Raw genomic sequence first — 460,377 nt, 5'->3', positions numbered from 1 at the left:
ATTTGCTATGCAGAATCAGCATGACATTTAAAGCTGCAAAGCTGAATCTAAGAGGAAGGATGGCAAAAATTTATTGAGGGCTTTTGGCGTGCTAGACCTCCCACGCAATGCTGCCTGACACACATTATCCCTGCCTAACGACACAATCTGGGTGGACTAGGCGTTAGATGTTTATTATACGTGCACTATAGAGTACACGGACTTGATCTGAAAAGAGAAGAAATTTGCCAGTGGTGGAGAATAGAATAGATCTGGAGGTGAATTGAGGAAGAGGAGACAAGTCAAGAGAAAGTAAACCAGGATTGGGGAAGTTGTCTCAGGAATTGGGCATCTTCATGGCAAATTCTATTTTAAGGAGTTTTGCTGTCCATTAGGGAGGGAACCCCCTTTGGAATTTTCTTCCAAGATCCTCATAATCATTTTAATTGCCTTTTCATTATTGGTAGATACTGAAGTGGCGTTTCTTCCTGACGCTACCCTGGACAGGGACAGGCCTTACACGAGAACAAGAGGCTGAGACTCTTATTCTCATAAATCTGTCTACTCTTTGAAGCTCTGTTTTCCTCATCTGCAAAATGGGGGCAGGAGAACCTAGCTCATGAGGTCGTTGCGAGGATTTAAGGTAATGGATCTAAAGTGCTTAGCTTAGCCCCTGGCATGTACAGGTGCTCAGTACATGCACCTGTCATCACAGGCAGGCTGGTGGCACAAGGACAGTTCAGACACACCCCTCGTTGCGAGGATTTAAGGTAATGGATCTAAAGTGCTTAGCTTAGCCCCTGGCATGTACAGGTGCTCAGTACATGCACCTGTCATCACAGGCAGGCTGGTGGCACAAGGACAGATCAGACACACCCCTCCCTTCATGCTGTTCATAGCTTGGAGGAGATGAGCACACAGTCAAGGAACACACGGAGGCCAGCTGTGCCACATCCGCTATGGACCGGGTGACAGAGGCGACTCAAGAGGGAGCGAGAGAGAGACTTAGAATTCACTCCATGAAAGGGGTCCTGGGGGTGAGGGAGGGCAGGTGACACAGCATACTACATGGAGGTCTTTCCTCTGGCCCTCAGCTGCTGAGGGAATATTACCCCACCTGAGCCTCATGTAAAACGGACAGAGTCACAGCTGCCTTGAAGATATTTTGTGACCCAAACGAAGAGAATTACAATCCTCAAAGTTCTATTTTACAAAGACTGGATCGGATGTCCAAAAATTTGCCCTAATTTTTTTTTCAGTTGAGTCACCATTGTTTCATGGCATTCCCCATGGCTATTATTGGCAAATCAACCACTGTTTCCTCGGTGACAAAAGCTAGTCATGTAAGGATATGACAACAATAATAACATATTGAAGGCGGTGAGACTACGCTACCCTCAAACATGGCATACGGATGAGTTTGAGCTAAAGGCCAATGGGAAGCAACAGTTGCAAGAAAGAAGGCTTCGTGGAGCCTCCCCTGAGTAAGAGAAGAAAGTCTCTATTATAAACCCTCTCTCCTGGGGGAGTTTTATGGCCACGAAGGGGATGGAAATTTGGCTCCAAGATGAGCCTGTGCAAACTGACCTTATTAAATAACACTTTGAACCTTACTAAAATAACCCTCCTCTTTCGATGGTTTCCTAGTGTACTTACTGTCCCACAGTTAAGACCCCCAGGAGCTCAACACACTTTTCCTTTTCCTGCCACTGCCCCACCAACTTAACCCTCTTCTGTAAAAATGATACAGAAATCTTGGGGTCTGACAACTCTTGGCGGTTTTGGTTCATTTCTTTTTCTTTTTTAGCCACATCCTCCGCATATGGAAGTTCCTGGTCCAGGGATCAAGTCTGAGCTGGAGCTGCAACTTACACCACAGCTGCAGCCACGCTGGATCCTTAACCCATTGTGCCACAGTGGGAACTCCTTCATTCATTCATTTTTATGCGGCTCCCCCCTCTACGTGTAGATGAAATAGCCTTTTTCTCCGGTTAATCTGTCCTCTGGCTTTTAATGTGCAGGCCCCCAGACACTGAACCTAAGAGGGTAGAGGAAGCAGTTTCTTCCACTCTGACAGTGTAATTAATAGAGCCTCCATTTGTGGTTATCGTCGTTATTTCACCTTCTCCAAGCATCCCACAAGTGAGACACCGATATATTGAGTATACAAGAGAAGGCCCTGGGGATCAGCGGGGGAGCCCTTACTCATAATCGAGGGCCTCCAAGAGGGAGAGCTGGGGCTTGAACCATGTTCGCTCAGATACTAAAGTCTCTGACCTTTTTCACCATTTTCTTCTCTACTTCCCTGCCCTTCAAAATACCAGCCCAGGAGTTCCCATTGTGGCTCAGTGGTTTACAAACCTGACCAGTATCCATGAGGACATGGGTTCGATCCCTGGCCTCGCTCCGTGGGTTAAGGATCTGGTGTTGCCACGAGCTGTGGGGTAGGTCGCAGACATGGCTCAGATCCTGCGTTGCTGTGGCTGTGGTGTAGGCCAGCAGCTGCAGCTCCAATTCAACCCTTAGCCTGGGAACTTCCATATGTCACAGGTGCTGCCCTAAAAAGAACAAGAAAAATAACAATAATAACAAAATACCAGCCCAGAGTGTCACAAAGGGGCCTGAGGTTAGAAACAAAAGGAACTGATGATCCTTTCAAAGGGTGGGCAGAGGGGTAAGAGAGCCCGTCATGCTGCCCAGAGAAGTGCCGAAAATCACTGTTGGCATCCACGAATCTGCCGGGGAAGCTTGTGAAATGCATTCACAATCTGTCTGTGTTTGGCAATAGCCCTGGAGCTGGAAGTGTAAATAGTTAAGGACGGAGCTGGTGGAACCCTAGTTAAACATTGGGTTCCTTCCAGCAAACGAGGATCACCAGTCAACCAGGGCTAGTTAAGCCTGCTGAGTACACCTACTTTTCTCATCGGATTTTGCGGCCAAAAGACACAGACCAAAGCCAGGGCTCAGTGTCAAGGTGAAATCTCACACTGAAGTCTGGCAGGTTTGGACCAGCCGCAGTGAGAGCAGCATCTTCTCCATACATTATGAAGGTCTGTTTGAGACGGGATCGCAGGGGTACAGTCATTTGAAAAAGGACTAGGTCATGAGTGGCCTTGGGCAAAACAGGCCTTGGAAAGTAGTGCACCAAAGCTCTGGAGGCCTGAGTCCCAGAGACAAACACCAGGCTCGAGGGAATAAAAGATTGACTTTATCTCTGTTACAGTCACAAGCATACCTAGTTGCCACCAGAGGGCAAGTTCAACTACAAGTTTGAACCTTATCTCTTCGGGGCCTTGCTTGCAGAAAATGCTCATGCATTTTTTCCTTCCCAGAAGCACGCCCTATTCCTGAGCGCCACCATGGAGCCACCTGCTGCCTGACGGCAGAAATGCGAGGATTTCTGGAAATTACCAGCGATCATGAGACAAACCCTGCCTATTAGAAAAGCCACTGGCCCCTTCTACTCTGGGAGCTGGCACTTTTTTTTTCCTTGCCTTCTCCTTTGTGAAGCTCTCTCTTTTAATTAAAAAAGCTTTGCTCACCTAAGAGTCCTGTGGAAGCAATAATCATTTTTATGGTATAGCTGTCCAAGAATCCAGAGAGGCCCAGAAACACTTTCACTCCTCCTAGTGAGAGATGGCAGACAACTTGCCCAAGATCCTTGACCTTGTGAGGGGCAGCCCTGGCCTTCACCCTCGGGCGGTTGGCCCCATGGCCCCGAAACACTGAAAAAGGAGGTTTTGCATTTTCAAAAATAGTGCATTCGGAAAAAGAAGGGAAGATCTACTCTTTCTCTCTTTTTCTCTCTTTCTCTCTTTCTTTCTTTCTTTTTTCTCTTTTGCTGTTTATGGCCGCGCCTGCAGCATATGGAGGTTCCCAGGCTAGGGGTCGAATTGGATCTACAGCTGCCGACGTACACCACAGCCACAGCAATGCCAGGTCCAAGCCATGTCTGCGACCTACCCCACAGCTCATGGCAACGCTGGATCCTTAACCCACTGAGCAAGGCCGGGGATCAAACCTGAGTCCTCTTGGACTAGTCGGATTTGTTTCTGCTGAGCCACGACAGGAACTCCAGAATCTACTATTTCTTGACTATCTGGTGGGCAGGTATTTTACATATGGTAACAAGCCGGTTCTGGAAGCAACCCGACTTAACTCATTATCTTCCTTGTTTTATGGAAGAAAGCCAGGCTCAGCCCAGCAACTGGGAACAGGGATGAAGAGCCAGGATTGAAACCCCAGTCTGTCGGCTGCCCAAATCCGTGACTGGCTAGCCGCTCCAGAAGTAAAGTTTTCTTAGTCATCGCCTTGCTGCCAGCCATTTTTCAGAACCTTCTTTCATCCAATTTTCTTTGGATGAAAGATCACATTTCCTTTATCGCCCATGTGAGGACAAGCCATCCACCCAGCTGATGACTGCATTAAGATTCTAATCGATAGCATAAGAGAAAAAAAAAAAAACCCGAAGGAAAAACAGACTGTCCACAAAAGGTGAGACTTTGCTTAAGTGCAGCACAGGGGGGATGATGGAAATTCCTCTCATCTCTTTCAGCAACCAGGAGCCCAGAGCTTGGGAATTACAGACGATGCATTTCTTATCTGGCTTCACGCTTTGAGGAGCAGAAGGAAACGAGGGGTTTGAAAATCTCTACGGCGTATATGCCTTACCTGTCTCGCAAGCAGGATAAATGACTTCAAAGAATTTAAGCAGCCTGAAAGAGGAACAGCTAACCTCAGAGCTGCTGGGGTTTATATGAGTTCGTAGTGAAAGATACAGAAGGTGGGGGTGGGGAAAGGCTTGACAACGTTGCTTGAAATTCTCAGGGACAGGGAGGGATGAGGGGGAGAGAAAAAATGGAATCATAGTCCTACCATGAAGTCAGGGCCGTGGAGCGGGATCAGCAACACGGCAGAGAAAAGCCCTTGCTTGGGGCTGAATGGAATCTGTGAGCAGAACGACAAAGCCCCGATTCAGCCTGGGTTGGGACACCTCTTGTGACAGCAATTACGGGTATTGAAGAAGCAGAACAGAATCACTAGGTGATGAGTTTTCCCTTCCTGTTGTAAAGATCCACGAGCCAAGCATCCCTTCTCCCAGGGGGCAGTAAAAGTCTCCTGAATGCTGGTGACTGTTAGCACAGCAGGCAAGCCTGACTCCACTGCCTGTATTTTAAGGCCGAAAATGGTGTCACATTTTTAAGTGGTTGAGAGAAATCAAAACCAAAAAGAGTAATTCGTGACGTGTAAAAAGATATAAATTCAGGGAGTTCCCGCTCTGGCTTAGTGGTAAGGAACCAAACTAGTATCCATGAGGATACGGGGTGATCTCTGGCCTTGCTCAGTGGGTTAAGGATCTGTTGTTCCCATGAGCTGTGGTGTAGGTTTGCAGGAGAGGCTTGGATCTGGCGTTGCTGTGGCTGTGGTGTAGGCCGGCAGCTATAGCTTGGATTCGACCCCTAGCCTGGGAACTTCCCTGTGTCGAGGGTGTGACCCTAAAAGAGAAAAGAAAAAAAAAAAAAAAAAAAAAAAAAAAGGATATAAATTCAGATCTCAGTGTCTCCATTACAGTTCTACTGGGACACTGTCACACTCACTCATTTAAGGATTATCTCCTGGTGTGTTTGTTCTGTAAGTTCCCCAGCCTAGAATATATATTACCTGGCACTTCACAGAAAAACTCGGCTGACCTCTGGCCTAGAAGAACCTGCTGGCTGTGTGGCCTTGAGTAAATTGCTTGACTTCTCTGCACCTGGTCAGATTTCTTCTACTTGTACTATCCTAATTCAAGGTCCATCTTTCTTGTCTGAGCTACTGGAATTCTTGCTAACTTGTTACCTACCTACAGCCCTCGCTTCCCTGAGTAAATTTCCCTCAGATAAGCCAGAGATCTATTTGTTTGTTTTTTTCTTTTTTTTTGGTCTTTTGTCCTTTTTTTTTTAGGGCTGCACCCATGGCATATGTAGGTACCCAGGCCAGGTGTCTAACCAGAGCGGTAGCCACTGACCTACACCACAGCCACAGCAACACCAGATCCGAGCCGAGTGTGCGATCTAATCACATCTCATGGCAACACCGGATCCTTAACCCACTGAGTGAGGCCAGGGATTGAACCCGCAACCTCACTGTTCCTAGTCGGATCCTTTTCCACTGCACCTGAGCAAAACGACTTGGTTGAAGTATATCACACATTCTATCAAATTCACCCACGTAAAGGTACAATTCAATGAATTTTAGTAAATTCACCAAATTGCACCACCATCACGATCTGGGTTTAAAATATTTAAATTTATTTATTTTTATGTTTAATTTTTTGTCTTTTTAGGGCTGCACCCATGGCACATGGACGTTTCCAGGCTAGGTGTCAAATCAGAGCTGTAGCGGCTGGCCTACACCCCAGCCACAGCAGCACGGGATCCGAGCCACCTCTGCACCCTACACCACAGCTCACAGCAACGCCAGACCCTTAACCCACTGAGCAAGGCCGGGGATCGAGCTTGCATCCTTATGGATACTAGTCAGATTTGTTTCCATTGAGCCACATTGGGAACTCCCTAAAATATTTAAATTTAAATTCCACCTCCCTCCCCTGGTCCACAAGACCTCAGAGAGTTGCCCTCCTCATCAGTCTCCCTCTACATTTCACTCTCCTCACACTCCTTTTCTCCTTGTTCATCGCCTTGGAATGGTGGCCCCAGGATCTTGGCACTGGCTGTTCCTTCTGATTGTAGCAGTTTTCCTGTGTATATATATATATATATATATATATAGGAAACTGGGTCACTTTGCTGCACATCAGAAATTGATACAACATTGTAAATCAACTATACTTTAATTTTTTAAAAAATAGTATGTAATGCTTTCCCCCAGCCTTGTCAAACGACTGGCTCCTGCCCAGCCTTCACTGTGTCAACTACAACGGGGTGCCTCGCCCAAGGATGCTCTTATAGTTACTCTGAGCACCATAATTAATTACTGTGCTCACTCGTTGGCTTGATTCCCTAATGGTCTGTCTCCCTGCCAAAGATGTCAGCTCAGGATCTTCCTTTGCCATATCCGCATATCCGCCACCATATGTTAGAATCTAGTGTAATGCTTGACATAAATATTTTTTGAATGAATGAATGAAAAAATGAACAAATCAATTTTTATTCAAGTTGGACCTTTGATAAAATCTCCCAATGGCTTTTTCCTCTTTAATCCATTCTCTATATTCCTGTCCAATAGAAATGTAATACAAACTATATATGCATTTAAAGTTCTTCCAGTAGAGTGTCTGTCGTGCCTTAGTGGAAACAAATATGGCTAGTACCCGTGAGGGCGCAGGTTCAATCCCTGGCCTCGCTCAGTGGGTTAAGGATCTGGCGTTGCCATGAGCTGTGGTGTAGGTCACAGATGCAGCTTGGATCCTGCTGTGGCTGTGATGTAGTCCAGTGGCTACAGCTCCGATTCGACCCCTACCCTGGGGACCTCCATATGCCATGGGTGCAGCCCTAAAATAAAATAAAATAAAAATCTTCCAGTAACCCCATTTGAGAAGTTCAAAAAAGCAGGAAAAATGTTGAAGAAACATGATACATCAACTATATATACTTCAATTTAAAAAATGTGAAAAAAATGTACTTTATGTAACACTCCCTATCCAACGTATTATCACTTAAATATGTGAGCAGTGTTAACAATGAATAATGAGATTTCTTTTTTGTGTACTCTCTTGAAAAGCTGGTGTATATTTTGTACCTACAACACTTCCTCATTAGGGCTAGTCCATTTCAAACCCTCCACAGCACCCTTGGCTGAAGGCTACCGTATTGGATAATGCCACTGCAGAAGATCAAAGTGATTCTTCCAGGCCAGAACACTGACTGTGTCATTCCCCCTTCAATGGCACTTCATCCCTCTTTGGTGAAGTCCCGATGTGTTACTCTGACCCATGCAATGGTCTCCACCATCGGACACTGACCCCGCCACGCCCTATCATTTACACTCTTGACCTCGCACTTGCTGCTCCATCCACACCATCCTGCCCCACTCCCCCCTACCTACGGCACATTTCCACTAGAGGCCTCATTTGCATCTCAGATGTAAAGTGTCAAAAGCCAATTTCACATCCTTTTGCAAAAATGGTCCCTTTCCCTAATCTACGCTCATCTCATTTAATACCTTCCTCCTTCCATTCTCAAGTAAACTACTCCACAATCTTCTAGAAGATTCTTCTACGTCTTTCCTACCTCACGTTCAATTTATCAGCAGGTCCTCTGCCTCTATTCTTCAAATGTATCCAGAATCTAAATACATTTTATTACCCGTTCAATCACCACTCTGGTCCAAGCCGCTCTTGGCTCTCACTGGGATTATTGCTACTGTGATACTGTTTCTGATTAAGCTTGTCACCTCTTCCCCAGGCTCCTTCAGTGTATGCTCAGTACAGCAGCTGGAGAACCTCCTTTTAGCTTCCGCTAGGTCTCGTTACCTCTCTACTCAAGGCCCTGCAGTGACTTTCTGTCTGAATCAGAGGAAAAGCCAGTGTCCTTATAGCGGCCCAGAAGGCTGTTCATGACCTGACCCCTGTTACTTCTCTAATTTCATCTCTGCTTCCCTCTGCTACCCAACTCCCCTTGCCCTTCACTGGCCTGAGGCTGAGCCCCGCCCTGAACCAGGAGAGAAATTGCTGGGAATGTTTTCACATTTGATGTGGAGGCTGGATGCGAGGACAATGAGCTGTTCTCAGGGGAGACACCTTACATGTCTTCAGTTTGGGGGACTCATTGGGTCCCAGGTCAACTGGATGCCCAAGTTCATTGTCAGAAGCCAACATTATTAGGAACAATACCTGGGTCCCAGGAGTATCTGGGATAGGAGGCTATGAATGGGCTTTTGCTCCATTTGTGCAGATGAAAAGGGGTTTTCTCAGGAATATAATTTTGAAGCTCTTTCTCTGTCATACTGTCACCTGAGACTGGAGGAGGTGAGTTTTGTGGGAGGAAGGATATATGGTTGCAGAGTGGCTGTGCTTCTCATAACTGCAAAGTCAGCCACAGGCTTTCGCGATGGCAAATATGGACCTTGGAGCTGAAGGATGACCTTCTAGCAGAGCTTCTTACCTGCTTCCTAAAGGATACGAGCCCTGTTTGAACGATGCATAAGTTCATGGGCACCATGGACAGCTTGTCCAGTGTTGGCCAAGTATGTCCTTTGACTTAAAGAGTGATTGGTGTCAGCCTGGCTGGGTTTTTGCTTCTCTGTATGAAGAGTTCTCAGGTGGGCTTATGGCCCAGAAGCGGATGTTACTACATCCTGTTTTCCCTCTGCGCACCTGTGAGTCCACCTGGGGTCACAGGACACAGGTGGCAGCGCAAGCACAGCTCCCCACCTCCACTGGCCACATCTCTCCGCTCCTCTGGCTTAATGCTTTCACTTCTGGGAGCTTGTTCAGCAGTAGCATGTGGAAACCTGGCAGGGGAGGGAATTTAATGCCCCAGGTGCAACTCTCAACCAGGGAGGAAGAGGGCTCCGTGAGTGACCACCCCAGACACCTGTCCCAAGGTGGAATGAGTCTTTGGTACATTTTACTTGTATATTCCTGTTTATATGGAAATGTACATGTACAGGTACATTTACAAGGGGTTCCTGGTGGAGCTGAGCCCAGTTACCCACAAGGATGAGCTCCCTCTTTATTGGATTTTCTCAGTCCCTGTTCCACTCTCTCAATTGTGTTTTCAGGATGCACCCAACATCCTGCATCTATTCCAGAGGAAACCCAAATTAAGGCAGCCAGGTCCGAGGGCACAGGATAGGGTCAAAAGCTGTCCCTCACTGAACATTTGCTGAGTGCTAGATCCTTCTTTAGGTTAATGACTTTCAAGGGCACATTTTTCTCCCCACTTTTTATTCACTTACTTATTTGTCTTTTTAGGGCTGCACCCACAGCACATGGAGATTTGCAGACTAAGGGTCAAATCATAGCTGAAGCTACTGGCCTACGCCACAGCCACAGCAACGCAGAATCTGAGCCGTATCTGCGACCTACACCACAGCTCACAGCAATGCCGGATCCTTAACCCACTGAGCGAGGCCGTGGATCGAACCTGTGTCCTCATGGATACTAGTCAGATTCATTTCCACTAAGCCACGACGGGAACTCCCCTCCCCACTTTACCGATGATAAACCAAGACAGCAAAAGTTCAAATAACTCTCCCCAGGTTCCCCACCCCAGCCACCTCTTTCTGCTGAGAAAGCATCCCTTTCTGTTGTCCTGACAACAGAGAGAATGATTCTGATGCGCTTCACCTGTTTCCTTCCCATCCAACCACAGTTCCTCTGAGTCACCTACATAGGCTTCCCCCAACAAGGTCTCAGAGGGGAAGCTTTCTCAAAGGAAGTAGCAGGAGCCTTGGGGGTAGGGGGTCCTGGGCTCTATTATTTATGAATGTCTTTGGCACGTCCCTTATGTTTCTGGGTCTGCATTTCCTCTTCTGTAGAAAGACGGTAATCCTGTCTTAAGACCGTAATGACTGGATAATGTTTTCCTGAGCTCTGTACATGCGCAAAACTCTGCAGAAGCTATTTCCGAGGAGATGGGCCACCTACACCATGCTCTCTCCGTGGCTATGAGTTTTCAATTCTGTTTTCTTTCTTGTGTCTTAATGCTTCAACTGCTTCTTACAAATATACTCGAATCCCCTCCTATGGCTCCTGCCCTGCAACCAATAACAGACTCTCTCTTTAACTTGTCACTCTGGGTCATTAACGAAGCAAGGAGCATTTTGCCACACAATCATTGAAATGTCTATTTATTAATAAGTGGTGCAATATTTATTTTAAGATAGAACATAAAAAAAAACCAGGTAAGAATTGTCTGCATAATATATATGGAAATCAACCTATTAAAGTTGTTCAAATATCGGACAGAGCCAGAATATAAATTACACATACAGTTTAAAAATTACAGGAAATCATATTATAAAGAGCACTAAAGGCCACTTGTGGAAGAGTTGTGTTCCCGTGTAAGCCAGAATGTGAAGAAAGCCTGCTTGTAGCATGGAGACAAATTCAGGGAGCAAGGTACCAGAATGCTATGCTGTAAAAGGGAATGAATGAAAATACAATCCCAAATATAGATCCGATGTCCCTGGAAACCTCACCTGCTCTTCTGAGACTGGTGTTTCCCTCACTGCTACGGTACCAAGAGAAAAACGAGGAAGCATAGCCATATCCCATTGGAAGCAATGTGGAAAGCATTTTCCTCTTTAAAACTGGGAATGATTGGCACATCTGACCAAGTGGGCTCATCTTTCTAGGATGGTTTTCAAGAGGGGCGGTGCCTGCCTTACCTCCCCAACAGCAACGCCCTTGGCCCCCCAACTAAATGGTGGCTGCCAGACTTGGAACTTGGCCTTCGACCTGGATGCTTAATTTTGGAGGCTGGGGCTGTGCTTCTCTCCCTTGGAAGAGGATTCAGAGGGAAAAGAAGAGCCCAATTATTAGATCAGGTTGGCTCCACTGGGAACCTTGATCTTTTAATATTGAGACAGAGAAACACAAGTGCTCTGAGCGTCTGGCCTTCCAGAGAAGGTTTTTGACGACTCACCTGTTTCTGCAGGATTTCAAAGCCCTGAAATAAAGGGTATAGTCTAGAGACAAAAGACCAGAGTCAGGAAGGAATTTGAACTTGTTCGGTGGAAACAATGAGAGGAGATCCCTGGGGGCGACGAACAAGAGGCATTTGTGGGATCATCTGTAGCCACACCAAACTCGCAGAGCAAATGGATTCCAGCATGAACCAGATGGACGATTTATGTAGCTTTGTCTTCTGCCACCGACAGCTGGATTGTGAAGATGCTCAAAGGAATAGGCAGGATCCACTGAACAGCAAGGGAAACAGTTGGTACAAGAATCACTCTTCCCTCCAGGGAACCAGGAGGACTGTGACATTTTACTGGAAAGGTGACAGGTGTAGGAGAGCAAGGCTTTGTGCAAGACTACAGGGCGTGATTGGGGAGCAGTTCCATTGACCTGGGAGACGTGGGCTGGGGAGGAAAAAAATGAGCTTTGGAGGCACATGAGCTTTGGGTGGGAGCTCAGCTGTACCACTTCTACTGTGTGAGCTTCCTGCCTCTCATCTCCAGCTTTCTCATCTAGAAGATGGAAGGTGTACCATCTCCCTGTGAGGCTGTGATGAGGACTGCATGAAGTCAAGAGAGAGGGGCAGAGAGAGAGGACTTTGAGGTCAGGTGCCACACATAAAGAGAGTTTAGGGCGAGTTTCACTCCCCTTCCCTGACCTCAGTCTTGTGGGCTGAGGAAGAGAATACTGAAAAACATGCTCTCATTTTGTATTACTCTTAGGCGTTAAATTGTAGTCCACTTGACAAGTCTAAGAGGAACTGCAAATACATTCCTAAGCCCTGCGCAAGGCTTTTGACGGCTTAATTATAAGTCACCCTCAGAATATTCTTTATTTTTTTGGACACACCCATGGCATGCACAAATTCCAGGACCAAGGACAGAACCTAAGCCACAGCAGTGGCATTGCTGGATCCTTAACCACTAGGCCACCAGGGAACTCCAGGATATTCTCCCAGACAGCCCATTTTTTCTTTCTTTCTCTCTGAAACTTATTTAAACTCCAGAATGGGGCTATGCGAAGGCGAAGAAAAATAGAATGACAGTCTTTAAAATCACTGGCCAAAAACTTGACCACCTTTCTTTCTGACCATCTCTTCAGAGCTTCTGGCCCAGCCTGAACATCCCACTTCTGGGTTTAACAAGAGCTGTGGGGCATCTCAGCCAAATCCTGGAAAATCTATCCCAAGCACAACGTAAGTGGAAACCAACTATGGAAATCCTCATTTGAGCCAATAGAGACCTGCTTACTTTTTAAAATAATTTTCTAGTTATACAAACCTATCATTAGTTGAATCCTGTTTGCTTTGTTGTAGTTTTGGGGAAAGACTCTAGAATACCTGGTTGTCATCTGGCCAAGACAGACATTCTTTGGGACAAAGTGGGGGGAACCAGTCTGTGCCCAGAAGAGACCCAGAGACCCCAGTGCACATGGGACAACTTTAGTAGACCTGGTAACTTGGGGTCATATAATTCCTCAAAGAAATCGCATCTCATTTCCTAAAATCAAAGCCCCTAAAGTTTTGTTTTGTTTTGTTTCAAGAGAAACCCTGTTAAACTGGCTTGTAGCTAAAGAGATCATCTGGGACTTGACTCAGGTGCTAAATGAGTCCAAGGTTTGGACCAAAGAGCCGAAGCAGCCTAAGTGTGGGAGGACAGATGGGCAACACAGTGGGAGAGGTCAGGGGAGGGGAGGGGTGTTCTTCTTTCCTTTTCTCCACCGCACTCAGCAGCAGTGGCATTTCCATGCCTTTTGAATACAGCAGGACTTTGGAAGAAGGAAAGGTGCCTTCTTTCAAGGCGTGTGATCATCAATGGTATTCCCGAGATGGGAAGAGGTGCTGATACAGATGTCTCACGTAGCAGTTGCTCCAGTGGACCAGGAAGTTCTCTCTATCCCCTGGGTCCAATAGCGATCCTCTGTTCTCACTGGGTATATATCACTTTTTAGTTTTTGATCTCCAACGTATGGACCAGGAGTTAGAAGACCCGAGTTCTAGATTCTGCTACCCCATCATGCATCCAGTCACTGACTAAGTGTGATTCCCTGTGCTTGGAGTCTCTGCTTCCTGATAGAAAAAGCAAGGTGGTTTTTCTGGGTGATCAAAGTCTCTTCTTGCTCTGAGTCTCTAAGAATCTATGAAGTTATACCTACCTGCATCTATGACAATAAAGCAAAAAATACTAGTCACAGTTTCCCTCCAGGGAAGGCCAGAGTTGAGGTTGTTCAAAGGTGGGAACAAGTCCCCTTGGGTCTAAGCGCTTTCTGGGAAGTTCTTCAGTCATGGCTAGCATTGGTCCAACAGACATCATGGCGTGGTTGATGTTCGTTGTCGAAACTACTCCTTTCTTTATATTTAATTATTCCTGCTATTTGGCTTTACCTCCTATAAGTTCCTCCTTTGAGACAGTGATGCAGGGCCTCGTGTGGTACGTCCAAAGAAACTGCCACAGCTCAACCACTGGGATCTGATAATCCTGCTTTCTTCATTCCAACAATCCCCCTCTTCCCTATCCTGATGCAAAAAGTAAGCATTTTTATTTCTAGGGATGTCCTTATTTAAATAGCAATTGTGAAAATGCCTGTTTTTTGTCGTGTAAAAACTGAAATTGTATCTACCCATTTTTTTCTGATGTAAGTTTAGAGTTCACGGGTAATACCAAAGACTGAGGCAATAGAATTCACACACGCTGTGAAAAAAAAAAGAACATGACTGACAGTCCCCCGTATGTAGCAGCCACTGTTTTGGGGGCTTTATCTACACGGATTGTCTCTTTCGAAAATCAAAACATGTCAGAAAAGCCAAACACAAACACGTTTGAAGAGAAGTCAAATCTTTATCCAGGGTATCTCTATTTCCTTCCTATCGCTTTGGCGTTTTCCATTACTGGTTTCCTAAAGCACTAAAACTACAGACAGCCTGGTTCCTAGCATGTTCTGACCTGGGCATCGTGACACCTGCTACCAGATTTAGGGGCTGTGGCTCGGTTTTCAATAGTGTGATATCAGTGATACGAGAACTTTGGGTTGATTTGAATACAAAGAAAGGTCTTATGGTCTGTTTAAACGTGCATCCTGAAACAAGCAAGCCTTCAAAGACAAGTGAGGACACAGGGTGTATTCCTCCCGGGGAAAACACAATCCTTGGGGTTCCAGGTGCCTTGGATGTGTATGCAAGGAGAACAAAGACCACTACGTGGCATCCTCTGGAGGAAGCCAGGGGTGTGCTTGGCAGCGCTGTCCACAGTGCAGTTGACTTCTTAGGACACTGGTCACACTTCTTTTCTTGCCCCAGGACACTGTGATGGGCAGGTTTCCAGAAGAACTGTGACACCTTCTCTTGAACTAGACGCTGTATATTGGTCTTTACTATAAGCGTCTCTTGGTCAACACAATGAAGTGGAAGCAGCTTAGTTCCTTGCCGGGTCTCAATCATAGTAGTGATTCAGAGAGGAAGAGAAAGCTGGTTTCTTCCAGAGCTTTCTCGGACACTCTGGAAACTCTTCCTTGCAGAGCTCATCTAGCGCTATAACGTCCCAAGCCTTGAACCCAAGCTTAAAGTTCCCATACAACCACCTCAGGCTTCCCTGAGCTGATGGGATCAGGACCACTTTGATGCAGAATTTCCGCTTTCACTTTCTTCCACATTGTCTCTCACCGATTCCAATCTAGGAAGTATTCCTGTCTGTAGAGGGTTGTCTACAGGGATGAGACCAGATTCTTTCCACTTCTGGTAGACATAGTTTGGAGGGACCTTTAATAACTCGAGGTCATCAGAGTCCTAGCTTTTTGATGGTGTGCTGTATTTTTCTTATCTCTGAATGTCTGATGCTTTGTGCAATGCCTAGAACAGAGTGGTGCTTAATAAATCTTGTAAATGAAGGAAAAAATGAATGTTTTTATCACCCTCATTAGAGTGGCACAGAATTACGAGAATGATCTTGGCAAAGTTATGCGTAGATCCTGTTATACTAGCAGTTTCTGTAAGTAACTATCCTTTCAACTTACAGTGCCTGGGAAATGCCTTGCACAAAATAGGCGTTAGATGCATATAATTGATTAATGAGCTCATTTGACCTATCATATATCTTGGAATTTTTCTGGCTCTATTTTGATGAAAACTAGAGCTTTATAGTATCAATGCCACTTTTAATAAGTCTAATCTCTTAGTTTCGAGAACAAACAGTTCATGGATAGAATTCTCTCAATTTGATATTTTTTTCCTTTTCCTCTCACAATTAAAACTTTTTTTCAGTATTTTTTTGTGTGTGCTAGTCTTTGAGAGTCAAAACTCGAAATTGATCTCAAGTAGTTTCCTCTCAGCCCATTAGCATCACCTTTCACCTAACAGCTGGAAAGTGGATTTATCTCACTAATTTTGATCCTGCTAAATCATGACCTCTTAAATTTTACATACATCATGTTGTGACGCACGGAAAAGGAACACATATAAGGGTATCACAGTGTCACATGAGAAACTCATATTTAGTTTTTATGATGGAATTAAGTTATTATTTCATGGAGTTCTGCTGAAACGTCTGCAATTTCCTGGGCAAGCTTCAGAGCCACTGGTATATCTGAAGTAGAATAATCTTAGGCTGTGTTATTAACCAATTCTGTTGGGTTATTCCATCATGCTGGGTTTTCGTTCGTCAAAAAAGATCTCTGAGGAAGCATACATTCTTTCTCCCTGTAACTTGTGTTCAATCCTAGACCTTAAATTTCTACTCATTGGTGTTGGCCATGTTGATGGTATTGTCTACAGGTGGAAAACTTGAGTAGGTCAGTTACCATTTTTGGAATTTTTTTTTTTAAGGAATATCAAAGCAGAATATTCCAGGAGATCATTTTTTCTTTGTTCTTAGATGGAAAAGAATAGCTTTTAAGATTCTTATCATTTATTCATTCATGAAAATGTAATTCTCCTCTGTCTATACTGATAAAGACAACATACTACATTGGAGATATTTAATCATCACAAACTCAGTCCCTGCTGTCCTGGCCTTGTGATCCAGCAGGGAAGCTAGACTGCCCTCTTATGGTTTGGAAAATAATCCAAACTCCAATGCTTTGTCATTTATTCAAAGAACCTCTAACTTTGGATCCAAAGTTTTTAGCTTGAGGATGAGAAAGATTTTACTCTTCCAGCTGGGAATTCCATTGAGTTCCTGGAAAATGCTTCTATTTCTAAGACGCTGAAGTCTGTAGGTTCTGCAAGAATACTAATAAGTTAAAAAAAAAAAAAGTAACTAGTATGTTATGTTAGGTGGGAGGTCACGCAATCACTTTTGATGAAAGAGTCTGGGAAGGTCAGAATCAAGAACCAAACCCTTAAGGGGCATAAGTCATCCCCTTAGGTCATCCACCCCAACGGCACTCTTAACCAGATCGAAGGGGGTCAGGAGGAGGGTCACGTGACCTATTCCCTTTGCCCTTCAGATTGCCAGAAAGTCAAATGATAAACCATGGGGGAGGGGTTCCATGTCTGATAATATGCGCTCGTTCTTGTGTATTTCCCACCTCGGGTTTCAAGTGGATTTCCCATCCACTCGTGGAACTCTGTGTAAGACTCCTTTTCCACCACTCACGAAGCCAAGGACTTCAGGGTTGGTTCTAAGTTCCTAAAGTCAGGGGCTGACCCTTCATCGTTACTGTACCCTGAGCCTTTTACATGGTACCTGTTGACATACGGGGTTGAAAGAAACCAATCTATGGGGAGGAAGCTCCTCCCTCCAACATGGCGCAAGACCACTGCATTAGGCAATGATGAAACACCGACCTCCGGTCTGCCTCATCCACGACGGCTCTTGACAAGACTGGGTGGAGGAACGTCAGTGGGGTGTAGACACTCACTGGGGCATTTCCAACATCTTTGCAGTCGTCATGGCAACCATCCTCAACCAGTGCTCAAACGTAAGGAAAGAGGCAATAACGCTACGATGTGGTCATTTAGCTAATGCAGCCCAAGCCTAACAGAAACATTTTCCATCAATGTGTTTCAGAGACTAGGGATAGGACAGCTTCTGCTTCATATTAGCACTGACTCAGCAGGACTGCGCTCCAGCCTGTCTGCTTACCCTTGAGCCAGCCTTACGGCCATGCGTGGCTTAAAAATACATCCAGAGGAGTAACACTGGATGGTTCTGGAAATTTGGTCCATTTGCATATTAATAAAGGTTGTAGCTTTCTGGCATTATTTTTTTTCCTAGATCCAAAAAGCAAAGCATCAGATAAGCCCATGTTGCAATAAAAGCAGACACCCCCCCCGCCCCTGCCCCCAGACAAACTGTGTCCTGAGGGCTTTACACACAACACAGAACACAGGCAGCCTGGCACCACTTTTGGGTCCCATTGGGAAAACTGGCAAAGTGGTGTGGCAGGAGGAGACCAGGGCCTGGAGCGAGTCAGCTGACTGAGCTTTGGGTCCCAGTTCTCCAGGGGACAGGAGAGTGATCCTGGGACTGTATCTTTACCTGAGCCTAAGGTGTCTCATTTTCCCAAGGAAAGACCTGGACCAGATCATTTCTGTGTACCCTCTTGACCTTAGCTCTTACTTGAGATTCTGCACAAGCTTCTTGGGGAGGAATGCGAGTTGGAACCTCGTTTCGAAGGCACTGAACGTAGCTCTTGCCCGGAGGGACATCCCATTTCTGGCACATTTTGTTATCTTTGGCCACATCAATTGGGAACTATTTTAATACGTGTGTGTCTTCTCCCTGCCCATTTGCAACCTATCTGAAATGCTGCACTTGGAATTGCCACGACATCTTACAGATGTGGACACCGAGGCGGGACAGTTGACAAGGACAGATCAAGTGAGGACGCGTTGAGAGCTTTAAGACAGTTTTCCCACCTTTTCCTTAATAAAATAAAATGTTTTAAATTTTGGGTTTTGGAGATGCAATGACTATCTTGCCCCTTTCCTCAGGTTTAGGGTGAGGAGGCAACCTCAAAAAAAATAAATAAATAAAAACCCTTTTTTTTCCTGTTTTTGCTTGTTAGGGCTGCACCTGTGACATATGGAAATTCCCAGGCGAGGGGTCGAATCAGTGCTGCAGTGGCCGGCCTACACCACAGCCACAGCAATGCAAGATCCGAGTTGCAGATGCGACCTACACCACAGCTCACGGCAATGCTGGATCCTTAACCCACTGAGCGAGGCCAGGGATCAAACCTGTGTCCTCATGGATCCTGGTCGGGTTTGTTACCACTGAGCCACAACTCCCGGTTCGCCATGGATTTCTGTTGAGAGAATCATCTGCTTGCTTTAGCAAACAGGTCATCGTTGGAGTGTTTTATACAAAGGGGCAGGGATGTAAGAAGTAACAGAAAGGGATTTGCTTACGAAACCCGAACCCAAATCAGCCAACCACGCAGACACACAGCACAGCGCATCCGTACTTTCTCCCTGTACTGGTCCAGCCATGATTCAAAGTAAGAACAGCAGATAAATGCGTATCCTAGAAGAGATTAGCGGGACCATTTATATAGTGGAAAGTCATGCAAACCATGCTTGAAAGGAGGCGGCTTCACTGTAGTGACCTGGGGAGGAAAAAAGCCTTGACAAGCCCCTGCCCAGGTGGGGCCGCCACGCACATGCAGGCGTTTGACGCAGCCACCGGCGATCTCACGGGTACGAGGCGGGCGTGAGAGCAAAGTGAGCTATACAGAGTCTGTCTACATGACAAGGAGGAGTCAGCCCATGACCCCTCTCACGTGGGCTTGTTGGAAGGGGTCCAGATTGAATCCGAAATGCCATCCCCCGTGGACGACAGAGGCATGGAGCCGCTGGGGGTGAAAGGGTCTGTGTCTGTGTCTGTCTCACCCTCGGCGAGGTACCGCTTCTCCCTCATCCAGCTCGAGCCCCCACCTGGGCCAAATGCATAGTCGTCTCTGTCCTGGGAGATGCTGAAGCCACTTGGAGACCGTTCCAGCTCCTCGTGGTTGACCGACATCAGGGACAAGGGCGTGTCGCTGTCCCGGGTGAGGCTGGGTCTCTGCCGGGGGGAGACCCGCTCTGAGCAGGGCCCGTGCTGTTCAGCCTGGGAGTGGAAGCCCCCTCGGGAGTCGAGAAGAGTCAAGATTGGCAGGACGGTGGGCCTTTCTGCATATGTCGCTGCTGGGGAGGAGAGGGTGGCGTGGACCTTTCCAGAACTGGGTCCCCCTCGGGGCAGGTTCACTGGGTCGTGGGCAAAAAACCCATAGGGGCCGACTTTGTCGACGGGCACCTGGTGGAACGTGTAGGCGGGGTCTGGGGGGCCTGTCTCGGAATAGTTACAGAGGATGGTGTTCAAATCCGGATCCCTGGGGTCCTGTTTCCTCTCCACCTCGGCTGGGGAGGAGGACCCCTTGGTCGGATAGAACTCGGTGACATGGACCTGGAGCCTTTCCATGTGCTGCATGTGCATATCCACCAGGAAATCCAGCTTCTTCCCCATGTCATGAACCTGGACGACACAGAGAACTGGGAATCACTGCTCTCTCGGGGCCTGTGGGGCGCTGGGATGGGTCGGGAGGAAAAACTATAGCATTTACTCTTCAGACAGGAAGCGGCTTCCTGCTCGTCACTATCATCCCAACAGCTAGTTACTTCCCGCCTCTTGATTTTGAGGCCTGCGCATATATTCCTGCTAATCTAGAAACAACCGAGGCAAGGGCCTTCCAGAAAGCGACAGCCGAAACAGAGAGACAGCTGGAGGCCAATTTTTACCCAAGGAGGAGGTCGCCTTGCTGCTGCTGTTGGGGTCAAGGAGTGGGAGTTTTTGGAGGTCCCATCATGGCTCAGCGGAAATGAATCTGATAGCATCCATGAGGATGCAAATTCAATCCCTGGTCTGCCTCAGTGGGTTAGGGATCCAGCGCTGCCTTGAGCAGGGGTGTAGGTCGCAGATGCAGCTCAGATCTGTGGTTGCTGTGGCTGTGGTGTAGACCAGCAGCTACAGCTCTGATTCGACCCCTAGCCTGGGAACATCCATGTGCGGCAGGTGCAGCCCTGAAAAGACCAAAAAAAAAAAAAAAAAAAGAGTGGGAGTTCTTGATTTGCAAACATTCCCTGAGACAGAAGCATCTAGGCTGTTTGTGCATGTTTCACTTACCTGGTGATGTTAGCCCCAAAGATACAAGGGCAGTGGTTGGCAAGAATAGAGCTTCTTAGAACTGAAGATCTGGCCCAGGGGCTTTGGAGGCCAGTGGAAGATACACTGAGATAAGCTGCATCTATCTCTTCCTACGTACAAAATCAAGAACTTAACCAAAATCTTCTTGAGGGCAGACACAAGTGTGTGTGCATGCGTGCATGGGCTGTTTTTTTCTCTGATAATTCATAACTCGCCAGGAAGCACTACAGACAAGTATATCACCCTGCTCTGAACTAGGTCATGGCTGAGCTGGTACCCAAACCTTAACAATAACTAATACTTACCTAGCAGTTAGTATAACTTTAAAGATATTAACTTATTTCAGTTCCCGCTGTGGCTCAGTGGGTTAAAGAACCTGACTAGTAGGCATGAGGATGTGGGTTCGATCCCTGGCCTAGCTTAGTGGGTTAAGGATCCGGTGTTGCTGTGAGCTGTGGCACAGGTTGCAGATGTGGCTCGGGATCCGGTGTTGCAGTGGCTGTGGGGTAGGCCAGCAGCTCCAGCTCCAGCTGGACCCCTAGACTGGAAACTTCCATATGCCGCAGGTGCGGCCCTATAAAGAAAAAAAATGAAGGTATTAACTTCTTTCATTTTCATTTCAGCCCTATGCGATGGACACTCTCATCCTCTCTATTTACAGGTGAGAAAACAGAGGCACAGAGAGATGAGGTAACTTGTCGAACACTGCAGAGCCAGTACATGGAAGAGCTGAGATGACAAATTAAAATTTTAAAATGGAAAAGGATATTCTTGCTACGCCAAAAAAGAATAATCATTCAAGTGTTCTCTTGCCTCTCCTGCACAATGTTGGGCTCTGAATAAAATAAAAAGATGGATGGGAGTCCTAAAGGCACCTGACAGAGCTATTCATCTAGTGTAAAGTTAGGCAAAGGATGCTGTAGAAGCTACTTTACGGTGGGAAAGAGAGGTGAGCTCTCTGGGGCGCTGTGAGTGAATGGATTTCTTTCTGCACTGAATGAAGCCTACCCACAGCCTGCCCTCTCCCGGGTCTCCTCATACAGGCCACACACCCATCCCCACTCTCAAGGGGGACGATCATGGGCCTATGTGGAGAAAGGCACTCACATTCCTTAAACGCCATCAAGGGTATGATGGTAACAGGAGCGCCCACTTGTGGAAAGTGTAGGTATGCCAGCTGCTCTTCTAGGTCATGGTCAGGGATCAGCTGATTGGACCCTCAGAGCAACCTCGTGAGGGATGAAATTCCCCATTTTAGGAGTTCTCGTTGTGGCTCAGTGGGTTAAGAACCCAACTAGGGAGTTCCCGTCGTGGCGCAGTGGTTAACGAATCCGACTAGGAACCATGAGGTTGCGGGTTTGGTCCCTGCCCTTGCTCAGTGGGTTAAGGATCCAGCGTTGCCTCGTGAGCTGTGGTGTAGGTTGCAGACGCGGCTCGGATCCCGCGTTGCTGTGGCTCTGGCGTAGGCCGGAGACTACAGCTCCGATTCAACCCCTAGCCTGGGAACCTCCATATGCCGAGGGAGCGGCCCAAGAATAGCAAAAAGACCAAAAAAAAAAAAAGAACCCAACTAGTATCCATGAGGATGTGGATTCCATCCCTGGCCTTGCTCAGTGGGTTAAGGGTCCTGCGTTGCCACAAGTTGTGGTGTAGGTCATAGATACGGCTCAGAAGAGCGTTGCTGTGGCTGTGGTATAAGCCAGCAGCTGTAGCTCCAATTGGACCCCTAGCCTGGGAACTTCCATATGCTGCAGGTACGGCCCTGAAAAGAAAAAAAAAAAAAAAAAAAAAAAAGAGAGAGAGAGAGAGAGAGAGAGAGAAAGCAAAAAAACCCCACCCCATTTTACAGACAGGGAAACTGAGGCTCAGAACAATGAATTCCCTTGATCACTACAGTGCTCCCTCAGCCAGTAAAGGGCTAAATGAGAGACTGCATTTCCACATCCTTTCAGGAATGGTAGATACTCAAGCCTATTATCTCCCTCTGGGGGAAAAAGAAGACATCTGAAATTAAGCTTCACTTGTTTTGCGGGAGGGACAGGAAGGACCTACCTGCCTCTCGACCTTCACAAACTTCCCCATCATGCTTTGGTCTTCCGTTTCTGATGTGGCAGGTCTGGCTCCATACGGTTCATTCCTAGGAGAGAGCCCACAGTTGGGTAAGAGGCAGAGAGCTATGTCTGCTTTGCAGGGTCCCTTCTGCTGGGTGGACCATGGCCCCTGGATCTACCTGCCTCACGTGCAGGCTTATGGAGTCCGGAAGAGGCCACTCAACTCTGGAGGCCCAGGAGAGTCAGGAAAGGCCAGCCTCTCCCTGCCTGCAACGGGACGTCCAGGGCTTACCGTGTTCACTGCAGGAAAACGTGAAGCTGAGTATTAAGCTTCCTGCCAAGGTTGCTACACTGCCTCACTGTGCCCAGAGGCTTTGATTCCTTTAAATTGTGTTCCTTTGCCTTTCAGTCTCAGGAGACAGGGGGAGGGCGGGGTGGGGTGGGGGAGGGCTTGTCTCCTCTCTCAAGTTCTTCCCAGTGGGTATCAATATTTCACCTTTTCTGTTAAGGGTGGAAAACAGAGGCAAAATCTGGAAAACGATGCGGAAGATGAGGCTGGTGGGGACGAGGCTGGAAATGTGCGCTGCCTTTGCTCCTTGGCCGGGCACAGTTCACAACAGCCCCAATTCCAGTTAGTTTCAATCCGCTAGTTTTACGCAGCGGAAAACTTTCAGGGAGTCTAGCTTCTGCCCTACACCATGCACGCCTGGCCCTTTCTAGGCAGTTGATTTTTGTCTTTACGTTACTGTCTCCAGCTGGGTCCCTGGCCTGTCTTGGGCGGAGCAGTCTTGAATTAAAGTGGATGTCAGAAACTGGTGGCCTGAGAGCTCCCACTGTGGCTCAGTGGGTTAGGAACCCGACGTATCCATGAGGATGTGGGTTTGATCCCTGGCCTTGCTCAGGGTGCTAGGGATCCGGCGTTGCCGTGAGTCGAGGTGTAAGCTGCAGATGTGCCTTGGATCCTGCGTTGCTGTGGCTGTGGTGTAGGCTGGCAGCTGCAGCTCCGATTGGACCCCTAGCCTGGGAATCTCCATATGCCGTGGGTGCGGCCCTAAAAAGATCCCCCTACCCCTGCTGCTGCCCCCAGTGGCCCATGTCTGAATTCAGCCTGTCAGTGTCTCCCTTAGCTCATACCAGGTTTTAAAAACAATAAAGCCATCCCAAAAATGGGGTATTTCACATCAAATCTGGATGGCAGCTTTTCTTGAGACATTTAATTCTCTGGAGACAGAGGATCTTTGGTCCTAAAACTGGCAACAGCACAACAGTGTGACAAGTCCCTCCCTGGAAAGGGGTACGTGCTTTTGAGGGTCCCTTGGCTCACCGCTTGCTAGTCTGTCCCCGGGGCTGAGGCTGAAGATTAGCCGCATATATTATCATCCTGAATGCTCTTCCTTCTTCTCTGAGAAGGAGCCTTATTATTACAAAGGGCGCACTATTTCTTATGCCTAACTCCTTTCATCACTTAGGTTACCTGCCTTGAAGACATCTGGGAATAAAGAAGCGTAAATTCAGGCAGCGGACTTTCTAAAGGAGAAGTCTTTCATCAGGACCTGTGAAAGAACAGTTCCCAACCACGTTTGGAGAGAGAGCAGATCTGCTCTGTTGAGGGGACCGAGTTCTACCTGCTACAGTGTTGGGGGTCTCACATCTGATTTCCTTCTCCAGCTCTGCTAGGGGGGCAGAAATCCTGGATGAGGATGCAGGAAAAGCCAAAGCTGATGACCAGGTTAGAGCACCCTGGGCTCTAACAGAACATACGCAGTCTTTCGGTTCCAGTAAAACTTGTATGTCTCCTCTTATTTTCTAAGAAGGAAACCATCTGTTTCTTTCAACAGCCATAAAAAGGAGTGTCACCCACGTGGTCTGGGCAGAGGGGCTGTAAGTGTTTCATATATACACCTCTTGGGTGCCGCATGCTGCAACAGGCTCCAAATGCTTTTTCCTCATCTGACTTAGGGGAGCGGCAACCTCACCCCACTGTCAGGGAGCCCGGCTGGGATTTGGGGAGGGGAGGCTCCGTGGGCTTTGGCACCACACAGCCCGTCAGTCCGTGACACGGGCCCCACCTGGGAGACTGCTGGGACGGGTAGGTGAAGGCTGCCCCCTTCTGAGACTTCTTGTGTTTTGGAGTAGACGGAGGTCCGGGAGTGAAAATCATGTCTATTCTGAAAGAGAACACACAAAGGAGGGGCTGGTGGTTAAATCACAGAGAGCTTTACAGGCAAAGAGAGGGAAGCAATGCATTCTATTCCCTCTGTGGTCAGGTGTGGGTCTGGAACATAAAGGAGAAGAGAAAAAAAAAGAGAGAGAGGAAGGGGAAAGGGACAGGAGGAGGTGGGGGAGATGGAGACAGAGACAGAGAGCCAGAAAGAGAGAGAGAATTTATCAGAATGTATTATCTCAATATATCATTACCTTTTTTTTTTTTTTTTTTTTGGTCCAGTGGTACCCAGAGCATCTCTCCAATCCCGGAGGAGAGGGAGGCAGCAAACACTGAGGCAGGGTGATGGTTGCGTCCTGTTCTTTCTTATAGGAGATGTCAGGTGTGCTACAGCCTCTCTGGTCCTCCAGCCTTTTCATTCTCTCCAAACTATCTAGTTCGGGAGTTTCCCCTGCTAAACCCTAGACTCTGTTTTCTGCTGTGCTCTCTTTTCTCTGCTGCTTGGCAGGCTCCTCTGGCTCTTGGGGGGCTGGATCCAACACTGGCTTCCACACCCCGCTTCTATCCTGCCTGAGGCACCAGCTCCCCACCTGTGCCACCCTGAGCACAGTGGAGACACATGCAGGGCTAGGGCAGGGGCGGGGGTGAGGAGCCTTGAAGGCTTGTCCCAGGCCCAGGACCACGAAGATCAGGCACCCCAAAGGAGCCAGGCCTCGCTCCCTCTCTCTGTAAACCCATCTTGTTTCTCCAGTGACGTCACCGTGTACCCAATCACCCTTCCTGTCCCTCTGGCCTCCTGCAGTATCGGCATAGCTGGCGCTCTGTGATTAGTCCATTGAGGCAGACAAACTCCAGCCAAGACTCATAAACAACACATACCGGATAAATATCAGACACGCCGACTGTGCAGAGATCCACTCAATGCACATTAATTCGGGCTGACATTTCCGGAGTCCGGTATGTCCTACACATCGTGTCCCCCCCTTTCATCTCTCAGAGAGCCCTCTTTGCCCAAAGAACAGCATGTCCGCCTCAGAACCTGTGCACACAGCTTTTTGTTCGGCAGGCATGGAGCGCCGACTGCATGCCCGCCACTGCAGTTGGCAGTCACAGTTGCTATTCCACGTATGGATAAAGAATGGCCACAGATAAGCGTTCTTCCAACCCAACAGCGCCACTAATGTCCCCCTCATTCAACACGATGGTCCCATTACCTCTGCAGGACACTCCAATGGCAGCATATTCAGATGAGGAAACTGAGGTCCAGAGAGGACCTGACTCCTGTCCATTTGAAATCTCGCACAGGTCTGACCATGAGCCTCAGACAGGCTTTGGCCTCCTGACATCAGTTCTATGACTCGGCATCATAGGGCCCTTGAGTTCTTTTAGATCATTTTCCCTTTTAAAATGATATTTTTCAATTCATTCAAGAGTCGATACATTTAAAAAGTAGAAAAAAAAATCACCCATGAACTTATCACCTCAGTGTAGCCACTGTAAGTCCTGCAGGGAGTCTTACTGTTTCTCTCTAGGCTCCCATAAGGGACAGTGTGTATCCATTGTGTGTATTTCTGAATAAATGTATGTGTGTACATCTTTGCAATTGTACAAATATAACAGTAAAGAGAATCACGAGATCTAGGCAGACTATATATAAATATAATCATATATGTGTACATATAAGTACATGTGTTAGTGTGTGTACATATATATCTGAGTGTACTATTAGTGATTGTATTTTGCAAATACATATTCACAGATCACATAATTTTTATCTCATTATATACATTTGCTAAATGTTATGTGATGGCTGCATAACTTTTTAATGAGAGTAAGTACCGTTCTTGCCTTAATCACTATTGCTATAATTGAGGCACTGTGGTGTGTTACAGAGAACAAGGGTTTTGTAACCAAGCTGGATTTGGTTTGACTGCCAGCTCTGCCACCTCCTAGTCCACTGCCCCATGAGCTTTGGTTTTCTCACTGGTAACATGGCAGCTAGAATGCAATCCCCTGGGGATTCTAAGGGAATAGAGAGACAAGAGAGAACTCAGGGGCTCAACTAAAATAGTGGCAATTATTGGTTGGGAAATCAATGCTGTTTCCATATTTTTACCATTATAAATAACACCTGATGAACTTTTAATTGAGTGAAAATTTATATAATTTTAGATAACCTCGATTGCCTAAATTTTAGGTAATCAGCTGGACTCATTTTAGAGAAGCGTGATTTTGTAGGCAACACCCAAAGCATCACAGTCAGGGGCCAGGAGGACAGATGCCTTTGCTGTCCGGGAGGCCTGATCAGGGTGTCAGTCTTGACCATGTCAACGTCATAGAAATCCTTCCCACCCCTTTGATCTGGTGTTGGGTGGCCTTGATTTTCACGTTTGATGAGTATGCCTGTTCTTAAAACTTCTCCCCAGCATGGTGGTTAGCCAAGGCCTTTCACTCTCAGCTCTAAGGTTTACCTGGCTCTGTCTGACTCCCCCGCAGTCAGGAGCGCACTGTCCTTCCAGCTAAGCTGTCTTACCTGGTCTGAAGGTACTTGATCCTGGAAAGCATGTCTAGATGTCCTGCGGAATACTGCTCAATCACATCCTTCACATCGTAAGGCCTCAACGTCTCCTTGAATTTTTTTTTATAGAGACGGAACTGCAGAATCCTGCAAGGCAAAGTGGAGGCATTTGTCACGAGGCGTGGAGAGGGAAGGAAACCATGATGCGAGATGAGCGAACGCTGGGCTTGGGTGGGATACAAGAACCAAAGAGAGGTGACTTGAGAAGTTCCAGCTCTTGGCCCTGGGTCTACCTCTTGGAGCCACACTGGATTCGGCTGGCTGGTGGCTCTCCTTCATGACTGCCTCCTTTCAATTACGGGAATAATAAGAAATTCATACTAACAATAAGAGCTAATGTTTATTGTATGTTCAGGACATGCCAGACACCGAACTAAGTGCATTTCCAACAATCTGCTGACGGGTTGCTTTACAGGTGATGCAGCTGTGGCCAAGAGCATCAGCACCTTCCCAGGCCCATGGAGCTGACCACGTCAGAACCTTTTTCAAACCCAGGCTCTTATACCAACAAAGCTCATGGTCCCTAATCACTGGGTCACACAGCTTTCTAGTTGAGGACAGCTGACAGCTCTTCCTCAATAGCCTCTTTAATCCGTTGGCTTATGAGCGCCTGGAAGAGAAACACCAGCTTCTGTTCCCTGAGTTTTCTCAGGTTCTCAGTAAAGTGGGACATCTAGGACTTGGAGATGCTGAATCCTCCCCTCCATCTTCCTGGGAACCAATAATGTCATCCTAGATAACAGATGCTCCCTGAAAGCCCCATCCTGAGGTCAATTCTTCTTATTTTTATTTTATGACCACATCTGCGGCACATGGAAGTCCCCTAAAGAGACAGACTCTAAGCCTCGGCTGTGACCTATGCCCCTGTGGCCACACAGGATCCTGTTAACCCACTGTGCGGCACCAGGGATTGAGACAGCATCTCTGCAGTGACCTGAGCTGCTGCAGTTGGACCCTTAATCCACTGTGCCACAGTGGGAACTCCATGAGGTCAGTGCTTGCTGAATGCAGTGTCAGTGAAAATCCCAAATCACAGGCCAGTGACAGATAACACACCTCCCCAGGCTCCCCTCCCCTCTTGTATTTACAAAGGCCTTTCTTATGGTGCATGCAAAGTGTGTGTTGTCTGTCACAGCCCACAGCTCCAGCATCTAAACACTACTTTGGCCTATATAGCGTACTCTCCTTTCCAATTTTGTATCATTTTCTAGACCTGCCCTTTACATAGGTAGCTATCAGGCCAAATCTGGCGTCTGCTGCCTTTTTTTTTTTTTTTTTCTTTTTAGGGCCGTACCTGCGGCACATGGAAGTTCCCAGGCTAGGGGTCAAATCAGAGCTGTGGCTGCCAGCCTACACCACAGCCACAGCAACGCAGGATCCCAGCCGTGTCTGCTACCTACACAACAGCAACACCAGATCCTTAACCCACTAAGTGGGGCCAGGGATCAAACCCAAGTCCTCATGGACACTCATCGGATTCTTAACCTCTGAGCCACAATGGGAACTCCCCCACTACCTGTTACTGAAAGTAAAGTGAGGCTGGAACACAGTCATTCACTTAGGGACCATCTGTGGCTGCTTTTGCACCAGAAAGTCAACGTGGGGTACAACAGAGACCTACAGATCAGAAAGCCTGACATATTTACTCCCTGGCTCTTTATACAAAAAGTCTGCCAACCCCTGAACTAAGGCAACGAAGACAGTGCTAAAAAGAGCAGGGCAGACGCCAGACCATGAAGCATCCCAACAAAGACCTCCCTCTGGCTTGACACAGATTTATTCACTGGGTTTCTTTGAATATGATCATTGAACCAGTTCTCAATTCAGGTAGTTGTGTTTTGCTCCAGTCTTATTTCTGGCACATTGTCCTAAGGAACCAGGTCAATGGCTTTGCTGGGGGCCACGTATTATAAACTATGGTGTTTCCCGGATCTATAAGACAATGACTGTTCTGAAAATAGCAGACTAGTTCTTAGAATCTTCCACTTAGTTTCTAGAATTCACTGCCGCCACTGCAGAGCTTATAAGCCCACATCCTGGTCACAGGTTTCTTCAAGTAGCAGTGTATTTTTATATTCTTGTGGCATTCTAAGCAAAACAGAAATAGCCAGGGAGAATTATAGTCTTGTCTGAAACAGACCAAAAAATCCTGTAATTGATTATCTTGTTGAAAATGCTAATTAAAGAGAGCTAGATAGATGAGGGCAGATGGAAGAAAAGTTATTTTGAGCAAAAAGCCTATAAAAGAAGAAAATGCCGGGTCAATACACTCCCCTCCCCCAATACCCTTCAAAATAAATGGTGGTCGGAGTGAGACAAGTGGGTGACTGTTGGAAAGAGTGTCGGAAGCCAGAGACGCGTTTTCATAAGGCGCAGAGAAAGAGTCACCAAGATGATGCTAACACAGAAATCATTTTTCTTTAGGCAGTACCCCCTTAGCGCAGGGACACACCCTGGAGCCTCATTCAGGGCTTACTGGAGGGACTTCCTGCCCACCTTCCCAAAGCCCAGGAGGATGTTGCAGAGCCCAGCCCCTTGGGGCTGAGCTGGGGCAGGGGGTGGTTCCGAGGTGGTTCCGCTGTGGGGCCGAGGGGCCTTACCTGACGGCTCGGATGGCAGCCTTCAGGGTGGGGATCATGTCTTCGATGAGGAAGTCATTCCCGTAGCCCCTGTCTTCCGCTGTGGGGTCGCCCGTCCCGGCATCTGGGAGGAAGACACAGGTGTCAGCGGGAGGCCAGAGCCCTGGGCAAGGCTTGGGGACCTGGTTCAGGCAGAGCCTTCCGAGATCAACCTCCCGAGTGCCCCTTCCCACTTCAGAGACCCGGACGTGTTCTCCAGCGGTGACATCACTCTGACGTGCTTAGCATCGCCCGTCTGTCATCCAGAAGTCTGACTCTGCGGTCCCTGCAGCTCAGGACTGATGGCTGAGGGAGATGCCTAGGAGAAGCCCGGGGAGCTCCCGGGGTCCCAAGTGACCATGGGAGGCAGCAAAGGACACACGTGTGGGCATTTGTCAGACCTGAGTTCCAAGTCTTTGTCTGTCCTTATCTTTGTGACCTTTCTGAGTCCTGCTCATCTTTCATCAGTGAAAGGGGCGCACAGAGGCATCGCTCCTCCAGCACCCCCCCCCTCCCCTAGGCGCTCTGCTGACACCTTTTCCCAGCCCCTAGGGATGCCGAGGCCCCGAGGGGTCCAGATCACTCTGCACCTGGCCCTCCTCCTCCTCCATCCTTCAAGGTGACCTCGGTGGCAACCCACTCATCACGGCCACCCTTGGGAAACACGGCGAAACGTCCTGAGCCTCCCCAGAGGGGCTGTGCCGAGGCGTAAGGTGACCTTGGCCGGGAGAAGAGCTAACGGGAGCCCTCTGCTCACAGACGCCTCCAGCCAAGGAGACGTGGATAAGACGCGAGAGAGCTGGTTCAGGGAGAGTAGGAAGGGACGAGTCTGTAGACCGGTGGGTCCTTCCGCAGGGGAGGGATGGAGGGAGGAGGGGAGGAGTGAGGAAGAAGAAGGGCTTTACCTTCAGAGCTCTGCCAGAAAGCGTACGCTTTCATGCGGAAGGCGGTGCGGAAACGCTCTTTATTGTTTGAGCCAACAGGCTTTGGTTCTTTAGAAGGACTTTCTTCTATGGCATCTACATTCAGAGGGGTAAATAGCTTTCCTTTAGTATTGCTACCACGAGGATTAGAAAGGCGAACCCGATCCAAGAGACCCAGCTTTTGGCTACAAAATAAGCAAAAGTGAACAATTTTCCTCCTTGAGTGCAGGCTTTCGCAATTTCCCGTCCCTCTCCAAAAAGACGCACACCTCCGCCGCCGCCGCCGCCGCGTGTGACCCGGGCGCGCGCCTCCGTGCGCAATCTGACTCAGTGGCTTGGAAGAGGACAGGGCTTAGGGCTTGGTTCAGATCCCGACTTGGCAAGGACCTGGCATTACACTTTGGGTGCGTTTCCTAAATTCTCTGAATTCAGTTGCCTGCTATGCTGAAGTGTAGCTTCCATGAGATCCAGGATATAAAATGCCCAGCTCATAGTAACACGCAGCAAAGCTTGGTTCCTCCCCCATTTCCATCTCCTCTGCATCATTAACTTTTCTTTTTTTTGGCTTTTTGCCATTTCTTGGGCCGCTCCCGCGCCATATGGAGGTTCCCAGGCTAGGGGTCGAATCGGAGCTACAGCTGCCGGCCTACACCAGAGCCACAGCAATGTGGGATCTGAGCCGCGTCTGCGACCTACACCACAGCTCACGGCAACGCCGGATCCTCAACCCACTGAGCGAGGCCAGGGATCGAACCTGCAACCTCATAGTTCCTAGTCGGATTCGTTAACCACTGAGCCATGACGGGAACTCCATCAGTAACTTTCTTTGCATGGCTCCAAGGTGCTGGCAGAGCGACTCACAGAGGCAAAGCTTTAGCAAATATCCCTGGAACAGGGGGGTGTGACCTAAATGGTATCCAGGGACACTCCCCAAGGACAGGACTTTGGAAGGGGGGACCATGAGCTTGGATGAGAAAAATACATTTTAAACTTACTAATCAGATTTTAATTTACTGATCTCGAGCTAGAATTTAGCGTGTCTTTCAATTATGAAAGTAAAAATAAACTTGAGTAATGTCTTCAATGCCCCAGATGTACCCTGTGACTTTCCTCTACAGAAATCCTGGGTCATTTTATACCCTGTGATCTCCAGGAATTGCTATGTTCCCCTTGTCACTTGCTATGCTTCAAAATTATGGTAGCATTCAACCTGCCATGACGTCATGGCATTGGATTCATCACAAAAAAGCACATGTGTGACTGCCTTTCAGATGTTTCAATATTCTGATAATACCTCTCAACGTAATTAGTTTTCTTTGTAACTGTCTCCATTTCATCTTTATTTTATTTTTTTGATTGCTTTCTTTTTAAATTTTTTTCATTACTCAATGAATTTATTACATTTATGGTTGTACAATGATCATCAGAATCCAGTTTTATAGGATTTCCATCCCATCCCCCCATCGCATCCCCCCACCCCTGAAACTGTCTCCTTTGGAAACCATAAGTTTTTCAGTCTGTGAGTCAGTATCTGTTCTGCAAAGAAGTTCAAAAGTTTCCTGATCTTCATGTTTTGTGTTGTTTTGTTTTGGCTGTGCCCGCGGCATATGGAAGTTCCTGGGCCAGGGACTGAACTCGAGCCATAGCAGTGACCCAAGCCACTGCAGCGACAATGCCGAATTCTCAACCTGCTGCATCGCAGGAGAACTCCAGTCTGTATTTTGTGTATGGATTCAATGCTGTTATTGTGAGAAAGGTTTCCCAGAAAATCTTCTTGGCGCACGTGTACACACACACACGCACACACACACACAGTGAATAAGTCCCCAGCAGAAAGCTGCCCTGGCGCAAAACCCATCTGGTGTCCTTCAGCAAATCTGCGACCTTCCCAAACCTCAGTTACCTCATCTGTTTTTTTGTTTTGGTCATGCCTGCAGCATGTGAAAGTTTCCAGGCTAGGGTTTGAACCCATGCCATAGCAGCGACCCTAGCCACAGCCACAACAGTGACAATGCTATGTCACCAGATCCTTAACCCTCCAAGCCTCGAGGGAACTCCTACCTGACCTTGAAAATAGAGGTAAGCTCTTCCCACTTCACTTGGTTGCCAGGAGATGACCTTGGTCAAGGATTTGGCAGAGAGCCTGGCCCACAGTAGGTACACTACTAATAGTGGTTTCCTCCCTCTATTTCTTAGCCTCTGCCCCTCACCCGAGTGGGCACAGGAACGGAGTCCTTTTGTGTGGTTCAGACCAGAGACAGCCGAGGTTCACACATCAACACACACAAATCAGCTGCCTTCTCTCCATTACCTCTGTGGGGCCTGGCGCCTGGCAGGTGTGCACGGACTTGGAAGAAATGACTGAAGGAACGGATATGAATATGGGTTGTCAAAAATCAGCTTTGCACGAGCCTGAGATAACTGAGTATTTCTAAAACGTGTGTCTGGTTGTGACAGCCTATGCTTCCTGTCAGCAGCTGCCATTTTTGCAGCTGGGTGTAGTGAGGCGGTCCTGGTGTTGGAGCTGCAGGGGTGGGAACAGTCCCCCTGCCCAGCAGGTGCCCTGTGCTCTCTGAGCACCTGGTCCTCATCGGGTAAGTGGGCCTGACAGCCCCTTGCAGAGGAGAGACTTGGGCAGTGTCACCCACACCGCGTCTGCAATGCTTCTTGCCTTCAGCCTGGCATAGAGAAGGCTAAGAAATACTTGATGGGAGTTCCTGTTGTGGCACAGCAGAAACGATAGCGACTAGTATCCCAGGAGGACGCAGATTCGATCCCTGGCCTTGCTCAGTGGGTTACAGATCCGGGTTTGCTGTGACCTGTGGTATAGGTCACAGATGCAGCTCAGATCCCGCATTGCTGTGGCTGCGGCGAAGGCTGGCAGCTGTCGCTCCAATTCGACCCCTAGCCTGGGAACTTCCCAGGCTATGCCACAGGTGTGGCCTTAAAAAGCAAAAAAAAAAAAAAAAAAAAAAAAAAGCAAAAAAAAAAAACCTCAAATGAATGAATATACAGATGAGCAGCAGTTACTCCTGACTCCTTCTGGACTGTTCTCTCTGGCCCAGCACGGCTGCATGAATAACCCGTCCAGGGTAAAATCAGAGGAACTCCAGCACTCAGAGGGCTCCATCTTTCCTGAGCTGGTCAGTGGCTTCCTGACCGGTACCAGGTGAGTGACTAATGAGAATAAATCAGGGTCCACGGGCTAAAAAGAAACAAGGCAGGAATCTGACTGAACACACACAAAAGGATTTCCTGGCCATGAGCTAAGTGGAAGGGGGGCTTTGGGATGGTCACCGCTCGGCCCCTCTTCCCCTGGCCCCTGCCTACACGTCTTGCTGCATTGCCAAGTGGAGCCATCCATCCGCTCTAAGCCCCTTGCCCACGTCCAAGTCCCTCTTGCACTGCACGCACTGGTGCTCTCAGGTCCTCCAGCCCTTTCTTGCCTTCTCCGCTGATCTCATTCCCATCTGCCCTTTAAAAGGGCCCATGAGTCCCCTCTTGGAAATTAGGTATTCCCCATCTGCTCCAAAGACATGCTGCGTTGTTCTTTGTCACGGCCTTTATTTATTTACCTATTTATTTATTTTGCTTTTTAGGGCCGCACCCACGTCATATGGAAGGTCCCAGGCTAGTGGCTGAATTGGAGCCCCAGCTGCTGGCCTACACCACAGCCACAGCAACTCGGGATCCGAACCGAGTCTGTGACCTACACCGCAGCTAAGGGCAACACCGGCTCCTTAACCCACTGAGTGACGCCAGGGATTGAACCTGCATCCTCATGGATATGAGGCGGGTTCATTACCACTGAGCCATGACGGAAACTCCCTCTGCCTCTGCCTCACGCCCGTCTGCCCACCCCACAGGGTTGCAGAGTCTTGGCAAAGCAAGGACTCTGCCTGGTTTTCTTTGAACCCACCCCACAGCCCTGCTCAGCACATCCTGGTGTTCAGGGCTTTGGGGCAACACTGGCCTTGGGGGGGTTAGGGCGAGGGGAACATCCTGAGAAACGTGACACCTAGGACACAGGGCTCTTGTTTTCGCGGTTGTGTAAGAGTTAAGAGAGGGACGGTGTGCAAAGAGCTTAGCCGACTGTCTGGGATGTGGGGGCGAGAAGCTTTCAATAAACGCTGGCTGTCATCATTATCTCGGTAAATAATCCTCTTCCCACAGAAACAGGAGATGGCTAATGACATGTGTGGAAAGAATGGATAAAATTTCCTGAGTCACCAAAAAACGTGTGTGTGTGTTCTAAATGAACTGAGATGAGTTCTTGGCATTTATACATTATTTCGAGTAATTCTTAATGCCAGTCTCCACTACTCTCCATGATCCCTGAACTTGACCTCAGCAGGAGATGAGCACAGGAAGAGGTTTAATGCCAGATAAACTAACCAAGACAAAAGGAACGGCAGCCACTTTGTCCTGACTTGAAATCTCAGGTTCACTGCTGACTTTCAGATAATGACAGAATTTTCTTGGTTCTCTCTCTGCTGGGATGTAGGATTTGCTTGTTTGGCATTTAAATGCTTCAGTGCAACCTCTAACCGTCTGAATTGCTCAGGCTCTGTGCACTTAATACTCCACTGGTCACAGAGGCTGGTTTAAGAGAGATGGATTCTGAGAGCATTAGGAATCCGGATGCGGCGGGCACAAGTCAGAAATCTCGGCTCTCGGAATTACTCACAGCCATTCCACCTAAGAGGCTTATGGAGTCTTCCTCCAGCAAAGTGGGTGATCAGCTTACGTCTTAATTGCGTTGCCTGAAATCCAAGACCCCAAAGGATCATCACATGCAAGGCAAAGTTCACCCCTGAAACTCAAAACCCCTCTCTGCCCTTCTCCGTGTGGATTTCGAGTGTGTTAATTCAGACCCTGTATTTGGAGACAAGTGCAGGGCTTGCAAGAAAAGCCCTTCCTGAAGCCGACATCCGATTTCCTCGGAAGGCTGGGATCTCTGATTTATTAAGCGCAATTTCCAAATGCAAACTGGGAAAACTGGAAGTCGAGACTAGGAAAAAGTAGTACCAAAAAATAGAAAAAGCCGTCTTCGGACGGGAAAAGTAAAATCAGTGTTGTGCTTGCTGGGCAGAGACAGTCCCTGCCCTGGGCTCCGCCCCCCATCTCAGCCTCAGGGAACTCTGGTGGCTTAAACTCCGCGCAGCCCCCTGACTGTCACCCTTCCCCAAACAAGCTATGACCTGTACCTAGGAAAGCCTTCATTCTTCGTTTAGCCAAATGACTTTTTGTCTGAAACTTGGTCCAGGCATCAGTCCCAAGGCTCACTTCCTCTGTTGGTCCAATTGGGTATCTGCTCACTGTAGTTTTTTTTTTTAGGACCACAGGAGCAGATATGGAAACTCCCAGGCCAGGGGTTGAATCAGAGCTACAGCTGCTGCCACAGTCACATTCACAGTCACAGCCACAGCCACAGCCATGCAGGATCCTTAAACTGTGGGTTGTTTTTTTTTTTTTTTTTTCAGGCTTTTCTCACCCATGGCACTTGGCCATCATCATGAAATCTGACTTCACGAGGGACTCTTTCACGAAAGTAGTGGTCCTCAGCCACAAACAATGTTGCCCCCAGTGGACACCTGGCAATGTCTGGAATCATATTTGATTGACATAATTTGAGGAGGGTTTCCGGTGGGTCAAGGCCGGGGATGTTGCTAAACTTCCTACAATGCACACAGGGCAGCCCCCATAACAAAGGCTTCTCCCATTCAAAAAGTCAATAGAGCTGAGACTGAGAAACTAGAAGGGCAAATGATTGGTTCAGAAACTTTACTCTGTCCAATCATCCAGCATCTACACAGTGCCTGGCACACCACAAGCACTGAAAACATTGTTATGATATGGAGTGAAAGAAGGACGGAGTAAGAGCATTTGATCTTCTGATTAATAAAATGCATCCAACCTCAGTTGGGAGAAATGCTGTAATGGAAAGAGCGTTAAATTTGGAGCAGAGCACACTGGGTTCAAATCCCTGCTCTGTAGTGAAGCGAATATTTCAACTCGGATAAGGCATTCCCTTTTTGTAAGTCCGTGTTTTTTTCACTTGTAAAATAGAGCCAATGTTATTGATTTATTCACCAAAAATGTGTTCTGCACCTTAAAAAAGCTAGGCTTTTGGTAATTTGCTGAGGATATTGTGGTGACTAAAACAAAGTTTTCAGCCTTCTAGTGAGCTTACGATAAGGTCAAAAAGTCCAATGACAGGCAAATGGATACATCTATTGCTAGAAATCTGACCCGGAACCAAAGAGAGAGCAGCAATGGAGAAGAGCAGGGGGTCGGCTTAGGTAGGGTGGTCAAGGAAGGGCTCTTGGGTGGATGGGAAGACCAGTTAGGGAGCCAGTTGCAGTGGTCCAGGCTCAGAACAATGGTGGTCCAGACGCTGAAGCTGAGACCAGAAGGGCAAGAAGAAACTAGACTTCAAAGAAAAGGAGTCCAAGCTTTCCTCCTGTGAGGGCAAAGGGTGGGAGCGCTGCTCTGTGCAACTGAAGGAAGGGCGTGTGACCAAAATACCATCTTGCAAAGTACAAGATGAGATGAGAGGCCATATTGGTCAGAGATTTTGGAAATAGGATTCAAAAGGAGAGACAGAATTTCTGCTATATTCTAAGTGTACCTGGAGACACCAAAGAATTTTAAAGAAAGAATACAGCAATTTTGCAATTAAAAAGAACACACAGGAGTTCCCTGATGGCCTAGCAGGTTAAGGATCTGGTATTGTCAATGCTGTGGCATGGGTTCAATTCCTGGCCTGGGGACTTCTATATGCCACGGGTGCAGCAAAAAACAAACAAACAAACCAACCAACCCTCCCCCAAACCACACATATCCATAGCAGCATTATTCGCAATAGGTAGAAGGTGGAAACCACTTCCTTGGTCCATGATGAATGGATAAAAAAAAATGTTGAATAGACATATAGCGAAGATTTAAAAAGGAAGGAAATTCTGACACCTGCTACAACCTGGATGAACCTTGAGGACTTTACGCCACGTGAAATAAGCCAGTCACAAAACGACAAACACTGTATGAGTCCACTTATACGAGGTATCTAAAGTCAGCAAACTCACAGAGACCAATGAAGAGGCCATTGACGTTTTCTAGTTAAGAAATGCAGGTGGCTTGGACGAGGGTGACTGCAGGGAGAAGAAAGAGGCTAGAACTTGAGCATGCACCTTGCAGCAGAACCACAGTCATCTTTCTTGATGGAGTCTACGTGGCCATGAGGGTAAGAGGCAGGTAACCTACGGCTGGGTTTCTGGCTATGCGGTGGGTGGGTGGGGGGTTCAGTAGGGACGCCATTTTTTTTTTCAGTTGAGCAAATGGGACAAAGGAAGTTTGGAGAAGAAATCAGAAGCTAAATTTGACCATCTCTTTCCTTGACAGATACACAACCACACACATACACACTTCATGCAAGAATGTGGTATGAATTTGGAATATATAAATTAATTTTGGTTTGTATTTACATAAAGAAACACTGGAAAGATACTCCAAAACTTAAGAAGAAATTATTTATGGGGTGGGGACGGGAGGGTGGAATGAGGTAGATAAGAAGAGACATTGTACTAAGACATTTCACTGTTTGCCTCTACATTATTTTGACTTAGGAACCATGTTTCTTCAAGAACATTTTTTTTTTTTTTTGGTCTTTTGAGGGCCGCACCTGTGGCACATGGAGGTTCCCAGGCTAGGGGTCTCATCGGAGCTGTTTCTGCCAGCCTACACCACAGCCACAGCAACGTGGGGTCCAAGCCACGTCTGTAACCTACACCACAGCTCACGGCAACGCCGGATCCTTAACCCACTGAGCAAGGCCAGGGATCGAACCCGCTACCTCATGGTTCCCAGTCAGATTCGTTTACCATTGTGCCACAACGGAACTCCTCTTCAAGAAAATTTAAAAAATCATTTAGACTCTCTCCATTGGGAAAATTTCTCAGCGGTTATACCATCCTGCTGGATTCTGAATGCTCCTCTCTCCTTTCATTCCTCCTCTTAATACCCTCCCTCCAAGGATGAGTCTTTTCCTGTCCCAATCTAGATTTTTCTCACTTCCAATTACATTACACTTTACTCTACTCTTAAAACTCAGCTCTGGGCCCAGTTTTGCATATTAAAAGCTCATAAAAGTACGCATATGAATAAATACAAAGAGAATCAGAGGGAATGATACTTCTACATACAATTCCTGCCCCACTCTCCCGTCCTGGATACAGAACAAGATGAGGTTGTGGGGAAGAGGTGTCAGTGTGTCTGTGATGTCACAGAGAAGTTGGAAGGCAGCAAACCCAATAGGTGAGGTGAAAGCACATCAAAGGCAGCATGCACAGTAAACGACTTTGCTTGGTAACAACTGGCCATATTCTCTAGCCTCCTCATGCCATCTGTGTTGGGCATGTATGTCCTGGACAAGCTAATTAAACTTAAATTTAAAGCAAAGCAAAACAAACAAACAAAAACACCCCACAGAAGTTCAGTTTGGAACATGTTACTTTTAAGACGCCTGGGAGGTATCCTGTCAAGTAAATAGTTGGGGACCTGGTCTCTCTTATTCATGGCTACATCTCCTAAGAGGGTTTCTGCTACACAAGAGGGTCTTAATAAATATTCATTGACTAAGTGGGTGGATGGATGAACATATGGATGGATGATGGATGTGGATGGACGGGTGGATGATGGATTATGAATGATGGATGGATGAACAGATGGATGGGTGGATGGATGATAGATGACGGATTATGAATGATGGATGGGTGGATGGACAGATGGATGGATGGATAATGGGTGATGGATTATGAATGATGGATAAGTGGATGGACAGATGGATGGATGATGGATTAACCAAGAGTACTGTGTCGCTGGGGCCAAGAGAAGAATCTTTTGAAGAAGTGGTCAATCCATCTTGTTCTGTTTGTTTTGAGCACAGACTGCGTAACCTGCACAAAGCATCTGAGCCCACCTACAGGGGTTAAACCCTTAATTTTGTCCTTTCTCTTCTTCATCCTTTCTTCCTTCCATCTTTACATTTAGTAAAGGTGGGGCCTTACATAAGATCAGAAGCCCCCTTTTCGAAGGCTCCTCTGTCACTGTGGTCTACCCTGAGAAAGGTAGGGAAGGCAAAGAGATAGTAATGTGTCCAACCTTTGAAGCTTTGGTGCCCTGTGTTCCTAAGAAAGAACTATGAAGGAAAGTTGCTATCTCACTATGTTTCTTCTTCATTAAAATGAGACATTTTAACTGGGAATTAGATGGCAATGAAAGGGGTCGTCAGAGGCTTGGAATGTGACAGGCCTTCCATAAATGGCATCAATATTGAGGAAGACAAGGTGATTTCAGCTCTCACACCACTCATGGTAGAGCTGGGAGAACCAAATAACTCACATCCTTTGTTTCTACCTGCAGAATAAGTTCCTTTATAGAGAAATGAAGACTCTTTGATGTAGGCATTTTGCACATTTTTCTTGAGGTATCTGCATGCTGGTCTTCTTTAATGACCTAATGAGTTGGTATTTCTAGGGATTTCTCATACAGAAATAGATGGCCTGTGGAAAGAGTACAGGCTTAGGGACTCAGTGTCTGTTAGATTGAAGGCTGAAAGAATGAAAGAGGGAAGGAACAAAATTAGAGCCTTAATCCCTCCCTTAGCCCCCTGTAAAGCTACTCAGCCCTAAATAGTCAAGACAAAGCACCTCCAGAATCCTCTGCTGACCTCTTGTTCCAGGCAGAACTTAGAGTTCCCTTCCTTTGTTCTCATTCTCTGTACCCTTGCATCTGAAGTATCCCCATACCAGCACCTTGCACACTGTACTATTCTTTTTTGGTTGACATATTGCCTCCCCCATCAGACTGTGAGTGCCCTCCCCATCACACTGTGAGCCCCAATTTCCTGGGAATCTCTAGGGCCTGACACCAAGCAGGGCTCAGGTTACTGAAGGAAGAATGAATGGAAGGAAGGGGAAAGGAGGGAGAAAGTCATTGCAAAGTTAGGATTCATTCTCCAGGGAAGACATACAGATGGCCAACAAGCACATGAAAAATTGCTCAGCATCACTGACTATTAGAGAAATGCAAATCAAAACTACCACGAGATAGAACGGCCATCATTAATAAGTCCACAAGTAACAAGTGCTAGAGGGGCTGTGGAGAAAAGGGAACCCTCCTGCACTGTTGGTGGGCATGTAAGCTGGTACAGCCACTATGGAGATCAGTATGGAGGTACCTTAGAAACCATACATAGAACTACCATATGACCCAGCAATCCCACTCTTGGGCATATATCTGGACAAAAGTTTCCTTAAAAAAGACATATGTTCATTGCAGCACTATTCACATGGAAACAACCCAAATGTCCATTGGATTGGAATCAACCCAAATGATTGGATTAGGAAGACGTGGTATATATACACAATGGAATACTACTTAGCCATAAAAAAGAACAAAATAATGCCATTTGTAGCAACATGGGTGGAACTAGAGACTCTCATACTGAATGAAGTAAGTCAGAAAAAGACAAATACCATATGATATCACTTATATCTGGAGTCTAATATATTAAAGGCACAAATGAACCTTCCCACAGAAAAGAAAATCATGGACTTGGAGAACAGACTTGTGGTTGCCAAGGGGGAGGGGGAGGGAGTGGGATGGATGGGGAGATTGGGGTTATTTGGAATGGATTAGCAATGAGATCCTGCTGTGTAGGACTGGGAACTATGTCTAGTCACTTATGATGGAGCATGATCATGTGAGAAAAAAGAATGTGTACATGTATGTGTAACTGGGTCACCATGCTGTATAGTAGACAAAAAATAATGTATTGGGAGAAAACAAACAAACAAAACCCTCTGGTGAGCTGACTCCCAGCCAGCCTTACACCATGAGGAAAAGATCCTTGGCACCAAAAACCTAGAAATGGGAATTTCTGTTGTGGCTCAGTGGTTAACAAATCCGACTAGGAACCGGGAGGTTGCGGGTTCCATCCCTGGCCTCGCTCAGTGGGTTAAGGATCCAGCGTTGCCATGAGCTGTGGTGTAGGTCGCAGACGCGGCTCTGATCCCGCATTGCTGTGGCTGAGGCGTAGGCCAGCAGCTGTAGCTCCGATTCGACCCCTAGCCTGGGAATCTCCACATGCCGTGGGTGTGGCCCTAGAAAAGGCAAAAAGACAAAAACAAGAAAACAAAAAACAAAAACCTAGAAATGTGGGTGCCAATCAGGATAATAATAGTACTGATCATAAAAGCAAACTTTATATAGTACTAGCTCGGTTAAGGCTCTATTCCAAGCACCTAATTCTTACAATAGCCCTAGGAGACAGGCACTCTTACTAGAACCCTGATATACATGAGGAAACTGAGGCACAGAGGTTTGGCAATGTGCCCAAGGCCATAACAGTCAAAAATCTTCCAAGTGGCCTGTAACTCACACTGTCTAATGCAGCAAAACAACTCTGTTACTGTGGCCACAAGCTCACAGCACGCAGGAAGTGGCTTAGGAATCCCTTGGTCTGCCTTCTGCCTTCTAGAGATGAGGCAGCTTAAGCATAGGTCCAGGTGGTTGGTGGTCCTAACAGACTGTCTAGGCTGAGGAAGGAAAAGGACAGATAAAGCTGAAACCTGGAGGCAGGATGGTGACTGGACTGACTCCTGGGCTGTAAGGAGCAGCATCGTGATTTTGAAATAACCCTGATGTGTGGATCTGGCTCACGTTCCTCTGGATAGGTGTGCAAAGTCATCCCTGCTGAGCTCAAGGATCTACTTTGTTTCCTTTGATCCAGTAAGTCTGAGCATCTCTGAGCAAGATTCCAGAGCATTTGCAGCTGGTGCTCCGAAGACGCAGATTCACTGATGTGAGAATGAGAACAAGATGTTTTTCTGCGTAGGTTCCCTACAAGAATGATTTTCCAGGTAGTCAAATCTCCTGTATCAATACCATACCCAATGACGAGCACTGATCTCTAGCGAGCATGTGCTTCTGCTGGACCCCAGGTATCATTCCAAGCAGCCCATGAGGTTAGTACGACTATCCCCCTTCACAGCTCAGCACACGAGGACACAGAGACATTGCCTGAGTTGCCCAATAGCACATGGCTAGTAAGCAGGGAAGCCAGGCTTTAAAATCTGATCTCTAAATGGGGAGTCCGTCTCAGCCCCTGTTGCTATGACTACCTGCTAATTCTACCACCTGGTTATTTTTAGTCCCCTGTTCAAGGGGAGAGAGGACCACAGATCTGGAGGGAGCCGGGCAGACACAGGATGGGATCCCAGCCCTGTGCATGCGGCTGCACCTTGCTGAGCCCCACATCCTCATTTGTATGGGGGGGTTTATTCACATCATGTCACCCTCATAAAGGTCCATCTCAAAAATTACAAGACCAAGGTCTGCTCAGACAGCTTCCCAACACATGTAAACCCATCACATGAACCTTTTGCCCATGTACGGCCTCCCTGCAAAAGATATGTTCAAGCCCTCACCTGATACCGGTGACAGTGACCTTATTTGGAAGTAGAGTCTTTACCAATGTCATCAAGAAGCTCCTACTGGAGGAGGGTGGGAAGTCAATCCAATGCTTAATGTTATTATACCTGAAAGGAGATGGGTGCTTGAATACCAGGACCCGAACATACTGGGAAGGAAGAAGGCTGTGGGAAGGTGAAGGCAGACAATGGAGGGATGGGTTACAAGTTCAAGAAAAGCCAACGATTACCAGGAACCACCACAAGCCAGGAAGAAGCAAGGACAGGTTCTCCCTAGAGCCTTCAGAAGAGCGTGGCCCCGATGACATTTTAAGTGTGGACATCTGACCTCTGGAACAGTGAGAGAATACATTCCTGTTGATGTTACGTCGCCCAGTTTGTAATCATTTATGATCGCAGCTGCAGGAGACTAGTACAGCACACAAGGAGCCACAGTGGATGCATGTGCACTGGTTTCAGATGGATGGAATCGAGTCAGAGACCGTGACACACCCTCACGGGGATGCTAGGAAACCTTGAGCTCACAGGGAGGAGGTGACGGGAAGCATCCTTTCCTATATTTTTGCCAAGTCCTAAAAATGGAATTTCCACACGTTGAGAAGGACTGAGAAGAAACTTCTAGCCTTTTCCTGGCTTTTCCCCAAGGGAGGAGGCAAGCTGTCTGACTGGGTGATGATGAATGTGCAACAGCCACTGGCCCCTTTTCTTGATTGGGTGGGCATCCATAGTACGGGTCAGTTCTGGATTCAAGGTCACACATGGTCTTTCTCTCTGGATCTGGGGGACCCAAGGGGTCAGAGAGGCCATGGCCCCAGGTGTTGGCTGGGAGAGTCTGCTCTGTGTCCGTGTGGGTCCCAAGGCCAGACCTGGCAGAAAGTGAAAGTGCTACAAAGCTCACTGTCACCCCCAGAGTCCATCCTGCTTTACTCAGAAACTGTAGCCTATGTTTTGCTCCTGCTCTGTCTCCTCTACGTCTCCATTAGTTTGTAATTCAGAGGGAAAGAGGTGTTATACATAAGCAACCCCCAACATTCAAAAAAAATTGATACAAAGCCCTCAGAACATGGCAGGGGTCAGTCCGAAGTTAAAACTGGTCCAAATCGCGGTTACTCTGTAGCCTGGGACTGGTGTTGCAGGGTCTAATTGGCAGGAGAAAATACAAAGAGCTATGAGATTGTGTCCAAGGCTCTACTTTTACTCTGGGCAACAATTTTCCCATCTGTAAAATGGGTGGATTAGATGAAATGATGATCTCTCCATTCCTGCACACCTTTAACGGTCACTGATTCTAGGGCATGGGCAGATGTACTGCCCACATCATCCATCACCTCGTGAGGCGAATTTCCTGTGTCTGATGTCACAGGGAGAAGGAAAAGTGTGAGTTACCATGTCTGATCAAGCCCTCCTTGATTCCAGAGATCCTAAACCGACACCTTTCCCTGTTCCCCTCTCATGCCTGGGACTCCAGCTACGTGAGCCCAGACAAGGTAGAAGAAAAAAGAACACACAAAAAGGGGACACTGATAATGAGATTGTTCCCAACAACTGAGGACCAGCAGAGAGGTCGGGACCGGGAACCATGGAGCCAGACCAGCTGGATCCAAGTCCTGTTCTTGCTGCTTTATTAGCTGTATGACCTTGGGCAAGTCACTTACCTCCCTGAACCTCAGTTTTCTCATCTGACAAATGAGGGTTAAAGATACTACCTACTTAAAAACCTTTGCACAGCTAAGGAAACCACACACACACACACACACACAAAGACAACTTACCGAATGGGGGAAAACCTTCGCCAACAAAGCAACTGACAAGGGGTTAATCTCCAAAATATACAAACATCTCATCCTATTCTCTCTCTTTCTTTCTCTCTCTTTCTATGTAAACCCAGTCAAAAAATGGGCAGATCTAAAGAGACATTTTTCCAAAGAAGACGGTCAAATGGCTAAAAAGCAGATGAAAAGATGCTCAACATCTCTCATTCTTAGAGCAACGCAAATCAGTACTACAATGAGGCATCACCTCACGCCACTCGGAACAGTCACGGTCGACTTAAAGAACAGGCACAACTTAAAAGTTGAGGGTTAAATTTTATATGGGGCACACTTAGGACTATAGCCCGGGAGGTAGGGGGACCATAGCATAGTTGTGATTTGGGGGGAGGGGAGGTACCTGGGCTCAAGCCCACATTTACCCAAGTTTGCTGCTGGTCTTGTGAAGCTTACTACCCGTCATGAGGTGCAGACGTCACCAAGAAGGATGTTAGTGCCTCTCTAGATGGGAGAAAATCCAAGAATAGGGCTCATAAAACCTCCTGGAACTATTTATCTGAAGAGCCGTTCTACCGGTTTTCCCAGAGCACAAAGTGCCTGGCGCCTGAGCGCCATCTGAGCTCCTTTCAGGGGTGTTGAGTTGAGGGTTGGCAGCTGCGCGGCTCAGGATTGAACCCACATAGAAGCAGATGGAAAGTGCCAAACACCACTTCACACCGTCATAAAAAGTCTGCAAACAATTAATGCTGGAATGGGTGTGGAGAAAACGAACCCCTCCTATGCGGCCACCAATCCATCAGCCAAACCTTTTTGCTATTCAGATCCAAAATGCTACATCCTGAGCCTGGATGAGGGAGGCTGAGTGGCTTCTGTAACCGACTCCGCTCTTCTCTGAGGAGGATGAGCCAGAAAACACCCAGGGACTCTAACCCCAAGAAATCACCGCAAATACTTTCGTTCTGTACCCCTGGCAGATCAGAGTTCCTGAGAGGGGCACGGGTAAACGGATGAACAGATTTCAGATTTTCAATAAGTGGAGAAGTATGACCAGCCAAGCCACAGAACTCCTCTCTCCGAGCCCTAATTAAACCGGAAGGGCCAAGTCCAGGGCACAGCGATACTGAACACACATGGTCCAATCTGGCCGAACTCTGTTCACGCCTGCATAGAAAAGGCTGTAAAGGGAGATTTAATAATTCTCTTGCACTGTCAACAGCTGCATCACTTAAAATCCTATTGGTCTCGAGAGAGGAGGGGAATGAGATCGTGTAACCCCTGGAGCTCGTGAGCTCTGTAACTGGCGGCGGGGGGGGCGGGGGGAGGTGTCTTGTCTCTGTAAAATTATCTGGAATAGGATTTCTGAGGCATCTTCCTGCTCTGCTTCTGGGAGCCCTGAGCTGCTGCAGGTTCTCTAGCAAATGCCTCCAGCATTGTCCTCGTCCAGCCCTCCTCTACAATCCCCCCAAGGGCCCCCTACGGTCCAGGCTGGGTCCAGGCAAGAAACGCTGGGTCCTTGCATTTGAAAAGCTGCATAAAGGAGGCAGAAAGTCGGAATTGGGTCTGTGTCTGTATCTGTGAGTTAATGGGAGCTGTCTACTCCAGGCAAGTTTATGTACAGAATGTGGCCTCAGAAGCACTTGACCCAGCCTCCCAAAGGTCACTGCCCTCAAGCGGCTCCTCTAGAAGGTGGTCCAGGGTCCCACCAGCCCCTCTGCCCAAAATCTGTTGGCTCTAGAAGGACAACAGTTGAGTTGATGTCCCAGAGACGGACGGAGAGGCCTTAGGAGTAGTTGGTCAACAATAACAGTTTAAAGACATGTTTTAAAAATACATTGTATAGATTTATGGTTACAATTATTTCGGGGTATAAATACAGATGGCTTTCCACACCTGCAGGTTCTGCATTCACAGGTTTCACCAAGTGCGGATCAAAGATATTAACAGAAAAATTCCAGAAAGTTTCAAAGAGCAACAGCGGAATTTGCCACACATGGGCAACGATGCACACATAATTTATATTGTGTTTGCAACTATTTATACAGTACTTGCATTGTTTTAGGTAGTATAACTAATCTAGGGATGATTTAAAGTACACAGGCGATTACAAGCAAATATCATGCCAATTTACATAAGGGACTGAGCATCCAAGGGTTGTGGTGTCCCTGGGGGTCCTGGACTCAGCCCCCACCCCAACAGTGGATACTAAAGGACAGCTTGGATACAAGCAGGTAAACTGTTTGCAAGAGATGGTCTTTCCTTACCATCTCGATCAGAGGCCACAGTTTAGTGAGTGTGGTGTACTGGGGAGACCTGCGCAGTAGTGGGGAACCTTTTTTTCCCCTCTTTTTGGCTGTTCTGTGGCATATGGAAGTTCCCAGGCTAGGGGTCCAATGGGAGCTGCAGCTGCTGACCTACGTCACAGCCACAGCAACAGCAACAGCAACACTGGATCTGAGCCACCTCTACGAACCATGCCGCAGCTTGTGGCAATGCTGGATCCTTAACCCACTGAGCGAGGCCAAGGATCGAACCTGCATCCTCATGGACACCATGTTGGGTTCTCAGTCTCTTGAGTCACGATGGGAACCCCGTGAATTATAATCGTGATTCACTTTTTAAAGAGCCATCTGTGAGCCCAAGAAGCGAATGAAGCAAGATATGATGGAAATAGCACCGTCTTAAGATTCAGACCCGAGTCTGAATTTTTATCTTGCCACTTGGTAGCTGTGTGATCCAGGAGGAATAACTCACCCTCTCTGAGCCTTAATTGTGTCAATCCACAACTGACGCTATGAGGGCTGATCCTTTATTGTGGGTGTGAGGACCACATGTCACAAACACATGCAGGACCCTGGCACAGAATCCTGCCCAGAAGAGACACTCAAAAAAGAACTGCTTGCTAGGATCACGATAAAGTTGTTCCTGAGTAAATTAACATGAAATTGGCGGAGGAAAATGGCGGCCAGCCACAGCAGGGAGCCCCCAACCTCTATCTCCTGACCAGCAGGACCACCCAGGCCCCTACACCGCACACAACTGGCCCCTCCGTCCCCACACGGTGGCAGGAAGCAGAGGATTCGTAACCACAAACATACCTGGCTGCTGCATCCAGTGGCTCTTTCCTATGAGGAGATGGGGAGAAAAAAATAAACAGCATAAATTTCATGCAACAGCTTCCCCTCTCCCCACAGCCATCCCAAAGCTTCCCTTTAATGAATATGATGGAGCAGGCGCCCCAGGACGAGATGGTGCATCAAGAGAAGTGGGCCCTGCAGTGGTTTCCCCTGGCCAACCCCAGGCCCCCACTGGGATGGACTGGCTCTCAGCTCCAAGGTTCTTCTCAGACATTTATTCACCCAGAAAATACTACTCAGCCCCACACCTTGTGCTGGGTTCAGTTGATCTGTTTAAGAGTGGGGACAAGAGTTCCCATTGTGGCGCTGCGGAAATGAATCCGACTAGGAACCATGAAGTTGCAGGTTCAATCCCTAGCCTCGCTCAGTGGGTTAAGGATCTGGCATTACCATGAGCTGTGGTGTAGGTTGCAGACGTGGCTCGGATCTGGCGTTGCTGTGGCTATGGTGTGGGCTGGCAGCTACAGCTCCAATTAGACCCCTAGCCTGGGAACCTCCATATGCTGCAGGTGTGGCCCTAAAAAGAAAAAAAGACAAAAAAAAAAAAAAAAAAGGGTGGGGACAGATCAGGAAACCAGGAATTTCTTTTACTCTTTTTCACTTTTTAGGGCCACACTCGAGGCATAGGGAAGTTCCCAGGCTAGGGGTAGAATCGGAGCTACAGCTGCCGGCCTACACCACAGCCACAGCCATGAGGGATCCAAGCCATGTCTGCGACCTACACCACAGCTCACGACAACGCCGGATCCTTAACCCACTGAGCAAGGCCAGGGATCGAACCTGCAACCTCATGGTTCCTAGTCAGGTTCATTAACCACTGAGCCACAAAGGGAACTCTAGGAACCAGGAGTTTCATAATTGAGCAGCCGCACACCCGAGACTCCGTCATCCCCATTGTCATGACAGGCAACCTCATCATCACTAATACCTACCGAGCAATAATCATGAGGCTAATACTACTTTAATCTTATGGATTCGCCCATTTAACTGTCATTAGCTACCCTACGAGGTAAGTGTGATCGTCACTCCCATTTTCCTGCTGAAAAAACTGAGACACAGAGCGATTCAGCAAACTGTTCAAGGTCTCACAGCTGGGCAGCAGCAGGGCCGGTTTTCCAACGCAGGGGACCTGGCTCCAGAGCCCCCGCTTCTAACCAGGAGGCCACCTGCGGTCCACACGCAGCCCTCAGTCTGAGCATTCACTCAGCTCTGCCTGGGACAGTCCTACTCATCCTTTAAGTTCCAGCTGGAGGGGCTCCTCCTGCTGTTTCTTGTCTCAATTCCCAGAACCCAGGCTGAGGGAATCTCTTCTTATGTGGGGCTGCTCAGATCACACTGTCTTAGAATGACCGGGTCATTGAGACCTGTTTGGAGGCAGAGCCACTGTTTTTTGTTTTGGTTTTGGTTTTGTTTTTCCTTCGGCTCTAAAAGCTGAGCACCCCATAGACTTGGGCACTTAGTAAGTGCACCAGAAATAATGAACGCATAACTAGCCTGTCATCGGGATGCAGGAGTGGGGGACACGGGAAGAGGAGAAGAGGCATCGGGGCAGAAGAATCAAGGGATGAGTAGGAGAGGTAAGAATTTCTAGTTCATGGGTCGGCTCAGCATCTGGGCCCAGTGTGGCTCTGAAGCTGGACACATCCGCTGGGCCTATTTTCCCTCCTGAAGTGCATGGACAGAGAAAGCCCTGACTTTCTAGAATCCTCTGGGTCTCTGACGGCAGAGAAGTAGGGGAGACAGTAAGAGGAGAAGGAAAAGGGGAGAGATGGGGCCGAGGGCAGGGCGGGGGATGGCACTGTGAGATCCAAAGCACTGAACGTAAACTAGATAAGCTACCGTACGGCACAGGCGATGCTAGGCACACTCTTGTAATAACCTATGATGGAAGATCATCTGCAAAAATATTTTTTAAAGATTAATTTGTTTATTTAAAGCAGCTGAACTCTCCCCCTCCTTTTTTTTTTTTTTCTTTTCCAAATTCCATCTTACATGTGGCACTAGGATATATGTGACAAAAAGAAGTTGTGGCCACAAAAGTCCACCTGGCCTGGCTGGTCTCTGCTGGCTCCCATCAACAGCCTCCGCGGTATGTCTAGGCAACTCTAGAATGCCAGAGAATGTCCTATCAAAAACACTGTTCTCTTAAATTTTATTTAAATAAAATGCAGTTACTTAATTATACAACTATTTAAGTATTTTATTATTTTTAAATAGCACACAGCAGGAAATGTGACGTTAGAAGATACGAGTTTGGCTCACATCTCCTCCCTTCACCGGCTCTGTGCATTATGCCAGACACCTGAAACTGACACAATACTGTAAACTGACCACAATGCAATTGTAGAAGAGGATTGGAGGCACCACTTCCATCTCTTTCTCACTCTACAGGACCATGATTCCATGCCTTCTCCTCTATTATCAGACTCCCCCACCTCCCAACCCCTCCAGACCCCGGCCAATGACCTTGACCTCACACAGATCTGCCTCATGTCTTACCACCCGATTGACAACCTCTTCTACCTGGTCCCACCCACTGGCTTCCCTTCTGTGCTGAGGGATGAAGGGTCCACACGCCTGCTGATCCTTCGCTTGTGCTTGGCTCGGCAGTAAGAAATCTGACTGGGTTTGATCCCTGGCCTTACTCAGTGAGTCGGGGATCTGGCGTTGCTGTGGCTGTGGTGTAAGCCGGCAGCGGTAGCTCCGATTTGACCCCTAGCCTGGGAACTTCCATATGCTGCAGGTGTAGCTCTAAAAAGAACCCCCCCCCCCAAAAAAAAAAGTCAAATCAAAAAGCCGGGAGTTCCCATCATGGTGTAGTGGTTAACGAATCCGACTAAGGACCATGAGGTTGCGGGTTCGATCCCTGGCCTTGCTCAGCGGGTTAAGGATCTGGCGTTGCCGTGAGCTGTGGTGTAGGTTGCAGATGTGGCTCAGATCCCGCGTTGCTGTGGCTCTGGTGTAGGCCGGTGGCTACAGCTCCGATTCCACCCCTAGCCTGGGAACCTCCATATGCCGCAGGAGCGACCCAAGAAATAGCAAAAAGACCGAAAAAAAAAAAAAAAGAAAGGCTTTAGGAAGCAGGTGAGCACACATCAGTGCATTATCAGCTACTTTTTTTGGCCATTAAACATATGGAAGGGGTTGGAATACTGGGTCATTCTTTTCCCAAGGGGCTGCCCTGTTTCAGAATGGTTGCCAAGTGAATTCTCTAGTGGTTTTATCCTTTTGTCCCTGCAAACGAAAAAGAAATGTTCCCTCTTCATCTCAAAGCCATTCCCCCATCACAGCAGCTATCTGCAGCACAGCAGATTCCTCTAAGTCCCTGACAGCTAGGACAATGCCTTATTTATAATAAATCAACTCAAAAGAATGGGCCTGTTGCCAAGATCTTGGGATGCAAAGCAAGCTGAAATCATCCTGATGCAGCATTCCATGTGGTTGCACACATTTCGGTTTTCAAGTTCAAGGTCACTCTGTTCTCTTCAGGAGAAGTCACCTGCCCATTCTAAGACTCCTGCTATCCCAAGGAAGACTGGTCCTATCCCCAAGCCCAAATAATTGCAGCAACAGTAGAATTTTAGAATCCAAAGGAATCACAGCGGTCATGACTTCGGAGTAAGTAAATCTAAGTACAAGTAAGAAGACACGGTCAGCAAACTCAAATGCATCAGTCCATTCTGCTGCTTCTCGTTCCCTTGGCTCTTCCGCAAGTCATCACCCTCTGAGGCTCTTCCCTTTGCCTGTTCCCCTGCAGGCTCTCCCTCTTCCTACTGCCCTCCTTCCTCCTACTGCTGTTGCTCTAAGCTCTCATTTCTTCTTACCCGGAATCCTGTCACCGTTTGCTGGCTGATCTCCTAAAACCCCAGCCTGTCCAATCCATCCTCCACATCCCTTCACGTCGTCCTCCTGAAACACACATCTGATCATGTCAGTTTCACCTCAAATGACTTCTCTTTGCTTTCAGGATCAAGGTCAGTGCCTTGAATGGAAAGTGCCATGTGCCCTTAGACCCTCTCGGGAGTGACAGCATCACAGATACTGCGATGGGAGAGGTAAGCAGGAGCCTGACGTTTTGGGGCCCTGATGGCCACGGTCCGGTTTGGGATCTTGTTCTCTTCACCGTGGTTATCCACTGGAAGGTTTTATGCGGGAAATCGAGTCGGTAGACCCAGATGTGTGAATTTCATTAAATCTTTACCCCAATCTCGTGATGGAGGTGGAGGGAAAATTGAGACCAAGTTCAGAGACGGGTTGCATCTCCCATAACGAGGGTGTGGGAAGATGGGATGGGGTTGGTGGGACCCCCTCAGCCAGTACTGGGTCATGCGATGGTCCGTGAACCCAGACACATGGCAGAAACACGCTTTGGTGCAGGCAGGTCCTGCTCCTGGAGTCTAAATGTCCCTCTACAACTCCTGCTAATTCAAAGGTCTTATGAGCCCAGCATGCTATCCACACACTTAAAACTCTGAGCTCTGGATTTGCAGGATCTAAAACCCAACAAGGCGCGGTCTGTTTCAGAAGCCCAAGTTGTGAAAAGACCATGGGCTTTGGTGGCCTTGAGATGTGGCGGACACTGACCAAAATGACCATAGCTTCTGAGCCCCAGGTGGCTCATCCGTGAGAAGAGAGTGGTGATACCAACCACTCAGCCTCCTCCAAGGGTGCCCCGAGGGCCACTGAGTTAGTAACGTACCTACAGGAGATGCTCTAACCACTGTCACACCATTGAAATGGCTGAAGGTGACAAGGTGTGTGTGTTCACATTCCCCTCCCCCCCGATTTTAATACGTCTCAACCCTGGAGAACCTGCCTTAGGATGCCTGCGAGGATTACAGGAGACACAAACTTAGATGCTGGGAACATACTGGACATACAATAAATATTCACTTTCCTTTCCCTTTCCTTCTATTTTTTTTTTGGGGGGGGTGGGGGTTGAGCCTGTGGCATGCAAAAGTTCCCAGGCCAGGGATCAAATCTGAGCCACAGCAGAGACAACACCGAATCCTTAACCTCTAGGCCACCAGGGAACCCCTCCCCTCCCTTTTCACAGGTTCCGGCCATAGGAAGAGGTTTTAATTTCTTTTCTTGAAGCCTTTCATCTAATCTCCCACTCTGAGAACATAAAACAGCATCTCTAGGCGTTCCCTCTGTGGCTCAGCAGGTTAAGAACCCAATATAGTGTCTGTGAGGATGTGGGTTTGATCCCTGACCTCATTCAGTGGGTTGAGGATCCAGTATTGCCGAAAGCTGCAGCACAGATTGCAGATGTGGCTCAGATCCAGTGTTTCCAGTGGCTGTGGTGTAGGCCAGCAGCTGCAGCTCTGATTTGACCCCTGGCCCGGGAACTGCCATATGCCATGGAGCAGCCATTTAAAAAAAAGGAAAAAAAGAAAAAAAAAAAGACAGCATCTTTGGGCCCCCAGAGGCTTTCCCCTGCTGCTTCATCCCCCTGCCCTCTCCCACCATCCAGAGGGGTCTGGGGTGCAGGCCATGGCCAGGTGGTGGTGCCTCCAGGATTGCCAGGGTGGCCTGATGGGCTGACTCCCCACTTCCTTAGTCACTGATCCTGCTCCAACACTGACCGACCTTCCCTCTCAGCCACTCCACACTGTCCTTCTGGAGACCCTTGTTGACACCTGGGGTCATCTGAGAGCTTTGAAAACATACCAGTGCCGGGGCCCCATCCCTGGGGATTCTGATTTCATCAGCCTGCATAGGGCCTGGCTTTGGGGTGTTTTAAGCTCTAGGGATTCTAACAAGCAGCCCAGACTGGAAACCACTGCCCTGAAGGATGCCCTCCAGGAAACCATGAAGGCCACAGGCACAAATACAGACTCAGGTGCAAGGATGAGTCAGGCTCTGAGCATCAGATGAGTCTACTTGCCTGAAGAACGGAAAAGAGACGACTGATTCATAGAACCTCCATGTTGCCACAAGATCAATCCTGTTTGGGTTGGTAGCGTAGTATCTCCAGGCAGCCTGAGGAGGAGAAAAGAGGGCAGGTGTGGCCTGGGGTCCCGTGAAACCGGCCCACAGCATCCCGCAAGATTAGAACGTTAAGCCCTGTGACCTGGGGACCGGCACCTGCCATCTGCCTCTACGTGGACTGGATCATGAGCCATTGCACCTGCCGACCCTCAGCCTCCCCTGAAAGGAGCTGAGGGTGGGGATCAGGAGTGAGCGCCCTGTGCTCTGGGAAACTCCCAGGACAGGTCTTAGAGAGCTGGATATTTTCAGGAGATTTTATGAGCCCAACTCTTGTATCTCCTGGTATCTAGAAAAGCTCTAAAATCCTTCATGGTGACGTCTGCTCCTCGTGACTAGCATTAACCACCCCGAGACTTAGCAGCGACCTTCTGTAAAATGCTGCATGGACCTCCCCCTTCACCAAAATCACATAAATCCTGCCCTTCCCCCTGCCTCTGTGGAGCTGTATTTCAGAGCTGTCTGAAATGCTGCCTCCTGAGCTATAGTCATCATTTTGCCCCAAACAAAAGTTAACTTCAGGTTTTAGGTTTTGAATATTTTTTGTCATCAGCCTTGACATCTAAGAGTCAAATGGACCCTGAGGCCAGTGGAAGCCAGGTGAGCATCTCCAGAGAAGCCAGATCCTTGGCTTTGTGCGGCTCCTTTGGGAAGAAAAAGTTCCTTGACCCCATCATCCGGGACGGATAATTGATGTTGTGGGGTGGGGGTGGGGTGGAGAGGTGAGTGGAGGGGAGAGGAGGGCGCTGGGCAGAGGGTCCCTGAAAAGAGCCGGGGTTACTCATGCAGCAAGGTTCACATAGGTAGAAAGACAAATAGTCTTTGGTGCCATTTCTGGGTGTAAGAGATAGCCCGGGAGATAAGGTTTTGTTGCTAATATCCTAGGACTTCTGTATACGCTGATGGTTGGGGGTTTGGGAGGCTAACAGAGCCGACTCAGCCATTGGAACTGCCCTAGAAACCCCACAATGTGGAGCAGAACATTGTGCACCATCAGACCCACAGGGACACTCACTACAAACAGACACAAGTTCACGAGCGGCTGGTCACGCAGACATGTGGTTGGTCCCAGGCAGCTGGAGCCAGGATGCTCTACTTTTCTAGCCTCTGTGCTCCCAAAGGCCCAGAAAACCACAAAGCAGGAACTGACCCTTGAAGTAAAAGAGGGAACCCTCCGCCTCTCCCATCACCTCTCGATACTGTCCCCAACCCCCAGATCACGGTGGTGACAGTGATAGGGATGGAGAAGGAACCAACTCCCACTGGTGCGTGACTGCCTACTGGGCAGGACACTGGTGGACTGTTCAATATTTTGCACAGGTGGGCAGTTTTTCCTCTCTAAGCTTATGGGCTCCCTGTGGGGGGCAGATGTGAGGGGCCACAGCTCCTGCGGCCAACTGGCTGAGCACCTGTGCTCTAGGCTGACTCTGCCTTGTGGGTTCCAAGGTCAAGGCTGCGGTGGGAAGTAGGAGAGGAAACCTAGTGTGTGGGCCCAGGTCAAAGCCACGTTCCCTCCTCCAACATCATCAGTGAAACTAGCTGATGTGTTGGTCCCTGAGTCTTGGGTCTCTTCCTTGATTGGCTTAGAACTTGGATGGGAGAGTGATGGGATGGTCACGTTCAGACAGGGCCTATAGGTAACCATAGCAACACCCATAGCTGTCGCAAGCGGGCGTGGTCCTGGGTCCCAGCCCAGTTCATGGCACGCCCCCTCCTGCACAGGGACACACAAGCAGACGCAGCCATCCGAGGTCGGAGTCCCACTCCAGTTCATCCCCAGGCAGACAGACCTGGATGAGCTCAGCAGCGGGCTTCCTCCTCTTCTCAAAGTGCTTCTGGCGATGCTGCTCCTGCACCTTGAGCGCCAGCCCGGACCCCAGGATGCCCTGAAGGGAGAAGTCGGGCTCTGACGGCAGCCCCATGGGGCTCTCCTGGCGCCCCTGCCCCCACTCCTGGGGGCCGTGAAGATGCTGAGTGAAGGGGAGGAGGAAAGACCCCTTCTTTCTCTTCTGGGGGCGGGGTGGGGAGCTGCGCTAAGTGGGGCTTTGACGTCAGGGTTCAGCTCCTGACTCTGCCACTTTCCAGCTGTGAGACCCCGGGCCAGCTTCTTATCTGCTGCATCGCAGTTTCTTCCCACAGGGAACTGGGATAACGGTAGCTACTCACAATTTTGTTAGGGAAAAAAAAAAATGAGAAGATGTAACAGGAACTGCCCAGTAAGAAGCATAATGCAGAATAGATTTCCAGTCAATATTAACAGAATTTAAAAAATATTTTGGTTGAATTGTCACTTGAGACTTTTACGCTGGTGGGAATCTCTCCAAATTATGATCTGTTTTGATTTCCAGGGCAGACCGACTTGCGGAACGCGGGGTAGGAACACACCCCTTTCAAGTCGGGAGAGAACGGAGAGCCCGTGGGGCCCCCTCACCGCCCCTTGCCTCTTACACATGAAGAAACCGGGAGTCAGAAAGGTCACAGGTCCAAGTCAAACAGCTTAGGGAAAAACAGACAAGGCAGAGCTGCGATGGAGAGAGGACGTCAGCAACAAAAGGCTGGGAGACGAGGGGAGAGGAAGAGAGATTATGCTCCAAGGAGGTTCTTTTCAAGCTCTGGGACTGAGAACCAGGCTTAGAAAGAGCAGACCTCATAACCCAATAGCCCTGTGACTATGTAACTTCACTAACCCAAATGAGCCTCCATTTTCTCATCTGGAAAATGGGAGTAAATGCAGCATCAAACACCTACGTTGTCATGTGATTAAATGAGATGATGGAGGTAAAGCATTTGGTGTGATTCCAGCATTAGGTAAAATCAACAGAGGGTACCTATTATCTCTATGTTATTACGCTGACTGGCACTGGCCTTTGGGGGAATTATTCTATCCAGGGTCAAAACTTACTTTTGAGAGAAACGCAATTTTTACATAGACCAGTCCATGGTAGGGCAAAGGAAGGGAACTTGCAAATGCAACATGCTCGCTATGGGCAAAGAATACGTGGGTGGACGTCGTAATTGTAGATCCCAGGGGGCTCCCAGTCTCCTGGGAGGCAGATGTGGAAATGAGCAATCCCAGCACGGGATCAGAAAAGCCCTTAAAGAGCTACGGGAGTGACTAACTAACACAGCCCAAAGAAGGCAGTGTTGAAACGGGATCTTGACAGAGGAGAAAGTGTTTATTATTCCAGCCCAAGGGAGCAGCACAGCCTGAGCAGAGAGGCAGGGAATCATGCTAAGGGGGTGGCTACTGCGTTGATAAAACTGGAATTCGGAATAGGAGAGGATGGAAGACGAGGCTGGAAAGCTGAGCTGGGGCAGGGCTGAGGGATCCTGCCTGTCCTACCGGGGGGCGCAGCGGAGGTACTTACTGCTGGAAGGGCGAAAAAGGAGACGCCGATTAAAGAGAAGGTGGCTGCGATCAGACGGCCTTCCCACGTCTTGGGCGTCTTGTCTCCATAGCCAATGGTGGCCAGTGTGATCTAGGAGAGAAGAGTCAGACACGGGGCTCCCCAGGAAATCAGCGATGAGCTGACATTTACCCGCAAGCCTCTGTACTGACTTGGGCGCTGCTCCCACTTAGAATACAACTTCCATGGGAGGGAAGGGACAAAGTACAGTGAACTTATACGTGTGCCTTGAGACCACATCTGTGTCTAAGCCAAGGTTATCTTCCCTAGAGTCAACGGTAACAAATACTTCAGTAATTGCAAACATGCTTACGTGCCTATGCATCCCTGTGTATATCTGCGCATGTGTGATTTTGTGAGCCGCAGCGTTTCTGAATATACGTGCTCCTGTGGGTGTATGTATATGAACTGTGTGTGTGTGTACATGTGTGCCCGTGTCAGTTCTGGTGTGTGTTGCGTATTCCTGTGTGCGGTTTCCTGTGTGGGTTATCAGCACACGTGTACTTACGAATCCGGAAGGCTATCAGAGCAGTTAAGAGTGTGACCTCTGGAGCCAAGTGCCTGAGTTCAAATCCCAGGTCCAGGAAGGCTCAGAGCTCTTCCTAGAATTAGATACCCAACCTCTTCATGTCTCAATTTCCCCATTTTAAAAAATGAGCTAACAGGAAGTCCCACTGTGGCTCAGCGGCTTAAGGACCCGATGTCTCTGTGGGGATCTGAGTTCTACCCCTGGCGTTACTCAGTGGATTAAGGATTCGGAATTGTGGTCAGGCTCGGATCCTGTGTTGCCATGGCTGTGGCCTAGGCCAGCAGCTGCAGCTCCAACTCCACCCCTAGCCTGGGCACTTCCACATGCCACAGGTGCAGCCATAAAAATAAATAAATAAATGAATAAATAAAATAAAAGGGGGCTAATAATAGGAGTAATTTGACTTAAAATATGTTTATAAATGTAAAGTGCTTAGAGCAATGCCCTAGTACCACATGGCCTGTGGGTGCGGGGCTGTGTGTCCCTAGGTGTGTTTGAGGGCCTGGGTACACACCTGTGCACCTGCTGCTGGGTGTTTGCACAGCATGGCATGGCTGGTAGTAGCTCACAACTAATGAGGTAAGGGCCCTCAGTGACCCCGGGACCAGACTGTTCAGAGCCCTGACTTCTTATAAACACTATAGAAAAGACCCTTCCACCGGCCTGCCCTGCAAGGGGCGTATCCCGGGGCAGGGGCTACGGAGGACACCTTCCTTCCCCCTGTGGCTGCAAAATGTAGCCGCCCGATTGAGTGCATCCTTGCCATGCCCACCATCTCTCAGCATCTCCAACAGCCAATCCCCATGAGGCAGCTCTCAAGGCGGGGACTCACCAGGCCCCACCAAAGGGCATCGGCATAGGTCTCAAACTCCTCTTTCATCTCTTCCCCTTGGGCGTCCACCTCCGGCACATCTTTCTCAACCAGGTAGACGAGGAATGAAGAAAGGATGAGCGTCAGGAACCCGATGTACCAGGCGGTGATGAGCTCCTGGGAGAGGAGGCAGTGGACGGGGAAGTGGTCACTGCGTGGAGGCCAGAGGCAGACACACTGGAGCTGGAGTCCAGCTTTCCAGCTGTGCGACACGGGCACCTTACTCGCCTTCTCTGATCCTTACCTCCCATCACCGTACGATGGGGTCAGTCCCAGGGTCATTACTCCTATCAGTAACATACCAGTGGATGGCCCAAGGAGAGGAAGCTTTCTCTTAGGCAAATTGTGGATTCACAGCTCAAGGGGCTTCCCCGGGAGGTGACAAGGCAGGAAGAAGTGACCGCTGCCTGCGAGACAAGGCTCAGGACTCAGGAGACCCCATGCTACCCAGGGCTGGACGGAACAAGGCTAAAGCTCAGTGCCAAGGGGACAGCGAGAGCCGCCGAGGCAGAGCGGACCAAGCTGAGGACGGGACCCAGCCCTGCCACTGACTGACTGTGTGTCTCTGGGCGTGTGATTCCTCTCCCCCAGCCATAGTTTCTTCATCTTTAAAATGAAGGGACTAGACCAGAGTTCCAGAAAGTGCCACAGATCCTTCAAATGCAGATAGGCGTTTTTTAATATGAAGTAATCATTTGCTAATTTAAACCATATTAAATATTAGCATAGATTACCTATGTATTTAAAAAAAATCCTATTATTCATGGACATCATCCCATGATAGACTAGTACATAGGAGTAAACAAGAGAAAATGGATTTAAAGAAAGATGTTCACGGTAAGGACAGTGCTGAGACGTGGCAAGGATGGGCTCATCGCTGATGTTTCCAGCCCCCTGACCAGGGCGGTCCCTGAGGCTCTTTCTGTGTCTCTCATTCTATTCCTCTTCCAAGGGTTACCATGCTAGGTTGAGCAGGTGAAAGTCAAGGTCGCTGGAGAACACAGTCTGTCATTCCCGCTGAGTCACCACAGAGTCTAAGGCTGTTCAAGCCGATGCTGACTGTCCACCAGTCAGCTGGCCTTCTGGGTCGGTAGGATCTCGCTGATGGCTGCTTCCTGCCTCTCTCTGTGCCTTTGCTCTCGCTGGGTCCTGCCCTCCTGGCCCTTCTCCCTCCCCATGGGACCAACCAAAGAGCCCCGAGTCATCTTTGGACTTATGTCACCGCCTTCTGATGGTTTTCCAGATGTCTGCTCCCCCAACTGGAGAGAGGGTTCATTTCTAGCTTTGTTTTTTTTTTTAAGTGTTTTCATGATTTTCTAAATAGATGTCTCTAATTCTCTCACACTGTATCATGCTCACTGGCTTATAGGTCTGACCCTCCCCAGAGCAACACATGCCAAGTGGGTCTGTGACTTTGGAGAGCTCCTGTAACCCCTCTGGGGCTTCGCTCCTGCATCTGTAAAACGGGAATGATAATGCACTCACCTCGCAGGGTAAAAAACACCTAGAATACACCCAGTTCAGAGTTCACTCTACAGCACAGAAGAGTTCATTGAGTTGGCTCAGGCAATGCAGCCGGCCATGCCCCTCCGTGAGCATCTGCCCGCTGGGGGTTCGAGAAGGGAAAGATGGGTCGTCGGCCCCCAGTGGGTGTCCGAGCAGAGCCTCTTACCCTGCGAAGTATGATTCCAGTGCACCCATGCTTTTCGGACCCTCTGGCCCCCAAAGGCAACGCAGAGGTTTCATCTGGTTCTTAACTAAGGAGTGGCTCTCTGTACAAGTGGGCACAGAAGCACGGGCTGCATGGGATTATTCAGAGCTGGGACAGCAGTTCTCACCGAAAAGTGAGATGTGTCCCCACTCTGGGCCCTGAAGTCATTTCAAAGGCAATGCTGCCTGGACACGATTTTGGCCAGTAGCTCTGTGGCAGAGACCATGGCTGCTCCCCCATATCCACGGCTCCTACTCACACCTGAGTCTCACTGCAGTCAGCTGGGGCTGGGGGACTGCACTGCAGACAATGTGTGGGAGTGACTGGAGCTGCTTCCTGCCTTAAAGCCATCCTGCAGGATGTCCTAGGCCCCCCTTCCCTTGCCTCAGTGACTCGAGGCTCCTTTCCGAGGCAAACGAGGGCTCCCTGGTCCACATCAGACACTGTGTGAGCGAGAAGACATCTGCCTTTCCGTACTACGTTGAGGAGACTCCAGGGCTAACTTGCCCTGGAAGCAGAGCCTGGCTGATCCTGACTTTAGAAAGAGCATTAACTTTATTATTATTATTTTTTCTTTCTAGGGCCACACCTATGGCATGTGGAAGTTCCAGGGCCAGGGGGTGAATCAGAGCCTACGCCACAACCACAGCAATGCCAGATCTGAGCTGCATCTGTGACCTACATCACAGCTCAGGGCAATGCCAGATCTTTAACCCACTGAGAGGGGCCAGGGATCAAAGCTGTGTACTCATGGATACTAGTCGGGCTTGTTAACAGCTGAGCCATGATGGGAACTCCTGTTTTTAGTTTTCAAATGAATTGGTAAGTGCTTGTTCACCAGGCTCAGAGGAGGAACTGGTCTAAGCTCTTGCTGGACTCGCAACAAAGCAAACTTGCTTATCTCCTAAACACACTGCCTGCCCCAGGAATGGAGGCCAGCCCTGGGCTGCTCTGCCCCTTAGGGACAGTGAAGGCTAAGCGCTGGTCTACTGGGGACTTTTGGGAGAAAGGATGGGATACAGAGCTTGCCAAGCAATTTCTTCTTTCTTACCACAGAGGCAGGATTTTATTTTTTTGTTTTTTTTTGGTCTTTTTAGGGCCGCACCTGCAGCATATGGAGGTTCCCCAGGCTAGGGGTTGAATGGGAGCTGTAGCTGCTGGCCTACACTACAGCCACAGCAATGCAGGATCCTTAACCCACTGAGCGAGGCCAGGGATCGAACTCGAATCCCCATGGATGCTAGGCAGGTTTATTAACTGCTGAGCCATGATGGGAACTCCCAGGGGTGGGATTTTTGTCTTGAGGTTCCACCTGCCTGGCCTCAGTCGTGGGGTCTGGCAGTGGCTCGGGCCATCATTTCCCAGGGATCACATGGCGAACACCCAACTGTTGTCTAGTCTAATCTGAAGGGACACAGGACAAGAACCTCAACTGGCCATTTTTAGCCCTGATGCCCACCAGAGCCATGAATCAGCTCAGCTCCACAGACACAAGCAGGTGCTGCGAACACATCCTCTGATAAAACATAAAGAATGTTGGGCGGGGAAACAAATTCTCGAAAGAAAGCCTTGACCTCCCACAGCCTGTGACCAGAGGTGGCCCAGACGGGGGATAAAACTACATTCTCGGGTGAGAGACTTCAGGAGTTTTCCACTTGTGTGTCATCTCCTTTATATATTTATTGGTACTGTGTGTGAAGAAGCGCCTATTCAGAATCATACATTCTAGAATGATAAGTGAGCACGTATTACTCACCAGGCACTTACATGTACCTTTTCTCATGTGAGCAGCTGGAGGGACTCACATGTTAACTGCTGAGGATGCTCGTATAGAAACAGCAAGATGCCTGAGGTCTTACGGCTGGAAGGAAGGCAGCAGAGTTGAAATCTACACGGAGCTGCGGTCTGGCTCCAAAGCTCCTATTTATTCCACAGTGAGATACGAGCAAATCTGGGTGTACATGTGAGCCAGGAGAGCCCAGGAGTTGCAGGGGTCGGGGGAGGGGCGTTCTGGGGTTGCTGGAGTGAGGCTGGCATAGTGCGGTTAACACTGAGCAGGAGAACCTGGCCCCAGGCTTCTTCCAAGTGCGGTTCCCCTGAAGCAGAGCCTAAGACAGAGATTTAATTTTGTGGGATTATTGAAGGAGGGTGTCCAGAGAGTGAGACAGGGCAGGAGAAAGAACTGAGCAAGGATGGGGTCTCTGCTGGAGCCTCCTTCAGCCTGATCCCATGGGGAGCTCTGGAACATGAACTGCACCGCAGGACTGATCCCAACGCAAGCAAGGGACCTGTGTCAACCAGTCACTGGCTGCGGGCTTCCCTGATGCAGGGGGAGGAGAATGAGGACCAGATAAGCTCCTGGACAAGGCAGAGCTTCTGCATTTCTCCAGATAAAGGGAGCGCTGGGAATATTAGCAGCCGCATCTCACAGCAGCCAAGGGCTGAGGCGCTTCCTCCCCGTAAAGGAGGCCTGGGCAGGGCACCAGCTGTGTCTACTGCACCCAAGGTTGGCACGAAAGATGCTCTCTTAGCAACCAAGGCAGCTTTGACTTTATCCCCTGAAGAACCACCCTCCCTTCCCCTAGCCAGGGCTCTTTGGCCCTGACTTCTTCTGCGCTGGCCTCTGAGGGGTTTTTCCTGCCTGAGCTGAGACACAGAGGTTTTTCTTCATTTCACCAGGGTCCTGCCAAGGCAGGGATGTTAGAACAAAGTGGTGCCAAAGGTTTCGGCTGACGTCGGGGGAGAAGGAGAGGCAGCACGGCCTCTGCCTGCCTGGGTCCACACCTGCTCAAGCACAAGGGACTCTGGGATGGCATGGACCAAGTCCCACACATGCAAGCCTCCATCCCCCTTGCAGAAGTAAGGGCCACAGGGACTTGCAGCAAACCACTGAACGCAGGCGACGAAGCCAGACTGCCCGGACTGTGACCCAGGGCTGCTCAGGACCTTTTTTCCTATCTGCTTCCTTACCACTGGGATGGAGTAAGAACAGTGCCCGACACCTGGGGCCAGCTTATCTGTATCAAATACTAAACTCTAGGCACTCTGCTTCTGGGAAGTAGTAACAACGGCTGGAGTTCCCTTGTGGGGAGTGGGTTAAGGATTCAGTGTTGTCACTGCAGTGGCTTGGGTTGCTGCTGTGTTGCAGGTTCCGTCCCTAGTCCAGGAACTTCCCAGTATGGCCCCCCAAAGAGGAACAATAGAAACTGAAGCATTTCTATGAACCGAGTGTATTCTAAGTGCTTTTTACCCTACAAGGTGTAAAAAGTGCATCCTCATTCCCAATTTGTGAATGCAGGAATGAAGATCCAGAGAGGTCACAGGAAGTGCCGTCACACCAGCAGAGTGTGGGTTCAAACTAGTCTGCATGACTCTTTCCCGTCCCACGCTACTGTGCATTAGCTCCTTTCATCTTCTCCACCATCCAGTGGTACAGGCATTATCCCAGCCCTGTTTTAAGAATGAGGAGACGGGAGCTCCTGTCGTGGCGCAGTGGTTAATGAATCCGACTAGGAACCATGAGGTTGAGGGTTTGATCCCTGCCCTTGCTCAGTGGGTTAAGGATCCAGCGTTGCCGTGAGCTGTGGTGTAGGTTGTAGACACAGCTCGGATCCCTCGTTGCTGTGGCTCTGGCGTAGGTTGGTGGCTACAGCTCTGATCCGACCCTAGCCTGGGAACCTCCATATGCTGCGGGAGTGGCCCCAGAAAAGGCAAAAAGAAAAAAAAAAAGAATGAGGAGGCGGAGATCAAAGAGGGTTGAGTAACTTGGCCAAAGTAGTTGGCATATGGTGGAGCTGAGACCTGAGCCCAGGTCTACCTGTGCCTGTTTGCTTCAGCACACCTGCATGCACCTCTCCTTATCTTCCTGCTGCTCCTCCTCACCACCACCATCATCACCATCATCACCATCACCTTCATCCCATCATCACCATCATCACCATCACTATCATCATTACCATCACCTTCATCATCACCATTATCACCATCACCATCATCACCATTATCACCATCACCACCATTGTCATCATCACCATCACCATCATCACCATCACCTTCATCACCATCATCACCATCACCATTATCACCATCACCATCATTGTCGTCATCACCTTCACCATCACCATCACCACCATCACCATCATCACCATCACCTTCATCACCATCATCACCATCACCATTATCACCATCACCATCATTGTCGTCATCACCTTCACCATCACCATCACCACCATCACCATCATCACCATCACCTTCATCATCACCATCATCACCATCACCATTATCACCATCACCATCATTGTCGTCATCACCATCATCATCACCATCACCTTCATCATCACCATCACCACCATCACCATCACCTTCATCATCACCATTATCACCAACACCATCATCACCATTATCACCATCACCATCATTGTTGTCATCACCATCACCACCATCATCACCATCACCATCAGCATCAACATTATCATCAGTGGTGGCAGGGAAACCACCCTCTGGGTGGGCTGTTAGGGAGGGGATGTCACCCATGGGCACAGGTGGGTGAGAAGCCTGCGTGGTCCAGAAGCTTCCCTGTGGCACTCACTTTGCTGTGGGCACAGATGGCCGAGCCCAGGAGCTTCCAGGTGCCACCCCTCCGGTCCATGCGTAGCATCCGCAGGATCTGCAGGAAGCGCAGGCTCCGCAGGGACGTGGCCAGGACATTGCCCTGGTTTCCCACGGCAACCACCGGCACAGAAGCGATCAGCACGAAGATGTCTGGGAAGGAGGACAGAGGGGGAGGAGGGGAAGGAGGAAAGACGGTCAGGCCAAGGCACGGAGCCCTCACAGGCCTTGTTGGCGGCAGCTGGACACACGCTGAGCATTGCTATGTTAAATCGGGACAGTCGCTGTGCAGGATATGTGTTCTCCCGTGACAGGGGAGGAGACAGGCTCTGAGCACAGCTATGCGGCCAGATGTGGCTGAGCTGGGAATGGAGGCAGGAGGCTTGCCAGACTCCAATGCTCACCCTAAATCCCAGGGAAGGGATGCCCCAAGGCCCTCCAGGGGTGGCACACAGAGGGCCAGGGTCCCTCTCTGGCTGAGAGGGGATCAGGGCTGTGCAGGTGGGAGAGGTGAAGCCTGAAACTCAGATGCTATTTTACTGTGGGTTTCTCCTGGAAGCGGCACCTGAGACTGGGTGACTGTGGGGGGATATAACTTCTCAGGAAGCCAGGGGTGTGGTCAAGGCCAGGCTGCTGCTGGAGCATCTGAGCTCGAGGCAGAAGACCTCCCATGATCATCCCTCTGAAAGATGGCAGCTCGGACACCTGTTCACTGGCTCCTATCCCCTGTGAGTGTTGGGGACTCTTAACACCCCCATGCTTCCAAGCTGCAGTGCCCAGTGACCTTCCTCAGCTTCAGAGACGGCCCTGGGCTAGACTGTAGGAAAACACGAAGCCCACCCAGAAGTGGGATGCTGGCGTCAGGAGGTGACCTAGAGATATCTACCAGAGCTGTGACTGAAGCGAGACCAAGAGGATGAGCCACTTCTGAATGGGCCAAGCTGGCTCCTCAAGTTAAGTGGCCGAGGATGAAAAAGAAGGCCCTGGTCTCTTCCTTATTCCCTCCCAGGCCCTTGCCCTAACCCTGACAACTCCTGGATCTGCTAACTCCTCATGGTACTGCAGCAGAGGCTAGCAAGTAAAAAGCATCCCATGATCAAATAAATTTGAAAAAAAAATCCAACTAAACAGATTTTGCAGGACCTCTCAGAGCCTTTAATATGCTAATATACCCTGTGGCCATGAACTCTATCCATGAAGTAAAGCCTTACCCAAAAGATATAAACCATGTAACTGGGTTTTATTTTTGGTTTGTTGGTTGGTTTTCTTGGGTTGTTTTTGTTTATTTGCAAGAGTATCAGGGTTCCAAGAAACACACTTGAAAGAATATGGATCCATTGGGCAAAGACAACCCTTTGTGACGGGCCCTTGGGAACTGTCTAGAAGCTTGTGTGGTTTGCTGAGCCCACAGCTTTCTCTCACACCTCCATACCTGTGTTTGTGCTGGCCCCTCAGCTTGGCCTAGGCTCTGTAGTCCATGCCAGGTATGTTTACCCCCCAAAACTGGCATCCTTTCTACCATGTCAAAGTGTTTCCCAGATGTGCCTGAACTTTGGGCAACACTAGGGGTCAGACATCCAGACACCAATAGGTTTGTCTGCTTGGCCAGGCTTCTCAGTCTATCTGTGCAAAGGTATCCATTTATAAGGTTTGTAGAAAAAAAACCAAACCAAACCAATCCTAGATCTGGGTAAATGTGACTTAAGCCTATGACACTCTGATAGGACAGTGAATTCTGGACCCATCCACATCAAAAAGGGCGGGGTCTGAGGCTGCCTTGAAGATGGGGGCTGGGAGATTTGTGGACACCATGACAGGCCTTTTGTCAAACACACAGACAAAAGCCACATTTCCCGCAAGGACCACGTTCTGGAGGAAGGTGAGATGAGTAGATCAGAAAATGTAGCAACATCAGCACAGAAGTCCTCAAAGATAGGGGAAATTTTTTTAAGGGCCGTACCCCTGGCATACGGAAGTTCCCAGGCTAGCAGTCTAATTGGAGCCGCAGCTGCTGCCTACACCACAGCCACAGCAACACAGGATCTGAGCCGCATCTGCAACCTACACCACCGCTCACGGCAATGCCAGATCCTTAACCCACTTCGAGAGGCCAGGGATCGAACCTGTGTCCTCATGGATGCTAGTCAGGTTCGTTACCACTGAGCCACGATGGGAACTCCAAAGATGGTGTATTCGAGGCCCGGCCTCGTCGCTCTGGGAAGGCCAGCAGGGGAACGTGGCCTGCAGCTCTGCCACAATCCTGGAGCAGTGGCAACCGTTCCATGGGGTACACTCCTGTTCTAAGGGGGCCCAGGCTCCTTATGCCAGGACGTTCCCTGACTGGGCAGGAAGCTCTGATGTGGGGCACCATCCATCACAAAGTCACCGGGGGAGTTCCCGTCGTGGCGCAGTGGTTAACGAACCTGTCTAGCATCCATGAGGACGCAGGTTCGATCCCTGCCTTGCTCAGTGGGTTAACGATCCGGCGTTGCCGTGAGCTGTGGTGTAGGTTGCAGACGCAGCTCGGATCCAGCGTTGCTGTGGCTCTGGCGTAGGCTGGTGGCTACAGCTCCGATTCGACCCCTAGCCTGGGAACCTCCATATGCCGCGGGAGCGGCCCAAGAAATAGCAACAACAACAACAACAAAAGACCAAAAAGACAAAAAACAAACAAACAAACAAACAAAAAAAAAACCAAAGTCACCGGGAAGGTTGGGGATTGCCATGGACTGAAGGTTGATGCCCTTTCAGATTCATATGTTGAGTCCTAACCCCAGTGTCATGGTAGTAGGGGGTATGGCCTCTGGGGGTGATTAGGTCATGAGGGGTGGAGCCCCCCTCACGAATGGGATCATAAAAGACCCCAGAGAGCACCCTCACTCCATCTGCCATGTGAGGACACAGCAAGGTGACAGCCTTCAGAATCTGACCCTGTTGGCACCCCAGGCTCAGGCTTCCAGCCTCTGGAACTATGAGAAATAAATTTCTGTTATTCATAAGCTACCCTGTCTGTGGCATTTGGTTATAGCAGCTTGAACTAGACTAACATGGGTAGATAGAGAAGGAGAACAAAGGAAGAAAAAATATGAAAAAATATCAGTAACTAGGAAGTCCTCCAAGATTGCATGTGTGCACGAGTGTACACACACACACATACACACCCCACTTGCATTCAAAATTCTGAACAATAAACCAAACCCTCAGACTTCCAGCCTCAGCAGCAGATGGGAGGAAGGAACAGAGGTTTCCAATGACAGGGTGGGGGGTACGGGCCCTCCGTGTGAAGCAACCTGCAAACACAGCTGCACAGCCCCCGGAGCATGGAGAGAAGCTGGCCCCTAGGACAGAGCAGGGGTCCAGCTCTCCCTCCCTGGGCTGGCCATCTGCACTCCAGAGTCACTGTCCTGGGGTTGCTTTTCCAAAGGGCAGTGAGGAATAGCAGCAGGTCAGAGGAGAAGGGTCTATGATGCTGAGAAATGGGATGCAAAATGGAATTGAAGCCTCTAAGTCCATCCTTTCTGATGTAAGGAGACTCTGCTGGGGTCGAGAGGAGGAGGAGAGTGGCTGAACTCAAATATCTGAAGAGAGTCAGGGAGTTAAGATGGAATGAATACCCATGAGAGATGGTGAGCATCCCATGACGAGAGAGATGCAAGCGGAGTCTGGGGAACCACTTAAAGGCTGCTGCGAAGGGGGCTGGAGCATCAGACAGGGGAGCATGTTCAACTAAATGCTTTCGAAGGGTTTCCAGCTCTGATATTCTGGATCCTCCAACTATAACCATCCCTGAATTTGAAGTGCCAAGGCTAACTGCCACTGCAGGCAGATTTTGTCTTGTTTCTTTCTTTTTTTTTTTTTTTGTCTTTTTGCTATTTCTTGGGCCACTCCCGTGGCACATGTAGGTTCCCAGGCTAGGGGTCCAGTCAGAGTTATAGCTGCCAGCCTACGCCAGAGCCACAGCAACGCGGGATCCGAGCCGCGCCTGCAACCTACACCACAGCTCACGGCAACGCCGGATCGTTAACCCACTGAGCAAGGGCAGGGACCGAACCCGCAACCTCATGGTTCCTAGTCAGATTCGTTAACCACTGCGCCACGATGGGAACTCCAATTTTGTCTTGTTTCTGAATGAGTTTAGTAGGATCTTCAGACAGAAAGATAAGGATCTATCCTGCACCAATAGGAGGACGTGAGAGCTTCCACCTTCTCTGCTATCCGCATGCCTACACCTTGATGGAGGGGTCACAGTGACACCAAAGCAACTTTTGGGTCAGGACGAAGCAACATGGTGGCGAGGGAGGACACAGGTGCCAGATGCTTCCAGACCCATGTGTTACAACGGACTCTGCTGCTCACACTCCATGCGACTGGAAAGCAACTCAGCTCCATGAGCCTCAGTTCCCACCTCTGTACAATGGACAGGGTCCTACAGAGGTCATTGTCAACCAGTAACGGTGTCATGCCATCCACTGCCGTCGCAGCCCGTCTGGAACTGTCCGGGCAAGGTTGGCCGTCACAATGACTGGGGTGTTACTAGTCCGGGGACTGAGGGATGCTCAACATCTGGTAAGAAGCTCCTTCATCACCCAGAGGCCAAAAGAGCCCCCCACCCCCATGAAGAATCTTGCCCTGTGGCGTCATTGCAGGGAAAAGCCACCGAGGCAGGAATTCAGCACCCCGAAGACAGAAGGGAGGGTCAGAGGCTGGGCTGCGCCCCCACCCCCCCAGGGCTGCATGCTTTCCCAGAAGCATCGTGTCTGCTTAACATTGCCTCTGGGAAATAACGTACCACAAAAAAAAAAGGGGACGAGGCACCCCTGGGCTGGGGGTCAGGACTTACCCAACATGCACAAGGGCTTCCTGGCAAACTTCAGTCGTCCCCGCCAGCCTTTGTATCGGCAGCAACATCCGGCAGCCCAGATCCTCAAAGCAAACTCGGCTCCGAAGATGAAAATAGCAAATGTTTCCTGCGTTGAAGAACATATGCAGAGACACTGATTAACCGGGTCCCACTTGTCTGGAACTGGCGGTTTCCGTTCTGAAGTTCTGACGAGCTGGACTCCTGGTGTTGCTGTGTTGGTGGAGGGGGGGACGGGGAGAGTAGAAAAGCAGGCTGATCACCTCCTTCATTCTGATGTGCTAACTGTCCCTAACATTAAACCTGGCCAGGCGTTACCTGTCCTTTTTTTCTGATTTTGTTCTAATGGATTTTTGTTAAAAAAAAAAAAAAAAAACAACATCCAAAACACTGCCTTTGATGTGCTAAAAGCCCCTGAGAAGGGCAGTTGGGTTGAAAGGAGAGGAATCAATGAAATTGTCTGCCCAGGGTCCAGGCCCTGGTGTGGCTAATTGTGGCCGATGGTCACTGAGCACAGCCCTTGGGCCAGGCACCACTGGACGTGTTTCATATTGTGACCTTCATCTTATATATTGAGAAACCAACACCAGGCAGGGAGCAGCTAAACAAATGTCTCAAGGCCAAGAAATGGCAAAGAGGTGATGCTAGTCGGGTGATCAGGCTCAGAGCCTTGCCCACCAGCGCCTTGCTCTGCTGCCTCCCGGACACTGGGTCTGCTCCCTCTCTCAAGTCTCCCTTGTTGTTTGCTGTTGTTGTTGATTTGTTTTTTGTTTGGGTTTTCTATTCTTTTTTTTTTGATCATGGTGTGCAGCGGCTTGTTGGATCTCAGTTCCCAGACCAGAGACTGAACCCAGGGCACAGCAATGAAAGCACTGAATCCTAACCACTAGACCACCAGGGAACTCCCACCTGCCTTCTTTGTTGATCAGACATAGATGCTGTTGACTCTCTGTTTGGTGACCTCCCTGGGAACCTAAGGGAGTTGCTGCACCACAGAAATCCTCAAAACCTGGTTCCTGGAGCTGGTGCCTTCCCAGGAGTTACCCGCTCAGCTCTCAGCTCCAGACGTGCCCTGTGGATTATAAACACCTGCCCTCAGAAGGAACCTGCTGATTCTGGCACCACAGATGGCAGCCTTAGTTTGGTGGGAGATAAAGGCTCTGCTATTTTGCTGTTGTTGTTGTTTTTTTACTGCTCCATCTTCAGCATATGGAAGTTCCTGGCCCAGGAGTTGAATCAGAGCTGCAGCTGCCAGCCTACTCCAGGCATCGAACCCACATCCTCAGAGAGTCAATATTGGGTCCTTAACCCTCTGAGCCACAATGGAACTCCAGTTCTCCAACTTCATGGACCTGAATTGGGGGGGCTTGCACCCCTTCCTTGTGCAGAGGGTGAGGCCTCCCCCTAAAGAGGTGCGTTGATCTGAATCCAGTGAGGCGTGGTCAATCAGAGAGCCAGGTGACCAGAGCCATTCAGGGCTGCAGAAGGAACCAGCCCTTCCCGGGGGCCTCCTCTTGGCCGGGTGCTGAGACTGCACCCAGCCCATCAGCAAGTGGTCCTGACCTTACATTTTCCCCAGTTTAGGTGAGGATGGGAGGAAGCAGAGTCAGGGGCATCCAGTAACGTGCCCAAGGATGCCAACTGCACTCTCTCCCCACCGCATCACAGGTACCACGTGGACTGGAGAGTGAAAACAGGCAGAGGCCCAGGAGGGAGGACGTGGGGTTTTCATGTAGAAATGGGATTTGCTACTTGGCCTTGAAGGAAGAGACCTCAGGGTTTAGGGAGACAGAGGCAAAGTTTAGAATGAAAGATGCCTTTGTGTTAACATCACAGGGGGAGAAAGCTGTGTTTCATCCTTTTGCCAATGGGCATTGGTTTTGGCGTTGGCCTGGTTCACGCTCCCTTCTCAATAATCTGGAATGAGCCATGCTGCTCCCCACCCGACCTGTGCCCAGGAGACCTCATCCACTGATCCGCCGTGGCTTCCTCTTGGATCTGGCCTTGGCCGGAGACTCCGGGAAGCCAAAACCACTTGGGGAGAACTGCACCCACGGGCCTCCTTGTCTTCACTGTGGAGCCCCCCACCCCCACCCCCAGAGCATCCACCCCAGATGCCCGGCACCATGGCAGGTGCCCCATCTCACCAGCAACAGAAGCCAGTCTCCCGAAACAGTCTCGTACTCCCTGAAGGTAGTCAGCACGGCCAGAACCAAGCACCCCAGGACAATCAGGAACCTAGAGAGGAAGGAAGAAGGAAGCTAAGCAGCGTCCAGTCTTGGACTGCGCCACGACTAGACTGGGAAGGTCTCAGCCAGGAGGAGGCTGTGACCCCCATCGGACCCTGGTATGTGCTTTCCACACTATCCCATGCGAGCCCATGACACACCTGTAAGGCAGGCAGGGATCACTGCTCCAGTGAAAGGAAACAGGGCTGAGAGAGGTTAAGCGATGTGCAGAACTTTACCCGCTGGTTAGTGCAAATAGTGAGAATTTGAACTAGAGCATCTGGTCCCAGCTCTGGAGGGTTGGAGATGCCTTGAAAACCCAGTGACCACAAGCTTTGGTAAATCAACGGGAACAGGAATACATTAATAACATGTCCCACACATATAGGACTATGATCTTCAAATTTATGAAAACATTCTTAGTAGAAAGATTCCTCCAAAGACTGATAAATGCAATGAAGGCCTCTGTCGCCATAGCTTTGTATTATTATTATTATTATCATTATTATTATTTACAGTCATTAGTTATAAAGGAAATAATCTCTTTCAATTGGGGCAGGGGCTCAGAACTGCTTTGGAAATTACCAAGTGTGTCTCAGGCTAGAAAGAATAGGAATCACCTCACTGAATGATGCAGAATGTCGGCCATTGAAAAGCCATTGAGAGGTCATCTGGTTTACGCCCCTGCCTCAGGCAGAAGAAGCTAATTGCAAACAATCCTTTGAGACGATTACAGATGCTCTGTGTTGGGGGGTGTTGGGTGGACGGAGGGAGAATGTGTGTGCTTCATTGTTTCAGCAAAGGTCAATGGTCTCCCTCACTCTCCGTGGAGAGTCTTTGGTTCAAGGGTTCCCTCGGTGTCTAAGAGGGAAATTGGGAGACAGGGTCCATGCCTGGTTCCACACACTCCAAGCTCTTCTGCTCTAATTAATCTAACTCTGTGCTCTTCTAGGTGCCAATCCATGGTTTTTTGGCTTGAGTAAATGGGTACCCACTTGTGCTTTCATCCATCCATCCATCCATACATCCATCCATCCACCCATCCATCCATCCATCCACCCATCCATCCATCCATCCACCAAATATTTATATGGCAGGCCTTGGGGGCTGCAGAGCTGGAATTCAGTGATGAAGAAGCTGGATCCGTCCTCCTGAGCTCACAGTCCAGACATATGGAAAGCAGTCTCTCGGTGTGATGGTGAGACCATGACATACGGAGGTTTGGAAATGTCTCTTCCTGGCCCTGGCTTGGACTAGAGTCCTGGACCCTACTCTTGGTGATCCTGATGACTTTTCTGATCAATGATCCTGCTGAGCTGCAGACATGAGTCTATGTTCCCCAATCTACCTTGGAACCCAAACAAGACTTTCCACTCCTTCCTTCCATCTTACGTTAAATTCAAAGCTGCTGACCCACCTCTGGAATCTGCCTACTCTGCATCCCGCGTCTTCTCAGGTGATGGGCATGACGACACTGACGATGACGTTGATGCCGATGGTAACATCATCAACACCCACCACCACCCTTTAGGGAGCACAGACCACCTGCCACTTTATAGCTTTCAGCTCACTTATCCTCACAACCACGTCTTAAGGTAGATATGATCATGCGCAGCTTAGCGATAAAGACATTTATCAGAAGGAATCATTACCATCAGGATAACTGTATTATCAGTAAAAAGACCACAAGTTCGGAGTCCAAAGACAGGGACTAGAGAGAGGGTCTGGTATGGGATCCTGAGAAGCTCGCTGAGTCTGGAAACCCCAGAGATCACATCCACAGAACAGGAATAAAGAATGTCCATCATGGAAACAACCCAAATGTCCATCGACAGATGATTGGATTCGGAAGCTGTGGTATATATACACAATGGAATACTACTCAGCCATAAAAAAGAATGACATAATGCCATTTGCAGCAACATGGATGGAACTACAGAATCTCATACTGAGTGAAATGAGCCAGAAAGACAAAGACAAATACCATATGATATCACTTATAACTGGAATCTAATATCCAGCACAAATGAACATCTCCTCAGAAAAGAAAATCATGGACTTGGAGAAGAGACTTGTGGCTGCCTGATGGGAGGGGGAGGGAGTGGGAGGGATCGGGAGCTTGGGCTTATCAGACACAACTTAGAATAGATTTACAAGGAGATCCTGCTGAATAGCATTGAGAACTATGTCTAGATACTCATGTTGCAACAGAACAAACGGTGGGGGAAAAATGTAATTGTAATGTATACATGTAAGGATAACCTGACCCCCTTGCTGTACAGTGGGAAAATAAAAAAAATTATAAAAAAAAAGAATGTCCATGAATCTTGGGGAGAGTCAATGAAGTGTGCGGATGGTGACCATGCTGTAAGGTGACCCCAAACGAGCCATGCCCTTGTGTGACCCCCATCCTTTACTGTAGGCAGAACCTTCGGCTTGGTTCTAAGAACAGATTGTGGCAGAAAGGATGGCATGTCACTCCAGAAAGGAGTGCAGCCCAGCCCACACCTTGATGGCTGCTTTGTGAGACACTACGTAAAAGGTCCAGTTAAGTCATGCCCAGACCCTTAACGCATGGAGACGGAGACATTTAACATGTGTTGTCATAAGCCACTACGTTAGCAGCAATGTGTTACACAGCAAGAGAAAACTAAGCATGTGGAGGGGAATCTATGCCAAGCGCATCCGATTTTTATAGAGTAAGGGAGCCCCTGTCCCTATTCTTCAGATGATGTCTGGGCAGCACTTGCTGGGTCTATGAGACTTGGCTTCTTATTCCCCTCTGCATCCCGGTGACTCTCCCACAGCCTGACTCTTACCAAGAACCCAGAGATGTTTAGAGAATAGATGAAAACAATTTCAGAATTGAGCCATTGCCCTGCGGCTGTAATAAAAGACCAGGAATAGAGGATGGGCTTGGAGAGACAGGCCCGTGATAGGATATACAGTGTTTTGCAGGCCAAGTAAACCTTAAGAGGGACATGACTTGTCAGGGGCCACCAAAACGCTAATCAGACTTCCAATCTAGAAGGCTGATCCCTCCCCCAGCAATGAGCTGCCTTGGAGCCCTGTTAACCTTCAGCAGTTACCTGCCATGGGACGGTCCTCCCCAACTTCCCTCTACCCCCTGCCCCAAACCATGACCCTATTCCTAAGGAGACGGCCTTCCCCCGACCCGGGAATACTGACTTAGCCCAAGAACAAGCCTGTACCAAAAATAGAAACTACCGTCTTTCTACATTACTAACTGCTCCCTTCGTGGCGGGGAGCCTGAGTTCTCTCTCAGCGCTCCTGGCCCATCTGTTGGTCGATAAAACTCGCTTGAAGTCTCAGTGCTCTGGCCTCCTGCCTCGTCTTTGATTTTCTGCTCTAACTGTGAAGAGTTTGGAAAGTCAGAAAGAGAAAGACAAAGACCATATGATATCACTTCAATGTGGAATCTAAAATATGGCACAAATGAACCTACCTACAAAACAGAAACAGACTCACGGACATCGAGAACCGATCTGTGGTTGCCAAGGGGGAGGGGGGAAGAAGTGCGATGGACTGGGAGTTAGGGGTTGGTAGGTGCAAACCCTTACATTTAGAACAGATAAGCAATGAGGTCTTGCCGTACAGCACAGAAACTATATCCAATCTCTTGGGACAGAACCTGATGGATGATAGTAACAGAAAAATAATACACACGCACACACACACACACACATATATGTATGACTGGGTCGCTCTGCTGTACAGCAGAAATTGACACAACACTGTAAATCAACCACACTCTTATTTCAAAAAATGTGGTCTTTATTCTACGGGAGATCTTAATCTCCACAACTATCCCTACCTTATATACAGCTATATCCATAGGCATATCTGTATCATCCATATGCATTCTACACCCCCATCCATATCTATGTCTACAGCTACCTCATAATCTATATCCCTACCGCCTGTATCGCTAAGGACTGCTCTCTGACACGACAGCAGTCAGGAGGCTGCTGTCATGGGCTGAACTGCAGAGATGGCAAAGGACCCCCTGAGAGAATCCCCCCAGAGGTCTCGGTAGGACTTGAGGCTAATGGGATGTGGGTGCCGAGCAAGAGGAGTATCTGGAGGGTCGTTGGGGGACGGGTGACAGGGTAAACAACGTGCTGTCACAGACATCAGGTGTCCGTGGGGAGCCGGCAAGACCGCAAAGGTAAACCAGGCTGCGGATTGGTTGGTTGAGATCTGAGTGGACATATTCCACAGGCTGATGGAGAGTCAAACCTGAAGCTTAGAGGAATTGTCGAGGCTACAGACAGAAGTCCTTTTCAGCTCTAGTTGTGATTTTAGAACCAGGGGGGAGAACTCAACCTTGACCTGTCACCCGTTTTCAGCCTGGTTCCCATCTGCCGCAGGCATGCAGCACCAGGCTGCAGCCAGCAGGGGGCAGCAGACACCCAGCAGAACCAGGCATTTCCTGGCACCTCCAGGAATGAAAAGCAAGGCAACCTGGGGAATTCACTTTCTGAGATTTGAAAACAATCATTAATTTATAAAGGGAAACGCATCAAGGAAGCCCTCCTTCACCCGAGACAGGGAAACATTCTGGTCTCTTGCACGCTCTGGTCAACTCAAGACATGAACTTGATTTCAGACGGAAGCCCTCAGTCTCCCCTGTGGCACAGGGGGTCTTCCCTTCTCTTCCTGTTCTGAGCTGCTCTCTCTCTCCCCCTGCACACAGGCCAGGACGTGTTAGCTACTGCAGGAGTGAATCTGAGCTGGGACAGGCCAGGTCTATGGCCGAGTCCCGTGTGGCTGATGGAAACTTTTGTCGATTCTTCTTTAGAAGACGGAAGTCAACTGGAGCTTGGAAGAAGCCCTGGTAAGAAGACGTCTGAGTTCCACCACTCACTGCATCGTCTCCCCCAAGTCGGAGTCACCATCTGTCTATTTCTGCAGGGCTTCTTTTTGTCAGGATTCTCAGATTCATCCAGCCCTCTCAAGAAGGCCATGTTTATTTGGGGGTGGTGGGAGAGAGGGAGCCTTCTGCCTGGGGACAGAGTTATCAGCCTTCTCCAGACCAAGCAATTCTGTCCCCTGCCTCTGGCCCCCTCCCCCCTGACAATGACTGTCATCAGCTGAAATACACAACAGTCCCTTAGCAGTGCCACCAACACGTCCTCTCCAGTACCTCTGTTTTCACTGGACAGTTTCAGATAAAGGCCATGCTCTCCAAGCGCTGGCAGGTCACATTCTTTTCTCCCCATAGGCCAGGTCCAGGAGCCATTAGCTGTGTACTTCTAGCTCCAGCAGGACACCTGGGCCATGCCGAGTCACAGACACAGGGGGAATCTGAGCCAAGCCAGGGGAGAGAAACAGTCCATCTGTGGATGTTTCCCCCTCTCTCTTCCCTATGGAACAAGCCGTATCTCTGATACACCCTGAGATGTTCGGGCCTCTTGGTCCCAACCTCCTCTCCCCCATCCAATGGCATTCAGCTCATCATCTGCGCTGCCTCCTACGTGTCACACACTGTGCTAGGGATTGGGGTGCTGGCAAAGCCTTGTTATTTTTTTTTTTTAATTTTCTATTAACGTATGGTTATTAAAGTACGGTTGACTTACAATGTTCCTTCAAATTCCACTGTACAGCAAAGAGACCTAGTCACACACACATATATATACATTCTATTTTTCATACTATCTTCCATCCTGTTCTAACCCAAGAGACTGGACGTAGTTCCCTGTGCTACACTGTAGGACTTCATTGCTTATTCATTCTAAATGTAATAGTTTGTACCTACTAACCCCAAACTCCCAGTCCATCTCACGCCCTCCCCCGGCAACCACAAGTCTGTTCTCCATTCCATGATCTGTTTCCATTTCATAGATTATAAGTTTCCACATATAAATATTATACAGCATCTGCCTTTCTATTTATGACTTACTTCACTTAGTATGAGAATCTCTAGTTGCATCCATGTTGCTGCAAATGGCATTATTTTGTCCTTCTTTACGGCTGAGTCCATTGTATCTATGTACCACATTTTATTTATTTTTATTTTTTATTTATTTTTTGTCTTTTTAGGGCTGCATCGCGGCATATGGAGGTTCCCAGGCTAGGGGTCGAATCGGAGCTGCAGCTACTGGCCTGTAGCACAGCCACAGCAACGTGGGATCCAAGCCGCGTCTGCGACCTACACCACAGCTCACGGCAATGCCAGATCCTTAACCCACGAAGTGAGGCCAGGGATCAAACCTGCAACCTCATGGTTGCTAGTCAGATTTGTTAACCACTGAGCCATGACGGGAACTCCCTTTGTACTACATTTTAATACTCTCATCTGTTGATGGACATTTAGGCTGTTTCCATATCTTGGCTATTGTGAATAGTGCTAGCATGAACATAAGGGTGCATGTATCTTTCTGAATGAAAGTTTTGTCCATTTATATACCCAGGAGTGGGACTGCTGGGTCTTAGGGTAGTTCCAAATTTAATTTTCGGAGGTACCTCCATACCGTTTTCCATAGTGGTTGCACCAGTTTACACCCCCACCAACAGTGAAGGAGGGTTCCCTTTTCTTCACACCCCCTCCAGCATTTGTTATTTGTTGACTTGTTAATGATGGCCATTCCGACCAGTGTGAGGCGGTACCTCTTTGTAGTTTTGACTGCAAAGCCTTGTTACTAACAAAGCATCTTCAGTCAACATCTAAACGTTGCTTTCTAAGGTACTGGTGCTACAAAATGATGTGATGTTGTGTTTTAAGTTTCTTCATCAGGTACAAGCATCTTCCACGTTCTCCTTGTAAGCAGAACCAAAAAGGAGAAGAGTAAAGATTCTGGAATGCAGGGTGACAAGCAGATCTTAAGATGACCCCAGTGAGCCTTGCCTCCTGCTGTGCACGTATGTGGTTAATTTCCTCTGCTGAGAGGTCATTGGGACCTATGATCACTTTCTAACCAACTACAGTGAAATTGGGATGCCACTTCTGGGGTTAGATGATAAAAGCTTGTGACTTCCCTCTTGCTAGTAGACTCTCTCTTGCAAGTTGTTCATGCTGCCATACTGGAGAGGCCCATGTGGGATGGAACTTATTATGGCCTTCAGCCAATAGCCAGCAAGGCACCAAGACACTCGGTCCAACAGCCCTCAAGGAACTGAATGCTTCCCATAACTGCAAAAGGGAGTTTGGAAAAGAATCCTTCCCCAGTGACGCCTTCAGATGAGACCCCAGCCCTGGCTGACATCTAACTTGTAGGCTTTGTGGGAAATCCTTAGCTGGAGACCCAGGTAAGCCATGTATGGATTCCTTACCCACAGAAACAAAGGTGTGTTATGTTAGTTCAGCTGCTAAGTTTTGTGGTAGCTTGTTATACAGTAACAGATAACTAGTACTAGTTACCCAGGATCTACCTCTTGGCTCACCACCTAGAAACCAGATGACCTGGGGCAGGTATAGTTTTCTGCACCGCAGTGTCTCATCTATAGTTCAGGACTGACAAATCAGGGGATCTTCCTTCTTATTCTTTAACTCAGTTTCTGTAGATCAGAGAATGCACAGGGTACCAAACGCCTCGTAACCAAAACCCACTTCTCTAATGAGGTCTCCATGCAAATATCCTTGACCATTTAACATTAATATCCTTGACCTACAATCCTGGGCAGGTGGCCTTGCACGTCAGTGTCTGCCTCCCCATCAGGTATAATGGGAACTGCCTGCAAAGTGAAAAGGCAGCGTTACAAAGATGCAGGATTTCATGAAGTTGACGGATATGATGACGGAGAGATATTCCAAATACAGCAAAGCCATTAACAAGTGACGATCTTGCTAGAACAATTAAGGACAAATCAATTGCTACTTCAAAGGGTGAAAAATGCCACACAACCCTTCCTCCAAAATGTCGAGAAAATAAAAGTGAAGTCACATGGCATTATCATCTAATTGTGGCAAAGAAAACATAACCCCCAATTAACACTCAGCTAAGTCTTGGTTCATTCTAAAAATCAGAGCAATCATAACCTACATTCTTTGAACTATGAGCTACAATAAACACATTTTTGTATTTTAAGTATATGTTGCGTGATTAAGGACCCATGAGAAAGTTTCTTCACTGTTTAGTATGAAGATTGAACCCCACTTTCAGCAGATTCCCTCTACGTAGATATTCACTGATTCCTATTAACTGGGGGATGAGGAGACCCCTAAACCAACCCCATGGGATGATCATATGGATAAAAAAGAGAATCATGTACATACACGGCCTAGAATCCTGGAAAATAGCAGCCATTCATCAGATGCTAGTTTCTTACCTCTTTCCTTCGCATCTTGTGCTCATAAAGAGTTAAAAAATTGACTTTAAAAGTATATAGAAAAATCATTTTGTCTCAGAAAACTTCATGTTCTTGAAATGAGACAAGAAAATCAGATTTATGAAAACCACACACAGAGATCTGTATCTCCGTCTTTCTCTCTCTGTATCCTGTTCATATCACTCTACGGGTCCACAGAGGGGTAAGGCAGGTGTAGGTTTTGGACCATCTAAACCAGCGGTGAGCAAACCGTGGCCCTCGGGCCACATCCAGTCAGCTGCCTATTTTTGTAAGCCACTTTTCTTTTCTTTTCTTTTTCCTTTTTTTCAGGGCTGCACGTGCAGCATATGGAAGTCCCCAGGGTAGGGGTTGAATTGGAGCTTCAGTCGCTGGCCTACACCACAGCCAAAGCAACGCCAGATCCAAACCGCATCTGTGACCTACACCACAGCTTGTAGCAACGCCCGATCCTTAGCCCACTGAGCAAGGCCAGGGATCAAACCAGCATCCTCATGGACACTATGTAGGGTTCTTAACCCGCTGAGCCATAAAGGGAACTCTTGTAAGCACATTTTCTTAAACCACAGCCACATCCCTCTGTTTATATATTGTCTGTGGCCGCTCTGGTGATGCAACAGCAGAGTAGTTGCAGCAAAGACCATCTGGTCCACAAGCCTAAAATATTCACTGTTCAGCTCTTTAAGAAACAGTTCCCAACTTCTAATTTAAAGTAAGAGCCCAGGGCAGCCAACCTCAATCGGTAACCCCTGAAGACATGGGGTATGTCTAATACAATGCAGAAAAAAAAATTTAAGAAGTCCAATTAAGGGACTTAATCACTTAATCTCACCTTTGAGATGGATACCAGAATATTTAACAAGATTAAAGGAATAAAATAGGGTCATGTCCAGGTTTGTGGAAGAGATGAAATACAAATTTATGGGAAAGGATACAAATTATTACAAAAATGAGTATAGGACCTGCAGCTTAAGCTTCATTAGTTTCATGGTGAATCTGCCTCTGGCAACAGCTATTTAAGTTTCATGGTATGTTGCCAGGCATTTCTTCTTGAGCACCCTGTCTGCTCATTAATGTTTTTTAGGCTAATGTGTGTCTGTCTGTTTGTTTGTTTATTTATTAGGGCCTCATCCGTGGCATATGGAAGTTCCCAGGTTAGGGGTCAAATCGGAACTGTAGCAGCCAGCCTTTACCAGAGCCACAGCAACACAGGATCCGAGCTGTGTGTGTGACCTAAAGCACAGCTCATGGCAACGCTGGATCCTTAACCCACTGAGTGAGGCCAGGGATTGAACCCACATCCTCACAGATACTAGTCGGGTTCGTTACGGCTGAGCCACAATGGGATTCATGGTTTTTAAACAAATCAGCAGCTTTATCTGAACCGCCGTTTCTGTCCCAGGAACATATTTGGGGACAGTGCTGACTGTGAGGGAAACATCTCCACGACCTGATCGAGTGTGACAGGGACCTCCTGTCAGCAACAGCCTAAGCCCTGGAGCCAGACATGTCAGGGTTTCAAGTCCAACCTCATCCCTGGGCTTCTGTTGCTCAACTGGAGCGGGATGAAATGCCTTCCTCCCAACAGGATTCAGTGAGAGAACATATAAAATGCTTATGAGCAGCAGTAGGCTCTTGGCAGTTGCTTCTTTCCTCCCAACATGCCAACATACGTGCCCCATTTACAAGATATTTATAATTAGGAGTATAAATTTGGAAATGAGACATGGAGTGATCTATTCACTGCTGTGTGACGTGGGTTAAGTAACTCAACCTCTCTGATCCTCCAATGCCTCTTGTTCATCATGGGGATAATTACAGATGCAGCTTGGACATATTGAGGGTTCGTTTCCAGACCATCACAATAAAGCAGGACACAGAAATTTTTTGGTTTCCCAAAGCACATAAAAGTTATGTTTATACTATATACTGTAGTCTGTTAAGTATGCGATAGTGTTATGCCTAAAAAACAGTGTACATACCTTTATTTTAAAATATTTTAGGGCTAAAAAAATTCTAATAATCATCTGAACCTTTTGTGAGTCACAGCAGTAACATCAAAGGTCACTGATCACAGATTCCATAACAAATTTGATAATAATGAAAAAGTGTGAAATATTGTCCGAATTACCAAATGGGACCCTGCGACACAAAGTGAGCAAATGCTATTGGAAAATAATGGCCCCGGTAGACGTGGCTCAAGGCAGAGTGGCCACAAACCCTCAATGTGTAAAAAATGCAGCATCTGTGGTATAATAAATTGAAGCACAGTAAAATGAGGATTCCACCGCACAGTTTTTCCGAGGATTAAATGTGTCTCCGTTTCTCCGTCTGTAAAATGGGGATAATGACATGCTCAGTCTGGTGCTTGATAAACGTCGGCAATGACTGCTATTATTATTACTAGTATGATGGTTATTTTTATTATTCCATAAAACACAGTGCCTAGGAAATTTGTAATTTCTCAATAACTGGACGCAAGTGCCCCTATTATAATACATTTAGAATTCATCACACGTCTATCATCTTTGGGTAAGTCTACCAAGAAACAGTTCTCTCTCAGACACAATTAATTGTAAGACACATTATAATTATATAAACTACTAAGAAAAGAAAACTGCCAATTAAATGATGACAGCCATTGATTGGACTCCACATCCCTGTTTTCGAGATGTTAAAATGGGGAAAACAGGCATTTTATAAGACAATAAGACAAACCCTTTAACCAGACAAGGGGGTAAGACAGGATTCCGGCTGCGTCTGCGGGGCTGGTGGCAGATCCTACATCCCCAGCACCTGGAGGGTGTAGACACTGAAGTGTGGCTCCACGGTTCACTTGGTCTAAGACTTTCTATTCTTCCTGGACCTGCTATAGCCCTGAGTTCCTCTGCATCTCCCCACATTCCACACCCCTTATTTCATAGGAATGAAAGCTCTCGCTTTCAGGGAAAGGAGCTTGCTGGGGCTCACACAGGCCAGCAGAGCAGTGGGCATCAGCAGTCCTAGGCGTGTGCTCACTGTTTTACGTCCTTCCTGGATTAGATCCTAACAGGCACCCCTATCTATAGTGACCTGGGTTTGAATCCAGATTCTCCGTCTTGTAGGACTTCCAGCAAGATACCCTATCATTCTGAGCTTCCACTCGCTCTCTCTTTTTTGGAGAGGCCATGCCCAAGGAGTTCCCGGGCTAGGGATGGAACCCATGCCACAGCAGTGACCTGAGCAGTGAGACAACAAGGGGTCCTTAACCCGCTGAGCAACCGCCACCCCCTGCTCTCTTAGTGGAAGGTGTGGAAAGGAAGATGCAAAGGGCTGCTCACGGAGGTGTGGTGGGTACTCAGGGAGATAAAGGTTGTCAGGTGCCCATCTGGCTCTCCAACCTGAATGCAGAGAGCCCTCCCGCTCCCACTCCAGGCACACCCATCTTGAGCCAGTTATAGCCATATGTCCTCTGAAATAATATCAGACATCTGGTCTACCTCCCTCTGTCCCTATGACTAATGCCCTAGACAAGCCGTCTCTTCTCTCTCTTGGATCACTCAGTGGTGACCCATCTCTTATAGCCCTCCACTCCTGCCCCTTCAATCCACCTAAGAAAGTCCAGAGCAACCTTTTCCTGGCCTCATTTCCATCACGATCCACCCTCTCTACCGTCCCACGTCTCACCTCAACGCTACAGAAAGGCTTTCGTTTATACCCCAGGTCTTTTCATTCTTTTCCTCCTAACTCACCACCTCCCTCCTCTCCACATACACAGAGCTCAGCATCGTTTGGACAACTTGGCTTTTTAGGAAGAGAAAGGTCTTAGGAGGAAGGCAAAATCTGGGTTCAAGTCCTAGGTCACATTTCTAGCTGTGTGCATTTGGTCTCATAGTCTTGCCTCCAGAAACCTCAGTCTCCTTATTGATAAAATGAGGCTAATAAAACACCAGCGTGAACATGGGCCAGAGGCTGCTATCCGGGTGCAGGTGGGATGTGAGCACCAATAAAAGCTGGGAACTTTTAACCCTCTTCCTGCCATTCCCAATGCCCGGGAGTGTAGACGCCCACCCATTTCCTTTGTCAACTTTTAAATAAACCTGTAGTATAGCTGATTTCCAATGTTGTGCTAGTTTCAGGATTACAGCAAGGGGACTCAGTCATATGTAAATGCAGCAATCTATTCTATTCAGATTCTTTTCCCTTATTGGCCATCACAAAACATTGAGTAGAGCTACCTTGTTAGTCCTTGTTAGTTATCTATAGTGTGTACAGGTTAATCTCAAATTCCTAATTTCTCTCTCCCTCTGCCTTTCCCCTTTGGTAACCAAAAATTTGCTTTCTACACCTGTGGGTTTGCTTCTATTTTGTAAATAAGTTCGCTTGTATCTTTTCTTTTCTTCTTCTTCTTCTTTTTAGGGCTCCCAGCAGGGGCATATAGAAATTTCCAGGCTAGGGGTTGAATCAGCGCTGCAGCTGCCGGCCTACACCACAGCCACAGCAACATTGGATTTGAGCCACATCTGTGCCCTATACCACTGCTCACAGTAACGCTAGATCCTTAACTCACTGAGAGAGGCCAGAGATTGAACCCGTATCCTAATGAATACTAGTCGGGTTCTTAACCTGCTGAACCATGATGGGAACTCCGTATTGTTTCTTTTCGATTCCACATATAAATAGTATCCCATAATAGTTCTCCATGTGGCTCACTTCACCGAGTATGACAATCTCTACATTCATCCATGAGCTGCGAATGGCATGATTTCATCCTATGTCAACTTTCAACCATGGTGATAAGGCTTTGTCAGCCTACAAAACTTGCCATGTGCACAGAACACCGCCCCCCCCCAATAAAAAACCTACAGTGTTTGTTTATGCCTATCTAGGAGAGCTGATCCTGGAAGGCTGGGTAAAACACAAAGCTACATTTCCATTTGGCTCACTCTCACAGGACCATTTTTATTGATTTTTTTCATCATTTCTTCAAGACCTGGCCCAGGACGCATTGCATCAGAGAGCTGGATGGGGCTGGGTGATAAAGTGATAAAGTGAACCTTGAAAAATCAGAAGAGAAACAGTAGGCGTTCACTTCCCTTTGTTACAGGAGTCTGCATGACATGCCAGGGTAAGAAAAACAAAGGCATGATAAAAATTCATAAGCCTCAACTCAAAGTCCAGGCAGCTTTATAAACAAAACAGTCTTTGTTTCATGCTCCGGGTGGTATTTTTGAGGTCTAAATCCATCCTTCCACAGACACCCACTCTGCCACCAGAATGATGCTGAACCTTAAGAAGATGCTTGATTTAGCAAATGCTTGTGGGGTACCTCTTAGGCTGTAATACTTTGATTTATACTAAGAAATATATTTGTGGTCTTCGTCGCAGTTTCTGGCAGCGAGCTCCTAAAACCCTTGGAATTTCCTTAGTGAGGAGCATAATCAAGGTATCTTTTGTTACAGGTGGGTTTTGGAAAGCAGATGGGAGCTGTTTCCAGGAGAGGCAATCAGGAGATTAGAGGGCTGGAACGTCTAGTTCCAGTTTCCTGACCTCTTGGGAGGGCACAGGGTTTGGAGATGAGGTCCATTGTCAACGGTGTCTCTAGTGAAGCCTCCATAAAAACTCAAAAGGACTGGGTTGGAAGAGCTCCCAGGCTGGTCAACACGAGGAGACATGGAGAGGACATGGAAGCTCCACCCCCGTTCCTGGTACCCTCCCCTGGGCATGTCTTTCATGGGCCATGCATGACTTGCATCCTTTTATAATAAACAGGTAGGAGTTCCCGTCGTGGCTCAGTGGTTAACGAATCTGACTAGGAACCACGAGGTTGCGGGTTCGATCCCTGGCCTTGCTCAGTGGGTTAAGGATCCGGCATTGCCGTGAGCTGTGGTGTAAGCTGCAGATGCAGCTCGGATCCTGTGTTGCTGTGGCTCTGGTGTAGGCTGGCGGCTTCAGCTCCAATTAGACCCCTAGCCTGGGAACCTCCATATGCCGCGGGAGCAGCCCAAGAAATGGTAAAAAGACAATAAATAAATAAATAAACAAACAGGTAATCTTAAAGTAGATCAGATGTTTCTCTGAGGTCTGAGTCTCTCCAGTGAAAGGAATCAAACCCGAAGAGCAAATCATTGGAATCTCCAGTCTATAGCCCATCAGTCAGAAGCACAGGTGACACCCTAGACTTGTGACTGGTGTCTGAAGTGGGGCAGGGGTCAGGGTGGGGGTGGGGGCAGTCTTGTAGGACTGAGCCCTTGACCTGTGGCCTCTGATGCTCTCCTGGGGTAGACAGTGTCAGCAATGAGTTAGATCGTAGGACACCCCGTTGGTGTCAGAGAATTGCTTGATGTGGGATAACCGCATGCATAGCAGACTGGGGTGCAGAACTCTCACGCACATTTTGGAAGCACCTACTGTGTACAAAGCACTAAGGTACAGGTGGTATGAACAGTGCGGTGTCAGAATCAGACACTGCATTTCATCCCCAGCCCCTCCTCTTCAGGTTTTTATGACCCTGGGCAAATCATTTAATTTCTCTTAGCCTCTTCTTTTTTTTCTTTTGAGGACAGCATCTGTAGCATACAGAAATTCCCGGGCTAAGGGTCGAATCAGAGCTGCAGCTGCTGGCCTGTACCACAGCCACAGCAACACCAGATCCGAGGCACATCTGCGACCTACACCACAGCTCATGGCAATACCAGAGCCTTAACCCACTGAGTGAGGAGAGGGATCAAACCTGTACCCTCACAGACACTATGTCGTTTGAGCCACAACAGGAATTCCTCTCTTAGCTTCCTTACTTGTGCATCAGTAACACACACCAATGGCCACCTTGCCAGACTGCATCGGAGACCGCGGGGTCGATAGTAACGTGGCCATGACTGCAGGATTGGGATCGGATGTTGCATCTACTTCCAGGAAAGCAGGAGCAGAAATGATCCAGAGTAGCTGCCTTTATAGATGCTGCAAGGTGAAGGGGCAGCTCTCTCTCATTCAGAGGGATGGGTAAGTCCAGCAGAGGCTCCTAGCTGCCCTTCCCTAGGCCTGCGTGGAGAGGGCCCGTGGTCCACGAGAGGAGAAGGTGAGAAGGTGATGAGTCAATGGCAAACAGGTGCATGGTTCTCCTCCATCCCTCTTCCTTCCAGAGGGAAAGGGGTGTGTCTTAAAAGGCTCACAGTAGGTGCCAGTATGGTCTCTCCAATTCCAGCTCATGTCTCGCCCATCTGGGCATAAGGATTTGACTGAGGCTTGAAGTCCAGAGCCTAGAGTTTAAGCACATGCTCTGGGGCAGCCCTTTCCTTCTGGCCCCAGTCATCTCTGTTCCCATGGTCTTCCAGCCCCTGCTGCTGCCCTGACAGCCTTTTCTTTGGCATTTCTCACGGCGGGTCCGAAGCACTGGTTTTTGGTCACCGTGCACCCTCTCCAGTCGGATCCCTGGCCCTCGTGCATTTCCAGTCTTCTTGGTTTAAAGGACTTACTTCACACAAGACACTGTTTGGTCTCCAAACAATGGAAACCAAAATAAAAGAATCACTATATTTAATTCTAAGTCTAATAAATCAACTCTTCATTTTCTCCTGTCCCTTTTGCAGCCCAAGGACATAGGCATACGCAGTTTTTAATATTTGCTTTGTCTCAACAGCAGAGTCTACATTTTTATCTTATTAAAGCATAAATATTCTTCCACTTAGCTATAAAATATTCAAAGCAATCATATTTAATGGAAGAGCAGTATTCTATGACATCAGTGCACTGAAATATACATAACTATTCTCTTATTGCTGGATATTCGGGATTTAGGGCCTACCAATTTGGTGTTGTAAGCAATACAATGGAAAAGATCTTTGTGCATAAAGTTTTTCCTTCCTTGGACCAATTCTTTATAATGAATCTCTAGACCATCTCGGCTTTGAATAGTTGAATGGATTCTTTATTATTATTACTATTATTGCCTTTTTGCCTTTTCTAGGGCCGCTTCTGCGGCATAGGGAGGTTCCCAGGCTAGGGGTCTAATTGGAGCTGTAGCCACCCGCCTACGCCAGAGCCACAGCAAAGCGGGATCCGAGCCGTGTCTGTGACCTACCCCACAGCTCATGTCAACGCCGGATCCTTAACCCACTGAGCAAGGCCAGGGATTGAAGCAGCAACCTCATGGTTCCTCGTCAGATTCGTTAACCACAGCCACAATGGGAACTCCAAATTCTTTATTTTTTAAATAATTTTTATTGTTATTTTGTCTTTTTAGGGCTGCAGGTATGCCATGTGGAAGTTCCTGGGCTAGGGGTTGAATTGGAGCTGTAGCTACCAGCTATGCCACAGCCACAGCAAACACTAGATCTGAGCTGTGTCTTTGACCTACACCACAGCTCACAGCAACACCGGATCCTTAACCCACTGAGTGAGGCCAGGGATTAAACCCGACTCCCCATGGATATTAGTCGGGTTCCTTACCGCTGAGCCACAAGGGGAAGTCCACTGAATGGATTTGTCATATGTTCTGCCAGATCATTTTTCCAAAGGGTCGCATAACTTTACCCTGTCCCCAGGCACACATAAGTTCTCACTGTCACCCAATTTCAGGAGCATTGGCTTTACAGTCCAGTCTGCTAATTGACTTGCTCATTTAATAGGTTTAAAATGGCACCTGGGAGTTCCCTTTGTGGCTCAGTGGTTAATGAATCCGACTAGGAACCATGAGGTTGCAGGTTTGGTCCCTGGCCTCGCTCAGTGGGTTAAGGATCTGGCGTTGCCGTGAGCTGTGGTGTAAGTCACAGATGCGGCTCAGATCCCGCATTGTTGTGGTTGTGGTGTAGGCCAGCGGCTACAGCTCTGATTCGATCCCTAGCCTGGGAATCTCCCTACGCCGCAGAAGCGGCCCTAGAAAAGGTAAAAAAAAAAAAGACAAAAAATAAATAAATAAAATGGCACCTGGGATTTGCATTTTATTTATGTATTTATGCATTTTTTTTTTGTCTTTTTAGGGCTGCACCCGCAGCATATGGAAATTCCCGGGCTAGGGGTTGAATCGGAGCTGTACCCTCTGGCCTACACCGCAGCCACAGCAACGTCAGAACTGAACCTTGTCTGCCACCTACACAACAGCTCACAGAAATGCCGGATCCTTAACCCATTGAGTGAACCTGTCCTCCTGGATGCTGGTCAGAGTCCTTTCCACTGAGCCAAGATACTCCATGGGATTTGCATTTTAAAAGGGAATAAAGCTTGTACCAAAGGATTAAGGTACTTCCTGTGGGACCCCCAGGTGAGGGACAGAGATTCTAGGAGAAAAAGGAGCAGATCTTCCCAGGAACTCTGAAATGATCCCAAGTAGCCATTCAACCGCCTTTAGGCTAAAGACAGTGGGAAAAATGCCACCGCATAATTGGCATATTACTTACATTTCTAACCATGCCCTGGAGACTTTCCTCATTCAGAGACAAAAATCGGTCCTCTCAGCCCCAGACCAAAACGTGTAAACACCTTATATTTTCTTATTCCATTAGCACCTTCCTACAAATGGCCCCAGTGCTTCTTTTGAGAGCCAAAGTCAGAGACCCAAAGTAAGAGCTGGGCCACATGCTGTTTTCCCCGCAGCATGACACAAGCCCTGATTATTCTAGATGTTTTTTCTCTCCTTTTGAAAATCTCATTAGAATGGAAACATTTAGTGGCTTCAAGTTTCCAAAAAGAGAGATTTAAAAAAAAAAAAAAAAGAGTGTGCCCCATGCTGGCATTAGCATGATGGAGACACATCTGTTCGCCCAGCTGCACTTGAAGAAACAACAGCCATCATGGCTGATTGTCTGAGCAATTTCCCTCCTTCTCTGGGCTTCGTGCTCATCTTTAAATGCTCCTGGATTTCATATTCACTCATTCAGTCCTTCATTCCATTCACGTTGACTGGGTGATGACTCTGTACTGAGTCCCATGCCAAGGAACAGAGGTGACCCAGGGACCAGGTCTGCCCTTGAGATACTTCCAGCATCATAAGGAAACCAATTATTCCAGTGGGGAGTGTCCGGCCTTAAAGTGGACAGGGCACGTGCTCCTCCGTGGAGATCAAGAGCATCCTTGTAAGTTCTCGGGGTTACCAGCTACTAGCTACAGTTTCAAACCCCGCAGCATCCTGGGACGTTGAGAGCCCCTTCCGTTGCCCTCTTTCTAAGGCCAGCCACTGAAGGGAAACATGCAAACTCATTCACGAGTCATGGGTGTTGGGAACTACCTCATACTTGGGTTCATGTGACTCTACTGTTCCCGACCCTTAGGGCCAGCATCCAACTTTGTCAATTGAGGCGCAATATTTATCTGAAGGGGAGGCTGAGAAAGGGAGGCATGTGTTGCCTGCATTTTGCTATGTAGGAAAAGAGGGATGGGGAGGAAAAGAAATATGAGGATTAAGAAATCTCATTTTAAGACTTTGCCATCCAACTATCCTGGGAACGTTGACCCTAAGTCTCAGCTTCCTCATAGGCAAAATGGGTCTAACCAACTGACTTCTCAGAGCAACTGTGAGAGGTAGGTTTGCAGAGTCACTGAGAATGGGCACGCACAATCCTTGCACACTGCAGCCCTTCGGCTCATGGTCATTCCACATCTCATCCTCCTAAGACACGTTTCAGATCTGGAAGAGATCTGTGGTCCTTATTTGCAGCAGCGCCTCGTAGGTGTAGCCAGGAGTATCCTGGGCTTCAGGCTATTGGAAAGGAGGCAGGTAAGGAAGTATATGGAACAAGTATATTAAAACAAGCCCGTGGGGCTCAATTATGGGGAATGGTGATGAGCCGGAAGGAGACAGGAACTTTTTCAGGAATCAAGGGAACCATTTACCTGTGTGAGAAGAAAGGTGGGCACCTGTGAGTGTCTTGACTTCTAGGAGGGAGGGGGTAGTGACGGAAAGAAAGAGTAAGGATGGCAGGCAGGAGGGGCTGCGTGTGAAACTCTAGCCAGATGGTACTAAGCTGTTAATGCGTATCAGTGGAGGGATCATGAGATCCACCAGTATTCCACTCTTCTTATCTGTAAACTGGGGAAATTATATTCACCTCCTGGGTAGTTGTGAAAATTAAACAATCCACTAAAACGGTTTGGCACAGAACTGCTCCATGCTAATTCTTGGGAACCGCCTGCACAGAAGTCACTGCCGTAGAGTGTCCCCCATGAGCGAACACGCTGTCCCCCTCTGGGGCCCCACAGCCCTCTGCACAGACCTGCCTTATGGCTTCGATCAGTGCGTGTCTTCCCTCCGACCACCATGCCTGCTAGCTGTCTCCGGAACTCCGTGCCATGAGCCAGCCACTGGTCAAATGCAAGACATGCAGAATTTTGCTTAATCCTTACAGCAAACTCTGAGATCCAATCCTTGCCATTTTCAAGATGGGCCAACGGAGACTCTAAAAGGTGTAAGAAAACACTGCCTTGTTTAGGTCACACCCTTCCAGGTTGTATTAAGTCTTTCATGATCCTTAGGGACTTTAGTCTTTCATTACTTTCGAATGTAAATTCAATGTGTTAACTTCATAACAAATTGCAAGTAATAAGAGATGGCAAAGGCAACTAATTCCAGTCTTTAAACATGCAAATTCTGTCCTGTCTAGTAAAGATTGAATTGATTTCCTTTTTCCTCTTCTTGTGAAAAACAAACAAAAAAACCCTGTGTGGCTTTATTGGTCCACTCACTTCAATATTCCCGATTCATGAATGTCTATTTCACAGATGCCTTTTGAGTCTTTTGTAACATTTGCCTGGTTCCTCCATTGATTGAATTTATTTTAAAAAATCTTTTCTTCTCTTTTTAAATCTTTAACACATATTCATGTTATATATGTATGAGAATCGTGAGGTTTTTTTTTTAAATTATCTTTTAACAAATGTTACATAAATTTCCCAGACTACATGTCTTCTAAGTGATAGAAAGACCCACCCAGGTTTGTCTGGCATCAAAACTCACATTCTTGACCATATGCTGTAGCATGACACCGAGGCTGGGTGCCCAATGATGCTGTATTTGGCCCTCTAGCCAGCTGACCTTGACCTCTTTTTACTCATTACATACAGGGCGCAGGCTCCCCGGCTCACTTTCCTATCTCCCCCAGTTCATCTGATTCCTGCAGTTCGTGAAAAATTCCCATAAGAGGCCCCACTATCGGCCTCGGCCCCAAGAGCCTCCCAAGTCCTCCCCCGAAAGGAGATGACATCTGTCTCCCCATAAATTTGACCCAATTGTCCTGCTTCTCTCCCATGGAAACATACACAACACGACCTTTCATTCACACAAGCATTGGAGGCCAGCTCTCCACACCCACCCCCTAACCTTTCTCTGGTTTGGAATCTTGCTCTTTAAACCTGGTCTAAGTGTCTTTGCCATCTTGATCATGCTCTTTGGACATGTTCTACTCTCCATGAACACTTGGTAAGGGGCCCTTAGGTCTACATGCAAGGTTGGTCTAACCATGCAATGTGCACGGCCCCTATTTGTCTTAGGCGAAGACTCACCTTGGGTACCAGGTCAGGTTTCATCCTTGAGCTGCAAACCCTGTGCTCCTCCCATACATAAGGCTTCCTCTCCACATTCTGCTTTGCCTCCACTGACGTCACCATCAATTCTCCTAGGCTGAGATGTTGACTCTTCCCTGGAGAGGCATGAACTACTTGGGGTGACTCCCTCCAGACCTGAGCCACCCCTGGGATGCTCTTCTTCACACACAGCCCCGCAGGCAGCCACCACTGAACTGCCTGGAGCTGTGGACAGAGGATGCAGGCTCCTTCAGGTCACATCACCGCCTACTCAGACAGCCTCTGAAGTCATCAGAGTTTGGGGCACATGCAGGACACTGCTGACTTTTCAAAGCGAACTTATGGAAAACTGGAACAGATTTTTATCTCACATTTCGCTATAAAATCATGGCTCGCTTAGCAGCATTTGCGTAATTGACTTCTTCTTGGACCTAAGTATTTGCCTTTATATCTATCTTTGCTCAATTTCATCTTCTTAGACCTGGCCCATATCTCTAGCTGCTACCATCATCTTGGGAACTAAGTTCTGCTGCTGGAGCACTTGCCATCTCTTCCAGCTTTGCCGTCTGAATGTCTGATAGTCCTACCAGCGGCACAGTGGACGCCACTGATGGAGAATCCACTAGCCTTCCACACTTCCCATGACATGCCCCTTGTTCCCTACGCGACCCAGCCCAGGGGAGGAGGGATTCTGACTTACGGTTCCCATACCCCTCTGTCCCTCAGAGCCCATCTCCTGGAAAGAGCTTGACAGTTTGGCCTTTCATCTTTCCATATCTGAGGGTAGCTGCTGATGAGACGCCAGCATCAGGGCTCAAAGACCCAAACCAACACCAGATACACTCAGTTCCTGCCAGGTGAACGTCATCCCCTCCAATCCTGCGATGCTGGCAAAGCTTGTCCTCGGTCTGTCCCTCTCTTACTCATAGGTCACAGACTCAGAGGATGTGGAGAGAAAGAGCATCCTTAGTGGACTGATCTGAGGGCCAACCACCGCCCTGGTAGGCTACTGCAAGCTCCAGTTTGCAAACCCTCCTAGCTATAGTTAACAAAGACCCCAGATCCATTTATCAAGGTTCTCATGACCCCTTGGGGCTCTAATGGGGACTGAGTAATCAGAGCTCCTTGAGGCCGAGCTCTGGGGCTGCATGGGAAATGTGTCATGAGTTCAGCATTCAAATGGGATTTTATTTTCCTCTCTCTCTTTAGAGATGAGGACACCAAGTCTTCTCCTTGAGACAAGGACAAGAAAAAAAAAAAAAAAAACACAGAGAGAGAAGGAAAATATGCAGAATGACTCAGAACCAAGGTGGCTAAGGCACTGTAAGAGCGTATAGTTGTCCTCACTTTAAAGACAAAGCAAGGCGCAGAGGGAAGTGGTGGTGAAAAGACCCCAGACTGGAGTCAAGAGCCTGGGTTCTGGTCCTGGCTCTGCCCCCAGCTACCTGGGTGACCTGGGGCAAGTCACACTGCCTGAGCAACAATGTCCTCCGAGTAACTGGATAATTTCTGCAGATCATTTTCTGTCCTAATACTAAGCCAAAGACCACCACTTAGCCAACAGAGGTGCTCTTGAAAACGTATGGGTAGACTTCTGACCCCCCCCACCCCCACTGAAGGAGACTTTAAATAAACCAGGCCAATATTTCCTTCTCTTTTTCTTCCCCCCCTTCACTCCTCCCTCCCTCCTTCTCTCTCTTCTTTATTTCCTTCCTTTAGGAGCAGAATCCTTTCTCCAAAAACAAATCTTTCAGACTACCATGAAGTATCATCTCAAATGTTCAGAATGGCCACCACCAAAATGTCCACACATAATAAAACACTGGTGAGGATGTGACAAAATGGGAAGCTTCCTACACTGTTGGGAGAATGTAAATTGGTGCGGCCACTGTGGAAAATAGTCTGGAGTTTCCTTAAAAAAAACTAAAAGCAGAGCTACCATATGATCCAGCAATGCCACTCCTGGGCATATATTCAGGAAAGAGGAAAACTCTAATTGGAAAAGATACATGCACCCCACTGCTCATAGCAGCATTACTCATAACAGCCAAGACATGCAAGCAGCCGACATGTCCATCAACAGATAAATGGATAAAGAAGATGTGGTGCACATACACAATGGAATACTACTCAGCCATAAAAAGAATGAAATAATACTCTTTGTAGCAAGGTCAATGGACCTAGAGGATACCATACTAGGTGAAGTAAGTTACATAGAAAAAGAAAAAGATTGTATGATATGTGGAATCTAGAAAATAATACAAAAGAATTTGTTGACAAAACATAAACAGACTCACAAACACAGAAATCAAGCTTATGGTTACCAAAGATAAAGAAAGGGAGGGATAAATTAGGAGTTTGGGATTAACAGATACAAACTACTACTATATTCAATATCTTATTTTTTTTACAATTTTTTAAAAAAATTGATTTACAATGTACCGATTTCTACTATATAGCAAAGTGATTATACTTGATTTACAATGTACCGATTTCTACTATATAGCAAAGTGATCACACACACACATACACACAAAGTATATACATACATTCTTTTTTATATTCTTTTCTTTTTTTCTTTCTTTTTTTTTTTTTTTTGTCTTTTGTCTTTTTGTCTGTTGTTGTTGTTGTTGCTATTTCTTGGGCCGCTCCCGCGGCATATGGAGGTTCCCAGGCTAGGGGTTGAATCGGAGCTGTAGCCACCGGCCTACGCCAGAGCCACAGCAACGCGGGATCCGAGCCACGTCTGCGACCTACACCACAGCTCACGGCAACGCCGGATCGTTAACCCACTGAGCAAGGGCAGGGACCGAACCCGCGACCTCATGGTTCCTAGTCGGATTCGTTAACCACTGCGCCACGACGGGAACTCCTCTTTTTTATATTCTTTTCCATCGCAGTCTATCCCAGGAGGTTGGATATAGTCCCCTGTGCTATACAGTAGGACCTCATTGCTTATCCATTCTAAATGTAATAGTTTCCATCTACCAACCCCAAACTCCCAGTCCATCCCTCTCCCTCCACATATTCAATATCTTGTGATAGCCTGTAGTTGAGAAAATCTGAAAACATGTGTGTGTATACAGATTTAGAGATATATATGTGAATATATATATATTGCTGTGTAAATGAAACTAACAATATTGTAAATCAACTATATTTAACTTAGAAATATCATACAGGAGTCAAACAACTTTAACTGCGAAATGATGGTGGCTTTATGAGGAAGGATGAGGGGACCCTCCCTGACTTTCACCCTTGTCAGCACACCCTGCCCTCCCCTCTCCTCACTTCCCTCCCTCTAGACACACATGCAACTGGCACCATTAGTCAAGGACTGAATTAAACTATTCCCTTATTTGAAAGAGTCCCTGTCTTGATAATTGCTCTACCTGTGAAAGCAACAATGACTCAGCCACATGTGGGCTCACAAAGCATTTTCCTGTCATTACCTCATTTGCTCATCTCTACAAATCTGCCAGACTGGGTGATTTACCCCATGCCACAGATAAGGAGGCTGGGATTAGATGGAGGAGAGGTAGAACATGTCATTCTTGTTCACGGCCATGCCCTAGATACCTGGGGATGGTGCCTGAGGCACAGCAGGTGCTCTGGGAGCAGCTGAGTGAATAGGAAGGGGATTGCCAACCCTCTCAACCAATCCCTGCTAGGACTGGGTCTCCAAGTCCACTTGACCTCTTTAGGTTCATGGGCACTGAAGTTCCTTTCTTGGAAACTTATGATCAGTTACAAATATCACCCTGTACATTTGAATTGTTGGTTGGACCTGCCTATCTCCCACGCACTCCCTCAACAACAGCAACACGATAACTAAGGGCTGTCCATCATCTCTTCAAAGGGATGATTAAACAAAAAGAAGAAAGACAGGGATTCTAAAGCCTTGGGCAGTTCTGTTTTGCCCTAAAAGATTGTAGCCGACATTGCCCGTGCTCTGCCCAGATCCTCTAACCAAAAACCTTTTGCCATTCCTCAGGTTCCTGCCTCCAACAAGCCTTATCTGCTATTCTTTTTTGGAGGAAGCAGCCCGTAGGTTGCTGGAACTGCTTTATCTGTGGCCAAGAGCAGAAGGCAGAGTGTGCTTGCCAGGTAGGGGCAGGGCTTACTCTGTAACGGATGGGTCTTGGGTCAGGATGCTGCTGAGCTCAAATGCACATTCCAGGGCTCCCTGGGGGAGCAGGTTGAACCTGTCCTCCTTGGGACTTTGCTGAAATCATCCCTTTGTTTATATTCTGTATCTTAGAGTCAGGTTCTGGAAAACCTGATTTGAGACAAAAGGGAGACTTGGAAAAGAGGGTCCATGATTATCGGTAAAAATAACAAGTCTGAGGATATGCCAGAAGGCATAAATAGCCACATTTCTCTGTTGACTAAACTCCTTTCATGGTCCATGGAGAGGAGTTGCTTTTCATGGAAGACTCCGAATTGAAAGGGGAAGATGGGAGGCTTTAAGGAGAAGAGGGCCAGAGGGCAAACCCTGTGGGAATGTAAAACAATGACACCAACAATGACGACAATAACAAAACACAGTTCAGCAATAGCCCCAAAGCTGAGGGAGAGCTGGCTACAGGCGCAACTGCCTGATGTGTGTGATATTCTTAGGGGCACTTGGGGAAAAGGGCTGTGTTCCAGGTCCCCGAGACACCATGCCCATCACAGAGGGAGTACCAAGCCCTTCCTAGGGTGATACCCATGCAGATTTTCTAAGCCAGAGGACCACAGGCAAACACAACCACGCTCCATACAGCCCAGTGCTTAAGGAGACTGGGTGGAGAGAAGCAGGCTCCCAACTGCTGGGTGTGATTCCATTTGGATCACAAAGGACAGAGAACTTCAGCCGGCATCCAGGTTTCACATTGTCGACTGCACAGACCCCAGTGAAAGGGACAAGGATGCAAGCAGCTCTTAACACCAAAGGAAGGAGGTGAAAAATATCACTACGGGGGTGCAAACAGAGGGCTCTCAGAGCTTTGGGAAGGAGAGGGCACACCCCATCCCCTGGTTATTTGCATCTTAGGAAGCACTTATTAGCTCCCAGTATCCCCCAGACAGCACTGAGAAGGAAGAGGGGGTGCTGTCAGTCCAGAGCTTGCACATGTGAGATGATGGGTAAGAAACAGGGGTGCATTGCAGCTGCTTCAGAAGACTCCTGAGAGTCGATGGTAAAATTCTCAGTAATTCCTCAAGCTACAGTTGAACTTAGCTGTTATTACAAACTAAGCTGTATAAGCCTACCGTGAAACACATTATATTTTAAAAGGTAATAAATGCTCAAAACTCATCACCACCTAATTATTTTGCACTTCACTGCGAACTGTGCCCTTGAGGTTATTTTCCATCTTGTTTTCCGTCTGGTAGATAAGGATGCCCATATCTCCCCTGTGTTCAGTACTGCCATGCTGGTCATCTGAAATATAGCGCAGAGGGGTTATTTACACCATGGAAATCAGCATCCTTGGCAAAGCAAGGCCCTGCCTTTCTCCCGCTCAGAGCCAGTTGTTAAACACTAAACAGCGTGGGAGTTCCGGTCATGGCTCAGTGGTTAACGAACTCGACTAGGATCCATGACGATGCAAGTTTGACCCCTGACCAGTGGGTTAAAGATCCGGCATTCCGTGAGCTGTGGTGTAGGTTGCAGATGCGGCTTGGATCCCGAGTTGCTGTGGCTGTGGTGTAGGCTGGCAGCTACAGCTCCAATTGGACCCTTAGCCTGGGACCCTCCATATGCCATGCGTGCAGCCCTAAAAAGACCAAAAACAAAAAAACAAACAAAAAAAACCACCCTACACACTTAGCAGCACATCACCAGAGAGGAGTCCTAAGACTGTCTAGACTGAGTTTAGAGGAAATAAGACAAATGACTTCAGACATTCATCCAGCACTGCTTATGGATCACCTACTATGTGCAGTGGACATGGAGTCCCAATTTCTTCACCGTTGGCTGTGTCAGTGAGCTCAGTCAAAGCTGACTGATTGAGCTAGTTGGGGCTGAGGCCCAAATAAGTCACTGGAAGTCTCAACTATTGAGCATCTTTCAATAAGTGCATTTTGATGATTTTCCAGATCATGTGCAGTGGCAGCTCCAACTAATAGCTAACAAAGAGCTGCCAAGGAGGGGTCTGGCCAGACCTGCTTCAACAAATAGATAAGGATCATTTAAAAGCAGCCTATTAAATGTTTGCATGCAAATGGACCTGCCAATCTCCTTGAAAAACAGTTTGTTCTCCCAAGGAGGTTAAATATTTCCAGACTCGTTTGTGTTATTAATTTGCCTAGCCAAGTGTGTGGTTGTGGGTGCATTTTTAATAGAGGATGCAAAGGCCTTGCAACAGGAGCCTTATCTTTGAAACCTAAATGAGGGAAGTTTTATGAATACCATCTAAGTGACCACAGACCTTTCTTATATCCCCAGGAGAATAAATCTGCCCCATTCAGGTCAGGGAGCCCTGGTATAACCTACAGGAAGGGGAATGAAGTAGAAAAATGAATGAACTCCAAGTATGCTGCATGCCTAGCATCTAGGACAGTACCTAGCACAGGTGTAAAGCACAGGTGAGGCATACAATAGAACATAAACCCACTCATGTGCATCCTTAGCATCTAAAACAGCACCTGGCACGTGGTGGGCATCCAGTCAATTTTTGCCGAATGAATGAATGCTTCCATGCCGTAATTCTAACCACAGTCTTGATGCAAAGGGTTTTCTAACAATGGTAGATAGAAAACAATCATAGAAGAAAAAGAGAAAGGAACGGGATCTATAAAAAGAGTTAGACTCTTTTCCTATCATATCTCATTTACTCCTTGCAAGGTTTTATTGTCCCCATTTTACAGATGAGAAAAGCTAAGGTTCATCAGGGTGCCCAGCGTATCTCAGGTAGGAGGTACACAGAGAGGTCAAAACCTGGTCTGTTTCCATTCAAAATCCATGCGCGTTCTATGTGCTATACGATGGTGACCATCTTCTTGAAAACACTCGATTTAAAAGGCAAAGCTTTCCCCTGCTCTCCAGAAAGTATGATGAATTTCCCTTACTGCAGACGAGAGAAAACTGAAAATGGAAAAGTTACACCAGAATCATAATCCCCAGTAGCCTTCCTCACCTTTCCTCTGTCCTGGACCACAGAGGAGTGTGTGTGTGTGTGTGTGTGTGTGTGTGTGTGTGTGTGTGTGTACCGTTTTCCTCTATTTTCTCTTTTTCTTTCTTTCTTTTCTTTCTCTTTCCTCTCTCCCTTCTTTCTGTCTTTTTTTCTTTTGTTTTTAGGACCACACCTGTGGCATATGGAGGTTCCCAGACTCGGGGTCGAATCAAATTGGAGCTGTTGCCGCCGGCCTACACCACAGTCACAGACACATGGGATCTGATCCGCCTCTGCAACCTACACCACAACTCACGGCAACGCCAGATCCTTAACCCACTGAGTGAGGCCAGGGATCGAACCCGCAACCTTAGGGGTACTAGTCGGGTTTGTTACCGCTGAGCCATGATGGAAACTCCTGTTTTCCTTTATTTTCTTGATCACTGACTTTGGCTTCAGGAGTGAGCTCGGCACTAAACCTGTACCACAAAACTCTCTGCAAGGTGTGTGTTATGGCCTCCATGGTGGGGATGAGAAAATTCAGAAAAGGAGTGATTTGGCCAAGGTCAATATCAGCAAATGGAACAGCTCGAACTCTAACGCAGGCTTATCTGTCGAGTCAATGTTTTCTCATTAACAGTTTTCTCAAACTCTAATGTACAGAGGAATTCCTCGGGAACCTTCCTAAAAACAGATTTTGATTCAGCAGGTCTGGGGTGGAGCCTGATAAGCTCTTTGGTGATTCCAAGGTCTCAGGCCACATTTGATGAGAAGGAACCCACCGCAACTGTTGAGTCAATTACAAGCTTATCCCGTTGTCTGGGGAGAGTTCTCAGCTCATCCTCTTGTCTTGGTGAAGTTTCTGGCCCATCAACCACACTGGGGACCTGACAGGGCCAGGTGGGCAGCTGTCCGTTCCCCCTGGAGCCTGGCTGGCTTCCCGCCCCTCACATCTGCTCTGCCACTGGGCCACAGCGCTCCTGCCCCTGGAGCCGCACAAGGGCGCTTCTCTTCCTTCTTAGCCTGCACACAGCAGCTACCTTTATAAACGGCCTCTGAGCCAGCAGTCTTGGCTCCTGGAAACTATTTTTCATAAAAAGTCATTGTGAGCCTTTTAAATGTCAATTTGATGACCTCACCCTAGTTCTTAACACTCCTTCGAGAAAGGGGAAGCCATCAAACCCCTTGCTCTGCGCCCAATCCTCTTTCATCAGAGCACCCTCGTTTTTATCTGCTTGTGGATATTGGGGTTCAGCACAAAAGGTCATTGAAAGCAAATGAAAGATTTTGTCCTCTCTCTTGCATTTTTCAGAGGAGGAGAACGAATTTCAGAGAGGTCCACCTCCTTGCCTGAGGTTCCCCAAGAAAGCAATCGTGAAGCCAGCACGAAGATCAAGAGCCTGCTCGTGTTTTCTTGGGGTTTTCTGGTTCTCATTCCATTGCACCACACTCCTCCTCAAAATAACTGGGTGTTTTTCTCCAGACATTGCTTTTCTGAGATGCCCTAAGTGGGTTCCTTGATTGGCTGAGAGCAAAACACTCAGGTGTGCCCTGCCTTCTCCAAATCTGCCCCCTGCAATTCCAAGCATGAAGAAAAGCAGAAAGACGTGCACACGCTTGCTTTGTTGTCATAAGCAGCCCAGCACAGACGAGACTGATTGCTTGGTCATGAGATCCTAAGCTTGAGGACAGTTAGGGATAAATAAGCAGTCATGACCGCAGCCACCACCGTCGCCCCCAAATTGAGGGAAGAAACTCTTAAGGCTTTTATGAGCTACCATAGCCAAGGTAAACTGAATCTCGGGACATGATAAAATGAATGTAACAGTGGACTGAAATTTGTACTTTGGGATCTGAGCGGATGGGCTTTTTCCCGGTAAAGTATTATTCGTTTAAAACACTCAAGAATGTTTTATGATGAAGGAAATATCTCCTTTAATCACTAAGTCCACCCCCCTCTCCGAAAAAGCCCTGTTTACCAAGCAAGGCTCCCTGCAATTGGTTAATTTCCCCATCAGAGCATCGTCTCCAGGACAACATAGTCACAGTGGGTTAATAAATACTCCTTGAGTGAATACACATGTAATGAAGCTTACTGTTTGCAGGGAAAACGAATACTTAGTATGCCATCGCTTGCTAACTTGAACAGTCCCGTTAGTCCAGAGATGGACACGTGCAGGGTGGGCTAAAAGCAAGGGAAGGTATGTGAGTGGATCTTGAGCTGGAGGAGAGAGCACGGAAGAGGACCCAACAGAAGCAGCATCTGGGGGCAGGGAGCTGTGCCTCCTTTGCTGGATGTAGTAAAGAGGGCTTCGGGCTGCAGGAGAGTCAAGAGCCACAGGGAGAGTGGCTTAAAATCGGAACCAGGACCTCAGCCATACAGCTTCGCAGATACAACTGCTTCACGTCGGGCTACACTTCTGGGAGCAAGAACCAATATTCAATCCCTGCGCTTGGGTGTGACAGCAACCAGGTAGGCTAACAGGAGGGATGGGTTATTGGCACACACATGGCGAAAGCTGTGTCTCAGTGATCACTACTGGTTGTCTCCTCGAAGGGCACGTACCGTGTGTGAAAGTGCTTTGTGCATTTCCATCCGTTCGTTCACAAATAGTGGACCCACACATTTAAGAAAACAGATGAAATGAAATACTACAGGCAGTAATGACTAACTTCCTTCTCAGACAAGAAAGGAGGGAAGGGAGGTAGTATTTTAATGGACCAAACAATGTGGGAGGCCTGGAGATGTGGGTGGAAACCAGAGAGTTTTCCTTCAGCAGAGAAGCAGGGACCTATGGAAATAAACTGTAATCCCGCGTGAGAAGTACTTTCATGGAGATGAGTGTCCAAAGTCCAAGGACGCGTAAGAGCCATCAGAGTAGGGACAGCTGGCAGAGGTGGTGGCAGGTGAGTTTAACAGCTTTTGCCAGATGGGGTTCTCAGGGGTGTTACAAGTAAGGTCTTGCAGGAATTCTGGTGCAGGAACCCCAAGATACCACAATCGCTGAAAAAGCTTCCAAGCAAACAATGGCTATTCTGTTTTCTGCAATGAATGATGTCAAACTTTAGAGAACGACCTGCAGAACGTATCTGAAATGCACATTTTGGATTTAGAATGGATGAGCAATGAGGTCCTGCTGTACAGCACAGGGAGCTCTATCCAATCACTTGGGATAGACCGTGATGGAAGATACTATGAGAAAAAGTATGTGTATTTATATGTAGGGCTGGGTCACTGTGCTGTACAGCAGAAATGGAGAGAACATTATAAATCAACTATAGGAATTTTTTTTTTTTAAGATGCACATCTGGGGACTCTCCCTTAATAGGCTCTGATGTTAGTATGCTTGGAATGTGGCTGGGTTAATCTGGAATTTTAATAAACCCTGGGAGACTAGGATGCAGTAGGTACATACTCTGAGAGACTGACTTACAGAGGGCAGGAAAATTATTTACTTTTGACTTCTCAGTATTGAGTAGAGCGCCTGGCATACAGGAGGTGTTGAATAAATATCTGGTAAACACGCACGAAATAATAAATTATTAAAATCTAATAGCAAATCTGAGTTCCGGAATAATATTCTGTGTTTAATCGGATTTACTTTATTGACTTAAAGTTTATACTTGCATCCTTCTAGAAAGTCAAGGAGATAGCCCATAATTATAGTTCAGACAGACACAAATATAAACAGAATTAATTGCTTTTTACAATTTCATTGTATGGATTGATTAGCCCAGGCTCAGGCTGATGGCTGATAGAGACTTCTCCATGCTTCTGGCGATAAAGACTCAGAGTCTGGATGCCCTTGAAAGCAAGGAAACACTCTTTTCAAGGAACTCTGCCTGGTTCCTCCCCAATTCTGACCTGCCTCCCTACTAACTGGTCTCAACGAATGGGGTCTGATGTACCAGCTTGTCCACCAGCAGGAACACACTGTACCCTCAAGAACCAAACTCTAGGTATGCCTTCTCATTTTGCCATTTTCTCTGTCTCTGAAAGCAGTTGAAATTAGGTTCATTGTGGTTAATTGAACCAAAGGGAACAGGACAATCCTTTCTTTAAGTGGCTGAAAAATGTCCCAATCTATAGTCCGTGCACCACTCAAATCCCTGGAGGCAGATACTTCGTGACCTTTGAACAAGGCCCTCTCCTGACTTGCCATTCTGCTTGTTGAATCTACTGTGCTTCGTGTGAGCTGCAGAACAGTAATTCCATTAACTGGAAGAGGACTGAATGAATGAGTGAGTGAGCGAATGAACGAATGAAGACATGAAGGAAAGGTCAGGTCTTGTTACTGAGTGTCTATGTATTTCAAGCATTATGCTTGGCTAGCAGAATGATAAACAGAGCAGACATGGGCCCTCTCTGGCCTTATGATTTATAGGAGGAGGCTGCAGAAATAAAGTCTTTATGCCAAAGGGAAGACAGAAAAGACCCACCAGTTTGCAAAATCAGGAAGTGATTATTCCCAGCAGGGCTTGTTCTGTGTGAGCCCCAGGAGGAAAAAATACACTTTATTGGCAGAAGCAACAGTGAGGAAGATGGTACTAAGGAAAAAAGAAGTTTTAAGATATCGTCACACCTCTAATAGAGTAATGTAGCTGGTACTGAGTCCCTCGGTGAATTGAAGCTGGAACTGAAGCATGCCAGAAGAATTCAGGTAGTCAGTCCAGAAAGATCACTGAGGAGTTCCCGTTGTGGTGCAGTGGTTAACGAATCTGACTAGGAACCATGAGGTTGCGGGTTCGATCCCTGGCCATGCTCAGTGGGTTAATGATCTGGTGTTGCTGTGAGCTGTGATGTAGGTGGCAGACGCGGCTGGGATCCCCCTTTGCTGTGGCTCTGGCGTAGGCTGGTGGCTACAGCTCTGATTAGACCCCTAGCCTGGGAACCTCCATATGCCGCGGGAGCAGCCCTAGAAAAGACAAAAAGACAAAAAAAAAAAAAAAAAAAAAAAAAGAAAGCGAGATCACTGAAATCATGCTCTGGGGGTGAAGGGGAAACTGGGGCTGGGAAGGCAGTGCAGAGCCTCAGGTTCTGCTGATGCATCAGAAGAAGGTGTGATTTAGGACAGAGCGGCTGGGGCGGGGGAGTACACGGGGGGGCAGGCAAAGACCTGGGATGACAAGGCATTACATGTGATGCCACTTGGGCGACAGTGTGGGCCCAGGGCTGCTCACATGGCCTCGAAGGAGCCTACTGATGCAACTGAGCCTTCCCAATTTCCGTCATTTACCATGGGTGGCTTTGAAATTGGCCATGGGGAGAGGAGAAACACCTTAGAAAGAGGCGCATGCTACAAACTTGTGTTTTTCTTCAAGAGACATTATTAAATATTTACCAGCACACCACTGGTTACAGAGTCCAGGCTTGGAGCCGAAGGGACCTGCATGAAACCAGGAATTCAGAGCCAGAGCTGAAGGTGGTAGCCCCCGATGCTTTGGAGGTAATGCATTTTCCCTCCTCTGACAAGGGCGGGAGACCCAGCCTTCCCAGGGAGCCTGGACAAGTCATTTCCAAGGCTGCTTCCAAAGCAGAACGTCTGCGTTCCTGGGCTAGAAGTCACCACAGGGAGGTGAGACTGGGGGGGTGACGCAAACACCATATCGCAGGGTGCTTTCATCCATTGCTAGTGGAAAAGGGTGTGTGTGTGTGTACATCTGTGTGTTTATGAGCTTAGAGGCAGATTAGGGACTCATGGCTTAGTGGCATAGCTAAAATAAACATCGAGGACTTCCCTGGTGGTTCAGCAGGCTGAGGATCTGGCACTGTCACTGAGGTAGCTTCACTGCTGCGATGCAGGTTTGATCCCTGGCCTGGGAATTTCCATGCGCCGCAGGTTCGGTCTAAATAAATAGATAGATAGATAGATAGATAGACAGATAGACAGATAGATAGATAGACAGACAGATAAAATATTGATAAGTGGCCAAGGCCCAAACTGGAATAACTTCCAAGAAACACAGAGCCGGAAGGCCACGATGGGACACGCTAGACACGATGCTCTTAAAAATAAACCTGAGTGTGTCACTGGGTCACTTTGCTGAACAATGGAACACAAAGAAACACTGTAAATCAACTATGCTCTCATAAAAAAAGTAAATAGAAATCAATAAAAATAAACATAAACCTGGGTTGTAGCTATTACAGAGCATGTTACAGATATGTAAAGAGAGGCAGGTTGAGGCTGGTGCAAGGTCACCGGAGGGAGGAAGGGAGCATGGGATCAAGTTATCCGTGATCTCCTGGAGCCGAGTCTATGATGGAACAGAATGAAATGGACTTCACCGCAGATTCCACTAAGATCAGATCAGTGATTGTGAACTGGGTGGGCAGGATAGAATTCTGTGCCAACATTTTGGCAATACTCACTGAGTGATTTTATTATTTTGGCTGCCCCATGGCAAATGGAATTCGCTGGCCAGGGATCAGATCCAAGCCACACTTGCAGTCTAAGCCGCAGCTGCAGCAACGCCAGATCCTTAACCCACAGAGCTGGGCCAGGACTCGAACCTGCGCCCCAGTGCTCCCAAGACACTGCTTGATCCTGTGGCACCACGGCCGAAACTCCTGTGCAAGAGTTTTGAAACCTTCATGTCCATTAACCGACTGAACCATCCCCGCACCTTCGAGGGAAGCATCACTGACGTCATTGCTCAGAAGACAAGAGTGAATTCCAGGGAGGTGATGTCACTTGTCTGTGCTGGCAGGAAGGGTGGTGGCACGCACAGGTCAGTGAGCAATAAAGCACTTAACACACATCTCACTCCCGTTCACGGTTCTCACTTCCACCACAGACAAGGACGCCTATTCCTCACACCCTGACCCAGAACCAGGGAGGTACCAGGGCCTCTGCCACCCGGCTTCAACATACTCCAGCCCTCGGCGGCCCGCAATGTCCCCGGGCAAGAAGCTCCAGCCACCCTGTGCTCTCAGCTCCAAGACGTTTTCAGAGAGACGTGACCTCACATATGCTCTTCGCTCTCTTCCGTACCCCTGTGCCCTCTTCTCTGTTTATTGGAAACTTAATCATACATTCAAACTTCAGCTCAACTGTTACCTTCTTGGTGAAGCCTGTCTTAGAACCCCCGAGAGACTGTCATCCCCCGCCCCCGTCTTCCCTTTATTTTGATCCTGCATTTACTACTGGGGACAGAAGTGTTTTCGGGTGTTATGGGCTGGGCTGTGTTCCCCTAAAATTGATCCGTTGAAGCCCTAGTCCCCAGCACCTCTGAATGTGACTGTATCTGGAACACGGGTCTTGAAAGGAAGAATGGAGTTAAAACAGACGCCCAGTGCGGGCCTTAGTTCTATCTGCCTGGTGTCCTTGCAGGACGAGGAAATGGGGACACAATAAGAGACACCAGGGGCTCAGCCACACCGAGGAAAGACCATCTGGGGACACAGAGAGAAAGTGGCCGTCTCCTAGACAGAGAGGCCGTGGGAGAAGCTGACACCTTGTTCCTCCAGCCCCTGGAACCGTGAGAAAATACATTCTATGGTTTAAGCCTCCTAGTCTGTGGTTGGGTTTTTTTGAGACAGTAAAATGTGGCATTATTATTTTTTATTTTTAGTGCCACCCTCTCTTTGGTTTTAGGTCTTTGACGTTATCGTCTTTATTTTTAAAAAGTCTAGGACAGTTGCATTGGTTTTTCTTTCCCTTGAGCAGCCCAACCCAGGGTCCTGTTTGCCTGGGACGTCCTGGAGCCTCTGACCATCCCAGAGTGCTCACGTTCTTTCCCGCCTCATTCGCTCTCCTTATCACAGGGTTTTACGCTTGATTATGTATCCTTTACTCTTTTCTCATCATCTTGTCACCCCCTCACGAGGTCTGGTGAGGGGGGTTGGGGGAGGGAGGGGGTAGAAGTGGAAGAAAAATAGGATGGATGTTACTTCTTCCGTAATTAAAAATAAAAAAAAAAAGTTGTTTGGTGGCAGCTCTCTCCCTATCTCCCCGTTAGAGACCTAATTTTATATCTACAACTACAGTAAAAACGCAGGTCAAAATTGGGCAAAAATTATTTTTAAAACTGTAGTTGATTTGCAGGGTTGTGTCCACTTCTGCTGCCGAGCACAGGGACCCAGTCAATCGTACAGATGCTCTTCTTCTCATCCTCTCTTCCATCAGGTCCTCAGGGTCTGTCGCAGGAGACTGGATACAGTCCCCTGGGCGGTACAGCAGGACCTCCAGGCTGATCCATCCTCAATGTCAGAGTTTGCATCTACCAACCCCACACTCCCCGTTCATCCCGCGCCCTCCCTCCCGCTCCCTCACCCGGGCAGCCACACGTCTGCTCTCCACGTCCATGATCCGTTTCTGTTTTGTAGGCAGGTTCCTCTGTGCCACATTTTAGATTCCGCATGTAAGACACCATAAAAAAGAACACGATAATGCCACGTGCAGCGACACAGGATCAGATGCAACCAGAGAGGTTCATGCTAAGTGAGTCGAGGCCGAACGAGAAAGACAAATACCACGTGGTATCACGTATAGGCGGTGTTTTGTCGTGGCAGCGCTAGCCGCTAACATGGGGCCCCCGGCTGACCTGGGCTTTTTTTTTTTTTTTTTTTTTGACCTGGTTTTGTGGAAACCCGAGCCCACAGCCGGGTGGGAATTAGCAGGGTCACTGGGTCCTGGGCTGAGGGCAGATGGAGCCTATCAGCTCTGCCAGCGGCAGCTGACCCTCTGCCAGCATTCTGAGCAGGACGCCTCATTCGTCTGGTTCATTGTTCCTTCTCTCCTATATCTGCTGGCTCCTCTGCATCTTCGGGTTCCCATGAGCACAGCCTCATCACAAGCGAGGGGCTTCCTGGCCCCTCCGAGCCCCGGCTCCCATGCGTGCTGCCCTCCCGTGCAAAGTCTGGCTGATCTCCTTCTGTGTTCGGATGTTTCGCTCTCATCACTGGCATCCAGCCTTTAAAGCAGGCCTTCCCCTAGCCTTTCAAGCCCATGGCATTTATCAATTTTATACACAGGTGGCATCTGTCCGGAGAGTTATATACCATGTTCACAGTGCCTGGCATATAATAGGGACCTGGTGTACAAATGAGTGATTTTTTTTTTCTTTTTGGTTCTAAAGAACCACTGTTACATTTTTTATTCTTTTAATATCTAACTAATTCAAATGGGGTGGGAAAATTCTTATGTGTGACTTTGATTCAAGGGACAGTATAGAAGTGATCTTGGAAATATCCTTTTGTTGTTGATTTATAACATTTTATTAGTTTCTGCTGTACGACAAAGTAATCCAGTTATATATATATATTCTTTTTCATTATAGGTTGTTAAAAGATATTGAATATAGTTTGCTTTGCTAGATAGTAGGACCTTGCTGTTTACCTATTTTTTTTTTCCAATAATTTTTTTATTTTCCCACTGTACAGCAAGGGGGTCAGGTTATCCTTACATGTATACATTACAATTACATTTTTTCCCCCACCCTTTCTTCTGTTGCAACATGAGTATCTAGACAAAGTTCTCAATGCTATTCAGCAGGATCTCCTTGTAAATCTATTCTAAGTTGTGCCTGATAAGCCCAAGCTCCCAATTCCTCCCACTCCCTCCCCCTCCCATCAGGCAACCACAAGTCTCTTCTCCAAGTCCATGATTTTCTTTTCTGAGGAGATGTTCATTTGTGCTGGATATTAGATTCCAGTTATAAGTGATATCAGATGGTATTTGTCTTTGTCTTTCTGAATCATTTCACTCAGGATGAGAGTCTCTAGTTCCATCCATGTTGCTGCAAATGGCATTATGTCATTCTTTTTTATGGCTGAGTAGTATTCCATTGTGTATTTATACCATGTCTTCCGAATCCAATCATCTGTTGATGGACATTTGGGTTGTTTCCATGTCCTGGCTATTGTGAATAGTGCTGCAATGAACATGTGGGTGCATGTGTCTCTTTTAAGTAGAGTTTTGTCCTGTTTACCTATTTTATATACAGTAGTAAGCAGTTTGTATTTAAATGAGTAAAATGATTTTGGCTGTAACCACAGCACGTGGAAATTCCCAGGGCAGGGATCGAACCACGCCACAGAGTAACCTGAGCCACTGCAATCACAACGTCAGATCCTTAACCTGCTCAGCCACCAGGGAACAGGTGATTTTTTTAACATGAAATAAAAGATCCCAGAGTCCCTAGGCCAGTGTTTGGCACATGGTAGATGATCACTAAATGTCAGTTTCTCTCCTTGACCGTGATGGGTGATACGGAAACCTTGGCCTTCCAGGATGTGAGAAGGAAACCCCTCTTTGTCCCAACCCCATTATCAGTGGGTTTGTGGAAGACTTTATATTGATATAAAGCTGATCACACCACCATTCCTATTTATTCATTTGCCCACAAGAAGGCTACAGACTCACCACCCATCACCCTCTGAATCGCAGTTTCCACCTTGTTCTGTGAATAGAGACTCTGCTCAGACTCACGGAAGGTGAGAAATCAAGAAACACAATAGAGGAGTTCCTGCTGTGGCTCAGCAGGTTAAGAACCTGACATAGTGTCTGCGAGGATGCAGGTGTAATCCCTGGCCTCACCCAGTGGGTTAAGGATCCAGCGTTGCTGTGCCTGCGGCGTAGGCCGGCAGCTACAACTCTGATTCAACCCTTAGCCTGGGAACTTCCTTGTGCCTAGGTATGGCCCTAAAAAGAAAAAAACTAATAAATTTCTTAAAAAATAAGAGAGTTCACACAGAAGTTAACAATAACAACAAATCTCCACAAACCCCCACAAGATTGTGTTTAGTCCCTCTAGCTGTCAGTAACCTGATTTTGATGAAAACCCCTCTGCTGGTACAAAATCATGTTGACAAAAATCAAAGCAATGACAATTAGCCAGGAAGAGCATCTATTCATTGGCCTTCTATTTAGCTAAGACCCAGGCAGGTTTGCCTCTGGGTAAACTTTTTTGAGCTACACATATCAATGATTTCTCAACTAGTGGGATTTTCTTTTTTAAGAACTCAAACTAGTCAGGTGTCCAAGTGACAAATAAATCATTTTATTGAGGAATATGGACAGAGTGGCACCATATTACGCTGAATAATTCACTTATCCACCCATCTGTTCACTCAGGTATCAAAGAAAATGTTTACCGAGCACCTACTACGTGTCTGGTATAGAATGAGCCACAGAGGATACATCCTTTCAACAGAAACAGTCTTTGCTTTCAAGGAGCTCCCTGTCTAGTATCTGCACCAGAGAGCTGTGAATTTTAAATTAATTACTTCATGGAAACACTTAGAAAAATGTCTGGAACTTGGTGAACCCTCAAAAAGTGTTGCTCTTATTTTGTTATCCGATGGACAAGAAAACATATTTTCGGCAACCTTAGGGGGTAGTGTGACCAGAGATGCCAAGCCCAGAGGGCTGCTGTCTGGAAGCTTCCCTCCACAGGTGGCCCCTGAGATGACTGAAAGAGAAGAGCTAGAAGCAGACGAAGAAGACAGAAAAGGAGATGAAACCAGGGCGATGGAAGCCAACCCCTAAGGAGCGCCATATGTCCAGTTAGGGAGTTGAGCATTCATCACACAGGTAATAGGGAGCCATTGAACAGAAAGGCATCCAGAACACACCGGTGTGGCAGTAGAAATTATGCTGAGCTGAAGACATTTGAGAATCACAAGAGGCAGGGAAAGCCTTTGTCTGAACTCCCCATCCTGCTCCATCTAAAAGCAGAGCCTTCCAAGAGAATTCAGCCTCTATCAATCCCTCTTCAAGGGAGAAGTCCTGTATGGGTGTGTGTGTGTATGTGTGTGTGTGTGTGTTGGGGAGAGACGGAGTCCTATCACCAGAGACCAGAAGTCAGTATTGGGACGAGGAACTGGAGAAACAACCATTGTCACAAACTATCATGACTCCCATCCATTCTGTTTCTTTCCCCAAAGTCATTCCTTTTTAAAATAAATAGCCTTTTCCTCCACATCCTCCTATTAATTTGGTTCGTATACCCCCAATTCTAATCACTTCTTTGAGCCTGAACACATAGGTGAATAAAGTTTATCTTTTCTTCTGTTCATCTGTTATTTGTCAGCTTTGTTTGTTTGTTTATTACTTTTTTGCCTTTTTAGGGCTGTATCCATGGCATATGGAGGTTCCCTGGCTAGGGGTTGAATTGGAATTACAGCTGTCAGCCCACACCACACTCACAGCAATGACAGATCTGAGTCGTGTCTGCAAACTACACCATAGTTCAGGGCAACACCAGATCCTTTAACCCACTGGGCGAGGCCAGGGATCGAACCTGCATCCTCCTGGATCCTAGTGGGGTTTGTTAACAGCTGAGCCATGCAGGAACTCCCCCGTTTGTCAGTTTAATCTGCGGGCCCTAAGCACAGAACGTAAGAGGATAGAGGGAGAATTTTTCCTCCCTGATAAAGGGTTTTAGATGCAATCAGGATCACATTTGTGTTTCCTAAATGTCTTTTTTGATGTGGTGTAAATTATGGTATGAAAGGTGCTGCTGCTACAGCCTTTCCCAGGAGACTATTGATGAAGACTCAGCCAAGTCAGTGACAGTGAACAGCAGGAGGAGGCAGACTCAAAATACATTGAAGATTTGAAGCTAACTTGACTTCACAACTTCAGTGAAAAGGATGGAGAGTCGAAGATGACAGAGTTTGGAGGATACCATGGATAAGACGGCATGGCTTTTGGGACAGAGGAAAGACTGGAAGAAAGCTAATGAGATTAATTTTGAAGGTTGTGCTTCAAGTGCTCGTCAGGCAGCTTCCAGGTGGTGCTGGCTAATCAGCAAACACAGGCTGGGATTTCTAAGAGAAGTGGATTTGGAGCCAGAAATCTGAAAGGCAGGAGCCAGTAGGTGGTCAGTTAAACCATGGGAAGGAACAGGATCAAACAGGACATTCGAGAAGAGCAGAGGGGTTGGTGAGGCACTCCAAGCCCTTCCAAGAGGCATATTCTTGTCACTGAATGTACCAAACAAGGGAGCAGATGCAGCATCACCCCAGGACAGAACACGGCGGGGGAGAGGAGCCCCAGGCTGAAGGCATTCGGACTAAGGATTATGGCATCACAAATTCCTCCAGGGAGAGGGGCAGGGAGGACGCTGGTAAATATCTCAACCCACATAACTGGCATCTTTCACAGAATACTCCAGGGCAGAGAAGCTGCTGGCTCTGGGAAGGGCAGGATGGGGTCTGATGGCTCACCTTCCACCTGGGAAGCCAATTCTGTCAACAACACCTTTGTTTCTCCACGTTGGATCTGGCTCACCTGTTTACAGGTGACAGGACCAAACGCCCCCCTCTCCCTGCTGCTCCCCAAGGCTGTGTCCCTGGTGGGGGGCGGGGGATCCCATCAGCATTCGAGTTGGCACCTTCTGAGGGCTCTCAGCAGGAAGGCCCCTTTGCAAAGCCCGCATCTGCAGGCTGGCAGCTGCTTCTTTGGTCTCCCAAGCCAGGACAAAAACAGCTCCAAACCTTCCAAGACGAAGGCCCCGCCAGAGAAAAAAATCACACCCACGCGCCCGGCCGAAATTCATCTTGCATTTTCTCAGCCTGTCACTGCTAAGGGAGACACAGCTGCTGCTGCCACCACAGGCAGAAAGGGAAACACACACACACACACACACACACAACAACCCTCCAACCTCTTACCATATTAAATCACAGGAAATTTTCTTACCACGTGTCCTACTGCCACTCACTCAGGAAGGTCCCCGTGACATTATTTTCAAAGTTTCTGCAGAAAGTGCAGATGTGGGAATTTATCCTGCTCTGGGCACCAGAGCAACAGGAAGACATAATTCCTGAAAGCCATGACCTGGCTTGTTTTTAGAAAGAAAGCACTAGATTCTACTGGTGGCTTCCAAACCTGTTTTTTCTTTTCTTTTTTTTTTTTTTTACATTAGGCTGTGACCCTGTATGCAATACCCTGTATACAATATTAGGTTGCGTAGCTTTAACCACCCCCAGCCCCTCCACTTCTTACCAAGAATCTCTGCTCAGTATTAGGGTTGACTTTGGTCCCCCGCCAAAAGATACATTGAGGTTCCAACCCCACTACCTCAATATGTGACTTTTCTTGGAAGTAGGGTCTTCATAGAGACAGAGGTACAATGAGGTCATTTGGGTGGGTCCTAGTCCAATTCGGCTGGTGTCCTTCTAAAGAGGGGAAAAGACAAGCATGGAGGGAAGAACTTGCAAGACACACAGAGAGCAGACGGCGGCCAGGGGACCAGAGGGATGGATCTACAGACCAAGGAAAGGATGCCAAGAACTGCCAGTGAACCCAGGAGCCAGACGCAGCTAGGAAGGATTCTTGCTGGAGGCTGCAGAGGGAGCGTGGCTCTGCCGACACCTTGATTTCGTACCTCTAGCCTCCAGGACTGCAAGAGAATGAAGATCCGTTGTCTTACACGCAGCGTGTGTGGCTTCTCTATGGCAGCCCCCAGCAAACGTGTGCACTTAGGTAGGTGGGTCTCTCTGCAGATGCTTGGCTGCCTGAAAGTCCTTTGACTTTTCATGTCCACCCAGTTCTCCGCCCTGTTCCAAGCCATGCTCTGCACCAGGGCTCCAAGCCCACCGGCTTCGGTTCCTCTCCCTGGTCCTCAGCAACAGCGACCCTCATGGGCCACCGCCGTGCTAACTTTGAATCTCTTTAGGAAGGGAATTCACAAGGACCAGGCTCCCGTGACGAAGAAGACCAGGGGCCCAACACTTGGGATGTCCTGTCCCTTAAGACCTCCCTGCAAGAAACAGCGACGACCATTCCAGTAATTTCCACAGAGGTGACTGAGCCCCCAAGCCTAGGCATTCGGGAAGGTCATCCAACTAGGAAATGGAAAAATGTGAATTTAAATCCTGGACAAAGACCCCTCAGCATGTGCTCATTTCCCTGAACCATGGGAAAACCTACCCTTGCTCCTGTCCTAGTCTGTCTTCCCGCCTCTACACATATGTTCCAGCTACTCAGAGAATTACGGTAGCACCAGAGCTCCTCAGTATCACTGGGGTTTTGTTAAAGGGCAGATTCGGACACAGTTGGTCTGGAGTGGAGCCTGAGAGACTGCATTTCTTTCTTTCTTTCTTTCTTTCTTTCTTGGCTGTGCCCACAGCATATGGAAATTCCCTGGCTAGGGACTGAATAGCAGCAACCAGCGCCACAGCAGTGACAAAGCCAGATCCTTAACCCACTGAGCCACCAGGGAACTCTGAGGCTGCATTTCTGACCAGCTCCCAGGGGATGCTGGGCCTGTGAACCACACTTTGATGGGTGAAGGTCTACACCCCAGGACTCAAGAGCCGACAGCTCCAGGCTACAACTGTCCCGTGGATCAATTCTTCATCACACCCCTTCAGGGCTTCCAGCCCTGTACTAGATAATAAGGACACAAAAAAAATGAGGAATTAAATTTTAAATTCTTTAAGACCATGAGCTACTACTTTGACTTATTTTCTTTTGAACAACCAACACTGTGGGCACAGAGCAAGCCCCCAATCCATACCTGCTTAGAGCCCCAACTTCTAAAATATAGCACTCAAGTAACAGTATCATTAGCGAAATGTGGCAGGTGTTACTGGTCAACTACCAACATTTATTCTTTCTTCTCTTCCTTATTCATAGACACCTGATTTCATCAAGAACAGCCCCAATCACTAACTCCTGCAGCATCCTTGCAGATTGGGTGGTCATGTTCTGGCCAGTGAGATGTGGCAGGAAGGCTTTCGGCTTTTCCTTATAAAAGGCTGTATATTTTCCTTCTGTCTTGTACATGGCTCTCATGCCTGCAGATGCAGTGTTTTATGACGACGAGACAACCAACATGAGAGAAAAGCCAAGATATTCATTCAGACACTGGCTCTAGCCGCTGAGCAAATGTCAGCAGCTGCCTGCTCATATATCTTGTTATGTGAGGAAAAGAAAATCTTCTCCTTTTAAGCCAGTCTTACTGGTGACCTGTACTGGAGCCCAGAGTGTTCCCAATGAAAAATATCACCCTTCCCCAAGAGGGGACATCCCACTTGTGGCACCAGCTGAGATAACAGTACGTCTATTCGAAACTTAAAAGCAAAATGACACCAGCCATTAAAAAGTCATGTTTTCGGAGTTTCCATTGTGGCTCAGCAGTAACGAACTGGACTAGTAACCATGAGGATGCGGGTTCGATCCCTGGCCTTGAGGTGGGTTAGGGCACTGCCTGAGTTGTAGTGGCAGATGTGGCTCAGATCTGGCATGGCTGTAGCTGTGATGGAGGCTGGCAGCTGCAGCTCCAATTCCACCTCTGGCCTGGGAACTTCTGTATGCCATGGGTGAGGTTCTAAAAAGCAAAAAAAAAAAAAAAAAAAAAAAAAAAGTCATGTTTTCAAAATCAATTCCAGCCCAATAGCCACGAGAAGCATATTCCACGACTTGATCTGAATCCCCTCAGAAGCAAATCCTCTGTGTCCTATTTTTGTTTTCCCTTGCTGTCTAATCCAGATTCCATTAGTTCTTTTCATAAAGGGGTTTCGTCTCTGGAGCTGGTATGGAAAATGCGAAGACCTAGGTTCACCTGGGAATTGCCAGCTCAACCTCCATCTTCTGCTAGGGCGTGTGGGAATCTCCGTTCATTAAGGATGCATTCTGGGTTATCTTTGAGCTGCAGGTTCAACATCAGCGTCGACCCAGAGCTAATCAATCAGCCTGTCCTAAAAGCGTATTTCTAAAAGCACCCGTGGAATTCTGGCTTCCCCCTCAGACTTTTGATGGTAGCAAAAAGCAGAAAGCTTCGTCCTGCTTTCTGCCATCCATCCTACATGCAGATACATCACTCTTCCTCTCGGCTTAGGAGAGGAACCAGTCTACTCAAGCCTCCTCATTTCCTTCTGTATCAACCCAAGGACAGAGAAAAAAATGTTTGCTTGTATTAATCATTGATAGAAACTTAATATAGATACATAACGTAAATTAGATACTTATACAATAGAATCACATCTTATGCTGTCTAGATTCTAAAGGCAGAAAAGAAGGTGGAGATTCCTTTAATAATTTAAACAAAACCCTCTGAAGATCTCCCAAACTGCTCTTAAATGGTCCGAACCTGGTACTTTCCATATTTCAGTCGAAGCAATAAAGGAAAAGGTCTAACCTGACCTGTGGGAAGAAGCGATGAAGTGAATAAATTGAGTGACCAAATAATTTGTTGCTCAAACCAGACCACTTTTGACAGCGAAAGGCAGAGCTATTAATAACCGTGCTGGGACAGCAAGAGTGAACTAGAACAGACCTGGACAAAGCAGGACACATGGTCACTCTATAAAGAAGGGCTGTTGTTGCTAGTCCCCCCCTCCCCCCCACCCCCAGCACACACAGCTGAATGCTGACCGAGGAGACAGCACCCTTTCCTAAATGGGGAAACCGAATCTCAGAAGAGCTGTGACCTGCCCAGGACCACACGGCTTGGTGGCAAGGGAGTCAGAATATTGACAATTCTGTCTCCATAAAAAATGGTTTTTTCCCCCTTGGTGGGTGAAAGCCCCGAAGTTCTTTCATTCTAGGTTTGGGAAATTAACTCTGTAAGGACACAGCAAAGCCTGAACAGTTCTTAAAACCCAACCTTTGTGTGGGGGGGGGGGCGGTGCTGAGGGTGGGAAGGGAGACCTCAAAACAGAAGAAAAATGATATTTATGGAACACGCTACTTCTTGGGCACTGTGAGGAGCTGGAGGTGTGTTTTACCTTGTTTGGTTTTTGCAACAAGCACATGAGGGCGGTCATTCATGTTCCCATTTCTCAGATTGGGAAATCGAGGCTCAGGTCAATTACGTGATGTGGCCACGGTTAGGGTGGTAGGAAGTGGCAGATCCAAAGCCAGCCTGTCCAACCCCACAGCTTATGCTCTTGTCATCACAAGTGGCCTGACTGGGAAAACTGGAATCATCAGGACCAACTGTTTTTCTCCAACTGGTCCTCCAGTTTTACCTGGACCAGTGCAGGGGCTGCCCTGCCTCAGGCCACACAGTCCATTCTCCATACAATGGCCAGCATCATCACTGACGAAAGGAAGCAGGAGTTCCCAGCTGGTGCAGCAGGTTAAGATCTGGCATTGGGGAGTTCCTGTCGTGGCTCAGTGGTTAACGAGATGGAGGGTTGGATCCCTGGCCTTAGTCAGTGGGTTAAGGATCCAGTGTTGCTGTGGCTGTGGTGTAGGCTGGCAGCTGCAGCTCTGATTCAACCCCTAGCCTGGGAACCTCCATATGCCATAGGTGCAGCCCTAAAAAGACAAAAGACAAAAAAAGTAAGTTGGGCCCCACTCTTCTCCTGCTTAACACTCAGTGCCTCCCCACTCCCCGCACGCCGCCCCCGCACTGGCACTGGAGAAACAGGCAGCGTCTGGAGGTCCTGTGTTGTCCCAGGTGCTGGGGCCCCGGCCCACCCTCCACCTTCTCCCTGTCACTCGCTCTGCACTTGTCATTCCTTAAACATCATCTGTATCCAAGGTCCAGCTGTACAGCACAGGGAGCTCGACCCAATATTCTGTGATCGTCTACATGGGAAAAGACTCTGGAAAAGAGTGGGTGCGTGTATATGTGTAAGTGAATCACTTTGCTGTCCGGCAGAAATTATCACAACTGTGCTTCAGGAATACTTCAAAACATGAAATCAATAGGCATTCCCACCATGGCTTAGCCGGTTAAGAACCCAGCTAGCTTCCATGAGGATGCGGTTCGATCCCTGGCCTCGCTCAGTGGGTTAAGGATCTGGTGTTGCCATGAGCTGTGGTGTAGCTCGCAGATGTGGCTTGGATATGGCATGGCTGTGGCTGTGGAGTAGGCTGGCAGATGACTCTCCAATTCAACCCCTAGACTGGGAACCTCCATATGCCACAGGTGTGGCCCTAAAGAGGAAAAAAAAAAAAGATGAAATAAGTAAATGAATGAAGAAATAAATCGATAAATCCAGGTCCGGGACATTTGCATTTACCTGGCACTGGCCTGGAATGCTCTGCTGGGTTCTGTGGGCTGGTTCCTTTGCCTCACTCAGATCTCAGCCAACATGCCCTCCCTTGGACTGGCCTTCCTCCTGCCCCCAACTAAAATGACTTAGCACCTCCCTAGGCCACTTTCAGTGGCATCCCCCTGTGCATTTCTTGATGGCACCTACCCCCGTCTGGAATCCCCTGATGCACGGGGCTATCAGTCAATGACTGACTCACTGTCAGTTTCCCCTCCCAGCAGATGCTTTGCCAAGTGGGGTTCAGGCTGGGCTCCTTCCCAGCTGTATCTCTGTGGCCCAGCACAAGGCTTGGGGGCAAACAGTGCATGAATGGGATTCTTTTCTGAACGGATCCATCAGAAAAGCCCGATTCTTCCTCCTGCCACCTACACTAATGTGGCAGTGGGACTGGGCCACGCGAGAAAGAATGTACATATCTCTGGCTTCTTTTACCTCCACTACTACTGGGCAATTTTCTGAGCCCAGCTACAGAATCTTAAGAGTCATCTTCATCTGGAAAAATATGTGATCCTGCCTAAGAACCTTCTGGAAATCCTTCCAATGGGCCTACTGCTTCCCAAAAGGTTCCAGCTAAACCATGACTCTCCTCAGGTTATTCAATCCAAACATACCAAAGAACCAACAAGTCAGTGAGGCTTGCCGAGGTTCAAGTGCCTTTTCTTAAAACTTAACAAACAAAAAAAAGAAAGCAGAGTTGATACCGAGGAAACAGAAGCCTGATTGAGACCAAGGCTGAGATTAATGCTGATAATGAAAACAGCAAAATAACCGCTCAGTGAGAACCTTCTCCGTGCCAGGCAGCATGCCAAGATTTATTCGCATCATCTCTGTGGAGGCCGGTGATGGCAGGTAGAGTTCTGTGGTGGCCCCACGATTCCCTGGCCCCTGCCTAATTCCAGGGAGTGTGGATATGATGGCTTTCACCTCTAGGAGTGGACTATCCTATATGGTACACTTGACTTTTTTTCTTTTAATGGCCACAGCTACAGCCCATGGAAGCTCCCGGGCTACGGGCTGAATCAGGGCTGTAGCTGGGGCCTAGACCACAGCCATAATAACACAAGCTCTGAGCCCTATCTTTGACCTACATCGCAGCTTGCAGCAATGCTGGATTCTTAACCCACTGCGCAAGGCCAGGGATCGAACTCTCACCCTCATGGACTCCATGTCAGTTTCTTAACCCACTAAGCCACAATGGGAACTCCAGCACACTTGACTTCAAGAATTAAAGTCAAGAGATTATCTGGGTGGACCTGACCTCATCAGAAGAGCCCTTTAAATCTGGGAACAGAAGTCAGAAGAACTCAGAGATTTGAAGCCTGGAAAGATTCAGCACAAGTGAGAGTCTCCACTACTGGCTTTGAAGATGAAGGGGGGCAGGTGGCAGGGAATGCAGGTGGCCCCTGAAAGCTGAGAATGGCCTCTGGCTGCCAGCCAGCAAGGGTTCAGAGACCTCAGTCCTACCATCGCAGGTGCTGGATTCTGCCACCAACCTGAATGGCCTCAGAAAAGGACCCCAAGATCCGGGACAGAATGCAGCTAGGCAACGCCTTGACATCCACCTTGGGATGCCCTGAGCAGAGAATCCAGACATACCATGCCCAGGCGTCTGACCCAGAGACCTGTGAACTCATAAATGGATCTCATTGAAGCTACCAAGTTTGTGGTCGTCAGTCACGCAGCGATGGAAAACTAACACACACACAATAACCTTACACGGTCCATTTAGTGGGATGATGCACTGGGGGTGTGGATAATAGCGATGATGGCGGTGACGATGGCAATGATGGTACAGCTACCACCTACTGAGGACTCTACGTGCTCAGTGCTGACTACACACTCTCTCTGCTAATCCTCTCACCACACTTCACACGACAGGAACTGGTAGTTTCATCTCTGCAGCTGAGCAACGTTAGAAGCATTTACTTGAGTCCCATCAATGGCCCATGGTTCTGGCCCTTAGAGCAGCGCAGGATTTCAACTCAGGGTCTGCCTGGCCCCCCGCTCACAGCACCACCTCCCATGGCCTGGGCTGGGAGTAGGAGGGGATTTGGTCCAGTGGAGGAGAGGGGTCCAGACCAGCGGGCAGCATGAACCAGGCCTGGAGGCACACAATCGGATGAAAGTTGCGGGAAATTAAAAGTCGAATGTAATTGTTGGAGACTTGTGCTTTAATAGTCTGGATTATCTTCACTGCAAATAACAGAAACTCAACTTAAAGCCACCTAAGAGGGGTTCCCACTCTGGGACAATGGAACCAGCAGTGTTTCTGCAGCACCAGGATGTAAGTTTGATCCCTGGCCCCGCACAGTGGGTTAAAGGACCCGGCATTGCCAACAACGGTGGCACAGGTCAAAACTGCACCTTGGATCTGATCCCTTGCTTAGAAACGCCATGTGCTTGCTGCAAGGTGGCCAAAACAACAAACAAAGAAAAAGGAAAAAAAAAGAAAGCCATGTAAGGCATAAAGAAAATTTTTTATGGAAACAAAAACTGAAAAAGAACTTAGGGTGTCTCTGTTGTTCCCTAGTTAAGGACCTGGTGTTGTCACTACCGTGGCTCAGTTTCGATCCCTAGCCTAGGAACATGTCGAGGGTGCTGCCAAAAAACCAAAAAACAAAACACCCAACTAGGGTGTCTCCTAGATTACTGAGCTGAGGCTACAGTGTTACGAGAAGCAATGCTCCCTCTCTTTTCCGCCCCATTCTCTGAAACATTCTCTTTCTTCTCTTTCTCTCTCCCCCCACATCCCTCCTGCTTCCCTGCATTCCTTGGGCTACAAGATTTCGAAAGGCTCCCCCAAATACATGCCATACCCCACGCTCCCAGAAAGAGAATGACAACATCTCTCAGGCCCAAGACTAAATTCTCCGAGCAAGAATCCAGTGGCCCAGCTTGGGTTAGTGACCCATCCCCACCCCCATCAGCCTATTCTATGAGGTCATGCAGTCCCGACACAGACGCTCCTATGGAATAAATAGGGAAGAAAGAGGGGGATTGGTACTTAAGGGATGCTGAGCAGGGCACCCCATAGGGTGACAAAGCCACAGGGCAAGGCAAGAGAAGACTGGAGGAAAACACAGGACCAAAGTCATCAAATACTTTGTGCGGCAAGCTAATGAGCTTCCCTAACAAGGAATTCACTGATGGATGGGAAGCCTTGCCAGCACCTTAATTATTAGTGGACTGACAACCGACAAAGAAATCATTTTATTTGGAGGATCTGCTACTCCTCCATAGCCAAGTCCAATCGTGAAGTGGAGGGAGGCTTTGGAAATGCTGGAAAAGCTGAGGCTACCCTATGACCTGCCTGCCCTATGACCTCCCGGCTACTTAGTTTGAGTATGCACTGACAGCTCCTGCAAACACACCCTGCTCTTGGCAAGTTGCTAAATCCAAGAAGATATAATCAACCACAATCTAACACATGAATAAATAAAAGCCATGTGAGAGACGGAGGGAATTTTAACACCTCTGTAAGTACCTCTAAGGTTATTGCTCGGAGAATTAAAGCACATTTCATGAAAGCCGCTGATTTAGGAAGCTGATGATGTAGGGGCTGGCAAAATGAGACTCAAAGTAATTTCAAAAAAGGAGGAGGCTGGAGGAAGACTGTTCTTCAGGGAGCCCGGGATATTAGCACTGAAACTGACAGATTGCAAAAGCAGGAAGACCACACCCAGGGCTGAGAAGTGCCAGTGCCACCACGTGCCAGTGCTGCCACGTGCCTGTGCCATGGGTGACCCTTGCAATGGCTTCCAGGGAAATGGGACATTTAATCCAGCTAATGATTGAGCTGGACCCTAGAAGTGGCCAGTTATAATCAAGTAGAAAAACTTCCCGTTAAAGATAATATGGGAGTTCCTACAGTGGCTCAGCGGTGATGAATCCTAGTAGTATAATAAGGATGAGGGTTCAATCCCTGGCCTAACTCAGAGGTTAAAGGGTCTGGTACTGCTGTGAGCTGTGGTGTAGGTCGAAGACATGGCTCGGATCCCCTGTTGCTATGGTGGCGGCATAGGCCAGCAGCTACAGCTCTGATGGGACTCCTAGCCTAGGACCTTCCATATGCTGTAGGCACAGCCCTTAAAAAAGAAAAAAAAAAGATCATATGTCAGTTCCTGAATTTGCATCTTAGTTCCATACCCTACGTGATGAACCATACTTATTAGCCAAGTCATTTAAATATTCTGAGCCTCTCTGTTGAGAAAATAATACCTGAGGTGTTGTGAATAGTGAGATGTCTGATGTCATAACACAAAGAATACTCTTTGACACCAAGTAGGTAAACAAATACATGACAGCTTTCTCATCTCCCACTGCTCTTCAAATCATGGCCCTGAGGGCCCTCAGCCTGTATTTAAAGACGGGCTCTTTCACTTATTTTGTTAACCTGGAAATGATTAAAGTCTAAAGGAAATGCTGCAGCTTGAGTCCAACGCACCATTTCCAGGTGGGGTGGGAAATGCTGCAGGGATGCTGTTTAACTGCTGATGCACAGACGGAGGGCGGGGAGCCAGTAGCCACACCTCATGACTTTTAGGAAATCCCATCATTTACCACGCTCACGCTCACATCCCCTGCAGACTGATCTCAGAAAATGGAGCAGACGTTCCTGCAGACACATAACCAATACCTACCTCGATGCCAGGGCACTGCAGGAGGCCACAGTCTGACAAGCGTCCAAGTATCCACACCCCATGAGGATAGAGACATGTGTTGGTTTTCTTTCCTGCTGTATCCTAAGCATTTAGCCTTGTGCCTGGCACACAGTAGGCTCTCAATAAATATTTATTGAACAAATGAAAGAATAAATGTATCAGTTAATGAGTGTCTACTATGGGCCAGCTACTGTATTAGGGATTTACTATATATACGTATAGATATCTTTTCTCTTTTTATGGCCGAATCTGTGGCATATGGAAGTTCTCAGGCTAGGGCTGCAATTGGAGTTGCAGCTGCAGGCCTAGGCCACAGCCACAGCAACACCAGATCCAAGACACATCTGGGACCTCTGCTGCAACTTGTGGCAATGCCAGATCCTTAATCCACTGAGCGAGGCACGAGCTGAACCCACATCCTCGCGGACACCATGTTGGGTTCTTAACCCACCAAGCCACACTGGGAACTCTGTATTGTCTATGGATTAACACCTCTAGCTCTCCCAACCCCATGAAATTGCTATAATTCTTCTAACCATTTCATGGATGAGAAAATGGACTTAGTGATGTGTAAATAAGTTGCCCAAGGTCACATCTGGAGAACTGCCGGAACTCACATCCCTGCACTTATCAGCTTTTAAGTACAATGTAACATTCTTCTTACTTTATAAAGATGTTATGCAATGATATTATCTTAATCATTTTGTTGTTATGGTTATTCTTATCTATCACTTTGTCTTTAGAGAAAGACTCATTCTCCCTTTGTCTTTAGAAACATGCTAAAGTGGTAGAAGGAAAAAGGCTTTATTTCCATTTTTTACCGAGGTGGAAACAAAAGTGGGAACTGAACTAACTTACTCAGGACTATATATAACAAGCCGAGGGCATCTGAATATATCGAGGATATTTTAATTTGCTTAGAACTTACTCCTCTTAGCACAACCACTTAACAACAGCACCGAATTTATTCTGGGCAGGAAGGAAACTTAGCTCATTTTTTTTTTCTTGCATTAGTGGGAAAGAAACATCTATTCAAGTCCAATATCTGATATGGGGGTACGTCAGAGTTGCTGACCTGAGAGGTCATTAATGCACCTGCTTGTTCCTGTCCAATAACTTTTTACTAGTCAATCAACAGATATTTATGGACCACTCGCTGTGCATAAGGCACTGTGCAAGGAATTACGGGGTGGGATGGGTGGAAGGCAGTTCCCATCTGTGTAAGAACTGGGAGGGGCATTGACACCCATGGACTATCTATGATCTGTTGATAACGTGCATACCCTGTCTCATCTGATCACCAGAACAACCTCATGACACAAACCCTGTTTATGCTCAGAGAGGCCAAAGGACCTATCCGAAGCCACACAGTTGGTAAGTGGAAGAGTTAGGATTTGAAACTAAACCACTCTGATTTTAGAGCTGCAGGTTCAGACTTGGTACCACACCACTTTCAACAGCACAGCATCTACTTTTATTATGGTCTGTTTCCTTGTTTGTTCTCTGGGTTAAACAGATGATAGAAAACTCGAATTGACAGATACACTAAAAACATAAATTCCATACCTTTTTCAATCACTGCTGGATCTCCAGCACCCGAGACAGCGCTGTGCACTAGTATGTACAAAACAAACATTTATTGAATGAATGAATAATTGAGTGCGTTTTTGTATCAGAATCTCCGGGGCTTATCATAGCATCTGATATCATATTTTACGGTGAATAAGACAATGTTTGTATTCATTTATAGGCACTTTACTTACTCAAATCCTGTGGAGTTGATCTCATTTTTCCAGTTTTAAAGATGAGAATGTAAGTCTCAGAGAGAATAGGCACTTACTTTGGGACAAACAGCTTTTTGGAAGAGAGGCTGGGATGCCTCCTCCGTTCTATCATGATGTTTTACAGAAGGAAAACGAGAAGGCCTTTGAACAATTTTTTTTTTCCTGATTTTTAGGGCCACACATGCAGCACATGGATGTTCCCAGGATAGGGGTCGAATCGTAGCTACAGGTGCCGGCCTACACCACAGCCACAGCAAGGTGGGATCTAAGCCATGTCTTCGACCTACACTGCAGCTCACGGCAACGCCGGATCCTTAACCCACTGAGCAAGGCCAGGGATCAAACCCTCGTCCTCATTATACTAGTCGGGTTCATTACCACTGAGCCATGATGGCAACTCCTGAACATTTTTGAGGAGAAAAAGACAACTGAATTCTAGAAAGAACTCTGGCAGAATGGGATAATGGGAAGATAGCAGGCAGGAGAAAGAGAAGAGCCATCTGATGAATGTCAGTTCAATTCTAATAATGGGCCATGACGTTTAACTTTCATGATATGGAGCCCATTCTACAGATTAACAAACTGAGGCTCAGGAAGATCAAGTGACTTGCCCAAACTTACAAAGCCAGGATTTGAATCCCCACGTGTGGTACATAATACATCCTCACAAGTCTGATGGTAAGTCTCTAGTCTCACACTGGGTCTCTCAAAAGGAGAAAAGGGACAATGTAATCTGGAACTGTGCCCAATGGCTTCCTGGGGGAGGTGATAGATGACTTGGGTTTGGAAGTGAAGTAGGGAAGGAATTCTGGGCAAAGGTTTGGAGGCCAAAAAGGAAATACACAGACAGTTCTCAGGGGCTTCAGCCTGAAAGGAGCAGAATAAAAAGCAGTAAATAAAATGTGAATCCTTTTTTTACACATTTATGGAAATTGTATCAGAAGCCTCATTGAGTAAGAACAAGAGCTGTTTCATGGAAAAAGCCACAGCTTTGGAATCAGAGACTTGGTGTTAGAGCCTGACCCCTGACTTCACAGCTGGGTGTCCGGGGGTAAATGAATTAACCTCTCTGAGCCTCAATTTCATAGCAAGATAAAGTTACGCAGCCATAAAAAAGAATGAAATAATGCCATTTGCAGCATCACAGCTGGACCTAGAAATTATCATACTGAGCGAAGTCGGTCAGACAGAGGAAGACAAATATATGAAATCACTAATATGTGAAATCTAACAAAAATGATATAAAAGAGCTTACAAAACGGAAACAGACTCAAAGATTTTGAAACCACATTTATAGTTACCAAAGGGGCAATGTGGGGCAGGAGGGACAAATCAGAGGGTTGGGAGTGACATATACACATTATTATATATGAGAGAGATAGGCAACAGGGACCTACTAGAGCGGAGCAGAATCTCCTCGATATGGCGTAGTAACCTACATGGGAAAAGAATCTGGAAAGGAACGGATACATGGCCATGTGTAACGGATGTACTTTGCTGTACACCTGAAACTGACACACCTTCCTAAGCCAACCACATTCCAATAAAAATTATTTTTAAAAAAGATAAAGTGACTAATGGTTCCATGCACACAGCAAGTGCTCGATAATGGTTTATTTCCCTTTATCGCTCCCCTTCATGGCTAGACCTGCAATGGTAGACAGATCCAGCATTTCCCCTTGTATCCAGATTCTAAGCCCTTAGGAAAATGTGTTGGTTTCACAATTCAGGTATTCTCATTTCTGCACTGAGCAAGTGTGTCCACCCTTTACTGAAAATCTGAGGAAGATCAGTGCCAAAGAGCATCAGTTGAGCCTTCAGATGCCAGCTGCTGAAAGGAACGCTACAGCCTAGCAGAGAAGGCGGATGGCTGTCACTGTGCAGATTCAAACACTGCTGCGGGACCGAGGCCCCTGGTCTTCCTCTATCCTTAGAAGCTCAGAGATGAGCAGAACCACAGACATCCGAGAGCTCAAGGTTCTCAAGCTTTGGGGACGGTTTCTCCATTGTATTCACCACCTGCGCCATTCGCTTCCTTTTCTTGAGCTGGAATCGTTCACATAAAAGATAGATGTGTTTCAATGTCCAATCAACCAACAGTTATATTATTTTTTTCAATCCCACAATTAGACAGCAAACAGAGGACTGTGAGAGAAAACAGGGGAGGGTAAAATGAACTCAAGTAATCACCTAGAGATGACCGCTGTTAATATTTTGGCCTTTATATTTCCTGATACTTGTCTCTATGTAAATTTTAATTTAAAAATTAGATCCATTCAGTACATACCTAGCCTTTTATTACCTACCATGAAAGATATTTTCATGCTTATTTTTTAAAAGAAAGTATATTATCTGCAATAAATAGAAGGAAACTATAAAAAGGAGTACAATGGAAAAAAAAAAAAAAAAAGGCTGAGTAAATTAGAGCCAGATACTGTTGCCTGGCTAATGTTCTGAGCCCAGGGTTTGCTCTTTTGTCTGTGTGTTTGTTTAAGAAAAGAAAGAGAGAAAAAGGAAAGAAGGAAGGAAAGGTACAGAGAGGTGTTAAAACTGTACTTTCACCAAAGCGAGACTTTTTCCTTTTAATCTGAAGGATTGAAAGAATAAAAAGGGGAAGAAACTCAGCGTTCCCACTGTGGTGCAACGGGATTGGAGGCGGCATCTCCGCAGTGGCAGGATGCAGGGTCCATCCCCGGCCCAGGGGAGACCAAAAACGAAAAAAGCGAAAGAAAAAAAGAAAAAAGGGGAAAAAACTCTTATACTACGTGATTCGATGTTATCTAGTGTCTTATTTCTCCATTTCGTTTTGAAAACATCTCACAAACAAAATCCGTATTGGGGAAAACGCAGATCCAGCCCCTCACTGTGCCTGTGAGAGGCTGAGGTCTGGTCTGAGGGTCCTGAATTCGAGTCCCTGCTCAGAAATGAGCCCAGCATCCTTTCTGCTGCCCTCTCCAGTTTGCACAGAGGCCTGGCTGGGATGCTCCTCTCATCTCTGCCTGTGTCATCCCATAACTATTTACTGGCAATTCTGGAGCCTGGGGGTCAAAGTCTTTTCATTATTTATAGAGGTATGGCGTTTATTATAAAAGTACATACCCACAGCACCAACCTTAACCAATGAAAAGGCGAGAACGCCACTCACCACCACCCTACCACCTTGGGACCTCTTCGGTCAGCAGTTCCTCTATGCATCTATTTACGTAATTGCAACACAATATGCAGACGCCTCCCTCACCTTTTTTTTTTTTTTTCGGTTTTCAGGGCTGCGCTCGTGGCATATGGAGGTTCCCAGGCTAGGAATCAAATCGGAGCTGCAGCTGCCCGCCTACACCACAGGCACAGCAATGCCAGATCCGAGCTGTGTCTGCGACCTATACCACAGCTCATGGCAATGCCGGATCCTTAACCCACTGAGCGAGGCCAGGGATCAAACCCGCATCCTCACAGAGACGACGGCGGATCCTTAACCTACTGAGCCACAATGGAAACTCCTTGATCTTTCCTTCCCAATCTGTTGACCTTGAGGAGTCAAAGCCTGGGCAGTTTTCCACATGGGACATGGCCGGGGGTGCTCAGTTATTTTAGGGGAGCCCAGCTGCTTACAGTAAACAGACTGCCTGTCCCATTTTCCGATTTCTGGGCAAATGCTCAGAACCCTTCAGGCACAGGCAAAGGGGATTTAAATAAACCTGAAATAAATAAATCATTGCTTCACAATAGCCAAATGGGATATTTCCAATAAACCATTTCTTTCCAGGAGAGAAGGAACGTGGGGGAAATAATGCCCAAAGCAGCAAATTTATGAAGAAGCTATAAAGTGAACGTAAATAGAAGGTCTGCAGAGAAACGGGCTGCTTCTGCATCTCAACTTCAGGGTGTTGCTGGGGTGTGGGTTTCTTTTATGAGGCAGCCATGAAGTGAGAAATATAAACAACACTTGAAATCATTGTTTAGCAAGAGGGAAGCGAGTTCTTTGCTTAGGCAAGGCTGGTCGCAGCCCTGATAAAGCCCCTTGCTCATTTCTTCTCTCCTTCCAAGAGGCTGGAGACCCTGGCTGGGTGGTCAGAGTCCGTGCGTTTGGCCTGGCAGGACATTACATCAGATTATTTAATGGAGCGCTGCCTTTCAGGGCTGAGACAGCACGTGCTCTCTCCCTTCCCTGCCTTCCGTCACGCTGCCCCTTCCTCCTGGCCTGCCTTCCTCCTCCTCCGTCCTCCCCGACCAACTCTGCTGATGCCTCGGACCTCAGCCCAACATCCCCTCCTCCAGAAAGTACTCAGCATCTTGGAGAAGCACGTGGTGAGGCTTAGAAGCACCACCCTGTGTATGTGTGCAACTCTGTGCACCTGCAGTGAACTCTGACTCTCACTTCTTTTTATCCTTTTAGGCCCACACCCGCGGCATATGGAGGTTCCCAGGCTAGGGGTCAAATGGGACCTGCAGCTGCCGGCCTAGGCCACAGCCACAGCAACGCAGGATCTGAGCAGTCTGCAACCTATACCACAGCTCACAGCACTCCTGAATCTTCAAACCACTGAGAAAGGCCAGGGGTCGAACTCGCGTCCTCATGGATACTAATCAGGTTTGTTACTGCTGAGCCACAGGGGGAACTCCTGAATCTGACCTTTGTCCTTTATAAAAGGAGACTATTGGCACCTGACTCATAAAGTTCACGTAGGTAATGATGTTTATAAACGATGTGCTCATGGCCACTGCCTAAGAAGCCACAGTCATTGTTATTATAATTATTACGAGGCTTTGGGTCACCTGATGTGGCTCTTGTGACCCTGTCCTGTGGTCATGTATTTCCTTGCCCTTTTCTCCAGCTGTGATCTCCTGGAGATCTCAAATCCTTTATGGACTCCAACAAATATCTAACCTTTACCAATGTACATACATTTTCTCTCCTCTATCCTATTTCACCTGCACAAGAAACCAAACAGTGAAACTGGGGACACTTTGTTATCTTCTTTGGACAGAGGAGAAAGTGAGGCTCAAAGGAGGCTGAGTGACTTCACAAGCGTCCTGAAGTTTAGACAAAGTCCATGTCCACAGCACAACCTTGTCATCACCCGTTACCTCACAGTAGCCACCATAACTCCTGGTTTGCCAAAAGGGTGAGAGAAATACCTACTGCAGGCCGAGAATGTTCCATTCAACACCACTGTTTGGAACCAGGATGAGGAAATGAAAATAACAATAGCAAATACATATATACCATGTATCAGGTGCTTCACAAATATTAACTCATTGCATCCCAAACTCGAGGAGTACATACAGGCACTATTATTATCTTTATGTTACAGCAGTGAAAACTGAGATGATCCACAATTTACCACAGGCTACACAGCAGGTAAGAGGCAAAAGTTTCCTCTTCTTCTGACGCCAGACTCCAGGTTAGTGGCTCCCAACAGCTGAGTCACAGACCTCTTCCAGCCATAAATTTCGATATTAGATATAAATAAAACATAGGATCAACCATGTTCTCTTTTCCAAGCAAGCACATAGATAAGCACACAAACATGCTTATATATTCAGGTATCTATAACACATCTTTATTCATATGCATAAATTAAAACAGAAAGTGATCAGAGCAAGGATTCCTCCGTACTGGGCTCTAGAGGGCGCTCAAGACCCCAACTGCCCCGCTCAGAACTCCTCCACCCAATGCTACTGACAAAGCAGAAGAGACGGCTGAGGTCCCAACAAAACGTGTCAGAACCCCTCTTCTAAGATCGGCACCCTGATATTCTTTCCTTAGCCTTCCCTCCTATACACTCAGTCTGTGTGATTCTCGTGGGGCTGGGCTGCCCCTCCCACCCCCACCAGGCATGGGCACAGGCCCCAGATTCAGGCAATCGGCAGAGTCCCTCCCCATCTCACCAGAGTGATTGCAAGTTAGTTGAACTGGGACACCGCAGGGATGGGTGTCTGCTGGAACTACTGGTATCTTTTTGCCAGGTTGACCCATGGCTAGGGCATCATCCTGGAGCTGCCAGTTGTGCTCTGGAGAGTCCAGTAGAGAATGGCGTGTCCACAGAGAAAGGCAGAGCCACGAGACAGGGAAACAGAGACATTCTTGACATCATGTTTGAGCCCCTAGACCCAGCCTGCCTGGATCTTCAGCAGTTCTTTAATGAAGAGCAACAGAGAGGTTGACACCATGGAGTATCTTCAATGAAGGTGACATGTGTGTAGATGACGTTAACTGTACAGTAAATAGTCTGTGGTCATCCCTGCATGTGGTGGGGGCATCATATACTTTTTTTTTTTTTTTTTTTGTCTTTTGTCTTTTGTTGTTGTTGTTGTTGTTGTTGCTATTTCTTGGGCCGCTCCCGCGGCATATGGAGATTCCCAGGCTAGGGGTTGAATCGGAGCTGTAGCCACCGGCCTACACCAGAGCCACAGCAACGCGGGATCCGAGCCGCGTCTGCAACCTACACCACAGCTCACGGCAACGCCGGATCGTTAACCCACTGAGCAAGGGCAGGGACCGAACCCGCAACCTCATGGTTCCTAGTCGGATTCGTTAACCAGTGCGCCACGACGGGAACTCCATCATATACTTTTAAAATATTTCATAAAGTCCTAAGTTTCTAAGGCGAACCTAAGTAGGGCTGGACCTACCTAAAATACGGAGGAGATCTCAGGACACGCACGGCCCAGTCATACACGAACATAAACAGATTATAAAGACAATCTCTGACGAGGTATCTGGCCCGTCCAAGAGGAGTGGGTAGACCTGGAAGGGGGCTCAGGCCCTTTGAGACACTTGCTATCACACCAAAGGGCACCAGCTCCTCTCCAAGATCAGTGAGTTCTGCCCATGGGTCACCCCGACTGGGCAGAACGCAAGCGTTGCCCTTAGGATACTCAGGAGGGACCTCAAACGCCTCCCTACACACTCTCTCCCCCAATTCTGGCAGACACATTATCGAGGGAGATTTTGAGAAGTGCTTTTCATCAGCTGGCCCTGATATTCCAAAATCAACCCCGGGGCCAGGTAAGATCAGTAGAAAGAAGTGCATTTTCATTGCTCTCCCCAAAGCTGCTTTCACTGAATGGTGTGGAGGTGAGCAACACAGGCTCTTTTTCTCCCGATGGGGAGGGGCTGTGGCAGTTCTACAGGATCCCAGTTGGCATCCTCTCTCATCACTGTCTCCAGGTCCCTGGGGATGCTCTGATCTGAGGGACCCTAACGGTTCTCTTTTAATCACAGCTCACAGTCACTTGGGGACTGACACGGCTCCAGGTGAAACACTGCCCTCTCACTTCTGCCTTTGTCACTGGCTTCTACGAGGTCCACCAGTCCATTTAGCCATCCTCATTGTTGGGATAAACCGTCTCTGGAAAAGCACGTTCTCAGTTCTTCAGAGAAAGTCTTCACAAACGTGCCTACCCTTCCCTTTCCAGAATTCACCCACTCGTCTGTTCAAGCAGAAAGATTTATGGAGGGTGTTCTGTGTGCCAGACCCTGGCGTGGGTGATAAGACTTCCCCAGAGGTTTGCATCCTGGCAGAATGTGGGGTTCATACCCAAGAAGCAAGACGGCAGGACTTGAAAGTTAGCTGTGGACCCCACTCCTGGCTCTGATCCCACCTGCTGACCTCAGACAGGTCCCCTCTTCTGGGCTTTGGTGACCAAGTCTATCAAGTCTACCAACTGAGTCATAATGCCTCCCTTGGAGAGTTGGGAAAATTAAATGGCCTAATGGGTGCCAAGGACCTAGCAAAGTGCCTTGTGATAAAAACAAGAACTGACATAACTCAGCACTCGCAGTGGGGCAGGTGGCTGTAGGCAGGCACTGACGTCATCCCAATCTTACAAAAGAAGAAACTGAGGCACAGAGGAAGAAGGCCCCAAATTAGAAACAGTACGCTCTCCTGCAGCTCCTGAAATGTGTGGCCTCGAGCATGTGGGTTTGCCTTCTCCTTCTGCCTTCCTTCCCCTGCTTTATACACGTTCTCTCTTCTCTCCGTCTTTTCTCAGAAAAGGTACATCAGAGACATCTGGCATGTTTTATAACCCTTCAGATTTCTCCTGGCTTTCCCTTCACCACTGCTAATAGTGCACAGTACGCAGAGAACCCGACCATGATTGATTTTACAGTGACCTGGAAATTCCCTCCATCTATTCCTGGCCTCTGGTCACAACCTCATGAAAAATCCACTGGAGAAGACAAGCTTCTCCTCCACTCCAAAATCCGGGAGGAAAATCCCACAGGATTCTTCTGTGACCCACATACTAAAGTTCAAGTGCATAAATAGCTCAGGTGAAGAAAGCAATGGGAGCTATATTCCATCAAGGAGATGGAGAGGGAGGGCTTTGGAGGCCAAAGCTGCTAAATCTTTAGGGCTTTGCTACTTGAAGTGTGGTCCATGGGAACTTGTATAAACACAGACTCATCCCAGACCTACGGAATTAGAGTCTCTATTTTAATCAGAGTCAAGTATCCATTGATATCTGAGGACTGCAGCTTTAGGAAGATGGGAGAGGAAAGAGAGACACATGAAATAAACCAGGAAAGAGAGGTCCCCTCCACGGCCTGGTGGTGGAGAGTGGATGCATTCCACTTTAAGCAAAGGAGTGATTAGTAAGCAAGTAATACAGAATTTACAGGGGCCTTTAGGGAACAAATAAACAATTTTTAAAAAGCACTTGCACAAACAATTTAGAAATACGGGTGGTGTGATGCATAATACAAGGTATTGAGGGCAGGAAGTTCATGTGATTTCTCGTTGCACTCCCAAAGGCTGATGGTGAAGGTTTTAAGAATGAATAAATGGGATGGACTGTGCAGAGATGGCAAAGCAAGGGCCTCCTAGAGCTCTCTCCTCCAAACAAGCAGCAAAAACTAGAATCAAATTTTTTAGAGCTCTGGAAATTAGCCAAAGGCCTGGAACAATCTGGTAGTACTTATTCAAGAAAAACAGCTAAATCTCACTATAAAAAGCAAGCTTTGTTGCATTTTAACATGGCTTCGTCCCATTTCCTCCTCTCCAGCCCAGTGATAGCTTTGAAAACCAATGGCCCCACAAACCACAGTGAAAGTCAGCACTGTAAAAGCCTATGGAGGGGACGGAATGGGTTTGCAGTGCCTTCAAAGCCCAGTTCTCAGACAACTGTCATTATGTGATCTGCCTGGCAGTTCTCTGGAAAATGTTATTCCAGGGCTTGTCTTTATTTGACCTGACTCAGAGCTTTCCCAGCAAGACCTGCTGTTTATCTGAGAGTATCTCATTGAGCATAATTAGTGGGAATTGTTAAACACTGTATCAGACCAGTGGCAATAACATTTGAGGAAAACAATAAACTAACCAAAACCCTTACAGGGAGAATCTGGGCCATGAAGGTTCCTGTATGTTCCTGGGAATCTGGAAGACCGAGCACATGCCCCGAGCTAGGTTCATGGCCAGGAAAGACCTGGGAAGGCTCTTCCTAAGCCCTCACTTCTGGCTGATTTTGCATAAGTAGGAAGTGAAGACCAAGGTGGAGTCACAAACTGTCTGCCTGGGCATTGAAGGCATGCTCTAACACACATGCAAAGTCCCTCCGCAGGGACAGGGAGACTTACTGGTTCCAGGAACTTGAGAAAATCCCTGCCTAATCATTAGTTGACCTCTAAACTAATGGAAGACTTGCGTGGCTGCACATAAAAAAGAATACAGATTTTACAGGATTAATTCAGGAAACTCATTGAACAAATATCACCACCCATAACAAACAGCAGCAACAATAAATCCTGAGGATATCTGATATCTAGAGCTGCCAATTTTTATTATTTAAAGTGTTCAGATTCTGATAAAAAAAAGCTATGCAAAGAAATAAGAAAATATTGCCCATATACAAAAAAAACAAGTCAATAAAAACTATCCCTGAGAAAACCTGGATGTAAGACTTACTAGACAAAGATGTTAAGTCTCTTATTTTAAATATGTTCAAAGAACGAATGGAACCAATGTATATGTTCAAAGAACTAATGGAACCAACGTCATGGCTCAGTGGTTAACGAATCCAATTAGGAACATGAGGTTGCAGGTTCGGTCTCTGGCCTTGCTCAGTGGGTTAAGGATCCAGTGTTGCCGTGAGCTGTGGTCTAGGTTGCAGACGCGGCTCGGATCCCATGTTGCTGTGGCTCTGGCGTAGGCCAGAGTCTACAGCTACAATTTGACCCCTGGCCTGGGAACCTCCATATGCCGCGGGAGCAGCCCAAGAAATGGCAAAAAGACCCCCTCCCTCCAAAAAAAAGAATTAAAGGAATGTATAAGAAAAATGTCTCACCAAAGAGAGACTATCATAAGGATATAGAATTAGAAAAGGACATTCATTACATGAAAGGGAATAGTCGCTAGAAGAACTCAACATCAGGTTTGAGCTGACAGAAAAAAGAACAATCCACCCTGAAGACAGGTCAATTGAGGTCATTCAGTCTGAAGGGAGAAATGCACAATTCAATACAAATTGCTGGAGATTTCAATAGTCCATATTCAATAATGAATAGAACAATTAGACAAGAGATCAGCAACAGCATAAACCAACTAGACCCAACAGACAGCTATAGGACATTTTTTCCAACAATAGCAGAACGCACAGTCTTCTCAAGTGCACATGGAACATTCTCCAAGATCACTATTTACTAGGCCATAAAATAAGTTCCAAAAAATTTAAAAGGATTGGAAATGGAATGAAATTAATCATCAGCAATAGAAGGAAGATTTGGAAAATATATGGAAATTACACAACACATTACCAAATAATCTAAAGGTCAAAGAAGAATCACAAGGGAGATTAGAAATCTTTGAAATGAATGAAAACAAAAGACAACATATCAAAACTTATAGGATGCGGTGAAACTGATACTTAGGTTTGAATTTATAGTCATAAATGTCTACATCAAAAAAGAAGAGATATATCAAATAACCTAATTTTCCACCTTAAGAAACTAGAATAAAAATAGTAAATGAACCCCAGAGTAGGCAGAAAGAAGAAAGTAATAATGACTAGAACAAAAATCATGAAATAGAGAATAGAAAAATAGCAGAAAAAAATCAAAACCAAAAGTTGATTCATTTCTAAAAAAAAAAAAAATCAGCAAAATTGGAAAACCATTAGCTAGAGTAACAAAGAAAAAAAAGAGCAATGATTTCAGTTATTAAAATTAAGAATGAAAGAGGATACACCAACTACTGTCATTACTGAAAAGAAAAGTATTATAAGGAAATGCTACGATCAACTGAATGCCAACAAATTACATTAAGTTAGACGAAATGGACAATTTCCTAGAAAGAAACAAACTATCAACACAGTCTCAAGAAGAAATAGAAAAATTTAATAGACTTTAATAAGTAAAGCAACTGAATTAGTAACCATAAAACATCCTCTCCCCACAATGAAACTCATGACCAGATGCCCTCACCGGCAATTCCCACAAAACATTAAAAAGTCAACACCATTACTTCACAAACTTTTATAAAAAGTAGAAGAGAACTATTCTCAACTCATTCTATGAGGCCAGAATTATCCCGAAACTCAAACCAGATACACACATCACATGAAAACCACAGACGAATATCCATTATGAATATGGATGCAAAATACTAGCAGACTGAAATGCAAAGGATTAGACACTATAATCTAGTAGGATTTATCCCAATAATACAAGGTTGGTTCAACATATTTACTCCAACAATGTACTTCACCATATTAATAAAGTACAAAACCCCCACAGGACCATCTACATAGACTTAGAAAAAGCACTTAAAAAATTAACAGGAGTTCCCATCGTGGCGCAGTGGTGAACGAATCCGACTAGGAACCATGAGGTTGCGGGTTCGGTCCCTGCCCTTGCTCAGTGGGTTAAGGATCCGGCGTTGCCGTGAGCTGTGGTGTAGGTTGCAGACGCGGCTCGGATCCCTCGTTGCTGTGGCTCTGGCGTAGGCTGGTGGCTACAGCTCCAATTTGACCCCTAGCCTGGGAACCTCCATATGCCGCAGGAGCGGCCCAAAGAAATAGCAAAAAGACCAAAAAAAAAAAAAATTAACAGCTTTCATGAGAAAAACACTCAACAAACTAGATAAAAGAGGACTTCCTCCATCTGGTAAAAGTCATCTATAAAAAACCTACAGTTAATGTCATACTTAATGCGTCATAAAAGATGAATTCTTTTTTTTTTGTCTTTTTGTCATTTCTTGGGCCGCTCCCGTGGCATATGGAGGTTCCCAGGCTAGGGGTCCAATCGGAGCTGTAGCCACCAGCCTACACCAGAGCCACAGCAACTCGGGATCCGAGCCGCGTCTGCAACCTACACCACAGCTCACAGCAACGCCGGATCCTTAACCCACTAAGCAAGGCCAGGGATTGAAGCAGCAACCTCATGGTTCCTAGTCGGATTCGTTAACCACTGCGCCACGACGGGAACTCCCAAAACATGAATTCTTTCCCTTCCTTAAATCGGGAACAAGAAAAGGATGTCTTCTCCCACCACTTCTATCAAGAATGTACTGGGGGAGTTCCCGTCGTGGCCACAGTTATCGAATCCGACTAGGAATCATGAGGTTGCGGGTTCGATCCCTGGCCTCGCTCAGTGAGTTAACGATCCGGCGTTGCCGTGAGCTGTGGTGTAGGTTGCAGATGTGGCTCGGATTCCGTGTTGCTGTGGCTGTGGTGTAGGCCAGCGGCTACATCTCTGATTCGACCCCTAGCCTGGGAACCTCCATGTGCCTCGAGAGCAGCCCAAGAAAATGGCAAAAAGACAAAAAAAAAAAAAAAAAGAATGTACTGGAGATTCCACCCAAGACAGTTAGGCAAGAAAAAAGAATAAAAGGTGTTTGCAGAAGAAGATTTAAACTATATCTACTTGCAAAAGATATGATCCTGTACAGAGAAAACGCCAAGGAATCCACCAAAAAACTCTTAAAACTGATAAATGGGTTCAGCATAATTAGAGAACACGAGACCAATGTTCAAAAATTAATTGTATTTCTAACTCAAAATCAATGAATCTGAAAATTAAACTAAAGAACACAGTTCCAACAGAAGCATCAAAAAGAATAAAATACTTAGGAATACACTTAGTACAAGTAATGCAACATTTGTACACAGAAAGTTATAAAACATCACTGAAATTATTTTTCAAAATAATTTATTTTCTACATATTATAGATTATTTTTAAAATTTAAATTATTTTTAAAATACATATTTAAATTAAATATTTAAATAAACATTAAGACATCCATGTTTAAGGCCTAGAAAACTAACACTATTAAGATGAAAGTATTCTCCCAAGTCATCTGTAGATTCAATGTAATCCCTATTAAACTGTGGGGAGTCCTCTGTGAAGTTCAAAATTTTCAGCTGTCTTTTTTGCAGAAACTGACAAGTTGAGACCATCTGGCCCCAATTTGACCAGCAGTCCCAGTTTTCTTCTCCAATGAGATTACGGCACAAAACGCATGATAATATGTTCTCTGTATTCTCTTCTGTCTAAACGGTGAGGATAGAAAAGCTGTGTCATCCTTCCCCACAGGGAATAAGAATATGTATTCGTTCACTTAATAATCATTTACTGAACACATGTTATGCCGCACATTGTTCTATGGGCCATATAGCAAGTACACATCTACACAGCTGTGAACAAAGCAGGAAGAAATTCTCTCCTTGCAAGAAGTGTTGCCCCAGTGAGGGCAGAGGCAATTAAAAAGCGATCAATAAATGCATGTTATGTCAGGGTTGATACATTGCCATAGAGAATAATTCAGCTACATAAAGAGGAAGGAGGTGAATGTTTGGGGGGGGTGTCACAAAAAATGCTTGGAAGTGGGTGGATGCAGTAGGTATATCTGTAAGATAACTTCCAAGAATGAGGAAGACTTTAAATCTATGATACTGTCTTGTTTCGCACCACAAAATGTTCCCCAACTACTCCCATCCTTGGAAAAACAGCAGCTAAAATAAAATGTGATCTGCTTGAAGCTTCTGCAGTTGTTTATCCATTTCTGCCTGGATCCACCCAATCTTCCATTCATCCATCATTACTCCACCCAACTCTCAGTCCATCAAACCCTCCCTTCATCCAATCATATACTCATCCTCCATTTAGTCTTTCTTTCATTCTTTTATTATTGAAACATACTTCACATACCACAAAAGATTTGGGTTTTAGTGGGCCATATGGGCCATATAGCAAGTACACATCTACACAGCTGTGAACCAACACCACTGTGCTGGGCAACCAACACCACTGTCTACTTCCAGAATATTCCGTCATTCCAAAAAGAAACCCCCTACAAACTCACCATTCCCAACAGTCCTCACGTTTAAATCTTTTCCAAAGAGGTCAGCGGCAGAGAGGGACTGGGGCCCAGGAATATGCAAACAATTCAGCTCCATATCTATAGTGGGTGGTATGTCCTGAACCACTGATCCTTGTTGATGAATTGGTTTTCTCCCTGAGGTCGAGCGCTCTCCTTAATGCCATGCTTCTTAGTGTAGCCATCTTCACCCAAGCCTGGCTCTGCCCAATCAGGTCTGCCAATCAGGTCTGCCCTGCCTTGCCCAATACAACTTCACTTTGGTAAAGGGGCCCGTAGCCTGGGACCCCCTGTCCCCTCCCCCCACTCTCACTGCGCATGTGCGCCCCCACCTCGCAGGCATCCCTTGTTCTCTGACTGGCCCGTATCCCGATCCTCTGCTCTGCAGCAGGCTTCCCAAATGGTGGAGGATTTTTTGAAGTTTGGAAGACAAAGGCACTATGCTCTCTGCAGAAGAGAGGCGAGAGGCAGGATGTGTGGGTGGCAAGCACGTTGGGGACGGAGCTGACAGCAGCAGATGTGACTGGGAGAACAGAAAAGACTGCAGTGGTCATTGTCTTGGGGGCGTAGGGGGTGGGGATGGGTCAAGGCTGACTTTGCTGCCCTCCCCCGTGTAGCTTCCCGTTTCCAGCCTTCACCTGCACAGCCTTGGAGGTCAATGTCCACACCCTGCCTGGGGAATTAGGCTGCTTTCCTGGTTTGTACTTTAGCCACGAACAAGAGTAAAACTCTTCACTTGCAGGGACAGTGCTGGGACTAGGGCGAGCTGAGTAAGACGTTCATTTCATACACAAAACTTAAGGGGGCGCTAGTACACAGATGCTCACAGCAGCATTACTCCTTACAGCCTGAAAGTGTACGCAATCCAGCCGATGAGTGGATGGACAAAAATGCAGTATATTCACACAACGGAATCTTTTCAGTTTTATTGAAGTATAGTTGATTTTCAAGGTTGTGATACGTTCTGCTATACAACAAAGTGATTCAGTTATACACGCTTCCATTCTCCTTCAGAATCTTATCCCACATAGATAATCACAGAATGTTGGGTAGACTTCCCTGTGCTACACAGCAGGCCCCCATTGGCCAATCATTCTGTATTCCTCGGTGTGCATATGCCTATCCCAACACCCCCAGTCCATCACCCCCAGCCACCGATCCCCTCTGGCAACAGTAAGTTTTTCAAAGTCTGAGTTTGTTTCTGTTCTGCAAATGAGTTCATTTGCATACAGTGGAATCTTATTTGGCAATAAAAAGGAATGAAGTAGGGATTTGTGCTGTACTATGGCTGAATATTGAAAATACTATAGTAGAGAAAAGAAGCTGGACACATTTCTATGTCCAGGACATACAAAATGTCCATTTATATGAAATGTCCAGAATGGGCAAATCCATAGAGACAGAAAGACAAGAAGTTACCAGGAGGGGGGATTGGAGTGACCGCTAACGGGTGTGAGGTTGCCTTTGGGGTGATAAAAATGTCCTAAATTTGATTTTCTTGACATTTGTACAACTGTATTAACACTACCAAAAAAAAACAAACAAACAAACAAAAAAAATCACAAAAAAACACCTTGGAATTAAACACCTTCTATGGGTGACTATATGATTATCCAAATTGTATCTCAGTAAAGCTGTCACCAATAAAAACTTAAGAGGATATCAAAGATCTCAATAATCAAGGAATGTAATGCAATATTTAAAAGATCAAAGTTAATGCAAAAAAATCCACGATGAACAAAATATCAAAATTTTACATGACAAGATCCAACTCTGCACTGGCAATTTTGTCTTCACTCACTTCACTCTTGTTCTGGTCCTATGCAGCCAAAGCGTGTCTTACAAAGCCTGTATTTAAAATAATAGTTACTTCTGCAAAGAAATTAACACAGGGGGGTGGGTACACAAGGGACTTCTACTTCCACATTCGTATTATGGGATTTCTCAAATTGGATGGTGGGCCCACGGGTATTTATTATGCTACTTTTCATGCTTTTTTTTTAGTACTAGAGATAATTGTTAATTCATTAAAATTTTCAAAGAGTTGTCCTCAAAGATATTTACTTAAAGAAATAAACTTTGCATGGCCATAAATAACAAAACAAAGCACACCCCCCCCCAATTCTCCCCTGGGACATCAGAAACCCAAGGATAATTCAATGCCTCATGCGACACGCGCGTCTCCAGTGTGCCTAGGCTGGGGAAATGTACAGAGGTGGGGGGTGTCAAGACTTGCCTTGCTCATGCCACCTTCCACTCGCCCATTGCTACGGAGCACCTTTGCTCTCCCAGACCTTGTGCTGGGAATCGTGGATTTGTGGCGGTACTGGCCAGGCTCCATCACTCAAGGAGCGCATTGTCCGCTTTGCCAGGTGAGCGATGGACCAGGAGATGCATGAATACAGTCTGTCATGATTGGCCTGAGTCCTTATGGAGGTGCCAGCCAAGGCGTCTGTGGGGAAGTCACCTCTGGGCAGAGGGGTCCTGGATAATTAGGTGTCCGGGGGGAGGGGGGAACTGCAGACAGAGGGCTCTCGAGGATGGAGGCAGCTGCTAAGGAAAGAGACAAAAACCAGGAGGTGCTCTGGGTTCCCTCTGACACCCTGGAGAGGCTATATCCAGACTTCGCGAACAGGAGAGAGAAAAAGAAACTTCTGGCTGTTTTGTTACTTGCGTTTTCTGTTTCACGCATCGGAGCCTAAGTGAAACACTGAACACTCGTTCTTACTATGGAGGACCTAAGTCCTTTGGATGCACTCATTTAATTTGGCCAGCAAACCTTTGAATGGGTACAAACGTCCCCATTAGTCAATGGACCTGAGATGCTGAGCAACTTGCCCAAGACTCCACACTTCCTAGGCGGAAAAGCTGGGACTAATCTTCTCTCCGACCCCAAAGCTGATACCCCTGTGTCGTTCCTGTCTCACCTGAGTCAGAATGGAGTTTTAGCATCATGCCCTCCCTCCCACCATCCTGCTGGGCTGGTGGTCACCTCACTGCTAGTTTAGATGGTGGCAGAGTACCACTCACTCTGGCTGCTCCAGCTCTTACCATAGGTCCTGGGCCTGGCATCGCGTCTGGTACCCACCCAGTCCACTCATTGACAGTGATCTCAAATCCTGGTGTGCTCTGCCAAGGGCTGGCTTCCCAGGGCTGGGACCCGCCTCCCCGCCCCCCCCCCCACAACTCTGGGCTTTGGGTCCTGGGTCCCACAGAGAGACTAACCTGACTTCTTTACTCCGGCTCCCCATGCTGTCCAGTTCCACGCCCAAGGACAGCCTACACCACAGCCTCTGCAACACCAGATCCAAGCCACTTCTGCAAACTATGCCACAGCCTGGGGCAACACTGGATCCTTAACCCACTGAGCAAGGGCAGGGATTGAAACTGATGAATCTTCATAGATACTAGTCGGGCCCTTAACACACTGAGCCACAATGAGAACTTGAGCTATAAACTTTCAAAAACCTCCAAAGGTTAGTTTGAGAGCTACAACAAAAGGAAAAAAAAAAAAAAAAGATTCCTTCTTCTTCTTCTTCTTTTTTTTTTTTTGTCTTTTTGCCTTTTTCTATGACCGCTCCCGTGGCATATGGAGGTTCCTAGGCTAGGGGTCAAACTGGAGCTGTAGCCACCAGCCTACACCAGAGCCACAGCAATGCGGGATCCGAGCCGAGCCGCATCTGCAACCTACACCACAGTTCATGGCAACGCCAGATCCTTAACCCACTGAGTGAGTCCAGGGATTGAACCTGCAACCTCATGGTTCCTAGTCGGGTTCGTTAACCATTGCGCCACCAAGGGAACTCCTCCTTCTTCTTCTAGTAGAAAGAAACCAGGCATGGGTTTAAACAGATTCGAGAGCTGTGTAACCTTGGGCAATACACTTAACCTCTCTGAGCCATGGCTGTCTCATTTATAAAGTGGCAATAGCTACCTTGCAGGGCTGTGGAAAGGTCTGGTAGCAATAAAGAAACAGGGGCCTAACTTGGTGCCCAGCAAATCCCAGATACGGTTAAGCCATCCTAGAGTAAGAACGCTTAGCTAATCTCTACTGAATTCAGTAGCTGTAGGATGTGAGTGGCCATTTATCCTCTTTCTCTGGATGAAACAGGTGCTCTGCAAATCCAGGAAATCTGAATTTGCTTGTAACAGCGAGGCCACCCTGTGTCAACCAGCACGCAGAGGACCTCAGGAGGGGAGCATTCATGGCCCAACTGGAATTCCTTGGCCATGAATCCATCCATGACGTCTGGTTCTCCCAGGATGCTGAACTGTAAGTCCAGAGCAAGAAACCGTGCCCCCGCCCCCCTAAAACCCCCCCAACCCCAACAGGCCCTGCTGTTTCCAGTGCCTTCCAAACCCCTAGGCAATGTCTAAGACACACAGTCCATCACCATGGAGACGGGGCTCTTCCCACAGAGGCTTGTGTGTCACACCCTGTGCATCTGACGGCAGCCTTTAGCTGGGACACACGCATGCTGTTTGAACTGACGTCAGACACACCATGGCCTCTGTGTCTACCGCTCGTACGCTGAGCTCATCTGGCTTTTTAATGGCGTTACATGAGTCAGTTTGCCTTAAATCTTTTCTTTTTTTCCTTCCTCCCTAGAACAAGGTGAGGAATGAAGTGCTGGCACATTTAATGTCATGTCTTTTTCTGTCTCTGTCTGATGTCATCATCTGGATGGTGAGCTCTTTGGGCTCCGAGGCATCACCTTTTATTCTTCTGTCTCTCCTACAGCCTGGGGCGGGGGTGGGGTGGGGGCAGGTCAGGTGGAGCAGAAAAAGTCAGGCTGCCTCGCCCCAGCCGTCACATACCAGCTGGGAGCCTTGGCAAACAATTTATCTCTCAGAGCCCTGGGTTAATCCTCTGTAAAAAGGGAGCTTAGATGGCGTACCCCCCAAAGTGTACTCGGGAATGAATGATGCCATGTATTTAAAGTGCCTTTTAACTAATGAGAACTAAAATCATTAGGTACAGAGTCCAAGCACTTGATGATTGAGTTTATTGGTGGACAGCTCTCTCTGGATGTGTTCTTTGCAGATGAAGAACAAAGGCATTCCCAAGAGGCATCAGTGATGGAAGATTAATGTCTCCAGACCCTCTCGGGAGCTCAGGGGTGGGATAGGTAGGGAACTAAAATTTCCTGAGCATCTCTTCTGAGCCAGGAACTGAGACAACATCTTACCGAGGAGTTCTCACAGTCGTTTTGTGACTAAGCATCACTGTGCCTGTTTTACATATGGGAAGACAGGGCCACGATGCAAGCTCTTTATTACGAGCTGTTTTTTATTCTCTTTGGATGTTTGGACTACAAATCCCAGCCTGCTTTGCAGTAGGTATTCTCCAGTAGGAAGAGGAGAGAAAGGGACCTCTATCCATCAGGACTAGGCGCTACACACTCCTCCCCATGCTTCCCCTTCAGGCCTGAAGCAGAGGGCTCCAGAAGCCTGGAGAAGAGGAGTTTCTCCAGCCTGCGTTGTCTCAGAACCCCCAGAGTGTGTGTGAAATCGCAGACTTCTGATTCAGCGGGTCTGGCAAGAAGCCTGAGAATTTGCCTTTCTCCTAAGATCCCAGGTAACACTACCGGTCTAGGAACACACTTTGGGAATCTCTGTCCCACCAGAGCTACAAGATGCAAAGGGCCTGGGTCCCTGAATCACCACATGGAGAAAAGCATCTCTTAGTATTTAAGATGTGCAAAGTTTCTGTTTCCGTTGGGTATCTGAAATTTAAGGCTCATCTATTACAGCTGCCGGAAGGACACTGGGAATGAAGGCCAAAGAAAATAGTTCCTCCACGTGGCAATGGATGATGTGTAGAAAACAAAAGCTACTGGATGGGAAATAAGGAACCCGGTTTCATACCAAGACCTCACCGAATCAGATCCATCAGAAAACTCCAATACGATCGCCTTAGTGCTGATTCTAAGAGCCACTTCAAATTCCACTGAATATAAGGAAGTGGCTGCAATCCGCTAAAAGAGATACAAGCAAAGAAATAAAACCGCCCCCTTGTCCAGGGTCCCAAATTATATTCAGTCTTTGCTACTGGAACGTGTTTCCTACCGGCATCAGCTCAGCTCAGGAGTAAACATCCCAACTGAAGTGTGTGGCCCAGTCCTTCTGTGCCAGGCACCACGGAAGTTCTTTGCATGCATTATCACACCGAATCCTGGCATGCCTTTCCTGGACCTGTGCAATGACTTTCTCACTCACAGTTGGCAGATTAATCACCTCAAAGCAATGCTTTGAGCACGTCACTCCCCTGATCAAAACCTCAGGGCCTCCCCACAGAGCCAAGTCTAAACGTCTTGGCATGAGCTTAAATCCTCTATAAAACCTCACGCATAGCTGCTCGTCAGTCCTAAACCCTTACTGCGGTCTGCATCGGCAACTCTTAAATGTTAGAGTAGATAGAGACCCCTGGGAAGATTACTGACCCTCCTTAATGAAAACAGCTGGAGGAAATGCCCAGGAATCTGCATTTTTGACATCTCAGTGATTCTGGTGCAACTGGTTAAGGACCACGCTTTGGAAAACACTACTTTTTACACATTAATTTATTAGTACCCATAATCGCTGAAATAACCCATCCTCTACACTGTGTTGCCAATTGGGCTTTATATAAGAGAGAAGTTACCTTTTAGGTTAAAGCCTTGTAATAGCAGCTATATATATATATTGTCTTTTTAGGGCCGCACCCATGGCATATGGAAGTTCCTAGGCTAAGGGCTGAATTGGAGCTATAGCTGCTGGCCTACGCCGCAGCGGCGGCAAAGCGGGATCCAAGCTGTGTTTGGACCCTACACCAAAGCTCATGGGAACTCTGGATCCTTAACCCACTGAGCGAGGCTAGGGATGGAACCCACAACCTCATGGTTACTAGTTAGGTTCCTTACCACTGAGCCACCAGGGGAACTCCATAGAATCATTTTAAGGCATGCATGAATTTTGTCTTTCCCACCAGACCCTGAGCTTCTTGACAAAAGGGCCTGATCTCATTGCCCCAGCCTATTTCTCTCTTGCTCCTGACTCCCCGTCCTCTCTCCATCACAGCCAGACCCACTGCAAGGTCTGATGCAGAGCCGGGACTTAAGAAGCATTGGTCCAAACGAGATTTCTGTCTTTGTGCATTGGGTCAACAGCGAGGCCAGATGGGAGTAGACAAAGTGAAAGGACGTGGCTCCCTCTGGAGCCCACCCCTATCTGAACAGAGAACTGACAGCTCCATCAGCTTCTCTGAAGTGGATAATTCTGCCAAACTGTTTCCTAAGGGCCCATGATCTAAGGTCTCACTTTCTCCAACCTTCCCACCTTCTTATTGAATACCTGCAGCTTCCCTTGGATTTCTGAGCTTTATGATTTTTCTGGAAAAAGCAAATTAAGCAGACTTCCTATGCAGCTTTGCCAGAGTAATCAGAGAAAAACTTTAACTTGGTGTTTCAATTAAAACTCTGGCAATGGGTACGGACATGGCCAGATTGAAAAATGATGGTTGGGAAAAGGCTGTTTTTCTAAAAATATCAAGTCAAGAATTTTCCAGTTTCCAACTGCTTGAAAGAGACTCTCCATATGCAGGGAGTCCTGGTTGCAGACATTTCATTGCAGAAATGGACACATTTTGTTTTCCAAACACACTCATCAGAAGCCATTCTTCCAAGAGCCATGGGCAATGGAAGGCAAAACCTCCACCACTTCCCTTTAACCCTGACCAAGGGCAAGACTCTGAGCCTCTATGGACTTCGATCTCATTTCTAAATTAAGGAGGTCTGCACTCAGAGCTTGACAGCTACAGCTGGTGGGCCACATCTCATCACCGTCTGTTTTTATCAATAAAGTTTTATTGGAACACAGCCACACCCATTCCATTAAGCATTGCCGATAGCTGCTCTCATGATGCAAAGTCAGGCCTGAACAGTTGCAACAGAGACGTCCATGTCTGAAATATTTAATATATGTATATTTTTATAGGAATATTTTCCAGAACATTTTTTCACAAGATATTTTCACAGGATTTTTTTTTTATTATTATTACAGAAAAGATTTGGTTTGTTGAATGAACCAAAGGCAAAGATCATACTTTGTCACTGATATTGTTATCTAATCATACAGTGAAGCTGACATCCCATGCAGTGATTCACCAAAGGGCTAAAAGGCAGTTACTGAAATGGAAGCCACCATGTGGCATGTATCACACTGGTTAGAGCCAAGAAAAAGATGGGCCTCTCCTATGACCCGTTATGTCTGATTTATTGGTAAAAATTTTTAAAACTCTCTTCAGAACTCCGAAACCAGTCTGTTTCTATGGTAACCCCGGCTGCCAGGCATTTCACCTCTGGCAACTTCCCTCTACCTATGTGGTCCAGCAGGATAGAGCGAGAGGATGGACATGGTCTTTGACATGTCAGACTGGGATGCAATCCAGCTTCATCTCTTGCTAGCTCTGGGTAACTACCTTGGGCCTCATGCTTAATCTCTCTGAGCCTTAGTTTCTCAATCTGTAAAGTGGGAAGAATAACATATGCACAAGGCTCAACATGGTGTCTGGCACAAAGCAGGTGCACAGAACTTGACAGTGTCACCAAACTGAATTAAGATCTACTCACCCAATGCAGAGCAAAGCCAAGTCACAAGTCATGGACCCAGGGTTGTGGCGAAGGAAAGTACAGCATTTATTGCAGGGCACCAAGCAAGAAGAACAGGCAGCTGATGCTCAAAAGACCCACAATCCCCCATGGTTTTTAGGGAAGGGTTTTTAAAGACAGTGTAAGGGAGAGCCTCACAGGGTGCATGATCAACTCATGCACAATTCTGACTGGTTTATGGTGAGGTAATGAGCAATTCTCTGATTGTTGGATGGTGATGTTTCAGGAATTACAATCATTAACCTTCTGGTTCCAACTGGTTTGGGGTCTACAAGTTGGTGGTTAGCATGCAGTTAACTTCCTCCATCTGGTGAGGGTTTTAGTATCTGCAAAACAACTCAAGGATATGGCTCAGGATATTATCTATTGCCCTTGAGGAGGAGCTAAAGATTCTTGACTTTGTTTTATGGCTAACAATTACTATTTTGTCTTCCTTGACTGCCTTCTTTATTTCTGCATTTTCCCCTTCTCTGATTAAATCTGCTCGTTGGAGCTCAGGGAAAACTTATGAGGCTAAAGCTTTTTTACAAATAAGATGCAGGGGACACAGAGGTTTGTCCCTGGGAAGGCTCATTAGGGTCCTGCTCTGTCCATAGTGTCCCAGCCCTTCCTTCCCCTGCCACTGGCAGTGTTGGTCTGACTCTGGTCCCTATGACTAAGACTGCTGCCATTTCCATACCCACTGTTTAGCCAAAGGAAGCACCAAAAGGGCTGGGCTCTTTTGGCTAAGAGACCAGGAACTGAGTCTTCTGGCAGGTCAGTTGCATGCTAAATGAGAATAACTACTATCTAAAAGCGTTCGTGGAAGGATCAAATTACAGCCCCTGCTTTTACTGCAGAATATATTGCTCTCTTCCTTGCACGTCCATTCTATCTGGAACTCCTATGTCACATCCCATTGGTTCATCAAATGCTGATTGTGTCTGATCTGCCAGGTACTGGGCTAGGCTCCCACGTGCCACCCTTGGAAACTTGACTATCAGGGACTGAGAGAGAAAGGTCAGCAAATAACCAAGCGCACCTTGTGAAGCGTGCAGTGGAGTGCTGGGAGGTGGGCGGCTGCTTAGGTAAGAGGCAACTCTGAGCCTGGGCTTGAAGAATAAAAAGGAGGCAGCTGTATGGAGTGCTGGGACTGTTATGGAGGCTGAGGGCTATTCCTGCATAGGAGTCCCAAGGCCCCAGAGCAGAGGGCAGAGATCATCAAGAAAAGGAAGGAAGCTCACAGAGCTGGAGGGAGGCGGAGAGAACAGAGCAGAAGGTGAAGAGGCTGAGAGGGAGGCAGGGAGGTTAAACTAATGTAAGAGGTGTAGCTTTAACTGGGAGTGAGATGGTCACATCACTGGAGGGTTTTCAGGAGAATCAGGACAGGAGTCATTTCATTGTAATGAGACCATTTTGAAATGGCATGTGTTGAGGGCAGGGGAAAGATCCAATTTATCTTTGCCTCCCCAGGGCCTACACCTTTCTTAACGCACAGCAGTCACTGATTAAATACCTGTGGATTGAGTAAACCAGTGATAAGACAAAGGGCATATGAGAAAATGCTTTCTAAACTACAAAGCATTATAAAGGTGAATGGATGATTGCCACTGCTGAAAGATTATTTACATACCCATTCAAATCAAATAAAAGCAAACCGTGAATTCACTGAGTGATCCCTCAGGGGGGAAAAGAAAAAGCTGGACTTCCTGTTGTGGCTCAGCAGGTTAAGAACCTGACTAGTGTCAGTGAGGATGCAGGTTCCATCCCTGGCCTCACTCGGTGGGTTAAGGATCTGGCACTGCTGCAAGCTGTGGCGTAGGTCACATATGCGGCTCCAACTGGACCCCTAGCATGGGAACTTCCCTATGCTGCAGGTGCAGCCATAAAAACAAAAAAAGAAAAAGCTTATGATGCGACATCAGAGGAGTTCCAGGCACCAGTGGTTTCTCCCGATCAGCTTTGGGGAGTTAGAAGAGACCACGAAGGTCACTTGCTCCACCATCTAGGCCTGTACGTGCCTCACAGGGTCCCTCTGAGGATCACTGGAACATTCCAAGTGTGCACGCCCTCTCACAGGTGACATCGGGAGCCTGCCTCAGGAACCAGCTACTGAACCCAAATAATAAAACTAACGTATTACCACCACCACTGCTGCCAGCTATCATCTATAAAGCACTGACTAGGTGTGGCCACTGCACGGAGTAAGTGTGTTCGACCCCATCTCAGCCACACAATAGCCTCAGCGGATGGTACCTCCGATTCCAGGGCAGCTCTTGAGGCAATCTGTAAAAAACTCGATTTTTTTTTTTTTAAATCTTTTTATGGCTGCACCTGCGGCATATGGAAGTTCCCAAGCTAGGGGTCAAATCGGAGCTGCAGCTGCCAGCCTACACCACAGCCAGAGCAACACTGGATCCTTAACCCACTGAGCAAGGCCAGGGATCAAACCCATATCCTTATAGAGACTATGTTGGGTTCTTAACCCACTGAGCCACAACAGAAGCTCCTCAAAGAATTCCATTTTTATGTTCATAATTTATTTGCAGGAGTGAATGAAAACAATGCTCGAAGCTACATTTATTGTGTCCTCATCACACGTCAGAAATGGCTCTGGGCACCTGACCTGGATTAGCTCACGGAACTCTCACAATCACTCTGGGAGATGGGTGCCTGGTATCAATTTTACAGAAGAGGAAATGGAAGCCCTGAGATGTCAGGGACTTGGCAAAGGTCCCACGGGGGAGGGGTGGAGCCGGGGACAGAACCTCAGGAACATCCAGCTGCAGACTCCTTATCAGGGTGCGGCAGGTGGCCCAGTGAGGACCATCCATGATGGGGAGCCCACTACCCCCCAACAAGGCATCCCATTCTGGTTCCAGGCACGATGGACATTTAAAACCATTTTCTTGTTATGATTGGAAATGAGCACCTCTTCTCACTTCTGCCAGGCCTTTTCAACCTACTCTGTATTGAGTTCACACCTGCCTTATTTTAAAACATCCAGCGACCCTCTATTAAAAAAGAAAAAAAATTGAAAAGAGAAGTTAAAAAAGAAATAAAATAAGGAGTTCCCATCATGGCTCAGCGGAAACAAATCTGACTAGTATCCATGAGGTTGCAGATTTGATCCCTGGCCTTGCTCAGTGGGTTAAGGATATGGCGTTGCCATGGGCTGTGGTGTGAGTCACAGATATGGCTCAGATCTGGTGTTGCTGTGGCTGTGGTGTAGGCTGGCGGGTTACAGATCTGATTCGACCCCTCGCCTGGGAACCTCCATATACTACAGGTGTGACCCTAAAAATATTAAAAATAAATAAATAAAATAAAAAATAAACAACAACCACCACCAACCCTCCATGGTAGGCATCATCAATGCCAAGACTGTAAGCAGAGTGAAGAGGATGTGCCCCAGAGAAAACCAGACAGAACCAGGATTGATTCTGACTCTGCCACATGGAGTCGCGTGACTATGGGAAATCCCCTTGACACCCTCAAGTTCATCCTACAGGGATAGAAGACACCAAGGTGATACCCAGCTCGGTGATGCTGAGACCAAGACTCCATAATGTGCTCACAGTGCTTGGAACACAGTAGGTACTTAATCCATAATCCTTCCACCTTCTCATCTTAGCACAGGATGAACATGCCACATCAATGACAGGCAAAAATTATGATGGAAGGGAAATGCAACAGAACTGGCTCCAAGATGGCAAAAAAAGAATAAACTATTTTTTTACAACAAAATCAAAAATCTTTATTGAAACTTACTATGTGCTAGGCAATAGACACCCCAGTTTTGTGTTTTTTCTTCTAAGTTTACAACCCAGAAGGCAGATGTCACAGCATCTTTTCACAGATGAAAAAGACCAGGACTCAGAGACATTGAGCAACTTGCCCAAACCCACACAGCTCTGAAATAGCAGATTCAAACTCAGGACTTTTTTTTTTTGTCTTTTCTAGGGCTGCACCCACTGCATATGTAGGTTCCCAGGCTAGGGATCGAATCGGAGCTGTAACCATCGGCCTACACCACAGCCACAGCAGTGTGGGATCCCAGCCATGTCTGCAACCCAGCTCACGGCAACACTGGATCCTTCACCCACTGGACGACGCCAGGGATTGAACCCGCAACCTCATGGTTCCTAGTCAGATTCGTTAACCACTAAGCCACAATGGGAACTCCCAGGACTTTTTTTTTTTTTTTTTAAGTATAGTTGGTCTACAATGTTGTGTCAATTTCTCCTGCATGGCAAAGTGACCCAGTCATACATATACATACATTTTCTTTCTGATGCTATTTGCCATCACGGTCTATCCCAAGACCAAGAGACTAGATATAGCTTTCTGTGCTGTACAGCAGGATCTCACCGCTCATCCATTCTAAATGTCATAGTTTGCATCTACCAACCCCAAACTCCCCGTCCACCCCACTCCCTCTGCCTCTCCCTTGGCAGCCACAAGTCTGTTCTCCACGTCTGTGAAGCTCAGGACTCTTGACCTCAACTCAGCCCACTTTCCACTGCTGATTTTCCTTCTACTCCTACATCTGTTCAGCTGTGGTTATTTTCAGAATTTGCTCCACTCTGGAATAGAAGCGGGTCGTGCTGAGCTTTGCAGATATACCGGGGGGTTGGGGGGTGGGGAGTGTAGACGCCCGAGTTTGCAAAGTAAATCCTCAAAAGTCTTCGAGGAGGAACTGCAAAGCTGCCAAGTTAATCTGCAAGAGGGCTCAGTAGAGAAGGAGGGAAGGGGAAGTCCGGCTGGGGAGACAGATTTTTGAACGTCTTTTCGCGAATCTAAAAATTACTAACCTTCTCCATGTCAAACTTTTTTTTTTTTTTTTATTGTCAACACACGAGAGAATGCCCCGCTAAGAAGGAGCCCAAGTGAGCAGATGGGTGAGTTCACAGACTCGCAGATGCTGAAGTTGGAGAAGTCCCTCTGGGCAGTCTCCAGAGGACAGGCCCAGAAACTCCGCTGCGCCCCCAGGGCTGTGAGCCAGGCTGGGTTCAACACACCCCAGAAGCCAGACCGAATCCTGCCTGTTCCCTGGAAACGAGGGCAGAACGAGGTCTTCTTGATTCTGAAAATGCGGCTGCATTCAGCTCCTACCAGCCCTCCGTGTCTCCCCATTGTCCCCTTGATGTCCCATCTCACCTTTACCCTGGCAGAGCTGGTGGGAGGTGACATGCCTCTGTGACAGGGAGGGGCTTACTCAGAGCTCAGACTCAGTGAGTTGGGATTCAAACAAGTCAGGAGAACCTAATCACACCGAAATCCCTGTGTCCTCCAAGGCTGCGAAGTTTCCTTCCAGAATGAAAGTAGGCAGACCACAGGAGAATGAACAGTGCCTGTGACGTTGTCACTCGTAGAAATCCCAGACGTTCTGGTATCACATCCTAATTGTAGCAGAGATCTCAAAATACCATGTACTCTTTTAACTCCTTTGCAATGACGGGACTTATCGGGCAGGCTGCCAGATCTTGTTATTGAATGTATTACTAAAGATGCACATATAGCACTCTTGCAAAAATGGTTTGTTTTGAATTTTGATAACTGTGTTTCAGTCTAACTGGCTTCTTGTGTAACCCTACTCATTTTATTTTATGCACTTAAAAAAACATTTCTCTGAGAATGCCAGAGGCCAGCTGCCAAAAGGGTCTGTCGACCAGATCGCAGAGAAGAATGCTGGTCCACAGACACTGGCTTCCTGGGATCACACTTTGAAATCAGTGTTTCCCTTGAGCATCCCTTCGCTTCCCCGAGCCCTGGGGAGGTAGCTAAGTGAGATGCAGCATCTGAAGCAGGACCCATCGTGGACCATTTCAATTTGGATGAGACGACCAAATGGTTCTCTTGAAATCAGTGTCATGACTGACCGTGTCCTTATTGTCCTCAGCATCTCTGGACAGTCATCAGGGATGTGATATTACGGGTCAGGAAATGGGTAGCCGAGGCCAGTGTTGGCCTTTGGTCATGTCTAGGTAACAGGGTCCCTGGGTGCTACAGCACAGAGGCCAGTCTTGGGTTTGGATTTTTACTGCCAAAACCAGTAAGACCATTCATTGATCTTCTTTCTCTATTTCTTTTTGTTAAGGAGAAGGAGAAGAAATACCCCCAAGTCTTGGCATCAGAGTGACTATGACGGGATCCCTGTTCAACTCCAGACCAGGTAAAAGAGAGACTGTTATCCAAGCCTAGTTTTCATCTCTGCAAAGTGGAGATAATATTACCTACTCTTTTGATCATGAGGCACATAAATATATACACACAAACACACACACATGGCTATGCATACATGCCTATATGTGTGTAAGCACATACACATATATAGTGCATATATGACTGTACATGTACACGTGTGTATTATGAGTGTGCGTGTATATACATGTGCATACATTCACACATAGATACATAAATACAATTGTGGGGGAGACCATGGATCTGACAAGCTTTGAGAAATTCCATAAAGAATTAGCAATTAGGATAAAGATACTGATAGATATCTGCTTCTTTATTTAATATTATTACTGAGCACATAGTATCTATCAGACCCAATTCAGGGTTCTGGGCACACAGCAGTAAATAAGAAAAACCCCAGTCTCTGGTCCCATGGACCTTAACACTGCAGTGGAGGAAAGACAAGCAGTGAATAATAAACAAATACGTAAGGTAATTTCAGAAAGAAAACAGTTCTATAAATAAGCTATGCCAGGACTTCCCCCTGTGGTTCAGTGGGTTGAGGATCCGGCATTGGCTCAGGTCACTGCGGAGGCGTGGGTTCCATCCCTGGCCTGGGAACTTCCATATGCTACAGGCGTGGCCAAAAATAAAAAAGATATGCCAATATGCCAGGAAGCCCTGACTGAAGAGGGTGGGCTGATTTACCTTGAGTACTAAGAAAACCTCTTGGTGGGGTAACGTGTAAGCCGAGAGGTGAGGGAGCCAGGCCTGAAGAACTTCAGGAATACAGCCCAGGCGGATGGAATGACTGGTACAAAGTCCAAAGGCGGAAATGAGTTCCTCAGGTTCAAGGAGGAAAGAAAGTCATTGGCCAGGGAAACACAGGTAGGAAATAAGCATGGAGAACTGTTGGCTTGTGGGTCACGGTCGGTAGCACAGGGCTTTGAAGAAGGCAGCAAGAAGTGATGCCGTTTCTTTATTTAAATGCCTGGATTCCAGCAAGACCAGAAGGGCAGAATGGAAGCTGGCATCAGGGGTGGTTGCTCTTGCTGGGCTGAGAAGAGAAGCCTGGGAGAGGAACTCCCATTTATTAAGTACCAGCTGCAGGCAGTGGGAGCCGTTGTTGCTTGTTTCATACCTCACTTCAGCAGATGAGCTATCACCGGCTGCACTACAGACCTGGAAACAGACTGAGCCTGAGCATCCTGCTCAGGTTATGCCACTGATATCATCTGCCCTTTGGTTCAGAAGCATGTCCCCTAAAGACGCAGCCGAGAGGGACACTGGAGGCAAACCTCAGCCACATGCCAGCATTCCCAAGGGTACCGCAACCCCAGGACATGCTCTGGTTCCCATGAAGTGTCTGCCTCTCCTCCCTTTGCTCTGATGCTCCAGGAGTACAACACCGACCCTATCAAAGCTTTGTCCATTCCTGACACACTGACCTCCTATGTAAATATAACACACACAGGAGGTCAATCGGTCAGGACTACTTTATGTATTTTTTAAAATTTTTTATTGAAGTATAGTTGGTTTCCAATGTTTCTTCAATTTCTGCTGTACAACGAAGTGACCCAGCCATACATACATACGTACATATGCAAACATTCTTCTTTTTCATATTCTCTTCTATCGCTTTCTTTTTTTTTTTTTTTTTTTTGCATTTTAGGGCCATACCTGCAGCATATGGAGGTTTCCAAGCTAGGCCGCTGGCCTACACCACAGCCACAGCAATGCTGGATCTGAGCAGTGTCTGTGATCTACGCCACAGCTCACACAAAGCTGGATCTTTAACCCACTGAGCAAGGCCAGGGATCGTACCCACATCCTCAGGGGTGATCGTCGGGTTCATTACCCACTGAGCACGACGGTTACTCCCTATCATTTTCTAATGCAAGAGACTGTACACAGTTCCCTGTGCTGCACAGTAGGACCTCACGGCTTCTCCATTCTGAATGTAATAGTTGGCATCTACCAACTGTAAACTCCGCGTCTGTCCCCTTCTCTCCCCCTCTCCCCTAGCGAACACAGGTCTGAGCTCCATGTCGGAGATTTGTCAGGTCTATTTTAAATAGACACACACATATATAATTCATAAACACAAACTACACATATATATATAGTTCATCCACTTCTCCATCTCCACCTGCATCTCCATCTCCACCTGCATCTCCATCTCCACCTGCATCTCCATCTCCACCTGCATCTCCATCTCCACCTGCATCTCCATCTCCATCTCCACCTGCATCTCCATCTCCATCTCCACCTGCATCTCCGTCTCCACCTGCATCTCCATCTCCACCTGCATCTCCATCTCCACCTGCATCTCCATCTCCACCTGCATCTCCATCTCCATGCTGGTGGACGCCTCGGTGAGGACAACTGCAAAGGTCTCACCTGGGGCCCCATGTTCATTCACTCCTGACTTAAAGGCAGCTCACTACCGCCTCAGAGAGTTTTAGGAGGGCACCTCCTCATTAATCCCATAGGCTGGTAACTGTACAGCAGCTTCTCACGGTCTAGGCTCTCACGCCTCTCGCAATGGTTCAGCAGGAAGAGGGAACTTGCTCTTGACCTCTTTTCTGGGGGACCTTTGTCCCAATCATCTTTGTCCTGCTCTTCGTCTGTTGCACTCCAACCCCTCCCTCAAGCCTGGATCAAAGGCACTGCAGGGCCAGGCTTTTTCGGATCACATCAGGTCGGGGTGCTGTGTCCACAAAGCACCCTGCACCCGACGTGCCCTGTAAGGCTCATCAGAAACACCCACTTGGTGGTCAGGACCAGGGGTGAGGGATTTGTTGTGCCTTCCTCCTAGCCCCTAGCGGCACTTCAAAGGCAAAATCAGAAACCCCGCCTTCCTAAGTGAGTTGAATTTAAGTGTGATGCTGTGATTTCCCCGAAGAGCAGGCAGGAGAAAAGACTCCTGAAGGGTTGCTTCCAGCCCTTCATCCCAACCTCAGCGGGGTAAGCGGGGCCCTGTCCTGCCCTGAATTTTAGCAGGACCCTTCAGCCTATGCTCAGGAGAGAGCAGGCCGCCCTGTCTGGCCCCTTGCCCAGTTCTGGGGACCTGAATGCAATTTTGTCCCCGCCACCCTCGGGGCGCCCCCATCCAGGGGAGCCCCTCTCAGGCGCACAGCACTCCAGTGTTTGTCTTCTTTTCTCTCCCACAATACTTACTCCCCCTCGATCCAACGCCAACCACCTCCAGCTGCTGGAATCTCCCTCCTGTTCCAGTCCAGGAGAAGGATTCCATTTCTAAAACGCATGCTCTGCCAGGGCTGCTCGACATGGGGGCCGCCTTCTCCCAGAGATGCCTGCCAGGCCATCTCGGGCACTGAGGCAGGTGCCACCTGGCTGTCCCTTCCCTCGGCCTGGACGCTGAGGGCTCTGTGGGCCTGAAGCTTCCAAAATAGAACTGTGCCTCGACTTCCACTTAGTGGGCTGCCCTCTTGATGGGGTCCCCGGAGAATGAGGGTGGGAGGCAGAGGGGGCAGGGGTGGGGGAGGGAGGAACGGAGGAATCGGAGAGAAGCCCAGGGAGAAGAGAAGAGGAGGCAAAGGGCTAGGAAGGAGGCCCGGCTGGGAACTAGAACAAGCGGAAGAAATCAGGACAGAAGACACGAGGAGAGCTCTGAAACTGTTCTGGTGAAAGATGCCATAGACATTCTTATTGAATATCTGCTCCATTGCTTCTAATTATTTGCCCGGGGTTTTTCACTAGCCAGGCATTTTTATTCATTTCCATTTTTCAGAGGAGGCTCTGAGAGGGGGAAAGACTTTATCTTTGACTCTCTGCATACAGTCCACTGTGCGGGGCCAAAGCAGCTTTTACAGAGCAAACGACTGCGTTGGAAAAGGAAGGAATGAATGGATTCAGTCTGTCTGCCTTCAAATCTTGTCCTTTTACCAGGGTATTTTCCTGCATTTCTCTCAACAAGCAACACACACATGGAGGAAAGACCAGGCTAAGTAAGTAAATAAAACCGATTTGCTCCTTTCCGTATGTTCTTCTGCATTCTTCTGGCAGAGACGGGGGCGGGGGGGGGGCGCTGGTGATAGAGCCTCATGTGACTCATCAGCAGTGCAGGTGGGTGGGGCTGGAGGGCTGCAGACCCCCAGGGCTCCTCCAGAGGTGCCTGCCACCTCCTTGTCATCTGCACCCTGGGCCAGGCCAGGAGATGAGGAAAAATCACCAGGGACACATCACATTGGATCTGAAAGTGCTATGAAAACACCGAGAAACATACACATGGGGAAAGTGACACACTTAGTTCTGCAGAGCAGGGGCCGGCGCATCTCTGACGTCATCCTTTACAGACGGGCTCCTTATAACATTAGGAACATGTGGGCACAAAGGCACAAGACTAGGACAAGCAGGGCTGGAATCCCAGTCTTTGGATTCCTATTCATTATTCAGATACATATTCATCTGGCATCTACTTATATGCCAGATGCTAGGAATACGGAGGGGGCCCTTATGCTCCTGGAGCCCAGAATCAGGGGAGATGTACATTGAACAAGAAGACAAGCACAGAATTAAATTGGGATCTTTGCCATGAAGAAAAGAGGGGAGATGCTGCAGGGAGATCTGCTCTGCTGATGGTAAGAGGGCAGGGACAGCCTCTCGAAGGAAGTGACTTGGGGATGCGGGAGGCATTCCCGGTCCAGCAATGTGGAGGTAAACATGCTTTGGACTGGAAATTACACTTCAAAAATCATTAAATCAAGAAATGCCATGCCTGCTGTAACTTAATCATAACAACCATTTATTGACACCTGCTGTGTATGAGTAGCAAGAGTTGCTGGCCAGCAAGGGAGTGGCCACCTGGTATTGAAACTTGGCTCTTCCTCCAAGGAATGTGGATTCCTTCCCCCTCCCCTCCTTCCCTCCTTTTTCCCTCCCTCCTTACCTTCCTTCCTTTCTTTCCGCACTTGCGGCACATGGAAGTTCCCAGGCTAGGAGTGGAATCAGAGCTGCAGCTGCCAGCCTATGCCACAGCCACAGTACCACAGGATCCGAGGCACCTCTGTGACCTACACTGCAGCTTACAGCAACACTGGATCCTTAACCCACTGAGCGAGGCCAGGAATCGAACCTGCATCCTCATGGATACTAGTTAGGTTCATAACCCGCTGAACCACAAGGGGAACTCCTCGATGTCGATTTCTTTGTATTCTCTGTTGAGTGTCCCATGGAGAGGAGGAAGGGGAACAGGTGTCAGCCTGTGTATGGAGAATTTTCTATAGTGTTTTTATGAATATCTTCCCTTGGGAAAAAAGTTCAAGCCATATTGACTCGACTTAGGATTAAATAGTTTGTTGTGATAAAAGTGAACTGTAGATATGGTAACCTGATCTTTACTAAAATTTCCCTAGCATCATCTCCCATGGCCATGGAACAGCCCCCTGATGCAGTGAGACTGATCACATGCCCAAAAGGAATACCTTCAAGAGACAGGAAGAGCTTAATGTGGGTATATGAAGAGGGTGGGTATAAAACCAAAGGGAGTGGTTAGAACTGAAGCCAAGCTGAGGCATATAGGCCCCACTAAAGACAATCATGTTCAATTTAAAAAACTCTCTGACAATGAGCAATCCTACTTCTAGGTATGTCCCCAAAGAATTGAAAACTTTCAGGCAAAAACTTGTACACAAGTGTTCATGGGGGCAATATTCACCAGAGTCAAAAGGTGGAAACAACTCAAACGTCCATCAGTGGATGAATGGATAAACAAACAGTGGTATATCCATGTAATGGAATATTATTCAGCCACGAAAAGGAATGAAGCATGGTACATAATGCAAAATAAGTGAACCTTGAAAACAGTCCACCAGGTGAAAGAAGCCAGATACAAAAGGTCATGGGTTGTATAACTCCACTTACATGAAATATCCATAACAAGCAAATCCATAAAGACAGAAAGCTGATTTGCAGTTTCCAGGGACTATGGGGTAGAAGGGGGTGGGAAGTGACTTCCATTTGGGGTAATGAAAATATTTTGGCACTGGATAGAGGTTATGGTCAAACAATATTCTATAAGTCCTAAATACCACTCAATTATACATTTTAAAATAGTTACTTTAATAAGGATCTCCTGTCAATTAAAAAATTGTACACATTGTAAATCAACTATAATAAAAGTTAAAAAAAAATTTTCATTGACAAAAAGGCCTGTCCCCTTGTGAGCTCTGGTGGGAACCACAATTTATTTTGCTTTCCTGCTTCTTGGACGGCTAGTCACTGCTTTTCATGTTACAAATACTGCTGCAATCAACATCTCTATGCATGATGTGTTTCCACATTTTGTCTTATTCCTTCAGGATAGACTCTCAGAGGCAACATCCTCAGGGTAAAATACCTGGATATTTTTACGGTTTTAAACACACACTCCAAAGTCATCGCTGAATAAAACTGGACTAACTCCACAGCCCACAAACAGTATGTGAAAGGTCTTATCATCTTGTCCTCATCGACATGCCGATGTGACTGACACTTTAAAAAATGCTTGTATGATACAGAGGATGATGAGGCATCACCTAATTTTGCTTTCAGTCTTGTAAAAATGACCTATCCACATCAGCTTCCACATCAAAGGTACATGGCATCAAGTATCTTTACATGGTACTTCTGCCATGTAAATATGAGCCACTGTCTAGTTTCTGAACCATCTGTTTACCCCTAACTCTGTAAGTGACTCTCATCACTGCTGCTCGTGCTGGTTCTATTGCCTGATAAGTACCTGCTAACTCTCAGATTGTGTACACCTGTCGCCAGCTCTGACTTTCCATCTCTGCATCCCGTTTTCACCTCTCTAGCTACAAAGGACATTGTCCCTACCTCTTTCACAAGGCAGCCCATTGCAGGAGAAGTCTGGTCTTATGCATCTATTTTGCTCTCTGGATTTTGAAGTCCTTCCATTTAAGACTAATATTCACAAATCTCTGAGTTGAACCGAACCCGCTAACACAGACCCTGACCCATTCCTCCACACAATTTATCAGTATCGGGATGTACCGACCTCGGCAGCGTTGTGACACAATTGGAGCACTTAAGCATCTGTTTTGCTCTCCGGATTCTGAGATCCCTTCCATTTAGGACTAATATTTACAAATCTCTGAGTTGAACCGAATCCATTAGCCCGGACCCTGACCCACTCTTCCGCACAATTTATTAGTGTCTGGATGTTCTGACCTCAACAGCATGGCGACACAGCTGGAACACTTAAGCACCGTTCACGATGCAGGAAACGTGTTATTCACATTATTAGGTGGGAAGGCCTTGTGCATGGGACAGGTTTACAGTACTCGTGACACCATGAAAAGGCAGAAGTTCAAAATGGCAGACCCACGTCTGATGCCCAAACAACTGAAGCGGATTTCGATAGGATTCTGAAAAGCCAATATGGCTGCAAAGACACTGGATCTAAGAGGAGGGTTGGAAAATACATCACTCAGAGAAGTTCTCATTCAAGGTTATTCAGAATACATGCAATGAAGTCCTCCTTCAACAAGGATGTGCATGGAGAAGGCTGGGGAAAGAAAGAAGAGCTCTAAGTACCACGATGTGGAGTGCTAGTTAAAAATTCAGAGATTCTGGAGTTCCCTCTGGGGGGCAGTGGGTTAAGAATCTGACTGCAGTGGCTTGGGTCACTGCAGAGGTGAGGGTCACATCCCCAGCCCGGCCCAGTGGGTTAAAGGATCTGGCTTTGCTGCAGCACAGTGTAGATGTGGCTCAGATTCAATCCCTGGCCCGGGAACTTCCATATGCCTCAGGTGTAGCCAAAATATAAAAAAATAAAAATAGATGACAGTTTAAAATAAAAATGCAGAGATCTTAACAGTGAGCATTCCTCACATATGATGATTTTTATTATCGAGATAGAGGCACGAGTTTCCTGAAGCTGCGCTGAAAAACAATTGCAAACTTGGCAGCCAAAAACAACAGAAAAGAATTATCTCAGAGTTCTGAAGGCCAGCAGTCCACAACTGGCATCCCTGCCGTGTCTGGGGGCCACCCTTCCCATGGAGGCTCCTGGAGAGGATCTGTCCTTTGCTTCTTGCAGCTTTTGGTGGCTGCTGGCATTTCTCAGCTTGTGGCCGCATCACTCCCATCTCTGCCTTGTCCCACTGTTTTCTTTCTTCTCTTCTTTTTCTTTCCTTCACTCTTTTTTTGGGGGGAGGGCTGCACCTGCAGCATATGGAAGCTAGGGGTCAAACTGGAGTTATGGCTGAGGCCTAGGTCACAGCCACAGCAACACAGGATCTGAGCCGCATCTGTGACCTACACCGCAGCTCAAGGCAACGCTGGATCCTTACCCACTGAGCAAGCGAGGCTAGAGATCAATCCCGCATCCTCATGGATACTAGCCAGGTTCTTAACCTGCTGAGCCACAATGGGAACTCTTCTTTCTTCTCTTCTACCTGTGTGTCACATTTCTCTGTGCGTCTGTCTTGTTATAAGGGAACCTATGACTGCATCTAGGGTCCGCCGAGATAATCTGAGATAATCTCTGTATCTCAGAGCCATTAACTTAATCACAACTTAATCTGCAAAGTCTTTTTTTCCCATTGCTTTTATATTATCTCTCTTTGGTCTCCTTGTTAAAGTACAGCCTTCCTGAAAGCCGGTGTTCAACCTCTCAAGTCTCTTATTCAATCTGTGATTACATCCTGAGCAGCAAGGAGAAAAACCCCAACATGTCCAAGTAGGACCAGGTCCCAATGACATGACCCCACTCTCTGGGTCTTTCATAGATTCTTCCTCGGTTGTTTAGAAGCAGCCTCAGTTCACACATCTGTAGAAAAGTGGTTTCGTATCAGGCAGACTTTAATGCATGTGGCAAATGTAGAAGCCCATCTCAAAGTTTATCCAGGAGAGGTAGCCCATGCTCTTTCATAGTAAATCTGAAATCCTAATAAGGAGAAAATTCACAATCCAGACTCCCGACACAGAAAACCTGCCCACAGCTCTGACTCGTCACTAAGTTAAAAAAAATCAAAATAATGTTACTCATCTTGGCACCCTTGAGGCCCAGCCAGGGACTTGGATCTGGCAGACACAGGAGAGTGTGATAGGGATGAGGCGGGAGAGGAGGGAGGAGGCCATTCCATGCTTGGTGAGGATGCTGCGCTTTATCCCAAGAAGGATGAGAGGCACTGATGTGTCTCCTTTGGAGGCGGGGTAGGGGATGGGGTGAGACATGGCCCAATCTGCACAGTTACATGGGTCTCTCTGACTGCTGGGTGGAGAGTCGAAGAGTTGGAACAAGAACGGTTGTCTGGGGGGGCCACTCTGGAGGCTGTAATCATCCAGACCCGAGATTATGGTTTGATTTCAGGATGACTTGGAGATGAAGAAGACAGAGCCTTCGAGAGCTATCTGGAGGTAGACCCAAGAGGGCTCGTCCATAAACTGGATATGAAGGATGAGAAAGAGGGAGGTTTAAGATGTTTTGTAAGTTTCTAGCAGAGAATGGATGGAACCCATTGGGTTAGAAAATACTGGGAGAGAACCGAGTTTTAGAGACAAGATGAAAGTATCCAAATGGCAATAACAAGAAGGCAAGTGGATATTCGGCCTGAGAGGAGGCACAGAGACTCACAATCATGAGTGGTATGTGCGTGGAAGAGGATTGGAGTCCTGAGTGTGGGGGGGATTTCTTGGGGACAGTGTTCTGCCTGGGAAAGACGGGGACCTCCAAGACAACAGGGAACCACAGTCAGAGGGAGAGGGGAGGAAAACCAGGACATAAGGCGTCATGAAGATAAAGGAACAGAGTATTTCCAGAAGGGCTGAATATTGCTGAGCTGTCAAACACGATGAGGACTGCAAAATATCCACTGGAGTTAGCGTCACGCATGGGAGACTCCGTAAGAATGATTTCGGCGGATGAAAGCCGGTCCAGAGTGGGTGGAAGGGGAGGAGCTGGGGACAGCAAATTCAGACAGGAGTCTGGAAGATTCAAGGAAGCCGATAATGGATCTAAAGCCCCCAGCACAGGGCAAACCCCTGGGAAGTGCACAATTAATATTCATTTTGTTGCCGTCCTTGTTTTGAACATGAATAGTCTTTTGGATACTGCGACTGAGGAACCTAAATGTTCTTCTCGCAGCTTGGGAGCGTCCCAATAACAATCATTCTCCATCACCACAACTTAGCCCACCGGTGTGAAATATCCCCAGAGGGACCGTTTATTTTTGCTGTTGCTGTTCTCCAGCACATTCCCTCTGTCAGGTCACCTAAGTCCCTATCATGAGAAAGGTCATTTGCTAATGCAGCTGACTTAAGTTTTATGCCTTTGCTACAGTTTTCAGCCTTGCTTCTCGCTCACATCTAACCAACGCCTAGTTTAAATCCTATCACCCCCGTGTGTACCCATGATGATGTATGCGATTCATGTTATACTTAGACTATTATACTTATTAAAAATCCACATGAGGGAGTTCCCGTCGTGGCTCAGTGGTTGACGAATCTGACGAAGTTGCGGGTTCGATCCCTGGCCTTGCTCAGTGGGTTAAGGATCCGGCGTTGCCGTGAGCTGTGGTGTAGGTTGCAGACGTGGCTCGGATCCCGTGTTGCTGTGGCTCTGGCGTAGGCTGGTGGCTACAGCTCCGATTCGACCCCTAGCCTGGAAACCTCCCTATGCCACAGAAGCAGCCCTAGAAATGGCATAAAGACAAAAAAAAAAAAAAAAAAAAAAAAAAAAAAAAAAACCAAAACCAACAACATATGAAATCTCCCTGGAGGGAAATAAAGGCTTTCACTGCGTGAACAAAAAGGTATGAAAAACGCCATCTGTATATAACTGGATGCAGGGAAACTACTGAGACCTAAAGAAATGACCCCAGCGTCAGGACCTCCAAGTGGTTGCACAAGGCATTCATTCATGTCCCGTGTAGCTCCGTATCAGAGGCCAGATGAGCCCCTTAAGGGGAAAATTAATTTTAAAAAACAACAGCATGAAGCCTGTCTTGGAAGACAACATTTAAAAAGACGATGTGGCCTCCACGGGCTGCAGACGGCAGAAGAGTGATGACAAGGGAAACACTGTGAGGTACAGACCGTCCAGGGCCGGAGTGACACGGAGCAGGGCTGCACCACGGGGAGGTTTCAAGACCTTTGTCCCCAAGCAGCCCCACTGCACCCCGGTCCCGTCCAAACGTCTGAAATTATTCCTTACTCACACAGTTTAGAGTTCTAGAGTGTTCACATATTCAGTTAGAAGTCCCAGATGATACACTGGATGGATGTGTTGCTACTTTAAGTGATACATGTTGGCATATAATCAACCACATAAAAAGCAAGAAAAGTCTGCATCTCAGGGGAGAGAAGCGCTCCTTGCTGATGGCCGGACTCTGTGTGTCTTGGTGTCCTCATTATTATTAAGTGGGCAATATAACTGACAACAGGAAGTGTTCCTGAGACTTTTAAATTAAATTAAATTTTTTTGTCCTTTTAGGGAAACTCCCAGGCTAGGTGTCAAATCAGAGCTGCAGCTACCTGTCTACACCACAGCCACAGTAATGTTGGATCAGACCTACACCACAGCTCATGGCAATGCTGGATACTTAACCCACTGACCGAGGCCAGGGATTGAACCTGCGTCCTCATGGATGCTAGTTGGGTTTGTAACCTTCCTAAGGCTTTAAATGCATCCTCTCAGGAAATTCTCTCTCAACCCAAGGAGTATGCGGTAAATATTATTCACAGCCCCGTGCAGATGAGAAGGAGGAGGCTCAAAGAGACCAAGTCATAAGGCAATAACTTCATTAGAGCTGGAATCCGAACCTATGTAGTTTGACCCCAGAGAGTAAGCTACTGGCTACTGCATTCCACATGTTTGTGAGTGGGGAGGTGGAGATATGGAAGGAAGAAAGCAGGAGAGGGAGGGAAAGAGGGAAGGAGGGAAGAAGGAAGGAGGGAAGGAAGAAAGAATGAACAGATAGCAAAGGTATGTGGAGAGATGATTGAACAGATACCCAAATGGATGGATGGTGAGATGGACCAGCAGAGAGACGGATGGGCAACACAGAGCCTTCACACCATAGGAGGCTCAGCATCGCAGTAACTGGGAAGTCAAAACCTTGTTTAGGGTTTGAGGGCCATTATCATCGGGAACAGTGCTTCTGTTAAGCAGAATCAGAGAAAGACAATCAGAAACTGAAGCTTTAGGCAATAGAGTATTAAGGATCTGGGGTCTCACTGGTCCTATCCGTTGGTAAATTCTCCTTCTTGGGCTATACTCTCAAGATTCTGTGATTTACTTTCTAACCTGGGGAAACACCTCCATAAGCTCTTGTGGCATATCTGAACGATCCGATCCTTTACATTTTTTAAACCGTGAGCATCTAGACTCACGGCTGACCCTATAGCCAAAAAGAAAATAAAAATAAAAATAAAAGCAAGTCAGCCCTCTGCAAACTATGATGGTTTGGCCAACCTGGGTGAAGAGTGACCAGAGGGTAAAACCAGGTGGGACTGGAGCCTTGAAGCAGAAGCCAAGGATGCCCTGGACCAGGGGCTGGTGAACTGTTTCTGTCAAGGGCCAGACACTATCTTAGGCTGTGTTGGCTGTACAGGCAATGTCGCCACTACTCAAATCCCTCATTGTAGCACCTCGTGGTAGCAGGAAGGCAGCCACAAACAACACATAAACAGATGGGTGTGGCTGTGTTCCAGGAAAGCCTTGCTTACAAAGAGAGCTGGTGGCTTCGGACTCTTAAAGATATGATGTTTTCCAGTAGTCGGTGACTGGGAGCAGTAGACACTTGTTTTCCAGAGCTGATGGGGTGTCATTATCCAGTCTTCATTTACAGAGCACCTGCCTCATTCCAGGTATCAGGTCTTATGGACATACAGGTACCACCTTAGGAATGACCTCTTTTCTCTGGAGTATGAGGTTTGAAGCGGACCCTCTACAGGTGAACAGACCACTGTATTCCTGCCTGATGGGGAGAGCATGGGATGTTTCAGAAACACATATGGACCATTTAACCAATGAAGGCAGTGGGGGCGGGGTACTGATCTGGGGGTGGGCGCAGAAGTTTCTCTGGAGGGGAAGTGTGTACCAGGCACACATGTATTCATTTTATTGTGTTCCTTCTTGCAAATGCATGGAAGCCAGAGAGAATGTGGCTCATTTGGAGAACCACAGACACTTAAGAATGGCTAGTATACAGATTTTGAGGTGGGGGTAGGGTACCTTAACGCACTGGAAGAAAGGTCTGAGGATTAGTCTACTTATTTATTTTAAATTCTTAACTCTAATTGAAATTAGTTTGAAATGGAAATATATTCATCTGGTCCAGAACTGAACAGAGCACAGAAAAACGTCTCCCCCGACCCCTCTGCTATCTAGACAACCATTCCCTTTTCCACAGGCAACCGATACTTCTCGCTTCGTATATATTCTTCCAGACATATTCTGTGCAGATACCAAAAAAGTATGCACGTTGTTTTCGCCCCCAAACTGTTCCCCACACAAATGTTATCAGACTACACATTTCTCTACATTTTGCTTTCATCACTTAAAAATCTACCCTGGAGGTGGTTCCAGAGCATTTGTATTCATAGGGAAGCTAGAGCCTTGATGGATGCCCAGGGTTAAGACCCATGGGGGGAATTTACTATTTTATCTGTGTCTCCCCTGCACCAGCAGTGTGTTCATGGCAAATTCGGATTGGCTGGGCTCAAGAGAATGAATGAATATATAAATGAAGTGGGAGAAGGGAAAATGCCTTTTAAAATGAGATAAGCATGGAAAAAAGGAAGGAAGGATCCTATTAATATTTAATCCCTTGGAGGCATCTTGCTCCAAGATCTGAGAAATGGCATGTCCTCGTTTTGGAAAATGGAATATAATTAGGGAGATGCCCCTGGCTTTCCGCCTGTAGGTCCCATTGCCTCCTCCAGAATCGGGCACCTAACTTTTTAAAAGTCTCAATCAAACAGTCCTTTTCTGCCTTCTGAAAAAAAAATGAAGCAATTTAAATTCTGTTTATAAGGTCAGAGAATTGAGCCCAAGGCCGGGCGATGCTGGAACTGCTTTCCCTGCTGGCAGAGAGGATGCTGGCTTATAAAAGGGCCACACACTCTTTTTCTCTGCCCCTCCCTGAGCACCCTTCCCTCCCAGCATCTACAAGCCCTGATTGTCCCTAACTGTCCACACATCTGTCTTTCGGACTAGTGGGAAGCCATCTGCGGGTAGGGCTTACATCTCATCCGTCTGTCTCCTGCGACCTGCCAGGGACACGCTCACACACACAGTAACTGAGTCCTGCTGCCATGGGGAATGGACTGAACAATGTGTCTATTAAGGGACGGGAGAAAAAGGAAAGAGAAAGAAAGAAAAGACAAGAATACACCACCGATCATTCTGTCTTAGAAAGTGACAGGTTTTGTTTTTTTTTTTTTTTTTTTTTTTTGCATTTTCTCTTCCTGACAGGGGAAATCCTTTGCTGCCATCTCATGTGGCAGAATGTTGGCAGCAACTTCTGCCCATGTGACAGGAGTGCCCAGCACAGAGGGAAGAATACATGGATTTGTTTCACGACTTTGGTTTTCCTTCCTAGAAGGAAAGGCGATTTCTGCCCCAGTCTTTGCGGGGCCGCAGAAGGCAGGCACACGGCCGTGCTCACGGGCTGTTGGTAAGCGGCGAGGGAAGTCCAGCTCTGGGGCCTGTCGTCCCCCAGCACCACGACTCGATGACTAATATCAGAGCCGGGCTGAGTCTCAGACCTGGGCAGGGCGAGGAAGCACCGTGATTTTCACAGCTGCCTGGGGCAGACTCTGCTATTCATCACACTCGGAAACAGGATCTCAGGGGAGCTCCACCCGAGAGACCAGGTTTGAAACTGAAATTCAGGCAACAGCGCTCCAAAGGGACTCTCCTCCTGCCCAGCCCCAGGTTTGTTAATTCTTCGCTAGTGACCTCATCTGGAGGGGATCAGGAATGCTGCCACTTGGTCATCTGGAGGCAGTAACAAGGGTCCACCCTCCTGAGGACGCTGATAATTATTTTTACTCACCTGCTGTTGTAACAAGGGATTAAGCAGCCAAAGAAGAATGAGAATGTCACCAGCCTGGCCACTTTTTTTCCTTTCCAATTCGCTCATGCTTAGCAAGTCAGACGAAAAGGTGATGGGCTCCCTTGGTCTCCTTCCTCCTTTCTACACACGCCATGCCCCTCTGATATCCACGCCCTCCCTCCAAACACTGTCTCTGCCCAGACATACCTGGAGTCCAGTGCCCCCTGGCTGCCTGGTGTCTGGGGGACCCCCAGCCCATGGCTCATGCTTTGAGCCTTCCCCATAATCATCCTTTGCTTGTCTTATGCCCTGTTCCTTCTCCCTTGGGGCATGGAAACACAAATCTGCTGCTCGAGAAATGGCCAAAGGAGTTCCCTTGTGGTGCAGTGGGTTAAGGATCCAGCATTGCTACTGCAGCAGCGCGGGTTGCGGCTGTGGCTTGGGTTCAGTCTTTGGCCTGGGAACCTCCACATGCCATAGGCACGGCCCACCCCCACCCCGTCCCAATAACAAAATGAAACAAAACAAAAAGAAATGGCCAAAGCCCTCTATTTCCTGATGCATAAACTCTGAGTGTCTCCTCCAGGCTTCCAGGCACTCCGCACCTGACTCTTTGGCTCAAGTCCCCCTCATTCTCTCCTGTCTACACATCCCATAATACTCCACTCCAATCGGGCCGACAATCCCTTCTTGCTGTAAAATGCTCCCCACTCACTGCAAGCACCATTCCCCCTCCCTGCCTATCACACTTTCTTTGGCGACCTGGCCCCCAGACTACCAGGCCAGCACTGCCCCACCCAATTCCATGTTCCCAGGGAGTCTGCTGCACAGTTTACCGAAAGCTGACATGGTAACAGGTCCACAATAAAACAGTTCGTTAAGGAAGCATTTTCTGACCACATACAAAGGGACACTTGGGACCAAAGGAGAGGGACGGTGACTAAATGGAAAGATCAAAAGGAGGTCTTGCTTGGTGATTGGCAGGATTGGGAAAGGGAGGGAAAAGGAGGAATCAAAGAAGCCTCTCCACTTGCTGGCCCGATGACCGGGTGAGGGTGCTGCCCTTCACTGGGACGGAGACAGGTGAGTGGGAGTAAGCTCACAAGAGGATGCAAATCAGTTCTCATCAACACATTTTATGTCTTGGCTGCTGTGAAGCACGTGGGGAACCGGGCCCCGCAGAAGGTTGGCTGCATGAATTGTATAGTCCCTGGAGCTCAAGGGTCTGACTGAGGCACCTACAAATGAGAAGCCAAAGCACAAATGCAACAGACAAGCTGGAAACGGAGCCAAAGGAGCCAGAGGAAGGAAGAGACGTCTGGGGATGTTGGGAGACTTCCAGAGGAGGTGACACTTGAGCTGGTCCTTGCAGGACCCATACAGCTTTACTATAGGAAAGGAAGGGAAAAGGACTTATGGGATGGAGGAACAGCAGGTGCAAAGGTACCGAGGTGGGAATAAGGATGGGGTATTCTGGAAGCCACAAGCTGGTCAAAATGGCGGAAGAGTAGAGAATGTGCAGGAATCCAGGACGATGGAGCTGAGGTAGTTGGAAGGAACTGCAAAATAATAGCCCTTGGCCCAAATCTGACCCAGAGATATGCTTTACTTGGTCCACAGAATAAGAAACTATCTATTTACACCGAAATCAGATTTCCTTCCTCTATTGAAAGAAAAAGGGCAGCCTGGACTCTCATTCTCTCATATGACAATGGTCAGATGGAGCAGTGGCCATTCCCTTTGAACAGCCCATGAACTTTTCATTTTGCCAGATTCCTCAATCTGCTATTTTATTCTTGATATTATCCACCTGGCTCCGCTGGCATTTGAGGTATGACCTAGATTTGAGATTGTTTGCTGCCCCCAAAAAATGAGATTAAGGAATTTGGACTTATTTCTGGGGGCAATGCAGAGCTGGTCACAGTGGACAAAATAATGAGGACCCAAGGACAAGGTCATTTCTTTCGAGTCCCTTCTACCTGAGAGGCTCGACACAAACTCATTTTGAACAGACTTCATCAGAATGTTCTCTAACCCTTGGAGCCAATTTCCTAGGACTCGGCTTTCCCCCCTCTCTTGCCCTCTTGTTCTCAAACCCATTTGCAACAATGCAGGTACTGCGTCAGAATGCCTCTCTCCAATTTTACCAGGGGATTCAACCACCTCAGGACCTCTCAGTCTGGCGGTCCTTTGGCCCATGGTTGCCCTGGACATCCAGGGATATATCTGTCTGTCCAGAAGGCAGCTGGCCATTTTTGCATGCTGCTCCCAGAGGACTTATTAAGTTATATCACAGTCTTCAGGCAGTGCTGATCCACCACCCTGCTGGGGAGGCATGCTGGGCAATGTGTGATGGCTCGTGGAAGAAGGACTCTAGTCAAAAGGGCAGCAGGCTTCAAATACTCCTGGCCAGAGCTATCAGTTGCTAAAGAACAGGAGTGTAGAAGGAGCCCAGGAGGGAGGCAAGGCAGATCTGAATTTTCTCCCAGCAGAGATCTTGTTAAGCTATAGAATTTAAACCTATAAAGGAAACAGATGCAATCAGCACCAATAAACCCATTCTATAGCGCTGCCATTGCAGCGCGTAGAGAACCCATGAAGGCAGCAGTGATGACAAAGCACTCATTTGCTATTATTCTTTATACCTACTATGCGTCATACCTACTGTGAGGTCATCCTCAAAGACCTCACACCCTACTAAGCAAAGTGTGCAACCAAACAGATAACTGTCATACAATGTGAAAGGTCCGCTGGCTGAGATATTTACTAAGTAGAACGGTGACCTGTCTTCAATACTTTGGAGATTACACAGATTTCATGGCGGATCGTTGAGATGAACCTTGAAGGGTGAGAACTGGAGTTGGCTGAAAGACTAAGAAGAAGGGTATCTGGGCAGAAGGCGCAGTTGTGGTATAAAGCTGAGTGTCTACGGGCCAGTGAGAAGAGGGCTCCTCTCCTGGCTCCATCATCTATCAGCCAAGTCCGTGGGCATGTCACCGAACCTTGCCAGCACTCAGTTTTCTCATATCTAAAATGTACATAATAAGAGAAGGCTATGGGGGGTATTTAGAATGGCACTGTGAGGGCTATTCAGAATGGCACTGCCCAACAGAGTAGCCTCCACCTCTAAGTCAAGTGTAAATTGACTCAAACTAAAATTAAAAATCCAGCTCATTACTCACAATAGTCATAGCTTGAGAATCACATGGGGCTAATGGCTACCATACTGGACCACAGAGAACGTTCTGCTGGACAGTGCTGACTCAGAGGAAAAGACTGCAGGTGATAAAAGACAGCTGCCTAAAAATGTCCAGTAACTTAATATATAAGAATGCATTATTTACGCATTGTATGTGTATTTATACAGTACATATACAATTATAAATTGCAAAGGACTAGAGCAGTAATTCCCTCGTGTGAAATGACTGGAGGAAAGAATGACAGATTGTAGAGACACAGATGAAGGAGAATTAGTATCTGCTGAGAAAAAGAACCACAGGAGGGAGTGAAGAAAGGAAAGGAGGAAGGGAGAAAGGGGGGCAGGCAGGCAGGTCAGGGTGCTGGTTCTTCTCCATTTGTCCCCCAGAACCATTTATCTTTCCTGCCCTACCCAGTGCCTGGGAGGCTGAGCTCTGCAGACCATCTCATCTGGGCTCCCTTGCTGGCTGCCTTCTGGTAGGGTTTGGCTAATAGGAGGGAGAAAGAAAACAGAAACCAATTTGCAAAATGAATGATGACCCTAAGAAGGAAAAATTGAACCAGCCCCGACATGCAACACAAATTAAGCTGGTTTTAAAACCAGCTCATTCAGTCTCATATGTTCCAAGATAAGACCACAAACTGATGTAACAATGAGCTCATACGTTCCAGAGATAAGACCACTGACTATTCCAGGAACCTACCTAGTTCATAAATTCTGGCCAACCTCTGTCCAGACCTGCTTACCACCATCTGCCCTAAAACCCTCCGAAGACTAACTCCAGCCCCTCAACCATACCAGGACCTTCCCAATGCCTCTCCTTTGAGATAGTCTTGAAATTCTGTTTCAAGGCTGCTCTTCCTTGCGCATCAAGTTTCACAGACCCAGCTTGAGAAGGTCACCAGTTTTCCCGGGTCATGAGGGCTGCGACAGGAGGCTACCGCAGGAGCCAGGAGGACGGGAGCCCAGGTGGGCCATGTCTTCCCATCCAGTGTCGCTGTATCCCCATCACAGCTCTGGTTTCTGTGTGGACCCCTCTTGATGAGCTGCAGCGACATGCTGTCCTCCTCTGTCCCTTCAACCTGGGAATGGCAATGGTTTCTGCAGTTCCTAGCCTCCGGAGCCTCACAATCCCTCCTTTGGTCCCTTCATCAACATACTATTCCATCATGAACTGGTCTATATCTGTGGGCTAACAGAGCTTCTGGATGACAGACAGTGCAAATGACTATCTATGGCCAAGTGATATGCTTAAGCTCCCGGGCTGGGTGGTCTCTTTACACCTGCACAGTAAGTGGTTAGCCCCATATTACAGATGAGGAAACTCATTCACAAGGTTGGGTGACTCACTCAAAGCCACGTCCATCAAAGCACAGCACAGGAATACATGCCTTTCCAATTCCAGCGTCTATGTTTTTTCTGCTATTCTGCACTGAACCCAAGTGTGGGTGTTAGAAAAAAACTAGCTCCTTCCTTCACTCAAATGAATGTCCTGTTGGCTTCTGCAGGTTGTTCCCAGTGTTTTTTGGTTTTTTTTTTTTTTTGCTCTCTCTCCCAATCCTGGTAATACTTTCCATTAAGCTTTCACAGCTTCCCCTCAGAACTGAGATATTTCTTTTCCTTCCTCAAGGAGTAGCTGGCCAAGGGAATCATTCATTCTCCTGGCAGGTCTCTGACCATCAACCTCGAATTGGCCTCAGCACTGGCAGATGCCAGAAAACCAGAGGCACAGAGACTACATGATGACTTTCCTGGGGGAGGGGGACCAAGGTGCCACCCTGGAGTCTCAAAGGGGTCTTTCTATCCAACGCACCAATCTGTTTTCAACTGAGTGTGCAAAGGTGTAACACAGCCAAATGACACCAATATATGCACATGAGAATTGATACCAGTGAAGAATCACTTACAGGCATTAAACAAAAGAGTTAATGTGAAGCAGAAGTTAGTGCAAAAAGTAACAAAATCTTCCTAGATAGATGGAACAGGGAACCTCAGAAGCACTGATATTTAGGGGAGAGTCTCATGAGTGGTACCACCTAGGTGCACGCACATTGCCCTGGAGGAAGAGTATCATGGACTATGACACGACTGGCAAAGGCAGATCCCTGACAACATCCTTTTATATCTTGAGCTGAGAGGTGGTGAAATAATTTGCACAAAAAGTCCTGAATGTGCTGCTGAGAGAAGAAGACAGGGCTCAAGATGGGAATCAACCAAGACAAGATACTAAGTGGCTCAGAGGTTGGGGGAGTCTTGAATTTAATCCATGAACCACAGAATTTGTGGGGGAAGGTTGGTTCCAGGATTACATGCAGTCGAAGTTGATTCAGACATCGAATTATTCTTCACCAATCCATGACTGAGCATGTAAGCATGCACTTAAAGAGGTGAAATCTTGGAACCCAAGTGTGCTGCCATCTTGGAAGCAAATGTAGGACTGGGCCAGCAACAGCCCCTATGCAGGGTAAACAAGCAGCCACTGGACTGTACAGGACCTGTGTTCAACAGTGACACCATGTGTCAGTGATGAATTACAGCAAGAGTGGAGCATTAAAAGTATGACTGATTCCTTTTTGAACCACAAAAGCTCTTTGAGATTCTGGCTAATTCAAGAAGGACTCACCATGGTCTTCCTGCTTATAAGTAATAAATTGGGAAGGTAGAAGTGAGGTCGATTGTAGCAATCACGTTGGGAAACCCAGGGCTTAATCTTAGGGGTTTCACTCTGTGTGTGACTTGGACCAGATCACTTTCTGTCTCTGGACTTAATCATCTCATCTGTAAAACATCTTTTCCAGAGAATATTCAGAGGACTGTAAGTTCCATAACAACGAGGCCAATGTTTTGCTCAGTGCAGAATTCCCAGAGCGCAATGAATGGCACAAAGCACTCACTCATAAATGCTTGTTTAACTGAACTGAATTAGTGATCTCAGTATGATCTCTTCTTCCATGAGATTAGCCTTCAGAAAAATGCAAAAAAAAAAAAAAATCAGCCTTGGGCCAAGATATTGGTCACTAAGGGATTCGTCGTGGTTTTGAGTAGCCAGAAAATGCTCAGTCCATAAATGTCCATCCCTTTCTCTGTTTTTTCCCCTTCCTGCCCTTGCAATGGTTAGTGTAATTTTTCGTGTCATCATACATTTTTGGGCATGGAGAGAGACATATAAATGATCTTGTTCAGAGAAATGAAAAAAACATTTGAAAAGCCAAACAGTCCTATCTGTTTGGCAGATAGAAAAGCTCAATATGTAAAATGCCTTGGTCAGAGCTATTCTGATTGGCAGGGTAAGAAAGGAGGAACCTCTGTGATTGGCAGGGTCACAGAAGGGGAGGGGATTCCACGATTGGCAGGGTAAGAAGGGGAGGGAACTCTGTGATTGGCAGGGCAAGAAAGGGAGGAGCTTTGGCCATGGGGCTCTTCCTACTTCCCATCCTGGGGGCTGAATCTGCCTGGAGAATCCTTTGAACTCTGCAGAACACCGCTGGAAATGTGCTCTTCTAAGGCAAGCCTTAAGTCTTACAGCTGAGGAAACAGAAGATCAGAGAGGTTATGCCACTCCTGCGGAGTCACACAGGTCATCAAGCTTCCCTCAGGGTTGTCTTTATGCTCCCGGGTGACACAAATGTGTGCACCAGCTTCTTTTCTCCCTGGGCCAGCTGCTTCCTCCCGTGAGAGTCTGTCTCCTCCTCTGGCCCCCTGAGGATGGCAACACTTGCCTCCTGTCCCAGAAACAAGCTTTAAGGCTTCCTGGGGGCTTCCTGAGATCTTTCCGTGTCAGGCCTGCAGGGAGCCACAGGCAGGAAGGCAAAAGAACACTGAAAGAGAGGACATCTCCAGGGGACTCACAGGAGCAGCAGTCCTAGGTATTTGGCTGAAAAAATAGAGAACTGGGCTCTGTGGCTTTGAGCCTGAGTCCCTCGCTTCCTCTGTGGTCTCCTGGCTCTCGGGGTTTTCTTCTTTATCAGCAGCTTCAGCTGCCATCCTTCCCAGTCCAGTGAGGAGGAGAGAAGATGAAGAGACATCGCAGCGTCCGTGGCGATAACGAGGATTGGAGAAAGGCTGCTGGAGCACAGAGAAGAGGGCAGTGCACTCAGACTGCTGGGGAGGGGCTGGACGAGGGACTTGGCCCTGGAGGGGAAAGCAGACATGGACGAGGTGGGGAGGCGTTTCTGGAAAGGATCTAGATACCAGAGAGAAAAGAAGAGCTCCAAAGCTATTGTTAAGGGGGGCGTAGATGAGGCAGGGGTGTGAATCAGGCACTGTAACTCAGGAACAGCCTTATTTATTTCATAATCATTATTATCATCAGTGGGAGTAATGATAACCACAAGAGGTAACACTTACTGAGGGCTTGTGACGGGGCAGGCACAGTAACTGACATTTGCTTGCTCATGTAAGTCCCATGTCTCACCATAGCCCCGTAACATACGAATGCTACCATCCCCACTTTGCAGACAGAGAAACTGAGGCTCAGAGAGGTTAAGCGAAGATGCTCAAGATCCCACAGCCGGTAGGTGGCAGAAACAGGATTCTAGACCAGATCCATCTAATTCTAGATTCTGAACTGTGAGCTAGCATTGTCTTCTGCTAGTCATTCATTCAGTCCACAAATCTTTACTAAGCACCTACTCTGTGCCAGGCACTGTTCTATATTTTCTTATGTTGACTCCTGCTCTTTGATTTAAGCATAAATCTCCAGGGCCACGGCTATGTCACGGAGCAACATGCAAAATGGAAAGAGGCCTGGGAGCTAATGAGGGATTCAGCTCCCCCTTAGCACTGGCACCCCAAACACACTGGCCTGAATTGACCAGTGCGCCTCAGAACAGGAAGCTGGCTTCCAGCGTCACTGCTCAGCAAGGGCAAGACCCAAGAGCAAGAATCACATACGAGAGATCTGGACTCTCACTGTGTTCCAGCTAAAGGGATGGACTGGCCACTGCATGATGAGGATTTTGCAAGCAAGCAAACAAACAAACAAATGAACTGAAGAAGCAAAAGCAGGCAGGACAAATCCACATCCTTCGATCACCAAGTCTTGATAATAGGTCCCCCTGTGACATGTGAATCCCAGCTGTCTCCCAGAGAACTCTGGGCTGTGAAATTCTAAACTTGCAAGGACTGTAGAAACATTCTAGACCTTTCCAAATGTTGGCTGATCAGAGAGCCCTCTTTGCCTGACCCAGCAGGCACCACCCATACTATTAATTACTTTATATTTTTCCAATCAACTTTCCTTTCCACTTACATCCAATTATAGCATAAGAAATGGAAACTTGGTATCACAACCTTTAGAAGAAAGCCAGATCCCCTCACATAAATGAGTTACTATTAGAATAAACGGCCTGGCCGGCCCCAGGATGTTACTAAGTTCAAAGCAATCTGAACACTAAGGTGATAAAATGACTTGTCCCCTGTACTCAGGAGGGAGGGCAATAAGTAGCAGGAAGGCACCCTGCCCGGAGCCCTGAGTGGTCGCTGCCTGGCAGGGACTGGCCGTGCTGACTCTGTGCCCTCCCTCAGGATTCCTTTCGCTGCCATCCTGCTGTCAGATGGCTGCCCTTTCTCATCTACTGAATATGAGTCCGTCTGAATAGCTGGGACCCCCCAGGCTTGGCTCCATTTACCTTCAAAATCTCCCAGGTGCCATGTCCACTGCAGGCTTCTCCGTGTCTCAGCTACGCATCTGTTGCTTATGCCTCTTTCAGTCCATTCTCCATGGGGGGGTAAAGCCCTCCACTGGGGTCGCCACAGTGAGGGCCTGGGGAAGAGCCATCTATCTATAGGAGGAGTAGGTGTGATGGGGTGCTGCTCAGGTGAACCCCACTGCCTGGGTTGGCGGTTTGCCTCTGCAACTGATTGACTGATAGGAAGCTGGGTGTGTCCCTCTGCTCCCATCCCCCTTACATGAGGGGTCAGACTGCACAGGTGCCTCGCAAGGTGGAGCATTTCCCCAGTTGTGCATTATGGACTTGGGGTGACTCGGGCAGGGAGGAATGGAAGGTGAGTCCAAGAAGCCCACCCAAAGGTAAGACCCAGTGAAGAGACTTCTGAGCCCAGGTCCCACTGAGAGCCTGGTGATGGAAAACAAAGGCCAAGGGTAATAGGGCTCCCAGGGTGTCTGCAACTCAACCGTACATGTGTAAGTCAAACTTGTAGCTCTACATACGAGAAAACTTGGAGTCATAAGAGCAGAATATGAGCTGAACAGTCTGTTTTTTAAAAGAGTTAAATGTGAATTTAAATTGGTACAACCACTATGGAAAACAGTATGGAACTTTCCTCAGAAAACTAAATATAGAACTATCATAAGATCCAGGAAACCTACTCCTGGGTATATAAACAGCAAACCTATAATTCAAAAAGATGCATGCACCCCTAAGTTCATTGCAGCACTATTCACAATAGCCAAGACATGAAAACAACCGAAAGGTGCATCCACAGATGAATGGATTAAGAAGATATAGTATATATACCCAATGGAATACTACTCAGCCACAAAAAAGAAAGAAAAGTGCCATTTTCAGCAACATGGATACAACTAAAGATTCTCATAAAGTGAAGTAAGTCAGAAAGAGAAAGACAAACACCATATGGTATCACTTATATGTGGAATCTAAAAGGTGGCACAAACCAACCCACCTACAAAACAGAAACAGACTAACTTAGGAATCGATCTTGTGAAAAATTCTACATGGATTATTAAGGTGATGGCTTTTGGCAGGGGTTGGAGGGGGGGAGCGTTGTGGGAATAGTGATCCCTGGGACAAAGATTCACCATGAACAGATTGCATCAGAGTCGCCTATGTCTATATTTAATAAGAAGACTAACCTGGTAGATTAAAATTATTTGTTTAGTCAACAGTACTTTATAGAACACTACAGTGTATAAAGGAGTTTTCTGGACATTCTTCATATGCCAGGCCAATCTATTACACAGCAATGCATGACCACAAAAATAAGGTGCTATTACTGGATGTTCCCATGCAGCACAACAGGTTAAGGATCTGGTGTTGCCTCACAGGTGCAGACTGCAACTGTGGTGCAGGTTCGATCCCTGGCACAGGAAGTTCCACCTGCCACAGGGGCAGCCAAAGAAAAAAAGGTACCTCCAAGTAATTTGGAAATTGAGAAGTAAGACTGACCTCTGATTACTAACTTATTTTTTATTTTAAAAGGAAGTGCACAGAAATGGAGTAATGGAAATTGTCCTTAAGGAGGCAGAAAGGTTAAGATGATCCCTGCTCAGCAGCCCCTGTCCAGTCTCTACGTCTCATCAAAGCACCAATGAAGACTCAGAAAACAGGCAAAATTTCCTAACTCATAATCATACTGAAAAACCAAAAGGGACAAGTAAACTTTTGCCAGAATTAGAAAGGAATTTTCATTAACTATACTGGATGAATTCACGCACGAAAAGTGCCTGGCACATACAAAAACGACTTGTTAACTGTTACTCATTTAAAGTCAAAGGGACTGCACTGAGGAAAAACAACTCATCACTTCTGTGGGACTTAAGGCCTCTCCGTGGAGATAAAACTCAAAGCCTTTGGCCAAGACAAGAATTACTAGACCCTCATCATCCTCCTACCCCTCTCCTTGTAATGCCCCCGCCTCCCCGGGAGCCCTCTCCTACTCCTTCCTGCCCCCTCCTAAGAAAGGTATGAGGCTCACTCCTCACCCGGCCCCTACAGGGGCTTTACAAGCTCCCAACCAACCAGCAAGTGTATCATAAAACCCCTCTTTCCCCAACCAATCAGCAGGTCAGCAGGTATATCCTGAGACCTCTCCTCTCTCCCTGGGCTATAAAAACAGACACAACCATGCGCTGAGGATCAGCTCTCCCTGATTATCAGGAAGATGTCCTGCTGTGCTACCAGCATCTCTTATTTCAATAATGTCTTCTTTCCCTTCACCTCGCTATGCTGGAAAATTCTTTTTCCACCCCCCACGTACAGACCATGACAACCATCGCAGACATGGTCTCGTGAAAGACAGAGGCCCAACCAACCAAGCTGAAAGGTGGGAGGGGGTGCAGTGGGTTGAAAAGGATCCCTCAAAATTCATGTCCACCCAGAACATGAATCAGAAGATGCAGATGTGTGTAGTTAAGACGAGGTCACACTGGATTCAGACGGGCCTTAAATTCAATGACTGCTGTCCTTATCAAGCAAGGAGAGGAGACGCAGACACATACAGGCAAGAAGCCATGTAATGATGGAGGCAGAGACTGGAGGGATGACCCACCTGCCCAGGACCACCAAGGAATGCTGGCAGCCTCCAGAAGCTGGGGCCCGGCAAAGAAGGAAGACTCTAACCCTAGATTCTTCGGAGACAGCCCGGCCTCTCCCACAACTCCGTTCAGACATTTGGCCCCCGGACCATGAGAGAATACACTTCTCTTGTTTTAAGCCATCCAGTCTGTGGTCCTTTTCTAGGGCACCCCAGGAAACTGCCACGAGGGATGATCACCCCTCCTCTCCACCAGCAGAGAGCCAGGGTCCATATTCACCAGAAGAGTGGGCAGTCATCTTTCCGCTTGTGTGTGCTGCTTTAGGAATCAGCCGACACTGCGTTCAGTCATTTCCTTCTCCCAATCTTTTTTGTCTCCGGGGCCAAGACAAGGCAAAGGGAAGCAACGACGCAGTGCATCCTGGGGGATGGGGCCATCACAGGGGAAACACTCCACTAGGGACGGAGATGGGAAGGGTTCAGCAGGCTTCCTTCGCAGGGGTTTGGGGTCCTGCATGTGATGCACCTCTGTAGACAGACAGAAAGCTGGACTGCCTGGGAATGGAAGCTTTCACTACAGGTCATCAAAACTGCACACAGCAAATGCCTGCGTCATCCCGGGACCGTGGCCAAGAGGGTCCGTATCCACCAACCTTCTAGAAGTACCTCTGGGAAAGGCTGTGACCATCATTCATGTGACAGTGGGCAAGGTCAAAGGCAGTCCAAGTAAATCTTCCTGTTGCCAAACACTGGCCTGGAGCGAAACCTCTTATTTAGAAATGAATAAAGAGGAAGGAACCGCAGATGCAAAGCCCATGAAAACAAGAGTGTGGTATCAGAGAAGGAAAGAACGTTATCCAGAAGTCTCTATGCAAGAAGCTATCTCTGGAAAATGGGAGCCTGAAGAATATTTTAGAAAAGCAGAGGAGTTCCCTGGTGGCTTAGCAGGTTGAGGATACAGCCTTGTCATTGCTGTGGTGTGGGTTCAATCCCTGGCCTGGGAACTTCACACACACACACACACACACAAGAGAAAAGCAGAAAAGGCTTTTGCAACAGGACATTAGAGAATCTGGTTTCTGTGAAAACAGGAATAGAGAATTTCAAGGAGTTCACTTGTAACAAAAGGAGAACTGAATATGACGGCTACAAAAGTGCTTCAGGAAAATGTTAGCATGGAGATTGCAGAAGAATATTTTAAAGTCATAACCTATAATAACTAAAGAGGGTTTATTTCAGGAAGGCTACGAGGGTTTAAAATCAGCAAATCATTTCATTATTTGTATCAATAGAACATTTGATTAAATTTATTATCCACTCTGGAAAAAAAATCTAGTACATAGAAAATGGAGGGGTATTTCGTTGACATGAGAAAATGTCTGAGTCGTACGCTATGAAACAGGATCCATCTAATGTCAGGGACCAGATAAGAACCCACAGTATCATCAAAGTAATTTAATATTATCCCTTTAAAAGGAATAATCAGGGGAATTAGAAACCAGAAAAAGTAGTTCTTGCTTTTGCTAAAAGGGAAACTCACGTGTCATTGCTTTTAGGACCACACGGTCTTCCTTCAGTAACAGCAAGAGTCCTCGAAAGGACTAAAGAAACACTGGTTCACACTTTACATAAAGTTTTCAGCTGAATCTCTGCATTAACCTTATGAGGCAGGTGCTATCATGACACTCAATAAGCAGACAAAGAAAATGAAGAACTAAGAGGTTAATTTGCTTCAGATCAGACAACAGTAAGTGGAAAGCTAGATATGCTGGCTCTAAAATCCACATCTGAAGGAGAACTCCCCAGCAAATCAGCCGAAAACAAAACAAACAGCCACCAAAAGAAGCAAACCAAGCATTACAACAAATGAGTCCAGGTTGTAAAATGGCCAAGAGGTAAAAAGAAATGCGTACACCAAAACAGTCCAGAAACAGGAAACATCAAACCGGGAAAAAAAAAAATTTCTATTTAAATTAGCAAACCCAACAATAATCCCAGCAACCATACAATGAGGGAAACAAAATCCTAACCTGAAATATTCAGACAAAGGGAGAACCCATTTTTGGAAGAGACGATTAAACGTAAAGATTTGACTGCCTCCCAGTGAATTGCAGGCTTAAAATCGTTCTTACAGAAACCCAGAGATTATGGTGGAGAGACCCGGTTAAATTGAGGGATTGTGAAGTAATATACCAGAATGTTTGGACACCTGGGAGAATGTACTAGAAACACCGAGGCATGAGAGGGCCTTGTCCTAAAAGAAAATGACAGTGAAAATTGTGAGGAGGGGAAATCAAGAGTTGTCACCACAAAGAAAAGTATTTTTTTCTTTTTTTTTTTTTTGCTTTTTCTCTTTATCTAAACGTGATGACGGATGGTAATGAAATGTATGGCGGCGGAGTTCCCGTCGTGGCGCAGTGGTTAACGAATCCGACTAGGAACCATGAGGTTGCGGGTTCGGTCCCTGCCCTTGCTCAGCGGGTTAATGATCCGGCGTTGCTGTGAGTTGTGGTGTAGGTTGTGGACGCGGCTCGGATCCCGCGTTGCTGTGGCTCTGGCGTAGGCTGGCAGCTACAGCTCCGATTGGACCCCTAGCTTGGGAATCTCCATGTGCCGCGGGAGCGGCCCAAGAAATAGCAAAAAGACAAAAAAAAAAAAAGAAATGTATGGCGGTAATGATTTCACAGTAGATGTAAGTCACGATTACGCGGAGCACCGTAAACTTACACAGCAAAATATGTTCATTATATCTCGACAGAACTGGAAAAATAGTTAACAAGTATCTTTCAAAAAAGTATCTCAATCAGAAAAATAAGGCATAAGAATTATCACAAGAATTGTTGGGGAAAGATATCAGAGCCAAACAAATGAAAACAGGCACCAGTAACTGTGAAATCTAATTTATGGGAGGAAGGTCACATCAGAAACAGCATCAGAAACGAGTAAGAGAAAATATAACCCAATAAACGTTCTCCAAAGTACAAAATTAGCAAAATTAGAGAGTTCCTCTAATGCAAACACCAAAATAATCCCGGGAGTCCTGACAGGGTGTGATGTTGAGTCATCTTCCAATGTGAGCCACGGTAACACGGAGGTCCCGTGGAGGCAGAGCAGGAACGAATCCGACGTGTATCCATGAGGATGCGGGTTCGATCCCTGGCCTTGCTCAGGGGGTCGGGGATCCGGCATTGCCTGAGCTGCGGTGTAGTTCACAGAAGCAGCTTGGATCCTGTGTTGCTCTGGCTGTGGTGTAGGTCAGCAGCGGCAGCTCTGATTTGACCCCCAGCCTGGGCATTTCTCTATGCAGCAGGTGTGGCCCTAAAAAGGCCCCCCAAAAATGTGCGCAAGTGTAGGTGAGATGAACAAGTGAGGTCATGGCATTTGTGGCAGGCCGGGAAGATGGCTGTGCCATGCAGGCGCGACAGAGAAAAGCATGTTCAGACGTTGGCAAGAACATGTTCGCTTGAGGACAGAGAAGAGAAGGAAAGAAACCCGTGAAGGGAAATTAGACTTAGCTGAGGAGTGTAGACTGTCCTAGGAGCAGTGGAGAGCCAAGCACGGAATCATTTTAAGAAGATACAAGACATGGTCAGGTTAGGGTTTTAGGAAGGTCACTGAATTGGCAACATGGGGGAGAAACTGGAGAAAAGGGAAAGGGAATATAATGAGAAGCCTGCTGCAAGCCCAGGTGAAATACGGTGAAGGTATGAAATAGGGCAGAAAGGATGCAGTCAGGTACCAAACTGAGGATGCTCAGGGAGCAGAATCACCTAGACTTGTGCTTCCCTGGAAGAGGAAGGATGCGGAGCAAACATGAAGGTGAGGGCTTGGTGTCCGGTTGGTGACCACGGACGGAGGTGAGGACTTTAGGAGGCAGAAGGAATAATGCTTAGGACAAGGTTCATATGACGCACAGCTGAAGGAGTCGGCCTGTGACTCCAGGGGGATTAAAAAGGTAAAAGCTCATAGCCCCAGGGTTGGACGTGGCTTTTCCCCAGCTCATTTTAAAGTGGGGTCTTTAAGGTTGGAGGTACCGGTTCTCCAGGGTGGAAGATAACCTAGGGCTCAGTTCCTGTTTGTTTTTCCTTCTACAAGGGCAATCTCTGTCCTTTATTGTTCTTATATCTGAAATATTTCTATTCAATTAGCTAATTTCTCCCTGAAGTCACATCCTTCACTTTAATAAGAGGAAAATGAGGCCACTCTATGTATTATTAAACTTCATTTCAGGCTGAAATTGAATTATGAACTATCAGTAGTTCCTTTCATGTCTCACAAGTTATTGGGCGGTGATTCATGCTTCTGAATGGTTTTCCATCTTTCGGAGGCAGAGGGGGAACTGCCTTAAAGTAGCTGGAACTGTAGCTCAATGAATATTTTTGAGAAGTCTGTACCTTTGGAGATTTTTATAGAAACACTGTTACAACAACAACCTTGGGGCAGGGGATTGGCTTCAGGCTTTCCACATGTGAGTTACTGTTTGTTTCTTTGCTTATTTTCCTTTCCCGGATGTGGTGGCATTTTCAAAGCCCACATTCAGCCCCAGATGAGGCAGGGTGATGAAAGAGGCCCACTTTATCCAAACTCTCTGATTTCAGCAGTTCACTCCAGCACAAATCTCTCAATATCAGCCTGTCCTGAAACACAGTATTTAAATGCTCAGCTCGACTCGTCTGCCTTGAATCGTGTCTGCCTCCGCTGCTTCAGAATTACTCTGACCCAAACGATGTACCACCTCCCGTAGCTGGGTGTTAGCAAGGTGATGAGAAATAATGGTTATGAACAAAGTCTCTGCAGAGAAAGTCAAATATCATATGATATCACTTACATATGGAATTAAAAAAAAAAAAAGGTACTGGAGTTTCCATTGTGGTGCAGTGGAAACGAATCCAACTAGGAACCATGAAGATGCAGGTTTGATCCCTGGCCTGGCTCAGTGGGTGAAGGATCTGGCGTTGCCATGAGCTATGGTGTACGTCGCAGAAGCAGCTTGGTTCTGGCATTCCTGTGGCTCTGATTCCACCTCCAGCCTGGGAACCTCCATATGCCATGGGTGCAGCCCTAAAAAGCAAAAAAAAAAAAAAAAAAAAAAAAAAGGTGTCAGAAACAGACCCACAGACATAAAAACCAAACTTAAGGTTGCCACAGGGAAAGAAGGGAGAAGGATAAAGCAGGATGCTGGCATTAACACTCACACACGGCTATGTATAAAACAGATAAACAACAAGGACCTGCCGTACAGCGTGGAACCATACTTGATATTCTGCAATAACCTATAAGAGGAAAGAACCTGAAAAAGATTCCTTTGTATCGATGTGTATATGTGTGTAACTGAATCACTCACACCTGAAACTAACACAGCAGTGCACATCAAGTATACGTCAATTAAAAAAGGGAAAAGAATGCCGTCTCTAAAGTCCGGCAGAGCTGGGGAGAACCCTGGCTCTGCCAATCCTGGGCTCAGTGATTTAGGGGCAAGCTCCTGATGTCCCAAACTGAATCTTCACCTGCAAAGGAGGAAAAGCAGACGCTCCTGCTACACAGGCCATCGTGAGGTTCAAGGTGAGATCCCAGAAAGGCATGATAATACGGCATCCAGCCCAGAGGAGATGTTTGACACCCCACCCATGGACCCGACATCACGCAGCGTGGGACCAAGTACCACTGCCATCTACCTGTGGGACCTTGGCGAAGCCACTCACCCTCTCTGAATCACCAGCTACCACCATTATCAAAATGCCACAATGCGAGAAATGGATGTGATTCATGCGGTCACTCAACCTGTGAGTGTCTCCTCTCTGTGAGACACAGAAGCATCCCTTGACCCTGAATGCTGGCCCCCAGAAATCCTGGGCCCTCATTTTCAGGATATCTACACCCTGGGACCTTGGGAAAACGCCTCCGGTTGGCAGGAGAAGCATTAGGGCTTGAGTGCAGGAAGCAGCCAAAGGCTGGAGAGGCAGAAGGAGATGAATGCAGAAGACCCAGGAGGAAGGTCTCCCGAAGACTGAACTCAAGCAGGATAAAACTATGGTCTCCAAATGCCCCTGAGGAGTAAAGGGTGGGGTGAGTCAGGCAGCCCAGAAGAGGGAAAAGAAGTGGGAGGGGAAAGAGTTAACGGGTGATGCTATTTCTCCTTTTCACAGTCTTAGGAAGCATCCTAGAAGCTAGGGTCACTTTTACCCATTGGGATGCACAGAGTACAGACTGCTGGGCAAAGTGAGGCTCAGAGAGGGTGGAGAGCTTTTTTAAGCTCAAGATCACACAGCCAGTATGGTAGGAATTGGACCCTAGGTTTGCCTAACTTTTCCTAATAGAAATTTTCTCCTCAATCCTGGGAAACTAAAAATATGACAGCACAGTGTGGGGCTCCCCTCTTCTTTTAGATGCCCCGGAGCTTGAGCTGAGTGGGGAGGCGTCCTCCTAACACTGTTTTTTGTTTTTGTTTTTGTTTTTTTTAGGGCTAGCACCTGCCTGGCACATGGAAGTTCCCAGGCTAGGGGCTGAATCAGAGATGCAGCTGCTGGCCACAGCAACACCAGTCTGAGCCGCCATCTGCAACCTACACCACAGCTCACACCAGATCCTTAACCCACTGAGCAGCGCCAGGGATCAAACCAGAGTCCTCATGGATACTTGTCAGGTTCATTCCCACTGAGCCACGGGGGAACTCCAAACTAACATCATTCTAACTACGAAGCCACAGCAGGCACAGTGATACCCTTCTACTGTGGGCTTGTGCTTATCCTGCATCCTGGATTTCCTGAGGGCAGGAACCTTGGGCTCACTCCTCTTGTCTCCCAGAGCACGGCAGGCTCAGGCCTTATTTGTTGACTGAGCTCAAAGACTAAATCAACACACAGGCACCTGTTAAACATGCCTGAGATCACAAAACAGAGGCAGATTTGGCACCGAGCCGAGACAGGCTGCCCACGACTCGGCAAGTCTCCGTGGTTGGTCTGACCCCAGTCTGACAGCCCGTGAACTAAAGAGCCGCTGAGCGCCCACCGTGAAGCAGCTGTACTGCCCGGAGGTGACAGATGACGGTAACAAGTCCCTCTGGACCCCGCTGTCCTCCCCACACGCTCACCTATAATCCCTGGACCACTGACGCAGCATGATGTAAGGGGCTTCCCATTGCTCTAATGGCCTGGCCTGTCGGAGTGGATCTGTCACAGCACACCCAGGGACATGGGGCCTGAGGCTGCTGAGGACTCTGCCACGGAAGATTTTGAGCACAATGAAGAGTTTACTGAGGCCACCCTCGACCTTGCCCTCTCGCGTCCCCAGAAGTGACCCCCCCCCCACAGCCCGAGGTGGACAAACAGCTTCCTTCCTGAACTACACGCTGAATGAATGAACAAAATAAAGTGAATGCATGCCTATGACGATTCCCAGGGAACCCGCAAGATCTTATTTCCAACAAATAATAAAGTTGTCAATGTTGAGAGGACACGATCCTTAAAATAAATCTAATATATGGTCGATTGGTACAGTTCCCAGGTTCCCAGCCAGTCCCTGCATCATTTTATCTGGTGATCAAGTCCATGGCCTCTGGAGTCCAAAGCCAAGGTTATATTCCTGGTCCTATCGCCCTATCAGATATGTGGCCTCAGGCAAGGTAATGGACTCTCAGACCTCAGTTTACCCATCTGTTCAAATGGGGATGGTAACGCCTATGGGCACAGGGCTGAGGCAAGGATGACAGATAAACCCAGGTAAAGAACACCGCCACTACTATCTCATGCCAATGGCAGTCGTCCCGTTTTCTAGATGAAGCAGCTCAGGCTCAGGAAGAGGATGTGATTGGCTCAAGGTCACAGTGTCATCAAAACTCAAGCCATCTAGCTCACCGCTGTCTACCAGCTAGAGTCACTTTCCAATCTGAAATTTACCCAAACTGTTCAGCATCCAAGTAATTCTGCCAGACCCTCTCAGGCCACTTGATTCTCAGAGGGAAGAGCAGCTCACACTCAGAGGAGTAGCTGGGACTTGATCTTGCAGAAGGAAATCGAGTAGATCCCAACAGCCCCACTTGCTCAGAGCCGAAGCGCCTGCAACTGCACTCGGCATCAAGCGGAAGCCGGAAGTCCTAATGAATCTACGAGCTGCTGTTATTTACAGCAAATGAGAACACCAATTAATGCTGGGGCCTGGTGAAGCTTTGAAGTGCTCACAGCTTACTGGCACCTCCATGCGCCCTTGCTGAGGTCTCTCTATCCACTCGCAACTGTAAGAACTTCCTCTTTCCCCGCATGCTGTCTCACAGGGGTTCTCAACCAAGGCGGCACGTCAGAATTATCTGGGCAACATTTGAAAGATAAAGAGAGAAAGAAGCAGAAGTGTGTGAATTCCACCCAGGGAGAGGTCAGAGGCAAAAGATCTAAGGTGAGAACCTGGTCTTTGCATTTTGAAACTCTAGGTGATTTAAACATGTGACTGGGGTTGAGAGCCACTGGTGTGGGTCGTGGTTATTGTGTGGCTGGTTGCATTGAGACATAAAGTCGTCCCACTGTGTGGAGGGCAGATACGCAGGAGTCGGTTGCAGAAACTCACGAAGCCTATATGTAATGCATCATTCCCCAAACTAGACTCCACCCCCTCTCAGGTCCTGCCAGTTGCTTATTACCCTGCCAGCCTGGTAGAGTCCTCCATCTGACCCCGCCAAAACCTGGCTGTCCCACCACCATTTCACCCTGCTACCACTCTGGCCATGGACCACTGCCATCTTGTCCTGCAAAAGCCTAGCATTGGTGTCACCATCGTGCCCTGCTAAAACCTAGCACTGGTGTCACCATCTTGTCCAACTAAAACCCAGCTTTGGCACCCCCGTCTTGCTCTGCTAAAACTTGGCCCATGGCACCAGCACCTCACTCTGCTAAGACTTGGCCATGGTACTACCATCTTGCAGAGGCCCAGTTTTACCATGCACACTGTCTTCTCTCTCAGCTACTCTGTCCTTGAGGTCCCTGTCACCCCTTCTCTGGGCCATTGTCAGCCTCCTTGTTTCCATCTGCTGTCCTTCCATGCAGACACAGAAGGTTGCGTCTAAGCAGACAATCTGAGGTCACTTCCAGGCTGGACTCTGATTCCTACAGGATAAAAAGGCAAAGTTCTCAGCATGCCCACAACCTCAGCAAGGCCTTCACAATTTCCTTTGGTTTTCCAATTACGTTTTTTTGCTGGCTTTTTCCAACTGACGCCAAACTCCTCTATATTCATTTCTGGAATACACCATTCACCACCATACCTCCGTGCTTTTGCCCAGGCTGTTTTTTCTCACCAAGAACAGCTGCACAATAGCGTACCAGGGGAAATCCTACTTGCTCTTTAAGATCTATCACATATGGACAGAGAATGGAGCATCATGTGAAGTGTCCTCGGTGGGTAGTCCCCACCCTGTGCCAGCCAGGCTCTGGACCAAGTTTTCTCCAGCATTACTGCTTAAAATCCCCCATCCAGCCCAATGGGAGAGGTGCTATTATTATGCCCACATTACAGTTGGAGAGAGAGGAAAAAAAAATGGTTTTTTTTCTAGCACATTTTCTGGATAGTGGCATGAATGTGGCCTCAGGGCATGGTTTGGGAGCAGGGAGAGAGCTGAGAGGGGAGTCAGAGCTCAAGCAGCAGAAGGAGGAAGAGAAATGGGCCTTGGGAGGGAGGGTCTAACAAAGACGCTTGGCCAATGAGCAGTTCTTGGGAATGCGTTCGTCCAATTACAGGGACGGCTAATACCCAGTATAATCATTTGCTGCTGAGTGCATGACTTGCCTTTCCCATCTCTGCTAATCTCCTTTACTCTCCATAAACTCGACTCCTCCTACCAGGGCTCCGGGAACTCAAGGGAAGAGCTCAGTAGGACATCTCTGCGGGCTCAGAGCGGAGAGCAAGCAGGCACAGAGGCAAAGGAAGACTGAGTGGGAGGGCGTTCCCCGGTGGCTCGGTGGGTTAAGGACCTGGCGTTGTCGCTGCTGCGGCTCTGGTTACAGCTGTGGTGTGGGTCTGATCCCTTTCCTGGGAAATTCCAGATGCTGTGGGCGTAGACAGAAAAAAAAAAAAAAGAAAAGACTGAGATGGAAAGTCCACTGCAACAGGAAACTCAGAGTCAGGTGACACACACAAGCATTTGCCCCCTTTCCATGCCGCCCCCCCCCCCCAAGTGGCAGGGGTACTGGGAGGACGAAAAAGAACTCACTGGGTTTCCCAGCATGTGTGGAATAAAGATAAGCTGGTGCTCTCTTTCATTGAAAGCTCGAAGATAAAACACGTGCAGGACCTGCCAAAGCACGACCACCACACAGACCAGGCCTCCAGACAGCAGACGAGGCGGGACAGGCAGACCAAACTGTTTCTCTAGTTGCTCGCTCAGCTCAGACGCATCTGCATAGGAATCTCAGAGCAGAAAACGTCGCCTAGATGCTGGCTCTGAACTGTGCAGGCGCCCAAACTTCCATGTATCCAATTAAAAACAGGCATGTTGGGAGAGCTTTTGGACACCGTTGGTAATGACCCATCCTTGGGAATAGAATTTCCCCCAATAATTACATTTCTCCCTGCAGCCCACGGTCCAGTGCAGGCAGGGTCATATTTGAGGTGATGAGACCTGGCGCCGAGAAGGCACCCCGTTTCAGAGAGCAGTGATTAATTATGGTTGCAGGACTCACTGTGTCCCCAGAGCTCCCCTCTTGCTCGAGCCTGTGCCTTCCCTGCTGATCACAGCTGAGGAGGCCTCATCAGCCCCTGGAAAACAGGGGAGGCAGTTTCCATTTGTCCGCAGCCCTAGGCTCAGTGTGGAGACTCAGACACCTGCCTTCTTCAAATCCATCCAAACTGAAAGACGGAAGAAAGGCCAAGAAGAAACCATGGGGCCTGAGGAAAGAGTGGGCGTCAGGCTGACAGGTTTAAGTCCAGGATCAGCTAACAATGGCCTCTGGATCAAACCGGGCAAACCCACCCTGCCACGTGCTTCGGTAAAAGAAGCTGGAAGACAGCCACGCCCGTTCCTTTAGGATTCTCTATGGCTACCTACCTGCTGCAATGGCAGCACTGAGTAGCTGTGATGGGATTGGTTCTGGCCTCCCAAACCCCAAATATTGACTTATTATCCAGCCCTTTATAGACAAAGTGTTTTGTTTTGTTCTGTTTTGTTTTGTTTGTTCTGTTTTGTTTAGGGCTGCACCCACAGCATATGGAAGTTCCCAGGGTAGGGGTCGAATCGGAGCTGCAGCTGCCAGTCTACACCACAGCCACAGCAACGCTGGATCTGAGCCACGTCTGTGACCTACACCATAGCTCACAGCAATGCCAGATCCTTAACCCACTGAGCGAGGCCAGGGACTGAACCTGCGTCCTCATGAATACTTGTCAGGTTCATAACATGCTGAGTGACAACGGGAACTCCCCAAACTTTATGGCTTCCCCCACCAAACTTGCTCTTGGCTTGTTTTGGGAAATGGCAACATCAGCGAACCTGACATGGAATCAAAACTTGGGCTCATTCCTCAACTTCTCCCCATCTACTGATTTCCATTTGTCTACCATTCTCCCTTTTCTCATGTTCCCACACGAGTTGAGTGGAATACTATGAACCATTGAGACAGCCACTGCTTTCAGCCTTGCACACCTCCAACTCCACCAACACTGCTGCAGCAATAGTCTTTTTCAACACGATTGTGTCATTTCCTCCTTGCCACTTGGTAAGTCCACGTCACTTACCCAGAGAAGCACGAGTTCCCGATCTCAGCACCCACAGCGCTGACAGTCTCTCCAGCCTGCTCTCCCGTGCTTACACCTGCACCACCGCTGATGCGCCAGCAGCGACACGTGGCTGTAGTTTCTCTGAAACATCACACTGCTTCGTGCCTCCATGTCTTGGCTCTTCATGCGGTTCCTTCCACCTATTCTACCCTTCTGGATTTTTCCATCTAAAATGTCCTACCCACCTTTCAACACCGTGACGGAATGTCAACCCAATCTCAGCAAAGTCCTCTCCATCTTCTATTTCCCCAGGTTCACGACCAATTGACTTCATCTCTATAGTTCTGCACATGCTCCATGTTTATACCTTCATCTCATTACAGGGTCTTTCAGTGCATTCTTTCTTCTCAGAAAAACCAGACAACTGTGGACAGCAGAGACCTTAATCACGTCTCTCCGTGTCCTCAGTCTATCTCTAGACACGACTTCTCCAAACCAGTAGATATTTGTTAACTGGAGGAAGTGAATAAATGCACGAAGGAAAGAGTGCAGACAGCCTTTGGCGCTCACTTTTCCATGTAAGATAACTTTCTCACCCGCTCCCTTACCCCATCAACTGTCTCTCTAAGGAAGGACCACCCTTGCGGCAAAGGGACGTGAACCCAGTTTAACATGAGAACTAAGGATCATTACCAACGAGTATTTCCCTTTACATTAAGAACCATTTTTTGAGCACCCACTAGATACCAAAGGCTGCCCCAGGGTCTCTACATGTACTTCATCTGAAACCATTACATGAAGGATGACGGGTTATCAGCTCCATTTTTACAGAACAAGGAAACAGAGGCGAGGTGGCAACCTCCCCAGGGCCGCCCGGCTGGCCAGTGATGACACCGAGGATGGAGGCCACCTGTTGTCCTTCCAATGTGCCCCCTTCCTGAGCTTTCCTGTCATCAAGCTCCCCTGTTATTTCACTGATTTGTGAAGCAAAGTCAGAGGCTTCCCAGACTGAGCAAACCCAGAACAATATTGTATGTCCTAGTTAATTCGTTAAAGAAAAAAAAATAATAAATGAGGGCAGCGTGTTCCCTGGCCTCCATCCCACTGTTTCTAGGATCGCCACACACCACAGCTCGGTCGGAGCTGGGAGTGGGCAGAGCCAAACCCACACAGGGACAGGCTGGCTTTCTCCAGCCTTTTCCCGAGGCCCTGGAAGAATGGATGGGGGGAAATGAGGACGTGCCCAGTAACGAAAGGAGGAGAAATTGGCCAAGTGGGCGCAGCAGATGGGTTTCAGAAAATGCCATCCCATGGGATGGAGGGAGAGGACAGGGGACCGGGGCCGGGAAAACTGGTCCCTCCTGAGTTCCAACACAGAGCTGGGGCTTCGGTCAAGACCCTCCCCTGCGTTTGGCCTCAGTTTCCACATGTGGGAAAGATGACGGCTGGTGTCATGGGCTGAACGGTGTCTCCGCCTCCCCCCAATTTCAGATGACCCCTAATGCCCTGTACCTCAGAGGGTGGCTGTGTTAGGAGATGAGATCTTCACAGAGGAAGATAAATGAAACGAGGTCATCTGGGTGGCCCTCACTCTACACAACTGGTGTCTTTAGAAGACTCAGAACAGACACCCAAGAAAAGACCTTGGGGAGACAGGAAGAAGAAAAGGACCACTTGCGGGCCAAAGAGCAGCCGCAGAAGGAAGGAACGCTCTAAACATCTTGATCTTGGACTTCGAACCTCCAGAACTGTGAGGCAATACACTCGGGATGTTTAAGCCACCTGCCCTGTGGCGCTGTGTCACGGCGACCTGAACAGACGTATCAATACAGCTGGTCAGCATGGACTTTGGGTTTCCGCTCCGGCTGTGACACCCAGATAGATGTGTCCAAATCTGTGGTCCCAACCGAAGCCAACAGGGTTATGAGAGGCCAACAAAGGTGGCCAAATGCAGAAAGGGGGCTGTTTAGCTTGAGGAGAGAAGCCACGGAGAAAACACAACCTTTTCTTCCCTGTCCCATGCAAAAAAAGACGGCACGCACTGGGCCCTGTGCAAAGGAAGCTGTTTGAGCCAGTTCAGGCTGCTCTAACAAAACTACCCTCGGTTGGGGGGGCTTAAACCCCACACGTTTATTTCTCATTGTCTGGAGGCTGGGAGGTCCAAGATCAAGTGTCTGGAGAAGCTCCCCTTCCTGGTGGGCCAGCAGGTGTGCTCCCTGGGTCCTCAGGTGGCAAAGAGAGAGACTACGTCTCTCGCTTCTCTTTTCTCATCATCCCACGACCTCATCACCTCCCAGAGGCCCCACCGACACAGAGCCTCTCACTGAGAATTAGGTTTCAACAGTGAACTGGGGGGTGGGGGGGCAGGACCATTCAGTCCACAGCAGGGATAGTCACCCTGACCATTTAGCACTGGGGGGAGAGATGTCACCTCAGCATGAGGCTGGAGTCGGCGTTTCCCAGGATCGCAAGCTTCCCATCTCTGGGGGTCTTTAAGTAGAAACCCAAGTTGGACCTGGGGATGGGGACAAGGGCTCGGGCTGTCACAGGACAGCAGAAAGTTCATGCAGCATGGAAAATAACATTTGAAAGCTTTCTCATGAGGGAGGAAGCTGCCAAATAAATCATGGGATTCGGCTGCCTGGAGACCATCAGACAGGGTCCCAAGGCCACCTGCAGAGCAGGACAGATCCCCACCCCTGGTCAAAGTTTATATACCAGCAGACCTGCATTCATCCATGGGACCAAGCTACTGAGCATCCACTGTCAGGCACAGTGCAAGAGGCTAGTGACACAGCAGAGAAGAGACCAAGTGTCCCCCTCCCCCCAGGGTGAACCTTCACTCACTCATTCACTCACTCATTTATCTCTTCAAAGAGGCCTCCTTGAGCATCTCACCTAGACCAGCGCCTCCAGGCCCCTCTCCTCTTTTACGCTTAAACCCTCCAGCCACATGCTACATCTGGTGCTTATTTGTCTGTCAAGCTCACTGCCTCAAAGGAAAGCACCAGACAAAGGGGGTTTGACTGTGTCACTGATGGATGCACTGCTGTGCTCAGATCCCAGGAAATCAACTAAGAACTACTGAGTCCAACTCCTTGCAAGGCACCGAGGCAGATGCTGGGCCAATAGTGGCACATGTGACAAATCTGGTTCTTGCCTTTGTGGCCAAGAAACACACCCACCCGAGGAACGTGAGAAAACAGAGCCAACACGTTCTTTCTGTGTGCCACGCAACCCAGACCGTCTCTCCCTCATTTCTTTGAATCCTCGCAGTGTCTCTAGGAAGTGATGTGCGATTGTCATCTCTGGGTTATGGGTGAGTAAACTGAGCTTCAGAGAGATGAAGTGGCTCGCTCTAAAATGCGTGTTCATCGGCAAAAGTGGGGTTGAACTCAGCTCTGTGGGCAGTAGGACCCTTGGGCTGGGTGCCCGGGATCCCCAGTCTGGCTCTGACCTCAGGAGCCCACTAGATCCTCCTCCGACTGGGTCCCTGCCCCTGCACAGAAGGATTCTGCAAGTCCAAGGCCATGTGTCAAGCTGGAGCCCACGTCCCCGCTCTGTCCCACAGCTGAGCACGGAGGAACATGCGATCCCCTGGCCAACGCCCTGAAGGTTTCCTGGGCGGGCGGGGTCTCATCTTGGCTCTGGGTTCCCCAGGGCAGCCCAGACCCTCACAGACACACGAGGGAATCTGAGGTTGAGGTCAAAGGGAAGGGTTACGTGGGTGAGGGTGGGGGAGCTTGGATTTGTGAGCTGGGGCGGGGACAGGGTCCAGGGGCACACATGAGCACGAAGCCCCTCATGGTCTGGGCTGCAGTGGGGATGGGGGGCCAGGGGAGAGCCCATGGTCAGAAGGGCCCCATTTCCAGCACAGCCCCTGCCTCAAGAACGCTACGGGCAGCCCTGTCTCTTGGACTCCAGGTCCGAGCCCCTAAGCTCCCAGCCGTACCCCACAGTGATGGAGCGTACCCAGCCAGAGTCAGACTGGGGCAGGGGCAGGGCGAGAAGGATGCCGGCTCCCCAAGTTCATGTCAGACAGCTGGGGTGCTGCGGGATGTGTTCATCTGGACCAGAGAGGGAAGGGGGCTGAACTCAGACGACCGGGAGGATGAGCCCGCAGGACAAAGGGCAAATGAAATAAGGCACAGGGTCCCACCCACCACCTCCACCCTCTCTGCTAAGCCTAACCAGCCTCCTGCCCCAGGATGGCACTGCCTTCAATGGGAGTGGATGGGTGTGGGCGGGGTGGGGACAATTGGACCCTGATGCTATGCGAGGAAGGCAAATCCTACCTTCAGCAACCTTATTGGCAGTTCTGTCTGTTTAGGTCTGTCCATCTCTCTTCTCGCTGCCTTGCCCCTAACATGAAACCACGATAGATGATTTTTAAATGTTTGCTCTATCTCTTAAATAAAACTCAATATTCCAGGGAGTTCCTGTTGTAGCTCAGGGGATTATGAATCCCACTGGGATCCATGAGGATGCAGGTTTGATCCCTGGATTAAGGATCCAGCATTGCCATGAGGTGCGGGGTAGGTTGCAGTCATGGCTTGGCTCCTGCATTGCTACAGCTCAGATTCAACCCCTCACCTGGGAACTTCCATATGCTGCAGATGTGGCCCTAAAGAGCAAACAAAAACAAAACCTCAATACTCCATATTGTCATAAAAATCTGATGAGTTTCAAAATATCCTAAAGTGCTGAATGAGTCATATGAAGTGGTCTGTAGGAAACAAGAAGAAAGTGCACTGGGATGGAAGGTTCTGGGTGGTGGGTTTGTGGGTTTCGTGTCCTTCATCACCTTGATGAGGCTTTTCTGTATTGTGTAGATGCCAGGTTGGCACTCAGACTTCCTTTCCAAGTGCATGACATTTTAAGAATTCAACTATCTTCAGGAGATTATGTCATTTTCTTCATAGAGGAATCCCTAACCGAATGAAGCAGCTCATTTCTTTAGTGTGAACCACTGACTGTTCCCATGGGATGGTAAAAAGAATAGATTCCCCCTCTTTGCCTTAAATAGACATTGGGAAATTGGAATGTTTAATCCCTTACATGGAAACAAGTCCAATTTCAAGACTGTTATAAAATCAGAATCAAGAGGAAGACAGGTAAGAGTGAGGAATACATTCCACCAGGTGAGTTAAGAGCAGATGCTAACGTGATCTGGAGCTGGGGTGGGGGTGAGCCTACGGGGGAAGACAGCCAGGAACTCTGTTGACCTGGGGTCAAAGTCTGGCTCCATCACTTCTAATTATGAGAGTGGGGGCAACGTGACTCCCGAGCCTCAAGTTCCTCACCTTCAAATGAGGATAATGACCCTGAACTTCCTTTTCTCCCTCTTCACACCTTCTATTCTCCCCTGGCTAATTCCTACTCTTTCTTTCATCTGCGTGTATGTGCTGCTTCCTCCAGGAAGTCTCCCTGCCACCCTGGCTTAAGCCACATGGCCCTGTGAGATGGGCTCCCGCAACACACATGCTATCTGTCCACCTGTACGTCCAACGTGAGCATTTACAGATAACTGGTTTCATGTATTTATTTACTATTTATGGCTGTACCTGCAGCATATGGAAATTCCCAGGCTAGGGGTCGAATCGGAGCTACAGATGCCAGCATACACCACAGCTACGGCAACACAGGATCTGAGCCGCATCTGTGACCTACACCACAGCTCATGGCAACGCCGGATCCTTAACCCACTGAGCAAGGCCAAGGATCGATCCTGCATCCTCACGGAGACTACATAGGGTTCTCAACCTGTTGAACCACACGGGAACTCCAGATAACTACTTTTGTTTTGGGTCTTTTTTTTTTTTTAGAGCCGCACTAGTGGCACAGGCAGATTCCCAGGCAAGAGGTTGAATTGGAGCTGTAGCCACCAGCCTATGGCACAGTCACAGCAACACAGGATGCATGTCTATGATGTACACCACAACTCACGTCAATGCCAGATCTTTAACCACTAAGCGAGGCCAGGGATCGAACCGGCTTCCTCGTGGATGCTAGTCAGATATGTTTCTGCTGCGCCATGACGGGAACTCCTATTTTTTTTAACTCAATGAATTTGATTATATATATATTTGTACAATCATCATCACAACCCAATTTTACAGCATTTCCATCCCAAACCCCCAGCCCACCCCTCCCCCGCAACCTGTCTCCTTCGGTAACCATAAGTTTTTCAAAGTCCGTGAGTCAGTTTCTATTCTGCAAAGATGTTCATTGCAGGTAACTGGTTTTAAATGATCTCTTTCCTCATTTGTTGGTGAGCTCCTGGGCAGATGAGAGCTCAAAACTCTATCTCCCAAATCTAGAACAAGTAAGTTCTCAGCATTTGCTGAGGGATGGTAGCCAGCAAGATGCAGGAGTTTGAAACAACAAATATTTATTGTGTTACGGTTTGTCTGGGTGTGGCTCAGCTGGGTGTCTCTGACTCAACGTCCCATGGCTTGCTGTCAAGCTGGCTGCTGAGGCTGCAGTCTCATCTGATGGCTAGAGTGGGGAGGTGGGGAGCCTGCTTCTAGACTCACCCATGTGGTCCTTGGCAAGCCTTCTGAAATCCAGCCCATACTCCACTCTGCAAGTCTTGACCCTGCAGAGGGCATCCAGTCCTGAACTAGGACTCTCCTCGGTGCTTACATATGATCCAAGGAGAGGTGAGTCCCCAGAAGTCCATGAGTGGGCAGACCAGGGGCATAATGGTGCATAACTATAGCGTCAACTCCCACCTTCCAAATGACGGGCTGGTACGAACACGTCCCATACTGATCCACAGTGTGGGCTCAGAACACATTTCAACAGGCACAGAAACCTAAGGTGTCAAGGGCTCAGCCCAGCCCCGGAAGCTCCTAACTCTGCGGTTCAGGAATCGGGGTGCAGAAACCATGGCTCTGACTAAAATGCTTCGGGCTCCGTTATGAGGATAAAACCAACACGGCACCTGGCCTCAAGTGTGGCATATAATAAATACTCCTATACTCTCCCTACTCCGTCCTTTTTGGCATTGATTCTGTGCCATAACCCTGAACTTGGACAGGGTAGAAATGAGCTTTGTAAAACACTCATCATGAGCGAAACCTCATAAAATAGACACCCAGATCTGATCATCCGAATGCTCTTTCTAAATCAATTTAACATCGGAAGACGGGAGCTGTCTCAGGGCTGCGCAGGGATGAGCCAGGAAGGGGCACGAGTGCGGTGGCAAAAGCCTCAGATGGCGGGAAGGTTGGAGAAACAGATGGCATCTTGGAGTTCCCGTCGCGGCTCAGGGGAAATGAATCTGACTAGTATCCATGAGGACAAAGGTTCGATCCCTGGCCTTGCTCAGTGGGTTAAGGTTCCAGCTGTGGTGTAGGTTGCAGACATGGCTCGGATCTGGCATTGCTGTGGCTGTGGCCTAGGCTGCTGGCTACAGCTCTGATTCAACCCTTAGCCTGGGAACCTCCATATGCCGCAGGTGCAGCCCTAAAAAGATGACAACAACAACACAACAACAAAAACCAAATGGCTTCAATAATTGCCTTTCTCTTCAAATTGATTGAGAACCTTTGGGGTGCTGAAGCGCTTTGCCAATGTCCTTCATTTTAATTCTCACAATGACCCCCAGGAAAGGGGGTACCATGCCTAGAAGGACCCCAAAGGTGGGGGTTAGGTGTGGCCCCAAGATCACACAGGAACGTAGAAGGTAAAACCAAAATTGTAGCCCCAGATCCCCGACTCCCCACTACACCTCCTGCGCGGCTGAGAGCACCCTCTGGGAGTCAGACCATGTGGGTTTGAACCCCAGCTCTGCCATAGCCTAATGGTGTGCGTGTGGACAACCCCACGCCCTCCCGGAGGATAATAAAATAGGGGGAACTGCGGCACCCACCTCAGAGGGCAGCTGGATGATGAATTAATCTCTGATAGCATTAGATGAGCGCCTGACACTCTCATGCTGTTCATTTCATTATTAGTGCTGTTATTTTTACCACCGCTCTTTGAGAGCGGCTGCTTTGACGGTGGCGTGTGGGGAACACTTGCGAGCATCGCCCCGATGGCGCCTGCCCATCCCGAGGTCCCATCTGTGCTCTCAGGAACATGCTACTTGTTTGGCAGCAAATGCCCTTTCCAGTTGAGGGGATGTTGACACAGAAAAAAACTGAGTTCCTTCTGGAAGGAAACAGCCAGGCAGAAACTGACTCTGGGGGTGAGTGATGGCCCAAGCAGGGCGGATGGCTGTGGAGACCTGGCAGAGATAGGAGGCCAAGGCCGCCTGCATCCCTAATGTGCCAGGGAGGCCAGCCTGGCAAACCTCAGAGAAGCCAGCGTAGACAAAGGGAGGGACCGGAGCTCCTGCTGTGGCGCAGTGGGTTAAGAATCTGACAGCAGCGGCTCAGGCTGCTGAAGGCTCGGGCTCGCTCCCTGGCACAGGGCGGTGGGTTAAAGGATCCAGCATTGCCGCAGCTGCCAGGTAGGTCACGGCTGCGGTTCGGGTTCAGTCCCTGGCCGGGGGACTTCCATATCCTGTGGGTGCGGCCACGCACACACAACCTATAACCAAAACAAATAAACAAAAGAAATAGGGAGGGCCCACAGAGAAAACTCATTAAAGGAGCTGCATCCTGAAAAATCCCATTTCCCACATAACAGGAGCACCTGGACTATGATGTAAAAGGCGTTGGCATGAGAGGGGGGGACGTTCACGCAGTAAACAGGCAACAGTGCAGCCTCAGCCAGTCTCTTCCCTTCTCGGGGCCTCGGGCACCTTTGCTGAACAATGTCAGGGCTGGACCAGGGGCTGGACCAGAGCCCGTACCAGGGCCCTTCCAGATAGGAAATGATGAATTTTTTAAGAGAACAGAATCCATGTTGTGTATTATCTTTTAACCCTTCCCCTTCCTTCATCCAGCACTCACGCATTTACTCCACCCATTCAGAGTGGACAAATGGAGGACCCCCCCTGCACCCCTCGAAAATCTCAACCCAACAAATTTGTGCTCAGCTGTCCCAAAGGCTTGGGAACTCAACGCACTCTCTCAGACACCTGCCGGCATGGTCTGAATGTGTCCCCCCAAATTCACATGGGAATGCCCCACGTGATGGTGTTGGGAGAAGGGACTTGGGGACGTGATTAGATCATGAGGCTGGAGCCCTCAGGAGTGGGAGCAGTGCCTCGATCAAGAGACCCCAGAGGGCTCCCTTGTCCCTTCAGCCATGTGAGGACATAGCAGGAAGCTGGCCACCTAGAGGAGGGCTCTCACCCAACCACGGGGGCCCCTGATCTCAGGTTTCCAGCCTCCAGAACAGTGAGCTACAACTTCCCCTTGTGTATAACCCACCCAGTCTGTGGCATTTTGTTATAGCAGCACGAGTGGACAAAGACACCTGCAATTCCCCAGGATGGCCTAAAGACACCTGCAATTCCCAGGACGTCCTGCAGGTGGAGCCTCTGCTTTCTTGCGCACCCGCGGGTTCACTGGTCAGCCCTTCACTAGCGTCTTCCAAAAATTCACTCACACTAAATATTTTATCAGCTCGGATCTTTTCGGTTCCAGCGGAGGGTTCTGTGACAAGCAAATGGCCCCGTCTGTCTCTTGGCCCACCCTCTCCTCCTAGGGCTTCAGCATCACCATAAAGCCCACACTGTTCCGCTTCGACCAGGCAGAGTAGCTTCCCCTTTCCCGACACCTGCACCTCTGGCTACAGCTGCACCTTGAGAATACTGATGGGTACCCACCCCTGGCAAGCCTGGCAAGCCAAATCCATGGGAGGCGGCGCTCAGCGGTACCATGTCTCCGTAAAGACATTCATTCACTCTTAAGCACCAGCCTAGATTTTAAGCAGCAAAATAGAGTTTCATTCATGGCATTTAAATTAAGCATCTCCCAAAAGCTGGAAACGAAGAAGAATATAAAGGGGTGAGAAGTTCTATTAGCCACATGTGCTTTTCTAAATTTAAATTAATTACAATTAAGTCCTATTTTAAAAATTCAGTTCCCCAGTCACAGTAGCAGGACTTCGAATGCTGAACAACCACATACTATAATGGACAGAGCAGATATGGACCAGCCCCATCAAGTTTCATGGGACCGCTTTGGTCCAGAAGGAGCAAAGAGAAAGAGAAGAGAAAGCTATGCCAGCCAAAAGGCAAAGCCTCAAACACGGATGATGAGAACTCCCTGCCTGAGCTCAGTGTTAGTGCCTCACTGCCCCGCAGGCAGCAGCCGCTCACTGATAACCCTTAATGGGAGAGGTGTCTGCTGGAGAGTTGGCACGTTCTGTCTTGTTCAGGCCTAAGGTAAGACGGCAGTGCCATCTATGCAAATGAAGGCCAATTTTCCCAACGGGGAGAGGTTCAACTCAAATGCCTCCTCCTTCCAGACGCTTCTTCCCCTTAATTCCTGCTCTCTTCATCCCAGGATGACACTCGTGTATGTACGTGTCTCATGAGCCCTTCCAGCTGCGAGCTCCTTCTCTAGCCTCAGTTTCTTGCACTTTGATAAGTGAATGAATAAATGAGTCAGTGAACAGCCAGTGAAAAAGTGGGTGAAAGGGCACACAATGGCCCTTCCGCTGAGGCTTAAACCAGATCCGGTGTCTCCGCAGTAAACCCATCCATTCACTCTTGAACTTGGAGAGTCTAAGGTTCTGTGTCAGCTGTCTGGTTACCATCTCTCTCTAATCTTGAAAATCTATGGGGAGAGAAAGAGCGACACAAGGCTTATCCACCTCGAATCTCTAAGAGCAAGGTCTGTACAAAACTCACACAGTCATATGCAGTTTTCACTGGACGAAAATAACTCTCATGAGTCACATTTTTTCTCTAATAAATGGGATGGCTTTCCATGCACAGAAACATTCGACTCTTCTAGCCAGCCCCTCTTCTTCTGATTCCTGCTCAGAGAAGTGTCCTTTCTGCTTGTTGAAGCAAACTCTCGCCATGTGTCCCTGATGCAATCAGCAAACACCTACTTCCAGTGGGCACTAACCCATCAACCACTGTCCCCTCTCTGGCTGATTTTCTGAAATTCAGATGGAGGACACAGATCCCTTAGTGTCAGTCTAACATGCCCTACACTCACTTGATGGCTCCTAGCTCGCGTCCAAACCATGACCCTTTCTTTCTTTCCACCGTCAAGTCTCTTAGAAGATGCACCATGCCTTCACATGCTGCTCTCACACAACTGTCCTGTGGACTAAAGGAGACTGTGAGTAGAGCACGAGTCATATTTAGAGCTAAAACAGACACTTACTGAGTTTGTTGGAGGAGCAAACAGTGACCTGAGCATGTCACCTATCCTCACTCACGGACTCCTCCAGAAAACCCTTGGAGTGGTGCACTTATGAGCTCCATCATGTAGACGAGGAAACTGAGGCCCTGAGGAGTTAAGAAACGTGCCCAAGACCACACAGTTCACCAGGGGTGGAACCTGGTTTGAATCTGAATCTCCAGAGCCCAGGTCCTTAACGCAGAGCAAGTGACTGTTGTATTCCTGGAAATAGACCACAACATAGGCTCTAAGTGCAGGGAGTAGGTAACTGATGGGGACACTAGCATGGAGGCAGTGGGTAAGGTCAAGGCCAGTGCAGCAGGAGCAAAGGAGACAGAGAGGAACAAATGAGGGAGTCCAGTGGCGAGGAGGGGCAGGGCTTTGATGGGGGACACCTTGTTGGCAGTGGGTTCCTGGAAGCCTGGGAGAAGGACAAAAGATGTCAAGAGACAAAGGATGTGAGGTGACCCGAGGAAGACGACGAAAAGCTGAGCCTGGCTGGCCACCAGCTGGCTCCACGTGGTCAGTGGTGAATTTCCTCTAGACTATGTTCTCATAGCCGATGGACTATAACCTGCTTTGGGTGAATCCCTGCTCCTCTGTCCCTCAGGACACTTAACTCTTATGACCCAGACGACATTCAGAAGAGCCCTGAATCAGAGGTTCTGGTAAGATCACAGCGTAGCATCATTCACTTAGCATCTCTCTGTTTACTACAGTCTCTCAGACCCTTCCTGCTCCTTGCCTTAGATCTGCCTGAAGGATGAAAATAATAATTCTTGTATATATGGGTGGATATACTTGGAACTTTGGAAAGAAAACATAAAATTGAGGGAGTGTGATGCTCCAGGAATTTGATCAAGCAGCTCCTCAGTACTGAGCACCGACCCAGGTCTGGAGGCACTGGGGATGCAGCCGTGAACAAGATGGTACTCAACGGGCCAATCCCATGAGACGGTTACTGTGCAAATGACCGCCTGAGTATAGCTGGGATAAATGCTATGATGGAGACATCCCATGTTCAGGGACAACTCACTTCGGAGCAAGTCACGTCTGGATTGATTCCTATCTTGATACTTTCCCCAAAATTGCCCATTACATAAATCACTGAGTCTTGGTGGCCTTATCTCTAAGATGCAAGAGGCTTGGAGAGTGGTGGGGGAATGAGAGGACAAGCCGAACTTGACAGTCATAAGAGCTCAATAAACCACTGCTCTTTGGCATCAATCAAGGCCGTAACACTCCCAAGAGGAAATGCAAATGGCCAAGAGACACATGAAAAGTTGCTCAACATCACTAATCCTCAGAGAAATGCAGACTGAAACCGCAGGGAGAGATCACGTCACATCTGTCAGAACGGCTGTCATCAGAAAGACCACCGATACCAAAGGTTGGCGAGGATGTGGAGACAAGGGAGCTTTTGTACACTGTTGGTGGGACTGGAAGTTGGTGCAGCCACTGTGTAAAACAGCATGGGGACGTCTCCAAAAACAAAAAAACTGCTAAAAATAGGGAGTTCCTGTGGTGGCTCAGTGGGTTAAGAATCCCACTAGTGTCCATGAAGATGCTGGTTTGATCCCTGGCCTCGCTCAGTGGGTAAACAGTGGAGGTTGCAGATTCAGCTCAGATCCAGTGTTGCACTGGCTGCAGTGTAGGCTGGCAGCTGCCGCTCTGATTCGACTCCTAGCCTGGGAATTTACATATGCCACAAGTTCAGCCCTAAAAAGAAAAAAAAAAAAAAACAACTAAAAATGATACTACCATATGACCCAGCAATTTCACGCCTAAATATAAATCTGAAAAAACCAAAAACACCAATTCGAAAAGATACATGCACCCGTGTTCACAGCAGCATTATTTACAATTGCCAAGATATGAAGGCCACCGATGTCCACCAACACATGACCAGATAAAGAAAATCTAGTATAGATGCAGTGGAACACTACTCAGCCGTAAAAAAGAACAAAATGTTGCCATTGGCGGCAACATGGATGGACTTGGAGGGCGTTATGCTAAGTGAAATAAGTCAGGTAGTGAAAGAAAACTACTATATGATATCACATACATGGAATCAGAAAACTAACAAACTAGTTAGTGACTGTAACCAAAAAGCAGCTGACTCACAGATACCGAGAACAACCGAGTGGTTACCAGTGGGGAGAGAGAAGAGGGAGGAGTAAGATAGGGGTAGAGGATTAAGAGGTACCAACTATTAGGTATAACATAAGCTATACAGCTATGCGATACCACACAGGGAATCTAGCCAATATTTTATAATAGCTGCACGTGGGGCCTAACTTTTAACAGTTGTGAGTCACTGTATTGTACACCTGTAGCTTCGATGCTGTACAACTGCTATAGCTGAATGCAAAAGAGTAAAGGCTGTAACACCAACAGTGATGATAACAATGATACATGATGGTCGTGATGGCAACGCCTGGGATGACGGCGACGATGCTGACGCTGATGTGACCATGACAGTGACAATGCCGGTGACGATGCTAACTGATGATGATGGTAACATGCTGGTGATGGTGAGGGTGGCAGGGACGGCGACGACGACTGCGATGGTGACGACGTTGATGACGAGGTGATAGCGATGACGGTGACGGTCACAGGGAGGCCAGCGGTGGCAGCGATGCCTGCGTCATGGCCGGATCACCGCTGTCCCCGCTCTCCCCACCACTGAGGACCCCCAGGGGCCACTCGACAAGTCCGTCTGGAACCGGAAGCCATGTGGGTAGTCTGCCCTGGGCCTCGGGTTCTGAAAAGAGCAGGCTGGCATTTCCACACTGCCTTCTCCAGCGCCGTTTCCACTTCTGGCCTCTGTTCGTGCAAGCATCACCTCTCCCTGAGAAAATGCCAGCCTCTTCGAGGGGAGCCGGAGCCCAGAGAGGCGGGGGCGAGAGCAGCTCCAAAGGTCAGGATGACTCAGCCCGTCTTCTGAGAAGCCTCTGGTGATGGGGGAGGGCGGGGCTGGCAGCACCAGGCAAGACGGGAGCTCTCTCCACCATTCCTCCATCACCATTAAGAGGCATGACTCACCATTTCTTTCGCTTCTCTTGCAACTGTAGCGAGGGAACCTAAGTGATTTCTATGTCTGAGCTGCAACTGGTGGTCCGCCACCAAGACCATAGAGCAAATGTCTCCATGTTTGCCTGGAACAATCTCCCAGCGGCCAGGCTGGGAAGGCAAACTGGTGCTCAAGGAGCTGCAGGGTCTCCCACCAGCCATCCTTGCTCAGCCCGCAGGACAGGGCAGGTAAGGGGAGAGAAGTTGCTTCCTCCAGTCAGATGCACTGGGTGGGGCGGGGGGGCGAGCAGAGGGTAGAGCTGCCCCAAATACAAAACAGCCGCTTCTGGAGGAAGGGCAGCTGGTCAACCTCACGGAGATGCTGAGGGGGGATCGAGCGACAAGAGGCCCACCCAGAGGTAAGGACGCCTACCCAGGGTCAGCAAGTGGATGACTCGGGGGCCGTGTGAGACAAAGCTGCCTGGTTCCCATCTCACTTTAACGGCAGAGGTTGTGAAGACAAATTAGTATCTACTGTGGGGACTTACAAATGGGGAAACCAGTACATGAGGACACGGTCTTTTCAGGGCATGGAGGAGGCGTAAGAGGACGTGTCCAAAAATGCATGTCCATTCCCAGCCCCTGCTTCCATCGCATCTCATAATATCTACCCTAATAGCAGCCCGTTAAGTCATAAGGATGAACAGGAGGTAAGGTTTATCCCTTGGCCTTAGACAAAGAGAGAAAGGGGTCTGGGCTACTCGAGGCCTCGTCGTGGACATGGGGGACGTTCCTGGTCCTTTAGTCTGGGTTTGTCAAAGGACTCACTTTTGACCCATAAATATTATGAGATGCGAGGCAAGTAGGGGCTTGGAATACAAGCACAGTCTGACATGCCCCCTTATGCCTCTGCTATGCCTTGCAAAGAACACGCCCTGACAAGTCTGCCAGCTGAGGAAGATGAGAGATGCCTGGAGGGGATCCAGCCCAGCCAACCTCCAGACCCATAGTGTGAGGCAGAGCCGCCCACCCGAGCCCGGTCTTGATTAGCCAACCCAATTCCCCCTGCAGACACGTGAGCAAGCCCAAGTGAGGTCACTGGAGCCCCCTGAGCCCCTGCAGATCTCTGAGGACAAAGGGTGGTTTGTGAGCCATGGATGCTGGGAGGGGCTGTTTGTTACACAGCATTTTTGTGGCAATAGCTGACTGAGTGCTCAGGGGTGAAGTGACTTGCTGGAATCCTAACCCTGCATGAAATGATACCAGACTTCTAGGATGGGGAACCATATCACCGATCATCTAAACAGAGCCTCTTTGGAAAGTGAAAGGAAGAACTGAACACTGGGCCTGTGCCATGATGCTGAGGTGTTAAGACGCCTCCCTTTGAGTTCCCAAAGCTCAAACCTGGTGGGGTGCCTGCAAACATTTTTGGGGACTGTGGATTTGTCTTGCAGCCACCAAGAAGGCCAAAACCCATGACATCTGCACAGTGTGACACAGGTCACAACCAACCCATGATGCAAGGAAATCCTTCCAACAAAAGGATTTCCTTCCAAGAGCAGGATTTCGTGCTGGGAAGGGCTTCAACCACACAGAGGTGGGCTTGGCTTTGCCCTACCTGTCCCTAGATGTCCTCACTGCCGAGCGCTTTAACCCCACTTTGGGGTCTTCCTAGCCACCCCATGTATGGAGCTTTCTCTCATTCCCACTTTACAGATGAGACCCTCAAGTCCAGCACAGCCCAGGCACCTGCTTATAGTCACCCAGCAAATGAGCAGCCAGATGGGACTGATTTCCAAGCAGGGGCCACATGTCGCCAATTTAAAGAACATACAGCAAGACTCACACGGGAAAGGTCCTGCCCAAAGTTCTGTGATGATTAAGTCAAGTGCTTCCCATGGGCCCAGGGGCACCATAATGTTTAGAAGGAAGCAAGTTGAGGCTGGAGTTGTTACTCGGTTCTGAGAGGGACAGATCTAACCACAAGATGGCGCTAGTGAGTGATGACAGTGACATTATACCAACGCGCTCCTCTTTTTTTCCTTGATTTCATTTTTCATTTTGATAGAGATTATGCTATTTTAACCTGTTAGGGCAAAAATACTCGGTGACTCATGTGTCAAGATTTGCATAGCTGATTTCTGTAAGTTTCTGACAGCGTTATCATGGTTCCTATAGCTAAGGATTATTTTAATTTCTCTTTGGAAAGTTTAAGGATCTGTACCCACTCCCCACTGTTCTGACCCCAGTTCCACCCTTGGCATGATGCCCCATAAATGCTGATCTGGATTCACAGAAGGGACAGCATGAGAGACGAGTACAAAGAGTAGGATTTTCACTGGCAGACCCGGGAGGATGTAGAAGGCAGAAAGAAGGGATGGGAGGGGAGTGGGATTTTCGGGCAGAAGAAATACCAGAAAAAAAGTAAGAGACAACCCAGGGCAGCTACTGCCGCAAGGAAAGGATTAAAAATGCGCCGGTGGACACAAGTGTGTTCAAATCTCACTGATGAGGGACCTTAGGCAGACCTGGTCATTTCTTTCGGTCTCATTTCCTCATCTGTAACTTGATTTAACAAACCTTGGATTTTTATAGCAAGAAGGTGGGGTCACAGGCAAGAGAGGATGCTGTGAGCTCTAAAAAGGCTCCAGGTGGAGGTTGTCACTGCCTTGTGGTTATGCGTGTGTGTGTCTTATCTGTTCACTGGCTCCCTGGGCTGTGAGCATGTTCTTGTCTTGCATTCCCTGCAGCATCTGGCTCAGGGCTTTCAACAAGGGAGGGCTCGAACTGTGTATGTTCTGTGAGATGCAAGAGCTTGTCTGCTTTTTCTTCTAGTGCCCAACTTGTGCTAAGCACTCACTGAACTTCCACTCTCCTTGTTTGAAGAAAAACTTGGAAGGATGTCTATAGGAGAGACAGCTGGCTGCCATGCCACCTCACAGGAGGAAACTCAGCAGTAGTGTATTTGCCATTTTCTGGGCCACCCCTTCCCTTCGGCAGACTCACATTAACCAGATTCAAAGAGACTGATGTATAAACCAGCATGCCAAATGATTCATGTACAGGGAAATCAACTAGCAAGGATATCATATCATACTTCCTTAAGACAAGACCAGCTGTAACCCAAAAGTTGGCTTGGTGAGAAAGGAGTCAAAACAGAAGGCACTGGTGACATTTTTTGAGTGTTTCCAGGCACTGAGCTTCAAGCAAACCTGACATTTCCATCTCCATCACAAGTATACACGGCCACCAAAGCCAGACAGGTCATGTTCTTGAGTCAGCACACCCTCTCCACTGGATGATGCTTGGGGGACACTTCCCACCCTGCTCCCCAGACTCTCCATGTCCAGACTGCCATGGTGGCCCAACTCTACTCTGTTGGGCAAATTCTTTCTTTACAGACGTTCTTACCCTCCTCAGGAAGGCAGCCTGGTCTTGCTCTGGACTGAGAACCATTATGCCCTGCAGATCTCAGATGCCTCCATCTGGAGGCTGAAGTCCTGGCTAATCCCTTCTTGTTTCTTTCGGTGTTGGGCTGGTGGAGTCAGTGGGGCACCCTCAATAATCCCTGGTAGTCTCTACTCTCTGTTTCACAGCACAAAGCCTGCTGACTTGGGGATGGCCTGGGCTGCGGGGGTTCAGCATCCCTGCAGCCAGCCTGGAGTATCACCCTGGCACTGTCTTCACCACCATCCGCAGGGTACAGCCCCGGAGGGACGTCAGCAACAGTGCCAGTCCTAAAATGGTCCTCGGGGCAGCAAACAGCTAGAGGTGAAGAGAGAATGCACCTTGTTCTTTATGCTACTTAATTAAGAACCAATCTATTTGTGGAAATGTCACAAAACACCTCTAGAAACCAGATTGAGGTCAGGATTTAGAATGCTTCCCTCTGGCTTCCTGCAGAGCTGTGGGTATGGGGAGCAGACATCACTGCTATAAAAAGACCTCAAGGCTATTTGTTACCCACAGTGAGCAAGGCTCACACATCTGGTAAGAGCTCTCGCTGGCTGTTTCTAGTAGGTACTGGGATGCCAGCTGGACCCTCAGGGCCTCCCCATCACCCTGCACCATGACAGGCTTGTTTGGAGAACGGCAGCCCTGGTGGAGCTGGCCACGCCCCTCCAGAGTCACCTGTCCACTGAATTTGAAAAGACGATGCCCCCCCAGTGTTCACTGCAGTACTGTCTACAATAGCCAAGACACGGAAGCAACTTCAATGTCCACTGACAGAGGAATGGATAAAAGGCTCATTTTTTTGGGGGGAGGGGGTCTTTTTAGGGCCACGCCTTCAGCACATGGAAGTTCTCAGGGGAGGGGCTGAATCGGAACTGCAGCTGCCTGCCTATACCACAGCCGTAGGAATGCAGGATCCGAGCCACATCTGAGACCTACACCACAGTTCACAGCAATGCCAGATGCTTAACCCACTGATTGAGGCCAGGGATCGAACCCATGTCCTCATGAATACTAGTCGGGTTCATTACTGCTGAGCCACAAAGAGAACTCCAAGGACTCATTCTTTTTGTCAGCTCAGGACCAGACCTCTCACCCTAACCCAGCATTCTTCATAGCACATTTTTTCGTGCAGAAATGTCGCTTTGAAGGGGCACATTTTTTTAATGATGCCAACCTGATGGCAGAGGGTGAGCAGCCTGAGAGCAGGTGTCTCGTCTGCTGCTTTTTGAGTAGCAAGGAACTAATACTGGTGGAGCCGCCACTTGGTACCTGGCATGATGCTGAAAGCCATGAAACCCACCAGCAGTCCTGAGATGCCCCCATTTCACAGACGAGGAAACCGAGGCTCAGAGAGGAAGCGTGATTTCCTCAGCTATCACCTTCCTGAGAGAGTGTACTGCCATTCAGCACTGGCCTGCTCTCAAAGCCCTGCTCACCTGGCTTCCTGGACCCAAGTGGTCCCTGCCTTTTGCTCTTCTGCTTCCCCTAAGCCGAGGACCATCTGAAAAGCTGTGAAGTTTTTGGTTCCTGAAGGCAAATTGAGGGCCAGGGTGGTTAAGGGACTAGGCTCAAACATTTCTGGGGGTGAATGTGCCTCCGAAGCCAATGAGCCTTAGACTCCTTGGTTGCAAGTGACAGAATGCTGCCTGACACCCTCTTAAGCACAAACGCGACTGTGTCAGCTCATGTCAACAGACCACAGGATGGGCAGGCTCTGTTCAGGACCCCTTAGCATTCCCGCTCCCATTCCCACTTCTCTCTCCTTGCCGGCTTCATTCTTTCAGAGCAGCTTTTCCACAATCATGGAAACACACCCATCACCGATTCAAAACTCACCTTCTCATTGCTTTGAGCGCTTCTTCAGCTTTCACTGGAGAATTCCCCAGGAAGCATTCTGATTGGCAGGCTTGGGGTCACATGCCAATCCCTGGACCAATCACTGTGGTAGACAGGCAGGGCTTTAGGACTGGTCCACCCTAGGTCATCATAGATACTACTGGGGTTCCTAAACCGCTGAGCCACAACAGGATCTCCCCGGAACCCGCACCTTAACCGCTGCAACCATAGTGCACATGCACACACACACATTCTCCGTTTGCAGCCAGCCTGCTGATGCACAGAAACAGTTAGCACTGCTGCTTGCCCGGGGCTGCCCTGAACAGAGGCACAAGAGCAGCCTGAGCCCCATTCCTTGGTCTTCTTCCGCTGCCTCGGCTGCCAGGCTGAGGCTCCTGCCCAGCACAGGTGCCAACACAGTCCCTCCCGCCTGGTAGCATCGGCCTGGGGACCAAGGATCCCCACCAGGCGTGGGTGGCCCCAGATGGTCTAGTTTGGGCTTCCTGGATCTTTCCTTTGTCTCCTCCCCAAGCAGATGTCTCTCAGGGACTGTCCTCCGGAGGTGGCATAGCACTCAGGAGGGGGTGGGCCTGGGGGGGCAGGGCACCTGGAATGGGGCTCCTGCCCACCCCGTGGCTGCTGTGCAGACTCAGGCTAGTGTGTCACATTGCAGGGCCTCAGTTTCCAAATCTGTAAAATGAGGGCAGGAGGTTGTGTTCAATCACGGTTTTGTGACTTCAGCCTCCCTGATATTTGGGGCTGGAGAATCCCTAATTGTGGGGCTGTCCTTGGCCTTGTAGGATGGTGAGCAGCATCCAGCCTCTACTCGCTGCGTGCCAGCCGGAAGCATCTCCCTCAGTGATATCACAAGTGTCTCCAGACAACGTCTCCGGGGGGCAGAACTGCCTCCAGCTGAGAGGCACCAGCTGAAATGATGTCCACGGAGCTAACACTCTCGGCTCAACGTCACTGTCATGGTCTCACTTCTCTACCTTCTCACACACACCCCCTCCGTGCCTGCCTTCTGTCCCTCCAGATGCTGTGCATTGGAGCAGGTCACAGACTGCGTCTGTCCTGTTCTCCGTTCCATCCCTCCATCATCAACACAGTCTCTGGGGTTGGGGTGACAGGGGCAGGACTTTTTCTTAGCCCCCCCCCCTTTTTTTTCAATGGCCACACCTGCGGCACACATGGAGGTTCCCCGACCAGGGATTGAATCTGAGCCGCAAGTGCAACCTACACTGTAGCTATGGCAACAACGGATGCTTTAACCCACTGCACTGGGCCAGAGATGGAACCCCAGTCTCCACAGTAACTGGAGCCACTGCAGTCGGATTCTTAACCCACTGCGCCAGAGTGGGAACTCCTAACTCTTTCCTTATTGTCCCCAAAGACAAGGGCATCACCACCTGGTCCCCAGGGCAGGTCAACACTGAAGAAATGTTTTCTGGTCTTCCCACTGGGGAGGAGTGATGGGCTCAGCAGCTGAGATGGCAGCCGTCTGACAGGCACTGGTACCCAATTCTCTACAACGCAGGAATGATGCTTTAAGGACCACACACGAGCATCTTCTCCCTTGAGGGATCCAGGTCCTCACCCAGAAGAGCAGCCAGGTAGAGCCCAGTCCTTCACAGATTTGGCCAGACAGGTGTCCACCTTGCAGACCTGGCCCTCCCCTTAGGAATGTCTCATGGTTTGTATTTGGAAAGAGCAATATTAGGAAGCTCTTCTGACTCAGGACAAAGCCCCATTTGCTACTGAATCAGTATCATCATTGGCCAAGCAGCGCCATGCCCTGACCTGACTTCTGCGAGATTTCACAAATGCTTTTACAATCTAGAGGAAACAGGGCAGTGATTACTGCGCCTCTCAAGAACCCCAGCCCCTAGCACTTAGCAGAGGCTAAATAAATCTCTGTTGAGTGATGGCCAAGAAACAGGGCGCTCTGTCTGTAAAGTAGTGAGTTCCCCATCACAACAGGAAAAGCAACAAGGGGTGATGGCCACATAAGAGAAATGACACAGACTCTGAGTTTCAAAGTGGATAAGGTAGCTTTAAAAATATGTGCGAGGTTTGGGCGTCTATAGTCCTGTGGCTTGGGAGAAAATAAAAGAAATCCAAAATAATTATATTAGTAATAACAGTAATAGAAAGCCCAGGGATTCTGGGAGTTGAGTCACTGATCTTGAAAATCTTCCCTTTGGAAACGAGTGAGAGAATCCTGTTTTACTCACCCAGTCAGACCATCTGGCATTAGATTCGCTCGACTTAAAACAAACACATCACCCACTTGCCTGTATGCCCTCTCTGAGTTTGGGTTTCCCCCAAAAGAAGAGCCTGAGACAAGGACCTGGGGTGGGTGATTCATCTTGGAGGCAACACCACGAAGCAAGAGTGAGGGAGCGGGTGGGCAGAAGCAGGGAGGACAGCCGATGTGAGCATGCTCGGTGGGTATCAGGGGCTCCACTCCTTCGAGACCACCTGAGACGCTTACAGAATCTCCCAGAATTCTCTGCACGCGGGGCAGGAGACTGAAGCACTTACACCGCTCCTGGGTTGGTGCCAGGGTCGTTCACTGCCCTGCCAGGGACCCTGGACCGTGCCAGGTCCCTTTGCAACTCTGAGCTCCCCCTGGGCTGCCCCACAGGCAGCCGCAGCTGAAATGAGATGTGGGGGGACCAAGGGGATGGGACACCCAGAGGCAGCTGCAGCCCCAAACTCACTGTCCTGTGTCCAGCCTCTCACTGGCCTCCTGTCTCCAAACCCAGAGTCCCGCATATGTACTGAGTTGAAATGCAATTTGTGTGTCAGTGTCCCCCTACCCCGCCAAAAAAAAAAAAGAAAAAAAAAAAAGAGCCTCCTGAAGGTCAGAGGCAAGGTCTTATCCTCTAGGTGGGAAGGTCTCATCCTCTAGAAAAGGGACAGTCAGTGCCACTGCAAGAGGAAAGGATGGCTCTGGCAAATTTCTCTCTTCAATGCCTCTAAGTTTCTTTCACTTCAAAATGAGGATGGGGGCTGAGCTGAAATCAGTTTCCTAAGAAGCATCAGACCTGCAAGCGGCTTCTCGAGAGAACACCTAGAATCTGAGCCCTAATGGGCTGGGAAGATGCACCATCTTTGGACTGGTCTTCAGGGGTCACTGTGGCTGCACCAAGAATCATGGTCAGACTCATTTGGCCACAGAAAACATTTGTTCTGAAACCCAGTAATGTCCAGAGGAAGCAGAATATCCAGAAGGTACCCAGGCAAAGGGACCCTGGAGCTGCCGTGGGTTCCCTTCAGCTCAAGAATTCTATAATCACTATGAAATCTTGACGAAACTGAGCATGACAGACTCACTTGATTCAGGAAAAAAAATGTATTCCTAGAGTTTCCAAAGGTGAGGAGGCGGAGAGCTTGCCACAGGGACTGGAGTTGTTCCAGTAAAACGGATGAGCCCAGCCAAGGGCTGGCAACATCCGTGTGGCATTCATTTATGGGAACTGGGCAATCTCAGGTGCTCTTCGTCTGGGATCTATGTTTGTGCTTGTGTGGTGGGTATATACTAATTTGTGTGAACACATACTTTTCCTGGGTAAGGACTCAGCACTTTCAACAGATTCTATTTTTTTTCCCCTCCTTTGTAGGGCTGCACCTGCAGCATATGCAACTTCCCAGGCCAGGGGTCCAATCAGAGCTGCACCTGCTGCCACAGCCACAGCCACACCAGATCTGAGCCACATCTGCAACCTACACCATAGCTCATCCCACTGAGCGAGGCCAGGGATGGAATCCGCATCCTCATGGATACTAGTCAGGTTCATTACCACTGAGCCACAACAGGAACTCCTCGACAGATTCTTAGAAGGGGTCTGTGAGCCCCCAAAGGCTAAGCCCCTCCAAGTCCGTGATGGTCCAGCCTGGCAGCACCCAGCTCCACGGAAACACACAGCCCAAGAGCATCAGCCTACATCCGAGGAGGGAGAATACCGAGTGTGGGCATCCCAGGTCCTTGTTGGAATTCTGCCTCCAGGACACTCATTAACAAATGCTCCGCACTAACTCCCCTCATGCTTGTTATCTCTTTGACCTCGGCCTGGTACCTGACCGCTCCATGCCATTTTCTTATCTGTCAATGGGCAACAGCACAGTGTAATTGTGAGGATCAAAGAGAATGAGAAAGCATCACAAAAACATGCCAGTTTAATAGTCGTGGACACTCAATCAAATTCCCCACCATTTTCAAAGACGGGAAAGCCCTCGCTCAATGGCTGAAAGCCAAGAGGGGGAAATGTTTCAACTTTGATTCAAATCAGGGATATCCTGCGAGGCAACCCATAGCTCATCTTTTAGAACTAAACACTCGGAATTCCCATTGTGACTCAGTGGGTTAAGGACCCAACTTTGTCTCTCTGAGGATGCGGGTTCGATCCCTGGCCTTGCTCACTGGGTTAAGGATCCAACATTGCCACAAGCTGCGGTGTAAGTCACAGATGTGGTTTGGACCCAGTGTTGACGTGGCTGTGACAGAGGTCACAGCTGCAGCTCTGATTTGATCCCCAGCCTGGGAACTTCCATGTGCCTCAGGTACAGTTGTAAAAGCAAACAAACAAACAAAAAACCAAAAAGCAAGAAAAACTACACACTTTCCAGTCTTCAGAACTGTCTCCAGCTTGGTGTGTGGCTGTGCCTTGTTCTTCCAGGGTCTGTCCTGCTGGGAGCTCTGGGGAAAGGGATCTCCTGTCCCCTTGACCCTGCCTGGGTCAGGCCATCAGTGACATCTTCATTGTCACAGCTTTATGATACCCCTTGGGCACTGGAGTCTTTGGACAGGTTGGCAGGCTAGAGATTTGTGGGTTGGTGGCAAGTTGGATTCCTGCCACGGGAAGAGGGTTATTGAATCCGATCATGCACCTTGAGACAAATTCAGTTGTCCCTTGTGTGACCAGGTGAAAGAGTCCACTAGTGATTCCTAATCATATCAGTCGTCCTTAGAGAAACTAGTAAAGATGCCATTGACATCACAGAATTTAATGGGAGTTTACAAAGCACCTCTACAGTCACTTAATTCTCTGGGTTCTCCTTGGCAAGCCCAGGTCAAGGTACCCACCAGTGAACATGGAAGGTCTGGTTCAAAGGAAGCCCAGGTCCTTTCACTGACAACTTCCACAGACTCTTCTCCTGCTTCTCACCTTCTCCTGGCCTGGGCTCACCCAGCTTCTGACTCACCATCTATATTTCTGGACCTGCACTGGTCCCTTGGATCTGATACCAAGGTAGCTTCTTGGACCTGAACCCGGGCCTTCCTGTTCCCCTACACATCTCCCCATGACCTCTGGTTCTAGCTTCTCCCAGTTACAACTGAGGCTCCAGAGAGTGTGCTATTCCCAAGGTTACCTTGCTAGAAAACGCAAGAATAAGAATTCGAGGTGATGATGCCGGTACCTGCCCTGCAAGTGAGTGTGAATACTGAGTAAAAGAGAAAATATGAGAGTGTTTCCATATGACTGGAACGCCTTCCAAAATGTAAGGGTTTACTATTCCTCTGAGATCCATCAGGGGAATCTGGGGCCATTTGCGAGGGACTCGTAACCAACGGATGGCTCAAGAAGTGGGAGAACAAGTCGGTTCTGAAACCAAGTCAGAAAACAACTAGTGTTCAGTTTATGTTTTGAGATGGTCTCCTTTCATTCTCACACTAGCCTGTAGCCCCATTTTATTGATAGGGAAGCTGAGGCACAAAGCGGTGACGTCACTCCTCTCTGACACGTGGCTAACAAGCTGGGATGCTGGACTCCAAAGTCCAGGTCCCTGGTCATCCTCCAGAGGCCTCTTGGAAGCCAGGCAGGTGGCTTTGGTTACAAGTGGAACTGCACCCAAGAACACCCCACTCGAAGCAGAATCCTCAGCCTCACCTTCTATTTGTGCTGGATAAACCTCCCAAGCCTTCACTCTAAGAGTCCCAAAGCAAAACGCCCTCAGTTTCCAAGTCAAGTACCAAAGGAGAGGTCTTTTATAGCGAACATATTTTTTTCTGTATTGATCTTGTGAAAATCAACAGGTGGTTTTTTATCGTCTGGATTTCTCCAGTGCCTGATCATTGGTCTCATCATGTCTTAGAATAACAGCTCAGTTTCTCCAGCTGTGAAATTTCTGTCTGCAGGCAAGTGCAGGGAGCCGAGAAGATACAAGAAGCCGAGGAAGGGAGCCTGCCTGAACGGTGCAATTCCAAGGGCAGGCTCCTAATCAGGAAAAGGGGCCTGCCTGCACGGCACAATTCCGAGGACAGGCCCCAGAAGACAGTAAGGCTTGCCTGCTGACATAGGTGGAAAACTAAATTTCCCAGGAAATAATTTCCATTTTGTGTTGCTGAGTGGGGATGGTTCCATGGATAACTTGGTCTTTTCTGTTATTCACTTGCTATTCAGTTTTCCTCAGTCTTTCCTGATTATTTACTTATTATTATTTCCCATTCTTATTTTCCTGTGGAGATTTGTGATTTAACAAAATTACAACAATAATATAATAAGAATTTCATCCTGAAGGACTTCCCCCTATTTTAATCCAACTTAGTTAAAACATAGTGCTTATCTATTAACTAGTTATATAGTAAGCTTCAGAGTTAGGATTTTAATGAGGTTCACAAAAGTTAGACATATATTATCCAAGAAACCTAGCTGTGAGTTTTGTCCTTAATTTTAAAAGATTTTAAGAGATAGCTAGTTTAGTTAAGTTGGTTTATATTTACTTACACTGTCTCCCTGCCATAACACTTTAAAGAAAAGCACAAGTCTAAAAACAAGATTTGTGAATGCCAAATTCTTGTGTCTGTGACCTCTTCAAATTGTAAAGACTGGCTGGCCATGAGATGATTTGTACTGAGTCTCCTTTCCACATGATGTACTGTACCTAATTGCCCTTAAATTGTACCCACTAAGTTTAGTTAAGACAAAGATCTTAAAACGATGTATAGCTGCTATACCATGTAGTAGTTAACCAATGTACTTTTAACACTGTGATGTAATCTGTAGCAAAAAGCTGTCTATATAATCAACCACTTATGCCAATAAAATTTGAGCAGTCCAGCACCCTGAAAGAAGGGACAAAGAGGCTGTCTCCGTATTTGTACATTTGCCGACACCGTCCATCTTCTTTGGGAAAGTGTACACTCCTTGGCCGCCGAAGCTGGCCTCCGGCAGGCAAGCACTCTAATATATAAATAAGTAAAGAGACCTAAACAGACAATAAAATATCTAAGCGTCAATATCAGTAGTAATCTAAGACATAAAAATGAAATAAACTTTATTTTTCACCCTTAAAAGTAGAAAAGTCAAGACGGCAGTAAAACAGGACTCCTAGTTATTGAAGAGTACTCTGGTAATTATATTTTGTAGATTAATTAAGGCAAATTTAGACCTTTAAACTGTCTATGTATATGACTAAAACTAAGAGATATAAGCCCAGTAAAATCCTTGAGTATTATTTATGATGATACAATAGTGGAAAACTGTAATCGCCTTATACTAAATCCAAGAGAAGAATATTATGCAGCTGTTAAAATTACATTAACAAAATTATGTTAGCAAATATTAAATAATAACATTGCTATTTATTATGTAATAATAAAATGCTTATGATGTACATAAATGCAATGAGCAGAATTTTGAATTACGGCATGAAAACTTGAACAAAAGAAAACAATGGCAAGAGATCCTCTAAAATATTAATAGAGTTTTCTCCTTCATGTGCGGCTTGGGTGATTTTTATCAATCTGTTTTCTATATTTTCCAGTATTTCAAAAGAGGCCACTATTAATTTCATATTGGAAACTTAAGTATAATTTTAACCTTCAAAATGTACTTGCAATTCATACAACAGGGTACATCTACATCTTAGTTCAAATCTCAGAAGATCCCAAACACAGGACCTGTTATTTTCTAAATGTGTCACATTTTCGTCTGTGGAAACCCCTTCATGCCAACCTCTTATCCAAATTCAAATCACGCTTGAAGGACTTGTCGAAATTCCACTTCGCCAAGTCATTTGCAAACATCTACTGAGCATCTATCAGCTCCTGCGGAAACAGAAAGGAATAAAGGAAAGCTGTGCCCTTGAGAAGTTCAGGTCTGCTGGGGGAAATCAGTGCTTAAACAAACAAACAAGAAAGGATGGCTGGCTGGGGCAAATGCTCTGCCTGAGGTCTGCGTGCTTGCTTCTGATTAAGCCTTGGGAGACACTGCTCATTGGAAACGGTCACCAAGGAACCCGGATGCCAGAAAGCAGGACATTTGAGCTAGGTGAAAAAGGGGACACGGGATTAGCCAGGCAAAGAGGAGACAGCGTGACAAGGAAGACACTAAGGAAGTGCAAACGCAAGCAAGCTTGAAGGGCATATGGTCTTCAGATGCACAGCTGGCAGGAGGGCAGATGTACAGAGTTGGGGAATGGCAAGCGGAAGCTGGGGGCTTGTGACCATGCTAATGAGACTCATAGAGTTTGTAAGCATGGCAGACACACTGGCGCTTTGCATTTTAGAAGCTAGAAAGAAGAGGAGGCAAGGGGCAGGGAATTCCATCAGGCAAAGACGAAAGAGCAGAAGCTGCAAACACAGGAGCCATGGACATCACAGACCACTGCCCAGCCTCCAACAGACTCTCAGTAAGTACTATGAATCCACCAGGCAAAAGCAACACAAAAGCCAGACTCAGAAGCAAGCCCTTGATTCAGCAAAGCCTGGCCACTTGCAGGAAAGCTAACAAGATGGGGGGAGCATCTCTGATCCAAATCTCTTGAAGGGTGTCAAGTGGAACATTACTTCTGGAAGATGATACGAGATAAAACCCCCAGATACAAAAGGGTTCCATGGGGTCAATGAGTTTGGGAAAGACTAGACGAAAGACAACATTACTGGACTTCTCAGAGCCTTTAATAAGCTCATGTGTAGTGTGACTCCCCAGATGATGGATATGTGTTTCCCAAATGATTTTGCCTCTGAACGCTTCTTTCCTTAATTGATTAGTGTCTTTTGGAACACACTTCGGAAGATGCCACTAGGCTGTGTGTGTGTGTGTACAGGACGTGGTTCTGATACAGATACATGTTTCCATAAAAAAGACTCAAGAGCACTTGTAATGCAACATGTCAAGGGGGGGGGTTCATTGATGGGCGCAGCCCCTGTGTTCCTGAGAGCCACACCTCAAAACGTGCTGACCCACAGACCTTCTGACTCTGTGGCACTCCTCTGTCACCTACCCAGGTTGGCTTCTTTTAGTCCACAGCCTTTTTTTTTGTTTTTAATTGAGTGATTTTTTTTCCCCCAAAAGAGTGTTTTTATTTATTTTTTAACTGACGTATAGTTGAGTTACAATATCGTGTTCATTTCTGCTGGACAGCAAAGTGTTTCAGTCATACGTACACAGTTGTCTGTGCTATACACCTGTTGTTCATCCTGTCCATGTATAATAGCGTACATCTGCTAACCCCAACCCCTACTCCATCCCTGCCCTAATCCTCCCCTCCTTGGCAACCACACGTCTGTCTTCCTTGTCCCTCCTTGTCTATGAGTCTGTTTCTGTTTCATAGATAGGTTCGTTTGTGTCCTGTTTCAGATGACGTATAAGTGACATCCACATATAAGGGGTGTCATACGGTATTTGTCTTTCTCTTTCTGGCTTACGTCACTTAGTATGAGAATCTCTAGTTGCATCTACGTTGCTGCACATTTTTAGCCCATAGCCTTGGTCCAGGGTTGACCAACGGCCCCACAGCAAAGGACTCCAGTGCTGACACCTTCATGTTTGTTCTTTCCAACCCATGCTCCATGCCTGACTCGGCTCACCCTCCACGCTCGCTGGCTTGTGCTGCTTCTGCCCATCTCCCTTCCTCTCACCTCTTTTGCATCTTTTGAGTGCCAGCGTCAGGAATTTAGTGCTGGGCTCTTCTATTTTATCCTTAGTTGACCCTGTATTTAAATCTGGAATCGCTCAAAGAATCTAAACTCAGATGCAATTCTCCCTCTTTCTGAAAAAAGTCACGTGTATCACTGAAGTTTGTGTACTGCTTCCCGACTGCAACATAATTCACCTCTTCATTTGTGACTCTGATATTTGTGGAAAAATATTGTCCCCAAATGCCATTACTTTCAACTCCTCAATCCATCTTTCCTGACACTTAGTCAATGATCCTCCTGCTCTAATTCATCACATCGGACATAATGCAAAGATTGAATTAAAACATTTCAGAGCAGGAGGAATACAGATTATGACACAGGATGTGGTTATCATTGTGAAAGGCGATACTCGAGAAGATAGAATCTGAAAACACTTAAAGAGGAAATTACTTTAGGAGGAAAAGAAAAAAATCCCAGCGTAGGTCTACCTAAGTGTTGGCAACACACCTAAATAAGAGAGAGCTTTCGGTAGCTACAATGGATCCCCCAAGGCTTCTCCATTGAGACTGCCTGTTAACCAGGAAAAAGCTCTCTATCATTCCAGGGAGAGCCAGCCTTGTTTCTCCTGCAGGGAGGGCTCAGGAAGCAAAACATCGAGAGCCCAGGGTGGAGAGAGTGTCACGCTGCTTGACGGTCAACTGCAGAAGGGAGGACACAGGTGTGTTAGGCTTATCACTGTAGGTCCAGGACCAAGCACAACCCTGGGACCCCTGTGTACTTAGTACACATTTTCTAAAGGGGCTCAGTAAATGGACGGGTAGGTAGGTGGGTGGGTGGACAGATGGATGGACGGATGGACAGCATCACGGACAGCATGAACTCTTGACAATACTACTACAACAACTACCACTGCAAACAGTAACAGCACTCATCTTATAAGTGAACAGTTATAAATTGCCTGGGTACTTTTGGGGGGTACAGACTATTCCATTGTGTAGCAGCTATTATTAGTACCTTCCTTACTTTACAAAGAAGCTAGGGTTTGGAGAGGAAACTTGGTCAAAATCACGGAGCTGAAAAGTGGCAGTCGGCTATCCTCCACCTTTACCTGGAGATAAAGACTATCAATACGACGACAATGTCAATATACATACGGTGACACAGAGTATCAATGGGAAGGTGACAAAGGCTACTCCAGGAGTCCCGCTATGGACCCGGTATTGTTTTTTGCTTTTTCTCTCTTTCTTCCCTGCACTCGTTCACTGAACATCTATTCCTTTTTATACCCAGAGTTGAGCATAAAGACTGCACAAAGGAAGAGCATCATAAATCATGCTGGATACATTACTGGGTGAATGTTTGGGTTTTTTTTAATTATTAATTTATTTTTTTTCCCACTGTACAGCAAGGGGATCGAGTTATCCTTACATGTATACATTTCCCCCCCCCCACCCTTTGTTCTGTTGCAATGAGTATCTAGACATAGTTCTCAATGCTACTCACAGGATCTCCTAGTAAATCTATTCTAAGTTGTGTCTAATAAGCCCAAGCTCCCAATCCCTCCCACTCCCTCCCTCTCCCATCCCGGCAGCCACAAGTCTATTTTTCAAGTCCATGATTTTCTTTTCTGTGGAGATGTTCATTTGGGTGAATGTTAAATCTACATTCTCTTGGGCTTCCTCCTAGGTGAAAAGAGGCCAACATTTATTGAGCAAAGACTCTGGATGAGGAACCACACTAGAGGCATTACATGTGTCAAATCATTTCATTCTTACAATAATCCAATGAGGCATCCATTTTTCTAAAATTTTACCTATAAATAAAGATAAGCGTTACATATCTCTGCATGGTTTTCCCATCACAATGTTTCCTATTACCTCAAAACCAAGCACCACTGTTGACATGAGGGAGGTTTCTGGAAGGAACTCCCTGGCTTTCCAGGCTGGCTTTGCATTTTGCAGCCGTGTGTGGCCTTGAGCATTATTACCCCAGTTCTACGTGTCTCCCCTTTCACAGCTGTAAAACAGGCAGGGTGAGGAGAATGGAATGTGCCCCATGGTTTGTTACTGGATTAAATACGTGAATGCTGGTAAAGAATGTAAACAGACTCCAGAGACAAACAAGCATTTGATGTAAAAATCCACTTGTCTAGTTAAATAAGCACCCGCATGTCTGTACTGGGATTAAGTTAACTTTATAGATGAATACAGGCAGAACTGACATCTTCTACAAAAGCCTCTTAATTCAAGAGCGTGCCAAACCCTCCCATTGGTTCAGCTCTTTTGCTGACTACCTGCAGAGTTTAAAGTTCTTTCCGTGTACTCCTGCAGGGTGCTTGTTACGTTTATCCTCAGGTATATCATCTTTTTTTGTTACTAAAGTTAAGTAGGTTTGTGGTCTCATTAAAATTTGCATATTGACTTCTGTGTATCAATCTTCTGCCCCGCCACCTTACTAAATCTCTTCATAATATTTTTATTTACTTTTTAAAAATTTTTAATTTTTTTCTAGGGCTGCCCTCGGGGCATATGGAGGTTCCCAGGCTAGGGGTCTAATTGGAGCTGTAGCCGCCAGCCTACACCAGAGCCACAGCAATGCTGGATCCGAGCCGTGTCTGCGACCTACACCACAGCTCACAGCAATGCCAGATCTTTAACCCACTGAGTGAGGCCAGGGATTGAACCAGCAACCTCAAGGTTCCCAGTTGGATTCGTTAACCACTGAGCCATGACGGGAACTCCCGTAATATTTTTAATCCGATTCTTTCAGGTTTTCCAGGCATTACTCATGTTATATGAAAATAGCAATAATTTTCTCTCTTCTTTTCTAATTTTCATACTTCCAATTCCTTTCTCTTGTGTAATCGCATTGGCTAGTATGACTAGTACAATGCTACACAGCAGCACTGATAGTGGATGCTTGACTCCGAATGCTTCCAGTATTTTGCAAGTAGGCACGATGCTAGATTTGAATTAAGGTAAGTCTTTTAAAACCTTTTTTTAAATATACATCGATTCTAATTTTACTAAGAAAAATTTCAAGCAATATATGCTGAATGTTGTCAAATGCCTTCTCAGCAGGTATCAAGATGCTCGTGTGCTTGTTCTCCTCAGATCAATTTACTAAAATGTTACAGCTCTCCTAATGCTACATTCCAGAAGAAATTCCACTTGATCATGGAATATTCTTTTAATGCACCGCTAAATTCTGCTCATATGCTATTTAGGATGTTTGTCTTGATGTTCACAAGTGAAACTGGACTGTAGTTTTCTATTTCCGTGCAGGCTTTCATTGAGTTTTGGCATCGTTGTTATGATTGCTTTATAAAAAGAAGGTGGAAGTTTTCCTGCTTCTACTTTCTGAGCTGCATATCTTAAAAGATGACTAGTAACTAGCCCCGGGGAGGATGTTGTGGGGATAAAAGAAGCATGTGTTTCAGTCAAGGTACAAACATAAGAAACAAACATCGGTACCTGTGAGTTACTCTGAGAGCCTGCCACCTGCCCCTCTCAGGCAAACCCCTAGGTCTGTTCAGAGACAGCTGAATACAGGGGTTTTCTCCCACATATTGATCATGATTATTTCCTATATTAGTGGGGTTTTTGTTTCTTCAGCAAGAGTATGAGACCCTTCGTTTACCCCAGAAGAGAAGCTCTCAAATTAAACTCCAGCCACACACCAGTATCTGAAGAACAGGACTAAGGTAATAAATTAAGCTACTGATAAATTAAGTTATTCACACATCTATGCAGTCACTCATAGCAAGCCTGTTGATAAGATCTGGAAAAAGAAGATACAGCACCCCCCCCCCCAAGATTTAGCAAGCCTGTTGATAAGATCTGGAAAAAGAAGATACAGCACCCCCCCACACCAAGATCTCAAGAGTCTAGAATAAAGGAGTAACAGAGCCTAGTCTTCATTTGCATGATAAATTAGCTTACAGAATGAATTTTTTTCAATTAATACACACTCTTGCCCACAGATTTTTCTACAACTTCCAGTGCTTGCCAGCCAAAACTCAAAGATACTATCAGACCAAAAGAAGCATTACTGGGATTAGCTGGAGGCAGTAGCAATCTCTGAGTTTCAACAGCTACTTCTGGCAGACCTATTGCTGTGGGTCATCTTGTACCTTGGTGCTAACGCCTTTTCGCCAGATCACTTGTCAGAGTGAAATACACTCATAAGTCACGGTGCTCTATGGGAACGAACGGCATGGCTCCCAGCGGCTCCGCGCCTCCCACCCCTGTCTGGGAATCAGAATGTGCAGCTTCCAGAGAAAGAGAGCGTACTGCTGGGTACACAGTAGGTGCATATTAGAGATGACTCACAGGCTCGGATTCTGACACGCAGCTACATGACTCTGGAGTTTGCATAAGGAACATACTGCATCGCCTGGAAAGTGAGATAACGCCACCTCCTTCAAAGGGGTACCAGAGGGGGACAGCCCCCCCACAGGTGAATGGAGAGAACTAAGCAGGCATAATGACAGTCAGAAGCAATGTGAATTGCAGACTGACTCTGCACACACGCTGTGTTCGATATATAATGTCATATTTCCTTTTCACAAGAACCTTATTTGGAAATAATAGTATTACCGACATTTAACAATAACCCTTTCAGTTTAGAATACTTCCAGGTTTACAGAAGTGGTGCGGATACAGAATGCTCTCATATACCTCCAACCAATGTCCCTCTGTTGACATCTACTTTCCTACGGTACCTTTATACAACTGATCAATTAAAATGAATACCACCCTTTTTTTTTCTTTTAACAGCCACACCCGGGCTAGGGGTCAAATCGGAGCTGCAGCTGCAGGCCCATGCTACAGCCCCGGCAACACCAGATCTGAGCCACACCAGCCACTTCATGCTGAAACTTGTGGCCACACCGGATCTTTAACCCACTGAGCGAGGCCAGGGATAGAACCTGCATCCTCAAGGACACTATGTTGGGTTCTTAACCCACTGAGCCACAAGGGGAACTCTGAGCATACATCATTTTTAACGGAAGGCACACTTTATTCAGATTTCATCGCTTTTCCCCATGGCCGTCCTTTGTTCTGTTGAAGGATGCCGTTCAGAATATTGCAGCACATTTAGTTCAGCTCCTTTAGGCTTCTCTGGATTGTGAAGGCGTCTCGAGTCTTTGCTTATTTTTGATCATCTTAATAGTTTTGAAGGGGATGAGCCAGGAATTTTGTTGAGTATCTCTCAACTGGGGTTTGTGTGGTGTTCTCACGATTAGATGGGAGTCATGGGTTTGAGGGAGGTAAAGGGACATTCTCACTGGTCATATCAAGGGTACCTGCTATCCACACTGCATCACTGCTGATGTTGACCTTGATCAGCTGGCCAGGGTCATGTACATCAGGTTTGTCCACTGAAAAGCTATTCCCATTTTCCCCTCTTTCCTGACTGTACTAATCGGAAGAAAATTACTGTGTGCAGCCCACACTTCAGTGGGGAGTAACTTATATGGGAGGAGAATCTGAAAAAGAATGGAGATACGTATATGCCTACCTGATTCACTTTACTGCATGCCTGAAATTAACACAACCTTGTAAGTCAACTATACTCCAATAAAATTTTAAAAGATAATAGTTTAAAAGAAGAAAAAAAGAAGAGGTGAGAAGTTATGCTCCACTTTCCTGAAAGGGGCTCTCGACATAAATTATTTGGAATTTTCTGCACTGGAGATTTCTCTAGAAGCAGTGATACCCCAATAGCAATAAGCACCCCCCTATCCAGATCTTGATTCCTAATATATCATTGTTTAATGAAAGGAAATGGGAATCTTTAGAGAAAGGGCAGATTCTAGGGCTAGGGCAGGGACTATACAAGATGAGCCTGGAGTATCACTTAGTACTAAAAAGTAAGGAAGTGCTTACACACACACACACATCAACAGACAGACAGACGTAGGTCAAAGAGACAAAGGAGCCAGCCAAAAGAGCCCTCAATGGCTGAAGCTGAAACAATCTGAGTAACAAAATAATGCAGAAATAAACTATAACCGAAGTGTTACAAAAATTCGCAAATCCATATTGATATAAATGATTATATTACCAGTTTTTAAAGATGCGGGATCTATGTGGCTCAGCAAGGTTCAGTAACTTGTCCAAGATCACAAAGCAAGTGGAGGTGGAGCCAGGGCTTAAGCCTAGACACGCTAATCCCAGAAACAAGTTCTTAAAAGGGATGGTTATACAACTATACATACAATGAAATTCACTGAACTATTTAAAAAATAAATAAATAAAATTTTAAAAATAGACTTCCCATTGTGACTCAGCAGTAATGAACCCAACAAGGATCCATGAGGACTCAGGTTCAATCTCTGGCCTTGCTCAGTGGGTTAAGGATCTGGTGTTGTGGTGAGCTATGGTGTAGGTCGCAGCTGCAGCTCCGATTCAACCCCTAGCCTGGGAACCTCCATATGCCACATGTGTGACCCTAGAAAGACAAAATAAATAAACAAACAAATAAATAAAAAGTGAGTGCCAGACACAGCACTGGAGGCTCCTTGGTATAAGGTGTGTGCGGCGTTCAGGAAGGCCTCAATAAAAACCTATGGTTGGAACTACCACAATTACTATTATCTCTCAACTCCAGGCCTTCCACATGCTGCCCTGCTTCCTCTGCCAGCAGCACTCATTCCCTCCCTTTTCCCTTCCTTGAATCTCATGTATCTTTTAAGTCTGGGCTGAAGCCTCTTTGGACTCCGGGACAGGCTGACTCTGTCTGCACAGCTCTCAGCACTTCACCTGGGACTCAAGGTCTCCAGTGGCTCAGACCTCCCAGTGTCCCAAGCTGCAGGAGGGCAGGGACAACGGACCAGGCAGTAAACACTTCATAAATATCCACTGCACGCATGCCCAGCACAGTGTCTGAGCAATAGCCTGGATGGACGGATGGACGGATGGACGGATGGATGGATGGATGGAGGAATGACTGGTGCATGAATGAATCTTCTTGCAGAAATCTGACTCCAACAGTGTCCTGGAATGTTCTCCTGAACATCTCACTCCTTGGAGGGTGAGTCCTCAGTGCACCTGGCCAGCCCGTGGTTGGAAGAGGCATCTGTAAGCCACGAGCCTGCCCCCTCTGGCAAGCTCTCTATGCCATTAGAGCCCCGTGTTCCCTCCCTGGCCCCAAACAGCCCTAATCGATGGGAAGAGGAGAGCAAGGGTGCTTGACCGATTTCAGCAGCAGAGCTGAGGGGATCCAATTACTCAGCTGGCAGGGCTGGGAAGATCCACTCCAAGCCAGGGCTGACGCCAAGGAGAGAGCCCGCTGCCAGGAATGCCCTTCTCCCTGGTACTGCCGGAAACCATCAGGTGCATAACAAGAGGCAGCGTTTCTGGACCAGTCTGCAGGGTGCCAGGCACCGTGCAAGGGGCTTTTCATGCCTGGTTCCCCTTACTTCTCACCCCTGCCCAACAAGGCGGTCAGGGTCACCAACCCCATTTTACAGATCGGGAACCTGAAGCACAGAGAGTTCAAGGAACTCTCCAAGACGACAGAGCCCGCAGTTTGCTAAGCAGGGAAATAAGCTCTTGAGCTCAAGCCCTTTAATCACTACTGTGGTTTCTCTGCCCGTCCCATCCTGCAAATCCTTGGTGAGACCCCTCTTTTCCCAGAGGCCGTCCCGGTGACTCCCAACTGCATGTCGCTGACCTGGGGTCACAGGAACATCTGGGCTAACAGTAATCTCCTCACAACTGGGTCTCCCTACCAGCCCCTCCATCTTTAATCCGACTCTCCTTGAAGGCAGGATAAGGGCTTCTTTCCTGTTCAGCATGAAGGGTGCACTCCACGGGCCCCTGAGGCTCACTGGTTGGTGGGCCATTTCTCTGGGCTCTTGTCACTTCCTGGCGTCTCTGTCCTTCTAGAGGCTTTGGCCACTGTCTGGAACTGCAATGTGATTACTGGAAATGATGCTGAGCAGTTCCCATTGTGGCGCAGTGGAAACAAATCCAACTAGGAACCATGAGGTTGCGGGTTCGATCCCTGGCCTCGCTCAGGGGGTTAAGGATCTGGCGTTGCCATGAGCTGTGGTGTAGGTCACAGATGCGGCTCGGATCCTGCTTTGCTGTGGCTGTGGCGCAGGCCGGCAGCTGTAGCTCCAAGGAGACCCCTAGCCTGGGAACTTCCATATGCCACGGGAGCGGACCTAAAAAGACAAAAAAAAAAAAAAGAAAGAAAGAAAGAAAGAAATGATACTGAATCCTCAAGCAGGCACTTTACAATTTGGGGTAAGTGGCTTATTATCTCAGAAACTTTATCACTGCTCTAAATGGGACTAACAGCCTAGGATTGTCAACCTGATGCACAGATATGCACTGAGCGCTGAGGCCACGGTCTGAGGAGCCTGCAGCCCAGGGCAGAAGGCAGGCGTGTAAGCCAAGGGCTTCAACAAAGCACGGTGAGGGTGGGAATTCAGGCACGCAGGGTGCAGTGAAACGCAGGGTGGGGTGGGGGTGGGCATCAAACTAGGCTCGGCAATCCGAGAAGACTTCGGGGAGGAGGAGAGGCTTGAGCCAAGGCATCAGGGATGATTTGGAAATGGCCGATGGGGAGATCAGTGCTTTTAGGGAGACCGTCTTACCCTGGTCCCCACGGAAGACATGGACGTGTTAAAGACCAGACCCCTCTCTGGAGCCTGGCCCTGTTGGAAGTAGGAAGACGACTTCGGAGGCGTGGAAGGGGGCACTCGTCCACCTACGAAGTCAAGACAACCAGGCAAAAACTAACACCGCTCCCCATGCAAACAATAAAGGCCTATTCCTTTAAGACTCAAGAAGCACGGGCTGGATCCTCCCAGGCCGGGGCTCCGATGTCCACAGGCAGTAATTCCAGAGTAAATACCAGCAGAGGAGGCCTCTGCTTCTTGTCTCCCCTCTGCACACAGCAAACACATGGCGCCCTGCCCTTGGGTGAGCACCCGCCTCAGCGCTGGCCTGAGGGCCTACTGAGAGCTCCTCCAGGGAGACCTGCAGCCATTTAAGACGTCGTCGTTCTGCATGCGGCAGGCAGGTACAAAGCCAAGGTCAAGCCCAGAGGATCGGAGGCCAGCCCGGCCCCCTGGCTTCCTCTCACAGCCCCCGCTCCGACAGCAGGCTGACATCTGATGCTCATGCTGAAACCTACACACTGAGCACTCAGGCACCCTCTCCATGTCACTCCAGGAAACAGGCACAGAGAGGTCAAGCCACCTGCCCAAGGTGACACAGTCAACAAATGGCAGGACAAGCCTTCCTAGTTGGGATCCCCGGGGACTCCATGCAGAGTCGACCCCTGCTGGCTGACCGCATTGGAGCGCTTAACCAATATCCTTTCTTCTCTCTCTCCTCTCTGCCCCCACATGGCCCCAGCTTATCTCCTGACACATAAGCGGCACCCAGGGAGCTCGGTGGAAGGGCGCCTGCCTTGAAGATGCGTCCTCCCCTCCCTGGCTCCCTGGACTGGTTCTGCCCAAGGATGAGCTCATCCCTGGCCATCCACTTCCTCCCAGAATCCTCCCCCAGTCCCCGGCTGTGGTGTCCTCCCCAGCTGAGATCCCGTGGCCAGACCCAGGGTCCGCAGTGTGCCCCCAACCATGGTCAGCGTGCTCTCCCAGACCCCACCCGGGACTCCCACAGGGCAGCCAGGGCCAGGGGACCCTCATGCCTGAGTGGCCGTTGGGGACTGGGGCCTCAAACTCATCCCATCAACGAGCATGACCCATTGTGGCCGAGACCTGCACAGGCCCCAGCATCACACAGACCCGGGTCTGAATCCTGGCTCTGCCAGGCTTGCTGTGTGTTCTTAGGGAAGTCACTTTCCCTCTCTGAGCCTCGGTTCCCTCATCTGTAGAATCCAAAGCCTCCCAGCAGTTTTCTCATAAGCATGCAAAGACACAAGTATCAGATCCAGTGACAGGGCTTCAGTTAACATCTAGAACAGACGGTGGAAGCTTTGTTGCAGGAACGTCAGTCTTGGGCTTCCACTGATCTCGCCATCCTCCACGCCCTCCTGCCCCCTTTCTCCCACCCTGGGGCCAGAAGAGCCTTGACCCAGTCCTGCCCCCTGCTGGCACTTCCTGGCACAGGCCCCTCCCAGAAAGCGAATTAATCCAGCGATTCATAAAGCTTGCCATTTTCCAGCGTCACAGAGGATCCCAAAGAGCTATCATCCCAGCAGACCACATCTAGCAGCACTGCCTCTGTTTGAAATGAAAACTGAGATATTTTAACATATGTTTCATTCATTTAAAAATCATCATGAACCTATTCCCTCTTAGCATAAATAACATAGCTTTCATAAAAAATAGCTCTCTTTCGCAAAAACCAAGAATCACTGCCCTAAACAGAAGAAAAGCGCTGTTCGGCCCCTTTTGTTTTTTAAAACTCTTTTTAATGAAAGTCCACTGGACGCTCGGGAGAGAAGGGGGCTAGAAAAGGCAAGTATGTTCTGAGTATTATTAAGAGCATAGTCTGGGAATCTGAGGAGTCCCTGGAAGCGGACCCTCGGGGGCCGGGCCAGGGCCACACTTGGAGAATAGCTGCTTTAAACCATTCTTTGCACACCGGCTACCAGGCAATTCAGTTCCCTGCTAATCTGTTCTCCAGGGATTAAAGCCCTTGCTGGCTCCCGGGCTCTGAGGATAGGGCCCAAGCTCTCCCGTCGGACACCTGTGTCCTCTAGGGCTGGGGCACCCTCTCCCTCTCCGGGTTCCTCCAGCCCTATCTCCCACTAGTGGGTAGTACCTGCAGCCTCTCCGCCTGGTCCACTTCCTCTTATGCCTGGAGACCCACCTGAGGCACCACTTCCCTCGGGAATTCTCCGCTGACCCCTCTGCCCCCAGGCCAGGTGAGTGCTCACCTGTGCTCACCGAGGACGCTCTGCACCCCCCTCCTCCTCGGAGCCGGTTTTCCAGGTTAGAAATCAGTCTCTCGGATGGACTGTGAGTTCCTGGAGGGCAGGGGTGTGAAGAAGACACACAGAGCCCAGGGCTCATCTCCTTCCTCTTAGGCCCTCAGGGCACATCCCCGTGGATGTTCCGTTTCCATCTCACTGAACGCGCTCCGCAGGCCCAATTCATTTTCTCTCCACTTCATCTAAATCTCGATTCCCCTTCTCACGCTTATTAGTCTACTTTCTCACTTCTACGACACGCCGGGCCTTCTCTTCACATCGCTGCGTCTCTGAAATCAGAATGTCTCCCACGGATGTGTACCTCTCACGTTCCTCTTCTCGGACGTTTTAGCTAAAGTGACGGTCGATCTGACAGTCGGCAGCATTTTACTTTACAGTGAACAGGGTTATCAGTCCAAAGACGATGCTGGGAGCTCCAGGCTGTGCGTGTAGCTAAGCGCCTCCTGTCTCTCCCCACACTGTCCCAGGCACCCACCCAGGCCTGGGCACCCCGAGCATGGCCTCTTTAACTGGGGGCCTTGTGGGCAGAAAAAAAGGAACGGAAACAGAAACAGACTCACGGACAGAGACAACAGACTTGTGGCTGCCAAAGGGAAGTGGGGAAAGAAGAGTGAGATGGACGGACAGTTTGGGGCCAGTAGATGCAAACTCTTACAGTTAGAATGGAAAGGCAATGGGGTCCTGCTGTACAGCGCAGGGGACTATATCCAGTCTAATGTGATGGAAGATAACATGAGAAAAAGAATGTATACACACACACACACACACACACACACACACGTATGTATGTATGACTGGGTCACTACGTTGTACCGCAGAAAATGGCACAACAGTATAAATCAACGATACTCTGAAAAAATAAATGAAAAAAAAAGGAACAAAAAACAAAGTACAAGAACAGTATGCTGCATACCTTAGGTATTAAATAAATACCTTAGGTATGAAATCAGAAAAAAAAAAGAATTTCAGGCAATGAAGCTTACATGCTGAGATGTGAGAGGGGGAGGGCCATCCAGCCGCAAGTCACTTGAAAGAGAAAAAAATGTTTCTGTAGATGTGACTTTCTAGACACCAAAGAGGCTGGTTCCCACCCCATCCGGTTTTGCTGTTGTTGTTGATACGTTTTGTTGGGGTTGGGGGTGGGGCGGGAGGCATAAGATCAGTTTATGTATTTCCCATTTTAATTGTATTTTATTGTGCTCAGAACACTTATAAAGAGGTCGACCCCCTGCACAAAGCTTTAAGGGTACAACGCAGCATGGCCGACTTGAGACACAGTGTTGCCAAGAATGCAGCCATCTTTGCTTCCCTGAAACTTCACGTCCATTGAGTTTCTTTATGTACCCACTGCTCCTGCCAACGGGAACCATAAGGTCATTGAACAGTTGACTTAACTAACCGAGACTTCCTGTTCTGTGAGCTATCAATGCCCCTGGCACACAAGCCCCCCTGGTTAAGCTGTCTTTTCCTTGCCCCCTGAAGCAGCCTAAGGAACCAGGTCCTATGTGGAACCTGGTTTGTGTGTTTGCATTTCACCTCCTCTGTCCTGTGCAGGCAGCTGTGCCCGTCTATGAAGAGAATCATAAAAAGTCACATTTATGAAAGACCTCCTCCTCCTCCTGCAAGTACCTTAGGAAGCCTGTTCGGAGTATCATCTCAGTGGTAATCCCACAACAAAGCCATGTGCTCAAAGAGAGCAGCCTGCTTTGGGGATGAGAAGGAAACCAAAGCTTGGAAGGGGAAAATAACCTAGCAATGGAACAGAGGGGACCAGGAGGTCCCTGGTGGGGCAGCAGGACAAGGATCTGGCATTGTCCCTGCCATGGCATGGGTTTGATCCTCAGCCTGGAAACTTCTACATGGAAATAAATAAATAAATAAATAAATAAATAAATAAATAATAGAGGGACCAGAATGTGAGCCCAGGTCATTCTGCCGAGAGTCTAGGTGTCTGCTCCACGACTACAAGCCCCCCAGTTGCAGCCCATTCTCTACCGTGGCTGCAGGGCACCCGGTTTTCCGTCTGTAGCACAGCCACCATCCCCCGGTGATGGCCCACGCCTGGCGAGGTGGGGGCCGTCCCCCTTCGGCCCCGCCCCGGGCCCTTTTCCAGCTGGTCCTCCGAGTTTGGCATCTTCTAATTACCCCGATTCCTAAATATGCGAAACAATAATATTCCTCGATTGTTTCCTCCTCTAATTTCATGTAACGGGGCCCCTCAAATAGAAAGTCCTTAATTTTAATTGCATGTTATGTTCCCTTTCGGAGGGCAGACAGCTATTTTTTTCATCCAGCTAATTGTTCGAGAGACAAAGATACGGAGCATATCACACCACATTAAGTATTTGCGCGTTGCTCTTGCTCTTGGGGCTACGTGACATCCCCCTGATTTCCTTTCGAGGAGCTCCTGAGGAAATCTTGGCATCCTTTTAAAAAAATGTTTTTTTGGCTTATTTTACACCTATGATTACATAAAGGCCAACAAAGCCTGGAGCTATATTATTCCTGGCGATGATGATACTACTAATGAAGACAAGGCAAAGATGCACGGCGGTACGTTTTACTTGATGAAAGAGGAAACAGAATGCTGTGTTGCTTGAGCACCTACTATGTGCCACACATTGAGCTGCGCATAGAAAACACTTGTCTGTTCCACCCGCCTTCCTCATGCAAGAGCTACCTCTGCGATTCTAATAGCCTCGCTGTTTCTGTTGAGAATTAAAGAGCAAAGAAGTGAAAGCACACAGCTGGATATCAGGAGGGAGTTTTCAAAACCAGGCTAGTGGGAGCCCGGAGTGTGGGCTCTTCTCTGGTTATTACAGAAAAAGAGGCCCCTTCTAGTCTCATGACTCGCTCTGAGAGATGAGACAAGCATCTCCATTCCACTTTATACACGTGGTCCCTCCCTAGACAGGCAGGGGCCTCCCTGACTTTGGTGGATCAAGCTCAGGATCAGAGGCCTTGTGAAGAAGAGGCCAGTGCTCACACAGAACAGCCCCAAGACGGAGTTCCCACTGTGGCTCAGCGGGTTAAGAATGCAACTGTATCCATGAGGATACAGGTTCAATCCCTGGCCTCGCTCAGTGGATTAAGGATCTGGCGTTGCCTCGAGCTTTGGTGTAAGTCACAGATGTGGCTTGGATCCCGCGTTGCTGTGGTGTAGGCCGGCAGCTGCAGCTCAGATGCAAGCCCTAGCCTGGGAACTTCCATATGCTGCAGGTGCAGCCATAAAAAACAAAACAAAGAAACAAAGAGAACAGTCAAAGGACTAAGAGCCTGCCTCTGCCTAGGCCCTCATACACACACACACACACACACACACACACACACACACACACACACACACACACACACACACCCGAAGAAATTACAGCCATATTCCCCAGACTTCTGGCTTTTTCTCCAAGGGCTTCCATCCTACACACAGCTGAATGAGAGAAAAAGTCCAGAAAGGAACCATCAGTTCATTTAAATAACATTCACTGAATGCACACCCTGTCCCAGGCAGGCCCTGTGCCCACAGAGATGGGACAGACACGGATCCACCTGCCCCAGACCTCCTGGCCCCGAGGCAGGTGAGCCCAGCTCATCAGGACATACAGCCAAAGCGTGGCTATAAGGAAAACAGGGGCAGAAAGTAATGCCCTCATATTACAGCAAAAGAAGGGAAGCAGAAAGACCTGGAAGAGGGGAAGGGTGCTCGCGAAACTGGATAGAGGCTTGGGATGCAGAGTAGGGAGAATGGAGCAAAGGAAAGATGGCTACTCAGGGCTGTCAAGAAACTGATTAATCAGAAGATAATTCTCCGGGTCTCTGGGCTGAGCACGTTACCTACTTATGCTTAATCTGCTCAGTCTCCTTACAAGCTCAGTCTATGACTGCTAACTTTACAGATTTGGAAACTGAGTCTCAGAGAGGTTAAGTCATTTACTGAAGGTCACACAGCTAAGAGGTGGCGCTGCCAAGATTTGTCCAACACTAAAACTCCTTCTTTGTGCCAGATGGTCACACACAATGGCCCGGACTTTCACGCACAGAAGCCCCACCCCTGAGTCCTCACTGATGAACCACACTAGACACACGCATAAGCTCACAGAGCCTCATGGTTCTAGATACACCAGGGGCACAAATTTCCACTGAGAAGTTACAGCCCTTCCCAGAGAGGTGCTGGTCACATGTGGTGTCACGTCCTATAAAGGATGCTAGGGCGCCCAGACTGCAGGACCCCAGAATGTTTAGAGGGAGGCGGGACCAGAGGAGAGAACTTTCCTACTGATGGAAATTCCATTGGGCTAATTCCTGCTCACGTCACTGTCACAGTCAGCCTACAGCTGGAGTTCACTCATTCACCAAATATACATGGAGCATCTGCTGTGTGCAGGCATCAAGGTGCCTGGGATCTAACAGTGAGCAAAAGAGCAGATGCTGACATCCTAGGGGAGGATGTGGCAGGAACAGACCCCACCAGCATCCAGGAGGCACAACCCGGGCCCCAGGACCTGGGAGCTGGACAGTCAGAGGGACACTGTCCCTTCCCTTTGGCTCAGCCCCTCTGGGCACAGTGAAGGACCACAGAGGTAAGGCTGAGTCAAGCACCAGACCTGGGGAGAGAACCTTCCAGGCACACGAGTGGAAGGCTACCAGGCAGGAGAGCAAGTGCTAACACATCATCATCTCCCACCACCATCCCAGCCTCCTCTTGCAGCAGCCAGCAGAGAGTTTGTCCCAGTCACATTAAATAGCAGCCAAGCCCATGCACGGAAAGCGGGGGTGGAGGTGGGGGGATGTGGGGGGGGTCCAGAATGCATGGCCTTGAATCTCTGCAGGATTTTTTACAAAAGAATAGCTTTCTTGAGATTTAATTCACATACCATAACATCATCCAGAGTTTCAAACCTTCTCCTAGTGAGGGTCAGGATTTTTGAAGTGAGATACAGAGACAGGTGATGAAGCTTCAGAGAAAAGAGATGCCGCTGGGGAATTGGGAACACAGGTAGGAGGAGGGTGGCAGGGGGCATGCCATGGTGCCATCCCTGGTAGAGTGAAACTGTGGAAGAGCGAGGGCCAAGCGGTCAGATGGGCCGCACCCAGATTCTGCCTCTACCGCTTTTCAGTTTGGTTCACACAGGTAAGTTACTAACCCTCTCTGAACCTCAGTGTTCCCGTCTGTGAAATGGAGCTACAGCAAGCACCTGCCTCAGGGCTGCTGTAAGGACTGAATGTCGCAGGGTCTCCAAATTACCAAGCCTGGCTCCACGCCCAGCTCATTGCCACCGGAAGATGCTGACAATGCTCACTCCAAGTGGACAAAAATCCAACCTGTTGTCTTCCGAGAGTGCACAGCTGAAAACACCCCATCCGGGAACCGTTCTTGACTGCGTTCCCCATACATCCAGCCACGTTCCTTTGAAGCCCAGGTGTTGAGCTGCTCTGTGAGGATACAAAGTGGGGGGCGGAGGGCGGGGTCAGGGAGATAAGGGGGTGAAACAGCGGAAGAACACCTCCAGCTGCTGAGGAGGCAACAGGGCAGGCCGGAGCTGGGAACCACATACATCTGTGAAGCAAAATTGACTTGTGCAGCGTGTTTGATTTGCAGAGCGCAGGACTGTCATGGTGACGGGGCCATGGGACGGAGGGAGGTGGGGCACTGCCAGCCTGCAGGAAGCTGGAGGGGGACCAGGTGGGCGCCTGAGGCTCAAGGGGGCGACGAGGCGGAGAGACAGGGTGACGGTGACAGTCACATCCCCTCACATGGGACTGAGATTCTGCAGCGTCCTGCACTGGTGCATGCAAACCTTCAGAGCTGAGTGCCATGTGACAGCCACGGGGCACTCTCCCCTGGACCAGGCTCTGGTCCGGCTCCTCTGTGCCCCCTTTCCCACTAGGCCTGGACTTTGACCCCCGCCCTGCCTTTGGCCTGTCCAGAAGTCTAAGCAAAGGATCCTGCCAACTCTGTTTAACACATGCTCGCTACTGCTGCGATGCTTAAGTCCTTGGTAAGAATCCTGCTGGGTCCATTTAGCAGGAATCTCTCTACCTTGAGGCCTCTCTTAGGAACTTTCCATCCCCCGGCACCATCCGTCCACCCCCTCTTTGGCTAGAAAACCCCACACCTCCCTGAATTCATTTGGCGCTTAGCCCCATCTCCCCTACTGCAACCCCTTGGATAAAGTCGTCCTTGTTATTTTAACAAGTGTTGGAAAGGACAATGCTTTTTTTTTTTTTTTTTTTTTTTTTTTCTGTCTTTTTAGGGCAGCACCCATGGCACCTGCAAGTTCCCAGGCTAGGGGTTGAATTGGAGCTACAGCTACCGGCTTACACCTACAGACAGCCACAGCAAGATCAGATCCAAGCCACATCTGTGACGTACACCACAGCTCACGGCAATGCTGGATCCTTAACCCACTGAACGAGGCCAGGGATCGAACCCGCAACCTCATGGTTCCTAGTCGGATTTGTTTCCGCTGTACCACAATGGGAACTCTGAAAAGACAGCACTTTGTTCACCTCCATTGCCCACGGTGCCTAAGTGGTGCTGACACAGGGCACATGCAGCGGGTGCAGGGAGGCTGGGTGGATGGGGTGGAGGGTGGGCTGGGGAAGGAAGGGCTTCCTGGAGGAAGAAGAACCCATAGGCAGCTCTTGGCTGTTTCCCAATATGACCCCGATCAGTGACCGGTCTCCAAGCCTTGCCTCTGCCTTTCCCTCGAGCATCACCAGCCAGGGAACCAAACTGTGCCTGAGTTACTTCCTGGCTATGTGACTTTGGGCAAACCATGTAACCTCACTGGGCCTCCAGTTTCTCCTCTGAAAAATAAGGATGAAGTGTGCAAGCAGAGGAAAGGCATCCACAGAGTTTCTGAGTAAGGCATTAACTACGGTTGGTTGTGATAGACTTTACTGAACCTCCATAATAAGAGGAAAAGGAGTTCCCATAGTGGCACAGTGGTTAATGAACCCGACTAGTATCCATGAGGACTCGGGTTCAATCCCTGGCCTTGCTCAGTGGGTTAAGGATCCGGTGTTGCCCTTAGCTGCGGTGTAGGTCACAGACTCGGTTTGGATCCCGAGTTGCTGTGGCTGTGGTGTAGGCTGGCAGCTATAGCTCCGATTTGACCCCTAGCCTGGGAACCTCCATATGCCGAGGGTGTAGCCCTAAAAAGACAGAAAAAAAAAAAAAGATGAGAGGAAAAGCCTAACTGGAGAGACTAGGAGTCAGTGTGTCAGCTAACAAACTCCTACACATCCTTCAAATCCCAAATCACAGCTTACCTTCAACAAGGCTGTTCTTCCCTAAGGCCTGCTTCACAGACTCAGTGAGTCCTCACTCGGTCTGTCCCCAGCCCACCTACCCCAAGGCAGTGTTTTGCTTCCTTGTCTGTCTCTTGGTCCCTGCAGTCTGCTGTGGCTGGCTTACCTCTGTGCACTTGTTCCATTATGTCCGGCAAGGACAGAACAAGAGCACATTTCGAAAAATGAATGAATGAAAGAATGAATGGGTGATTCCGCCCAAGTGGAGAGCAGATAGGAAATAAACACCCTGAAGGAATGCATGGCATTTTTGAGATTCCAGGATGCAGACAGACTCCACAGCACACATGCACAAAGAGGTCGCGGATGGTGGAAGGTTGGAGAACGGGCCCTGTGCAAGGCACAGAGCAGTCAAGCTCAGAGGACGGCGGGACATCCGTGCAGAAGCTTCATGGGCAAGGTTGCAAGCCAAGAATTCGATACCTGTCAGCTGGTCATTCACGTGGAACAGCAACATGAGGTAGAACCAGACAGTCACCGGAGAAAAACGGGGTCAAAGATTTTTTTTTTTTAATACTTAAAAGTGACTGCAAGGAAAATCAAGAGCAGGGTTTGTATCTCCCGAATCAAGAGAAGCAGCACATTCAAGTTCCACTGCCAGGGTTTGGGTACGATTATTAGGGGCAAGTTCTTAAACTCTTGACACCTCCGTATCCCATCCGTACAATGGGAACACGGACAGTGCCTGCTTCCCGGGGCTTTTGTCAAAGCTGAACCAAATAATCCATTTATGGTGTTTGGTCCAGTGACTCACACAGTACGCTGCCTTGGACGTGGTGATGAGGCACCCAGAGGTCCCTTGACGAACAAAAGACTCCCTTCCTCCCTCTCCAGGTGCTCAAATGCTACCAGAACAGCCTTTAGAGGGATGGCCTCCCCTGAAGAAACTCCTCATCCAAGATCAGGCCTCTTTCCAGAGGGGGTAACAGCCAGTGGCTGACTTAACACAGGGGTACAGCAGCCCAGCCCACTTGCCCCAACTTGGGAAATCTTGAAAGATCATCCCAGCTTCAAAGATCCTGGGGAGAGAGACAGAGTTTGTAGGGACCGCGTGCCACCTCTACTTCTCCCTCTGCTCCATGCTGCCTCCTTCTCCTCCTTTTCGCAGCTGCTGATTTCAAGAGCACTCCATCTTCCCGCAGGCTCACGTCCTCCTCAGCGTTTGCTTCCTGAAGATGCGCCCTGCCTACAAAGAGACTGCCATCCTCTGAGCAGACCCCGCAGCCCCTCGGAGGCGAGGCAGATACGCCGTAGCCTGTCTGCCCCGGATGCACAGACATTCCATTTTGCAGGAACAGATACACATTCTGAGCATGCGTATCTCTCTCCTGCCTTCAGGACCTCAGGCAGCCCCATGATCTAAGAACTAACGGTATGTGTGGTTGACCAGCCCCCGATCCCACATAACAGCAAGTCAGACCAAGGGATCCACCTTAGCGTAAAAGAGGGGCCGAGGTAGCAAAAAACAGACTACCAAGGAAACAGCCAGGAAATACAATGTGCAGAAAGGACAAACAAAACGAGACAGTGATGATGACAGCTAATTAAATATATAATAAATGCAAAGACATTTAAGTCTCCTTAGAATACTCTGAGAGGGTAAAAAAACACAAATATAACAATTTACCCACTATCAGAAACACATCTTTTAAAAAGTGACAAGTAAAAAGGAAAAATAAAATAACTCTGGGATAGAGTTGGTGGTGGAGATGGGGCAGAGAAGGTACTGGACTTTCCTGGATTGCTTATATAAATAATAAAAGGATATTATATAAATAAAAAAGATCCTTTAAGTGACTTTTTTTTGGTCTTTTTGCCTTTTCTAGGGCCGCACCTGTGGCATACGGAGGTTCCCAGGCTAAGGGTCTAATTGGAGCTGTAGCTGCCAGCCTACGCCAGAGCCACAGCAATGCAGAATCCAAGCCTTGTCTGCAACCTACACCATAGCTCACTGCGGGATCCTTAACCCACTGAGTGAGGCCAGGGATCGAACCCACAACCTCATGGTTCCTAGTCGTATCCGTTAACCACTGAGCCACGATGGAAACTGCCCTTTAGGTGATTTTGATAGATGGCTTCCTAGGAAAGCACACTCTCTGACTGGAAAGAAAATGATAATGAGCACATCTCATAACAGAATTCAAGGACAATATCCAAAGCTGTTCTCAGAAGAAAATAATGGCTTTAAATACTGCCAGTGTTGGAGGAGGCTAGATTAGAGTAAATGGGATAAGACTGCAATTAAATTTTTTAAACTATATGGAACAGTTTAATAGAATAAAAAATATAAAAGCATAAATTAGAGTAAAACTGAAAAATAAATTCTAGAGCTGGTTAAACATAGAGCTGGTGAATAGAAAGCTTTTATAGGCACGGATATAGATTCTTAAATCACAAAAAATATGTTTTATAGCTAATTCTGTGCTATTATATTCTTAAAATTGATGAAGTTGATGAATTTAAAGGAAAACACAAATTACCAAAATTAGTTCAAGAGGTGATATAAAGGACACAGCAGAGAAATACAATAAAAAAATATAAAATGCCATCAAAGAATGGATAAAACTCATTCCTCAGCTCTTAGGAGAAAATGAAAGTTCTCCCAAACCATTCTGAGAACCCTACCATCACACCAAAAACCTACAAAAAGAAAATAAAATACACACAAAGAGCATTCTGGCAAATGCTTATGGAGGCAAAAATCCTAAATAAAATCCTAGTAGGAGAATCAAGCAGCATATTAAAAGAACAAAGTTTATTATGCCCTATTAGGACATTATGTTCAGTACAGCCAAAAGTAGTACGGCCTTTGTGCCAGGGACATGAAAGGCAGTATGCCATTAGGAAACTTATTAATGGGAGTTATCATTAATAAGTCAAAGGAAAAAAATCCATATAATCACCTTCATAGATGACCAATGGCAATTGATCAAGCTTGATATCTGTCCCTGTTATTTTTAAAATGAGTAGCATTGAAAGAATTTGTCAAGATAGTAAATTAGTCTGAAACCAAAAGGAAACATCTTTCTTAATGCTGAAAACCTAAAGACAGTTCCACTAAGACAATATAGGGAAGGCTTTAGGAAGAAGACATTTAAAGATAAAACCACACACACACACACACACACACACACACACACACACACACACAAGCTTGATAGATTTTGTACATAACAATGTGAAACTTTTGAAGAAGAAGAAAAAAAAAACACAGTGAACTTGAAAGCAAGTAACAATATGGGAAACATATTTGCACTTTATCCCATAATCAAAAGATTACTCTCCTTAAAAAGAAATGTTATATTAGCAAGAAGAAAAAACATAGTTATACAGAAAGCATTTTCAAATTCAAATAAATAAATTGAAAATTAAACATGTGACATGACTTTTTGTTGCACAAATTAGCCCAGATTGGAAAGAAAAATGATGTTACAAGTTTATTAGAAGCTTCTGGGAAACAGCATTTTTGAGGAGCCTGAGCAAGAGGCATTGCCGTTGTTCACTTGAAGAAATTTATATTGATTCAAGAAATGTTTAAAGAAATTTGGTAATAAGTTTAAAAATACTTCTAAAAACTCATATGTTGATCTACTTCTAAGAAAGCATTCTAAAGAAAAAAACTGAAAAGCACATAAAGACTTTAGGATGAAGGATTAAAATTGGAAATGAGGTAATAATTCAGCAACAGGGCACTGATTTAAAACATTCCACATATGACGAAATATCAGAGAGCCATTAAAAATCATCAATTAGAAAAAAAAAGTCATGATGTTAGAAAATAGGCAAGAGCTTTTTTTTTTTTAGGGGCTGCACCCTTGGCACATGGAAGTTCCCAGGCTAGGCATCAAATTGGAGCCGCACCTGCTCACCTGCTGGCCTACACCACAGCCACAGCAACGCCAGATCTGAGCTGCATCTGCAACTTACACCGCAGCTCACCACAACGCCATATCCTTAACCCGCTGAGCGAGGCCTGGGATCGAATCCAAATCCTCATGGATACTAGTCAGATTCTTAAGCCGCTGAGCCACAATGGGAACTCCAAAATAGATTTTTAAAAATACCTTTCTCAAAAATCCGGTAGAAATTAAAAGGAAAAAGAAACTCCATCTTTACCTCACACTAAACACAAAAATCAATTCCAGGTTGATGGCAGACCTTGGAATGAAAAGTAAAATGATAAAACTTGCAGAAAAAAATAATGGCGAATCACGATTTTTTTCATAAAGGAAATAATTTACCAATTTCACGGCCTTAAAATTAAGAACCTTCATTCACAAAACAAAACAAAAAGATAATAGCAGGAGTTCCTGCTGTGGCTCAGTGGTTAACGAATCCGACTAGGAACCATGGGGTTGTGGGTTCGATCCCTGGCCTTGCTCAGTGGATTAAGGATCTGGCGTTGCCGTGAGCTGTGGTGTAGGTCGCAGACGCAGTTGGGATCCCACATTGCTGTGGCTGTGGTGAGGGCCAGCAGCTACAGCTCTGACTGGACCCCTAGCCTGGGAACCACCATATGCCATGGGTGTGGCCCTAGAAAAAGATAAAAAAAAAAAATAGCAACAAAACCATGATGAGACAGAAGAGTGAAGCCCCAGAGTGAAAAAAATATGTGCTATACATATAACTAATATAAGGCTGTTATCCAGAATATAGTTTAAGGAAAACACACACACACACACACAGGTAACCTAATGGAGTACTTACATCACAGAAAGGGATATCCAAGCAGCTATTAGCTAAATGAAAATTGAAGGACCTCACAAACCATCAGAGTAATACAGATTAAAGCCACAATGAGGTACTTCCACACGCCCATCAGAATAGCTAAAATTAAAATGGGAGAGTTGGTGAGAAGTGGTGTAGGGAGAACCCTCACATACTATTGTCAAGAGGATAAACTGGTACAGCCTCACTGGGAAACAGACATTAGGTATTGTACTTGACAATAAAGACGCTTGAGCCCACAGCTGTACTTCTGGTCATAGACCGTGCAAGAAACATATACATACATGCACCAAAAACAAACACAAGGAAGCTCCTAACAGTATTATTTGCAATAATCCAGTAAAGGAACCATCCCAAACATCCATCAGTGGTGACTGATGTTACAGTCATAGCATGGAATTCCATACAGCAATGAAAAAGAGCATGGATAAATCTCACAGACATACAGCGGAAGAAAAGAAACCAGACACAAAATAATACCTCTTCTACGGTTCCAGTCACATAAAGTCCACAGCAGAGAAAGAGAAGTTGCAGTGTTTAGGCATGAATAACATATACGACAAGTCGAAAGAAAAACAAGAAAGTGATTACCAAGAAAGTCAGCATAACGGTAACTTTACGGAGAGTCTGGTTTGTGCATGGAAACGGACGGCGCAGGAGCTCTGAAGGGCTGGCAATGCCCTCACCTGGGTGGTGACACAGCTGTTCCTTTTATGCTAATTCTATAAGCTGTACATTTGTGTTTTGCATTGTTTTCATGCATGTGTAATCACAATAAAAAAGAAAGAACAACAAAATACCAATGCCTGCCTCCCCACCCCAGAAAATAGAATCTCTGAGTGGAGAGAGTGGCATTCGGGTTTTTCAACAAATTCCTTAGGTGTTTTAAAATCCAAGAGCACTGAGGAGCATTGGTAAGGTGGGAAAAGGGAGCACAAGCTCTCCAGTCAGCGTGCCCAAATGTAAACACCACCTCCGCCCTGCCTTATATCTGTAACCCTGGCGCTTCTCTATGCCTCGGTTTCTTCTTCCGTAAAATGGGCACAGTAACAGTATTTCTAAGTAAGCTCTAAGGATTACAAGTACCAATACACACAAAGGGTTTAGCGTATTCCCTGGCACATTTTAAGCACCCAATAAGCACTCGACTGGTACCTTTATAACAATAAAGTGGCACTATACATCATTCTAATGAGATACTATGAATGATGAGGTCGACCTAATTCCAAATATTTAGTAGGCTCTTCAAAATGTTATTTCTATTAAATACTTGGTTTCCATAATCTCAGGATGAATGGCAATTTTCCTCAGGCGTGAAATACCTTCACGGGACTGGGAAGGTGGAGACAATTTCAGAAAAGCGTGCATCATTCAGAATCCAGAGGGATCAAGTCATGGAGGGAGTAAGTGGGTATTTCCACGTGGGGAACACCTCTGGTTTTGTAAGTGTGTTTTATTTTATTTTAGGTTTTGATAACTTTTTTTTTTCTTTTTTACAGCCACACCCACAGCATATGGAAGTTCCCAGGCTAGGGCTCAAATCAGAGCTGCAGCTGCCCACCTACACCACAGCCACAACATCGCCAGATCCTTAACCCACTGAGCGAGGCTAGGGATAGAACCTGCATCCTCATGGATACTCGTCAGGTTCATAGCCTGATGATCCACAACGGGAACTCCCCGTTTTGATAATATTTTTATTGAAGTATAGTTGATTTACAGGGTTGTGTTAGTTTCAGGTGTACAGCGACGTGAATCAGTTACATGCGTGCACATGAACACACACACACACACACACACACACACATAAAAGAACATACATATATGTTCTTTCTCAGATTCAGGTTCTTTTCTGTTACAGGTTATAATTCCCCAGAGACAAAACCCAGCTTTTCCTTTCCTGGATGCGGCTGACAGTGGCTACAGCACAAGCCTCTGAGGGGTAACGGGTTCAAACACTTGCCTGGCCTGAGGCTCATTTGTTCTGTAGCTCAGACACTAGTCCCAAAGACCACCACTGAAAAGGCCAGATCTTAAACACACCCTCCACCCTCACTGGCTGGGTGCCTTTGGGGCAGGCATAGAACCTCTACACGTCTGTAAAATGGAACAGATGACAAAAGATGTCTCCTTGTCCTAGATGTTTTGGCGAGGCTGCGCTGAGCTAAGGGCTACAAAAGCCCCAAACACACTGCATGGGCTCAGCTAAAAAAACACTTCACGCCCCCACACCCAGCAGGGGGCTGGGGAATGACACTGATAAAACCAATTCTGTAGGCTGATGTGGATTTTAGGAGCCTGTCGAGCTAAAACAAATACCACCAAACTGCACTTTGAGGCTGCAGTTGGGTACACAGCGCAACCAAGGGAAAAAAAACCATCAGAAACATCCTTTCTTACGGGTCTCCAGCAACCAGAAGAGAGAAAACAGCTTCCCCTCCCGCAGCAGGAGGCTCAAAATCAGCCACCCATTTCTCTTCTTTCTAACCCCCCGAGACTTCTTTTCAGCCCAATGCCAGCTAGCCTCCTGCACCATATTCTATGCAGGGAGCCGCATTCTGGATCCACCAGTCTTGCAGATGACTTTAACTGCTTCCAAAACAGATGCTCATAGCGCCTGGGTAGCCGCTGTCTTGGCAACTGCCTCCTGTGCTAGGAGAGGGTGGGTGTGGACACAACGTGTTTTTTTTGAGCCAGAAAAAGAGAAAGAAAAATCCATTTTAAAGCCCCCACCAAAGACATACTCTGACACTGACACGTAAGCAGCAAGGTGTGTGTCCACAAGCCACACCTATGCAGGTGTGTGCGCTGTGGGGCGTGCACATCCTGCTGTCGGAGACCACTGCGGACTTTCATCACCCAGCAGTTCTGAGCCAGTTCTTTAATGCCTTCTGCATCCAGCTCCCCCTCCCTGGAGAAACATATCTGGTTACAGTCATCCCTCAATCCTGCACTGAGTCACTTTCTCTGCAAGGAGAACAGTGGCTCTTTAGCTCTTGGGTCAATGTTATTGACTTGCCTCCGAAAGAAACTCTCTGGAACTCACCATTGGCTCCTACGTTGGGTTACAGCTTTCCCGAGGAGGATTCATCGTGTTTGCTGTGACCTGCCTGGAGGCACTACGCTGGCCCCCAGGCCCTGTCCACACCGCACTACCTATCTGATCTGATCTCAACAGCTAACCCTCACCGTCTTCCCAACTGCACCCTGGCCATACTTGCCTCTTTGTTGTTCCTCAGACACTGCCGGGCACAATTCCACCCCAGGGCCTCTGCACAAGCTGTTTCTTTAGCCTAAAATTTCTTACTCCACACGCATTGCATGGCTTACCCCTCCATCTCCCTCAACTCTTGGTTCAGATGTCATCTTCCCAAGGACACCAACACTGATTCCCCCCTTGAAAGCGGCAATAATCTCCCCCACCCCATTTTTACCACCCTTTACTCAGTTTATCTTATCTCAGAGCACTCTGCCTTGTCTAATTTTTTTTTTTTTTAAGGGCTGCACCTGCAGCATATGGAAGTTCCCAGGCTAAGGGTCAAATTGGAGCTGTGGCTGCCCACCTATACCACAGCCACAGCAACGTGGGATCCGAGCTACTCCTACGACCTATACCACAGCTCACGGCAATGCCAGATCCTTAACCCACTGAGTGAGGCCAGGGATCAAACCTGCATCCTCGTGGATACCAGACAAGTTCATTACCACCAAGCCACAGGGGGCGCTCCCTTCATCTTCTAACTTAATACTCTTAAATTGTTTGGAGTTGTTCGTTAATGTCTTTCTGTCTCACATACTCTAGATTGTAAATTCTGTGATGCTAGGAGTTTTCCAGTTTTGTTCAATTCTAGGTCCACAACATGAAGCACACAGTAGGTGCTTAATCAATGCTTCTGGCGTGTTTATTGCTACCCTGCCTTTCCCCTCACTGAAATCTGTCTATGCAGAAGTCAGCGGCTTCACAGGCAGATTTGTCGTCACAGGTCCCCTCAAGGCAGAGATGACTCTGTCTAAATAACTGTCCTCACTGATTCCCCATCCCCCGCCATCACTTTCTTCTCTTCCTGACACTACATAAGCTAAGTGTTTTGTCTCTGTTGTTGTTTGAGGTGCTATCCCCAGTATCTAGAACAGAGTTCAGCAAACATTTTCTTTACAGAAAAAAAGGCCAGAGAGTAAATATTTTAGGCTTCACAAGCCATCATGTCTCTGATTCAGTTACTCAACTCTGCCTGTTTACAAAAGCTGACACAGACCATATGTAAGCAAAGGAGTGTGTCGGTGTGCCAATAAAACTTTATTTATAAAAGCAAGTCGTGGGCCAGATTTGGCCGGCAGGCCATAGTTTGCTGGCCCCTAATGTGGAACAATGCCTGGCACACAGCAGCGGTTCCATAAGCATGCTGAAAATAAGAGTGACCTGAATCATTTATGGAGTGCCTACTCCCTGACAGGCACCACATTTGGGCTTTCTTTCAGGCATTTCCTTTTAGCCACAGAACAGCCTATTAAACTCAGGACTGTTATCCCAGATTTAGAGGCTAAAGGACAGATTTAGAGGCAGAAGACAGAAGCTAAAGGAGGCCCTGTGATTTTTCCAATGGCCGTCATGATTAAGTGACAATGTGGGGATTGGCACCCAGGTCTTCCAGGCCTCTGATCGTTCCTCTTTTTTTTCTTTTTATAGCCACACCTGCAGCCTACAGAAGTTCCCAGACCAGGGGTTGAATCAGAGCAGCAGCTGCAGGCCTACACCACAGCCACAAGAACACGGGGTCCAAGCAGCATCTGCCACATGTCCCACAGCTTGTGGCAACACCAGATCCTTAACCCACTGTGCAAGGTCAAGGAGCGAAGCTGCATCCTCACAGACACTATGTCAGCTTCTTAACCCACTGAGCCACAGTGGGAACTCCTGATCATTCCATTCCTGTTGGGTGTTGTGAAAATGCCAAGTCATGCTCAAGATGACAGCTCTAATTCCCCCTCGCTCGTTGTGTATATATTCCTTCCCTCATCTGTCCATCCAGGGTGTGTCAAGCACCCATTTCATCCCTTGTGCTCTCAGTGTGTGACCCCAGTTTCACTCAGACTCAAGCCCACGTTCAAGCAAAGGAGCCACAGCCTGTGGCAAACATGGACCTTGTACCAGGCACCAGGCTGTGGGCATTAAAAACCCTGATTCTGACTCGGGGCCTGCCCTCCAAAGGAAAGGCCAGAAGTGAAAGTCCTCTGAGGGTCTTCTCTGTGCCAGCAAGAGGCAGCATCCTTCCCAGCCATGCTCGGAAGAAGGGAAACGGGCACCAGTAGAAGATGCAGGCAAGGGTCAGGGGAGCTCTGAGGGGATGGGGTGAACTTTGACCTTGGGACTCGGGGAAGGCTTCAGAAGGTCACTGCTGAGCCATGGGTTTTAAGGGCCACACTTGGAACCAACTGCTCTTGCCTGGCACTTAACAGCCATGGAGACGCTGAGCACATGACTCAGTTTCTCCTTGTCCCAGAAAAACAGGGATAAAAAAAGTGCAAGCTCCCATGACCAAAGAATATTTTTACTAAATTAAATGGGCTAATACATAAAGGGATGCAAGTGCTTTAAAACGTGGTCATAACGGTCACCCGCATGACCTGATGGGGTCCTTGAGGATGTGACGAACACGGGGTGGTGGAAGAAGCCCGTGGACTTCCCAGAGCACGAGGCCTCTGCGGACTGGCTAGACCGAAGTCAAAAAGGTCCCCGAACTGGACCATTTGCTTATAGAACCAGCCTCAAGCACCACGGAGGGATTCCTTCTATTGCTAAGAGGTGGCACAGGGCACCTTAGCCCTTAGCCAGGGCTGCCTGGCTGTCCTGGGAAGACGGAACTGAGTTTCTGCCCAGAGATACAACTTAACTCACCACCAAGGACCAACTCCAATGACAGGATGTGGACACCGATCTCCTACTGCTGGGAACGGGGCCTGCCTCCCTGGCAACCCACCCTAACTCAATTAGCCCAAGCGTCGCCAGAGCACAGATGCGCATGCGCTGCTAAGAGGTGCTTCATTACTGTTTCTTTCCGGTCCCAGCTGTTTTTGCTGGAGTCCTCATCCACACCAGGCCCTCACAGAAGCACTCGGGTCTCTATTCTATAGCAAAGAGATGGCTTTGAGTCTGATTTCACATAATGCAGCTCAAAGTGGTCCCCTACTCCATGCAACCCATCTTTTGCAAGCGACAACAGGTCTTTTTTAACTTGCCCAAGCATCTTAGCTCAAGACAATTTGGAAACATAAAAACAAACCCAGGGAAGTGGAGAAGCTTCTAATCACATAGTAATAACCTAGTGTTTCTTCAGCATCTCATCCTAAGGAGATTCCCAACTCACCAAGCATTCTGGACGGCCCATGATGTGTCAGGGCCTTTCCCAGGTCCCCCTTACTGGTTCTTCCCATTAACCTCCAGACTGACACTGGGCCCATCCCTACAGGGGCTGAAGCTCAGTTATGTCACCTTCTGACAGATGAGCCCATTTATCACCCAAGTGGTTTATTCTAATAGTTGCACTTTACATAAAGAGTCCCACTGCCAAAGACATGCATCAATTTCAGTTGGTCTGGTTGGATGGTGGCTTAATGGGCTGAGATCTCATTTTGCTAAATCACTACTTGAAGCCACTCAGCCTGGAAGGACCATCTTGCCCGAGCTGACCTCCGTGTTCTCTTTCAATTCTCACTGAGCTGGAAGCGGGCTGGGCTTCAGAGCAAAGCCTGAAGTGTGAACTTAAGCCTCCTCCTTACCAACTGGGCTACCCTTGCAAGCCGAACCCCCCTGGGCCTCTGCCGCGTCTTCTTTTCACTTGTTTTCTTAGGGTTGCACCCACGGCATATGGAAGCTCCCAAGCTAGGAGTCAAATTGGACCCGAAGCTGCCGGCCTACACCACAGCCACAGCCAAGTCCAGATCTGAGCCATGTCTGCGACCTACACCCCAGCTTGCGGCAACGCCAGATCCTTAACCCATTGAACAAGGCCAGGGATCGAACCGACATCCTCATGGCTACTAGTTGGGTTCTTTTTTTTTTCTTTTTTTTTTTTGTCTTTTTGCCTTTTCTAGGGCTGCACCCGTGGCATATGGAGGTTTCCAGGCTAGGGGTCCAGTCGGAGCTGCAGCTGCCAGTCTACGCCACAGTCACAGCAACTCGGAATCCAAGCCGCGTCTGTGACCCACACCACAGCTCACAGCAATGCCGGATCTTTAACTCACTGAGCGAGGCCAGGGATCGAACCCACAACCTCATGGTTCCTAGCTAGATTCGTTAACCACTGACAGGAACTCCCCTAGTTGGGCTCTTAACCCGCTGAGCCACAATGGGAACTCCTCAGCTGCTTCTTCGGCAATAAGGAAGTGTGTATACAACACAGAGGGCTGGAGTGGGAATCCCAAAACTCTCACCTGGGGGAAGGCCCGGGACAAAGCACGGGCTCAGGAAATGCTGTTTTCTGACAGGAAGCCCTAAGGGAAAGCTATGTTTTCTAGAGCCCATCAGCCGTGAACTGAAACAGGCTGTCAACAAACTCTGCTCAACAAGGTGCTCCCATGTGTGATCCGGGGAATCACTTTGGCTCTTAGAATATTCAGCTTGAAAAATCTTCTTTTACTTTTTTTTCCTCTTTTAAAAAAAATTTAGTGACATGTAGTTGATTTACAACGTTGTATTCATTTCTGCTGGACAGCAAAGTGATTCAGTTACACATACACACGCATCCACTCCTTTTGAGATTCTTTTCCTATATAGGTTATCACAGAATGTTGAGAAGAGGTTTCTTAACATTAAAAAATAACATTCAGGGATATTCCCATCATGGCTCAGCAGTAACGACTAATAGCCATGAGGACGCGGGTTCAAGCCCTGGCCTCCCTCAGTGGGTTAAGGATCTGGCGTTGCTGTGAGCTGTGGTGTAGGTCGAGGACGAGGCTTGGATCTGGCACTTCTGCGGCTGTGGTTTAGGCCGGCGCTGTAGCTGCCATTCAACCCCTAGCCTGGGAATCTCCATGTGCCGCAGGTGCAGCCCTGAAAAGTAATGATAACAATAATAAAAATAATATCCAAAGAAGTAAAATAATTGGTTTAAGGACACCCTGAAGACAAAGGAGTCAAAATCATTATCACCTCAACCCAAGTACAAGAAATTTTCTTCTTCACATTTAACTAAATGCTAACTATCTAGCCTTCTGTCAGTCTCCCTATCTGTCTATCTATCTATTTATCTATCATCCTGGGATTGTCTTTTAAAGAGCAGCACAACTACTATGAAAAAAATCCAACTTATAAAACATTTACTGCTTGTGCAAAAGCCTCACAAGGTTAATTGTGTGTCTGCTGTTTGGGTGGGTGCTTAGGCACAGCAGCGGGAGACAGATGGGGTCAGGGCAAAAACACTGAGAATCAAACACCACATGGGTTTGAAGAATCACTAAGTTTTCAGAGAAATCATTTTGTCTTCAAAAGTGAACCCAAGTCCAGAATCCAGTCTTCAGTCTCTGCAAACAGTCTCTGTTGAACCCAAACAGCAGAGCAATGGGTTTTAAGTTTCTGCTGTTCTCTGACATTTTGGTTAATTTTTATTTTCATTTTTGGGTGCAATATGATCTCCCTCAATTTTGGAGCTTCTTGCTTTTGCTTTTGAATTTTATGCATTTTTTGAAAACGTATTAGACTTAAATAGAATGGGAAGAAACCAACTTAGAGTGGCTTTTATTTTTTAAATGGCATTCTCTAACATGATTTTCTTGTTATTCCCATTTTCTATTTTCTATATGTACTTTCCTCCACCAAAAAAAGTCTCAAAATGTCAGAATCTTATTTGGGGTGCCCCAGATACTCAACATTTTATTAAAGGCAACTTGCATAAGCCTTTTTCCTATTAAAATGCTATTTTAATTTTGCGAGATATATATAAATAGTATAAATAGTACAGGTTAAGTGGCTGGATACAGAGAGACAGGAAAAAACTGAATGAGGCTAAAAATGCAGAGGTGGGAGAGAGAGGACAGAGAGGGGAGCAAGGGACAAGCAGAGGCTGGGGGGATGAGCCCAAAGAAAAAGGACAGAAGGAAGGAAGCCAACAAACCACACAGCGGGTCTGATGGACTGAATGGGCTTTCTCAGAACCCCAGGTGATGCTGGCATCTGCCCCCAAGGGAAGAAGCCGAACCTCACACCACATCCCTTAGATGACCCAAGCTACGGGATGCGTCAGCGAGCCCTGGCTCACATGTCCTCTGACCTCAGAGTGAAGCCACCTGAACACACCTGCCTGTACACACCAGCCTGCATACACCTTCCTGCACACACCTGAAGACACACTCAGGGCAGCTGTATGTCGAGTTCCCTTTGAGCTGGGCCATCTCAGAAATCCACCCACGAAATGGGAAGGCTCCTCTGGACCTCTGCCCCCTAAAGGGAAAGATGCTGGAGCAACACCAGCCCATGGATACATTTATTCACAGGCTCGGTCTCTGTCTGTGCGGTAGATCCCCCAGGAAGGCGTCTCTCCTGATGTACCCACTGTCCCGGGAGTCTCGTGTTCTACTTTCTCTTACCCCTCCCTTGCCCTCCAGGCCTTCAGCAGCCATTTTATATCCAAGGCCCAGAGAGCTGGGAAAAGGGACAGAAAAGGGGCAGAAAACCCCAAAGACTCCAATAACCCCCACACTGTCCAAACTACCCAACATCCGTAAAGTTGCAAGAATTTCTGGAGCACCTCCATCCGGTCCATTATTACAATGCGTGCATGGGAGATGCTGAGAAGCCTGAGGACAGGACCAGCCTGGCCATCCCTTGGTCCCCAGGGCCTCACCCTTCACCAGCTGTTGGACTTCAGATAAGCTCTTCCTCTGAGCCTCCGTTTTCTCTTCTGTAAAGTGGAAACATTCCCTTCCACAGTCTATTTTCAGCACAGGAGCCCGAGAGATGCTACTAGTCTCAGTCAGCTCATCTCACGCCTCAGAATCCTCCAGGAGCATCTCGAATTCCCCAGAAGGAAGCTCCAGACCCTCTGATGGCCTCCCGGGTCCGAGGCCAGCATCCGCTCACCTCTCTGACCGCACATCCCGCTTTGTGCTCTTGCCCCGGGGCCAGGCTGATCTCCCGGCTGCTCCGGGAGCATGCAAAGCCCACCCCTCTCTCTGCATCCTTCTCTTCACTGCCCTCTCCCTCCCTTCTCTGCTGCAGGGCCCTTTGAACATGGCCTCAGGGCCACCCAGTGCACAGCAGCAAGCCACCCCTCCCTGCATGCAGCTCCTGCTGTTTCCCTCCTCAGTGACACCAGTTTCTTTTATTTATTAACTGCTTTTTCTCCCCCTTCCCGACCTGATACATGAGCCCCCTGCCAGGACAGGGATTTTAACCTGGTTTTGCTGACGGCTGTATCCACGTGCCTGGCATCGTGCCTGGCACACAGCAGGAACATAATCCCTATGTCCTGAGTGTAAGCTTATTTCAAAGGAGAGTAAAGAAGCCCCACATTGGAGTTCCTATCGTGGCTCAGTGGTTGGTGAACCTGACTGGCATCCATGAGGACACGGGTTCGATCCCTGGCCTCGCTCAGCGGGTTAGGGATCCAGTGTTGCTCTGAGCTGTGGTGTAGGCCGGCGGCTACAGTTCCGATTGCACCCCTAGCCCGGGAACCTCCATATGCTGCAAGTGCAGCCCTAAAAAGACAAAAAGACAAAAAACAGAAAAGAAGCAGCAGCCCTGCATGGAATACGAGCAAGTTCCATCCGCATGAGAGCAGAGAGCAGGGGCCAAGTCCTGACTTCTCAGGAGGTCCTCTCTGCTTCCTTCTTGACTTTGTACCTACTCAGGACAGCTGATGAAAAGTGTGTCCCAGGAGCCCTCTCCCCAACCCGGCAGGCAGGCCCTCTCCTGCTGGAGATGGTGGCTGAAGCCAGCACGGTCTCTGAACTTGGTAACCTGACCAAGTGTATAAACATCTAGTCGTGGCCTTCAGAGAAGCTGTGTCCCCCCACAGCAGTGGGGACACGGGATGGGCTCTGGAAACAGGATGTGCAGGATGGCAATGAACAGAGACGTCAAGGAGCGAGGCTGTTCCTGCTCAGAGCACCACGTACAAAGGCAGTGAGACAGGACAGCCAGCGTCTTTACTGATCTGTTCAAGCACCTTGCATTGACCGTCTATGTACCCGGTGTCCTGCCGGCACTCAGAGCTGGATGCACTCTGGAAACAGGGGCCAGTTAAGAGAATCACACGGTTTAGGGCTGCAATGAGGGAGGAAGGGTAGAAAAAATCATTTTAGGACCCCGTGGCTATGGTAGTCACATTAGGCGGTGAAGCAGCCAAAGGATGCACCAAGCAAAGACACGACACTGGCCGTAGGTGGAAGGGGGATAAGCCAGCGTCAGCAGCTCAGCCGCGGGGTGTGCACGCGTGAGAGTCTGCAGGGGGAGCAGATGGGGCAGGAGACAGGTGCAGAGGCCCTGGGGGAAAGGAACAAGGGCCTGAGCTGTGATGGGAAGAAAAAAAAGCCCAGGCGGGAACTCTGGCCCCGCTTCGATCTCCCTGTCCCCGAGGCTCAAGGCATCCTCTTCCCACCTCCTCCACGCCCAGCCCAGCGGCAAACAAGTCAATTCCACCTGGAAACACATCCCACATGGATCCACACGGCGGGTGAGGAGGAGCACGGGCTTGGCAGCTAAGCTTCCTAGATGCACGTCCTGGCTCCTCCACTTCCAACTCCGTGTCCTTGAGCAGGAACTTTCCCTAAACCTCACCTGTTACCCATGCCCAGGTAACAGAACCTTTGCCACTGCCAATACTGCAGCATCACATGCGTTACTCCAGAATACGTGCTCCATAATACTAGATGCCGTGACCGTAAATGCTGCCCCCCAGTCCAAACCCACCACCTCTCACCAGCAACCGTGAAGAAGTCTCTAAGTGGGGCCCCCGCTTCCACTTCTGCCCCCTTCTACTCATTCTTCAAAACCCTCTCTTCCCATAGCCCTCAACCTTGAGAAATCCAGAGGAAGTGAAAAATATGCCAATCCCCGCCCCACCCCCCATGTGTGCCTACTGCACTTAGAATAAAATCCAAGGCTCTCCTTGCATGATCAGAAGGTTTTCCAACCTCATCCCATGTCCCCCGTAGTCACCTGGTTCTAGACCCACTGCCTTTTAATGACTCTCTCTTACCTGCCAAGCCCCTCCTGCCTCAGGACCTTTGCACTTGCTATTCGCTCTCCACACAAGAATAACCGACTCCCCGGTATAAGATCTGGCCCAAAGATCAACTCCCTGGGAAAGCCCTTCCTGACTGTCCTATTTACAAAGCTGCTCACCGCTGGGATTAGGGCTTAAAGACTCTGTTTCCTTCCATATTTGTTAAATTAATTCAGGGATCTCTCCATGACAGGTTTTAGCTCCATTAGGGCAGAACATTTCCTGTCTTCCCTGGTGTTGAATGTCCAGCCTGGCATCTAATAGGAACTCAATAAATATGTGCAAAGACACAAACGGATAAACATTCCGATTTCAGAGGTAGCGTCAAGGGAGAGAGCAGAAAGGCACATGCTGCTGCTGGACTTTATCACATAATTTAGCCCTTGATTCTATTTTTTTTTGTATGGTTCTAATTCTTTTCCTTAGTAAGTCATCCTGGATCCACAAGGAAATCATGTCTTCTCTCTTGGGTTCACTGAAAAAAAAAAAAAAATTAGACTAGCTTCCAGAGATTCAGTTGCTCAGCCCAGTCAGGCTTCAACCACCCAATCATTTCAGGGGTTCTTTCATTCATTCCTTCATTCATTCCCCTGGGCAGCAGTCTACTGTCTATAGTACAAGCCAGGCACCCACAGTCTAATGGAAGAGGCAACTGTCCATATGGAAAGAGCTATGCTAAGGGAGGGGCGCACGGAGGAGAACCCCACCTGGAAATCAGGGAAGGCCTCCCAGAAGCTGCAGCACTTGGCCTTCAACAGTGAGCTGGAGCTGGCCAGGTGAGGGGGCGGTGTGCAGGACATGAGACAAACATATAGGCTACTCAACTGTTTACTTGTGAATATAGCCAACACGCATCTACTTGGCATCCAGCTGTGTGCCTCTTCTGTGGAATCTGCCTCCTCCCCATAAAATGAGGGGCTGAATGAAAATCCAGCTCAAATCTCAGCCACCTCTAACACTACCCGTTTGCTCAGCACAGGGCGAGGGCCCATGGCTCCTGGAATCCCCGTCTGATTTCCAGGCACAGAGTCGGACCTCAGGTCGGGCTTTCCAAACAGTTTTGGACTCGAGGACACAGCTTGTGTCATCACCCAGATGAAAGTGACATCTGATCAACTCGGAACGACAGGCTCTCAACAGGATGGCCCCACCTGGCACAGGCTCAACGGGCGAGGAGCCAGCCCCCTGGCCCTGGTGACATCACCGAGGGTCCCTGCACGGCGGTCCCACACCAGCTCTGATTCAGGCTGCCTAGGAAGCCCAGGTGGATGCCGGGAGGTAAGGAAAGGGGACAGGAACACTGCGGGGGGGAAGAGCAGATGATACATGCCCTTGGCTCACTTTCCACCCTTCCAAAGTTTGCCGTGGGGCTGCCAATGGGCGAATCTTCAAGAAGTGGCCAGAGACGAGACCTTGGCTACTTCCCTATTTGCAGGAAGAGACCCGAGAAGGGGATGCCTCCCTCCCTCCATGAGCCGCCAGTCCACACACAACAGGGCAAGCTTGTTCAGATACACGATGGCCGTTCCCACAAGGAGGAATGGCTCTGAGATTCCCCAAGTCCTGCAGTCTCCCAACGCTCTCTCCCTCTAGTCTCTGGGCTCCTCCTGGCACTAAACTACAGGTTGATTCCTTCTTGCATTTGGTTTGGGGGTGAAAGAACTGCGAAGGCACATCTCCCCACCATCTGGAAGGAGAACTTCACGATGTGGTTGATTGGGGATGACTCTGTGCTGTCAGAGAACCCTGATAAAGCACCTGCTCAGTGCCAGAGGCTGTGCTGGGGCAACAGAGCAGAGTCTGAAGATGAGCAGACAGGGGTCTTGCCTTCTAGGAGTCTGTCATTTAGGGTAGAGACCGACAAGTTCAGAGACAGCTCTGGTTGGTTCAAGGCACCATCAGCACTGGAGCTGGCTCCAATTCTTTCTTCATTCTGCCAACATTTCTTTATGCAGCAAACACACGCATTTGGCATCGAATGTAACAGGGGTATGACACTGCAATGCAACAGGGTTACGGCATCGCAACAGAAGTGGAGGCGGGGACTTCAGAAAAGACGGGGAGGGGTCTTCAGGGGACAGCGCCTCCCGGAAATATAACCACTTCCTCTGAAAGTTTTCTTCTCAAATGGTCTCCAGGTCAGGAAAGGCAACGCTGGAGGAAACATTCAGCCGCACAGAACAAGAAGCCAGGCAGAAATGTCCCAGGTGGGTGGCCATGTGTGGGTGATTTCAATTCTCTGTGTGACAGTTTCATCACTTGTGAATTGGGAGTAATAATGCCAAATTTTCCAATTTTCACAAGGCTATGGTGGGGATTAAACCTTCTAATTGAAGGGAGGGTGCTGTTTCAAAATACTTTAACCCTGGGTCTCCTCTGGATACTGATTAATTAGAACAGATGGTGGCCCTGGTGGGGGGAGCTTGGGGGCCAAGAGCTAACTATTTCCTCGCTGGATCAAGCAGCACTTGAGACAGAGGATTATGAGTGAAAGAAAGACTTAGGGACCGGGGAGCTTGGGGCAGCAACGACCCGAAAACCCTCAGTATTTTTACATCTGAGATCACCCCCTCATTATCAGCTCGGTTCCAACGGGTTCCCCCTGCTCTCGGGACAACGGAAACAAACATGAATTTTGTTTACGATCTGGCCCTGCCTTTCCTCGTAGGAATCATGTCCTTCACAACTCCGTGCCTGAGCCCCGTGTGCCCAACACACACACACACACACACACACACACACACACACACACACACGCATTAATACTGAACTAGTATGTTTCAGGACACCCAAAGCCTAAGAAACATGATGAATTTAACAGTGGGCCAGAAGTCTGGGGGGGTTGGGGTGGCCATTATACAGACTGATTTTAGGAGTCAACTTGGATCCAGAAATTAGGCCAATGTGTCTCAACTTCAGTAGGAAAAAAAAAAAAAAAAAGTGTGTATGATGCAAGGGGAAGTGCTGATCTAATGTGTGTGGGAAGCGAACGTTGTAATAACTTACGAAAGAGAAAGAACAAGAGGGGTTATTTTTCCTCCTCTTCTTACAAACGGAGCCAGGCCAGGCCTCTTGGCAGCCTAACCCCAGGCATAAGCACGTCATTGATGCCTCCCCCCAGGCCTGTGTCCTGTGTTCAGGTCAGCCTCAGAGGAGCCGCCGCCCCAGGGAGGAGAGGGGTGGGCAAGGACAGGGCTGGCTGCACAGGGACCCTTCCCAGTCTCAGCTCGGGAGGTGACAAGACCTACAGTGAGCAACGAGCCCTGCGCGCACCTCTGCAGACCGGCGCTCCCACAAGGACCCGTGGCCTCATCCTTTCGGGCTCGCAGCAGCAGCGGGCACTCCTTCCTGAACCCGCGGGCTCTGTACCACCTCTGATGGAGAAAGAGAATGGCTCCCAGGCAGATTGTGGATTGATTTTTCTCTCTGCCCTAGAAAGGAGGGTTTAACGCTAGATTCACCTGGAGTCGGCCAGGTTAAACTGGAGGCAGAACCAATCAATGGGCAAAGCATTTCTTGCGCTAAAGAACTGGGTGGTGGAGTTCCTGTCACGGCGCAGTGGAAACAAATCTGACTAGGAACCATGAGGTTGCGGGTTCGATCCCTGGCCTTGCTCAGTGGGTTAAGGATCTGGTGTAGCCGTGAGCTGTGGTGTAGGTCACAGACGGGACTCAGATCCTGAGTTGCTGTGGCTGTGGTGTAGGCCGGCAGCTGTAGCTCCGATGAGACCCCTAGCCTGGGAACCTCCATATGCCACGGGTGCAGCCCTAAAAAGCAAAAAAAAAAGGTGGGGGGGAAGAACCGAGTGGTGTTTCAGACCCACTTCTCTTTGATCCCAGAGACCAGGCAGCACAGGACTTCCGGTTTCCCGCTGTCTTCACATTCCCCCTCCCCTGGCTCCTCTGGTACCAGTTCTTCTGCCTGGAACAATGTCCCACCTCCTGTCTGCCCCTCCCCACCCCCGGTCCCATCTTCCTCCATCGCAGCCACTGACAGACAGAACCCAAGTGTCTGCTTGCTGCTGGCTCCCCACCACCACTGGGCTGGTGTGTCTCAAAGGTCCACTGCCCGCAACTATCTGGGAGGCTTGCAAACAACACACATTCCTGGGGCCACTGCCCGGCAGGCAGTCTCGTTCAATGCATCTGTAGCAGAGGGAAAAAATCTGTATTTTTCAATGCTCCCCAGGTTACTCAAGTTCAAGCACTGCCCCCCACCCCCAGCACATCCAAAGCAGCTCTGGGCCAAAGTAAGAGCCAGGGATGATTTTTTAGCACCAGTGCCCATCACACAAGGGAGGATGGGCTTCCCATCAAGAGATGCTGGCTACTGCCTGCAGGAAGTTGCGGGGTGGGTAGGCAAAGAAACGCGTGTAAATCAGTTAACGTAGTAATAATGGACTTATTCACACACTTGCTCATCTAGCCATCCACGTAAATTAGTTAAGCTCTGCGCTGCGAGGCTATAAATGTATTATGTAGACTATAAATGCCAGGTAACATCTTTTCAAATTTTTTTTTAATCATCATGGACTAAACTCAGCCACCAGCTTCTCAAATGCTCCATGTGGAATGGTTTCTATAAAAATTCTCCCCAGAAAAAGAGTTGGCATAATCCTGTACGGAGTCCAACAACGTCTCGAGGCTATTTGCCAGATACTGGAGCAGTGGGTGTGAGTCTTCTGCCTCTCCCGTGCCAGGGGAGTGGGGGGGGGTGTTTTTTGGGGGCATGGAAGAATCGTCTTTGTGCCCTGCTCAGGTTGTCCAGGCATCTCCCTTACCTTCCAGAAAGCAGATACCTGGCCCTGTACCCTGTGCCCAGCCCTGGAGATTCAGGGATGAATTAACAGGGGCCGTGACGTAGGCAGACTTCCAAGACAGCCCCGGGTGTATATCATATATAAGCCCCTCCCCTGAAGCATCTGCAGGCTGTGAATTTCATGGAATGGCACCCCTATGGTTATTTGTCCTTCTATGGCAGAAGGGGTTCTGCACATATAATTAGGGTCCCGGCTGATGCCAAGTTACTCACGCAAATCATCCTGGTTGGGCCTGACTTAACCTGGTCACCACAAAAGACGTGAGAGAGAAGCAAGGTGCCGTGCGATGGACAGGGCTCGGCGGGAGGGAAAGTGGATGGCCTCTAGGGACTGACATTGGACCCTGGTTGACAGCCAGCAAGGGAGCAGGGCCTCAGTCCTCCAACCTCAAGGAACTGAATTCTGCCAAGAGCAAGTGAGCTTGGAAGAGAACCGCGTCTCACCTGAGAACGCAGGCCTGGCGGCACCTCAGTTCTACCTTGAGATCCTGAGCGGAGAACACAACCACGCCACGCCAGGACTTGGACCTGTCGTTTCTCTAAGGGAATAGGTGGGTGTTTTCAGCTGCTCAATTTATGGTATTTTCCCCAAAAAACTTCGTAGACCCTCGTCCCCACAAGGAGCTCACAGATACCAAGGGGTGATGAACACGAGCAGTTAATGGCCACTTGGACTGTCTCCAAGCCTAGAGCAACTCCCAGCTATATTACTTTTCAAAACGTTGAGCCCAATGTGCCTTCCGAAAACAATGTTCCCACTTATCTCTAATCCCATTCATCTCTGAACTTGTGTTAAGTCTCCATTCTGTGCCCAACACGGTGCTGGACCCCAGGGACCCAGCGTGACCCAGAGACAGTTCCCGATCCTCTAGCCACTAGTGTCCAGCTGGAAGTGTCCTTCCCCAACTTTGCACGATCTGCGGACACCAGGCCCCCGGCGCAAACGCTGCCTCCTGAATCTGACGTCCTAGATGTCCCATCAAAACAAAGAGCTCCGTCCTCAGCACTTCCACACCAAGTTCATGGCTGCTTTCCACTTTTTGGTTGCATGGTGTGTTGTCTCTGAGTGACTATGTGCGCATCTCATTAGACAGTGAGCTCTTGGGGTGGGGACTGTGCCTCTTCAGAACCCAGTGCCTGACGTACAGAAGGGGCTCGAGAAACACTGGCTAAATACAATAGCCGAGACACGGAAACAGGCTAAACGTCCGTCAACATATGAATGAATACAGAAGACATGGTGCATACAGACGATGGAATCGCACGCAGCCACAGAAAAGAATAAAATAATGCCATTTGCAGCAACACGGATGCAACTAGAGAGTCTCATCCTAAGTGAAGTAAGGCAGAAAGAGAAAGACAAATACCATATGATATCACTTATATGTGGAATCTAAAACGTGGCACAAATGAACCTACCTACAAAACGGAAACAGACTCACAGACATGGAGAACAGACATGTGGTTGCCCGGGTGAGGCAGCAGGAGGGAGGGCGTGGGATGGATGGGAGTTTGGGGTTGGTAGATGCAAACTCTTACATTTAGAATGGATAAGCAACGAGGCCCTACTGTACAGCACAGGGAACTATATCCAGTCTCCTGGAATAGACTATGATGGAAAATTATATTTAAAAATGAATGTGTCTATATATATATATATATATATATATATGTATATATATGTGCATATGTATATATGTATAACTGAGCCACTTTGCTATACTGCAGAAACTGACACAATATTGTCAATCAACTATACTTTAATAATAAAAAATCAAGAACAGGAGTTCCCGTGGTGGCGCAGAGGAAACAAATCCGACTAGGAACCATGAGGTCGTGGGTTCGATCCCTGGTCTTGCTTAGTGGGTTAAGGATCCGGCGTTGCCATGAGCCGTGGTGTAGGTTGCAGACGCAGCTTGGATCCCGCATTGCTGTGGCTGTGGCACAGGCCGGCGTCTACAGCTCCGATGAGACCCCTAGCCTGGGAACCTCCACATGTTGTGGGTGTGGCCCTAAAAAGGACAAAAGACAAAAAAAAAAATTAAGAACAAAATACTGGCTGAATAAATGAGCACTTCATCTAATCACCCCGGCGTGTCCTGACCACCAGCCCTCGTCCCTACCTACTTTAGGGGTCCATTCGTATTGAAGTGAGGGGAAAATACTAGAGGGTGGACCCTTAAAACTTCAATATGCAGCCCACTTACAAGACTGGTCTTGCCTGATGACTATAATTAACCAGATTGCTTGAAATAATTTTCTCTGGGTATGATTAGAGGCCCCCTTTGCTTACACAGAACGTCAATTTCCAAAATATTATGTGTACGTTGAATTTCTGTAAGTCAAACCACGTTTTAAAAGCACGGGGGTTGCTGTTACCTGAGGGGATAACTATAATGAGTCTTACTTTAAAGGGACGAAGAATCCCTCACAATTTTTTGATACCACTACTAATTTTAATAAGCAGTAAAGCAGGCTATAATAAAGAGCCCTTGACCGTGCAACTGAAGATTTTCATCATGGAAGCGTTTCAATGATCAGGAAGGGAGAGAAAGGCCGGGAGTCAGGATGAAGAGCTCCCTGCGCTTGAGACCCAGGACGAAGAGGAAAAGATGCTGGACTTTCCACCTGTTGCATCGGATGGAAAGAAGCAAACCCACGCCCCTGAAGTTAGAAACTCTTCTCAGAGCTCAGCTGGGAGAGGCTCATGGGAGGATTCTGCGGGGAAACGCCCTGCAGTGCAGTATCCCTCCAGGGCTCTGCACACCGCGAGGACCAGAAGCTGTCCATCAGCAGCTTTCCATGACGGCCCTTAAAAAGAAAACCGCATGGTGTATGACACCTACCTTGAACTGCAGCCCTGCAGAAAGTCGCAGTCCTACGTTTCTAACGACAGTCAGGGACACACCGAGCCTCTCAGATGCCAAGGTCAGGTCAGGACACACACAGGAACTCGGGAGAGAGATTTTTGGAGATGGCTTAGCTCATTTTCCAGGTAACGTGACCGAAGGCAAAATGGGATCCTTTGCCTCGGCGTCAGCCAGGTCCTCATGCAGCGGCTACCACCTGACTTTTCAAAGTGAGCCCGGGGCAGCCCTTCTCCGACCGTGCTGTACCTACAAAGCACCCGGGCATCTTTGTCCCAGCAGCTTCTGGCCTGGGCCTGAGAAGCCTCGTGCCTTTAAAGCTGCAGGTGGTGCTGAGGCTGCAGGGATGGCCACTGCCAGGGGCAGGTGCTAGTCAGCTAAGCAGGGCTACACAGACTAGGCTGCTGAAAATTGGTTATGAGATCCAAGCCCACTACTGACTGTAAAATGCACAGACCTAGTGAGAAGAGCTTTAAGAGATCACCCGGGGAATGGCCCCAGACTTGGGGACACAAGACGAAAGGGGCACTAGGGAGGGGCTGGCTGAAGCTGCAAGGCCAGAGGCAGACATGTGCCCAGTAACGGCATTCCAACAGCAAAGGGTGGTCCAGCGGGGCTGGATTCCCAAGGCAGCCGATGCAAGACTGGGGAGGCAGGAACATCCAGCTAGAGATGCTGATGGGCCTCCTGCCAGCTGGAAAGGCTCCCTCAGCAGAATGAGCCTGGAGGTGGCTCTGCAGGGTAGCAGGTGAGGGGGCAGCCCTGGAGGGGCCCTTTGGGAGTGGGGAGTGATGACGGGAGCGGGAGTCGGTGAGGATGCTCTTGGGAACCTGTGAAAGGCCCCAAAGGGGAGGCCAGAGCTCTGCAGAGCTGCCAGGACCACAGAAAAATAAACGGGACTATCGTAAGAGGCCTTCAGCTCCCCAGCTCCCCTCCTCTCCAAGTCCACATGCCCAGGAGCCAGCAGCAGCCCTGGGCCTCGCCCCCTGCTTCCTAAAGTGATGTCACTCCCCAGACTCCGGGTGACTGTGGGACTCGGGGGTCCCTAAGCACACAGACGAGCGTGGGCCTGCCGAGGGTCCATGGAGGGAAGGAGCCCCGGCTCCCAAGGGTGAGCGGAAACAGGCCTCCCTCTGGAGGACACTTGTGCCCCAGGCATCCATCCTGCTCAGGAAAGCACTTCATCACCCGCTTCTGAGCCGATGCAGCGCCTGTGTGAGATGAAGGCAACGACTGCCCTTCGGCCCTTGAGGTTTGAACCCCAACCTCCTCTCTTACGAACTGCATAAAACAAAGGACCCCCCTCCAGCATCCTCTGGGGCAGGAGTGAGAATGAAATAAGCCGACTGCGTTACACGTGGCATTGCACCTGGCATGCGGCAGGCGCTCAGGAATAGTCCTTGGTTGGGAGTTCCCGTCGTGGCGCAGTGGTTAACGAATCCGACTAGGAACCATGAGGTTGCGGGTTCGGTCCCTGCCCTTGCTCAGTGGGTTAACGATCCGGCGTTGCCGTGAGCTGTGGTGTAGGTTGCAGACGCGGCTCGGATCCTGCGTTGCTGTGGCTCTGGCGTAGGCCGGTGGCTACAGCTCCGATTCAACCCCTAGCCTGGGAACCTCCATATGCCGCGGGAGCGGCCCAAGAAATAGCAACAACAACAACAACAACAACAACAAAAGACAAAAAGACAAAAGACAAAAAAAAAAAAAAAAAAAAAAAAAAAAAAAGGAATAGTCCTTGGCTGATTCCAGGGGGTTAAAAAAAAAAAAAGAGCTTTGTACTTTAAAACGGTACTTCTCAGACCTGAAAGCGCTTCAGAATCACCAGAGGTGGTGATGCAAGCACCCTGGCTCCCCACCCACAGGACATTCTAATTCAGTTCAGTCTGCCTGGGGCTCTGGAATCACCTTTCGACCCTCATCCCTGACTCACGTGATCCACAACGCACGCCCCTCTGTGGGAAAGATGCTCCCGCAGGATGTGAGAAGGCAAGAAAGCAGACTGCCTCCTCCTGCCCCAAGGAAGTACCAAGGCATCTCCGGAACCCATGGGTTCTGAAGATGGTCGAGGTGTGGGATAGAAACCCTTTTGCAAATGTCCCTGGCCACCTGAGCTCTCTGAAGGTAAAAGCTGTGTACACATATGTGTTCGTGCATCTCTGACAGCAGTGCCACGAGAAGAAACCCCCGGCCAGCGCACAGAACAGATACAAGATGCTCTGGGGGATTCCAGGAGCCAAGAGAGGACCTCGCAGCCCCTTGCCTGCTTCAGGACCACCAGGCTGTGTCCAGCAGCACGGCTGGGGCTGCACGCAATGTCTGTGGATGGGCTCCAACTGTGAAACGAGAGCCTACTGCAGGTTCTGGCTGGACCAGGAGCTTAGTTCTGTTGACCTCAATTGTTTATTTATTTCTTTGTCTTTGTCTTTTTAGGGCCACACCCACGGCATATGGAGGTTCCCAGGCTAGGGGTCCAATTGGAGCTGTAGCCGCTGGCCTACACCACAGCCAGAGCAATGCCAGATCTGAGCCATGTCTGCCACCTACCCCACAGCTCACAGCAATGCTGCATCCTTAACCCACTGACTGAGGCCAGGGATTGAACCTGTGTCCTCATGGATGCTAGTCAGGTTCGAGATTCCACCGAGCTGTGAGGGGAACTCTGACCTCGTTTATTTACAGCCACCAATCTACCTGATCTGACCCAACAGGCAGCGCCCTCTCTGGCCCTCCAGCTGCCTTCCTCTCCTCCCGCCGCCGACACCTCTCAACGTGGCACACACTGGGCAACTCAAGAAATATCTGCTGTGCAAGTAAAAGGAGGAGTGGGTAGCTTCGTGAATAAGTGAGTGAATGAACCAAGGCACAGACTGATCTTCTTCCCTCAAGCCATTCTGCTCATGCCATCAGGGCACTCCTGCCGTCCTACAGATACCAAGTTCCTCTCCTACCCCATGCCCATCAGTGGCTCCCACTGGATGAATCATGTGTCAACCTAGGCAGGTGTACCAGGACCTCCACCTGATTCATGCCTATCCTCAGACATTCACCCATTTAGGGTTTTCTGGAAACACTATGATTTGTCAGATGTTCCTCAAATTCCTCCTTCATCTAGAACCTCCATCCAGCTCATCGTCCAGAGTTCAACTGAATCATCACCTCCTCCAGGACGCCTTCCCTGACTGCCACAGGCTGGGTTAAAGTAGTTGACAGGCAGTTGTTACTTACTCAGGAGACGATGTCAGCCACCCCTTCTCTGAGTTTCTGTAACATTCTGTACAGATCCCCATTCATCTGTTCTTCCATGCCTAACGCAGGGCTGGAACCCAGTAGGAATAAAATGAATAATTATAAGATCCATCTCTCTCTCTCTGTTTTTTTTTGTTTTTTGTTTTTTGTTTTTTGTTTTTGGCAGTGCACACAATGTGTGGAAGTTCCCAGGCCAGAGACCCGAGCCGCCTTAGCGACACCATGGGATCCTTAACCCGCTGAGCCACCAGGGAAGTCCTAAAATCAGTCTTATCGTTTCCAGGAGACATGTGTGTCCCGATGGTGAACAAACATTGTCAGACGTTGTCAAGGACGCGGGAGGATGGGAAACACCCGATTTCTTCCAGAACAGAACAAAGCAATCGCCACATATGGCACAGGCAGCAGATCCGCCGCATCCATTTTCAGAAGCTGGAGAAGTTCCTCCTCCAAGAAGCCGGGCTTCCTCGGCAGGACGGTGTGTCACGCTGTCTGCCGGGCCACGTGACTGGGGAATCCCATCTGTTCTCCAGCGCACACCCACCCGCGACAAATGAATTCGTCTGCAGCCTTTGCCAGGAGCTGCTGCTTCGGGAGCAAAGGAGACTGGTGATGAATTATTCATCCGGAGATGCTGCTCGCCCCAGCCTCCCAGGGACCGCCTGGAAAGGGCGCCTGCAACCAAAGGCTCGGGACCCACTACCCAAAATAATACTAACGAATAAGAACAGCAGCATCTGCCTCGTACAGCGTTCCCACAACGTGCCCTGGTGGGAGCTTAACCTGTATCATTTAATTTTCCCAACAGCCTCGGGGGGGGGGGGGGCTGAGAGAGTACCACCCCCACTGACAGACAGAGGATCGGCACTGCGGGGGGGTAAGGTGACCAGCCTGGGTCTGCGGGTTCCCAGGTGTCCAGACAGTAGGCTTCCCACTGCAAGAGGGAGGAGCTTCCGAAGAAAGTGGGAGAAGCCGGAAAGCCTGGGTGGGGGAGGAGGGATGTCCTTGGGCTGGGCTGGGAAATGCCTGGCCCCCCCTCCCCCTCTGAATTTAACAATCTGGCTGCAGAGGCGGGCAGGCGGGATGGCTGAGCCCTTAGCAGCCCCAGCCTGTCAAACGCAGCTGCTATTTCCAGAGCTTCAATGCCAGAGAAGCCTGTCACATTTGATATGGCTGCACTGATGATCTGGAGGATGCAGTTAGATGGGTCGGGGCGGGGAGGGGACTCCCCAGGAACTCAACCCCTGGACCCAGGTACTCAGGTCCTGCCCCTGGGGACCGCTCCTGAGAAAGGAGGAGGGACAACAGGATGGATCCTTTAAGAAGCAGGATAAAAACCGGAGCCAGTGTGAAACGACGACAGATGCGGAGGGAACAAACAGATATTCTGCAGGTTAGGAATTTACGACCCTCCTTGTTTCACGGAGGAATTGGAGGGATTCCATTCATCACAGCAAAACTGAAGTAGGCAAAGAAGAAATGGAAGGAAGGAGAAACAGTGACCCATGCACAGGAGTCAGGGGGGGAGGCAGGAGGGAGACTGAGCTACCCTGGGGCTCCAAGCCCCAAACCCCTGCCTGAGAGAGGCCAGGGCCTGTTCTGTTAGACACGTGGCAGGAGTTCCCTGGTGGCCTAGAGGTTAAGGATCTGCTGTGGTTCGGTTCCCTGCTGTGGCACAGGTTCAATCCCTGGCCCCGCAACTTCTGCATGCCCTGGGTTCAGCCAAAAGAAAAAGAAAAAAAAGAAGACACTTAGCAGAGCCACGGTGCTGCTGGTGGCTGTGGCGGACTGTGTCACCTCTCCAGGCCAAGTGGGTTTCCTTCAAGGCCTCCAAAGCTGGAGCAGCTGCAGAAGTCCATGGCTGGAAGCCCCCGGATGAGTTCTCAGCCTGGACCATGACTCCAGGCGGCTTCTCCTTGGCCCTTCATTTCCACACACACCCTTATCCCCGCACCTTGCGGGATTTCTCAGAGGCAGCCTGGCCCAGCGCAAAGAGCATGAGGTCTGCCACCAGACGTCATCCCCAAATGGGCACCCCTCTAACATGGCCCCTGCAAGACTGGCCCCTCTGCCCGCACCCCCACCCCCCATGAGTCTGAGAGCTCCCTTCCTGCAGGGACTGAGCCTTCCCCACCTCCGGATTGCTGGGACCCGATTCCTAGCTGCTGAATCAAACATCAGCAGCCTCCAGCCTCCTGTCCAGCAGGACAGGGCACGGGGACCCTGGTGGCTGCACAGACCAGTCAAGGAACTCTTTACAAAGGCAGGGCTCAAGGAAATCTGCAAGGGACAGAAAAGCTTCCTGGAACTGGCCATAGCAGAGAACTGTCGCCCCTGGGCCTAAATGGCAAAGGAAGGAAACCAGGGAAGCTACAACTGGGAGAGGGTTCCCAGCAGGAGCTGCGGCCACAACAGCCCAGCAGGTGGGCACCAGGTCCTCTCTCCCCAGGTTTCACCCTCTGGTCTTCCTCCAGGGCCTCCACTGTCAGCACCCAAGCAGAAGTCCAAGCAAGGGAGCCAGTAATGAAATTCACAGGATTAGGAGCTCCTGTCGTAGTTCAGTGGTAATGAACCTGACTAGGATCCATGAGGACCCGGGTTCGAGCCCTGGCCTCACTCAGTGAGCTGTGGTGTAGGTTGCAGACAGGGCTCAGATCCCACATTGCCGTGGCTGTGGCTGGCAGTTGTAGCTCTGATTCGACCCCTAGCCTGGGAACTTCCACATGCCGAACTTCCACACACACAAAAAAAAGAAAATAAAAAAAAACCCCAAGATTAGTCAGTTTCTTGTGGGTGCAGAGCACGTGGAGAATGGATTTGGGAGACAAAGTACTCAGCACAGAGACAGACATCCTTCTGACTGGCCTGCACAGGATCCCTGTGCTGGTGACAGATGCAAAACTCCATGTGGTTGGCGAAGGGGAAGTTCCCCCCTTAGTGATGGTCACGTGACTCAGACTGAGGCGCAGTTCATTTATTTCCCCCCATTCATTCATTCCAGGTGCCTATTCATTCACTCATTCCATGCTAAGGAGGAAGGATACATCTGTAAACAAAAACCGACCTGCTTCCTGGTGGAATCTAAGCAACAGGAGCTCCGCTGGCGGGCAACCCAAGCAGGCCACTCAGAAACGCAGCTCTGGGACCTCTGTGGACCCCAGTGGGCAACGGACATCCCCGTTCTGTCGCTTTGGAGTTAAGAGGATGGATGGAGGTCTGGGGAGCCACGGGCTCCGTGGGAGGGAAGCAGAGGGGGACCTGGAGGCCCAGGGAAGGGCCCTGACCCGCCCAGGTCAGTGATGTAAAAGCATTCCCAGGTCAAGGTCTAGGGCAATATTTATTTCTCCCCTGAGCCATCCTGCCTCATCTTCCAGGGGAGATGTCCCGCAGCCACCGAGGACGAGGGACAGGAATCCTGCTGGGTAAGGAGTTTCATGAACAAGACAGGCAGGGCGTGTCTCTGGGGGGCTGGCATCACAAAGCTGCTGTGGGTTCTCTATGGGCAAGGGCATCATTCCCCATGCCCACGGTCCCGCAGGAAGATGAGGAGGAAACAATTACTTTGATGCCCCGGGACAAGATAAATATAAGCTCAGATCATTGGCTTCCTGAAGAGCAGTGTTAGCTGGCAGCCAGAAGGAAGGGACTTGTGACAGGGCCGAGGGGACGTCTCTGGCTTCTGTGTGGGTTTAATGAGGTGCATTCAGGGGAGGCAAGGCCGGGAGCAGAAAGAAAAAAAAAAGCAGGCACAGGAGCTAGCAGTTCTGGGTCCTAAGCTGGCTCTGCTTCTAACGGGCTGTGAGCTTAAGACCAGATGCTTACTCCCTCCTCTGAGCCGAAGCCTCATTTGCTAACTGAAAATGGAAAATAGCTGTAACGGGGCAGAGGAGGTAGAACCATGGCTGAGAGTGGGCTCTGGAGTCAGGCCTCAGTCCAAGTCCAAATTCAGCCTTTAAAAGCCATGTGACATAGAACAAGTCGGACCTGAAGACGCAGGATTCTCATCTATAAAATGGGTGTGACAGCCCCTGCCTGAGAGCATCCTTGTGAGCATCCTTAAGAAAGCTGAAAAGGAGTTCCTGTCGCGGCGCAGCGGAAATGAATCTGACTAGCATCCATGAGGACGCAGGTTCAATTCCTGGCCTTGCTCAGTGGGTTCAGGATCTGTGAGCTGTGGTGCAGGTTGCAGACGCAGCTCGGACCCTGCATTGCTGTGGCTGTGGCACAGGCTGGTGGCTACAGCTCCGATTAGATCCTTAGCCTGGGAACCTCCATGTGCCGCCAGAGCAGCCCTAAAAAAAAAGAAAAAGGAAGGAAGGAAAGTAAGTTAGTTGAATAAAGCCCAGCACACAGCAGAAACACAAGAAGGGGAGTCAGCATGAAAGGTCTGTTAGATGCTCTCTAGTCCACAATCCGAAAGCTCTGGCAGCCGAGGCACGGTGGCACTTTTTGAACAAGGAGGACACGTCTTCGCTGCCCTCCCAAACGCCCTGCTGAGTGACTCTGGAAGGTAGTCGCCACCTCCATTTTCAGCTATAAAAACACCCTAAAATTATTAGAGCTTTTGTCTTGATTTCTGAACTTACTGGTCGCCGTTACAGACACTAGGGCTACCTGGCAGAATTCAATAAGCACCTTGAGTTCCGGACCCAAGACAGACAGGACCAGGCAGAAGGTCCTCTTAAAAAAAAAAAAATTATTACAGCATAGTTGATTTACAATGCTGTACCAGTTGTTTACACAGAAGGCCCTTCTCGAAGTATCTGCCAAGTAAACCGTCAAGGAGACCAGAGAAAAGATGCTCACAAGCCACCTGGGCCCCCAGAGACAGCTCTCTGCTGCTAAGACAGTGGAGCGCTGTTTTCCAAGTGGCTATACGTGCAGGGGACTCTTGTTGGTGTTGTACCAGCTTTCATTCTAATCCTCCCAACAAGTCTATGATACAATGGTCAGGATTATGAGCCCATTTCACCGACTGTAACCCAAACCCCTTATGTGGCTCGCCCAAGGCCACACAGCAATACAGCATCAGTCGCAACAACTGATGAGGGCTGCATCTGAGCTCAGGGATGTCTGACCACAGAGCCTGTGTTCTTCCAAACACACCATCCTCCCTTCAGAGGAAAAAGACAAAGAGAGCTACAGGCACCCACCCAAGGGGACTGTAAGCTCTGAAATGTCTGAGAAAGCACTACTCCCATCACCGTGGTGACAGGCACAGAGGATGGCCACCCGGCAGCCTCTGGGCTGTCACAGGCAGGAGCCCAACCTGGTGACATCTGCGGCTTGTCCCTTTCCCTTGCGCGGGAAGCATCTGGCACCAGGACAGGACGTCTCCTGGGCTGATACCCGGAAGTGTGTGGGCTGTGTTTTTGACTCAAAAGAAGACAGAGATTAACCAGATCCCAGACAGCACATCCAAGAGGTCACTGTGGTCAGAAGAGACTCACGGAGGGAAGAATTCTCCGGGCAAGCACAAGTGTTTATTTAACTGCTTTATGCCTCGATGAATAACTAATTTGTGCCAAACCACAGTGCACTCGCGATGGGTGATAAACGATGCCGCAGAAGCATCGTCAGCTTTCTGGGCTTTTAATGTGTTTTGTATTCCTTGAGGCTACAAAGCACTTTTGCTTCTCACACCTGCAAACACAGCCTAGCCTACTGGGCCTCATTCCCCTCTGTAACTCTGCACCCCAGACCAGCACATAGTAGGTGTTCCCAAAAGATGTGCCGGAGTTAACACGAAATACATGCGCATGTTAATTCAAGGGGTTATACAATGATTGAAAGGCAAATGAGAAGGCAGGACTGGTATTTTCCGATGGGAGGTTTCAGCAGAAGGTGACAAAGGGGTTTCAAAGGTTTATACCGTCAATGTGCCTAATGAGAAATGCTTTGCTGTGTCTTTGACGTTTCCTGATGAGATAGATGTATATGCGTGGATATAACATATAGCATCTGTGGCTATGAATAGGAATGTATTTTAAGATATTTGATGACTAAAAAAATTCAGGCATGCGATTGGCACACGGACGCCTTCAGCAAAACGGGAGCTTACCCTGGTCCAAGAAAAGCTCTAAGACAGTGAAATCCAACAAGTTCATCACAAATTGTTCACTAAGAAGTCTCAAGAAACCAATGCTGGGAATCAGGAAATGGTCTCAAGTTACGAAAGGGCAGGTGAGCAAAAGAAGCAGGAGATGAGACGCAGGAGACATGTGCCACCTGTTTCCAAAGGGTGGGAAAACATACGCATGACTGGGTCACTTTGCTGAGAGTGACACAGCCTTGTAAATCAATGACACTTTAATAAAAATAATAATAATAAAGAAGTCACGTCTGTAGCAAGAGCATGAGGGAAAAGCAACCCCAGCCGATCACCAAAGCATCCACATATAACAGTAATAATTAAATTTTTATTATCTTAAAAAAGAAAAAAAAAAAAAAGCAAGCCCAGAAGGAGCACAAGAAAGACACCAAGAACGACCCGAATTGTGTTGTATCACCTTGCGGAGGAGGAAGGAAAAACAAAATGGGGCTTCTCTTGGGGCAGACGGCGGACTGGCAACAGGTGAAAGGCAAAAAGGGGTCTTTCTCACCTCAGTGGGTGAGTCTGTCTTCCGCGAAAAGAAAATGTTTTCCACACCAGAAAATGGGGAATAAAACAGAGGAAGCAGGAACAAATGGCAAGAGAGGAAAGATAATCCTGCGATGTGACTCACTGGCCTAGAAAGACCCTCCCACGAGATCTGGGGGCAGAATCACCAATGACATTTGCTTTTTAAAACAGGGCATCGGGGGGATTCCTGGATCCTGAAGATGGGCAATCTGACCCTGTTTCCCAGGATGGGCCCAGGTTCAAACCGTCATACAAGGGCCCCGTCCCAGCGCTGCTTCTCCCCATCTTCCAGGAGAATCCTAAACCCCCCATCTCTGGGGCTGCACCACCAACAGTCCCTCCACCAGCTGACCCCCACAGTCAGTGCCTACCACGTCCAAAACCCCCGGATTTCACCTCCAAAATGGGCTCTTCTCTGGCAATGGTACCATTACCTGCAGGAAATGACGCCACCACCATCTCCCGGAAATGACCCGCTACCTGCTGGAAATGGCACCACCAGTGAACCCAGTGCTCCCACCACAGACCCACAAGGCAGCCGTGACCCTTGCCTTTCCTCTGTCTTCACCTCTCCTTCCAGAATAAACACAACACCCAAAGCGACCACCCCATAGCACTCATTTCTCATGGACATTTAAATCTAACACCCAGCCCTGCAGGTGTCCCTCTGCTAACTCATCTCCCGCTGCTCTCCCCGTCCCGTCCCGCAGGACATGCCTGCTCCTCCGGCCTTTCTTAATTCCTGGAACATGCCAGCCTTCCCACCTGGGGACCTCGGAACATGGGTCTCTTCCACCAGCCACTCTGCCCGCACATCACCTCTGGGCATGACGCACCCAGCAGCTGCCTCTCAAGGATGTCTGCCCCTTCGCCCTCCATTTCACCCATATCTTTGTCTCCAAGTCATAATGCCTAAGTATTTGTCCATTTCCTCATTTGTCTGTTTGTCTCTGCCACTAGAATCTCAGCTACCTGGGAGAAGGGATAGATCTTTAAGCCCAGGTCTGAGGAAGCAAAGGAACTCTTGGGGTAGGTGGTGGAGAAAGAGAGGGAACAGCATTTCAGGTAGAAGGAACAGCATGAGCAAAAGCACAGTCATGAAGCAGCACACACTGGGAGGAAGGGGTCCCGGAGGAGGGTAGGAGGGAGATGGGACTGGATCTGTAAACAGGGGGCCAGGAGATCTCACCTGGTCAAACCGGGAGCCCCCTCCCAGGACTCAGACACTCTAGTTACCCCACCGTTAAGACGCCAGTCCCTTCTCTAGGGGCAGGGAGAAGCCAGAACCCTTTTTGATGTGATCTGACAAAATGGGGGTTTTATCAGGTGCCCCTGTCTCTGCTGCCTATGCGGAAGAGGAGGACATAGTGGACACACCCTCTGGATGACACGGGATAGGCCACCAAGGCTGGCAGGAACCAAAAGGAAGCATTCCTGGGAAAGGCTGGTAAAGCCGTCCACTCCACAGGCATCAGTGTTCCAGGACTTTACCCCAGTTCTGCTGAGTGGGGGCCACTTTTCAGCAACCTGGACCCCACAGTGTGCAAAGTTTAGCTTCTTCCACCAAAGGCAATACTCACTCCCAAACGCCCACCAGGAAAGGCAGGAAGAGGCAGATAGAGAGCGTGGACTTGGGCCAGGCTCTCAGCTTGGAAACTCTCGTGGCCAGGAGATATGACCTCGAGATGGTCACCTAACCTTTCCTGGGTGCCCTGTGTAACACGAGGTCATTGATGGCTCCGACCTCACAGGGCTGGGGGGACGATCAAATGAGAGAATCCCTTCAAGGAGGGCAAAGTTCTCCCCACTTTGCAGCTGAGTTAACTGGGGGCTCAGAGAGGTGAGCCACTTACCCAAAGCCACACAGCCACAAGTGGCAGAGCTGCAGTCTCCCTCCAGAGCCCACGTCCCTGACCTCTGAGCCCTGCTGACCTCTCAGGTTTAAGGAAGAGCAAAGTCCTGACCCTCAAGCAGACAAGCAGCCCTGAAAGTGACTTGGGGACACTGAAAAACAAGTGTTATGCTTCAGCACAGTTGATTATAACGACATCTTGAGCTCGACCAGAACTAGGTCAAAAGAATTATTTCTGGGATTTCAAAAAAAAGACAAAAAACAAAAAAAAAACCACAGCAGGAACATCCTAAATGTGTCTCCCATCATTTGCAGCCAAGTGATCTCAAATGGAGAGCTTATTATTATTCTTTTCTTTTCCATCATGTCAAATCCCTGTTTCCAACTGGAATGAACCGGGTCCAATCAGCAACTCCCAGCGCACACACACACACACACACACCCGCCCCCATCGTTGCCCAGGCTCCAGGTCCAGCTCAGTGAGAGAGGACAGGATTTGAGGCTGACTCAGGTAGGTGCAGATTCCCCAGTGGTCCTGCCCAGAGGGCACATTTAGAAGAGCAGACATGCCCTTGGCCCCGTGCCGCTCCTTGGCCTCCATCCCCTTCCAGAGGCTGCAATCCTTGACGCCCCAGTCCCAGCATCTCCATCCTGACCTCAATCTCAGGTCACCCTGCTCCGTTATTTCATCATCCTCTCCACGACTTCTCATTTTAAAGACAAGGAAACTGTGTCCCAGAAAGCAAAACAGATTGTCCCAAGGCCACGGGCGGAGGCTCCTGGCACTCAGGCTGGTCATTTCTGCCCCACAGGCAGAAGGGTTCTTACAGCATAAGCGGTGTATTCGCTTCCTGGAGCTGCTGTAACACGGTGTCACAAACATGGGGGCTCGAAGCCACAGAAATGTATTCTCCCAGTCGTGGAGGCCAGAAGGCCAAAGTCAAGGTGTCGGCTGGGCCACCTCTCTCTGAAGGCTTTAGGAGAAAAAGACTTCCTTGACCCTTCCGGCCCCTGGGGACTCCCGGTGTTCTGCGGCTTGTGGCTGCATCACCCCAACCTCTGCCTTGATTCCCACATGGCCTTTTCCTCTTCTCTCCATGTGTCTCTCCTCTGAGTGTTTCATTTAGGGACACCTGCCATTGGATTTAGAGGCCACCCAGGTATTCCAGAATGATCTCATCTCCAGCTTCTTAACTTAATTACCTCTGCCAAGACCTTTTCCCAAATTAAGTCACATGCACAGGCTCCAGAGGTTAGAACGCAGCTTCTGGGAACCACCATTCAACCCGCTACAATAAACTTCTACCTGAGGATTCCAGACACCTTTGGAAAGCAGGAATTGTGAGCACAGCCGTGAGGGAAAAAAAGACCCTCCAACCAAGTTACATCTGCCCAAAAAGCAGAGCAGCAGGACCTCCCCTCCGCTGGAAACCAGCACATCTGCCATCTAGTCACGAAAGAGACAGAATAAAGTATCTCAGGGTAAAGAGATCAGCCAACTACGCAGAAGGCTCACTGTGTGCCGGGCACCGCACTAAGTCATTATCCGCATCCTGCACATCCTTCATTCCTAAACCACCCCAGGAGAGACGTGAGACATAAACTCCATCACCTCTTAGCTGGGTGGTGACTTCTTGCCATTAAATTCTCTGGGCCTCAACTTCCTCACCTTCAAAATGATAACAGGAGTTATGAGTTCCCATTATGGCTCAGCAAGTTAAGAACTTGACTAGTATCCATGAGGATAGTGGTTCGATCCCTGGCCTCACTCAATGGGTTACAGATCCAGGGTTGCCAGAAGCTGTGGCATAGGTCGCAGATGTGGTTCACATCTGGCGTTGCCTGTGGCTATGGTACAGGCCAGCAGCTGCAGTTCCGAGTCAATCCCTAGCCAGGGAACTTCCATGTGCTACAAGTGCAGCCCTAAAAAGAAAAAAAAAGAAAAAAAAAAAAAAGATAGTAATACCTGCCTTGAGAGGACCTAGGAAAAAGCAAAGGAGGAAATGGACGGGAAATGCCTGGCACAGAGGCACATACATAACAGAAGCTGTTATTATCCTATCTGTACATTATCCACTTCTTTCTTCAACAGCTACATTTAAAAAAAAAAAATATCAGTGCTGTATCTCCCTTCCTAACAGTCATGACCCCAACAGGGTATCGACACTAGTTATGTACTTGGAGTGTGACTTTTTCTGCCTTTTCTAAGGCCGCTCCCATGGCATATGGAGGTTCCCAGGCTAGGGGTCCAATCAGAGCTGTAGCCGAAGGCCTACGCCAGAGCCACAGCCACACGAGATCCGAGCCACATCTGCAACCTACATCACAGCTTATGGCAACGCCGGATCCTCAACCCACTGAGCAAGGCCAGGGATCGAACCTGCAACCTCACGGTTCCTAGTCAGATTCGTTAACCACTGGGCCATGACGGGAACTCCTGGAGTGTGACTTTAAATGCAGGAGGAAGCGTGCTCTTTGGAGGACACTCTGGGGAACTCGTCCGTAATGGCAGAGCATCCTACAGCTGCACGAATGTTCATGTGCTAAGGTGTCTGTTGTGGGCATTTGTATGCACGGTCATGTCCCTGTGATTTAAATCGGGCACAACTCCTGTCAGCTCAATGGATCTGTGTTTTCCACCACGGCTGCACCCACCCCACTGAGCTTACCTCATTCTCCGACTCTGACACAAGGCCTGAATTCCAGTGGAATATTGTGGCTCTCCCGCCACCGCGATGGGACGAATACAAAGGGAAACTGAGAAGGAAATGCGTTCTAGCGTTCAACAACACCCAGGTGTGAGCAAAGACAAACACAGAAGCGGCCCTCAGAGGGACGGACAAGATTAGAACAGAGAAGAAGCATTTATTCAAAATCAGATTCCACGCAAGCTTGGGGCAGGAGCCCCGCATGGTGGGATGGAAAGGATGACGGGCTTAGGAGTCACCCGCCCTGGCTTCCAAGGCCAGCTCTGCCTGTCCCAGCTGCGGTGCAAGGCCTGAAATGAAAGCTCGGGATTGTGCGCTGCCTGGACGGCGCGTGAAATCAGAAGGGCCCTGCATGGTCTAAGTACAAGCTCCCCTCCCGATTCTGCTCCTGGGAACAAGGTCCCCTGCACAGACATCCCTACTCATCAGCGGGACTGGGTACCACGCCTGCTCACCCCTGAATTGTGGGTTTCAGTTCCCTGCCAACCCACAGAGATGCTTAAACAAGCCCATCCTCCCTCTTGCAGGAATGGGGGCCATCCCACCCTCTTGGCACGACAAAGCCTGCCTCTGCAGCCCTTGCTTTGTTCCCAAGCGCAGCCCCTCTGGAGCCCTCTGTGGCATGCAGTGTCCTCTTCCCTGGGCCGGGATCGCGTGCGGATAACAAACTGCTGTTGATCTCATCTGCCCAGTAGTGGGCATAGTGTGTTCCAGCCATTCCCATACCCCTGGGTCCAGACTCCCTCCTTCGCTGTGTGAACTTGGCCAAACTCTCTGAGTAATAGTTTCTTCATCTTCCAGGGGATGATAAAACCTTCCTTGCAAAAGACCCAAACTCAAATGCCTATGATCTAATGCGAAGGGCTCCCTGCCCCAAGTGACATAAACAGGAAAGCAAAGACAGCAATAACCACTGAGTCTGGACCCTACATTCCTTCCTACCCCTTCATCTTCACACACAAACAACACCTGGATGCCCGAGAAAAGACGGATTCAATTCCTTGGAACTACCTTGTAAGAGTTATTTATCAGTGGATAGTGGGCCACAGATTAAAGCTATAGAGCTATTTACATAAGAAAGGCAAACACAGGCCAGCAGAAGAGCAAGGAGGATAAAGAAGACTTGTCCCAAAGGCAGAAGCTAAATCTTGCTTGATGTCCCCCCAAATGCTACTTGAGAAGCCTCTGGCAGGAGCAGATCAGGAGTGGTTAGTGATGCCTGAGACTGACCAGTGATGCCTGGGATTGACTAGTGATGCCTGTCATGGGAAAAGGAGTGGGTCAGGCAGCAGGTTTATGGCTCAGGCGCCCTCCCTGCCCAGACAGGAGAAAGAAAACTGGCCTCACACACAGAGCCCTGGGCTTCCAATCGCCTCCTCTCAGGGCCTCAGACCCTTCATCTGCAAAACGAAAGGACCAAACTAGACACCCTCTGAAGCCCCACCTCCTCTTCCTTGTTCTGTCTCCTTTAATCTAATTAATCACATCATGGTGAGGGGATGGGAGAGCAAGAAGCCACTGTGACCACTCTCTTGGGTAATTGTACTACCTCCTGAGTAACCCTTAAATTCCTACCAGGTCCGATTCCAAAAGAAGCCTCAGATGCAAAGGAATGGCCACAAGCTGCTTTTGCTCTCTGCAACAGCCTTTTAAAACCTAAAAATAACACCCTGCTTCCAGCAAGACTTGGGATCTGGATAGGAAAGCCAAAAAAATCAAGACTCTTGGGGAGCCCTGCGCACACCCCCCTCCCAAATGACCTGGGTAGGGGAGCTCCCAAGCCCAGCCACAAATTCCCCCAGTACACACACACACACACACACTCACACACACACACACAAACACACACACACAAAATCAAGTGAAACGGCAGCTGAGCACAGGCGAGAAAGTGGCCCAGGTTGGTCTCTCTTCACCAAAGAGGCCCAGATCCCTTTTCAATAAAATAGCCTTTAATCACTTTAAAGATTTTATTAAAAACTCCCCATGGGCCAATTAAAGGCAAGGCTTCCTGGCCATGTTCTAGCTAGTGATCACGGCTCAGCCTGCGGATGCTCCCTGGGTGTTTCCCTCTCTTCCCCCCCCCCACCTCTCTCTCTCCCCCCCCTCTCCCTCTCTCTCTCCCCCCACTCCTCCTGTCCCTCTCCTCCAGGCTCTCCCAGGGTATCTGCCTCTGGGTCCCTGATCCCCGCATGTGTCCCCACCTTGGTCTGTCCCTCAGTGGCTCGCCTCTCCCTCCCTCTGTCTCCCTCTCTGCATCTCAGCTCCCTCCGGGGCCACCTCCCTGGGTGCTTCCCTCTTCCTCATCTCCATCTGCCGGGCTCGCTCGCTCCTTATGCTGTTTCCCCTCCCACGTCCCTGTCTGAAATCCTTTCTCTTTCTCTAAAGCAGAACTCCTTTTGCTGCTTGTGCTCTCTTCGTTCTTTCTGCCTCCAGAGAAGTCTTCTCCAACTTGGAATGATTGCCACAGCCAGGGCAAAATTCCTTGGAAACACACTCTCCAAGCCACTCTCGCATAAGGCAACTTATTTACAAAACATTATTCCAACAATTAACACCAACGATTTTAAATAGCAACCACAGCCTCTGGTCCCTGGAAACGAGCACACAGAAATCAGTCAGCATTCCCTTCTTGCCCACCGCCCCAGAGAAAACACCCGCGTGTACACATACACACACACACACACACACACACACACACACACCAGCTTTCAAGGCTCACTAAAAAATGCTTAACTCTTAAAATGCCACCAACTTTGTGATCTTCTTTATCACACCTTAAAAGTGGAAGATACAGGGAGTTCCTGCTGTGGTGCAGTGGGGAAAGAATCTGACTGCAGCGGCTTGGTCCCTCTGGAGGCTCGGGTTTGACCCCCGGCCCAGGGAAGTGGGTTAAAGGATCAATCCAGAGTTGCCATGGTGGCAGCATAGATTACACTGGGGCTCGGCTTCATTCCCTGACCTGGGAACTTTCACATGCCAAGGGTGCGGCCTTAAAAAAAAAGCGGAAGGTACAGCAAATAACACCCATCTTAAGCTGTATCTGTAAATAAACCATGTTTTGTAAAAATACGTAGCACATGCCTTGTCAGGAACATCACTTAAATGCATTTTTTTTTTTTTGGTCTTTTTTAGGGCCACACCTGCAGCACATGGAGGTTCCCAGGCTAGGGGTTAAATAGGAGCTGTTGCCGCCGGCCACAGCCACAGCCACAGCAACGTGGGATCCAAGCTGCATCTGAGACCTACACCAGAGCTCACGGCAACGCCAGACCCTTAACCCACGGAGGGAGGCCAGGGATCAAACCCACATCCTCAAGGATGCTAGTCAGGTTCATTAATGGCTGAGCCACTACAGGAACCCCCTTAAATGAATTTTAGAAAACCATTGGTGCAAAACTAGTATATCCATTCAGTTAAACAAGCAGCTATTAAGCACCCATTGTGTTCTGGGGGCCCCCGAAGGTGCTTCCGCACAGAGGGAAGAAACTGACATCCAAAGGAAACATCCCTCGGTGACAGGACAAAGGCGATAAGGGAAAGGACCCCGCGGGAGGCCAGGAAGACCGTCATGGGATCTCCAAACTTGGGCCTTAAAGGATGGTGAGCCGTTTCAGGCCATTCCATGGAGAATGACCTTGGCATTTGGATCGGTGCTTTGCATTGTTGCAGACGCTCTGTGAAAGCACTCGCCCCAGCTCCATCTGTTTTGATCCCCACAAGCTCAGTGCCCGGCACACCGTGGGCCCTGGATGTGTGCTTATCAGCAAGGCCTGGAGTGGGTGGTGGGTGGCGTGAGGAGCTCTGGGCAAGCAGGCATCTGGCCTGTTGTCTTTGCAACCTCAGCACCAAGTCCAGGCCCAGGTCCCAGCAGGTGTGAACTGAATAAACATCTGGGTGAGGCCAGAAGTGCAGGCACTGTACCCTCATCTGATGGGTGACGAAGGCAACAGAGGAAACACACTCCCCTGGCCACAGCCAGCCAGCCAACTAGGAAAACTAAAAACAGAAGACTCATCAGCACAATGAGACTCCAACCGCCCAACACAGGCCCCATCCTCTTAAACACTGATTTTTTTTTTTCTTATTCCAAAGAATACGTACTTCTAGACCACTCTCAAAGTTTGTCTCAGCGTCCTGTCATGATATAGACGCAGAAAGCATCCAAAAAATGAGAACTTTAGGAGTTCCCGCTGTGGCACAAAGTTAAGAATCCGAATGCAGCAGCTCGGGTCGTTGAGGAGCCACGGGTTCAATTCCAGCCCAGCACAGTGGGTGAAAGGACCTGGCATGGCCACAGCTGCAGCATAGGTCACAGCCGAAGATGTGCTTCAGCCCCTGACCTGGGAACTTCCATATGCTGAGGGCATGGCCATTAAAAAAAAAAAAATGAGTTTCCTCATCCCCCTGGCCAAAGAGGTCCTCTGCTCAGTGCTTCAGATTGTGTCCAGCATCAAGTGCTCCCATTCATGCAGGCACTCATTCAACAAGTAGTTACTGATGCTCAAACCCTACCCCCAGCCATGCCCTGTGCCAAGAAACGGGCACAGAACACAAGAGACTTGCCTTGGCCTGTATAGCTGCCTGTCATTCAGAGACTGGCTCCACCAGAGTCTTCTTGCTTCTTTCATGCGTTGTTCCTTCTTAGAAATCATCTTTAGTGTGGGTTCCGTTAGATTTCCACTCAGACCTTCCCTTCTAAGCATCATCTGGAATTAGTTTGACTGAGCCAAGGATTCCCAGCCTTGACTACATGTTAGAATCACCCCCAAGAGAGTCAAAAACAAACTATCTCGGTTTCCTTCCCGGACCAAATAAATCAGAATCTCCCAAGTGGAGCAGGATACAGAATTTCAGAAATTCTCAACATTCTAATGAGAAAGCCCATGAGAAACTGTTGAACCCAGCATTTCCACAGCATCTGCTCAACAATTCAGCACAGAAAGGTCACCGAATGCAGCTGAAAGGCCTGAAGTGCCCATAGACCTGCCCTGTGACTCTGGGTAAATCACCTCCCTTCCCTGGCCTTGGCTGGTTTCCTCCCGGGTACAGTCAAGATGCTGAATGAACTAGGGGGTCCGCCAGGGGCCTTTGCAGCTGCCACAGTCTGTGTCTCAGCAACTCTGAGCCACTTCAAACCCACTCCCTTCCAGGAGGCAGACACTTGCAGAAGCCAGGAATCAGAAGGGAAAGAGACCACTCCCTCTGCCTTCCAGACGATTCACTCTGGCCCGAGGAAGCACCTGCTGATCTTGGTGAACCTCTCCCCACACGGCAGCCGTGGGGAGATTTTCCCACTTACACGCTCAAATGCTGATAGAAGAATACATCGCAAAGTGGCCGAGCTTCCCGCCCCTCCTTGTGCCCTTTCATCGCCAAGCACCCAGCGCTGCTCATCTCCCCAGTGTCAATACAAGGGCTCCACAGGAGTGGCTCAGCCCCCCACCCTGTTCCTCACACGCCCACATCCTCTCCTGGCTGCCACCCTCGGGCTCTCTCACCCCATCCCTCCCATGAGAAGACGGTGCAGTGTTACCCTCTTGGTGGAAGCCCTGGCTGTGCACCTGACAATAATTCTCATGCTCCACCCCCAACTGCATGAGGCCTCGAATCTTCTCCCCTCTGACACCCCCAGACTGTAACAAATCCAGCTCAGCCTGGCCTCCCAGAGGCCACTCCCATCCCTGGAAACCTCACTCATCCAGATTCTTCACTCCTTCATCCCCTAAGAGAGTGTGTCCCCATCACTTCCAGGGACCATCTTCAGGCATCACTAGACCAGCAGAGAGGCTCCTGCACCTGCTGCTACTCACAGGAGCATCACCTTCTCCCAGAATCCAGAGGCACCGGGGGCGGGAAGGGGCAGCCATCTACTTCCGGGGTTGCCATCTCACTGCGATGTTCCTGCCAAACACCCATCCAGGTTCTGCCTCCTCGGTCATGGGACACACTGCCCTCGGGGGCCAGCTCCGACCTCCAGCGAGTCCTCAGCCATCCTTGCATCTCCTGGCCCGGCTCCCTCAGACAATATGGGTGTGTCCAACAAAACCGGAAGTTCTCCCCAGGATCTGGCCTCTCCATCTTCCAGTCTCCCAGGATGCTGGAGCCTGGCTCGCCTCTGAAGAGATCCCCAGGGAACAGGACATATGAGTTGAGGCGAGCTGGCTGTCCTCCTTAGCATGGGCACCCCCAGTCCACAGACTGGGAGGAGAGGGGAACAGGTAATGCTTTGGGGGCTCATCCAGAGACGCCCCACTTCCACGGCTCTACTGAGAACACTTCCATCCTTCCTGCCGGGGCCCAGACAGGCAACGCGAGGGCTGGGGCCCCGTCTCCTCGACAGAACCAACCAGGCGCGTCCTGAGCCCTTTCACTCAGGTGCAGGGGCCTGAACTCAGGTCTCATGTATGTTTCCCACCCTAGATGGGCAACCCTGGACAAGTCACGTTCCATCTCTAGGCACGAGCCTCGCTTCCTCTAAAGCGATTTCAATAAAATCAACTTCATGGGGTTGTTGGGGGGCGTCACTGATGTCACTGAACCGAACTTGACTCACACCCCAAGTTTTCCGGTTGATTCTCCACGGGCCCAACACAAAAATTCACAGTCCCAAGGGACTACAATCCAGTTATCACTATATGCACAGCCCCTGACATGCGACAGGGCACACGGCAGGCTGTCAGTCCACGTTAGGAGGGTGAATCAGAACCGAATTGAGCAGGGTTAGGGTAAGAATCCATGGCAACCCAGCTTCCCAGTGGCAGAGATATGACCAGCGAAGACATGAAGGCCTGAGGCCGAAAATGAGTGAACACGGCAAAAACCCAAGGCAACAGGAAACTGCCATCTGTCAAAATATTGGAGGTTGTTTTCAAGTCCAGAGTTTAAAATCAATCAAGAACTGATGTAGCACATTCAAGCCGAACACTTTAATGTATTTCAACAGCATGTTGAATCTCCTACATCCTAATATTGTTTCAATCACGTTTCTGCCACCTTCCTGACTGGTCTCCTTCCGTCAGAGACTTGCCCCCCCCACCCCATCCCACACGAAACACTACAGCCAGCATGACCCCGTCTCATTTAAATGTTTTTCCCATTAGACTGAAACCTCCAGGTGGGTAAGAAGTCAGGTCTCTTTTGCTTGTATCCCCGGTGGCTGTCACAGTGCCTGGCCCAGGTAAAGCGCTCACGGAGCATCTGTGCACCAATGGTCCAGCTGGTGCTGAGAAAATCTGCCCCCCCTTGAACAGAGAGAACCCACAAGCAGGCAGAGCTGTAACAAAACGGCACATGGTCTTCTGGGTTAAACAAAACGGCACATGGTCTTCTCCCCACAGTAGATGAAGAATCCCTGTTTGGGGTTATTAGATCACGGGGTTTTTTCAGTGCCCAAAGTCCACGGGGTCAGAGAGTCCTACACGGCAACGGAGAAGTGAGCAGGCACCCTGAACTCCCCAGGGGCTTAGTTCATACTTGACCTTGAGCATCATGGAATCAGGATGGTGTAAAAGCCGAGGCCACCACTCACCTGGCTCCTGAGTCCCTGCCAGTCCCCCATTCAATGAAAAGCTCCCACGAGACATGTGTGTGTGGAAAACCACTCCCCACTGATGTGGGAGTGAGTTCTGACTCCACAGAGAAGAGCTGGGTACAGTCTAATGCTGCCCCCACCCCCTCTTTTTGGGTCCGCTTTCTTTTCAACTCAACAGGAGCGTGTTCACCTCTGCTCCCCAACACAGCATTCGAGTTTTCTGAAAATCAGCTGGGGAACTCGGTCAATGCACGTGAGAAGGCTGGACACTGCGTCCTGGAAGTTTCTAGAAGCTGAGGGAGGTGGATGCGAGTACACTGAATTGACTATCACTTTTTATTTCAGTATATACTTAACAAAATAAACAATTTCCATGATATTTTAAAGTTGCCAAATTTGTCCGTCACCCTCATCCTGCTTTGTTTTCCTCCACAGTTATCACTGTTTAACATACTGTAGGAGTTCCCATCGTGGCGCAGTGGAAAATGAATCTGACTAGGAACCATGAGGTTGCAGGTTCGATCCCTGGCATTGCTCAGTGGGTTATGATCCAGCATTGCTATGAGCTGTGGTGTAGGTTGCAGATGTGGCTTGGATCTGGCGTTGCTGTGGCTGTGGTGTAGGTGGGCGGCTACACTCTGATTGGACCCCTAGCCTGGGAACCTCCATGTGCCGTAAGAGTCACCCCAAAAAGATAAAAAAAAAATACTGTAACATGTACCCACTTGATATGTTCATCGTCAGCCTCCCCACCTAGAATGCTCATTCCATTAAGGCAAAGGATCTTTCCTTCCTTTGGCTCCCTGAAATGGAATATCCCAAGTGTCTAGAACAGGGCCTGTCCGTAAGAGATGCTGGATAAGTATTTGCTGAATGAGTGAATCAGCCCATGTGGTCATCACGATCTCCCAAGGCAGGTATTTTTATTTCTGTTCTATCATCTGTGGGGGGTTTTTGTTTGTTTGTTGCTGTTTGGGGCCACGCCCATGGCATGTGGAAGCTCCCCGGCCAGGGATCAAACCCGCACCATAGCAGTGACCCAAACTGGATCCTTAACCCACTGTGCCACAAAAGAACTCCCTATTTCTGTCATATCAAGGAGAAAATCGTGGCTGAGAGAAGTTAAATTTATTTTGAGATTATGCAGGAAACCTTCAAACTAAAATGTGATTATCTCTAAATCAACTGAGACTTTTTAAAAAATTATACCAAAATAACTTGAATGTAGGAAACTCCTAGGGCAACTTATATTTCACCTAAGATGAAAGGGTCACCAGGATGCTGGTGGGTGATCCTTAGATGAAAGAACGGTACACAAACAACAGTGAATGCGAAGAGGTGAGAGAAAAACGGATTTTACTGAGCACAGAAACCCAAGGAGAGGCTTTAAAATGGAGGTGATCTAGAAAACAGCTGGTCCCTAGAGACTGGGTAGAGGTCACTATTAAACAGAACCGATAGGCATCTCTATTAAGTTTTTCTAAGTCTGAAAAGTTTCTGGCCCCAAAGTTCAGTTCCCTGGGCCTACATACAGCCTCACACGGGTGGGATCCATCAATATGGAGTGATCACCCCACCAAGTGCCAAGGGCACGGTCTCAGCACTGAGTGCACAAGGGTACGCCAGCAGGGGCCACAGACTAATAATTAAGAAAGGATGACGGAGTTCCCGTCGTGGCGCAGTGGTTAACAATCCAACTAGGAACCATGAAGTTGCGGGTTCGATCCCTGCCCTTGCTCAGTGGGTTAAGGATCCGGGGTTGCCGTGAGCGGTGGTGTGGGTCACAGACGAGGCTCAGATCCTGCATTGCTGTGGCTCTGGTGTAGGCCGGTGGCTACAGCTCCGATTCGACCCCTAGCCTGGGAACCTCCATATGCTGTGGGAGTGGCCCAAGAAATGGCAACAAGACTAAAGAAAGAAAAAAAAAAAAAAAAGAAAGGATGTGAGAAGCTCAAGAGCAATGTAAGTGCTTCTGCTGCAAATACTACTTTGTTTATTTGATTTGACTTAGTTTTGGCTCATTAATTTGTTAGCATGTTAATACTTTCAGCACATATTAGATGTGCAAATATTCTGTGGGATAAAACAGAGAGTGGACAGACGCATGTGTGAGCAGGGGTGGGGTTCTCTGGACCAGGGAACAATGGAAGTTCAGAGCTGCCACGTCAGTTGACTTTGAGCCTCACAGGTAAGACGCAGATGGGGCCGACTCTCCTGACAGATGAGGAGCTAAAGCTCAGAGAATATAAGCAACCACGGGCAAGCACAGGAACCAGGAGGTTGCCCCATATCCACAGGATCTTAGCCACTGCGAGCTATCTCCAGCGCATTCCATCTTCAGGGCATCCTGGGGACATGCCTTTGTTAGCCCCGCTTTGTTCATAAAGAAACAGCAATCTGCTCCAAGTCAAACTGGATCTAAACCCAGATTGAATAACAGGAACCCAAGGACATAGAGACAAAGAAGGGTATATTTTTCAAGAACCTCGATGCTGAAGGAAAAAGGAAGACTCCTTGAAATGGGTCTACCTCTGCAAGCCTGTTCTTTTTGTTTGTTTGGTTTTTGTCTTTTTAGGGCCACACCCGAGGCATATGTAAGTTCCAAGGCTAGGGGTCGAATCAGCCTACACCACAGCCACAGCAACTCGGGATCCGAGCCGCGTCTGTGACCTACACCACAGCTCACGGCTACACCGGCTCCTTAACCCACTGAGCGATGCCAGGGATCGAACCTGCATCCTCATGGATCCTAGTTGGATTCCTTTCCACTGAACCACAACGGGAGCTCCCCCCAAGCCTATTCTCATCAGTCTGCGTTAAGAGTCAATCTCCGTCTTCTCCACCAGCCTCCACGCCCCTGCCCCACCTCTGCAGGAGTTGGCCCCTGAAGGAGGGCCCAAATCAAAACTTATTAAAAGGCTTTTTTTAAAAAAATCATAGTTATTACTATTTATGCCACAAAATTTCTTTGCCTTCACTCCAGCAAATGCATTTCATGCTATAATTAAGGTTTTCCTATAACATACACTCTATTGACAAAAAGCCAAGTAAGACAAACCTTCCTGCGTCAGTGTAGTTCTTGGATAGTTTTTCATTAACTTTAATTTCAAGAGGCTTCAGAGGTGATTATCGGGGGATTATCAACAAAATTCTTATGGTGAGACCTAAATTCGGAAATGAATCTTGATTTTCACCTTATCATATTCAACCACTGTAAGAGGCTACAAATGATAAAAGGTAACTGCAGGTGATAATACGGAATAATTTATCCCAATCATATAAATCACCATCACTAATAGTCGTTTTCAGCATTTCTTAAACAGTGTCTGGATCTATGCCGAATTTCTAAAGTTCTTCTTTCAAATCTATTTTTTTGTTTTGTTTTGTTTTGTTTTTTGCTTTTTAGGGCCACATCCTCAGCATATGGAGGTTCCCAGGCTAGGAGTGGAATCGGAGCTACAGCTGCTGGCCTACACCACAGCCACAACAACATGAGATCTGAGCTGTGTCTGCGACCTACACCACAGCTCATGCAAATGCCAGATCCTCAACCCACTGAGCAAGGCCAGGGATTGAACTCGCAACCTCATGGTTCCCAGTTGGATTTGTTTCTGCTGCACCATGACAGAAACTCCTTCTTTCAAATCTTAATTCTGGTATATTATGAAGAAAACTGAAAATAGCAGTATGTCATTCAACTTTGCTCAAATCTCTCTTCAAACAATACTACACCTTAATTTACAATGAACAGAAATACAGCCTTTAGAGAGATTAGTTTGATGATTATTTCTATGTGACTTTTCTTTGAGCCAGGAAAATATTTTTGTTTCCTTGGTTCAGGTTCCTCATGTTTCATTTTGTTGGAAAGTCACTTCTGTCATGTATCTCCTATGCGGTTTTGATTTTGTTTCTCTATGTTTTAAAACAAATTTCTGGAGTTCCCTGGTGGCCTAGCAGTTAAGAATCCAGCCTTGTCAATGCTGTGGCTCAGGTCACTGCTGTGGCACGGGTTTGATCCCTGGCCAGAGAACTTCTGCATGCCATGGGGATGACCAAAAAAATCTTTTTCATTCTTTTAAAAATAAAATAGCCAGAGTTCCCACTGTGGCACAGAAAGTTAAGAATCTGACTTCAGTGCCTCAGGTCACTGCAGAGGTGCCAGTTTAATCCTTGGCCTGGTGCAGTGGGTTAAGGATCCAGCCTTGTTGCAGCTGTGGTGTAGGTCACAGCTGTAGCTCAGATCCAATCCCTGGCCCAAGAGGCCACGGGTGCAGCCATTATAAAATTTTTTTAAATAAAAATAAAATAGGCAAACATACTTTTTTATAATTTCTTTTTCTTTTTTTCCTCTACAGCTTTATCTCCAGCATATGGAAGTTCCCAGGCTAGGGGCTGACCTGGAGCTACAGCTGCAGGCCTACAGCACAGCTTGCGGCAATGCTGGATCCTTAAAGCATTGAGCGAGGCAAGGGATGGAACCTGAACCCTCATAGAGACTATGGTGGACTCTTAACCTGCTCAGTCCAATGCGAACTCCCAGATTTTTTTTTAATCAAGCTTTTGTTAAGATTAATAGAAACCGGAAGTTCATACTAAATAACTACTTAGCACACATTTAAAATTAATTTCATTGTCGACCGAATATGGCGTTGGAAATTTTCGTGCTCTCCGGGTTCCCACGTCAAGACCTGACAAAGATCTGAAAGATCCCCAGCCTCCCCGACTGCTAATGGTGACCAAGAATAGATCTGATGCCTTGAAGTACTGCAGCAGAGTGTGGTCTGAAGATGCACAATGCGTATTTCTCTACCCATTTTAAAGATGGATAACTGAGACTCAGGGAGATGGAGTGATGGGCCAAAGTCCCCGTGGAGTTCTTTCTGAGACGATGCCTCCATGAAGGCCAAGGATGCTCGCGTCCTAAGACCCAGAACCTGTGAACATCTATGGAAGTCTGTAAACCACAGGGCCCAGCTCTACCCAGCCTTCAGTCAAGGGCGACTATGTATTTATCAGGAACCGTGAATGACATTCTGCTCAGAGTGACACCACGCTGCTGGACAGAGAGCAGAACGCTGCCTCTCATCTGTTCAAGGTTTCTATCCTGCCAGATCCCCACCGGCTCTTCCGTCCACATCCTCGCCACTGCGACCATGGAGCAGGTCTGATGAGCCTCGTTTTCCCAGTGAGACAGCTGCCGCTGTGAGAGTGGAAACGACTTGCCAAAAGTCTTGGCTACACATGCCGCAGCTAAGCTGGGCAGCGAGGTCTTTGCCTGGTACCCTCTTTCCCACTTCTGACACCTAAAGATCTCAAAAGGTGAAACAGACTTTTTTTTCCTCCCCATCTAGGGGCCAATGTCTGTGGTGTCCACTGAGTTCTCCAAAGAGCTTTACAGCCCAGGCACCTCTCCTCTGGGGCACTCATGATGGTCATTTTCCATTAACTTTTGTGATTCCCTGGGTAACGTCTGTCTAGCTATAAGCCTCATGGAGCCAGAGACCTTTTGTCGGGTTTAGATTCTCTGTCAGCTCCCCTGGTGCCAGCACAGGGCCTAGCACACAGTAGGTGCTAAATATATTTGTAGAATGAATAAATGGCCACAGGACCAGGCTCTGACCTCCAACACTGAACTTCTCAAAGGCTCGATTCAACCAAGATGGGCCACATCCTCTCTCTATTCAATCCCACAAGCCACCTGGAAAGCCTGCTCTTTCAGCCTGGGGAGCCTACCTGGGCTTGCTAGTCTTCAACTGACCCCATTAAGACAAAGCATTTTCCTTCCTCCAAAAAAAAAATATCCAGGGCAGAAGACCCCTCCCCCGATGTTGAAAGCATTTCACTCCTTTCAACATCCTGCTTTGAATTTTATTCATAACCAGGCAACCTGAAGCTTTAGCAGCGTATGTTTTTCTCTTCTCCAGATTTAGAAGAAAAATATATTTGAGGTATTTTTAACTGGGAACACCCAGTCCCTACCCCCACTCCCCACACCCTCTCCCTAATCTGCTCATGGGTAGTATCTCTGCCCAAGAGACAGGTTTCTGGAGGCAGGAGAGGCTCAGGCCATAAATCCTCATCTGTGGCTGCTAATCCACATGGAGAGGAATGACAAATGTTCTATTTAGCCCTATTTCCAAGGAAATTAGAATTACAAATTGGAGCTATCGCTGAGGCCCACTTGAGCATAACCTTTGAAAATAAAGGGGGGAGGGGGCGGGGGAAGACTGGCATTTGACTAGCCAGTTTCATGGTCAGGTTAGCTTTTATAGACACCCACGGCCCCATGGAAATCCCCCCACCCACCCCACCCCAGCTCCAGCAGCACCAATTAGAGCAGGGGGCCCTGGAGTATTCACTCTGCTTTGTTCACTGCTAAAGGCACCACCGAACCAGGTAAGCAATCACTTCCAGGGAAAGTGCAGAAAATTGCTTCTTTAATTGGGTAGGTTCCAGAGCTAAGAGTGACTTAATTGAAAAACAGCATTAATGAGAATCAGAGGGATTTGAAAAGGGGCCGGGACAGAGATGCCCAGATGTCGGAGATGAGTGAAGGCCTGGGTTCTCCCGGAAGGTGCGTGGAAAGGGGGCTAAAATCCATCACAATCCCCTGCCCGCCACGATCTCCACTTCCCCGGCACCCTAAGCATCCCCCTGCCCCCCACCAATACGGACACACAGGCCCTGATTGAAAGGATCATCTCAGACCCCAGAGAACCGCTGAGAAAGGCAGGTATCCTGTTCTGTTTTCTGAGTCCTGCAGCAAGTAATGGCCTATGAGGGACAGGGTACTGATTTACCTGGGACGGCTCCAGGAGTCCCGGGTTCAAGTCCTGCTCCTGTCCCCGTTAGGGAGGTCCCCTAGGGACCCACCTAGGGAGGTCCCCAAGCCCCTTGAGACTCTTCTCCTCAACTACGTGTTCTCTTTGTTTATTTGACAACTACACTCATAGCTAAGTGACAGACAGTGTTCTCAATTGAACACTTATCAATAGCACGTAATTTAATCCTCAGAGCAAGCTTGTGAGACGAGCCCCGTCTGTGACCCCTTTCTTCAGGTCGGAAACCTGAGAGGCACAGAGAGGTTTAGAAACTCGTCCAAAGTGACATAGCTGGCGAGTTTCAGAGCTTGGATTCGAACCCGGGCAGGCTGGTTCTGGAGTGCACCCTCCAATTCTAACATGGACAGGACACAGTCTTTCTCCGTTAGTTTAGCTTCCCCCCCCAACCCCGCCAGTGCTTTCTCATCATGACTCATTCCCCCATCCCTACGTTATGCCTACACTCCTTGGTTTCTGCACCCTGAACACGAACTCCGGGAGTTCTGAGGACGCGTCTTCATGCAACAACTGGGGGTCACGTGTCCTGCCCCCGGTGGCGAGCCTCCATGCCAAATGTAATAGCACTATTAGTATCACTGAAAACAGGCACAGACTCGTAATTAAAAACAAACAAACCAAAAAACCAACCAGCCCTGTATCCAGGACTAGAACAAGAACTCTGCAGCCCAACAGAGTTTGAACTCGGGCAAGTCATGTCACTATTCTGGGCCTCTGTGTCCGTATTTGTGAGCAGCAACAAATAAGAGCATAAAACCTGCATCAGAGCATCATGCAAATTGGGAGTGAAAAGAAACAGACTCTGCAGACTGGTCCGGGCCCCCACGGTGAGTGTCAGCTAAAGGCCAAGTATTCTCAGCATCATTACTGTTGGGGAAACACAGCTGACAGGACTTTAGGTTGGCTGACCCAAAGGGCGCGGGATCTGGGGGCATCAGATGCGGATCCAGTCAGACGCTGGCACCTTGGTCACATCCCTCCGCATCTCCAAGTCTGTTTCTTTGACGGAAATGGAGAAAATAACCATTCCTGCCCATTTCATCTGGTGGTGAGGATTCAATGAAACGCTGTGAGGGAGAGTCATTTGGAGTTGACAAAATAACCCAAAAAAAGACAGGGAGCTTGACTCCCCAAACAAGTTAATGGGTGAGAAACAAGAAGGGCCCTGGCTTCTGAGTAACCATGGGGCCTCAACCCTTCAGAATGGTTCAGATACCACGCTCAAGTGCTCCATCATCCTCCTGTAATTCCCACGGCTCTGAGCCCATTTTACAGACTGGGAAATCAAGGATTAGAAAGGCGAAAGGGTGGACAGGTGTCAGGGGACGCGGTGGAGCAGAGATTTAGACCCCAGTCCCGAATTCTCTTAATTGGGGCATTACCATGTCACATCGTGTGTCACTGTCACCTCATGGAGAAGCAAAGAGTTGGCTTTTCAGAAAGGGGACAGAAGCATCAGGCCACAAGTCTAGAGAACAAGAGGCAGTGAAAACATATTTCCTTCCGTTTCTCTGTTCCACACCTAGCCCCGCAACAAATATTTCTGAGTGAAAATGACTAAATGGGATGAGTTAGCTACAGCGCGGGGACCACATCAAAAAGAATGAAGAAAAAGGCTCCAATAAGCAGTAAGGTTGCAGAGACACTTTCTCCAGTCTTCCAAATCAAAGGAATTAATACCAGGCATTTTACACACAGAATCCTACGGAAACCTTACAAGGACCCCATTTACAGATGAGAAACTAGAGATTCATTGGTTTGACCAATGTCATGGTCCAAAGTCAGACAGTCAGTAAAAGCCTGAGTTAATCTCGGGACTCTTTTTCAGAGATCAGAACTTGGCTGTGTTTCTATATTCCCTCTCCCTTTGCCTGGAAAACGGTTCATGGTTTTCCAGGTAAGAAGTCCATCTTCCCTGTGCCCGTGGCTCATGTTTTCTGACTGTGCCAGGCACAGGGCAGAGCCCCCTCCATGGGCATTTACAGAGTTGAACCATCCTTAATCACTTGTCTGTCCAAATGCTGAGCTCTGTCTAGGACAAGGGCCTGGAGGGGACAAACCAGGTGACTGTTTGACTCTCAAAGCAAGAAAAGCACCAGATGACCTTCTGGTACCTGCTTATTCTGAAAGGCTCAGAAGTGGCCTCTGCAACTGCCACCTTGGCATCAAGCCGCCAATCTTAAGCTTCCATCAAGGCAATGCTTTCATAGTGGCCAATGAGATGAGTGCCCAAGTGATAACTAAATTGGGAAGTGCTCTATGAAACAGCTTGGCAGACTGCATCAGGCAGCACCCTGCCTGGAAATGGGCAGAGGGGCTAAAAGGAGACCCAGGTATCCTCTGCCACTAGGAAGCTGTGTGTCCTCAGGCATAGCCTCTTCCCTCTCTGGGCTCAGATTTTTCATCCCAAAGGCCTCTTCCAGCCCCCAAATTCTATGGTCCCGGGGCACCATTAAAGCCAGGTGTCCACGTGTCAGCAGAAACTCCCAGGGAACGTTAATGTGCTGGCACTTAACCAGCCCATAGTTAACTCCAGGTAATTTCCGGAGGATTTATTGCAACTCTGAAAGTGATTTTTCGAAGAAGCAATGTATACTCAATACGGACGGTGTGAGAGGCGATTGCAACTCTGAAAGTGATTTTTCGAAGAAGCAATGTATACTCAATACGGACGGTGTGAGAGGCGAGTTCTCTGTCTCCAAGCCCATTAATCATTCAGGGCGTCAGGAGGACAAAAACCACCAACGACCTGCTACAAGCGGGCTGCCTCCCGATCAGGACTTAGGATTTATAGAAAGCTATGAAAAACGCGTAGGAACCAAATTTAAAGCCAGAGCGTCGGAGTGGTACGTGTAGGAGGCTGTGTGGACACACATGGCCTCAAGGAATCAAATAGGACAGTGCAGGGGGCGGATATCCAAGCTCTCTTTTCACAAGGAATGTGACTTTCTGTCCAACAACCCTCAGCAACACACATTTCCTGAGCCCGTCCCAGGGGACGCTGGAGAGAAAAAAGCTGGGTCGGAAGCAACCTGGCCCAGAACGAGCTTCTGCAGGGGACTCTCACAACCTCCTGTGTGACACTGGCTGAGTCCGCTGCGGAGTCCCGTGGATGCTCACGCCCTCCTCGGCAAAACAAGAGCCCAAACCTACGTCACGGGCTGGCCTCGAGGCTCATCAGCTGAAGTCCGCACAAAAAAAAATGTTTTAAATTTAGTGAAAACGTGACTATAGACAGACTCACAGACGTGGAGCACAGACTTGTGGTTGCCAAGGGGGGTGGGGAGGGGAAGAGTGGGAGTTTGGGATTGGCAGGTGCAAACTGGTACCCAAAAGATGGATAAACACCAAGGTCCTGCTGTAGAGCCCGGGGAACTATATGTAATAGCCTCGATAAACCATCATGGAAAATAATATGAAAAAGAATGTGTCTCTGCATAACTAGACGACTTCGCTGTACAGCAGACATTAACGCAACGCTGTCAATCAACTCTCCTTCAATGAAATTTTTTAAAAAAGGAAAACATCATGATAAATAACTCCAATACACGGCAGAATGGGCAGGAAGGCTCAGAAGAGAAATATTTATTTTTCTTTTTAGGGCTTCACCTGCAGCCTATGGAAGTTCCCAGGCTAGGGGTCTAATTGGAGCTCCAGCTGCCAGGTGTCAGCCTACACCACAGCCACCGCAACACCGGATCCAAGCCGCATTCGTGGTCTACACCACAGCTCATGGCAAAGCCAGATCCTTAACCCTCTGAGTGAGGCCAGGGATTGAACCCACATCCTCATGGACACTCCGTCGGGTTCTTAACCTGATCAGCCGCAAGGGGAACTCGATAATAGAAATCTATTTTTAAAAAGATGCTCAAAGTTTCTAGGAGAGAGATAATGGAGAAGACATTGTGAGAAAACAGGAAAGGAAGTGAGTCGAGAGAAGGTGGGGGCAGAGGAAGGACCACCAGGGGTGGGAGGGCAGGAGAAAATGCCAGAGAACAGGAGGCAAGAGGAGTAACAGACTAGAAACAGAGGGAGCAGACAGTGGGAGAAGAGAGAAGAACAAAAGCAAACATAAACCAAAAGGGATCTGAGCTAGGACGGGAAATCAATAGAAATGCCTAAAGTTGATTCATCAAAAGACAGCAGCACAAGCCCATGAGTTAGAGATGTGGTCAGAGCCACGAGGGGGTCTGAGAACAGGCAGGAAGGGAAGGCTTTGCCTCCGGAAAGCGGGGTAGCGATGGCCCGGGACTGTGCAGCGCTGTGGCTTTTGCCATCTGAAACCTGCGGGCACCATTTGGGGTTTGAATGACATGCATGCATTCCTCTGATCAAAATAAGAATAATGGAAAACCTTTTTAAGGGATGGGAAAGGAAGTACACGCCAGACACTGCCCTCAGTGACTTAAAATCCTCCCTCATCCATCATCCCAGGAACCCTGCAGGGCAATCAGATCCTCCTTTTCTTTTCCACTTAACTGCACCTACGCCAGGCAGTGCTTGTGAGGATTAAAAGAGATAACATAGGGAAAGCAGCTGGAAAAGTGCCTGGTGAACCATAAATGACATCTGGTGAAATCTACTGTCAGAGGTATTGACAAGCCCGCCTCCCTTTTCTTGGGAACTCCTGGTTTCCTGTTTTTGCAGCAGCTGTCACGCCCTCTCGTGTCCCAGACCCCGCCGGAGAAAGGATGGGAAGGGGCATCCAGCCGTGGGCACCTGCGTTCCTAACGTGAGAACCAAAGAAGCAAGGGCAGCCCCTTCCCATGGACAGAGAGATGGAACATGCAGATGCTGTAGGTGACCAAGGCTCCCACGACACAGGCAGGGTCTGCAGCCAGAAGGATGCATGACAGCCTGTGTCTGGGCAGGGCTCCCGCCCCAGAATCCAGGCGCCCGTGCCCCAGGGGACGCCCTCCTTCTCGCCTGATCCTGCTCTTGATCCCCCTTGGGGTCCATAAGCCAACAAGCCCCGGGGACTCCTCCGATGGTTCAAAGAGGGCTGCCTTCACTGGCTTCCCTCAGCGTGACTGCGATTCAAAAGCCAGCAATGGGCAGGTGTCTCCAGGAGCCTGCAAGAACAGGTTGCTATGCCCTTGGGGCCCCTAATGTAGAAAGAGAAAGATACCAAAAAAAAAAAAAAAAAAAAAAGAGTAAGACTGCATTCAGGGCATCCTGCTATTTTACAGCTCCAGAGAAACTGAGCAAAGCAATCTCTGGTCACAGCTAGCAAACTATACTTCTTGCATTTCTATCTTTCCAACCCACGATCTGTGCCATTTGGATTTCATGGTCTAAAAATATCTCCCCAACTTCCAAGTATGTTGGCATGAGCTGGTGGACGCGACTCTTTAATCCATTTGCAAATGTTTTTACACAGCTCTTTTTCTAACCCCCCTCAAATTCTACTTCTTGCTGAATCACTTCCATCATTCACTTTGACATTTATGATAAGCAGGAAGGAACTCATCTTGAACACAAATGTCAACCCTGGCCCTGAAGGATGCTGACGGCTTCAGAGAGAAGGTGAGAGAAAGAAGAGCCTCCCCCCACCGCCCCCCGTGGAGAGTGAAGTGAGCTGTCACTGGTACAGGGCAGAGTGCAGGCTTTGGACTTGGCATCTGGCTGTGTGACACCGAGCAAGATACTGGACTTCTCCGAGAGCATTTTGTTGTTGTTGTTGTTTTAAACTACACCGTGGGGACACTGTAGTTGAGTTTAGCAGAGATGCCGCAGATTCAGTGGGTTAGAATGCTATGTGCTCCTCCAAGGCTGAGGCTTTCAAACGGCCCCATTCCAAACTGCAGCTGCCATCTCGGAATAACTAAGGACCACATGTACCCCTAAGCCCCATCCCTTCTTTACCCATCAGTAAAGTCATCCTTACAAAACACAAATATGAGCACACCATGCCCTGCAGGGAAACCTGGGGCCTTAGGGACAAACTAATGTGTTTAACTGTGGTCTACACAGCCATGCCCATTTCCTCATTCCCCACCACGTCAGCCTTCCCAACCACCTGCCTTTCAGCCTGCAGTCAGGTCTTCCCACGCCACCTCACGGGGCTTAGCCTTCGACTGCAGGACCTGCGAAGTGGTCACTTCCTCTCCCACTTCTTTCCACCACTTCTCCAGCTCCCTGACTCATGTGAGCAAAATGACTGCAGATGCTCCAGATTTCACACCTTCACACCACACCACTCACAAGAGAAGACACTTGGGGTATGCGCTCCCAAGTCTGCAGATCCACCCTCTTCTCCTACTGGCTCTGCCTGGGTAGCCCTGTGCCCACCACTGGGGCTGGAGGAGGCAGGCTGACTGGATGATTCCCAAGACAGTCCACCTCTAAAGTTGGGCATGGCGTTATTCTGAACCAGACACCCTGGTTAAGAACAGGGTGGGCTTTATCCTAAGCCCCCAAAGGGAAATTAGGAAATGGTGGGAGAAACAGGAGCTTCATATGGGAGGCAACTGATCAGTGGGCAACACCAATTCCCACGGGTTAAGCAAAGGAGCAAAGCTGGAACCATGAAAGGTCACAGCCAGCGAAGGCCTTAAAGTTTCATAAATAGGGAGTTCCCGTCGTGGCGCAGTGGTTAACGAATCCGACTAGGAACCATGAGGTTGCGGGTTCGGTCCCTGCCCTTGCTAAGTGGGTTAAGGGTCCGGCGTTGCCGTGAGCGGTGGTGTAGGTCTCAGACGCGGCTTGGATCCCTCGTTGCTGTGGGTCTGGCGTTGGCCGGTGGCTACAGCTCCGATTAGACCCCTAGCCTGGGAACCTCCATATGCCGAGGGAGCGGCCCAAGAAATAGCAAAAAGACAAAAAAAAAAAAAGTTTCATAAATAGGAAAATTAAGGCTCAACGCAGGCCTAAGACTCACCCAAGTTCACTGCCCCGTGCCCAAACCCCAATCCCAATGCCCTGCCCACTGAATTATGAGGATGCTCCCCTGCCTCCCAGGAAAAGGGGAGGCGTTATTACCCAACCTGCTGCACACGCAGCAGGTCCAGCCACAGACCTCACAACAGAAGATGTGAGGAATCGTTGATGAACAGGACGCCTGAGGACCACTGGGCTCAGAGGGGCTAACGTCACACACTCTTCCCCAGGCAGAGACCCACAAGGCAGGTGCAAGGCAGGTTGAAAGCTGAAGAGGAAGACGGAGCCAGTGTGGTCTCTGTCCTTCAAGAGCCATCGCCTCTACTCATAGCCACCTTCCTCTTGCCTCCGCCCCTCCACGGGCAACTGGCACAGGCAAGGGGGTGGGAGGGAAAAGCAAAGTTGCCAGGAGCACAAAGGATGGACATTCTTTCAGAGAGGGATGGACTTCAACCCTTCCACAGGGCTGGACCGAAACGGGTCAATTCTTATTGATCTGTTTATTGCATCTCCAAGCACAGACAGCCACTGACTTAAAAAAAAACCTGGAGTAGAAATCCGCACACAACAGACTCTGCTAAATTCTGCTAATTGGCCGCGAGAGCTGTAAGGAAACGGCAGTCGAGCTGACCTGGCCCAACAAGAGCACAGAACCTGCACCGCGGGCCAAGTTCCTGGCATGCCCGTGGAGTCCCCACGGAAGTCAGCCGCGTTCAGCTTTCCAACAGCCACTTTGCATGCTCGTGTTCAGATGTGGATTTTGTTTGGAACTCAGCTTGGATGCTGTAAGGCCAAGGGGATTAGTCAACAGTGTTTGTGAAACACGGACCTCGTGCCCAGCGTCATGCCTGGCACCGCCGATGAGAAGAACACATACCAGGCGTGGCTCCTGCCTGCACCAGAGCCCTGATCTGGTTAGGATACTCATGGAAAACCAGCTGAGGCGGGGCTTAACGCAGGATGAATGAGGGTGCCACATCCTTTGCAGCTCAAGGAGAAAGGCCCAGGGAAAAACTGGGACGGGAACATGGCTTGTATTCAGGCTCAGGCAGGCTGCCATGCAGCTCCACAGCCTGCTTGCTGTGTGCCACTAGGCAAGTCACCTAACCTCTCTGAGCCTCCACTTCCTAACGTCCACGTCAAGTCATAATGAAATTAAAATCATAAGATGTGGCCGGAATGTTATACAAATAACAGGAAGCTTCCAGTTTTACAGGGTTTACTACGTGTCAGCGCTGTCCCTAAGTGTCTGTCATAACTCATGACAGACACTTGGGAAGGAAACAGCATCCCCATTTTGCAGAGGGAGAAATGGAGGCCCAGAGGGATGGAGGACTTGCCCAACGTTATTCAGCCAGCAAGTGGCCGTCTTATTGGCCAGTCCTCGCACGGTCCTCCCTCTCCTCTCTTTGCCAAGGAGCAGTGGATGAAACTGGCTTAACGTGCCAGCGACACTCAGAGAGAAGCTGGGTGCTGGTGAAAGGCATGAACGTGGCTTTGCACACTCGTGTTCACAGCAGCATCATTCACAACAGCCAGAAGATGGACGGAACCCACGTGCCCACCGAGGGGTGAGTGAATAACCAGTACGTGGAATACACACATGATGGCACATGGCTCAGCCTTAAGAAAGGGGGGAAATGTGACACCTGCTACAACAGGATGACGCTTGAGGACATGATACTAAGTGAAACAAGCCAGTTACAGAAGGAAAATAGTCCAAGATTTCACTTATATAAGGTAGAGGAGTCAAATGCACAGAGGCGGAAAGTACAACGGTAACTGCTGGGGGCTGGCGGGAGGGAGGAAGGGGGCACTTGTGCTGATCACGCTACAGACCAGATTCCTGCAGCGCCATTCAACTCTTAACTCTGTCCTCCTAAATCCTCGTGTTGAAATCCTAACCACCACTGTGAGGTGGGGCCTTTGGGAGGTGATTAGGTCATGAGGGTGCAGCCCTCACGGAAGGGATTCGTGCCCCTAAAAAAGACCCGGGAGAACCCCGTCACCCTTTCCAAGGTGTGAGGACACAGCCAGAAGCCGTCAAGAACCAGCAAGTGGGCCCTCCCCAGACACCAAGTCTGCCAGTGCCTCGATCCTGGACTTCCCAGCCTCTACTGCTGTGCGAAACAAATGTCTATTACTTAAACCATCCAGACTATGGCATTTCTATTCTAGAAGCCCTCATGGGTTCAGACAAATGGATGCAAAGTTTCAGTTTTATAAGACAAAGAGGCTCTATGGATAAATGGCAGTGATGGTTGCCCATTAAACCACGGAACTGTATCCTTATGGTTAAAATGCTACATTTTACGCTTTATATTTTACTATAGTTAAAAAAGTAATAGGGCACAAAAAGGGTTGCCTTTTCCCACTTAAGACTCCCTGGTCCTTACCTGGACTGATCCGTTTGTTGGGCTGGCAGATTCTGAGAGCCCATTGTGTTTCCAGCGTGAATCCTGGAGTCCCCTGATGGTTGTCCCCATAACTGCCGACACACACAGCTCTCACTCCGTGCCCTGTGCTCTTCTACATGTTTTACTCATTGACTCATTTAACTCTCACTACCACACTCTGAGGTTGGTACTATTAATATCCCCAGTTTACAGATGAGAAAACTGAGGTCCAGAGAGGTCAGGTGCCATCAGCCCGAAGGCGCACAGTGGGGGTTCAGACGCCCTGCTTGAACACGCCTTCCCCACCAGAAACACAAACCAGGCTCTCATCTACACATGACCTCCCCACCCAGCCAAGGCCCCCAGGCTCCTGGAACAGGGAGCTCCATGGCTGGAGGGGGTCTGTCTCCTGGTGGTACCCCAGGAATGTGTGCCCTGCTCTGCCCTTTCAGCATTCGCATTTCCCAGTGCTATTTTTCTTCCAGATAGAAGCAACAAGGTCCCCAGCTTAATTTGTTCCATGCGGTGTCACTAATTAATGTTCCAAACTCTGGAGCCCAGGGACTGAGGGATGTGTGTGCCTGTGCATCTACGTGGTTTATGTAACTTTCATTTTTCCCCAACTTCTGAAATGATGTTCGTGGGTATTTTACCTAAGCCAACCTGTTTCAGCCCCCAAAGTAATTCAGGCTTTTTTGAAGTCATAAAAGCACTGTACGAACCCCGCAGGTGTATTAAATCCTCCAGCCTCCTACATCTGTGTTTTCGCTTCCACCCATCACTGACAGTATGAAAACTGGCAATCTGAGACCAAAATATCAGCCACAGAGTCATGGGATTTGGAGGTTAGTAGTCCTCAAACTGAGGATGCTAACACCTCCACTGGAATTTCTGGAAAAGCCAGGGAGCGGCTAGGGTTATTCCAACCCTAGGCGCTCCAATAACATCTTGTAGGCAGAGCCCAGAATGCTGAAAATCCCGCAAATGTGTGACCTTCCTGCCCAAAGAGACAGCACCATCCACGGTGACAGTCAAAGCCTCTGATATGGGCTCCCAGTGGCCATGGCATGGCAGACGGGTTGGGTGTCTACTCGGAAGCCATTCCCCCATCTTTCTCCTCCTAAGAGAACCTCACTTTGGCCAGCAATGTGCCAGACCCCAGGACGTGGATCAGGAGGGGTCAACGTCCATCACATCAGTCCCCTTGAACTTCATTTCACTGACCCAAATGGGGGAGCAGGTGAGCCAGTTCTGCTCAATGATACAGAAGGGAATATGGTCCTGTCCCCTCATGTGTACCCAGGAAGTCGTCAGAAGAGGCTTGGCTCCACCGGCCCCACCCAGATGATGGCACTGAACATGTGATGTGATCTGAGCACCGTCTGTTGGGGGCATCACATTTCACGCTCATCACTTAATAAAACAAGGGCCGATGAAGGTGTAACAGAGAGAGAACTAGACTAGACTTGAAACTAGATGACCTGGGTCCAGATCTCAGCTCTTCCTTGTGAGACCCAGGGCACACGATCTCACCTGCCTGGGGCTGAGTCTCCATGTCTATTGAAGAGTTTCGAAGACATCTATAAATGCAATGCCTCAGCTTATAGAGTCCTACTATTAATTTTTTTAAAAAAAAATAGACTTTACTTTTTAGAATGGTTTTCAACTTACAGAAAAACCGAGAGTACAGAATGGTCAGTTCCCATATAACCTGCCCTCGGCTTCACTTCTTATTACCAATATCTTAGACTAGCATGGTACAGTTGTTGTAATTAATGAACTGATCCTGATACATTATTATTTACTGAAGTCCACTCTGTATTTAGACTCGCTTAGCTCTCCCCGCTGTCCTTTTACTGGTCCAGGATCCCATCCAGAACTGCTCACCTCATTCAGCTGTCACATTTCCCTAAGCTCCTCTCGGTTGTGAGAGTTCCTTGGTCTTTCCCTGTTTTAGATGCCCTTGACAGTTTTGAGACCTGCTAGTCAGGTGTTTTGTAGCTAGGAAAGTGTTCTTCTCAGCACCTTTGCTTCCTCAGGAAACCTGAGTTGGGCAGGGTTATTGTGTTCTTCATACACCTCTTTTCCCTTTTTGGGGTACACTCCTTTCTTTCGCCATATGAGTACAGTCAGACCTCAACACATCCCAACAAAACTGCATCATGTCCGGAACCTACCTTTAAGCTAGAAATTAGGATACTACCTTCAAGATGACGTTCTTGAGTTGACCTCATTTTTCTCTTGGCAGAATTTTGAAAGAAGAGAGAGGGACCAGCCATTGATCAGATACTGACCATGAGCCTTAGGTAGGCTTTGAATTGTATGACAGATGTTTCACTGAATCTTTATAACGACTGTATGAATAAGCAAGTCCTATATAATAGGTGAGGAAACAGGTTTAGGCTGGCTAAGTGGCTCACTCCAGGTCACTTGGCTACACCACAGCCCGTATGGGATTCAAAGCCAGGTTTTATCCGCATCCATTTCTGCTTCTCTTACCTCGACTGTGTCTCTGGGGGCTGGTACTGCGTGCATTTACCCAAGACTGAGTATCTGGAGGGCCAGGTGTTGCATGAGGCCCTGGATTGCAAAGAGGGAATATGTGCCCACATGCAACAAGTACAGCCAGAAAACAAGTCCCTGCCTCTGTAAACAGCTCAACTCCAGGTTCACCCAACATTCAGTGCTAGCTGGGCTGTACGACCCCCACTTTGTCTTGCATCGATTTCAACACCTATCCTTTGGCATGAGAATAAACCAGACCTCGGATTTCTAAATGTGTGAGAGTTTCGGTCAGGGTTGTACAGGAGAAAATGAAGGACAAAAATGAAGGAAAGTTGATTGTGAATCAAGTATACTTCAATTTTTAAAAATAAAGAAAAAATTTTAAAAACAATTTTTAAAAAAGAAAGTGAAAACAGAAATAGTCTTTAACCCTGTATGTACACGGAACCCTCCTTCTTATTGATGGAAATCTGCCCTGGCTCATTTAAACAATGTTGGCAATTTTCCTGAGAGTCATGTAGACTCAGCATATGCATATATAAAAGGGTCACACCAGAGTTCCCGGTGTGGCTCAGCAGAAAGGAATTTGACTAGCATCCATGAGGGTGCAGGTTCGATCCCTGGCCTCACTCAGTGGGATAGGGATCTGGCATTGCTGTGAGCTATGGCATGGGTTGCAGACTCGGTTCGGATCTGATGTGGCTGTGGCTGTGGCATAGGCCAGTGGCTACAGCTCTGATTAGACCCCTAGCCTGGGAACCTCCATATGCTGTGTGCGTGGCCCTAAAAAGAAAAAAAAAAAAAAGATCACACTACTACGTAATCACTTATTTACTTACTTGACCTTGGCCAGAAAGGGCTGAAACTAATTTATTCATCACTGTATCCTCTATTCCTTCCTAGTCCGAGGCCTGGCATCTTCCAGGCCTTGAAACCAACGTCTGCTGAATGATGCGTCAGAATACCTTGAGACTGATAAACAAGGAGATGTTTGGAGACAAGTACGTTAAACAGGAAGGATGATGATTTTCCTCTGAGATTTCTCCCCCGTGGAAATCATGGCACAGAAGAGGAATCAACACGACACGTCCACGGTCCTGTTAACATTCTGGAAGCCTGAAGGTGGATGGTAATGACCGTCCCAGGAAACCAGAAGGGAGGCAAGTGGCAGATGTGACAGCACCACACTTCACAACCAAGCTCCTGCCCTCCCCTCCCCGAAAGCTGTGTCCATGAGAGCACCTGGAATCTCTATTTTAATCTTGTTTTGCAAACGCTGTTTCTCATGTTATGCATTCACCGGATGCTCCATTCTCTGAAAGTATCCCAGAACCCACTCAGCATTAGGCTGTCAGGACTAAAGTTCCCCATGTTTATGAAAAGAACTGTCCTGGGGTGGGGGGAGGCCTGGGGGTTTGGGATGGGCATATGCCCACTGAGGTATATGGAGTGACTGGCCAAGGGAGCCCGCCTGGAGAGCGCAGGAAACTCTGCCAAACATTCTGCGGTGGGTAGAATACCCCATATTCTAGGTGGGAAAAGACTCTGAAAGAGAAGGGGGGTGTGTACACAGACAACAGAACCACGACCGTCCAGCAGGACGTTCAAACTTTTAAACGTGCAAAACTAAAATAATCAATGAAATCAAATCAAATAATACATGAAACGAAATACAAGAAAATCATCCTCTCGTTTTATTCGGTGAGAACTGAGAGTTGAACACACGGTGTTTTCAACAAGGATACGGCTCCTTCTCGCAAAGGATGAGGCGGACAATGCCTGGTTTCGGGGTGCTTTGGAGGACTCTACAACCCTACACACAAAATCCTACAAGCTCGAAAAGCTTGGCTATCTTTAGCTACCAGGCCCAGAATCAATGTATTTACAAACGCTTTAAATTCCCTTCTTTTTTTTTTTTTTTTTCCTGAATGACTTTCCTAAATGAAAAATTGATGAAAGGAAAACACACAACAGAATTGCCATGACCCTTAGGCCACAAAACTTCCCTTCCTTGAGAACCACTGAGGGGGGCGCACAGAGAGATATGTGAACTTCAAATTCTAGTATCTTCTTCACTTAATGAGACGATGTACAGCAGTCACCGTCAGTGCTGCTCCCACCCGCTCTGGGTACCGCTCCCAGCACCTGCTGAAGGTGGCCTTCTGCAAACAAATACCTTTGGCAGACACCCCCATTTTTATCTCAGGGATTTCTCTGACAGGTAATACCCCTGGGATCAGCCCCGAGCCAATGATGGATGGAGTCTGAGGGTAATTCTGCATTTTTCTCCACTGCCTTCCAGGGGCCCCCAGGAGGACCAGCTTTAATTAACCCCCATGGTAGCCTTCTGCATACAGTTTGCTTTCTCGTCTCTGTATCATTTCCCCACTTTCTCCAAGTTTACTTATCTTAGCAATTTTTCTCAGAATCACCTCCTCAATCATGTATTCTCAACAGAGATGGTCTTGCCTCCAAGGGGGTAAAATTGGTTCTGGGAGGGTGTGGTTGGAGGGAAAAAGCTGACTCTCTTTATATGTCAAGCCAGACATACATACAGTACATAGAGAGGTGTGCAGTGTATCTGTGGCATGACAACGTCACGGATGGGGGCCATCAGGGAACAACATGTCCAAAAAGTCTTCTCAAAAGGGAGATGATGAAAACAAGACTATGCGACCCTGCGTTAAACAAACCACTTAAACCGAGTGCCATGTCTCAGGGGGCTTCTGGATGGACACAAAGTAAGATGCGCTGTTAGCCTCTGCTGAGCACATTCGGGAATTCATTCATTTAATCCTTTCAACAATGTGTGAGGCAGGGAATATTAAGGCCATTTATCAGATGAGCAATGGGGTTATCAGAAGTAGACTAGAGAGCAAAGTAGCCTCAGACTGGGATGAGAGCTTCCATTTCCTGGAGGCTGGGCTCTCAGCCACACCTTAGAAAAACCATCAAGAATGCTTAACCCGGGAGTTCCCCCTGTGGCTCAGCAGTTAAGGACCCAATATCTCTGAGAGGATGCGGGTTCAATCCCTGGCCTCGCTCAGTGCCTTAAGGATCCAGCTCTGCTGTGAGCAGTGGTGTACGTCACAGATGTGGCTCAGATCTGGGTTTCTGTGGCTGTGGCGTAGGCCAACAGCTACAGTTCTGATTCAGCCCCTAGCCTGGGAACTTCCATGTGCCGTGGGTGGCACAGCCCTAAGAAGCAAAAAAAAAAAAAGCTTACCAAGTGCAGCACAGGGCTATAACTCTATAAATGTCAGTGACCTTTATTAATGAAAATAGATCATGTTTCTATGAATGGACCAGATGATGGTGCTACCTCACAGGTGACCTTATGACAACTTGAATGGATGAAAACATTAATATGATGGGGTTTTTTGTTCGGTTTTGTTTTGTTTTTTATGGCCACCCCTGAGGCATATGGACATTCCTGAGCTAGGGGTCGAACTGGAGCTGCAGCTGAGGTCTACGCCACAGCCACAGCAACACTGGGTCTGAGCCACATCTGCGATCTACGCTGCAGCTTGCAGCAATGCCAGATCCTTAACCCACTGAGTGAGGCCAAGGAGCGAACCCACATCCTCACAGAGACAATATCAGGTCTTTAACCCAATGAGCCACAACAGGAACTCCCATAGGGTGGTTTTGAAGGCCCCAACTCAACGTTGGGCTCAGAAGAGATCAGAGGGTATTTTTATATGACTCTTGGTAGAGGGCTAGACTTGGGGGGCCAGGAGGGTGGAGAAAAAGGGGATCCAGGCACGGGGAATTGCAATAGGGAGAGAAACTCTCCTTGGCAAGTGGCCAGCGGAGGCCTGTGGATGGATGCCTGACTCGTCTGCACTTGGCTTTCCTCTTTCTTCTGCGCATTTGGTCCAGATTCCACGATTCGCAACCCAGAGAAACCATGCTACAGACAAGTGAGACAGCTCCCTTGGAACACAACCATAGGGTCACACTTACTGAGGAACTTTTTAAACACTGAAGAAATCTGTTTTAATGAATACAGACTTACAAGGGGGAGCCACCCCACAATGCAAGAGTAATAATTTAGTATTCACTGTAATTAAAGGGAGCCTTCTATTCTCCAAGTAGGAGAGGGAGACTGGTCATCAACCGGTCATCAGCACATTCCTTCCTCTTCTCTCCGCTGCTTAACACCGCCTTTGCAGACGTCTCCCTGGACACAGGAGGCTTAGCCAGTGCTTCTTCGTTCTGCGTGCCTGGGGTCCTCCTTTGCACGCTCTTGCTGCATTTACTAGTTACATTCAGTTGTTTCCAGTCTTTGTCTCCACAGGAACAGAACTGTGGTTCATCTCTCTCCGTGGCCTGGCCCAAAGCCTAGCAGTGGAGTCAGTATGTGTGGCTTTGAAACGAATGACCTTAGCATGCAAGGTGCAATGTTTGCCATCACCTGGACACAGTGCTGGGAACTGTATTCAATATTTCACAATAACCTGTAAGGGAAAAGATTCTGAAAAAGAACATATACATGTGTGTGTATGTGTGTACGGATGTGTATATATATATGAGCTGAACTGTTTTGCTATACACATGAAGCTAACACAACACTGTACATCACTTATACTTCAACTAAAAGTTTTACTTAAAAAAATTGTAAATTCAAAAAGAAGTCAAAGAGAAATTCTGAGGCACTGTCTATACAGGATCCCCAAATCTAACAAAGCCTGTTCAGCTCAGTCAACACTTCTCAGGCTTGGCTTCATACTGGAATCATCTAACGATGATGCCTGGACCCCCACAGAGCTGTGGTATCAATTTGGGGGGTAAGGAGTTCATGTGTATTCATGTGTATGCCATGTGGTGTTTCTGTCTGTTTGTGCTTTAAAAAAAAAAAAATTTTTTTTTCTTTTTAGGGCAGCACTAGTGGCATATGGAAGTTCCCAGGCTAGGGGTTGAATCAGAGCTGCAGCTGCCGGCCTACCCCACAGCCACAGCAACGCAGGATCCAAGCCGCATCTTCGACCTACACCACAGCTTACGGCAATGCTGGATCCTTATTCCACTGAGTGAGGCCAGGGATCAAACCTGTATCCTCATGGATACTAGTCAGATTTGTTTCTGCTGAGCCATGATGGGAATGCCCTTAAATTTTATTTTTAATGTTCTATTTAAAAAAATGTCTTAATTAGAAGAGGAATATAATCCCAGCAGGTATACTCTTCCCCTTGATTTTCCAACTGTTAATGTCTTTGCCACGTTTGCTTCCTTCTCTCTCATCCTGTGTGTGCGTGTGTTGTGTACACACACACATGCACTTAAGTGGTCTGTATCTGTGCTGAACCGATGCGCTGGGGTGTGGGATGGAAATCCTATAAAACTGGATTGTGGTCATTGTACAACTACGAATGTAATAAATTCACTGAGTAATAAAAAAAAAAAGAAAAAAATCTCACACATTTAAAAAAAAAAAAAAAGACATTTGTCCTTCATGGGCAATCAGGATTAAATGAATCAAATACATAGGGTTAAGTAAGGGGGGAAAAAAAAGAAATACAACTGGACCTTCAATGAGTATTTCTCTTTAGGAGCAGAAGCTATCCTGAATTAACCCAATTCAAAACTTAAGCCACATCCCCTTACAGGAATGAAAAGAAAGAAAACCCCAGATATTCGGCCATGGCACCGGGTAGACGTCCCTTCTTAATTGACATAATCTTTTAAACATACAACTTTAGCATGTTTCATATCAACACAAGTTACCACTGACCACTCTTTAAAAATGATATTGTTCATTGTCATTGAAGGTATAGGGACAATCCCAGGAAGAGTAAGAATTAATACAACCCCTTGCGGACAACTTGGTAACTATTCTATTTTTGTATGAATGAATAAATAACTAGCATTTAAAGTGCTTTATAATATTCCATTAAGTGCATGTATTTTGAGGTCTTTATATTGCTTCCAGCGTACTACTGTTACGATAATACTATATTATTATTAAAAATGTAAATTGCAGTATAACCCTTTACCACTAAAAATTACAGCATATATCTCTTAAAAGATAGAATATTCACTTTATAACCACAATGCAATTATCGTACTTAAGAAATTAAATTTGGACATAATAATGTCATCTAATATGGAGTCCACGTTCACGGTTTCTTGACTGTCCCTATTAAATATCCTCTACTCGTATTTATCTTTTCAGTTTGGGGTCCAACCAAGAATTATCAGACGTATTGGGTTTGTTGGTGGTTTTTCTGGCTTTACTGACATGTAATTGTCACGTAACATGGTGTAAGTTTAAGGGCACAATGTGATGATTAAATATACATGTATATTGTGAAATGATAACCAAAATAAGGTTCAAAGACACATTCAACACTGCATATAGGTGATTTTTTTCTTTGGTGAGAATTTTTAGGATCTGCTCTCTTAGCAATGTTCGATTTTACAACAGAGTTATTTTTAACGAGAGTCCCCGTGCTGTGCATCAGATCCCCAGGACCTATTCATCTTAGGACGGGAAGTTCATGCCTTTGATCATCTTCACCCATTTCCTACACTGCCCTCCCACCCTACACCCTGGCAACCACCAGGCTGATGTCTGTGCCCGAGTTCAATTTTTTTAGATTCCACGTATAAGTGAGAGAATACAATATCTTTCTCTGATTTATTTCTCTCAGCATAATACCCTCAAGGTTCACCCATGCTGTTGCAAATAGCATGATTTCCTTCCTTTTTTGGCTGAAAAATATTCCATTTTATGTGTACGCCACAGTTTCTTTATCTATTCATGCATCTCAATGGACACTCAGGTTGTCCCCTTATCTTGTCTGTTATAAATAATACTGCAGTGAACACAGAAGCACAAACAGCTCTTCAAGATACTGATCTCATCTCCTTTGGATACCTATCCAGAAGTGGGACTGCCGGATCATACTGTAGTTCTATTTTTAATTTTCCGAGAAACCGCCATCCTGTTTTTCCATAGCACCTACGCCAGTTTACATTCCCACCAACAGTGCAGGAGGGTTCCCTTGTCTCCACACCCTCACCAGCACTAGTTATGGTCTTTTTGATGACAGCCATTCTGACAGGTGTGAGGTGCTATCTCACTGCAGTTTTGATTTGCATGTCCCTGATGACCAGTGGTGCTCAGCATCTTTTCATGGAGTTGTTGGCCGTGTGTATATATTCCGGAAAGAATGTCTATTCAGATCCTCTCCCCACTTTTTAATCAGATTATTTGCTTGCTTGCTACTGAGTTGGTTGAATTCTTTACAAATTTTGGATATTAACCCGTCACATATACACGGTTGCAAATAGTGTCTACCCGTCCATGGTCATCTTTTCGTTTAGCCGATCCCTTCTTTTGTGCTGCAGAAGTTTGTTGTAGTCCCAACCGGGGATTTTCAAGCACTGCACGTGGTGTCACTACCTTTAACTGAAACAGGTACCCCCGCCTTTGTTTTCACAACATGGACTCTTTGGAAAAGATGCCAGATATTTTGCAGGCTGTCCCACGATTCCACGCTGACTTTGTTATTTCTTCATGATTACATTCAGGTCGTCTTGGGCACAAAGATGTAATTTACAAACTGTAAATTTCCAATGAATTATTCAGGAGGCGGGTAGGGTCAGTTCACAGCATTATACCCAAATTGGATGGCCCTGGGTCAGGCGGAGTTGGCCAGATTTCTCCTAAGGTGCCTTCTTGCCTGGATGATTCACATGCATGATGAAGGCTGAGAAGCCTTGTTACCCAAAGTGTGGCCCACAGAGCCGAAGCACTGGTTTCCCTTGGGAACTTTCACGAAACGCAGCTGCCAGCACCTCGCCCAGGGAGGGAGCGCTTCAGCCTATCTCTGCTACTCTTTGCGTGTGTTGTGTCCAGAGAGGAAGGACAGCCAGGACATGGTGAGGAGGGCACCACCTCGTGGGTGGAGGACTCCCGCACCATCCCAGCTCCACCGCTGAGGGCGGCAGCTTCAAGAGCTTGAGCAAATCAGGTAACTTCTCAGCATCTGACATTTGTTTATGAAAGATGGACCCCTTGGCTCCCTCCCTTCCAGCACGAATGGCCACCTGATGTGAGCCCATTTCCTAGAAACTGGCCAGTGTCATTCCCAGCACACAGCCTCACTGCAGCCCAGAGATCTGATACTGTGGGTTGTGGCCAGTGACCCCTTACGGGACTTCTTCACTCTGCTTGAGTGGTTTGAAAAAACGTCATAAAAAAGAGAGCCAGGAAGAAGGCAGGGAGCTCAGAAAATGAAAAATCAAATGGGACTCTCAGAAAGGGTCGGGGGCATGGATTTTTATGAGGGGTGCAAGGAAAAGGCGGATTGAATGCAACTGAGAGGGGAAGCAAAAAAAAAAAAAAAAACCACTATTTACTGAAATCTACAATGGGTTAGCAGAGGTCATGACCACTGATTGACCCACAAGCTGGCTCCTCATCCCTCTGGTGCTGGAAATGTACGCTCTGCCCACCTTTCCCACAGTGGGAGCCACTTCCAAGGACAGAGCCCTGAGCGAGCACTTCCTGTTGAGACCATCCAGACAATGAACGCTACTGAACCCCATTAAAGCCTCTACATAAACTTTTAAGTGGCTGGCAGATGGGTATGGACATCTACTGGTCTTGGGTAGCAATGTAATTTTTCTGCTTCTTCATCTACAATGGGCTGCCTCTTTCTTTGGTCTCTCCTTGTCCTCCGTGTACGGGAACATTTTCAGATTTCACCTGGGGAATTCCTGAGATTGCAAATCAACACCATGCAATGTTTAGGAGCTTACTATCGATCCCTCAATTAAATTTTACAACCCCCCCGGGGGGGGGGGCTATCAGCATTATTATCTCCATATCAGAAATAAAGAAACTGAAATCCAGGAAAGAGAAGCGAGTTGCTCCAGGTCACAAAGCAAGGACACAGGAGAGGTGGATGAAATCCGGGTCTGACTTCAAAGACCATGCTCTTACCGCTGAGAAAGAACGGCTATTACCAAAAACAAACAAACGAACAAAACCCGATAAAGCACGAGACAACAAGTGGCGGTGAGGATGTGAAGAAACCGCAAGTCTTACACTTTGTTGGTGGAAATGCAAAATGATGCACCTGGAAAACAGTATGGAGGTTCCTCAAAAATTAAAAATAGAACCGTTGTGTGATCCAGCAATCCCACTTCTGAATTATTTTCCCCAAAGACTGTAAACAGGATCTCAAAGAGATGGTACCACGTCCATATTCACTGAAATACTACTCACATTAGCCCAGATGTGGAGGCAACCTAAATGCCCATCAACAGACGCTTGGATAAAGAAAATGGAATACTATTCGGTCTGTAAGAAGGAAATTCTGCAGTAAGTGATAATACAAATGAACCCTGAAGACACGATGTAAGTGAAATAAGCCAGTCATAATTCTACTTGTATGAGGAATCTGAAATGGTCAAATGCATAGTCGGAGAGTGAAACGGTGGTTACCAGGAGCTGGAGGGAAGGGGAAACAGGGGGTTACTAGTCAGTGAGCACTACGTATCAGTTAAGCAAGATGAGAGATCTGCTGTAAACGCTGTCCTATAGGCAGCGATAATGGACTGGACACCAAAATCTTCATTAAGATGATAGATCTCATGTTAAGTGTTCTTATCACAATAAAACAATTTTAAAAAGAACAAGGACTTCTCAAAAATCCTTGCTTCTCAATAATGAGAGGGAAAAAAAACTAAGGAAGGAAATGCAAAGAGGGTGATTAATGGGGTGAAAAAAAGGGGGAGGATGGACTGAGGAGTTTAAGGATCTGGCAGGAAATGAGAATAAGACATATGGGGGCTGAAAAGAAGGAGAATGGATGAATAGAGTCAGAGAAATAGAACAGTTGAGAGAACTGAATCCAGCATGATCTAGAAGAGATAAATCATGTCCCTTTAATAATGAATTACAAGTTGTAGCGCTGGCTGAGATGCTGTTGAAGGGATTCCTTCTGCCTGGGCAGGCAAGTTGACCAGATGGTCAAATCCTGAGATTTCTGCTAACATCAGTGTTATTATTAAATGATTCTGAATATTATTAAGAAATTATTAGAATATATGTTCTCTTGGGGGCAGAGATTAGACTTTTGTTTTGCTTGATTTTGTTTGCTGCTGTTATCCCCAATGTCTAGACGAGTGCCAGGCACAGAAGGCACTTCCATTAACTAACATTAAACACAAATAATTCTTGAGCATTTCTTCTACCGAAGGCACTCCTAACTCCACAAGATTCCCCTATACTGATAACATTTTTAGAGGAAGAAACCAAAGCTCAGAAATCCAGCAACTTGCCCAAGACCATTCCAGCTGTAAGACACAAAACCAGTTTGGGAAATCAAATTTCTCTTATATTTGATAAGAGAAATATTTGCTAAGACTCTGCCTTAAAGAGGGGTCCTAGTGAGAGGCCAGTGTCTCCCCTCCACTTTGGGGGCGGCAGATCCTGCAGTCAACAGGCTAAAGCACACCAGCCAGGCCTTTTACCTTCCAAAGCAGCTGTTGGGTCCTTGAGCGCCACTTCTCAGCCTCGCCTACAAGATGTCCCTGGGGCTGGTCCAACTCAGAATGCAATCAGTGTGCATCTCTTGTGATCATTTTCCCTTGTTCTGTCTACTGATGAGCGATTGATCATACCCAGCTAGCAGGATGCTTGCATGGTGCCAAACCAGTAATAATGCCAAGATGAAGCCAGCATCTTTCCACTAACAGGCTAAGAAGGACGAGTCCCCAGACAGCCTCAGCACAGCCACAGGAGCAGGTGCATATGACTTTTAAAGAAACCCTGTCTCAGACTCAACTAATAAATACTTCATGCCTAATGCTGGGTTAATTCCATTCATATAGACGACCTTCTTTAAGCCTAAAACCCACCCGATGACAGGACAGTGTTTCCTGGTCCACTTAGGCCATTAACCACCCAACCACTAACTAGGTGTGCTTCAATAGCGAGCTCAAACCAACCAAACATGGGTTTTCCTGTAATAACATCCAATTAATCAGAATCCACAATCCCACCCCACCCCCCAGGCCATCTCACATGTCCCTGGGTTCTGCCCAAGCTCTTGCTTTGACTCCAAACTCCATTTCCAGCCATTTTCCAACTGTGAGGGAGGAAGAGGAGGCGGAGGCATGACTAAGAGTCCTCTGTCACCAATGGGCCGAGGGAGACCCAGTGACACCTAGGGAAATACCCAGACTCCCACAGTTGTCAGCAGAAAGTCAGAACTGCGATCGGGGCTCAGAAAGAGAGATAACCCACTGCATTCACATGTGAGTTCCAAAACCTCAGCTGTGTAACCCTGGGCAAGTGGTTTTATCTGTTTTCGTTTTCACGCCCTCACCTATCAAATGTAGGTAACAATCCCCACATCACAGAACTGCAATGAGAATGATATACATGATTCGCACGGGTGAAAGTGCCCAGCTCGGTATTCCATTCTTCTTCCTTCCACAGTTTGACATTTTCCTGGATCCTTTCTGGGGAACTGAGACTACATACAGGTTTTGGCATTCCCAACCCTGTTTTCAGGTGATGGAATAATTTCAGAGAAGGATAAAATGAATGCCTTAGCTAGCCCTTCCCCAGACTGGGCAAGACCGGCTGGAACACTGGCTGGAAAATGGGGGCGGGGGGGAGGAAGTCCGCACACTCCAGTGGGACTGCGGGCTGGGAAGCCAGCCAATACATCCTCAACAGCATTTACGTGCAAGAGGACAAGCGAGGCTGTGTACATCCGTGTACACGCGAATAATTTTTGTGCCATTTTTATTACTGCATTTTCCAGTATCATCTTCAGTCCAATTTAACTAAACAGTGCTAGAGACTGAAGTGAAAATATTTTCATCCCTTTGCACCACCTGAAGAAAGCAAATGAAAGACCAACAATGGCTAGCCTTCCTCTCCAGCCACTAACACCTCTAAGTACACGCAGACATGGTTGCCAAAGGCTGGGCCACCCAAAGGCCAGACCAGCCATATTCCTGGCGGAGGCCCTCCTGGCTCTGGTTGGTTCCTCAGTTTCCCGGAGGCACCCTTTCTGGGCTTTGGTAACCTCTCTGATGAAACCTGTTGCCAAGCCCGAGGTCCTGGGCAGACGCCCCCACCTGGTGGCCAAACCGGGAAAAGCAGTTTCCAACCAAGTAAGATGGGCACGTAGTGGAACTCCAAGGCTCCCTGAACTCCTTCCCACCAGGCAGGGAAGGGATCAATCGGAGAAGGGCAGAGAGGAATACCCACGACTAAAAGCACACAAGAGGGGTCAAGGTCCCGGCCGGTTCCCCGGCACAGTCCTGTTAATGGTACAGCTTCTTAAAAAGCAGCCATCAGGATGACTAAGCCACAGACAGGAAGTAAGAGGTCCCTGGAAGTGCCCTGCCAGCCCCGAGGTGTGTGCTGACAGACACAATTTCCCCTGCTGGGAGAGGAACCACCCTGCCATCCTCTCCCTCTCCCCAAATACAGCGGGATTTTCTATCCAGAGTCAGGTGCACAAGAAGCTCCACCTTCCTTTCCACCACGCAGTTACATCCTGACTAGAAGAAGACTCCTTCCAGGGGAAGGGAGCCTGGGGGCAAAGCAAACCTCCAGCCCAGACCCCTTACCACTCCCACTGCCTCCGCTCAGCTCAAGCAAGAGAAGGGGAAGCAGCTGACGTTAAGATCAAACTGTGGAGATGTTTCAGCCAAAATAATCCCCCTGCCCTCACCTGCTGGCCCTGTTAAACCCTCACCCCTCAGTTGAGACTTGGAGCCTGAGAATCATAATCAACCTACCCCCCATCCCCCTCTCTCATTAGCTTCCCTAAAAAGAACCCCAATACATGCTTTCTGACCAGCCCAGGTCCCCAAATGGAGCAAACCAAGCTCCTTTCCAAACCAGAATGGTGCCCTAAGAAGAATGGCACAAGCAAGCAAGCAAGCGCACACACACACACGCGCACACACACACACACCACTGTGGGCAGTGTACCACTCCCATCCCCAACTCCTGAATGTATCATCTAAACTCAGCAGCGATCCCAAGAGAAGAGACCCACCCCAAGCAGAAAAATAGAACGCATGGGAGGATCCGCCTTATCGTGTTCAGTCTCCTCGTTAACTGGAAACACCACATAATTCTCCTAAGCTTGGATACCAACATCCGGAGAAGGTGCCATAAATGCGCACCCGCGCGCGCACACAAACACGCCAACCCAATCTCCAAATCAGCTGAGCAGCCGCGCTTGGATCTTGTAAGCCCTGGTGTCCAACACCCAGAGTGGTCCCCGACACACAGACACAGCAGAGGGCAGACAGGTCTCCCATGCGGCAGACCCGCGCTCCTGGACTTTGAAGCCCCCGAGGGGTCCTCAGCTCCAGCCCCCACCTCGCCCCCCGCCCCCCCGCCACGCGCCGCCTCCGAGGGGCGCCCCGAGCCGCCTGGTACTCACACGAGCGCGTGGTAGAGCAGCGCCCAGCCCCGCGGTCTCTCGAGGGCGTCGTAGATCAAAGTTTGGATGCGCCGGTACTTGGCGTTGTTCCTCTTGACCGGGCGACTCAGGGGGGTCTTAGCCAGGAGCCCGATGCCCTGCGGGGTCCTCCGCAGCCCCTCGTCGCGACCGCCACCCTCCAGCAGTAGGGTCCCGTCTTTGTCCGCTCCGGCCCCGAGCGCCAAGGTGACTTGCTCCACGTCGCCCGGCGCCAGCCCCACTTTCCGCTCCTCGTCGCCGGCCGCCGCCGCGTCCCCTCCGGCCGGGTTAGCGGCCCCGCCGCCTCCGCCGCCCCCGTCGCCGCCGCCGCCAGCCGCCCCCGCCGCCCTGCGCGCCTTGAGCCCCATCTGCCTCGCCTCCGCCGGCCGCTTCGCCTTCTCCGCTGCTGCTTCGGGAAGAAGGGGCGCTCGGGGTGCGTGGACTAGGCGGCGGCGGCGGCTGCAAACCCGGGAACTCCAATGCCATGATCCGCGCGCCCCTCCCCACCCACCCCCCCCCAAAGCAGGCAAAGGCGGAGCCCCGGGGGGCAGGGGGAAGGGGTCACATCCCGCGCGGGTCAGCCGCGGGACCCCGAGGGGCGCGGACCGGGGGCTGCGGGCAGCCGGCGAGGGCGCGCGAGGCTGGCGCGGAGGCGCTAGGGCGCGCGGCGACGGGAGCCGGGCACCGGCGCTCCGGAGCGGCGGCGGCGGCGGCGGCACCCGGGCCGGCGAGCCCGAGACAGCATCGCAGTTTATTTACAAGCCCGGTGCCAGCCGCCCTCCCGCCCGCCCGCCACACGCGCCGCCGCCGCCGCCGCCTCCTCCCTCCTCCGCGCTCCCACCCGCGCCCCTCCCCGCCCGCTCCAGCCTCAGCCTCGCTCCAGCTGCAGCAGCGCGCGAGCGGGCGAGCGGGCGAGCGCGCGGCGGGCCGAACGCACGCCGCCTCCCGCCCGCCCTCGCCGGGGTGGGGCCCCATTGTCCCGCCCCGTCGCGGCGGGAGGCCCCGCCCCTCCCCGAGGCCCCCACCCCGCGCGCGGGGAGGCCGGGGGATCGCCGGGCATGCCGCCCCCGCAGCCGAGCCCTCGCCCGGCTCCCCGCGCTCGCGTGGGCGTTGGGGCTTTCCCGGCCCGGGCGTTGTCGGGGGAGAGGAGGCGAGGCTCGGGGGCTGCCTCTTTTTTCCGCGTTCTCCTGGCCCCTGCATCTTTTAAGTCTCACCTCCCCAGCCAGCTTCTAGGCTTTGGAGGTAAAATCCAAGTTGCTGAGTTGGCTGAGGCCGAGCGCACCGGGAACACACCCGCTCGGGGGGTAAGCAAATGCTCCTGGCTCCCTCTTCTTCCCTTAGGTGCGCGGTCGGTGGTGGAGAGTTCCGCCCTCACCTCCCAGGCCCTTGAATGGCATCTCCACCGGCTCCAGCGAGCAGAGGCTGAGAAACAGGACACCGGAATCGGCTTGGCTCCTAACTTGTGCTCTAGGCAAGTCATTCCCTCCCATGCCCAAGTTGCTGTTCATTCATTCAGCCCATGACTAAACCCGCGTGAGCGTCTCCTGAGAGCGGCAGTGGTCTAGGACCAGGGCACACGAGGTCCCTAGGCTCAGAAAGCTTGCCTTCTCTCGAAAGGTTGAAAACAACAACGGGAAGCCAAACATAAACAGTATAATTTCCCGCATTGATAGTTCAGTGAAGAAAAAAAATACCGTATCGTGCTAGAAGCGGAGAACTTCTTTCAACTGGCTAGTCCTGGAAGGCCTCATTGTGGAGGTGACATTTTGAGGTGAGATTGAAATAGCAAGCTGGGAGGTCCCGTGGTGGCTCAGTGGCTAATGAACCGGACTAGCATGCACGAGGACGCCTATTCGATCCCTGGCCTCGCTGAGTGGGTTAAGGATCCGGAGTGGCCATGAGCTGTGGTGTAGGTTGCAGACTCGGCTCCCAGCCCGAGTTGCTGTGGCTGTGGTGTAGACTGGGAATGTCTGTATGTGCGGCCCTAAAAAGAACAGTGAAAATGAAATAAATGACAAGCTGGAACAGCTAACTAAGTGTCCAGAAGTGCCTTCCAGGGGGCAGAATAGCAAGTGCAGAGCTTCAGCTGGTTGAGATCCCGCGAGAGTTGAGGAAGGTGTGGCCTCAGGTAGGTGTGGCTGGATTTTGTTAAATCACTGGGGATCTTGCCTTTCGAACCCCCGTAGGATTGGTCTGTAGTGTATAAGAAGGAGTGATCAGGAGGCCTGCCTGTGGAATATGGCTCTGGATTTGCCTGGAGGGTTGGCCAGGGAGAGTGAAAGACAGAGAAGGGCAGAGGCCTGGAGGAGAGAAGAGATGGGGCAGGGGAGGAGAACTGGAGGAGGAGAGCAGAAAAGAAAGGGTGGGTGTGTGGTGGTGACGGAGGAAGAGGATCTGCGTGAATGGTGGACCGAAATCTCAGAACCAATGGACGACGGAGTTTCAAGAAGGAAGTTCAACTATCCTACAAGGCTCTGCAGTAACAAGCCTAACTAGTGTTCATGAGAACAAGTGTTCGATCCCCAGCCTTGCTCAGTGGGTTAAGGATCCAGCTTTGCCATGAGCTGTGGCGTAGGTCACAGACATGGCTCGGATCTGGTGTTGCTGGGGCTGTGGTGTAGGCAGGCGGCTACAGCTCTGCTTGGACCCCCTAGCCAGGGACCTTCCATATGCTGCATGTGTGGCCCTTAAAACAAAAACAAAAACTGTATTACAAGGCTGACACCCTCCAAATGGTGCCGAATCAGCACAAAAATACACTGCTTGATGCAAAAGAAGAGTTTGCCCGGAAATTGACTCTGCTATGAGAACTTAATGTAAAGTAAGTCGCGAGAACCCAATGAAGGAAGATTATTCCTCAGTGAAGGGACCGAGGGATGGGTTTGGCGAAGACGACGTGAACTGGCATATAGAAATGTGCCTCCAAGCCCAGCAGGACCCCCGTCAATGCTGACCAATAGATTGATGCCCAGTGATGAGTTGGAGCACGTCCGTAATCAGTCAGGGCAGATTCTGGGAGAAAGTGAATCTCCTGGGTGAAAAAAGCTCCACGTGGAAGCTGGGGACCGAGCGAGGTTCCCTAACATTTGCTAATCATCCCCCAAAAGCATCAACACACGCATGTGCGTTCCATCCCAGCCCAGTCCCAGCTTCCTAGAATAGTGCTCTTTCACATTTGACGGTCTTTTCTAAGGTTACCCTTTTCCCCAACCCCTTTCTCTTCTACTTATTCATTGTATCCGTCAACTGCCTAAACGGATCATATTTGCATTGTGTTTACTATTATGTCTCTAAGCAAGTGCAAGTTCTCAGCATCCTATCTCTGAATCCTGGAAGAACGCCTGTTGTATGTAGTAAGCTCTCAGGACTTACTGCCAGCGTGAAAGAATGATGAATCAGTGAACGTAGAATGCAAAGACCCCAGAACAGTGTCTGGCACCCAGTGAAGCAGTCCCTGTATGTTTGCGTGTGAGGTTGTCGGTTTTGTCTTTTAGCACCGTGAAGGTCTTTAATCTTAAGAAATCTTAGTACTCTTGCAACCTGAGTAATGTAGTGACAGAACCATTTTGGCAGTACTTAAAAAAAAACCTCACCGGAGAGCTAGAAAAGGGTACTAGTCAAAGACCACTTAGAAGGCATTGTGCAAATCATCAAAAGGTCAGATTTCCAAAATGGCAGTTTGGACCTCAGGCACAGAGGAGGTTTCTAATTTGAAGAGAGGCGCCTACTGCCAAATATTAACATTTGAAGGTCAAGTGCAAGGGCTATGTTCATGACCCCCATAATGGGTGAGGCAAAGTCAATAACAAATTCATAATTCTGATGCAGTTAAATCCATTGATAGGGAAGCTGCCAGGGAATCTGGAAATTGATTTGCTTCCATGGTTTTATAATCCAATGGAGAGTGTTGTGCAGATGGGGAGTTTGGAATGTCACAAAAAATGGGGGGCACTCTGGGTGCCATTTGGGGGACTATGTAATCTCAACACTCTGCGGGGCAGATTCCAGCTAACAGAAATCAAACGTCCTGCGTTCCTTGAGAAAGAATCTTCTTTGAAGCCTAAAGTCCCAAGAGCCTCGACTCTCAACTGCGTGTTGGTACCAAGACAGAATTTGGTGACAGAATATCCTCAAGGGTTCGACTGGGGCCTGATGGAAACCACAGGGCATCTCCCCCTTGGCTTTGCCTCCCAGCCCTGCGCAACTTGGGGCCTTGAAAATGCAAGCACTTACTAGCTCCCCTATTTTCCCCTTGGCATCCCTCCTCCGTTCCTTTGCTTGCTTGTTTGTTTTGTTTTCTGTTTTTGCTAGTCTTCATCTCACTGCTTGATTATCTCGGACCTTAGGACTGGTGGACTCTTACTCCTTTGCAGTGAGGATCCTTGCTGGGAATGAGCTAAGAGAGAGAGAGACCAAGACACCTTCCCTGAGCCTCAGTTTCTTCCTCTATAAATCGTACTTCCCAGGGTTAGACATTAATACCAGTGATAGTTACTATCATTGTTGTAATCAAATGGGCAGAGGGGCATTGCAGGTTCACAGGAGCAGGCTGGTGGGGGCCCTGCCTACCCTCTCGCCCTGCCCCCCAAACACTTTCAATACCTGTGTTAGACTATGTTTAAATTTAATTTTTTGTTGCTCAAGATGTGTGTATTGTTGTAAAGGAATTATGAAATATAAATCAGCAAAAAGGCAATGAGAATAATTTGCCATCTTGTTACCCGGCAGTACTCTCTGTTAATATTCTGGCAGTGACTTGTTGCCAGTGCTGCTGCAGTGAAGACCAACGCTCAGCCCCCAGGATGGCACCTTCCCCAGGCATCCAGCCAGCCAGCCGGTGGCAGGTTGATAACCTTGGACCTTCCAGTCGTGGCCGGGGGTGGGTGGGTGGGGAGATGTGGCCTGACTAGAATAAACACATGTCCTGGACTCAGAATTGCCTCTCCTGCCACGGTGCTTCTGCCAAATCACCCTCCATGGCCTGAAACATACCTTATTTACTCTTGTAGAATCCCACCTAAAACGGCTTCTCATCAGATCCTACAGCAGCCCCACCAGGCTTGGTCTAGTTATTTATTTATTTATAGATTCTGCATAGATTTATTTTTATTACTTAATGACTTGTATTACATTTACAGGTGTACAACAATCATCACAACCAAATTTTATAGCATGTCCATCCCAAACCCTCAGTCCATTCCCCCACCCCCACCCCCAGCCTGTCTCATTTGAAAACTGTAAATTTTTCAAAGTCTGTGAGTCAGTATCTGTTCTGCAAAGAAGTTCCTTGTGTCCTTTTTTTAGAGTCCACATGTAGATGATAGCATTTGATGTTGGTGTCTCATTGTCTGACTGACTTCACTTAGCATGATAATTTCTAGGTCCATCCATGTTGCTAAAAGTGCCATTATTTCTTTCCTTTTAACGGCTGAGTGATATTCCATTGTGTATATATACCCATCTTCTTTGGTTTATAAATCTACCTCTGCAAGGAGCCAGTGAGACAGGTCTTTTCTTTTTTTTTTTTTTTTTTGGAGGAGACAAGACAAGCTCCAATTTGGAGTCTTGTAACATCTCAGGCCAAAAGGAAATATGTTTGGGAAGGAAGGATCCCATGCCTCCCCTATGTGTATTTTTTGTTCTTGAAAACCCAACTGCAGCAAATCCTCCGCTGTCTGCCCTCTTCCCTTCTTCCTTTGCTTTTCTTCTTTTTCCTGAACTTCAGACCACTCTGTTAGGGCTCCCTGGCAAGTGACAAGCCTTCCTGGAAATGGGTAAGATGAGATCAACAAAAGGATATCCTTGCACCTGTCACCTAGCTTAATGTATGGAATTTATACCCCCGACCCAAATTCCAGCCTTGGCTCTGTGGCTTTGATCTTAGTGACCTTGAACTAGTTGCTAAACTCATATCCAGCCTCAGTTTCCTGACCTGTAAAATGGTCTGAGCATCCTTCAGGCATCCCTGGTGCCATAGAGCTTTGCAGCCTATGATGCTCTGTGCACATTACTCAAAGGCGTCTGGACCCAGGACTGTGGAAGGCAGTGCAAAGCAGGCATAATGAGGCACAGTGAGCTCCGAGCCAAATGGCACCCACCTTCGCCCCAGATGGCAGTAACTAAAGGGCTTAGCTTTGGTTGTTCTCAGTGGGGAAAAGTGTTTCTTTTTCCTGCCTTGCATTTGCCATTCTTACATTAACCTTTAAATTTACTTTGCATGTATCTTCATGTCATTTTTGCCTTTTCTTGTAAATAATTATATTAAGTAAAATAGTCCATTCATCCATCTAATGAATTCATTCATTCATCTTTCCAGGGAGCATTTCTGATTGCCTCTTTCATGCATTACTCTCTATCTGTGGGAAACAGGTGGAAAAAAGAAAAGAATGTTGCATAATTAATATTTAGCTGGAAAGATGAGAAAAACAATGCAAAACAATTTACTCATCTCTGTATCATCATGCATTTCAATGACCATCGTTGTTTACATGTAACGAGTGCTTACCCATGTGCCTGGCACGGAGCTCAGTGCTTTATATGGATTATCTCATTTAATCCAAGTGACAAAGTTATGAGAGAGGCATGATGCTTATTGCTCTCTATGAACCACGATGAAATGACAGAGAGGTTAAGTACCCTGCTCAAGCTTACACTGTAGAAAAACTATGAACCCCAAGATCTAAGTTTGAGTTATCTAGACTCTATACTTTCAACTCCTCAGTTGTCTTACTTACTGAGAATTCTGTGCCAGGCAGAAGGCTTAGCATATACCAAGGCTTGGAGTCAAGGAACAGTGTGGAATTTCCAGGGCAAGAAGCTCAGATGGGTGGGGCGAGCATAAATGGAGCAGGGCCATGGGGACAGGCCCCCCAGGTACCAGCCTTATGAATTTGGGGACCACCAGGTGCTTTGAACATAGACTGATATGATCCCAGGTGGTTGCAGAAAGGGAATTCTGATGATTCCGTGGAGAAGACGTTGGGCGCAGGAGGAATTAATTCTATGAGAGCAGTTGCGAGACTTGGTAGAGCCCGTTGAAGTCCAGAAGGAAAACAGTGCAGATCCTGGAGAGGAGTGGGGCTGGCAGCAAGAGATACTTGGCAAAAAGAGTTCCCAGTGGAGTTCCCTGGTGGATTAGTGGGTTAAGGATCTGGTGCTGTCACTGCTGTGGCTCTGGTTACTGCTGTAGCGTCAGTTCGATTTCTGACCTGGGTACTTCCGCATGCCATGGGCGTGGTCAAAAAAGAGAAAGAAAACAAAATTGTTAAAAAAGAGTTTGCAAGAATTGGTGTCTAGAAAAAGAAGGGTGGGGTCACTTGGCATATTAGGGGCAGGAGCCAACCCACCCAGCGTCTCAGCCTCTCTCCCTCCTGTGCGTTCCCTGCTAAGCTGAGCATCCCTCCTCTGGCTCCAGTAATTGGCTCCCTGGGCAGTCTGTTCCTTTCTCTCCATCAAATTAAGCTCTTTCTCTTCAGGTCTTGATTGTTAAAACACCCTGTTTGCCCATGCCATTTACATATTCCAATTACCCGCTGCCATTTCCCTGCTAATGAGCCCATGTACCTGCGTTCAAGAGTGTCTGGCCTGGAGCCTGTTCATGTGGGAGGGCTTAGTGCTGCGGGCAGAGATGCTATTCACGGTATCTTCCAACAAGGAGTTCTGGGGCCATTTTTTCACCTCCTTCGAGCCCCCCTGGAGTAGACCTTTGTGCCTCATTAACTGCCCCCCTCCCCAGACATCCCAATGCTCCATTTACCTTGGTGGACAGAGCAGAAAGCTCTATGCCAAGAGAAGAATCGCATCCTGTCCTTACTGCCATCATAAAAGGTCCATTGTGCTCTTTGTCAGTCACAGGCACGGAGCCTATTAAGTCCAAGGTCTTCCTAATTTCCATCACTGAATGCTTTGCCGAGGGGACGCTGGTGCTTGGGTGCTAAGGAACAGGCTGGAGGATTATGGGAAGCTCCCATAATGATGCTGAATAGGGAGAATGTAGCCTTTTAAGACAGGCTGCTCTGGGCAGGAATCCTTTCTCTGAAAAAATGCTAAGTATTTGACCCTGGACACATTAAATAACTAGTCTCAACTTCATCTGTAAAATAGGAATAATAATTGCCTTGAAGGGATGTTTCAGGAGTAAGGGAGTTAATACTTGTAAACCTTTGGCACTCAGAGGCAATTAATACATATTAACTGATATACTCTGACTATTCACATATTAATTATAATATTAACAATTAGTTCGATCATCAAAATTAGAAGAGCACTTTGGGATGTCAAGTCCAGGGTTGCTCCACCTTTGGTGACACGGCCCACATTTATATCACAATCCAATCCGTGTAACACATCACCCACTCGAATGAACAGTTCCTGAAACAATGCTGTCCTGACTGTGTTCTGATAGTTGCTGGTCTATAAAATGCTGATGGCAAACTATTAGTTTGCTAGCAATGCCAAAACGAAATGCCACCGGCTGGTTGGCTTAAAGAACAGAAATGTATTTTTTTCACAGTCTTGGAAGGGGGACGTCCAAGATCAAGTTGTTGGCAGGGCTGGTTTCTTCTGATGCCACTCTCTGGGGCTTACAGGTGACCTTCCTTCCTCCTGTATCTTTACATGGTCACATCTCAGGTACTGGAGATTGAGGTGCCAGCCTGTGAAGTTGGGGGGACGCAATTCGGCTCATAACATGAGCCCCCTGCAGTGATTTCCCATTCCTCTAGACCATCAGGAACCTAGCCTATAAAATGTGAATCTGGTTCAATCCGTAGCCACGCCCTTGGTCTCTCCTTGAATATTTCCAGTAAGTCTCCTTCCACGGAATCCCGTTGCTAAATAACTAACACACTCACCACTTAGTGCAGAGTTCCCAGATTTTTCTCCAAATCTCACAAAGAGGTGTCCCCATAATTGGAAAGTTCTTCCTGATGAAGAGATAAAGTTTTCCCAGGTGGTGTGAATACATCATTGATGCTAAAATTTGGGTGCTTCATAGGAAGGCAGTGACAGCCCAGGGTGCAGTGTTTGAAGACCTAGGCTTCATCGCAACCTTGGCGCTTTATGGCTGAGCGGGCTTGGGGAGCTATGAAAGTTCCCTCATGCCAGTTTCCTCTTCAGGAAGCTGGAGTTGTGATGAGGTTCAAAACTAAATACAGAGACCGGAAGAACGTATTATTGCATTGCACATGGTTTGAGGCCACTTTCTTCTTGCTGTCTGTTCCATGACCAATCTCTTTGAGCCTCACTTGCCATTATTATTATCCCCATATTTTACATTAAATATTATATCCATAATAAAAACCTCCTAAGAAGACTATCAAAAGACTGGATAATCTAACACATGTATGATGCCGTGTTATTTATTTTTTTTTATTTTTATTTTTTGACTTTTTAGGGCTGCACCCATGGCATATGGGAGTTCCCAGGCTATGGGCTGAGTTGGAGCTGCAGCTGCTGGCCTCTGTCACAGCCACAGCAACTCGAGGTCCAAGCCACATCTGCGACCTACACTGCAACTCACGGCAACCTTTAACCCACCGAGGGAGACCAGGGATCAAACCCACGTCCTCATGGATACTAGTTGGGTTCATTACTACTGAGCACAATGGGAACTCCAGAAGCTGTGTTATTTAGAACTTAGTTGTGTCTTGACTTTTCTTTTGACATTGCAGATTGATGGAGAAAAAATGAGAATGCTTTTTGTTCTTCAAAGGAAGAACGGCCACTTTTTTAAAAATCCTGACTTAAGACTCCCTTTTAAATGAGTGTTAATTTGTAAATTTTCTGAGACCACATCAAACAGGCTTTGTGAGTGAACATCCTGGCCACGGTTTGCACACCTCTGGGTTAGTGGGGACCAGGCAAGCGACACAAAGCCAAGGCATTTATGGAAAGTGCAGTGCACAGCACCTAACACAAGAGGGAGCAATTCATAAATGGTCGCTGCCAGTCGTATTGTGACGATGGTGATGAAAAGAAAAGGAGGAAGAACGAAAGAGAATTAAGAGAATGAGGAAGGGACTCCTAGGTCCCCAATCTGTTTAGCATCTCCCAAGCCTCATAAAGGGCCATACGTGGACACAGCCCTGTCCTAGCGGGAGGACCCCTGTTCTCCGATTTTCTCCTTCCACCCTGGTCCCAAGCTTCCTCTGTGGGTGACACCTCAAGTGGCTGTCACACTGGAAGCCCTCCTGCTTCATCTCTGGATGCTTACCATAAAGTTTTCTTCCTATTAATTATTTGTGGCAAAAATAAGAATAAGAAAACAGCATATGAACATAATCTATTAAATGTCATATATCATTTATTGCTTGCATGTATCATACCACAGCTGTTATCTTCTTTTAATTTAGACTAGTTCTCAAAATTCTTTGAGTAAGGGAGTTCCTGTTGTGGCGCAGTGGTTAACGAATCCGACTAGGAACCATGAGGTTGCGGGTTCGGTCCCTGCCCTTGCTCAGTGGGTTGACGATCCGGCGTTGCTGTGAGCTGTGGTGTAGGTTGCAGACGCGGCTCGGATCCCGCTTTGCTGTGGCTCTGGCGTAGGCGGGTGGCTACAGCTCCAATTCGACCCCTAGCCTGGGAACCTCCATATGCCGCAGGAGCGGCCCAAGAAATAGCAACAACAACAACAAAGACAAAAAGACCAAAAAAAAAAAATTATTTGAGTAAGATCAGTACTCAGGTTGATAGGTCATACATATTCTGTCATTCTGTATCCCCCCTAGAGATGGTTCCACAAACCCAAAGGGTTAGACATACCTTATTTAAGAAAGATGTTTTTCAACTGTCTTTAGTGGCAAGATGCCATTTCACACTCCAGGTGAGAGTAAAATATCTTCATGAGAGTCCCCCAAGACTGGAAGGTTATGTTGTCACTAAACCAAGCATCAGAGTGAGTTCCTTTCCAGCCTTGACCTTTCTCTGGCCAACTACATTTCCTTTCACTTCCAGAAGAGGGGGCAAATAGTCAGACCACGTCTCTGTATGTAAAAGACTCTTATTCTGGTATGTTGACATAGTGCCTCTGTGTCCAGATGTTTTTGCATCTCTCAACACAACCTGATATGGACTAAGAATAGGGACAGTGATGACTGTTCAGCAAATAGTTGTCTTCCCACACCCACCTCATTAATGAGGAGCTTGTTCCCATAACTTGCTTTGCCCAATGGAAAATGAAAATGCACCATCTGCAGCCTTAGACCTTAGGACGCATCACATGGTTGTGCTTGCACCTCTGGGAGCCTGACCCTTCTATGAGAAGAATATGCCCTGGGAAGCTGCTCGTCCTTCCAGCCTCGGCTCTAGAATGAGACAGGTGGGGCAGAGCCATTAAATTGCCTACGGACTTGTGAACAGAGGAATAAATGCTTATGACAAAGCTATTAAAATTTATGTGGTTTTCTGAATCAGAAAAAAAATCAGGAATCAGCAAAAGTGATTATTTGCAGTTCTTTTGGTGGAGTGCTGTAATCCCTCCAAGGGTGATCTGATCTGTAGGTATCTGTGCCTTTGACTGATTTCCTATTGAGGAAGCTATTTTGCAACTCTGCAGGGATAAAAGTTAACCTGTAGAAAACTGATAGCAGTGCAAATGAATCCTGTGCTATAAAGATACAGTTGATTTGTATCCTGGAGAAAAGATAACTGTAAACTTGACATTTTATGGCCTCTTGAACGTTAACCTGTTATACATATTTTAGCAAATTTATTTCAGCCTTCCTGATTGTCTATGTTTCTCTCTCTCTCTCTGTCCTTCGAAATCTCCTTTGAACTGGTCTCAACATCTTACTGGTTTTCTCATTACATCATGAGTTGGATAAAAATCTTTAACATGGGTTCATTTTACTTATGCCTGAGGGTTATGTTTTTACCTTTAAAATAAACTTTGGCACTTGTTACCAAGCATTAGCTGACTGATACACTGGGGTTCTAATCTAGCCTGGGCCATCAATTCACTGAGCAACTTGGAAGAGCTGCATGGCCCTCAGTGCCGTGATCTGTAAAGTGAGGGTTTCTCTCTTCAGTCCTAACTTAGGTTTTCCCAAAGTCTTGTCAGGTAGGGAGAGGGAGTTTTATAAACCCATTTACAGGTGAAGATGTCGGGAGGCATCTTATTAATGCCTCCTTATTAATTCACCATCTATCCGACCTGTCATTTAATGCTTAGGTCCCTGATTAAAGAACAGAGCAGTGTGTGGAGTCTCAGGTCTGAACTTGAATCCCAGCTTCACTGATTAGTAGCTCTTTGACCTTGGGCAACTTGTTAATTATCTCTGAGCCTCATGTTCCCATGTGAAATTGAGATAAAAATGCATACTTCAGTACGTGGCTATAAAAATGACCACAGAAATGTGTAGTGCCCAAGATAGTGCCTAGCACAGAGTAGGAGCTCGATAAATGCCAGTTTGTCTGCCATCCCTTTCAGCAGAGTCACAGGAATCCCTGCTTTAGAGTCAAATCAGCACGAAGTTCAACTCCTGGCTCTGCCACTCACTCGCTGCGACTTTGGGCAGGTGTTTCCATCTCACTGGGCCCTCGTTCTATTATATATAAAATGGAGACACGAGAACTACCCCTTAGTATTTCTAAAGATTACTGGGGTGCTGATCATGTTGGGGGGAGCTGCAATATAGATGCTAGAACCATTGTTCTTATCATTAATAAGACAAGGCAAAGTGAAGGTCAAAGAGAGGGCCAACAGAGGTCATTGCATGGAATTTCGAATAGAGCCTGCCTTAAAAGCCAGACTTTTCAACAGGGGTTCATATCAAGGACTATAGATTTGGGGAGCCCAATTATCAGCTGTAAGGAGCAGAATTACATGATGAAAGATCTCCTGCTTAATCAAGAAATTGCATGGACTCTAATTTCAAAAAATGTTAATGGGAACTATTATGTATTTATATGCAGTTCCAAAAGATTTATGCCCGTCTTAATGGCTGGAGATGTCCTTCAAATTTTCCATCTGCCTTGGAATAGGTCTAATGTGATAACAAACAGGAAATCGACTGGGCTAAGGGACATGCAGTTCTGTTTTGAACCATAAAATCTCCAAGGCTGCTGACATTGCATATTAAGTAGCTGATTCTTTCCTTTCCAAATTAAGAGCTCGGTTTTGTATTACATTCACGGATATAAAACTTGGCTCTGTGGTTTGGGATGCATGAGATCTCATTCACTAAATATTTTTGGAGCAACTAAGAGTTTCTAGGATCTTCCAGGCTTGGCAAGGAATGAGGTAAGACATAAATGAAACTATGGAAAAATCTCTATCTAAGAAGATGGTTGAGAAGGGTAAGACAAGAGTGAAAATGATGGTAGTAAATTCTTCTGGAAGTATCCAGCCTTTCCCGAAGCATCCAGGCTGGTTTTATCACACGGTCATTGGGAATCTCGTGAGCCTCTGTTTCCCTCTTGCTTTTGGCCAAAGGCTAAGAGCTGAATTCTTCTGCTCTTCTATTTCTATGTTTACGTTTCATAAAACTTCATTCATTTCACAAACAGTTACTGAGCAACTCTTATATGCCATGTGCTCTACTAGGTGCTAGAAATACAGCTTTGAACAAGACAGGCAAAAATTCCTGTACTCAGAAAGCTTACATTCAGGTGAGGGAAATAAATTGTAAACACAACAAATAAGTAAATCTGAACATAAGATTTCCCTTCCTGCTCCACTTATCTCTGGCTGTGTACCCACCACCCTACCTTTCCTGGTGCAAAGCAATAGCCCTTTATTATTCTCATGGAATCAGTGGGTCAGGAGCTCTGACTGCACGGCTGGCTTGGTTCTGCTCTGTGTTTGGGCCTTGGCTGGGAAGATTCAGATGGGTAGAGTCAGATCCCCTGGGGTGAGAAAATCCACTTCCAAGCCAGCCTCTTTGCTGGGGATGGTTGGAAACTGGTGAGCCTCTTGGTCAGAGCACCTGTGCATGGTCACCTCAGGACAGCTGGCAGCAGTGTTCCCATGACTGAGGTCAAAGCGCATGGACTTTTGTGACCTAACCTCAGAGTCACACGGTGTCACTTGCAATGTACTCCACTGGCTGGAGGAGTCAAAAAGCCCCTCACATTTGTGCACAGACTCCATGGAAAGAATGTCGAAGAGATTGTGGCTATTTTTCAAATACCCATAGTGCTTTAGGGCCGGTACATTCATGGGGCAGAACTTCAGATTCAGGGTGAGTCAGGCCAGGATTTTTTCCTTTTTTGTCTTTTCCTAGGGCCGCACCCACAGCATATGGAGGTTCCCAGGCTAGGGGTCGAATCGGAGCTACAGCTGCCAGCCTACACCACAGCCACAGCAATGGAGGATCTGAGCTGTGTCTGCAACCTACACCACAGCTCATGGCATTGCTGGATCCTCAACCCACTGAATGAGGCCAGGGATTGAACCTGCATCTTCATGGATCCTAGTCAGATTCATTTCCTCTGCACCACAGCGGGAAGTCCTCTAAGACCATTTGACAAGTGCTGTGACACAGAGCCACAGAGCACCATGGAGACACACAGAAGGAGGGGCAAGCTGAGTGAATTCGGGCAAATTTACAATCTTTCTGCCATTAGTTTCTTTCTTTGCACCATGAGGCTTAGAGGACCTAGCTTATATGGCCAATACAAGAATTATTTGAAAAAAGTAACCCAAAATAGCACTCAGTGGCTTCACACGATCCTATTTTAGGTCTTTATGAACCACTGATCACCATCTGACCTTTTCTCAGTTTTCGTGTTTATTCACTCATTGTCTGAACTTCAGGAACTAAAGGTAAGCTATGCAGTGGATTTTGGCTTCTGTATAGAAAATGGCTAGTCTCTGCTTGGAAAGTTCTGTCCCCCAGATCTCTATGGGGTTCCCTCCTCCACCCGTTACAAGAATTGCTGAAATGCTGTATCCTGTTTAAGGGGGGTATCTTAAAATCCCTGCCTTCCCCTCATTCTGTCCTATCTTTCTTTTTCCACATAGCACATACTCTGTAAGGTCTACATGTACTATGTTTATTGTCTTTCCTGCAAGAATATAAATCCATGAGACAGGGTTCTGTGTTTCTTTTTCTTGCTGATTCATTGCAAGTGGCCATCACTCAACCTTTCCTGTCGCAGAATACCTGAATGCATTGGGAGAAGGGGTAGAAGGAGAGGCGGTTAGCAGGTGCCAGGGGGCTTTGTGAGCCATGGTTACGAGTTTGCATTTTCTCCTTAAACATCTATGCTACACTTTGTAGCATTTTACAAATTTACATTCCTATAGTATTCTGGCTACCATATAGAAAATGGAAAGTAAGAGGTCCAGATTAGATGGAAAGAGATAGGTTAGGGGTTGGAGAGATGCTGGGGACTTGGACCAAGGTGGTGACACTGGAGGTGGTGTGAGATAGATTTGGGACACGTGTGGAAGGTAGAACTGACAGGACATGCTGATGGGCTGCATACGAGGGTGAAGAGAGGACAGATATTGAAGACAACTAGTAGGTTTGGGGTTTAAGTAATTGGGTATAATATGGTGTCATTCAGTGATGGGTAAGACTATGGAAGAAGCAGAAGGAAGGTTGTGTGTGTGTGTGAGCGTGCGCGTGGGCGGGTGAGTGGCGTTTGGGGTTGGGGGCAACAAGTCAAGACTCTCTCTTGGCCTTGTGAATTGTGAAACGTACATCAGACATCCTGGTAGAGGATTCTCCTTCTGGGATCTATCCTAAGGAAATAATCAGAGATGCCTACCAAAATACAGCGTGGTTTTTCACTGCCTTATTTCTAAGTCAAAAAACTAGGGTCTACCTCGGTGTCCAGCATTATGGGACCAGAGCACTAGGCATCCTTGAAAATGCTATTTGTGAAGATTATAATGAGACCAGAAAATTCTCATTAAATAAATAAAGGAATGCCTGGGTGAGCAATTACTGCATGGTGTGGTCAGCATCAGTAGAACAATATCCACAAAATGCTCTCATGATGAACCGGATAAATCATGGAAATTTAGAACCGGAAGAAACCTTCTAGGGGGAGGGATAACATTTCAGTTGAAAGAAGACAGGAGGTGCCAGAGAGGTCCTTGTTTCAGCTGTAACATCCCATCCTATGGGCGGAAAGAGACTTGAATTTAGAAGGAATTTACCATGTCCTGGCCCCTGGTATTGCTGTTGCTACTCAGCTGGGTCACTGGGGTGTATCACTGAACTGCCTGGAGCTCAGTTTCTTGAAACGTACATGAGACGGCTGGTAGTCCCATCGATGCCTTACCTCTCCTTTCCGTGGTTTCAACTCTTCCTACAGAGCAGACTGTTTCAGCTCATCCCTTCCAGCCCTGCTCATCGTTCAGCGGATGTTCAGAAGGCAAGAGACCTGTCCCACGAGTCTCTTGATATTTAGTCTTCTCTAAATATCGTCATTGTCTTTTCAGCCTTCAGCAGGAGAGGCCAACACAGACAGAGGAAATTTGGGCATGAGAAATAAAACTGATGACCAAAATATATATATATGTCAGTTAGCCTTGGTCTTAAAACAGTCAACTGCAACTTTGATTTCAAATAAAATATTTCTGGCTTGATGGGAGGTATTTATGAGATATACTCGGCTATTGAAAGTTATACATTGCACCAGACTTGAGGGCTTTACCAAGAAAAACAAAGCTTCGGCAGTAATTTTCCTTCCTGCTACCAGCCTCACTGTTAACCCATCCCTCACCAAGGGCGCCCAAAGCCGTGTCCCAAAAATTCAAATGTCTTTGTATCCACACACCCCTGACCCCTTAAATACAAGTGCTTGAAACTGTTCAGTGGGCCATCATTTCCTATGGGAGAAAACCTAGGGTCCCCAGACCTGGCCCCCCGCCCACCTGCCCCAGCCCCTTCTCTTGCCATTCCTCTCCCACCCTCCTTGCCCTCCTCCGAATGTGTCGAGTTATGTCTCAACCCTCCTCTCTTGGCCGATGCTCTTTTGTCCTTGAATAGCCTTCCCCACCTGGCTCCCCAGACAGCGTCGACTCATCTTTCCACGCTCAGCAGGGCATCACCTTCTCCGCCAAGTCTTTCCTGACCTCTCTCACGCCCCAGGTGGATGCGCTGCCTTTCTCCTTTGTGACTGTTTTTAAACTGAGCCCCACACAGGCTGCCGTCCCACTCCATAGAGCAATTCGCTGTCTTTATTTCTTTACTTGTCTAGCCCCCGGTAAAAGCGGCTTCCCAACAGAAAGTATATTATTGCATCTTGGTGTCCCCAGAACCTCTCGTGATGTTTTCATTAACTCACAATACAGATTGATGAAGCCCCTTCTAAATTCCCTGCATTTAGCAGGCACTGGGAATTGGAGCAGAGACAGTATTTGTTTGCCAGCCTCCCCTTCTTCCATGGGGGTAGGTTTCATACGGCGTTCCGAGGTCACCCGACGCGAGGGTACATTTGTTGGCCTCCCTTGCAGTTCTGTGGCCATGGGAAAACGTTCCAGCTGTGGGATGTGAACAGCAGCAATGAGTTCACTTTCTTGGCTTGATCCCCTTTCCTTGCTTGAGTGTAGACAGAACAGCGGCCGCTGGAGCAGCCATCCTGGATCCCAAGAGGGAAGCTACATGTGTTGAGGGTGGCAGAACAGGTGGGTTCGAAGGCTGGTTTCTAATTTCCCTTCGCCATCAGGCCCTCACGCCGTCTCTGAACTGACTCTAAACTTGCCTATGAAAGATAAATTAATGGTGGCCCGTTCAAGCCACCACTTTGGGGGCCTGTCTTGGTCCATTTGGGCTGCCACAAAAAGCATCCTATAGTCTGAGGGATTGTTTGTAAACAACAGACATTTATTTCTTACAGTTCTGGAGACTGGGGAGTTGGAGACAAGGCATCAGCTGATTCTGAGTCGGGTGAGGTTCTGCTTCCGGGTTCTTAGACGGTGCCTTCTCGCTGTGTCATCACGTGGAGGGGAGGAAAGGGGGCAGGGGAACTCCCTGGGGTCTCTTTCATAAAGGCTCTAATCCCATTCTTAAGGGCGCCACTCTCACGACGCAATCACCTCCCCAAGGCCCTACCCCTAATGCCATCACGCTGGGGGAATCGATTTCCACATATGAATTTGGCGGGAACACAGATGTCCCGTTTCTAGCAGGACTCTCTTCTTCCAGATGCCTTCCCTCTCCCTGGCTCATGGTTGTCTAAAGCACCTTGGATCTCTTGACTGAGCTCGCTAAACAGAAACTCTGAGCATGTGGCTTAATAAATGAACCAGCGAGTGAACAAACCAATCGCTCAAAGTCTAAGCAGAACCAGCTAGAAAACGCACCAAGAAATAATTCAGTCATTTGTCACAGCAGGCAGATGGCCTCAAATGCTATAAGTCTTAAGTTATTTGGAGCCTGCACTTCAGACAGTGGGCTTAAGCCCTCCAGCTTCCCTCCTCCACCTGCCTTCTCTCCGCACACTCTGCACACGAGGACGCTGTGATCCTTTAAGTCCCTTCCACGTTCTGCCCCGAATCGGTTCCCTCCTAGCCTGTCCCCAAGCCGTCGCTCTAATCCGGATCCTCATTACCTCTTCCCTTAACCATGGCAGTAGTTACCGAGCTGGCCTCCCTCCCGCCCTTCCTTCCCCAGAGCTGTTGCCATGGCAATCTTCCTCTGGCGCAGCGCTGATCAAAACCCTCCAGGGCTCCCCATTGCCTTCAGGTAAAAGGCCAACCTCCTTAAATTAGCTCTGTGTCCCCTCCAGTCCTGCTTTGTCTCCCACTCATCTGTCTCATGCATCCCGTTCACTATCCCACGACACTCCTGCCATATCCTCTCTCAGTGCCTTTTTCCAAGTTCATCCCCGTCCCTGGAATCGCTTCTTCATCCAGCCTCATTCCTCTCTCTGCCTGTTAAAATCCTACCCTTGGAGTTCCTGTCGTGGCTCTGTGGTTAGTGAATCCGACTAGGAACCATGAGGTTGTGGGTTCGATCCCTGGCCTCGCTTAGTAGGTTAAGGATCCGGCGCTGCTGTGAGCTGTGGTGTAGGTCACAGATGTGGCTCGGATCTGGTGTGGCTGTGGCTCTGGTGTAGGCCGGTGGCTGCAGCTCTGATTGGACTCCTAGCCTGGGAACCTCTGTATGCCACGGGTGCGGCCCTAAAAAGACAAAAAAAAAAAAAAAAAAATCCTACCCTTCTTTCAAAGTCCAGCAAACTCTTTTCCCTTATGAATCCTTTTTATGTTTGAGAGTCAAAAGGATGCCACCATCTCCGGGGACATCCTCAGCCTTCCGTCTTCCTGATGCAGCACTGACTGCACTTGGATTAGGCGGGGCTGCAGGGTGGGCAGGGTGGAAAGACAGCACTCGTACTAATGTTGACAACCATAATAGTAATGACCACAAAAATGATCTTGTCTGAACATTTTCCAAGGGTTTGCCACTGGCCAAACATTTCCCCATGCGCTTTAAATACTTTAGCGCATCCACAGCGGGCAACAGTCCTGGGGGGGCGGGGGTTAGGTACCATTTTCTCCTCTTTAGAGATGAGGAAGTCATGGGTAAAGAGAAGTTAAGTCACCTGCCCAGGGCCACATTGGAATTTTGAAACTTGACCATTTCCTAGACACATAAACTTCTGCAAGTCATTTCATCCCTTTGAGCCTCAGCGGCCCTCGTCTCTCCATTGCTGTGTGGAGGCAATAGTAGGACTGGGAAGCGTCCAGGCCAGTTCCAGGTACTCAGAAGGTACTCAACTCATGGTATCCTCTTGTCTGCAAGGTCATATCTTATACGTCTTTCATCCATGGCTTGTCATATATTTCCCAGTACACGGCAGGTGCCTGCAAAACACTGGTTTATGCTGCAGCTGAGGTTTTGCCTTCGATGCCAAAGTCCTGGTTCTAATCCGCCCGATAGCTCTCAATACGAGACAGAGGAGCAGAGAGGCTGCCCACCAGTGCACCTTCCTTTCCTATTATATCAATAACAACAGCAAATTTGAACCCACACAGGCAGTCAGGGGCCTCTCTCGGGGCTGGATAAGACCTCATAACCCAGTTCAGACCCGCAGTGTGAGAGCAGAGGAGATGGAGCCAAAGGGCCTCTCTTTCCCTTTGCCCCCTTCCTGCTGGGAAGAGGATGGGCTGGGGAGTTTTCAGGGACCACGCAGACGGGTCCACACCATATGGAAAGCGGAGTGAGAAGGTCGAAGGGACCTGATCCCTGACCGCTTCCATTAAGAGCAGCCCATGAGAGGAGTTCCCTTGTGGCTCATCAAGTTAAGGATCACCATTGTCACTGCCATGGCGTGGGTGCCATGGCTCTGATTACTGTGGTGGCTCAGGTTTGATCCCTGGCACCGGATATTCTGCACGCCATGGGTGTGGCCAGAAAAAGACTAACACATGAGAAAAATTCAATTCTGCCTTGTTTAGGCCACAGTATTTGAACTTCTGTTAGAGCCATCAAACCTATACCGTAACTGGGATTGCTGTGTGAACCCAGGTGAGCGTGACTGGGTGGTTGGCTAGCTGAGTGGCCTTGGGGAAGGTCCATAAGCCCCCTTCCCGCATCTGGAAGATGAGATGACAGTGGCATCTCTGCTGTCAAGCTGTTGAGAGAATAAACGAGGTCATGCATGTAAGTTGCTTATCACAATGCCTGGCACACACTAAAAGCTCAATACATTTTGGTGATTATTGTTATTACAAGTCAGTTAAAATTGCAGCCTTTCAGATACCTACCCCTATGTCTGGCTGGGGCGCTGCTTCTGCTCCTGAAATAGATGGTGCAATGATCTCACCCTTCCGTGTTGGTAGAATTTCCTGCACTCCTATGCTGCTCTCCAGCCCCTCCCACTGACGTCATCCTGGACGTCCCTCCCTTTGCCTTGTGCAGAGCATGGAATGGCTCATCTGGGTCCCAGCAGGAAAGCAGAGAGGAAAGTCATACCACTGTCACTGTAACACCGTTCCGAGATGGCTGGTGGGTCTGCAGGTGTACACTTGGCACCTCCTGTACTCTGGAACCCTCACAGGTAACCATGCATCTCCCTGCACCCCCATTCTTCCCACTGAGGTCCATGCTCTTGATACAATTGCACAGATGTTAAAACTGAGGATGAGACAGATGACATGATTGGCCCAAGGTCACACAGCCAGACGGTGAAGGACCGGCACAGTGAAGGATGCTGAGCATTCTCCAGTTCTGATTAGACCCGCTTGCCATCTGAGGAGGAGAGAACACCAGCATGCAAAATTGATTTGTTTGGGCTTTGGGGTTAACTCTCTTCTGAATAATACTTCCGCCCTTTGCCCTGTGACTCCAAGTTATTCCTCCTTGGTCACTCGGTCACCCTCTCTCCCCACCCCTGGGTTCCATTTAACTCTCGAGTTATATTTAGGTTTAAATGAAAGAGAATCCAAATTTTAGGGGTGGATATTTTCTTAAATAAATAGAAATGGAATGTGGTGTGAATTACACGTCTGTGCTCAGGGCCTCTTAGGGACCTTGCTGGAGGCCTGTGGTTTGTAAGCCCTTGTTCTGGGGCTCAGGGGGAGGGTGACAGGCTCGCAGCAGGTGAGAATAAGACACCAGGTCTCAGAGAGGTCACACAGGCAGGGCGCTTTGCTCCGAGCCCTCACTGCTACCCTAAAAGTTTAATTATGATCTGTTTTATACTTTGGGATTTTGCTTAGAGCCTTATCTTGTGTCATATGATATCATTTATGTGTGGAATCTTTAAAAAATGATATGCGAACTTATTTATAAAACAGAAATAGACTCACAGACATAGAAAACAAACTTATGGTTACCAAAGGGGAAAGGGGGGAGGGATAAATTAGCAATTTGAAATTAGCAGATACACAATACTCTATACGAGAGATAAACAAGAACCTACTATATAATACAGGGAACTATATTCCATAACTTGTAATAACTTGTAATGGAAAAGAATCTGAAAAAGAATATATACATATATATACAATAGAATCACCTTGCTGTATACCTGAAACATTATAAATCAACTATACTTCAATTAAAAAACCAAAACAATAAATAACATTTAAAAATAAAACTTTTTAAATTAAAAATTAAAAAAAAAGACTTTAGGAGTTCCCATTGTAGCTCAGCGAGTTAGGAACATGACAAGCATCCACGAGGATGTGGGTTTGATCCCTGGTTTCACTCAGTGGGTTAAGGATCCAGTGTTGCTGCACACAGCAGCATACATCAGCGACATGGCTTGGATCCTGTGCTACTATGGCTGTGGTATAGGCGGACAGCTGCAGCTCTGATTCAAACCCTAGCCTGGGAATTTTCCTGTGCTGCAGCTGCAGCCCTAAAAAGAAACAAAAAAGACTTTACCTTGCAAAAAACATCTTCTGCTAGCAAAAATAAGAACCAAAAATGTGCCAAAACCACTAGAATATTAGAAAAATTACTGATAGGGTGAAGGACAACACTCGGGTCCAACCCTTGATTCTCTCTCGTGACTTCTTGGGCAAGTTTCCATACTTCTCTTCCTCACCTCTTTCCTTACCTGTCCTCAAACCTTGTTGTCCCCATTTGCAACATGGAGAGACCAAGTCTCACTTCGAAGGATTGTTTTGCAAATTAGATATGGGTAGTTGTTGTCATTACTTCACATTCAGAAATCTGTGTGCTCACCTGTGTTTTCATCTTCTCTCCTTACAGTTGAAATTCTGGAGAAGGTAAAACCACACAGCAACTCAGAGATTCACAGTGAAGCTTCATTTAAGTCAGCACTTTTCAGACGATGCCCTTAGTAGCACAGTGCCAGTTAACAATGCAGGTTTCTGAGCTCACCCCAGAACTACTAAATCAAAAACTTCTGGGGATGAGCAGAGACTTCTGAATCCACATTTAAACTGAAAAGCCCAGTTAATCTCATGTACATGAAAGTAGAAAAATTCCAGCTAAAAACTGACGCATGGCTCAAATGAAAAACACTGACACCGCCAAGTGTTGACAAGGAAGCAGAGCATCTGGAATTATCAGAGACACCTGGGAAGCGGGATGGGGGGAGTTGAAAATAGAACAATGACTTTGGAAAACTGTCCAGCAGTGTCTGCTGAAGCTAAATGTGTAATTTTTCTGTGAACCGGCAATGCCACTCCAAGGTATTTACTCGAGAAGTGAGGCCTGTGTCCCCAAGAAGACATGCACCAAAAAATGTCCATGGTAGCTTTGTTCCCAATAACTTGAAACCATGAATAACTCAAATGCTCATCAACAAGCAAATGGAGAAGTAAAGTGAAGTACATTCAGATTGTCAGGAAAGATTTTCTAAGACTTGGAAAAGAGCCGAAGAGATTCCTGGGTATCCTTCTAGCTCAGGGCGGGGTGTGGTCCAGAGATTTTCCAAGTGCACGGGGTGTGCACCTTTCTTTCTATTGACTCTGTGACTTTACAACTCTGGCAGGATATGAGTTAGGTTATGGAAAACCGATAACAAGGCAGATGCTTCTTGTTCATAGCAATTAAAACAATTCCTGTTCACAGCAGTGCCAACAAATCCTATCTGCTAGAGAATCTAAGTCTCCAGAAGTCAAGGTCTCATTGGAACCTGTTTTTTATGTTTTACTGATTCACTCATTAATTAATAAGTGGAGCAGAATCATTGATACATGGCAAATACACATTTGCATATGTGTCAAGTTTTTAACTTTGGAAAATGATCATTTAAATGTGTAGTTGGCAACTATACAGTAATGTAAAAGAACAAACTATGGATATTACACTAAAACGTAGCTGAATCTCACAGATCTTATGTGGGCTGAAAGAACCAAATGCAAAAGAGCACCGTCAGTGCAATACCATTGGTACAGAAAACACAGATGAGCAAAACGAAAGGTTGGTTTTAGAGGTCAGCCTAGCACTGACCTCTGGTGGGTGGTGTAAGGGCAGGGAGGAACCGAAGGGACTCTTCGAGGTGATGAAAATGCATTGTCTTAATCGTGGCAGTGTTTACTCAAGGTATCCGTCTATAAAAATCAAGATGTATGTTAAAGATTAGCTCACTTCTCCTTCCTTCCTTCCTTCCTTCCTTCCTTCCTTCCTTCCTTCCTTCCTTCCTCTCTCTCTCTCTCTCTCTCTCTCTTTCTTTCTTCCCTCTTTCTTTTTAGAGCTGCACATCTAGCATATGAAATTTCCTAGGCCTGGGTTGAATTGCAGCTGCAGCTACAGCCACAGCAACGCTGGATCTGAGCCTCATCTGACCACCTAGGCTGCAGCTTATGGCAACACCAGATCCTTCAGCCACGGAATGAGGCCAGGGATCAAATCCGCATCCTCATAGAGACAACTTTGGGTCCTTCACCCACTGAGCTGCAGTGAAAACTGTTCATTTTTCTGTATGAAAGTGATACCTCAATTTTTTAAAAATACCAACTATTGAAAAAAAATTAAAGGGTAATTCTTTATTCTCTCAGCCATGGCATTGGCCTGAAACACTGTGTTAAGTAACCTGCCCCCATTCCCGCCCAGAAGCTGCTTCCCCTGGGAGGCAAGAGAGACAGAGCCCCTGTGGCCCACTGGCTGCTTAAAAGCATCTCCCTGACCCAAGCCTCCTTGGAGATGCGGCCAGTAACACACTTTGTCACTCTAACAGCTTCAGAAAAATGGCTGAGGCAGGAACAACCCCAGGTCCAGACAGCTGGGAGCAGATAGACGCTACTTATTTTCAATCTCAGCAAAATGTATTTTAAGGAAGCCCTACAGAGCTTTTCAAGGAAAGTCTGTCAAGAATTATCGCAAGCATCCAGCTCTGAAGTGGCCTGATCAGCAACATCTTTTACACAAAATCTAATCAAAACAAAATTTTTGCCTAGAAAGAACATTTCAGCGAAGTCCTAAGAGGCCGTCTCATTTGCAGGCTTCCGTTGTCCTTGACTCCCCCAGGTCACCCCGCCAAGGGGTCGTCCAGCCTTTCTTGCTGATGAGGGACCTCCTAGCCTCTTGGTATTTATTACTCGAACTTGCTGAGACTCACTCAGCTTCATTCCATTTAATCTCAAAACAGCCCGGTGCAGTAGGTACTGTTACTACCACCCATCCCAGAAGCGTATTTAAAGAATAACCCATTTGCCCCAAGGCTCCCAGGGATGAGGGGTAGAGTCAAGGTTCAAGCCCAGCTCAGGACTCCTCTGCTGGATTCCCCTCCCCGGGCAAAGCCAATTCCACCCTTGGACCAGCCTGGTATTTGGAAAATGTGGTCTTTATGATAGTCTGCCTCTTAATGTTCTCACCTCCACAACCTCTACCAAGTTGGTCTGCCTCTACTCTTTGGAGCCACACAGAACCATCCGCTCCTCTCTGACATGTGAGACTCCTTCTGAGCCTCTGTCAGAGAGGAAAATAGTTCCCTTCCCCACACAGAGAGCTTGGGACCTGATGGGAGCCAAGCACCTGGATTTGCCAGAGACTGCGGGGATTCCTGGGAGGCAGGATTCTCAGTGCTCAAACCAGGAGAAGCAGGTGCATTGGTGCAAACACCCCACTTCTCAGGACAGCTAAAAGTACTCTCTGATACAGAGATGGGGGGGTTAATTAAAAAAAAATTTTTTTTTTAGTTTTTTTCTTTTTAGAGCCACGCCTGCAGCATATGGAAGTTCCTGGGCTGGGATGGAATCAGAGCTGCACCTGTCTGCCTATGCCACAGCCACAGCCACACCGGATCCTGAGTGAGGCCAGGGATCAAACCCACATCCTCATGGATATGTCAAGTTCTTAACCCATTGAGCCACAACGGGAGCTCCGAGTTTTTGTTTTTGTTTTTTATTTTTTTATTTTTTTATTTTTTTTGTCTTTTTTTGCTACTTCTTTGGGCCGCTCCCACGGCATATGGAGGTTCCCAGGCTAGGGGTCGAATCGGAGCTGTAGCCACTGGCCTATGCCAGAGCCACAGCAACGCGGGATCCGAGTCGCATCTGCAACCTACAGCACAGCTCACAGCAACGCCGGATCGTCAACCCACTGAGCAAGGGCAGGGACCAAACCCGCAACCTCATGGTTCCTAGTCGGATTCGTTAACCACTGCGCCACGACGGGAACTCCTGTTTTTGTTTTTTAAAGGCGTGTTCTACATGACCACCGTATCAGCCAAAGCTCTTGTTGCAAGTACGAAAACTGCACCTCAACTGTCTTGAGCTAAGGGGATTTAGGGGTTCATGGAGCTGCCGGGCTCAGAGTTTCAGTCCGGCAGCCTGCGGGGCTCACAGGGCTGACAAGCCTCAGCCCCTCTTCCCCGCTCGGCTCAGCGGCTTCCAGGTTACTTCGCTCTCAGCTGAGCCAGGCTCTCAGCCCCCAGCCAGGTGACCCCAGCAGAGATCCTCCCCACCCCCCCAATGCACCAAGTCCCAATAAAGCCAGAAGGATGGATCCAGTTGGACTGACCTCGCTCACATTCCTGCAACCCAGGGAGAGACCCTATGGGTGGAACAGACTTGACCTCAGGAGCCCCTGAGACCCAGGGAGGCGGAGGGGACCGGGGCACCGAAAGCCTTTGAGCCGACAGTGGAGGAGAGCTGTCGCCTAAAAGGGAATCCTGGTGCTGTTGCTGCAAAGAGGGAGAGTGGCTGCTGGTCAGCAGAGGACTCTGACCGTGGCCCTCTGCTCCCGGGGTCTTTCAGAGCCCGCCAACGTCATGTCCCTTCACGGCGTGTCCCCGGCCCGCTGCTCCAGTCCCACCTTCCCGCTCACATTCCTGCCCAACTCCAAGCCTGGGGTACCATGTCTCCCCTTCTCTCGTGGGTTCCACCACCCCTCCAGGTCTCCTGGAGAAACTGTCCGGATTTTCAAAGGCCACTCCCTCTAAGAGATGTGTGTCCCCGACCCCGAGGCTCAGCTGACAACAGAACTCTCTGGAGCTCCCTCTCCTTGGACACACCTCACTGAGGGCAGCGGTGGCTCAAACCAGCCCCCTGACGACTCATCTGTCTCCCCATCAGACTCTGAGTCTCTGAATAGCAGGGTCTGGGGCCTATCTGTCTTTCTCTCCCTCTCCTCTCCTCCGCCTTCACAGCACACCCAGCACTCGCTGCGTCAAGAAAGATTGTCGATTTGATTATTTGTTGCCACCCCGTATACACCTTTCCTTTTTTCTCAGCTATCACACCTTGGTTCTACTCAGTGTAACCATGAACCCTGCTAAAGAGCATCCCTGCCTTTCCCAGCATCCTCGGGGGCTGGTGGGGTCCTTCTTCCATGCTTCTGGTGACACGGGTCCTTCTCCCTACCCTGGCAGGCCTGGGGCTGGGGACAGCGTCCTACTGTCACCAGCACTTGACTGCTTTCACATCACTCAATGACACCCCCCGATCCTGTAATTGGACCCTTGATTAAATTCTCTTCAAAATCCCAGCTGAGTGCCTTCTGTTGCCGACTGGGACGCTGTGTCTAAGTTTTCTTTGTTCATCTCCTGCTGTTGTTTTTATAAGTTTTTGTTTGAGCTTTTAAATCTTAAATTCATGTTCTCATTAAGTCCCTCTGTGGCACGAACCACCGGGGACACGTTCCCTTCCCTTTCGTGAGTTACGTTTCCTCCTGGGTTGGGATCTGCGCCCGACTGTGTTCATGCCGTGTTCACTTCACGAGTGTCTTTTTTCCTCCGGCTCCGTATCTGCTTAGTCATTGTGTCATTTCTTTCCATCTGGCCCCTGCATAGGTCGCTCGGGGCAGATGTTTCCATTTGCTTCGGCCCTTGGTGGCTGGTTTATTGACCCTTTTCTCACCGTGTCTGAATCCGGTTACTCTTCCCTGGGAGGTACACTGTAGGTGAGGAATGGGGCTGGGTGCTCTCGCCCTGTTTCCAGACGTGAGCTGTTTCCAGGGCTGCCAGCGTTCCTTGGCCACACGGCTCCAATTGCTGCCTTCCAGGCATCTTATCTTCCCCTTCTCCCAAGTCCAGTCTCCCTCTGCCTCCCTCTTACAGGGACCCTGTCATTACACTGAGTCCCACCCCCACCCCCCATCCAGGGTTATCTCCCTGTATCAAGGTGCTCAACCCAATCCCATTGGCACAGAAGGTGACATCCACCTGCTCCAAGGCTTAGGCCATGGTCATCTTTAGAAACAGTATTCTGGGGAGTTCCCGTCGTGGCGCAGTGGTTAACGAATCCGACTAGGAACCATGAGGTTGCGGGTTTGATCCCCGGCCTTGCTCAGTGGGTTAAGGATCTGGCGTTGCCGTGAGCTGTGGTGTAGGTCGCAGACGTGGCTCGGATCTGGCGTGGCTGTGGCTGTGGTGTAGGCCGGCAGCTATATAGCTCTGATTAGACCCCTAGCCTGGGAACCTCCATATGCCACGGGAGCGGCCCAAGAAATGGCAAAAAGACAAAAAAAAAAGAAAAATAGAAAGAGTATGCTGCCTCCGAGGCCCACTTTAACCGATGGTAGGAGGTTAATCAGATCAGGAAGAGGCTGGGAGAGGCCCATGGACATTTCAAGGTTTTGATGAGCCAGAGGAGCCTGACTTCTTAGAGGCCCCTACTAAGGTCAAGAGCGTGTCTTATTCCCCTCTGGTAACACACTGAGTGACACAGGACCAAGCCCAGGGTATATATTTTAGGGTGGGAGTGGGGTTTGCCAAACAAAGTAATAAGTAAATCAAAGAATTAATGAACAAGGAGTTCCCGTCGTGGCGCAGTGGGTAATGAATCCGACTAGGAACCATGAGGTTGCAGGTTCAATCCCTGGCCTCGCTCAGTGGGTTAAGGATCCAGCGTTGCTGTGAGCTGTGGTGTAGGTCGCAAACACGGCTTGGATCCCCAGTTGCTGTGGCTCTGATGTAGGCCCGTGTCTATAGTTCCAATTAGACCCCTAGCCTGGGAACCTCCATATGCCACAGGAGCAGCCCTAGAAAAGGCAAAAAGAAAAAAAAAAGAAAAAAAAAAAGAATTAATGAACAAGTGAAAGAATGGCTGAATATGCAGTTCCCATAGTGGCTCAGCAGAAGCAAATCTGACTAACATCCATGAGGATGCAGTTTTGATCCCTGGACTCGCTCAGTGGGTTAAGGACCCGATGTCGCCAGGCACTGTGGTGTTGCCATGACCTATGGTGTAGCTCATAGACACAGATTGGATCTGGCGTTGCTGTGGCTGTGGCGTAGGCCGGCCCCTAGCCTGATTCCATCCCTAGCCCAGGAACCTCCATATACCTCATTGCAGCCCTAAAGACAAAAAAACAAAAAAAGAAAAAAATACAAAAAAACAAACCTAGCTCCCTCAATGGATGAGACCCTTTACTCCAGGGCAACGCTGGGGGGCCACGGGCTACCCTGGCCCCACAGTTCAGGGCCACAAAGGGACAGCGCACCACACCTGACGTATACGCTGGGTCAGATAAAGTGCATTCTACCTGCATCAAGGCTTGTCCCCATTTGGGAACAGTGTTCCTATTCCATAAGGATTTGAAGAGGTGACTCAGCAGGACACGGCGGGGGTGGCAGGGGGTGGGGGGCAGTCAGCCCTGCCTCCGAGGGACCCGAAACACCTTCTTTCTTCCTTCTCTGGACTTGACCGCCCTCCACTTTACCCACCAATCTCAGAGTTACTTCGGCTCGGACAGTCTGGGGCTGCCAGAAGGAAAACTAGTGTCTGCTCAGGACAAATGGTCAGGGCAAGGGCAGGTTGGCAGGGGTCTCTAAGAGCCTTCGATGACAATGACGAGGGCTCTCACTCCTTCCAGAGAAGGAGCACGCTGTGTCCCTGCATGTGGGGAGAGCGCCCCTCTGGCTGGTGCGATCGGCTCTCAGCCCTGAGCAGCTCTTAGACTTTGCAGAAAAATCATCATCGGATGATTTCCGAGACAAACTCCCATTGCAGATGGGTTCTGATGGGCTGGCAGTATCTTTTTTTTTTTTTTAACTGATTTTATTAAAGTTCAGTTGATGAACGTTGTTGTGTAATTTCTGCGGCACAGCAGTGTGGTTCGGTTTTACATATAGACACACACACACAAATATTCTTTTTCATATTCTTCTTCATCATGGTTTATCACAAGGTATTGAAGAGAGTTCCCTGGGCTATATACCCTAGGACCTTGTTATTTACCCATCCTATAGGTAGTAATTTGCACCTGCTGATCCCAAACCCCCAGCCCATCCTCCCCGCCCCCTTGGCAACCACAAGGCTGGTCTCTGACCATGAGTCTGTTTCTGCTTGGTAGACAGGTTCATCTGTGCCATACGTTAGATTGCACATATAAGTGAGGTCATAGCGTCTTTGTCTTTCTCTTTGGGACATATTTCACTTATCATGACCACCTCCAGGGGGATCCTTGTCCGGCAGTGTATCTGAAAAGACACTCCGAGGCTTGGGACAGGGCTGCTCTCCCTGCCCTGTCACAGACCCACTTCCTCCTTTGTTCTTGTAAGTTTGTGCTTAGGAATCAGACCCCAGATGTGCATTCCAGAACGCTGGTCCAAGGCTCCATTTCTTCTCCTCCGTCCCTGCCCGAGGCGGGCCGAGGGGCCGGCTGTCATTTGCAGGCTGCCTTTTCACAGAAGCCTGGGCCAAACAAAGGCCTTGAACCTCCCTGCCCGGCGGGGCTCGGCTCCGCCGCCAGGCCCCCGGAGGACCTGGAGGCCGGCGGGAGCGGGATTCTCTCCTATGCATTATTCACACCAGAGCTTCCCTTTCTATTTTTAATGTTCAGTGTGTAGCGCGGGTCCCTCCGCCGGCTATTTTTAGCAACACTGCTGCCAGCTGACGCCAGAGACAAAGGCGCGGAGGCACCTTGAGAATGACAAATGGCGATTCCAAAGATGAAAATAGAAGGGCTATTTTTCTTCCTGGAAAGAAAGAGAAGACAGCGTCTCCAGTTGCAAAGTTGCTGGGGCTTGAATTGAATTTATAATTTGGGACATAGAGCCTGCCACACACAGCGAGGATTTCCTTCTTTCTCATCCTTTGTCCCAGATGAAATACACCCTCCTTGGTGGAGCTTATATCCTCTCTGCTTCCCGTGAGCCCCCCTCTATCTAGATATTGCACCTCCATTATTATTATTATTGTTATTATTATTTTGCTTTTTTAGGGCCGCACCTGCGGCATATAGAAGTTCCCAGGCTAGGGGATGCATCGGCGCTACAGCTCCCAGCCTGCACCACGCCAGGTCCTTAACCCACTGAGTGAGGGCAGGGATGGAACCTGCATCCTCACGGATACTAGTCGGGCTCCTTACCGCTGAGCCACCACGGGCTACATCACCATTATCGCCATAATAATAAATGCGTTATCCTCATACAGTATAGTGGGGTTTTTTGGCCATGCCAGCAGCATGTGGAAGTTCTCCAGCCAGGGATTGAACCTGTGCCACGATGGCCATCTAAGCTGCTGCAGTGACAATGTCAGATCTTTAACTTTCTGTGCCACAAGAGAACGCCTTCATTTTTTTTCAATAACAATAAACACACTATCTTCATAAGGTCTTGTAAATGTTTGCTTCCCTCCAGGCTAAGGAGCTTCTGGAGGGCTATGACTTTATGTTTGACCTCTGCCATCCAGTACTAAGAAAGAAAAAGAAGCAGCCTCTGCCCTCCAGAAGCGGGTTGGTCACTCCCCGTGAGGCTGTTTCACTCTCTTGCTAGGCACGAACCGTCTCATGAGGCATCAACATCAGACACGTTTACTCTGACACTATGGGAAAGTGACACAGAACAGGGCCACTTCACGAGGGACACTTCACAATCTTGACTGGGGACAGGCAAAGACGAGGTCCTCGGACCACCCACTAAATATCAAACATCCCCCTCTCTTCGCTAAAATGAGTGACTGGGCACCTGAAAAAGAACCTCTGGGAGGTCCCGGTGTGGCTCAGCGGGTTACAAACCCGGCTAATATCCGTGAGGATGCGGGTTTGATGCCTGGCCTCGCTCAGTGGGTTAAGGATCCAGCGTGGCTGTGACTGAGGTGTAGGCCAGCAGCTGTAGCTCCGACTGGACCCCTAGCCTGGGCACTTCCGTGTGCTGCAGGTGCAGCCCTAAAAAACAAACAAAAGTCTGGAGACTGTATGGGGAGGTCAGCGATAACAGTTTCTTTTAGGTCTGGTGGTTTTCCTCTGAGTGCTTTGACCACTCCATCAAGATATTTGTTCAAGGATTTGATCGGGACCGAGCTTTGATCACCTTTTACCTCTTCAGCGGCCTTGTGGGGGGGGGGGGTGAAAACCACAAAGGGACAGATTTGAGCTCCACATTCAGAAGGAGCTTCCAACATTAGGAATGGCAGTTCAAAGACAGGGCTTCCTTATGAAGTAATGAGATGCCTGGCACAGGGAGGCTACAAGCAGAAACCAGCACCGTTTGGCAGGAATGTTTCAGAGCACAGCCATGGATCACGTGAGCCTGGGGGAGGACAGTGTTGGCAGAAAGGAAGGTTGATGAAGGGACTGCAGAGTCTTTGAGACCATAGGCCTCATCCCCTCCACGCCTCTCACCAAGACATGCTGTTCAACGTGCACAAATTTGAAAGGGTGACTGGAGTTCCTGTTGTGGCCTCAGTGAGTTAAGAACCTGACATAGTGTCCATGAAGATGCAGGTTCGATCCCTGGCCTTGCTCAGTGGGTTAAGGAGGTGTCGTTGCCATGGCTGTGCCGTAGGCTGGCAGCTGCAGCTCCGATTCAGCCCCTAGGCTGGGAATTCTTTATGCTGCAGGTGCAGCCTTAAAAAAAAAAAGAAAAGAAAAGAAAAGGGTTACTGAAAATGTAGTGGTATCGTTTCTCCGTCAGCGGATATCAAAAATGCAAGTACTATTACAGGGGGATCTGTGAAATCCTTTCACCCTAAACGTGACTTCCTATTCTTGAAAAAAATTGCGAAATGGAGTTTGGGTAGATTCCAACTTCAGATGGGAGAAATCGGATTAGCTGGCATTTATTTCCCTTCCAACCAGTTCTCAGATTCTAAGGGTTCACCTTTAACATAATATTACTCCACAGAAGAAAGAAGAGAAACAAGCAGTGAGAGTTCTCTGTGTGTAATTATGGTGTCACCAAGAAATGGATCATTTAAAAAAATACGCAAGGGGCATGCCCAGTGGGGGGAGCAACGAAATGGCATTTACTAATGCAATTGTCCACGTATCTATCACTGACATTGACATTTTCTTCTTAAAAATCCATTTGGAGAGGCCACTCAAGTGGCACGGACATGACCCTGAACTTTAGGCAGTCAGCACGTGGAGCACGCACCACGTTTCAGCCGTCTGCAGGGAGAGAGGCGTTCCTCTTGCGGGCAGGCACTCAGCCGTCTCTCCACCCCGCAGGGGAGCTGAAGGAAGCAGAAGCAGCAGTCCGGATCTGCAGGACAAGTTGCTTCAATCAGCCCCACGGCAGGACTTTCAGGGAGCGAGAGTGGTCCAATTCCATAGCCCTTGTTGGATGGGCTAAAGTCTTTCCTAAAAGATGGGCTTGAATCTGCATTTTTGTGGAACTTGGGTGAGAGAGGATGTTTGGCTTCCTTTTTTTCTTTTTTCTTTCTTGCTTTTTAGGGCCATACCTATGGCATATGGAGATTCCCAGGCTGGGGGTTGAATTGGAGCTGAAGCTGCTGGCCTGCGCCACAACCACAGCAACACTATGGGATCTGAGCCATGTCTGTGACCTACAGCACAGCTCATGGCAACGCTGGATCCTTAACCCACTGAGCGAGGCCAGGGATCGAACCCGTGTCCTCCTGGATTCGAGTTGGGTTCATTAACGCTGAGCCATGACATGTATACACGAGGCCTTAGCCAAATCACCTCCCGATTCTGGGATTCAGCTTCCTTAGTCTCACACGGAGGATCAACTAAACAGTCTCGAAATTCCCTTCAATTCTGGAGTTATTCACTCTGGTGGAAGCGCTTTCTGAGATTATTTGCAACATCTCCAAGAAATCCAGTGCTTTTCAGCTCAGGCTTGCTGAAATTCTAACGAAATGTTAACAATAGTTTTCCAAATAGTGCCAGCATTGTCTTGAATGCAAAGCACAGCACCGAATAAATATGAAACACAGAGTAATTTCTAATATAGAATGTGAAGCCCTGGCAGGCTTATCATCCACCTCAGCATTGTTACCCAGGAAAGTGCAGATGGCGATTCCAAGAGCCGTGCCCTCGATTCGCCTGGACCATCTAACCTTCTCTCCAAGGATGCGCTCTCCCCTGTGCAATGTCTTGTAATCTCGAGGATAATGAATGCTGTTGTCTAGTCATTCATTCCTTCAATCAATCATTCAACCATTCCACGGACTTCTAATGACTCTAAATTTCTACTTACCAGGCACTTTCTAAGCACCAAGGATGCAAACATAACTAGGGCCCTGCCCACCTCCTCAGTGCTTTCTATTTCGAGGTCAGGGAGCTAGTCTGTCTTTCTTTTTTTTTTAGGGCTGCACCCATGGCACATGGAGGTTCCCAGGCTAGGGGTCGAATTGGAGCTGTAGCTGCTGGCCTATGCCAGAGCCACAACAATGCCAGATCTGAGCCACATCGGCGACCTACACCCCAGCTCACGGCAGCACCAGATCCTTAACTCACTGAGCGAGGCCAGGGATCGAACCTGCATCCCCATGGTTCCTAGTCGGATTCGTTTCCACTGCGCCACGATGGGAACTCCCAGCCATTCCTTTCAACCAATGTATAAGGGCAAGGGGGACAGAAAGTGTGGAGATTTAAAAAAAAAAAATTATCACATTTGTCCTAAAAGAATGACCAACCAGACAAGTGGTCTCCTATACAGAGAAAGTGGGGAAACGTCTTGACCTTCTATTTAAAAAATTATCAGAGAATATGTGGCTTCTTCTTCCCAGGCTCCCTTTTCCCTACAGCATCTTTTTACAAAGCCCCACAGGGTAGTTCAACTTCAGTGGGCCTTCCCTCGTGCTCTGCATGCTGCACCCCCACCCCACTCCCTCCAGGCACCCAATCCTTTCCCAATCCCACATTGCCTCAGCAAAGTCATTTTGGGGGACAATTAAACTCATTAGTTAAAACAAATTAAGGAGTGCCTGTTGTGGCTCAGCAGGTTATGAACCCAACTGGGATCCATGAGGATGCGGGTTCAATCCCTGACCTCGCTCAGTGCGTTAAGGATCCAGTGTTGCCGTGAGCTGTGGCAGACACGGCTTGGATCTGTCATTGCTGTGGCTATGGTGTAGGCCGGCAGCTGCAGCTCCAACTTGACCCCTAGCCTGGGAACCCCCATGTGCTGCAGGTGCTGCCCTAAACAAACAAACAAACAAAACCCCAGTTAATTAAATTAAAATTTCAGACTTGAATCATTATCCTAGTTTTTATAACTCTAGTCTTTTTCTCCCTAAAATTCTTTATGTATTTTTTAAAATTACAAGTATAGGTATGTGTGCACAGGACAGGAAGCTCTCCAGGGGCTGGGTAGGTGAGCCAGTGACATTTTCTGGGCTTACACTGTGTACAGAGCACAAGCCTAGGCACCTCACAAGAGTGAGCTCAGGGATCCTCGGAGCGACCCTGGAAGGCAGCACCCTTGTTTTAGGGGTGTGGACAATGACGTGAAGAGGGAACAAGAAAAAAATGTCTGTGCTGGGCAAATACGACCGATGACAATAATGTTAAGTCTAAAGAGACTATCGAGGCTCAGTGGGTAAGGACCCAACATAGAATTAATGAGGATGCAGCTTGATCCCTGGCCTCGCTCAGTGGGTTAAGGATCTGATGTTGCCACAAGCTGGGTGGTGCAGGTCGCAGATACAGCTTGGATCCAATCTTGCTGTGGCTGTGGTGTAGACCCGTAACTGCAGCTCCAATTCAACCCCTAGCCTGGGAATTTCCATGTGCCGTGGGTATGGCCATACACACAAAAAGAAATTTTTTAAAAAAGAAAGACTATCAGGTCAATTAGGGGGAAGATATTTTGGATCAATGGGCAGAGCCGAAGGGATCAGAAGTTACTGGGAAAGGCATTTAGTTCGGGGGAATTCAAAGTTTCGTTTTGTTTATGTCTGATTTTCCTGTCTTGTGGCCCTGCTGCTGGCTGCTGCTTTTCCCTTGGATCTTCCCATCTGTGGTTTGAACAGTTCCGAAGCCCAGTTATATATACACACGCTTACCTCCCTGAGCCTCCCACACTGCCTCTGTGCCTGGAGCACCCCTTCTGGGCGACAAGGACTTCCACCTGGATGGCCCACAGGCATGACATGCTTATACTCAAACTCACTGGCCTCAACTCCTGCTCCCTCACTGTCCACCCAGTCTCTCGAGCCATGGCTATGGAGTCCTACTTGAAGCCTACCTGTCCTGCTCCCTTCTGCCTCCACCTTCAGTCCCTGGATTCTGTGGATTCTACTATTTAGTCCTTTCTGTGCCCACACCCCCTACCTCCATCCCTCTGGCACTATTTTTGCTCAGGTCCACAGAGCTACCCCTTGGGCCAAGGCAGCAGTCACTTCTGGCCTCTTCACATCCAGAGGGAGAGGCTCTTTAATCACCCATCCTTGTGTTTGGGTGAATGCATCTTCCACCTAACAAAATCCCTTAGATCGGTTTCCCCAGAAGCCAATATGGCCACGAGGAATCACCTGCAGATAACTTAAGAATGTGTTTCCAGGACAACCTGGTAAGGGAAACAGAACAGGCAGCGGAAAGAAGGCAAAAGCAGGGATGCGAGTTCAGGTCAGATGTCAGCCCGGTCCTGCAGGAAGCTCTGGAGTACAAAGGGTGCCTCAGAGAGGTTTTCCCAACTCAAAGAAAGGAGCGAGGCTCTGATATCCTGCATCAGGCAGTCCTGGGCTAAGAACCACCTCAGGGAGATAAAGCTCCCAAGGACTTCCTGTTCTCTGTAGCTGCAGGCAAAGGGCTCCAGCAGCCCCAGGGCTGAGAGCTGCCTTCCGGGGTCACTCTGCGGATACCTGAGCTCACTCTTGTGAGTGGCCTTGTGCTCTGTATATGGTATAAGCCCAACAGAGGCTAGGCACAGTGCCTGCAGATAGAACCCAGGGAGGGGCTCACAGAAACAGGACAGGGCGTCCCAGGGTATCTGAGTGCAGCACCAAGAAGCCCCCTAAAGAAACTATCCAATTTTAAAGACGGGAGAGAACTCACACTTCTTGAGTAGTTTCCATACTCAACCCCTCTGCTGGTGGGTGCCATTTTCCTCATCACGACAAGACGAAATGAGTGTTACCTGAGCGTGTGGCTCCAGAATTTCTCAAATGGAAGGAATATTCCTTACTTAGTGAGGTGCGATAGGAAGGGCCTGGATGTCCAAAGAACACATAGAGTTGCTTATCAGGTCTTGGGACGACTAAGACCAAGGGAACAAGGATACCAGATGTACCACCCGAGCACGTGTCGCCGTGTCTTCCGTGTGAACTACTGGCATGCTGCCTGGGAATCCAGGATAATTTTAAAGTCTCACGTATTCACAGGCCTGGGTACTTTGTCTCACCTCTGAAATTAGCTGTGAAGTGTGAACGAAGTTAGCTTGCTGGTTTGGCAGCCTGAGGTCTGAGATGTTACCTTATTATGCCAATCACGAGATAATTTTAGTAGACACATTAATAGCTTTTAAACAGAAATTTGGAGTAATTAATGAATAAATGAGAAATAACAGGTGGGAAAAAAAGGTTTTGTTTTCTGGGCCTCCTTTTTCCAAAACACCTTAAAAAATCCTTTTGCATAGATTGTTCTTGATATTTAATATGCAGTTTCCTCTTGACCTCCCACCTCCGTGTTACTGATTTAATATATACACTCAATAAAATACATTTATTAAAAAGCAAGCATTACTGATCTTTCCTTCACTCATTTACTCCATTTCATTCATTCACTGGATAGATGGTTAATGAACAGATTGAGTACAAGATTCTGTGCTGGACCTTAGGGTAAATAAAAATCCTACTTTTATAAAGCTTACAATTTAGGAAGGGAGAGATATTAAGGCCTGCACACAAATATCCACAATCTGATATTGAAAGTGATCCAGACAGATACAGAAAAGGCATATGATAATTCAGAAAAAGGGAGAAATTGCTTCCATGTTGAATCATTCAGTTGCCCTAATGGTCTTTGGCGGACGTCTGTGCCTGCACCAGGCTTGGCTCCAATGAACGAGAAGGAAAAAAGCAGAGGTTAACCAACAGAAAGGCCTCAAGCTTCCCCCACTCTCCTGCCCTTGTTACCACCTCTTGCTCAGCTCGGGCAACCTCCTACTCGCCACATCCTGGGGCCTTTTCTAGTTTGCATTTATGTGGTCACTTTGACATGATTGACCAGGAAGCTGGTCTTTCCTCATTTCTCTGGTTCACGCCCAACCCCTCTCTCCGTCTTGTGAGTTCTTCACTGAATTATCTTCCCGCAGTCATGTCTACAGTGGTCCCTTGACCTTCTTTGACTCTCAGGAAAGAGAAATCTCCAAGATTACACAAAATACTGTCTCACCCATAGGATCACTAATTTTATTAGAGCAATAATATTAATAGTTTTTAATACAATAAAGATAACAAAATAATACTAGCGACCCTGAAGGAGGTATAAATGGCTCTCTGATGATTTGAAGACATGGTGTAGACAAAGCCATCATGTCCCTTCTGAAGCCCGGTCATGTGCATGGGAGCTGAGTCTAAGGGTGCTTGAATCTAAGGGTGCTTCAAGGGGGACAAAATGTGAAACTGGGTAGAGTTTTGTGATTCAGGTTCACTCTCTTGAGTTACAGAATTTAATATTTTGCCAAACTCAAGAAGATCGTATAAATTTGTGAGCCTGGAAGCACAGAGAAAGCAGCACTTTAAGCTGAGCAAAGTTGAGATGCTCTACTTGCCATGGCAGTTGTTGAAGAGAGGGATGGAAAGCCTGAGGGAGATGGGCAGGCTAGAATTGATTTACCACCTCTACACTGGGGAAGACCCATCAGATGATCCACAGGAAGGCTCAGAGGACGAATCATTTACTGTAAGGATAAGGAATGCTCTGGTGTTTTTTGTTTCTTTGTTTGTTTTTTAGAGCTGCACCTGTGGCACATGGAAGTTCCTGGGCTGGGGTGGAATCAGCTACAGTTCCCGGTCTACACCACAGCCACAGCAATGCCAGATCTGAGATGCATCTGCTACCTACACCACAGCTCACTGCAACACTGGATCCTCAACCCACTGAGTGAGGCCAGGCATCGAACCTGCATCTTCATGGATGCTAGTAGGGTTTGTAACCTGCTGAGCCACAAGAGGAACTCCCAAGGAATGCTCTGTTGAGTGGGCACCAGTATTGGGAAAGGGGGTGGGTCTCCTCTGTAGGCCAGGGCTGTTGTAGAAGAGGCCATGAAAGAACTTGGCTTGCAGATAGCAGTAGGGATGGTAGGACCTTAAACCACCAGGGGCCAGGTGGCAGTGCTTAACTGCCAGCAACCAGCAGGTTGCAACTGCTAGGATTGTCAGGTTGACACAGTGAGGACCATGGAGATGCTTAATATAATGCAGCATCCTTAGGGGCAAAACAGATGTGTAGGGGATGAGGTTAATATTCAGCTGGTACCGGCAGAAGAAAGCAAGGATGAATGACCAGCAAGGTGCTACTCCTTGAGGATGAGTAGTTTGTCCTTCCCTTCTAGATTCTCCTAAGGAAGAGAACCCCACCAGGATCCTGGAGGATTGGTTCCCCAAACAGGTATTGAGAAGTGTATCTGATCAGGGCAAGGAAAGGGATGTAATAGACATGAGATGCACTGTCCGGGGGCTTTTCCCAGGAAATCCTGCAGTCAGTTATAGGGAGTATGGTCAGCCTACAACCCCAGTACTTTGCTCTTTCAGGGTTTGGCCATGATGTGTCACCCAAAACCATGCCTTTCCTGGGGCAGCTTGTGACCAAGGGTGATATTAACAATCCCACTATTACTGGTCCTAGTAATTCCTCTAAAGCTTTCCCACGCCTTTATAAATAGCCCATTTAAGAAACCCTCCTTGTATTATCCTAATTTGTTGGTCATTTGTACAATGACCAACAAGAATGGTACACCCATGGAGACTCCCACAAATAAACGATCTGCAGGCAGCAGGCACATTTTAAGATTCTGACTTATTTGGCAGGTTGGGAAAAACCAGTAAAACTCGGATATACAAATATAAACACAGACCTGTAATAGGTATCCTGCTCTGAGTTTTCTGAGGGATCTTCGCATGTTTTCATCAGCTCATAGATGGGGTATTTTGTTCTCATTCTAAGCAGCCGACTGCCTGTCTTAGATGTCACCCGCCGAACGTGGCACCGACTGGCCACCATCAGTCAGCCTGGAGTCAGTCTCTTTTCAACACTGCAGATCCTGCCAGGCTCAAGAAAGCATTTGTTCTCTGGGGGCTTCCAAAAATATTGACAGTTCTTGGAAGAAATTCAACACTAATTTGGGGACTTTCTCTTTTGCTTTTCCATGGTGACAGCTTTCCTGACAGCATGAGGCCAAGCATGTCTGCTGTTTAAATGGTGATTTTTTTTTTAAGATGATGATCTCATCGCTGTAGTTTTGTCTGGGTGAGTATGAGTGGCAGAGACGCTGCCCATGCCAGGCTGTGTAATGAGCTCTCGGGAGGATGATGAGCTCATCAGATTGCTAGCATGACTGTGGGCTTGGGCTGCCTTCTGTGTATCCCTGGCATCTGGGTGCTTGCATATGGACACCTTTGCTTCTGAAAATGACACAGCTGGCATTTTATGTTCCAGCTGGACATTGGAAGCTCCCCCCGTAGAGAAGCTCTTTGAGCAGATGCCTTCTTTTTCTTCTTCTTCTTCTTTTTTTTTTTTTTTTTTTTTTTTTGTCTTTTTAGGGCCAGGCTTGCTGCATATGGAAGCTCCCAGCCTAGGGGTCCAACTGGAGCTGCAGCTGCCAGCCTACACCACAGCCACGGCAACACTGGATCCTTAACCCACTGAGCGGGGCCAGGGATTGAACCCCTGTCCTCATGGTTGCTAGTTGGGTTCACTACCGCTGAGCCACAGCAGGAATTCCAGATGCCTTTTTCTTAATCTACGCTAAGAACTGTGCCCTTTCCTGTCCGGTCTCCAGACCTTTGTTGTCCCCTCCCCCTGGAGTGCTCACTCCACCAGTTCTACCTATCCAAATTCCAATTATCTTCCCATGTCACCAGTATCCCCATGAAATCTGCCACCTGTCTTGCATGTTGGATTTAGTAGTTCCTTCATCTGAGGTCCATTACATTATGCCTTTATGATAACTTAGAAATAATATTTGCATATAATTTCACAGTTTTCTAAGCACTTTGCACATATGTTACTTAATCCTTACAACTTATGGCATTATTTTATTAGTTGTTGCAAGGCTTATTCAGTGGGGCATCGGTACTTATCCACCCCAAATTCCTACTTCTCCTCTTGGCCATAACAGTATGGTGCTTTCCTGCCCCCGTGAAGTTAAGTGCAGCCTTGTGACTTACATTGGCCAAGAAAGCAAAATTGATACATGATTTCTGAGCTAAAGCTTGAAAAACCAGTGTTCAACTTGGTGCACTTTCTTTTTCTCTATACCATAATATCAGGCGATATTTGAAGCTGTGGCTACTCCAGCATCCTGCATTCTCTGCTAGGTGCTGATGCTACATAATTGGTAAGAGTTGGTCCAGCCTTGCAACTATTGACGGGCAAGTGCAAAATTACTAGTGCTGCTGCATTCCTAGGGCTAGGACATAGATTACTTCAATAAAATGAAATAATTGCCAGAATGGAAAACTTTTTAAAATAGTGTAAGTATATAGGAGTCCTGTAATGGTTCAGCAGTAATGAACCAGACTAGTATCCATGTGGACGTGGGTTCAATCCCTGGCCTCGCTCAGTGGGTTAAGGATCCGGCATTGCTGTGGGCTGTGGGGTAGCTCACAGACACACCTCAGATCCTACCTTGCTGTGGCTGTGGTGTAGGCCAGCAGCTGCGGCTCTGATTAGACCCCTAGCCTGGGAACTTCCATATGCTGAGGGTGTAGCCCTAAAAAGACAATAAATAAATAAATAAATAAAGTATGTGGGAAGAAGATGCTAAATTTGTCCCAAAAGTTCATGGGAAAAGTTACATTTAAACTGATATTTGAAGGATGAACAAGTATCCAGCCTGAGAAGTAGGAGTTGACTGTTTTGAGGAGAAAGTGAAAAGTACAGAGCCAGGAGAAAAGTGTGACAGAGAGACAGTAAACAAATGGCCTCCCAAAGAGATTACAGTGAAAGGGAACCCTGGCATTTGTGCAGGTCCTTAGCTTTTTCTGTGACCATGCCTCTGGCATTCAGAATTTCCCCAGCCAGGGAACCTATGTCACAGCAGCGACCCAAACTGATACAGTGACACTGCTGGATCCTTAACCCACTGAGCAAGGCCAGGGATCGAACCCAAATCCTCATAGATACTAGTCAGGTTCTTAACCCACTGAGCCGCAATGGGAGCTCCATCTCACTAGTTTTTATGAGAGATCCTTCAAGCACCTCTTTGTCTTCACTTTGAGGGTGGGAACCCTCCACACACCTGCGGCTCCCAAGCCATGGGGAGAGGAGGAATAAACTTCTGCCTCATTCCTGTATTTCCTGAGCAACTGTCTTCTGTTTTTCATGATTCCAGTTATATATATATTTTTTTGGTCTTTTTTTGTGTGTCTTTTTAGGGTCGCATCTGCAGCATTCGGAGGTTCCCAGGCTAGGGGTCCAATCGGAGCTGCAGCTGCTGGCCTACGCCACAGGCACAGCAAAGCAGGATCCGAGCTGCCTCTGCAACCTACACTAAAGCTCACGGCAACACCGGATCCTTAACCCACTGAGCGAGGCCAGGGACTGAACCCACATCCTGATGGGTCCTACTCAGGCTCATTAACTGCTGAGCCATTACGGGAACTCCCGATTCCAGTTACATTGGTTGGAAGGTGCAAGTTAGAGGTTGCGGCAGGTGGTAGGAACTGTTGTGTTGAGATGGCACCTCTCAGTAAGTCTTAACGGAGGTGACCAGTTAGAATGTGAGACTCCTAAATTCTTCTCTTTTCAGTTTTGCCCTTAGTTTTCCATTCCAGGAAAAGAAAGCAGGGTCCCATTCAACCCAGCACAGCATCCTTTTGCATAGATAACATCTTCATTGTATTCATTAATCACCCATTCATTGCAGAAATCACTGCCTTAGAGATAAAGACCAAAATTCAGTGTTGCATTCTGCCTTTGAAGCCCAACATTTTAATAGAACCATTTTCCATGACTTCTCAAATTCTTTCTAAAAAATAATTTTGACATCTCTAATTTATTTAACCATTCTTCCATTGGATATTAGGTGCCTTAAAAAACCACCAGCATCATAAATAGGGCTGGGACGGACCTCTTTGAGCCTTAGCTATCTTGATGTGATTCTGATTATTTCCTAAGATGAAATGACCAAAAACAGAACCTTGAGGTCAGAGGGCAGAAACATATTCAATAGGCTTGCTACATTTTTAATATGTCATCTCCAAAAATGTCATGCCCGTTTACACCGCTGCCAGCCGCAGAGATGAGCAGCCCCGCCGTGATGGGTTTCGAGGACAAAGTCAAAGGCACGCGGGGCTTTCCCTGTCCTCAGAGAGTGACATCATCCCTCAGTGTTCCTGCCAAGACAAGTCTCTGTTGAGTGGACCCGGATGCGTGACTGCTTTCTGAGCCAAAGAAAGGCTCTCAGAAAGTGGGATTTTACTTTTTTTTTTTTTTTTTTTTTTTCAAGAGAGTGGGAGGCCAGCTGGCTCTGGATCTGAGCATAGACAGAGGGAAGCTTGAGCTGAGCTACAGAGGTGTTTTTTGGGTTTTTTTCCCCTTTCTTTAAATGAGAGAGCCACGTGAGGATTTTCTCCTTATATCTGAAATCTTCAATCAAGCAGAAATGCATTTAGCATGAACGGTGTTTTCCGAACTGGGTTCAAATCCTGACTCACTTGCTGGAGGATCTTGACCGTTTTATTTAATCTCTGTAACTGAGTTTCCTTCACTGGACAATGAGGTAAATAACCCTCACCTCTAAGTGTTGCTGAGACGTTGGAAATAATCTCTCCCACCAAATCGTCTTCATTGCAGTTCAGGCCCCATCTGCCTACGCAGCATCCCTTCTAGGGCAGCCAATAGCTGCGTGTAATTTAGCCCAGCCGCGGCTGGACTCCTCTTCCACTGCCCCAGGCGAAGGTGACTCCCTTCCGCTCTTTCACATCTCTCTCCAAGCCCACTGATGCTGGCAGTTTTCAGACAAACACTTAAGGACCACCCTTAACTCCTCTTGGCTCTCTCTTTCTCCAAACACACACACACACACTCTATCTCTGCATGCTCATGTGTCTCTCCTTAAAATACATGCAGAATCTAGGTATTCTCCCGACTCTCACCAGCCCCCGCCCAAGCCAAGTCAGCGTTTTCTCTCTCCCTCCTTTTGCTTGCCTAATTTCTCCCTGGCTTTTACATATATGGTTGGCTTATTTATTTACTTGTCTGTTGATTTATTTTCTCCCTTCAGGAGAATGGAAACGCCATAAGGATGGAGATGTTTGTCCATTCTGTTTATTGCTGAAGCCCCAGCCTTGGGAGACAGCAAGTGTTTAATTCATATTTGCTGCAATAAAAGGAAAGGCACATAGTAGATGCTTAATAAATGTAGTTATTATGAGGACCCTTTTTACAATGCTAGATCAGCCTCAGGTCACCACATACATCATGAAAAGGAAGTGCCCTGGAGCCAGACACGGGGCCTGGGATGTTGGTGACGCCAGGACCCAGGTCACCGGCCTGCCGCATGGACCCAGCCACAGAGGGGACAGAGAAGATGGTTTTCCTAACGAGACTCATCCCATCCCAAAGGTGGCTTCCCCTTTGGGAACAGAGGAGCCCCTCTGTGGATGGAGGAAAATAGAAGAGGAAGAAACTGCCCTTATTCACGCTTCTAAGACACAGTTACCCGGGTCACTATTAAAATCTACCTCGGAGTTCCCGTCATGGCTCAGTGGTTAGCGAATCTGACTAGGAACCATGAGGTTGCAGGTTCGATCCCTGGCCTTGCTCAGTGGGTTAAGGATCCGGCGTTGCCATGAGCTGTGGTGTAGGTTGCAGACACGGCTCGGATCCCGCATTGCTGTGGCTCTGGCGTAGGCCGGTGGCTACAGCTCCGATTCAACCCCTAGCCTGGGAATCTCCATATGCTGCAGGAGCAGCCCAAGAAATGGCAAAAAGACAAAAAATAAAATAAAATAAAATAAAATAAAATCTTCCTTAGGGAATGGCCTTCTCAGGCTGATTGGATTAACCAGCCAGGAAGGTCTGAGCAAGGTGACACTGTCCTAGAAGATTTTTTTGTATTACTTTCACATTTAGATCTAAAAATAACCTTTAGGAGTTCCCGCTGTGGCTCAGCAGTAGCAAGACCGACCAGTGTCCACGAGGACATGGGTTTGATCCCTGGCTTCACTAGGTGGGTTAAGAATACGGTGTTGGTGTGAGTTGTGTGTAGGTCACCGACATGGCTCAGATCTAGCATTGCTATGGCTGTGGCGTAGGCCGGCGGCTACAGCTCAGATTTGACCCCTAGCCCGGGAACATCCATGTGCTGCAGGTACAGCCCTAAAAAGACAAAATAAAAATAACCTTTAGGTGTGAGTGTTACGTGATGTGGGAGTCAGTTTCTTTCTTTCTTTTTTTTTTTTTTCCATACCAATGTGCATTTGATCCAGCACCATCCCCATCCCCATCCCCATCCCCACTGCTGGCACCATCGCCATCTCCATCCCCATCCCCACTGCTGGCACCATCACCATCATCATCCCCATCCCCATCCCCACTGCTGGCACCATCGCCATCCCCATCCCCATCCCCACTGCCTGGCATCATCGCCATCATCATCCCCATCCCCACTGTCTGGCATCATCGCCATCATCATCCCCATCCCCACTGCTGGCACCATCCCTATCCCCACTGCTGGCACCATCCCCATCCCCATCCCCATCCCCACTGCTGGCACCATCCCCATCCCCATCCCCACTGCTGGCACCATCCCCATCCCCATCCCCATCCCCACTGCTGGCACCATCCCCATCATCATCCCCATCCCCACTGCCTGGCATCATCGCCATCATCATCCCCATCCCCACTGCCTGGCATCATCGCCATCATCATCCCCATCCCCACTGCCTGGCATCATCCCTATCCCCACTGCTGGCACCATCCCCATCATCATCCCCATCCCCACTGCTGGCACCATCCCTATCCCCACTGCTGGCACCATCACCATCATCATCCCCATCCCCATCCCCACTGCTGGCACCATTGCCATCATCATCCCCATTCCCACTGCTGGCACCATCCCTATCCCCACTGCTGGCACCATCCCCATCATCATCCCCATCCCCATCGCCACTGCTGGCACCACCGCCATCATCATCCCCATCCCCACTGCTGGCATCATCGCCATCATCATCGTCATCCCCATCGCCATTACCATCATGCTCATCCCCTTTCATCACCTTGACAACTAACAGTTACTGAGATGCTTACTACCCGCCATAGCTTTATATGCATTTAATCCTCACATCAACTTGATGTGATCAGCATTATTATAAACTTACTTCTGCAGAGGAAGAAATGGAGGCTCAGAGGGGGCAGGTTGCCTTTCCAGCATCACACATACAGTTGGTGGCTGAGCAAGGATGGGTCCCATCTTCCTGGGAATTCCTGCCTCCCAGGGCTTTCTATTTTCCCAGCGTGCTTCCCTCAGCTACAACTTTCCCGTCAATTATGTCCCCGCTCCAGCCTAGAGGTGGCTCTTTCAGATCATGAGACAGATGGACAGGACCTGAGGCAGGGCTGACCACAGACTGGGCTGCCTGAAGCCCTACTTAGGAGCGGCTCCAGTTGGCGGCTCTCATTGAGCTCCCTTTCCTCTGCCACACCCTCTAGCTCCCCTCCCATCCAGCACAGGGGTTTCCGGCAGGTTAGACACAGCACTGGATGCTGGGCAGTGTTTCCATGGTGCCAGGGAAGTTGCCCCAACCCTGTCCCTTTAGCACAGCTCACAACTGATCTAGCCAGTTGCCTGGAGACGCCCGGTGCTCTATTTAAGGGGTGAGTGGAGGACAGAACAATTCCAGTTGAAAACAACTAACTCTGGCTGCCTTGAGCCCTGAGAGCTGGGAGGCAGAGGCAGAGTGATGGGAAGGACATTGGCGGGCCGGGAGGATGTCACCATCCCTGACCCCAGGATTCTGCTGATGGCTAGTGCAGGCTTGCGTATTTCTGCTGAGTCCCCATGCTTGTCTGAAGTCAGCAGCCGAGGAGGTGCTAACTGCATTCAGGTAACACTTCAGAAGGTAATTTCACGCCCTGCCTTGGTGCTGATGAGGCACTATTAATTTGGGGACACTTTAACACCACTTCATTGTGCCAGCTTAGCAACCTGGCTAATTAACAGGAAAAAAAAAAAAGTAAGGGGATGATTTAAAGAGACATTGTAATGAAAAAATAGTCACTTCAAATGTTTTGATACAAGGAGAGGGTTAGGGCTTCTTTTGACGTTGATGGAAGTAAGGCTATGAGATTGTTGATATACCCACGTAGAATTGTGTATATTCTCATTATATATCAGTGTGGTGTGGTATAAAAGAGACAGGTACAGTGGGAAGTGCATGGGTTTGAAATAAGATAGGTCTGAGTTTCAATATAGACTCTGTTCTTACTGAAACAGTGTAGAGAAGTCTTTCAATCTCCATGAACCCCAAACATAGAATGGGGCTAATACACCCACATCGCTGGATTATTCTGATTGGAGGCTGCTGTATATAATGCACCCAGAGTGCTGTTGGCCCAATAGTAAGTATTTCACAAGTGGTTGGTAAATGATATTCGAGTATGAGAACTTTCCAGACTACAAAAGCATGCTTGAAGTGGATTCTATGAATCCAGAGTTCTTTGGACATAAAAATCCCCCCAATTCTTTCCTGTATAAGGAATTAGCTGCACTGGAGCCTGCAGGCTCACCTGGTGGTCTGAAGTTTATCGTCACACATCTGAATGAAATAGATGCGGTTATTGTCATTTTATAAAGAAGGAAACCAGGGCTCAGGGGACCAAGTAACTGGCCTGAGTCCATACTGTTGGATCAAGGCAGTGTAGAAAGTTATCCAATGCTGGTTTAACTCGGTTCCATATGCACTCACGCCATCTACCAGATTGGCTAAGGATGGCTAGTCTTTACTATACGGCAGGACTCTGATTTTAGCGGCCGATTATCATGCAAAACAAAGACTCCATTTACAGCCTGACTTGGATCTCAGGGTCACCATTATCCAAGTCTTGACCATCGAGAAGCAGATCTATGCTGGAACTTCAAGAATGTTTCTAAATGACAATTCAGTTTGAAAAAAGTTTTTTTTCTTTGTGTCCAGCTAGACTATAGATTTGATGGCTGGAGCTCCAGCAACTGTTTTAGGCCCTGAGGTGACATCAACTCAAGGTACCATGTGCTCAAATGGAGGAGCAGAAAATTAGAAGCCTGCTGGCTAATGACACCATGAAATCCATATTAGCCCTGGATTCCCTACCCCTGGGCTCCTATTCATCAGGGAGAAATAAGTCTCGCTCTTATTTTATCCCCTTGTTTTCTTTTCCTTTATCTTATATCCAGCCAGATGAATCCTAATAAAGCAAAAATCCCAACTACTACAACTAATGTATAGTGCAGTGCTATCGATTCATAATCTAGCTTGATGCAGTCATCCCCACCACCACTGACAGCTTTGGTCAAGGCCAAGGAGTATCTGGAGAGCAGGCTAAGGTACAAGGTCTATTTGAGGTCCTGTGGTATGTTCCCATTCTCACAATGATCCTTCTGTTCTCCTACTGGGACCAGAGATTGTAGCGTATAAGAAAGAGCCTGGGCTTGGAGTTAAGTCTAAATCCATCTGACGAACCTCACGTTAGCTGTGTGGCTTTCTGATGGTGTCCTAGCCTCTCTGGGCATCAGTTCATTCATCTGTGGAAGAGAGACCATACTTTATTTCTACCTCATTAACACTGTGATGAGGAAGAAATGGTTGCTGAGTGTGAAAGCACCCAGTCTAGTTTTACAACGTAATGGGCTTGGTCAGTGTTTGTTGAATACAGCATTGCTGAATTTCAGAGAATTTTATGTATATAAAATTGTACATATATAATACTTATTTAAAATCAATGTGTGTGTGTGAGATTATATATGTGAGATTATATATATTATATTATGTGAGTATGTGGTTATTATATATATTATAGTATGTGTGTATGTGAGATTAATACATATATGTATGTATATTAAACTCTTGATGAATATGTTCGCTATTTTGTTCCATGCATTCTTTTTTTTTTTACTCAGTAAAGAGAATTAAATGCATAACTAAACAGAGTGGTGATTTAGTTTAGATTTAGATTGAATTTAAAATTAGATTTTGGACACAACTTAGAATAGATTTACAAGGAGATCCTGCTGACTAGCATTGAGAACTATGTCTAGATACTCATGTTGCAACAGAACAAAGGGTGGGGGAAAAAAATGTAATGTATATAACTTGATCCCCTTGCTGTACAGTTGGAAAATAAAATTCCCGTCCTGACGCAGCGGAAACGAATCCGACTGAGAACCACGAGGTGGCGGGTTTTTTCCTAGGCCTTATTCAGTAGGTTAAGGATCCCGCATTGCCATGAGCTGTGGTGTAGGTTGGAGTTCCCCTTGTGGCTGAGCAGGTTACAAACCTGACTAGGATCCATGAGGATGTAGGTTCAATCCCTGTGGTGTAGGTTGCAGCTGTGTCCCTTAATGAGGGACACAGGCGCTTTTGCCTCTGACGACGCCTCACCAACCCCGCCCCCCCGCCCCTGCCCTCAGCACACACCTGTCATAATGCCAGGCCTGGAGAGCTGCGCCATGGGGCATTTCTCTCCAGAGCTTTGACCACCTCCTGTCCCCTAGGATGTAAGGTCTTCAAGCAAAGACTTTTTTTTAAATTTTTAATTGGTTGCCGGTATAGCCCCCAGGGCCGAGAATATTGCTTACTCCACGTAGATATTCCTCGTGTGTGTTGGGGGGAAAAATGGAGGGACTGCCAGTGTGAGCTCATCTCTTTCTAGTTGGGTGAATTATTTCTCAAAATCTCTATACGCAGCATAAAAGTAAGTCAATACTGACTTATCGATTACTTTCCCTTCTCCCCAACTTAAGGTCTCAGCTTTCCTGGAGAGAGTTAATCAGCTCATTTACACATGCTCATCATAGTTCCTGAAAGCATCTGCAAGGCTCGTTTGACTTACATACGTTCACGTTTATATGAACATCTTTGAATTTTCTCAGCATCTCACATCCCCACACCCACTCCCTTCCTCCACGGTGTTCAATTTAGTCCGGTTAGTGTCTGCCCCGTGAACGATCTTCCATATATTCATTTTGGTATAGACGTGTCCTTTAAAACATCGTGTTTCATCAAGTGTGTGTGTTTAAGTTTCCAACGATTTTATTTGTGCTTTAATGTTCATGCTATTTCTTATTTTTTTCACTGGACACTATTTTTTGAGAACAACTTATATTTCTGCATGTACACCTAGTTCATGGCCTTGGACTTCTGAAAACAATGGCATTTAAAACACAGACATTGGGAGTTCCCCTTGTGGCTGAGCAGGTTACAAACCTGACTAGCATCCATGAGGATGCAGGTTCAATCCCTGGCCTCTCTCAGTGGGTTAGGGATCTGGTGTTGCCTTGAGCTGCGGTGGAGATCACGGATGCGGCTTGGGTCCTGTGTTGCTGTAGCTGTGGCCACCAGCAGCAGCTCTGATGTGAACCCTAGTCTGGGACTTCCATATGTTGCAGGAGTGTCCCTAAAAAGCAAAAATAAAAAAATAAATAAAATACAGACGTCTTTTTTTTTTTTTTTTTTGCAGGGGGCCCACTTGTGGCATATAGAAGTTCCCGGGCTAGAGACTGAATCGAACTACAGCTGGAGCCTATGCCATAGCCACAGGGACTCCAGATCCAAGCCACATCTGAGACCTATGCCACAGCTTGTGGCAATGCCAGATACTTAACCCACTGAGCCAGGCCAGGCATCAAACCTGCATCCTCGCAGACACTATGTCAGGTTCTTAACCCTCTGAGCCACAAGGGGAACTCCTCGACATGATTTTATTCATCCACATCCCTGGACATTGGGAGTTCCCATCATGGCACAGCGGAAACGAATCCAGCTAGGAATCATGGGTTACAGGTTCCATCCCTGGTCTCACTCAGTGAGTTAGGGATCTGGCATTGCCTTGAGCTGTGGTGTAGGTCGCAGAGGCAGCTCAGATCTGTGTTGCTGTGGCTGTGGTATAGGCCGGCAGTTGTAGCTCCGAGTGGACCCCTAGCTGGGAACCTCCATGTGCTGCGGGTGCGGCCCTAAAGAGCAAAAACAACAACGAAAACATATCCCTGCACATTGGACGAACAGTTTCCTCCAACTCTCTGCAATCACAAACAGTTCTCTGTGGACCTAGGCATGAGTTTTACCGCAGTCGTGTTTCAGGAATGACCTCCTCTGTGATTGGCCAGGCATCTGTTATCTAAGGGGTACCAATTGTTACGTGATTTGACCATCACCTTCCCTGCATGTACATAGAGTCACCAACACCTGCAGACAGGTTTCCAGAAGATAGAGAGCATTCTCGTTTCTCCAGTCCTTCCCAGAACTTAATAACAAGTTTTAGAATCTCCTTGTTTAGTTGGTCTTTTCTGATTGCAGGTGAACTTTACTTATCAGCATTTAGATTTGCTTTTTATCAACAGGTTTTGGTTTTGTTTTTGTTTTTTTCTGATTGGTGTGAGATCCTCCTGTGTTTCAGACACTAACTTCTTGTGGTTTTAGACTTTTACAAATGACTTTTGATATGAGGGGTCTTGTCTGAAATATTCTTCCCCGTCCTGAAACCCTAAATACACTCACTTGCACTTTTTCTATCAGCTTCATAGAATTTTTTCCCATGCACATCTATAACCCATTTGGAGTTTTTGTCTTGTTTTTTGCTTATGATGGGAAGTAGAGATTCTTATTTTCTTCCATCCCAATAGTCTTTGAGCTATGTAAGTTGTAGAAAGCTGGTAATAAACCACATTGTGCCTGGTGAGCTGCAATTCATTATTGCTCTATGGATAGGCTGATTCTGTGAAGTCATTTCAGCATTCCTTACTGCCCGTAGGCTAATGATTGTCTAATTCTCCTTTGAATTACGTGTAACATCATATTGGTCCACTCAATAATGACTTAAAGACAATCTTTGACGTTTATTTATTTATTTATTTAGCTTTTTAGGGCCTCACCCGCAGCATATGGAAGTTCCCAGGCTAGGGGTCAAATTGGAACTGCGGCTGCCAGCCTATACCATAGCCACAGCAACTTGGGATCTGGGCCGTGTCTGCAACCTACACCACAGCTCAGGGCAACGCCAGATCCTTTAACCCACTGAACGAGGCTAGGGATCGAACCCACGTCCTCATGGATACTAGTTGGGTTTATTGCCATTGAGCCACAATGAGAACTCTGACATTTATTTACATTTACAGGGGAGTTAAAATTTTATCTTTTTTCCCCAAAAATCTGTCACCAAAAGCTAAAATTTTCTTTTAAACGTTCCTTTAGCTTCATCTTTTGAATTGTGACATATGATGCTCTCGTTGTCATATGAACTCAAAATTTTCACCTATTTCTTTTTTTTAACCCAGCGATCATTTAGCAGTCTCTTTTCTAGATTAAGAAAACATAGTTTAGCTGTACTTTTCTAACTTTATTGCATGTGATCAAATAGGTTTTCTCTCTGTATTTATACCATTTCATTTTACAGGAGTTGGAGGTATGTTATAATGGCCTATGAAGTGTAAGACAATTGAAAAATGTAACTGAAAACTTCGATCTTGGGGAACATGTATTCAGGCTGGATCCCCCGCAGCTCCCTTCATCACTGTGGTCCAGGTGTATCTGCGCATGGCTAAGTGGGCAGGAAAGTGGTAAATGGCTGAAAAAACATCTTGCTGTGGGGCTGGGAAGAAAGAAGGATGGAGGACTAGGTTGGCCGTCCCCACAGGCCACCCTCAGGTTTAACGACTTGCTTGGACGTCTCATAGGACTTGGCATATAGTTATGATTACCGTTGCGATTCATTACATAATGCAAAGCAGAATCAGCAAAGAGACAAGGCTTATGGGGGCAGAGTCTGGAGGCAACGACATGCAGCTTCCAGAACCCTCTCCCAGTGGAGCTTCGCAGGATGCACTTAATTCCTCCAGGGTGAGTTGTGACAGGTGTGAAATGTCCACCTGAGATGCTCATTAGAGACTTGGGACCCAAGGCTTTCTTATCTACCTCTGCCTTGTATGTACCAAAGTTCCAGACTCTCCAAAGGAAAGCAGTTCAGCGGACACCACACTGTTTGCAGGGACTGCTTAAGCTCCAGGAGCCTCCCTTATCAGTTAGGGGATGACGCGAAGCTTCTCGAAGCCCCAGGTCCCAGACGACAGCCAACAGCCAGTCTTGCAAGCATGCCTTTCTAAAGATAGCAATCTTACACTTGTTCTGTTACCTCTTCTCCCAGGAGAGGGCACAGGATGTGATCTGATGGGAGGAAGGTGTGTTTGATGAGCTGTCCCAGAAGTAGCCTAACCTCCTAGGATGGAGGATGGGTTCAGGGTATAGTGTGATGACTCCCCTGCCAACTCTCTTTAGCAAAGCTTGGGGAGACTGGCTGAGTCCTGCAAGAATGCATAGCACCCTCTGCCACCACCCGCATTTCAGATGCCAGTCACTAGCCAGGCTGTCACCTCGGCTTCTGACCAACTGTTTATAAACTAGAGTTTCCAAAGGCTCCCTCTTTAGGTTCAATTAATTTGCTAGAGCGCCTCACAGAACTCAGAGAAACATTTGACTTACTAGATCACTGGTTTATTATGAAAGGATATATTCTCAGGAAGAGCCAGACTGAAGCGCTGTGTAGGGCGAGGTGTGGGGAAGGACCCGGAGTTTCCACGCTCTCTGAGCCCCCACTCTCCTCAGATCTCCATGTGTTCACTAACCCAGAAGCTCTCTGAACCCTGTCTTTTTGGTTTTTTATGGAGGCATCATTACAGGGGCATGATTGATTAAATCCTGGGCCATCAATGAAGGATTCAGCCTCCAGCCTCTCCCCTACCTGGAGGTGGATGCGGAGATGGGACTGAAGCGCAATCCTCTGGTCACGTGGATGGATCTCCTGGCAACCAGCCCAGTCCTTTCCTTACCTCCGGGCTTTCTGGTCAGCGTCATCTCATTAACATAACAAAAGACACTTCTGGTGCTTCCAGCACTTAGAAAATTCCAAGGGTTTCCAGGAGCTCTGTGCCAGAAATGGGGACAAAGAATACAGAGGTTTCTTATAATAAATCATAACATCACATTAGGGAAAGAGGGTTAATAAGAGAGTGGAAAGGAAGAGGGAATTATAGGAAGAGGGTAAACATGCAGGGTATCCCCCAGTCCTAGAACTTGACGTCTGGCCCCTAGAGTGACAGGGAAGGGGCGAGATGAGGCCCAGTTTTTCACTGTCCTGTGCAGAACTGGGTCCATCACCTGAAACCTGTGTGGGAGAGAATCTTTTCAACACCCTTGAGATGCAGCCTTGTGCTCAACTCTGAGGGATGGCCAGCCCCGAGGTGGAGGTGGCCTCATCCTTGGTGCTCTCCTTGGACACCACTTGCTGGGTGTCTACTTACTGATGAAGATGGACTGGAGGAGAAAAATTCCTTGTCCACCCCCCATACACAACATAAGGCAGGGAAGAAGGGTTTCAACTAATGCAGAAGTGCAGGTGCACCTGGGGAGACCAAAGGTTCTGTTCCAAACCACTGCAATAAAGCCAATCTCATGAACTTTTCGTTTTCCCAGTACACATAAAAGTTATGTTCACACTATACTACAGTCTAGTAAACATGCAATAACATTATGTCTAAAAGATGTACATACTTTCATTTAAAAACACTTCATTGCTAAAAAATGCTAACCCCCATTTCGCTGGAGAAAGGTCTCACCTTGAGGTCGATGGCTGCTGACGGATCAGAGCGGTGGTTGCTGAAAACTGGGGTGGCGATTTCTTAAAACGAGATGATGGTAAGTTTGTCCTACTGCCTGACTCTTCCTTCATGAGTATTTTCTGTGTAACACACGATGCTGTTTGATAGCATTTTACCCACAGTAGAACTTTCAAATTTGGAGTCGGTTCTCTCAAATCCTGCTCCCACAATATAAGTTTATGTGATATTCTAAATCCTTCGTTGTCTTTTCAACAATCTTCATAGCATCTTTTTTTTTACTTTACTTTTCTTTTTTTTTTTTTTTTTTTTTGTCTTTTGTCTTTTGTTGTTGTTGTTGTTGTTGTTGCTATTTCTTGGGCCGCTCCCGTGGCATATGGAGGTCCCCAGGCTAGGGGTTGAATCGGAGCTGTAGCCACCGGCCTACGCCAGAGCCACAGCAACGCGGGATCCGAGCCGCGTCTGCAACCTACACCACAGCTCACGGCAACGCCGGATCGTTAACCCACTGAGCAAGCGCAGGGACCGAACCCGCAACCTCATGGTTCCTAGTCGGATTCGTTAACCACTGCGCCACGACGGGAACTCTTATTTTTCATTTTTTAATGGTTATTTCCCCAATACATTTTTTCCTACTGTACAGCATGGTGACTCAGTTACACATGCATGTACACATTCTATTTTCGCACATTATGAGGCTCCATCATGTGACTAGACATAGGTCCCAGGGCAACATAGCATCTTCACCAGGAATTGACTCCATCCTGAGACACCACTCTCTTTGCTCACTCTTCATCCATTAAAGTTTTATCACGAGATTACAACAATAGTCATATCTTCAGGCTCCACGTCTAAGTCTAGTTCTCTTCCTATTTCCACCACATCTGTAGTTACTTCCTCTGTTGAAGCCTTGAAACTTCCAAGTCATCCATGAGAACTGAAGTCAACTTCTCCCACACTCCTGCTCAGGTTGATATTTTTACCTCTTCCTGTGAATAATGAATATTCTTAACGGCAACTAGAATGATGAAGCCTTTCCAGAAGGTTTTAATTTACTTTGTCCCAATCCATCAGAAGAATCTATGGCAGCAATAGTCTTATGAAATATATATATTGTCTTTTTAGGGCCGCCTCCTGGCATATGGAAGTTCCTAGGCTAGGGGTCGAATCAGAGCTACAGCTTCCAGCCTACACCACAGCGACAGCAATGCCAGATCCGAGCAATGTCTGGGACCTAACCACAGCTCACAGCAATGCTGGTTCCTTAACCCACTGAGTGAGGCCAGGGATTGAACCCATGTCCTCATGGATCCTAGTCAGGTTCGTTAACCTCTGAGCCATAAAGGGAACGCCGTCTTATGAAATATACTTCTTAAATAATAAGGCTTGAAAGTACAAATTACTCCTTGATCCATGGGCTGCAGCATGGAAACTGCATAAGCAGAAAGGACATAACATGAATTTCACTGACCATCTACATCAGAGCTCTCGGGGGACCAGGTGTACCGTCCATGAGCAGAACTGTATGGAAAAGAACATTTTCCGTCTGAGTAGTGGGTCTCAACAGGGGCTTAGGAGTTCTTGTTGTGGCTCAGTGGGTTAAGAACCCGACTAGTATCCACGAGGATGTGGGTTCAATCCCTGGCCTTACTCAGTGGGTTAAGGATCTGGTGTTGCCACAGCTGTGGTGTAAGTTGCAGATGCAGCTTGGATCCCGCATTGCTGTGGCTGTGGTATAGGCCAGCAGCTGCAGCTCAGATGTGACCCCTAGCCTGAGAACTTCATATGCCACCTTTTTAGGTGTGGCCCTAAAAAGAAAAAAAAAAAAAAAAAAAGACAAAAAACTGTGGGCTTAAAATACTCAATAAACCCTGTGACCAGATGTGCTCGTGCTGTCACTGGTTTTGCTGTTCTATTTATAAAGCACAGCAGAGTAGATTTAACAGCCTTCTTAAGAGCCCTAGGGTTTTCAGGATGGTGAGCGAGCATCGGCTTCGACTCAAAGTCATCAGCGACGTTAGCCCCTAACAAGAGCGTCAGCCTCTCCTTTGAAGCTTCGAAGCCAGGCATGGACGTCTCCTCTCCAGCTGTGAAAGTCTAGGAGGACATCTTTGTCCAGTCGAAGGCTGTCCATCTGCATTGAAACTCTGGTGCTGAGGGCAGGCACCTTCATCAATTGCCTGCCCTGGGGCTTCCGGATAACGTGCTGCAGCTTCTGCATCAGCACGTGCTGCTTGGCCTCGCCCTCCAGTGTTACGCCCACGGCTTCTTTTCCTAAACCTCGTGAACCAAGCTCCTGGCTTCACGCTTTCCTCCTGCAGCTTCTTAACCTCTCCGCCTTCAAGGAGCCCAAGAGAGCGGGCCTGGCTCTGGCTGAGGCTCTGGCTTAATGGAAGGTTGTGGTTGTTTTTTTGGTCGTCTCTCCAGATCACCAACTCTTCTTCATGTCAGCAATAGATGGTTTTGCTTTCTTATTATTCATGCGTTCACGAGATAAGCACTATTTTTTTTTTTTGTCTTTTTAGGGCTGCACCTGCAGCATATGGAGATTCCTAGTGTAGGGGTCGAATTGGAGCTGTAGCTGCAGGCCTACGCCACAGACACAGCAACGCAGGACCTGAGCCTCGTCTGTGACCCAAACCACAGCTCAGGGCAACGCTGGATCCTTAACCCAGTGAGTGAGGCCAGGGATCGAACCATCATCCTCATGGATACTAGTCAGGTTCTTTACCACTGAGCCACAGTGGGAGCTCCTAGAATAGAACTTTCATTACCTTCAGGAAATTTTCCTCCACATTCGCACTCCGGCTAACTGCCTCTAGAGTCCTGGCTTTTACCTCTCCCGGCTTTCAATCTGCCTTCCTCGCAAAGCTTAATCATTTCTAGCTTTTGATTTAACAAAAGAGGTATAGATGCTTCCTTTCACTTAAACACTTAGAGGCCATCATGGGGTTATTAACTGGCCTGACTTCCATTCTGCGGTGTTTGGGGAATAGGAGCGAACAAGACGAAAGAGAGAGAGAGAGATGGGACAATGGCCTGTCATCGAAGCAGTCAGAACCCACATGTATCTGTTAAGTTTGCTGCCTTCCAGGGGCCCAGCTCACGGCGCCCCCAACCAATTACAACAGTAACATCCGAGATCTCAGATCACAGATGAACACAGCACAAAGCAACACTGACGGCGGGAATTACCGGAATGCTGCAGGGGGGTGCGAAACGAGCAAACGCCCTTGGAAAAGTGATGATGGAGACAGAGCTTCTCGACGTGGAGCCTGCGAAGATTCTCCATGTGTTTTTGTTTTTGGTTTTTTTTTTTTTAAGGCAATAACCATGAAGCACAATACAATGAAGTGCAATATAATAAGATAGACCCGAGTTTATTCTCCGAAGTGTTGGGAGTCCAATAGGAACTGCTCTGGGAGCCCTTCTAGTCAGAATCACAAGCGGCTGTTGGACATGGGCCGCGAGGATGGTGGTGACCCCAGGAAAGCAGCAGAGATGGGGGCTTGAGGGAGAGGAGGTCCCCCAGAAGGTTCGTCGTGCTCGGGGGAGCCGTGCACCCTGGGAGATTCCACATTCCTAAGGAGGTGGGAGACACAGCCAGGGATCTGGGCCTGGGGCCCGGGGGACCTTGCCGTAGATAAAATGCAAAGATGATACCAGAAAGAATATTAACTCCTGGATAGGCAAATACGGTATCAGTGCTGAGCTCAAAGAAATACGGCCAAAGGAAATTAAAAAAAATTCTCCTTTGTCTTTATCTGCATCATCTAGGGAACATTAAATGGGATTCAATTCATACCTGTGAACAGGCCTCTCAGATTGCCTCCAAGGATCTGTATTTGGCCTTGCATTGATTTGTAAATATTTTTATTTATAGAACCCTCCCCCCAAAGGCGAGGCAGGCAGCGGTACAGATTATAAAAATGATCCTGAAGTAAAATGAAATATGCGTTTCATCCCCCGCCGCCGCCGGTGCCCACATCTTGGATTCATGCACCAGGAAGACCTTCTCTTTGTGGAAGGGATGCTGCCAGATAGAACTTGAGCTTCAGAGCCGAGGAAGGGCGAGTGGTCGACTGTATTGTCCTTCGGGCTCCTAACGATGTCGCTGGTCTCAGCAGAACCCCACTCCTCCCGCAACACAGAGGGACCGAGTCCTCTCTTCTTGAACTTGAACAGGCCTTGGTGATTGCCCTGATCAATAACAGTAAGGTGTGGTCAGGAGGTCCTGTTGCAGCTCAGCGGAAACAAATCCGACCAGGAACCATGAGGTTGTGGCTTCGATCCCTGACCTCGCTCAGTGGGTTAAGGATCCAGCGTTGCTGTGAGCTGTGCTGTAGGTCAGAGATGCAGCTCAGATCTGGCATTGCTGTGGCTGTGGTGTAGACCGGCAGCTGCAGCTCTGATTCAGCCCCTAGCCTGGGAACGTCCATATGCTGTGGGTGCGGTCCTAAAAAGCAAAGAAAAAAAAGGTATGGCAAAAGCGGGTTGTGCCACTTATAAAACTAGGTCATAGGCGTTCCCGTTGTGGCTCAGTGGGTTAAGATAATGTCCGTGAGGATGTGGGTTCAATCCCTGGCCTTGCTCAGTGGGTTAAGGATCCGGGGTTGCCAAAAGCTGCAGTGTAGGTCAAGGGTGTGGCTCAGATCTGGCGTTGCCGTGGCTGTGGTGTAGGCCGGCAGCTGCAGCTCTCATTCGACCCCTAGCCTGGGAACCTCCATATGCCGCAGGTGCTGCCATAAAAAGAAAAAGAAAAGAAAAAAGAAAAAAACTAGGTCATAGAAATGCCATGCATTTCGTCATCGCTCTCCCAGGAGGCTCATCCTTGGAATTCAGCCACCACACTCCAAGGAGCCTAGGCCTCAAGGACACATGTGGGTGATGTGGCTGTTAGCCCAAGTGAGGCCTTGGTCAAAAGCCAACCTCAGAGTTCCCATTACGGCTCCTTGGTAATGAACCCGACTAGTATCCATGAGGATGCAGTTTTGACCCCTGGCCTCAATCAGTGGGTTAAGGATCCGGTGTTGCCATGAGCTATGGTGTAGGTCGCAGATGTGGCTCGGATCTGGTGTAGCTGTGTCTGTGGTGTAGGCCAGCAGCTGCAGCTCTGATTCGACCCATAGCCTGGGAACTTCCACATGCCACTGATGCGGCCCAAAACACACACACACACACACACACACACACACACACACACACCAGCCTCCACTGCCAAATGCATGAGTGAAGACACCTCCAGTTTAGTCCAGCCTCCAATGTCAAGCTATCCATGGCCTCTGGGTCTTCCAAGTGGGGGTCCAGGCACGGGAGAGGACAGAAGAGCTCTCCCCGATGTGCCCATCTGTATCCGACCTACAGAAACCGTGTGCACAATAAAGTGGTGGGTTTATTGTACTAAGAATGCAGTGGTTTGTTACGTGGATGGGTGACCAGACATTCTAGATTTTTCCCTCTGGTGGTAGAAGTGAGCAGACTCCATAGCAGAGTGCTGAGGGGGGCGCGTGTGGTCAGTGCCTTCCTCCCCTGCAGGACCGCGGATCTGGACGACTCCCCAGTGCAGACGGTGTGGAAGGTTGACTCTGCAGCTGGATTTCACGTCCCTCCGAGGGTCTCTGTTTGTTGATAATTATCCCAACCATTGATGCTCTTGTCCAGGCACGGGGACTGCGTGCTGGGTCCTGCTTTCCCCTCTACTCAAGGGCCTCCACTCTGTCCCTGGGGGACCCCCCACTCCCACCCCAGCTCCTATCCAACCCCGAGAAGGCTCACCTGGGTCCTCGGACCCGGCACTCCCCAACCTCTGTTCAATGATGCCACCGACAGAGGGTCAGTGTGGGTATAACCCCTGTGTGGCTCAGCATTGGTGACAGTTTTGGGTGCTCAGGAGGACCTGGGGGGAGACGTCGCCTTGAGGCAGAATATTAACTCAGGCGGTCAGTGCAGGAGCCTGGGCATCACATTCGTTGATAAGGCCATTGATCCACATCTGTGGCTTCAGGGCTCCAGGGAGTAACATCCTCAGAGGCCTTGTTTTCTGATGGGAAATGTGGCTTCTCTGCAGGCTTTGTTTCCTATAGGAAATGTGCCTTTTCCCAAAAGGGCCTTCATCTCTAGCCCACTCCCCAACTGACAGAAAAGGAATGAGAGGAATGGTGACTCAGTCTAAGGAAAGAGAAGGACAAAGAAATCCTAAAACTTACGGGACATTTCCAACCCTAAATCCCTATTGGACTAGGACTGATACAGGTAACTGAGCAGGGCCAATGGGAGAAAACCACATCTTTCTGGACCCCACGTTGGTACCCCCCCATCTTTAAGAGATAAAAATCCCTATAGGACAATAGAGAGGGGGGCTCTTCTCCCCGCTCTCAGCAGCCCTGGGAGCTATTTGCTTTCTTTTAATAAAGACTTCGCTTGCTTGCTGCCAGTATGTTCCTGGGGTTCATTCTTCGACTGCTGTGAACAAGAACATGGATTCGGTATCATCGTTCTGGCATCAGCCTCACGGCAGGTGGGGGCCTGGATCTGATGGGCTCAGACTTGTCCTCTAGGCAAGAATCACAGGGGGCATTCACATGGGGGGGGGCATGCTGACATCGCAGACGACAGAGATGGCATGCAGACAGTGGCATGGGTTTGGAGAAGCTCTTTAAAAATTTTTTTTATTGTAGTTGATTTACAATGTTCTGTCAATTTCTGCTGTACAGCAAAGTGACCCAGTTATAAACATATATATATTCTTTTTCTCATATTATCTTCTATCATGGTCTATCCCAAGAGACTGGATATAGTTCTCTGTGCTGTACAGTAGGACCTTGTTACTTATCCATTCTAAATAGAATAGTTTGCATCTACCAACCCCAAACTCCCTGTCCATCCCACTCCCCCTGCCCCCCCCTCCCCCCGGCAACCACAAGTCTGTTCTCCGTGTCTGTGAGTCTGCTTTTTAGAGGAAGAATAGACAGGTCCGAGTGACCAACTGAATGCTGAACCTTGGAAGGAGGGAATGGGTTTTTAGTGTTTTTTGTCAGCTGGGTGATTAGAAAATGAATCTATGAAACAAAATCCAGAGGATAAGAAGCAGAATAACAGGGCAGGAATAGATGAGAAAAAAACAACAAACTGAACGATGGCACAGGGGACGTCCCTTGAACTTGCATTTGAGGCCTGAGATGGAGATGTCAAGGGCATCAGCCTGGAGCTGGCAGCACAAGCCACAGGATGGGCCCAAGCGTCCAGGGAGAGGGAGGGTACGTGTGGACGAGGGGACGGGCTGAGGGGCCGCACGGGTACCAGCCTGACGTGATGGCCAGAGGAGCTACAGGTCACTCAGCAGGAGGACGACAAGAGCCAGGGGAGGGGGCCTCGGGAGAACATTTTCTGGCACCTGATGTGGCTCCTTGCACATGGTAGGTGCTCAGGAAATGTGTGTGGAGTGAAGAGCCCCATGGGCAGGGCCAACTGAGACTCAAGGAAAGCAGCAGACCTGAGGGAAGGTACCGAGTCGGGGAGCAGCCGTGCAAAGGAACAGCTAGCCCGAGCTGGAGCAGCAACACACTGGCCTGACAAGCATCAACCGGAGACAGGACGGGGTGGCACCTTCCCTCCAAAAGTGTCAGGCAAGCTGTGACAGGCTGTCATCGGTGGCAGATGCACAGTGTGCACGGAGCCCCGGCTGTCAGCGGAGGGGCAGCCTTCTCGAGAGTGGGTGAGGACCAGGGCACCTCCCCCTGGGCTGGGGCCTGTCAGTGGCACACAAACCTCCCTTCAAGTTCACGGCCTGGGGCCTCCTCTGGATGGACATTCGGAGGCCATTCACAGGCAGGGGTCCTGCTGCAAGGCTGGCAAGGGAGCTGGGAGCGGGGGCAGAGATGTGAATGGGACATCAACACCAGTGAGAGAGAAGGGCCAGCTCAAGAGTTCAGGTGGCTTGAGAAAAACCAGGAAAGAAAAGCGGAAGGAAAAACACGGGGCTGGCAGGTAGGGTCCCTAGGACTTCGGAAGACACCACACTCGGGGGATTTCCTTTCTCCCGGGGCTGAGAGGAGGAGGAAAGGGCTCCTGGCAGAGCTGATGTGGGGGCTGAAGCAGCGGGCTTTTTCAAAGTGAGAGGTGAGCAGAGGCAGAGAGCGAGGAGGGTAACGCAGGAGGATGTGAAAAAAGCAGCCAAGGCACCAGATTCTGGGATCTGTTATTGGAGGGAACTTAATGCTGAATCCTCACCTTGCAGCTGTAACCAAAACATGCGATGCTGTTCCCTTCAAGTCGGGTGGCCCTTCCCTGGCCCTGGATGAAGATTTAAGCAGAACCAATGACAATAACGCACCCTCGTACTCTTGGATAATTGATGGTCCTTTGGCCATTTGAGTCATAATCTCAATCTCCATTCAAAGATGTGCAAATACTGGACATCGGTAGCTGTGTGTAAGCGTTTACTGATTGGGTGGGTGTGTGTGTGTGTGTGCGTGCGCGTGTGTGTTTGGGAAGGGGGGAAGCCTGATTTAAATGCTCGTATGTCACAATTAGAGTAACGAGGGTTTTCCTATATTTATGTGGAATATGGAGTTCATCATGCTGTATATAAGGAAGAGGTTTAAGTAGTTACAAAGTGAAGAAGGAAACAGAGGAGAGAGTAGGATGGGGAGGAAGAGGGGGGTGAGAACAGTAGCGGAGGCGACGGCGACGGAGAGGCGGCGGGGGAGGGAGGAGGAGAGGGGAGCGCAGTTCAGAGCGGACACCGCCAGGCGCTGGACAGCTCATCTGGAGACAAGCCCGTGCATAAGGCCGGTGTTATTACTCCCCAGTCACAGAGAGGGCCACGGAGGCTCAGGGAGGTTTACAAACTTGCTGAGGCTTTGTCCAAAGTGTCTGAACTAGACTCCAAGTTCAAGGTGCCTCATTTCCAACCTCATCTTCTTGCCATCGCACCGCACCATCAGAGAAAGCAGGTGTATCAGAAGAAAACTCAAATATTGCTTAAAACCTTCTTAAACATCCCAGTTTAATCTGAAATTTCGGTTTTAACTTCTGAGCATGACCAGTTGGCCAAAGTACCCATTTCTTCGTTTTCTTTTTAGGGCCGCACCTGCAGTATATGGAAGTTCCCAGGCTAGGGGTTGAATCGGAGCGGCAGCTCAGGCCTTTGCCACAAGCCACAGCAACTCCAGATCCAAGGCACATCTGTGACCCATGCTGTGGGTTGCGACAACGCTGGATCCAGAGTCCTCTGAGCGAGACCAGGGATTGAACCCACTTTCTCAAGATTACGTTGAGTTCTTAACCCGCTGAGCCCCAATGGGAATTCCAGAAGTCCCAGTTTAATAATCACTCCTTTAATCCATGACCTCACCCATCTGCACAAGCAGGCACTTCTGGGATTTATAATCGGCACGTTTCTGTAACAGTTCTGTGATTTACTGAGCACTTTCTCCAGCCAACACTTTATGACAGACGAATGATGTTACAGCACTCTGAAGGCATACATTTTAATTTTAAACTAGGTTGAGTGCATGACTGCACAGAGGAGAAGCTAAAGCACAGGAGTAGTGATATTGAAAAGTAACTGTGTTTACCCCATAAACCATATAAACACACTCTCGGCACTGAGCAAACCTGGGAAAGATTTTGGTGGGTCAGCACAGCCTGAAGTTTCAGATCAACGGAGGCACTTCGGGATTATCTTCAAAGCCTGGATCTTCCTCGCCTGGTATTCTTTTGGGTTCAGACTGAACTCTTCTGGGTGTGTGTCTTTCCTCTTGGATTATGTTAGCCACGTCAGGGAAGGAATGCTTGCTGGGATCGACCTCTAGTCTCTCAACTTGCTGGCTTCTACAACAAAAGGGGCAGGGGAAATTGAGATTGCCTTTTAAATTAAATTTTGAGGAGATTCAAATATCAGCAAGTACTATCCCCGGAGCACGCAGGCAAAGAGGAGATTGTCCCAAGTTTCAAGTAGCGTAAAGCCTTGGAGAGGCAAGCATCCGACCCTTGGAGAAATAAAGGGGCAAAAAGTGCCCACAGGGCTGTGCTAATGCAGAGGTAGCTGGAGGAGAGGCCAGCGGGGAAACTCTGCTTACCCGGGAATTTTTTGGATAACTGAGATGACACAGGCCAAGCCCCACAGCCAGGATCAATAAGAGACTCACTCCAGGCAGGTCTCACTCCTGGAGCCAGTGGCTCGGGACAGCCCAGCCGGCCATGGTGAGGCAAGGGCACTTAGAGGACAAGTTCAGGTGCACAGCAGGCTTAGCCCACGGTTTCCCTCCCACAAGAACCTGTTCTGATGCCTGCCCCCGGGCCTCCCAGTCATGGCCAAAGCTACAGTGAAGGAGCCAAGCAGGACCTCCGCTGGCCCAGGATTCCCATTATCACTGCTGGAGAGAACACTCTGGATGATGTGGTCACGAGGCTGCTTCTCTGGCAATTTCCATCCCATAGGTCTGGAGCGGGACCCGGTAATCTTTATTCACATGAAGTTCCCCCAGGGGTTTGGATGATTTTGAAATTATTTTGGAATTGCTGCCCCATTCATTCATTCAGTTCGTTGACAGATATGACCGAGCGCCTACTGTATTCCAGCCGCCGTGCTTGACACCAGCAATACCACGGTCTGTGCAAGCAGACAAGGTACCTGGTCATGTCTAGGAGGACAGTGTAGAATTCACCAGAAGAGTTATCACATTGTCACATAATCGTCGCATCACTGACCACTTCTCTCTATGAGCCTGACATCTTTGAAGCAAAGACTTTGTCTTTTTCAGCCTGTGTCTTTGGCTTACAGTTTTACTGAATACATAGTTGTTGAATACATGAAAGCGTGTTATTATATTGTTTTGGAATCATGATATTACATTAGAAATTATCCCTAACATAAGGAAAATCACAATCTACCCAGGAGTTCCAAACCTGCATCCTCAGACCAGATTCATGCAGGCTTCTGTCGGGGGAAGGAGATTCAGTTTTCTTCGGAAAGTATAAATTCTCTCTTGTTTTCGCAGCCCTCTCACCTCATTTCAACAAATGCTCAGCCCTTGAAAGCCTAGGACTTTCTGATTCCTTAGAATTTTTGACTAACACATCTGGACCTGCTGAAGACAAATGCAGAGTACACGGGGAATATGAAATGGTATTTTCTAAAGCCCCAGATTATACGCTACAAACTATGTAGAAACGTACACTCAGGATTAACTATAGCCCTACTTTTTAATAGCTCTGTCCTTATTGAAAAGGCTGTGATATCTATGGCTTAATTAAGCAAATATCCAAATTCATCTATTAAGCTTGTGTGGTCCTTGACTTTGGGGAAAGCTCACTTCCAGGCACATCCCTCAGGCTCTCGCTTCTGCATCTCAGGAATGAACTGTGAGCTCGGCCAGCATCCAGGAGTCTGTGGCTCCTCTGCTTCGGATGCGGTGAGGAGCAGTTTGCACGCAGAGCCTTCAGTGCTTGTGAATCCCGGGGTAGTAAGCAGTGAACAAGCTGAGCCGGGGGCATGTGAGGACTGCGCTGACCCCCCGGGAAAGAGCAGAGGGCCTTTCCTCTCCTGCTGTTTCCTGCCTCAATGTCGCAGGCCTGAAGTGCCAGATGCCCACCGCTGGTTAACCCACTGCCTGGCTGTGAGAGCTGAACCCCTGGAATCGAGACTCTAGTAAGAATAGCTGGAAGACAGAATAAATAAAGTTACTGCCACGGAGAAAGCAAGGAGAAAAAGAAAAGGTCTGAAGTCAGTAGCTGTAAAACGCAGTGAAGACTGATTCCTTCTATTAAAGAACATAAGTAACTTTCTTCCCACACTCTGTTGGGCTAGCATGTTTGGACCGAAGACTCCCGGTTCCCACTGAAAACTCGAGATCATGAAAAATGTGGTAAGATAATTAGGAACCACAAGGTCAAAATTCCGTGAGATGAGGAACCAGAAAGAGAAGTGGAGCCCCGAAGCCACCCTTGCCCCGAGGGCACTTGCTGAACCCCTAAAGTTGGGCTTGGTCTTGCTGGATGTTTAGAGTCGGGGGACAGAGGTCAAGGGTGGGCTAACAGGACGCCCTCTCCTCAGTAAGGATGCAGCCCCAAAGGGCTTCTCCCTCCTGTAAGAGTGAACGGGCCTCACGTCCTACTGCTCTTCTGTCTTCAGGCCTTCACTTCTACGTGGAATCTAAAATAGGGCACAAATGAACCTGTCTGCAAAACAGAAAGAGACTCACAGACACGGAGAACAGACTTGTGGTTGCCGGGGGAGGGGGGGGGGAGTGGGATAAACGTAGAGTTTGGGGTTGGTTGATGCAAACTATTACACTTAGAATGGACAAGCAAGGAGGTCCTACTGCACAGCACAGGGAACTATGTCCAATCCCTTGGGACAGAACATGATGGAAGATACTATGAAAAAAAGAATATATGTATATGATTGGGATGCGATGCTCTACAGCAGACATTGACACACACTGTAAATCAGCTACACTAAAAATAATAGTATAGTGAAAAATAATAATAATAAAAATAAATAAATTATTATTTTTTTGTCTTTTTGCCTTTTTTCTAAGGCTGCTCCCGCGGCATGTGAAAGTTCCCAGGCTAGGGGTGGAATCGGAGCTATGGCCACCGGCCTATGCCACAGCCACAGCAACTTGGGGTCCGAGCTGCGTCTGCGACCTACACCACAGCTCACGGCAAAGCCAGATCCTTAACCCACTGAGCAAGGCCAGGGATCGAACTCGCAACCTCATGGTTCCTAGTCAGATTCGTTAACCACTGAGCCATGACGGGAACTCCAATAAATTATTTTTTTATTTCTTATTTTTTTTTTGTCTTTTTGCCTTTTCTAGGGCCACTTCCGTGGCATATGGAGGTTCCCAGGCTAGGGGTCTCATCGGAACTGTAGCCACCGGCCTACGCCAGAGCCACAGCAATGCGGGATACGAGCTGCGTCTGCAACCTACACCACAGCTCATGGCAACGCCGGATCCTCAGAGCAAGGCCAGAGATCTAACCCGCAACCTCATGGTTCCTAGTCGGATTCATTAACCACTGCACCACAACGGGAGCTCCTAAGCTATTTTTTTTAAAAGACTGAATGAGAAGTAAACCCACTCTGCCTGCCTCCCCATGGGGCTATAAGAGAGCTGCCCCAGTGGACAGAGGAGGGCTGAGTTGTCACCCTCAGCTGGCACGTCCATGGGTTTAGAGCAGCTAAAAAAACCCTTCAATCTTGAATTTAGACTTCAGTGATCCTAAGCCAGTAGTGTTTTTAGGGTCTGTTTCAAAGCGTACGCTGGTGCTCCTTGGCTGAACCCCTGCTAGACCTCTGAGAAGCCCCAGACAATGGAGCAGGTCACAGTAAAAAGTAAACAGCACTCAAGGAAAAAGGGGACTTTGCATAAGAATCAGCAGAAGCAACAAGAGCAGAAAGAGAGACATAAAAACTTCAGATATTGACTAGGAAAGGATGGATTATGAAACCACTACATTTAATATGTTTCAATAAAATGTTTCTGACTTGATAGTAAAATGCTGAAAACTTTCCCTCTGGAATTGGCAATGAGACAAAGATGCCTGCGATCACCCTCTATTCAAGATTGTACTGGGAGTTCCTGTCGTGGCACAGTGGTTAACGAATCTGACTAGGAACCATGAGGTTGCAGGTTCGATCCCTGGCCTTGATCAGTGGGTTAAGGATCAGGCGTTGCCATGAACTGTGGTGTAGGTCGCAGACCCGGCTCGGATCCCATGTTGCTGTGGCTGTGGTGTAGGCTGGCAGCAACAGCTCCAATTAGACCCCTAGCCTGGGAACCTCCATATGCCAAGGGATTGGCCCTTTTAGAAATGGCAAAAAGACAAAAAAAAAAAAAAAAAAAAAAGATTGTACTGGATTTTTTTCCCTATTCAGTAACACATGAAAAAGAAATAAAAGGTACAGATTGGGAAGGAAGAAAGCCATCACTCTTTGCAGGCATATAGGAAACACAGAAGAAACAATTGATAAATTAATAAAATAATAAAAGAGATTAGCAAGGTTGCTAGGTATGAAACCAAACATGAAAGTGAATTACATAGCGGAAATGGTTACACAATACTGTGAATACACTAAATGCCACTTCGCTGTATATTTTCAAATGGTTAACTTGGTGAATTTTATGTTATGTGTATTTTATCACACTAAAAAATTAGCAATCTATATGCCACAAACAAAAATATTTATGATAGCATCAAAAATATCACACACCTAAAAATCAGTAAAACATGGAAAAATTATCAAATTTTATTAAAAGACACCAAATAAGACTGAAAACATAGAGATGCCAATATTATAAAGACTGTTCTCCCTAAACTGATCTATGCACCCAATAGAATTTCAAACAAAATCTCAGTACACGTGTGTGTGTGTATGTGTGTATGAGAAACACGACAAATTTCTAAAATTTGTATAAAATTGCAAAGGACCAAGAGCTCTTTAAGAAGAACAAGTTGAGAAGACTTTTCCTAGTAGTCAGAAATTTACAATAAAACTGTGAAAATTAAGGAAATGGAACAGAATAGAGGCCTATTCTCGTCCTAGAGACCTAGACACACGTGGACACTTGATCTACGACAAGAGTGACCTTGTTAATCATTACAGAAAGCACAAACTTTTTTTTTTTTTGTCTTTTTTAGGGCTGCACCCACTGCATATAGAAATTCCCAGGCTAAGGGTCTAGCTGGAGCCATAGCTGCTGGCCTACACCACAGCCACAGCAACGCAGGATCCAAGGTGCATCTGAGACCTACAGTACACCTCACAGCAACGCTGGATCCTTATCCCACTGAGGGAGGCAAGGGATCGAACCCGCATCCTTCTGGATACTAGTTCGGTCCAATACCACTGAGCCACGACGGGAACTCCTAGAAAGTATAAACTTTTTAATAAGAGACACTGGAACAATTTGGTGTCTACATGGGAAAAATTAACAAAATTGTCAGACCTTAAATAATCAGTTCCTAATGTATTATACCTAAATGTGAAAGGCAAAACTACCACAGGCTTATAAGATAAAGACTACCTTTATGACTTCTAGGCAAGATAGGATTTTTAAAACAAGACAAAGCATTAGCCATAAAAAGTTTAATAATTTTTGTTGTTTTTAAAAATGTGATTGTCTGTTCTTGAAAAGATACCATGAAGTGGCTTCTGGTTTCTGAGAAAAATTACGAAGCTCTGATGAAGGATATCAAGAGTTAAACAAATGGAAAGACACTCCGCATCCATGGATAAGAAGACTCAGCATTGTCAAAATGTCAGTTTCTCTCAACTTGATCTGTGCATTCAATGCAAATCCCAATCAAAATCCCAGCAGGTCATTTTGTGGATACTGACAAACTGATTCTAAAGTTTATGTGGAGAGGTGACAGACTCAGAACAGCCAACAAGTAGTTACGGAAAGAACAAAGTCGGAGCACTGATGCTGCTTATCTTAAAAACTGAGACAGTGAGTATCGGTGAAAGACGATAGACAAATAGAAAGTCAGTGCACAAATAGAGCAGTGGAACAGAGTGGAGGGCCCAGAAATGGGCCTCTGTAAATACAGTCAAGATATACAAAGAACTCTTCAATCTCAACAATATGATCACTTCAAAAGACAGTTTGGCAGTTCCTTACACCACTAAACATGCTCTTACTGTATGCCCCAGCAATTGGGTTCCTTGGCATTTACTCAAAGGAGCTGCAATCTTATGTCCACACAAAACCCTTAATGTAATATTTATGTTAGCCTTATTCATAATTGCCAAAAATTGGAAGCAACTAAGAAGTCCTTCAGCAGGTGAGTGGATCAATAAACTGCGGTCCATCCAGACAATGGACGGTCCAGCTCTAAAAAGAAATGCACTACTGGAAGTTCCCGATGTGGCTCAGGGGTAAGGAGCCCAACTAGTATACATGAGGATGCAGGTTCTATCCCTGACCTCACCAGCGGGTTAAGGATCCTGTGTTGCTGTGAGCTGCGGTGCAGGTCGCAGATGCGGCTCGGATCCCGCGTTGCTGTGGCTGTAGTGTAGGCTGGCAGCTGTAGTTTCGATTTGCCCCCTAGCCTGGGAACTTCCATATCCTGAGAGTGTGGCAAAAAAGAAAAAAAAAAAAAAAAAAAGGCAAGAGAAAAAAGAAAAGGAAATGCACTATCACGTTATGAAAAGACACGGAGGAACCTCAAATGCATGTGACTAAGTGAGGGAAGTCAAACTGACAAGACTCCCTGGTGTATGATTCCAATCATATAACCTTTTGGAAAAGGCAGAACTCTGGCACAGTACATATGTCGATAGTTGGCAGAGGTTGGGGGTGGGGAGGGAGGGATGAGTAAGTGGAGCACAGAGGATTTTCAGGGCAGCGAAGCTACTCTGTATGATCCTATAGTAGTGGATACACGTCAGGTACATTTGTCCAAACCCACAGATTGCACAGCACTGAGGCGCAGCCCTAATGCCAAGGGTGGACTTTGATGACTTCAGGTTCATCAATTGGCACAAACGTTCCACTCAGGTAGGGAGGTGGATCACGAGCGAGGCTGTGCACGAGCTGGGGCAGGAAGTATCTGGGAACGCTCTGTGCCATCTAATCAATGTTGCTGCGAACCGAAGAGTGCCTTAAAGACGAGAGTCTGTTTTTCAAAAAAGACACCATCAAGAGAGTAAGAAGGCCAGCCCAAGACAGGCCCTGTTCTGGTCCCTGGTTCTACCACTCACTTAACGGTTCTGCCATCTTGGGCAAATCACTCGATGTCTTTGAACCGCAGTGCATCAGGAACACTGGGACTTATCCTGCAGGTATTCTGGAGATGAAGGATAAGGCAGAGCATCGTGTAGCACAGTGGGGGCCCTCAGTACTCAATAAATCAGTTTTTGAGCAAGTTCTGGGTCTTCCTTCATCGCCGTGTCATAGGACCACAAGCCTTCACATGAGAGTCGGTTACTTTCCCCCAAACATGACCCCATCCAGGCCTGAGCAACAAGGCCCTGCTGTCCTTGATCTTCTCCTCCTACTCCGTCTCCACAGCTCAAGAAAAGGACCTGTCAAGCTATGAGATGCTCGAGGGGCTTATTCTAACACCCCCTGCATCTGTAGTCCCTTCCCCCAGACCAACAACCTACCCGACCCCATTCCCGCGTGCAGCCTTTATAAGCAACTGTTTGGTTAATGAAGAGGCTGAGATAATGCAGATGATGAAGTTGGCAATGATGAAGGCACCACAGACAACCTTCACATAGATACATTGTGTCTGGCTGTGGGGTGATCACTTCTTGGGAACCAAAATGAGAAAGAAAGGCTTGGTAACAACACCGCGGGAGGTTCGACTGTGAAGAATTGTGTTGCGACATCTCGAACCATCAAGTGGGATCATAGCAATGACGGTTTCTCTGGAGTCTTGAGGACCAGCTCCAAACTGTTTGCAACGGCTTGGTTTCCGATCCCTGGGATGCCTCATAAATTAGAATCAGACTCTTTATGTGTGTTGGTGCTGCTGGGGGTTAATTATGACCGTGAATAGTCACAATACCTTGAATTTCTCTAAATGACACGTTATCTGAAATGGAAATCACTGAGCTAGGAAACGGGAGCGTGGCTTTCCAAGGTTAAAAACAGCAACCCCCGTTCAGAAGGAATTCAGTTCCATACCTGTTGTTTAAACAAACCCCATGTTTGAAAATCTTTACAAAACTTTGACAGTTGTCTTTGAATACACGAACGCCTGATTGCTTGTATTATGCAAGACGTAAATATAGCTCTGGTTCAGGTATTTTTACAGTGATAATTCTAGCGTGTACATTTGTATCACAAAGATAGTTTGCCTTGGTCCAAAATAGACTTTGCCATCTGGATGGTACGAGTCTGGAAACCATGACAAGGAGAAGGAAAGTTGGAAGAGCTGGGCGGTTCATTCTAAGGAAGAATTGAGAACTGATGAGAGCTTCGTCCAAAATACTCTATGGATTGTCTGCTGCGTATTGGGGCAGGGCGGGGGTGGGGGGGGTGGGGAGCTTCGTTCTGAGGGTCTCTGGGGGCAACGCTAGAACCTTCCGTTAGGAATCCTCGAGGAGCTTTCAAACACCAGGCCACGCTGAGAGGGAGACAAATACCCTCTTGAGAGGATGAGGGTCCTGCTGGGAAGGAAGCTTAAGCAAAGGCTGGAAGATGACCTGGGACTGACAGCAGGGTGCCCACGGGGCCTCTTGGTCCTTGCAGCCCTGAGACGGACGTGACATCCAGCATAAAAGAGAGGCCGTGTGCGTGGCAGTCTGAGCAGAGCTCAGGAGAACTGTCCCAACGAGTCCCAGCCGTGTGGCTACAATCATTCTTGCCTTCTCCCTCCCGCATGGTCCCCATCTGCAAACTCAGGATAAAAATCGTGAGGATTAGACGTGCTCATGTGAATAAAGCGCCCAGGATGGTGCCCGATAAAACGCCAGTGCCCAGGACGTGGAGCATCCGGGGTGTGGCTACGGCCACGTGCATTTTTATCACAGGAAACCAGGACCTAGATGCTCAGGTCTGTTTTTTAGGGATCCAGAGCCCCGCCAAACCAGAGTCTTAGTTTGGGGAATAAACACGAACCTTCATGGCATGAATCCTTTTTAAACGTTCAACAGTTATACCTGTTTGGCTTTTTCTTTTCTTTTTTTTTTTTTGTCTTTTCAGGGCGGCACCCACAGCACATGGAGGTTCCCAGGCAAGGGGTCAAATTGGAGCTGTAGCCGATGACCTACACCAGAGCCACAGCAACGCCAGATCTGAACCATGTCTGCGACCTATACTACGGCTCACGGTGTTGCCGGATCCTTAACCCACTGAGCGAGGCCAGGGATCGAACCCGCAACCTCATGGTTCCTAGTTGGACTCGTTTCCGCTGCGCCATGACGGGAACTCCAGTTATACCTGTTTGGAAGGGGCTTCCTAGGCACCACATGACAAGAGAACTAAACCACAAAGCCACAGACAGGCTGGGGGACGTCACCTTTGGCGTGTCTGCGCTCTGCCACGGTCCGGCGTGCTCTTCACAGACGGCGACGTTCCTTGACAGCCTGTGACCAGCTCGCCCACCTGTGACAAAAGCAGAGCACACACCAAATGATACGTAATCTCTGCCATATCGTCAAAAATAGACATATTTGAGATTTTCAAATGCTAAAACATTTTAATTTTCACTACATATTCCAGACTGATTTTAAGCCCCATATGGGGTCTGGGAAAGATAAAACAGTCCCCGTGATCCATCAAGATACTTCCCAAGACCCGCAGTCACACCTGAAACCACGGATTGTACTTGAACCCTACATATATGCTGCTTCTTCCTTTACATACCCACCTGGGAAGAAGTTTAATTTATATATTAAGCAGAGTAGGATACCAACAACAACAACCAATAACAAACTAGAACAATCATAACAATTTGTGCTAATACGTGTTACAAAATTGCACAAATAAATTGCACAAATTTAATACCTTTTCCACCTTTTTCTTTTTTTTATGGCCACACATCTGGCACATGGAAGTTCCTGGGCCAAGGATTGAACCCACGCTGCCACAGAGAAAACGCAGGACCCTTAACCTGCTGCCCTACAGTGGGAACTGTGGATAGATGATGAATGAAGAAATGAGGCCATGCCTCCTACTCTGGGGGACACTCGGGTCAAATTCAGGGAGGAGTGTTCTTGCCCTTGAGGGCAAGGCTTTTCTGTGGTCATACAAGGATTTTTTAGATAGCGCAGTTGTATATTTTTCTCTTGTATTTTATAAAAATTCAGTCTGTGTATGCATATGTAATTTAGTTCAGCCCCTTCTCATAGACCCATGTGCAACACAGAAAGAAAAGACCTGCTTAGGAGCTCCCTGGTGGCCTAGCTGTTAAGGATTCCATGTTGTCTTCTGCTGTGGCTCCAGTTCCATCCCTGGCCCCGGGAACTTCCGCATGCTGTGAGTGTTCAGCCCCACCCCCCCAAAAAAAGATCTGCTTAAACATGGCCCTTTCAATATATGCATTGAACATCTGACTAGGGAAAACACCTTTAAGCATCACCCACCGGTTTGTGTGAAGGCCAGACTTCTGCTGAAACTCCAGAAGAAAAAAACAATGAATGTGGCATATACCAAACACAGTGAATTTTAAGGCTGGAAGAATTTCTTCGGAAGCCTTTTTTCAAAGGTATATATTCTGCATAACCAAAAGCTTGTAGAAGAAAATCGTAGAAGAATCAGCAATGGAAGCCACTAATGCCATGTTCACTGATAATTAGAGAGGGTGACTCATGGAACAGCTCGCCCAAGGAAGCAGGTTTTATCATCATCATGTGCAGTTTGCTTTGGAGGAGGCTACTTCCAAAATGATGTATTTGCTGTATTTTAAAGTGTATTTTATGCCAATTTTATTGTGTTCCCTTCATTGTTTGTTGGCCAAGGATGTTGTATTTTCAGATGTTAACGTGGCAGGGTGTGAATGTTTATACTATTTTAATATGACAATATTTTTCCTTCTCTCTCATTGAACTAGTGTGATGGATACAAATATTTTCCCCACGTTCCTGGCCTATCCTTGAAGAAATGGAAATACTTTTCAGTTGCTATTGATTCCAGTTCTAGTGTGTTCAGCCACATTAATGTCCTATACGAAGGCAAAGAAAGAGTTGAGGGAACTAAAAAGAGATGCCTCCCAGCTGAGGGGGGCGGAGTGAGGTCACAGGTGTCAGAGTTAAGAGAACTGCCACCTTCCTCCTGGGGAGTCTGGCGGTTGGGAGGCAGCAGGACCTCCGAGAGCCATGGGGGTGGGGGGAGCAGTGCTGTCCAGGAGAATTTTCTGCAATGATGGAAATGCTATGTGCAGTCCACCATGGGCCCTGAGCATTTGAAATGCGGTGTTTCCGAGAGACTGTAATTTTCTTTTCTTTTTGGCCATCCCCCAAAGCATGTAGAAGTCCCCAGACCAGGGATCGAACCCGCGCCACAGCAGTGACTGTGCGGAATCCTTAACCACTAGACCACCAGGGAACTCCCTTATGTCATTTTAAAGTAATCTGAATTTGTACTGACCAAGCCAGAGACATGGGAACATGACTGGAGGGGGGCGGAGTGAGGTCACAGGTGTCAGGGTTAGGAGAACTGCCACCTATGTGTGGGCGGCCCGAATCTTCCTCTGGAAGAAAGGACATCCATCCACACCAGTAACCCCTAATTCATCAGTGTCCTTGTCGTTCTGGAACGTTCTGCTCCTTCCTTGACATGCCTGGGACCTGGAACTCTTACATGAGTGGGCATGAGAACTCAGAGGCTGTGTGTCAACGTTTCTGACCAGTGCGGGGTGGAAGGCTGCAGAGCAGCTCTATAGGACCGCGTGAGCCACAGAGCTTGCGGAGGTGTTGGCTGGGGTCTTGGTCAAGCCACTACTGCAACCCAACTTCTCCCTTTTCCCAATCCTGGGTCCTCCCCTCCCACTGGTGTTGATTCCCAGGCCACTGCCCTCCCTAACAAACCTTTTGCCCCTTCCTCTCCATCTCAGGGTTTGTTTCCTGCGGAGAAGTGGCCTCTTAGTACCTATTTTTTATTTTTTAATATCTTATCTAACAACATTAAATGAGACCAATGGTAGTTAAAATTCATGAAAACATCAACTTGAAGAGAAAAAGCTCTCGAGCCAAACGCACAAGTTTTGTATTGCTTCATGTTGTAAATGCGCTAATAAGAATGGGAGCATATGCATAATTCCAGTCTTAAAACACCTCATTCCCAACACTGTTATGTGTCCCATAATAAGCTCAGACAAAGATTCTCTGTGTTTATGGAAATGCAAATAGAATCACAAATTTGGAACTTTTCTTCCCCGGGAATTTGCTGTCTACCAGAATCTAAAAGTGTTGCTTATTTTTAAAAGATGTTTTCACCTCATTTAGTTTCAAAGGTTCTTTTAATTGAAAGGTTATAAGGAATTAAGAAATCATCAGTAAAAAAAAAAAAAAAAAAAAACCCAAAAACAAACAAAAAACACTAGCACTCATAGTAACACTAAAATCCATCTTAACACCAATATTTACAGGAAGAGCAGGAAAAACTCTTCTGATAAGAGATCTGATTTTCCCAAGCAGAGGACCACAGGGTCAGAGTTCCCAGGTACTGAAATACTGACATTTGGTTTTCCCCTGTATCTGCAGCCCTGGCGCTGCTCTTCCTCTAGGAAATGCTGTTTGTTGACACTGAACGTCTTACTCCTTTGTATGAAGTGTGTTTAGGGATGACTAATGGAAAAGTTGTAAGGGCCAAAATATGTTTAATAAATTAGATAATGTGGGACAAATGGCTTCCTGAATCCACAGAGGCAAATGTAGTCAACGACTTGAAAATTCAATTGCAAGGCAGGCACAAAGGTACAAATTAACATCTTAATAGCGTTACATTATTTTAACTCATGGATTCATACCATTGTAAGTAAATTGGGGGTGAACACGGAGGCAGACACTGAGGACTTCAGAATGTAGGAGTCCCTTCTGAGGCTTTCCGGACAGACGGTTTTCCAGTCTTTGCTTTAAGAGGACCCTGGCTCAGTGGTTAATGAACCTGACAAGTATCCACGGGGATGCAGGTTCGATCTCCGGCCTTGCTCAGTGGGTTAAGGATCCAGCGTTGCCATGAGCTGTGGTGTAGATCACAGATGCTCTTGGATCCCGCGTTGCTGTGGCTGTGACATAGGCTGGCAGCTTCAGCTCCGAATGGACCCCCACCCTGGACACCTCCATATGCCGCAGGTGTGGCCCTAAGAAAAGACAATAAATAAATAAATAAATGGACCCTGGGATGGAGTCTTGTTACTTCTTGAGGCAGAATCCTATGCAGAGACCATCTTTACTGACCTTAACAAAATGCATGTGTTTGCTTTGCCAGCTATAAAAGTTACTCAAACCAAGAAATCCAGACCACCTACAAAGCTGTGTAAAACTGCAGTAAAGAGCTGGGAGGGAAGAGTTCTGGCTGTGGCGCGGTAGTTAACGAATCTGACTAGGAACCATGAGGTTGTGGGTTTGATCCCTGGCCTTGCTCAATGGGTTCAGGATCCGGCATTGCCGTGAGCTGTGGTGTAGGTCACAGACGTGACTCGGATCCCGCATTGCTGTGGCCCTGGCATAGGCCAGCGGCTACGGCTCTGATTCGACCCCCTAGCCTGGGAACCTCCATATGCTGCTGCGGGAGTGGCCCAAGAAGTGGCAAAAAGACCGAAAAAAAAAAAGAGAGAGAGATGGGAGGGAGAGAGATCTAGCTCTTTATCCTTATATTGAAGTTGAGCCATGGAACTTACCAACATCTGACTATTTTTGACCTAAAAAGCAGTAATTTTCCATGATTCAACCAAATAGTTATTTAAATGAAGTTAAATAAGAATAAGTAACCAATCGCTCCATTTCAAATGAAGATTTGCTCCTGGGAAGCTCCAAGGGTGAATGGACAAAGAAAAAGGAATATAAGGGAAGGTATTTGTTGAGAGAGAAAATATAAACAGTTGACTTTCTAACGTTTGCCTGTGAATTTACTCTGGCTCTTTAAATATCAATATTCATGAGAATCAGAAATAAATTTCTCTTTCTCTTGCATTTTCATCTGTATCACAGTTTCAACTATTACCTTCATTAAATCTTCTCAAAGAAATATTTACTGAGCATCTACTATGTGCCAAGCCTGGGACTGAGGGGTTGATATGGAATGACAGATTTTAAAATTACCCCGAAAATAAATAAATAAATAAATAAATAAATAAATAAATCTCCCTGATCTTCTCATGAGGAATAAATACACATAAGTAATTAAAAAACATTGAGGAAAGCCCAATTGATAGATTTATGCAAAGGCTACTATAGAAGCCCAAGGAAGAGGCACAAACTGGGTGACATGCCGAGTAGGGATCAAAGAAGCCTTACTCGGGATGTGAAATCTGATGTAGATCTTAAAGTTAATGAGCGGGAATTTGCCACAAGGTGGAGATGACGTAGGGAATAAAGAACCCTCCAGGAAGAGAACAAGCACAAACCAAGATAGGAAGGTAAAGGACCACACAAACCAGCCCAGAATATTAGACAGATAATAGCTGGAAATAAGGCTGAAGAATTGGCAGAGGGCAGATCTTGGGAGACGTTAAGGTGTTTTGAACTTGGGACGGGAGGTGCTGGGGGCTTTCTCAGGTTTTGGGTTTTTCTTTTTCAGCAGGAAGAGCAGCGTTCTAAATGTATTTCCTAATTTCATTACCACCGTGTGTGATGTTAACAAAAATACCAAGTCGGGTGGAGGGACGGCTTTTTTTTTCCCACTAGATGAAAATATAGTTTCTCAGAATTTTGAAGAAAGTTTTCCATTTCTTTTTTCTTTGTCGTTTTCTTTCTTTCTTTCTTTTGGCTGTGCCAGAGGCATGCCAAAGTTCCTAGACCAGGGATCGAACGCAAGCCCTAGCAGTGACCTGAGCCACAGCAGTGACACCACCAGATCCTTAGCTGTGAGGCCACCAGGGAAGTCCAAGCTTTCCATTTCTGAGCTCTAGCCCTGATTTCCATGTTGTGGCAACCCAAACATGCTAAATAATTCCCTCATCTGATATGAAGAACTCCCATATAATTTACTGATGGATCAACATGTTTTTCCACCACCATCATCTTGCCTAAGTATACGCGTTAAGCAAATGCCTTCATCGACGCCGTGTAAGGAATTTCCGAAATCGTCTCTCCATGTTTTTCTTCATAAAACTTCAGAATTGTCTACGCCCATTAGATACCAGTCTGCCACGATGTAGCCAATTGTTTGATTTGGACGGTAGGGAACTTGAATCTGTGTCAGCACTGAGCCCTCCCTCTCCCTCCACTGAAATAGACCCTATTGCCTAGAAAGCCTTATGTCAACTTCCGAAGGACTAGGGGACTTGAATATTGTCCATCTTCTTCCATATTTTTTGGTATTTATATCTATTACTTAATTACCTAAAATACTGGTGTCAAACACTTAAATATGCAAAGTTAAGATTCCCATAAAAGAATATTATTAAATAAAACCTCAGAATCAATAAGACTTTTTAATTTTTCTCTGGCATTAGAGGAAGTTAGTATCTACATCCAAACTTACTGTTGATATTTTAACAACTTCGTTATTTCTTAACTCTATTCTCATTGACTTTATTAAGAAAGGTACATAATTCACTGAGCCTGCTTTAAAAAAAAAGAGAGTTCTTTAAAAAAAACAAGCTCTTTTTTCTATTGAAGAAAATTCATTCATCCACAATTAGAAAATATATAAATTACCATTAGCACGTTATTGAAAAATTTTTGAACAGATAAAAATACTTGAATAAATCAAACATTTTTGAAGTATATTCTACCTCAAATAAAGACACAATTGGCAGCAAAGAACATTTAAATCGTGAAAAACTAATCAGAAAAACAAGAAGGGTAAGAATAGCGGGTTTGATTTCAAACATACCCAAGCTGTCTGAGGAAAAATGTAGAAGGTGCAATTGCTGATATTTATATGTAAAATCAATATTGACAGTTGCATAAGACAGCGCCATGGTTTTGAAATAAAAGGAGACTAAATTAACTATCAAAGAGTTCCTTCGAAATTCTTTCATGCTTGTAACGTGCAATCTTATCTGACAGTTCCCCATGAAGAATCATCCATACACACAGCCTAAAATTGAAAATGATATTTTCTTAAGTTAGGACAAACATCAAGAATGATAATGATATTTTAAAAGAAAATATCCTTTTTTCAGTCTTGCTAGAGAGAGTCTCAGTGGGAAATACCCTGCATTTACCTGAAGAAGTTGATGATTATTCTCGTTATTCCAGGTCAGCAATAGCTCAGAAGTGCTGGCGAGTCCATATCACCCCATCCCCTACCCGGCACCACAGGGAATAACCATCAACCCAGCACACGCAGGGGTTGGTTACTACTACCCCAGTTCCATCACCCCCCTCCAGTGCAGTTATTCTGGGACTATCTCCTGGAGCTTTCCCGAAAGAGCTAGTACTTTCTCCTGGTGCCTTCCCTTCCCTGCTTCCTGACCAGCATTCCCGTACTTCCCAAAAAGACACCTGCACTCACACCCCAGGTGAGGTTCCACTTCCGGAAGACCCCAGACTGAAAAAGTGTTTTAGATTTCAAGTGTGAGTCTGTGCCTTGCAATTTAGCATTTACAAAAACTGGGGGACTCTCAAGTTTCCCCCGAGGAGGAAAAGCGGGAACCCAGTACAACTAGACTCCCAAACACTGATTAGATTTCCACTGGGATCCCACTCATGTCTCTGGGAGCACCTAGTTTACCTTTGTGTGCTGGGTACTTATGTGAAAAAAAAATCTGTCTATCCATTCATTCACCTATCTACCCACCTACTCACCCACCCACCCACCTATCTCTCTACCTCCTTATTTGAGTCAGTGGATGATGTTGACTTCTAGGTGCCTGGGTTTGCAGGCATGTGTGGATGCTACTCCCTGGAGACCATCTTCACTCAAGTTCAAGGCCCACTCTTGGAGCCATTTAGACAGGCTTCAAGGCTTTCTGAAGACTGGATGGCTTCTCATTCACCTTCCTCCCAGGTGACACCTTTTCAGAGTCACATCCCAGAGCGGGGGTGGCTTACTAGAGTCCCCATCCAGGCTAGGCTCTGGACGTTGACTTTCTTCCTCTTACCCTTGGGTGGTCACTGAAAGCATCGTGCATCCTCTCAGCCATTCCTTTGGGGTCAGTAGACCGCAACTGCTCACCACCTATCACCGTCAAGACGTTTTTAAAATATGTGGTCCATCCTTCTAAATTTTCTTCAGTACGAGGGTCACTCCTGACTGCCTGGTTGGCAACTAGCAGATGATGGAGCTCTAGAGATCTTATTTAAAGTCATGAGATTCTATAGAGAATAAGTGTAAACAGAGACGAGAAGGGAGTCCCAGAACTGAACAACTGACATGCCAACATTCAGAGGCCTGGATAGGAGAATGAACTAGCAAAGAAGCATCCAGGGACAGAGGCCATCCGGTGGGCAGGGGGACCTAGTGATACGAGAGGAGGATCAAATGACAGCGATGTGGCTAATGCCAAGTGAACAGGTGTTTGGGAATGAAGGACTGATCAATGATGTACAAAGCTGCTGGAAGGTCAGATTGAAAAGAGGGTGGATCTGGTAATGTGGAGAGGATGGGAGGCCTTGAAATGAGATATTTCCATGAATGGGAGGCTGGAGAAGAGGCAAATGCCTCCTTGGAGTTGGTTTTAGAGATCACGAGAAAATAACTGAAGAGTAAATACAGACATCTGCTTTAAGGGTTTTGCTGTAAACCAGGTCAGGGCAATAAGTAGAGGGGAAAGTTTTTATTTTGCATTGTTTTTATTTTGAAGAAGGGAGATATTTTGGCACATTTTCAGGTATAAGATGTATAGAAGGGAAATTCAGTAAAGAAGTAGAGAGATGAGAGAATTATCAGGGCTGGGGTGGGGAATGGCCTTTCAAAGACACGTGGAAACAGGATGCCACACACATCTGGGGAGTATGGATGGGTCGTAGAGAGCTCACACATAGAATCGGGATGGCCGAGGTGGGCAAGAGGAAAGATAGGGTGGTTTGAGTACGTGGAAATCATCTTTTGATGCTTTCCTTTTTTCAGGGTTGGAAATTTTAATAATGAGCCAAGGATAGTCTAAATGATTCTAGCAATGTTCTAAAACAATTCAAACAAGCATGAAAGGAAGAGGAAACCTAGCAAGATGACCAGGCGGCCCTCCCTCCAGACACACCTGACATTCCATCAAGTCATTCTATTAGCAGAGAATAAAAGTGAGTTTCTGTGGGGGACACGGCAGGTATATTCAAGTCGAGAGAAAGCAGTGAGACATACATATCCAGCTGCTGAGGGGAAGGGAGTCTGAGACCGTGTTTTTAGAAACACAGTCTGTAATACTGACCTTCATCTATGACTTTCGCCCCCGTGCTCATTATAGCAGAATCAAGCAAGATAGTCACCAACTGAAGTGGTAAATATATCTTGCTGCTCAGTTCAGAAGGCAACTTCTTTAATCTTGGTTAATTATTCCGAAAGAACCTCCGAGGGAAGTCATGAAGCATATTCTTGGAGAGCTCCTGTAACTTGCCAGTGGAGGATCTAGATGGGAGTTTAATCTATGATGGGATACAGGCTTCTCCTTGAACGCAGAATTTCAGTTAAATCTTGTTCAGTTGGACTGTGATGAGATCATGTGACAAACATCGCTGGGATGACAAGATTGTTTACGTGCATATCACTTAGTCTGACCACACATTTAAGAAAATACACTGAAGGCTGAGCTGTGAGATGGGGAATAAACCCACTCAGAAGAGGAATGAATAGCGCACATACTAGCAATAAACTTCAGAAAATAGGTAGCAGCTTAAGAGAGAAAACTACAAAACAGAACTTCTGAGGGACTAAGAGTAAATAAATGGAAAATATATTATTGCGTAACAGTTTTAATTATGTAACTGTATCAATTCATTTTCATGACGGTCTATAAATTCAATGCCATCTCAATAATGAACATATTTATTCGTAGAAATGACTATGAATTAAAGTGACAATATTAATTTACTAGTGATGAATAACATGAATTAACAGTAACATGAATGTAGCATGTATTATATTCCAATTTCTCATCTGTGTGCTTTACATATTAATTTATATAATCCTCAAAACAACCTTTTGAGGTGTGAGTGATTATTGATATCACTTTATGGACAAGGAGCCTTAGGCACAGAGGGATTAATAATTTCTCAAGGTCACACAGCAGCTAATAGACGTATCAGGATTTAACCCAGGTTCTCTGGCTCCAGGGCCCATTGCCTTAATCATTTCTTTTCACTGTCTTTGAAAGGTGACAGCAATAAAAATTCAAATGGCATTGCTGGAGGCAGAATTGGATAGAAATTGTTCAAAAGTTAACCTGGAATAATACACATGAAAAAATAATGAGGAAATGGTTGGGGAGGGAGGAGAGTAACTAGGGGAGATTTGTATTCCAAATATTAAAATGTATTTTAAAGATGCATTTAACGCATTCATTCATTCAACCAAAATTTACTGAACAGCTACCCTTTGCCAGGCTCGGTTCTAGGTGCTAGTGACACAGTAGTAATAAGTACAGGCAAAAGTCCCTATTCTCATGAAGCTTAAATTTTTGTTGTAGGAGGTAGACAGAGAAATAAACAATGAAATACATGATCTGTCCAGTGGGGATACATTCTATGAAGAAAAATACAGTAGAAACAGGGGACAGAGAATATACTGGGATAAGGGAAGGGAAAGCTTTTTTAAACATGGGGATCAGGAAAGACCTTGGCGGTAAAATAACACTTGAAAAGAAACTTGAAAGAAGTGAGAGAGCAAACCGTGACAATATCTGGGGGAAGGGCATTCCAGCAGAGGGAACAGCACGTGCAAAGGCCCTGGGGTATGAGGATCCCTGTCATATTTGTGAACTAGCGGGGAGGCCAAGGTAGCTGGAATGATAACATCAAAGGGATAATGGCAAGAGGAGGTTATCGGAGGATTTTGCTTTAACTGCAAATGACTAGAAAACATGGCCTGATTTGCATATATTCTAAAATGATCATCTGGCTGCCGTGTTGAACAAAGGATTAATGACTCTTCTCCTACGAAGAGTGAGGGGATTCCTGCTGTGGCTCAGCAGTAATGAACCAGACTAGTATCCATGAGGACGTGGGTTCAATCTCTGGCTTCACTCAGTGGGTTAAGGATCTGGCGTTGCTGTGAGCTGTGGTGTAGGTCACAGATGCAGCTCGGATCTGGCGTTGCTGTGGCTGTGGCGTAGGCCCGCAGCTATAGCTCCTATTCAGACCCTAGCCTGGGAACCTCCATGTGTCGAGGGTGTGGCCTTAAAAAAAATAAGAGTGAGTTTCTGGTAGACAGATGACACCCATGGGTCCATGTTTCTTGACTGGATATAGCTAATATCATAAAAGGCATCAGGCACTGGAAACAGACTCTTTAATTGTAAAAGCTAAGACTAATGAATAAAGCAGTGTCAGAAGCTAGAAAATTTCTTTCACTGACCAGTGAAGCAGGATTGAGAAAAACCTCATGAAACACTGAAAGTTTCCTGTGCCTCCGCTCCCTGTGCAGTTCACCTTCTAGCCCCTGGTGCCATTTTCGGAGAAGGCCAGCGTACCTCTCCATCCACTACCCCCCAGCCACTTCTAGCCAAGACATCAACCCTTGAAATCACGGTGGAGGCAGTGCCGTAGGAGAGGGCATTCTGGGAGACGTGCTACCCACAGGGTAAGTTACAAAGACAGCAAATGGAGACGGGAATTCTGGCAGCATTGTAGGGGCTGCGATACCTGAGTATTACATCACCCACCGATTACAGACTCTGTGGCAGATATTGGGGCATCTGGTTTTGGAGAGCTGGCAAAAGATGAAAGTTCTGCGGATGCGGAGGTGAGCTACGGAAACCCACCAGCATGTCAACAGCAAAATCTTGAGCCATAACCCCTGTGACAGAGACCAGACCTGAAGAAACATGCCTATTTGTCAGCGCCCAGTCTGTGCAGATCCAGCTTCATCCAGGGGTAGGAAAGGGGAAACTATCGACTTGACATTTATGACAAAATGCTGAATGAAGCTTCTAATAAGAAATATTTGATGGAGTTCCCGTGGTGGCTCAGTGGTTAACGAATCCGACTAGGAACCATGAGGTTGTGGGTTTGATCCCTGGCCTTGCTCAGTGGGTTAAGGATCCGGCGTTGCCATGAGCTGTGGTGTAGGTCGCAGATGCGCCTCGGATCGGCCCAAGAAATGGCAAAAAGACAAAAAAAAAAAGAAATATTTGAGCCTGCGGTGGATTCAATTTTAAATTTTGTGTCCTTGAAAAATGTATACAAAGTTCATCACTGAATTTCCGTAAATAAATACAATATGATCATAGCATGGGCATAATCAAATAGCTTAGCTTTTCACATGTATACTTTACAAATTCTATCACAAAGAAGGGACAAATAAACTGCAAATTTGATGCTCTTTTCATTAATTTAGAGTCTTCAAGTATTACAAACGTCTAAAGACTTTTGTTTTTTTTAATGGGCTGCACCTGCGGCATATGGCAATTCCCAGGCTAGGGGTCAAATGGGAGCAGCAGCTGCCAGCCTACAGCACTGCTGTGGCAACGCCGGATCCTTAACCAGGGATGGAAACCGCGTCCTCGTGGATACTAGTTGGGTTCGTTGTCCCTTAGTCACGAGGGGAACTCTGTAGCTATTCTGGAAGTACTAAGTTATCACTTAACATATTGACAACACCGTCCTATGGTTGAACCAGAAGTATATCTAAGTGTCTGCCTGATTTGTACAACATGCTTTGAAATTCCAAGAAGATGCCTCAGTCCCACTGTAATGCAGGTCAGACTTGGACAATAACCCAGTAAGTCAGAAGTATAGACACACAAAATGACTCAGTAGCTCAAACTTCAGTACTTCAACTGTTTCAATCAACAGGACTTAGGAAGGTGTTAGTTTTCAGTAATATGTATTTTTAAGAGTAAAGTTAGAATTTTAATATATGAAATTAGAATTACACTTTTTAACTTTCTATGATTTTTAAGAAAAAAAAATTTTGTTCTTTGAGCTTTACAGGCCTTGCAAATACCTAACTCTTGAATGAAAAAGAACTAATTCTGGGCAAGAAATTATTCTCCAAAGATTGATTTTACTGACTAGCTAACTTTTAGGAGGAATAATGATAGACAAATATAAAAGGGATGATAAAAGGAAACAAATTAATTTAATAATAATTTAAAAGGAATAGTGATAGACATAGCTCTATGTCAATATTACTTTAATGCAAGAGTCTAAAATCTTACAAAGTAAATACCTTAAAGGAAAAAATGTTACTCATAGTCTATTACTGAGAAAAAAAAAAACCATTCTGATTCTTTCTGTGTAAATTATCTCATATTCTACCAAGCACTTCTAAAATGCTTTTCCTTTAATAAGCCATTTTTTATGCTTTTCATGTATATTTAACATGGAACATTTAAACAGATATAAAAACAAAAAGGATAATGGAAATAGAATGCTGTATTTATTTAAAAGATTCATAAGCTATGACAGCAGAGGCTTTCTGATCAATTGCCTGGCACCCTGTAGCAAGCACGCAAATAATTTGATTTTCTTTTAGGAGAGCGCGGTTACCATTTACTCTCGGGCTTTTCCGTGAGAATGGACATTTAAAAGAAAAAAGAAGAGGAATGTCAAATCCAGTGTCATTCAAAGGTCCCTCTGAAAACGCTGAGGTAACTGAGTTACCGCTTAGATTTCCCTGTAGGAGAGTCTGATTAGCACAGAAGCATTTCCTTAATTTGTTACAGTCAACAAGGACAATGCCATTCCTACAGTTGTGTTTGTTGTTTTATTGCTTGACAACAAATCGTATTTGCGGTTTTATTGCCTCAGAGTAAAAATACATCATTGATTACCTATAATCAATCTGGTACAAACCTGGCTTTGGGAAAATGAAGGCTTATTAAATCACTACAGAGACCTTATGGGTTAATCAAGTTTTTACTCTCTGTGCCCCCACCCTCCTCAAGGAGAACCCGATTTTAAATGGTTTATCCACTCTTCCCCTTTGAAACCTGAATGACTTGGGCAAAGCTGACCCGACCCTCCCACCCCCAACCTCGAGCTCAGGAGATGAGAGAGCAGTAACCAAATATAAAATCAGAGGCGCTGAAAAAGGGCAACCATCTCTTTGGCTGGAGATTGCGTCCACTGTTCAGGGTTAAGCTAATCAAGATTTGTTGGGCTTTTCAGCTAAATTGGCCAAATCAGCCGAGAGGAGCTTTTTTCTTTTTTCTTTTTTTTTTTTTTGGTCCTGGCTGTGCCTGCAGCATATGAAATGGAAGTTCCTGGGCCAGGGATTGAACCCACGCCAGAGCAGCAACCCAGAATACTGCAGTGACGATGCTGGATCCTTACCCTGCTGCACCACAAGAGAACTCCTAAGAGGAGTTTTTATTCCATGGTGATGGAGAGGTCCTCCTTCGGTGTCTTTTTTTTGGATTCTCTTTTTTTTTTTTTTTGGCTGGGAACCCACGCTGCAGCTGTGGCCTATGCCACTGCTGCGGAAATGCTGGACCCTTAACCTGCTGCACCACACAGGAAATTCTCTGGGATTCTCTGCCTATCTTCGTGCGGGGTAAGAACAAGAAAGCAAGTCCCCTCAGTGCTGCTAATGCTCTTGTCAGGAAGGAAGCTGGTCTGAGGACAAAGCTAACATATCACAAAGTCCCTGACCCTCGCCAGACCCCTTGCTCCCTCCCTCCCTCCCTTATCTTGTTACAAGAGTTGAAACACTTCTTTATGGTTAAAGCCAGTTTTCTTTGGGGTTTCTGCAGTTTGCAGCAGGAAACATCCTAACTCATTCACAGGCCGAAGAATCCAAATACTCTAAATAGACAAATGAGTTTTACACGTTAAGCCTGTGAAGGCTTTTAAATAATTTTTTTTTTTTTTTTTGCAACCTGGGCTAGGGGTTGACTCAGAGCTGCACCTGAGGTCTACACCACAGCCATGGCAACACTGGATCTGAGCTACATCTGCAACCTATGCCACAGTTTGTGGCAACACTGGATCCTTAACCACTGAGCGAGTCCAGGGATTGAGCCTGCGTCCTCATAGACACGATGCCAGGTTCTTAACTTGCCGAGCCACATTGGGAACTCCTCTAACCAACTTCTGTTATTTAGCTCTGAGATCAAAGGTAAGGAGTCTGAAAGTCAGCAGAGGGAATCCTGGCCATCTTTAGCTCAGTCATATCAAAAGTACATATATACTTCTGTACTCTATGTCTGTGAGTCTGCTCCTGTGTTGCATATAATTCATTTGCATTATTTTTTAGAGTCTATGTATAAGTGATATTATATAGCCATTTGCCTTTCTCTGTTTTACTTATTTCACTAAGCATAAGAGAGAGGAGAAGGACAAATTAGGAATATGTGATTAATAGACACAAACTATTATACGTAAAATAGATAAGGGATTTACTATAAAGCACAGAGAATTTTATTTTATCTTGTAATAACCTATAATGGAATATAATCTGCAAAAGAAATAACTAAATCACTTTACGCTACAAATCTGAACCTAGCATAATATGGTAAATCAACTTTCCTTTGATTTAAAAAAAATACTGAAAAAAGTACATATATACCACTCTCCATCCAAATAAAAGAAACAAAAGAGTTTTAGTTAAAATACTAACCAATCCCTGTGATAAAAATAATACAAAAAAAGGCAGAGCTCCCGTTGTGGCTCAGTGGTAACGACCCCAATTAGTATCCATGAGGACAGGGGTGCCATCCCTGGCCCTGCTCAGTGGGTTAAGGATCCGGTGTTGCCGTGAGCTGTGGTGTAGGTTGCAGACACGGCTGGGATCCCAGGTTGCTGTGGCTCTGGCATAGCCTGGTGGCTATAGCTCCAATTTGACACCTAGCCTTCGAACTTCCATATGCCGGGAGGGTGGGGGGGTGGCCCTAAAAATAAAGGGAAAAAAGAAAAAAAAGAAAAAGAGATAATGAGGGCAACAGTATATTCATTGAGGGCTCATGCTGCTAGGAATTTTATGTGTGTTATCTTTCTTAACAGCGATATTAGGGGGTTCCCGTTGTGGCTCAGTGATAACAATCATGACTAGTATCCATGAGGATGAGAGATCGATCCCCGGCCTCTCTCAGGGTTAAGGATCCTGAGTTTCTGTGGCTGTGGTGTAGGCCAGCAGCTGCAGCTCCGATTCGACCCCTAGAATGGGAACTTCCATGTGCCGCGGATGCGGCCCTAAAAATGAAAAGAAAAAATAAAAGCGCAGTATTAGGAAAAAGAGGCTCAGAACTAGGTTAACAACTTGCTCAAGTCACAAAACTAGTACGCTCAATATCTGGAATTCGATCACATTTCCGTCAGCGCCCCAAGGCCTAGGACATCTCCTCGCAAAGGCATGTGTAAGGAAAGTTCCTGTCCCCACGTGACACCCACGCTCGGTGGGGCCTGTGATGGACACATCCCAGCTCCCACCCACGCGCTGGGCTGCGTGGTAGGGGAAGGCTACAGAGGGGGGGACTACAGGCAGGAAGAGCCACGACAGGCCCCAGCCACGACCCGGCCTCAGCTCTTTGTGCTCACAGGCCTTCCTTCTGCCTGGGCTGCCATGAGTGGCTTTGCTGCTCTCTGCACCCGAAGCACCTGGGTCAGAGGTCATCGTGAGCCCTGACAGGTCAAGCGCCTTCGGGAGCCAGCATATCCAGACTCAGATGGACGCAGACGACACACACACTACCTACCTTGGGCATGCAGACGACCAGGTGCCCTGTTGTCTGTGATCTTTGAGCAGAGCTGCTATCAGGTTTGACTTCTGCAGGGAGCACGAGCTGAAATGGCTGAAAGGAAACAGGTGGAGCGCGATGCAGATCACGGGAGGGGGTGCTTTCAGAGGTGTTTTCACTGCAAATGTAGGGTTCGCCATTCATTTAAAAATGCAGGGGAACAAACATATACGGGCTGTGTTTGAGATGAACGAACTGTTTTACCAGTCGCAGTGACTGGTCTAAAGAACAGCTACCGGCTACAAGGAGTGACTGGTCCCTCTGTGATAACACTGCTGATAGAGAATTCATGGATGAAACTTCTTGTCGTAAGACATCAACATATTTCCATTTTAAAGTCTTCAGCCTAACTCATATGAATGTTCAGAATCAGCAAAAAATACTCCCTCAAGAATGATGAAACTAGTTGCTATGGAATGAAATCCCATCGACAATTTTAAATGGGTATGTATTTAAATAGAATTTCAAGCATAGGCTACCACATTCATGATCATTTATCAGCTCTGAAAAAAGTAGTAACATATAAATAGATATGGGTTGAAACCAGTCATTTTATCAAGGTACAAAATGGTCAGCCCCATACCTGCTGAGCGACAATGCTGTTGTATTAAAACTGTGTGTCTAAAACATAGCACTCTGACTGTGTTTCTATTTTAGAATGACTTAAAAATTTTTTTCAGGACCACACCCTTGGCATATGGAGGTTCCCAGGCTAGGGGTTGAATCAGAGCTGTAGCTGCTGGCCTACACCACAGCCACAGCAATGTGGGATCCGAGCTATGTGTGTGATCTGCACCACAGCTCACGGCAATGTGGGATCCTTAACCCAAGGAGCGAGGCCAGGGATCGAACCTGCATCCTCACGGATACTTGTCAGATCCGTTTCCACTGAGCCACGGTGGGAACTCCGACTTCAAGCTGGTTTGAGGCAGGCTGGCTGGGTTCAGGCTGAGCTTTTGAATGGTAACAGCCTCTGGGGTTACACTCACCTTTCCTTTGACCGTGACCCGCACGTATGTTGGCTGTACATCGACATCGATTAAAGAGGTGTCCATGTACCTTGAAAATTAAACCACCAAGTCTTAGAATTTTCGAAAACATTAAGTTTAAAGAAGTGCAAATATAAGCTCACACTTGTGGGAACACTTTAAATAAAGTTTATCATTGCATGCTAAAAGGGTCTTAGAATACTTGTCTTAAATGAATTCTCAGGCCAAAGGAAATTCAATATATCAGCGATTTCATTTTTAGACCCACAAGTACACTTGGCATTGATTGCCCCTCACCCAAAAATATCTGCAGCCTGAAACACCAGAGGTTTGCAAAAGATGGCTTGCCATGTTCTTTCATGAATATTTTAAGCCCCTAAGATTGACTTGAATAGCCAGGAATGCTGAATCCACTAAGCTCGGGGCCTGAAACCACCAGCTCCGTCTTCCTCAGCAGCTCCCAGTTCCCTGCAGCTGTTCTGCAGCTGCCCTGAGACCATGTTTCCTGAAGAGCGGCTCCACCTCTCCCCCCGAGATGCATCCTGCCCACCAAGCCCAGCCCTACCCCCATGCAGTGACCCCAGGATCGGGGGCCACCGTTCCCCTTGACTTCATGAGCAGATGAGAGGTTTAGATTCCATATCGCTTGTTAAAATTAGATGTTTGGCCAAATGATTATTATTATTTTTAATTTTATGGGAGTTCCCGTCGTGGCTCAGCAGTAATGAACCCAACTAGTATCCGTGAGGACGCAGGTTCGATCCATGGCCCCGCTCAGTGGGTTAAGGATGCCGGTGTTGCTTTGAGCTGCGGTGCAGGTTGCAGACGAGGCTTGCTGGGATCTGGTGTTGCTGCGGCTGTGGCGTAGGCTGGCAGCTGCAGCTCCGATGTGACTCCTTGCCTGGCTTGCCTGGGAACTTCCATACACCATGGGTATGGACCTAGAAAAAAAAAAAAATTATGGCCGCACTCAAGGCAACCAAAGTTTCCAGGCCAGGGACGGAATCCAAACCACAGCTATAGCAATGCTGGGACCACCGGCTGGGCTGGGGATCGAACCAGAACCCCACACCCCCACCTCCTCAGTGCCCGAGCACTGCAGCTGGATTCTTAACCCATTGTTCTATGGCGGGAACTCCCCAAATGATTGTTTTTGTACATGTTAAAATTTGGATAGTGAACATTTGAAAATACAGTGATGATTCAAAGATCACAAACATTAAGGCAGGGAGGACAATGCGGGGTGAGAGGCTCAGGCTTCAGCCCCAGAGACCCCAAGAAGTGACTCCACCTCCTGCTCTATTACCTCGGACGACCTTCCCTCACCTTCCTAAACCTCAGTCTCCTCACCTGTAAAATGGGCACATACGTGGTGCCTGTCCTCTCAGATCACTACGAAGCTTGTGCATCACGGCTGGACATAGTGTTCATAAAGCCTTGTGTTAATAAAAATTAAAATAATACACAGTAGAGGCAAGTTTTCCTACAACTTCATGTTTCATAGCTATCACTTCAAAAATGGACTACAGGAGTTCCCATCGTGGCGCAGTGGTTGGCGAATCCGACTAGGAACCATGAGGTTGTGGGTTCGATCCCTGCCCTTGCTCAGTGGGCTGGGGATCTGGCGTTGCCGTGAGCTGTGGTGTAAGTTGCAGATGTGGCTCAGATCCTATATTGCTGTGGCTCTGGCGTAGGCTGGCGGCTACAGCTCCGATTAGACCCCTGGCCTGGGAACCTCCACATGCCGCGGGAGCGGCCCAAGAAGTGGCAAAAAGACAAAAAAAAAAAAAAAAAAAAAAAAAAAAGGACTACAGATTCTTTTTTTGTGCTTAGGGCCACCTAAAAAGTTCATCTGCCCTGACCTACCGTGGCTTTGCAGGTGTGTTTTTTCCTTTGCCTAAAACAGTTCCCTTCCAGTTCTCCGTAGAGTTCACTGCATCCTACTCTTCTTCAATGTTCAGCGCTCCTGTCCCCAGCTTTCCCTCCTGCCCCAGCCATCCCCGTACCACCCAGCACAGACTACGCGCGCACACCCCACTCTCTGCGCCTGAGCTCTGCCCTTTCCTGCCTATCACTCCTCTCCCTCTGTCATCACTTCTCAGATGCCCGCCTGGGGACGTCACCCACACTGGGCCGTAAGCTCCAGGAGAATACGGACGGTATGTGGAACATGCCGGTGTGTTCTCTTGTGGCACAGTGGTTAAGGATCTGGCATTGTCACCGCAGTGGCTCAGGCCGCTGCTGTGCCGTGGGTTCGAGCCCTGGCTGGGGAACTTCTGCATGCCGCAGGCTGCTGTTCACGTTGCAGAACTCAAGGGACTGTGCTGGAGAATGAAAGTAGAAAGAAATGCCATTAAATAAATGCATAATAAAATGTCTTTACCTATACACGGCGAGGTCCAGGACGATCTGGTTACGTTTTTCATCATCTTTCAAAGAGAAGTCAAGTCTAAGGGGGAAGAAAGAGGATGCCTTTAGTGACACTTTCCAGACAAACCCATCCCGTTAGCAAAAGAAATGTGATAATAATTGTTTCATAATCTTCAATGAAGAAGTTATTTTGGTGGCTGGTCAATAAAAAAATCTGTTAGTTAAGAAATTTCAACAGCAACCCTCAACATAGTCATAAATTATTTCCGTTTACATGGTTTCAATATGAGCATCTTAAACTATAGACAAAAAAATTAGCATCGGTGCGGAGACAGAGACATCTGGTGGTTAAAGTTCTCTTTTTCCATTTCACTGCTGGAAGAAAATTAAACACGGAGTCACTTGCGGATGGAGAATTTCAGGTTGCATTTGCTTCCCTGATCCAGCATCCCACTCCTTAAATTGTAAACAGTCTTGTCCTCTCTCTCTTTCTCTCTCTCTTTTTTTTTTTTTTTTTTTTTTTTTTTTTTTGGCTTTTTAGGGCCGCACTTACGGCGTGTGCAAGTTCCCGGGCTAAGGGTCGAATTGGAGCTACAGCTGCCAGCCTACACCACAGCTCACGGCAACACTGGATCCTTAACCTCCTGAGTGAGGCCAGGGATCAAACCTGCATCCTCATGGATCCTAGTCCAATTTGTTAACCACTGAGCCACCAAGGGAACTCCAGTTTTATCTCCTTTTTTTTGGTGACTTCTTTTTTCTTCTTTCCTTGGTGACCTTTCCATCGCCCCCAGAAATGCCGAGACGCTGCCCATGATCTATCTCCTCCATTTACAGAAGAGGAAACACAGGCTCAGGCTGACGGAGCTGGGAAAGAGGTCACGTGGGCCCCGGGGAGGCAGGGTCTCAAAGCCCTCATCTTTCCACCGTACCTGAGGCCGAGTCCTGGGTATAACTTCCATGCTGTCCCTGGACTGTTCAGAATGACTTGGTCAGTTGCATTTTGAGTATTCCACTTATATTCTTCTGTAAAGGACATAGCCCACAATATTCAAGAATGTAGGCTACATAGTCTGGAAAAGTGTACCATTAGCCCTAGGTTAGCTGTCAGCAGGATGTCTGTTTGCAGCAGCCACTCTCACCGCTTTCAACAATCCAGTGGATTTGGGGGTGGGGGTGGGTGCGGGCGGGGGGCAACTTCCTCAGGTGTTCAAGTGACCTCGTCTCAGGAGCCTTCATACATTCTGCCCTCTGCCTTGGCTGCTTATGCTCCCATTTTCCAGCCACCAACTTAAAACTCTCCCTTCGTATTAGAGCTCTAGAAAGGCAATTTCGGAGAAGTTTTCTCTGGCCTGGCCTGCTAGTCCTTCCCCATTGTCTGCTGCCTTTTATCCAGAGGAACAGGACCCCTGATTTTCACGAGCAACATGGTCCTGCCAGGTCAAGACCACATCCTCCGGCCTCCCTGGCAGCTAGACAGGTCATGCGATGGAGGCATGACCAAGCAACACCTGTGAAGGCAGGTGTTGCTTGGTGCTTTCCAGGGATTTTCCTTAACAGAGGGCTGTGTACCCTTTCCTCCCTTCCTCCTCCTTTGTTCTGAGTAGAGGACCTGGTGGGTGGCCGAGAGATGAACGGTGGCGATGACCTAACAAGCTACTGCAATGGTCCAGGCTTCCTCTATGTGGTGGTGATGGAGTGAATGGGGGGGGAGGATTCTGGTAACTCAGAAGGAAGACTGATGAGGCTGACTGATCAAACGAGAGAGAGATGAATTAGGGAGGCATCGAGGTTTCGGTCCTAACATCCGGGGGAGGTTCCCCCGGAGCTGGCACAAGGGATGAGCCAGCGCTGAGGGCAAGTGGGAGGGGGATGGAAGGAGCGCTTCTGCTTCGGTCGTGATAAGCTTACGACACCTCATTCACATCCACACAGGATCTCAAAGACCCAACTGAATACACACGCCTCATTCTCAGGGAAGAGGCTGGGTCTGGTTGTGTTGAAAGCCGTGGGATTTGGTGAGTGAATGTGGAAAGAGAAGATGAGTTTGCCCCAGAGCACTCAGGAGACAAGACAAAAAGGATCCAGAGCAGTTCCCTGGTAGCGCACTGGGTTAAAGATCTGGTGTTGTCACTGAAGTGTGTTGGGTTGCTGCTGTTCACGGGTTCGATCCCTGGCCTGGGAACTTTCACATGCCACAGGCATCCCCCCCCGCAAAAAAAAAGGATCCTGAAGAGCAGAGATGAGAAGGTAGTAGGATCAAAGAATCAGAAGCATAGGAAAGAAATTGCTTCAGAAGGAAAGGAAAGATCAGTATGGTCAGATCTGTTAGGTCAAGGAGATGGCTGGAATTTGTGACTCTGGAAAGGATGAGAACATAGAATAGAAACACGATGGGACTGAAGGAGCCTCATGGGTCTTACTAGGGGCTCACAGAGCCCAGAGGGTCTCCCCCAAGCCTTATTTCAGGCTCATGAGAGACCATCTCCCCACTAGATTTTCAAGCTCCTTGAAGGCAGAAATTGTCACATTCACTCTGCGTCCCCAGGGCTTAGCGTCGTGTGCTGTGGTACATTCATGCTGTAGACAAGGAGAGGGGGTGTGTGTGTGTGTGGATGTGTGGGTGCACGCACATGCCTGTGTCGGGGGTGGTGATGGCAGTGAGACTGCAAACTTGACCGTGGAAACCGCTAGAGCTGGGCTAGCACAGGCCAGGCGGTCATACCTCCTACTAGCTATGTGACCTCAGGCTCAGGGTCTGGGCCTGTGAAAAAGAGACGCGGCCTGTCACATGAGACAGCTGGGAAGATGATGAGACCGACGCGTGAGGACGACTCGGGGCTGCCCCTCTGCCATGGCAACGGCGCAGCCAAGGGAGTGAGCCAAGGAAGCAGGTTTTGAGGAGTGGAACGAAGCCAAACAAGATTGAGTCCATAGGCTTTCTGATCTATATTTTGACCACAAAAGGCCTTTTCTGCCTGCTTTCTCGTTTCACATGTTAACACAGCCAGACAGAGTAGATCAGATAACTATTATACACAAGGATTTCCAGGCGGAATATTTTTCCTCTCTCATCAACTCCACCGAGGTAATTATATCAGTCTCTTTCCTTAGCTCTCGAATGCTTTGCAGACGTGTTCCAGAGTCTAAAGTAGACACACACAGGAGATGTATCGGTCTTCTCAGCCTGCTTGTTCATGGCAGAGTTTTAAAGACTAAGAGACGGAACAAAAATGCACTTGGAGTTGTCAGGCCTAAGACTGTATGTGGTCCAAGGTCGCAGGGGATACCCAAATAACTAAGATTTCCATACGTCAAGATCATCACCTTCTGGATGCCAAGAGAATGAAATAGGACATTATGCACTTGAAAACGTAATAGATGTATGTTCTGCTTTCAAATATGCACAAAATGACATGCGTAATAGGCTCGTCGTGTTTGTTACGAGCGGTCAGATACCTTCTCTGCAGAGCACACCTGTAACGGAAACCGTCACAGCAGCAGCACTGCCCACGCTGCTTCTTCGAGTCTCCTCTTGGCTCACTTACTTGGGCTCATTTACGTTCAGGGCTCTCCCGTCTTCTGTGATCAAAACCCTGGGTGGTTTCACCTTCTTCTTTTTTCCACTTAATATTGGGGGGGGGGGAGAACAAGGGGCGGGGAGAGAGTAAAAAAGCAAGTAAGATGAAAGCAATGAATACTTTGGTGAAACAGTTTAAGAAGAGTTAATCGGATATTTGCGAATACACCAACAATTCACTGTAATGAAGTCCACTGCTGGCAAGGGATGATGGAGCCCGATTTCTGGATGATTGTATCTATATCTGTAAAGCAAACAAGCGACCAAGGCAATTTGCCAGATAATTCGAGTGGGGGAGAAAGCTCCTTTTCGTGAGGTATGCAAGAATATTTAAATGAGTCTATTTTATGCATGATTTACCAGCTATCAATTCTCCATTTGTGTATATAGCTCCTATTTTAAAATTACAGTTTTAAAATTTGCCACATAGAATCAACGTTATAGAAATGAAAATACCAGTACATAAGGATCTACGTAAAACAATGGCTATCACAAGAGCATCTGCAACGGCAAAACCCTGGACCGTGGTGAACGCCCATCAATCCAGGGATGACGCTGATTGACTGGTACATTCGCGCCACAAAATATTCTGCAGTTTTACAAAATATGTTTACCCTACCTACTGGTCTAAAAAGTTATAGAAACGTGTCGATGATGATTTAGAACAAACATATAAAATACAAGTCCGTTTTTGTTTTTAACAAAGATGCCCAATCCAGAGTTCCCATTGTGGCTTGGCAGTAATGAACCTGACTAGCATCCATGAAGACGAGAGTTCAATCCCTGGACCTGCTCAGTGGGTTAAGGATCTGGTGTTGCCGTGAGCTGTGGTGTAGGTCACAGACATGGCTCAGTTCCCACGTGGCTGTGGCTGTGGTGTAGGCCGGCAGCTGCAGCTCTGATTTGACCCCTCGCCTGGGAACTGCCATATGCTGCAGGTGTGGCCCTAAAAGGGAAAAAAAAAAAAAAGACCCCCCCATCCTACATTTGCAGAAATCATTGCTATGCTTGTCTATGATTGTAGAAGGTGGAGAAGGCTCTGGTGGGGTGGACCCCGGCCTGTTAACTGTCATGACCATGAAGGGGTAGAGATGGGAGGAAAAGAAATGGAGCGAAGAGGAAAGATTCGTGGAATATCATGAAAGAAAAATGCAGAATGTGGAGTTCCCATTGTGGCTCACTGGGTTAAGAACTAACAATGGCTCTCGGAGGATGTGGGTTTGACTCCTGGCCTCATTCAGTGGGTTAAGGATGTAGTGTTGCTGCAAGCTGAGGCCTCAGTCACAGACTCGGCTCAGATCCGGTGTTGCTGTGGCTGTGGCACAGGCCTCAACTGCAACTCCGATGTGAGCCCTAGCCTGAAACTTCCATCTGCCACAGGTGCAGCCATAAAAAGAAAAAAAAATGCAGAACATAAATTCTATTTGTTGAAAACACTGAAAATATATAAAAACTTAAAAAAGGCATATAGACAAGCTCTAGAAGATCAGATGGACAAATCTGTTTAGATGACAGAACTCTAGGCAATTCTTTCCCTTGAATTTCTATTTTTCTCTTGTTGCAGATTTAGTGTCAGTTTATTTTATTTTTGTCTTTTTAGGGCCACACCTGTGGCATATGGAAGTTCCCACGCTAGGGGTCGAATCGGTGCTATAGCTGCCAGACTATATCACAGCCACAGTAACGCGGAATCTGAGCCATATCTGTGACCTACACCATAGCTCATTGCAAGGCCAGATCCTTAACCCACTGAGCGAGGCCAGGGATCGAACCCATATCCTCATGGATACTACTCTGATTCGTTTCCACTGTGCCACAATGGGAACTCCAAGTTAACTTTATTTTAAAACGTAACTTTATTCACATTTTCCCGCTTCTTAAACTGGGTTTCCAGCTCCAGTGAAGTTCACGTTTCCAAGAACTACATTATTCTCCATGACCCAGGACAGTTCAGGGGTGCCCAGAAGAGCCAGCCATCTCAGGAACGTACTGGATAGGGCAGGCTACAGGGATAACCAGTATCTCTAAACCAGGCCTTGCTATTATTTGATACATTTAAAGCTGTTAAAAATCTAAGGACATAAAAACAAAACCCTACCTAAAATACCACAACCCATGACATTCTAAAGAAGGTAGTTTGATACTAATAAATGTTAGTAGATACACTTTTACGAAAAGCTAAAATGAGGGAGAAAACAGTTTTGGGTTTGCTTTTGTGGTGGGGGTTGTTATTGTTGTCTTTTTAGGGCTGTACCCACAGTATATGGAAGTTCCCAGGCTAGGGGTCGAATTGGAGCTGTAGCTGCCGGCCTACACCACAGCCACAGCCATGCAGAACCTGAGCCACAGCTCATGGCAACGTGGATCCTTTAATGCACCGTGGGAGGCCAGGGATGGAACTCGAGAGCCGGCTTTGTTACCGCGGAGCCACGATGGGAACTTCTAGAAAAAACAATGTTTGTGCGTGATGGCTAATGCAGATTTAACACACCCATGAGTAAAATCAAGTGCAATCATCAAAATATGTCCCATCACACTCAATAGTGGGGAAAAATGACCACCTCAATTTTTCTTGGTCTTTTCGTTGTTTTTCCATATGTCTAAGAGTTTCCAATCTAGATTCGGGAGTGTGCAGCGAGGGCTTGTTCCAGAATTCCAGGTCGTCTTCACTGCTGTCTGATTTCTTCTTCTTGCATTCCCCTTCTGGTATTTCTGGTGCCTGGATGTGGTCTTCGTTCTCTTCAGAAGACAGACTAGGAAAGAACAGAGAGCAGGTCAGCATCAGGAATGGATTTCTGAGTTTCATCCTAAATGCTGCCCCTAAAATGTCTTACACCCTTGTCTTACCTTATGTCCTTACCCTGAGTGACAAATTGTGTCTTTAAGGAGCCAAGGAACTCAGCGCCACAGCCCAGGCCCACCTCATCGACCAGCAGGAATTCGGTGGTAATCGGATTCCAGGGTCCATAGACCTGGCTGAGGTGAGTCACCTGGGGAGTTTTATACCAAATACAGATTCCTGGGCTCCCACCAGAGTTGATCCAGGAGATCTGGAGTTGGGCCCGGGATCTTGATTTCCAGTAGTTTCCGGTAGGTTCTGATGATCAAACTCAGGACCGTGGGGCCTTAGCAATCGCCCCACCTCCAGTCTTGTACCTTCAACTCCATCTTTCTAAAAAATTAGATCCTATTACTTCCAGGCTCTTTGATGGTTCTCTAGCTCTAAAATTCTCTAGTGGGACATATGAGATCGCCCATGGTGTGGCCTCTATCGACTCCATTCTGCATGCATAACTTGGGTTTTTTAGCTCTTTCTGATTCATGCTTTGTGGACTGTCAGAGAATTAAATGATGTCTCCATAGAGCATCAAATAGGTATTAGATGATATTCAATGTTCATTTCACCTGGATTCCAGTCATATTTATTGAGCATCTTTCTGTGTGTCAGGCAGCAGAGAGACAACCCTCGTGAAGACACACAGCGACGCTGCCTACAAAGAACTCTGTTCTAGCAGAGAGAAAATGACATTATTCAAGGGTACACATTTGGGATGGGCCCCTCCCCTCTCCTCTCCCTAGAATATGTTCTCTTACAGAATGACATTAAATGAAAAAACCTACAGGAGGCCCTTAGGACCAAGTATGGCAGAGAGTAAATACTCATTAAATGTTAGACTTATTGCTGCTGTTTGACTGAAATGAGATGACATGGATTTCTCTGACCTTCAAATAAGACGCTTTTTGAAAGGAGGGACGAAAAATGCTAGAAATTTCAACAGTTTAAATAGAACAGAGAGTAAAGTTCTGCTTAGATACCTTACATATTGTAAAAAGGAACTAGAAAGTTTAAGAAGCAGAATACTGCACATTACTTAAATGCTTTGCCACATAAGTGTGGTTCTCTATGGCACTGAAAAAAAAAAAAAAAACAATCCATTAAGGGGACCTATAATTTCTACAATAGTTTAGCTAATCATCACTGAAATAATTGGTTTAAGTCTCATTTAAAAGAATTTGTTTTGCCAACAGACATAGAAGACAAACCTGTGGTTACCAAAGAGAAAAAGGGTGGGGAGGGCTAAGTTAGGAGTTTGGGATTAACAGATATCACCACTATATGTAAAAGAAATAAACAACAGGGACCTAGTCTGTAGCACAGGGAAGGACATTCGCTATCTTGTAATGACCTGTAATGGGAAGGAACCTGAAACTATACACCTGACAGTAACGCTCAACTGTAAATCAACGACAATTTAATAAATACATTTATATTAAAAAGAATTTGTTTTGCTAAAAAGTTACCAATTGCTTCACCTTTGCCTTCTGCAATCTAAAAAAATTTTTTTAAACATAAAACATAACTGCACGTAAGAAAAACTATAGAAGTGTCCGCTACACAACGTCAGTCTCCAAATGCAAATCCACGTGTGTACCTGGTTGATGAAATAGACCGAGATCGTTGGGACGGGAACGAAAAATGTTGCTCTTCAACCACTTCCTTCACCTCTGCTCTCTCAGAACCTCCTCCTCAGGAGCAGACCCCGCAGCCCCACGGTCCCGTTGGAGAAGGGTCTCGTCTCAGCTAACCCTCACTCTCAGGTCTTAAAAGGCTACGGTTTAAGGGAAACTTTAGACGCCTATCCACACGAAGCCCTTACCCTCCCTCTCCCAACCCTTCTCCCCTGATCCAGCTTAAGATCGGTCTTTCCACGGGGAGAGGGAGTCGGGCGACTCCAGCCCTGCTGCTCCTTTACCCCTTTCTTCGGTGCCCTCTCTCCTGGCCTCTTCCAGCTGCGCTGACTCCCAAGAGCGGGTCTGGGAGGACGGATGGGGAAAAGGAGGCAAACATCTCTTATGCAATTACAGCATAAGGTCATTTAGGAACAGAGGTTTAAATATTATGCACAAAATATTAGCAAAATGCATGCAGCCATGCATTTAAAATAGATGGACAAGGATCTCCTATCATGGCACAGTGGAAATGAATCTGACTAGGAACCATGAGGTTGCGGGTTTGATCCCTGGCCTTGCTCAGTGGGTTAAGGATCTGGCGTTGCCGTGAGCCATGGTGTAGGTCGAAGACTGGGCTTGGATCTGGTGTTGCTGTGGCTGCAGCCTGGGCCAGTGGCTACAGCTCCTATTGGACCCCTAGCCTGGGAACCTCCACCTGCCACAGGTGCAGCCTTAAAAGGACAAAATAAAATAAAATAAATTAAATTAAATTAAATAGATGGACAAAGTGAGTTTATTCTAGAAATTCAAGGATGGTTTAATATTGAAAAATTTATTAATGTAATTCAACACGTCAACAGAAAAAAACCATGATTATCTCAATAGATCCAGGGAAAGTATTTAATAAAAATCCAGTATCTGTGATGATAAAAGCTGTTCATTAATTTGGAATAAAAGGAAACTAACTTAACTCTCCAAAGCCTCACAGGAATCATCATGCTTAATGATGAAAAACTGGAAACATTCTTTTAAAAGTCAGGAGTAAGATACACCCATTCTTACTTGTTGCTATTCCATCCCATACTGGGGGCTTAGCAGGCACCATAAAAAAATAAAAAGTAGACTAGGATTGGCAAAAAAATTTTAAATTGCTATTTATAAAGATGTGTTTCTATGTAGAAAACACGAGATAATCTATAGACTATTGTGTCTTTTTTGAAAAGTTCAGCAAGATCGCTTAATACAACATCAGCATCCAAAAACCGTTTGTCTCCACAAACATCAGGAAGACCCCATTACGAGTCTATTCTTAAAATCCCATCCTATAAGATACTTAGAAATAAATCTGATAAGAAATGGTGTAAAACCATTATGGAGAAAATTATAAAAACTTATTGAAGGACTCAGAAGAAGATCTAAATAAATAGAGCTCTTTCAAAGTTCACAAGGCAAGAATCCTTGTTGTGAAGATGTCAACTTTCCTCTTATTAACATATAAATTAAATGCAATTTCAATCCAAATCACCCTAGGGATTTGGGGAGAGTTTGAATAGCACATTCGAAAATGCTCACAGAAAAATAAAAAAGAGTCAAGAAGAGACAAGATAATTTTGAAAAATGGAGTTATCTCCTACCGACAATCAAGATTTACAGAAAATTAAAACTATGTGGCGGGGCTCCCGTGGAACAGCCTAGGGAGCCCACAAATGGGCCAGGAGTAGGGAGAAGAGGGAGGTGTTACCGAGAGTGGGAGAACTCTAGCAACGAACGGGGCAGAGACATTAGCCACCTGCGTGGGAACGTTCGGGGCCCTACCCCACGCCATGGTCAAAAGTTAATTCCAGACAGATAGATATGACACTGGCGTACTGACAAATTTCATAGACAACACCCAAAAGTGTAAAAAATAAATTTAACTACATTAATACTTCTGAATTATAAAATAAATTTAACTACATTAATACTTCTGAATTCCATGGAACAGAAGAACTTATTAAAATTAAAGACAAGTCAGAAGTTCCCATCGTGGCGCAGAGGAAACGAATCTGACTAGTATCCATGAGGATTTGGGTTCGATCCCTGGCCTCACTCACTGGGCTGGGGATCTGGTGTTGCTGAGAGCTGTGGTGTAGGTGGCAGACACGGCTTGGATCCCACGTTGTGGTGGCTGTGGTGTAGGCTGGCAGCTTAGCTCCAATTAGACCCCTAGCCTGGGAACTTTCATATGCTGCAGGGGCAGCCCTAAAAAGCAAAAAAGAAAAAATTAAAGACACGTCATAGCCCAGGACAAGATATTTGCAAAGCTCATAACCACTAAAGAATTTGCACTTAGAGTATAAAAGAACTATAAATTAATATGAAAAAACATTACAAATTCTTTAAAATAGATAGAGGTCCCAAACTGAAGAAATCTGAATAGTCGATAAATGTATAAGAAGACAATTAAAATATTGAAAGTCACTAGTAATTCTAGAAATGCAAATTAAATATTAGATGCTCTTCAACAACCGACTTGATTGGCCAGTGTTTTATGCCTTTTTTTTTTTAGGGCCACATCCAAGGCATATGGAGGCTCCCAGGCTAGGGCCTACACCACAGCCACAGCAATGCCAGATCCAAGCCATGTCTGTGACCTACACCACCACTCGTGGCAATGCTGGATCCTTAATCCACTGAGCCACTGATCGAGGCCAGGGATCAAACCTGCATCCTCATGGATGCTGGTCAGATTCATTTCCACTGTGCCACGACGGAAACTCCAGGCCAGTGTTTTAAAATATTATATTACCTACTATTGGCAGAGACTAGGAACTCCACTAAATTGTTGATACATGGGTTTAAGTGAATACTCTTTAAAAAACAATTGAACAGTGCTTATAAATTTGAAAAGATGTTCATAATTAATATATAGCAACACCAGTGTTGAATACACTGCAGAAACGTCCATACTGCACAAGAATACATGTGCAACATTGTCTGAAAAAACAAGAGAGGAAAACCCATCTAAACAGCTACCCAGAGGGATGGCTGCGCCAGGGCTGATGTGTAGCTGACACCCATCCATCCATCCGTCCATCCATCCTACATCTTTCCTCCCTCCCTCCCTCCTTCTCCCTCCCTCCTTCCTTCTTTCCTTCCCTCCATTCCTCCCGCCTTCCTTCCCTCCTATGTTCTCAAAACAGGGCCGCACAGATTGTTGGAGCTGGTGCATGTTCTTGATTGGTCAGTACCAAAGAATTACTGTTAAATATTTTGAATATCACCTCTGGGATAAACTGTGACTTATTCAGTCAATGGAATTTTATTCCACAGCTAGTGGGAATGAACTAGTTCTACATGTCTTCATAGACATGAATCTCAAAGACATAACAGTGAATGACAAGCAAAGCTATAGAAATATATCATTTATGCTAAAAAATAAAACTACTCTTAAGAAGGCATAATTATGTAGGAAATATATTAACACATAGATGGGGTTGACATTATACCAAACATGTGCCAACTATAGGATGGCAGATGCCACTGGGGATGAAAGGAGGGGTAGGATGGGGGAAAAACACATAAGGAGCTTTTACTTACCTATATTTTATTTCTAATTTTTAAGAAAGATCCAAAGCAAACATGCAAACTATTGACATTTACCAAGTGTGAGTGGTGAAACTATGTAGCTGCCTATTTATTTTTTTAAACATTTTTGTACATCTGAAATATTTTATAATTATTATTTTCTCAAGCTTAAGAGGTCCTGTTATCAAAATATTTAACGCTTTCATCGTATGGAATCAAATCCATTGACTATAGTTGCAGTCCCCTTAAAATAAGCAAGCATGAAAAATTCATGTTTGTAAAAAGGACCAATTAGGAGCTTATTAATCACATTAAAAATGTATTCATTATATAATTCACAAAATAGAACATCTTATGATGCAATCAAAATTACTCAATTTATAATAATGTGATTTGCATTTAACTTTTCTAAAAACATTCCTACTTTATAAATCAAAGTACACCTGTTAATTCATCTTTCCTGTGCATCTTTTAGAGAGGTGTGCTGGAGGATAATTTTAGATGCAAATTAAAGTTGCTAGTTTGGAAAGGCTTTTCTTTCTAAGGGAGGAAAGTCTCACAGTGGGTTAAGGAGCTGGTGTTGCCTGCTCAGATCCCACGTTGCTGTGGCTGTTGCACAGGCCGGCAGCTACAGCTCTGATTGGACCCCTAGCCTGGGAATTTTCATGTGCCGCGGGTGTGGCCCTAAAAAGCAAAAAAAAAAAAAAATTCTTTAAATGAATCATCTGGAATATAAGTGCCACTGTAAACACTTTGGGAAGAGGATATTTTAACAAGAGTTTTGCCTTCAACAAAAGGTAACTGGAAAGCACACTCTGTTTACATACAGCGTGGTGCTGATGTCTGTGAACCAGTGTCCATCAGAGTCGGTGTGGCGGCTCCCCTTGCCTTCGTTTTCCTCCTCTTGCAGTTTCCTCTGAGTCGCTTCCTTGTCCTTGGCTCGTGTGAGGCAATAAGCTTTCTCCTGCTCTCTGATTTGCTGCTCAACTGCTGGAAAGTTCTGCAATGCCTGAATCCTTTCCGAACGCTCAATTTCTTTACCATCCAACCACTTGAATAAAAAATGACCAACACAGTGCGATTACTCAAAAGTCCCAATCTGAATCAGCCCCAAGTCGACTCTGTTTGCCAGATTAGCAATCGTATATAATGCACCTACTTCTACGGAATTAAAAGCAAAGTAATGAATGGGAAATATCAGAAACTAAATCAATGTTTACTTCATACAATTAATACAATTTACAAAATATCTTTACTGGTAATAAGACTAAGAAGGACTTTTGTTGCAACTGACTGTTAGTGACAAGCTCTCAAAATACTACTAATTGTATAGCCACTCACTATAGGAAGAAGTTCGATGCCTCAAGTCAGGCTCCAAATGCTCTCTATAAAAAGGGGCCCTGTCCACTACACAAAATTGAGCTCTAATCCAAACAAGCCCAGGTTCTATTTGATGACAGGACAGTGTAGTGTATGATGAATTGTTCTGTCACTGTTGACATCTGGTACCTCTGGTGATTTTCTTCCAAATTGAAATTTTAAAAACGCCAACCTAAAATCTGAAGTTTTGGAGTTCCCGTTGTGGCTCAGCAGGTTAAGAAAGCAGCAGATGTCCATGAGGATGGAGGTTCCATCCCTGGCCTTGCTCGGCTGGTTAAGGATCTGATGTTGCCCTGAGATGTGGTGTAGCTCATAGACTCGGCTCAGATACCATGTCAGCAACCTACACCACAGCTCTGACAACGCCGATCCTTAATAAGATGGTCCCAGTAGTTAGCTTTGTTGTTGTTGTTATTAACCTAGTTTAAACTAGGGTTAAGAGCTGAACAATTTGCAAAATTCTGGATAATGGCAATTTCTTTCACAGGAATTTTGCTAACATTGGGAAGGAGGTGATATTCTCTTACCTGTATCTGGGATGTAAGGATTTAAGTATTTACTTTACATATAATACATGCATATTATTACATATAATAAGTACTTTCCTTATACTTGGCTTAAGTAAACACTGATTGAATCTAGACCTACAGTGTCTAAACGATTGTGACCCATGAAGCCCCTTGTCACCAATACAGGCAGCAGACCTTCTACTGGGAACTGATGACAAGTTTGTCACATGCACACCAGCACCTGCTCTAGGGGCCTCCGTATTGGGTCTCGGTTTATTTGATGACTTTTGTAAGTTCCCTTCAATCCAAAACCATCTCTGAGTTTAGAAGTCCTCGTGAACTGAGATACTGTTTGCTTTTTTAAATTCTCCAGTTCCAATCGTACGTCATTTTCTTTGAGATGAAGTTTGAAGTTGTGCATTACAGTATTTCCTGATCTTTCTTCACTTAGGGGTCTTGCAACACAGAGGCAGAGTGTCCACATTTATTGATAATAAATAATTGGGTGTGCGCTACAGTGAAGAAGAGAGAGAGAAACTAAGATTTATTTAGGGACTCAAAGAACTTCTTTAAAGTAGGAATTATTCACCCATTTCAGATGAGAAAAACAGAGCAGGCACCTTCTGGGAAGCGAGACGTGCATCATGTCCTGGTTTGTCTGCTACAAAACTTTTTCCTCTGCGGTGTCTGCTTACCCCCGGGAACGGCTCAGTCACTAGCCAGAGGACACCTGGAAAGGGCTGCATGTCCTCACACCTCTTCTTGTGTGTTTGGTAACTACTCTGTTGTCACGACCTACGCTGAATCCTGACCCCTAGCACCTCAGAATGTGTCCTTATTGGGAACTCCGGCACCTGTGGATGTGGCCAGTTAAGATGAGATGATACTGCAGGAGGGAGGTCCCTAATCCAATATGCCTGGTGTCCTTTTTTTTTTTTTTTTTAACGCCTGCACCTGCGGCATATGGAAGTTCCCAGGCTAAGGGTCGAATCGGAGTTGCAGCCGCAGCCGCTGGCCACAGCCACGGCCACAGCAATGTGGGATCCAAGCTGTGTCTGTGACCCACACTGCAGCTCATGGCAACGCTGGATTCTTTTTTTTTTTTTTTTTTTTTTTTTGGTCTTTTGTCTTTTTTTTGTTGTTGTTGTTGTTGTTGTTGTTGTTGTTGCTATTTCTTGGGCCGCTCCCGCGGCATATGGAGATTCCCAGGCTAGGGGTTGAATCGGAGCTGTAGCCACCGGCCTACGCCAGAGCCACAGCAACGCGGGATCCGAGCCGCGTCTGCAACCTACACCACAGCTCACGGCAACGCCAGATCGTTAACCCACTGAGCAAGGGCAGGGACCGAACCCGCAACCTCATGGTTCCTAGTCGGATTCGTTAACCACTGCACCACGACGGGAACTCCGCAACGCTGGATTCTTAACCCACCGCACTGATCAAGGCCAGGGATCGAACCCACATCCTCATGGATACTAGTTGGGTTCGTTCTGCTGTGCCACAAAGGGAACTCCCTGGTATCCTTATAAAAAGAGCACCCTGTGCAGAAACAGAGACACAAGGAGAACACCACGGGAGGATGAAGGCAGACGTGGAAGTGATGGTCTGTAAGCTAAGGAACAGCAAAGGTTGCCAGCAACCATCAGAAGCCGGGAGAAAGGCCTGAAACAGAGTCTCCCCCACAGCTCTCAGAAGGAGCCAATCGGCACCTTGATCTAGAACTTCTAGCCTCCAGAACAATGAGATAAATTCCCGAGGCCACCCCTTTCGTGGGACTTTGTTATGGCAGCCCCCTTTGAAGTAGATCACAAACTCTCAGTGAAATGATAATTAAGATTTACAGATTATCAAACTATTTTTAAATACTAGGAAACACATCTTTGGATAATGTTTTTCAAAGAGAAGCTGTTGCCTAGTATAGCAGCTGAATCCGAACTGTCCTTCTGAAAAGCAAGACGTGATCTGAAGCCTGGACATGAACCCAGAGAGAAGCAGTGAGTGTGGTTAGTGTATGAATGGGAGGTTTTGGGCTCAGGTCCCATCTCGGCCACCTGCCAGGCGTGTCCCATAAACAAGGAGCAGCCACTTTGCAAGGCCTGGCTTCTTCGTCTGGAATGCGCCTGTCACCTCCCTTCGAGGGTCAGGGAAGATCCCAGATGTGGGGCCCAAAGCAGCTGGACCAACCCTGGCCCGTGTTTCAGGCACCTGTCTGGTGGCCCTCACATACCGCTAGCCTGAGCACCGCAGCACTGACCAGGGGCCCAGCTGTGATGCCCCCACACCCTTCCGGGCAGGTGGCTCACAGCAGCCATTTCTCTGAAAGTCTGCTTCTCATCAGTTCATTTTTCAGGAAGTCATTGTACAGCGATGATCAGCCTGGGTTATGTTTGAGCTAACTTATCACTCGTTCTAAATATATACTCTAGATTCAATTACCTGAGTCGCTCCTTCTCTTAATTGAAGAAATTTTCCAGTAGGAGAGATGTGTTCTATTAATCCAGCAATTATGACTACACAGAACACAGCGGTCTAAAAACAAATGTCCTCTGAGGACAGAGGCAAACGGCTGTTAGAAAGCCAGGGCCTCCACGCACTCTCTTGGCAGAAGTGAAATGCTGCTTGTGCTGCTGGAGGAGGTCGTGGGGAGGATGTGACCGCTGGGTGGCCTCCAAGCTGGACCTGGGCAATCAGGACTCCTCGCCACCCCATCCTTGGGACATGCCTTCTGCCCACTGTTCCCACACCAGGAGCCATTCCAAGGGCGCGGCCTTGAGAGAGTGAGGTTTGGTCAAGACCCTCTGGCTGGCGGATGTGCCCTCTATAAACTCTTACGATCCTGCAGATGGATGCAGAGATCTACTCGTCTCTTCGAGTAGCTTTGCAAGAAAGTTCCATTGCTTTGTAAACCTGCACCTGCCAATCCCGAGCGGGTGCCTCTTTCTGTGGTCTCTCCTTGCCCTCCATGTATGGCGCTGGTTTCAGATTTCACCTGGAAGTTCCCCAAGGTTCAAACCAATACATGCAGGTCAGGGACGCTTGGAAAATTACATGAATAGTAACGTTACTATTTAAATACTCTCAGGTGTAGATATGATTTCTCTAGAAACCATGTGTGGTTTTCCAATTCCGAGAACATCAGATACGGGAGATCGGAGGTGAGAGATTAACACAGAGAGTAGTGGTTCTCACATGAGGCCCCTGGACCAGCAGCATCAGTGCCACCTGAGAGAGTCTTAGAGATGCAGACTCCCGGGTGCCCATCTCATTCAGTGAATCAGAAACTCTCAGGGGAGTTCCCGTGGTGGCTCAGTGGTAACAGACCCGACATGAGGACATGGGTTCGATCCCTGGCCTCACTCAGTGGGTTAAGGATCCAGCGTTGCCATGAGCTGTGGTGTAGGTCAAAGACGTGGCTTGGATTTGGTGTTGCTGTGGCCGTGGTGTACGCCGGCAGCCACAGCTCCAATCCGACCCCTAGCCTGGGAGCTTCCATATGCCTAGGAAAAAAAAAAAAAAGCGAACCCCATCTAAGAACCCCAAAGCATACCAGAGTTTGAGAATCATTAATATAGCGAGTGAGCGCACAGAAAGTAATACAAAAAATTATTTTAAAAGCACAGTGGTTTCCGATGATGACAAACAAAGGTAACTAGCTGGAGCCCCCTCAAAACCCCTCAGCTTCTGGTTTGCTCTTAGTAATAGTGAACACTCTTGCTAACAGTGACCTAAACTCATCAAGAAACAGTTCAATCAAGCTCTCTGGGTTCTGAAGGAGAAAGGCGAAAAGAATGCAATTTATTTTTCAAGGCTTATTAAAACTATTAAAACAATTTTAAAGGTTGAGTAAGCTAAAGAATGTTTGGAATATTCTATTCTCTAAAACAACACGTTCTCTGAAGTGCTGCCCATCATCAGGAATTACTGTCGCTGCTTGGGTTCCTTTTTCCGAGAATTCTGTGCCACTGAAAAGAGTGTACCTTCAGTTGCTGAAGCGTGGCCACCACGAAGTCCCTGTAGCCGTCGAAGTCGGCACAGGGGTTTCCCATGAGGAAGAGCTCCTTCAGGTGGATGTTGTGTTGGAGGGTTTTCACGCTGCTCAGCTCGCCGATGAAATTGACCGTCAGGTCAAGCTTTGTCAGCCCTTCACACCCTGTTGAGAGCCATGAAAACGACGTCAGAAAAACACACAGGGTGTCAAATGCATGTAACGGCACCTAATAGAAATAAGAGCCGCGGTACAGCCCAGGGCACTGGGTCTGATCTCTTGGGAGAGGGCATGATGATGGGCGAGGATATGAGAACAAGAATGTCTATGTATGTATCACGGAGTCACTTTGCCTACAGCAGATCCTGGCATGATACTGCCCATCTTTATTGTAAATATTGTAAATGCTTTTATAAAAATTAAAAATAAAAATGCCATAGAAATAATAGTTCTAATATTTTAAGTCTGTTAAGTGCATTGCTTACCAAGAAGTGTTCTTTTTTTTTTTTTTCCCAGAAATTTACAGAAGGCTTAGTCTTGACTCATTTTTCTATCTGGGTCTTCCGTTACTCGGAACCCCTTAGTCCCTCTGGCCAGAGAAAATCACTTTCCTGCCCACAGCCACAGGCTCTGGGCTGTCATTTGGCTTTGGTCATGATCTGGCATGAAGAAGGCCAGGTGTAGGCTGCTGTGGGGTGCTCGCTGCGGCAGAACAAGGCTCCCTCTAGAGAGCGCGCTGGCATGGGTTGTCCTGAGGATTGTACCAGGTACGGTAAACAGGACACATCTCACCGCAGAAGGGGATGGCGGGGAGGTTCCCCCAGAGGAAAGGCATTTCATAAAACAAGCACGTCAGAATTCACATTTGCACAGCAGCAACACGGATGCAGCCTGAGCCGATGACACCCTAAGAGAAGTAAGCCAGGCAGAGAAAGACAAATACCACATGATGTCCCTGCCATGTGGAATCTAAAATATGGCACAAATGAACCTACCTACAGGTCAGAAACAGACTCACGGACGTAGAGAAGATTCGTGGTTGCCAAGGGGAGGGAGAGAGAGGGGCAGGGACTGGGAGTTTGGGGTTAGTAGATGCAAACTATTACATCTAGAATGGATAAGCAATGAGGTCCTGCTGTACAGCGCAGGGAACTATACCCAACTCCTGGGATAGACCATGATGGGAAATAATATAAGAAAAAGAATGTGTGTGTGTGTGTGTGTGTGTGACAGTAGTTAGGACACATCTCACCTCAAAGGGGGATGGCAGGATGTACACACACACACACACATATATATACATGTGGCTATATATATGCATATATATATGGCTGAGTCACTTTATAGTCATATATATCCTCATATATATAATATATATATTATATATATATATGGCTGAGTCACTTTCCTGTACAGCAGAAATTGGCACAACACTATAAATCAACTATACCCTAATAAAATTTTTAAAACAGATTTAATATTTTCAAAGTCACTCTAAAGAGACAGATGGCTCCAAGATGACCAAGAACGGAACTGAAGCTATCGACAAAGGTAAAGAATAAGAATTTGGTCCTCAGAGGTTTGACAGAAAAAAGGAAGAGTCATTGGGCAGAGTTTGTGGTAAATGTGACCCATCCAACTTACAGAGATAGCCAGATGCTACAGAAATGTGAATCAAATTCAAAGTGGAATTAATTCCCCTCACTTGCAGTCCATGGGTACTTGGTAGTTAGGACAGACTTTAGAATTAGACCTGAGTCCTAGATCTGTCACATCTTTGCTATGTGACCTTGGAGTTACAAGGTCTCTGTAGAATTATGACAGTATTGGTACCCGATTCAGAGGTAGCTGTAAAGACAATAAAAGATGACTCGTGTAAAGTACGTAGCACAAAGCCTGCCACTTGGGGAACTTCAATAACCACCAGCTAGGATTAGAAATAGCCCAATGAACACCCTGCTGCTTGTCGTGTGGCTTCTTAGCAAATGTGTCTACAGGGAAAGAAGGACGCGTACTGTTCCATGAGCAGCGCGTTTGCCCTTTCTCACTGTGAGCTAGGGAAGCCAGACCTGGTTCGTACAGGAGCCCTGTGGGACAGGTCCTCATAAGGCTGACTCCCCAGCCTTCTTATGAGGCTCGCACGTGCTGGATGAACATGGCAGACTGCGTGGGCTTCCATATCTAGAGGTCCGTCTCCAGCTGACAACCCACCTCCACCCTGTTCTGAGCTCATTTCTTCAAACTGCTACACACGCCACCCCTGCCACAGGCTTCCTGATTTTACCCTGCTTTTCTGTCACTGCTCTGTCGCTATGCAACTTAGGATACACCTTGGTTCCTGATGGCTTACATTAACTTTATCAACATGAACTTGATCCAGACTGGCTCATAGCTCCACAACGGTGTCGCTCACGGCATAAGTCTTCTCATCGCTGAAGGCTGTGCGACAGAACCAGCCTCACTGAATGATGGTGTTTTCTTCTCCTTACTTGACTCCAGCGCCTGGCTTGTCATCTAAATGGCCTGTTTCCTCCCATCCAGTCACATCCAAAGCCAGTCTCTTCCAAAGTAGCTAGTTCTACCTTAGTGCTTCGAGATATGGGTTCCTACCCTATATCCATCCTTCCATCCATCTGGGAGGTACCTGCTGTGTACAAGTTACTGAGTCTGGGATAAAATGATTTTTAAAAACATCCATGGTACTTCACCTCAAGCTATGTCTAATGTAGAGAAAGGAGAAAAAGATGGGAATTCCAGAAAAAGAAACGATACCATGCAAAGGCACCAAGAAGTGAATCCAGAGAAGGAGGCAGAACCCAGAAGCAGGCGATGCCCACAGAGACATCGTAAGCCACATGCACTGGTTCCTCTTCCCCAATCCTCATTCGCTCAACCCATCCTTCCTGGCTTCCATCCCCAACATATTGCTATTCTCTAGAGTGGCTTCTATAAAGGTGAGCCAGGACCTTCCAGTTGACAAGTTTAACAGATCCTCGTCAACCTTATGTCACTACAAGAGTCTGCTACACATGGTGGGACGGACCGTGGACGTCTTAAATCTCTCAACGGTCTTGAAACAGCGAGGCCGCACTTTCCTTTTCCTCCTTCATCCTGTGGTCCACTCTCTGGATCTTCCGCAGACTTTTCCACTCCATCGATGGTGATGTAACCAACTTCCACCCTTGACCCGATGTCCCCTCTCCCCATGGTCTGGATGACAACGGTCATGTTTACTGGTGTACCTAACCCCAGATTCCGGTGACTCCCAAACAACCACCCCACAGCTGACCGTCCGACTGAATATCATACACCTGTTTCTAAATACCCGCAAGACACATCACACTCAACATGTCCAGTGAATTCTCTCACTCTCCACTCCTCAAGACAGATTTTATGCCTTCTTTACATCTAAACCCCACCAATGGCATCACTGTTTTGGTATCAGAAGTGAGTCAAGTCGGGGTTCCAAGAGTCAAGTCGGGGTTCGCTAGGAAATTAACATCATCAGTTATCAAGGCCTGAAGATCTTAACCCCTAAATTCTTCTCACGAACGTCCAGTCCACTATAACCCTATTACCAACCTTCCAGTTCAGGTTCTTATCACCTTTTGTGCGCAATACAGCGTATTTCCTAAACCATCTCCCTATTTTAAGAACATAGGAAAGAAGGAAGGAAGGAAAGAAAGATGGACAGGAGTTCTCCTTGAGGCTCAGCGGGTTAAGAACCCAATACAGTGTCCATGAGGATACAGGTTCCATCCCTGGCCTTGTTCAGTAGGTTAACAGTACAAGCATGGGTCACAGATGAGGCTCAGATTCCATGCTGCTGTGGCTGTGGTGTAGGCCAGCAGCTGCAGCTCCGATTTGACCCCTAGCCCGGGAACTTCCATATGCCATGGGTGTGGCCCTAAAAAAAGAATGCATGTGAAACTAAACATGTAAATATAAATGAGTTTATATCTCTGTGCCTGTATGTTTGTTTTACATTGGCAAAAAAAAAAAAAAAACTGTTAGATTTTATGAAATGTGAAAGGTGTATGTGGGGTAGTCTGACTTAATAAGATACAGGTTCATGGGTATTAAGTTTACTTGGGACACTCTGAGGGATATTTTAATCATGTTTTTCTTCCACATAAGAAAAGACTGACATTTGAAAGGCTCCAACAAACTCAAGAATTCATACAATTTTTGGATTTTGCTGTAATTTTGTAGATGCAGGGCCCTCCAAATGTTCATTACAGTTTTCAAAGTGACAAATCTTAATTTTTCTTCTACCAGGCCTACATAAAAGAAATTAAACCACGTCTGCCACTCAAAAGAACAATTCTTACTGAACAAGCCAAGGTTGAGAAAGCCTCCTGCTGGGAGTCAGGGTACCCCACCCTCCATCCACTGCTCTGTGAAGATCCAGCTCAAGGGCCCATGAGCGTCTGAAGGTCACTGAAACAAACACATCGGTTCCCAAGGGGCAGAGTTTACACTCACAGTAACCCCATCCCTCCTTCCAGTGTAGGGTGGGAGAGGAGGGGGGGACAGAAAAAAATAGGCACTTAATTTATTTATTCAGTCCTGGCGAATACACAGCAAGGAAAAAAAGAAGAAAGGATACAGGAGTTCCCGTTGTGGTTCAGTGGTTAAGGAATCCGACTTGGAACCATGAGGTTGCAGGTTCGATCCCTGCCCTTGCTCAGTGGGTTAACGATCCGGCGTTGCCGTGAGCTGTGGTGTAGGTCGCAGACACAGCTCGGATCCCGCGTTGCTGTGGCTTTGGCATAGGCTGGGGTCTACAGCTCCGATTCGACCCCTAGCCTGGGAACCTCCATATGCCGTGGGAAGTGGCCCTAGAAAAGGAAAAGAAAAAAAAGACGAAAGGATACAGTTATGCTTTGCCATCCAGCAAAGCAAACAAACAAAAATCCAACTTACATTTAAAATTATACTGATATGCTATAGTATTTGTCTTTCTCTTTCTGACTTCATTCAGTATGAGAATTTCTAGTTGCATCCATGTTACTGCAAATGGCATTATTGTGTTCTTTTTTTAATATGAGAAGAAAAAATGTGTGTGTGTGTATGAATGACCGGGTCACCTTGCTGTACGGCAGAAATTGACAAAACATTGTATATCGAGTATTCTTTAATACATTTTTTTAAAAAATTTATACTACGATTCACTCAAGTGGATGAGCTGGGTGTGGATGTCCAACTTCCTCTTCTCTACCGAAAACATTTAAAACTAAACAAAAAGTGCATGTTTGCTAAGAGATAAAACACCCATCCCTCCCTACTGCCCAAACACATCCTCAAACAACCCTGAGCCCAGCGCATCCAGGTTAGACCTGGACGGCAGAGCACCACAAGGAAGAAACGTTCAGGCAAAAGCTCTGGGGGGGACTGCGGACCAAGTTCCCAAACCTCCAAGACACAAGGGTGATGATGCTGCCCTCTAGTGGTCCATGGCCAACACACACACTGCAAAAAAACCCAACACATCCTTTCAAATACTTTCTTTCTTTAAATAATTTTAAACAATCTATTATTTTTCATCATGGTCTATCCCAGGAGATTGGATCTACTTACCTGAGTTATACAGTAGGACCTCATTGCCCATCCATTCTAAATGTAATAGTTTGCATCTACTAACCCCAAACTCCTTGTCCATCCCACTCCCTCCCCCTCCCCCTTGGCAAGCACAAGTTTGTTCTCTGTGTTTGTGAGTCTGTTTCTGTTCTGTAGACAGGTTCATTTGTGCTATATTTTAGATTCCACATATAAGTGATATCATATGCTATTTCTCTTTCTCTTTCTCACTTAGTGCGGTCATCTCCATTTGCATCCATGTTGCTGCAAATGGCATTATCTCATTCTTTTTCATGGCCGAGTAGTATTCCATTTTGTATACATACCACATCAAATACCTTCTTAATGAAAATAACAAGCCCTGAACAAGATACCTGAGAGTAAGAGTTTCAGTTCTTTCTCTACTACAGATTGACATTTAACTACTATGAGACATAGATATAGAGAAACGTTTATTTCATTTGTTCACAAAAAAACATGGTAACTGAGCTGGAGAGTGGTAGCTGAGAGAGCATGAAGACTCCATTCCTAACGCAGAAAAATGTCAGTGCTGAAAAGAACCATCTCAACCCCAGATGATGGTGGTTTGGAGGCTTTTCCAGAGATGACGTTTTAGGTTTTGAAGATGACCATTAAAAATGTATGATGAATACTTATGTCTTTGTTGATATATAACCTTGATGGCCAGTGAAATACCAATGTCTACACTCGGAGACAAATGGGCTAAAAGCCAACATAACCTAACAATGCCCTGCTAATTTTAGCTGTTGGCAGATGGAAGCGGTTTGTCTGGCTCTGCTCCACGCCTCTGCCCACTCGCACAGAGCCCACAGTGCCCCTGCCAGCCAGGCAGGAGGCCGGATGTGGAAACACAACATCACAACTGCAGGATAAGCCCACACAGCCACCTAATCAACCAAATTCTTTGTGGTTATGAACAGACACCAAGTGTTACTAGACATTTAGGAAAGAAAAAAAAGAAAAAAAAAAAAAAACAGAAACAGCACAAACTAGAAGCCTGCGAAGTAAAAAGGGAACCTCCCAGAATGTAGAATAAGAAAAGAAGGTTTAAAGAAGGAACACAGGTCAGGAGACATGGACAGTTAATCCAGTATAAGCAGCGAAAAGAACTTTTAGGGGAGATCAGAGAAGACAAGTGATGGATATGCCTGTCACCTTGATGTGTGGTGATGGTTTCACGCATATGTGCGTGTGTCCAAACTCAACAAATTATATACATTAAATATGTGCAGGTTTCATATATCAATTACATCTCAATAAAGCGATTTAAGAAAAGCAAATGATTGTGCTGCAAAGGATATCAACAAGGAAGCTAAGAAAACCCACAAATGCAAGAATATATCTACAAATCATTTATCTGATCAGATTCTAGCATTAAGAATATAAAATTCAACAGTCAAATGAAAACCTAATTAGAAAATGGGCAAAGATTTGGAATAAGGATTTCTCCAAAGAAGGTATACAAATGGCCTGTAAGGGCACACACGCACGCACGCGCACACACACACAAATGCCCAAACTCATTGGCCATTAGATGGATGCAAATCAGAACCACCATGAGACACCACATGCACTAGGACGGCTACTATAAACACGAATAAATAAAAACAGAAAATAAGAAGTGCTGGTGAGGATGTGGAGAGACGGGAGCCCACACCCATTGTTCGTGGGGCTGTAAAATGGTGTCAGTGCTTCGGAGACAGTGTGGCCCTTCCTGAAAATGTTAAACAGAGACTTACCATCCAACCCAGCAATGCCGTTCCTAATGCTACTCAGTTAACAGAAAACATGCTTTTATAAAAACTTTGTGCACGCATGTTCATAGCACTTTGGTTCATAATAACCAAAAAGTGGAAACAACACAAATATCCAAGCCAATGAAAGGATGAACAAAATGAGGTGTACCCATACAATGGAATATTATTCAGCCCCAAAAAATGATTAAGTACTGATGCATCCTGCAACGTGGATGAACCCTGAAAACACAAGGCTAAGAAGTCAGACACAAAAGACCATGAATTGTTTGATCCCGCTTATGTTATATGTTCAGAAGGGGAAAATCTGGGTAGATTAGTGGTTGTTAGGGGCTTGGATAAGAGGTGAAAGGAGAGCGAATGCTATTGCATATGGGGCTTTCTTCTCGGGTGATGAAAATACCTGGACCTGGATAGTGAAGATGGATGCACAAGTTTGCAAATATACTAAAATGCATTGAATTGTGTGTTTTAAAATGGTCATTGTTATCCTATATAAATTATACCTCAATTTTTAAAATATTAAATGGTCCAAACATTCCAATTCAGAAGTATTTACATGATCAATTTGAAGTCCATTAGAAATATTAAATGTAAAAAACAAAACTATTCAAGTTAGAACCTACATGGATTATACTTGTATTCAGAAACCATAAAATATTAATAAAGATTGATTCATTGAGTATATTAATTTCAGAAATAAGACTTCTGACTGATATCAGCTTCATGATTGAAACAAAAGTAGCAGACGCAAGAGAAAAATGTTTAAAACATATATAAATATATAAAGTGTCTGGATGTATAAGAGCACATGAGGAAAAATCAGTAGAAAAATGGCCAAAAGATATGAAGTAGTAACTCACTAAGAAAAAATAATGGACTTCTTGTTTTGGCTCAACAGTTAATTACCCAATGTCTCTGTGAGGATGCAGGTTTGATCCCTGGCCTTGCTCAGTGGGTTAAGGCTCTGGCGTTGTTGCAAGCTGTGGCACAGGTCGCAGATGTGGCTCAGATCATGTTGCCAGGACCGTAGCATAGGTGTCAGCTGCAGCTCTGATTCGACCCCTAGCCTGGGAACTTCCATATGCCACAGGTGTGGCCATTTAAAAAAAAAAAAAAAAGAGGAAGAAAGAAAAATATAAACATGGAGTTCCCTGGTGGCCTAGTGGGTTAAGGAGCCAGCATTCCAGCACTGTCACTGCTATGGCTACGGTCAATCCCTGGCCCGGGTACTTCTGGATGCTGCAAGTATGGACAAAAAAAAAAAAAAAAAAAAAAAAAAAAATTACTAGAGAACAATGTTCTCCAAACTTTAAAAAAAGATTGCTTAGGGAGTTCCCGTCGTGGCGCAGTGGTTAATGAATCCGACTAGGAACCATGAGGTTGCGGGTTTGGTCCCTGCCCTTGCTCAGTGGGTTAATGATCCAGAGTTGCCGTGAGCTGTGGTGTAGGTTGCAGGCGCGGCTCGGATCCCGCGTTGCTGTGGCTCTGGCGTAGGCTGGTGGCTACAGCTCCGATTCTACCCCTAGCCTGGGAACCTCCATATGCCGCGGGAGCGGCCCAAGAAATAGCAACAACAACAAAGACAAAAGACAAAAAAAAAAAAAAAAAAAAAAAAAAGATTGCTTATAAAAAGCATTAGTGAAGTTGGAAGGAAAAATGGGTGCTCACGTTCACCATCAATACAAGCAGAAAGTGATACAACCCTTTTGGAGAACAATTTGGCAATGTTTTCCAAAATATACATATTGAAACCCAGAAATTCCATTTCTTTTTTTGTTTTTTTTTGTTTTTGTTTTTGTTTTTGTTTTGCTTTTTAGGGCTGCATCCACGGCATATGGAAGTTCACAGGCTGGGGTCTAATCGGAGCTACAGCTGCCGGCCTACACCACAGCCACAGCAACGCAGCATCTTTAACCCACTGAGCGAGGCCAGGGATAGGAGCTGCAACCTCATGGTTACTAGTTGAATTCGTTTCCACTGCACCACAACGGGAACTCCAGATATTCCACTTCTAAGTACCTGTCCTAGAAGAATGTTCTCACACACACAGAATGAGATGTAGAAGGAGCCTCACTGCAGCCGTGCTTATTACAGCAAAATGCTGGAACCCCCCCGAATGTCCATCAGCAAAACGATGGTTGGAAAACTCAGTCTACGGTCATTCCATTACACAGCCCTCCCCACCTTTCCCGGATCGCAGAAGGACAGGGTAACTTCATGGAAGAAATTCATTTGGAAAACAATATTCATAATAAGATCCCATTGGTACAAAGCAAAATGTAACAAAACTACCTTCTACACACCGGAGCGTTAATACCAAGGCAGCTTGGTTAGGAAGCGGTGAGGCGGACTTCCACTGCTGAATTTATGTATCTTGCTATATGTGACTTTTTATAGCAAGACTTGACAAACCTAAGGCTTACGGAAAATGTTAACTTGAAAAGTCTAAATTATTGTTTAAGTAATACAGTTTAAGTCTAATTTCAAATCTCAATTTTAATTAATAGTAACTCATACGAAGAAAATTCTTACCTTCCAAATTTTCAATTTTTTCAATGTTGTTTAAGGCTAAATTCAAATATTCAAGTTTCTTGAGTTTGCTAACATTTTCTGAAATACACAAATAATGTAATTAACCTTCAAGATAAAAGACATTTCTATGTAATCTTATGAAAATGATAAAGAGAATCTAAGGACCATTATGGTTGTCAAAACAACGTGGCTTTTTCAAATCTGTCTGCTTGCCTGTGTAGCATCTGTTTCTCCCTCCATCTTTTGCAATGGAACCCAGTTCTGCTCATGCCTTGACACAGCCCCAACTCCAGTGGGTGAAGCTTAGCCAAGCCAGTCCAGTGTGTGGCAACCCCATGTCCCCTGCTAGCGATGCCCAGGATGCCCAGGCTTAAGTCGACCAGCCGGTGGCAGTGTCCTGGCAACCGTGAGATGCAGGAGGGCTCATGCACCCCCCCCCGCCCCCCCCCCCGTTCACTCCCAGTCAGATGCGGAGGGAAGAGCTAGATTTCATGGCTTCGGATTTCCCTTCTCTTTTCCTTGCTGGATGTGAAACAGGCCCTCAGAGTCATCTTGCAACCATGAGGAACCAGCTGCAGGATGCAGCCCACTGCGTGCGACTGGTGGAGCAGAGAGAAGGAATTAGCCAGCCCCGGAGTCTAGCCTATCTCTAGACTCATAGTCGGGATAGACGTTAAATTTCCTCACTGCTAAGCCATCTTGAGTTGCGTTTTCCTTTCCTTGAAGCCAAAATTATCTTGATACAGGATGATAGTTTTTAATAAATACGAAAGCTTGCATAGGTGAAACAATAAGCATAAATAAGTCAAGAAATTGCCGTAGGGTGGGGCCTTTTAAGAACAGATAATAGGAGTTCCCGTGGTGGCGCAGTGGTTAACGAATCTGACTAGGAACCATGAGGTTGCGGGTTCGGTCCCTGCCCTTGCTCAGTGGGTTAACGATCCGGCGCTGCCGTGAGCTGTGGTGTAGGTTGCAGATGCGGCTCAGATCCCGCATTGCTGTGGCTCTGGTGTAGGCCGGTGGCTACAGCTCCAATTCGACCCCTAGCCTGGGAACCTCCATATGCCGCGGGAGTGGCCCAAGAAATAGCAAAAAGACAAAAAAAAAAAAAAAAAGAACAGATAATAATTCCATGGCTTACACTGCTGAATGCTTCCTACACACCAGGCAATTTCCTCAGCATTTTGCATGTTATCTCATTTAATCTTCATAACAACCCTATGAGGTAAAAGCCATCGCTCCCTTACAGCAACGACAATTCCAAGAACTAATCCATTTGCTCAATATTGAATAGTAGAGCCAGGAAACGTGACCCTAGAGCTTGGTACTAACTCTGTACACGACGCTTTAACAGAAGTCCTTCTTAGGATGCCATCACTATAGAAAACCCTGCTAAGAAATGTGCATTTGGGGCAGGCTCAGTTAAATAATGCTTCCTCTGCACCGCTTTTTTTCAGGGATATTATAAAGGTCAAATATGATGATTTATAACCATCACCTTTATCATCATTAAGGTTTCATCTAAATTTACAAAATATCTTATATTTATTTCCACTCAATTCCTGAAAATAACAGTTTACCTCTCTGGGCCTCAGTCTGCTCATTTTTTTTTTTAAATGAGGATTTTGGAATCAATTACTAATGTTTCTCTCAGCAATTATTCTAAGTAAAACAGATGTCTACAGAAGTTTCTCTAGGCAATATCTGAACATTTAATAGCCACTGATTGGGAGAGCGCTATGTGCCAAGGATTATAACAGAATATCAAAAATACAAAAAGTTATCATTGTTAAAACTGCCATCTCACAATAAAATACCTTTCCTTCTCCACTTGTTACATGAATAACCCTCTAAATGCTAAAAGAGTCACCCGTAGGGAAAAAAAAAGTTAAGATTTGTTTTGTCAGGATTGCCTAAAGTAAACTCCTCAGGAACAATGGGCCAAATGGGTCAGGAAAAACCAGAACTCCAAAAGTAAGAATATAGAGAGATTCTTGGGCAGCAGGAGAGGAGGCAGCTTCTAGGCCAAACCATCCTGGAAGCAGTTCTCACCAGCTGCTGTTACCAGACCTGCAAGCCCATAGTGGACCAAACCCACCCCCCGATTCAAGCAGCTCTGAGGCTTTCAACCTCATCCAGGCCTGGGGCTCCCTGGGAAGCTGTTACAAATCACTCTAAACCGACCACAATGGAAAAAATAAAAACCATTAAAAAAAAAAAAAAAAAAAGCAGATTCTGGGAGTTCCCGTTGTGGCTCAGTGGTTAACGAATCCGACTAGGAACCATGAGGTTGCGGGTTTGATCCCTGCCCTCGCTCAGTGGGTTTAGGACCCGGTGTTGCTGTGAGCTGTGGTGTAGGTCCCAGATGCGGTTCGGATCTGGCATGGCTGTGGCTCTGGTGTAGGCTGGTGGCTACAGCTCTGATTAGACCCCTAGCCTGGGAACCTCCAAATGCCATGGGTGTGGTCCTAAAAAGACGAAAAGAAAAAAAAAAAAAAAAAGGCAAATTCTGGGAGCACACCCTACAGGCTCTGAATCAGGACATCTGGGATGAGGCCTGGGCCCTGTCTTAACAGACTGCAGACAGACCCCTGCTCATAGCTGGATCCGTACTAGGCAGAGCCTTCCCCACAGCCCCTCTGGAACTGCCAGTGAGGAGTAGTGCTGAGCGAAAGGCCATTGTTTTGCAAACTTCTGCCTCCAGGGCCCAAGGGCAAGTCTGAATCCTAAGAAACAGTTTACTTGCTAAGTAAGTGCCTAAACGCCTATGGCTGGAGAAGCGCAGAAAAATCCCATTATTAGGATTTAAAAGCGTGTTTAATTTAAGAATACTTTGGAAGCAAAAATTTAAGCCTTCTCACAGCTCTGAAAAGGACTGAAATACTATGCTACTAATTAGGAATTGTGATGGACCCAGCTGTGGAGACGAAGATTTCGGGAACTCTCCACGCTGCGCAATTAGGACAGCTCGCTGATGCCCTCGTGCACAATAGCTGGTGGTTTGCTATGACAGCCTTTTTAATTGAACAATGTGCCAGAGTTTCTAATTTCTGGTAGAGCAGGAGATGCCAAAAATAATTATCTGAAGGAATAGAAAGAATGTTAATAAACCCAAAACGGATGCAAATTCTAGACTTTTTGTATCCCTAGAGCCACTTTTCAATTATCCGCTAAGCTGGAGGCAACTGTATCACCAGAGTTTCTCAGCCTCAGCAATACTACCATCTGGGGCTGGGTAATTCTTTCTCGGGGGAGCAGGAGTGGGGTTCCTGTGCATTATGGGATGGTTAGCATGTCCTTGGCCTCTGTACCTAATTGCCAGTAAGTTCACACACACACACACACACCCACACCCACACCCAAATACATCTCCAGACATTGCCAAGTGCCCTGCTGAGAACTCTCACGTGTGACCTTGGAAAGTTAAAATGTAACCTCAAGCAGACCTCTGGCTCCAGGACCAGAACCCCCCGGGGTGGTGGACACCTGCTCTGCTCTGCTCCTTGACCCTGACTCTACCCCTTTTCCTCCAGCTCTGGGTGGTCCCCCCACTTTGCTCCTCCCTCCGTGGCGTCCCCCTGGCCAAGAGACAACACTCTCCCATCCAGAACCTTAAAGAAATCATGAGAGCCAGGTCCTTGAGACTCACCAATTTTTCCAATGAAGTTATTCTGAAGATAGAGAATTTTTAAATCCCGGCACCATTTGTCAATATGCTCTAGTCTTTCTATTTCTTGCTGATGCAAAGAGAGTTCCTCCAGGGAAAAAATGATACAGTCATTGTGCTCGGCGTTCCGTCTAATAAGATCTTCCGTGACTGAAAGAAAATTTGTCGCATATTATAATATTACATTTGTAACACTTTGGTTTTTCCTTGCAGTTAAGTGTGAATGCTCCAGGCTCAAGTCATCTTCTAGAGGGAAGGGGTCAGAGAGGTCAGCTGCTTCCTGCAGGGTTTTTGTGACTTCGGGGTGACTCAGGAGAAAGACGTGATGATAGGTCTTGTCTTTCTTACCTGGGGTCTACATACAGTTGGCTGTATGGATGGAGACCAAGTGGGTGGATAATGACCCTAAGAATGCTGATATGGAATCTTGAGGCGGTGTCACATTGAACTGGGTGAGACCCACTAAGCAATCAAAGACAGAGCACCAGCCACAGAGAGGTGGGGTCAGGCTGACAGAGGGCAGAAATATGAAAGCCTCTCCCCTCAATAGCCACAACCATTCGATAAGGAAAGGTTCGCCTATTCACTCATTCATTCAACAGGTAGCTATTAAACTAGGGTGGAAGAGATGGGAGAAGGACAACCCAGAGTTTGCATTGCAAACTTATAGAGCAGCCACCCCTTGGTCCGTTTCCAGAAAGAATGAAAGAAGCTGCTTGCAGGAGGGGCAGGCAGTGAAAGTCCCCACCCCCACCGCCCCTTGGACAAGAGTGCTGTGTGGTCCTGGGCTGGCCTGATGCCGCAGGTCTGGACCACGTGTTGACGGCGGCACCCAGGGAGTGGAGATAATGCCCTGGCCCACGGCTGCAGCCAAGACCAGGACATGAATCCTCTTTATAATATCGACTAAAATCACAGGGGTGATGATAAGGGAGAAAACGTGCATTTTCCGGCACTATTAAAAAATTACTGGAGTTCCCTGGTGACTCAGCAGGTTAAGGATCAGGTTATTGTCACTGCCTTGGTGCAGGTTCCATCCCTGGTCTGGGAACTTCCACAGGCCATGGACATGGCCAAAAAAATTATGAATCCATTTGAACCCTCCCATTTTAGGTGGAACGTGGAATGCCCATCCTACAAGACAATAAAGTCTCGTCTATTGCCTTTTTCGAGGTGCCAAGCCCTGTCCTAAATGCTTTGTGTGTAGTTCCATGTGAGTAGTGACAATAATTATTTTGCCAGATGAGGAACTGAGGCACAGAGAGTTTAAATAACTTGCCCAAAGTCTTGGCAATAAATACAAGAGCAAGGTTTTAAGGGTAGGGATTTGACGCCTGACCACGTGCTCTGAACCATAGGCTACACTGCACTGAACATGAACAAAGAGGCGCTTCTGGTGATTTCCTAAGCTTCCTATATTTAGCACAAGTTCCTCTAGCTGAGACCAAGCTTCACAGCACCTTCAGCTGCCCCACTTCTGTGCCACATCCTTCAAAGTCAAGTCTCCCTTTTTGAAACAGTGTGAAAACAGGTATGAACCTCCATCCTCTGTGCAGTGAGCTGAACCCTCTGCTGCTTCTGGAGGTAGGAGATGGGGTTGCTTTTGCAATGATGGTCCTTTGGAAGAAAGACAAGGGAAATACAGAGGCGGAAAGATTAAAATACTGCGCCAGGGAGGTGTTTCTGCTGCTCTAAGCTTTTTGGCTCAACTGAGAGCGGAGACGGCTGCAGACTAGGACCTGGGGATCGACGGGGCGGGCCAAAGAGCCGGTTCAGAGGCTAACGGGGCAGCCCCACCAGCCCTGGCTCTCTGGGCTCCTACTGCCTACTGCACTCTGCTGTCTCGGGAGGCCACCGCTCTTATGCAAACTGGCTTGAACAGACCAACTGCTCCACTCAAGGAAAAGCATCACAATAAATGTTCTGAAAACCAAATTTGTAAGAGAAGGGAATTAAAACTACTCCCCACACCTTCTGCCACCAAAGTTGGTTCTTACAACTTTAAGCTCCTCCCTGGTGCTAAACCTCCTTCCTTTGTCCTCTGTTACACCTTTCTTAACGTTTAAGAAAGTCTTTTCATTGTGCTATTATGCGTGTGAATGGGATGGGGGGTGTGTGTGTGTGTGTGTGCAGTTATCAAGTCCTCCCTTTCAGAGGCATGTGGATATCAGGACAGAATTATGTCGCCCTGTGTTTCCTCGTCATAATGATTAAGATGATACGGATCACCATTAGTGGAAAAGGGGGGAGGGCCCTCCCTTAGCACAAATCATTTACACACACACACACACACACGCACACGCATGCACACACGTGGGAGAGGAAGGGCTAAGATGCATGTAGCACAATGGGGGAGTCTGTCCAGCAGCAACAATTACACACTCAGGACAGATAAAAAGGAAGGGGAGGATCACAGGGGGGCAAGTAGAATCGAGAAGGCCTGGGAACCCCCCGGGGACCCTCTTCTGAACTCTTCCGTGTTAAGCTCACTGCTGTGTGGCGCACCGTTTTCAAAGCACTCGGGAAACGGTCATTATACAACACAAAACATCACTGCAAAACCCAGGGTCCCCCAGGAGAAATGTGTCAGAATATCCACGTGGTGTAGAGATGACGGCGTTTCAGACTTTTCAGGGGGAAGGCCTGTGGCGGTTTTACGTATGATCCAGTTTAGACCAGACACTCTAACTCCGAGGAGCACAGTCCACCTTTAGAAAGTCCTACTCCAAAGAATACAGCACTGCATTTACAAGAACTCACTCCAGGGATTTCAAAATGCCTTAATAGGTCATCATAAGACTATTTCAAGACAGATGGTGTTACCATGCCTGTCACGCGGGATAGAAGACCACGCCGAGGGACCCACTATATGAAACATACCGCCTCCACTTCCTTATTTTGGAAAAATTCCAGTAGCAAAATACAGGACTCAGATGGACTTGAGAAGTGTCTGCCTATAGAAGGCCGTGCCCAGTAGCTGAATGAGTGGTTGACAGAGGAGAATTTTAACCACAGATTCATACTTATCGTCCTAAAAGAATTCTGCTATGGAAACCAAAGCTGTAACCCAAACTGACCAGCTAGCCCAGGCTTCCTTTCAATTCCCTAAGATGAGTTCTCGATAACTTTAAAGGGTGTCAATAAAGTGACTTTGCAGTGTGGAGGGGTCAAAGGGCAGCAGGATAAGTCTTCTGGGATATTAGAGGTGTCACGAGGTATTTGCTATGACAGAGCTTTCCAGAGCATTGAACAAAGGTCTAGAAAACCCCAAAGCCATCAGTGGCGTGTTCATCCTTTAGGCTTTCTACCGTGTTTCGTAAACAATGCTCTCTTTTTTGCTGGATTAGAGCAAAACCAGGGATATGTGTTTAAGGCAGATTCTACAGAACTTTCGAACATCTCAAAAGACCAAGCAGACACGGACATGAAGCAGAGATGTAACATAAATGAAGGGGTTACAAATAGGTGAGAGTTCATCCTGTAGCATCACATTTTTTTTTCTTCTATTCTTTTCCATGGAAATTTTTAGGAAACGGGATTACTCATTCGCCCTGCCTTCTCTTCCTGACTCAGGGTCATCATGAGCATCGATGGCCCCACTGTCCACCCTGACCCATGACATTGCTGGAGGCGCTCGTGCAGAGCGTGTGGGGCAACGACAGAAGGAGAGAGGACCAACAACGTGGACCAAGGAGGGAGTGACCAGCGCTCCTGAGTGACAAGAAGGAGGTCAAATGAGGCATCACGGAGAACACGTCTGAGCTGAATTTTGAAACAGGAGTAGATATTTGCCAGATAAACAAATGAGGAAAGGGCACCGCAGTGTTTGCTAGATGCTTTGATGTGCTGCCTGGGTTCCCCCTTCAAGCCGGAAGATTACTTCCTGCTGCTGGGAATTCTGCCGGAAGACAGTCCCCTGCTTCCCACCTTCTCTGAAGTCACTTCAGCTCCTCTGAAGCCCACATCCAACGACTGGTGGACGTGGGGCTAAAGAGGCCCAGCGCTCTCACCCCACCTTGGGAGAACCAGAGGTCCGTTCCAAGCTTAGGCTCCTTCCAGCTTGCAGGTTGTGAGCTAAGGCCTTTGTTAAGAAGCACCCCAGGTGTATTCCCTTCTCTGCCTGATCTTGCTTTCTTCCCTGACCACTCCAGCCACACTCCCTAACAAACCTCCCGCATGCACACGGACCTCCATCTACAAGTCTGCCGCTGGGGAACCCAACCTGCCAGAAAGTGGTGCCCCAGAGCAGATGCCGGCTAATACAGAGCCCTGAATATCTGTTCACCACTGAGAGTAACCTCACACATGGGAGGGCTGAGCTAGGTCTCCAGGGCTTCTTTTGCAAGGGCAAAAATCCCCCTATCAGGAGGGTTCTGTCCTCAGGACCTCATCATCTCCCCAGAGCCTCTCCACCTGACACCATCACCTTGGGCGCTAAGGTCTCAACATATGAATTTTGGTGGGACGGAAACATTCAGCCCATGGGCTACCCATGGAAGGGCAGGTACTAGTAGGTGCGACACATCAGGAGCGAAGGAAATTCGGAGAAACTGTAACTTAAAGAACAGTTGTATTGAGTGGCTGCCGCCAAACACAACTGACAAGGTAGGAGGGACAACCGAACATTAAAAGCTAAGTGTGAAAACCAGAGTTCTACATCGGTAGTGTATAAAGACGTTTTCTCCCTGAAAACAGAGGGTAGAGAGGGCCGAGAACCAGGACAAAGGCTGAATCATTAGAGTAGCAGAGACTTTAGATTCCAGACACCATAGAGTCACAGGCACAGAATTTACTCTCTAGCCTAAAATGTCTAAAAATCGAGACAAAATATAAGAAAATATGGGTTTTTTTTTAAAAAAAATATCATTGGGAAGTAAAAAGGGAGATTAGAAAGCATTGTGAACAAAATATGACATGTAAAAACAGTATATCAAAATCCGTGGGAAGAAATTTATAGCACTAAATGCCTATAGCACGAAAGAAAAAACGTCCCAGGATCAGCTTCCTCTTTGAGAAACTAAAAAAATAGCAAATTAAACCCAAAGTAAGCAGAAGAAACAGTAAAGGTTATAGGAGAAATCAGTGAAATAGAAAACAGAAAAACAACAGAGAAAATTCAATAAAAGGTCTTTAAGAAAATAAAATGGGTCAATTTTTTGCCATGCTGATCAGTTAAAAGAGAGAGAAGCAAATACCTGATTAAACACACACACACACACACAAGCTAGGAATAGAAGGCAACTGACCCAATTTGATAAAGGGCATCTACAAAAGACCTCCGACTGTAACACCCTACTTGATGGCAAAGACTGAATGCTTTCCCCCTAAGGTCAGGGAAAAGGCAAGGATAGTTCTCCCCATTTCAACATTGTGTAGATGTTCCAGCCAGGTTTCAGCAATAAGGCAAGAAAAATAAATAAAAGGCATCCAGGTAGTAAAGAAAGAAGTAGAATGATCTCTCTTTGTAGATGGTATGACTGCCTATGAAAAACATCCAAGTAAATCTACATCAGAAGCTACTAGTACTAACAGCACAGTTTAGCAAGTTTGCAGCATACGAGTCTATAATGGAAAAGTCAGTACATTCCTACATACCACTGTCATTACAATGACGTCACATTAAATAAACTGAGTTAAACGGATGACAGAATAATGTAAAACTTAAAATTAGGGAAACAAAAACGTAAGAGAAAAATCTATGTGAGCTTGAGTTAGGCAAAGATTTCTTAGATGACACAAAAAAACAAAATCTATAAAAGAACTAATTGGTAAGTTGGACTTCAAAATTTTAAACTTCTGCTCTTTGAAGAACACTGTTAAGAGAATGAAAATACAAGCCACAGATGGAGAGAAAATAGTTGCAAATCATGTATTCTAATAAAGGGCTTATGCTCAGAATATATAAAGAATTTCTAAAACAATCATAAGAAAACAAATCCTAAGTTTGAGGGGACAAAGGTTTTCATTTTTTCTTTTTTTGGTAATATCCGGGATTAAAACAGTTGGGTCAGAGGATAAGAATACATTTTTCATTAACTTTTTTTTTTTTTTTTACTACTGTTGGTCTATTCTTTTTTTTCCTAGTGTCTTACCTTATGCTTTCTATTACTTTGAGTTTGGCTCTCGTATTATTCCAGGTTTCTTTCTATTTGGGGCTTAATTTGTAATCTTTTTCTAGTATCTTAAGGTAGAACCTTAGCTCGTTTTATGGCTATGCCCTAATTTATAGAACCTGGGAATATGTCACTTTGCATGACAAAAGAGCAAAGGGACTTTGCAAATGTGATTAAGGGTAGGGACCCCAGGTGGGGAGAGTAGCCTAGAGATCCAGGTAGACCCAATCTAATCAAACGCATCCTTGAAATCAGAGAGCCTTCCCTGGCTGGGCCAGAGATTGGGATGGAAGAAGAAAAGGAGATGCATGGAATGAGAAGGATTCAACCCACTATCGCTGGTTCTAAAGATGAAGAAAGGGAGCCACAGCCAAGGAATATGCTTGGCCTCTAGAAGCTAGAAATGGCCTTCAGCTGAGAGTCAGCAATGACCTGAGGCTCTCAGTCCTCTTACTGTAAAGAACTGGCCTCTGCCAACTCAAATGAGCAAGAAAATGGATCCTCCCTGAGGGCCTCCAGAAGAGACCAGAGTCTCGCTGATGCTGATTTTAGGTAGGTGAGACCCATACAGGACTTTTGACCCGCACACCTCAGTGTGTGGTCATTTGTTATGGCAGCTGTAGGAAACTCACACACTGCTTTAAAGTTCTTGTGTGCTAATTCCAGCCTCTCTATCACCTAGTGTTGGGTTTGTTGTTGTTGTTTGGCTGCGCCCATGACATACAGAAGTTCCCAGGACAGGGACTGGACTCAAGCCAGAGCAGTGACAACTGGAGACCTTGACCTACTCAGCCACCAAGGAACTCCACCTTGGGATCTGTTTTTATTATTATTTTTTATATTTTTGTTTGTTTGTTTAGGGCTGCACTTGCAGCATCTGGAAGTTCCCAGACTAGGGGTCAAATCGGAGATGCAGCTGCCAGCCTATGTCACAGCCACAGCAATGTCAGATCCCAGCCTCATTTACAACCTACACTGCAGCTCATGGCAACACCAGATCCTTAACCCACTGAGCAGGGCCAGGAAGTGAACCGGCAACCTCATGGTTCCTAGTCGGATTCGTTAACCACTGAGCCATGACGGAAACTCCACATCTAGTAATTCTTAATTATAGGATGGTCATTGTCTTGTTCCATTGAAGCACTGGAGAAAGCCTAGATTTCTTTTTCTTTTCTTTTCTTTTCTTTTCTTTTCTTTTTTTTTTTTTTTTTTTTTTTTTGCCATTTCTTGGGCCGCTGCCACGGTATATGGAGGTTCCCAGGCTAGGGGTCGAATCGGAGCTGTAGCTGCCAGCCTACACCAGAGCCACAGCAACGCGGGATCCCAGGCGCATCTGTGACCTACACCACAGTTCATGGCAACGCTGAATCCTTAACCCACTGAGCAAGGGCAGGGACCGAACCCGAAACCTCATGGTTCTTAGTTGGATTCATTAACCACCGAGCCACAACGGGAACTCCCAGATAGCCTAGATTTCTGCCTATCTATCACTGTCCTTTAAAGAGAGTTCGTGTTTTATTCTGGCAGTTGAAGTACTGGCAGAACCTTTTCTCCCTGTTAGGCCTGACTATTTTTTGTCAGAGTTTTGAACTTAGCCCTACAGCATGGCCATGACTCCAGGGCCCAGTATTTACTGCTAAGGAAGCGTTTTCCTGGGCGCTCAGCAAGGTCTTTGAATTCAGATGGGCCAGGACTCTGATGACCTGCGGGCCTGAGTGACCTCTGGCGGGTGATCTCTGCCAGGTCTCTGCAAGTCTGTGCTCCACAGGCGCAGCCAGGCCTTGCCTACATCCGACAGTAAACATCCCTGGGGAGTCTTCTCCCCCCCCACTCACTCCACACTGTACCTCCTTCTCTGTATCCCGCCCCACAGACTCCAGCAACTTCACCAGCTCAGAACGCCAACTTCTGCCTCTCTAGCTCGGCGAGACCAGCACAGAAACCTAGTGTGGCAGTGGGGTGTGACTTTTGCATTTCCCTTCTCTCGAGGAGCACAGTCAGGTCCCACTTGTCCGTCCTGAAAACAGCTGCCTTATATATTTGCTCGGTTGTGGGTGTTTATACAGTGGAAGGTTCAGTTCAATACCAGTTACTCTTGTATAGCTGCAGAAAGAAGCCCGAAAAGGTATCGTTATGACTTAGCACTTTCACCAAGTTTTTCTAATGACCTGTCTCAAGAGAGTGTCTGTGGCCCTTATTTCAGAGAGTTAAAGGGAAGATTAAGTGCCCTATGCATGTAAAGCCTTCGGCAGGGTCGTGGCGTGCTCTCGAACAAGGACTGGATAAAGAAGAATTATGCCTATGTTTTAACTGTTTAATTTTCAAGGGCACTGTCTGAAGGATTTCCCTTGGATCATTCACATAAGCTTAAACGAATATAACTAATAGCCAAAGTATTTTAATTTGCTTAAGGTCACAGGATATTTGCCTCGTCATCACTATAATTCAGTTACATCAATGACTAATTCCAGAAAGGAAAAAGCCTTTCCAGTATTGAAGCTCTTGTCAAATAAAGCCATTATGATAACAACAAAGTTAAACAAATTAGGACAGTCTTTAGCAACCAATTCAGTTGGAGAACTAAATTAGGTCTTCCATTTAAAAATAAAGCAAACTAAAACCCTGCTATTTATCCGTAATTCAGTGTTCTACTTATTTCTTAAACTTTGTCTATGTGCTTGGTATGTAAATGTATGCAATTTCTTTAAAGGCTGATGCTTTTCTTGGAAGTCCATTTTTCATCAATAAAGCTTTTCTGTATAAAGCTAAAATGTCTATAAAAAGCATTCAGCAACTGTTCATAGGTGTGAGATGAACAATCCACGTGACATCGCAATTGAATGTTTCTCATCTCAATTCTGCAGAGCTTCAAATCAAAGGTGAACAACGCTGTCCGCCAACTGAATCAAGACTTAAAAGTAGGAAACAAAAGATTTAAAGCACGTGTGATAAGCAGTTGATGAAGTCTACAGTGTGACAGCCAATGAATGAAGGAGATGACACTAATGGGAGTTTCCTATTCAAGGTGAACTGAAAGGAATTAATATCAGACTTCTTTTTTTTTTTTCCTTTATGTGCCTTTAAGAAAATGAAGACATTATGAAAGGCCACTGGGCTGGAGTCTCAAATTTAATTCTAATCTATCACATAAAGAGTGCAAGCTTTGGGACCAGATGCTTAAACTTTCTGTGTAACAGATTCCATCTGTACGATTTTATAGATGGCATGGATTAGAGACCATTGAGCATCCTTCCAGCAATAGCATCCTAGGGCTCTGTGGGAACTTACAAATGCATTTGTGTACTGGCAAATGCATACACAGATCCCATCCCCATGAGATAAATCATCCTCATTTGATAGTCACAGTCATACGAAATGAATTCAACACTAAAATTTCTTTTTGAAAAAAGAAGCTTGTCCTTCTCATAATCTATAGCAGATCAAATGTGCAGAGAAGAGCTAATTCTTTCATTTTTCCCTTAGCAACTACCCCTGGGTTTGACACTGCTCTTCCTGGGAAGACATTAACACTGAAAGTAGTCTCCTTGAATTTAAATACAAAAACTTACACATAACCTCTCTTTCCATCCCCACATTTTTCCTTAGTCTCAAGAGACAGTGCAGCAACATGTACAAAATGCCAGCTCTGGAATTCCCGCTGTGGTGCAGTGGGTTAAGGATCCTCGGTTGTCACAGCTGTGGCACAGGCTGAAGCTTCAGCTCAGGCTCTGATTTGATCCCTGGCTCGGGAACTTCCATATGCCGCTACGGTGGCCAGAAAAAATTATTTTTTCATGTGCATGTAGGCCATCCATATACCTTCCAAAGAAGTAGGCATTTCTCCAAAGAAGACATCTGGGTGGCCAATAGGCACATGAAAAAATGTTCAACATCACCAACTATCAGAGAAATGCGAATCAAAACTACAATGAGGTATCAGCTCACACGGGTCAGAATGGCCATCATAAACAAGTCAACAAACCACAAATGCTGGAGAGGGTGTGGAGAAAAGGGAACCCTCCTTCACTGTTGGTGGGAAGGTAAACTGGTACAACCACTATGGAAAACATTATGGAGGTACCTCCAAAAACTAAATATAGAACTATCATATGATCCAGCAGTCCCACTCCTGGGCATACATCCAGACAAAACAACCCTAACCCTAACCCTAACCCTAAAAAGATACACGCTCCCCTATGTTCTTCACAGCACTGTTCACAATAGCCAAGACATGGAAACGACCTAAAAGTCCATCTACAGATGAATGGATTAAGATGTGGTGCACATATGAAATGGAATACTACTCAGCCATAAAAAGGACAGATTAATGCCATTTGCAGCAACATGGATGCGACTAGAGAGTCTCATACCAAGTGAATAAAGTCTGAAAGAGAAAGACAAATATCATATGATGCCACTTATCTATGAAAACTAAAATAAGGCACAAATGATGCTATCTACAAAATAGAAACAGATCAGGGCCATGGAGGGCAGACTTGTGGTTGCCGAGGGCTGGGGGAGGGAGTGGGATGGATGGGGGGTTTGGGGTGTGAACTGTTACATTTGGAGTGGATGGGCAATGGAGTCCTACTGTACAGCACAGGGAACTGAGTATGACTAGGTCACTTTACTGTACACCAGAAAATGAAGAAACATTGTAAATCAACTATACTTTAATTAAAAAATCATTATCATATGAAAGAAGAAATCTGAGTCCATGCAGACAAAATTTGTAGGAAATAAAGTAAAAAAGATGAGTCGGGAAGGTTATGAAAGATAATGTTTTGTAATGCTTGCAGTGCTGTTTAGTTTTTTGATACCTAATTTGCGATGCCTTTTCTGACTCTAAATAAATATCAAAAAAGTTTTTTTTTTTTTTTTTTAAAGAAGGATGCCAGCTCTGTTCGGGTTCACTTTCCAACTTACTATACACAGTGGCCAGGTGACTCAACCTCTCTGTGCTTCACATTCCTCTTCTGCAAAACAGAGGTGACAACAGTGTCTACCTCACGATTTGTGCTAGGATTCAAAGCGTTAACACCCAGAAACCAACTGGAGCATTTTCTAGAAGGTAGCAAGTGCAGGGCAAATGTGAGCCATTAACATCTTCTCTCAGAGCCCAAGTTTTTTCTTCAGGTGTAAAGGGTTCAGTGGGAAGCAGTAAAAGTCAAAAATTTTATATCTTAGTTTTGACTTTATCGTGACTGATTTCTTTTCTTTTCTTTTCTTTTCTTTTTTGGCCTCCCAGCCTCCATAGGCTTGATGTTCGATCTCAGGTGCCAGCCCAGGGCTTGACCCTGGACCACAGCAGTGAAGGCACTGAGTCCTAACCACTAGATCAGCAGGGAACTCCCATGACTAATATCCTTCAGTAAATGTTTGCCTTCTTCCTCAAAGGGAGATTGATTCTTCACCACTGTATCCTCAACGCCTGACACAGGGTAGGAACTCCAGTATGTCTAATAAGTTAATAATTTAACAAATGAACGCGGACAGAATTCCGAGACCTGAAAAGGATAGGCTACAGAAAAGTAAAAAAAAAAAAAAAAAAAAAAAAAAAAAAAAAAATATATATATATATATATATATATATATGAGCAAAGGTAAGCATAAGAATCTCGGGTTGGACCATGGGATGGGAATAAGGGAGGGAAAGTGTGAGAAAAAATAACTGGTTTAGGAGCAGAGGGATCACGTTTACAATCACCAGCCCCCTTCCACCACCAGGCTGTCAGCGCTTCCAGGGCAGAAACCCCATCATCTACCACAATCTCTTGACATAAAGTATTCACTATGACACTCTTACAGTAAGTGATAAATTAGGTTGAACTGCGTAAAATTGCCATTTGGGAAGGTCAAAGACAGTGTCGATATTGGAACGGTTCGATCTCATATAATGGATTCAATCTAACATAAATGTCAATCCTGCCACCTCACGTCTCCTGGTATATTTATAATCACATTGCCAACACCGTCTGTAAACAATATAACTCTTGCCTTCGTTTTGGAGATGAGGAAGTTGAGACCAAAAGGGGTGACGTCACTGACTCAAAGGCTCACTGTAGGAGATGGAGCGGGTAGGTCCGGAACCGGTTCTCTCAACTACTAGGCTACACTGCCTTCTGATAAGCCTCTGAGGGCTGTGGCACAGAGACGGTGACTAGCCCATGACCGCAGCCAAGGCGATGCGCGGGCTCGAACCCGCGAGTCTGATGCCAATCCCCAGGCCTTCCGACGACCCTTCCATAAGTCCGAAGGCTTTCTCACGCACCCCCACGCCCAGCCCATTTTCCAGAACCTGAGCCTGAGCCTGAGCCTCGCCGGGGCCCAGCTGCCCAGCCAGTCTGCGGAGGACCTGGCACAGCCAGATCTGCACAGGGCTGGGCCGGAGTCCGCCGGCAAGGAGAGGCGCCGAGGGTCCCAAGAGACCCGGGACGATGCCCAGAATGGGGACAGTCGAGAGCGGAAGGTGAGAGGGGGGCGCTTACTCCGGCCCATGGCGCCGCTCGGGTTCGCGGGCCCGGGAAGCTCGCCTCCACGACTCCCTGGCCACCTCCCAGTCGCGCCTCCGCGTGTATCCGCGTCGGTACCCGAGTTTGGGAGCCATGGCAACGAGGACTCTACGGCGGCCGCACGGGGCCAGGCGGGGCCGCGTTTCCCGGCTCGGGAGGAGCAAGGAGAGACTCCCCAGCGGATGGGCTCCCGGAGCAGAGAGGGGCTCCCCCCGACCCAGACCTAGTCCTGCTCCCCATCCCCACCCTCCACCTGCCACAGGCTACTTCCTTTTCCCCAAATCGACTGGCCAGACTAAACAAAGAACCGCAGGATGCTCTGTTTCCTGAGCGGCGCTGCTTCCTAGGCGTGCCTCTTAGCCTGCCCATCACTTTTTTTCCCTTTGTATTTTATTTAACGCCTTCCAGAGCCAGGAAATCTGAAATCAGCCCACAATCCATTTACCAGACGTGTGACCCTAAACTTCCTTAGCTTCGGGTTCCACTTTTGTGAGATGAGTACTGAAAAAACCTCCGAGGATCACTTGAGGCTTTAATGAGATAATTTGAGTGAAGGAAAGACACTTTTTAAACAAAACAGCAGACTCGGTGTCTGGAGGATTGAGCAGGACACCCAGGAAAGGTGCCCCATTCTTTTGGACATTGAACCCTTCTTCATCTTGGGATCAATTCACCGAAATCTAGGATAAGAGCTCCTTCTGGAAGCAGTGTCTGAACAGATCATTTGACACTCTGGTGGGCTAGAGAAGAGATGTGGGTGATAAAACAGGCTAATCAGGAATATTTACTCTATCATTTGTCATGGGTCAGGCTGGGCTGGTTATGCTGTGTCCTTCCTCAACCCGACGTCACAGACACTGTGTTTCTCAGAAATAGAGGACCCAAGGGCCATGAGGGACAGGTGTACAGTGGGCTGACTGTTATAGCCCATTGACAGGAAGGGAAATTGGGAAATAAATCACAATGTGACAGCTCCAACTAAAGTCAAGTTCATTTCATTCAAACAAATGTGGTAGTTTAAAGAGCCCATGGTGTGTGTCTGCTTATGCAAATGATTATTCAAAATAGACTTGTTTCTTTGGCTCTTGGAAATGTAACAAGATGAGCTGAGCGGGGCTTCCTGAGAAAACTGCTGCAACATATTCCATGTATAAGTAGAAATAAATTTTGGAGTGGGTTTTAAAAAATTCCAGTGACAGCAAATTAGGCCTCCTCCTTCTTTTGTGCTAGATAAATTCCAGGGACATTGACCTAGAAAGCTATTGGATTTTTATTATTATTATACAATTCGGTATTTTATGATGTGTAACTAATACTGTGGTTATAATTCCATTGTGCTTTGCGTTAATTTTCCTTCCAAAGAATTTCCTCATTGTGACTTTATGACAAGTGAAACCAGCTCCCAATCTTACCAACACTTCGACAGTGTCAAGTCCTTCCTATCAGCATTTTGACTGTTTCAAGTCTTTCCTCCCATCTTTTATTTGGAATTTTCCAGTGGTGAATGGAAAGATTTAAACATGCATGGATACAAATTATGTTACATTCCTCCCATTGAAAGGCAGTGTCAATGAACTTGGGCTTGCTTCTGACCACTTGGACCAATAGAGTACAAGGGGAGAGACACAATGTGATTTGCAGAGTGAGTTCATAAAAATCCGTGAAGCTCTCATTTTGCCAAACACTGACTTTTGGAGTCCTGAGTTGCCCCATGAGAAGTCTGACTTCCCTAAGGCCACCAGAAGCCAAACCCAGGTGGCTCCTCCAGCCAAGCCTCAGCCTTCCAGCTCTCCCGGTCCACATGCCAGATGTTGAATGATCCTCTCATGGACCCTGTGGTTTACAGCCCATCCATCTCTGAATGTTCCTGAGTGATGCCCCATGGAGCATGAGAATCACCCACCCAATCCCTGCCAGAATTCCTGCCCCACAGAATCAGGAGATAAGTCTGGGGGTCATTTTGATATGGCAGGAGGTAACTGAAATGAGGATGTGACCGCTGTGGCAAGTGGACAGGTCTCTTCCCTGGCACTCCACTGGGTGAAGTGGTTGGAAGCACCTTCAGCTGAAAGGATGGATAAGTCCCTTCACTGCATGTTTAATGGGATGGTTTAATGGTGTTCAATTAAGTGCAATTTGTTAATTGCTTTTAATTAATGAAAATGTGTTTAATTGATCTGTGCAGGATAAGGAGATGCCTGCATCAGGCAGGAAACTGGACCCAGTGGTTTTTAAGCATCGTTTTAGCAGCCTCAGTCCTCTGTTCAAATTCTGATACACAAGACACATAAAAGAGGATCTGCTCTGCCTCTGTCTCCATCCAAAAAGTCCAACATGTTAACACGCATGTTCACAGAAGGAGGATGCACTGATCTCAGAAGGCTGGTGACCAAAGCTTTTCCTTAGTTAATTTATTTGCTTCAAACTAGGGAGTTATGTCAGTTTTCTAGAACTTCCTGGAAGACAGTGGTAGCAGGTGCTGAAGGTCTAAAAAGATTCCATAAAAGAGGGAACAAAAATTGTATCCACTAGTTTAATTTTCTCTGAGGATTGGGTAAACAACCAATTTGTCCAGTTTTAGTGTCAGAACACCTGGGTCCAGCTCACAGAAAACCTGAGAGTCACAAGACTATTTGAGAACCCCTGAGCTCTACCGGCTATGGACAGGGATACGGGACAGTGAAATCCACAAAAATTAAAACCGTATCTCCAAAAACATTAATCCTGCCTTAATATCATCTACGAGGGTAAACTCAAAATGAGGCCCCTGGGGAAATTGCAAGTAACTGCCAATTTTGCTAATGATAATAAGTTTATTTTAATTGCTAATATATTCCTAATTACTCTGGTTCTAAAATGTTTACTTCGCTGTCAGTCATCTTCTTTGATTTATGTTCTTTGTGAAAAGACTTTGTCATATCCATCCACCCTTTTCGAGCTCGGGTGGCAGCTGCTGAAAATGATCTCACCTTCCTTGTCACACGGCTCAGCTGGGCACCAATTGTCCGAAGGCAGAAAGAGGTCTCACCCCCAAACCTGCCAGAATTCATAGCTTCCCATTTCTGCTTCGAGGAAAGTAATATTTTCAAGGCTTTGATTGCATGAACAGAGGATGGATGCTGTTGATTCCAAATGATTTTTACATAAACTTTCTTGCTCTATCTCCTCTAAACCTTTGGGGGGGGGGGCGTGTGCGTGCATGCACGCATGAGTATATCCAAATCATTGTTTCAAGAGTGTGACATAGTTAATGTCAGGATTCCCCATCTGGGTGGACATTAGAGGGTTTCATTAACTTTTTTTTTTTTTTTTTAGTAAGCATGTACTGAGCCCCCAGGGCTGGAGACAGAGTGAGGACCAAGATGGAAAGGTTTTGGCCTTTTGGGAACTTATATACACAGGGGGAAGG

General features: G+C 47.5%; 3 protein-coding genes and 1 long non-coding RNA gene across 13 annotated transcripts; 1 reads left to right on the top strand and 3 right to left on the bottom strand.

The window, feature by feature from the left end:
- Window positions 1-13,977: 13,977 nt before the first annotated feature.
- On the bottom strand, window positions 13,978-320,067 carry KCNQ3 (potassium voltage-gated channel subfamily Q member 3). Of its 5 annotated transcripts, XM_085021640.1 has the most exons (16): window positions 284,527-284,624; window positions 268,758-269,363; window positions 72,572-72,662; window positions 70,407-70,533; window positions 65,547-65,719; window positions 59,209-59,364; window positions 57,809-57,919; window positions 56,231-56,326; window positions 54,340-54,434; window positions 48,411-48,437; window positions 31,038-31,151; window positions 30,115-30,217; window positions 27,470-27,601; window positions 24,842-24,940; window positions 22,774-22,858; window positions 19,062-20,052 (listed from the first exon to the last, which is right to left on the bottom strand). In XM_085021640.1, the coding sequence occupies exons 9-16, from the start codon at window positions 54,368-54,370 to the stop codon at window positions 19,318-19,320; spliced, it is 1,326 nt and encodes a 441-aa protein (XP_084877766.1). In that variant the 5' UTR covers window positions 54,371-54,434; window positions 56,231-56,326; window positions 57,809-57,919; window positions 59,209-59,364; window positions 65,547-65,719; window positions 70,407-70,533; window positions 72,572-72,662; window positions 268,758-269,363; window positions 284,527-284,624; the 3' UTR covers window positions 19,062-19,317. The 5 variants fall into 5 exon arrangements, with proteins under 5 accessions (XP_084877763.1, XP_084877766.1, XP_020944556.2 ...); XM_085021637.1 differs by lacking the exon at window positions 268,758-269,363 and having other exon boundaries at window positions 13,978-20,052; window positions 31,038-31,240; XM_021088897.2 differs by lacking the exons at window positions 268,758-269,363; window positions 284,527-284,624 and adding an exon at window positions 319,547-320,067 and having other exon boundaries at window positions 31,038-31,240.
- LOC146403662 (uncharacterized) lies at window positions 78,333-100,327 on the bottom strand. Of its 2 annotated transcripts, XR_014843338.1 has the most exons (3): window positions 96,322-100,327; window positions 95,827-96,003; window positions 78,333-78,441 (listed from the first exon to the last, which is right to left on the bottom strand). It is a non-coding gene; the product is annotated as an uncharacterized LOC146403662 (long non-coding RNA). The 2 variants fall into 2 exon arrangements; XR_014843337.1 differs by lacking the exon at window positions 78,333-78,441 and having other exon boundaries at window positions 92,717-96,003.
- Window positions 320,068-320,578: 511 nt separating the features above from the next.
- LOC146403661 (uncharacterized) lies at window positions 320,579-348,720 on the top strand. Of its 2 annotated transcripts, XR_014843336.1 has the most exons (5): window positions 320,579-320,806; window positions 320,906-321,692; window positions 342,184-344,409; window positions 347,441-347,712; window positions 348,620-348,720. XR_014843336.1 is itself a non-coding variant. In XM_085021636.1 (3 exons), the coding sequence occupies exons 1-3, from the start codon at window positions 320,623-320,625 to the stop codon at window positions 342,185-342,187; spliced, it is 318 nt and encodes a 105-aa protein (XP_084877762.1). In that variant the 5' UTR covers window positions 320,585-320,622; the 3' UTR covers window positions 342,188-342,563. The 2 variants fall into 2 exon arrangements, 1 of the variants encoding a protein (XP_084877762.1); XM_085021636.1 differs by lacking the exons at window positions 347,441-347,712; window positions 348,620-348,720 and having other exon boundaries at window positions 320,585-320,806; window positions 320,906-321,035; window positions 342,184-342,563.
- A 32,462-nt stretch (window positions 348,721-381,182) lies between these two features.
- On the bottom strand, window positions 381,183-457,046 carry DNAAF11 (dynein axonemal assembly factor 11). Of its 4 annotated transcripts, none has more exons than XM_085020321.1 (12): window positions 456,945-457,036; window positions 444,326-444,493; window positions 440,677-440,754; window positions 430,779-430,951; window positions 425,740-425,963; window positions 419,455-419,646; window positions 416,862-416,939; window positions 413,327-413,392; window positions 410,944-411,013; window positions 409,913-410,008; window positions 393,530-393,615; window positions 381,183-386,208 (listed from the first exon to the last, which is right to left on the bottom strand). In XM_085020321.1, the coding sequence occupies exons 1-12, from the start codon at window positions 456,952-456,954 to the stop codon at window positions 386,196-386,198; spliced, it is 1,254 nt and encodes a 417-aa protein (XP_084876447.1). In that variant the 5' UTR covers window positions 456,955-457,036; the 3' UTR covers window positions 381,183-386,195.
- Window positions 457,047-460,377: the final 3,331 nt, after the last annotated feature.

This window comes from Sus scrofa, chromosome 4 (assembly GCF_054392235.1).
Source record: "Sus scrofa isolate SSC_HxYL_T2T_F1_AM1 chromosome 4, Sscrofa_HxYL_maternal_Yorkshire_Landrace_v2.0, whole genome shotgun sequence".
In the NCBI taxonomy this organism is placed as follows: domain Eukaryota; kingdom Metazoa; phylum Chordata; class Mammalia; order Artiodactyla; family Suidae; genus Sus; species Sus scrofa.
Note: the sequence above shows the minus strand (reverse complement) of the source record. Positions and strands in the feature narration are given on the sequence as shown.

Excerpts from the sequence above, each read along its gene's own strand:
- KCNQ3 (XM_021088897.2), bottom strand. The coding sequence starts at position 319,932 with ATGGGGCTCAAGGCGCGCAGGGCGGCGGGGGCGGCTGGCGGCGGCGGC. Across the intron at positions 72,663-319,546 it reads CTGCTCTACCACGCGCTCGT|GTTCCTGATTGTCCTGGGGT; the intron begins GTGAGTACCAGG and ends CTTCCTCTCTAG. Across the intron at positions 65,720-70,406 it reads GAAGCCCTTGTGCATGTTGG|ACATCTTCGTGCTGATCGCT; the intron begins GTAAGTCCTGAC and ends CCTCCTTCCCAG.
- LOC146403661 (XM_085021636.1), top strand. The coding sequence starts at position 320,623 with ATGCCGCCCCCGCAGCCGAGCCCTCGCCCGGCTCCCCGCGCTCGCGTG. Across the intron at positions 320,807-320,905 it reads CCAGCTTCTAGGCTTTGGAG|GTGCGCGGTCGGTGGTGGAG; the intron begins GTAAAATCCAAG and ends TTCTTCCCTTAG.
- DNAAF11 (XM_085020321.1), bottom strand. Across the intron at positions 413,393-416,861 it reads CTGAACGTAAATGAGCCCAA|ACTTGACTTCTCTTTGAAAG; the intron begins GTAAGTGAGCCA and ends CTTCCCCCTTAG. Across the intron at positions 411,014-413,326 it reads CTGGACCTCGCCGTGTATAG|GTACATGGACACCTCTTTAA; the intron begins GTAAAGACATTT and ends TTAATTTTCAAG.